The sequence below is a fragment of the Dromiciops gliroides genome, chromosome 1 (genome assembly GCF_019393635.1).
Source record: "Dromiciops gliroides isolate mDroGli1 chromosome 1, mDroGli1.pri, whole genome shotgun sequence".
NCBI classification, from domain to species: domain Eukaryota; kingdom Metazoa; phylum Chordata; class Mammalia; order Microbiotheria; family Microbiotheriidae; genus Dromiciops; species Dromiciops gliroides.
Genome location: NC_057861.1, coordinates 143,673,756 through 144,198,570, shown reverse-complemented (window position 1 = coordinate 144,198,570; position 524,815 = coordinate 143,673,756). Strand labels below are relative to the sequence as shown.

Genomic DNA, 524,815 nt, shown 5'->3' with positions numbered 1-524,815 from the left:
AGGCCAGATTTGAACTTAGGTCCTCCTGAATCCAGGGGTAATGTTTTATCTGCTGTACCACCTAGTTGCCCTCTATGTATTAGTTTTAACCTTTTTTTAAACTTCCTTAGATTGAATACCATATATTTGGTAAATTTATCAAAGAGATAATGCAAATATTCCAGTAAATATTAACAATTTCTTGTATTTTCCCCATCAAGTTTTAAGGTTAAATCTCTTATTTTCAAAGACTAGATAAAAAAGAAGACAAAAGGCATGTCTTGGGAGCACTTGAAAGTCTGAATCAGCACCCTTCACCCAGGACAACATAGCATCCTGCATTATCAATGATAAAGGAAGGTTTTCCTAAATCTCCAGGTTTTTCTTCTTCCCAGGATCGATTACCATGAAAAAGAAGCCCTTTCTGTGTAGGCTTTTTTTTTTTTTTGGCTGAGGCAATTGCGGTTAAGTGACTTGCCCAGGGTCACACAGTATCAAGGGTCTGAGGCCAGATTTGAACTCAGGTCCTCCTGACTCCAGAGCCATTGATCTATCTACTGTGCCACCTAGCTGCCCCCATCTGTGTAGGTTTTTAATTTTCTCTTTCCTTTTTCAGTTACGTAATTATTTCTGTCAAACAACAAGAAAAATACAGATTTTAGAGCCATCTGGAAAACTGCTCAAAAGAGATCTCTAGAGTATAACTTCAATACAGTGAATTCCATCTAACATATACAATCAGAACTCTTTCTCCAAAGTAAGTTTCAAAGTAAGTTTACAGATAACAGGCTCTCTAGGTTGGAATTTAAATTTTAAAAAAATAATAAAACTGGTTGATTAGTCCAAATTTAACCTTATTTGCACAGCCTCTATCTACAGTGCTTGGTACTTCTTAATGATAACTAGGAAGCACTGCCATATTTTAAACATAGAGTTGAAAGGGGTTTTTTGGTTTTTTGCTGGGCAATGAGGGTTAAGTGATTTGCCCAGGGTCACACAGCTAGTAAGTGTCAAATATCTGAGGCTGGATTTGAACTCAGGTCCTCCTGAGTCCAAGGCCAGTGCTTTTTCCACTGCACCACCTAGCTCCCCAGTTGAAAGTTTTTTGCTTAACTTTGATTTAATCAGAAAATTCACTTCTGAATTCCCCGAGCAGTCTGATTGTTTTTCTTTCTTTTTTTTTTTTTTTGTCCTTGTTTCCCTTAATATTTGGGGAGATTTTTTCTGGTTTTGTACTTTCTATCACTCAGCTTCAGATGAACTACTGTCTCCTTATGTCTTTCCTCATCTTTTTAGCCCAAGTGTAAGACTTCTACGTTACTAGAAAATAAGCTCAGTTTTCTACTCTATTTAGAGATTTTGGGGGATTTTGACTTCAGTCCAGTAAATGAGGTATTCCTCTCAGCTTTATGTTACCTGAAACACTGATATTTTTGTCATACTGGCTTTTATTCAAATTGTTGTTTTATATGTTAAACTGCAGAGGGCAAAATATAGACCTGGGCTATTATGTAGTAAAATCAAACTGCTAATGACTGCTCTTTCAGTTTGGCCTTTACAAAGTTTTTTGCCACCTTTCCTACATCTTTTCATCATGTCCACATATATAACATTATAGAATATCAGATTCTCTGATAAACTAGGTAAACTCTACATCATTCTCCTAATCTTCCAGTTGAGTAACCCCATCAAGGGAAATGAGATTAGTCTGAATATTTGCTAACCATCCCCTTAATATTTGGAATTCATTCCTATCCTTCTCTCCTCCCCCCCCCCCCCCATGAAGTCAAGTTCATTGACCTATACTTTGCAGACTCATTCACTTTAAAAAAACAAAACAAAAAGCTGGGACATTGCTTTTTTGTAGTCTCCCATTATCATTTAAAGATCACCAACCAGTGACTCACCTGCCAGTTTTTCACATACTTGAAGTTCATTTGGTCCTAATGACTTGAACTCAAGGGCAGCTGTTTAATTATTGTGTAGCTATTTTGAGTATCAGTTTATTGGACATTTTTATTTCATCCTCAAGCATGAAGACCATTATCTTTGATAGAGAAAAGATAGTCATTAGAGGCTGCACTTGTGATTTTATCAGTTAACTCCCTCTGCTCTGAAACCTATAGTGTGTGGCTTGCCCAGGGTCTAGCAGCCAGAAAATGTTAGAGGCCAGGCTTGAATCCCAGTTTTACTGGTTCTGAGGCCAGCCCTCACCACTACTACTCTGCCTGTCTTTAACAGAGAAAACAGAAGCAAACTGAAGTTCTATCTTCTGTCTTCAATCCCCTTCACCTTGTGACCTGCTTTCTATAAAAAGAACACTAGCATTCACTTTGAACATCGAAAATGTTCACTTAACTATCATAGAAACAAACATTTCATGTTTGTTCAGGTCCCTGCAACATTTTCAGCTCTCCGTATATGCCAAAAGTGAGACTCTGGGTCTTGCTAGTACGTCTTCGAGAAAACTATGAGAAAACATAATCGCTACATCTCTTCCTTGGACTTTGAAAGCCATATCCATCTACCTTTCTTGTACCCCTTGCCACATCTGGCCAGCTTGTCTTATCTGTTCTTCACTCAAGGCCTGTTTTTCCTTGTGTCCTTTTGCTCATCATGTTCTCCAAGTTCTTCCAAATTTCCCTTCCCCAAAATAAATCTCTAGCCTTTGTAGCATTGTTGAAATCTTCCAAATCTTTGTAGTTCTCTAGTTTTATTGCTTCGTTTCTTCTCATCAAACCCAGAAATACAGCACAACATGGTCATTGAAGTAAAATTGAAGGATCGCTTGATTTCAGGATTATTTAGAATTCACTTTTCCTCATTTACAGAAGCAGAAACTGAAGCCCAAAGAATGCTTTCAGTGGTTTGCCTTCAAAGATTCCCTGGGGTCTTGGTCTGGGGTCACAGTGTTGGCCACAATAAAGTTAAAATGAGTAGTAACTGTGTCTTGATTTTTCATTTTATTTCCCTAGCACTTAGCATCATGCTTGACATGTAGTACTTAAATGATTTTTCATTGATTCCATTCATTCAGCTTGGTTTTCTAGCCTAAATTGATCTTTTTGGATCCTGACTATTACTTTTTTTAGCTTCCCCATCCCCCACTTCCCCCAGCTCTGTGTCATCTGTTATTAAAATGTTCAATAGCACAGATACCTGGAGCTCTCTGCTCCTTCCCTCCAAGTTGACTTATGTTGTTAGTCCTTCATTCTTTTGGGGGGTGGGGGGGAGGCTCGGGGCAATGAAGGTTAAATGACTTGCCCAGGGTCACACAGCTAGTTAACTGTCAGGTGTCTGAGGTCGGATTTTAACTCAGGTCCTCTTAAGTTCAGGGCCGGTGCTTTATCCACTGTGCCACCTAGCCACCCCTGTCCTTCATTCTTGAAGGGGGACCATAACACTGGGGTGCTGTCATGACTTGCACTGAATTGAATTTTAAGTGGGGGAGGGCTGTGCAAGGTCACCAACCTCACTCTTCCAGAACCATCAGGGTCCAGTGGCAAAATCATCAGGACAACTGGATGTGGCCCTGGATGTTTAAGGCAATCTGGGTCACACAGTTACTAAGTGTCTGAGGTGAGATTTGAACTCAGGTCCTCCTGACTCTAGGGCCAGCACTTTATCCACTGTGCCACCTAGCTGCCCTTCTTAGAACCTATGATTGTAAATAACAACTGTTTCTGTTTTGGCTAGAAATCCTAGGGGTTTTCCCCTTCCCAGATTTACTTACTCTTTGCCTCATTCCTTTCCTAACCTTAATCATGGAACATCTTGCCATTGGACCCAGATGACTGCAGAGGAAAGTGAGGCTGGTGACTTTGCACAGCCCTGCCCCACTTAAATACAATTCACTGCAAGTTGTGACATCACCTCCCCATGTCATGGTTCTCTGAGAAAAGGACAACAGAACCAATATTGACTACGTTTTGAATCCAGCCATTCTACCAGCTTAGAATGCATCTGATAGTATCATCATTAGCTCTCACTTCTCTTTCTATAGAAATGTCTTAAAGACATGGCACAGTGGATAGAGCACTACCCCTGGAGTCAGGAAGACCTGAGTTCAAATCTAGCCTCCAACACTTGACACTATCTTGTGTGACACAGGGCAAGTCACTTAACCCCAGTTGCCTCACCAAAAAAAGAAATGTCTTTAAGGAAGCAGTTTTCATTTTAATAATCAATAAGCAAGAAGTACACTTGAATCTTGCCCATCATAATCAGTTTTGTGATGGGAAAGATGTCCACTTTGGAATGGCATTGGCCAAAGCCAGTTCTGTACTCATGTTAAGGATGTCAAAACATATACAGATTACTTTCATAAAAATAATATATAGATGGAAAAGTAAGTATATACAGTTTGGAAGTGGTTGGTGTTCTCTCCCCATTTTCAGCATTTTCTTCACTCATTTCAGACTCTTCATTGGGGTTTTCTTGGCAGATACTGGAGTGATTTGCCATTTCCTGATCCAGCTCATTTTACAGATGAGGAAACCGAGGCAAATGGGGTCATCCCGTTGGTGTCTGAGGCTGGATTTGAACTCAGGAAGATGAGTCTGATTTCAAGCCCGAGGCTCTATCGACTGCCTTTTTTTTTTTTTTCAGTATTAGTTTCATAATTATTTCCACAACTTAATACTATTCCCCTTCTCAGATATGTTGAGTTGATTCACAATTCCATTGCGATTAGTCATCCTATTCTGGGTAACTCCAGAGTCCAGTTTAACTGTCCACAGAAGAAAAACCAAGTGAGTAAAGCACGCCTATTTAGATGATGACAGGCACTTAACTTAGATGAACAACCCATAGAGCTTACCCATACGTATTTATGAGAGGCTGGATCTGCAATTTCATTGACCTAGGAAACTCCCATATGAGGAAAACTACTCATGCAGGTCAGTACCTTCTCTGCATCCTCTAGAGAGTTGCCTATCTCATTGATAAGTAACTTGTCCAAGGTCACATAGCTAGCTGGCATGGCTGAATTCTCATCTGGCTATCTCTTTCCTCTTCAATAGACACCTCCCTGCCTTTCACTCTCATTCTGAACATTACAGTAGATAGGGCTGTTGGGCCCTGAATGAAAAGGAAGAGGATAGTGACATAGATTGCCCCTTAAGACATTGTAGTGCCCTTTTAATGTCCCCAAACTGGTCAGAAACAAGCTCATCTCTTTAATAATAGTAGTCAAAACAACATCATACAGTTGTAACTCAAGGATCACTTTAATATCTGAGAATTTTAAATTATCACTTAAAGGGTAATGGAAGTGAATACAGTGGGGGTTAGCCAGCTGTGACACATAAATGCAGAAAAATGAAGATTTAGAGTAATGGGTATCAAGGAAATGTATGCCTAAGAAAGATGGAAGCAGTCGTGTAAGAGAGGGTTAACCAGTAGATAGTCTATGTGTTCCACTAATGATACGTGATGTGGATGCTAGGCCCAAGCTTCATGGTGCTACTAAAGCTGTGCTTTGTTTAGTTATTTCAGTTTTGTCTATCTCTGTGACTTTTGGGGCGGGGGGGGGCAGTTTCTTGGCAGAGATATCGAAGGCTGTACCTATCCACATGTGCCTTGTTCCTTTGGTTTCTGAAATCAACAGCAAAGCTTCCTGTCAATCCATTAATTGATTGATATATATTTTTTCTGGGCAGCTAGGTAATACAATGGATAGAGAACTGGTCTGGGATCTAAGAAAACTTCGTGAGTTCAAATCCACTTACTAGCCATGTGACTCTGGGCAAGTCCTCTTAACCTTGTTTCCCTCAGTTTCCTCATCTGTATGAGGAATGAGCTGGAGAAAGAAATGAAAAACCACTATCTTTGCCAAGAAAACCCCAAATGGGGTCACGGAGAGTCAGACATGACTGAACAACATTCCATTCATATAGTTTGCTGAGGTTCACCCCTCTAAGTATGTTAACAGTGTGCAAGGACTTTCCCAATGCTGTAGTACTTGCAACTAGTCACCAGGGGGCACACTGATCACATAAAAGTCAACTTCCCTCCCACCTGTCTAAACTCCCAGCTTGTGAATAACATACACGTAGGTGTGCATTCCTAGGTGACTTGCACTTAGGTCATGTAGGAGACCTACACAGCCCACACTTCTCTTTCTGTAGAAAAGTCTACGTTGAATAATTTCTGGCATCTAGATACAATATATGGGAGGCACCTTTTCGGAAGCAAGCCTACAAAAAGGGCTACCTCATTTTTTCTGTTAGGATCCGTGGAATTTAGCCAGGGATAGTGCTTGGTACATGGTACTTAATGAATGCCCAGGTGAAGGCCATTCTCCTACATGATCTATGTTTAGGTCATGGACAGCATGGTCACTGGGACATGCTCAGAATTTACCAAAATACAAAAATCTCAGTTCTGCGCTGAGTCCCCATCCCCAAGCCCAGTAAAGTCTTCCCCTTCTTATTCATAGCCAACTGAGCAGTCACAGGACTTAGACATTTGTAATGGCCACATAATTAAAGGAGACACTGGTAATTAGGAATGAGTCCTATAGCTACTTCAACCCATCTGGGCTCAGCCTCAGAAGCCTCTGTTTTGCCTTCTGGGCCTGCTCCCACCACCAAACTGGATTCCTTAGTACAGGTCCCCTTCTTTCCTCCCTCTCCCTTTCACTTACCAGCTCCCCTGTATGTTTTGTCTTCCTGTTAGAACATAAGCTTTTTGATAGTCAGGGCTATCTTGTTTTTTTAATTTTTGTTTCCCCTGTGCTTGGCACATAGTAAGTGCTTAGTCAAGGAGCAGCTAGGTGGTACAGTAGATGGAGCCCTGGGCTTGGAATAAGGAAGACTCATGTTCATGAGTTCAAATCTGAGCTCAAACACTGTGTGACTCTGTATGACTCTGGGCAAGTCACTTCACCCTATTTGCTTCAGTTCCTCATCTATAAAATGAGCTGCAGAAGGAAATAGCAAACCACTCCAGTATCATTGCTAAGAAAACTCCAAATAGGATCACAAAGAATTGGACATGACTCAACAAGAAGTACATAATCAATATCCATCTATCATCTATGTATATATTGTGTAATTTAAAATTCTAAATGTGGGTTCTACTCTCTCCCCCCAGTTTTGGGGGGAAACAGTAAAATTACTGATAAACAAGTTTAGGTTTTTTAAGGGTTTATTGAAAGATAGTAAAAGAAAGAGATTGAGAACAGATTTCCTATAACCTGGCAATCCTAGCCTTCTTAAGCCTCCCACTTCTGAAATTCTCTGCCAAATCTTTGTAGTTCTCGATGTCTTGATGTCTCACACCAAAAGAGGAAGAACCCTCTCAACAGTGTCCATTTCCTCATGTTCCCCTCTCAGAAATGGGAGGTTCTTCAAGCTGATTGGCTAGTGTCATTCAAATTCATTGGATCCGAAGGTGGTCTCCATGTAAAGTTCAAAGTTTTTAGCTTCTGAGAACAATACCTTCTTAAGTACCAGCCAGATGTGGTTATAATCTAGTATGCCAGGGGGCAGCTAGGTGGCACAGTGGATAAAGCACCAGCCCTGGATTCAGGAGTACCTGAGTTCAAATCTGACCTCAGACACTTGACACTTACTAGCTGTGTGACCCTGGGCAAGTCACTTAACCCCCATAGCCCTGCAAAAAAAAAAATAATCTAGTATGCCAGTCAGCAGCCAGTCCCTCTTCACCAGGGATCTTCAATCAGTTTAGATCAATCTCCAGGTGGGCCCCTGAGTACCTGCTAAATCTCATCATCTACCACATTCCATTATCTTGACACAATATGCATCCTTGTTATGTATGTATGTACTATCTGTGTGTCCAGCTATCTATATAAGTATATGTGTCTATATCCATCCATCATCTTTGCATGTATCTATGCAGATGTCATCTATCCATATATCCATGTATATATCATCTATCCATGTATGTACCTATCATCTATATGTACATCCATCATCTATGTGTGTGTGCATATATATATATATATTTATATAGATATACTTCCTATATCTATATCATCTATCAAGAATAAAGGTAGTTGGAGGCAGCTAGGTGGTGCAGTGGATAAAACACTGGCCCTGGATTCAGGAGTACCTGAGTTCAAATCTGACCTCAGACACTTGACACTTACTAGCTGTGTGACCCTGGGCAAGTCACTTAACCCCCATTGCCTCACTAAAAAAAAAGAATAAAGGTAGTTGGAGATTGCTTTAAGTATTTTTAATGTGTACTTAAGTCATTGACAAGCATCAAGTCTAAATATTATTTACCAGTCAATGAGTATAGAAAGAAGAAAAACCACAAAAACAAACAAAAACCCTAGCCCCTGCCCTCTGGGGCTAATTACATGCTAATATGGAGACAGCAAATAAGTACTTACAGAGTAGAAGGAAGGCAGAGCAGAGGGAAGGCTCAAATGGCTGGGGGGGCTGGGGGAGGGTGGAGGAGAGGAAGAATAGGAAGGTCTAGAAAAGGTGACATGAGCTGAGTCTTGAAAGAAGCCAAGAATATCAAGAAGCAAAAATGAGGCAAGAGCATTATTCCAGGTATGGGCAGCAGCCAGTAAAAAGGCATGGAGATAGAAGAGTGTCAATTTTGAGGAGCAGCCAATAAATAAGCCCATTGGTGGAGGGGAGTGAAGCATCTTTATATTTCGGGTAGAAAGGGGCAACGTAAAGAGCCCTGGATGCCAAACAGGACTTGTTATACATGATCCTGGAGGCAAAGGGGAACATATGGGATGTGTTACAAGCCTTTTGTGGGGTTTTTGTTTGGTTTGGGGGGGGCAAGGTAATGAGGGTTAAGTGACTTGCTCAGGGTCACACAGCTCTCAAGTGTCTGAGGCCGGATTTGAACTCAGGTCCTCCTGACTCCAGGGCCAGTGCTTTATCCACTGTGCCACCTAGTTAGTTACCCCCAAGCCTTTTGTGTTTTAAGCATTTCTTCTGTGGTGAAAAAAATCATTGGCAGTCCTTACATCTGATATCTACTTTGTCCATTAAGAACCTTTCCTAGAAGAAACTCTTCATGCTTTTTAGGGAGAGACCCTAGACATAAACCATACTTCAAATTTGCTTTATATATTTCCCCCAAAAACTCCAAGGTGGAAGCATAATTTGTCATAGGATCTAGGATAGACCTCAGAGGTCATCTAGTTAAACGTGCTCATTTTATAGAGGAGGAAGGAAGTTGAGGTCTAGGGAGATGTAGTAATCTATCCAAGGTCAAACAAGTGCGAAGTGTCAGAAGTGGGGTTTGAACCCAGGTCTTCTGACCCCAGAGCTAATGTTCCTTCCATACTTCCATGCCAGAGCATTGGAGAAAATCCTGATTCCTCCTTGATTCTTTGGAGTCAGGCTCTCCCAGAACTGAACCTGTTCCATGAGTGCAGGTTCTATTGTGATCTCCCTGCTCTTTGGTAGTGAATCATGGAGTATCTTCGTCACCTAAGAGTGATGCTATAATGGGCTTGTTCTATACTGCAACCCAAGATATTCTCAAATGTCTTGACACATTTGAAATATTCTCAAATAGCATACATACAATGATAAGGGAATGGTCAATGAGAGCCCTATCCTGAGAGCATGAGCCCATTACAATAGTATTTCATCTTATTATTTTTGACATTCATTTTTTTAAAATTTGAGTTCCAAGTAGTCTTCCTCCCTCCAGGCTCCCCCACCTCCCCACTCATTGAGAAGGCAAGCAACATGATACCATACAATAGTATCTTCTAAAGTGGTCAATATGATATGGTTTTCTTGATCAGAAGTCTGAATGCTGACCAGGTTCCTACATTTCTGCTAAGGGTAAACAAAAGAAATGAGCTTTAACTGGCAGGAGAAAGGAATTAGGTTAGGAAGAACTTCCCAGCAGACTGACAAGTACAGATTGCCAACTAATTCATCAGATTTTTGGATGGCTTCCCATTCATTCCCTTAAAGATACATATTAGAATGCTGGCTTAGATCCTCTACTATATTTGCAAACGATGTATCAGACAGTAGAAGATTAAGCTACTAAGGTCAGAGTAGCCAGCTTCTATCCAGTGATTAAATAGAGCTTTTTGCATCAGCTGTAGCCACTACTGTATACATCACAAAGTAATGTTAGAGAGAAGAAAATGATGAAAATGCCCATACCTTTTGACCCAGAGAGATAAACCATAGACCCCAAAGAAAGAAAGGAAAGTTCCTGATGCATCAAAACACAAATAGCCCATTTCATAGAAACCAAGAACAGGAAACAAAGTAGGTATCTACTAAAGAATGACTAAACAAATGTATGGTACCTGAAAGTAATGGAATATTACTGCATCATGAAGAATGATAAATAGGAAGAATTTAGAGAAACATGAGAAGCCATATATGAACTGATACAGAATGAGATAATCAGAATCAGGAAAATAATATACACATTGATTACAGTGATGTAAATGGAAACGACTAAACAACAAATCCCTGAATACTGCATAATTATGATGACCAAGGTTGACCACAAAGATGAAAAAAAGGCACCTCTTGATTCTTTGCAGAGGCAAAGGGTTGTGGAGATGTGGGATGGAGCCAGCATTATATATGCTGTCTAACTCAACTGATGAGTTGGTTAGTTTTGAAGAGATGCTTTTTTCCTTTTTCTTTATTATTCTTTGTAACAAGGGGTTTTTCTTGGGTGGAGAGGTAAAGGATATATTTGGTAATGAGGTGAAGTGAAAACAGAAGATAATTTTTTTTTACTCCTGAATCCAGGGCTGGTGCTTTATCCACTGTGCCACCTAGCTGCACCACAAACTAAAAAAATTTACCAAATACATCACTAAATCACATCAGTTGAAGGTATTTACATTATTGCCAGGTAATAATCTAAGTTGAATATATTATGAGGTGTGAAAAGTGTCCCAAGAATTGCATATTGAAACAGTGAAACCAGGGGAAATAATTTGGCTATCAGATAATTTTTTTGATTCTTTTTTTAATAGAATAGAATTTTATTTTCCAAAATATATGTAAAAACAAATTTTAATATCAATTTTTTAAAAATTTGTGTTCCACCCAGCAATACCACTTTTAGGTCTTTTTCCCAAAGAAATCATGGAAAGGGAAAAGGCACCCACATGTACAAAAATATTTATAGCTGCTCTTTACGTGGTAGCAAGGAATTGGAAGTTGAGGGGGTGCCCATCAATTGGGGAATGACTGGACAAGATGTGGTATATGAATACAATGGAATACTATTGTGCTGTAAGAAATGATGAGCAGGAGGAGTTCAGAGAAACCTGGAGGGTCTTGCGTGAGCTGATGATGAGTGAGATGAGCAGAACCAGAAGAACATTGTACACAGTATCATCAACATTGAATGTTGATCTACTGTGATGGACTAGATTCTTCTCACCAATGCAATGGTACAGAAGAGGTCCAGGGAACTCATGATAGAAGAGGATCTCCAAATCAAGGAAAAAAAAAAAGAACTGTGGAGTATAGATGCTGATTGAACCATATTATTTCTTTTGTTTTTGGTGCTGTTTTTTTTTTTCTATTTTGAGGTTTTTCATCATTGCTCTGATTTTTTCTCTTATAACAGGACTAATGCAGAAATAGGATTAATGTTATTATGTGTATACATATGTGTGTGTATATCTATATCTATATAGATATAGATATATAGATATAACCTATATCAGATTACCTGCTGTCTAGGGGAGGGGGGAGGGAGGAGAGGGAGGGAGAAAAATCTGAAATTGTAAAGCTTGTATAAACAAAATTTGAGAACTATCTTTACATGTAACAGAAAAAATAAAATACCTTATATGTAAAAAAAAAATTGGGTTCCAACTTCTCTTCCTCTTCCATTCCCACCCCCCACCCACTAGAATTCAAGCATTTCAAAATAAGTTATATATGAGTAGTCATAGAAAACATTCCCACATTAGCTAGGCTGTGAGAGCAAACTAATTTTTTATAGAATAATGATAACACATTTCTTTTTTTTTCAGGAGATATTTTATCTTATTTTATTTGTGAGGCAATTGGGGTTAAGTGACTTGCCCAGGGTCACACAGCTAGTATTAAGTGTCCGAGGCCGGATTTGAACTCAGGTACTACTGACTCCAGGGCCGGTGCTCTATCCACTGTGCCATCTAGCTGCCCCAAACACATTTCTTTTTTAAAAATAAGTTTTAAAATTATATCTTCTGTTTTTAATGTTACCTAAATTTCTCCTAATACCTCCTCCATCTCCTTTATCCACAGCATACAGTAAAGAACATTTTTAAAGAAAAGAGAGGGGGAAAAGAAAAACATCAATACAGTGAAAAAGTCTAAAAGTTTTTTATACAGTGTTCCACAACCATGAACACCATACCTCTGCAATGGGGTAAGGGGAGGTGTCTTCTCATATCTCTTCTTGGAGACAATGCTTATTCTTTGTTATTTTGGAACACTCACTTTCAATTGTTTTATGGTTATTAATATTTACATTGTTGTAGTCATTGTGCATTTCCCCCTTGGTTTCTGCTTTCTTTACTCTATCAGTTATACACATTTTTCCATGTTTCTCTATATTCATCATGCTCATTCTTTTTAGTTTTAGAATTTTTTTCATGCTCATTATTTCTTTTTTTTAAATATATATTTTTATTCTTAACCACAATTACTAATGGGATGTGTGTATCTATTGGGCACTGCCCAACTTTTTTTTTATCCTGATAAAAGTATTTTATTATTTTTCCATTTACATGTAGAGATAGTTTTCAACATTTGTTTATGTAAGATTTCCAATTTCAAATTTTTCTCCCTCCCTCCTCTCTCGCCCCCCCCTCCCCTAGACAACAGGTAATCTGATATAGGTCATATATATGGCTTTTGGGACAATTTTATTTGCTTAATTCTTAATTGCCTTCCAAAATTGTTGTACCACTTCACTGTTCCATCAATAACGCACTAGCATGCATGCCTATCTTTCCACAACTCCTCCAACACTGTACTAACCCTAACCCTAATGCTAACCCTTTGTTGGGTGTGGAAGTGAAAACCCAAGGTTTTGATTTGCATTTCTCTTATTATTATTTATTTGGAGCATCCCTCACAGCCATCATCTTGGGAGGTAACTCTTGTGGAAAAGAGGCTAGTCATCTCACCAAATAGCAACCAACCGAGAAGGCAAGGCAGCTTAGCTGAAACAGCAGGTCACCCTATAGAAAAGAGAGGTGCATGTTCCAGTACAAAACACTTTCACCTTGACAACCATCTTCCCTTACACACTGATGGAGATAGCCCAGGACCCTGAGCCTTTGAAATAGCAATGTTTCTACTTTAGAGTCAAATGGCACAACATCAGAGACTGATCTGATTTTATCAGTGGAAATAACATTAAAAAGGAAGCATTACCATCTGCTTTGTTACTTCCACTAAGGACCATGAACCTTTTCTATCTGAAATGAAGCTGAAATCTTCCATATGTGTTGTCCCCTTCATTAGAATGTGAGCTCCTTGATATCAAGGGTTGTCTTAGTTTTATATTTGTATTTCCAGTGCTTTGTACATAGTAAGTACTTAATAAATACTTTATTCATTCATTTCTTTCTTTCTTTTTTTTTTTGGTGAGGCAATGACAGTTAAGTGACTTGCCCAGGGTCACACAGCTAGTGTCAGTGTCTGAGGCCAGATTTGAACCCAGGTCCTCCTAAATCCAGGCCAGTTGTTTATCCACTGTGCCACCTAGCTGCCCCCCAATTCATTTCTTTTTTTTTTTTCTTGTGAGGCAATTGGGGTTAAGTGACTTGCCCAGGGTCACACAGCTAGTGTGTCAAGTGTCTGAGTCTGGATTTGAACTCAGGTCCTCCTGACTCCAGGGCTGGTGCTCTATCCACTATGCCACCTAGCTGCCCCAATTAATTTCTTTTTTTTTGTTTGTTTGTTTTTTGTGGGGCAATGAGGGTTAAGTGACTTGCCCAGGGTCAAACAGCTAATAAGTGTCAAGTGTCTGAGGCTGGATTTGAACTCAGGTCCTCCTGAATCCAGGGCTGGTGTTTTATCCACTTCACCACCTAGCTGCCCCCCTATTCATTTATTTTTCTTTTTTTTTCTTTTTTCTTTTGGTGAGGCAATTGGGGTTAAGTGACTTGCCCAGGGTCACACAGCTAATAAGTGTTGTGTGAGGCTGGTTTTGAACTCAGGACCTCCTGACTCCAGGGCCGGTGCTCTATCCACTGCGCCACCTAGCTGCCCTTATTCATTTCTTTTTTGTTTTGTTTTGTTTTTGTGGGGCAATGGGGGTTAAGTGACTTGCCTAGGGTCACACAGCTAGTAAGTGTCAAGTGTCTGAGGCCGGATTTGAACTCAGGTACTCCTGAATACAGGGCCGGTGCTTTATCCACTGCACCACCTAGCTTCCCCTTATTCATTTCTTTTTAATAGCGATTTGGAACAATTCTTGAGAACCGTTTATTCATAACCTTTGATCACATTCATTGGGGATTGATTTGGGTTAAATTTATGTACACATACACACATACAATGACTATAACAATCTACATGAAAAGCATAACAAACATGAAACAATTAAAAGTGACTCACAAAGAGTCAGTATGGTCCAAAAGAAAGAACAGGAGAAGACACGTCTGCTTACTCCTTTGCAGAGGTGGGAGGTCCATGGGTTTGGAATATTGCATTTATTTGCTTTGATAGCCTAGAGCCAGAGGGTAAGATAGTAATTGAATTAATCCACTGATGATCTCCTGAAAGAGACCCCAAAATGAAAATTCCAAGAAATATTGTAGCCAAATTCCAGAATTATCAGGTTAAGGAGAAAATACTGCAAGCAGCCAGAAAGAAACTACTTAAATATTAAGGAGCCACAGTCAGGATTACACAAGACCTGGCAGCTTCAACATTAAAAGTTAAGAGGGCTTGGAATATGATATTCCAGAAGGCAAAGGAGCTTGGATTACAACCAAAAACCAACTGCCCAGCAAAACTGAGCATAATATTCCAGGGGAAAAGATGGACATTCAGTAAAATGGAAGACTTTAAAACTTTCCAGATGAAAAGACCAAAAATGAACTGAAAATTTGATCTTCGAATTCAAGACTCAAGAGAAGCATAAAAAGGTAAACAGCGAGGGAAATACATTATTCAATAAGATCAAACTGTTTAAGCCCCTACATGGGAAGATGATACTTATAACTCTTGAGAACTGTATGTCTATTATGGCAGATAGGAATATACATAGACAGAGGGTGTGGGTCTAAGTTCACTTTGATGTGATGATATAAAAAAATTAAGGGGTGAAAAAAAGGATTATACTGGGAGAAGAGGAAAGGGGAGGCAGAATGGGGTAAATTACATCACATAAAAAGTCACAACAGACCTATTACAGGAGAGGGAAAGAAGGGAGGGGTGAGCATTTTTTGAACCTTACTCATCAGATTTGATTCAAAGTGGAAATAACATACACACTCATGTGAGTATAGAAATTTATCTTACTCTATAGGGAAGTAGAAAGGGAAAAGGGAAAAAAAATGGGTGGGGTGCTGATAGAAGTAGGAGGTGAAAGAGCAAAGGAAAGGAAGGTAGGACTGATAGAGAAGGGAGGGCAGATTGAAGAAGGCAGTAGTCAGAAACCAAATGCCATTCACAAGTACATAAGTAGGCAAAGGATACATATATATGTTAGTTCTCCACATATGTTGAATACCAAACCCTTATCTGAGAATTTGACATCAAGATTGGGGGGGGTGGGGCAGCTAGGTGGCACAGTGGATAAAGCACTGGCCCTGGATTCAGGGGACCTGAGTTCAAATACAGCCTCAGACACTTGACACTTACTAGCTGTGTGACCCTGTGCAAGTCACTCAACCCCCACTGTCCCACCAAAACAAAACAAAAAAGTTTTTTTTCCACACTCAACCACTTCCCTTCTTATACTAAATGAATTCTGTTTGTGCAGAAGCTTTTAAAATTTCATGTAATTGAATTTATCTGTTTTGTCTTTTGTAATTACCTCTCCACCTTATTTGGTTAATAATACATCTACCCAACATAGCTATGAAAGATATAGAATCTGCTCTCTTCCAAAATTTTTTGTGTTATAAATCATCAATATTAAGGTCCTAACCATTTTGGATTTATTGTGAAATGTGTAAGATGTTCTAAGCCTAATTTCTACCAGAATGCTTACTAATTTTCACAGCTGTTCTTATTAATTATGGAGCTCTTTAATGGATTAATGGATCACACACATTCCTATAGCACTCTTAAGTTTTAGAAAACATTTTCCTCACAACATCCTTGTGAGGTTGGTCATTTATTACTTATTCCTATTTTTACAGATTAGTTAACTGAGGCTTAGAGAGGTTGTGACTTGCCTGTGATCACTTATCTAAGGAGTATCAGAGGCAGGATTTAAATCTATGTCCCTTCATTTCAATTCCCATTTTCTTTCCACTTACCAAACTGAAATTCTACAAGTTCATAGATAGGAGAACCTTATCATTGACCTTGGTCACTGTCTCCTAGACTGGAATAGGTACAAGTCAAATTAGAGAATATCTTTTTTTGGCAAAAGGCAAAGGAGCTAGATGATGGCAGTAAGCCAAAGCTGGGATTTGATTGGGGATGGTACAAGGGAGCAAGGGATTTAAGTGTAGAGAATAGTGTAAAGCTTAACTGACTCACCAAGGCATAAATATAGGGACAGGAAGAGGATATTGCCAGTGCAGGAATGATGGTCAGGGAAACAGCTAAGGGATAGAGGGATTGGAGGTCATGGTGAATATGAAAAGTCAGGTTAGAGGTTATAAAGCAAAGAGGGAAATGGAATGATTAAAGATTATGACAAGGCAAAGGAAGTTAGGAGTTGATCCACATGAAGTAGAAATTAGTGGGTGATAGTGTGGGGGCCAAATTTAATATATGGAGAGTTAATTGAGTGGCTCAACATAATATTGGGATCCCAGAAGTAATGAGGGACCTCTAGGTTCAAAGCTCCCTCCCCTCCGAACTGCCTTTTTAGATATTTCTCCCAGGCCAATAAGAAAGGAGCCTAACAGCCTCTTTTCCACAAATGAATCAGGTTTTTATTAATAGGAATAAAATAAACAGCAAAGGTGAAATTAAGAAAATCAAAGACGGGAATAGGGAAAAAGAAATACGGATAATCCTCATAACTCTAACCTAAGTCTATACAATTTCCAAACTTGCTTCCAGTTCAGCTAATCCAAAAGAACAGGGCTTGTATGTTAACTCACCACCTGGGGGCTCGTAGCTTCAATGGAAAAAAGAGCTTATAGCCAGGGCCCAAAGGACTCATCTGCTCCTGCTGCTGCTCATGCCACCTGGAGAAAAGTGACTCCAAAAGAGAGTGAGCTCCCCTCAGGAGCATTTACTCTTCCTCCCCCAAAAGGGGAGGTCCTTCAAAACTGCCTGTGGAGAATGGTTTCTCCTTCTGACAGCAGCATATGACACTTCAGGGGAGGCCAGGTGTGGCTCATCCAATCAGTCAGCCAAATTCCAATAATCTTACCACAATAGCAAGATTAAGGGTATGATCTCTTGTGTGTGTGTGTGTGTGTGTGTGTGTGTGTGAGGCAATTGGGGTTAAGTGACTTGCCCAGGGTCACACAGCTACTAAGTGTTAAGTGCGTGAGGCCAGATTTGAGTCCTCCTGACTCCAGGGCTGTTGCTCTATCCACTGTGCCACCTAGCTGCCCCAAGGGTATGATCTCTTTGTGTAGCTACAGTTGAATAAAGAAATAGGTCACAGGAATTGAATAGATTAGAGAAATTATGAAGTAAGGATATTTGAGGTAAGGCTATCAATACATAGTGCTTAAGTGTACTAGTATGAGGATAGGAGTTGTGCAGTGATAGACTATAAGCCAGAGACTAAATTCATTGAGGAAGAAAGGACAGTGTCCGAGGCATTGATAGATAATGGCCACCAGGATCAGGATTGGTCATAAATATGGATAGTGTGAAGTTCAAAGGAGGAAAGGTTGCTGAGTCATCATAGAAAAGGAAGATTCTGAAAGTGCCAGTGGGGAACAAGGAGGATTCTGAGTGCTCTACCACAACCACTAAGTATGAGAGTTATGAGTACAAGTGCAATCAGTTCTGGAAAGGGTGTCCAGAGTAGGAAGGATTTGTATATTTGGGGAGTCCCGGAAGACAGAAGGACTGAAAAAACAAAAAGATCAAAGCATTTTTTAATTATGGAGTAGGCAGCACAGGTAAGATGTCAAAGTAGAAAGTACAGTGAACTCCTTCCCCTCAAACTCTCCCAAGACAGATCTAGAAAATTAATGAGACCAAATCTTGATCAGGAAATCCAAGAAAAAACTACAGAAAATCACTTTTCTGGCCTGCATCAGCATAGGAAGACAGAGAGATGTAAACAGTGGGGACTGGGTCCGATAAAGAACATGCCCTGCTGATCACTGTATAGTGTCCAGGGTCAATGCCCCAGGTCAAGAGGAGATCGCAGGGCACCACAACCTTGTGCAGGGTGCAAGAACAGGTGCCAATTGGCAGTTTTGTTGCCCAATACCCAGTTCCAGGTAACAGATCCAGGGTGGACTGAGGAAGGGGCCTGGACCTGAGGGTGGCATTCCAGGGTGAGGAGCTGTCCTAGGTCCTAACCCGTGTACCAAGCCAAGCAGCAGTGGGGCTTCTACTTAGGTATAAAGTATGGTTTCTGTTTCAGTTTCTAGCCCAGTTTGAAGTCTGCAGAAGAGTAAACAGGGCAGGAATCCCAGACCAAAGGGAAATCCTAAAATAGTACAACAATAAATAGCCAAGAAAGCAGCAACGGGACAAGTCTAGACCTTCCTCCAAAAGCCTAGCTCTAAAATCAAGTCTAAAGTCAAGACTTGATAAGCTAGCAATAATAATAATAATAATAATAATAATCCTGTGCTAAAAAGCAATTATGGTAACAGGGACACTCAAGACACAAATCCAGAATAAGAAAATCTAAAATCTAAAAACTTCTATAAACAAAGCCCCAAAATAAAAGAGCTTGAGTCATAGGCTTCTCTTTGGTCCCTGAAAATTGAAAAAGGACCAAAGAGAAGTCTATGACTCCATGAGACAAGAAGAAATATTAAAACAAAGTCAAATGCCTAAAAAATGTAAGGTTTAGTTAAAAAAAAAAACAATAACAACAAAAAACCTAACCTGGGAAACAGGTTGAGGAGAAAAAAATTAAGAGTCATTGAAAGCAAAAAAAAAGAGGGAAGCTAGGTGGCGCAGTGGAAAGAGCACCAGCCCTGGATTTAGGAGGACCTGAGTTCAAATCTGACCTCAGACACTTAACACTTACTAGTTGTGTGACCCTGGGCAAGTCACTTAACCCCAGATGCCCCACAAAAAAAAAAGTCATTGAAAGCCATGACCCCAAAAAGAACCTTTTATAGTCATGTACAACTCTTCATGACCCTATTTGGGAATATCTTGGAAAAGATACTGGAGTGGTATTCCCTTTCTTTCTTCAGCTCATTTTACAGATGAGGAAACTGAGGCAAACAGGGTGAGATGACTTGCCGAGGATCATACAGCTAATAAATGTCTGAGGCCATATTTGAACTTAGGTCTTCTTGACTCCACACCTGGCACTCTGTCTACTTCGACACCTAGCTACCTCACCCTTACTCTCCCCCCTCTTCCCCCCCTCCCCTGGCAAAAAGAGCCTAAACATCATACATCAAGAAATCTTTAATAAATGACCAGACTTTTATTTAGAACATGAGGGCAAAGTATAAATAGACAGAATGTATTGGTCACTTCCTGAAAGAAGCCCCAAATAAAAATGTCCATGAACATTATAACCAAAATCCAAAGCATCCAGGTCAAAGTAAAATACTGCAAGTAGTTAAACAGAAAGAATTCAAGAACTGAGGAACCACATTAGGATCCCACACAATTTAGCAAGTACCACAATGAAGGAGAGTTTGAAATATAATTTTACAGAAGGCCAAGGATATAAGTTTATAGTCAAGAATAAATTTCCCAGCAAAACTGAGACTATACAGAGGGCTTGAGAGAAATATAAAAAGGCAAACATGAACAGATAATCATAAAGGAATAAACAAGGATAAACTACCTGAATTCTAAAATAGGGAGATGATACCTATGTCCCCTCTGAGCAATATCACTATTAGGGATAACAGAGGGAAATCAGACAGGAAGCATGGAGTGGTTCTTGTTATGTCTTTTTTTGGGGGGGGGCAGGGCAATGAGGTTGCCCAGGGTTACACAGCTAGTAAGTGTCAAGTGTCTGAGGCTGGATTTGAACTCAGGTCCTCCTGAATTGAGGGCTGGTGCTTTATCCACGGCACCACCTAGCTACCCCTCTGTTATGTCTTGGCAATCTTAGAAGAAGATTAGAAAAGGAGGAGGGGAAAGAGGAATACATTAGAGAGAAGGGAAAGGAAGTTAAGGGGAAATGATCTCACATAATCAGAGTATAAAAGGAAAAGTCTATACAAACAAGTAAAAAGGAGTGGGAGGATCAACTGAAACTTGAACCTCACTCTCATCTGAACTTGTCAAAAGGAAGAATATACACACATACATATACATACAGAGTTGAATAAAGAAATTTATTTCATTCAAGAGTTAAATAGGGGGGAAATAGAGAGAAGGGAGGGATTTTGGTTATAATGTTCATGGACATTTTTATTTGGGGCTTCTTTTAGGAAGTGACCAATACATTCTGTCTATTTATACTTTGCCCTCATGTTCTAAATAAAAGTCTGGTCATTTATTAAAGATTTCTTGATGTATGATGTTTAGGTTCTTTTTGCCAGGGGAGGGGGGGGAAAGGGGGGAGAGTAAGGGTGAGGTAGCTAGGTGTCGAAGTGGACAGAGTGCCAGGTGTGGAGTCAAGAAGACCTAAGTTCAAATATGGCCTCAGACATTTATTAGCTGTATGATCCTCGGCAAGTCATTTCACCCTGTTTGCCTCAGTTTCCTCTAATTCCAGAGGGTAGATCAAGGGTTAGTCTTGAGCAAAAAGGGTGGGGGGTTGGGAAGAGAGCAGGCTTTTGCTGATTGAAAAACATAAAATTTCATTTTAAAATTATGCCACGGGTTTCCTGGAGAGCGATAGATAGATCTGGAGTGGGGCATCATTGGGGAGTAGGATTGAGTGAGATGGGGCTGGGTAGTTGAGGGTGGGGAATAAGTGTTGACATGGCAGCCTAGGGTTCATGACCATTGGGATGAGGAGAGTATAAAAGGGTGGAAGTGTCCTAACTATTGAGAATGAATCCAGGCAAAGTATCAGTGGTTGGAGACAGGTCTGCTGAGGAAAGTGGGTGATTAAACTGTTCAAGGTTCTCAATTAAACTGTTCGAGGTTCTCACTTGAGGTTCAACCTGTTTCAGTTCATGATAGTGCATCTTGGGAGGCCCTAGAAGACATACCTATCACGTGGCAAGCAAAAGTAGGCAGAATTATTGGCCCCAGTGGGAGTTCAAGACTTAAGACATTAAAGGGTGGGTGGGTGGGGAGCAGAATGGATCTGGTGCATCAGAGGGCATCCGGAATGCTGGAGAAGACTCTGGAGCAAAGATAAAAGCCTGACTAGCACAGGATACTGAGAAGGGGGAATGGAGGCGGGGTGGGGGGTGGGATAGCAGCCTGGCTTGTGCATGATAATTGGAAGGACCTGGGACAAAGATGGCAAGAAGCAGGTGTCTGGGATCTGGGACTGGTAGGGGGCACAAGAGAAGTCCCTAGGGCGAAGTCTGCCTGTTTGATATATAATAGGGAGCACAGTGGATGGAAGCTCATAAGCAAAAGTACTAGAAACCACCCTTAATTCTGAGGGGTTGCCCCTATAACTGTGAGGGATTTAGAGATTCCCTGGGGATCCAACCTGATAATGAATGAGGGTTGGAAGAGTGAGATCAATCAAATTAATAAACTAGGTGCAAACAACTTAATTAATCAAATTGGGAAGGAATAGAGTGCTTCAAGTCATTGGGTAAAATCAAATTGCATTTGATAGAGATTGATTAAAAGAATTGGACATATCTCTGTGCCTTTGAATATCAGGGAAGGAGATTCCAGCAGGAGCATTCCATCAATGACTTGGAGACTTAAGTTTGGGGAGTGTTTCACAAGTCAGACCATTTCACCTGTAACCAGAGGACTTTGAGGCTGGGGAGTGGGAACGGGACAGTTAGCCCAGAAAGTGTTATACTTCCACTCTTCTCCCATTGACTATATCATCATAGAGACTGAACTAGCAACAAACAATGCATCTAACTGCAATTTGAGGAAGGACAAACTAGACACTCTGGAGAGAAACGAGTAGCTTCTGTATTATTCAAGGGCCCTAACTCCAGGTAGGGCACAGCAGAGAGCCACACACATCTTCAGGAAACTTCAGGGGACTACAGGAAGGGGGAAAAGACTTCCTTTCGATCAGGAATTGTGAATTGCTCTTTTACCTCATGTCCTTTAAATTTAAGCCCACTTTCTCCTAAACCCTGCATGCACATTTTTTTTTAAAGCAGGGCAATGAGGGTTAAGTGACTTGCCCAGGGTCACACAGCTAGTAAGTGTCAAGTGTCTGAGGCCGAATTTGAACTCAGGTCTTCCTGAATCCAGGGCTGGTGCTTTATCCACTGTGCCACCTAGCTGCCCCTACCTGCATGTACTTTTGAGAGAATGTCTCAGGCTTTTGGGGGAGATGTTTTTGTACTAACCTTTCCATTTCAGTAAATTTCTCTTTTTAAAAAGTGACTTAGGGGCAGCTAGGTGGCGCAGTGTATAGAGCACCGGTCCTGGATTCAGGAAGACCTGAGTTCAAATCTGGCCTCAGACACTTAACACTTACTAGCTGTGTGACCCTGGGCAAGTCATTTAACCCCAATTGCCTCACTAAAAAAAAAAAAGACTTAAATCTGCTGGTCAATTTATCATCCATATTGGGGAAGTATATTAGAAGGGTTTTGTTTTTGTTTTTTTCATTCTGGAGAGCAATTTGGAACTATGCCCAAAGGGCTACAGGACTGTGTATACCCTTTGACTCAATAATACTACTACTAGGTCTGTATCCCAAAGAGATCATAGAAAAGGGAAAACGGACCCACATGTGCAAAAATATTTATAGTAGCTCTCTTAGTGGTGGCAAAGAATTGGAAATCAAGGGAATGCTCATCAATTGAGGAATGGCTGAACAAGTTGTGCTATAGGAATGTAATGGAATACTATTGTGCTATAAGAAATGATGAGCATGCAGATTTCAGAAAAAACCTGGAAAGACTTAAGTGGACTGATACTGAATGAAGTGAGCAGAACCAGGAGAACATTGTACACAGTAACAGCAACATTGTGTGATGATTTGCTGTGATAGACTTGGCTCTTCTCAGCAGTGCAATGATCCAAGACAATTTCAAAACACTCATGATGGAAAATATTCTCCACATCCAAAAAAAAAAAAAAAGAGCTGTGAATTCTTAATGCAGATTGAGCCAAACTGTTTCTACTTTTTGGTTATTTTTTTTCTTTTTTGAGATTTTTCTCTTGTGTTCTGATTCTTCTTTCATAATAAGACTAATGCATAAATATGTTTGATGTGATTGTACATATATAACCAAATCAGATTTCTTTCTGTCTTGGGGAGGGGGGAGGGAAGAAAGAGGGAGAAAAATTCAGAACTAAAACTCTAATGAAAACAAATGTTGAAAACTTTCTTTACATGTAACTGGAAAATAATAAAATACTTTTATGATTTAAAAAAAGAAGGGTTTTTTTTGGTAGCAATCATATTAGAAACACTCCCCGCAATTCTTCAGGGTTACCTCCTTAGATACCTTGAAGGGAGCAGTAATCAGCCACACTGTGGTGACCTAATCCAGTACTGTGTGTGGGTTTGGAGAGGAGAGATATTTGATATATCTGTCTGATTTATCTCACCTTAATTATAAAAACAGCAAGGCATTCAGAGAAGACCATATTGTCAGAAAGACCTGGGCTTTACCTGCTGCATGCTGACCCCAGACAAGTAAGTCTCTAAGACCATAAATTGTGAGAAGACACTGATCAGCGTTCAGGAGACAACTGTCTCAACAGTAGTTCCCTATGTTCATGAAATCACCAACCTGGCAAAAGAAAAAAAAAGAAAAACAATTAATTTCACTATAAAATTTGACTTGTAGAAAAAACCAATAACAGATTGCTTTCTTTGAGGTGTAAGATATATTTTATGACCTCTTTTTTCCTGAGTAAATCATAACCTTTCCTTAGGCCTAGAGCTAAAACTTTTTATGTGGATTTTTCTCAGTAAGCCAAGTGAAATCTTTTCACTGGCTTGTGGCAGAATCTCATATTGTAGCAGAAATGCTTAACCTGCTTTTGATGTCTCTAAGTAAAATCAAAAGATTGAAAACAAGGGCCAAGAAATAAATAATGTTTCTTGCATAAAGCAGCTTACCCTTTCCTCTCTCCCACTGGAAGTCAGGTTATATATTACTGAGATCAACTGGCTTTATAAACTAGGGAAGAGCCCAATGTTCACATGAGATTCTCTAGCTGATGGGTAATAGCACCGATATGAAATCTATAGGATCATAGAAATAAGAACCAGAAGGGAGATCATTTATTCCAAGGGCTCTTAGCTTCAGGTGCATGGGCCCCCATGGGGGTCTATAGGTAGACTTCAGGAGGTCCATGAACTTGGATGGGGAAAATTACATCTTTTTTCTTTAATCTCTAACTGAAATTTAGCATTTTCTTCAATTATGAATTTAAAAAAAAAAGAAAAACAAAACTTCTGAGAAGGGGTTCACAGGTTTTACAGTCTGCCAAAGTGGTCCATGACCAAAAAAAGGTTAAGAACCCAAGTCTTAGTCCAGTGCCTTCTTTTTGCAGATGAGAAGTATTAGGCCCAGAAAAATTAAGTGATTTGCCCATGATCAAGAAAACAGTAAGTGACTAAACCAGGTCCCCTGACTCCAAATCCAATGTTTTCCCTGCTGTCCTTCATGTCCTCTGCTCTATGTTATCACCTACAGTTTAATTATTTTTGAAAATGACAGAAATCAAAGCCTCATTTAGTCTAGAACATCCATCATATAATATGTTCTCTGTGCACACAATACAAAGCTGTCAATCATGGTGAATCATCTGTAGATGAAATCATGGTAAAATATTTATGGAAAGTAATCAGGAAAAGTTCTGTTAGGTACTTTTCTGTTAAGTACTCATTGTCACATTGAAAAGTCATGGTGATATCAGATTGGCTAATGTGACAAAAAAAGGAAAATAATAAATGTTGGAGAAGCTGTGGGAAAATTGGAACACTAATGTATTGTTGGTGGAGCTGTGAACTGATCCAAAGCTGTGCATATACCCTTTGTTCCAGCAATACCACTTTTGGGTCTTTTCCCCAAAGAGATCATAAAAAAGGGAAAAGGACCCACATGTACAAAAATATTTATAGCTGCTCTTTTTGTGGTGGCAAGGAATTGGAAATTGAGGGGTTGCCCATCAATTGGGGAATGGCTGAACAAGTTGGGCTATATGAATGTAATGGAATTCTACTGTGCTGTAAGAAACAATGAGCAGGAGTTCAGAGAAACCTGGAAGGACTTGCATGAACTGATGATGAGTGAGATGAGCAGAACCAGAAGAACATTATACACAGTATCATCAACATTATGTGTTGATCAACTGTGATAGACTAGATTCATCTCACCAATACAAAGGTACAAGATAGCTCCAAAGGACTCATGATGGAAAAGGCTCTCCAAATCCAGAAAAAAAAAAGCAACTGGAATATGGATGCTGGTTGGACCATACTATTTCTTTTGGTTTTGGTGCTGTTGGGTGTTTTTTTTTTTTTTGAGGTTTTTCCTTTTTTGCTATGATTCTTCTCTTATAACATGACTAATGCAGAAATATGTTTAAGGTTACTATATATATTAGCTATATCAGATTACCTGCTGTCTAGGGGAGGGGAGGGAGGGAGAAAAATTGGAAATTGGAAATCTTATATAAACAAATGTTGAAAACTATCTCTACATGTAACCGGAAAATAATAAAATACTTTTATTTTTAAAAAATTTTTTTAAATGTTGGGTTTGGAGTCAAGAAGACTTAAGTTCAAACCCAGCCTCAGACACTTACAAAAAAAAAAGAAAAGAAAAAGTCATGGTGAGGGGTAGCTAGGTGGCACAGTGGATAGAGCACCGGCCCTGGAGTCAGGAGGACCTGAGTTCAAATCTGGCCTCAGACACTTAACATTTACTAGCTATGTGACCCTAGGCAAGTCACTTAACTGCAATTGCCTCACCAAAAAAAAAAAAAAGAGGAAAAAAGGAAAAAGAAAGAAAGGAAAAAAGAGTCATGGTAAATTCTATCTATTGTTAGCTCAATCCATTAATTCCCTAATCCAAAAATAACATACCTGCCTTTCCTATAGGGTTATACATTTAAATTCTTACCTCTTCCATGAAGCCTTCCCTGAGGTAAACCTCACCCTTTGAAAAAAAAAAGTGCAATGGCTATGACTTCCATTGCCTATGAAAAAGTATAGAATATATAAGCTTTTCTTCTGTAGGCTCTGGCATGGGAATCAGTCCTACCAAGGAAGCACTATGCAGTAGTTTCAGCCAGAATAGAGGGATCAACAGTAGAAATTGAAGATGGCTTAACTTGGGTTAGAAGTTGGGTTTTGCAAGGTTATTTTTTAAATTAAATTTTTGTTTTATTTTTAAATGAAGATCCACCTTTTCTCTCTCCCATTGAGAAAACAAGAACAAATTCCTGTTATAAGGACTATAGTCAAGTAAAGCAAATTCCTGCATTGGCCATTTCCAGAAAACTATATCCCATTCTGCACTGAGTCTATCACTTCTTTATTAGGAGGCAGGCAGCATGTGTCATTCTAAGTATTCTGGAATTGCAGCTGATCATTGTGTTGATCAGAGTCCCCAAGTCTTTAAGAGTTGTCACTGTATAAAATGTTCTGGTGCTGCTCATTTCCTTCTGAGTCAATTCATACAACTTTCCCTTTGTCCCTGAACCTGTCTCCTTCATGATTTCTGTAAGATTTTTCGAAATCCAGTGGATTTGATGAACTTTTCACTGCTAATCCCTGTGGGGCATGTGAGTGTGTGTGTGTGTGTGTGTGTGTGTGTATGTGTGTATGTTGGGAGAGGGGGGCAAATTGGAGGAGAACAGGGACACATGGTGGATAAGCTACTGCTTATAGACCATCTGAAAGGATGGTACTTTCATTTAGAAGTATCTAAAATTGCTTATAGACTCCTCCTGCCATTGGGAGTAGGAGTGGGGAGCAGTGTAATACAGCAAAACAAAACAAAACAAAACAAAAAACCCTATAGGAGCAGAGCTATAATTAGGAATTCCAGCTACTGGTGCAAATTCCAGTTTGGAATTTGGAAGGGTAGAGTGAGGAAGAGCAGACAGGTCCAAAGTGCAATGAAATAAATTGGAGATGGAGATCATAGGAGTTGAAGAGGGTGAAGAATTGGAAGGAGAAGGGGTTTGGTAGTATTTTATTTTATTTGCTAATTACATGTAAAGATTTTTTCAACATTCATTTTTGGGTAAGATTTTGAGTTCCAAATTTTTCTCCCTGCCTTCCCTCCCTCTCCCCTCCCCAAGATACCAAACAATCAGATGTAGGTTATATATGTACAATCATGTATTAGTCATGTTGTAAAAGAAGAATCAGAACAAAAGGGAAAAACCACAAGAAAGAAAAAAATAAAGTGAAAATAGTAAACTCTGATCTACGTTCAGTTCTTTTTCTCGATGTGGAGAGCATTTTCTATCATAAGTCTTTTGGAACTGTCTTGGATCACTGTATTGCTGAGAAGATCTAAGTCTTTCACAGTTGATCATTACATAATGTTGCTGTTACTGTGTATAATGTTCTCCTGGTTCTGCTCACTTCACTCAGCATCGGTCCACTTAAGTCTTTCTAGGTTTATCTGAAATCTTACTGCTCATCATTTTTTGTAGCATAATAGTTTTCCAATACATTTATATACTGCAACTGGTTCATCCATTCCTCAATTGATGGGCATCCCCTCAATTTCCAATTCTTTGCCACCACAAAAAGAGTTGCTATAAATATTTTTGTACATGTGAGTCCTTTTCCCTTTTTGTGATCTAGGACAAAGTGTTTGAAAGGGGCAGGGATTAGGCTGGAGAAGACTGAATCGATTATTGAGCTTATTAGAGGAAGGGCAGTGACCTTGAGGTTTATAGATGACGGCAACAAGGATCTAGATAGGCTGGCTTGAATTTTAAAGAAGGGAAGTGGTTGTTGAGTGATGGACCTGAAAGTGGCACCAAGGGAGCAAAGGATATATCCATTCCTCACACATTAGTGGATTTGAGATAAGGAGCTTTGGAGAGAGTGTCAGGCAAGGTGCACCAGACAATATGGATGAAGTTCTCTAGTGGCTTAAGAAGACTTTTGACATCATCCTTTGAGCAGAGCTGACTAACAAGTAGATTTTCTGGCAACAATAGGGGGAAAGGAACTAAAATAAATTTAGTTAGCTCTTTGGAGACCCTGAGTCACACCTGCATTTGAAATACCCAGGCTTGGAAGATCAATTTTGGTTGGGTTTATCTAATTCAGGTTGAGTCAGTCAAAGCAAACATAGTTAATGATGTGGACTCTGGACAATGAAAACCTTGAGGCAGACTCTTCAGAACCTCTCCCTGCCCACACACTGGAAGTCAGATGCAAAACATGGCAGGCAACCCATCTCACAGAATAGATTATCATAATATTCCACTAGTGCTGACCGCCACCCACAGCTACATCTGGCTGCCACCATAACAGGAAACATGGCCTTCCACTCACCTCCAATCTCTCTCCCTATTTTTTTTTCAATTAAAACATTCATTTTCTTAAAAATAAGGAACTCACACACACATAGGTGTGTGTATGTACGTTCTGGTAATTCATTCTTTCTGGATTAAAGTTCGGTTATTTGCCCAGGATTTGCTCACACTTTAATGAATAAAGTTGAGGTGGTTAGATGGTAGAGTGCCAGACCTGAAAGTCAGGAAGACCTGTGTTCAAATCCAGCCCCAGACACTTATTAGCTGTGTGACTCTGGACAAGTCATTTAATCTCGGTTTGCTTCAGTTTCCCCACCTGTAAAAGGGGGATAATAATAGGACCTACCTCTCACAGTTATTGTGAGAATCAAATGAGCTAATATTTGTAACATGCTTAGCATACACAGTGGCTAGCATATAGTAGGTACTTATATAAATGCCAGCTATTATGATTTTTTTTTTTTTTGCGGGGCAATGAGGGTTAAGTGACTTGCACAGGGTCACACAGCTAGTAAGTGTCAAGTGTCTGAGGCTGGATTTGAACTCAGGTCCTCCTGAATCCAGAGCTGGTGCTTTATCCACTGTGCCACCTAGCTGCCCCCCTATGATTCTGTTTTGAAGAAAGGTCAGATGTCCCCATAAGTACCTTGAATCTACAGCAATAAGGTAATAGGCTGCCTTTCTACTCACATTGCTGTTTTCATTAAAACGACTCTTACAGTAACAGAACCCCAGAGTTGGAAAGAGCCTCAGAGACCTCCTTATCAAATTCTAGTCACAGCTGAAAAATGTCCTCTATGACCTACTAGACAGATTTTCCCTCCAATCTTATCCCACTGCTCATCTCATGGTCCATCCTTTCCTGACTCATAAGATTTAACTTCTATGAGCCCCAAATATTGCAGAGCCCAGTTAAGCTAACTAAGGGTGCTTTACGCAATTGATGAATTTAGCCATTGTCTCCCCCATTAGAATAGGACCTCCCGGGGAACAGAGTTAGGAAAGAAAGAAAAAAAGAGATTTGCCCTTCTTTGTATTCCCAGTTCTTGGTATAGCTCCTGGCACAGTTAGTGCTTATTAAATTCTTATGGAATGAAGAAATCAAGATTGTCCAGGAGATCTTGGGTTACTCATGTGATGGATGAAATGATCAGGACCTCTCCCATGGTCCTGACCAGGGATTCGGGAAACCAAGCTCCCTGTGGGAATGGTTGCAAAAAGCAAAATGTGGTCATGGGTCAACCACACCAACAAGACAGTCCCTTCCATAAACTATACATTTAACAGCCAGTTCACCCCACCTGAAACTGTTAGTCCTAATTTAGCAAGAAGGCCCAGGAAATCCATGCTCAGGCTTAGGCGTTTGCCCTCCTCTCAGACGTGGGCCTTTTTCACTTCCCACATATCAGGTGTGTAATGGTGGGGGTACTACAGAAAAGGCAAAGCCCAGAAGAGAGGGCATTGTTCTTTCCTCCCAGGAAACCTAGATACTCAACTTCTATGAATACTTCACTTCCTAACTCCCTCATCATGTCCACTACAACATCCTGCTCCTCAAAAAACCTGGAAAAGAATAGCTGAAGAAGAGAGAGATCCCTCCCTGCTGCCTTGTGGATTACTGCCTTTTTAAAGTAATAAATATTTCCCATATAACAAATAGTTTGGTTTTTTTCTTTGTTTTTGTTTTTTGTTTGTTTGTTTTGCAGGGCAATGAGGGTTAAGTGACTTGCACAGGGTCACACAGCTAATAAGTAAATGTCAAGTATCTGAGGCCAGATTTGAACTCAGGTCCTCCTGAATCCAGGGCTGGTGCTTTATCTACTGTGCCACCTAGCTGCCCCACAAATAGTATTTTTTTAAAGATTAAAAAAGAAGAAGAAAATTGTATAGCTTATCAACATATTGAGAAAGTATGAAAATGAAATACTTCTGGACCTCCATTTCTGGGGTGGGCTAGGAATGTATTCTCACATCTCTTATTTAAGGGCATGCTTATTCCTTTTTTTTTTTTGGCATGCTTATTCTTTATAATTTTGAAACATTCACTTTTTGCACTTGTGTATGTGTATATGTATATGCGTGTATGTGTGTGTGTAGGGATGTTCTCTCCATTTACATTGTACTCTTTATATATATTGTTTTCTTGGCTTTACTTCACTCTGCATCACTTAATATACATCTTTCTGTTCTTCTCTATGTTCACCACATTCATCATTTCTTATAACAGTATTATTTCATTACAATAACATACCATAATTTGCTTATCTGATTCTCAACCATGGACATCAGCTTTGCTTCCAATTTGTTGCTATCACAAAAAAAGGGTTACTATAAATATTTTGGTGTCTATAGGAATTTTCTTCTTATCAAAAGAATTCTTAGGGAATACGCCTAGTAATGGAATCTCTGGACCAAAGGGTATGAGCATTTTTGTCATTTTATTTGCATAATTCCAGATTGCTTTCCAAAATGATTGTACTGATTCAGAGCTCCACCAGTAATGTACCAATGTGACGATCTTCCCACAACACTTTCAATATTTGATATTTCCACTTTGTGTCATTTTAGCCAATTTACAATATATGAAGTGAAACCTCAGAGTTATTTTGTTTTGCAGTTCTCTTGTTAATAGTAATTAGGAACATTCTTTCATGACATTGTTAATAACTTGCTTTTGTTTCAAGAACTATTAGTTTACTTGTCTATTGGGAAATGGCTTTACATTTTATATAACTGTTAATCACTTATCTATCTTGGATACCTAACCCTTATCAGAGAAATTTGACCCAGTTTAGCCTTTCTACCCCCCACTTCAGAAAGCCCAGTGCTTGAGAAAATTCTAATCTCTTTCAGGGCCTAATTCTGTTCAGGGCAAGGAATGGCGATGAGACTCTTTGTGTCTAGTTCAGTGAACTGAGGAGATTAGGACACACCTATCTGAATAGCCTTTGCCCCTCAGGAGGTTCCATTTTTTCCTGGACTTCCTGGCGGGTACAAAATAGTCTTGTATTAATGAAGTTTCCTTTCCCTTATATTTGAAGATTTTTCTTCTGGTTATTGGCAGGAATTGTTGTTTGTCATTGGTATTATTAAATTGGACCAGTATGTGTCTTACAGTTTGCTACATAGTTGTTTTTTTCTTGAGATGATCTATAGATTCAGTTGGCACTTTGTTTTCTATGTCCAGAAGTTTTGGGCAGGTTTTTTTTTGTTGTTTGTTTTTTCAGGGCAATGATGGTTAAGTGACTTGCCCAAGGTCACACAGCTAGTAAGCATCAAGTGTCTGAGGCTGGATTTGAACTCAGGTTCTCCTGAATCCAGAGCCAGTGCTCCACCCACTGTGCCACTTAGTTGCCCCTGTGGGCAGTTTTATTGTATTATTTTTTGCACTGTGGTATTCAGGTTTTTGATTTGTCATGTTCTTCTAGGAGATCTATAATCCCTAAGTTGTGGCTATATATCCTGTCTTCAAGATCAATGTGTTTTGCTTATATAAGGATCATGCTTTTTAAAAAGGTATTTCTTTTTTATTCTCTTCTTCCAGATTGTCCTTCACTTCTTTGTATTTGGATTCTCAATCAGTTATCCTCCATTTTGTTTCTTTTACAAGATTTGCCACAATGTATTTTAGTTTTACTATTTTGTCCATTTTTTCTGCTGTTCAGGCCATAAATTTTGCTTTCTCCATTCTTATTTCCCCTTTAAACCATTCAGGAGTATTGCTATGGTTTCATGATTTCTTGGGAATTCATAGGCTCCCTTACTTCCATCCAGTATTGATTCATTTTCCTTTGTCTTCCAATATTTATTATTAGATTCTGGAATTGTTGAATTGCTCTTGAGTCCGTATTTCCTTCTATTATTATTATCTTCCCTACTGGTTTATCTGCTTATATTCAAGGTCTTTAATAAAGTTTTCTTGCTCCTAAAATCTTTGATAATTTCAGCTTTTCTCTTACATTTCCTCTATTGCTTGCTTTCTGACTCTTTCCCCTTTGGATGTGGTTTCTAGGTCAGCCAGGCTTCATAGCCGTCTCAGCCTTCTATCATTCTGGGCAATTCAAATTTCACTAGCCTTAATCTCGCTCTCCAAGTGACTTCAGAAGGAACAGGACTGGTCCTAGATGGATGCTCAACCTTTGCTTCAGGCAGGCCTAGAGAATCCAAATATACTTGGCAATCCTGCCTTAGTTTCCTTTCTTTTCATCAGTTCTCTGCCTAAGCTCTGTTGCAACACAGTCTACTGTTGATCTGTTCTACCCAACCTGAGCAAACTTCTGCCTTTTGGTTTTCCTCTGCACTGGGAGGGAGCTGAGTAGAGTCAAGTTCTGCAGAAGGTCTGAACACCAAGGTTACTTTGTGTCAGAATGTGATGGGTGGTTGAAATGAGGGGTGGGGGCGAAGGGAGAGTTGCTGAGTGAGTATATTAAGAATCAAGGATTGGGGCAGCTAGGTGGTGCAGTGGATAGAGCACCGGCCCTGGAGTCAGGAGTACCTGAGTTCAAATCCGGCCTCAGACACTTAACACTTACTAGCTGTGTGACCCTAGGCAAGTCACTTAACCCCAATTGCCTCACTAAAAAAAAATAAAAAAAAAAAAGAATCAAGGATTAGACTTCTCTACTGCTGATTCATTGGGACTTTTTTTCTTGTTTTATTTTGTTTTGCTTTTTTTTTTTTTCCTTTAACCTCATCAGGGTTCTTGGTGTCCTCAACCATAGAGAGAGCTGCAATTGTTCTACGTCTTTTGTATAATTCCTACTTTGAGAAAGTTTGAAAGTTTGTGAGGATCAGAGAAAATGTCTAACCCTCCATCTTTTTGATCATGTGAACCACTATGATTTCTTAAAATAATGGTAATGAGATTTTTTTTGTTTCATCATGGTTTTAAGGGAGGCCAATGACATTTAAATTACTTGTACTCAACATATTTTCTAGGTCAGTTGTTTTTGAAAGCTGATACCTCTCATCGTCTTCCAATTTTTCAATCTTTTGACTTAAAAAAACTTTGTTATAACTGAATTTTTTAGTTTGGTTTCCTCTATCCCATTTTTTAGAGTGTATACTGCTTTACTAATTTTTTCCAGCTTCTGTTCGTAGTGGTTTGTTATGCTTCCAAGTTTTCCCTCAGGACTCTAATTTCACTCTTTATCATGAAAGGCAACATGGAATAGTGAAGAAAGGGCTGGGCTTTGGGTCAGGAAGACCTGCTTTTGTATCATCTGTTAATTTCATGCCATCTATGTCTTTTTCCAAAGCATTAACAAAATTGATAAATATCTCTGGGTTAAGAATACATCCATGGAGGGGAGGGGGCAGCTAGGTGGCACAGTGGATAGAGCACTGGCCCTGGATTCAGGAGGACCTGAGTTAAAATCCAGCCTCAGACACTTGACACTTACTAGCTGCGTGACCCTGAGTAAGTCACTTAACCCTCATTGCCCTGCAAACCCCCCCCCAAAAAAAGAATACATCAGAGAGAGAGAGAGAGAGAGAGAGAGAGAGAGAGAGAGAGAGAGAGAGAGAGAGAGAGAGAGAGAACTTCTTTCTATTTGACATCAAGGCTTTAATAAAAACCCTTTTTGGTCTGGCCATTTAATCAGTCAGCTCTGAATCCACTTAACTGTACTATTTTATATCCCACATCTCTCTCCATTTATTTTTTCCACAAGAATAATAGGAAAGACTGTCAAATACTTTGCCAAAATCTGGGCAAACTTTCTCCCCTGATCTGGTGATTCAATCCAATTTCTCTTCAACAAATATTTATTCAACACCTAGTGTATGTAAAACTCTGTGCTAGAGGCTTGGCTTATAAAGACTAAAACCAAATGTACCCTGTCCTCAAGGAGAATTCATTTTACAGGGGGAAAACAACAGAGTAACTATAAAGTATATATGAATGTCCAAAACAATTTCATGAAGAAGAGAACAATAGCAATTGGAGAATACAGGAAAAGACTTTATATAGGAGAGGACACCTAAGTTAACCAATTCTTCTTCATATGGATATTAAATATTATTTATTAGGAATATTAAATATATGAATGATATACATCCCCTACCAAAGTGCCAAGAGGCAGTCCCAAACCAATTAATTCATTCTGTGCCAGGTGCAATCACTGACACTTGATCAGGTATTATCTTTCTTATCCTTTTAACAAGATAGAAATGGGAATGTCCACGTTTCATTGGAAGAAACTGAGAGTCAGCCTGGCGGTGGTTTTCAAGAGCAGCCATTGTTAGAAGCAAAGGAGCAACCATGGGAGGGGCTGCTTCAAAAAGAGCAGCAGCTGAAAGGCTCCTCTTAGGAAGCAAGAAACCATGGTAGGCATGAAATGAGATCCTTTACAAACCATCTGGAATGATTTTCCACCTCACTGTATGATTTAAGGCAACCAGGGACCCAGAGTCAGACAGGACCTCCATAACTTCCCAAGTGATTTTTTGAAATCATATTTTACTTTTGAAACTGATGACTACATTTCCCTGTTTCATAGTCAGTGTTCTAAAAAGCAAATATATGATCCCATTCCTTGAAAAATCTGAAACTAATAATGAACAAAGAATTTCCAATGCTGTACCATCAGAAGAAGAAGGAAAATGAAGGAACTATTTGGAAATGAACTCACTTTTATGGCTTTCAAGTATGGGAAGCCAAGTCTTTGAGGTATCTACCAGCAAAACCATAGCAGCTGATGTATTTCAGGCAACACAATATTTTTTATTGTTCAGAATCTGAAACTAGTGAAGATAACACTCTGTGATCATACATGGCTTGCCAAGGACTTCCTCAGCAGAATTGTCAGAATATTCTCTGGCAATCAATACTCTATGGTTTGGACAGAAAAATTTCCGAAAAGAGAATTTGAATTTATGTCTATTTCTTGCTGACCAAATGTCAATATCTTTGGGGCTGTAAAACTTAAAAGAAGACCTTTAAAAACAGAGGGAACGGGGCGGCTAGGTGGCGCAGTGGATAAAGCACCGGCCCTGGATTCAGGGGTTCCTGAGTTCAAATCCGGCCTCAGACACTTGACACTTACTAGCTGTGTGACCGTGGGCAAGTCACTTAACCCCCACTGCCCCGCAAAAAAAAAAAAAACCAAAAAAAAAAACAGAGGGAAGAAGAATTAGGAAAATCATGATGAAATTTTAAAAATATTTTTTTCCTGATTTCAGCCAGTTGACCAACTGATGTTATATAAACATGAATCTATATTCAGGGCACTATTATGGATGCTTGATAAGGAAATAAGATGGCTGGCCCAACCCATCACAGTCTTTGCTGTCTACACTGAAGGCTGAACAAAAGAATAATACAGTCATATATGTTGACTGTTGTTAACAGAGTAGAGCTAGAGAATTTGTATCCTTTGTTTTACCAGATGACATCTCCCAGAAGATGCTGGTGGAGAAATTCTATAGGTTTTCCCAGCAAAATATACATTATACACAGGATTTTTTAGGTGAAAGTTGGGATATAGAAACACAGAGAAATAGTGACTGCAAGGAGATTTACTTCTTACAAGAATTCATGACTAAGAGGCAGAGCTGAGATGGAAAGGAAAAGGCAGGAAGTTGCCTGATATCTCCCTAACTTCTCTCAACACAACTTTAAATCATACCTCACAATGAATTCTGGAGTGACAGAACCCACAAAAGGATGTGGTGAAACAATTTTCCAACCTGATAACTTAAAAGAACTACAGGAAAGGTATGTCTCATTTGGTTAAATGGGGGACACAGCCAAGCACAGGTGGTGTACAGATAAGCCAATGGGAAGCCTCTAGCTCCAGCACAGCTCATAAACCAAGGCTTTACTGTTCTATCTCAGCAGGCCAGCAGTAAGGCCTCCAGCCCCAAAGGAGCAAGCTACTGGTCAATCCTGGCAGGCCCTGTAACCCTGGTTCTGCTGGACAGACTAAGATAGGTGATCCCAGCACAGCCTCAAGTTTCCAGCCCCAGAGGGCCTGGCACAGAAAGCCAGTGACCAGATCCCTGCTCCCCCTTTCCCTGTGCAAGAAGTTTGGGACAGTGTCCCCTGTACCCCAGGAACAGAGATCAACTTTAAAAGTCATGAAATAGGGGGCAGCTAGGTGGCACAGTGGATAAAGCACCGGCCCTGGATTCAGGAATACCTGAGTTCAAATCTGGCCTCAGACACTTGACACTTACTAGCTGTGTGACCCTGGGCAAGTCACTTAACCCCAATTGCCTCACTAAAAAAAAAAAAAAAAAGTCATGAAATAGGCTGGAAAATTAGCAAAAACAAACAAAAAATCCCTGACCATAGAAAGCTACTGTGGGGACAAAGAAGATCAAAACACAAACTCAGAAGAGGACAACAATGTCAAAACACCTACATATAAAGCCTCAAAGAAAAATACGAATTGGTCTCAGGCCCAAAAAGTCCTCTTGGAAGTGCTCAAAAAGGATTTTAAAAATCAAAAAGAGAGGGAGAAGAAAAATTGGGAAAATAAATGAGAGTTGTGTAAGAGAATCATGAAAAAAGGAGTCAACAGCTTGGAAAGGGAAACACAAAAAATATAGAAAGAAAATAATTACTTAAAAAACAGAATTGGCCAAATGGAAAATGAGATACAAAAGCTAACTGAAGAAAATAATTCCTTAAAAATTAAAATTAGGCAAGTGGAAGCTAATGACTCTGTGAGACATCAAGACTCAATCAAGTGGGTGCAGCTAGGTGGTGCAGTGGATAGAGCACCAGCCCTGGAGTCAGGAGGACCTGAGTTCAAATCCTGCCTTGGACACTTAACACTCAGTAGCTGTGTGACCCTGGGTGAGTCACTTAACCCCAATTGCCTCACCAAAAAAAAAAAAAAAATTAATCAAGTGAGGGCAGCTAGGTGGCGCAGCAGATAAAGCACCAGCCCTGGATTCAGGAGGACCTGAGTTCAAATCTGGCCTCAGACACTTGACACTAACTAGCTGTGCGACCCTGGGCAAGTCACTTAACCCTCATTGCCCCCAAAAAGGAAAAGAAAATCAATCAAACAAAATCAAAAGAATGAAAAAAATTAAAGAAAATCTAAAAACCTCATTTGAAAAACAACTGGACCTGGAAAACAGATCCAAAAGAGACATTTTAAAATTATTGGACTACCTGACAGACATGTTAAAAAAAAACCAACAACAAAAATACCTGGACAGCGTCTTTCAATAAATTATCAAGGAAAACTGCTCTGATATCCTAAAACCAGAGGGTAAAATAATAATTGAAAGAATCCACTGATTTCCTCCTGAAAGAGATTCCAAAATGAAATCTCCCAGGAATATTATAGCCAAATTTCAGACCTTTCAGGTGAAGGATAAAATATTACAAGTAGCCAAAAAATAAACAATTCAAATATTGAGGAGTCACAGTCAGGATTACTCAGGATTTAGCAGCTTCTACATTAAATGATTGGAAGGCTTGGAATATGATATTCCAGAAGGCAAAGGAGCTTTGATTTCAACCAAGAATCACATACCCAGTAAAACTGGGTATAATATTTCAGTGGGAGGTGGCGGGGGGGGGGGGAATGGACACTCAATGAAATAGGGAAATCTCAGACGTTTCTGATGAAAAGATCAGAGCTAAACAGAAAATTTGATTTTCAAATACAAGACTCAAGAGAATCATAAAAAGTTAAACAGGGGCAGCTAGCTGGCACAGTGGATAAAGCACTGGCCCTGGATTCAGGAGGACCTGAGTTCAAATCCAGACTCAGACACTTGACACTTACTGGCTGTGTGACCCTGGGCAACTCACTTAACCCCCATTGCCCTGCAAAAATAAAAACCAAAACAAAATAAAATGTAAACAGGAAAGAAAAAATAAGTTGTTCAATAAGGTTAAACCGTTTGCATTCCCACATGAAAAGATAATACTTATAACTCTTAAGAACTGTATCTTTATTAGGGCAGTTAAAAGGAGTATATACAGAGGGTGTGAGTATAAGTTGACTTTGATAGGATGATATTTAAAAAATTAAGGGGTGGGAGAAGAGGAAAAGGAGAGGCCGAATGGAGTAAATTATATTACATGAAAAGGTTCAAAAGACCTATTACAATGGAGGGAAAGAAGAGAGGGGCAGAGCATTGCTTGAACCTTACTCATCATATTTGGCTCAAAGAGGGAATAACATACACACTTATTTGGGTAAAGAAATCTATCTTACCCTGTAGGGAAGTAGGAAGGAAGGGGGACAAGAAAAAGAGAAAAACTAATAGAAGGGAGGGCAGATTGAGGGAGGTGGTGGTCAGAAGCAAAATACTGGTGAGGAGGGACAGGGTGAGAGACAAATTATCAATAATCATATAAAAATGTTCCAAATCACAAATAATTAGGGAAATACAAATTAATGCAATTGTGAGGTTCCACCTCATACCTATCAGATTGGCAAAGATGTTAAAAGACAATCATTTTTTGACAAGCATTTTTTAAAATTAATCAATAAACATTTATTAAGTGCCTACTACCTACAAGGTGCTATGCTAAGTGCTGGAGTTACAAAAAGAAGCAAGAAAAAAAATTAGTCCCTGCCTTTAAGGAGCTTACAATATTCACTAGACAAGCATTTCTTTTTTTTTTTTTTTTTAGTGAGGCAATTGGGGTTAAGTGACTTGCCCAGGGTCACACAGCTAGTAAGTGTTAAGTGTCTGAGGCCAGATTTCAACCCAGGTCTTCCTGACTCCAGGGCCAGTGCTCTATCCACTGTGCCACCTAGTTGCCCTGACAAGCATTTCTTAAAGCACTGTGCTTCCAAAGAGCCTGGGGATAGGAAGACAAGGTGAAGCAATGCTTGACTTTGATGAGGTTACGTTCTACCCCTATTACTGTTACCTGACATATCCACTGCCTCCAGTGTATTAAGAATGATAGGGGCAGCTAGGTGGCACAATGGATAAAGCACTGGCCCTGGATTCAGGAGGACCTGAGTTCAAATCTGACCTCAGACACTTGACACTTACTAGCTGTGTGACCCTGAGCAAGTCACTTAACCCCAATTGCCTCACCAAAAAAAAAAAAAAAGAATGATAGAATTCCTATGAAATTTAACATCCATTATTCTAAATGATATAGCAAGGATCTATCAAGTGAATGAAGAGAACTGTGGTCAAGAAAACAGAAGATAAACAAGTTTCAAAATGTTTTTCTCATTCTTGACCAGAATTCCTCTGCTATTTTCACAACTCACCCCCATCTCCACCCTGATAGTTTGAAAAAATGTCAACTTTCAAAAGCTAAGAAAAGAAAGGGTAATTTTGACTTTAGCTTTCTTAGACATATGTGTTTCAATGATTATTAGCCATTATTGTTGTTTTTATGGTCATTTGTATTTTTTCCCTTGAACTGGAAAGATAATTAAGAATGCAGTCATTGATTTGAGAGATAGAATATATATATATATATATATATATATATATATATATATATACATATCCCAGGATTAAACAGCTAGTAAGCGTCAAGTGTCTGAGGTCAGATTTGAACTCAGGTCCTCCTGAATCCAGAGCCAGTGCTCTATCCACTGTACCACCTAGCTGCCCCGAGAGATAGAATATTGACATTGATAGAGGAGGAATTAGAGTGGGAAATGTCACAAAGGTCAGAGTGTAGCTATGATGTGGGATGGATTTAGGGTCAAACTGATCGTGAGTCTTCCCAAAAGAATCACAAGACTCAATGACTCAGTTTTTCAAGTGACCACAGGGAGAGAACCAAAAAAATGGAAAGGTATCTCTCAAATAGGAAAAGAAAAGACAGTTATATTTATAGTATGGATAAATTGATTATCAGTCTCATTACAATAATCTCCACCTTAGGGAGGTACAAGGGAGGGTTTATCCTAATTTGGACCTCCTAGGGTCTTAAACCAACCCCTGAGGTAGGTACCTTTTTCCATGGAGGTGTGTTTTGGGGGTTTACAAGTCATAAGGTGAATCTGGGGACAAATTTGGCCTTTTCTGTGCATGTTACCTCAACTTGTCAAGGTCAGAGTGTCCCTGTGTTTCATTCCCAGGCCTAGTTTCTGAGTTATCAATTAAAATTTCTATAAGCTGTCTCTATGTCTTCATTATAGTTAAGGTCTCTATGACCTGCCTCTTTATGTTCTTGTTATGAATGCTTATTAATGTGGGTAACAAGAACCTAGCCCCTGACTTGTTTTAATGAATTCTCAAGTCTTAAATTATCCATTAACTGGGGTCTAAATCCCTCTTAGAGCTCCAATCTAAATTAGAACTCGGGTCTTAGGTTTTTCTGTTAACCCCTTTTTTTGCCTCCTACATCAGCTAGAGGCATCCATAAGAGCAAAAATAGGGCTTGATGTTTTTCGAAGCTAAATTTTCTAAGAAGTAAAACATTTTAGGAGGTAAAGGTCAATGTCTATTTCCAATAACTGGGTACACAAGAGAAGAAATGAATGAACTAGGACTAGAATTAAGACTTCAGAGCAACTACTTCAGAAATCTTGTTACTAGAAATGAAAAATGCAGCTAGTGAAGCATGCAATGGACTTAAAGGTGAAGGATGATTTTTCAGCATTATATTTCAATCATCACTCAGCTAGTGGAACAAATTTTGAAAGTACATTTTGGAAGACAGGCAGCTTAAGGTGGGAAAGAAAGCAGGACCAATTATGCATTCATAAGATTCAAATTCTTCAGCAACAACTACCTAATAGAATCCTTCTAAGCCTCAAAATTCACTTGTTTTATTCAACAAAATGCTTAAAACACTATAGAAATGTGAATCTATTATTATGGCAAACATTTATTGAACATCTTACTATGTGCAGCCTAGGTGAATGCAAGCTAGCTCTGACAGTCAGGTGGTGCAGTGGCTAGAGCACCTGCTGTGGAGACAAGAAAACCTAAATTCAAATGTGACTTTAGACACTTACTAGCTATGTGACCCTAGACAAGTGACTTAACCTGTTTGCCTCAGTTTCTTCATCTGTAAAATGAGCTGGAGAAGGAAATGGCAAACCACTCCAGTATCTTTGCTAAGAAAACCCCAAAGAGTTGAACACCACTGAAAGGACTGAACAACAATACCTATGTACAAAGCATTGTGCTACTTCCTTTAGGGTACATAAACATTAATGAGACACAGTCCCTGCCCTCAGGAAGTTTCTACTTGAGTAGCATCTTGAAAGCACAAGATCAAATGAATTTGCCTACCAATCTATATGCATTTTTCAGGAGTTCCCAATGTTTTTGTTAGGAGTGGATATTCTTTTTTTTTTTTTTTTAGTGAGGCAATTGGGGTTAAGTGACTTGCCCAGGGTCACACAGCTAGTAAGTGTCAAGTGTCTGAGGTCAGATTTGAACTCAAGTTCTCCTGAATCCAGGGCCGGTGCTCTATCCACTGCACCACCTAGCTGCCCCAGGAGTGGATTATCTTAATTTCCTTGATGGCCTACAATTGCCAAAATTGGAAAGGAGCGGAAAGAGGTATTATAATAAAATATCTTCTGATCTGCTAGTTAAATATCTCTGCTGTTACTATGTTAGAAGCTGTGGGACTATAAAAGTGTATGACATCGGGTTTTCCTAGAATTTAAAGTTAGAAAAGACATTAAAGGACACAAACCCTCCTCATGAGGAGCTGAAATTCTAATTGGAGAAAATATGAAACAATTATGGAGACAGTATAAAATCAAGTGCTAAATTATATACTTCATATAATTAGAAAATAAGATGGCATGCATTGAGGTGATCATATTGTAATACTAACAAGAGAAAAGAGTTAGGTAAGTCCATGGTACCTATGGTACTCCCCTTACATATGAGATTCTAGAAAGCTACCCTAGGTTTGCTCATAAGCCCCAACCAATGTGTCTGCTTTAATTAGGACAACCAGAAAGGGCATATTAATCAAAAGACATTTAATCAAGTAACACAAGCAACAAGATCTACCCCAACAAGGGTACACTCTCCCTCCAGTTACCATACATCAGTGTAGTGTTGAGAGCACATGGGGCTTGGATGTGTGTATGAAGACCACATAGGTAGGGGCACATATGGCTAATATCACAGGGTTAGCTGGGACAACTTGTACCTCATATGCTACAGTCTCCAATATTATCTGTGATATCATCATGCTGCTTAGGTGTCATGTCTCTGCTCTCTTATAGGCATTCCATTGCCTCTGCAAATTAGAGCATCATCTTCACTCAGAATCTTCATGGTTTCTAATTGTGATAAAGTAGATAACATTCTACTAACACCTGTTAGTCTTCATGAATGTATCCAAAATTTATGCAAGCTCAGTGTTTGGGAGGTGACAAAAGAATGTCTAGGAGAGAAGAGGTATTAGGCTGCCTCCCAAACTGAAGATCTATAGAGCCACTGTGCTGACTTCATTGTTATATCTGTGAAACCTGGAAAATCTACCAGTGCCATCCCAGGAAACTGACTTGTTTCCATCTGAGTTACCTTAGGAAGATTCTGAAGATCACCTGGCAAGATAAGGGACCAAGACACTGAAGTCCTTTTCCAAGCTGAACTGCCAAGCATTCAAACTCTACTACAGAGAGTGTAACTCCAATGGGTTGGCCACATTGTTTAGATGCCAGATGTATGTTTGCCTAAAAGACTATTTTATGAAGAACTCACAAAAGGCAAATGCTCACATGGAGTTCAAAAGAAGCAATTACAAGGACACTAAAGTTCTCTCTAAATATCTTTGGCATCATTTATGAGGCATGGAAGACACTGGCACAGGACTACCCTGCGTGGCATGCCCTCATCAAAGAAGGTGCTGGGCTCTGTGAGCAAAGCAGGATTTCAATAGCTCAAAGAAAACATGAGATTTGCAAATTTAGAGACATCTCCGCTCTAAATGCTCAAATGGACTATTTGTGCCCAACCTGCGGTAGAGCCTTCCAAACTTCTATTAGTCTGATTGGCCAGAGATGGACACGCTATAGCTTTATCTCAACATGGTGATGCTATTTTGGTCCTCGTCAAGAACAAAGGACAACAACCAACCAGGAGCCAGCAGAAACTTTTAGGTTATAATTGTCTTTCCTTCGAACTGACTTACTGCAACTCTCATTGAAAGTCATTATCATAACACTGTCACATAATTAGCAGGTGTGACCTGGAATAAAACCTAGCAAAGGACATGGAGGAGAGAACCAGGAGAATCTATCACAAAAACCTAGAGAGAAAGGAGTATCATGGAGAAGAGAATGATCAACAATGCCAAAGGCTTCAGAGTAGTCAAGAATGATGAGGGTTGAGAAAAAGGCCATTAGGTTTGATGATTTGAGATCCATAATAATTTTAGAGGAAACAGCTTCAGTTGAATGATGAAATCAGAAACAGATTGCAGAGTTAAGAAGAGTGAAAGATGCAGAAGTGGGGGCATCTATTGTAGATACTCTTATCAAATAGTTTAGTCAGGAAAAAGAGGAATAATATAGGACAATAGGTAACTTAAATGGAGAGATCGTGTAAGGGCTTTTTTTTTTTTTTTGCCGGGTCAATGAGGGTTAAGTGACTTGCCCAGGGTCACACAGCTAGTAAGTGTCAAGTGTCTGAGGTCACATTTGAACTCAGGTCCTCCTGAATCCAGGGTCAGTGCTTTATCTTCTTGTAAGGGCATTTTGAATCTATGTGAGATATGGACATATTTACAGACAGTAGGGAAGCAACTAGTAGACAAGGAAAAATTGAAGTTTTTTGAGAGAGCGGTGATGTTGAGAGGGCAATTCGCTGGAGAAGATGGGGTAGAATGGGATCAGTTGTGCATCTAGAGGGGTTTTGCCTTGGCAAAGAGAAGAGCCATCTCTTCATGTGAGGCAGAGCCTAAGAAGGAGATAGTAGTGTAAGGCATCTGAGAGAGGCCATGAGAAGAGAAATAGGAGTTCTCTGTGAATGGCCTCAATTTTTTTCAGTGAAATATGAAGCAAGGTTTTCAGTTGAGAAGGGATGAGGAGAGAGCCATGGGAAGTTTGAAGAGGGATAAAAAGATTTAGAAAAGCCTCTGTGGTAAGTGGGATAGTGAATCAAGTAAGGAGATGTAAAAGTATTGCCTTGCCATGGTGAGGGCCCAATTGAGATTTTTATAATAAATCTTTAGTAGACCTAGTCAGCATGGTTTTGTAATTCATAGAAACACTATATTTGTGAGCAAGTGGTACTTTCTGTTTTGAATTATATTTTCATTAGCTCACCAAAAATCATAATGTTCTCCCATGTTAGAATGAATAAAAATTAAATTGCTACATGTGAATGGGACCCACACAAATATTGAGATCTACTGTGATTTCTGTTGGACTTAGAAATTAAATCTACCTCCAAGGTGAGTCTGAAACGCCTCTTCTCCTTGACATACCTCCTCCAAAATATTTGAAACATCCTGACCAGCTGTTTTTTCACTTTCTCATTTTGTTGTCAGAGTCAGGTGTAGGGGGAGGAAGTGGAATGTGTAGAATTTTGAAGATGAATGAGGAGTCAAAAAAGGTGATGAGAATGAAGCCAAACTGCTTATGTTTTCCAGGCACTTTCCTGAGCTAAGACTTCAAGAGTGAGGCCTCACAACCTTTAGGCATGATACAGAACTAGGTGTAGGCTTTGAATGAAGTTAGATGAATGAGAAGAAGGTGGCAATCAAGAACTACTGCAGAGAGCACAGAGGGGACTGGAGTAGAGCCAAGGAAGAACTGAGGCTTATAGAAACAGAGCTGGACAAGAGGCTAAAGTAAACCAGAATCCTGTGATGAGCTAAGTGACTTCCAGATCATGCAGATGTTGTGCCTTTTGCAGTGAGTCAGAAATTGGTTCTCTCAAATCCTTGCTATTTTCTCTCCCTCCTTAATGGCTTCCCTCCTCCCTCTGCTTATAAATTTAGTGTTTTGAATGGAAGAAGATGGTTTGGATGGATTGGGAGATGAAAGCTGGTAGTTGAGTGAATAATGCAGAATGTCACTGATACAGTACTTCTGTTTGCTATGTTTTTAATATTGCTGTTAGTGATCAAAGACTAATCCCCCAGGGGACAACAGATTAATTGACTACTCCTTGTTGCTTGATGAATTGTAAGGGACAGGAAAGAGGGGAAAAAAGCTTTTTTCTTTTGGACTTGAGTTTAACATTTACACCTGGTAAGAGCATTAGATTTTTTGAGAAATATGTGTGCATATTGTAAGAGGGTGATCACCATTTCATGATGGCAGTCATGTCCTTAGTGTTCTGTATAAAAAGTGAGTTTTATGCATTCTGAGTCAGTTAAGAAAGGAGTAAACTATGGAGGAAAAACTCAGTTAATGAGAGGTCACGGAAGACTAAATTTTTTGTGTGTGTTGGGTTTTTTTTTTTTTTGTTGTTGTTGTTGTTGTTGTTTTTGTGAGGCAATTGGGGTTAAGTGACTTGTCCAGGGTCACACAGCTAGTAAGTGTTAAGTGTCTGAGGCTGAATTTGAACTGCGGTCCTCCTGACTCCAGGACCAGTGCTCTATCCACTGCGCCACCTAGCTGCCCCAAGACTAAATGTTTTGGTCAATATTCACTAAACTCTACACTTCAAATTCCTTGACATAAAGTGGCTAAATGTAAAAATGTCACTGACAAATAACAAATCCCCTAAGTGACCAGGAGGAAGATCTTCAAACTGTGAGATTTAAAATTGGATATAAGATCATTAAACTCACCTTTTAACTTTTCCCTTATACATCTCCCAGACCACTAAGAAAAAGAAGCCTCTGAGCTTTAATCAATGAGGGATTAGCCTTTATTGTTTAGACAACAAACAGGTGATACCGACTAGGGAAATAGGAAAGTAGAAATACAAATGAATAATCTTAGATCTGAGCTTAGTCTATATTCTTTTATAAAACTCAACGAATCCCAAAACTGCCTGCCTGGCAGAGAACTAAAGCCGATCACCAGAACGTGCCGTCACCACTAAACTGAGAAGCCAGAGTGTGTGAGACAGAGCTCAGAGAGCGAACTTCTGTTCCCATTCTCAGTTTTAAATTGTCGTCCTGAAAGTACGGCATGCTTGGCCACACTCTCCAAGCAGCAGCAGGCACAGGGCTGTTCGTCGAGTTCTGCTCCCCAAAAGGGTGGTCCTTTAAAAAACCGCTTTAGTAGTATGCGCTCAACTCTCAAAGGATCCAGCTAAAATTTCTGTTTTTTAACCACAAAATACAAAGGAGATGAAATTTGAAGAATATTTTTCACCCATTATAAACTGCAGAAAAGAATGGAATAATGTGTTCCAAAGAGGAAAGAAGCTCAAGATGCTACCTAAATGACATATTCTGCAAATCTGAGCCTAACCATTCATGATAAAAGATGGGTGTTCAATGAATAAGAGGTATTTAAAGCACTCCCAGAAAGAAAATCAGATCCAAACAAATTATTTGCTTTTCAAACACTCCAGACAGCATAAATACAACAAAATAACAACCAAGAGACCATTATTAGATTTCTTTCCAAAAGTACACAAGAAAACAGTAGTGAAAGCAGAAGTGAAAAGAAATAATGGTAAAGAAACAAGTCTGAAATATTGTGGACTAACCTCCTTAACACCCCACCTACAAATGAATCCATGTGTTTGTAAGACTAAATTAAAGAATGAGAAGGTACATTAAAGTCCAACAGGGTGGAAGAAGATAGAAGAGAATATGTTACATACCTTCATCTAGTTAAAGGTTAACAATCAAGGAGAAAAAATTCCTTTAGTGTCTCAGCAAGAGAAAGCCCATAGGAGTTCAACGATGAAGCAAAAGAAAGGAACAGAACAGGAGGAAAGGCAAAATATTTGTTTCATTTGTGAAAGGTGGTACCACTGATGAACAATACCATGAAGATGGAGAGATATTCTCTTTTCTCCCTCTCTCCCTACCCTTCCCCCCTCCCCAAGGTTGTAAGCAATCAGCATAGGTTATACATGTGGAATTATTTCAAACATTACCATATTAGTAATTTTACATAAAAAGACTCAAGTAAAAAAAAAAGAGAAAGCACAAAATAGCATGCTTCAGTCTGTGTTCAATCAGTATCAGTTCTTTCTTTTTTTGGGGGAGGTGGGGCGGGACAATGAGGGTTAAGTGACTTGCCCAGGGTCACATAGCTAGTAAGTGTCAAATGTCTGAGGCCGGCTTTGATCTCGGGTCCTCCTGAATCCAGGGCCGGTGCTCCATCCACTGCGCCACCTAGCTGCCCCCTAGTATCAGTTCTTTCTCTGGAGGTGGATAGTATGCTTCATTAGTCCTTTGGGATTGTCTTGGATCATTGTATTGCTGAGAGTAGTTGTCATTCATAATTGCTCATAGAGCTATAATGCTGTCACTGTGCACAGTGTTCTCCTGGTTCTGCTCACTTCACTATACATCAATTCATATGAGTCTTGCAGGTTTTTCTGAAATCCTTCTGCTTGTCATTTCTTATAGCACAATAATATTCCATTACAATCACATTCCACAGCTTGTTTAGTCATTCCCCAATTGATGGGCATTCCTTTGATTTCCAATTCTTAGCCACCACAAAGAATTGCTATAAATAATTTTTGTACAATTTTTTTCCTTTCCTCTTTTTCACAGTTACTATTGTTAACTATTTCCTTCCATCCTATTCCCTTCCCCATTATATTTACTCTATTATCTATATTCTTTCTCCCTATGCTTCCTCAAAAGGCTCTGATGAGCCTGTGCCTCAACCCAACCTGAGCCACTGCCACTTAAGCCTACTTCCTGGTTCCCAGCAGGAGTGAAACACCCAAGTTCCACCTCAGTACCAGCAGCAACTCCTGTAATCTCCACCTTGCCAACCACTCAGCCTTCTCACCATACCATGAGCTTAGTTCCAGATGACACTGGCACTGCAACTGATTCAGAGGCTCCAGGGGTCTCTTTCCCTGGCCCGGCCTGCCTGGGACTGGATCCATGTCAGCGTGACTGTGGGGTTGCCTCCATTCCTGCCTCAGCACAGCAGCCTCTTCCTGCCAACCTTCTAAGGTGTCTTTGGCTGGAAAATGATCTCAGCATGTTCTTTTGTGGGCTTTGCTGCTTTAGGAATTGTCTTATGGCATTATTTGGAGGTTTTTTTGGAGTGATTGTGTTGTGAGTTCTGAGAGCTTACTCGAGAAATATTCTTTTAAAAGAGAATGGGGGGGGGTGCATATATATATATGCAGTGGATAAAGCACTGGCCCTGGATTCAGGAGTACCTGAGTTCAAATCTGGCCTCAGACACTTGACACTTACTAGCTGTGTGACCCTGGGCAAGTCACTTAACCCCCATAGCCCTGGGGAAAAAAAAAAAAAGAGATCAGGACCGGGGAAGCTAGGTGGCTCGGTAGATTAAGTACTGGCCCTGGATTCAGGAGGACCTGAGTTCAAATTCAGCCTCACACACTTGACACTAGCTGTGTGACCCTGGGCAAGTCACTTAACCCTCACTGCTCCACAAAAAAAAAAGGGGGGGGAGATCAGGACCGTATGATGGGTATAATCTATGGGGATGTGATGTCTACACTGGCCATTTATCCTTCCTCAGAAGGGGAATCACAACTCTTGGATGTAACTGACACTCAGAAGGGTGTGAGTAAAGAAAGCCATGGAGATTTAATAGCAAATGGGGGGAGGGAACCCAACAACAACAAAAACAAAAAATAAACTAGAGAGGGTAAAGGTTAATAATAAATGATACAACTAGGGATAAAGGAAATTCTTATCATGTACTTTCTTCTTTCTTTCTTAATGACAACAATTATTAAAATTTGGTTTCTCGTAGCTTCTATTTCTGCCTTTCTTTTGATCATTTGTTGACAAAAACAAGAATTTTTCAGAGCTAAAACCTTGTGGTCCTTGAAATAGCAGGTTTGATAATTTTATATATATATATATATATATCAACTACAATGAATGGGTTTGGTATAATGGATTACTCCCTCATTTTTCTTTCCCTCCCCATTTCATCTTCCATCTCTACAATATTATAGATCTGAATGTTTCTTGGAATCTTGCCATTAGTAAATATTTGATTGATTGAACTAAGTATTTACTTCTAACCTTGGCTAAAATTCCAGACTAGGTCTATTTCCAGGTTCTGGAGTCCATACTTCAGACCCTGAATGGGAAAGGGCCCAGATATATTATGAATTATATAACAGTATTAATTCTTAGGCAATTGGCACTTGTTACAATTGGCAAAGAGCAGTTCTCTGAAACACAGAAAAAGATAAAATCTAGACAAAATACAAGGCCCATTTCTCTCTACATACTTCTAATCCAGCCTCTACTAAATGTGGCTTTTGAACAATTTGACCATTGCTTTTGAGATTTCTCCAGCTGTTCCTTTCTCTGTCCTCTACTGCACAATAATTATATTATTGAAGAGAGGCAAGGTGGTATAATGGTTAGAGAATTGTTGCCTTGCATCAGATTCAAATCCTGCCTCTGGAATTATTGTGTTACTCTGGGCAAGTCAATTAACCTCTTGGTGTCCCATGGCAACTCTCTAAAACTTAAAGTTGTAAAGATGCCATATGCATTGGTAGAAGTCCTTTACCATGTGCTCTCTATACTGATGAAATCATGGTCTAGCTTTTTTTGTTTGTTTGTTATATTGTTGTATTTTGTTTTTACATTACAATCTAATTTCTTTTTTAAAATTTTAAAATTTAAAATTTTGTTTTTGTTTTTTCAGTAACAAAAATTTATTTTATTTTCTAATTACATGTAAGGGTAGTTTTCAACATTCATTTCCATAAGATTTATAGTTCCAGATTTTTCTCCCTTCCTCCCTCCCTTTCCTCCCCCCTCCACAAGATCACAATCAGGTTATATATATACAATCTACAAGTGTTCTTTTTATCAGTTCTTTCTATAGGGGTGCATAGTAAACTTCCTCATTAGTTCCTCAGGATTGTCTTGGATCATTGCACTGCTGAGAGTAGTTAAGTCATTCACAATTGCTCATTGAACAATACTGCTGTCACTACGCACAATGTCCTCCCAGCTCTGCTCACTTCACTATACATCAATGTTCATTAGTCTTTCAAGGTTTTTCAGGGATCATCCTGTTTGTCATTTCCTGTAGCACAAGACCATTCCACTACAATCATATAACACAGCTTTTTCCATCATTCCTAAATTGATGGACATTCCTTTGATTCTCAATTCTTAGCCTCCACCAAGAGTTGCTATAAATATTTTTTGTACAATTTTCCCCCTTTTCTCTTTTTCATGATTACTATTGTTACCTGTTTGCCTTCCATCCTATTCCCTTCCCCATGATATTTATTCTATTATCCATCTTCTTTCATCCTATCACTCTTCAAAAGGGATTTGCTTCTGTCTGTCCCCTCCCCCACTCTGCCCTTCCTTCTTTTTCCCCTCTCTCTTTATCCCCTTCCCCATCTATTTTCCTGCAGGGTTATAGAGATTTCTCCACCCAATTGAGTGTGTACATTATTCCCTCCTTGAGTCAATTCTAATGAGATTGAGGTCTTTGAGCCAATTCAGATGAGTGTTAGGCTCATTTACTGCCCAGATTAAACAGATTACTACACCCAGTTGGGTGTGTCTGTTAGTCCCTCCTTGAGACAGCTCTGATGAGTATAAGGGCTTTGAGCCTTTTCTAATGAGAGCAAAATTCATTTACTGCCCTGCTCCTCTCCCATCTCTTCCTGGATTCCATAAGCCTTTTCCTGTTACTTTCATATAGGATTTCACTTCTGCCCTTCTCTCCCCACCCCCCCCCCCAGTGAATTCCCTTCACCCTTCAATTTAACCCTAAAGATGTCATCACCTAGCTAAGTGACACAGTGGACAAAGTATCACCCCTGGACCCAGGGGGATCCTAGCCAAAACCCAGCCTCAGACACAAGACAGTCACCCACTGTATGACCCCAGGTATGTCCCCCAGCTCCAATTTTTTTATGGTTCTCTAGGGTCTTGTATTTGAAAGTCAAATTTGCCATTCAGTTCAGGTCTTTTTATCACAAATATCTGAAAGTCTTCTTTTTCATTAAAGTCCCATTTTTTCCGCTGAAAGATAATGCTGAGTTTTGCTGGGTAGGTGATTCTTGGTTGTAATCCCATTTCCTTTGCCCTTTGGAATATCATATTCCATACCCTCTGGTCCTTTAATGTAGAAGCTGCTAGATCTTGTGCTATCCTGATTGGGGCTCCACAGTACTTGAATTCTTTCTTTTTGGCAGCTTGCAATATTTTCTCCTTGACCTCAGAGCTCTGGAATTTGGCTATAATATTCCTAGGAGTTTTCCTTTTGGGATCTCTTTCTGGAGCTGATCAATGGATTCTTTCAATTTCTATTTTAGCTGCTTCTTCTAGAATTTCAGGGCAATTTTCCCTGAGAATATCTTGGAAGATGGTGTCTAAGCTCTTTCCTTGATCATGGTTTTCAGGTAGACCAATAATTTTCAAGTTATCTCTCCTGGACCTATTTTCCAGGTCAGCAGTTTTTCCCAGAAGATATTTCACATTGCCCTCTATTTTTTTATTCATTTGGATTTGCTTTATTGTCTTGGTTTCTCATAAAGTCACTGGCTTCCATTTGTTCAATCCTAATTCTTAGGCAATTATTTTCATCAGAGAGCTTTTGTACCTCCTTTTCCATTTGGCCAATTTGACTTTTCAAGCTGTTGACTTTTTTCTCATGTCTTTCCTGCATCATCCTCATTTCTCTTTCCATTTTTTCCTTTACCTCTCTAACTTTATCTTCAAAGTCTTTTTTGAGCACCTCTGTGGCCTGAGACCAATTCATATTTTTCTTGGAAGCTTTAGATATAGGGGCCCTGATGTTGACATCTTCCTCTGAGGGTGCCCCTTGGTCTTCCTTGTTACTGAAGAAATTTTCTATGGTCTTCACCTTTCTCTGTCGGCTCATCTTGCCTTTAGCTTTTACTAGACTTTTAGCTCCTTAAAGTGGGTCACTGTTTCTAGGCTGCAGTATCCCAAGCTTAAGAAGTCCCAGGTGGTATGATTTAAGGAGAATCAGGTTCTTCCCTCACCCGGCCTGTTCCCTGGTCCTAGATGACCCCAGACCAACTTGCTAATCAACCAGCTTTGTGTTTTGTGGTTGTTAGCTCTGAGGAGCCTGTGCCCCTCCCCCACCTGGGCCACTGCTACTCGAGCCTGCCTCCTGGTTCTCAGCAGGGGTGTAAAATCCAAGTTCTGCCTTAGCACCAGCATAGACCCCCGTAGTCTGCCCCCTGCCCAGGGCTCAGCCCACTCACCAGACTGTGAGCTTAGTTTCAGACAACACTGGTACTTCTGCTGATTCAGAGGTTCTGGGTGTCTGCTTTTCCGGTGAGGCCTTCCTGGGACTGGATCTGTGTCAGGGTGACTGTGGGGTTGGGCTCGACTCCTGTATCAGCACAGCAGCTCCCTCCTTCTGACCTTCCAAGCCGTTCTTGGTTAGAAGATGATTTCAGCACATTCTTCTATGAGTTTTGCTGCTCTGGGGCCAATCTAATTTCTTTTTAAAAAATTATGAAGATAATCCATTGCAGAATCACACTAGATAATCAGAAACTCAGTATCCAATATATAAACAATCTAAAAGACATGGGAATGCATTGCAGGAAGTTGATTTCCTTCCCATCATGCCTCAGAAGGTCATTGCCATCTTCACCTTTCGCCAGGTGAGAAAGAGGACAACTAGCTGACTCTTGCCTCCCTTCACCCCAAATGATCCTTCTTCTTCATCAGACTGGAGCCTTCTTTTTTTTTTTTTTTTAGTGAGGCAATTGGGGTTAAGTGACTTGCCCAGGGTCACACAGCTAATAAGTGTTAAGTGTCTGAGGCCGGATTTGAACTCAGGTACTCCTGAATCCAGGGCCGGTGCTCTATCCACTGCGCCACCTAGCTGCCCCCAAGACTGGAGCCTTCTTGGTCCCGAATTAGTCATTCTACAAACCCCATCGACTTTCATTGTTATTGTGGAAAAACATTAAAAATTGCCATTTCAGTTTCTCTGGAAATATTAAGAAATAATGTTCTTTTGGTCTCAAAACATCCTTTCCATTCTTCCCTTTTGTAGGTTGATTAAGTCCAAGACAAAAGACCTTTCCTAAGGAAATTGATTGAGAATGGTGTGGGCAGTTGAAATTGGCCTCAGGCTCCCTGAGCAGAGGTGCCACTTCCCCATTAGATCTGCTTGGGGGGGGGGGGGCTCTGAGCCAGGCTAAGCTGGGCAGCTGGAAAACCTTGAGCCACGGGTGTGGCACAGAGTGGAAAGGCCCAGGAAAACCCTCAGGGACACTGGGGTTTGCTTTGCCTGGCCCCAGCTGGGGGCTTGGGCAATATGGGGCTGGACCAGCCTTGGGAGCAGCGAGCCCCAGTTTCGCCTGGGAGAGCAGGTTAATAAAAAGGGGGCTGACAAGAGAGATGGGGAGACAGTACAAGATGGGGAAGCAGACAGAGAAAGGGCTACGATACAAAAAAGCTGGGAGAACGGACGGGGGCGGTCAGCACAGATGGGGTTGGAGAAAGCAAAGTTGGAGAAAGAGAGGTTGGAGAAGACAGACAGGGAGGCTGCTACAAGGACACTAAGGAGACTGAAAAGGGGATGGAGAAAAAGCTATGAAACAGGGCAGGAGAGGACAGAGTAAGAGACACTGAGAGGTCCGTAAGAGAGAGAAAGCTAAGGAGACGCAGGGGCAAGAGAGACGCAGGGGAAGGTCGTATAACTGCATTTCTTTACCCTTATCTCTTACATTTATTTTTATAAATAAACCCTCTGCTGTTAAACTCAAAGAGGCTTCTTAATTGTTTGCTTATCAAATTGGGAGCGGAGCAGTGTGAACAAATTTTTAAACGGCCCATACTAAATTAATAGCAGTCAGATAACCAGTCAGTCAAAAGTCCCCAGATTAGGCCCCCAGTTATATTAGGCCCAAGTTAGCTAGTCAGTTAAAATATTCTTACATTTGAATGGCAACCCAGATGATATTTATGGCCCAATTATATTTTTTCTATAGATATAATTTTTCATATAAGTACAGTTATAAATTTTTCCAGATTAGTTGTAGTTATTTTTTTTTTACAATGGTAACCAAAATTTAGAACTGAGAGTACCTCTGACACTCTTACCTTCCCTACTCCTGAACTGAATGGGCCATTGACCTAAGGGTAGTCTCCTCCTTCATCTTCTCAAATAATGACACCATGATTCGCCTTTTCCATTGGGAAAAGATTAAGATATTGATGGCTGGGAAGATACTCCTTTGATTATACCTAGCCCACATTTTGGGGGAGCAGTCACCCAAGGAATGGAGGTGATACTATCATTTTGGAATGTTAAGCCAAACTTTACATTTTTTTTTGTTCAAGATTCCTATAACTGTTCATTCCAATCATCTCAGAGAGATGGACATGACCAATGGCATGGGGAAACTATAGCAGTTTAGATATCTCTCCAAGAGAAAAATGGCTTGGATGTTAATGTTAAATTAAATTATTCCCAACAGATTTTCACCTAAAATACAGAGTACCTCATTGACATTATTTTCTTTGATGTCACTGTATCAGCCATTTGCTAAGGAAAAAAGGACTTCCCCCAGCCCTCTTCTTATCCATGACATCTTTAATAAAAGCAGAGAAATTTGTTGTACTTAAATAGGTTAAGACGGTGAGAGGTGCCACGGGAATATAGAAAACCCAGTCATTCTAAATTTGATCTAGCTACAGATTATCTAATTGGTGATATAAAAGAGAGATTTAAAAGTAGGATTATTTCTCACCCAGATTATGAGAAGAACTTCTCATAAATGTACTAAATTGAGGTTAAAGAAGATGAAAAAGTATAAGGGAAGAGGAAAGGGGTTTGAACCCTGTGAATGGAAAGACTGATTGGGCCCACTATTGTGAGTTGGTGTGGTAGGACAAGATTGGAAAGTAAAATCACAGAATTACAGAACCTTAGGGATGAAAGAGGTCTCTGAGATTACTCACCGAATAGCACAAATAGCTCCTTATGCATAACAGGAGCAGTAAAAAAAAAAAATCTGTTGAAATGAACTGAACCTAAAGGAAGCTCTCAAATTTGTTGCCACAATCAGGGCCAAGTGGGAAGGCAGCAGTTACTGCTAAAAGCCCTAATAAGGTATGACATCTCTTCTGTTCTGGGATTCTCTGTAGGCAACATATAAAATCAGGGTCAGCCTAGACATCTATTATGATAATTCCTAAACTAGACCTTATAATTTTGGGGGGGAAGGGTGAAGCAATTGGGGGTTAAGTGACTTGCCCAGGGTCACACAGCTAGTAAGTGTCAAGTGTCTGAGGCCGGATTTGAACTGAGGTCCTCCTGAATCCAGGGCCAGTGCTTTATCCACTGCACCACCTAGCTGCCCTCTAGACCTTATAATGTTGTAGTAGAGCTGAAATGCATTGGCAAGAGAGTATGATGAGACTTCATTGTAGTTTTGGGGGGTCAGGTTAACTAGGTGGTTTTATTTGTGCATCTCTGTGTCCAGGGGAAAGTGCTGGGTTGAACTTCAAGCTGCCAAAGGACTTAGCCATAGGGACATCCTAAGCCAAGGGTTGATGGCTGTTGTAAAGTCAGTGACAAATATGTCCTTGAGATAGCTGCTGAGCCCTTCCCTAGTATCTCTGGCATGCCAGAGATCACAGGACCCTTGCATTCAATCTTCTTAACATTTTATATCAGAAGAAACTGATGCTCAAAAAGGTTGGAGCAAGGGGGAGAGGGAAAAGGGGAAATAGGTAAATGATGTAACTGATTTAAATGGGCCACTTTTAAAAAATGGGTTGTCATTTACAAACTGCATTATATGGGTAAAATGAAATTATTGAAATTAAGATTATCTTTCTGAATTGTTCTTTCTTTTTCTTTTTTTTTTGGGGGGGGCAGTTAATGAGGGTTAAGTTACTTGCCCAGGGTCACACAGCTAGTAAGTGTCAAGTATCTGAGGCTGGATTTGAACTGAGGTCCTTCTGAATCCAGGGCCAGTGCTTTATCCACTGTACCACCTACCTGTCCCCTGAATTATCTTGTTATTGAATTTCAGTTACATCAGTTATTTTCCTAATGGAATGTCTCCTGGCTTTGGGAAATATTTTTTGCTATTTAATGTTTTCCTGTGTCATTGGACAAAAAGTAGTAATAATTCAACAACACAATAGAGGAATAAAGAGAAATATTAGTCATTCTCAAATTCCTATATAATGTGTGTATATATATGCATGCTTATATACATATGCTATTTATACCTTTTAGAATTGGCTTTGTGAAATCATAGAAATCCTCAACTAGAAAGAATCACAGAATCAATGAATTTGAGAGTTGGAAGGGACCTTGGTAGCTATTTAGTTCAACCCATAAAAAGAAAAGAAAGAAGCCTTTTATTATTTCAAATTAAACAGTAGCCAAACTGCAAGAAGCAATGCAAAACATGCAGCTAAGTTCAAGGCCTTAAGAATCTCAAATAAACAAATATCTATATTGGTTATTGCCCTTCATTCTCAAAGATGACCAAAATGACATCACTACGTTGGGGTCAAGGTACAGTGTCCATCAGACCAATACAAGCTTGGAAGGCTCTTCTACAGGTCAGGCATAAATAGTCCATATGAGCATTTGGAGTGGAGATGTCTCTAAATTTGTGCACATTTGTTCTGAGGTACTGTCATCCTGCTTTGCTCATAAAGCACAGCATCATCTTTGATGAGGATGTGCCATGCCGTGCACTCCTGTGCCAGTGTCTCCCATGCCTCACAGTTGATGCCAAAATTCTTTAGAGAGAACTTGATAATGTCCTTGTGTTGCTTCTTCTGACCTCCATATGAACATTTGCCCTCTGGGAGTTCTCCATAAAATAGTCTTTTAGGCAAACATACATTTGGCATCCAAACGATGTGGCCAGCCTACTGGAGTTACACTCTCTGTAGTAGAGTTTGAATGCTTGGCAGTTCAGCTGGAGAAAGGACCTCCGTGTTAGGTGCTTTATCCTGCCAAGTGATCTTCAGAATCTTCCTAAGACAATTCAAATGGAAGCAAGTCAGTTTCCTGGCATGGCGCTGGTAGACTGTCCAGGTTTCACAGGCATGTAACAATGAGGTCAGCAGAGTAGCTCTATTGTGCTTCATTTTGGTAGGCAGACTAATACCTCTTCTCTCCTACATATTCTTTCAGAGACTCCCAAATGCTGAGCTGGCTCTGGCAAAGCATGAGTCAATCTCATCATCTCTATGTGTACATTGCTGGTAAGTATACTGCCAAGGTTAGTGAACTTATCCACAGCATTCAAAATTTTTCCTTTTGCTGCAACTGATGGTTCCATATGGGGATGGTAAAGCGCTGATGCATGGAGAATCTGTTTTCTTGGTGTTAATTATTTGGCCAAAATTAGCACAAATGGCAGAGAATCAACCCATATTTGTTATATCTCAGCCTCAGAGGCTACATTGAGTACACAACCATCTGAGAACAAACTCTCCCTCCACTTTAGCCTTGGCTTGTAGCCTTGTCAAGTTAAATAATTTAATATCAGTGTGGTAGCTGACCTTGATGCCTATTTCATCCTCATTGAAAATATCTGGGGGCAGCTAGGTGGTGCAGTGGATAGATAACCAGCCCTGGATTCAGGAGGACCTGAGTTCAAATCTGACCTCAGACACTTAACACTTACTAGCTTTGTGACCCTGGACAAGTCACTTAACCCCAATTGCCTCACCAAAAAAACCAAAACAAAAAAAAGAAAATATCTGACAAAAATCACACTAAAAAAGATGGGAGCAAGCACACATCCCTGCTTCACAGTAGTACTTTCTTAAATTATTATATGTATATTTATCAATTAATAAACATTTATTAAGAGCCTACTCAGTGTCAGACACTTTGCTAAGCATTGGGAATATTAAAAAAAAAAAGGCAAAAGACAGTCCCTGCCTTCAAGGAATTTATAATATAATGGGAGACACAACATGCAAATAAATGTATAATCTATATTCAGCTTTGGGCATATAGATAGCTATGGGCAACAGTGTGGCCCAGTGGATAGAGTGCCAGGCCTAGAGTCAGGAAGATTCATATGTTCCTGAGTCCAAATCTGGCCTTAATTGTTTATTAGTTCTGTGACCCTGGGCAAGTCACTTAACCCTGTTTGCCTCAGTTTCCTTATCTGTAAAGTGAACTGGAGAAGGAAATGGCAAACCACTTGTGTCAAGATAATGGAATGTGGTAGATAAGGGGATTTAGCAGATACTCAGAGGCCCACCTGGAGATTAATCTAAACTGATTGAATGAAGTGAGAGGGATTGACTGCTGATTGGCCTACTTCCAGTTAACTAGATTGTAAGTGCATCTGGCCGGCTCTTAAGAGGGCACTGTTCTCAGAAGCTAAAAACTTTGAATTTTACATCGAGACCACCTTCGGGTCCAGTGAACCAATGAATTTGAATGATGCTAGCCAATCAGCTTGAAGAACCTCCCATTTCTGGGGGGAGAACAGGAAGGAGGAAGCTGATGCTGGCAGAGGACTTCTTCCTCTTTTGGTTGGAGACATTGGCTTGGTGGCAGGATGTCAAGTGGGCTGCTGGAAAGCTAGGATTTCCATGATATAAGAAATCTGTTCTCAATCTTTCTCTCTCTTTACTACCTTATATCTTTTAATAAACCCTTAAAAAGCCTGAACTCATTTATCAGTGATTTTAGCCAGTTTCCCCCAAAAACTGGGGGGACAGATTAGAACCCACATTTAGAATTTTAAAATACACACACTCCAGGGGCAGCTAGGTGGCGCAGTGGATAGAGCACTGGCCCTGGATTCAGGAGTACCTGAGTTCAAATCCGGCCTCAGACACTTGACATTTACTAGTTGTATGACCCTGGGCAAGTCACTTAACCCCAATTGCCTCACCAAAACAACCAACCAAATAAATAAATAAATACACTGTTAAGGGCTAAAATTCTAGCTAGTCTGTTTAAAATATCTAATGAGTGGTCGCCAATAAATTATAAACTTTAGCAAGAGTTAGACTTTTAAGCATTTATTAAGGAGAATAAGAATTTGGTAAAGAGAGAGAAAGGCCTAGATCTGTTAAGGGGCTAAAATTCTAGCTAGTCTGTTTAAAATATCTAATGAGTGGTCGCCAATAAATTATAAACTTTAGCAAGAGTTAGACTTTTAAGCATTTATTAAGGAGAATAAGAGAGAAAGGCCTAGATTCCTATCTATTAAAGGGAGAGCACATTTCTAGCTCCGCTCTCCACCAGAGTCCCCAGGAAAGAGCGAGAGACCGAGCGCCAGTCTCTTCCTTCCTCCTCCCACTAGCCCGCGTCACTTCCTGACGCCAAAGAAAAGACTCCTGGTCTTGCCCTCAAAGACCTTCGCTTCATGGGTGGAACTCTTCTACAGTAGGTCTCCAGCAGGTGGTGTCATTCCAATCGTTACAATACATACTACAGTATCTTTGCCAAAAAAAACCTCCAAAGGAGTCATAAATACATAACTAATGCAGAAATATGTTTAATGTGATTGTACGTATTTAACCTTTATCAGATTGCTTGCCATCTTGGAGAGGGGGCAGGGAAGGGAGGGAAGGAAGGAGAAAAATTTGGAACTCAAAATCTTATAAAAACAAATGTTGAGGGGCAGCTAGGTGGTGCAGTGGATAGAGCACTGGCCCTGGATTCAGGAGGACCTAGGTTCAAATCCGGCCTCAGACCCTTGACACTTACTAGCTGTGTGACCCTGGGCAAGTCACTTAACCCCAATTGCCTCACAAAAAAAACCAAACAAACAAAAGTTGAAAATTATCTTCATATGTAACTGAAAAATAATAAAATACTTTTAAGATTAAAAAAATTTTTTTAAAGGGGGCATAAAGAGTTGGACGTAACTGAAAACACCTGAACAATAACAGAAAAATAACTACAAGTAAATACTACACATGTATTTACTATCCCATGTTAATATTATATTTAGGGTTTATTACCTCATATAGTATGTCACATCTAGACTCTACTTCCACCTCATCTCTCTCTGCCTTTAAGAATCCTTAATTTCCTTCAAGAATCAGCCCCAAGTGCCAGCCCCTCTTTGAAATATTCCCTAATGTCCTCAGAAGAAAGTGTTTTCTTGCTCCTAGAACACTTTGACCTAATGTCCCCTTTGCCACCATCATTTCCCTACCTTATATTGTGTTTATTTATTTACATGCCACATTTTCTTCCAAGTAGAATATAAGCTCCTTCAAGTCCAGGACTATCTTAGTGTCTTTGTGTTACTACTGAGCTTGGTTCCTTGGATATAACAAGTACTTAAAATGTGCCTTGAATCAAGTTCAAGAAAATTAATACCAGAATCAAATATCTTTTTTCATAATAAGAAGACACAGAAAAAGCCATCAAATTGTATTTGCTGCTTTGTAATGAAAAAAAAAATCAATGAATGTAAAAGAATGCAATATCAAATATATAAGGTCCTCTGTTTGATGCTTCAGACTCTTCATACAAATCTGTCCCTTTCCTACATTTCCAATATTCCAATACCTTTACTCCCCTCCATCCACTCCTCAATATAGCTACACTGGCCTATTTGCTATTCTTGGAAAATGGCACTTGACCTTCCATTTCCATGCCTTTGCTATGGTTATGCCCTGTGCCTGGAATGCTCTCTCTCCACCAAGGTTAGGCATGGTGGCATATAACTGTAAACCTTGTTACTAGGAAGGCTGAGGTGGATTGCTTGAGCTCAGGTGTCCTGAGTTGCAAAAGGGCAAAGGATAATTAGGTATGGTGATACCAAAGGAGCAAGAGACCAAGGCTGCCTAAGGAAGGGTGAACCAAACCGAGTTTGAAGGTCAAGATTCTATGTACTTTTGGGGTAGCTAGGTGGCGCAGTGGATAGAGCACTGACCTTGGATTCAGAAGGACCTGAGTTCAAATCTGACCTCAGACACTTAACACTTACTAGCTGTGTGACCCTGGGCAAGTCACTTAACCCCAATTGCCTCACCAAAAAAAAAAAAAAAAGAAAGAAAGATTCTATTCACTTCAGCAGTGATTTAGCTTTGTGAGGTGACTGCTTTATTTCTAGCCTGGGTAAGATAGGGAGAGGAGGAGGAAGAAAAGGAGGAGGAGAAAGAGAAGAAGAAGAAGAGGAAAACATAAAAGTACAAAAGTTTGGAGCCATTTGTCAGGGGAAAACAGCCCTAATCTATTTTAACGGCCCTTGAGGACTATTCTAGAGCCTTTTAATAACTGATATTCATATCAATGACCCAGACTTACAAACATTAATTAAAACTGTTAAAATTGAAAACATGTTCCAAATAATCTTTACTTTTTTTTTTTTTTGGCAGGGCAATGGGGGTTAAGTGACTTGCCCAGGGTCAAATAGTCTTTACTAAGGTAAAGGGTCTTAAAAAGAATTTGAGTAATAACACCATCATCAGTGATTAAAATTAAAGTTTTGTCCATAAAACCTTATTTTTTTAGGCAGTTATTTGGTCGATCCATTCTTTAAGGATACCTTGTTCCCTGACACCATACAAATGTTACTGTACACACACACACACACACACACACACACACACACACACACACACACACACACAAGCATTTACAATAGTGATGATCTGTTTTGCCTTCCCCATTAAACTGAATTCCTTGAGGCCAAGGACTATGTCTTATGCATTTCATTTCGCTCCCTCTGAATCGGAACTGGGCCACTGTACGGTAAGTAATTTAGCTGACACTGCAGTAGAATGCAAATTCAGTCCTTTGCTATAGATCTTCTGATGTGAAATCCTCTTCCTTCATCTTTAAGGGGAACCTAGCAAGATGACTAACTTCCTGAGGCTATTAGGAAAAGAAATTAATTAAAAAAATGATGGCCAAGCATTTCAAAAAGGTGCCACTGAACACAAATATATAGTAATCATTTGACACTGCAAGAAGAAAAGCTTAGTGAAACATCTGTTGAAAAACTGTCACATAGATGACTCAGATCTGCTTCCTTTGCCTATATTTTAAGGCCTTATCAATATTATTACACAAGTAATGAAACTGAAATATTGGTATTGAATAAGTAACATTCAAGCCTTGATGTTAGACTGCAGACGCCCCTTTGGAAAGGCAGGTATATCTTATTGAAGGTGAAAGATGGGCACAGCTATCGATCATCTGTAATTCCCCCGGAGCTCTAAAAGAGCTAGCAGATGTTCGGATGCTAGTGATGATTTGAAGCCAGCCCCTGGGTATTTGTGAAAATGTATATTGGAGGTCAGAGAGGATGTGGAAAGGGACAGAGTGATTAGCTCCTTAACAATATACATATGCAAGTACTAGGGTTGTGATTTCATCTATGGGTATTCCCTGCTCTGGGGAAGAACACAATCACTCTCACTGAGTAAATGACCTTTTTTTTTTTTTTTTTAAGTAAGGCAATTGGGGTTAAGTGACTTGCCCAGGGTCACACAGCTAGTAAGTGTTAAGTGTCTGAGGTCGGATTTGAACTCAGGTCCTCCTGAATCCAGGGCCGGTGCTCTATCCACTGCGCCATCTAGCTGCCCCAGTAAATGACCTTTTACAGATTCTAGGGCTAAAGAATAATTTTAAAAAATTAATCACCTTGTGGATGAGCTGCTGCTGAGCCTCTGAAAATTTAATTAGGTGGGTCCTTGGTTCAGAGTTATTACCTTAGAAAGGAGGCACCATCATTGTCATCATCACTAGCATTTAAAGATTTGCAAAGTGCTTTACATATCTCTTTTGGGGGGGGGGGTAATGAGGGCTAAGTGGTTTGTCCCTGGTCACACAGCTAGTGTCAAGTGTCCAAGGCTGGATTTGAACTCAGGTCCTCCTGAATCCAGAGCCAGTGCTTTATCCACTGTACCACCTACCTGCCCTCTCATGTTATCTCTTTTAGTCCTCACAACAACTCTGGGAAGTAGATGCTATTATCATACTGTAACGATTGGAATGATGCCACCTGCTGGAGAGCTACTGTAGGAAAGCTCCACCATGAGGAGAAGGCGTCTGAGGGCAAGCCATGTGGTCAGTTCCTTGGCATCAGGAAGTGACATTTGCTTGTGGGTACTGTCTATTAACGCTACCAGCCAATCAACTTGAGAAGCCTCCCATTTCTGGGAGGAGAACACAAAGTAGGAAGGGGATGCTGGCAGAGGTGCTCTTCCTCTTTTGATTCCTGACTTTGCCATGGTGGGTCAGATGATGGGTCTCTTAGAAATAGTTAGAGGGGCAGCTAGGTGGCACAGTGGATAAAGCACCGGCCCTGGATTTGAGAGTACCTGAGTTTAAATCCGGCCTCAGACACTTGACACTTACTAGCTGTGTGACCCTGGGCAAGTCACTTAACCCTCGTTGCCCCACTAAAAAAAAAAAGAAAAAGAAAAGAAAGGAATAGTTAGAAGTTTACCTTTCTCTCTGATCCTAATGCTCTTTAATAAGTACTTCTTCTTCTTCTTTTTTTTTTTTTGCGGGGCAACGGGGGTTAAGTGACTTGCCCTGGGTCACACAGCTAGCATCAGGGGTCTGAGGCTGGATTTGAACTCAGGTACTCCTGAATCCAGGGCTGGTGCTTTATCCACTGCACCACCTAACTGCCCCCTTTAATAAATACTTAAACACTTAAATACTCTTGCTAAAACATAATTTATTGGCGACCACTCATTAGATTTTAGATAATATAGCTAGACTTTTAGCTCCTTACAATTTTACAGTTGAGAAAATTAAGATGGAGAGAGAATGAGTGAATCTCTCAGGGTCACACAGGTACTAGGTGTCTGAGGCAGGATTTGAACTCGTCTTCCTAATTGTAAGGCCACTTTTCCATTCATTATGACATCTAACTGCCACTATATACATATACATTTCAGTGCCCCCACTTTAACCCTTCCCAAATTGGCAGTACCTACTACCACTTGAGCTATGCTGGTATATTCTTTTTTTTTTTTTAATTCTGAACTTAAGAAATAAAACAAGCATTTCCATAGCATGGTAGAATAGAAAAAAATAATTATACACAAAATGCAAATCTATTGTGTACAACTTGCTATTCCTTTAAAATCTATTATAAAGTTATAATGTAAGGTTGTTACCCCCTTTTCTCCACTCCGCCACCCAAGAGAGGGCTACCATTAGACATAAATATGCATATATGTGTGTGTATGTGTGTATATATATACATATGTGTATATATATATATAATATATGCAAAACCATTCTATACATACTATCTGTTTATCAGTTCTTTCTCTAGATGCAGATAATGTCTTCCTTGGTAGGTCCTTTGTAGTTAATTTGGGTACTTATAATAGTCAAAATTATTTAGTCACTCAGAGTTGTTCTTAAAACAATGTTATTGTTAATATATACAATGTTTTCCTGGTTCTGCTTATTTTACTCTTGATTATTTTGTGTAAGTTTATCAGTGTTTTCCTAAGATCATTGAGCTTATGGTTTCTTGTATCGTTATAGTATTTCATCAAATCATAGAGCACAACTTGTTGAGCCTTTCCCTCAATTGACAGACATCTTTGCAATTTCCAATTCTTTACCACCACACACACACAAAAAAAGAACATATAGGTTCTTTTCCTTTTTCCCTAATCATCTTGGGAAACAGACCTAGTTGAGGTATTACAGGGTCAAAGGGTATAGGCAGTTTAATAACTCTTTGGGCATAATTCCAGATTACTCTCCAAAATGGTTGGATCAGTTCACAGTTCCACCAACAGTGAAATAGTGTCCCAATTTTTCCATATTCCCTCCAACATTTATCACTTTTCCCTTCAATCATTTTAACCAACCTGATAGGTATAAAATGGTATCTCAAGGTTGTTTTAATTTGCATTTCTTTAATCAATAATGATTTAGAGCATTTTTATATGATTACAAATTGTTTTGATTTCCTCATTAGAAAACTGCCTGTTTATATCTTTTGATTATTTATCAATTGGACAATGATTTGTATTGTTCCCCCTGGGGCAATGCGGGTTAAGCAACTTGCCCAAGCTCACACAGCTAGTGTCAAGTGTCTGAGACCAGATTTGAACTCAAGTCCTCTTGAATCCAGGGCTGGTGCTTTATCCACTGCACCACCTAAATGCCCTGAATGACTCGTATTCTTATAGATTTGACAAAGTTCTTTATGTATTTGAGATAGAAGAAATCAAGGTCACCTTTATCCATAATGAGAAATAGGTCAAAGACCTCAGTAATACAGTGACAGTACAAAGCAATGCCCAGTTCATTATAGGCACTTAATAAATGCTTGTTGATTGATTGAAATTCCCATTTTATCCTTTGGGAAATAATAGAAGACCACCAATTTTCCTGTTTTTAAAATTATTTCCAGAGTCACCCAGTCTTGAAACCTTGAAGTTATTCTTGCCTCCTCCCATAGCTAATTAGTCCTATTAACCTTCCTTTTAAAGCATTTCTCTCTCAAACCTTAGCCCCATATTCCTTTCCATCATCAAGCCCTTTTTATCCCTGGATTATTATAATAGCCTGTTAACTAGTTTTCCAGTTTTTAGTATCTACTTTACCCTGTACACCATTGTCAGATCAATCCTTCTCAAAATATAATTCTTATTGTCGCTCCCCTTTCAAAAATCTCCACTGGACCCATAAAAGGAGTCCCGGGTAGAAAGAGGGCCAGAACTCATAGGTGAACTCAAGATCAATCTGTGAGGTCTTTCTTATTCTCTAATAGATTCACACCCCAAATATTCCGGTAGGTGGCTTGTCTCTTTGCTGCCACCAAGTTTTCTGGTCTCTAGGTTACTGGATTTTCTTTCACTGAGTTGGGAAAGAAAACTCTCCCTTAATCTGACTAAGATTTCTTAGGGCTACAAAAATCTGAAACTATTCATTTAAAGGGGAAAGTAACACAATATTAGCTACAAAGCTTAACATGGTCACGTCTACAATTATTGATTTACTTTTTTATGACCCTCTCTTCCAGAATATACCCTCCTCCCATGCAAACATGCATGTGTACACACACACAAACAAAACAAAAAAACTACCTTTAATTTCCCTGTGTCTCCAGTTCTTCCCTTTGACCCTCATAAACCAATAAGGAAGGACCAGAGCAAGTAATATTCAAATCCACTAGGACTAACTTGTCTATATATTGGGATGATAATAATAATAGCTATTATTTATATAGCACTTTAAATATTATTATTTCATTTGAGCCTCCCATGTGTGTGAAGCAGGATTTGAACTCGGATCTTCCTGCACCCTATCTACCATGCCATCTAAATTTTTAATGTACTAGTAGGGATAAGGATTAGGAAGGTTTGGTGTTTCCTTTCTCTAACGGTACATTAAATATCAAACGGCCCTGACTTTGGAGTGAACAAAAAGGAAGGAGAAAAACATAAGCCATTTTTTGGAATGTTCTCCATTGCCTACAGGATGCAGTCTGAACTCCATGAACCCAGTCTTTAAGGCCCTTTTTCAGTCTTGCCTCAGAAAACCTTTCTAAGCATATCATCCACTGTTACTGCTTAACACAAACCCTCTCCTCCAGGCCAGCTGATGAATCATTGTTCTCTGCATACATTCCACTTATTCAAGTGTATTAATTTGTTCTTCATGTGCTCAAAACCTGGAATGACCTTCCCCCTCCCCCTCCTCTTTTAGCTTGTCTAAATGCAACTAAGGCCCAGTGAAAGTCTCATCTCCTCCCTGAAGCTTTCCCTGACCATTCCAGATTTCTTCATCCTCCAAACCTTGATAGGATTCATGAGCAGTGTCAAACTCAATTAGAAATGGGGACTGCTAAACCATGCCTAAGGGTCCTTGTGGGCTACATATTGGTTTATAAAGCCACACGTGTTTATATGTTTTTTATTAATACATTAAAATTAAATGGTGGTAGGGGGGAGCGGCTAGGTGGCACAGTGGATAAAGCACCAGCCCCGGAGTCAGGAGGACCTGAGTTCAAATCTGGCCTCAGACACTTGACACTTACTAGCTGTGTGACCCTGGGCAAGTCACTTAACCCCCATTGCCTCGCAAAAAAAAAAAAAATTAAATGGGAACTGCATTTTTATCTGATTTGGGCCAGAGTTGGGAGTATTCTGGGCCCCATGTGGCCCGCTAGCCAGAGATTTGACACCTCTGCTAATAGTATTTATATAGTTCTTTAATGTTTGCAAAACACTTTACTTATTTTGTTTCATTTGATCTTTAAAACACTGTTAAGAGATAGGTGGTATTATTCCCATTTTATAAATGAGAACAGTAAGGCAGAGAGAGGTCAAATAGCTCAGCAAGTGTCTGAGGCAGGATTTACACTTTCTGACTACAAGTCTAACACTATTTCCTTGTACCACCTCTATTTGCTATTTGGTACTTGTCTGAAAAAGGCCAAGATCTCCAATTGCATCAGGGGCCATCTCCAGTTGTCTTGATCTATGTCTTGTCACTGGACTCAAATTAGTCTGGAGGATAGAGTTAGGCTGATGACTTTGCACAGCTCTGCCTCACTTAAATCCAATTCAATTGCAAGTCAAGACATCACCCCGCTGATGTCATTAGTCCTCTTCAAGAATGAAGGACATAGGGGCAGCTAGATGGTGCAGTGGATAGAGCACTGGCCTTGGAGTCAGGAGTACCTGAGTTCAAATCCGGCCTCAGACACTTAACACTTACTAGCTGTGTGACCCTGGGCAAGTCACTTAACCCCAACTGCCTCACTAAAAAAAAAAAAAAAAAAAAAAAAAAAAAGAATGAAGGACATATATTACAATAACACTTCCAGTTGGATGATGCTGCTTCTTTCTTCCTTCCCTCCTTCCTTCCCTCCCTCCCTCCTTCCTTCCCTCCCTCCCTCCCTCCCTTCCTTCCTTCCTTCCCTCCCTCCCTCCCTCCCTCCCTCCCTCCTTCCTTCCTTCCTTCCTTCCTTCCTTCCTTCCTTCCTTCCTTCCTTCCTTCCTTCCTTCCTTCCTTCCTTCCTTCCTTCCTTCCTTCCTTCCTTCCTTCCTTCCTTCCTTCCTTCCTTCCTTCCTTCCTTCCTCCCTCCCTCCCTCCCTCTGTCCACAAGAGGAATCATACCCTTATATGTGGGTGCTCTGGATAAAGGAATATAAATTTTGATCACTTAAACTTTGCAAGATATCTTGGGGTTTGGGGGGCTAGATTTTTTTCTCTTCCCTACTTATTTTTCTATCATTTAAAGAAAAAACAGACATTTGACTCTTTTGTCCCATGTAATTTCATTTATGGTTTCTTGAAATAGAGATCTGGAAAACTAGACTTTGTAAAGTCCATTGAGATTCAAATGGAACTACTGGAAGGGACCTTGGAAGTCATCTAGCATAACCTTCTCATTTTATAGATGAACAAACTGAAGCCCAGAAAAGTGAAGACATTTGTACAGAGTTACACAGGTTGGGAGAGGAGAATGTGCATTTATTAAGTGCCTACTATGTGCCAGGCACTATGCTAAGTGCTCTACAAATATTACCTCATTTGGTCCTCACAACAAGATAGTAAATAGCAGAGCTGGGATTCAAATTGTGATCTTCTGATTCCATGAACTCAGGTACTCGTGAATCCAGGGCCAGTGCTTTATCCACTGCACCACCCAGCTGCCCCTGGCTTGGCTTTTAAAGCTCTTCACAACCTGGTTTCAGATTGTATGTCAAGATTTATTATACATTACTCCTCTTCATGCACTCTTTAAAAAAGATAATTAATTAATTAATTAATTAATTTAGTGAGGCAATGAGGGTTAAGTGACTTGCCCAGGGTCACACAGCTAGTAAGTGTTAAGTGTCTGAGGCCGGATTTGAACTCAGGTCCTCCTGAATCCAGGGCTGGTGCTCTATCCACCATGCACTCTTTTAGTCTGGACAAATTGGCTTTCTTGTCATTCCTCACACAGACTATTTCATTTCCCATCTCCATGCCTTTGAATAGGTTCTAACCATCCACTACTTAGAATCTCTAGTTTTCTTCAAAGCTTTGCTCAAATGCCACTTCTTAAATGAGGTCTTTCCTGTAATAGTCCCTTCTTTCCCCAAATGAGCTTGTATTATTTTTCATACACTTATATGGGTACATGTAAATATGTACATGTATGTAAGATAGAATGTAAACTCCTTGAGCATTGTATCATTTTCATCTTTTATCCCCAGTGCCTGACACATGACATATATCGGGTGTTCTTTAGATTCTTGTCAATTAAAAACATTGTCAAGAGCTTGGATAATTGGAAAAGAAATCCAGCCTCTTTAGTAGTAAGAATGAGAGGAGGAAGATGAAGAACTAAAGTCCTTCAATGGTTTTCTTGATATCAAAAGACCCAGAAGGAGGCCTTCAGGTAGGTAGATGGATTCTCTAAGTATGATTGGTGGAAAGATATGGACAAGGTGCATATAAGATGAGAAAGCATGGTGGGTTTTGATCTGCATTAGTGAAAGGAATCTGATACTCATGAAAGTGCAGATGCATCTAAGTATTCTTTTGTTATTACCTCCCTTGCTTGGCCGGTAACCAGAAACCACAGCACCATTGGTGATTGAATTGCTAATTGATTTATGGAGTTATTCATTGGATAAGAGAATAAGAACACAAGGGGGTCCCTCTAGATCAAATCGGAGCAAGTACACCTGGTTCTTTGGATACTTGACAGGAGAGACCACAAAGGTACTGGGGAGTCATGCTTCAATCACACTTTAATAAGGCACAGAGGTTATAAGGACAAATGGCAAAGAAAGTACAGAGACAAATGGTATGGAGGGTACAGAGTCAGATAGAGTGGGGAGAGGAATGGGATAGTGGAAGAAGACAGGCAATGTGAGGAAGAGAATGGGGAGGAGGAGAGTCACAGAGAGTTGCTTACATAATCAGGAACTGGAATTGGGAGAACTTGGGCAATATGAACCCAGATGGACATGGAGGAATGCTGGAGTGGGTAGGGGAGTTTGGGGTCTCATTTTTACAGGGGTTTGGTGGGGGACGGACCAATTCTTATCTGTGCCACCTTGGGATTAGTTCATTAACATTTCCACATCATCTCAAAGTTAGCAACATTTGGTGTTCTGCTGGTTTTACTGTGGATGTCTGGAGCTTATCTGAAGCTTACAGACCATAGCAATTACCAGGACCAAAAGGCCCTCCCATTAAGGTCTAGCTGGTTTCCCCTGATTTAGCACATTCTCAGAATGTGACTTGTAGTTAATTTATGATACAGTTTGCAAGTAACTGTTATGCCCCTTTGGTCTATGGCACTGTCTGTGAGTGAATTCTAGGTTCCCCTTTGCAATCTTACTTTTTTCTATTGTTACTTTATACTGGCTACTTATAAACTTACTGTACTAACTGGAAGGGTAGGGTAGAGTAGACAGTGGCAACAGAATAAGATGCAATTTTAATACAGTAGTGTAGTAAAAAAGTAGTGAAAAGCATCATCTGATTCTCTTATATAAAATAAAAGGAACTTTGTTCATTCACTGTCAGCTTTTTTAGCTTCCCCTCTTCCTTTAGCATTCGAACCTTGATTCTAGAGTGAATTTTGATGTGTTTCTAAATAGCTTGACATTACTGCCAAGTCTTATGAGAAATGGCATTCCCAAATGATACATTGCTCTCTCTAGGTAAAAGAATAGGATCCACTTACTTAACTAGGTGTAATCAATTATTCATTCATTCATGTACAAGTTTTTTTCTTATAATACATTTTTTAAACTCAAGCACTTGGTCTCAAAGACTTTATATTGCAAATATTCATTAAATCTCCCAGTTCTGAATACCTTTGGAGCACCCTTCATCCCCACCCCAAATCACTATCCCAACCTGTACTGGAAATTATAGGTTGAATCCCCCCAAATGTGAATAATACTCTTTCTCAGGGTTTTAAGGCATAATTCTTAAGGGCTATACTTCCAGTACTATTGTTCCTGAGCACCTACTGGTATGCTCATCATGAAAAATCAATCACTAGACAATTAGCTTTTAGAAAAAATATACTACTATATACTAAAGGTATACTAAGAAGGCATGATGAGAATACTTGATATAAAACATTGCTTCTAAACATGAAATGCACTCTCCCACAAATACATGCAGAGTTCATGAGTGGGAGGAAGTGTGCACTGCTTAAAGTGCAGTAGTGATTCAAATGTAGGGAAAATATGTGGCAAAGGGATAACTCTGGCATTGTAAGTCCCTTTCTCTCTTTGCATTGTCCTCATGGAATTTCCTTTACTGTACTCCAAGGTGTGTATCTAGAGTCCATAGCTGTCATTTCTCTGCCACAAGGGGATCAAACTCTTTGTTTTTTGTTTTTGTTTTTGCATGGGGCAATGAGGGTTAAGTGACTTGCCCAGGGTCACACAGCTAGTAAGTGTCAAGTGTCTGAGACCAGATTTGAACTCAGGTCCTCCTGAATCTAGGGCCAGTGCTTTATCCACTGAGCCACCTAGCTGCCCCTTGGGATCAAACTCTTTCAAGCTAACTTTCCTTGAGTGATTATTGCTCTGAATCTGTTTGTCCTTTCTGCTTCCAGTGTAGATTTTCCTGCTTCCACCAACCACTGCCACTCAGGCGGATGCAGCAGGCATTTATCTTTGACTGTCTATGGGACCTCTGAATCTCTCAGAATGGCAAGGCTGTCTGGGCACTTCAATCTTAGAATACCTAAGAAATAACAAACAGATAGTGACAGAGAAAGCTATGTGCTCATAGACACTCTGGTCAGGCATCCTTTCCCTATCTGGCTCTTAGGGAGGAAACTCAAAGTAGTCTTTTTGTAGCTACAAAGGAAAGAGGACAAGATAGGTGCAGGTGTCCCATCTTGCATAGCCACGGAGTTCTGGCCCAGGAATCCCTGTTCTGACTCTAGTAGCCAACTAGAGAAGTCTTATCATCACATAGTATAAATCCCTGAGTCATGATAGCTCACCTCAAACTTTCACTTGTCACGTTGACTAGAACTAGCCAGAGAACTAGAACTAGAACTAGCATATCTGTGCTCTCCAAACCAAGTATTAATAATAACATCAAAATAACAGTAATAATGATAATAAAAAGCTAACACATATAGCACTTACTATGTGCCCCAAACTATTCTAATCACTTTACAAATATTATCTTATTTTATCTTCACAACAATCTTGTGATGCTATCATAGCAGTGCTATATTATATTATAGTATATTATAGTAGGCACTTTCTATATTGTTACAGTAGGTGCTATTATAACTTCCATTTTACAGATGAGGAAACTGAGGCTGACTGAGGTTAAGTTACTTGCCCAAGGTCACATAGGTGAACTCAAGTCTTAATTGATTACAGTGGGCCAGGCAACCCACAATGCACCTTCATTAATCTTCCCACTTTGTACCACTCTCCTTTGATTGTTTCGTCTTCTCAAAAGATTATAAAAAGTTTAGCCTTTTGTGAACTCTGGAACGAGCATCTTCGTTGGACTAAATTCTGTGTTTGAATGCATTCTCCCTTAATGAAGAAATCAATCCTTTGATCTAACAAGATATTAGGAGACACCTTATTTTCCAGAGCTAAGGTCTAGCAAGCAAGATCAAAGAAAGAACTTTGAGAGTACTGGCTTAATTCAACACTATCATTTCCTTTTGTCTTCCCTACTTTGAGCATTAGAGGTGTGGAAGGCAGGGCAGGCTCTAAACATCCCTGCAAAAACAATGTCATAAATAAATGGGAATTTAAAAGGGGAAAGGGAGTTGGTTTGTGTGATGGAAAGTGAATGGTTATTTCATCCTGTGGAAAGTACCAAAAGGAGGGGAATGGAATAGTAGGAGGGAATTATAATAGAGCAGAACAATGAACAAAAGAACAAGAGGAAAGGAATCCAAATGGAACCCAAAGATAGTTGAAAATCTTGAAGGTGAGAAATGAAAATGGGGCAAGGAAATCAATGGGGGAGCTAGCTAAGAACTACAGTATAAGTTTATACAATGGAAGATAAATATTATTATAGTTGTCATGGCCCCAGGCTTTCAGATCCAGTGATACTTCATTTTACACAAGATTGTTCTTGAAAAGTTATGTGTGAATCGAACTTTGTGGGGGAAAAAAAGCAGGGGGGAGTTCTGTAGTTATAGGATCTCTTCAGGGAATTCTCTTCTAAAGAATCCTAGTCATTCCCTAATTATTCATTTCTCTCCTTTGTAAATCTGACTACATGTTATTACTATGATGCTGCTGCTGCTGATATAGTAGATATATCTTGAAACTCTCATGACATTTTTTTTTAAGTGAGGCAATTCGGGTTAAGTGACTTGCCCAGGGTCACACAGCTAGTAAGTGTTAAGTGTCTGAGGCTGGATTTGAACTCAGGTCCTCCTGAATCCAGGGCCGGTGCTCTATCCACTGTACCATCTATCTGCCCCCTCTCATGAAATTTTAAAAAATGTAGTAATGATTTAAAATCTAACTATCATGGAGACCTTTGCTTAGCCAGACACCACATTTCCATGAGACTATCTCTTCCACTGTGATTGAAAAGGGCAACTTGGAGAGACTATATATATATTTTTTCTTTGTTTAGAATTTTATTTTCCAAATTACATAGAAAAACAAATTTTGACATCAATTTTTTAAAACTTTGTGTTCCAACTTCTCTTCCTCCCTCCCTTCCCACCCCTCACCTCCAAGAACTCAAGCAATTCAATATAAGTTATACATGAGTAGTCATTGAAAACATCTCCACATTAGCTAGGTTGTAAGAGAAAACAGATAAAAACAAAACTTCAGATTAAGGAATTATCCAAAAAAAATGTGTTTCAATCTGTTTTCAGATACCATCAGTTCTTTTTTTGTAGATGGATTGCAATTTTCATAAGTCCTTCAGAGTTATATCGGATCATTGCCTTGCTGAAAATAACTACAGTACTTCCATCTTACACTATTGCTGTTATTTTGTATACAGTACATTTCACTCTGCTTCAGTTCATATAGTTCTTTCCAGGTTTTTCTGATAGCATTGTAAGGCACTAAAATTCTAGCTATACTATCTAAAATATAATGAGTGGTTGCCAATAAATTATAAGCTTTAGCAAGAGTATTTAAGTGTTTAAGTATTTATTAAAGAGCATTAGGATCAGAGAGAAAGGTAAAAATCTAACTATTTCTAAGAGACCCCATCATCTGACCCACCAAGGGGAGGTCAGGAACTGAAAAAAGAGAGGCCCCCCCCCCACCCCCAGCGTCTGCTTCCTACTTCATATTCTCCTCCCAGAAATGGGAGGCTCATCAAGTTGATTGGCTGGTAGTTTTGATAGACAGTACCCTCAAGCAAATGTCACTTCCCCACCAAGGACCTGACCACATGGCTTGCCCTCAGATACCTTCTTCTCATGGCAGAGCTTTCCTACAGTACCTCTCCAGCAGGTGGCATAATTCCAATCACAGCATCCTGTTCATCATAACTTTTATAAAGTACCTTAAATTTGACAAAGAATTTTCTTCACAATAGCCCAGCAAAGTAGGGACCATACATTTTGCCATTATAGTCAATCATCACAACTCTTTCCCTCCATCCTATTCCCTTCCCATGATATTTACTCTATTTTCTACCTTCTTTGACCCTATTCTTCCTCAAAAGTGTTTTACTTCTGACTGTCTACAACCCCCCCCCCCCTACTTTCCTGTAGGGTTAAATAGATTACTTCTCCCGATTGGGTGTGTATGTTATTCCCTCCTTAAGCCCACTCTGATGAGATTAAGGTCTTTGAGCTAATTCTGTGTTCTAAATTTTTCTTCCTCCCTCCTTCCTCGACCCTCCCTATGAAATCAAGCAATTCAATGTGTCATACATGTGCACTTATGCAGAACACCTTCACCTTCCTGGAGAGTGTTTTGCTTTTTACTGCTCCTTCCCCCAATCTGTCCTTCCCTCCTTCCCCTCTTCTCCGCCCTCCCCATCTCCTTTCCCTCAGGGCAAAAATCTATTACTATACCCACTTGAGTATGTATATTATTCCCTCTTTGAGCCAATTCTGATAATAAGGTTCACTCACTCCCCCACTCCTTCCCCCTTTTCCCCTCCCCATCCATAAGCTTTTTTCTTGTTTCCTTCAAGTGAGCTACCTCTCCCCAGTCCACCTCTCCTCTTTCCCCTCCCCCAGTGCATTTCTCCTACCCCTCAACCCTATTTTAAAGATGTCATCATGGGTTAGCTAGGTGGCACAGTGGACAAAGCACTAGCCCTGGACCCAGGAAGCCCCGAGCCCAAATCCTGACCCAGACATAAGACCCCCCCACCCCCCTGCTTGTTGGGGCGACTATATTAACATCTTAGTGTCTTCAAGCTATGCAACAATTTCCCAGTTTGGAAGCAAAGACTCAGAATAGACAGATGCGCCTATCGGAATTCCTTATTTTGGCCATCTAGCTGCAAAAACTGCACCAAATGAGCCCAAGCCAGTATTCCAGCCTAGATTTAAATACACACACATAGAAGCAAGTCAAAACAAGCAAAGGAAGAGGGGGAGGGGACTCCCTGTTTTATTGCAACCTTTGATGGTCTCTGGGAATTGCTGAGGGCTCAAAGATCATTTATTTATTTATTTTGGATTTGCCTTCCATCACTGGGTAACTGGCACAAGCCACCTAGTGACATCACAGAACCCAGACCCAGATTATGGTTAGCACTGGTCACGCGGTGTCGCTGGCTCCCTTTCTCCCAGGCCTTTCCCCTCCGCTCAGGTCCTTCCCGCTCCAGCTCAGGTCCTCCTTCTTCCCTCCACTCCCCACCCCCTCCCGAAGTCCAATCCTTTCCTCCGCCCTCCTTCCACCACTCTCTGGCTCTGGGAGTCCTGCAGCGGCTGCATCGTGAAACCTCAGTGGGTTTGTCAGCGCCCGAAAGGAAGGAAGGGGCGGGGGGAAAGAGGTGCTCGCGAGAGACCGCAACAGCCACAGCAGCTGGAGGTGGACAGGAAGGCAGGGGCAGGGTGTTAGCGTTCCGGCAAAGTTGGGCGCGCGTTTGCGGGAACTCTGAGCACGCGGGGCTGCGGAGCAGCAGCGATTGAAGAGGCAGTGGAGACCCCCTCCCGGCTCCCAGAAAACCAGGGGAGGCGCCCTGAAATGAAGATGAGCGCGCCCTGGACCCGCTTCTATTCCAACAGCTGCTGCCTATGTTGCCATGTCCGCACCGGCACCATCCTGCTGGGCATCTGGTACTTGGTAAGCTCGGAGAGGTGTCCCCTCGGGGTGATGGGGAGAAGCGATGCAACTGGAAAAATGGGGTGTCTCGGCTTCTCTCTCCCGCCCCTTTAGAGTTTGGGGTGAACTCTTCCTGCAGGTTTGCGGGGGGGCGTCACAGGTGGGAGTTCCACCTTCCTTCCCCCTAGGCTCTTCGTACGCCCTCCTTAACTCAAGGCGTCCTTCCCTTCTCAGACACGCAGGCTCCTCACTTTTTCCGAGGGAGGAAAAGGCGAGCGGGTGGCCCGGGGATGGAATGGGAAGGTGCACGGGGCAAGAGTAACTGGGATAACTGAGGCCGTGGCGGGCAGCGGGGGGAGGGGGGAAGGGGGAGAGAAAGGAGGGCATAGAAACATGTTAACCAGATGTCCCAGGGACAAAACAGGGGTTTTTAATCTGGCGGTCTGTGAACTAGTTTTTCTTTTAATATTTCGATATTTGCGTTTCAGTAGAACTGGTCTCTTTTGAAATCCTATGTGTTTTCTTTTATGCATTTAAAAACATTCCAAGAATGGGTCCACATGCTTCACCAGGCTGCTCCGGGGTGGGGTAGGGGGTGGGACATGACACAATAAAGGTAAGAAATCCTCGGAAAAAAATATAAGCCCTTCGGTCTGACTTAAAACCTAGCCCTGCATGTTTTCTTAGGTAGAGGGAAAAATAAAACAAAACAGACAAAACAAAACAAAAATCCTTTGCTTCCTGGTTCCTTGCTCTCAGAAATTACTCGACTGCTTTCTACTCCAGTGGCATAGCTATTTATTATTATTATTTTCTCTCTTCCTTGCTTTTTGTGCTCATACGTCAGTGGCTGTGGATTTCAGCAGCTCGAGCCGGGTCTATCCTGTGGACTGGGTGTTTCTGGAGATAACCCTCCTAAATGGTGTTATTATTAGAAACCTAATTCTCCCTATGAGTCAGTAATTCCCTTTGGTTGCGCTAACCTGTGGCAGGATCCTCTTTTCCCCTCTCCCTAAGTCATTCATCCCCGGGAAATCCTCTCCTACTAGGCAATTGGAGCACTTGGGCTTTTGGGAACCCAAGCTTCCCCTCGGAGAACCCGCATCTTGTTTTTGCATATGCAGCTTCTGTTGGATGCTCATTACAACTAAAGAGAGAAAAAAGCCAGACATTTCTGAGACAACCCCAGCTTGGTGATCAGGGGCTTTGTATCGCTAGAGCAGGTGAAAGAGTCTCCTTCGCCCCACCCCCCCCATTTTCCCTGTGAAAATGTATTGAATTCTCCAAATATTATTCACTTTGTTGAGGAGAATCTTTTTTTATCTTTTTCACAGAATCCTAAGGGCTTTATGTTGTAGAGGCCTTTAGAGAGAGTTCACAGAAGTAGCTGGACTTAGTGCGGGGATATGTCTTGCTTTAGGCCGGAGGATCTGGCATGCCTACTACCTTCATTGCCAGATTCCTGTCTTCTAATCTTGTGAGTTACTGATTTGTAGATTCCTTTCTGGTGGTGGAATTTTTAAGGGTTCTTATAATAATCTCCTGTATAGTTTTTGAGATTTCTTTATTTGTGCTGATTTTTCACAGGTTTTACAAAATACTTGAGGGGAAACTATCTGGATATTATTTACTGACCTTTTATCTACTTATTTTGGGAAGCCATTTTACACCCATTTATCTGTCTCCTCTCCAAGCACCTGAGATCAATTTTCCTTTCTCTTTCTTTTCCTAGTTAGCAGTGTAAACTAAGCTGTATTTTTTTTAACATTAGGGTACAACTCTATGTATTTTCAGGAGAGTTGAAAATACTTATGTAAAATCTCTAAACTGTCTAGGCTTGGTAGATTGTTTGCCTGCACCAACTCTTGTGCAAAAAGCTGAATCTGAGTCCACTGCATCATTGTTAGAACCTGGGGCATTAAAACTGGAGATGTACCCTGGGGCCATTTTTTAATAAAGTGCAAAAAACCATCTAAAGTTGCTTTGGTGAAATTGGATATAGAGCTTTTTACTCTAGATGAATTGTAGGCATAATTAAATATCAGTTTGCATTTTTAAAAATCTTTTAACACTAGTCATAGTATCCATGTCACATAATACAGACACCGGGCCTTGGGCACTGATTTCATGTCTTACTTATAATTAAATATGAGATTTAAAAAAGGAAACATTTGCAGGCATTCACAATCCTTTCTGCATTAACTATGGCTCCAGCTTTCCTTTTGAGTGAGCATATATTGTGGTCACACAATTATAATTTCTTGCCTAAAAAGCTTTCAAACATTTCTTCAGGATGTGTGGGCCTTTAATAGTGCAGCATGAATGCAGATAAAACATCATTGTGTTGGCTCAACTCTGACTTGTTATATGCCAGGAAATCCTTTAGATAATTAAAGGGAAAACTGAAGATGCATCAAATACAGTTCATATATTTATTTATATTAAAACCATACAACTTTGAACAGTCTTGGAGCCCCTTGGAAAATGAACAGATTTGTAGACTTGCAAGTACATGAAAGAATAATTTTTTAAAAAAATCTGGGGCACTGCATCAGACAAATGCACTACATAATATAGAGTTGTGATAAATCTACTTGAGCCCTATTAATAAGCTATTATCCAACAAAATTAAAAGTATCTATCTGCGTGATAAATAAGAGTGCCATGTTTTGTCTTGTAGTCGAACACTTCTCTATGGAAATCATTTATTGTTGGGATGGAAGTTACAAAATCCTCAAAAATCTGGATTAAGAAACAGGACCAAGGGGCAGCTAGGTGGTGCAGTGGATAAAGCACTGACCCTGGATTCAGGAGGACCCGAGTTCAAATGCGACCTCAGACACTTAACACTAGCTATGTGACTCTGGGCAAGTCACTTAATTCCAATTGCCTCACCAAAAAAAAAAAATAAATAAAAGGCAGGACCACCACAAATTTCTATCACAAAGTCCATTCACTAAAGTTCATGTACTTGATTCCTGGTAGAGCCTACAGGTCTTTACTCAGAACCCATATATCATTATTTTATATACAACGCTGATAGTTTGGTTAGCTGGTTTTCAACCTTTCCAGCCTTCCTTGCTGATCAATCAACAAATTAGAAAAAGAGAAAGGGAGGGAGAAAAGAAAAGGCAGTCATACTGTTAGCAGAGATAACTCTTGAGGGCAGTGCAGTAAAATAAGTGATAACACTAATGTTCCCAAGTCATTGCAAAAAAAAAAAAAATGCAGTAGCCTGTTTGGTTTTTTTTTGGCAGGGCAATGAGGGTTAAGTGACTTGCCCAGGGTCACACAGCTAGTAAGTGTCAAGTGTCTGAGGCCGGATTTGAATTCAGGTTCTCCTGAATCCAAGGCTGGTGCTTTATCCACTGTGCCACCTGGTTGCCCTAGGAGCTTGTTTTTAAAAAGGTGGAGAAGACAAGCCTGCCCTCTAAAATGATCAAACTAAATAATCTGGTTGTTTAAAGTGGGGGTAAATCTCGAACATTCAGCTGGCAAGAATGTCTCATTCGGACAGCTAGGTGGCGCAGTGGATAAAGCACCAGCCCTGGATTCAGGAGGACCTGAGTTCAAATCTGACCTCAGACACTTGACACTTACTAGCTGTGTGACCCTGGGCAAGTCATTCATTGCCCTGCAAAAAAAAAGAATGTCTCATTCTCTGATGATTATAGATAGGGGAAGTCACTCTGAAGATAGCAGCAATTATGCTCAAATGTGAAGGACTAGGCAATCAAGAGACCAGGTGTAATGCAGCTATGTGACCTCAATCAAATCACTCTATATTCCCAGCTTCATTTTCCTCATCTGTAAAAGGTGAGGATTGAACTAAATAATGCTTGAAGTCCTTTCCAGTTCTAACATCCTATATTTATAAGTAAATCAGTGAACAAAATGTCAAATATTCATTTAACTCATCTCCTTTGTTTTCCTCATCTGTAAGATGGGGATGCTAATGATCTCTACCTGTCAGATAAAGTATATTGCAAACCTTAAAGTGTTATATGAATGTCTATCCATCCATCCATCTAATCTATTTATTTTTAGATTGTTGGAGGGAGCATCCAACTCAGATGAAGTCATAGATCCAGCACTTAGCACAGTGCCTGGCACAGAGTAGATGCTTAATCAATATTTATTGAATTGAATTGAAGATCCTTTATTTGTATTTAACTAATACTTGTACTTCCTTCCACGTAGGATTGTTGTGAGGAAAAGGCTTTGTAAATTCTATAGTGCTATATAAATGTGAGTTGTCATCATTCACTTTACAAACATATATTCACTGCCAACTACTACTTTGGTACCCTTGTTATTGACTGAAGTCCCATCCTTAATGGACAATGACACTGCATTAGATTCCTTATCATTCTGATCATCATTAACAAGCCTTTTTTTGAGTGGCTCTTGTATATAAGGTGAGGTAATTTGCCAATGGAAATAGCAAGTCATCATCAATGGTGGGAAATGAACCTAGATCTCTACTGATGGATGACAAGTCTAGTTTTCTTTCCATTACAAGGTGCTACTTCTAAGTATAAGATGTCACCCTGAGGGAATTTACAGTCTAGTAGGGAACATAAGGCAGGTGGGAAAAGCAAATACCAGACCAGATGTTATACAGAGTAAATGCCAAATGAAGGCGACTGCAGAGAATAAGTGCAATGAGTTTATAAAGAGGATAAACATACTTACCTGGCTTTGGTATGTAGAGAAAAGATAGGCTTTTTTTTTTTTTTTTAAGTGAGGCAATTGGGGTTAAGTGACTTGCCCAGGGTCACACAGCTAGTGACTGTTAAGTGTCTGAGGCCAGATTTGAACTCAGGTACTCCTGACTCCAGGGCCGGTGCTCCATCCACTGCGCCACCTAGCTGCCCCAAAGATAGGTTTTTGAAAGGGAGAGGGACCACAGTCCAGTGGAAATAGCATTGGCTCTATAGCAGCCAGGTGGCAAAGTGGATGGAATACTAGGCCTGGAATTCAAATCTGGCCTCAGACACTTACTGTGTGACCCTGGACAAGGCACTTAACCCCCATTGCTTCAATTTCTTCTTCAGTAAAATGAGCTGGAGAAGGAAATGGCAAACCACTTCAGTATCTTTGCCAAGAAAACCCCAAGTGGGGTTACTAAGGGTCAGACATGACTGAAAGAGCTGAACAACACCTATAGTCAGAGGACCTAGTTTTGAAATCTGCCTTTGATGTTTATTACCTGTGTGATCTTGGATAAATCATTTCATTTTTCTGGGTATCATTTTCTCACATGTAAACTGAGGGAGCTGGTCTAGATGGCCTTTGGAATCCCTTCCAAATCTAAATATATAGTTTTATGATCCAGTCAATTGAACAATATTAGCAGGAAGAGGTAGAAGAGTAGATGGCATGAGATGCACAAAGATGTCATTTATGCCTGTTGCTTAGCTAGGTGGTACAGTGGATGGAATGCTGGGCTTGGAATAGACACTTCCTAGCTGGGTGACCCTGGGCAAGTCACTTCACCCTGTTTGGCTCAGTTTCCTCATCTGTAAAATGAGCTGGCGAAGGAAATGGCAAAACCCACTCCATTATCTTTGCTAAGAAAATCCCAAATGGGGCCACGAAGAGTCAGACAGAACTGAACAACATAGTTTATGCCTCTTACTATTCATTTTAGGATGCTGTTTCTCCTTCACATATTGATTTATTTTTACTTATTTAGAGGTTTCAAGAAAAACTTTAACATTTTGGGTATTTTAATAGATCATCTCTGTCCTTCTGCCATAGTATTATTCTGATGCCTCATTGTAACTTGGAGATGAACCTGGATCTTTGCTGGTTATGTCAGTGAAGTAGCACCGACACTCTAGCAGGTCCTACAAAAACTAGAAAGGTTACAGGAAGGGGCCTGCTGATCAGCTTTGTGTGCCTGTCCTCCAAGGACCAGGCTACCTCAGTTAGAGGGAGAAGGGGTTCACCAACAGATTATCTTTAAGGTGATGAATTTTTTGACAATAGTAATTCTACCAAATGATAAAAGAATTTGGAACTTTGTTCATGGAGGGAGTGTCTTCTGTTTATGAAATTATAATGGGTTTTGGAACATTGAATTATTTCTTTGCTTAAATCAATCAATCAATAATTATTTTAAAAAACTACTAGATGGTAGCAAGTTGTTGTTGTTCAATTGTTTCCAGTCATGTCCAACTCTTAGTGACGCCATTGGAGGTTTTCTTGTCAAAGATATTGGAATAGTTTGCTATATCCTCCAGCTCATTTTGCAGATAAGGAAACTGAGGCAACCAGAGTTAAGTGACTTGTCCAGGGTCACACAGCTAGTAAGCTAGCTAGGTAAAATAGAATATACTTTTGTCCCTTATAAAGGGTAAGAAAATTAACAAATCTGGGCAAGGTGCTATGAAAAAACTGAAGAAAGAGAATTTGTGTCCTCCCCAGTAATATTATAAATCTTAGAGCTGGGGCAGACATAATTCTTTGTATCCCTTACATTACCTAGTACAGTGAAATATACAAAGCAAATATTTTTTTGAATGGATTAATGAAGCATATTTGTCAGATCATAGAACTAAAGCAGGAAAAGGCATTACAGATTAGCCAGTCTACTCCCTTAATTTTACAGATGAAAAAAAACTGAGGACTAGACCAGTGAAATAACTTGCCCAAGTTGACACATTTTTAAGCTTCTAAGCCAAGAGCTGGACCTAAGTCCTCTGACCCCAATTTACTACATTATACTTAATATAAGATATAGAGTCCCTTACCCTCTTAACTGTCATATAAATTTATATAAGGTAATCAATATAAGGGCATAATGAAGTTTTAAATTATGAATAGAATAATCTATTGTCTTTTCACTTCTCCCTCCAACTTCCTTTACAAAACCTTCCTTTTCATCTACACCATGTCCTCCAATACCTTGACCCCTCAATTCTCTCCCAGGCTATCTCCCCTGCACTAGCCATTCTCATTCTTCTTTCCATCTCGGCTTGTTGGTAAACCAGTTCAACTCTACAATGTTCTCCTCTTGAATCCAAACCCCCCACCCCCATATCAATGACTATGCCCAAGCCTCAGCCCTGGATCACTCCCACCATCCATTGCCTTTGCTCTTCTATACACATGCTGGTGAGTGAAGGTGGAAAAAGTCATGCAACTTTTTTGACTGGGTCCTCTACAAACTTATGTTACATAACCTCAACTAAGGTCTCACTGCTGCTAGGTAATCCAATTTTACCTCCCTTATCAACTCACTATCCCACTCTCCAACGAGGCTCTTCCAAACCTTTTTATTCCTCCTCAAACTTCCCATGGCTCCATTTCCCCCCATTCTCTAAGTGGAGAACCTTGTCTCATACTTTATAGAAAAAAATGAGGCCATTCAGTGTGAACTCCCTCTTTTCTCCTCTTCCTCATTTCCTGTCACTTAGGTGCCTTTGGCCACTTTGTCCTCCTTCACTTCTGTTTTACATGATAAAGTAGTCTTACTCCTTGCCTAACCCCTGTACTCATGAAGTGATCCCATTCCATTCCATCTCCTCCTCTGTCATCCCCACTCTATTACTTTTTAAAATTTCTCCCTGTTTAATTTTCTACTTCCTGCAAACATGTCCATTTGTCCCATATTCTGAAAAAAACTCTCACTTGATCCTTCCATCTTCCTTAACGATTATCTTATATCTCTTCTGCCCTTTGTGACTAAACTTCAAAAAGGTTGGGTACAATGGGTGCCTCCACTTTCTCTCCTCTGTCTTCTTAACTCCTTACAATCTGGACTCCAACCTTCCATCCCACCAAAACGGCTCTCCCCAAATTTATTATCTCTTAGTTGCTAAATCCAATGTCCTTTTCTCAGTCCCCATTCTCCTTGACCTCTCTGTATTCTTTCACATTACTGATCACTGTCTTCCTTCATTTGCTTCTCTATGAGTTTTTATGATATCGTTCTCCCTGGTTCTCCTTCTACCTATCTGACAGCTCCTTCTCTGTCTCCTTTACTGGATCCTCTTCCAGGTCACACCCTCTTAATTGTAGGTTTTCTACAGGTTTCTTTTCTAGGGTCTTTTCTCTTCTTCCTCAATACTACTTCATGTGATGATCTCATTATTTCCCATGGATTTAATTACCATCTCCTATGCTGATAATTTTCATATCTACCTTATCTGCCCCAGTTTCTCTGATGACTTCCAATCTTAAATCTCTAAATGTTTTTCAGACATCTTGAAATGAATGTCCAGTAGACATCTTAAACTCAGTATGTCCAAAACAGAACTCATTATATTTTTCCCCAAACCCTTCCCATCTCCTACCTTCCCTATTACTGTAGAGGCAACACTATCCTTCCAAGCCCATAGGCTTGTAATCTAGGAGTCATCCTGGATTCCTCACTATCTCTCATCCTCCACATGCAAGCTGTTGCCAAGGCCTGTCAGTTATACCTTTTCAACAACTCTTGAATTCACCCCCTTTTCTCCTCTGACACTGCTACCAGTCTAGTGCCCCCATCACCTTACACCTTGATTATTTCAATAGCCTGCTGGCAGGTCTGCCTGCTTCAGGTCTCCCTACTCCAATCTATTTTCCATTCAGCCATCAAACTGATTTTCCTAAAGCACAGATCTGACCATGTCACCCCTTACAAAAAACTCCAGTGGCTTTCTGTTACCTCTAGGAGTAAGTGCAAAATGTTCTGTTTGGCATTCAAAACCCTTCATAGGGGCAGCTAGGTGGCGCAGTGGATAGAGCACCGGCCCTGGAGTCAGGAGTACCTGAGTTCAAATCCGGCCTCAGACACTTAACACACACTTACTAGCTGTGTGACCCTGGGCAAGTCACTTAACCCCAATTGCCTCACTAAAAAAACCAAAAACAAACCCCAAACCCTTCATAACCTAGGCTTCCCCTACCTTTCCAGTCTTTTTCTATCCTATTCCCTGATATGCATTCTTTGATCCAGTGACACTCACCCCCTGGCTGTTCCACACACTCGATCCCTGGGCTGTGGTCATTTTCTCTGGCTATCTCCTTCTACTCTAACTACTGACCTCCTTGGTTTCCTTTCAGTCCCAACTAAAATTCCACCTTCTATAGGAAGCCTTCCCTAACCTCTGTTAATTCCAATGCCTTCCCCCAGTGCCTGTTAATTATTTCCTGTTTATCTTATGTATAGCTTGATGGATACACACATGCATATATGTTTGCATGTTGTCTCCCCCATTAGATTATAAGATCCTTGGGAGTAGAGACTGTCTTTTGCCTATTTTTGTATCTTTACTACCTAGCACCTTTTTTTTGAGGCAATTGGGATTAAGTGACTTGCCCAGGGTCACACAGCTAGTAAGTGTTAAGTGTCTGAGGTCGGATTTGAACTCAGGTACTCCTGAATCCAGGGCTGGTGCTTTATCCACTGTGCCATCTAGCTGCCCCCATAGTAGGCTCTGAATGAATATTTATTGTTTGATTATTGATCAATTGAACAGAATGATTTATGATTATGATTCTTTAAGAGGTAGGAATCTTTTTGACTAGGTCTGTGTTTAGGGCTAAAATTCTAGCTAAACTGTCTAAAATATCTAATGAGTGGTCGCCAATAAATTATAAGCTTTAGCAAGAGTTAGACTTTTAAGCATTTATTAAGGAGAATAAGAATTTGGTAAAGAGAGAGAAAGGCCTAGATTCCTATCTATTAAAGGGAGAGCACATTCCTAGCTCCCTTCTCCACCAGAGTCCAAAGGAAAGAGAGCGAGACTGAGCGCCAGTCTCTTCCTTCCTCCTCCCACTAGTCCGCGTCACTTCCTGACGCCAAAGAAAAGACTCCTGGTCTTGCCCTCAAAGACCTTTGCTTCATGGGCGGAACTCTTCTACAGTAAGTCTCCAGCAGGTGGCGTCATTCCAATCATTACATCTGGAAGGGTCTAGTGTGAAATAAACTGACCATACCTCTGGATACTTTAAGTAACAGCAAAAGTTCAACAGTTGGTTGATCTTGGGAAACATTCAAGCTTCTGGAGTTTCCAGGTTTGGGAGCTTCTAGAAGAAGAGAAAACCCTTTTTTTTGTGTCAAAGGACAATGAGGATGGTGAAATGGATGGCATGAGCCTAGAGGGAGTATTCTACTCTCACCTTGTCCCCTATTGGCTGTGTCATCAGAAAAATTGGACCAGCAATAGAGAACTCATCCAAATGGCATCAGAGAATGACACACATGTTAAACATGGATCCAGAAGGACGAAGGAAGATAGCCATCTGAGGGAAGAAATAGCTTTAAGGAATATGACCCTTTGTACTAGAAAAGAATGCAAACAATGGACCCAAGAAAGTGCTTCCAAGACCAGGAGTTGTGAGTTCAGTGTTTGGCCAAACACATTCTCTATACATGTGTGTCACTACCATTATACTCTAAATTTGTCTACTCCTATGGACCTATTTGCACTGGTGGGAGAGGATGCCTCAGGCTTTTGGAGGTAGGAGAAAAAATTTACATACTCACTGTTATAATTAGATTTTATTTTTGGGGTGGGGCAATGGGGGTTAAGTGACTTGCCCGGGGTCACACAGCTAGTAAGTATCAAGTGTCTGAGACTGGAGTTGAACTCAGGTCCTCCTGAATCCAGGGCCAGTTCTCTATCCACTGCACCACCTAGCTGCCCCCTATAATTAGATTTTAAAAATGTTTTCACTGTATCACCTTAGTAAATACCTTGGCTAAAAGCTAATTGTGGTTACTTGGCTGATAATAAGTAGGAGGCACATCATGGGGGCTTGTGAACCACAGTATAAGAAATTCCAGTGACCCTTAGCATTTCCTCTACAACTCTCCAGTTAAGTAAGAGTGATCATCCCCTGGGAATCTGGCACACCAATATAAGTTAGAGCTGGCAAAGTAGGGGGCTACATGAGTAAATTTAAAAATATTCAACACCAGGACACAGAGTATTCCACATTATTTAATTGGCTTTCTGTTTAATACTTTCTGATGTCTATTTATGTACTATTTTTGTAGGGCATCCCTTATACCTGTATTCAATGCTGTCTTGAAATTCCTTCAGAGTCTCTATCAGGTGCCCCCTCTTTCTTACCTTGCCTCTGTCATTCTCTGCCACAAGCTACAAGCAACTCTCCCTGTCACATTTGGGACTTACAGTCTTAAAGTGGAACTTGGGCTTTGAGAGGTTTGGAAGCTTGTCCATAATCACACAACTAATAAAGATCAGAAGTAGGACTCAAACTTAGGTATTTCTGACTCAAAGGGTGGCCTTCTAGCAGCTATGCTATGCTGCCTCTTAGTACTTAGTAAATGCTTATTGGATTGAATGGAATTAACTTTAACTGTGACATTTTTGTAGTTTGAAGGGATATCTGTTATTTAAGATACTAATTAATAATTTATTTTAAGCTTAATGATTGCTTTCATAGCCTACTTTTCTTTAAAAAATATTATGTTAAAGGCATTTTAATGTAGAATAGAGCAAGGAAATTAAAAACAAGCAAGTCTGGAAATTTGTCACTGTAATATTTATATATAATTGTTAATGCTCATTTAATATCTTTGGACAAAGCTTGGCCATTATCTCATTATTCCAAAGTCCTGGTTTAGTTGTAAGTTTGAGTCAAAAGTGTGACTATGTTCCCTAAATTTCACAATACTAGACTGCATATAACATGTAAAAACACAATGAAGAATGACTGAAGAATGTTTTATATGGATGGTATTTCATATCTTTTTTTTTTCAAAAAGAGATTTTTGATTAAACATCCCCGTCTACAGCTACATTTTAATCAACAGCAATGAAAGGAGACAAAAAATAAGGATGGAAAAAGCCTTATGCTCATCTCTTTTATTGTTATATATGAAATTTAGTGGGCCTAAACCTATAGAAGTCAGTCCATCTAATCTTCCTATTATAAACCTATAAAAATCAGCCCACTTAATCTTCAAATTCAAATCTTGTGTGGTCATCTATATTTTTCCTAAACCACTTTTCTTGACCTATTTCTACTGTGATTAATACTTTAACTAATTTTATTTAATTAAATCATTAAATAATTAAAATACTAATTAGCTATATTAGTTAATTTTTTTGAGGGGGGAGGGCTGAGGCAATTGGGGTTAAGTGACTTGCCCAGGGTCACACAGCTAGTAATGTCAAGTGTCTGAGGTCAGATTTGAACTCAGGTCCTCCCGACTCCAGGGCTGGTGCTCTATTCATTGCGCCACCTAGCTACCCCTAAATTAGTTAATTTTAATGAATAGTTTGTATCATTTTCCAAAGATAAAAAACAAAGTAAATAGCTAAAGGCTTAGTGATTTGGTGATAAAACAGCTAAGGAAAGGAACTGTGAAGTTATAAAATATTGTGAAAAGACTTTGTTAGTCACACCTGAGAAATACATATATACATATATACATTCATACATATACATGCAGGTATACACACACACACATATATATATATATATATATATATTTATTCATTCATCCATCCATTCATTCATTTTTTAAATTTGGTTAAAGATTTTATTTTATTTTACTTTTTGAGGCAATCAGTTAAGTGACTTACCCAGGGTCACACAGCTAGTAAATGTCAAGGGTCTGAGTGTAAATAGACTTTGGAGAAAATATTCAAATTTAAGTCAGTAAAAATTCTGCTTAACTGTCTTCTTGAATATTGTTTCGACTCACCAGTACGATGCCTAGTACCCTGCATATAGAAGTCACTTAAATTTTTGTTGCTTTGAATTGAATTCTTATTTTTTTTCTATGCCTGATATTTTTAAACTTAGAGGATTCAGTAAGCATTCTGAAGTATCAGTGTAAAAATGAATAGCGGATTAATTAAAATTGTTATATAGAAAGCATAATGACCTGAATATAAGTCACTATTTGTAACAGATATTCTCTTCACTAGTTTCTTGTTAGAATAGTTGATGAGGAATAATGATTGAGAGAAGTCACCCATTTTCTAAGTTATCCAGCACTGATTTCTTTTAAAATAAAAGGTGGTAACATAGTCAGATACTGACAATCTCAATGAAGAATTTTTGATTACCTAGATCCATAGTGATGAATACTTATGGAAATTTTAAAAGCCTGTCTAGGGAAAGGAGCTGTCCAGCAATTCAGCACAGTGACTACAAAACATTTCTTTGTTCTATAATACATTCTTATAAGTTACTATAGAATGATATGTAATGATGACAGGTAAGACTTCTTTGTAAAATCATATATAAAATAAGTTCTATTTTCTCCCTTGACACTTTTCTGTTTTAGAATTATAAAACCATATTTCAGTTCTTCTGGGGAAGTATAAGCTTGTAGTCTTTAACATTGGGTTTTAATTTTATCCAAATGTCTTTATTTTAGGGGAAAAATAACTTTAACCCATAATTAGAGTCTGCTATGCCTTACTCTTTGATGGTAGGAATAATCTAAACTAATATAGAAGTCCACAGCTATTTTTTCCTTTATCAGAAGTAAAAAGCAAAAAAAAAAAAATGCTGATAAAAGCATTAGTTTTAGCTCTATCAATATATCATCATAGACCATAAGCTTCCTGAGGGCAAGACATATTTGTTTTTTATTTGTATTCTTACTACCTACACATTGTAGGCACTTACTATTTTTTTAAGTTAATTCCTCATTTGGAAGATGACTAGATTATGTTTTTTCCAAAAGTTTTCCTAAACAATGGTTCTTCAATCTCCCTTCTTCCTTATAAAATGAAAGCACTGTTTTAGGTCAGGGGGTTCTTAACCTGGGTTCTGTCAGTTTGTTTTATTAAAATATTAATTTCGATAACTATTTTAATATGGATTGATTTATTTTGTAACAATACATATTTTAGTTATACACATTTAACAACATAATTCTGAGAAGGTATCCATTGGCTACACCAGACTGCCAGAAGGATCCATGCAAGGGTGTGTTGGAGCCAGAAAATACCATCTGTGCTGATTGTGTGAGCAGTTAGAGCTTGGAAATTATGAAAACCTCCTGATTAATTAATTAATTAATCAATCAATCAATGGTTTTATTATTTATTTATTAATTTATTATTAATTTATTGTTTTTTTGCCTGCCCAGATTTAAGAAAGCGATAGAAAAAATGGTAGTAATGCAGTATAGCTTAAAAGTACGTTGAGAGTACATTTTAGAGAGCTGTTTGTTAAACATTTTCTAGCAAACTCTTAGATCCATGACATAAAAATGATTAAGAAACCTTGTGTTGGATGATCACTTAGGTCCTTTCTAGTGCTGACATTCAATTCTTCTATTCTACAGAATACTCACATGATTGTTCAGTTTTTCAGGCATGTCCAGTTCTTGATAATCCCGTTTTGGGCATTTTCTTGCCAGAGATAATGGAGTGGTTTGCCATTTCCTTTTCTAGCTCATTTTGTAGCTAAGGAAACAGAGGCAAAGGGAGTTAAGTGGCTTGCAAAGGTTCACACAGCTAGTAAGTGAATGAGGCTAGATTTAGACTCACAAAGATGGGCCTTTCTGATTCCAGGCCCAGCACTCTAGACACTGAACCATCTAGATGCCCCACTTACATAATTAATGGAAAGTATATAGTAGTATAGGTAGAATGCCCAAGAGGCTCATTCTTCACCTTTTCCACTACCATAAGCAACAAAAGAATATTCCTTAAAGCTGTTAATAAAAACAGAGGAAAAATGAGTACAGATAACCTAACTACCTTTGACAAAATGAACGTTTTTCTTTATTTTCTTGGGTAGTTTTTTGTTTTGTTTGTTTTTGCGGGGCCATGGGGGTTAAGTAACTTGCCCAGGGTCACACAGCCAGTAAGTGTCAAGTGTCTGAGGCCGGATTTGAACTCAGGTCCTCCTGAATCCAGGGCTGGTGCTTTATCCACTGCGCCACCTAGCTGCCCCTTCTTTATTTTCTTAAGTAAAAAACAGAAACCAAAATCTTAAACTATGTGGGTGGCATAGTGGAATGAGTGCTCAACTTAGAATCAGGAAGATCTGAGTTCAAATCCTGTCTCCAACACCAGCTGTATAACCTTAGGTGATGTCCTTAACCACAAGCTGCCTCAGTTTCCTCATCTGTAAAATGGAGGTGATGATAACACCTACCTCCCATGGTCATTGCGAGAATCAAATTAAATAATATGTAAAGCTCCTTGAAGATAATAAAGCATTTTGTAAATGTTAGCTATTGAGATTATCATCAATCACCATCATCATCCCAAATGAAGAAGATGTCACTATTCATTAATATAAAAAGTGTCATATAAAATTTTTTCAAATACAACTAGCTCTTCCAAAATTTGACTGGGCATATCTATATAATATGCTTAGTTTGAGGTGTGACTCAAGTGAACAGATGCACAGTGACTAATTTGCAACAATCATTATGATACCCATATTTAATGGTCAGAGGTTCTGGGAGTTTTCATTTTCTTAGAATTTCTTTTCACAAGGGCCAGTGAAGTATTCTCCAGACATTACCAGTCAGATTGTGAAAACCCTTCTGATGTACCTTTTTTGTCTCTAAGCTTTTGAAGGCTTTTCCTTCATATCCGACATCAACACTGAAACAATTAGGAATTCAGTGCCCTGGCAAGCAAGATTACATTTTTTTTGGAGGGTTAAGTGACTTGTCCAGGGTCACACAGCTAGTAAGTGTCAAGTTCTAAGGTTGGATTTGAACCCAGGTCTTCCTGAATCCAGGGCTGGTGCTTTATCCACTGAGCCACCTAGCTGCCCCCAAGATTAAATTTAAAGTTACAATGTGTATCTTTTTTCTCTACCAATAATTATTAACCAATTGCCTGAATTTACTTTAATTCCAGTCCAGGACCTCTTTTTACAATATAGAAATGGAATGGATGCCCAATTTAAATAAACACAATTGCATCTTAATTTTTATTTGATGAAATCAGTTATTTAATTATTCAGATGTCCTATTTTTAAGCACACTCTGGATCAACTCATGCTTTATTATTTTATCTTAAAGGCTCACCCCTTTACCTATGTCATAGGAAAAGATCTTGGCAATTATCTGCTCCAATATCCTTATTTTGTAGATGAGAAAACTAAGGCAGAGAGATTAAGTAACTTGTCTAAGGTCCCAAGAAGACTATTTACATTCTTTTTTACAAGGTCTATTCACCAAATCTATATACTTTGTGATAGCTATTTGATAACCTCTATCACTCATTCATTCAATAATCATTTAAATAGTGCCTACTAAGTGTTAGGCTCTTGAAACCAGGAAAGTAATTGGTGAGTTATATTACTTTTTTACATGCCTTTCCAACTGATTTTCAAAATGAAGTTGAGTGATAATTGTCAAAGCCTAACCTTTATTGTAAAGAAAGTTTTCTTTAAGGGCTTAAAAAAACCAAACCTCAAATGCACTATATGCTTAGTTATTTAATTTATGGTTGTTTTGAATAGGCTTAAGTTAAGGGAAAGAACAGTATATCAGAAATAATGTTGGGTTTGAATCCCAGCTCTGTATGACTATGGACAATTCAAAAACTGAGCCTCGGTTTCTTTATCTGCAAAATGGGATCAATAATATTCATACTACCTACCTGGGAGGGGGGGGGGTTGTGAAGAAGATTCTTCATAAAGTAGGGTATAAATATGAACTGTTTATTGAATTGGATTGTTTAAGCTCCTCAGCTTCTCTTTCATTTTGGTTTAAGGCTGTGAGCTGAGAGTGAAGCACTAGAACTGAAGAGAGGATGTGTTAGGGCATGGCACCACTCGAATTAGAGAACAGAAGGTGAATTTATTTATATATGGAAACAACGATGTCAAAAAACCAGGGATAGGTGATGCCACAGGAACATTTTGCAAATACAAGAGGCACAGTTTGTTCATGAAGTTCTAAAACAGGAAAAAGCTAAAATGTAACTGAACACTGAGAGGGAAATAAATACCCCCCTGTTTTTTCTTTCATTTTCAGAGAGGGGAGGGTCCTTATGTAATCTATACCTTCCAGTTCTTACCATCTAATCAGGCTTTTTAAAAAATTGAGTTTTATTTTATTTTCAGCCCTAAATTCTCTCCCTTCACCCTCCCTCCTCACTGGAAAAGCAAGAAAAACAAAACCAATTATAAACATGTATAGTCAAGCAAAACAAATTCCGAGTCTAAAATTCCATAGCCATGTCCCCCACCTTCCCCAAAAAGATATGCCTCAATCTGTCATCTGAGTCTATCAGCTCTTTATCTGGAAATTGGTAGCGTATTTCATCATGAATCCTCTGAAATTGTGGTTGGTTGGTCATTTTGTGTCGATCAGAGTTCTTAAGGCTTCAAAGTTGTTTGTCTCTATAATATTGTTTTTATATTGTATGATTCATTGTCCTGGTTCTTCTGCTCATTTTGCAAAGCATCCATTCATACACAAGTCTTCCCAGGTTTCTCAGAAACCACTCCACTCGTCATCACATTATTCCATCACAGTCATACACTGCAACTTGTTCAGCCATTCCCCCAGTGATGAGTGCCCCTTCAGGTTCTAATTCTTTGCCATCATGAAAAGAACCAACATAAATATTTTTATACATATGGGCCCTTTTCCCCTTTCTTTACCTCTTTGGTGAAGAGACCTCATCTAATTAGTTTTTATGCTTAGAGCTTAATAGTAATGATGATGATGATGATGATTAGCATTTTTCTGGGCGGGGCAGTGAGGGTTAAGTGACTTGCCCAGGGTCACACAGCTAGTAAGTGTCAAGTATCTGAGGTCAGATTTGAACTCAGGTCCTCCTGAATCCAGGGCTGGTGCTCTATCCACTGATGATGAGTATTTTAAGGTTTGCAAAGTACTTCACAAATATTATGCCATTTGATTCTCACAACAATCCTGGTAGGTAAGTGCTATTATTATTCTCATTTTATAGATGAGTAAGCTGTGGCAGACAGAGGTGAAATGACTTGCCCAGAGTCACATACCTAGTCAGTATCTAAGGCAGGATTTGAATTTATGTTTTCCTGACTCAGTGACCAGCAGTCTATATGCGCTTTGTTTATGTACAGTAAATAGACTGTAAGCTCCTTGAAGGCAGCAACTGTGGTTTTTAAAAAATACATATTATTTGTTTCATCTTTTCATCCTTGCCCATAGATGGCATTTATTGAATGTTTCTTGAGTTGATTTGAGTTGTCCTGATGTGGGATTTGGTTTGATGGAGGCGCTAAGTCTGTATTTTCTTTTCAGTAGTAGAGCTTCCTTCCCAGTGCTCTCCAACCTCTGGCTCTCCTGTAACCTTCTCCAGATCCCTGCATGTTTAGCTGCCACACTGGCAGTTTCTACCACAACCCGTTAGACTAAATTAGGTGGCACTAGTCATATGATCCACTGGAAACTATTGAGCCCAACTACTCTGAGTTCTAATTCTACTATTACAGTTGTTTTTTTTGTTTTGTTTTGTTTTTGTTTTTGTTTTTTTTTGGTGAGGCAATTGGGGTTAAGTGACTTGCCCAGGGTCACACAGCTAGTAAGTGTGTGTTAAGTGTCTGAGGCCGGATTTGAACTCAGGTACTCCTGAATCCAGGGCCAGTGCTTTATCCACTGCGCCATCTAGCTGCCCCTTGTTTTGTTTTTTTAAAGAGCAAGTACATCTTAGTATCTAAGTGATTAGAAGATGACAATGAGTCAGTTCTAGTATTTGTTGTCCTTACCACTTGATGGTAATTTAATCTCCCCACCACCCTTGTCTAGACCATTTGACAAGGGGACCACTAATCATAGTCGGCTGTGAAACTGTGGGAGCCCCAGCTGTAATCAGTGCACAGTGGGTGTGGGCTGAGGAGCTGGGATTGGGGAAACTGAAGTTAAAGCTGGGAGTGCAGGATAGATAATAGGGTAGGGGAAGATCTTAGACCCAGAGAAAGGCCCAGAAGCTGGTGGTGAAGGTTGAGCCAGGAACTGTGAAGCAGGTCGCATAGCTGCAGGTGCAGATAGAGAGAAGGTAAGAACTGGTAAGTTTCCAGGCATGGGGGATGAAAACTACCTAATTGGGGGCAGCTAGGTGACGCAGTGGATAAAACACTGGCTCTGGATTCAGGAGGACCTGAGTTCAAATGCGGCCTCAGACACTTGACACTTACTAGCTGTGTGACCCTGGGCAAGTCACTTAACCCGCATTGCTCTGCAAAAATTAAAAAGAAAAGAAAAGAAAACTACCTAATCTACAATTCTCCATTTTGTCTACAAGTAAAGCACAAAGAGCCCTCTTCACATGCCTTGTTGGAATCCATACTGAGAGGGACATAGGGATATGAGCCTCCACTGAGATGGAAAGTGCCCCCCCCCCCCTTCGGCCTAGTGATCTGATCTCAAAGTCTTAAAAGCCCCTTAGAGCTCCCTCTTTTTCTCTCTCTCCGTTTTTTTTTTTTCTAGAGAGAGGCAATAACGGGAAGCTACTATCCCCTTTCTAAATATCAACTTAAAAATTGCTTCATAGGGTCTGCACCGAGACATTATGTAGACATGATAAATTGTTGCAGAAACAGAAAATTTTGCAAAATAATCTATGGCTGAAACCTTGAGGTTGGGGCACTCTGACCCAGGAGAGAGACTTATCGCTGAACATTCCAGGAGAATGATTTATTGCTGAACCCAATTACCGCATTTTGCTCAAATTAGATGTCTGTAAAGAGTATAAAAACTGCTTGGTTTCCTAATCCCGGTGTGTCACACCTCCTGGTTGTCCCAGTGAGTGTGGTACACCTTTCTTTCGAAAGAAATAAAATCAGTGCTTTGGCCTCCTTTCTCCTCGAGTCTCTATTACAGGGGTCAGTGGGTGTACTTCCCATCCCACTCAATACTATATCTGCAACAATATTCTGAGCTATCAATTGGGTAGTCCTGTTTTCGGAAAAGGAAATAACCTAGTCCAGCATGATTAATTCTTGATAACCCCATGCTGTATTCATTGCTTCCATTTTCAAAATACTTACAAACAGGCCATTTAACCACTGATTCTAGAAATTTGCCAGATGTCAAAGTCAACTTTATCTTCCTGTAGTTTCAACAATCCATCATCTCTTTTTAAAAATTGGGACATTTACCTTTCTCAGGTATTGCATCCTCTCTCCCATTCTCTGGGTTTTGTTTTTTTTCAAAGTTCTCAAATAGTAACTTAGCAATCATTCACAAGTTCTTTCAGTACTCTGGGTCATAGCTCATCCAGGTACAGATTTTGTCTTATGGAAGACATCTAGGTGATGTTTAACTCTGCTTTCATTTATATTGAGTTTCACTTCCAGTTTAATAACTTTTTTGTTTTATATGTCTCAATATGAAGATCATTCTCTTGGGTGGAGAAAACAAGAAAAAATAGGAGTTAAATAGTTCTGCCTTTCCTTTTCTCATCTACTCAGCAGTGTTTCTATCCTTTCTTTGATCTTCCTTTTGTCCCTAGTAGTTCATGTTTGAATTTGGAAGGCACTTTGGTATCATCTATTGCTTCTTATCGTTTAAGAAGTTCAGATTTACCACATTTACACATGGAAATGAGTGAGAATCAAACCTGATAATCATAGCCACCAATTAACTGACCGCAATGAAGCTTTCTTAACTTAATCAGATTAACAATGACAAAACAGGAAAAGCAATAAACATTTATTAAGTGGTGACGATGTGTGAGGCACTGTGCTAAACACTGGGGATACAGGTTAAAAACAGACAGCGCCTTTCCTCAAGGAACTTATATTCTAATGGGGCTGAAAAGTGGGGTAGGTGAGGAGTAGGGATGGAGAATGGTCTTAAGTCCACAACATCAAGAGCAGGGATATGAAGAGAATGTAGGTTGGCTTGCCTGAGCCCTTTCACAAAATGGAGGTCATATGAGGAGCTCACTAATGGGAGAAGGGGGCTGGCCTGCCTCACCGATGGGTATTTCAGTGTCAAATATCCATGGGGGTTTTTGGATATTCTGGTCCTAGGAGCTGAGGAAGGTTCTAGGATGAGTTTCCAGTGGAGGCATAGTTGTGAAGCCCAGAAAGTTAGGAGCAAAGTGGGGAGAGGAGTAAATAATAAATAATAAAAGTGATCTTACACTTAAAATGTTTGACTTTTTTTAAACATTTTTATCATGTATATTATAATGGAGACTTTAGAGCCTAGTTTCTAGTAACTAGAACATGCCTGATACACAGCAGCATCCTATCTTTAGAATTAGAAAGGATGTCTTTGGTCATCTAGCGCAGCTCCACTGATGAAGAACTGGAGGCCCTGAGAATCTGCAGGATCATAGTTAGACGTCTGGAGGGACTTCAGAAGACTTCTAGAACACTGGTGCCAAACTCAAATGGAAACTTCCCTGCAGGATGCATATTGACGTAGAAAACCCCAAATTACTCTTATTTATGTTACATTGTATTTTTATCTATTTCGTTAAACATGTCTCAATTACATTTTAATCTGGGACCTGCGGGCTTGGGCACATTGAGTTTGACCCCCCTGATCTAGAACAATATCATCATTTTACCTGTGAGAGAACTGAAACTCAGAGAAGTTAAATGACTTGTTCAAGGTCATACAAGTAGAAGGTTCCAGAGTCAGGATTTTAATTTGGTCCTTTGACTCCAAATCTGGTGCCCTTTTCACTTCGCTATGCAAATTCTATAGGGGTTTACTAAACACTTATTAAATTGAAGGGACTCTGAGTTGTAAAGTAAATGATCTTTCCTCTACATCTTTTGTGTAAACTGGGATTTCTGTATTTTATATATACACCACATATATGTGTGTGTGTGTATGTATATATATATATATATGTATGTATACATATGTATATTTGGAGTGAAATGCAAGTATATATGTGTATATATGTGTGTTTATATATGTATCTTTGTATATATACATTGATACACATACAAACATACACACACATAGATACATATGTTTGGAGTTTTGTGGCTGTTAATAGACCCATGATTAGTTGTGTGACCTAGATCAAGTCACTTCCCTTCCCTGGGCCTCAGTTTGCATATCCACAAAATAAAGAGGTTGGACTAAATCATTTCTGGAATTCTTGCTAACTCTTGAACAGAGATCATCTCCTTAAGTGTGGAAATTTGACACTTTCACAGAAAATTTATTGAGTTTCATCACAAGTCATCCTGCTATTTGTGAAATTAGGTAAAAGAGAGAAATAGCAAAATAGTCTAAGAATGTGTTCTTGCTGTGTTTTGCCCTGACAGAAAGTAGCTGCTTTGTTTCTTCTTAGTGACAAAGTTGGAACAGTAATAAAGAGCCACGACTCCTGAGTTATGTCAGTGTTACTCAACACTAACAATTTGGAAAGAGCACCTAAAACCTGCTAAAAAGCATTTTTCAAAGAGATTTTTAAATGAGCAGGAGATAAAGATGAAGTCATCTGTCAAGGGAGAGTATTTCTATGAAATGGTGGCAGAATTGATGGCATTATCAAGTCACAGAAAGAGCATTTTAGCTTTCAAATTATTATCCACCATGTGAGGCATTGTAAGTCCCCATTCAACAACTGTCCCTTTTCTCTCATCAGATGACCTCACCTATTACTTTATTGAGAAAATTGCCAAACTAATGTTGAATTTTTTATCCCTCCACCCTTATCCACGACTCAAAACTTCTGTCTTCACTTATCCTCTGCTCATCTTTCAGTTTCAGAAAATGAAGTGACTTTCTTTCCTGCAAAAGCTAAACAACCCTACTTTTATGAACTTAACCTTCTCTTCTCCTGCCTCCTCCCAGACCTTGCTACATTGATCATTCATTCACTCTCTCATCTTTAATCTTTCTCCCTTGACTGGCTCCTTTCCTACTGCCTACAGGTATAGATTCTCCTTATTTGGGCAGGGGAACCCTTCCCTTGATTACACTACCCCCTCACATCCTTATCCTATGCTACTCTTCCACTTCATTGCGACCCATTTAGAAAAGTTGTCTGTCCCCCCGTGTTAGTACCTTCCTGCTTAATCCTCAGCTCCCCACAATCTGAATCCCACTCCTGCCACCCCATTGAAGTACCTCCTCTTAGGTTTCCAGGAGCCTTTGCTTACTTCTCCTAATTCTTGGCCTTTTCTCAGACTTTGTCAGTGTTGGCTACTGACTTGCTTTTGATATTTTTCCTTCCTTTGGTTTCTATGATGCTATTACCCCTTAGTTCTCCTGCCTGTCTGAGTACTCCCTTTGTTCTTTTACACAGGATCATCTCACTCCTTATGTGTACTAAATCTGGGTATTTGACACGGCCCTTTCCTCAACCCTATCTCTTTCCTCTACTTATACATGGCCGCTTCCAGTGGCGTCACTTATAAAACCTCCTTGCACATGGCCCAAAGTCATTTATCTATGCTTGATCTCATACATGGGTGTCCATCCTGCATCTCCAGCTGAATATCTTTGGGATACCTTAAATAAAACTTCTACCATACCGAACCTACCATTTTCCCTCTTAAAATGGCTTTTCCCGGGGCAGCTAGGTGGCGCAGTGGATAAAGCACTGGCCCTGGATTCAGGAGGACCTGAGTTCAAATCCGGACTCAGACACTTGAGACTTACTAGCTGTGTGACCCTGGGCAAGTCACTTAACTCTCATTGCCCTGGGGCAATGTCTGAGTCCGGATTTGAACTCAGGTCCTCCTGAATCCAGGGCCAGTGCTTTATCCACTGCGCCACCTAGCTGCCCCCCAAAAAAATATTTTTTAAAAAATGGCTTTTCCTAATTTCCCTATTTCTTTTGGTTGTACTTCTATTCTTCCAGTCATCCAAGCTCAAAACTTCAGGATCATTTTTGATTCCCTCCTATCCCCTCTGACAGTCAACCAGTTGCTAACTTCTATCCGTTCTCTTCCCATAATATCCTTACTTCCAACACTTCCATTCTAACCCCACTGTCAACAGGCTTGTTCAACTTCTTATCATCTCTGGGCAAGACTAGACTATTATAAGAGCCTCTTAACTGATCTGTCTGTCTCCTTCCTTCATACAGCTGTCCAGATAATCATCTTGATATACAAGTCTGACCATGTCAGTTACTTTCTCAAAAACCATCAGTAGCTTACCTATCTATCTTTATTTGAGATGACTTGACTTTATTTAGTCTCTGTTTTAGTCAACATGGGCCACTAGCTTTTCCATGATATTGCCCTATTGAATTATTTTTTGACTATTTCTCATGCCTTGAATACAATACAACAAAGGTTTATTAAGCACCTAGTATAAGGAAGGTATTTATACAAAGATGAAATATTTTGCCTTCTGAAGCATAACTGCTTGGCAAAGACACACACTTTGGTTTTGGTGAATAGTCCATTGTACAAAATTAAGTCATGCAACACTTAATGTTTTCTTTGGCTGTCTTTGCTTACTCCCTGTTTACTTTGGGAATGTATTCATGCTTTGTTATACATTCATGTTTGCTTACGCTTCTGTATTCATTCATACTTGATATGAGTTTTATTCATTCCTGTTTGTTTAAAATGTAAATCTTTCCACCTGGGATGAATTGGATTGATTTCTGAAAGGTTTCATTGACTTTTATATTAATGACTTTCTATACTAGTTCCTTGATTGGAATAACAATGAAAAATCTGTCTCTATTACTAATCCGTAAGTATTTGACACGATAACTATAAAATTGTCACATTTCAAGGTCATACAGTGCTGGTGGCTGTACCCAGGTTAGGCAGATTGTTTTATGCATGCATACACACACACACACACACACACACACACACACACCCCATAGACTACCTAGATTTTGGTTATCCCTTCACTTTCTTTGAATGGGGAGAAGGAGCTTGATTTCCTTGAGTGCCTTGTTTGTTAATGCATAAACCATCTCATATGCTAGGTGCTTTGGAGAAATGCCATGTCTTTGTGGGGAATAGGAATAACATAAGGAAAGGAGCAAAAATGGGAGGGGAAAAGGAAAGTAACTCAACCCAGACAACATTTATTGAGCCCTATTATTTTTCTGCTAAGTTTGCAAGACTTTATTAGCGATACAAAAGAAAAGTTATAGTAATAGCATTTTACCTTTAGCACTTTTTGTTTTACAAGTGGCTGTCATATTTGTCATCTCATTTAATCCCTGTAACGTTCCTGAGAAGTAAATAGAATGTGTGTTAACCCATTTGGGGGAAGCTAGGTGGCACAGTGGATAGAGTGTTGGGCCTAGAGTCAGAAAGACCTGAGTTCAAATCCAGCCTCAGATACTTACTAGTTGTGTGAACCTGGATAAGTCACTTAACCCTGTTTACCTCAGTTTCCTCATCTGTAAAAATGAGCTGGAGAAAGAAATGGCAAACCAGTCCAGTATCTTTGCCAAGAAAACCCCAAATGGGGTCACAGAGAATTGGACATGACTTAAACAACTGAACAACTATCTGAATTTTACAGATGAAACAACTCCAAACTCTTACTCTCCCTTCCTCCTCTCTACCTCCCCCATCACTGATAGCCTTTCAAACTTACTAGTACTATTCTCCCCTTCCCCTGGCCTCCTGAGTTCTTCAGTTCAGGAACCATGAACCATGATCCAAACAACTCTGCCCTTGTTCCATTCACTATCTGAGCAAGTCTCTGGACTAGGTTGCTCCTCCTTGGCCACCACTCCCTATATGTGTTGTTTCTCTCTTTAAAATGTAAGCTCTTGGGTAGCTAGGTGGCACAGTAGATAAAGTACTGGCCCTGGATTCAGGAGTACTGGAGTTCAAATCTGGCCTCAGACACTTGACATTTACTAGCTGTGTGACCCTGGGCAAGTCATTTAACCCTCATTGCGAAGAAGAAAAAAAAAAGATAATGATGTACAAAGCACTGTGCTGTGCTAAGCACTAGAGATACAAATGTAAAAGCAAAGATTATCTCTGCCCTCAAGGAGCTTACATTTTACTTTATTTATTTATTTTACAGGGCAATGAGGGCTAAGTGACTTGCCCAGGGTCACACAGCTAGTAAGTGTCAAATGTCTGAGGCCCGATTTGAACTCAGGTCCTTCTGAATCCAGGGCCAGTGCTTTAAACTGTGCCACCTAGCTGCCCCCACATCATTATCTTTTAATACATACTCTTTTCATTAAAAACAAGCCCCTAAAGAGCCTACAGATGAGTTAGAAAGATAAGACCACCACAAATGGAATTTGGAATGAGCCTCAGAGATAAATGTTATCTATCCTCCTCTTCCTCACCAACTACTACCATCATAAATTCCTTGAGGGAAGTGTCAATGTCATTTCTTTTCATTCGTCAGACTCTGAAGGCATCCTGCACAGTGCTGAGTACATAGATAGCATCCAGTAAAATATTAATTAAATGAATAAACCAGTGAGTATTGAAAGAAATACAGTTTTATTGCATGCAGCTAGGTGACACGGTGGATAGAACACTGGACCCAGCATCAGGAAGGTCTGAGTTCAAATCAGCCTCTGACATTTTCTGGATGGGCAAGTTGTTAAACTTCTGCTTGCCTTGGTTTCCTTGTCTGTCACATGGGGGAAATAATACCTAACTTCCAAGATTGTTGTGAAAATAAGATAAAATAATATTGTTAAAGTGCTTCAGAAGCCTTAAAGGTGCTATATAAATGCTAATTATAGCAAAATTTTCTGCCAAAAGGGCTTCCTGAGTGGAGGCAGGCTGCCCAGCCCCCATACATTTATTCCATCAAAACCTTGAAAAAGTTCACACCAGACTGAAAACTGATCAAGAAATCCAATGAGAAACAATAGTGACTTTTCCAACCCCAAAACTACACAAAAAAAATCAACCAGAGTGCCAAATGCATGGACCTGAGCAAAGACACGCACATCTGGCCTTCAGGGCTTTGTAGGAAGAGACAGAAAGAAGAGAGGATTCCTTTACGGAATCCCCCAGGGTGGTCAGAAAGCTCTAGGGAGTGAGGAGATTTTATCAGCTCCCAAAAGAGCAGCATTGGGCCAGTCCAGTACTGTCCAACCTCAGACCCAGGCTCTGAGATCCCTAACACTCTGTCATGAGACATTGGAGAGATCCCTAAAGATCTAGCATTCTGAGCCAGACAGTTTATCACTCACAGACATGCAAGCATGCAGATCCCTGGCACTTTAGTCCCATAGGCAGTCAGGAGGTGGTAACATGGGCATGAGGTGAGATGTATGTCCCCAGTCAAGAGTGAAATACTCTGTGTCTCCACCTCTATATCTAATTTTTTTTTTACTGGGCAGATTCACAGGGACTGAGTGAGAAGGCAGTGAGATTGGCCCAATGACGTAGAAAAAGTAAGTCACTGAGCTGGGAGGTGAACCTAAGACTTCTGACTGCCCTAATACTACGGCTGTCTCCCTCAGTCCACATGAGGGTTTCTATTAAATCTTTTTATCTTAAAGACACTTTAGACCATCTGGCAGAGTGTGAGATATGGTAGAAGGATCACTGACCGTGGCATCGCAGCAAAGGACTCGGTTTCAAATTCTGCATATCTCTCTTTTTTTTTTTTTTTTGCGGGGCAATGGGGCTTAAGTGTCGTGCCCAGGGTCACACAGCTAGTAAGTGTCAAGTGTCTGAGGCCAGATTTGAACTCAGGTCCTCCTGAATCCAGGGCCGGTGCTTTATCCACTGCGCCACCTAGCTGCCCCCTGCATATATCTTTTTATAACACTTTCCTCATCTGGAAAGTGAAGGGTTATGGTAGGAGGATTCTGAGGTTCCTTGAGGTATATACTATATCATCCTTTGGCTAAAGAAGGAAAGGGAAAAAGTCAGAACTCTACCGATTTCCTGTTTACTACTGGACTGTCTTAAGTATCTAGAGGAATTTTATTCTTCTGTTCAAGAAATTTCAGTGGCTTCCTCTTGCCTCCTGGATACCATTGAAATTCATATGTTTGACATTTAAAGCACTCCACAACCCTTCTCCAACCTGTCTTCCAAGGTTGAGTACATATTGCTCCCCATCATGAACTCAACATTCCAGCAGACCTGGTTACTCAACTCTTCCCTTTACATGACATTTCGTCACTCTCTGCTATGCCTTTGCATAGGCTATGCCTCGTGCTGGGGATGCCCTCCTTCCTTCTGACCATTAGGAACCTAGCTTCCTTCAAGGCTTAGTTTAATTCAATTCAATAAACATTTATTAAGTACCTCATTATGTGCCAGGCAGTGTGTTAAGCACTGGGGGTACAAAAAAAAAAAAAAAAAAGCAAAAGGCCGTCCCTACCCTTAAGGAGCTTACAATCTAATGGAGGAGACAACAAGCAAAATATATACATATACATACATACATACACACACACACACACAGCAAGCTACATACAGGAAAAAATAGGAAATAATTAAAAGACAGAAAGCACTTAAGAAGAGTTAGGGAAGGCTTCCTTTAGGAGGTAGGATTTTAGCTGGGACTTAAAATCAAGGGGATGAGTTTTAAGTTCTACTTCCCTCCCCCATTTTGTATTTATTTTGCATATATATTGGTATTTGCTTATCTGTATAGATGGTGCTTTCTCTCAATAGATTTTATACCCCTTGAGGACAAGAACTGTTTCCTTTTTGCTTATGCATTTCCAGAAATGAGCACTTAGCACAATGTCCAGAACCTTGTAGGTGCTTATTAATGCTTGTTCTATAGAATTAAATTGAAGTCATGTCTACTTAATTTACTTTCCCTAGCCCCAAGAACATCAGCCTTATACAAAGAAGAACCTAATAAATTGGATGCAGCCATGTATAGTTTGGTTTTTCAAGCCATCATGTCATAGTTTCTTCTGTTACTTCCTCCTTTCAGTTGCATCGCTTACTTTTGCTGAAAAGTTGATTTATGGCTGGTGGGTTTTTTTCTCAGTTTCTATATTTAATGAGTTAATTCCTGTGATTTATATCCTCGGGGTTGTAACTGGAATAAGAACTTACTTGTAGAAGTATTGGATGGTGGCACAATAGGATGTGCTCAATGCAGTGACTCTTGGCCTTAGGGATGGTTTTTCCTCTTTCTCCTCTCAGGGGGAAGAGTAATTGCAGTTATTTCAAGGTTAAGATTGAAGCCAGAAAGTGGATTGTTAGGGAGCACAATGGATAGAGGGCTGGACTTGAAATTAGAAAGACCTAAGTTCAAATCCTTGCTGTGTGACTCTGGGCAAGTCATTTAACCTCTCTCGGCCTCAGTTTCTTCATCTGTAAAATGGGGATGATAACAGCTATCTCCAAGGGCTGTTGTGAGGATCAAATGAGATCATATTTGAAAAGTGCTTTGCAAGCCTTAAAGTGTTCTAAGATGCTAATTATTTTTATTATAATAACTGCCATCAGCGTATCCTTAGAGTGTTTTTCAAAAATAATGTTTTGCCTTTTCCCTCCTTTTCCCACTGTAGATCATCAATGCTGTGGTACTTCTGATTCTATTGGGTGCAATGGCGGACCCAGATCAGTATCACTTATCCAGTTCTGAACTAGGGGGTGACTTTGAATTCATGGATGATGCCAGTAAGTACATTTAATAACCATTATGGGAATTTGTGGTATTTTTTAAAAGCACTTCCTAGAGAGTTGAGTTGCAGGGTAGATTTTCAGCTGCTAATTAAATATGATGTGCCTGAACTGAACAAGTTAAAAATACATTCATCGCTTAATGCTCCGTTTAGAAGAAGAATCCTAGTGATTATGTTCATGCCTTCACCTGTTCTGTGTTTATATGAAAATAACATTCACACTTAGGTCAATTCACTGCCTTCCCTCACCCTTCCTCATTTGAGTAAAATTTTTAGTTTCATCTCACCATGAAAATTGAATCAAATAGATAGACAAAACATTTATTACTTGCTTACTGTGTGCTATGCACTCTGCTAATTAACAAATATTTCTGTCATAAAGAAATAGTCCAGAGACATCTTCTGTCAAAAGAAACCTCCCATTTTGATTTCAGGGAACATAAATCCCATTATCTTGTAGCCCATTGTGTTTCTATATTTAGTCACTTCTCTGGAGGACATTATATTAGCCACTCTCCATTTCCAGAAAGCACTTTGTTAATCAACTCTAGGAAGATAAGACCCAATTTGCTATCAGAAACATAGTTTTAGTTGGTAAGAGATGGCTAGGGAGAAGTGTCATGAAGTTCTAAAGGCCACTTCCACAACACCTTACCGCCTACACCTTGCTGATGCTCCTGGGTTTGAAATTATAATGACTTTCCAGTCATATTGTTGTATGTATAACCCCAAATAGCAGGTAATCAAAATTCATTTCTTCTTGGTTTGGGAATATATTGATTGAGTGGGTTGCCTGCTTTGCAGTATATTTACCTGTATAAGATTTTTTTCTTTTGTGATCTTTTGGCTAATATTAAGATAGTTTATACCCTCAGCAGATATGTGCTGGATGTAAAGGCAAGATAACCAGAATGATGCTGGCTGGTTGGGACAGTCAGCTTAAGATTAAAATGTTGCTTCAGATAATGCACAAAAATGATTCATCCATGAATAGTGTTTCAACTGCATTAAAAATAAAACTAGCCTAGACCTTTATTTCTGTAATAGTGGACTTTAGTGACCATAGGCTTAAAGCCTTATTGTTTCATAACCTTTATCCAGAAAACAGGAGAACCTTTGGACCTCATCCTTTGAACCTTATCAGAAGGGAAATTCTTCTAAGATCTTGAGTTGTGGTCTTCAGGAAGTGGGAGATATTGTGGTTGTTAACTTTCAACTTTTATTTTCCAAGATGCATCTGTGACTTCATCTGCATAGGGAAACCCTGATATGGGAACTGCTGCCAGCAAGGAGGAACACCACCCTAGGGAGTTTGTTTGCTACATGAAAGAAGAGGTTTAGTGGCTTTCCCCAGGGTTGTATAGCTAGTTAAGCATCAGAAATGAGATTTGCACCTATTTTTATTAAATCCTAACCCAGCACTTTATCCATAATACTATGCTATCTCTGTTTTTTGTATTTTGCTAGGTGTATTTCTGTCTCTACTCAGGGCATCTGTTACACTCATTTATTTCTTCTGGGAAAGATAGTGAGTCCCTGCAATAGTAATGTTGTCCTTTAAACAAAAGTTTCTAAAAAACTTAACTTTAGCTTTAAAAAGCCTATGATCACCAAAAAGGATGATGAGTAATTGCTCTGCTCCTCATACTTTTAAAAACACATATGCTAAAATTATAATTTTGAGAGGTGATATTTTTGTTATTGGCATCTAGATAGAGATCGGGGCCCGGAATGAGGAACATCTGGCTATGAAGCTCTATTCTGGCCTTAGGTACTTAACTAGCTGTGTGACCCTGGACAAGTCAGCTAATTTCTGTCTGCCTCAGTTTCCTCAATTGTAAAAAGGCGGTTAATAATAGTACCTACATTCCAGGCTCATTTGTAAGGATCATATGAAATAATATTTGCAAAACACCTGGCACATAGTAGGTACTTAATAAATGTTTATTCCCTTCCCGTTATTAAATGCAATTTGATAATATGGCAAAATATTTTCTCTTATCTCTTTACATAATTGTTTTTAGGGAACTAAGAGTTATAATAGACACAGATGGGACTTTTAGCTGAAACTGGCATTAAAGTGGGATACTGTGTCCTAATTTTTAGAGATTAACCCTGGTGATGATTGTCTGACAATGTAGGCTTTATTTAGCTGACTTCAAAGGCCTGCCAGTACTTGAAACTTTAAAATAGTTGTTCTGTTTTGTAATTCTCTGGCTATTAACTCCAGTGCATTTGAGGTTTATATTGTCTTTCGTGTGCACTGAAGGGTTGAATGTAGGGCTTGTGGCCCCCTTTGAGACTGACCAAATGGAAAATATTTATTGATTTTTGAATGACCCCTCTTTTTATTGCTTTTACTTCTTGAATTTTTCTAATCATTTGACCTCACCTACCTTAATTAGTCTGAAGCAGTTGGCTATCTTGATTGCCATGTCATATTTGACCCTGGTTGTGAGCAAAATTCCAAATTATTTTAAAAGATAACTAACATTTGCATAGTGATTTAAGGCTTGTAAGGGGTATTTGCACATGATGTCTCACCATAGACTTCAGTGTGGAGTATATTTAGAATGGTGTAAACTCAATTTCAGAACTGTGGGGTTTAACATGGTCATTCAAAGATAATTCAATTGAGGGAAAAGTAACAGTTATCAGAAGACCAGCAGTTTGTTTCTTGTTGGAGCTGATTTGTCTATCTATGTTTAACATTAGTAAACATGGCTACTCATGATAACTATCAAATAAACATTGGTAGATGAATCTGTGATCTTGTTGATATTGGCAATCACATAAAAGAAAGGCAAAATCAGAAACAAAGGAAATGTCTATTTGAGTGAGGAATTGTTCAATGAATTGTGGTAAATGTGAAGGATTCAGGGAACCATGAGAAAACTTAAATGAACTGATGCAAGGGTTAAGTACTTGGAACCAGGAAATTCACACAATAAAGTATGACAATGTAAATGGAAAGAACAGTGACAAAAATTCAAGTCAAATGCCATATAATTATGGGGATAGATGGAGAAGGAACACAGTGGATACTGACAGGCTTAATTGATATTCTGGTTATTTTGTTGAATTGACTTTTTTCCTTTTATCTCTCTCTTTAAAAAAATTAATTATAAGATATTGCTCTCCTGAGGCTTGGAGGAGTATTTTAGGGAAAGAAGGTGATGTGCAAGCAAAAGATATCAATAAAATTTGAAAAAAGAAAAAAATGGTAAATGTTAAGAGAATCCCTAATACTTATAAGGTAACTGAACCCCAAGTGAAGAAGATGTGATTTATACAGAGTGGATTTGCCAGGCATGCTTCAAACCTTTTTTTTTGGTTCTAATTACAAAAGCAGTGATCAAAGTAGATGTGGTACATCTGGATCTAATTAAAGGATTTGATATGTGACCTCATGGAGTTTTAGTTAGGTAATTAATTCTTACTGGTTTGGCTATGAGGTCTAGCTCATAGATTAAATGCTGACCAAAGAAATCTAAGAGCTAGGCAGCTTGGTAGTAAATATGATGAGGTTGCTATGTTTAGAGGAGACTATGTTTAACCCATCATGATCTTAGGGGGAAGATGACCAAAGTAAACTAAATTTTCATATGACATGTTCTCCCTGTGATAGGTAGCTGGTTCTGGACTTGGAATCTGGAAGACCCAGTTTCAAATCTTCCCTCAGATATTTATTTTGCTGTGCAACCCTGGGCAAATCAATTAACTTCTCTCAGCCTTATTTTCCTCATCTGAAAAATGGGAATAATAGCCCTACCTCCTAGGTCTATTACGAAGGTCAAGTGAGATAACATAAATAAAGCACTTTGCAAACTTTAAAGGCATATACACACATGCGAGCACACACACACACACACACACACACATACACATACATAGACATATACATGCTAGCCAATATTATTAGAATAAAAACCAATTATTGTTATTTCATATATTAGTAGATGACCCTGATCCTGATGGTGATGTCTGCTCACAAGGGTGAATGTGAGTGCGGCAGAAAAGACCAAAGGAGCAGTCAACCATTATGTCTTCCCTAGGTATAAAGAATTGCCTTCTTAGGCTCCTTTCCTGGGAAAATCTATGATGTATAAGTACAAAGCAAAAAAAGTAGATTAGGAGAGCAGAAAGGCCAGCTAGCAGCATATTGTAATATCCTAGGGGTGACAGGATGAGAGTCAGGATTAAAAAAGTGTCATTGAGAATCCCCCAGTTGCCAATATCTCCTTTTTAGGGGCCAAGGGAGGAAACAGACCTGAGATTTCATTGGGAGGAAATTCCCCCTACACTCTGCCTTTGCAGGTCAGCATCCAGTTAGCAATTTATAGCCTAAGGGAACTGGTTTGAGCTCTGAGAAGTTAAATGACTTCAGGGTTCTGTAACTAATATGGTGAGATTTGGGTCCAGGTCACATCTTGGCTACTTTGAGGTAGCAAAGAATCACAGCCTTCGCATCACTTGGGGGATATGCAAGGTTGGCAGTACCACAGAGCCTTTCAGGTACTTAGTAGCAACCTTATAGTGGAGGCAGGATGTGGGATGTAACTTGAGGCTGAGTAGGGTGGCTCTGTCTTCTGGTCATAGGAAGCTGAAGGCCATGGTCCCTTTCCATACGAGACCAGCGAGATTGTAACTAGAAGACTACATTTCTGAGCAAATGCAGTGACAGACACATACCCAAAAGCTGGAGGGCAGGCATCCAGAAAAGAAATGGTAGAAACTTTTTAAGTTTAGAGCTCAGGCAAAGAAGGTGTGGGTGACCAGCCGACTTTTGCCAGCTTCAGGTTTTCATGGTGGAGAGAAGGATACTTTGGAAACAAGAGAATGGGGAACCTGGAGAAACTGATGACTTCAAACAAAAGACACTCAGATTCTCTTGGTCCATAGTGAGTAATTAATATATTCTGATGATGTATTGACTGTCAAGATGTATATGCCCGTTGTAGACTGTGGTGTGATTTTAAGAAGTGTATTTGAAACTGTTACTGCAGGATGAAGTAAGGAATTTAATTTAGGGAACAGTCAGACTATCAACTTGCTCTCCAGTGGGGACAGGAAGAATGAAATAAAAGGTCTTCCTAGCCCAGGACTCTAGGGGGAAAAAAGAGGTTCGAAAATGGGGGAAATAATTTAGCCAATATTTTCAGACTTCTTATCTTTACTGGAAACATTAATAATGTTGCTGGTATTATTCACTTCAATTTAGTACCCCTTACCCATTTTCCTTGAGCATGACTAAAAATTTGCTATGTTATCTTATTTATCTTGTCTAGATAAACTGGGAGGGAAATGCATTTTATTTTCTGTTTGTAATAACAATACTTAGCATTTAAATAGCACTTTATAAATATTGTCTCTTTTCATCCGCACAGCGACCTTTTAGGAAGGTGCTATTATTATCCTCATGTTACAGATGAGGAAACTGGAGCAGACAGAGGTTAAGTGACTTACCTAGGGTTCCACAGTCAATGTCTGAGGCAGAATTTGAACTCGGGTCTCACTGACTCCAAGTCCAGCACTCATCTGTTCTGCTGTTTGTCTTTATCCAGGGCCATTTGTGATTGTTTGCTCATTTTAATTCTGTATTTTGTTTTCTTCCTGAGCTAAACTTCTTGGAAAGGTAAAGGGAGGTAGATTAGAACAGTGGAAAATAGCCCGGAGTCAGAGAACCAGGCTTCCAATCCTGTTTCTGATGCTCACTGTCTGTGTGACTTGTCACCCTCCCAGGCCTCAGGCTCGTCATCAGTAAAATGAGAGGGTTGGATAACATTACCTCACCTATCTCTTCTGGCTCTATAACCAAATGTAAGATTCCCCAAATGATGAGGTCAAAGTTCAATGTAGTCAGCATGGTACTTGCTATCATGTTAGATCATCAAGACAGGAAATGTCCTCAAGTCAACGGAACATTTAGCATCTTATTTGAATGTCAAACATAAGATGTTAGTTGTTTTGCAAATCTCCTTCTAAAGCCACTGCTTTCCATATTTCTTAGAATTAATTTGGCATTTGTGACAAAATGTAGGTTTTCTGCAGGAACACCCAGTTTGGATGTCAATGCGGACTCTTACTTGGGCTCAAGATATGGATTCCTGGTTGCGTCAGTATTGCTTTCTTTAAAAGTCTTCATGATGGTGTTGGGTTTTTTTGGTACAGCTCCACTTTTCTGAAGAGTCCAAACTGTTTTGGTATTGACGATTTATTCTATTGTAGTTCAGCTAAGTGATACCCATATGTTATAGCAGGGGTTCATAGCCTGGGGTCTTTGGACCCCCAAAGGATCTATGGATAATTATCAGGAGACCATGTAACTTATCTGATATCATACAACAGTTTCATGGCACAGGAAAAAAATGTCTTTATAATGATTTTCCTTCTTAGAGACTTTAATTTACATCTTATTGTTTCAGTCAGGCAGGGCACTGAATAGAGTACTGGGCCTAGAGTCAGGAAGGTTTGTATCTTCTTGAGTTCAAATATGGCCTCAGATACTTAATAGCAGTGTGACCCTGGACAAGTCACTTAACCCTGCTTGCCTCAGTTTTCTCATCTGTAAATTGAGCTGAAGAAGGAAATGGCAAACAACTACTGTATCTTTGCCAAGAATACACCAAATCGGGTCACAAGGAGTCAGACATGACTGAAATGACTCAACACCAACAATTGTTTCAGTTATAGATAATAGTAGAAGTCATTTGTCCAATACACAAATAGCAAATCTGGCATTAAATCCCAGTTTAAAAAAATTTCTTTTTTTTCCTTTTTGCAGGGCAGTGAGGGTTAAGTGACTTGCCCAGGGTCACACAGCTAGTAAGTGTCAAGTGTCTGAGGTCACATTTGAACTCAGGTTCTCCTGAATCCAGGGCTGGGGCTGGTGCTTTATCCACTGCACCACCTAGCTGCCCCCAATTTAAAAAATTTCAATGTTGTATTTGAATGTTTTTCACTATGTTATATATTTATGCATTTATTTCAACATAAATTAAACCTTCTTTTATGATACCACTAATCTGAAACCACATTGGCGTAGTTCAAGGGGAAACAAAACATTACATTTCTAGCACTGTAATTTTCTGAGCAAGTCATTACAGTAGTCGTGGGAATACTAAACACAAAGGAATTCCAGGAAGTACAAAATGACAACTTGCAGAACCTCTGACACCAATAAATGAAGCCTAGAGCTTGATATAATGGAAATCATACTTGCTTTGGAGACAGAGGACCTGGATTCAAATCCAGCCTCTGACATTTAGGTCTATGGGATTTTGAGCAAGACATTTAACTTCCCAGGGCCTCAGGAGCTTCATCTATAAAGAAAAGGTGTTGAATGAGATGGTTTCTTTAGGTTCCTTCTTAGCTATAAATCTGGGATCCTGTGATCTTAGTACTTGAAAGGCCTGGGAATCCCAGATCTTCTTACTAGCTTTATGACAAATGACAAACAGTGGTATATGAGTTGCTCAGGAAAAGCAATTTTTTTTTGTTTTATTTATTTAAGCAATTGTTTTAATATAATTGGTAAACTGTATGCACTTCTACTCCTTAAGCTGATTCATAACATCTGACTAGCTCATTTGAAAGAGAATTGAACTATTGTTCTCAATTTGAGTTAGTTATATGTCAATTGAGTACTGTGTTTAATGATATGTCATTGCTATTTTTCATGTTTTTAATTGTGGTTTTTAAGAATGGAAACGTAACATTTGTAGCTCTTAAAGAACACACTCCAGTGACTTTCAGGGATATTACTGTAGCTATTGGTATAGAGAAATCACTTTTCAAGGATCATTCAAGCCTACAGTGAAATAGAATTAGTCTCACCCAAGTGCAAAGGAAAATTTGTTGGGGAAAAAAATACTAAGAAGTGATAAACTTTTACTGGTAAGCAGCTTAATTAAGCCAGAGGAAAAAAAAACAAACACCATCAAAGAGACCTAGCAGCTAGAAGGGTTGATATTAATCCATAGCTTGTTATTAATCCAACAGAGTATGGCATAAGCTTCTTGAGGTTGAAAGGACAGCAAGATTGCTTCACCTCCCCTTCAAAAAGAAAAACAGCTGCTTCCCTTTTCAATGAATAAAAAAAATGCTTGCAATGGGCAAAATACAAAGACTGGAGTACTGGAGATAGGAAAAAAAAGATAATTTTTACTGATTAAACTTACTCATTTAAAGCGGTACCAAAATCATTGTCAAAGGTCAAATGAGTCTGTGAGATCTGGACATATTCTTACTAGACTTAAAATGTTTTGTGGATTCTTTGCTTCCAGTGAGCCTGGAAGTCTTGTTCTCTTTGAAAGCATAATTTTACTCTGATAATTATATTGATCTGCCTAGAAATACAATTGTTCCAGGATTACAGAGATTCCCAAATGGAGATGGAATTCTGGAATAGAACCTTGTACAAGGGTCACACATTACAAAAGGTTATGCATGATTCAGTGGCCTGGGCACTCACCTTATTTAAACCCCATCACTAGGGTGATGAGGGCTAGACTTGAAAAAATGAACCATTCCTCTAAAGTCTGCTTTTGGGGAGGGGTACTTTTGTGGGAGTCTGCATTTTAATTTCAGTTGTTTTTCAGTTGTGTCTGACTCTGAAGATCCTGGAGTACTTTGCCATTTTCTTTCTCCAACTCATTTTACAGAAGAGGAAACTGAGGCAAAAAGAGTTAAGTGACTTGCCCAGGGTCACACAGCTAGTAAATGTCAAGTGTCTGAGGCCAGATTTGAATTCAGGTACTCCTGAATCCAGGGCCAGTGCTTTATCCACTGTGCCACCTAGCCGCCCCCAACACATATTCTTCCTATTACCAATGGTGGTATTCATTTGATCCCTTTCCAAAGCTGGAAATCAAAATAAGCAGTGCAAGTGAGGAGGCTAGATAGCAATTGGATGATTAGGGTACAATGTGAAGCATTTCATATAATGATAGTGGGCCATGTGATGTACTCTCCAATATGGACAGTGAGGGTGCTAGGGTGAGAATTCCATAGCTGAGGTTACTTGAAAACATGAGTTTCCAAAGTAAGGGTACTTAACAATGTCCTATGGGAAGGAATTGTACCAAGTCCTGCTATAGTTGTATAGGATAATAGTACTTTTTAGCATAATATACCTAATAATAGAAACTTTGAAATTTCTTAATTTGTACATGCTGTGTCCATGAACCTGTATGTCATTGGCTGGAGTGAGCAATAGCTGAATCTTTAATCGTTTGTATATCACCTTCTAAAGTTGGGCTTTAGCTTTGGGTCCCTTACTGGAGATAGTATTTCCTATACACATGGATGAATGATTTCCCTAAGAAAATAGCATGCTGTTGTAGTGAAAATAAGGTTTAGCACCTCAATAAGATAGTAGGAATATGTTTGTCAACTTGGAATAACTGATAATATAGTGAGGGTGGGACTGTAACCTGGCATATGGAAGAGGGTAAAATTCTAGCTATACTATCTAAAATCTAATGAGTGGTCGCCCATAAATTATAAGCTTTAGCAAGAGTATTTAAGTATTTAAGTATTTCTTTTCTTTTTTTCTTTTTTTTTTTTTTGTGGGGCAATTGGGATTAAGTGACTTGCCCAGGGTCACATAGCTAGTAAGTGTTAAGTGTCTGAGGACAGATTTGAACTCAGGTCCTGAATCCAGGGCCGGTGCTTTATCCACTGTGCCACCTAGCTGCCCCAAGTGTTTAAGTATTTATTAAAGATCATTAGGATCAGAGAGAAAGGTAAAAATCTAACTATTTCTAAGAGACCACATCATCCGACCCACCATGGCAAGGTCAGAAACCAAAAAAAAAGCAAGAACCTCTCTGCCAGCGTCTGCTTCCTACTTCGTGTCCTCCTCCCAGAAATGGGAGGCTCCTCAAGTTGATTGGCTGGTAGCTTTGACAGACAGTACTCATGAGCAAACATCGTTTCCTGATGCCAAGGAACTGACCACATGGCTTGCCCTCACACGCCTTCTTCTCATGGCGGAGCTTTCTTACAGTAGCTCTCCAGCAGGTGGCATCATTCCAATCGTTACACATAGCTGAGTCCATTTTGCTTTTAAACTTAAATTTTGTGATTAAGCTGTCTTGAGTAAGTTGGTTTTTGACAATAAGATAAGCACCTCTGTCCTTAAAGCATATGTACTATATTATATAGTAGTAAACAATATAGCATATATATGGTAAAATACATACTATGTAGTAATACATAGTATGTAGCATAATGTAGTAAACATGTATGTACTCTTAAAAACAAGTGACAAATTGATGTAGACCCTTTAATAAGACAGACCACCAATGAAAAAATACTATAAACAATTTTATCAGTGATTTTTGAAGTAAACTACTAATCAAATTATGGTAAATAATTTTAGCTAATAGGATAAAAAAGCCACTTGAGATCCCAGTTATTAGCTTGTTCCCAAGTGGGGCAACCTCCTGTCTTCCTGTACTTGAGACTCAAGCAAGTCCATGTGTCTCAAGGGCAATTTTGATTAGGTGACAGAGATTTAGAGACTTGACCACCCAGAAGTGAACCTAGTCTAGTCTGGTAAGAAGCAAGCCTTTCATGTGCAGCCTCTGAAATGGCAGGGTGATGGAGGTCTGTTCTTAAAGAGCTTCGTTTTTCTGCTTGGATTAATAAAGTTTGGTTGCATGCATTGCATGCAAAGTGTATCTGCAGCAACAATTAGGGAAGTAATGGTAAATAGGTGTAAGGGACTAAAATTCTAGCTATACTGTCTAAAATATCTAATGAGTGGTCACCAATAAATTATAAGCTTTAGCAAGAGTTAGACTTTTAAGCATTTATTAAGGAGAATAAGAATTTGGTAAAGAGAGAGAGAAGGGCCTAGATTCATCTATCTATTAAAGGGAGAGCACATTTCTAGCTCCCTTCTCCACCTGAGTCCTGAGGAAAGAGAGTGAGAGCGCCCACCTCGCCCCCTCTTCCTCCCACAAGCAAACGTCACTTCCTGACGCCAAAGAGCCGGATGTCTTGCCCTCAGATGCCTTCTGCTCATGGCGGAGCTTTGCTACAGTAAGTTTCCAGCGGGTGGCGTCATTCCAATCGTTACATAGGAACACAGACACCTCACACTACAACTGTCGGCCCCATTTCTGGTGAGCTCCATTTCCTAAGGTCTTGAGTTGATAAGGCCTCCACTAGGTGTGGCCTTATCAACACCATCAAAGCCAATGTCTGAGGGCACCACGAAAAAACAAGTCATGATGGCTCTGGTAGCCCCACAGCCTAAAATAGTGGGGTTCACAGCTGATCCCCAGATATAGAGGTGTATTGTAAACGTTTGGGGATTTGAGAGGTATAATAAGCACACTCACACTTTATTAATTACAGGATAGTGAATTAGACAAAGACAAGTTTCAGAAGCATAGAAATAGAGAAACAAAGACACAATAACAATTCCAATCACAAATATAGTAATAAAGATATCCATCACCAAACCAGGGAAGCAACAACATCTGCATTTCTAGCTGAGGAATCCCAGTTCACAGCTTCAAGAGTCCTGACTGGGAAAGGTCCCTGACAGAGAATCCTCTTCACAGGTGAGATTTCAAAGACCACTTTCCCAGTAAAGACTTATATATAGTTTTAAACAAAGAAGACATTAAGTTAACTACTTGCTTGACCAGCACAGATGTTTACTTCCTTCATCAAGGGTAGGATGAACATCCTGCTTTGACTGGAATACATTAATCTGTTTCCGGAGCTTCTGTAAAAGTTCTGTTTTGTTCCAAGGAAGAGGGCCAGGCTTTCAAGGAAGAAAACAAACTTATCAATCATCATGACTGATTCCAAAAAACAAAAGGGTGCCTACAAGTTTATTATTCTTATGAACAGGGAAAATCTTCCTGTTTTCATAATTAACCCCTCAAGAGATTTAGTATTTTCTTTTGCCAGCTACTTCCTTTTATTTTCTCCTTATCCAGATGACTGGACTGTTCATTCTATATCAGGTCTGCACCAACCAATTGCCTCACTAACTGACCATGTAATTCATCATTTTAACCCTAAGTAGCTCAACTGATATTGCTTCTTCCCAATCCAATAGCTGTCCAAATTCACTAACATAAGCTTTTAATGACCAGTTCCTTTGTTGTATTTCTAACATGGAAAATATTTCCCATATAGATACCTCAACACAGCTAATTTTTTTTAATTTAAAAAAAGAAAATTTATTGAAATTTTTGTTTTTATTTAGCTTTCATTCGAAATATATTTACTCTCCCTCCCCTACCATTGTGCCACCTAGCTGCCCCCCACATTGTGGTGGTCATGTATATTGCTTAATTGGTTCCATTTGCTTCATTTTGCATCATTTCATATGTCTTGACTAACTTCTTCATATTCATCATTTATCCCAGCACAGTAATACTCCATTACATTCATGTGCCATAATTTTACCCATTTCTGAATCAACAGGCATCCAGCTTGTTTCTGGTTATTTGGTACCACTTTTTGTGGTGCTTTGAATATTTTGATGTGTATGGAGCTTCTCTTTCTGTCCTTGGCCCACTCTATTTAGGAAGAGCCCCCCTGTCCCCCAACACCCTGAATCTCCTAAAACCCTGCCTTATTTTAATTCTGAGGCTGAATTTGAACTTAGATCTTCCTGACTCCAGGCCCAGAATTCTATCCACTGCACTACCTAGCTTCCATAGGTACTTTTATTATCCCCATTTTACAGATCAAGAAACTAAGGCAATTCCCCAAGTGATAGTCAAAGGATATGAGCAGACAGTTTTCAGACAAATCAAAACTATCTATAGTCATAAGAAAAAGTGCTCTAAATCACTATTGATCAGAGAAATGCAAATTCAAACAATTCTGAGGTATCAACTCACACCTACTAGAGTGGCTAATTTAGCAAAAAAGAATATTGAATTTTGGAGGGGATGTGGGAAAACTGGGATGCTAACCCACTGTTGACAGAGTTGTGAACTGATCCACCCATTCTGGAGAGTGTAAGGTCCAAATTCAATATGAGGAAAGTTAATTTGGGCGGCTTGCCGTAATATTGGGGTAAGGAAGAATATTAACAGCCTTTTTAAAAAAATGAAACAGGGTTTATTAACAAGAACAAATGTAAAATACAAGTGAGATTAGTAGAACTAGGGACAAGGGAAAAAGGGAATAGGGGAAGGAAAATAATATGACCTGGAATCACACCAACTGGACTCAGTTGTTCCCAAAGAGCAAAGTGGTTGCGCCCCGTCTCTCTCCCTCTCAAACACCAGAATGGAGAATCTCCTCCCTTCTCCTTCCCAGAAAACCCTGCGCCATCTGTACACAGCCCCAAGCTAATTGGCTGGCAGCCTTGATTGACAGTTACATGACTGCCCTCACTGGGTTTCTAGTTTTTATAATTTGGCCAGGCCCATGTAGGCGTCAGTGCGTGGTGATGACATGAGCTGTAGCGCCATGGCTCTGGCTACAGCCAGTGGGTGGAGCACCATGCAAGAACTGAGGCAGCTGTGGCAGCCGCCCCAGGACTTCTAATTTTAGCCAAAGATGGAGCCATAGAAACCTCAAATTACAATTAAATCTTTACAGGAGCAATTTGGAACTCATGTGGGATGGAATTAGGGTCAGATTGATCATGAGTCATCCCAAAAGACTCAGTTTCCCAATTTTTATTGCAATACTATGAGTGAACACAGGTAGAGAACCAGAAAAGTGGAAAGGCATCTCTCAAATAAGGAAAGAAAAGATAGTTATATTTATATTATGGATAAATCGATTATCAGTCTCATTATAATAATCCACCTTAGGGAGGTACAGGGGAGGGCTTATCCTAATTTGGAGTTCCTGGGGTCCTAAGACAACCCCCAAAGCAGGTACCTTTTTCCATGGAGGTGTGTTTTGGGGGCTTACATGTCATAAGGTGAATCTGGGGCCAAATTTGGCCTTTTTTGTGCATGTCACCTTTTCGTTCCCATGTCTAGTTTCAAAATATTTTCATTTATCAGTTTGAATTTCTATACCCTGTCTGTGTATCATTGTTATAGTTAAGGTCTCTATGACCTGCCTCTGTATGTTCTTGTTATGGGTGCTGATTAATGTGGGTAGCAAGAACCTAGGCTCTAACTTGTATTAATGAAGATGCAAGTCTTAAGTTATCCATTAACTGGTGTCTGAATCCCTCTTAGAGCTCAGATCTAAATTAGAGCTTGTCTTAGGTTTTTCTGGTAACCCCTTTTTTGCCTGCTACATCAGAACTATGCCCAAAGGGGTATAAACTGTGCATACCCTTCGATCCAGCAATAGCACTACTAGGTTTATATCCCAAAGACATCCCCCAAAAGAGAAAAAGACCTATTTGTACAAAAATATTTATAGCAGCTCTTTTTGTGGTGGCAAAGAATTAGAAATCAAAGGAATGTCCATCAATTGGGGAATGGCTAAACAAGCTTTGGTATATGACAGTGATGGAATATTATTGTGCTATAAGAAATGACAAGCAGGATGATTTCAGAAAGACCTGGAAAGACTTGTATGAACTGTATAGTGAAGTGGGCAGAACTAGGAGAATGTTGTGCACAGGGACAGCAATATTGTTTGTTGAAGAATTGTGAAAGACTTGACTATTCTCAGCAATACAGTGACCCAAGAGAATCCCAAAGGACTAATGATGGAGTATACTATCCAACTCCAAAGAAAGAACTGATGTTGATTGAACACAGACTGAAGCATCCTATTTTTTACTTTCTTTCATTTTTTCTTTTATTCAAGTCTTTTTTTAATCAATCACATCTCCCATTTATTTATTCATTCATTTATCTATCTATTTATTCATTCATTCATTCATTTTTCTGTCTATTTATTTGTTTGTTTGTTTGTTTAAGGTTTTGAGTTCCAAATTCTATCCCTCTCTCATTCCCTCCCTTCCCTTCTCCCTCCCTGAGGTGGTAAGCAATCAGTATAGGTTGTACATGTGCAATTATGAAAACATTACCATATTAGTCATTTTATATAAAAAGACTTAAAAAAAAAAAAGAAAGCACAAAATAGCATGCTTCAGTCTGTTCAGTGTAAGGCTCATTCACTGCCCATCTTAGATAGATTACTCCACCCAATTGAGTCTGTATGTTAATCTCTCCTTGAGCCAGCTCTGATGAGATTAAAGGTTTTTGAGCCAATTCTGATGAATTTACTGCCCCGCTCCTCCTCCATCTCTCCCCCTACTCCATAAGCCCTTTCCTGTGGAATTTCACCCAATTCTACCTCTCCCCTTCCCCTTCCCCAGTGCAATCCTCTCACCCCTTATTTTTACCCTAAAGATATCAACATGGGGCAGCTAGGTGACACAGTGGACAAAGCACTCACCCTGGACCCAGGAGGACCTGAGCCCAAATCTGGCCATAGTCACATGACACTCACCCACTGCTCAACCCAGGCACGTCACCCAACTCCAACCACCCCACAAAAAAAAAAAAGATAAACAAAAAATAAATGATTTACAGATATCATCCCTTTATAATCTATTATTCAAGTTTTTTATACAAAATTACTAATATGGATATGTTTAACATAATTGCACATGTGTATAACCTATATCTGATTGCTTACCACCTCAGGGAGGGAGGAGGGTAGAGAGGGAGGGAGAGAGAGAATTTGGACTTCAAAATTTTAAATAAAAGTGGTTATTAAGCAGTCAAAAAAAGAAATGTAGGCAGCAAGAGGCAAAGTGACTTGCTCTGGGTCACACAGCTAATGTCTGGGGCCAGATTTGAAATTAGGTTTTCCTGACTCTAGACTCAGCACCACCTAGCTGCTAAGGGGTTGGATGAATGCTAAAATGAGTATCTGTAAATTAGCTAACATCTGAACTGAGAGAACTTATGTTGAATAGAAGACTCTAAGTTTTTTTTTCTGACAAAATCTATCTGACCTTGGGCAAGTCACTTAACTTCCATGGGACCTTTATCTTTATGATGAGGAGGTTGAACTAGGGGCTTCTGAAGTCCCTTCTGGTTCTAAATTTGTGATCCAGTGAGGACAATGCAGTTAAATAGAGAACCAAGGGAAAAACTAAAAAGATTTAAGAAGAAGTCAGCAATGCTGAGAAGAACTATGAAGAAGAGAGGCAGTTAACAGGAGATTTATAAGAAGAGATCAAAGGGCAAGTCCAACCTCCACCCAAGGCATCCCTCCTGATGGTCTCTAGCCAGTAAGAAAACATCTTCATAGCCATTGGCTGAGAAGGTTCATTGAGACTGACTCTAACTTTCCTTGTAGGGGAAAGGTTTCCTTAAGTCTACCTTCAGTAGAAGGAGGACTGAGTTGCTGGTGGTTCTGAAGATAGAACGTCAGGTGAGAAGTATATATCAGAGGCATAGGAGTTGAAGATCCAGCTGACCTTGCAGACTGGAAGCACAGTAGTCTTCTCTGCAGAGGACTATTAACCATAATACCCCTCCTTACCTTTTGGCCCCAGCATCCTGAGTGGGGGAGGTTTTAGGGTAGAAGATGATCCTGAAGACAGCCATAGTTGTTAGTTAACTGGAGTGGAAAGCAGACACTGGAGTGGAACAGAAGAGGATATTGAGAAGCAATACAAGGACACAACACATGGCAGAAAATGGGTCAGTAGAGACCCCTGGCAACTTGGTAGTGTTTAAATAATGAATATGTCCCTCCATTTCATGTGCTCCAGTCCTGTGTGTTCCCTATACATGCATCCCCTTCATTCATAAAGCTGCTCTTGCCCATAGGTGCCCCATATATGGATGATCCAATTATTATCAATTTTCCCCACTTCATATATATCAAGGAAAATGTCCTGTTACTGCTTTAATTACATTACTATTTAAATGTTGATTAGGAATTAATAAAAATTACTAAGCATTATGTGCCAAGTGCTATGCATTTTTTAAGAATAATACAATTTTTATTTAGTTTTAAGTTCCAAATTTTATTCCTCCTTCCTTCCCTCCCCCCCCAGGTGGTAAGCAATCAAATATGGGTTATACATGTGTGATTATGTAAAACATTACCATATTAGTCATTTATGCATTTATGAAGTATGTCATCTGGTTAACTAATAAAATGATAATAGCTAATATTTATATAGCATTTTAAAGTTTACAAAACCTTCACACATACTTTCTCATTTGACCCCCATTTTACAGATGAGAAAATGAGTCTAAGTGACTTGCCTAGGATCACACAACTAGTAAATTGCTAAGGTAATGTTGGAACTCAGGTCTCCCTGACTCCAAGTCCAGGACTTTTTATCCATTATACCACTTAGCTGCCTTAAAGCAAAACATGAAGAATGAGAAGTGGTTGTTCCTTGTTATGTTTCTTTTGGTTAGAACACTTTTAGAACTTTGTTTTCCATTCTGGGTCCCATATTTTAGGAAGGAAGTGTATTAACGAGCAGGTACACATCTGAAGAAGTGACCCTAATGGTAAGGGGCTAGAAGTCACACTACAGAAATATCAGTTGAAGGAACCAGGGGTGTTCAGTCAGTATAAGAATAGATTTATTCAAAGAGAGCAATCATATCACCCCTCAAGGTTTGTCATATTGAGGAATCATTAGCCTTGCTTTTCTTGGTTCTAGAGGACAGAACATTCCAGGCATGTGGGAGATGGCATGAGCAAAGTCATGGAAATGGGTGAACAGGATGAGAATAGGGGATAGAGTGTATCCCTTAATTTGGGCAGAACATACAATGCAGGAAGGGAAACAGTATGAGATATGGGTGGTAAAGTAAGCAGGAGCCAGAATGTGAAGGGATATAAGTGATAGGTCAGAAATTAGACCTTATTTGGTTGAGCAATGGAGAGTCATTGAAGGGTTTTGAGGAGCAGAGAGTGATGTGGCTATAGTGATACTTTAAGAATTTTATGCAGTCTTTAAGGAATTATAGTTTTATAAAATAAGGTTTTATAAATTCCTTTTGTAAAGGAATTTTAAAGTGATACTTTAGGAATTTTATTACTGGTATGGAGAATGGATTGCAGAAAATACTAAGAAATAGACTAATGTTTCAGGAAAAAAAAGTTGAACTTAATTGAATCCTTTTATGTTTTAAGACCTTTTCATACTTGAGACATTTAAAAAAAAGTTTTAGTGGTCAGGCTACGTGTTCTAAACTTGGAGATCATGGTACATAGAAGGTTTAAGAGACTAGGCTAAATTTAACACCAAAGCATGTCTTTCTTTATAAAAATTCTTTGATTTCCTAGGCCTAGCTCACTTCAGGTGCTTAATAAATATTTGTAGAATTGACTTCAGTCCTAGAATGTTGTATGCTTTTCAAAATTTAATCTCTGATATTAGTTTATTTTTCTTAACACCTATCTTTCATTTTAAAACGTAGTAAAAATTCCAGTTTTTTGAGGGTTAATTAAATCAATTTGAGGATTAATGATGTTTAAACTCTGTGTTGGAAAAGAGAAAAGGGAGTATTCCCTTCAGTATTGTCCCTTGATAAGCTTATAGTTCTAAGTTTAGTTGTATTGGAAAGAGATCAAATCTCTTTTGCAGCCCACATCCAGTTAATTTGTCTTTTAATCATCAAAAGCAAAATACCTAGAGGGAGGAAGTTGGCAGAATATTTAAACGATGGGTTGGACTCTGACCACTCTGCAAACGTTGGGTGTTGAATGTTTGTTAAATTGAATTGACTGTATGCATTCTTTTCCTTTTGGCAGACATGTGCATTGCAACTGCAATCTCCCTTCTCATGATCTTGATCTGTGCAATGGCAACCTATGGTGCATATAAGGTAAACTACTGCAGGGGCTGGCTCTCTCACTGGAACCTCTCAATGAGGAAATAACATTCATCAGTGCAGATCAGCAGTGATTTTGTCGTTTACAATCATAAGAGTTTCCTGGGGTAGTGCTGAGACGATAACTGATTTGTCTAAGTTTCCACACCAGTGTGTGCCAGAGGTGGGTCTAGAATCCAAGTCTTCCTGGTTTCAAGGCCAACTGGCTTTCTTGTTCCAAGACCAGTGGCCTCAAACTCAAATAGAAACAGATCCCTTCTGGCCATATATTAACTTAGAAAACTACAAATTAACACTATCTATATTGTATTGTATTTTTAAAAAACTTTTTTTTTTGTTAAACATTTAACAATTACTTAATCTGATTCTGACAGTTTTATGGGCCACTTTTGACCAATGCCCAACTGCTTCGAGCTAATCTACTCTGCCTCTCTCCAAAGTATTTTCCCAACTGTGTAAAATAACTCTTGGAAGTATTTTTTTCCCCTGTTTTCTATGGTAATTGTTGAAAGGTTTCACATCCATCTAGAGTGCTAAGGAGAGATCACAGGGTCATTGATTTAAAAATGGAAGGAATTTTAAAAGTCATTGTATCCAACCCCACATTTTATAGATGAAGACACTGAGGTCCAGAGAGGTTAGGTGACTTGTCCAGGGTCACACAGCTAGCAAATTAGTATCTGTTGCAGAATTTTAATTCAGGTGTTCCTTAGACAAGTCCAGCACTCAATCTCCTGCTACTTACCTGCCTCATTCAATTAGAATAATCCTCTTTTAGAGACTTGGATTATTTCCAGGGTTAGTTTGTGCTAGAAATCTGTCCAGTGCTAGTTAGTCTATCAATAATAAAAAGATAATAATTTTTTTAAAAGACTTTCTCAAAGGATACAACAAAAACAGCCTAGAAATGTTTGTTGTTGTTGTTGTTGTTGGTTTTGGTTTTTTGGGGTAGTGCCAAGTCTGTTTTAATACTTTGTTTCTTTTCTGTTGTACATAGCAACATGCTGCCTGGATCATCCCATTCTTCTGCTACCAGATTTTTGATTTTGCCCTCAACTCCCTGGTGGCGATCAGTGTGCTTGTTTATCCAAATTCGATCCAGGAATATGTACGACAGCTGGTAAGTAGTCATCAGAACCACGTTAAGCATGTTCTCCTTAGGGTGACATGGCTGACTAAAGGGATATTTCCAAATAGTTTGAAGCTTTGTGAGACTCAGTAAGATATTTCCAACTGCTATCTAACGCTACAGGGGGACCGGCTTAAATAGATTTTATTTTGCACTTAGCTGACTCTGAATTACCTAGAAGTTTGGAAGGCTAATTAGCTGAATATGAGCTTTTTGTTTCTTGGCCTCCATCCTGGGAAAACATGAGCTCCCCAGAGCCAGAGTCTAATAAGCTTGTGCTGCTTGCTACTCAGCAAATCCTTCTGAAAGCTGATCGCCACCTGTTTTACTATGGGAAATTCTATCATTGCTTTGTCAGGTAGAAACTGAGGAGAGTTCTCCATTTACCTTGATTCATTTATCAGGAATGGAAGAAGCAAGTCATAGGTCTAGAGCCAAAAGGGACCTTAGTGGTCATCTAGTCCAACCTCCTAATTTGACAGATGAGAAAACCATGAGCCAGAAAAGTGTATTGACTTACCTAAGGTCGTGTGTGTGTGTGTGTGTGTGTGTGTGTGTGTGTGTGTGTGTGTGTGTGTGTGTGTTGCTTCTCCCAATGGATTATAAAGTCCTTTAGTTTAAGGACCATTTAATTTTTGTTTTTATTTATCCCTAGCACCAAGCACTATACCTAGCACATAGTGGCTTTTAATAAATGCCTGTTGATTTCTTTACCTAAATATTATTTATATTGTTAGCAAAATGCCATTCCAGCTGAGTTAGATTATGAAACAACAATCTCCCTAACCCTAGTTCAAATTCTAGAATCAATATTTTTAGATTCTGGTTTCTGACAACTTTTCAATATTGCAACTGAAATGTCCAACGATGACATATATGGCAGAACCTGCTTTTAAGTTGTTATGAGTATCAGATTGAGTGGAAACAGGCTTTCATTAGCTTCTTACAGTTTAGTAAGAAATGACAAATAATGGTTTTATATTAATCTAACTTTTTTCCCTACCAGGCTTTTTTTCTTTTTTTTTCTTTTTTTTTTTTGCAGGGCAATGGGGGTTAAGTGACTTGCCCAGGGTCACACAGCTAGTAAGTGTCAAGTGTCTGAGGCCGGATTTGAACTCAGGTACTCCTGACTCCAGGGCCGGTACTCTATCCACTGCGCCATCTAGCTGCCCCCCCTTTCAACTATCTTAATTGGAAATGGTCTGGGGTTGCATAAGTTAAGTTTAGAGTTAAGAGCATTTATCTATATTTCTATTTTCCTATTTCCTTATCTTTGATTTTTATTAGTTTCACCTTTGTTGTTTAATTAATTCCCAAGTAATAAAATCTGATCCTTTTGTGAACCAAAGCTTAGAGGCTCCTTTCTTATTGGCCTGGGAGAAATATCTAAAAAGGGCAGTTCAGTGGGGAAGATAAATCTAAAAAAAAGGTCCCTCATATTTCCAGGACCCCAATATTAAGGCGAGTCACCCAAATAATGCTCTCTATATCAAATTTTGGCCCTCTCAGTACTTTGCATACACAATCACCTCGAGTCAGCAAAACTCCACTGTGAAGTGGTTAAGGCAAGTATGGTCACCAATTTAGAGATGAGGAAATTGAAGCTTAAAGACATTAAGTGACTTGCCCAAAATCAGAGCCAATAGACTCAAAACCCAAACCTCCTAAGTCCAAACCCAAAGTTCTTTATTCTATGTAGTGCTGCCTCTAAATATTTTTAGGATTAGTGGGTAAATGCTTTAATGTACATTGGCTAGGAATTTTAGCATTCTAAGCTGGAGAAAAATTTTGAGAGATCATTTAGTGCAACGTGTAGTAAAGTAAAAAGAACAATGGATCTGAAGTTGAAGGACATGGGGTCCAAATCCCACTTTTGGCACCTATTACCTTTGTGACCTTGGGCACATCACTTAAATTTCTCTGGACCTGTTTCCTCAGCTGTTGTGTTGGATGATCTTTAAGCTCTCTTCCAAGGTTCATTCAAAGATCCTATGTTCCCATGAAATGATTTGCTCAAGGTATAGTGCTAAGTAGTGGCTGAGTCAGAATGAGGCCCAAAATTTCTTGATTCTCATTTTGGGGACCTTTGCAATAAAAAGACTATCTTTATTCTTATCATTATTCTTCACTACTTCAGTGATCTATGATTCCATCAGTATGGATACTCTCTCCACCAATGGAAAACACCAGCACCTCCATGCTTTAATAGAAAGTTTCAAGAGTTGCTGTAGTCAAAGAAATGCATCAGCTGGATGCCATCCTCTTTTATATTATACTTTCTGGAGATAAACCTCTCCACCCTTATCAAAGCTGATCTTCAGACAACACATATACATTAGTTTGCCAGCACTGGAAAGATTTTTTGCCTGGCTTACCTACTGGGATTCATGTTCTTTTTGCACAGTCTGCAAGAAGCCACAGTTTCCTCCATGCCATGATGATACATCAGAGTAGGACTTCTATGAAAACTGTCATAATTATTATGATATTTTCTATTTCTTTTGTTAATTTTCAAATTTAATCTTAGAGATTTTTTTTTAGTGAACAAAAGAATCTATTTTTTTCTCCCTCTAGCTTATCCCTTGGAAAAAGAAAAAGAGAACATGTGTGAAAAATACACATAATCCAGCAAACAAACCAACAGACCTCATTGGCCATATCCAAAAAGTAGAAATGTCTGCATCCCGAGTCCATCACCTCTCTGTCAGTAGGTGGGATGAAATGTTTCTTCCTTGGTCTTCCAATCGTGACTGGGCATCGCAGTGATAAGAGTTCTTAAGTCTTTTGAAGTTGTTTGTCTATAGAATGTTGTTGTTCTTTTATAAACTGTTCTTCTGGTTGTTTTCCTTGCTCCATGATAATTCCTCCAAATCTTCCCAGACTTCTCTGAAACCATTTGTTCATTGTTTTTTAGAGCATAGGGGCAGCTAGGTGGCACAGTGGATAAAGCACTGGTCCTGGATTCAGGAGGACCTAAGTTCAAATCCGGTCTCAGACACTTGGCACTTACTAGCTGTGTGACCCTAGGCAAGTCACTTGACCCTCATTGCCCCCCCCCCCAGTTAAAAAATTTTTTTGACTATTTTTTATAGTATAATAGTATTCATGGCACAATATTACAATCATATTCCATAATTTGTCATTTTCCTTGAAGCCTTCATTTTCAAGTTCTTTGCCACCACACAAAAAAATTGGAAAAAGTATTTTCATAATTTCTTCTTTTGAATAGAGGTTCTTTGTTTTAATAAAAAGTCAAGAAACTTCTACAGAGCCCACTGGTAGAGAACCTTTGCTTTCCCAATTATTGATTATATATATATTATCTGTCCTTGTACTTTCCTGTATCAAGCTTCTTCCTGAGAAGATAGTGTATGTGTTTGGTGAGTTCTGGTGGTGAACACTTCGTATGATAACCTTCGCCCTAACAGAACAAGGTATTTCTTCTCTGCTGGTGAATATGTTTGTCTTATCAACCAACCTTGAGAGATAGCTTGATCTTTTTTTTTTTTTTTTTTTTTTTTTGCTGGGCAGTGGGGGTTAAGTGACTTGCCCAGGGTCACACAGCTAGTAAGTCAAGTATCTGAGGCCAGATTTGAACTCAGGTACTCCTGAATCCAAGGCCGGTGCTTTATCCACTGCGCCACCTAGCCACCCCGATAGCTTGATCTTTACAATGCAGGAGGAGTCAAAGAAAGGATGACAATGACTAGTGAGATATCAAAGGAAACCATATGGTAGCCTTGTGAATGTTTAAAGAGTATGCTGGGTTCTCTGTTCTTTATTCTACAGAAATCTGGTCCATATGTTCTAGTAATTTATAACTTAGAACCCTAGAAGTTAGTAGGGACTTTTTTTGTTTTGTTTTGTTTAGTGAGGCAATTGGGGTTAAGTGACTTGCCCAGGGTCACATAGCTAGTAAGTGTTAAGTGTTTGAGGCCGGATTTGAACTCAGGTACTCCTGACTCCAGGGCCAGTGCTCTATCCACTGTGTCACCTAGCTGCCCCTAGTAGGGACTTTTTATCTAGTCCAATCACCTGCAAACGCAATGATCCCCGCTACAACATCTCTGACAAGAGAGCACCCAATCTCTACTTGAATATCTCTAGTGATTGAGAATGCATGGCCTCCTATAACAACCCTTCTCATTTGGGGGCAGTTCTGATTGTTAGGAATTACTTTCTTTGGTTGAGGCACATCTCTGCCTAAGAACTAGCCAAGTAGAATCTCTCTTCTACACGGTAACCCTTCAATGATTTCAAGACTGATGTTCTCTCTCAGAAGAGAAATCTGAGAAATTTATCTTCTCCAAGTTGAATTTTCTCATTTCCTCTGACTGATTCTCATATGACATAATATTAGTTCCTATCATCACCCTTGTTCATTTCTTCTAGGCATGTTTCAGATTGTAAAAATCCTTCCTATCATAGCAAAGGGACCATAGATCCCAGATTTGGAGCATAAGATATGATAGAGGGGCTTCATTTTCATTATAAAATATTGCAGGAAGAAATGAATTAACAGTTTGCTGTCAGCCAAGTGAGCTCTCTGAATTAAAATAAATAAAATAAATGTACATATTATATATATGTACATATAAAATATCTATATGCATAAGGGAGGGAAAGAGAGGAGGGGAGAGAGAGAGCAAGAGAGAAAGGAGAGAAAGAGAGAGAAGGAGAGGGAGAATGAATTTAGGAAGTAGAAAAATTGGAGCATGGGATGACAGACTGTCCAAGTCTGCATCTGAGCTTGCTGGTAGGGCAGAGCTCTACTTCTTTATTGCTGGACTTTGGGGGAGCAAAGCAAAGCAGTTTTGTTTTACGACATGGTTATCAAAGCAGAAGGACTAGGGAAGAGCAGAAATGCAAACAAAATGTGGGGTGGACATGATTACTCATTTCTTTTTTTTTTTTTTTAAAGCGAGGCAATTGGGGTTAAGTGACTTGCCCAGGGTCACACAGCTAGTAAGTGTTAAGTGTCTGAGGCCGGATTTGAACTCAGGTACTCCTGATTCCAGGGCTGGTGCTCTATCCACTGCACCACCTAGCTGCCCCGATTACTCATTTCTTACTGGAAATGGAAGCTAGTATAAAGATAGATTCATCATGTCTGGAGAGGAAAGATACAGGACCCTTTTCTTTTTGCTTCTATACTCCTAAAAAGTGAAGTAAAACTGAACACAATACTCCAGGTGGCATATATCCCAGTTCAGTTAGAGTATGTGGTCAACATTAAAACTCAAAATACTGTATAGACCGAGGCAGCTAGGTGGCGCAATGGATAAAGCACCAGCCCTGGATTCAGGAGGACCTGAGTTCAAAGCTGGCCTCAGACACTTGGCAGGTAGTAGCTATGTGACCCTGGGCAAGTCACTTGACCCTCATTTCCCTGCAAAAAAAAAATACTGTATAGACCAAAGCTTCTTAAACTGTGGGTCATGACCCCATATGATGTCACGTAACTGAATGTGGTGGTTGTGAAAAATTTGGCAGTAAATGTTTGATTTGTATACCTATTTTATATATCTATATACCAGGGATTGCATAAAAATTTCTCAGGTGAAAAGGGGTTGTAAGTGAAAAAAGTTTAAGAAGCCCTGGTCTAGACCATTAACATGCATGTGCACAGTCACACTTCTCTATTAATCATAGGATTATCTACTCTCTGATAAAGGCAGATCAGTTGGGATGAGTGATGGGGGACAGCAAAGACATAACAGAAAGCTGTAGTCCTTTTTGTGTTCTGTGTAGGCTATGTTCACTTAGGCTAGAATAGATGCCATATCTAAAGGACTTTCCACAATTTTTATTTTTTCTTGACTTTTCTGAAGCATCTGGCATTGCTGATTATTGTCTCTTCCCATATATTATATCTTCTCTTGGTTTTTCTAACACTTTTCACTTTTGATTCTCCTTCTTCTCCATCTTCTCAGTTTCCTTTGTTGGACTTTCATCCATATAATGCTAACTGTGGGTGACCCCTAAGGTTCTGATACTTCTCTGTCTTGGGCTTTCTTCTCTTTTCCCTCTATATTCTCATGTGGTGGCTATATCAGCCTATGAATTCAGTCATCACTACTTGGATAATCCCACAATCTATATATCCATACCTTGTCTACATGCTGAGCTGTAGTGACACATCACCAGCTGCATCTTGGACATCTTGAACAAGATGTCCCATAGGCATTTCAAACTCAACATGTCCAAAGTAGAACACATCATTATTTTCTCAAAACCTTCTCCTCCCTTTCAAACTTCCCCATTACTGCCATCATCTTCCCAGTCATTCAAGCTCTTCTTCCCCATTTTGACCTCTTAGAATCCTTGGTTTCCTTCAATATTCAGTTCAAACACTACCTTCTGTAGGAAGCCCTTCCCAGTTACCCCAGCAACTAGTTGATTCCCATCTGAGATTACTATTCATCTATCCTGTATGTATCTTGTATATACCTAGTTATGTAGATGTTGTCTCCTCCATTAGAATGGGAGCTCCTTGAAGGCAGCCCTATTTTTGCCTTTCTTTGTACTTCTAGTGCTTTGCATATAGATTTTAATAAATGCTGGTTGATTTGAATTGATATGAGTAGCTGAGGCAGCTAAGCTGGGGCAGGGAGATGGTTTTCAGAAACTATGTTTCTCAAAGATAAGAGTATGACTTTCATTTACTTCATCAATATAACTATTTAAAAAAAAATAATCATTTCCTGAATTTTGTCAGTTGACCTAAAAGGACTCCAGGGATATTAATAATACCTCTTACTTACTTTGAACTGCTAACTAGTTAGACCTCTCCTAGAAGTATTTCCTCTTTATGAGTAAGTAGTGAGACTCTTTTTTTTTCTTTTTCTTGTGGGGCAATGAGGGTTAAGTGACTTGCGTCTTGTTTAAAACCTAAATGTGGGTCCTAATCTGCCCCCTCCCCCAGTCTTGGGGGGGTGGGAAGCTGGCTAAAATCACTGATAAATTTAGCAAGAGTTTAGGCTTTTAAAAATTTATTTTTATATATATATATATGAATTTATTTATATATATATATTTTATGAAGTTAGTGAAGAGAGAGAGAGAGATTGAGAACAGATTCCTTATAGCATGAAAATCCTAGCTTAGATCTAATTTGGTATAGCCAGAGAGAAAGAAATCGATTTCCTTATCTAGCAATCCATGTGAAATCTCTCACCACCAAGCCAGTGTCCGAATGACTAAAAGGGGCCCTCCTGTTCTCCCTCTCTCACCACATGCCTATTCCTCACCCAAAAGAGGCCCCTTTCCTCCGGGAACATCCACTTCCTAGTTCCTCTCTTCCTCCCCCAAATGGGAGGTCCTTCAAGATGATTGGTTGAGAGTGGTCTCTCTTTTTTTTTTTTGCTGGGCAATGAGGGTTAAGTGACTTGCCCAGGGTCACACAGCTAGTGTGTCAAGTGTCAAGTGTCTGAGGCCGGATTTGAACTCAGGTACTCCTGAATCCAGGGCTGGTGCTTTATCTACTGTGCCACCTAGCTGTCCCAAGAGTGGTCTCTTGCTGATGTCAGTAGTACACCACCTCTGAGAACAACCAGGGCTAGCCACATAAATCAGTCAGGTGGGACCCCTGGGCGTCTGCCAGATTCCATTATTTTTATCACACTTGCCCAGGGTCACAGTGTCTGAGGTGGGATTTGAACTCAGGCCCTCCTGAATCCAGGGCTGGTGCTCTATCCACTGCACCACCTGGCTGCCCCCTAGTAATGAGACTCTTATTATTATTATTTTTTTTTATAATGAGACTCTTGAGGCAGCTAGGTGGTGCAGTGGATAGAGTACTGGGCCTGAAGTCAGAAAGGCTCATCTTCCTGAGTTCAAATCTGGTCTCAGAAGCTTGCTAGCTTTGTGACCTTGGGTAAGTCATTTAACCCTCTTTGCCTCAGTTCTTCATCTGTAAAATGAGCTGGTAAAGGAAATGGCAAAACACTCCAGTGTCTTTGCCAAGAAAACCCCAAATGGGGTCACAAAGAGTTGGTGAAATGGCTGAATGTGAGACTCACTTCTTTCTTCTAAGTTTCTATATTATAGGGCAAAAGTTCCAGAAAAGGTAAGATCAGCAAAAGGAAAAATTAGAGTGAAGCCCTTATGTGACCAACATACTGTCAGTCATGGCAGCCTGACTTTAGTCCCATTATTACCCAAGTCCATGCACCAGTTATTTAGGTTTTTTTGTTTTGTTTTTTTTTTTTTGATTTTCAACACTAGCAAAGCATCTGTGAGTTCAGCCTGTTGTCTTTGAAGGACAGTCTAGACAAAATTAGGCCTGATGACAGATGTTAGGAAAAGCTTCCTAACAATGAAGATGTTGAAAAATGGAATGAGCTGCCTTGAGATGCTGTAGGTTCTCTTTTCTTGAGGAAGGCTCCCTCTTCAAGCCGCAGCTGGATGACCTCTTGTTAGGTATCACGTTACAGTGGGAATTTCTTTTGTGTTTCGGTTGGACCGGGTAGCTGCTGAGATCCTTTTCAAATCTCAAATTCTGTGGTTTTGTGAGTCTATTTACCACGGGATGTGAGAGAAGATAACTAGTGGGAAATATCAAAGTTCCAAGGACTGAGGAGGAACTTGTTACCAAAAGAAGAGATAATGTAACTGAAAACAAATATAATATGAGGGAGGAGTCTGGAAGAAGGAATCCTTTTCATTCCTAACCCTGGTTTTTCTTCAGACTCTGTAGTGACTAGGCCCCCAAGTACTGACTTAGTTTCTTGTTTGTTCTCTGAATTACCTGACAAGGTTGTGCTATTTATCCTCTATGTGACTTTGGCCAAATCCCTTAACTCCTCTGGGTCTCGGTTTCTGTCTGTAAAATGCTCTAAGTCTGTGATTCCATATGAAAATGATAAGGTGACTCAATTTATTTTGTCTCTAAAATGCTCCAAATCTGTGATCCCATATGAAAATGATAAGATGAGGAGAGTCACACAATTAGAGCTATATGTTCTACAAAGGAAAAACTGAAGCCCAGGGATCTTCACTCATTTGTCCAAGGCAGTAAGTGACAGTCAGGATTCGAACCCAGATCCTTCTCAGTCTAAAGCCAGAACTCTTTTCACTGTACCATACTGCCTCTCATTATATGTCTTAGAGAATGGACACCACATTTTAACATTATACAGTCATAGTTTTAGCACTTGGTAGAAACTTGGAGGTTAAGTAGACCAAACTACTCATTTTGCAGATGAGGAAACTGAAATGCAGAAAAGTTAAGTGGCTTCTCCCAAGTTAAGCAGGCAGTAAATGGGTGGACTTGCAATTTGGACACAAATTCTTCTGATTCTATATGCAACATTCCTTCCACTGCAACATATGCAGTACTCAGAGAGATCAGACTTTAGATAAGCTCCAAATGAATACTGTCAGAAAGAGGAGTTAGAAACCCATAAGCCATCCAGGATTCATTCATATAGTATTTTATGCATGTTTGCTATATGCCAATGACATTGGCCTATGATAATTAAACAGAAGGCTCAGATGGGTGGCACTGAGAAGCTTTCATGGCAAATTCCTGCTTCACAACTGAATATTAAGAGGGGCAGCTAGATGTCACAGTGGACAGAATGACCTCCCTGTAGTCAGGAAGACCTGAGTTCAAATCCAACATCAGCCACTTACTAGCTTATATAACCCTGGGCAAGTCACTTAACCCCGATTGCTCAACTAAAAATATATGTAACTGAATATTAAAAGACCCATCTTCACTACTAACCCCTTAGCAGATTGGGACACTTCTAAAGGCTCTTCCTTTGGTCCAAAGGAGAGTCAATATGGTGGATTTCCAATACATTACAACAGGCAACATTACAAACACCTGATAGCATGAGACGATTCATTTACTGGTAGAAATTAGAAAAAATAAAAGGGGGGGGTTCCACCCAAGAAATTAGACTACCTATCTTCATTTTCTTTTTCAATTAGTCAACAAGCATTCATTAAGCACTTATGAGGTTCCAGGAGCTGTGGCTATAAAAACAAAAATGAAACAGTCTCTGCACTCAAGTAGTTTACCTTCTATTTGGTGGAAACAACACACCCACGTGTAAGTGTATATAAAATATATACAAAGAAAATGCAGGGTAAAATGGAGGAAGGGAGGCACTATTAGAAGAGCTTCTTGCAGGATGAGGGAACAAATTTTGTCTTCCACTTAACTCAGGACATACACCTTTCTTCTTGTAGGTTCAGATCTACCAAAGATGTAGAGTCTCTAAATAAGGGACACTGTTTTCAGAATGATGGTAGATCTTAAGGGTTGATCAACAAATAACAGGAAGAAAAAGATATCTGCTTTCTGTGGTTAATGGGAAAACAACTTTTCAGGTGTCATTCAGGCACCTTTATTTCTTTTTTCCATCTAGACAGAAACACATAGTATAGTGAATCAATCACTCCCTGAAATAAGGAAACTAGCTTCTCTTCATTCTCTCAGTGTTATTTTTATTTGGTCCAGATGGGCCAGAAATTGAATCTTGGTCCTAAACAATAGCTATCAGCTTTAATTAATTGCCTTCTGATAGGAAAGCCTGAAACACTGCCCAGGGAATGGGATCCTGAATGTTTAATGAGATTTACTAATGAGTTTTTTTTTTCTTCTATCCCTAGCCTCCTCATTTTCCATACAAGGAAGATATCATGTCAGTGAATCCTACCTGTCTAGTCCTTATTATTCTTCTCTTTATCAGCATTGTCTTGGCTTTTAAGGTAAGAATACATATCTTGTGTAACTTTGCTCTGTGGCTCTAGATAAGGGTTTTCTCATTAATAATCATTACGCATTCCTTCTAGAGCAATTAGTGTCTATTTTCAAGAACTAATGTGGGCTTACTGAAAACTCTTGTTCTCACTGACTTGTGGAAAAACCAAGGAGAGAGAATCCTTCTTTCTGTACACGGACCTTATTCCATTTCAAATAATAAGAGCCCAATGATGATAGCAACAACAACAACAATAATAGTTTATTCACTAGCTGTGTGACCCTGGGTAAGTCATTGTCCTGCAAAATAAAACAAACAAACAAACAATAATAATAGTTTATTTAGGCAACTGGATGGTACAGAGGATAGAGTGCTGAACTTGAAGACTTGAATTCAAATCTAGCTTCAGATACTTTTTTTTTTTTTTTTTTAGTGAGGCAATGGGGGTTAAGTGACTTGCCCAGGGTCACACAGCTAGTAAGTGTTAAGTGTCTGAGGCCAGACTTGAACTCAGGTACTCCTGACTCCAGGGCCAGTGCTCTATCCACAAATTTTAAAGCACTAGATAAATGCTAGTTGTTATTTTTAAAGTTTGCAAAGCAATTTGCCTATATTATCTCATCTGACTCTCACAAAAACCCTGGGAGGTAGGTACCATTATTATCCCCATTCTACAGTTGAGGAAACTGAGGCAAACAGTTTGAATGACTTGACTGGTCATACAGCTAGTGTCTGAAGCTGGATCTTAGGTCTTCCTGACTCTGGGCCCGCTGCTCTATCCACTCACTGTGACCTAGCTTCCTTTGGTTTGGATGGCATTGTAGAGCCCTGGATCTGGTATGAGGAAAGCCTGAATTCAAATCATCCCTCAGATACTTGCTAGCTTTGTGACACGAGGCAAGTCACTAACTTCCTAGGTTAAAGTTTCCTCGTCTGTAATTGGTGGTGGTGGTGGTGGGGGGGGGGGTGATAATTAGCATCTACCTCACAGAGTTGTTATCAGGATTATATAATACATGTGAAGAGCTTTTCTCAGTGCATTGATTATTTTTTGAAGATTTTTTTTCTCTTTCTTATTTTCCTTTTCTTCGAGATATTCTTTGTTATAAGGGATGGCTGTCTGAAAGGGGATAAGGCAGGATACAGGGGAAATCCTAGGGGGTTACCTAGGAAATGGTGAATTAGCTCAGGGAAATGGAGGAGCTCCAAGCCAGTTAGAATGGGGTGGGGTAGTGAGGAGACCCTACACTTCCAGCCTAGGTGAGTTTGGGAGACCCAGTAAGTCTGTTGAAAAAGAAAAAGAAAAGAACAAGTGAGGATTTGAGCTGAGCTCTGAAATTTAAATTTCAAGAGAAAATTCCAGAGAAATGAAGATTGAGATAAGGCCTTCCTAGTAGGAAATGACCTGATTAAAGGTCATTGGAGGTGGGAATGGCCATGATATATCTGGGTACACTGAATAAACCAGACTGGCTAGGATGGGGTAGTAGGAAACTCCTTTAAGGAGAATTTCATGAAGAAAGATGTGTAGGGGAGTAGTAGTGACATTAGATTGATATATTGGGGCCATATGGTATAAGGCTTTGAATATTATTCTGTTTAGGTTTTATCCTTTAGGCAGTAGGGAGTTATTGGAGGTGTTTTGTTTTTTGTTTTTTGGGAGTGTTTTTGTTTGTTTTTTGCAGGGCAATGAAATTTAAGTGACTTGCCCAGGGTCACACAGCTAGTAAGTGTCAAGTGTCTGAGGTCAAACCTGAACTCAGGTCCTCCTGAATCCTGGGCCAGTGCTTTATCCACTGTGCCACCTAGCTGCCCCTGCTGGAGGTTTTTAATGAGGAAAGTGATGCTAGAAGTAGGAAGAATGGCCTTTCCCCCAGCCTTGAAGTTATTTTTATTTACTGTCTTTATTTCATTTATATTTATCTGTGTACTGTATATGTTGGTTACTCCTCACTATAATGTGAATTCCTCAAGAGAAGGTACTGTTTCACATTTGTCTGGGTATTTCTGGGCCCTAGCATGGCACCTGGCACAAAGTAGGTACCTAATGCTTGTTGAATTGAATAAAATTGAGTTGAGGAAAAGGGGGATAGAGTTTAGGGCACAGGTGAAGGCATTAGCCTTGGAAAAGCATAGTAACACCTTTTCCCTGAGATAGGAGGGAAGGGAAAGAGTACAGGCCAAAATATAGAGATTGCTTTTTGAATTGGTCCTTTTCAAATTGTTTCATGCTAATTTTTTTTTTTGCTGCTTTTTCACGCAAAATTTAATTAAACAAATATTTATTAAGCAAGTACCATTGTGTGAGAGAGATATAATGATAAATAAGATGCGTTCTCTGCCAACAAGAAGAGGAATGTCCTTGGATATCTAGAATCCCAAATAGAACTGTGCAAACGTATGAGGGAGTTTCAACAAAATGCGATATGATATGACATCTGAGCACAAGAGGTACTTTCTAACTAGGTGGCATTGAAGCTGGGTCATAAGTTCCTATAATAGACAACATTTACCAGCTGTGCAATCTTAGGCAAATCCATAATCTTTCTTTGCTTCAGTTTCCTCATCCTTAATTAGCACTTCCCAGGGTTTTTAAGTGGCAAATGGGAGAATATATGTAAAGTGCTTTGCAAATGCTAACATACTATATAAATTATAGCTATTATTATTACTATCATACTAAACTTGAATATTAGCAGCCAGTTGCAAAGGAACATGAACAAAATTTAGTCTGTTGTGTCATCGGCACGGTTCTACAAGGGCTACTGGCATGACCTTGACCTTCTAGCCAACATCCTCTCTTGGCCATTCAAGGGGCACATAGCTGAGAACATCAGAATTTCAGAGTTGGAAATGACTCATACTTGAAGGGGTCCCTACTATAATATACCCAACAAATGGTTGTCCAGTATCTGCCCAAAGATCTCTAGGGAGGGAGAACCTACTCACCACCTTCCAAGACAATCTGTTCCACTTTTGGTTAATGCTAATGTTAGGGGTGATGAGGGAGATTTCCTGGGTGCCCTGCATCCTAGTTGGGGTGGCTTATTGGCTTCTCATTGGGTACTACTATCCCCTACACAATCTACAACTCTAGCCAGTTTGGTGATATCCATTAATGAGACTCATCTCTCCTCTTACAATTCAATCATATATATATATGTATATATATATGTGTGTGTGTGTGTTTGTATACATATACATATATACACATACATACATACATACATACATATTTCCTCAGGAATGGTCTTTGTTTCTTTCCTACCCTTTGGATTTCAGTTTTCCATTTTGTGTAGACCAAATGAGACACATAAACATTGATTCATCAACCATTTACTGAGCACCTACTATGTGCAGGGCACTGTGCTATGTGCTAAGAATACAAGGATGAACCGTGACACAATGACAAGGAGTTTATCATCTGATAGGGAGATGAGACGTCTATCCAAATAAATATAAAACAAGTTAGACAGAAATAATAGTATGAAAGAGGTCATAAAGAAAGGCATGAATGATTCAGGAAAGGGGAAGGGACTGTGTTAGCTGGGAAGGAGATAATTAGGAATAGCTTTGTGGAATTTGTGCCCAAGTGTTTTAAATATGTTTTTGTGAACATAAATACATTCCATTGCACAGGATCCTGGTTGTAAAGCTGGATATGATCTTAGAGACCATGCAGTTTGTTTTTCAGTCATGTCCAACTCTTTGTGACCCCATTTGGGATTGGTTTTCTTGGCAAAGATACTGGGGTGATTTGCCATTTCCTTCTCTAGCTCATTTTACAGGTAAAGAAACTGAGGCAAGCAATATTAAGTGACTTGCCCTGGGTCACACAGCTTAGTAAGTGTCTGAGGCCAGATTTAAACTCAGAAAGATGAGTCTTCCTAACTCCAGGCCCAGCACTCTATCCACCGAGCCACCAAGCTGCCCAAATAGTTTAGCCATCTTATTTTAAAGATGAGGAGGCTGATATTCAGAGAGATCAATTGCTTTGTCCAAGGTTGTGCAGATTCAAGCCCACATCTTCGAACACCAAACCCGGCATCCTTTCTCCTATTCCCACAAAAGGCATTAATAATATTTGAAAATTGTTAAGCAAGAAAGAACCTCTGTGTTTTCATTGACTGAAAAACCTGTTCATGTGAGTACATGTAAGTCAAGGCCTATAGAAAGTAACTGAATATGGGAAATACATGATTTAAAGAAGAATTATTCTTTTTTTTAAAAAGCCCCAATAAATTTGTATTTCCCCATAGAGTTTCTTTGGGTCTGGAGGATGGGAGGAGGCCTGAGACGGAGCTCAGTTAATGTCTTTCCTCCCCCACTCAGCTTATTTATTCTTCAGGAATTAGGGTCATTACAAGCTCTTAGTTCTCCTTGCTTAATGGTCAGTCTGGGCACATCCCATTAGTATGTCTGCATCTTAAAATATATGACTCTACATTGCAAGATAGGCACTAAAATTCTGTTGGACCTAACACTTTAATTGAATTTTGTGTGCTTGCAAAAGCATGTGCAGATTTATGGAAGCTACTTAATGAAATGAGTATTGGCCGGCATCAAATGTTTGGTGCTATTTATCACTCTAACATATAAAAGCAGACAGTGACAAGTTGTATGAATTGGAATTAAGGATCAGGCTTCTAGCATTCCTGGATAGATGCTTGCCAGGGAGCCTTCCAGGTCATGCAGAGAAGGGGAAAGGGTCCTCTGACCTCCTCCCTCTGTGGCTTATTGCAGACCCTCAGAGAAATCCATGTCTCATGCTTTTGGGGCAGCTAAGGACCATAGTAAAGGACAGAAGCTCCCCACATAATATTAAGGGGGTATGCTCTGACAGTATGGCTTCAGACTTTGGGCCAAATTTGTATTTACCTATTTTTGTACCCAGAAAAAAGCAACTTCAAACATGTCTTCAAGCTAACTTTTTGAAGACAAATTTCATTTGAGAGGGAATGAACCCAGAATACTACCCCAAGAAGGAGAAATAGAGAATTCAAAAGGTCCACCTCCATAACTAGAGACCTCAGGCATTGCTCTCAAGGTACTGCTGAGGAAGCCACTATCAGAGACAGAAAAGGGTAGCTAGGTCCAGACTGTCAGGGATGTGACCACTAGAAGGAGGAAGTCTACTATCTAGAAGCTTTCTATTTTAACTAACTAGTTAAAGTTAGCTTGCCTAACTAGTCACTAAATGTGGGTGTTTCTATGCTGTTCAAAGACTGCAGGTGCTTTTAGTGCCCTCTAAATTTCAGTGCCTGAGATAAAGCCCTGATCGCCTTACCCTTGTTGCAGCTCTCCTGTGAGCTCATGTTTCAGCTTGAGTGAAAAGGCTACTTTTTAAAGTTTGCTTACTCAGTTTAAATTTACAGTTAACAGCAGTATGCCAGCAGCCATAAATTGCAAGTCCTCCCAAGGGTAATATCTATATTGATATTAGATATAAATTATAATACACAGAGCAAGACTTATCTTTTGGACTACCTGATGGGAATAATAATAAGATGTGCCTGTTATTTTATGAGTTTGGTTAATGTTCCCTCTGATCTGTAGAAACATTTTTGCTTCTCTTTACATAACCCCACTGTGCTAATGCCCCATTTTTAAACATTTAGCTCTTAAATTTTGCTAAATCTTTCACCTTACCTAGAATTGGGAGTCAGCCAGTTAGAAATTCTGGTGACCACTTCCCAGTAATAAAAGTGCTAGCCTTCAGTAAAGAAAAGATGTTTAAAATTCAGATCAAGTTCCATTATGGAGATCAGAGTCAGTATTACCAATACAGTTCATTAGTCAATCAACAAACATTAATTAGACATCTTCTAGAAAAGCCAATGGAGTCTCAGTCTGGCCTCAGGTATAGGTAGGGAAGAAAGAAGAAAGAGCTATCTGCTCAGTGGTAATTGTACCATAGATTCCCAACCTCTGTGGAAGTTCCTCAATGTAGAGAATCCCTCCAATGAGAGAGATCACAATCCCTCCATACCCATTCATCTTGAGACTCTTGTTCATATCCTCCCATGAGTTCACCATAGAGGCTTGCTCCCTGATCCTTGGGAGCCATTTGACATAAAAATACCCATTGAACAGATGAGCTGTCCATCGGTGATCCCTAGCATTTGCCCCATTCATGACCAGCCTGTTTTTTTTCTTTTTTTTTTCTTTAGTGAGTCAATTGGGGTTAAGTGACTTGCCCAGGGTCACACAGCTAGTAAGTGTTAAGTGTCTGAGGCCGAATTTGAACTCGGGTACTCCTGACTCCAGGGCCAGTGCTCTATCCACTGTGCCACCTATCTGCCCCAAGCCCATATTTTTTTAATCACCCATTTCTTTGAGGACATGTTTTATGCTGATTCACCTGCATAATTCCATTTTTTGTGTGTATCATAGCCTATTCACACCCCCTCATGTACCTCTCCATTACATTACCTTTTAGGCGATTAAAACAAATATTGATTTCCCTTTTGTGTTTGGTTTATTTTTCTTGATTAAACTTCCAGAGTATTTCAGGAACATACTCAGACATAATTCAGCCCTTTGACACATTAAAACTTCCCAAGTTGGACAATGTTATAGGCACCATCTTGATAATTACTGACATTTGAATAGACTGTGACTTTGTATAGAAGATTGATAGTGGAATCTTAGACTGCATTAAGAGAGCATGCCTTCCAAGTATAAAGAAGTGATAGTTTTGTACTCTTCCCTGGTCAGATCACATTGGCCTAAACTCAAGGATGTTCTTTTGCTAGGAATTTAACCAGGTTATTTTCTCTTCTGGAATTGTTAGTTTTATTCTATTATGAAAACTGAATAACAAAGATTCGTTTGTGTATTGTTTGGCATTTATAATTTGCTTACCAGGAATTAAATTTGGACAAATTTTGCATGTATTATAAATATTGTCTTGTGGTATTGTGTTCTACTAAATACAGGTTTCTCTTACTTTTATGGAATCAAAGTTTTAGTGAAGTCGACTGCCCATATAACAAATTCTGTAAACTGAAATTCTGTAAATTGAATTCTACAGGAAAAAACAATTCCTAGTAGATGGAAAATTACCCTAAGCCTCTGGCCTAGTGAAAATCTCCACGTCAAGGAGATCAAAGCAGCAACAGTTCTAACCCAGAAAATCACTGCCCCCTTTTCTCTGGTATTCTCAATGATCTCTAAGTCATGGTTCAGATTTTCTACCAAGCTCCTGACCTTCTTGATCACTGAACTGCTTGGCTTCTTGGGGTCCAATAACTGCTGCCCCTCCAATGACTGATTCCAAATCCCTCTTCTTTTGCTGCCTGTGAATTATCCAACATCCATTTCCCCTTTCTCCTCTCTCTCTCTGCTACCATAAACTCTAAACCACAAGTATGCATTTTCCACAACGCTTTATTTATAAAGGGGATATGTATATAAACTCAGAAGTAATATACAAGGATAAAGTCAATCACAAGTGTGTTAAAAAGAAATGGACCCAGAAGAACACTTGCCCAGAGGTGATTCCATCATTAATAAAAGCAAGCCGGTATTGGAGCAAAGGAAACTTGTTAGGCCCGAGTATTTTCAACTAATCTGAGCTTGGTTTGTTGACTGTCCTTTCTTGGTTTCTGACCCTAGCCGCATTTTAGATGAATGACTTTGGGTTGCCTTAAATGCCTTCCTGTGAAACAACCTGGACAAGTGTTAGGGATTCACATTGTTAGTTACCCTATTTGCCCCTGGGCATCAACCAATGTCTTGTTTCTGGAGTAGGACAAACATATTAAAATTGAGCAAGAAAAGAATTAACATGATTGTCCTGTCCCCCATTGAACTTTTGTGATACTTCTAGGATTTTCATGATTCTAGGGTTTTCTCTTTACCCTTAAGTATTCCTTAACCTCCCTGTCTGAGACCATAGGAATGTTTAACAAGTTTAGGGATACCTGATTGTACACTTCTAAGCCTACGTTTCTCTTTTTCTTCTTGTCTGAATCAAAAATTATATAATCTTAAATAGGCTACAATTACCGATTTTGCCAGTAGGTGCCGCCATTCAATGACTGATGGATCCCAGCTTGAAAATTCCTTAAATTTATGGAATTAACTCCTGTAAAATGAACCAGTGTCCTTTGTCATTTCTGCCTCTTCTAAATACCCCCTCCTCCCCAGTGACTTAATTTTAAAGGATACCTGTAGTAGCATTAAGACTTGTATTTTTTCTTAGGAAGATTTAAAATATTTCTTATTCGCTTCTTACCAGGGTTACCTGATTAGCTGTGTCTGGAACTGTTACCGATACATCAATGGCCGGAACGCCTCTGATATTCTGGTTTACATAACCACCAATGATACTACGGTAAGCATGCTGTTCTTTAAATTCAGGTTCTATCTTCTCATTTGAACTGAGATAGAGGGAGCACATGTAGCTCTTTTTCCTTTATCAGGAAATTTCTATATATTTCCAATCATTCTGATTCACTCTCCTGGTGATCCACCTCAGCATACCTCGTCATCAGGGTTCAACCTGGTATCAATGCATTCAGCAGATTCTACAATCTGTTTATTTGGCAAAAAGGTTTATGCAGTTGAATGAAACATGGCCCATGTCTGTTATCTCTTAGCTATAACAGCTACACATTGTTGGTCCTCAGGCATAGTCTATTCAAAATTCTGGTTTCATTTGGGAAAAGCAAAAACTAAAGGAAATGGGTAAATGATCCTCAAGAATAAATTGATCAACTCACAAACATTTTTGTGTGCCTGTTACGTGCCAAGAACTGTGCTAGTCCTGGGGATACAAAAAGAATAATCCCTACTCTCAAGGAACTTACATGATATCAAGGGAGGCAGCATATAATATCTAAGTATATACAGAATAAACATGAGGTAGCTAAGAAAGGAACTACAGAGAGTGGGAAAGGCTTTCATGTAGAAGGTGGGGCTTGAGCTGACTCTCAGAGGAAGTGAGGGTATGGTCGAGGTCAGGAAGGAGTGCATTTCAAGCATAGGGGACAGCTAGTACAAACACATGGAGATGGGAAAGGATTTTTCAAATGTGAGGAACAGTGAGACCAGTTTTACTAAGCTACACAGTGTTTGAAAGGGATCAGTGGACAATATGAATTTTTTCATTAAAAAAACTGCCACCAAACCTTTGTAGATTTTTTTCATTACTTATTTTTTGTACTTGAGTTTTGTTCAGTTAATTACTTCTTTTAATGCCTAAATATGGCCAAATTTAGTGCCTGACCAGAATGTATAATTAAGAAGTATGAATATTATCATTCCATTATAATACCATTTGGCACATATAAAATAAAAATAAAAAATCAATCGCCAACTCATATGGATGATAGTGGATATAAATTTCTCTGTTGGATTTTATTCTCCTCAGAGATGAATATAGTAAATGGAAGGTGCTATGAAAAATGGGTAATTTTTTTCCCAGTCATTGCTGAAGATTTAAAACAGTATCTTCATGATGAACCTATGATGGAGGTTATTTTTCCCAACCATTCAACAGTTATTAAGCACTTCTTACCAGTATACCTTTAAACATGAAATTGCTCAGAAAAATAACTCTAACTCACTGTTATGTATCATTGGTATTAGTGAAGAAATATTTTCTCTACTTTGCAGTTTACTCAATATGTTAGGTTATTTTTGCCATGACTGCCCTCCGCCCCCTGCCCAAGGCCTGATGTTAGCTCTAAAAAATTCATTACTTCAAAAAATTCCTGTTGAGAAGATAGATGATGTGCAAATTCCATGTGTTAACCTTGAGCCTCAGTTGGAATTTTCTTTGAGGAAAAAGTTCTCTGCAAAATTAAAATATGGCTCCAGCTTTGGTATTTGAAATTGTCCAGAGCTCAGATCATATATGACTTGTGTGACTGTAGGAAAATCACTTAACCTCCCTGGGCTTCAGTAGTTTAATCGTCCCTTTTAGCATTAATTCTATAATTCTGTAACCCTAGAATCTCTTGGAATATTTGCAAAAAAAAAAAAAAATGAGGAGGAAGGTCTCTATTTTTTTTTTTTTTTTTTGCGGGGCAATGAGGGTTAAGTGACTTGCCCAGAGTCACACAGCTAGTGTCAAGTGTCTGAAGCCGGATTTGAACTCAGGTCCTCCTGAATCCAGGGCTGGTGCTTTTATTCACTGTGCCACCTAGCTGCTCCAATTATTTTGAATGGAAGATTTATGGAATAGTATAGAAAGGGATTGCAAAGGATGAAAAAGTGTAGAGATACTGTAATATTTGGTAGTGGAGGGTGTGTCTCAGTGATAAATGAGCTTCATTCATATCTGGATTCAGAGGACCTGAATTCTATTCTTGGCTCTTCTACCTTTGTAAATTTAGGCAAACTTTCACATCTCTGGACCTTAGTTTGGCCATCTGTAAAATGACTTGGATAGGATGAGAGGGGGAGTACCACATGTGGGCTGGCACTACTCCAGACTGAGGCTGGAAGCAGAGTAAAATGTAATTGGGAAATACTCTCAAAACTAATAAAAATACAATGAAACATAATGTTACATTTTATTTATTATTTATTATTTCACTTTATTTTTATTTTCACTTCCACATTCTCTCCTTTTCACCCTCTCGCCTGTCCATTGAGAAGGCAAGAAATACATATATAGTAATATATGCATATATAGTAATGCAAAATATATTTCCACATTAGCCAATAATATGACATTTAAGGACTAAGTCAGCATGCGTACTATAGGGATGTTTATATATGGATCAGTGGTCTCCATTTCTCTTTGATTTTGACATTACTGGATTAGATTATTTCCTACATCTCTTCTTCTAGAATATAAGATCTTACTATCCTCTAAGACAGCAGCTAAGTGGTACAGTGAATAGAGTGCTGGACCTGGAGTTAGGAAGACTTAATCTTCCTGAGTTCAAATCTGGCCTCAGATACTCACTAGCCATGTGCTCCATGGCAAATCATTTAACCCTGTTTGCCTCAGTTTCCTCATCTGTTAAAAAAGAGCTGGAGAAGGACATGGCAAGCCACTCCAGTATTTTTGCCAAGAAAACCCCAAATGGGGCCACTAAGAGTTGGATATGACTGAAAATGACTAAACAACAGCTACCCTCAAGCTCTAAATTTATGACCTAAGATCCATCAAATTACTGAAATATGAATAGTAAGGATGTCACAATAAAGTGATCATATCACACCTCTGCTAAAACATGTAAAATTTTTTTACATTGTCCAAGGTTGAAAAATGCAGTGACTTCAATCTGCCATAATCTTTTACTCCAATCAAGTGAAATCCAAGATTCTCTCTTTCTGTGGCTTGGTAGGAGGGATGGCTGTTTGGGGGGAAGGGGAGAGAATGACAAAGCACGTACACACACACACACACACACACACACACACATCAAGGCAAAATTCACATCCAGCTAAGCTACTGATGGGAACTGGAAAGTCCTTCCATTTGAAGAGACAACAGAATTTCACTCCAGTCAACCTTGGTTGGGGGTGGAAAAAAAAAAAAAGGAAGTAAGTCCAGTGTGGATGTATGTCAAAAAATGAGTATATGGGGGGCAGCTAGGTGGCTCAATGATAAAGCACCGGTTCTGGACCTGAGTTCAAATGTGGCTTCAGACACTTGACATTTACTAGCTGTGTGACCCTGGGCAAGTCACTTAACCCTCATTGCTCCCCCTCGTCCCCACCATGGGTATGTGTCAAACACGATCCTTTTGCAAGAAGTGTTTTAGAGAAGACCATTTCCAAATTACTGTCTTGTAAATTATCTCTTTTAGTTTTGATTTTGATAGCTTCATTGAGGACTTTATTTGGCCTTAGAAATAGAAGGGGCCTTAAGTCATGTAGTCTAAACTTCTCAATTTACAGATGAAAAAGAAACACAGGTCATCTGTGTTACAAACTCTAAATTAATAGCACTTAGCACAGTGTTTGTCACAAAATAAGCACTTAATAAATGCTTTATCCATCACAAAACATCAGGGTTACAAGGGACTTCAGCTATTATCAAGTCTGACCCCCACCTGGACAAGACTCCTTTTTAGAACATACCCCAAAATAGTCATCCAGCTTTTGTTTAAAGATAATTTCTTTGCCAGTTTTAAGGTGTATAAATAATCTCAGCATTACTCAAATTTGTATTTCTCTGATTATTAAAGAGAATAATTATTTAAGGATTTATTGACCATTTAAGTATCTTCCTTTGGGTGGATAGATGGATGGATGGATTGATGAATTAATTAATAAATAAATGAATGAATGAATATGTATTAAGTGCTAAACTATATGTAAAGTACTGAAGATATGAATAAAAAACAAAACAGTCCTTGCTCTCAAGGAGCTCATTTCTATTGGAAGAGACAACATATTGAAGGTTTCAACTACAAAGTCAGATTGGAAAAGTCCCCTGGTCTCCAGGGTGCAATGACAAAGCAGATGTTAATAATGCTGCTTCTTTAATGTTATATTATTTCTACTGATAAAATGAGCTTCTGATATTGAACTGTTTGTCATTGTCAAGGACTTTGGTGGCAAGAATTTTCTCTGCTGGGTCTTTAGTAGCAGCGGCTGTAGCACCTGCAGAAGCAGTTGCCAGGCTGTAGCTCACAGGGGCTGCTTCCCAGATGATGTGATGGCTGAGGGCATGGGCTGGAAGCATTGCTGTAGCCAAGGCTCCTAGGTTCAGGGTCCTGGGCTGACTCCATTAGGGTCTGAGGGGAGATGGTGGTGGTTTGACTTGTCTGACACAAGCTGCCTCCTGTCTCTCCCTATGGATGCTTTGTTGCTTCAGCTAGGCTGTTTACCTACCCTATTGGTAGCCGTTGGTTGACCTTTCATTTCCTGTGGAATGGGGAAGTCATTTTGCAACTCTGAAGTATGCCTCAATTCCTCTTAGATTTGAGTATCAGACATTTATAAAAAGTGTTTATGGCAAAGATTTTTTAAACCATTCTCTTCCTTTCCTTTTCATTCTGGATACATTGCTATTTTTGATGTTGTGGAAGATTATTTTTCTAAAAAAATATATAATCAAATCTGTTTTGTCTCCCATTTGACTATTCTATTTGTTAAATTAAGAATTTTCTTTCATCTCACAATTCTTAGATATATATCAATCCATTTGAAATATTTTTCCTTTAAATATCTAGATTGTTAATACAAAAAAGAAAGAAAAAAGATTGTTAATACATTTGGAATTTATTATAGTATATGGCATGAATTGTGATCTAATTCTATTTTTCAGTAGACTGCTCCAATTTCCCAATTTAAAAAAATAATAATGGATACCTTAACAATGAATTCCCTAGTACTTTTCTCATCTTGGATCTGTCACAAACTAGTCTGTTATATTCCTTTGGTTCTATTTCAGGATTATCTAATCTGTTTTATTGATATGTTGTTCATATCAGATGGTTTTAATAATAACACTAGGTGTATGCTGATAAATATTTAACAACCAGCTCTCCTCAGGGGTAGAGGACGGTGGAAGGGTGGATAGGGCACATTTTTAAGTTTAATCTGGATTAGTAACATTTTCTCCATCACTTTTTTTTTAACTTTTCACATGATTTATTCAATAATAAACCAATTAAAATACAAAAAATTTAGGAATTTCACATCACTTTCTTAAGTCTAAACAATCAATGAATCAAGAAATCAAACCCTCATTTGTAGCATTTTCAGATTTCTAAAGTGTAAGTGCTCACACAAGCAGTATGAGCCAGCATGGGCTGTCTAGCATACTCAATTACTACATTAATTCAATCAATGCAGCAAACATGTATTAAGCATATATTAGGTGCAAGGCACTATGCAAGCAGAGACAAAAACAAAACAAGCTCTAATCTCAAAAAGTTTACATTCTATATGGGAATACTATGTTTATAACTTTATATTGTATTTTGAAATTTGACTGTACAAGACCACTTTCCTCCTTTTCTTCTGTTATTCTCTTGATATATATGCGTGTGCATATATAGGTATAATTGTGTGTGTATGTGTATATATTTATATATGCATACACATGTATATATCCTTGTCCATTTCTTCTTCCATGTAAATTTTTACATTAATTCTATGAATTATCCTTTTGATTTAAAAAATTCATTTTATGTTGAATAAAATCAGTCTGGATCAATCAGTCCATTGGTGCAAAATCTGGAAAAGGAAAGATTAGCTTTTTTATGATATGACAGCTGTCTTCAAGCATTAAAAAGCTAATAATATATATGGAAAAAGAAATATACTTGTTTTGCCAGGAGGCATAAATAGAAACAAGGAGTAGGAGTTATAAAAAGACAAATTCAGGCTCATATAAGGAAACATTCTCTAACAATTAGCATTATCCAAAAGAAGAATGTACTGCCTCAGGAGGTGGTAAATTCCATCTATGGGAGACTTTCAAGTAAAGGCTGGATTGTTGCTTGCTCGCTGAGGGTGTAGAGGGAATTCTAGCTCTGAGACTCTCTGAATCTATTAAATCTATAAATTTTCTAGTATTGTCACTAGTTTCAACTGCACTGTTTCAACCTAGTCATGAACATTGGCTATCTCTCCAATTATTTCATTCTTCCTTTATTTCTGTGAAAACTGGTTTTTCTATATAATTCTTGTGTGCCCTTTGATAAGGTAACACTGAAGGGCGCTATGACTAGTATCTGATTCCACTCTTTCCATTGAGGATTTACTTTAATGATAAAAGTGAGGCACTCCTTCCCTCTAATCTTTTTGTTGCCCTTTATCTCTGTATTACTTGGCACCATTCCCAACTCTTCCCTTCATCTGACTTTTTTTTTTTTTTATGAGATGGCCTTTCTCTTTCTCAAGGCTATCTCCCTACATGTACCTGTTATACACACTCCAACAGTGTGCTAGACCCAGCTCAAACCGGCTCAAGAGTATATGGTTAACTTTTCATTGTGAGATTTTATATCTTGGAAATGGGCAAATGTTACAGGCTCATTGGACATTATTACCTTTCCCATACTCTGTGACTGAGCCAAACTGACCTTCCCTCTGTTTCTTAGGTTGCATCCCATCTCCCATTTTTGTGCTTTTGCATTGGCCATCACCCATGGCTGAAGTGCAATCTCTCCTATCCTCCACCCCATAGAATCCATCACTTCCTTCAAGACACAAGTTAAGCAACACTTTTTATACTTTCCTGATACCCCACTCAACTGTTTGTGCCTACACCCTTCTTGTATTTAGCCACTTTTTATTTATTTTTCTTCTATTATGTACATAATCATGTGTATACATTGTCTCCCTTTATAAAATGAAATCTCCTTAAGAGGAGGGATCACGTAATTTTTTGTCTTTGTGTCCCTCTATGTTAGGCACATAGGAAATGATTGTTGAGAGACTGATCTGTCAAGTTTCCATTGTTAGCCTGATTTTTTTTTTCCAGAATAGTGTTGTGATTGAAAACAGATTTTTAAAAACCAAAATATACATGTGGGAGAGTCATAGATTTAGAGGTAGGAGGGATAGTAAAGATCATCTATGACAACCCCTCATTTTCTAGATGAGGAATTGAGGAACCCAGAGAGGTTCAGTGACTTACCCAAAGTCACACAGACAATAAATGGCAAACTTAGGATTCAAACCCAGGTCAATTCACTCCCAATCTCTTTCTACTGCTCTTGTTTAAAGGCTGTCCTAATTACAGCCAAAAGAGCTTATTATTTAGAGGAGGGACTGAGTGAATGTCCTGAATCCCTATTCTGAGCTCTTCAGTTGAGTGTTGTTCAGATGATCCAGTTATCTCATTTACCAAACTCACCAATAGGGAATTCATCCATTTTGTGACATAATATCAGTAATTTTTCCTCACCTTTGATTTTATCGTTGGGCATGAATGCTCCTGTCACAACGGCAGAGGGTATGCATTTTTCACTTTTTATTTTATTGCCTTCCAAGTATAAGTAAGACAGAGGTGGCTTCATCCCACACCCCCACCATGTTGCAGAGCCTGCTGTTGACATCTGTGAAAATGTATAGGTCTTTTTGGCTCTAAAAGTGTTTCTTTTACTTCTAGACTAGAAGGGAAAGGTGATAAAATAGATTTTCCTCTGGGATTTAAGGAATGTCTCTTCCCCATTTTCCCCAGAGAGATCGATGTAGAGAAAGGTTATGACAGGTTGTCAGAAACCACAGGACCATCCCCAAAAGGTTTACTGCTCCCTTGACAACTTACAGATAGCAGAGAATGAGGACCATGAAGAAATCTTGCTGTCACACTCAGGGAAAGATGGCTTTCCCTCCCTATCACATAAGTCCAAAGGGTTTACCCTGGATGATTTGAAACTACCTTTTCTCTGTTTACCTATCTATATGTCTGTCTGTCTATGTCTCTGTCCGTCTGTCCATTCATCCATCATCCATCCATCCATCCATCCATCCATCCATCCATCCATCCATATATCCATGTATCTATGTATTTATCTATTTATAAGTGTATATGGGGGGCAGCTAGGTCCAGTGCTTTAATCCCTGTGTCAGAGAATTAGGTGAGTATTAAGGGGAAAGTTTGTTAAAATACTAAATATGAAGCCCCCAATTGAAAGAAATCCTACTCTTTCATACAGATATATGAAAGACTTTCCTTACATGTGAGTCCAACCCCCCTCCATACTGCCCCAGGTTTTGCCTGCCAAAATCCATTTATTTAAAAAGCTGATGAGCCCCACTGATGTCTCTTTTATCAGACTAGCCAGAAGACCCATTGGTTTAAGTGAAAAACATGACCAAATAAAGGACAAGAAAAGTTTCCCCAATCACACAGGTTACACTCTCCCACATCACTAATAAGGAAGAAGATACATACAGAGAACATAGATGAAAGACACACCTCTCTTGCTCATCCTTTGTTATGGGAGATGGCTTCTGAACAGGAGAAGGAAGAGGAATGGATTTGGAAATGGAGGTGATGAAAGCACTAGCACATACAGGTAGATAAGGCCACATTTTCTTGTGATGTCACTCAGCAAGGTGCTCTCTTCACTAAGCAGGGGCACTCTGATTCTCCCTTCTCTCTGGTATTCTCTTTTCTGTTCCCTTGGAGTCTCTATTACATTTTTCTTTGCTACTGCCTACTAATCTTCTGCTGTACGGCTACTTTAGCCTGTCTGTTGGTTTTCATTACCATTTGCCATTGTGCATTGGCTTGACAGTCTTTCCCTGGAAGGAGATAGCAAGAGTCTGTCAGTCGTAGTATAGATCCATGCAGCCACATCTCCCAGGCATCCAGCAAAAGTCCTCACTCAGCCTAATATTATTTCTCCTTTGGATCATCTTCTTGCCCCATAGATTCAGGGTTCCTTTCAAATCTGCTCATAAACTGGGTTATTAGTTTGCATCCTTCAAATAATCCTGGGACTTTGGCAGTGATAGACAGATGATTGATACATAGATAGGCAAATACATACATATACATAGATATTGATAGAGACATAGACATATATATATATACACATACATATACATAGATATTGATAGAGACATAGACATATATATATATACACTTATAAATAGATAAATACATAGATACATTCATAGATAGATACATGGATTGATGGATGGATGGATGGATGGATGGATGGATGGATAGATGGATGGATAGATGGATGGTTGGATGGATGGACGGACAGACACACAGAGACATAGACAGACAGACATATAGATAGGTGGGTAAATAGGTAGACAGAGGAGTGAGTGAGCATTTATTAAACACTCAATAAGTACCAGACACTGAGCTAAGAGCTGAGGTTGTAAATACAAGCAGACCAAACAGTATCCAACCTTAAGGACTTTACATGCAAATTGAGGAAGACAATACAGAATACAGAAAGATAATATTCACGGCATCTCAATGTTGTGATAACTGGGGAAATAACAGAAAGACCTGGTTCCTCAAAAGATAAGATAAAAGCTTACCTATCAGAGCCTCATGCCTCAGAAGGGCAGAGTTCAAAGTTCAGTTGAGGAAGTTGGCTGGAATTTAGGCAGCATGGTGTGGAGATGGCTAGGAAACAAAACCGCAAAGCTTCATGGATTACTTTTCAACTCCTATAATGCCTCTGGTTACCATGCAAATCAACTTGGGCCCAAACCAAACAGCCCAGGTGGTTCTGGTGACCTTCTCCCTAGTTCTTTTATTCTATACTGTTACCTTTGTTATGCATTCCTGACAGCAACAAAATCCCAGGTATCCAATTTACATGCAAATTGAAACTTTTTGAAATATGAGTTCACACCATGTTTATAAATGTTTTTCCCCTTTAAAGTCTTTTCAAAGATTAACATTTAAAACTGAAGTGACCTAGTGTTCCCAGTATTTTAATAACATACATTTGTTTCTGAAAAAGTGTAGGGGGGAGACATTTAAATAATTTCCATTTTGCCTTGGAATTTCTGTGTGATTGAGTCTGTTCAAAAAGAGTCAAATGAAATCAGGGCAGCGTCCCAGACTCAAATTGCAAATAAAAGGAAGAATGATCTCAAAAAGCTATGTCAGCTCCCTTGTTTGCAGAGTGAGGGACTATGGGAGTGGAAAATGGCATGTAATATCCAATTCAGTTAATAAGTTGATTAGTTTTGCTAAACTGCTTTTTTCCTATCTCCCTTGTCCTATGTTATGAGGGATGGCTTTATGAGGAAGGGAGGAGGAGAAATGTATTTAAAAATGAAGGTAATGTAAAAACAAAAGATGTCCAAAAAAAATTTAAACTGTAATGGAGGAAAATTCCTATCAAGTAAGGAATAAGAAGACAATATAAACTAATTTCTGAAAAAAAAAGGGGGGCATTTAGATACTTTCCATTTTACCTTGGACAAGTCACATAGCTTCCCTGGGCCTCAGTTTCCTTATCTGTAAAATGAAGGGGTTTGACTAGTTATAGCCTCTGAGGGCCTTTAGACCTCTAATTCAAGATTCTATAAACAAAAAGGTCAAGATGAGGTCCTATGAGATGGTGATGAAACTTGGAGGAAGCATATTATGGAATCAAAGGTTCTCCCCCGCCAAAGTGACTAAGCAGAGTTATTATACCTCTGAAAAATTTCTTAAAGCTCCAGGCAACTTATGCCCTATAACTAAGATACATTATTGATAGTGAATTTTCTGAATTCAGATGTTTCATGGGTAAGACCAGCAGTGTTTAGAAATTAGAAAATGCTGATTACAAGATGGTATGATATTTTTGCTCTAAAGTATTAATCAAAGCTAACTTAATAAGCCTGGAAATGTCTAAGACAGACTGGCAGTTCTGGGCACACTACAGAAAAATAAAGAATAGACTTGAATGCTAAGCCACATGCTACCAGTAGAAATAAACCAGAGAAGCAGTTCATTGAATCCAGGAAATCAAATTCAGTTCATTGATTTGGGGCCTGAATTGTAGCAGTAACATCTACATGTTGGTCCCCAGCAAAGCTCCCTAGGTTCAAAGCGTTTTCTGAGTTATCACCCACACAAAACCATATTCTCAAGCCCCAACCAGTGTGTTTACTTTTTTTTTTTAAGTGAGGCAATTGGGGTTAAGTGACTTGCCCAGGGTCACACAGCTAGTAAGTGTTAAGTGTCTGAAGCCGAATTTGAACTCAAGTACTCGGGACTCCAGGGCTGGCACCACCTAGCTGCCCCAGTGTGTTTACTTTTATAAACCAGCCAGTTAGTTCAAAACAATTGTTCATTCAAATAGTGTTATGGATAAAGTGTCAAAAACAAATTTCCCCATGCATTCATGGGGTACAGTCTCAAACATTCCCAAATCACCAGTGTGGGGGGGAAGCATGCATAAAGGGAATGTGTGTGGCCAGGGAGCCTATGTGAAGGGGCATAAGGCAGGAAACCTGTGTGGTCAGAATGTATCCAGAACACACCTATCAGTAACCCTTGTGGCATATTGTGGAACCCATGTGATGCACAAATATGGTGAGACGTACATAGGGGCAAGTGTGGTCAGAGTGTAAACATGGCTGGGACAGTTCACTTCTCTGATACTGCAGAGCTTTCAGAATCCTCTGGTGCTGTCTTTATGTTCTCTGCTGCTCTCCATGGGGCGTAACATTGTGTCCGTGAGGTGTTTCATCCTCTCCACTGTATATTGTTTCTACACCCTTTGTCACATTGGTTTTGCTAGTGATAGGTTCCTGCATTACAAGTGTCCATGTCTACAAGTGTCCACGATAGTTCACATTGGTCAGCCTCTTCCCTTTGAACAGTTTACACTCCAACTTTGAGGTACAAAATGCACTTTAAAAAAGGGGAAAACAAGTCAAGTAATATTAGAACTCTGTAGAACCCATGGATTTTCCTTATTTAAAACTTGTACAGTTTTAATAAGTTAATTGTGGGACTAAAGACATTTTTCTGAATGTGGCTTCATGTGCTTGCGGCCACACCAACATTTCATTCATCGTTTAGGTAGATGTTGACACCAATATAAAAGTATAAATGTCATGGAATTTTCCCCAATACTGGAGGTCAGCCGACTATCCGTCAGAGATATTGTGGCTGGGATACCATCATTGGGTGAGAGGTTGGATGAAATAACCTTTGAAACCCCTTCCTGAGATTCCATTTTGAGCCATCTTGTTTTAATACCACAACCTGTTCATTTCCTCTTAGAATCTGCATGTGCTGCTCTTCTGTTACATTGTTTTCAGTCAGTGATCAGTGAGCTCTCATTTTTCATTATAAATCATCTCTGACCCATGCGGCTTTCTTGTTACTTCATCTGTAATCTTTCCAGGGAGGCTTCCTGGAAAAGGCAGTGTACACATAAACATTAGGAGGCTTCATGTCTGGAGAGAGTCAGTCATTGTGCTGAATGGTTCACAAAACACAGGAGCAGTCAAATACGAAGATGGGCACTTTCAACCCATCCTCTCAGAAGAATTTTTCAAAACAAAGTATAATTCTCATGGAAGAAGATTTCACCTTTAAACAAAAAAATTACACGGGGCAGCTAGGTAGCACAGTGGATAGAGCACCGGCCCTGGAGTCCGGAGTACCTGAGTTCAAATCCAGCCTCAGACACTTAACACTTACTAGCTGTGTGACCCTGGGCAAGTTACTTAACTCCAATTGCCTCACTAAAAAAAAAAAATTAAAATTAAAAAAAAAATTACACACAAATAGAAATGTGTTATTATTGAGTTATGTCCAACTCTTTGTGACCCCATTTGGTTTGGTTTTATTTTGGTTTGTTTTGGGGTTTTGTGTGTGTGCATTTGTTTTTGCAAGGCAATGAGGGTTAAGTGACTTCCCCAGGATCACACAGCTGTTAAGGGTCAAGTGTCTGAGGTAGCATTTAAACTCAGGTCCTCCTGAATCCAAGGCCAGTGCTTTATCCACTGCGCCACCTAGCTGTCTGTGACCCCATTTGGCAGAGTGGTATGTCATTTTCTTTTCCAGCTCATTTTCCACATGAAGAAACTGAAGCAAACAGGGTTAAGTGACTTGCCCAGGGTCACACAGCTAGTGTCTGAGTTCAGATTTGAACTCGGGTCTTCCTGACTCCAGGAACAGTGTTCTATCCAATGCACCACCTAACTGCCTAGCTACTCTAAAGTAATCACAAAACAAGCAATCTAAGAGCTGATTTAATCTTGAGGTTTGGGTCTTATTTTTAAAGTGTTTATGACAAGAAAAGAGAAAGGAAGAAGGAAGAGAAAGTAGCAGTGATGAGCTTATTGTCATGTAGGGATTCTTAACCTGAGCTCCATATACTTGTTTTTTTAATATTTTGGTAATTTCTTCAGTACAAAGGAAGGAAGGAGACATTTAGTAAATGACAGGTACTTTACAAATTTGATCCTCATAATAACCATGGGTAGATAGGTGTTGGCATTCTATTTATTTTACAGTTGAGGAAACTGAGGCACGCTTGCTCAGGGTCATATAGCTGGTTAAGTATCTGAGGCTCTTGAGGATAACCAACAAGCCTCAAATTTGTCAGTGAGTTAGGGGGATGTCTACCCAAAGCATGTGAAGACTTCCCCCAGTAGAATGGGTAGTTGAGAAAAATTTGTTCTGATAGCCATGAAGCACTGTGGACACTTAGAGCTTGGTCAGACTTTGTTTGTTTTGGTTTTTGTTTTGTTTTGGTTTTGGGGTTTTGTGTTGTTGTTGTTTTTTTATGGGGCAATGGGGGTTAAGTGACTTGCCTAGGGTCACACAGCTAGTAAGTATCAAGTGTCTGAGGCCAGATTTGAACTCAGGAACTCCTGAATCCAGGGCTGGTGCTTTATCCACTGCGCCACCTAGCTGCCCCCGGGTTTTTTGGGGGTTTTTTGCAAGGCAATGAGGGTTAAGTGACTTGCCCAGGGTCACACAGCTAGAACGTGTAAAGTGTCTGAGGCTGGATTTGAACTCGGGTCCTCCTGAATCCAAGGCCAGTGCCCTATCCACTGTGCTACTTAGCCGCCCCCGCTTGGTCAGACTTTGAAGACACCAAGGTCATCCACTGCATCCCGGGCATCACCAGTCATCATGACTTTTGTCTTGCCACTGGACTTCTATGACTCTGGAAGAGCAATGAGATGGATAACTTTGTGTAACTCTGCTTCACTTAAATCCAATTCACTCAGGAGTCAAGACAACACCCTGTGAGGCCACTGGTCTTTTTCAAAAACGTAGGATGAACAAATGTGTGAGGCCAGCTGGATTTGAACTAGAGTCTTCCAGATTCCAGGACTAGTGCTCTCCCAGCTATTCCACCTTTCCTTTGTAAGCCTGAGTATTTTATGCTTTAAAAAACATTATTCTGACAGGGGGTCCATAGGCTTCACTGGACCACAACACCAAAGCAGTTAAAAAGAACCCTGCTGTCAGGAGTTTCCTGTCCCTCAGTGACAATCAGGGTCTCTCTCCTTCCCTACCTGGGTGTTCTGCTGAGAGCTCAACGAAGTAACCACTGTTCTTCTGGAAAACTTTCTGAAGAGACATTCATACAGCAGAGAGCATAGAAAAGAAGACAAATCAACTACAGATTCCCTTCCCATAGGCCACACATGCTGTGGCAAAACTCTCCAGTGAAGTTCAAAATAGATTAAAATGTAATTGGGCGGGGCGGCTAGGTGGCACAGTGGATAAAACACCGGCCCTGGATTCAGGAGTACCTGAGTTCAAATCCGGCCTCAGACATTTGACACTTACTAGCTGTGTGACCCTGGGCAAGTCACTTAACCCCCATTGCCCTGCAAAAAAAAATTTTTTTAAATGTAATTGGGAAATATTAAACAAAATAAATAAAAATACAACATAGAAAATGTTAATTTGTGGTTTGGGGAGTCATTATATAGGCAGTTAGGTCCCACAATGGATAGAGTGCCTGGCCTGGAGTCAGAAAGAAGCATCTCCCTGAATTCAAATCTGGCATCAGATACTTACCAGTTGTGTGACTCTGGTCAAGTCACTTCACCCTGTTTGCCTCAGTTTCCTTATCTGTAAAATGAGCTGGAGAAGGAAATGGCAAACCACTCTGGTATCTTTCCAAGAAAACCCCAAAAAGGAGTCAGAAAGAGTGAGACAATGGCACGATAGTATTCCATCACATTCATATACCATAATTTGTTGTCATTGTCCTGCGTGGGTCCCCCTTTAGTTATCTCTGCTTTGCTACTACAAAAAGAGCTACTATAAATATTTTCGTATATAAATGCATGCTTTCCCTCTATCTTTGATCTCTTTGGGGTGTAGGCCTACTAGTAATATTGCTGGATAAAGTTGCATTAATAGTTTAGTAACTTTTGGGGCTTAGTTCCAAACTGCTTTTCAGAATGTTTGGCATAATTCACAGCAAGAGTGCGTTGGTGGGTCTTTTTTTTCCCAAAAAAACCTTTCCAATATTTGTCTTTTTGTCAACTTTTCTAATCAGAGATTACTCTAATTTGCATTTTTTCTAATTATTAGCAATTATTCATATGGTTGTTGATAACTTAGATTTCTTCCTTTGAAAAGTACCTGTTCATATCAACAGGGGACTCTTTTAAAGTAGCCCAAGATTTAATTAGCTTTTAGTACTCTGTTGACTCATTTTGAGCTTCCAATCTATAAAAACACTGATTTTTAAAAAACAGCTATTTTAACTATTCGTTTCCTGTTGTGTATACTCCATCCTCTGCCTTTGAGAATCCTCAGTGCCCTATGCTGCCTGATACAAAAGTAATGAACTCAAGGTGGAGAATGAAGCAAACATCTTTGGACATGGCCAACGTGGGAATTAGTTTTGCTAGAATTAGATTTTTCTTTTTTTTTTTTTTCTAAGGGGTTAAGGGTTTAGAGGGAGAAGGAGGCTAGCGATAGGGTTGCTTGAACAGTGGACAAGCATTTATGAAACTCTTACTGCATACCAGGCACTGTACTGAGCTCTGTGGATTCAAAGAAAGTTAAAAAAAAGAAGTTCTAGCCTAAAGTTCTAATCCAGTGGGGTAGGAAAAAAATCTAAGTAACTAGTTACACACAAGATATAGACAGTTTAAGGAGAGGATAATCTTAGAGGAAAGGGAAGAGAGAAGAAGAAGAAGGAGGAGGAGGAGGAGGAGGAAGAGGAGGAGGAGGAGGAAGAAAGAAAAAAAGAAGAAAGGAAAACAGAAAAGATCAAGGAAGAAAAACAATCATTGTAGCTTTTTTTAAAAATTCACAGAAGAGAATGGAAGGAAGGCCAGAAGGAAACTGAGACAAGTAGGAAAATTTAGAAAGTTATGTTGAATTTGTTATATATTTCTCTTAAAAGTATTTATTTTCCAGTTACATGTAAAGATGGTTTTCAACATTGTGGGGGTGAGGCAATGAAGGTTAAATGACTTGCTCAGGGTCACACAGCTAGTAAGTGTCAAATATCTGAGGCTGGATTTGAACTCAGTTCCTTCTGAATCCAGGGCCGGTGCTTTATCTACTGCGCCACCTAGCTGCCCCCTCAACATTTATTTTTATAAGATTTTGAGTTCCAAATTTTTCTCCTTTCCACACTCATCCCCAAGACAGAAAATAATATGATAGAGGTTATATATGTACAATCACATTAAACATATTTCTGCATTAGTCATGTTGTGAAAGAAGAATCAGAACAAAAGTGAAAAAACCTCCAAAAAACAAAAAAAAAAAGTATAAACAGTATGGTTCAATCTGTATTCAGATTCCACAGTTCCTTTTTCTGGATGTGGAGAACATTTTCCATCATGAGTCTTTTTGAGTTGTCTTGGATCATTGTATTTCTGAGAAGAGCTAATTCTATCACAACTGATCATCACACAATGTTGTTCTTACCATGTACAATGTTCTCCTGGTTCTGCTCACTTCACTCAGCATCAGTCCACTTAAGTCTTTCCAGGTTCTTCTGAAATCTGCCTGCTCTTCATTTCTTATAGCACAATAGTATTCCATTACATTCATATACCACAAGTTGTTCAGTCATTCCCCAATTGGTGGTCATTCCTTTGATTTCCAACTTTTTGCCTCCACAAAGAGAGCTGGTATAAATGCATATGTATATGTGGGTTCTTTTCCCTTTTTTATGATCTTTTGGGATACAGACCTAGTAGTAGTATTACTGGGTCAAGGGGTATGTGCAGCCCCATACCCGTTGGGACATAGTTCCAAATTGCTCTTCAGAATGGCTAGATCAGTTCACAACTCTACCAACAGTGCAATAGTGTTCCAGAATTTATTATATTTTTAAAAGGAAAAGCAAACTATATGAAATAGAAATTCACTGTTTCACTAGTCATCCTCTTTTTCTGTTCTACTTCTTAAATGAAAATGCACATTTAATTTGGTATTTGTTAAGTTCAGAATTTTTCAAAAGCCCTCCAATCCCTTCAAGGTTGTCAGGTGTCACTCAGGTGACAGCTATTTGGAATATCAGCCTTTCCTCTGATCCCTGTAGTCCTTAGTGCTATCTTCCTCCTCTAATGATCTAGCTTTTAACTTATCTCAGTAGACCATGATTATATTTTATTCTCTTTAAGAGTAGACTCTGGGGGGCAGCTAGATGGTGCAGTGGATAAAGCACTGGCCCTGGATTCAGGAGGACCTGAGTTCAGACACTTGACACTTACTAGTGTGATCAAATAATGGGATTTAGCAGATACTCAAAGACTCACCTGGAGATTAATCTATACTGATTGAATCAAGTGAGAATGATTGACTGCTGATTAAGCCTACTTCAAGTTAATTGGATTGTAATCACACCTGGCTATCCCTTAAGAAGGTATTGTTCTCAGAAGCTAGACTGTGAACTCAACTTGAGAACACCTTCAAAACCAATGGATTTGGATGATGCCAACCAATCAGCTTGAAGCAGTGTGTAAGGACTGCCTCTGTTCCAGACCTATAAAAAGCTTCCACAATCAGCTTGCTGGAGAGTTCCTGATTAAAGCAGGCTTGTGGAGGAGGACTTAAGGAAGAACCCAACCAGGCTGGAACTCTAGGCTAGGTAGGACTTTTTTTTTTTTTTAACTCCTTGTGAATACCTCTATGCTTTAATAAATGTTTAATGCCCAAAGACTGGTGCTGAAGCTTCTAATTTAAGGCGACCACAATTTAGGTTTTAAACATCACACTAGCTGTGTGACCCTGGGCAAGTCACTTAACCCTCATTGCCCCACAAAAGAAAGAAAGAAAGAAAAAAAGAAGCATCTCCTTGAGTTCATATCTGGCATCAGACACTTACTAGCTGTGTGACTCTGGTCAAGTCACTTTACCCTGTTTGCCTCAGTTTTCTCATCTGTAAAATGAGCTGGAGAAGGAAATGGCAAACCACTCCATTATCTTTGCCAAGAAAACCCCATATGGAGTCATAAAGAGCTGAACATGACTGAAATGAGACAACAATAACAACAAAACTTATTTTCATCAGGATACTCTATGAAAATAAGATTTATTTTTGAATAGTGAGTTAGAGGGGAAGTACCTAGGATAGAGATGGCAAACATATTTTAGGTGTTTAATAAGTATTTGTTAAATTGAAATAAGCAGGCTTTGGAGCCAAGTAGCATTTTCTTAGGGAACTAAGAAACCTTTGGAAGGGAATTGTGCCTGTAAAAGGTGGGGATAAGGGTGGTTATTTGAGGCTTCATATGTCCACATCTGATATTATAGTCATCACACCTTCCAAGATCACCATTTGAAGGAGTGGTTTTCATTTTCCTCAGTGGAAATTCAAGTTCATTTTTCCAGGCTTTTATAGGAAAACTCTTTGACCCAGAGCAGGGGATTTCTGAACACTTACTTTTAGCCAGACTAAGTCTCAGAGTTGTGCTTTCTCCCACAAGGGTGTTGGCAGCACAACAGCCCCTAATCTGTTGGCCCTATTTAAGGATTTCTTTTTTTCTGAGAGAGTTTTATTCCCTTCCTTCCCCCAGTATTTTTTTCTAGATATCTGTGCACAGGCATATTTAACAAATCATAGAGGAGAGATAGTTACCCTCTTTAAATAGTGGTTCTTTATCTTTTTGCCTAACCCATCATATTCCTTATGTTAATCAATGAGATACTTCGTAAAATTAACCAACTGTGTGAATGTTGGTAAATCATTTAACATTGAGCCTCATTTATAAAATGTGGATAATAGTACACTATCAAAAGCACCCTTACAGGGTCTGTGAAAAAGTACTTTTCAATCCTTGAAGTGCTGTATAAATATGTGTTATAAATATCCACATGAGGAACTTGATGATAAATTCTTACTTGAATTTAGTTCTCCTGAAGAATATATTAGTGTTTCATCAAAATATGACTCCATATTCTTCCTTGACTAAAAAAGGGAAATAGTGTCTCTCAATGTGGTTGCCTTCTTTCCTTAGCTGTAAGGAAACTGACAAGCAAATCCACTGATAGTAAATCAGCTCATTCCAAATGCCTGGTGTCTACTCACTCTCATCTATTCAGACAAAGCTCTGTTATGTTTTTCTACCAGTCAGCCACCTCAGATATTTTTGTAAGGAGGTAGACTATAAATCCTACATGTTTTTCCAATTAATTTTGATGTTGTCCTTTTCAATCAAAGAGAAATAACGTCTTGTGTTGTATGACCCATCAGGCACTACTGATTTTCTTGTAAGGCCAGAAATTAAGGTCTTCTAGCAAAATCTTGATGGCCACTGTCTTGCTTACTTTATTAGAGGATTCCTATTCAGGCATGGGTGGGACTATTTAGCCTTTAATTTCCTTCCAGATCTGAGGCTCTATGATTCCATGATTCTGTGACTTGAGCTGCCCAGAAAACGTTATCTTAACTAGACTCCTTGAGAGGAAATTTATTGCTGTTGTTCAGTTGTTTCAGTTGTATCTTTCTCTTCATGACCTCACTTGGGGTTTTCTTGGCAAAGATACTGGAGTAGTTTGTCATTTCCTTCTCCAGCTCATTTTATAGATGAGTAAACTGAGGCAAGCAAGTCTAAGTCACTTGCCCAGGGTCACACAGCCAGTAAGTGTCTGAGGCTAGATTTGACCTCAGGTCTTCCTAACTCCAGGCCCCATGCTCTATCCACTACACTACCTAACTCTGTGTGTGTGTGTGTGTGTGTGTGTGTGTGTGTATGTATAATCTCCAGTGCCATATGATAGGTAGACAAATACAGAGGAAGTTTATAAAATATTATTTAATCCTATAGGATTACTTCCCCTCTGTTCCATGTGAATAAAGTATCTCCATCCCCAAATGATAGGGGGTCATTCAAATTATTTAGTTGATTACTTTGGGGAGGTTACTGTTATTCAGGACGACTTGGGACATCACTTAAAATCCAATCCAATAAACATTTATTAAGCCCACTATGTGCTAGGCACTGTGTTAAGTGTAGAGGATACAATTAATAAAAAAGAAAGTCAATATCAGTCTAAAATTCTGTGCTTCTCAAATATAAATCCCTCTATTTGGCTTTGACAGCTCTTTACAACCTGGTCTCTTCCTTTCTTTACAGTCATCATGCCCATTGCTTCCCTCTGCCCATGCTACAGTCCAGCCGTACAGGCCCATTTTCTGTTCCCCAAGGACATGATAGTCATTCTCCAGTCTTTATTCCTTGACTTTGTCTGACCCTCATTCCTGGAATGCTCTTCCTCCTCATCTCCCCCTCTCAGAAGCAAAGCCTCAGCTCAAAGGTTACTTTTTTTTTTTTTGCAGGGCAATGGGGGTTAAGTCACTTGCCGGGGGTCACACAGCTAGTAAGTGTCAAGCGTCTGAGGCCGGATTTGAACTCAGGTACTCCTGAATTCAGGGCCGGTGCTTTATCCACTGCGCCACCTAGCCACCCCCTAAAGGTTACTTTTTACAGGAGGTTTTTTCCCAGGCCCCTCAACTACCCTCTCTTCTAAGGTCTCTCTCCATCTTCCTTTTATGTGTCTTGTATCTACTATTTGTAGACATGTTGCCTCCCCGTAAGAGAGTAAACTCCTTAAAGGTAGAGTTCTTTGCTTTTTTTTTTCTTATATCCTCAACACATAGCACACTGCAAGTAGTAGTGCTTAATTAATGTTTGTTGATTGACTAATTTCTGTCTTAAATCTCTCCCTTCTCCATTCCATCCTCCAGACAGTTGATAAGTATTCATTAAGCCAGGCACTGTGCTAAGTACAAAGAAAGGCAAAAGTCCCTGCCCTCTCGGAGCTCAGACTGTAACAGGGAGATAACTTGCAAACAGGTGTATACAAACTATAGTCAGGATAAATAGGAAGTAACAGAATAGAGCTAAGAGGGATTGGGAAAGGCTTCCCATAGAAGCTGCTGCTGAGACATTCCCAAGGCGCAGGTTCGATCTCATCACTCCCATATTCAACAGCTCCAACCTCTCCCTAATCATTGCCTCCAGGATCAAATAGCAACTTCTCTGTTTAGCATTGAAAGCCTTTCACAACCTGGCTTCTGCCTCCTTTTTCATGCTTACTACATATCAGTCTTCTTTCTGCTCCTGTTAGTCCAGTCATGCCGGCATTCTTTTTTTTTTTTTTTGGCAGGGCAATGGGGGTTAAGTGACTTGCCCAGGGTCACACAGCTATTATGTGTTAAGTGTCTGAGGCTGGATTTGAACTCAGGTCCTCCTGAATCCAGGGCCAGTGCTTTATCCACTGTGCCACCTAGCAGCCCCCACATACCCGCATTCTTGCTGTTCTATTTCCTGTTGCCTTTCCTTTTAGCCCCAGGCTAGTTCCTGGACTGTACTACCTCCTCACCTCTGTCTCTTCAGCGTTCAACTCCCGTACCTTCTTCTGCCTTTCCTGACCCCTTCTGTCTAGCTGGTAGTGCTCAGCCCAGCCCTGAAATTAGCTTGAATTTATTTCTGATACACTTCTACACATACATATTGTTTTCCTTGATGGAATGTCAGTTCTGTGAGGACAAAGACTGTTTCATTTTAGTCTTTGTAGTCTCATGCCTGAGCACAGTTTCCGACACATAGTGTGCTTAATTAATGTCAGTTGAGTGGTTGCTTGATATGTGGTGAAGCTCTCCTCATTTGAAATCTCCCAGTTCTTTTCTTTCTTCAACAATTCTAGAATCTATGAGTTTAGGGTAATCAGTCCCTTCACAACTGCAGATCAGAACCCCACTACAGATCAGTAGATGGTCTCTTGAGACTTGCAGTGGCCTAACAATGACAACAATGATAATGATAATAATAGTCATAATTCCAAGGTGGAAGTATCTTATTTTTGAGTTTATATGGCTTCACTCCTGCTACAGTAATAGTGGTAAAAGCATCAGACCCAAAGTTTGGAGAGTTGCTCTAGTCCTAACTAGGTCATTCCCTTGGAGGGGATAGCAAACAGGGTGGAATGGAACCAGAAAGACTGGGGTGCAGATCATTTCTCTGACACCTCCCAGCTGCTCTCAGCTTAGCTCTCTGAGCCTCAGCTCCCTCACCTGTGAAATGGGTGTCACATGTCATCACCTACATTGTGGTGCTATGATCAGATTTAGACAATGTCGGTAAGTTTAGTGCTTTGCAAGCCTTAAAAACACTATGTAGAAATCAGCCATTACTTTTGTCATCGACCTTAAGTAGTAATACTCTCTGTAGACATCCGTCATCTTCTCTTTAACACAGGAATAACTGTTCTTCCCCATGTGGGAATGTCCTGAAGTTAAGATGAGATGATAGATAGTGTCAAAAGGTACCATATGAGAAATGTCTAAGCCAGATTTCCATTGCGTCATTCTAGATAAATACAGGTTATGGTTTCCTATCCCTTGGGAGCCAGTTCACTTCTAGGCCGAGCCTGGGGTGGGGGTTTCAGCCAGGAGTATGCCCCAGGAATCCTTCCTAATCTGAGGGACACCCCAAGCTCTTGTCAGTTCTGGTGTGATAGCTTGACTTTCTGGAGTTGATCCCTGTTGGAAGCTGAATGACAGAAATTCAGAGAGCCTCTTGAAAGTGGGACTTAAGCTAGGCCTGGAAGGAAAATGAGGATTGGATAGGCAGAGAAAAGAAGGGGTGACATTCCAGGCCCCCCCCCCAAAAAAAAGGACAGAGTCATGGAGGCAAAAGCAAGCATGCCGTGCATGTTCATACTAGAGCAAGGAAAACAGCTTGCCTTTGTTGTTGTCTAGTTGTGTCCAACTCTTCATGACCCCATTTGGGGTTTTCTTGGTAAAGATACTGGAATGGTTGGCCATTTTCTTCTCCAGCTCATGTTACAGATGAGGAAACTGAGGCACACAGTTAAGGGACTTGCCCAGGGTCACACAAGTAGGAAGTGTCTGAGGCCAGATTTGAACTCATGAAGTTGAAACTTTCTGACTCCAGGTTTGGCACTGTGTCACCTAGATTCCTGAACAGTCTGACCAGAAAGTAATCATAATAGGATCATAGGGATGTAGGAATCATAGGAATTAGAACTGGATGTGACTTTGAGATTGTTAACTCCTACCCTCACATTTTACAAATGAGAAAACTGAAGCCCATGGAAGGCTAACTTGTCCTAGGTCAGGCCCTAGAGATTAAGAATTTAGCGTAAGAGTAAGTAGAGTAAGAATAGAGCCTGGATTTAAACTCATGTCCTCAGAAAAGCGCTTAGCGCAGTGTCTGGCATATAGTGGGTTCTTAAGTGTTTGCCTGCCTGCCTTCCTTCCTTCCTTCCTTCCTTCCTTCCTTCCTTCCTTCCTTCCTTCCTTCCTTCCTTCCTTCCTTTTTTTCCTTCTTTCCTCTGAGACCAAATCAAGCTCCCTTATGACTATACCTCACAAATATCAATTCACATTTATGTAGTGCTTTTCTTACAATAATTCTGAGAAGATACATAACCACTATTAATCCTATTTTACAGATGACCACTCTGAGGCCAAGATAGGTAAAGTAGTTTTCCCAGTCATATAATTAATAATGGATGGAATTTAGATTTGAATGCAGATTCTCTGACTCCAAATTCAGTCTCTTTTCTATTTTTTGAAATAAGGTCAAATAAGTAGTTTGGGGACTAGATTTTTAGGGAAAAGGGAGAACCTTTTATTTCTTGGTGTAGCAGGAAATAGGTCTTAGTAGGAGAGCAGCATGTTGCATGTAGAACAAGTTCTCTCTCCGTCCTTGCATTTACTAAACTTGTACTAGGGCATTGATAATTGAGTACTCTGTAAGACTCCTCTTGGAGATACTTGGTGATTGGACAGTGACTCAAAGAGTAACAATGGAGAAGGGGGAAATCTTCTCTTGGTGCTAGAAAAACATAGAACAAAAGACCCAAGACTTATAGACATACAACTGTTCACTAAACCACCTTACTTGACAGAGAGATGTGATTGCCCTTCCTCATTTATAGGCGGCTTGTTGCCCTGTGATGACCATCTTTTCCTTTTCCAGGCTGCCTTCATGACCATTTTTTCTAACCTAATTTCATCTTTATCAGGCTATTAGGAGGAGGGGACTTAGTACACACTGTGATTTGTCTAGGGCCCTTTCCACCCTGATGGATAGATGGATGCTCCGGATCTTGACGGGCCAGCTCCATAAACTTTGGTTTTCTCATTCATAAAATGAGGCAGTTGGATTAGATGATGTTGGAAGTCCTTTCTACCTTTTTTTTTTTTTTTTGGTGAGGCAATTGGGGTTGCAGTGACTTGCCTAGGGTCACACAGCTAGTAAGTGTTAAGTGTCTGAGGACGGATTTGAACTCAGGTCCTCCTGACTCCAGGGCCGGTGCTTATTTATAATCCTTTGATCTCCTTTTCCCTGCTTCACTTCCTAAGTTGAATTCAGTTTTCTCCCTTCTCCTGCTTCCTTTTTCTTTCTCTGCTAAAAATTGTAGATTTAAATCCTGGGGTAAATGTAAACATTTGAGTTGCTTTGATTAAATAATATCCTCACATTAAAATGCTCAGCTATAGTCTGAGGTTGAGCTGAATGAACAATTGCATTGTCAAGCAGAGTTGGGAAAGATTAGCTTAAAACATTTTTGGTTGGAGCCCAGACCTGGTTGGGTTTATATAAAGCTGAAATGAGTGCAGTAAGCTCAGAAAAGAAAAAGCACGTTTTAATGACATCTAGAAGGTGTCCAGTTTCAATGGTGACATTAAAATATTTTGTAATATATTCATTTTACAACACAGTGCTTTAGAATTTATCACAGTCCTCAGTCCAAAATGGACTTCACTAAAACATGCCAAAGGACAGGTTTGCTCATTTCAAATAGATTTTCTTCTTTTTTATAATTATACTTTATTCATTTAAAAAAATTTTTTAATTCCAAATTCCTTCCCTCTGATCCTTTACCCATTGAGAAGGCAAGCAATATGATTTGAATTACACATTGAAGTCATATAAAACATGTTTCTGTATTAGCCATGTTGCAAAAAAAAAAAAACCAAACAAGAAATAAAAAATAAAGAAAGTGAAAAAAATTATGTTTCCATCTGCACTGAGAGTTCATCAGTTCTCTGAATGTAGTAGCATTTTTCATTGTGAGTCCTTTGGAATTGTTTTGGATCATTATATTGAGTAGAGTAGCTAAGTCTTTCACAATTGATCATCATTACAATGTTGTCATTACTCCTGGTTCGTGGTTCTGCTCACTTCACTTTTTATCAGTTCATGTAAGTCTTCCCAGGTTTTTCTGAAACCATCCTGCTTGTCATTTCTTATAACACAATAATATTCCATCACAATTATATACCACAACTTGTTCAGCCATTCCCCAAGTGAAGGACATCCCCTCAAGTTCCAATTCTTTACCACCACAAAAAGAGTTGCTATAAATACAATATTCATTATTCACATAATACATTCATGTTGAATACTTGAAACTGGCCTGAGCCACAGTGGTTCTGTGACTTATTAAAAGGTCTGTACACAGTACAAAAATATGAGCACATACAATTAGCACCTGTCTTTATAAACACCTTTTAGACTCTTAAATACTAATTTCTGAGAATGGCTTGCCTTTGGAAAGAAGTATCAGTTTTTCTGGTTGACAGGAAATGTCAGTAGAGGGAAGAAGATGGAGATAGTCAAAGGGGTGAGGGGAAGGTTGGGGAAAATCCAAGGTGACTAGGAGATGAGAGTAGTAAATGCCAAACTTTGAATTAGAATATTGTTGAACAGCCCACTTAGGTGGGAAAGATGCTATACAAAAACAAAACAGAACAAAATAGAACAAATACAAAAACAGAACAAAACAGAAACACACATACATATGCAGACAACCTGAAAGACCAAACCTTATTTCTCAAGGAGTTTACTTTCAAAAACTATATATTTTTCCCCTTGCTGCCATAGAGAAGAATATAAGGAAAGCCTCTCATGGACAATTCAAATCAGGGAATATTTATCAAGTACCCTCTGTTCTCCCTGCATTGTGCTCACAATTTTACCCACACCTAGAACATCTTCCTTCTTTTTTTTTTTTTAACCTATCAAGGTCTTAATTTTTTTTTAATTATTTAGAATTTTATTTTTTCCTAAATTACATATAAAAATAATTTTAACATTAATTTTTAAAACTTTGTGTTTCAAATTCTCTTCCTCCCTCTCTCTCCCTCCTTATGAATGCAAGCAAGTCAATATAAGTTAAACATGTGTAGTCATGCAAAACGTTTCCACATTAGTCAGGTTTTGAAAGAAAACAGACCAAAAAAAAAAAAACCTTAAGAAAAAGAAACTAAAAAAAATATGCTTCAATCTGTATTCAGGTACCATCAGTTCTTTCTCTGGAGATGGACTGCATTTTCATAAGCCCTTCAGAGTTGTCTTGGATCATTATATTGTTGAAAATAGCTAAGTCATTCACAGCTGATCATCTTACAATATTGCTGTTACTTTGTATACAGTACGTTTCACTTTGCATCAGCTCGTGTAAGTCTTTCCAGATGTTTCTGATAGCATCCTGCTCATCATTTCTTATAGCATGATAGTTTGAACTCTTAATCTTATAAATCCTTCAAGTTCCAACTTAATTGTCACTTTTTCCAGGAAGCTTGCCTCTATTCTACCCACTCTTACTCCTATTCCAAGTTAGTAAGGACTTTATTATTTTCATAGTGAGCATTTATAAGGGCTTGATTTATTGTTTTCTTGATTTCTAAAATTTTTTAAAGTGATAGAGAGATGTAGCTAGGTAGCACAGTGGGTAGAGCGCCAGCCCTGGAATCAGGAGGACCTGAGTTCAAATCTAGCTTCAGATACTTACTAGCTGTGTGACCCTGGGCAAATCACTTAAGCAAAATTATCTCCTCCCAAAAAAGTGATGGGGAAAAGGTCAATAATGCAGATTAAACTGAAAAGTGGGTCATGTTCAGAGAGCTGAGGTTGTTTGTTTTTTTATGTGAGAGCCTATTGTTAAACATTTACCACCACAACATGTACCTGATGGTGTGTGTTCTGAGGGCAGAATAATGACTGCTAACTGGGAGATCAAGAAAAGATTCAAGAAAGAGGTAGAATTCGGACTGGGTTTTAAAAAATGGGTAAGGAAAATCATGATTAAAAAACACAGATGTCTAAGTTCTTGCCAATTGTGGTTTTTAGGGTATTTTCAATAGGAAATAATTTGCCACATGGACATCAATACTATAGTATTCTTATTTCCTTTGGATCGTGTGCGTGCATGTGTGTGAGTGTGTGTGTGTGTGTGTGTGTGTGTATAGTATATATTGTATGTACATATATATTTATCTGAGTAAGCTGTGAGTGGGAAACCGAATTAAAGGCTCTATGATAATTAAACAGGACAGTGTATAAATGTTATTATGGTCCTTCTGGGCAACTTGTTAAATAATTACAAATAACCAATAATAGTTAATTAATAATCATTTCTTATCCCTCAAAAGAGAAAAAAGATCTATTTGTACAAAAACATTTATAGTAGCTCTTTTTGTGGTGGCTAAGAATTAGAAATCAAAGGAATGACAAGAAAAATGGGTTTTTGCCCACCCCCCTGGTGAACTTTGCTGTTAGTACATGGCAGCAACTTTGATTAAAAAAAAAAAAAGAAAAAGAAATCAAGGAATGCCCATCACTTGAAGAATGGCTAAACAAGCTGTGGTATATAATTGTGATGGAATATTATTGTGCTATAAGAAATGACAAGCAAGATTATTTCAGAAAAACCTGGAAAGACTTACATGAACTGATGTATAGTGAAGGAAGTAGAACTAGGAGAACGTTGTGCACAGAGACAGCAATATTGTTTGATGAAGAACTGTGAATGACTTATCTATTCTCAGCAATACAATGATCCAAGACAATCCCAAAGGACTAATGATGAAATGTACTATCCACATCCAAAGAAAGAACTGATATTGATTGAACACAGACTGAAGCATGCTATTTTTTACTTTCTTTCATTTTTTTCTTTTATTCTAGTTTTCTTATACAAAATGACTAATATGTCAATGTTTTATGTAATTGTACATGTATAATCCATATCTGGTTGCTTAACTGTCTCAGAGAGGGAGGAAAGGAGAGATAGAATTTGGAACTCAAAACTAAATTAAAATGTTTATTAAAATTTTTAAAACTAATAATCATTTATTCTTATTAATTATAGAGAACCAGTCAACAAGTATTTACTAAGCATTTACTAGGTGCCAGACACTATTAAGCAAATACAAATGGGAACAGAAAGAGGGACAGAATTCCAGGCATGGAGCACAGCCTGTGCAAATCCAAGGAATAGGCACATGGAGTGTCTTGTCTGGTGAATGGTGCTGGAGATAACCATGAAACTATGGTGACTGGGTCCTCAAAAATTTGTGCTACATCATCCCAGTTAGGTCCTTAGTGCTACAAGGCCCTCCTTTTATACCCCCAGTCAACTCACTATCCCGATCTCACCCTTCACAGTGGTTATTCCAAACTTCCAGGGTCACACAGCTACAGTGAGCTTCTGAGGCTGGATTGAAATTCAGGTCTTTCTGACTCCAGACCCAGTGCTCTATCCATTTAGCCACCAGTACAAGAGGAAAAACCTGGAAAAGAACTTAGAGGTGGAGGGATTAGAGGTCATTGTGAGGATGAAGAAGAGGGTCAGGGGTTGTAAAACATAAGGAAACTATGGAAATAATGAAATGGTAAGACAAAGGAATTTCAGTTACGAATATGGAACTGGAACACTTGTACTTGATGTTGTTTGTCCTTTGTTCTCAAAGAGGACCAAGACATTGGGGTGATGTCATGACTTGCAGTGAATTGGATTTAAGTGAGGGAGGGCTATGCAAGATCGATAGTACAGTCTGGTTGAGATGGAGGAGAGAAGTGGTTCATATGAATTGAGTAGATTGAGGAAGCGGGAAGTTAGAGTATTTGAGGGAATATCAGTATTTAGACCGAAGTCTCCTGGTATGAGGACAGAGTGGTGTGGGGGAAAGGAAGACTGTGACCCAGGCATTGAACTAATTGTACTATTTAATAATGTTGGTTGAAGGGGCAGCTAGGTGGCACAGTGGATGAAGCACTAGCCTTGGATTCAGGAGGACCTGAGTTCAAATCCAGCCTCAGACACTTCACAACTTACCAGCTGTGTGGCCCTGGGCAAGTCACTTAACCCCAATTGCCTCACCAAAAAAAATAAAATAATGTTGGTTGAAATGCCATATCTAAAGGGAGTACCCCTACTGATCCTTCAAATGTTAGTCATTATGCTTCTATCATTTTTCTACATAAACATTTATGATGTTTTTAAGTTTTAAAAGAACAATTTAGAATACCTAGAGATTACTTGCCCAGAATAAGTAGGAATATCTACATGTGTGTGTCCTATTAAAAGCACGCCTGATATTCTAAATGTGAATTTATAACAGATGGATTAAAGAGTGATTAAAATCACTACAGAATGTTCACTCCTGGTTAGTATATCATAGAGCTTTCAGTATCCTAAATTTAGAGTTGAAAGAGACCTTTGTGGTCATCTAGTCCAGCCTTTTAATTTTACAAACAAGGAAACAAACTCAGAGAGGTTAAGTGATTTATTGAAAGTCACCTAACTTAGTTATTGTTTTTTGTGGGGCAATGAGGGTTAAGTGATTTGCCCAGGGTCACACAGCTAGTAAGTGTCAAGTGTGTGAGGCTGGATTTGAACTCAGGTCCCCCTGAATCCAGGCCTGGTGCTTTATCCACTGCGCCACCTAGCTGTCCCCACCTTAGTTAGTTAAGTTGCAGAGCCGTGATTTGAATCCCACAGTTCTTTGACTCCAAACCCATTATTCTATTTACCAAATTTTATATCTGTACTTTTAAAGTTAAATTAGAATCTTATTGATTTGGCCAAAGGCCCATAAAATAATCATTTTTTTAAAAAATAAATTTTCTTGATGATTTTTATTTTTACATCATGGTTATTCCTTATTAAATATTCCCCACCCTCAAATGAGCCTTCCCTCCTTTATAACAAAGAAAAGCAGTTTACGATACCAACAATGTAGTTGATTGCATCTAATGATGTAAACAACATTCCACCCCCATATTCCCTCATCTCTCCACCAAAAGGAGACAAGGAAAAGCATTACTTTTCAGAAAGTGCATCCACCACATAAATTGAAGTATACTAGAGATAGACCATGGTTTTATCTTTATTTTTTGCCTGGTAGAACTGACATAGAAGTGATGCTTCCCCAACTGATTAAAACCTTCATAAATCTCTGTATGCCTTTAAAATAGGACTTCTCATGATACCTAGTTGTTAAATCAAGTGGTGTCCTTGATATGAAATTATAAATCACTGAGTCGAAGGAGACTTTTAAATATCTGATTATTTTCTCTCTGTTGGTTGGCTAAAGATGTCATTATATCTGTTTTACATTTCTACAGGCCTTTACTGAAACACATTCATTCATTTAGGTGCGCTCAGCATTCATACATAGCAAATGACTCATTCTTGGAACTTTTTGCTCTGTGAAGAAAAGAACACAGATGTTCCTCTTAACCAAGAAATAACTCATGTCCCATAACTCTGTTACTTGGTTAATACAAATTGAACATTTCGAGACCTGGTGATGAATTGAGTCCTTTCTCTTTCTCATAGTGTATAATAATCCTGCCCCTCTCTAACAGACAGGCATAGAAACAGGATTGTGCAATACGTAGCTGATTCCATTCCAGTTACTGGTGTGATTCATTTTTCTTACAGGATTTTTTAATGGAATTTGGGGTTCAATTTGAAGATACAAGTGCTCTGCTCAGCCAAAGATCCAAACTACGATAGATATGTATTAAATCTTTTGCACGTACCACTACAAGATACACACACTACATGCATACACACATACATACATACACACACACATACATACATACACGCATACATACATGCATACATACATACACAATACATGTGTGATAATGTGTCTATAAGGAGATTGTCAAGTGGAAGAAAACAACAAAGAAACTATAATAATTCTCATCTTATTCTGCCCTTTCCTGTTGCTCCCAGATATTCCAAAAAATGGAACCAAGCTGGAACCGAATTGACTGCTATCTTCCCGGCTCCAAGCTAAAATGTCAGAAAGCACAGGAAAACTGGACAAAACAGTTTTGTGTTGAGCCTGGAACAACCTGATCAGTTTGGATAATAGGCAGAATAATCTATCAGTCAAAGACCTGGGAATAAAAGGGGAATATCGGGAGGGGGGGTAGGAATTGATGGGAGGTAGGGAAGGACTTGATGGAATGGAGAGATAGGAGGGGAGCAGTAGAAGAGGGTTTCAAGAGCATGTTTCATCTACTCTCCTGAAAGCAAAAAAATCCTCTTGAAAAGAGCTAGAATACCCCTTTGTCTCTACATCACCAGAATCCCAGTGTATGAAGCTACTTTGGCCATAGTCTCTGATCTGCACATATAGTCACGGGTCTCCTGACCAATGCTTATTTTTTTTTTTTTAAGTGAGGCAATTGGGGTTAAGTGACTTGCCCAGGGTCACACAGCTAGTAAGTGTTAAGTGTCTAAGGCTGGATTTGAACTCAGGTACTCCTGACTCCAGGGCCAGTGCTCTATCCACTGCACCATCTAGCTGCCCCCCAATGCTTATTCTTAGGAGCTATATATTAGTGCTTATTAGTACTAGTACTTGGACGTGAGAGGCAGAATGGCCTAATGGCTAGGGAGCTGCTTCTGAGTCAGGAATACCCAGATTTAAGCCCTGTGTGGCTCTGAGCAACTCACATAACCCCTCAGAGCCCCAGGAAATTCTTTGAGATTATATGTTGTAGAAAAAGTACCCAACTGCATTGGTAGAGGGAGTTCTTTATGGAGAACTACTGGGTTTCAGGTCCAGTCCAAAAAAAGAACACTTTCAAAGCCTCATCCTTCTTTTTCTTTCTTTCTTTTTTTGGTGAGGCAATTGGGGTTAAGTGACTTGCCCAGGGTCACACAGCTAGTAAGTGTTAAGCATCTGAGGCCGGATTTGAACTCGGGTCCTCCTGAATCCAGGGCCAGTGCTCTATCCACTGCACCACCCAGCTGCCCCCAAAGCCTCATCCTTCTAAGAATGATAATCTTTTTTTGGGGGGGACGGGGTTTAAGAGGAAGGTTTTAGGATCCCCGTTCTTGTACTTTTGTCACTAAATTCCTTCTTTGATGTGTCATCATAAAATGAAGCTGACCTTGAGTCCTTCAAGACTATGCCAGTAGAGTTCTGTCAGGACCTACCAAACCAAAAAGGTTTTGAGAAAGCTGGCCAGAGACAGGGCCCCTACTGTCTGAAGACCCAGCCAAGCTCAGGTCAGGCTTGAGGTCCTTACAGCTCTCAATCATCCTTTGTGGGCTATACCCTTCACCAAGTTGGCCTTCTCAGAACTATAATTTTTCAGGGAAAAGAAGAATTTTACTGATTCTTAGGCCAGCTCACTAGTGACTGTTAAAGGAAGATAAATTTTTTTGGTCAGTACAAGTCTGGAATCCCATTTTATGAAGTCATAGAGTGGTTGGTGGTGGGTATCTCAGATCTTTGAAGCCCTGCAGTATTCTTGTGTTTATCCTTGGCAGCAACACTCTCTATCTATGCTTCATCTTCTTTATCCCCACCATTTTCTCTCTGATTGCTGCTGCTGCTGCTGCTGCTCTACCTAGCAGATTGGCTCTCCAGAGACAAGGCCTAAAAATTAAGATACTCAGCCCTAAATTTCGTGGACCTTTATGGCCTTATTTCTTGGCTTATTTCTTGGTCATTTCTTTCTTCCTGACTTGTTCTGAGAACTTTAATCAAATCAGTACTACCATTGTTTCTGTAAAGGATATGTCAGTGGACTGAGATATTATTCCATTCACTATCCCTATGACTTTACAGACCAAAGTTCTCCCTCCCTAATCACTTTTCTTCTGTATTAGAATGTAAGCTCCTTGAGGTCAGGTAGTCTTGCTTACTTGTCTTTGTATCCCCAGAATTTGGTGTAGTGCCTAACACATAGTAAACGTTCAATCCATCCATCCATCCATCCATCTTTCCTTCCTTCCTTCCTTCCTTCCTTCCTTCCTTCCTTCCTTCCTTCCTTCCTTCCTTCCTTCCTTCCTTCCTTCCTTCCTTTATCCATCCATTCAGTCTTTCAGCTGTATGTTTTAACATCAAGTATACAAACTCCTCTATCATAGGAATTTTTAAAACAGTGCCACATACAACAATCTGAACATTCTTCCAGACCCATCCCTGACTTAATTATATGTTCTGGGCCTTTCTGCAAATTTTAATAATGGTGAGATGAAAGATATTGAAGATTTAATATCTGAGAAGAGGAAGCTGCCATACCGGAGACTCTCGGCTCCCACTTTGATGCTTTATCATTGTTCTAAACAGTAAAAGCCAAAATGGAAAAATACTGTGAGCAACATTTCATCCATATGTTAATCAGCACTGTTGATCAGTAGGGTCCATGGCAGACCTTGCTTCCTGAGAGTATAAATCTAGAACCATCTAAGATGGTTCTGACCTCAGTACAGAACCATCCCAAAGCTGGTAGAGGGCTCAAGGGGACAGGCCGGGGACGACCCGTTGATCTGGTAATGTTAATTTATCTTGAGCAGCATGGAGACTGTGAAAATGCAAGTATCTCTTTGTAAAAGAAAGCTGCATTTGGGTTTGTTTCAAGGTATTTACAATTCCCAAATGTGAACTACTAGACTAAAGGCAAGATGTGCCATGTTTTTGTAAAAAAAAAAAAAAAAGAGCATGCATGTGCCAACGTGCTTTTCCCAACAAAGCCTCAGCCCTCTTATAAGTAGCTTTGGGGACCAAGTTTCTTAAATGCCAGCAAAAACTGAGAGAAATTACTAGGGTAATAGCAAAATCAAGTTTTAAAAATAAAATTGTAGTGGTATTTTTAGTTTTTACATTGCCTACATTTGTCCCTTGTTTCTCTCTCCCTTTTCCCTCCCAGAGAGCAATCCCATATGACAGAGTATTTTTTTAAAGAAAAAAAGAAAGAGGAGTAAGAGAAAAAACAATTAGCAAACCAGATAAATACATTTTAGAAAATCTATATGCAATGTTCCATACCTATGGTCTTCCCACCTCTGCAAAAGAGCGGGGAGAAGTGTTTTCTCATATCTCTTCTATGGAGCCATATTTGTTCTTGTAATTTCACAACCTTTTCTTGCTATTCTTTACGTTGTTATAGTCATTGTGTATATATTTTTTCTGGCTTTGCTTACTTCACTCTATCGATTCATATAAATCTTTCCATGCTTCTCTGTATTCATCATATTCATTATTTCTTATAGCACAGTTATATTATATTACATTCATGTAACAATTTGTTTTTGTGGCATTGTCCAACTCTTTGTGACCCCATTTGAGGTTTTCTTAGAAAAAATATTGGAGTGTTTTGTCATTTCCTTCTCCAACTCATTTTAGAAATGAGAAAAATGAGGAAAACAGGGTTAAGTGACTTTCCCAGGGTCACATACTAGCTAGTAAGTGTCTGAGGCCAAATTTGTTTTAGGGTTTTGTTTCGTTTTGTTTTGTTTTTCGGGGCAATTGGGGTTAAGTGACTTGCCCAGGGTCACACAGCTAGTGTCAAGTGTCTGAGGCAGGATTTGAACTCAGGTACTCCTGAATCCAAGGCTGGTGCTTTATCCACTGCGCTACCTAGCTGCCCCGCTGAGGCCAAATTTGAATTCAAGAAAATGAGTCTTCCTTACTCCAGTCCTGGCACTTTATCCACCATGTCACCTAGCTGCCCATCCCCTAATCAACGAGTATCGAATAAGAGTGAATTTACAGAAATTCAGTCCGTTGTCATTCCTGGAGAGCTAACTCAAAGTATGTGCTTTCTTTCCTGATTGATAGTTGTGAACTTCATCAACAAAGGACCATACATTTGTGCTTTGGGACTAAGAAAAGGACAAATGCTTTCCTGCTATCCAAATAAGTGAAGAGCATGGAGTCTGAAAACTGTAGACCAGTGAGCTTTGATTTTTTCTAAAATTTATAACCAAAAAGGTGGTTATTAAACATTTAGAAAAAAATATGATCAATCAATCAACAAGCTTTTATTAAACTCCTGCTATGATCATAGTGAGCTTGACTCAGTCAGGAATAGGTCATGCCTAGCCTAATTTCATTTCCTTTTTGGACAGAGTTCATATATATAAAATTTAACTATATGTAAAGAAAGCATTTGATTGAGTCCCTCAAAATCTCCTTGTAGACAAGTTATTAGTCAGCTAGATAGTTGTACAATTAAATTAAGAACTAGCTGAAGAGCCACAGAAAAAGAATTATTAATGGTTTACATGAAAGGACAGCCCCCACGGATTTGTCCTCAGGCCTGTGTTTTTAACATTTTTTATCAGTGACTTGGATAAAACCATAGATGCTCTTCAAATTTGTAGATGGCATAAAACTGGGAGCAATAACTAATACACTGGATGACAGAGTTCTTTGCTAAGGGCTTTTCTCCCCTTTGTCTGATATTGAACAGACACTAGTGGAGCATACAGACTATCATGGAGTAACAGAATTCAAGAATAAGATAAGATGGGATCTCTGCCAAGAATAGATCTAGTCCAACCCATGTCTAAAAGAAATACCTATTACAACGTATCCAACAGATGTTCATCCACTGTTTGTTTGAAAATCTCCAGTGAGAGGAAATGTACTATCTTCTCAGATAGTCCATTTCACTTTTGGATAGTTCTAATTTTTTAAGATCTTTTCCTTAGATCAAATCTAATTTGTCTCTTTATATATTTTTCCCATTGCTCCTAGTTCTTTTTTGGAGTCAAACAGAATAGCCTAATCATTTCTGATAGCCTTTGCTCTGTCCACTCAGTCAACAGACATTATTAAGCACCTATTATGGGCCATACACTACACAAAGCATTTGAAAAGACAAAAAGAGGCAAAAGACAATGCCTGGCCTCTAGGAGGGCACAATCTAATGAGGGAAACAAGAAGCAAATAAATATCTACAAACTAGTTACATAAAGCAAAAAAATAGGAATTAATTAAAAGAGGGAAGGCACTAGAATTAAGTATAAAAAATGATCACTTTCATAATTTATTTTTCACAATTGTATGCCATAACACATATACCATAATTTGTTCAGCCATTCCTCAATTGATGGGCACCCCCTTATTTTGCAGCTCTTTACTATTGCCAAAGAGAACTGGGATACTTTGTACATAGGCCTTTTTCCTCTTTCTTTGTTCGCTTTGATATATATGCCTAGTAGTGGTATTATTGAGTCAAAGGGAATGCAGAGCTTAGTGATTTAGGGGTTACTTTATTTGTATAATTCCAAATTATTCCAAAATGTCTGTACTGATTTATAGTTCCATTAAAAATGCACTAGTATGGGGGCAGCTAGGTGGCACAGTGGATAAAGCACCAGCCCTGGATTCAGGAGTATCTGAGTTCAGATCCGGCCTCAGGCACTTGACACTAGCTGTGTGGCCCTGGGCAAGTCACTTAACCCCCATTGCCCCGCCAAAAAAAAAAATGCACTAGTATGCCTATCTTCCCATGACCTCTCCAACACTGTTTCCATGTTTTGTCCTCTGTCAATCTTTTAGGTGTGAGGTGAAACTTCAGAATTGTTTTGATGTATGTGTTTCTTATTATTTATGACTCAAAGCATTATTTCATAATGGTTTGTTGTCATTATATTTAGTGAACTTATCCTTTCTAAGATTTGTTCTATGATACCTTAATTCTTTAGGATTAAGATATTTGGTTTCTAATTAATTTTAACTTTAGTCCTTTCTTCAATGACCTTTTATTGAATATATTTGTTTCATTGTGTTACATAAAGGATATGTTTCACATTTCTGCTTTCCTGAATTTATTAGTGATGTTTTCTAATGCCCTACTACATAGCCAATTTTTGCACAGGTACTATATACATACATACTCACATGCCTACATACACACACATATAAAGGTATATTCCTTTTTATTGCCATTCTGTAGTTTCCAAAGATCTGCCATATCTACCTTTTTTAGAATTCTTTTTAGTTCTTTTTAGAACTCCTTTCTCATTTTTTTTTGTTAGATTTGTCTAGGTCTGAAAGAGGATATGTTGATGCCCCCACTATCATAGTTTTTCCTATATCTCTCTATAAATCTTTTTAGCTTTTCTTTTAAGTATTTAGATGCAAAGCCATTTGGTACATATATGTTAAGTATTTATATTAATTAATTGTCTTTGGTACTTTCCAGCATAATTATCTCTCTTAATCAAATCTATTTTTGCTTTCATCTTGTCTGAGATCATGATTACTACCACTGCTTTTTTTGAGTTCTGCTGAAGCATGACAGATTTTGCTCCACCTTAGCAATGTAATATAGAGCATCTATTTACCTAGTATTATATTAAGGATATAGTAATGCTTAATAAATGCTTATTGACAAATGACTGATCGTTATATGTCCCATGAAATGGTGTTTCTTGTTCCCTTTGGACATGTAATGAAGTGAACTCTGCCAGCTCCTTTATTTGCCTCTCCTGGAAGCTGTGAGCCATCCTTCCATTTCCTATCAGTTTCCTTCTGTCTTCTGGTTTCACTTATAATGAAATTAATATGATTTAGTTCCACAAGTAGTGATTGGTTAAGAAGTTACACTTAGAGTACTAATAGATAAGTGAATATTTTTAATTTCTTGTGGGGGTGGGGCAATGAGGGTTAAGTGACTTGCCCAGGGTCACATAGCTAGTAAGTGTCAAGTGTCTGAGGCCAGATTTGAACTGAGGTCCTCCTGAATCCAGGGCCTGTGTTTTATCCACTGTGCCACCTACCTGCCCCCTATTAGATGGTTTAAAAACTAATTCTCTGTCCCCTTTTCTTTTTTTTTTTTAAGTGAGGCAATTGGGGTTAAGTGACTTGCCCAAGGTCACACAGCTAGTAAGTGTTAAGTGTCTGAGGCTGGATTTGAACTCAGGTACTCCTGACTCCAGAGCTGGCGCTCTATCCACTGTGCCACCTAGCTGCCCCGCTCTGTCCCCTTTTCAACCACTCCTTTACCATTGGTGCAGAAATAGAAGGGGGCCACACAGGATCCAGGGCCATATTGTTAAAGGTTTGTTTCCTGGGTTATGCTGGCCAAAGAATGAATGACCAACTTACTAGTGATAAACCTCTCTATACTTAGCTTGAGTGGTTGGTTGAAAACAGACACTGTATGTTTCTAGGACCATACTTGAAGCTTTTCCAATATGATAGAATCTGCCAGAACTTGTGTTTCATTGGCATAACCTTCAAGAATCCAAAATTGCTTCCAACCCACAATGAGGCATTGGAGTAGGCCTTAATGGAGGAACTATTTGATAAGGTAGCAAAAAAAGCTAATGCTATCTTGGACTGCTTTAAGAAAGGCACAGTGTACAGGACTAGGAAGGTGATAACCCTGTTATTCATAATGTGATTGCATTTGAAATATTATGTTCATCTCATCCACAATTACCAACTATGATTCCAGAGGATCAAAAATAAAGCATGCTACCCATCTCCTGGTCTTGGGGTGCAGAATGATATATAAAGTGACCATTACAGAATTTTGTTTTGTTTAAATGTTTACATTTGTTACAAGGATATTCTTTTTCCTTTTAATTTTTTAAATTGTGGTTGGAGTTGGGAAGAGGAAGAAAATTGATTTTGTTCATTGAAAAAAATAGTTTAAAAATAGAGTATTATGTCCATCTCTTGGTGACACATTATCTGAAGGAGACCAGCAAGATTGACAAAGGGCCTCAAGATCATGCCATAGCATGATGGGTTGAAGAAACTGAAAACATTAACATAAATAATAAAGTCTTCAATTTGCATGCCTCTTACACATTTATATTCTAAATCACATTTTATTTAACTGTACAGATTTTATTATTCCCCATTAATTGTAAACTTCTGAAGGGAAAAGACAACATCTTTGTTTTGTTTTTTTCCCCTAACACTGATCAATAGTATCTTGTATATAGCATGCTTAATTAATGAAAATTTGAATGAATGAATGAATCTACAATGTCCCCTCCAGTCCCAAAACTCCTTGTTATTATGCTTCTCTTCAACTTATTTATCAGACATCTGCTATGTTCCAGGTAGTGTTGAAGGTTCTGGAGATGCAAAGACAAAAGTAAACAGTGCTTGGCTACAAGGAACTTAGATTCTATAGGGGTAAAACAACGTGTACTATGTACAGTGTGTCTCTCCTTCCATCTATCAATGGGTAGGCATAGAAATAGGAACAGAATAGGAATAAGGAGGTAATGGTTCTTCTCTACTCTGCCCTGGTCAAATCAAACCTGGAGTATGGTACTTCATTTTAAGAAGGACACTGGTTACCTGAAGAAAGTCTAGGAGAGGGACAATCAGGATGATGAAGGACCTTGAATCCATGCCACATAAGAGTTAAGTGAAGGAACTGAGAACATTTGACCCAGAGAAGATTCTGGAATGACATAATAGCTGCCTTTACATATTTGAAGGGCCATCTTGAGGATGAAAAATTAGATTAATTGATTGACCCTATAGGGAAAGACCAGCAACAATGAGTAGAATTTGAAAAGAGGCAAATTTAGACTTTGGGTTTGGCAAAACTTCCTAACAATTGGAACTGTCCAAAGATAGAATGGGCTGTCTTGGGATGTAATATACTCCCCCTCATTGGAACACATGGGGGCAGAGTTGATGACCATTTGTCAGGTATATTGGGGTGCATTCCTTTTATGTATGACTTGGAAGGGTCATTATTGAGACTTTGGCATTCTGTGACTCTGAACAGCTCAGACCCCATAACTCTCTAAGGGAATGTTGGACTGTGTGTGGTCTGAAAACAGAATCATCTCTGGAGAACGTATTTCTGTCTCCTGCTCAGATTCTCTAAACATTACCCTTCCTTTGCTTTTCTGCTGTCAACTAGTATTTCCTCTGACACCCACTTGAAGGAATAAACTAAAGGAATTTCCTCTGACTAAGAGAAGTTGGAGAAAGAGGATAGAGACCTGGCAGATTATACCCAATGGGCTTCTCTCCCACAAGATGACTTGAATTATGGAAAGTTTCCCAAGGAAGGAGACCTTTGGGCAGATGCCTTCCTTCCTCTTGAGTAAATCAGTGCCTTTTGTCATGGATAAGAGGTATGGCCACAACTCTATTGAAGTGACCTTGCTGTCCAGCACAGAATCTTCTGGGTGATTCTAGGGCCCTCCTAGACTTTGTCATTGCGTCAAAAAAGTTGTCTCCCTAAAGGATCACTTGAACTCTGAAACTCACACCTCCTCAGTATCCCTTGCCCCTGGGGGCCTCGTTTTCCCTCTGCCTGGAGAGGGCAGACATCAGAAAGTTCCTCCCAAGCACCCCCTATTTAAGTAAGAGGCCCAAGGCAGCCACCTTATCTCCCACCTCACTGCAGGATTTCTCCATTCCTCTCTCTCCCCTTTTTAATAATCTTTTTAATGATTCAATTGTGAGCCTCTCAAAAGCAAGTGCTATTTTTTAAATCTTTCTTTGTAGCACTTAGCACAATGCCTACAACATAGTAGGTGCTTAATAAATGTTTATTGACTGACTAATTATCTAAGGACCTATTTTTCCCCAATAAAATATCAGTTATGAGGAAACTCAGTCATTACCTATTACAGCCCGTCCCTGAACAAGAATTTCTTCTATATCATACTCATCACATGATCATCCATCCAGCCCTTTGCCAGAAACCCTCCAGTAAGCAGCCCTTTTTCCACTTTGGGACAGCTCTGTCTGATGAGAATTTTTTCTGTACTAGAATTTGCACATATGGAATATTATTTGGTTTTAGTGACTGCCTGCCCTCAGTTGATTATTTGCAATTTATCCTATATAGAGCTTGTTTGTACATAGTCTTTTGCCTTTCTTCATATTTCCAGTGCTTTGCATAGCACCAAACACATAGGAGATGCTTATTAAGGGTTTATTGATTGGCTGACTGACATGGGTAGGGCTTGAAAATCTTTCTGTTATGCAGAAATTTTAGTTGTAAATAGAGTTGACCTGCATTTCAACCCTAATGGATTTTTTTAAGTTGTTCTTTGTCAGTAGTAATATTAACACCTAAGATTTCAGTAAATGCTGACTTCAAAAGTGCTCTAAATGATCTTCTCACTTATTTTGGCATGATGTAGCATTTTATATCACACATTGCATAACAGAACTTACATTTTCCATATCTTATTTTTGAAATATATATTTTCAGATGATTTTAAAGTTAATGCCTCCCATTTCCAACCACTCTGACTGAACTTTTCTCCTTTCTGTCCCTCTTTTCCATGTGAGGTAGGGACCACAGTAAGTCTTTTTTTAATTTGGACAATATCAGCAGATACAGATTAGGAGAGCCACTTAACAGACCTTCCTCAGAAGCGACTCTAACAGTATCATTCGGATAGATGTTTATATTGTCTACGTAAGGATTTAAAAGACTTTCCATGTAATTGGGAAAAAATAATTGGGGGGGGGGGCAACTGGGGTTAAGTGACTTGTCCAGGGTCACACAGCTGGTCTGTGTCAAGTGTCTGAGGCCGGATTTGAACTTAGGTCCTCCTGACTCCATGTCCAGTGCTCTATCCACTATACCACTTAGCTTCCCCATAGAATATTATTTTTAAAAAATTTTAAAGAGTAAAAAAAGTAATCTAATTTCATGGGGGAAACTGTATCAATGAAATGTATACATATACCCACAAATGTATACACATACATATATAGGTATATGTATGTGCGCATATATAGATTTAAGCAACTAAAACTTAAAACTACTAATAGTAGTAGTATTAAAGCTTAAAACTGCACTAAGATTTTTAGGATACCTATATATACATGTATACATGAGTGTGTGTGTGGGGGTGTGGGGGTGTTCCTATACAAGCACAAGATTTTAGAGTCAAAGGATTCCAAAGTTAAAATCATACTCTGTTACTCTTACTACCTATGTGATCTTGGGCAGCTTTCTTTCTGGGCTTCAGTTTCCTTATCTGTAATATACTAACAACTTATGTTTAGTGTTTTAAGGCTGACAAAGTGCTTTACTTGTATTATTTAAGTTGTACCTCACAACCCATTGGGCTTTTTATGTTTTATGTTTATGGATGAAGAAACTGAGGCTGAGAGAAATTAAGTGGATTCCCCAGGGTTACCTATCTGACAGGTATCTGAGGCAATATGTGAACTCTGGTTTTAATTAACTCTAGATCCAGCACTCTGTCCAGCCTAATATGAAGGGGGTTGAGCTAGATGACATTGAAAGGTACTTTAGGCCCTAACTCTGATCACATGATCCGATAGAGCCAGACAGGATCTTAGTAATCATGTAGCCCCAAATCCCCACTTTACAGATCAGGAAATTGAGGCCCAAATAAATGAAGTGATTTATCCCAAGTCATACAGCCTTTAGTAGCAAAGCCTAGACTACAGCCTATCTCTTCTGACTCTTTCCACTATACCCAGATGATAATACATAATATACATGAGAATTGGAACTCATGAAATGTAATGAGATTTTCAAAGACTTTCCCTTTTTGAAAATCCAGTCATCTTGACTTTTTAACAAAAGATAAAACATAATTGAACATTTCGGAGAGAACACACCATCTGAATGTTGCAACTGTTGATTTTAAATTAAAGTTTGTTAAATGACAAGAACCAGTTCCAAATTGCTAAACTCATTTCTGTAGTTTATTTTTACAATTCAAGTTTGTAGCAGAGTGTGATTTTTAAAACGAGATTAATGTGTCCAACTCTCACTGAACATTTGGCAAGAGGCATTTGGGAAAGATGTATTCTCCACAGGCCTGCCGTTTTCTGGGTGGGTTTCACTCCTGTTTTAAAGAAGTTTCATGGTATTTTAGGATGCGTCTTCTAAACATATATGTAGATACAGTTCAGTCAGGCTCATAATGAATCTCTGAGGCATACCATTAAAGCCCCATCATCTCCAACACAGTAGTTCTGGTGTGGAATTTACCAGAGTTCTCAGTAATGAGAAGGTCAGTGCATCTAATTCTCTAATTCTTTGTGTGGGCTGCAGAGAGGGCAGCAAGGAGTTGCCTCTCTCCTCATCAGGGCTTAGCTGGTACAGAAACCTGGTAGAACCTATACTTAGGAAAATACATTTCTTTTTGCCCTTACCCAGTCAAAACTTGCAGGGATTTCTAATGTTAGAAGACTTCCACCTCTTTCCCCTGCAAAGAGGAAGAGTCTGGAGCTTGAATAGTTTATTGCATTATAGGCTAAGTTCTGTAAAGAAGCTTAGAGGTCATGAATATAAGATCCTTGAGGCCAAGAGTTATTCATTTGTTTCTGAAGCACCTAGTACAGTGTCTGGCACATAGTTGTTTTTTGTTGTATCTGTCTCTTCGTGACCCTGTTTGGGGTTTTCTTGACAAAAATACTGGAATGGTTTGCCATTTCCTTCTCCATCTCATTTTACAGATGAGGAAACTGAGGCAAACAGGGTTACTGCTGAGGAATAACTGTTAAATGACTCTTTTGTACTCTGAAAATATTGTCTAAATGAGAAATGCTGCTTCTCATCATCTTATTTCAGTACTTTAACAATCCATTTGTTTTTTGTCATGAATACCCTTTCCACCAATACTCAACAGCTTTGTAGACTGTCTTTGAAAGTTGTTATGACTGAAAAATTTAAATCTCTGGGATTTACCTGATGATGAGACTCTATGAACTTTGCTAAGCTGACTTATGAGAAAACAGACTGAGGCCTATTGCTGGACCTGTATGCAAAGCCTTCTTTATGTAGTACCTACCAAGAGAAATGTGAGATGTGCAGATTTATAGACATCCCCCTCCCAAATGGTCAGAAGGACTATTTGTGCCCAACCTGTGATAGTCTTTTGAAATTGTATTGGTCTGACCATCCATAGCCAGATACACTGTACATTGACATCAACATCATGATGCCATTTTTGTCCTCTTTGAGCATGAAAGACAAACAAAAGCCAACAGTTTGTGTTCCTCTGGTATCACTTTCAAGGCCCAAAGTCATCTCCACACCATAAGACATTAAAGCAAGACTTTAGCAGAAGGTCATGTAGTTCAATCACTTGTCTAGAAAACAACCATTATCACTCTTTTCTTTCTTTCTTTCTTTCTTTCTTTCTTTCTTTCTTTCTTTCTTTCTTTCTTTCTTTCTTTCTTTCTTTCTTTCTTTCTTTCTTTCTTTCTTTCTTTCTTTTTTTTCTGGTGAGGCAATTGGGGTTAAGTGACTTGCCCAGGGTCACACAGCTAGTAAGTGTTAAGTGTCTGAGGTCAGATTTGAACTCAGGTCCTCCTGACTCCAGGGCCGGTGCTCTATCCACTGCACCACCTAGCTGCCCCTGATTATCACTCTTTTCAAAAAGGAAAGGCAGTTAAATAAGGTGAAAGGAAGAAATAGTGGGTGTTGGAGAGGTTGGTAGAAGCTGAACAGACATACTAACATGTCCATGAACCTGATAATTGATCCAACTATTCCAGCAAACAATTTGGAAATAATAAGCAAGAAAAGTCTCTCAACTCTTCATACTATTCAGTACAAGGTACCCAAAGAAGTCAAAGACAGAAATCTATCAAAATATTCTTTGTGGTAGCAAAAAAATTGGAAGCAATATGGATGCCTTTTATTGAAGAATTACCAAATTAAGAGAATTCCTAATTAACATTAATTGTGGTTTATGGATTCAAAGGACATTCTCAAGAAACAGGGAGACATATGAATGGAGACAGAAGGAAGAAAGCAAAAACAAAAAACAAAAATGTACAACGGCAACACTAATATAAATACAAACAACACTAAAAGGTGCCTGAACTCAGACTAAATACAAGGCTTAGCCCTGGTCTTGGAAGACAGAAGATAAAATATACTTCCATCCTCTACCAGTAGAGAATGTTGAATATAAGGCCACTGTACAAGTAGACTTTCTTTAACTGTTTTTCTCTTTTTGTTTGTTTTGATTTTTTGTTTTTTGGTGAGGCATTTGGGGTTAAGTGACTTGCCCAGGGTCACACAGCTAGTGTCAAGTGTCTGAGGCCGGATTTGAACTCAGGTCTTCTTGACTCCAGGGCTGGTGCTCTATCCACCACTGTGCCACCTAGCTGCCCCTCTTTAACTGTTTTTCTAAGTTACAGGGGAGGGTTTTGAGTTGGGATAGAAAAGATAAGGAAATAACAGTGACATGAAAAAAAACAAAGAATATTAATAATTTTTTTTAAAAGAAAATCCATAGGGGCAGTTATGTGGCTCAGTGGATAAAGCAGTGGCCCTGGAGTCAGGAGGACCTGAGTTCAAATCCGGCCTCAGACACTTAACACTAGCTGTGTGACCCTGGGCAAGTCACTTAACCCCAATTACCTCACCAAAAAAAATTTTTTTTTTTTAAAAAGAAAATCCAGGGAACAGGTATTGAGGATATCTCACTGCTCTCTGGTAGGGGTAACATCTTTGGTCCTAGACTCAGTCCTGAACATGAGCTGCTACACATCTAGTATCTGTGGCCCATATGTAATTATGTGCTCCTAAATTTTTAGTAAAAGTCTAGGCAATGTGGTCCCATAGATAAGATCTTTACAATTCAGCAGATAGAGGACAGTTGCCAAGAACAACATCAATGCCTTTATATGGTATTCATTAGTCTTAGAAATATGTTTGGCACAGGAGGAAGTTTGAACTCTGCCAGGCACAGATAAAGTTGGATGTCCCAGAAAGTTAATTAAGATCTAAAGTCAAGTTGAGTTGATGGCATCATGACAGAACCATTTGTCTTTGCCAGTGAAATGAATCAGCAACTTTGTAATAAGTACGGCTTCATTTAGTCTATACTTTATTTAAATGGAGCTGGAATGAAGCTTAGAGGTCACCTAATCTCAAACCCTTGTTTTACAGAGTAAGGAACTGAGACTTAGAGAGGTTAATACCCATAAGTAGTATTCCTTACAGAACCAGAAACATAGCCATCTTTCAGATTATAAGTGACCTAGAAGGAGGCATTAAAATGGTGGGCCATGAATATAATCAGAAGACCCTTCAGTGCAATATCATTCAGGGACTGTAATTTTCCAAGGGCTGACCTGGAAGTACATTTACAAGAGACTGGGGGGAACTGCAGAATGAATTCAGTGCTGTGGATGGGCCTGCTAGAGATTAGCATGGAATATTGTAAACAACATTGGATTGGGAAACTTTGGCTTTTGTCCCAGCTTTCCCACTAACTAGCGATGTGGCTTTGAATAGTCACTTTTACTTTCAGGGTTTCTGATTCTTTATCTGTAAGACGAAGGAATCGGACTATGTCTTTAATGTCCTTTCCAGTTCTAAGGGATAACGAGGTGGCTTGGTGGATAGAATGCCAGGCCTGGAGTTAGGAAGACTCACCTTCCTGAGTTTAGATCAATCTCAGACACTAACTTCATGACCCTAGGAAAGTCACTTAATCCTCAGTTTGCCTCAGGTTCCTCATCCGTCAAATGAGCTGGAGAAGGAAATAGCAGACCACTGCAGTATCTTTGCCAAGAGAACCCCACATGAGGTCATGAAGAGTCAGACACAACTGAAAATGACTGAACAAAAGCAAGAATTCTAGCGTTCTGTGAGTCATAGGATCAGAAATAGCGAGCTGGAAGAGTTGTTATTGCTCATGTCCAATCCCTTTGTCTGTCATAGATGAGAAAGCACAAGGCCAACAAGGTAAATTAGTTTGTCCATGGTTACACAAGTAGGAAGTGATAGAACCCAGTATTTGAACCTAGGCCCTTTAGCATCAAAAGCCATTCTTTATACCTCACCATCCCAACTCCAGTCTGTGAGACAGATTCCTGCGCGTGCATGAAATAAAGAGTATTAGATCTGGAGCCTTCAGAGTTCCTGAGTTTGAATCCCAATTCTGATAGCTGTGGGGTGCTGGGTAAGCCACACCTATACTACCATTATCACAAAGTTGGTGTGAAGAAAGTACTTTGGTAGAAATGTTTCACAATGGGCAAGCAGCCCAGTGTAAAGTGCCATAGCTTTTTGGAAGAGGAGAGAGGAATTTCACTCTAACCTCCTGCTCTGCTACCCTTTAAAAGGAGAGGCAACAGGAGAAAGACAGAGAGATCCTCTCTCAAGGGCTGGCTTTTTCCTCTGTGGCCGACTCTGCCTACATCCTGCTTTGATTATCTCTCCCCAGAGAGCATGTCCTGCTTTGCAAAGGCCACGGGGGCATGGCACATCTACGACAAGGCCAATAATTAGCTGTTCTAATTACAGCAAGGGAAAGAGAATTTATCACTTTGTAAATCAGTAACAGTGTAATAACTTTTGTTTAACACATTAACACCTTACTACCTCTTTTACTTGCCTTATCTATAATTTCCTCAGGTAGGCTGGGGAAGAGGGGAATCAACTGATCACAGGTGTTCCTTTACCTATATTCCCATCTAAGCCCTGATACTGTCTCTCATAGCCTTCCTGCTACCTCAATTAACCAACAAAAACTGAGAGTTATTCTTTTCTTGTTCTTCAGTTATGTCTAACTCTTTGTGACCCCATTTGGGGTTTTCTTGGCAGAGATACTGGAGTGGTTTGCCATTTCCTTCTCCAGCTCATTTTACAGATGAGGAAACTGAGGCAAATAGGGTTAAGTGACATGCCCAGGGTCACACAGTTAGTAAGTGTCTGAGGCCTGAATTGAACTCAGGAAAATGAGTCTTCCTGATTTCAGGCCCAGCACTTTATCCATTTTGATACCTAGCTGCTCCAAGAGTTATTATTCTAGGGGCAAAGTTATTCCATGCAGAGGGAAAATAGGGACAGTCTTACATAAGAAGTTAAAAACCTGTTCCTTGCCTTCCGCTCTACTGGGGCAGACGGGCTATACACCAAAAAAAATAAATATTTAAGGACACAAAAGAACAAACATAAACATTTATGTAACTATTGCTATATAACTATGGATGAAAAACACCCTTGCCCTTTCTATCTAAAGCTTGGTTAATATTCAAAGGAGAAAAAGAAAGAAAATTTATGAATTATGATTCCATCTAATCTTCTATTCCTAAAGTGAATTAACATGTTTGAATTTCACAGATCTTTCATTCCCATACCAGGAAAGCCAAGTTTAGCCACCACTAATTTTTTAAATGGTCATGTCATAAGCTATCTAACAAGAAGTTCCTTTTTTGTAACCAAAGTGTAAACAGGAGTATTTCTCATAAGATCTCTGATTACTCTTGCCTGATCTAAGCCAGTCACCTACAAGTCACTACATAGCATGCTTGGTGGGCCTTGGGATAAAGCAAAAGCCACAGGTTGGCCCTAGCTTGGTCTTGTTCATCGTTGAGGAGATTCTGGCTGTACTTTTTCTTCTATAGGCCCACCTATAAAACTCAGAATCATAAAAGTTCACATTGGAAGCAACTTTAAAAATTATCTAGTCCAACCCATCTTTTTACAGATGAGTAGACTGAGGCTCTGATAAGATGTTGTGAGTTGGTCAAAGTCAAACAGCTAATATGATAGCAGACACAACATGAGAACTTGGGTCTTCCGATTCCTGGTTTGGTGCTCCCTCTCCTAGGCTATACTGCCTCTTCTTACTGTGTAATTATTGGAACCCTTTGCTAGGACTTATGCGGGTCTTTCCCCTACAGAACCAGATGAGCTGGTCAGTGCTGAAGGAAATTAGCTTTCATTTGACTTGTTTAAGTGAGGGCTTTGTGTCTTTCTTTTTTGTATGTGTCTTTCTTTCTTTCTTTCTTTTTTGGTGGGGCAAAGTGACTTTCCCAGGGTCACACAGCTAGTAAGTATCAAGTGTCTGAGACTGGATTTGAACTCAGATCCTCCTGAATCTAGGACTGGTGCTTTATCCACTGTGCCACCTAGATGCCCCCGGGCTTTGTGTCTTAATGGAAAATATTCTCAAGGGAGTATGGATGGTGAGGTAGAGGGATTGGGCAGCATCCATCTTCCTAATTGGGGCAGTTGCTGACACATCCAAAACTAAAACAGCATACCAGATACCCTTACTAGGGTAAGGACCGACATCAGCAAAGCAGAATGGCAAAGGGCAGGGAAGATATACAATAAATGATGTCACCAGAGAGCTTCGGGCATTAATGATTTTCAGGCAGGGGAATGTGGAGAGAGTCCATAGAAATCATCCAAGAGGTTGTTCCCAGGACTTGGTATATATTTACACCAAGATCTCTGCAGTTCCATAAATGGGATTCCTTAATCTATATCACAAAAGAGCAAAAGAAGCTGATGGGGGCACGTGTATCATAAGGAAAGGAAAGGTCCTGAATTCAGGTCCATTTGATTGGTTACCCATCTTAGATGTCAAGGGCAAGGAGAAATTGCATGGGAACCAGATTCCAGCCATGGAGAATTCTAGTGAAGGGGAGGGACATAAGGGAAAGATATTAAGCAGGAGGATGGGCTATGGCTAGGGCATGTGAGAAATTATACTGAAACAACTAAAATCATTTTTGTGGACTAGAGCAACAGTATTCCATTTCTGAAAAAAAAAAAAAATGAAGACCAGTCATATTTACAAAATGCAACAGTGAAAATAGCTTTATTCTTTTTTAAAAAATATTTTAATTATGATATATAATTATATTTTATACATATATCAAACATAGATGTAATATACACAAAGATACATATATGATATATATAATGTAAATTTTCTACATTATTACATTTAGATAATCTTTGAAAACAGTACAGGAGGGGGGCGGGTAGGTGACGCAGTGGATAAAGCACCAGCCCTGGATTCAGGAGGACCTGAGTTCAAATCCAGCCTCAGACACTTGACACTTATTAGCTGTGTGACCCTGGGCAAGTCACTTAGCCCTCATTGCCCAGCAAAATGTTTTAAAAAAAAACAACAGTACAGGAGAAAGAACCTCTAAACAAGACAAAGAAATTGCTTAGCTAAATGTACACTTTATTATTCCAGTATCTCTTATGAAAGGGATTGTGCTGGGAAAGTTATAACTAGGGTGGGGCAGCTGAAGTTTTGTCCAAATGCCTGAAATTTGAATTGTCCAAGAGTACTGTTCCACAGGGGGCAGCTAAGTGGAGCAGTGGATAAAGCACCGGCCCTGGATTCAGGAGGACCTGAGTTCAAATCCAGCCTCAGACATAACACTTACTAGCTGTGTGACCCTGGGCAAGTCACTTAACCCTCGTTGCCCCACCCCCCCAAAAAAGAACACTGTTCCAGGATGCACTTGTTCCTTCCTCAGGCACCACACTGCAGACAAGCTCCTCCCCTTCCTGGCTCTACTCTCAGTGATGGCAGCTTCATCTTGGAGTGTTTTTTTTTCCCTCTACAAGTGACTATTCCTTTGGCCCCCAGTTCTCCCCTACTCCACATCATCCTCAGCAGCTAGAAATGTTGCAGTGTCTTGGCATGCTTCTTCCCCACAATGGCAGCACCCCAGGTGAGCTTCTCTTAGATTCTATCCTGCCACCCTTTACCTCCAGTACAAAAATTCTTTGTTAGAGCCCGGGTGCCAGGTATGTGAAAAGAAAACATGACAGGTCATGGAAGGGGTAGGACAGGAAAAGATAAAAGAAGATCACTTCCGGTCTTTGGAAATACAAAATGTCTCTCATTACTCTGTTTCAGCCAAACTTAGCTAATTGCTGTTACCTCTACTTGATGCTCCCTCTCCTCGCCTCTGTGTTTTATAATCTTTAGATGTCGTTTACCTTTCTTTGTTTTGCCAGAACTTAGCACAGTTCCTGAAACATTTTGTTTAATCATTTTTCTTTTTTCTTTTTTTTTATTTCAATATTTAGAATTTTATTTTCCCAAATTACATGTAAAATTCAAATTTTGACATCAGTTTTTTAAAACTTTGTGTTCCAAATTCTCTTCCTTCCTCCCTCCCCACCCCTACCCCCCAAAAACTCAAGCAATTCAATACAAGCTATACATGAGCAGTCATGTAAAACATTTCCACATTAGCCAGGTTGTGAAAGAAAACAGACAAAAAAGGAATTAACAAAAAATTATGCTTCAATCTGTATTCAGATACCACAGATCTCTCTGTAGATGAATTGCATTTTTCATAAGACCTTCAGTTGTCTTGGATCATTGCATTTCTGAAAATAACCAAGTCCTTCACAGCAGATCATCTCACAATATTGCTGTTATTTTGTATACAGTACATTTCACTTTGCATCAGCTCATATAGGTCTTTCCAGGTTTTTCTGATAGCATCCTGCTCATCATTTTTTTTTTATAGTAAACAACATTTATATGATACTGTTCAGTCATTTTTCAATCATGTCTGACTCTTTGTGACACCGTTTAGGGTTTTCTTGGCAAAGATATTGGAGTGTTTTGTTATTTCCTTCTCCAGCTCATTTTATTTATTTATTTATTTTTAACTTTTGAATAGAATTTTATTTCCCAAAATATATGTAAAAACAAATTTTAACATCAATTTTTTAAAACTTTGTGTTCCAACTTCTCTTCCTCCTTCCATTCCCACCCCCCACCCATAAGAACTCAAGCGATTCAAAATAAGTTATACATGAGTAGTCATGGAAAACATTCCCATATTAGCTAGTTGTGAGAGAAAACAGTAAAAAAATATCTCAAAACTTCAGGTTAAGGAATTGTCAAAGAGGAAAAGAAAAAACAATTTTTAAAAATGTGTTTCCATCTGTTTTCGGATACTATCAGTTCTTTCTTTGCAGATGGGCTGCAATCTTCATAAGTCCTTCAGGGTTATATTGGATCATTGCCTTGCTGAAAATAACCACATGCTTCCCAGCAGATTATCCCCCACTATTGCTGTTATTTTGTATACAGTACATTTCACTCTGCTTCAGTTCATGTAGATCTTTCCAGGTTTTTCTGATAGTATCCTGTTCGTCATAACCTGTACCTTATATATATATACACATACATATATACACATACACATATACACATATACATACATACATACGTACATACATACATACATACATATATATATGTATATATATATATAAGGTATAGTACCTTAAGCTTGACAGAGAATTTTCTTCATAATAGCCCAGCAAAGTAGGTACCATACGGTTTTTCATTATAATCAATCATCATAACTTTTTCCCTCCATCCCATTCCATTCCCTTGACATTTACTCTATCTTCTTTTTACCTATTCCTCCTCAAAAGTATTTTACTTCTGACTATCCTCTCCCCTGCTCTGCACTCCCTTTTTTCACCCTTCCTTCCTTATCCTCCTCCCCTCCTACTTTCCTGCAGGGTTAAATAGATTACTCCTCCCAATTGGGTATGAATGCTATTCCCTCCATGAGCCCACTCTGATGAGATCAAGGTCCCTGAGCTAATTCTGTGTTCTAAATTTTTCTTCCTCCCTCCCTCCTCAACCCTCCCTATGAGATCAAGCAATTCAATGTCATACTTGTGCAGTAATGCAGACCATCTTCATCGTCCTTGAAAGTGTTTTGCTTTTTACTGCTCTCTCCCCCAATCTGCCCTTCCCTCCTTCCCTTCCCCCCCCCCCCCCGCCCCGCTTATCTCCCTCTCCTCCCTCAGGGCAAAAATATATTACTATACCTACTTGAGTATGTATATTAGTCCTTTTTTTTTTTTTTTTGCAGGGCAATGGGGGTTAAGTGACTTGCCCAGGGTCACACAGCTAGTAAGTGTCAAGTGTCTGAGGCCGGCTTTGGACTCGGGTCCTCCTGAATCCAGGGCCGGTGCTTTATCCACTGCGCCACCTAGCTGTCCCTATGTTAGTCCTTCTTTGAGCCAATTCTGATGATATTAAGGTTCACTCACTCCCCAACTCCTTCCCCCTCTTCTCCTCCCCTCCATAAGCTTTTTTCTTGTTTCCTTCATGTGAACTACCTCTCCTCAGACCATCTCTCCCCTTCTCCCTCACCCAGTCTATTCCTCCTACACCTCAACCCTATTTTAAAGATGTCATCATGGGTTAGTTAGGTGGCACAGTGGACAAAGCACTAGCCCTGGACCCAGGAGGCCCCAGACATAAGAGACCCCACCCTGTCTGTCCCACAAAGAACAAAACATAAATGCTTTTACAGATATCATCCCTTCATGTTCACACCTGTGTCTTCTGTGAATTCCTTACTGAGATAATTCTTATGAGTTAGAAGTATTATCTTCCCATGTAGGAATGTAAACAGTTTGATCTTTTGATATCCCTCATGAAGTCTTTTTCCTGTTTACCTTTTTATGCTTCTCCAGGGTCTTGTATTTGAAAGTCAAATTTTCTATTCAGTTCAGGTGTTTTCATCACAAATGCCTGAAAGACCTCTTTCTCATTGAAATCCCATTTTTTCCTCTGAAAGATTATGATAAGTTTTGTTGGATGCGTGATTTTTGGCTGTAATCCCAGTTCCTTTGCCCTCTGGAATATCATATTCCATGCCCTTCGGTCCTTTAATGTAGAAGCTGCTAGGTCTTGCTTTATCCTTATTGGAGCTCCACAGTATTTGAATTCCGTTTTTCTAGTTGCTTGCAATATTTTCTCCTTGACCTGGGAGTTCTGGAATTTGGCTATAATATTCATGGAGGTTTTCCTTTTGGGATCTCTTTCAGGAGATGATTGGTGTAATTCTATTTTAGCTTCTGCTTCTAGAATATCAGGGAAATTTTCCCTCGCAATCTCTTGGAGGATGGTGTCTAAGCTTTTGTTTTGGTCATGGTTTTCAGGTAGTCCAATGATTTTCAAATTATCTCTCCTAGATTTATTTTCCAGGTCAGCTGTTTTTCTAAGGAGATATTTCACATTGCCCTCTATTTTTTCATTCAATTGGATTTGCTTTACTGTGTCTTGGTTTCTCATAAGGTCACTAGCTTCCATTTGTTCAATCCTAATTCTTAGGCAGTTATTTTCATCAGACAGTTTTTAATCTCCTTTTCCATTTGGCTTTTCAAACTGTTGACTTTTTTTCTCATGATTCTACTGCATCACTCTCATTTCTCTTTCCATTCTTTCCTTCCTTTCTTTATATCTTCTATCTCTCCTACTTTCTCTTCAAAGTCCCTTTTGAGAGCTTCCATGGCCTGAGACCAGTTCATATTTTTCTTGGAAGCTTTGGATGTTGGAGCTTTGACCTTGTTATTATCTTCTTCTGAGGTTGTATTGTATCTACCTTACCCCCAAAGAAGTTTTAGATAGTCTTCTGCTTTCTCTGCCTACTCATCCTGGCTTACTATTTCTTGGCTTTTTAACTCCTTCTTAAAGTGTAGTGCTGCTTCCAGGACACACTGTTTGAGCTACAACGTGGCCCAGGGGATAATTGGGCTTCTTCTCAGCCTGCCTGGCCTTGCTTTTATTTGATTTTAAATTCTTCACTGGTGGGTGGGGGTGGGGCTGCTTCTCAGTTCCACTCCTGTTCCCAGCTTCAGAGGGTCCTACGTGTTTTGGTTGGGGGGGGGGGTAGGTTTTAATCTCACCAGAGATAACCTCAAGCCTACTTACTAAACAACCAACCAGCAAAGCTTTCTGTGGTGTGGTTCTTAGCTTCGACGAACCTGCTCCCCTGCTCCCCTCCTCAACCTAGACCTCCCATAGCTCAGGATTTCGTCCTGGTTCCCTGCTGGGGTGGGACAGTTAAATCCTTCCCCCCAGTCCACTGGTACCCCTGCACTTACCCCCCTCCCCTAGCCCCGGCCACCAGCTGTTCAACCCAACTGAGCTCTTGGTTCCAGAAGATGCCGGTACTGTAGCCGATTCAGAGGCACTGGGGCAAATTCCTTGGGTGGGTGTCTGGTGTGTCAGCCTGATTGCGGGGTTAGGTTTTATTCGTGGCCCAGCATGGCCCCCTGAAATCTATCTAGAGGTGTTTTTCTGATCCAAGGGTTCTTTTATTGCTATTTTGGGGGTGATTGTATCAGGAGCTCTGTGCATTTAATGTCTTTCCTCCACCATCTTGGCTCTGCTCCCCCACCCCCCAGCTCATTTTAGAGATGAGGAAACGGAGGCAAATAGAGTTAAGTGACTTGCCCAGGGTCACACAGCTAGTAAGTGTCAAGTGTCCGAGGCCGGATTTGAACTCAGGTCCTCCTGAATCCAGGGCTGATGCTTTACCCACTGCACCACCTAGCTGCCCCCTGATAAATGTTTTTTCAACTGATGACTGGCTTCTCATCTCAGGTGTTGCCTCCTATGGACATCTTTTCCCAATCTCCCTAGTTGTTAGTGATTTCATTCTCATATTATCTTATGTTGACTGATCTCTGTATATGTTGTATCTCCCAGAAGAATAGAAACTGCTTGAGGGCAAGATTTTTTTTTTTATTTTGTCTTTGTATCCCCAGCATCCACAACAATGTCATGCACATAGCAGGAGCTTAACAGACGTTTGCTCAGTTGAATTGAATCAGGTATGGCCAATAAGACTGAACTTGATCGATGAGCCTGAAATCCCCCACCCTGACTTTAGTGGAACAATTGCAATTAATTCAGCCATTAGAGGTGGGTTTCTTTTACTTTTACTTTTTTACTTTATCATCTGTTTCTTCTTCCTCCTCAGGTGCTGTTACCACCCTATGATGACACCACTACAGCTTCAACAGCAACTGCAGTGGGTGTAGGGGCTGGGGCAGGGGCTGGGGCAGGGGCAGGGGCAGGGGCAGGTGCAAGTGCAAGTATGGCTGCAAGTAAAGAGCCTCCTCCGCCTTATGTATCTGCCTGAGCCAAAAGGCAACATGGCCCTGGGAATGACGGCTTTCCTCAGACTCGTGAGCAATAGTCCATTCCTTCGGAGAAATGTCCTCTGAGATTACCTGTCCATCAGTCCGTCACCGACCTCCTGCAATCTTCATTTTTTGTTTGTTTTTAATTTTTTCTTTTTTTTTTTCTCCTGTAGTTTTCAGACTCATATATTAGGTTAAAAATGTATTACACATAATTTTTCAAATGTGTTTCAGTCGCATCTCCTACCTGATGGGCTCCAGAATTTTTCCATTTGTGCTAAGCCAATAGTAGCTTTATTTATAAGACTTTGACACTCAACATTTGGGAAACTGAGCCTCGAGTCTAGGAGCAGTTTCATTTGGTGCCCAAGGAAGTCCCTAAATCAGGTAGAGGGGAGGGACAACCTCTGCCTTCGTGCCCTTTAATTTTTGAAAATATACAGGGATAGACAAGGCTTTTCACTCCCCTCCCAATTCTGTTGTGTAGGATGAGTTTGGTAGGGCTGATGCTTGCAAAAGCATCTCACTAATTTGGGGAATGGGCTAGCCATTTCAACTCTCATAGGCATTCACTAGAGAATCCTTTGTCTGACTTAGACGTCAACAGCAGATGTATATCCATATTCTACTTATGACCCCTGCCTCCTGGGCAAAAGTCACTCTTGCCTTTGAAACTCCCTCAATCTGTAATTCCACAAATAGGAATTCTCTGCTGGAAAATGCTCACCCCAAACAATGAGATGCTGTGGAGTTCTTTGGCTCCTGGTCTAATATAAGCTGTGTACTGGAAAGGGGACTGGAGCTAACCAATCACCTTTTATTGACCCATCAACCTTCCAAGCACTTGAAATAGGTTTTCCCACCCACAATTCCCTTCTCACATTAAACTTCCACAAAGTTACATGTTTAAGATGCTAAATTCAAGGGGTGATACATTTGTCTCATGTTTAGAATTCCAAGTTATTCTCTCCATTCTTGGTCCTCTCCCTCAAGAAACCCAGTGGGTAGGCCTAAAACATACATATGCAATAGAACCAGTAGGTTTTGCACATCAAAGTGAGCTTACACATTTCCCACATTATCCAGGGAAGAAGGCAGAGGGTCACTACAGTGTTCCCTGATGCTGTTGTCTCACCTGTAAGATGACAGAGAATGTTGAACTACATGTCTAGTACTGCTTTAGCTCTCAATATGATGCTGATCCCCCAGATCATAGCAGCTACTGTTCCAGCTTTAAGCACCACTATTTTCCATCTTTCCTGACCCTAAGTCCCCCTCTCAAGCAGTAGGTTTCACTTGGCATATTATTCTTGGACAGGCCTAGCAGAATGTATTCTGCTCCCCATTCCCTCTGCCTCTTCCACCTCATCCCATGACCTCCTATAAAATACTCTGAAATCTGTCCATCTCGGTTTTATGGCTCTGCCCTCCTCTGGGGCATCCCCAAACAGCCTCATTCATTTCACCATTTCTGATGGTGTACCCCATGCTCTGTGGACAGAATATCAGGAGACCCCTGGGTACAATGAGAATGGGCCAGTTAGGCAGGAGGATAGAAAAGAACAGGGAGAGAGGGACAATGAGAGTACATACCAGTGTAGGTGGGGAGGGTGTGGGCAGGGAAAGGGTCAATGCTCTCTGTGTCTGGTTCTGTAGACAGACCAGTGGTATATCTAGAGCATGGGTGTATGACTTGCTTGAGCATTAACAAATCTGGTTGGCATGATTTATATTTAGCAAGTCCTGTGGTTTAACAAAACCATTTGCAAATGTTTTTTGGTGTTAAGGGAGCTTGATGGGGAAGAAGAACCATCATCTTATCCAAGAGCAAGCCTCCTGGAAAAGATTTCAGAAAGTCCTTGATGAAGGGAAATAAGTTTAGTAAAGCTAATGGAGAAAAGGCTTTCTGGGCAGGGGAGGCATGAGGAGGTTAGAAGGGGAGAGAGCTGCCCAACTTTGGGGAGGAAAAAAACAACAGTGAGAAGTTTAGTGTAGACAGATCAGAGATTTGATCAGTTGACCTGAGTCAGTTGAGGGTCAAAGACAACTGTCTATGGGAGGCTGAAGGCAAAAGGAATATTTTCCTGGAGTTGGGGGAGGAGGTGGAAGAAAGGAAGAGTATCCAGAGAGGGAGATGAGGCAGACAGAGGAGCAGGTCACCCAGGAAATGTGTGGTACGTTGCAGGTCAACAGCTTGCTCTCCAAAGATTAGAAATGTCCCTAGGCGTGTAGGCCAGTCCCTAACTCTTGATGCCTCTTCCAGTCAGGGGTAGGTCCTGTTGCTTGATCTCACCGAACCTACCCCAGGCCCACTCAGGAAGGTTTTCTAGCCCAGTCTCCAAGATACATAGATAGATATTAACATATATACCTTTGAACTTAGGCGGCAAGATTTTCTTTCCCTCTCTCCATCCAAGCAAGCATTACCTTTCTGCTTTCTGAGATATTTGGCAACCCTCTGATATGTAAAGCAAACACCAAATTCCTTTGAAGATGGATACACACTACTTTTCTTACTGGGTTTTACCTTCCTAGGTAGCTGAAGAACTTTGGTGCATTCATTTGTTTGAAAGTTAGCAGCCCCACTATTTGCTCATTGCTAAATGTACTCTATGTGAAGGTTTCCTGCAATTAAAGTGATATGTCTTCATTTCTCAGAAAATAGCCCTTGGAACCTCTGGGCATGCTGCCCCATGGACCACTCCCTCCCTGATATTGTCATGCAAATGCCATACAATTTTCATGTGAATAAGAAATAAATGCCATGTTTGTTCCATGCTTATGTGTGTCTTTCAAAAAAAATTTCAGAGAAAATCAAAATCTCCTAATCTGGGAGCTAGGGGAGACAGAACAGACATCGGAGGCCATTATTCCTAACTTCTGCCAGTGGCCTACTCTCCTCCCCAGCAATTTCTCATCTGCTTTACATATGGTGTGCATTGGGGCCTAAGTGCAGCCTTAATAAGCAATTGAGATCTTACTCCTTTCCACAAGAGACTGGCTGTAGGGGATGTTTATTCCTGAGAATCAGCCTAATTTTTTTCTATTAGTGTCTCTCATTATTACTTTCTGTAAACACTCCCTAAATTCCACAGCTTCCAGCTTCTAGACTCGTACAGAGTTAGCAGATTGTAGAAAAGAAAAAAGGAAAAGACTTGTAAGGGAATTTCATCCATTCTAAAGGAGGCACTAATGAATATTAAAAAACAAATAAATGTATCCCTCTTCTCCCAAGGAGCCATTCCTTATAACAAAGAAGTTTAAAAGAGAAGAGGAAAAAACAGTTCAGCAAAACTAACCAACACATCATAAAATCTGACATTTTTTGTAGTATTCCACTGTCATAAACCCTTGTCTCAGCAAAGGCAGAAAGGAAATGCCTCTTAATTAGCTTTTCTATGGGGCCAAGGTTGGTCATAACTTCACAGCATTGAGGTTCAATTCTTTTCTGCTCTTCTATTTATATTATTGTAGTCATTTTGCATATTATTTCCTGGTTCTGTTTACTTCACTTAGCATCAATTCATACACATCTTCCCATAATTTTCTATGTTCACCCTATTCCCAGTTTTTTATAGCACAGTAAGATTCTAAGTAAGATCCATTTACCACAACTTGTTTAACCAGTCCCCAAACGATAGGTATCTACAGTATTTCCAATTCTTTGCTACTACAAAAAATGCTGCCATAAATATTTGGGGGTATTAGGGCATTGGGGGAGGGGGTCAAGAGGGAAAGGAACCTTTTTTTTTCTTCTATCATTGACCACCTTGAGCTATTTGCCTACTAGTTGAATCACAGGATATTGTCATTTTCTTTTTTTTTAAAAATTCCAAATTGCTTTCTAGAATGGTCAGACCAATTTATAGCTCCACCAACAGTATAAAGATATGCCCTTCTTTCCACAATCTCTGCAACACTGAATATTCCCCCTTTTTGTCATCTTTGTCAAATTGCTAGGGATGAGGTAAAACCTCCGAGTTGTTTTGATTTGCATTTATCTTATGAATAATATGAATAACTCATGTTTCTATAGTAATTTCAGGCTTTCAAAGGACATTACAAACCTGTGAAGCAGGTAATGTAAATTAAACATCAGGCCCCTGAAAATTCTGGCTCTGGTGACCTTTGCAACATTTCCCAGGTTAGTGTGGGCTGTTTGAGGTGCTCAATTTTGTATATCACAGCCTGAGCCCCTACCAGTAAAACACTATCCATTTTCAAACCATGCAAAAGACAATGATCCAAGAACAAATGCATTTAATCAATCAATCAACAAACATTTATAAAGGAACTACGATGTGCCAGGCACTGTGTTAAACACTGAGGATACATAAAGAGGCAAAAGACAGGCTTTGCCCTCAAGACCTTACACTATAAATTAAATCTAATTAAACATCGAAGCAAAGTAAATGACAAGAAGGAACCAAGCAATAGAATTATTCTCTGCCTAATACACAAATGGTTGCAATCTACTGTTTTCCAAAGGGGTGGATGGGGATGAATTCTCCAGAGGAAAAAGTTTAAGTGTATGAGTGAATGGGGTAAGAAAACTGTGAAGGGTTCCCCCAACTCCTCTCAGTGAACAGAAAAGTCTGCCACAGCCCATTAAGGCTGTATTGGGTTTAATTCTGACTCTGGGTTGCCAGTATTCCCACTTCCTTTTATATCTTTTCCAATTTCATTCTCCTAATGCAATAATATCCGCATCCAGGCACAAAGCCTTGCAGGATTTTGATGTCCTGGTGCTTCTTTTAATGAACAGCTATTGTGTGCACTAGAGCAGGGGTATCCAATTCAAATAGAAACTGGAGCTACAAAACCATGCATAAGGATTCCAGCAGGCCACATGTTGACTCAGAAAACTACATATTAACATCATCTACATTCTATTGTATTTTTATTTATTATGGTAAGGCCAAAATACCTACTATGCACTAGAGCATCACTGGAGCTTAAATAGCTCCCACTAAGAATAATATGATGAGACCCTATTATACAGTTATATTTATTCCCATCTTTTGGATGAGAAAATTGGGGTAAGTACCCAGTGCCACTCTGCTAATAAGTGGCAGAGCCAGAACTCAAAAGCAGTATTCTTTTTGCCATGCTACCTTGCGGATGCCTTCCACATCATGACATTTCCAAGGTTCCTTCCTCACAATAACCATATGTGGGAGGGAAGTAGTCTAAGAATCTCCAAATTCATAGAGATTAAATGATTTGCCTCAAGGACATGCAGCTTGGCAAAGCTAGGTGGTACAGTGAATAGAGCACTCATCCTGGAGTCAGAAGATCAGAGTTCAAATCCAGCCTCAGAGACTTACTGAACAGGTCATTTAACATCCGCCTGCCTCCATTTTCTAATCTGTAAAATGGGAATGATAATTGCACTTAACTCAGAGGGTTGCTATGAGGATAAGTGTTTTGCAAACGTTAAAATGGTAAAATACTATCAATTATTTTTGTACATTTATAAAATCCTATTTTTATTCTTTGCCTTCCAATTCCTGCTGATCTTTCCAATAAGTAGAGCTGGACCATCACTGGAACACACCTAGGACCTGTATAGGGAGTTCAGCACTCCTGGCTTCCCTCGTGGGTAACGGGCCTTCATTTTTTCCTATCTCCTCTTTAAATCTTTACTTTAAAATGAAGCATTTAAAATTGACTCCAATATTTCAGAAAGTAATATCCCTTATGATCATGTAGACACTGGCCATGAACCTCTCAGTTAAGTATCTTGAGAGCCCCCACATCCCTCATGCAAAGTAGTGCCCCATTAGCCCACAGTACTATGCTATTCTGCTTCTCTCATAACCCAGCCCTCAGTAAGACCCAAAATAGCTCCTGGGGTTGTTGAAAACGAGTTCTTGGCATCTGAGATGCATGTTCTGAAAGGGAAGGAAAAGAGGTATTACAAAGACGTCTCCCCACCCATGGATTTCACCCAAAATGGTTCTGCAAGCTGGCCAAGTTTCCTGCTGACTAGCTCATTTGGGCCTGGAAGGTGGCCAGATCTGTGACCTTCTGCCCAGAAGCCCATGCATACCTACCTTCTGCTGACTGGAAGACTGGGACTTCAGGAGAAGAGATAAGCTGTCACTCGGCCAGCACCAGAAAAATGGCATCCACTACGCCCATTGCTGTAAACCCAATTAGCCAGAACAGCTGCTATTTTAGAAGCAACTCCTTTAAATTAAGGCAGCAGCAGAATCCCTCAAACTCTGTTTTTCTCATGCCACCCTCACTCAGCTCCTGCCCATCCTTATGTGAAGAACTTCCAGAGCTTGCTAAGATGAGGCCTCTCTGAACAGTAAAGAAATCTGTTGTGATTATTGCAGTTTGCTCTCAATTGTGATATCTGGACTTTGTTGTGTGTTTATAGTGAAGGAAAGGATTGATAAAGCAGAGACAGTCTGAAAAAGGCATTGAAAATGTGCTGCAGAATGCTCTTTGTAGGGTCATCAAATACTGAGTGTATTCTGTCATGGGCATGTAGAATTAGTGTTCCATCATGGTACCTCTGAACAGGCTAATATCTACCTGGTACATTCTTTCATTCATTTATTTATTCAACAAGTATTTATTAAGTGGCTACTAAGTGTGAGGCAAAGGTCATCGAGGTGACACAGTGCATAGAGTGTGGGGCCTGGAGTCCAGAAGATCTGATTTCAAATCTGGCCTCAGACACTCATTAGCTGTGTGACCCTGGGCACGTCTCTTAGCCCAGTTTGCCTCAGTTCCCCCATCTATAAAACGATCTGGAGAAGTAAATAGCAAACCACTCCAATATTTCTGCCAAGAAAACCCCAAAGAGAGTCATGTAGACTCAGACATGACTGAAAGGACAATTGTGACGTGCTATGCTAATCCAGGAAGATACAAAGACAAAATTGTAACTATCCCTCTTCTTAAGGAGTTTATAGTCTATAATGGAAACAACATGTACATAGAAATATTATACATATAAATAAATACAAAGTAATAATGCGCTAGAGCATCACCAAAGCTGAGATAGCTTCAGTAAATAAATGCAAAGTAATGTAGAGAGGTAGAGAGGACATTAATAACTGGGGGGGTGTGAGATTTAAAATTGGATACAAGAGCATTAAACTCCCCTTTTAACCTTTCCCTTATTTATCACCCAGATCAGTAAGTTAAAGAAGCCTCTGGTCTCTAGTTAAAGCTTTTATTGTTTGGAAATTACAAGGTGATGTTGATTAGAGAGACAGGAAAGTATAAATAAAAACAAATAGTCTTAAATCTAAGCTTAGTCTATATTCCGTATAAAACTCACCAAAAACCTAAGGCCACCTCTGAAGCTGAGAGCTGTGTCAAGCACGTGCTGTTTTGGCGAACTGGGCCGAGTCGCACTTCAGTCAGCGTCTGTGTGTGCAACGCAAACAGCGGACAAGGAGAGCCAACAAAAGACCTCACTTCTGTTCTCTCCTTGCCTTTTAAGCTTGCCCCTCCCCCCCCCCAAGTGGAGTGCCTAACAGACGGAGGTGGAGTGCACGGCAGTTCATCACGGTCTCCTCCCCGAAAGGGTGGTCCTTCAAAAACTGGCGTACTTTTTACCACAGGGGCCAGGAGGGAGTTAGAATAACCCTCATGTAAGAGGTGGTGCCTGAAATGATCCTTAAAAGCAGAGGGATACTACAAGGCGGTGGTGAGGCGGGAGTACATTCCAGATAGCAGTGATGCCCTGTACCAAGGTGCATGTATTCATTAGTTCCCCTAGTGAATACATACGGTTTGGGAAAAAAAAATCATGGGATGCTCTAGCCCGCTAGAAGTCTGGAATCCATTCATTAACTATGTATGAGTATGAAAATCAGGCTCTATTCAAAGTAAGACATGATAGAACTGTCAGTCATAGTGTAACTAACACCTGCATGGAGTACCCGCCTGCATGAACCCCCAACATTGATTTCCTAGCCTGAATCATTCACCCCAAGCTTATCTCATACAGATAGATTTGAGTTCCTAAAGAAGGATCATCACCATGTGGCTGCACTTGAACTCTCAAGGTTCTAGGGATAAGCCTAGTGTTGGTGAATACACTCGTTTTACTCTCCATATAGTTCTTGAGCCTCTGCCTGAGTGATTCCCATTTATATGAAACCAGCTGCTCTAGATGACATTAGATTTTTTTTTCTTTTTCTTTTTTTTGGGGGGTGAGGAAATTGGGGTTAAGTGACTTGCCCAGGGTCATACAGCTAGTAAGTGTCAAATGTCTGAGGCCGGATTTGAACTTAGGTCCTCCTGACTCCAGGGCCAGTGCTCTATCCACTGTGCCACCTAGCTGCCCCAACATTAGATTTTAAATACAATTATCCACTTAACAGTAAGGTAAAAGCAATAATAAGCAATGAATCATGGTTAACATAATCAAATGAAAGAATAATCAATACATTACAGTCTACCTGTAAACATAAGTCACACTCATTTCTGAGTGAAATCAATCTGAGAGAAATGCTTATTTTTCTCTTGTATTAATAACTAATTATTGAATCAGAACCAAGATTTTTCTCCTTTTCTACTTCCTAATCCAGAAATCAACCAATGTAGGAAATCTTACTCAAATATTTACCCAGGCTAAGATCTAATCAATCGGACAGTAAAAGAAATTCTAAGTTTGGGCTAATGGGATAGATTGCTGATCTATTATTCAGATGGGTCTGGGAAAATTTGTCAGAAAGGTGATATGTAAATTGTTAAATCTCTTTGACCAAGACTTGGGTTATCCAAGTCACCACATCCCAAGACCCTCATTGGAATCTAGGCTAGCCCCTCATTTTAATATTCATTCTCTCATTTTTTTTTTTAGTAAGGCAATTGGGGTTAAGTGACTTGCCTAGGGTCACACAGCTAGTAAGTGTTAAGTGTCTGAGGCCAGATTTGAACTCAGGTACTCCTGACTCCAGGGCCAGTGCTCTATCCACTGCGCCACCTAGCTGCCCCTCTCATTAATTTTTTTTGTTTGTTTGTTTTTGTTTTTGTTTTTGGTGAGGCAATTGGGGTTAAGTGACTTGCCCAGGGTCACACAGCTAGTAAGTGTTAAGTGTCTGAGGCCAGATTTGAACTCAGGTCCTCCTGACTCCAGGGCTGGTGCTCTAACCACTGCGCCACCTAGCTGCCCCTCTCTCATTAATTTTTAACCAATCAGAGTTGACTGCCATCCTCAGGAACTCTTCCAAGGGCATATAAACCAAGCCCATCGCCATAAGAGGTCTTTGGCATTTGAGAGTGCCACTGACCTCTTTTTATTAATAAACACACTGGGGGCAGCTAGGTGGCGCAGTGGATAGAGCACCGGCCCTGGAGTCAGGAGTACCTGAGTTCAAATCCGGCCTCAGACACTTAACACTTACTAGCTGTGTGACCCTGGGCAAGTCACTTAACTCCAATTGCCTCACTAAAAAATAAAAAATAAATAAATAAATAAAAAATAAACACACTGGCCTTATTTATAAAATGCTTAAATTACCCAGAAATCATGTCTCTTAAACTTTTTAAACATCACAAATCCATGAAATACCTATTGGGAAGAGTTAGCCCTCAGGAAGGCACACAGGCAAAGAAAATCCTTATGCTCAGAGTAATTTAAACTGGACTGCAGCCTTGATATCATTAGTCTATCCCAAAGCCCATTGGTCTGGGACTTTTTCTTCATTGGTGGAGAAGAATGCCCTGCCCTGTGTGAGGGGTAGGAAGAAGTTGGTAAGAGAGGCAGGGGAGCTCCAGTCTTTTTTAGTTTGGGGTACTCTACAAACACCAAGTTGCTTTGGGTATTTCTGGTTTCCACCTTCAAGAGGGACAATGGAAGAGGCCAACTCCACTTCAGATTGTTAAAGGAGATGAGAGGAACTGACCATCTCCATCCCGTCCCTATCTCAGATAGCTACAGACGAGCCTGTGGGGAGTTTCCCCTTGGGTAAGATCCTGGACACTCTTTTCTTGTTTGAGTCTCCCAGTGGGAGAGCTGCTTCACTTTTTATATTGTCTGGTATGTATTCTCCTCTGTACACCTTCTTTGATTTTTGTTTTGATGTCATTTAGATAAATGAGTTTCTTGGTTATGTGTTCATTGTGGAACTAGTAGTTGATTCAGAAGGGGCTAAGCCTTGGATATAGAGCTTTGGGTCCTCCCCTCTCAATAATAATGACACAACAATCAGAAATTAGATTGACCTTAATCATATCCCCTAAAGTAACAATATTTAAGAGAGGAAACATATGTATAGCCTAGTACCCTCTTTCTCTGAAGAAAGCAGAGTGGCTTCTGACCCCAAGAACCTCCTTCTCCTCTTGGTCATAATGAAAGCCTCCCTTGGAGAAGGGCAAAGAGGGTGGGGGAGAGGACAAGGGGAAAGAGGCTAGAGATATCTATTCTGCCTTCATTCAAGACACACAATGAGAACCCTTGCTACAGGTGGACCTCTCTATATACATGGGGTCCTGTTACACAATAAAATGAACCACATGAAGCTACTTCTCTGCTAATTGCATTTCTGATACTCACTGTTCTCCTGCTAGGCAAATACTCTTCTACTCTCAAGCAGACAAAGCAGTGGCTCTCAATTTACAATCACTCTTAAAAGGGTACTGAAAAGTGTTATGCTATTGTATAGGCTAGTTATTCACTTTGGCCAGAGAATAGCACAACTCAACTAACTGGTTCTTCAGGGGCAATGCAGACACATTCTGTCTCTGAAAACTAGGTTTCTTCACAATTGCATTTTATGAGTTTTTAATACACAGAAGTTCTTTTTCTGATAAAACTTTTCATCTACAAAATAAGAATCACTTTATATCCTTTACAAGGTGATTTAAGCCTTTTTATTTATACAAAAGTTTGTTTTTTAGTCCCTTTGGCAACTAAACTGCTCATACGTGAAAATTTTATTTCTTTACATGTAGATTTTAGCAGTTTTTATCAAACAAAAGTTCTTTTTCTTCCACCTTCTTCAGCCACTAAACTGCTCGCCTATAAAAGGATCATTACCTGACATCCTTTACAAGTTGATTGATTTTTTCTTTATGGAAAATACTTTTTTCCTGCCCCTTTCAGCAACCAAACTGTTCATGTATTAAAAGGGCAATAACTTATGCTAGAACAAACCTTTAGAGAGAAGAAAGATTTACATTTTTAAGGTCAAGAAGAGACAGGCATCACTATAAAATAAGAGTGAGAAAAGATTTAAGATTTTTAAGCAGGGAGTGCCTTATGATGATGAACTCAGGCTCTTGGTGGTTGTGCTTGTAGAGTTGAACCAGGTTGAAAAGACTAAGTATGGGACCAGCTGCAGACTTTGTTATCAGAAGACCAGCCTAGATAAGCACAGAAAAGTTTATCACCAATAGGCTAACTACTACATGATGGGTGAGTTAGCCATAACAACTCTTTAAGCAAGGAAAGGGATTTTAGGAGGTACAGATGACATGGAGTCAGTGCCTTGAGAAGATGACTCTTATAACAGTCAAGTCAACAAGGACAAAAGTGGGGAATAAAAGAAGCCCAATGATCCAACTTTCTATCAATTACAGCTATGAATGGACTATATGAAGAAAGGAGTTCATGTTTTTAGGAATATGGTATGAATGAGGACATGTCTTTTTTGATTATGTTATGTTTAAAATCTAATTGTTAGGGGAAGCTAGGTGGCGCAGTGGATAGAGCACCGGCCCTGGAGTCAGGAGTACCTGAGTTCAAATCTGTCCTCAGACACTTAACACTTACTAGCTGTGTGACCCTGGGCAAGTCACTTAACCCCAATTGCCTCACTAAAAAAAAAAAAATCGAATTGTTATGACTAAAATCTAATGTGTGGTTGCCTTAAATTAGAAGCTTATAGCACCAGTCTTTGGGCATTAAGCATTTATTAAAGTATATTAGGGGTTAATAAAGAGAAAACGTGGAGTTCAGAAAGTTTAAGAAAAAGCCTATCTCCCCTGGCCTGCTTCTTCTGCCACCACCAGTCATCCCAGCAACCGAAAAGAGAGATCATCTGTCTTCCTGAGTGGAAGCTCTCTGCGGTCCCCACACATAGCTCCAAGCTAATTGGCTGGTAGCATTGATTGACATGACTTACAGGCAGTTCTGTGAATAGATGTAACTTCCAGACACTAGTCACATGCTTTCTCCTCAGGGGAGTGCTGCCCTGGTTCTCACAATGTCTTTCTCAGCAGGGCGGGGTAGCACCCTGATTCTCACAATTATCGTGCCTTCTTTTGCCGAAGATGATTGGCAAGTCCCTATTGGCAGTCCAAGTTTTAAGAATATTATTGTGACTGGCACATAGCAGGCACTTCACAAGTGCTTGTTGCTCTTTCCACTATACCACATGGTTAATGGTCTAAAAATGTATGGGGTAAAATTTGAACTCCAAATAATAACTCACAGTTATAGTTTACCAAGATTAAGTGAACAATGCATTGATTAATTTTGCTTGACTATACTTGTTACATTGGAAAGCTATATGTTTTTTGAGGATTTTCAAGTTCATAAAAAATTTTTTATAAAGGAGTGTACTGGGACTAGAATCAAGGATCCTAAGCTTGAGGTGCTGACATAGTTATTGACCAGATATGTGATGATAGGCAAATCAGCTCCCCTTTGTGTATTGTCTTTGCCTATTAAAAGGTAAGCTTCATTGAGGACAGGAACTATCTTTTCTTTTTTGCTCATATGTGTAGCCCCAGATACATAGTAAGGGCTTAAGAAATTATTGTTGTCTTGCCCAATGCCTGTGTGACCCTGGGCAAGTCCCTTAACCACTCTCAGCCTCAATTTCTGCATCTGTAAAATGGGGGTAATAATAACTCCTATTTCACAGGATTACTGTGAGAATCAATGAGATGACACGTGTAAAGAATTTGTGAACCTTAAGGAACTATATAAATGCTAACTATCATCATCATTATTATTTTTTGTTAAATGCCCAACATGTGAAAAGTGAAGAGTTGGTGGCTAGAGTGCCAGCCTTGGAATCAGTTCTGCCCTTTGTTACTTCTGACCTTTGATGCTATCTAGCCTATGCATAAAGCTGTCTAACCTATACACATTATTTTCTTTTTTTCCAGGGCAATGAGGGGTTAAGTGACTTGCCCAGGGTCACACAGCTAGTAAGTGTCAAGTGTTTGAGGCCAGATTTGAACTCAGGCTCTCCTGAATTCAGGGCCAGTGCTTTATCCACTGTGCCACCTAGCTGCCCCTTATACACATTATTTTCACAATAACTATATACAGTCTAACATATACTTGGAGTTGATTCCTCCTCCTTTTGCTTTCTTAGCCCCAGTGTTTTCTAGTTATCCTCAGTGCTTTTGATATCAGTGACTAAGTCCTTATTTTTAAATTTTTGATGGAAAACAACCTGATTTTCTGGTTTCCCATGAGGTATATATAATGAAGTATATATGAGGTCTTTATAATCCTGGACAAGACACTTACCCTCTAAGTATCTTGGGTAACCTTCCTAGGACTTGTCTACTAAGAAAATGGCTGAGTTCCCTTACTCTGATCTGAGTACAAAAAAACAAAAGCAAAAGAATTCTCTCCCTGAAAGGATTTACTTTCCACTGAGGATATACAACACATATACAGGCAAGTAAATGCAGATTCTATATGTAACCTGCTTTTGAGCATGCCCACAGAGGTTAACAATTCAAGAGACTAGGTGATTGGAAGAACTAACGTAGCTAGATTCTCCAAGTCCTGGGGTCTTCCCTGACTTTGGTATTGAAGAAGTTGTGAGAGGAAGAAGGAAGAAGTCAACACAAATTGGAGGACAAAAGTAGACTACTGCAGAAAGTGTAGGAGATGCCATGCGATACTGGAGAGAAGATCAGGGCAGATTGCCCTCCAGGACTATTTGTTGGGAATGTGAACAGAGGAAGTATGGTAGCCCTATACCCTGTTGACCTGCTATCAGTTGGGAATCTATTTAGTGAAGCCTCTTTTTTTGCTCCCCATTAATTTCTCAATTGACCCTGGCTCTAAATCAAATGTTCTCATCTCTTTTTAGTCTTCTTGAAAGGACAGCTGGGGCTTTTATATCATTGCCACTTTCACTACTATGCCTTTAAAGGCTTGTTGGCCAACAAAATCCCCGTTTGTTGTATTTTACATGGCTATAGACAAGAAAGAAGAGTAGAGAGTTCCCCTTTTCTGAGATAAGAGATGTTTTCTGCCTAGTGCTCAACAAGGTATAATTCAAGTATAACAAAAATGGAAACTTTTTCCACCTTTTTATTAGGAGAAAAAAACCTGGAATACTGTCCTACTTGGGGCCCTACAGAAGGGGAAAGTTTCAAGCTAGTAGGAGTTGTGCTGTTATTATATTTTCCATGAGCCAAACCAAAAGTATTTGAGGTCAAAGATACCCTTGACCTTTTTTCTATTCTTTTTAGGAAAAAAATAATGTGCCCAGAAAGTATATGGAATGGGAGTGAACAGACACTCTTAATCTGAAAGGCTTTGGGAAATCTGTCCTTTCCCTGACTTTCCATCAGCCCTGCAAAAGTCACCTAACATCAGAGGAGGAGCAAGGGAAGTGAATGACCTGGAGAACATCAACAACACATTTGTAATTTGTACAGCTCTGCAACTCTATCAACCCAACACAGCTACCAGGGCCTATGCTGTGTTGTTGTTGTCGCACCGAAAGAGCCTGCATGGTCTTCTGCTTGTCTTTAAGAGACTTCTGTAGTCAATAATAGATGATGGTATTCAAATAATTATATTAAATCTTGTTATTCTCAATCTCATCACTATTTAGAATCATGGAAAGTTGGAGTCAAAAGGGACCTTGGGAATCATCTGGTGCAATCCTTTTATTTCTCATAGCTTGTGGTGGTCTATCACCTCATACCAGTGGACTAGCTGGAGAGTTTCCCCTTCTGTAGGGCCCCAGACAGAACAGTATCTCAGCTTTCTCTCAATAAAAGGGTAGAAAAGGTTTCTACTTTTGTTATTCTTGAGTTACAGCTTGTTGAATACTGCCAATGCAGTCAAAGTTTTACAAGAGAAAAGAGCTAAGTCACTGCCCAAGTGTCTTTCAGTTTGATTTAACACTAATATAACTGACACAGACACAGAATTGCCATCTGAGAAAGTGATTGAGTCTCACAGAGATGAACCTATGGGATCTTCCTGATAACCACTCCACAGAGACTCTGAAAGAAAGGAAGAATGAAAGAAAAGCACCATGTGTTGATGTGGTGGTCTTTCCAAGAATCAGCCAAAGTGTAGTCTTCCCCCTTTCCAAGGCCATCAAAGCAATCAGTTCAAAGGAAGCATCACAGTCTTAGCCTTGTTGACATTCACAGGATCAAAGTGTTTAGAACTGGGAAGGACATGAGAGATCATCTAGTTCAACTCTCATCTTTTACAGATGTAATGGGGTGTTAGATGCTTTGCAGCATCTGAAAAGGACTTCTAACAGGACCAGGATCTAGTGCATAGGGAAGAGGAAAAAAGAATTTAAAATCCAGGCGACCCGTGTGGAGATGAACTTTGCTGAGCTAAGTACAACAGCATCTGCCACTTGTAGCCTTCCCAGAAGGCAATCAATGCCCCTTTTCCAGTTTGGTTCTCTGTTTTCAGTAGCTCAGGACTCCTCAAATGCCACTTCAAATTCTCTTTTCCACATGGCTCTCCTAAGTTATGTCCTCTTCCTTTTCCCTTTCCCAGTACACAATGCTGTTGATATTGGGTACAATGTTCTTCTGGTTCTGCTCATTTCACTCAGCATAAATCCATGTCTTTCCAGGTTTTTCTGAAATCTGCCTGCTCATCATTTCTTACAGCACAATAGTATTCCAGATAGACCCTTTATTTAGACAACATGTCAGAGGGATCATGGGAGTCATAAGATATGGACAACTGAATAGCTTTCCTAGAAGGCAGTTTCAGAAAGACTTAGCAAGCTATAGACATGAGAACTGTTGATAGCAGGCCATAGCTGAAAGCAGTTCTCTCAATCTCCTGAGGATTCTATAGTAGTCTAGAATAAAGACTCCTGCCACTATAACCTAGCCCAGTCACCTAGACCCTCACTTCTTCCTCTGTTCCCACAATATAGACAGCTAGGGTAAAATCACCTCTTTCAATCTCAAAGATACTTATCTGTCTGCCATGGAAGGATCTTCCATTCTTTGGACATGACCACCTTCATTCACTAAATGTTGAAACATCCCTATTAGTGACCCTACCATATTTTATGTCTTAAAAATATCCCTTGCTTTGCTCACTATTTTTTTTTCGGGCAATGAGGGTTAAGTGACTTGCCCAGGATCACACAGCTAGTAAGTGTCTGAGACCAGATTTGAAGTCAGGAAGACTCATCTTCCTGACTCCAGGTCAGGCCACTCTATCCATTGTGCCATGTACCTTCCCCATATATAAATACTAGCTATCATTAATAGGCACTGAAATGTTTGTTGAATTGAAGAAAAAAATAATCACCTCTCCTTTTGAGGATTGAGGGAAAACTACCCAAAGACTCTTGTTTTACAAAACAACATTTCCTTTCACTGGGCCCCCCTGGTGGCCCACCTGATGATGGATAGGCACAGCCAACCTTCTGCCTCCCCTACCTCCCACTCAGAAACCTGAGCCAAGAGAAGTTCTATGAGAGCAAAGCATTATGTTCCAAGAGAGGGAGGCTAAGTGCTTTCTTCACAAGGGAAGGGAGGCTACTTTGATTACACAGTTGCTATGTTTAGGAAAACATGGGAGTGGGCAGTTAGGACTTTTAACACAATTATTTGAAGGATATAATCCAGCATTCAGAGCTGGAAGGAACCTTAAAGAACATCTAATCCTGCTTCTTCACTTTTCAGATCCCCTCTTCTCCAGCACTGTCCTCTTGTCATCTCATTCTCAAGGGAACGTGGTTTCAGGGAATCCCCATTTGTGGTCTCTAGACTTCCCTATGGAGTTCCATTCTGTAGCCTCTCATATCTCTGGTGGTGGTAGCAGCCACACAGGCCTGCTTGCTTCTATTAACCTCATAGCTGTACATATCTCAAGAGCTGTAGAAGAAAGAGAGGAGGACAACACTGGATATCAGAACACACAAAAATAAAGCCTTCCCCACCTATTTTGGGGGGGTGGGGCAATGAGGGTTAAATGACTTGCCCAGGGTCACACAACTAGTAAGTGTCAAGTGTCTGAGATTGGATTTGAACTCAGGTCCTCCTGAATCTAGGGCCAGTGCTTTATTTACTTCGCCACCTGGCTGCCCCTGCCCACCTTTTTTTTTTTTTAGGGACTTCTGTCCTATTGTAAGGACTAGCCAAGAAAGGACTAAGAGGAGTGACATAAGCAAAGAAGTAAGGAAATAAATTAATTCCGAGGATTCAATCAGTCACTATGCATTTATTAAGAGTGTTCTAGGTGACAGACTCTGGGCTAGGAGCTGGGGACACAGGTACAAAAGTGAGATGGTCCCTGCCTTGAAATTTATATTCTTACTCCATTCTTTGACTCAAGCTTCATTCCCTAGAGTGTGTCCTACTATTGGGACAATAGCAGAAGTGGAAGCCTCACAATGAAGTGTTATACTAGACTAAGTACCGAGAAGTAGCTGGTGGTACCCAAGGCATTTTGCTCTAGGGCTGTGACAGCTATACTTTGGGCAGTAGGGTCAAGAGAGAAACCTAGAACTATCAGGAAACCATCTTTACTGGCCCAAGACATCATAAGATGTCTCTGAGAAGTGCAAAATTTATGTTTGATGTGTCAAAAAGGAAAGTTCTCATTGCTTACTTAGAAGGCATAAGCATCAGCAAGTTTTTGAAGCTGGTGTGCATTGGCTTTTTACCTCTGGAAGGAAATAGGAAGCATAGAAACAATATGTGGTATATAATATGTGGCCTGTACAGCCAGGGAATAGAAAGCATCCACAGTGGCTAATATTGTGGAAGAAATATTTCTTAATATGTGTATTTCCAGAGTGGATTCTCCAGGACCCACATGTCAAAGGGAGGGCTGTTTAGAGTAAAGTAGTGAAGGAAATGTTGGTTTTGGAAAAAACCAAGAAAACTAGAAGTACATCTTATTATTTCCAAGTACAATGATAGCCTGAAGGTTTTAATTACAAGTTGTTCAATATGTTAAGGGAGTCTAAGCAGAAGGCTCAGTTGAGTCAGCATGTGGCATTGGTAGTCAATAAACATTTATTAAGTACCTACCATGAACCAGGCACTGTGCTAAGTACCGAGGATACAAAAATGTCAAAAGATAGTCCCTACTCTCAAGGAACTTATAATTCAATGGGAGAGACAATAAGCAAACATACATGTACAAACAAGCTGTATACAGGATAAATAAGAAGGAAATAACAGAGGCACTAGAATTAAGAGAGACTGGAAAAAAGCTTTCTGTAGAAGATGGGATTTTAGTAACACTAACAGGAATGAAGCTACAGTCTATGCCTCATAAAAGTGATATGTCAAAAAGCAAGACTGAGAACTTGAGGGACTCAATCAATCCATAAGCATTTTAAGTGCCTACTATGTGGAAGGCATTGGGCTGGGGATACAATTACAAAGGTGAGATTGCCCCTATATTCTATTTATATTCTTTGATTCAAACTTCATTCCCTGGAGAACACCTTAGCACTGAGACAATGACAGAAGTGGTAGCCATGTAATGAAATAGATACCATGGGGCATTCCTGGTATAGACAAACGATACTACCAGGAATGAAGACACAGGAATTAAAGGCTTTACTCCATAAAAGTGAGATAAGCCAAGACTCCCAGGTGTTTTAGCCAGAGCCATACCTACCCAATGACTTGGATTTTCGAGTTTCAGAAGATGGATAAGATACAGAAGCCTACTGACTGACTACCTTTGACCTACTCAGAAGGGATCTGACAGAAAAAAAGTTTCTGTTAAGAACTTCAAGAAGGCACTAGAGTTTTGCTGAGAAATCTTTGCATCCAAAGGGAATGTAAAAGTGGATTAGTGGAAAACTACTCCACAATGAAGAGGGATTAGGTAATTTGCCTGTTTATACAGTAGCCCTAGAGAGTATGTTTGTGGAGTAGGACAACAGTGGTGATTTATAAAGTCAATTAATTTCAACCACCTGCTGCGTAGTGAAGACTGAATCAGACTTTCAGGTGAGCAGAAGAAAAGATGGACAATCAGTAAAGGGAACTAAGGAAAAACCTGCTCACCAGTTATAGAGAGACTATCTGAGTGGGCTAAAAGCTTAGATGGTAGTGATGAAGATGATGGTGTATGATGGAAGTGACACTGTGTACACTCCAGGAAGCCCACTGATTCTCTTATTTTCATTCATTCATTCATTTAGTGGGGCAATGAGGGTTAAGTGACTTGCCCAGGGTCACACTAGTAAGTGTCAAGTGTCTGAGGCCAGATTTGGACTCAGGTTCTCCTGAATCCAGGGCTGGTGCTTTATCCACTGCATCACCTAGCTGCTCCCTTAATTGTCTTATTTGGAAAGGGACCATGCGCCACAAACCCAAGGAAAGCTCCATTCAGAAGTAGTTTCTCTCCTGCCTAATAGAGTTTGAGAATGCTCACAGCCAGTCTGGACCATCAACCAGCCTGGGCTTGGTCATAGAAGTCCAAGGATCCTGACATGTAGGTTAGACCAACAACCAACTCGAGCATAGGTACAAGAGTCAGCAGGTTGATCACATAAAGGCTCATCCTACCTGGTCAGTGAAAAGATGATGCTGCAGCTGAATTAGGAGTAGTTACACCACTCCAGACAAGACTAATGCACGTGCATGCAGGCAAGCTTTGGATGTAACTTCAAGCATTGGTATGTGTTAATAGATTGGAGATCTTATAGACAAGGGGAACCAGGGGGACACAGACCTTGAGTTCATGATACATGAGAACTGGTTGAAGGAACTGGGCATGTTTTAGCCAGGAGAAAAAGGAGACTCCCTGGGAATTATATAGTTATCTTCAAGTATTTTAAAGGCTATTATATGAAGAGGGATCAGATTTGTTCTCTGGCCCTTGGAGGGAGAACCAGGAACAAGGGATGGAAGTAACAAAGAGGCAAATGTCAGGAAAAACTCCCTAACAACTAGAGTTGTGCAAAAGTGGAATGGATGGGTTGTCTTTTTTTTTTTTTGATGGGTTGTCTTAAAAGGAAATGGGGGGCAGCTAGTGGATAGAGCACCAGCCCTGGAATCAGGAGGACCTGAGATAAAATCCAGCCTCAGACACTTAACACTAGCTGTGTGACCCTGGGCAAGTCACTTAACACCAATTGCCTAAGCAAAAAAAAAAAAAAGGGGGCAGCTAGGTGGCACAGTGGATACAGCACTGGCCTTGGATTCAAGAGTACCTGAATTCAAATCCGGCCTCAGACACTTGACACTTACTGGCTGTGTGACCCTGGGCAAGTCACTTAACCCCATTGCCCCCCCCCAAAAAAAAGGGAAATGGGTTCTCCTTCCTTGGAAGACTTCAAGCAGAGGTTCAATGTCCTTTTGTGAGGTTTATGATAGTGGGTATTCCTTTCATGTGGGGTGTATGGGATGTACACAGAGGATGTGAGGGCTTGCTAAGCCCTTTTCAGGGCTGCTCATCTACCTTTGGTGTCCACCTATCACCAAACTCTCACCTGTGACTCCAAGAAGCAGTAGCATGCATAGAGGCCACAACCTGGCAAATACCTCAGCTGATTGGCTAAAGCAGGTTGAGGGTAATTGACAGGTCTCAAACTGGTCAGTGAGTTAGGGAGGTGTCTACCCCAAGCATGTGAAGACTACTCCCAGAGCTATGAGTGGTTGAGGGCAATTTGTTCCAAAGGCCATGAAGGCCGCTAAAGCAGGCACTGTGGGGTGCTTAGAGCTTGGTCAGACATCAAAAACACCAAGGTCATCCACTGCATCCTGGGCCAACGGTAGTGATCTTGACTTTTGTCCTGCCATTGGACTTCAATGAGTCCGGAAGAAAGAGTGAGAAGTGGAACTTTGTGCACCTCTACCTCACTTAAATCCAATTCACTCATGAATCAAGACATCAGCCCCTCGAACAACAATGTTCCTTTTGTTAGATGTTTGAATTACACTAGATGATCATTGAGGTCCCTTTGAATGGTCACATTCTGTGATTCTGTGATTCATGTGTCAGTCCCAGTTGCATATGTAACTTCCACTCTTCTCTATAAGGTAGATTTTTGCCTGAATTCATAGCTATTTCACATTTAGAAGTGTAATTATAAAATGGCTTGTGCCTATCCCCCCACTTAGAAAGCAAAAACACTCTTACTCTTCTTCAGTCCTCTCTCCTGTGGTTCCTATTTTGCCCTCATGCCACAAACAAAGGGACACCTGGTACCATAAGGACCAGGTTGATCACAGGTGTTTGAGAAATAATATAAAATCCAGTAAATATTTTTAACAAAATAACTTTAAGAAAAACACATAAGAAAGACTGGGGTAGGGCAGGGACCCATCACTGATCCTCTCTCAGCCCATTGTACCATTCACAGAAGACTTGTTTCCCTCCTGCTCCTGAGTAAGTGAGTTGTTGTTTTTCAGTCATTTTAGTCATGTCTGACTCTTCATGACCCCAGTGGGGGTTGGTTTTCTTGGTAAAGATACTGAAATGGTTTGCCATTTCCTTCTCCAGCTCATTTTACAAATAAGGAAACTGAGGCAAATGGCCCAGCTCACACAGCTAGTAAGTGTCTGATGCCAGATTTGAACTCAGGAAGATGAGTCTTCTTGATTCCAAGCCCTACATTATCCACTTCACCACCTAGCTACCCCATCACCCCCATCCTGTGAGTGAGTACCAGAGATAAAACACAGTCACCTGTACCTCCATACTTGTCCATTCAGACGGGGGCGGGGGGGGGGGTCAACTATCATTGTTGTTGTTGTTTGTCCTTCATTCTTTAAGAGGACCATGACAACAGGGTGATGTCATGACTTGCAATGAATTGGATTTAAGAGAGGTCTGTGCAAGGCCGACAACCTCACTTTCTCCTCCGGAACCATCTAGGTCCAGTGGCAAGATATGTATATGGACGTGTGTATATGTATGTGTGTGTGTGTGTATCAGGATGACTGGTGACAGCCCTGTATGTTTAAGGCAATTAGGGTTAAGTGACTTGCCCAAGGTCACACAGCTAATATGTGTCTGAGGTGAGATTTGAATTTAGGTCCTCTTGACTCCAGGGCCATCACTTTATCCACTGCACCACCTAGTTGCCCCAACTCTCATAGTCTTACATAAGGGAACTTCAGATATTACTGGCATCGGCTTCTCTGTTCTTTTTTTTTTTTTTTTTGGTGAGGCAATTGGGGTTAAGTGACTTGCCCAGGGTCACACAGCTAGTAAATGTGTAAAGTGTCTGAGACCGAATTTGAACTCAGGTCCTCCTGAATCCAGGGCCGGTGCTCTATCCATTTCACCACCTAGCTGCCCTGGCTGCTCTGTTCTTGTGCCACTGTCTTAGGATGACCACAACTTCTCCCCTCTCTCTGAGTTGTTCTTGAGAGTCCCCTGTAGCTGCGAGTAAAAACCTATACATTTCCGCCCCCCCCCTTGAGAGCAGAACTTATGTTAGTTTCCTCTTCCCAAATTGGTAAGAGCTATAAATCCCAAAGGGATTTGCAGCCAGCCCACCCTTTTCTGGCAAGTTGTTACACGTGTTCCCCCTTTCTTATTGTTTTATTTTTCTTAATTTGTTTGCTAATGAAATAATGGTATGTTTACTATTGCCCTATGCACCTGTTAGCTATGTACTTTCTCTCTCTCTCTCTTTTTTTTTTTTTTGCGGGGCAGTGAGGGTTAAGTGACTTGCCCAGGGTCACAGAGCTAGTAAGTGTCAAGTGTCTGAGACCAAATTTGAACTCAGGTCCTCCTGAATCCAGGGCCAGTGCTTTATCTACTGCGCCACCTAGCTGCCCCCTACTCTCATTTTTTAAAAATTTATTATTTATTTATTTTTTGCTGCATGAGCTCCTAGTTGTTGTTCATCCTTCCTACTCAAAGAGGACCAATTATATCACAATGTTGGGGTCAAGGTACAGTGTGTTCAACTGTGGCCAATCAGTCCAACATTGAGCTTGGGATACCACAAGTTGGCCACAAATATTCTGTCTGAACATTTGGGATGAAGATGTCTCTATATCTGTGCATCTCACATTTTCTTTGGGCTGCTGTGACTCTGCTTTGCTCATGGAGCACAGTGCCTTCTTTGATGCGGCACACCATGCTGGTTGGTCCTTTGCTAGCATCTCCCATGTCTCACGATTGATACAAGAGTTCTCAGAGAGACCTTGAGAGTGTCCTTGTACCATTTCTTCTGACCTCTTTGTGAGTTTTTGCCTTCTTTGAATCCTCTGTAAAATGGTCTTTTAGGTAGATGCATATTTGGCATTCAGGCTACCACTCCATGGTCATCCCTTTGGAGTTTTACTCTCTAGAGTAGAATTTGAATGATTGGCAGTTCAAGAGAGAACCTCAGTGTTAGAGTTACCTTATCTTGCTAGGTAGGGAGTTACCTAAAACCTACATTTAGAGGTAGCATGCCTTAGGCTCTTCTGGGAAATACATAAGAGTCAAAAAAGGAGCCCTTCTGGAAGCAAAATGGTTGAGATGATCTGTCCTCACGAGAGGCTCATGATTATTCCTTCTATGTTGGCATGGGGGTGGTGGAAGGAGTTGTGAACAAACTGTTGCTTCCATTTTTTTTTTCTGTTAGCCATGCAATCAAGCCTCAAAGTAGAAAACCCCTCTCCTTTCCTAGGGCCCATTAGTTTCAGCCGTCTGTGCAGAAATTCCTATTTTGGAAAGGCTTTTTTTTTCTGCCAGAATTCCCTAGGAATAAAATGCCTGCTTGAGTTTGCATCGCACTGGAGTGGATATTCAATTATAATTTCCTGATCACACTTGAAGGGCAAGGATAAGCCTATGCTCCTGGCATCCCGACAAATCACTGAACTCTCTGTGTTTTGAAACAATTAGACACTGTAATTTCCCTTCCATAAATTGGAACTCCACTTCCCCTGCTCCAAGGGGATTCTCCCTGGCCTAGATTTCAGGAAGGATGTTTTTCTTTAGGCTCCAAGATCTCTGAAACCACCTACTTCCCGCATACTCACCTCCACCCTCTGACCTCTAACTGCCATCTATCCAAGGATGCAGAGATCCTTGAACTGACGTAAAGGATCAATACAAATAACCAAGTGTAACCATCTAAGCTAAATTTGTAGAGCAGAGGGCAGAGTCAAAGATTACATCTCGCTATTATTTGGCATTCGATGAACCACACCCCTTTATCTCCTGCTTTACTAAAGATACAACTACTGATTTGCTCCGGGATTTTTGTGAGGAGAAATAACTACAAAATCCAGGCATCACTAAAGAGGTAACTAAGGTGGCAACTGTCACTTAGGCTCTCTGGCACTTTCAGAGGTGTTTGTGAAACTCCCCGTGATTCTTCTTGCCTCTCCCCATAGCTTGTTAAAACCTGAACTGGGTGCGGCATTTTTCTCGTGTTTGATCAGTTAATGATTTGGTACAGTGTCTGTGAAGTGTCTGACGGCGAAAGATACTAGCTCTTTTACAGACCCCCTCACCTCACTTGTCTGAATCAATAGCAGAATTGAGTCCAGATGAATTTAAAGTGTGGTAAGAAGCCAGGTCCATTCGACTCCTTAAAGACCCCAAAATGTTACTGAAGACTTCCTGAGAGGCTAGGGAGTGCTGTGTAAAGAAATGTAATTGTTGTGCATCTTGCCTGAACTAGACTTTATGCTCCTCCAGGGCAGGAACTTTGTCTCCTCTGGGTTCTGACACACTCATCCCAGAATGCTTGGCACCAGGCTGGTGGCCACTTCATCCTGGGCACCATCAAACAACAGCTCCTGGAAGTTGTCACAATTCTTTTCCATATTAACCCCATTATCATAACCGGTATCATCATTATCACTGAGAGAATGCAGTCCTCCTCCCCCTGAAACGGTGTGGCCAGGCAGTCTCCCGGATTCCCTCCACACTGCCCCCTGCAATTCTGAACCACCTCCTGCCAAGCAGGGATGCCTCCTCTGTCCCAACAGCTGCTCTGTTGTTCTGTTGCTGAGTTGTTGGCTCCATACCCACACAGTACAATCTGGGGGGACATGAAGTGACTCGAAAGAAGTGGGGGCAAGACCCAGCCAAGTAAGAAAGAACAACTTTGGGCCCCGGGGCCACTCCATTTAGCGTGCTCTCCCTAGCTCCCCAACTCATCCTCGAACAGGACGCCCCCTCCTCCAGCCCCTCCCCTCCCTGCTCCCGTACCCTTTTTTTCCAGAACGCCTCCTCTCCTCCCCCCCCCCCCATCCCGCCCCTTAGCCCGCCCGTGTGGAGCAGCAGCCCAAGCAGCAGGAGAGGGGAACGCTCTGGGATGGGACTTGGAGGAGGAAGGGAAGGAGGAGACAGCGGCGGCGGCGGCGGCAGTGGCACGGATTCCTGGTCTCCGGCGTTCCCAGGAGAGGAGCCGCCTGCTTTTTTGGAGACGGAGGAGAACGAGGAAGACGTGGCCGCGCCTCGCTTCGCCTTCTGCTCCCTGTCAACCCGGGCTGCAAGAGCAGCAGCGGCCAAAGGGGCAGCGGAGGCTGCAGGTGAGCGGAACTCTCCCAGTCCCCGGAATTTCCCGTGGTGTAGAGGTCCAGGTATGCGCAGCAGTCCCAGTTAGACGCCGGCGGCATTAGCCCCATCGCCCCTATTCCCGCAGGGTATGGGGGCCAGAAGAGCTAGCGTAGGGAGAGTTCGGGGCTGAGGGCCGGTGTCTGCCCTCGGGCGGGGACTCGGCTCGCTGGGCTGGGCGCTGCCACCCCGCTCCGCGCCCGCCCTCCTGGGTGTGCACGGCGCCCGCTGTTCGTGCTCCCCCCGCGTGTCCCCTCCCGGGCTGCAGGGCTGGCCCCGGTCCTGCCGCGAACACGCCGCGCGGCTCTCGCTCTCACAGGAGGTGAGACGCGGCGGCTGCAGGGGCAACTTCTGCCGCGGGAGCTGGGGACGCCGCAGCAGCGCGCTCCGGAACCGCCGGCTCGGACAGAGCCTTGGGGCGCCCCCGGAAAGGCTGCCCCTGCCTCTGGGCTCACGGCTTGTGTCCCCCATCTCTGGGAGACTCCTAGTGGCAGTGGGCTTCTGGATCGCGTCTATACAGACAGCGTGAAATGGAAAGGTGTCGAGCCTGCAACCCAGTGCAATCGATTTATGACTAATTGACTGCCACCTCGAAGTGAAATTTTAAAAATTCTCTTCCTTTAGTAGCTATTAGGGGTGGAGTAGAGTAAATGGTGTATGGGGGGCGGGGGGTGGGGTAGGGAGGGGAATGTTTTTATAGCCCCAGCGACCCGGATTTGAGCTTTCACTTTCTTCCATCGAAATTACTTTTCACCTATTTAGGTTAGGGAGGGTTTAGGGAAAAGAAAATAAGGTTGAGTACCTCAGACTTTTTAGATTAGAGGATGAAATGGACAGAAATACAGGGTGTTCCTAAAGTCTTAGCGCGGTTTTAAGCTTTCTAAACACAGAGAGCCTCTAAGTGGCTTTTGAAAGGGTAATTCTAGAATCTGGCTCTGTATCTGACAAGCGGTAATGGGGAAAGTGATGGTTTCCCTAGCCAGCTTCAAAACTCCAGGACCTGGGATGTTTATCAGTATAGATCGAGTCCTTCCCGATGTTAGTGGTTCTGGCCAAAAAGAGTCGTCCAGAGTTCAGACTTCGGGTGATAAGCCTTTCCAAACTTAGTTACCTAGGTCCTCCACCAACAGACAGAACAACACAATCACCAAGCCGTTGTTCCGAGTTGCTGATTGTCTTCCAAGAGCCCAGGATTGCCTCGCCATCATCTTGTATAGGGTTTTAGTGGTAGTGGAGTATTCTGTTACAATCTAACCACTTTAAATACGGCTAAGCCAGGCAAATACAGGTTTACACCAAAGGTAAATTGGGGAGCGAGTTACCTTGTCGAAATTTGATTTTCACACAACCTTTCAGAAGCATCCCTATATGGAGAAGAGCCACATGGCGATAGAAGAAAGAGCACTGGGAATCAGGAGACCTGGGTTTGAGTCCCAACTCTTTGACTTATTAACTGTGTAACTCTTGGCAAGTCCTATCTCCTCAAATCTCTTTAACTTTACAATAAGAAGGGTAGAGTAATGATCACCAAGGTGCCTTTTAGTTTTCTATGGCTGAGTAAAAGGGACTATAAAATAACTAACATTTAACTAGCTAGCTTTGAAGAGAGCCTTGAATATATTAATTCATTTTATCCTTACAACAACCCTGCGAGGCAGATTATTTTATTATCCAAATTTTACTGATGAGGAAACTGAGGCTGAGAGAAATTGAATGACTTGCCCAGGAGCTGAAGTAGGATTCAAACTCAGGGCTTCCAGACTCCAAGTCTGGCACTCCATTAACTCCACATTCTGGTTGCCATATTTATGCATGCATGTATATGTATTGTGTATGTATGCATGCATGCATGTGTGTATACACACACTATCGGTAGATGCATATATATTCACACACACATATACCTATATACATACATACATTGTGTGTGTGTGTGTGTGTGTATATATATATATACACATACATATATACACACACACCTGAATTATCCATGCTTTCAGAAGAACACTGCAGATAATTAAAAATAGCAAATGCTTTACCTTTTCCCTATGATAAAAATCATAGATATTGAGGAACTGGGAGGCCGGGGTATCAGAAGAGTTATCAATGTGAGGATGGTAGGGGAGAGGGTGGAAAGAAAGATTGTAAACTAAGTGTTAATCCTTTCCTTAGGTAAGGAAACTATCAGTTTCTCATGCTCTTCCTTCAAAAATTTTTTTCCATTCCCAAAGCTATGCTTCCCAGTATACCATTTCCCTTTAGCAGCATCCCTAGGTTATTAGAATTCCCTTCCCTAAGACCTAAGGCTTCATTTGGAGAGCCTGAGTTTTAATCTATCTGGTCCATGGGCTGTGTTGTCTGTCTATGACAGGGTTTCTTAACATTTTTGTGTGTCATGGATCTCCTTAGCAGTCTAGTGAAGCCTATGGGCTTCTTCTCAGAAGACTGTTTTTAAGGAACTGAAGGAAATGCTAAATTACAGAGATTCGTGAAAATAATGATGCAATTCTTTTTGCTCACTCAAGTTCTTCCAACCCCTGAAATCTCTTCACAGACCTGTGGATCTCAGGGTAAAAACCCTGGCTTAGGGGATCCTAGGAAAATACCCTGAAATCTTCAATCAAAATGATGAGGTCCCATTTTTAAAGATTACCTCCAGATAGTCCTCTCAGCTCCAGCCCAGAGTCCCCACCCAAGGGAATCATCTATTAAGCTATTAAAAAAAAAAATACCTGTGAGTCCCTGGTACAGTTCCCATGTCATCATTCTCAATCTTCCCCTTGACAAAAAAAAAAAAAAGTTATAAATCATAGAATCCTAGAACTGGAAGAGACTTTAGAAATCATCTAGCTCTTTCTTTATAGGTGGGGAAACTAAAGTCCACAGAGAGTAAGTGACTTTTCTAAAGTCACATTGACAACTGAGTGACAGAACTGAAAATGGACCCCCAGTCTCCCTCCTCCTATCCTACTGGTCTTTCTGCTGTAAGAAATAGTGCCCCTAGTGGTGCCCAGAGATGTATTTTCTTTTTCTGAAACAATTTTTATTGAATTTAATTTAAAACAAATTTGTTTATTTAAAACAATTTTATTTAAAAACAATTTTATTATTTAACTCATCATACACCAAGGTGGTAGTTCCTGTGTCTTGTTTTTTAAGAGAAATGGCTTACCAACCAGATTCCCAGATAATGCCAAAGGAAGAAAGAAGTAATTAGGAAGATACAATTATTGCATATGATGTGATACGATAGTCTTGGGAGCATAAATTTAATGTAACGTACTACTTGAGTGACAAGGCTTCCAGTCTTAGCTATGTTACAAATAATAAAGGCAATTCATGCCCTCCTCTCTTGAGGTCTTAGTTTCCATATTTGTGAAAAGATTTGGCTGAACTAGATGATTTCTCAAGTCCTTTCCAACTCTCCCATTCTGACTTACACTGGGTGATGTAGCTAGTAAGGAAGGCTTGTTCCTCCTCCGTTCTTGAAGAGGACCAATGACATCAGAGGAAGGTGATGTCTTGACTTGCAAGGGGATTGGATTTAAATGACGTAGGGCTGTGCAAAGTCATCAGCCTCAGTCCAGAGTCATTCGAGTTCAATGGCAAGACATAGGTTAGGTCGACTCTGTAAGGAATGCTAGGACTTGTAAGTAGGGCCAAGCACACCTTCTGATTCTAATTTAGCAATAGAGATTTTTTTTTTAAAGAAAGTATCACCTTTCGCACCACTAGGAATTCCGAATGTTATAGTAAAAAAAAAAATGGGAAGGGAGTTAAGACCTGGATTCTAGTCACTTAATTTCTGCCTCAGTTTCCCCCACTGGAAAATGGGCATAACAATAGCATCTACTCCCTAAGGTTATTGTGAGGATCAAATGAGATAGTATTTGTAAAATATTTAGCACAAAGTCTGGCACATAGTAGGTACTATTTAAAATATAAATACCAGTTATTATTATTTGTATTAGTCCCTGTTTGGCCATTCACTTGCTACTCAGTCAGAGTCAGGAGACCTCTCTAGAAAGCAGCATGGTACAGTGCAGAGGACTAGATTTGGAGTCAGAAAACCTGGGTTCAAATCTTGTCCCCATCACTTCCTGTCCATGTGCCTGACCTTGGGGTAAGTCACTCAGCCTTTCTGGGTCTCAGTTTCCTTCACTATAAAATGAGGGGATTGGATTAGATGGTCCCTTCCAGATCAGAGTCCTGTGATTGTCATTTGGGGGTGGGGAGAAATCAAGAACCCTTGCAGTCCTAACATTAGGAGCTAGTCTAACCTTTCTGTTTGACAGATGAAACTGAGTCCCAAAGAAAGAGGTTAGATACTGGAACAGACTAAGTAAAGTCAATTTCAGTTCCTTTAAAACTGTCAAAGAGATAGTTTAAGTGAAATCCTTTGTAGAGGTAGAAGCCAAATCTGATTTGCTGTTTTATGAGTAGTCTTCGTCGATTATTTTAAAGAAACTGTCATCTTCAGGCCATTAGAGCTAAGAACTGTTTTCATTGGTAGGATTCTGTGTTTCTATTCACTTAGACTTATGGAATCATCAGAGCTAGAGGGGTTCATTTTTGTCCTCCTGGAGCTCTTAACCTTTTTCCATGTCATGGACCCTCTGGACCCCTTCTCAGAATAAAGCTTTTACAGGAATTAATTAAAACATATAGGGTTACAGGGGTAGCTAGATGGCACAGCGGATAGAACACTGGCCCTGGAGTCAGAAGGACCTGAGTTCAAATCTGGCCTCAGACACTTAACACTTACTGGCTGTGTGACTCTGGGCAAGTCACTTAACCCCAATTGTCTCACAAAAAACAAACAAAAAAATCCCAGAAAACAAAACAAAACAAACAAAAATACCATATAGGATTACAAAGGAAGCCAATTATATTGAAATTAAATAAAATATTTTTTAAAAAACAGCCAAGTTCGAGGCAGCTAGGTGGCACAGTGGGTAGAGCACCAGCCCTGGATTCAGGAGGACATGAATTAAATCCAGCTTCAGACACTTGACACTTACTAGCTGTGTGACCCTGGGCAAGTCACTTAACCCTCATTGCCTTCCTCCCCCCCCCCCCACAACAAAACACCAAGTTCATTGAAGTTAAGAACCTCTGACCTAGTCCAGTCCAGTTGTTTTACAAATGAGGAAACTGAGACCCAGAGATGGGAAATGACTTGCCCATTTATTTAATGGTTGGAACAGTGATGCTTAGAAAAGGCCTATAATTTTAAAAATCAGAATGGAAGACACCATAGTTTAATGGGACAAGCCCTGGCCTTTGAGTTGAAAAACCTAGTTTGGGATCTGAGCTCTGCCACTTTCTGGCTGTGTAATGTTGACCTCTCTGAGCCTCACTTTTTTCTTCTGTAAAATGGGCGTGATAATCGAGAGGCAGCAAGTTATTATAAATGATTATTATAGATGGAATTAGAAGACCAGGATACACACCCTAGCTCCATCCTTGACTAGCTGTGTGATCTGGGGCAAATCACTCACCTTCTCTGAACCCTAGTTTCTTGGCTAAACTAGCATAATAATAATAATTTGTCCTGTTTACCTCACATGGCTATTATGAGGATTAAATAACCTGTTTAAAGAGTTTGGGATTCTCTAAAGTGCTACATAAATGGAAGCTAATGTTATTAATCTCTGGCATAGAGATGGGCCGTAGGATCATTTAGAGGTGGAAGGGTCCTTAGAGAGATCTCATTTTGTGAGGCTCAGTTTCCTCTTCTGTAAAACTCTAAGGTAGGATAAAATGGCCCCTAAGTTTCCTTCCAGCTCTGATGTTCTATGATTCTGCCCTCCGCAGGTGAAGTTTAATGAAAAAATTTTCTGTCCAGTCAAGAGAAGAAAAATTACTGTGTGGAGTTGAAGCTTTCATAAAATAAAAATCCCTCTTCTGTACTCATGTCCCCAGAGATCGATGAACTGTGTTCAAACTGAATTACCGTGTGCTTCATAGTACAATTTTCTTCTCATATTTGTTGTTGTTTGGTCATTTCAGTCATGTTGACTCTTTGTGACCCCATTTGGGTTTTTTTCTGGCAAAAATACTGGAGTGGTTTGTCATTTCCTTCTCCAGCTCCTTTTATAGAAGAGGAAACTGAAGCAAACAGGGTTAAGTGATTTGCTCAGAGTCACACAGCTCATAAGTGTCTCAAGCCAGATTTGAAATCGGGAAGATGAGTCTTCCTGACTCCAAGTCCAGGCACTCTATCTACTGTGCCAACTATCTATGCTTGGCTATGTCAAAGGAACCCTCCTCAAATATTACTCCCCACTAGTAAGTCCTGCAATTAGAATGTAAGCTTTTTGAGGGCAGGGACCCTTGTTTTTTTATATTTGTATTCCCTGTGCTTAGGAGAGTGCCTGGCACTTAATAAATGCTTGTTGACTCAGCATCCCTTCAATGCTGAGACATTGTCAAAAAGCTATATAAAAAAATAGATGAAGAAATGGCATATCAATCAATCAATCAACATTTATTATGTACCTACTATGCTGTTACATGGTGCTAAGCCCTGGGGATACAAATCAGCCGCAAAAGACAGTTCCTGCCCTCAAGGAGATTACAATCTAAAAGTGGAGAAAATATGCAAACATATATGTATGAAGCAAGCTACAAACAGGATAGTATGAAATCTTTTTTTTTTCTTTTTTTTTTTTTTTGCGGGGCAATGAGGGTTAAGTGACTTGCCCAGGGTCACACAGCTAGTAAGTGTCAAGTGTCTGAGGTCAGATTTGAACTCAGGTCCTCCTGAATCCAGGGCTGGCACTTTATGCACTGCTCCACCTAGCTGCCCCACATACAGGATAAATAGGAAATGATTCAAAGAAGGAAAGCCCTGGCATTAGGAGGGGCTGGGGAAGGTTTCTGTAGAAGATTCATGTTATGCCTTTGTAAGGGAATTGCTCAGCAGATCTGATCAGTTTGACGGTGGCCTAGGTGGCTTGATTTCAAGGCATGGACCTTTGGAGGTATCCTAGGGGCAGTTTTTTGCACCCCAGTAGGTATCAATGGCAGTTTTATGGCAGAGGCTGATGTGTGCTTGCATTTGGCCCAAGAGGGTAGTTCTCAGACACTGTTTCTGAAATCCAGCCTCCTGCGGAGAGGAGGGAAGATTTTGAATTCCCTCAGCACTGTGATCCTGGAATCCAAGCTTCTAGCCAGAAAAAGGATATTTTTTCTGGACAGCACCAGCTCAAGAGATAGTTGCAATTGGGGCGCTGAGAGATTTCCTGCAGGAGCACATGACATGTGCATGTTTCTTAGCCCCAATTCAAGAATTTTCAAGTTTGAGAGTTCAGGAATTGGACCTCTTTGAAGAGAATTTCCTGATGCAGCATGCTTAGTGGAAAAAGAAAATCATCCACATAGTTATTGAGAGGAAAGCCAGAGAGCTATTCAGATGGTGCAGGCTGAATAGCAATGGATTTGCTTGTTCAGCAGCACCCAAAGTATGTCTATCTTCCAGGGGTAGTCTGAACCTGGCCAAGTGTTTCTTGGCAGCTAGGTGGTGCAGTGGATAGAGCACCAGGCCACCAGTCAGGAAGACTTGAGTTCAAATCTGGCCTCAGACACTTATGAGCAGTGTGACCTTGGACAAGTCATTTAACCCTGTTTGCCTCAGTTTCCTCCTCTGGAAAATGAGATGGAAAGGGAAATGGTTATTCTCATAAGAACATAAAACTAGAGCTGGAAGGGACCTCAGGGTCAACCAATCTAATCCTCTGATTTCACAGATGAGGAAAATTTAGGTCTTTAAGTAATTTGCCCAAGATCACCAAAATAATGAGCATCAGAGGCAGGATTTTGATTTATATGTTGTTCTATTAGAATGTCCAGAGGATTTTAGCATAGATTTTCTCATGTCAAAGTCAGAACAGTTTCCACTATGCCATGAAGATAAAAAGTTCCTAGAGAATTTTTCATAGATATTAATGTGTATGGGAAAGAATGGTGTCACTGTTTTTCTGCTGCTACTTGTATGCCCTTCTCCTAATGTGGATGGGCTAGAAACACTTGGCCAGGTTCGGTGCCAGTGGAAAATGTTGCAACAGAAAACCTAGAATTTCTTTTGCCATGAATCCATTTCACAGAGCAGAGACAAGAGATAATGAGGCAAGTGCCTGCATTCTTTAAGCATACCAAGAAGGCCATTGAGAAAGGTCTACTGGGCTTCTGAAGTGTAAATAATGGGGCCATCACCCTCAGAGACTCTACTTTGCAACGATGAATTGCTAAGAATAAAATGATCTGATTGTAGGGTTGAGGGGTACCAGACTCCTCCCAGTGTTTTCTCTTATAGAGGGCAGAATCTGTACTTTCAGGATCACTTCATTCTGCATGGGCTGCCTTGCCTTGTTTCCATTCCATGGAACAAGATGCCCCAGCTGGGTACCCCCTCATCTCTACCCACCCTATCTTGACTGTTTTTGTGTGTTATCTCATCCCATTAGATTGTAAACTCCTAGAAGGCAGGGACTGTCTTCTTTTTTATTAATTGTACCCAGCACTTAGCACAGTGCCTGACATACAATAGTTGCTTAACAAATGTTTATTGGATTGTATTGAAAATAACCAAATACAAAAAAAATAACAATAAATAAGGCCTGGTCTCCATTGACCTTGATATGGCTCTTATCTACAATATGTATCCATGATACAGAAAGGGACCCCCATAGTGCACTGTGGGATATTGGAAAGAGTACAGTATTTGTAATCAGAGGACTTAGGTTTTGAATCCTGGCTCTTTTATTTACTACTTGTGTACATCATTTAACTTCCCTGACCTTCACTTTCCTTGTCAGTAAAATCAGGGGGTTAGACAGTTCTAAATCCTATAATCACATAATTAAACTTTCTAGCCATTAAATACATGATTCTCACATTATGTCTTCTTGTGTCTTGATTAATTCTTACATCTGGGGCCTGTCCAAAATCAAGACTGACATCTTCAGTGCTTTTTATAACTTTAAAAAATATCAATCAATGGGGCAGCTAGGTGGCGCAGTGGATAGAGCACCGGCCGTGGAATCAGGAGTACCTGAGTTCAAATCCAGCCTCAGACGCTTGACACTAGCTGTGTGACCCTGGGCAAGTCACTTAACCCCAATTGCCTCACCAAAAAAAAAAAAAAAGAAGAAGAAGAAAGAAAGAAAGAAAGAAAGAAAAATCAATCAAGCAGCAGACATTTATTAAGCACCCACTGTGTACCAGGCACTATGCTAAGTGAGGGGTAATACAAGGACAAGAGTGAAAGAATCTTTGCCTTCAAGGAGTGTGTATTCTGTGAGGAAAAGACAACATTTACAGATCTAAGTAAATACAAAGTAATTTGGGCAGTGGAGAAGGCACTAGCAGATTGGGAATCAGGAAAGACCTTATATAAGAGGTTGCACTCAGTTTGAATTGAGCTCTGAAGGAAGATGTGGATCCTTTTTAAAAAAATTTAATTTAATTAAAAAACATTTTTTTGTAATTACATATAAAGATATATTTTTGAGTTTCAAATTTTTCTCCCACCCTCCCCTCCTTCCCTCTTCCAGATTACAGCAAGTAATTTGATATAGGTTATACATTACAATCATGTTAAACATATTTTGTAGATACTATAAAAATTATTTATTTTGTTTTTAATTTATGGAATAAAACAAGAATTTCCATACCACAGTATAATAAAAAAGATGATTGAACATGAAACTACAAACCTATTATGTACAACTTGCTATTCCTTTTAAATATATAATAAAGCTATCATATGGATTTCTTTTTTATTCTTTTCCTTTTTTTCCTTCCCTACCCTCTTCCCCCACCCTACCCTGTGGATGGATTTCAAGAGTCCAGGTACTTCAATACATTGGAAATCCCTGCTTTTATCAGTGTGATTATTTCCTTCAATTATGCTTCTATTATTCTATTTTTGAGATATTCTGCGGTTGAAGACTTGACATCATCCAGTGGTCAACCTGGTGATGAACTAGGCTGATTCCTCGACAACTATCCACAATCCATCATTGACCTTGTACTCCACCAGGTGGTACATTGGATAGAGCCCTGGGCTCTATCATGTCAGGAAGACATGCGTTTAAATCTAGCTTTAGACTCTTACTAGCTGTGTGACCCTGGGCAAGTCACTTAGCCCTATTTGTTCCAGTTCCTCTTCTGTAAAATGAGCTGGAGAAGGAAATGAATGACTCCAATATCTCTGCCAAGAAAACCCCAACTGGTGTCAGGAAGAGTTGGTGAAATAACTGAACAACAAGAGTTCCCTTATAGCTCAAAGTCTAGGATCCTTTGATACCACCAAACTGTATTCTGATCCTTTCTCCTTTTTGTGCTGTGTTCCATACATACCTTCTCCCCACCACTCCATGAAATGGGGAAATGTAAATTCCTTGAGGGCAGAGAATATTTCCTTTTGTCTTTGAATCCCCAGAACCTAGTATATTACCTACCTTGTACCTAAAAGACACTTCGTAAGTGCTTGTTGAATGAATTAATAAATGAATGAATGGATGGATGGATGGATGGATGGATGGATGGATGGATGGATGAATGAATGGATGGATGAATAAATGGATGAGTGAATGGATAAATGGGTGGATGCTGTTTTGTTAGAAACTGGCTAAAAAAACCTTCCAGCAATTCCTGAAATGATCAGAAAACATGGAATATATGCAGTGGGATCTGTTTTAGGAAGTGATGATTAACCATCATCCTAAAAATATGTCGGCCACACATACTATCAAGTAACTTGAGTATAGATTTGATCTTAAATGGAAATGCGGCAAATGAGACTTGAGCCTGGGAACATGTGGAATATATTTTGAAATGAATGAACTTTGCAATGAGTATTTCTTGGCTACCAGGAAGGAAAACTGCAATAAAATACACTGCATATAGACGATGATAACAAATAATTATGGTATCAAAAGCTGCAAGGTGAATAATGTTGCAGTGACTTGAATATAAAGAGTAGATTTAAGAAGAGGGAAGGGACAAATTAAAGCAGCTCTTCCCCCTTAAAAAGCAGGATTTATCTAGATAACAAAAGATAGAAACCCAGCACAATTTTCTCTGTCTTCAAGAAGAGTTAAATAGATGACTGCCAAGGCAAGTCTCTGATAAAGAAAGCAAACAGTTAAACTGAGGAATCCTGTCAGAATTTTCTATCTGCACCTCTTACCAGACAAGGTCCTTTTACACATACTTCACAGTGCTGGATTGGAGTCAGGAGAACTGAGTTTGAATTTGGGCTTTGCCACTTACTAGCTGTATGACTTTGGGAAAATTATTTCATTTCTCTGGCCCTCAGGTTCCTCATCTGTAAACTGAGGGGGGCATTGGATTGAGTGACCTCTGAGGTACTTTCCAGCCTTAAATCTATGATTCTAGGATTGTGTAAACTGTAGCATATTTTTAAAATGAAATACATTTTTATTACTTTCAAATGTAACATGAACTAGAATGAAAAATGCTGCCAAGGAAGAGTTCCTACCAGGATCTGCTATAAAATGCAGATAAAAATCTCATGTGAATTCAGTTTTTTCTTCACTTAAGATCCTTCCTCCATCAGGGGCAGCTGGTGGCGCAGTGGATAAAGCACCGGCCCTGGATTCAGGAGGACCTGCATTCAAATCCAGCCTCAGACACTTGACACTTACTAGTTGTGTGACCCTGGGCATGTCACTTAACCCTCATTGCCCCGCCAAGGAAAAAAAAAAAGAAAAAAAAGATCCTTCCTCCAACTCATCCCACAATCTTAGGTAGGAGGAACTGGGAAGTTTATTGCTGATAGGTATGCTAAACTAAGCCCAGTGATTTTGTTGCTGGAAGTGATGCATAATGAAGACAAGAATTTAAGAATAGCTTTTTTTATCTTTTACTTAGGTTAATAAGAAGGGCAAGTGGGGCACTGTGTACAACGTTGTCTTGGTTCTGGTCACTTCACTCTTCATTATTTCATGCAGGTCTTTCCGTGTTTTTCTAAAAGTCAACCACCTTTTCATTTCTTACAGCACAGTAGTATTCCATCATAATCATACACCACATCTTGTTTAGCCATTCCACAATTGATGGGCATCCTCAGAATTTCCAGTTCTTTGCCACTACAAAGAGAGCTGCTATAAATATTTTAGAAATATAGGTCCTTTTTCTTTTTCCCTAATTACCTTGGGAAACAGACCTAATAGTGATATTGCTAAGTCAAAAGTGCAATGTTTAAAATCTAATGTGTGTCCTTACCTGCCTCTCCCCCCAATTTGGGGGGTAAACTAGCTAAGATTTACTGATAAATTCAGCAAGAGTTTAGGCTTTTAAGTATTTATTAAAGAGTAAAGACAACACATGGAGTACTGTAATGCAAGAAAAGCCTATCTACTTCTCTCTCTCTCTCTTTTTCTCTCTCTCCCTCCCCCCCCCCCACCCCAACCTGAACTCCTGGCATGAAAAGGGGACAATCCAGGGAGCCAGCTTCACCTTCCTACTTCCTCTCTCCTGCCCCAGAAGGGGAAATCCTTCAAGCTGATTGGTTGAGGGTAGTCTCCTGTTGATGTAGTAGTCCACAGCCTCTGAGAACAACACCCCACTCAGGGCCAACCAGGTGTGGTCTCTATTTAATCAACCTTAAGTAGGTTCTCAGTCAGTCTCTCAGTCTCACCCAATTCAATCAATTACAAATCAGTCTTCAGGTGGGGGCCCCTGGGTGTTTGCCAAATCCCATTATTTTATCACAAAGGGTATACACAGTTTTTAAATTCCAGATTGCTCTTCAAAATGGTTGGATAGGGGGCAGCTAGGTGATGCAATAAATAAAACACCAGCCCTAGATTCAAGAGAACCCGAGTTCAAATCCAGCCTCAAACACTTGAAACTTACTAGTGTGTGACTCTGGGCAAGTCACTTAACCTCATTGCCCAGCAAAGAAAAAAAAATTTAAAAATCATTCAAAATGGTTAGATTGGTCCACAGTTCTACCAACAGTGAATTAGTGTCCCAATTTTTCCTCATCCCCTCAAACATTTGTTATTTTCCCTATCATTTTAGCCAATCTGATAGGTGTAAGATGATATCTTGGAGTTGTATGTGCCCCTTCATTTGTATGCCAAGGTTGTATCTGTCTTATATATGTGTCTCTTCATGCCTATTCCTTGATTGTTTATGTTAGCTTCATGCATGCTCCCACATGTATACTCCCTGATCATGTGTATATTGTCTGGATATGTAAATTCCTTCCCAGGTCATGTGGTTGCCTACGGAAGAGCATACCTGTGGGAGAGCAAATGGGGGAAGGGGAATCTTTTTTTGATCCCTTCCCATTTAACTTATTGTGCTCTACTGTGATTTAACTTTTTATGCTATTTGATTAAATGTCTTTTGCTTTGAACCCTATGTCATTTCAGCTAAACTTACTATCAAAGTGAACATATCACTGGAGCTCTTGAGCTATGATTTTGAATGATTATTGACTTACAAAATGCCTTCAACCTGGAATAGCTTTCTGGAGGTTTCCATGTGAAGGGATCCCCAGATGCCACACTTATAGGATGGATTTCCTTACCAGAACTTTTTTTTTTTCATCAATAATATAGAAACAAATTTCAATCCAGTTCTGTATTTATGTGATCCTGACTTCTTGAATCAGTAAGGTCCTTGTTCATCAGGTTTTTTCCTGTCTACATTGTATTAATTAACTTTCTATCTCTGCTGTCCATATTTTTATATGTACTTATTGAATCCCTGGTTAAAATATAAACTCCTTATAAGTAGGGATTGTTTCATTATTTACACTTATGTCCCTGGGGCCATAATAGCCACTGAATAAATACTTGTTGATTGATTGATTTTCCTGTACTAAAGTCATGTTGGTACCAATTCTCCATGTTGCCAACTACCTCTGGCTTTCCCCTTCCAGGAAGTCCAGCCTAGTTGCCACGTAGGAGAGCTAATATTTGACAGTGACAATGTGACAACTATTCTAGCAACCTCTCCATAAGATCACTGTGAATGATGGTAAATCTAGGGCAGCCCCTATACCTATTCTTTGGTAATCTTGTAATTGATAATTGTAATTTATAATTTGCCTGGTCTAAATCCTTCAAGGGAAGAAGAGTTGTCTTCTTAAAAGTTACAAAGAGCTATTATCTTTTTAGATCTAAGATATAAAGGGTAATAATAATGATCCTCAAGTCATTTGTACTTGATAATGGTCCATTCAACCAGAGTTTTAAAAAAAAGTTTCCAGCATTTCTGGTTAAGATGGCAATTTAAGAAGTCCCAGAGGAGCTCAGCTCTCTCCGTAAATGCCCCCAACAAAATATAAATAAATTTTTTTCATGTAATTTTCTTGTTACTGTAGTATTAATTAAGTGGTGAAAAATTTCAGCTATGGTCACCTGCCTACATCTACCAGGCTTAGGGGATACTAGAAGACTGTCCTTACTGGGGATTAGGGATTATTTCATCTAAAGCTCTTAGGCTTCCTTTGTTGGTCCAGCACACAAAGGGCATTTTAAGTATCCATGGCATGTATGTAAAGAGGAATAATTAAGAGTTGGCAGGATTACAACGAATGCCAACGATACACTCAGAAAGTTCAGCTTTTTTCATTCATTTGTTACAGGCTCGCGTTGGTGGTTGTCCATTTGACTCTTCTTGAAATGGAGAAAATGGTGCTGGGATTCTGTTTTTTGTTCTTTGGGCAAATCCTACTCTTCTCTGCTGAGGCCAGGGAGAGGCACCAACCATGGCCACTGACAAGAGGAAGAAACTCTCTGGCCCATCCCCAGACTGCTTTACTTGGTAAGTTATTAATTTATTAAGTATTAACCTGCATCTGTGTCTCCTACTCCAACCAGATTGTAAGCTTCCTGAAGGCAGTGATTATTTCTTCCTTTTTTTCTTTTTTGTTTTTCTTTTTGGCAGGGCAGTGAGGGTTAAGTGACTTGTCCAGGGTCACACAACTAGTGTCAAGTGTCTGAGGCTGAATTTGAACTCAGGTCCTCCTGAATCCAGGGCCAGTGCTTTATCCACTGCGCCACCTAGCTGCCTCCCATGTGATTATTTCTTAAACAAACTTTTTCTCATCCCTAGCACCTAGCAAAGTACTTGAATATTTATTAAATTGAGTATTCCAAAGAACAAAAATAATAATAGGAAGGGATGATTAACTAGACATTCTCCCTTAGAGAATGTAAGCTTCCCGAGGGTAGGGACTGTTTGGGATATTATCTTTCTGTACACTAGCACAGTGCCTTACACAAAGAAGGTGGTTAATAAATGCTTGTTGAAAGTAAAACCAGGGATAAGTACCCAGAAGATGAAAGATCTGTTATTTTGTTGGGTGCTTATTATGGCGGAGTGACTTTTCCAGAATGCTGATGTAGTTTGTTTGTTGTCATTTTTTCAGTTGTGTCTGAGACATTGTGACCCCATCTGGGGTTGGCATAGATACTGGAGTAGTTTGCCATTTCCTTCTCCAACTCATTCTACAGATGAGGAAACTGAGGCAAGCAGGGTTAAGTGACTTGCCTGGGATCACATCTCTAGTAAATGTCAGAGGCTGGATTTGAACTCAGGAAGACTCATCTTTCTGACTCCAGGCGTGGCACTCTATGCACTGTGCCCTCCAGCTGCCCACTGATGTACTTAGAGTCGTGAATACTAATTATAATGAATCTGGAAAATAATACTAAACATCTTAATTTATAACCTAAACTTAATATAGTCTTGTTAGTTTGTTCCAAGTTAAATACATAAGACTCGCATTAGAAAAACCCATTGTTTGTTTAATCTTAAGAAGAATTTTGTATGAAATTATTTTGACCATGCCTATCCAACAAATAGCATGTGTTAATATGTTTTCCAACATAATATTGTTTGGGAAAGTAATAAGACTACCTAATAGTAGAGTTCATTTGGTACTTGGAACTGAATCCCCAAAGATAGGGACTTATGGGAAAGATTATCTCATTTAATCCTCACAACAACCTTGCAAAGTTAAACAGTCCTGAGTCTCATTCCACAATGAATGCCATAATTTCATAGAATATATCATAAAGTTTAGAGTAAAAAAGACCTTAAATGTCATCTAATCCAACCCCCTCATCAATAATAATAATAATAATAACTTACATTTATGTAGCATTTTAAATTTTGCAAAACTTACAAATATTATCTAATTTGTTCCTCATACAACAACCCTGGGAGGAAGGTGCTATTATTGTCCCCATTTTGCAGATGAAGAAACTGAGACTGAAATTAAGTGACTCACCCAGAGTCACACAGCTAGTAAATGTCTGAGTCCAAATTTGAACCCAACTCTTCCTGACTAGCCACTGTGCGACCTAGATGCCCCAACTAGACTCCAGGTTTTCCTGAGTCAAAGAGAGCCAATGGCAGAACAGTTAATAAATATTTAAGCACCTACCATGTGTCAGGCACCAAGCTAAGCACTGAGGATGCAAAGAAAGGCAAAAGATAATCCCTGTCCTCGATGACCTTGCTAATATTTTGTTTAGAATTTTTGCATCAATATTTGTTAGAGAAATTGGTCTATAATTTTCTTTTTTCTGTTTTAGCTTTGCCTGGTTTAGGTATCAATACCATAATTGTGTCATAAAAGGAATTTGGTAGAACTCCCTCTTCACCTATTTTACCAAATTTATATAGTATTGTCCTTGAGAACCTCACAGTTCAAAGAGGGAAGCAACATGTAGCCAGCTGTGTACAAATGAAATTATATTCAGGATAAATTAGGGGTAGTCTTAGAAGGGAGACACTAGAATTAAGAGGGGTTGAGAATGGCTTCCTGTAGATGATGGAATTTTAGTTGAGACTTAAGGAAAGCCAGGGAAGTCAGATGAGGAGAGAGAGTATTCCAGACCTGGGGGGACAATGAGAGAAAATGCCTGCAGCTGAGAGATGGAGTGTTTCATTTGTGGGACAGAAAGGGGGACAGTGTCACTGGATGGAAGAGCCAGTAGTGGGGGGAAAGAAGGTGTAAGAAGACTGGAGAGGCAGAAGGAGAAGGTTATGTTTGAATGTCAAAGCACTTATGGGACCTGTGCTAGACAAAAATCACTTTGGTGGCTGAATGCTGGACCCAGATGGCTCTGGAGGAGAGAGTGAGGCTGGCGACTTTACAGAGTCCTGTTTCATTTAAATCCAATTCACTGCAAATCATGACATCTCCCTGATATCGTGGTCCTCTTTGAGAATGAAGGACAAACAACAACAACAACAACAACAAAAGATAAAATGAAACAATATTTTATTTGTTTGATTTTTTTTTTGCAGGGCAATGAGGGTTAAGTGACTTGCCCATGGTCACATGGCTAGTAAGTATCTAGTGTCTGAGGCCGGATTTGAACTCAGGTCCTCCTGAATCCAGAGCCGGTGCTTTATCCACTGTGCCACCTAGCTGTCCCTGAAACAATATTTTAAAAAACACTTTGTAAACCTTAAATCATTATATAAATTTAAGTTATTATTATCATTTAATTGATCTTCCTACAGTGCAGGTCTAACCCTGTGACATCACTATTCAATAAATTCCCGAAGTTCCTATTACCTCCAGTATCAAATATAAAATCCTCTGTTTGGCTTCTTCAAGCCCTTTATAATCTGACCCCTTTCCACCTTTCCAGTCTTCTACTTTAATACTCCCTCTATCCCCCTCCCCCTCTTGAATACTCGATGATGCAATGGCACTGACCTCCTTGCTATTCCTTGCACAAGAGACTCCATTTCCAAACTTGGCATTTTCTCTGGCTGTCCCTTATGGCTGGAATTCTCATCCTCCTCATCCATGTCTGCTGGCTTCCTTGACTCCCTTCACATCTCTGATCAAGTCTCATAAGAAGCCTTTCCTGAATCCCCATAATGCTAGTGCTTTCCTCTACTGATTAGCTATAATTTATCCTGTATACATCTTGTTTGTACATAGTTTGGGGTTTGTTTGTTTTTTTTTGAGGTTGTCTCCCCCATTAGACTGTGAGCTTCTTTTTTTTTTTTTTCAGGGCAATGAGGGTTAAGTGACTTGCCCAGGGTCACACAGCTAGTAAGTGTCAAGTGTCTGAGGCTGAATTTGAACTCAGGTCCTCCTGAATCCAGGGCCGGTGCTCTATTCACTGTGCCACCTAGCTGCCTCCAGACTGTGAGCTTCTTAAGGGCTTGTACTGTCTTTTGCTTTTTTTATCCCCATGCTTAATAAATGCTTATTGACTTATTAATGTGACTCAGGAAGATCTAGGTTCAAATTCTCCCTCTTTACACTTACTAGCTATGAGACTTAGCAATTTACTTAATCTCTCTGAGACACAGTTTACTTACTAGTAAAGTTGGGATAGAATATAAGATAATACCAATATTATGTTACTGACCTCACAGAGTTGTTTGTTGTGAGACTCCAATGAGATAATGTCTATTAAATGCTTTGCAAACTTCAAAACACTATATAAAGATCGGCGATTGTTAAAAACTATATCCAGACATTTTTCCATTACACTATACTTGCCAAATCATCCAAAAGTAAACCTCAGATCTTTGGCTAACAAAGAATACCTATAACAGCAAAAACCTGGAAACATTTGTGGGGAGCTGAGATGGAGGTGTCTCTGTTTTAGGGAAGGAAGAAGATTTTCAAAATCCTGGATTTCACTAGTGTCATTCCTTCCCCCCCCCCCCACGCCCCAGGGAGCTTTGTTTATTCTTCATGAAAGAGGGGGCAAAGAGGGATGAGTTGTCAACCAATCAATATCTATTTATTAAATACCTACTGTGTTGGGGCAGCTAGGTGGTGCAGTGGATAAAGCACAGGCCCTGCATTCAGGAGGACCTGAGTTCAAATGTGACCTCAGACACTTGACACTTACTGGCTGTGTGACCTTGACCAAGTCACTTAACCCGCATTGCCCTGAAAAAAAAAAAAGGTTTTAGCACCTACTGTGTCCCAAGCACTGTGCTGAATGCTGAAACCACAGAGCCGTGACTACATTTTTAGGCACTATCTTTATCTCTGATTCTTCAAGCCTGAAAAAATGATGGGCTCTTTTTTCTAAGCCCGTTTGTTTTTCCTCTTTTGGGGTTTGATGCCTTCCAAATGTTCCACAGGCTGGTCCTCAGGTTAAAAGGGGATGGCTAGAAATTGCTCTCACCATGTTTATAGCCTGTTCTGATGTGCATCACATTTACTTTACAGCATGTAAAAGCAAAATGCAGAAGTAGTTACTTCCTAGTAGCATTTAAAACGGAGTAGAATGGTCATAATTATGAGTAATTAATCTGCACTCTTATAGCTATTATTTGTTCTTTTCTTTGCATTTCCTTTTGACTGATTTTGGGATTTTTATAGCTTCTGGATGTTGGTCAAAGTTCCAGTGATAACTTGCAGCTGGCATTTGTAAAGAACACATAGGAACAAACAGGGCAGGCATTTTGTACTTCTTAGAAGTAACAATAGCTGACAGCTCCATTTTGAGGGATTCCAGACGTGTGTTTCCACCACAGCATGGTACAGTGGATAGAGCCATCCCTCTGGAATCAAAGAACCTTGGGAAAGTCACTTAGATTTTCAGGGCCTCAATCTCTTCCTCTATAAAAAGAAGGGGATTGTTGAAGTCTGAGGGCCTTTCCAGCTTTAGAGTTATTATCCTGTGTTTCTGATCTGCATGGAGAAATCCCAGTGTGGGAATTCCCCTCACAATGTCGAGCAAGCACTCATATAGTTTAAGGGCTTAGAAAGGTGACTTGTCCATGGTCACACAATTAGTATGTGTGAAGGGGGACTGGAACCCAGATCTTCCTGTCTTCGAAGACAACTTCTATCTACTCGGCCACATTGCTTCACAGTTATATTGTTGTTGTTCAGTCGCTTCAGTTGTGTCCAACTTTTCATGACCCCATTTGGGGTTTCCTTGGCAAATATCCTGGAATGGTTTGTCATTTCCTTCTCCAGTTCATTTTACAGATGAGGAAACTAAGGCAAGTAGGGTTAAGTGACTTGCCCAGGGTCACACAGCTAGCGAGTGTCTGAGGCCAGATTTGAACTTAGGAAGATGTGCTACATCTTGTATTATGTGTTGTGTTACATAACACTTCCCAAAATAAGTTCTCCCATTTGATCCTTACAGTCACCTTCTGAGATGAGTACTATGGGCATTATTATCTCCACTCTGCAGGTAAGGAACAGATACTCAGAAAGGTTAATTGACTTGCTCAGGGTCACACAGATCATAAGTATCAGCAATGTGATTCAACCCAAGGTCTCTGGTCTCACTGGAGCTGCCTTGTATTCTCTCTTTGATGATCAAGTCATGATACTGATTCTAGGTAAAGTGTCTCAAGGTTCCTTTGATATAAAGTATTTTCTTGCTTTGTTAAGTATTTATTTATGTGCAGAGTAGAAGAGTGAAAATAGAATCAGAGAATTAGAGTTGGAAGGAAACTTAGAAGTCATTAAACCTAGTCCCCTCCTTTTATAGATGAGGAAACTGAGGCCCAGAGTTTAAGAGACTCATTTAGGTTCATACAGGTATTAAGTGACACAGCAGATATGAGTTTAAATTCAGAGACTCCAACTCTAGATTGTACAATGGATAGAACACTTGGCTTGGAATCAGGAAGATTCATCTTCATGCGTTCAAATCTAGTCTCAGACACTTAGTAGCTATATGACCCTGGGCAAGTCACTTAGTCCTATTTGCCTCTGTTTTCTTATCTGTAAATGAGCTGTAGAAGGAAATAGCAAACTACTCCAGTATTTTTTTTCTTTTTTGTGGGGCAATGAGGGTTAAGTGACTTGCTCGGGGTCACACAGCTAGAAAGTGTCAAGTGTCTGAAGCTGGATTTAATTCAGGTTCTCCTGAATCCAGGGCTGGTGCTTTAACCTCTGTGCCACCTAGCTGCTCCCCATCCAGTATTTTTGTAAAAAAAAAAATTCCAAATGGGGTCACGAAGAATCAGACAGTACTGAACAATAACTACCATGTATTCCTGGTTTTGCTTGCTTCACTCTGCATCAGTTGATCTAAATCTTCCCACATCTCTTTGAAACTCTTCATATTCATTTTTTCTTTTGGTGCATTAGTACATGCTGTGCCTTTCTCGGTCTCCATTTCCTCATCTGGAAAACAGGGAGTAGAATGCTTGCTAGATCTACTTACTTTCTAAGGTTCCTGTCTGAATCAGATGAGATATTATTTGTAAAATGCTTTGTAACCATAAAATGCTCAATCCATTTGAACTCTGAATTCCTGTCAAAAATGACATGGAGGATACTGTATAGGATGGTAGAGATACATTGTTGCTCTGGAAGGAAAGGTTTTTAAAAAATTGTTTAGATGAATTTCTTTACTTCCTGCAGTCTAACATACAGATATAAATGTAAAGAATGTAATTTTTTTCACACAGAGAGCTGAAACTTCTTAAAACAATGGTGTGTGTTGAAGGGTTGGCCAGATCCTATTGCTATGGATTACATTTTGCTGTTGCCAGCAGTATTTCTGACCAGGTTGCTAGTTATTGACATTTCTTGGCATTTATGAATGGGGTCTTAGTCCATTTTCCCGAAAACAAGTCTCTACTCCACAAAACAACATCCCACATTTAGGGACTCAGTGGAAATGCCAAAGGTCTTTGGGAATGAAAGACTGAACTATGCTTAAGCTGAAGGAGAACAGACCCATGTTGAGACCAGTCTATGATGCCACTTCTCCATGGTCAGAATTCATGCCTCCAAGTCATCTGTCCAGCAACAAGATGGGCTTAATTTCAGATCATAGGTTCAACGATTTAGAGTGAGAAGGGACCGTGAAGGTGACTCTAGCCCAATCCCCCATATTTTACATATAAAGAAACTGAAGCCTAGTTTTGGGTTTTTTGTTTTTTGTTTTTTGGGGATTTTTTTGTGGGGCGACCAGGGTCACACAGCTAGTAAGTGTCAAGTGTCTGAGGCTGGATTTGAACTCAGGTACTCCTGAATCCAGGGCCATTGCTTTATCCACTGCACCAACTAGCTGGCCTCCTAAAGCCTAGTTTTGACTTGCCCAAATTCTGAACTCCAAATTCATTACTCTTTCCATCTGTATCATACTAAGCTTAATGAGAAAGGCAGTACAGTATGGCGTAAAGAAAAGTGTATTTGGAGCCGGAAGACCTGTGTTCAGATCCTATTTCTTCATATTTAATCCCTTTAGGCCACTGTTGTAAAATGTTGTAAAATGTTTGCATTTGTTGACTTTGTAAAGGGAAAATGATAAGGAGTGGACATGCAGCTCCATTGGTATATAGGAAACTGTACCAACCAATGTAGGTTTGGCACCTTTTCTGCATCTTAGAGCATTACCTAGAACATTGGGGGGTGCTCGGTGACTTGCCCAGAGTCATCCAGTCAGTAGTGTCAGAGGCAGAAGGGGTTAAACCCAGATCTTCTGGTTTTTGAGTTTAGCTCTCTATTACATATTACCAGCTCTTTTTAAAGGAAAAAGGAAACATATGTAAATAGAGATAGACTAGATGATCCCTAATGTCCTTTCTTCTTTTTTTTTTCTTTTTTTTTGGGGGAGGGGTGAGGCTACTGGGGTTAAGTGACTTGCCCAGGGTCACACAGCTAGTGTTAAGTGTTTGAGGCCAGATCTGAACTCAGGTACTCCTGACTCCAGGGCCGGTGCTCTATCTACTGCACCACCTAGCTGCCCCACTAATGTCCTTTCTAAGCTTCCAATTCTATGTTACAATGAAATGTCCCATATCCTGTTAAGGCTGGAGCACAGATGAAAAATTAAGCCTGGAGATTGTCAGGCAGTTCTTTCTTCCTATCTCCCTCCTGATGTAGTTGAAAATGAAGACAGGTGCTGCCTCAGATACAAATTCTCATACTCAAACTTGATTAGTTTAGTCTGGGATCACAGTTCCTCCCTGGCTACCCATATCAACCAATTTAATTAGCTGAAGCTGGATTCCTAGTTCTTTACTGAGATCTACAACCACACACAAAGAACCCCCACCATGGTGGTTGTCCATTCTCTAAGAAACCCACCAACCAATTCACCTTCCAGGGAAAAACTCATCTTGGTTGCCTCAAGTTGATGCTATACCCAAATCACACATAGGGTAAGAATGAACAAGTTTCCCATGTTGTGATTAGTACATTTCTCAGGGTCTTCTACATGAAGATGAGCTTCTTCTTCTTCTTGTTCTTGTTCTTCTTGTTCTTCTTTTGCAGGGCAGTGGGAGTTAAGTGACTTGCCTAGGGTCACAGAGCTTGTTAAGTGTCAAGTGTCTGAGGCTGGTATTGAACTTAGGTCCTCCTGAATCCAGGGCCAGTGCTTTATCTACTGAGCCACCTAGCTGCCCTCAGAGATGAACTTCTGACAAAATTTTAGTCTTTCATTGATACAACAACTTATTCTAGCAATGATGCCAAGGTAAGGGGTAATGAGATCAAGGTCAGATAATCAGCACTAGCATGTTCCTTTTGCATGTTGTTATGATCTAGTTTAACTCCTTCACAGGCAGGGACTACTATTTGATGAGGGTATGTCACAGTAGCTTCTACTGTGCTCTTACATCTTTATACTATTTTGGACTAAGTACTTTTAGTAACTATGTTTCTTGTCCATTTTTTCTCTTACATGGTAAGAGTTAGAGTTTGAAAGGACCTTAGAAGGTCATGTAGTTTAGCCCCTACTTCAACCACAAATCCTATTTACAACATTGATTGTCTAGGTTCTGCCTGAAAATTCCAAGTGAAAAGGAACCTAATAACCAGTGAAGGAGTCCTACTTTTGGATGGAGAATGAAATAAAGAGAAATAAGGAAGGAAGGAAGGAAGGGAGGGAGGGAGGGAGGGAGGGAGGGAATCATCTGTTCTACTTTTAGCAAAGAGAAACCTCTAATTGAGGTAGTCATAGTTGAAGATTCCCATCATAACCATACCCTGGGTCTGCCTCAGCTTCATGGTCTGTGCCAGGAAGCCATCCTACTGTACCTTTAGGTGACCTCCCACCCATCTATCTCATCTTTCTTTCTTTTTCCTTTAATCTTCATCTAACCATTCTCCATCATGCCTTCTCCTACACAGGCAAATGTCTTTTTTTTGGGGGGGGGGCAAGGCAATAAGGGTTAAGTGACTTGCCCAGGGTCACACAGCTAGTAAGTGTCAAATGTCTGAGACCAGACTTGAACTCAGATCCTTCTGAATCCAGGGCCAGTGCTTTATCTACTGCACTACCTAGCTGTGTCCCAAATGTCTTCTTTATGTACAAGGACCATCCTACCTATCTCACCTGCTCCTCTTGAATTAGATGTACCCTTTCTTTGCCATGTGCCAGATATGAGTTATGTTCTACAAAGTCTCAGCAGTAATTGTGAAGTTGTATTTCCCAACTACCCCTTGTTACAATATCTAGTTAATGGTTTACTATCCAGATTTCATCAATTTGTTAATAGCCAATTGAACCCATGAGTATCATTTCCATTCTACTTCACCATCATCCCCTGCCCTTCACCATGTTATCACATCTACTGCTATTCTTTCTAGTTGACTAGGTTGAATAGTGGCTAGAACACTGGACTCAGAGTCAGGAAGATCTGTGTTCAAATCCTGTCTCAGATGCGTACTAGCTGTGAGACCCTGAGCAAATCAGTTAACCCAACTGTTTCAGTTTCCTCATCTATAAAATGGGGATAGTAAGTTAGGATGAAGTGACATAATATTTGTAAAGTACTTTGCATACCTTAAGTTACAGTATAAATGTTAGCTATTATTATTCCTTTTGTGTCACATATACTGACTTCTGTGGTATCTGCTTTGGTAGCTGTATTGTTTCAGAGTCTAAAATCTATATCCTTTCCTCCTTGTCCCTTTCTTTTTTAGTTTAAAGCCTTTTAATTGATCTCTTGAGGCAAACACAGTCTTCTGAACCTTGCTTAGATGTATTCCTAACTCTTCCCCAAAGTTCTTCATTTCTGTATCTGGATTGCTGGCCGAGATTTAGAAGTTCTCCACATAGGAGTGATAGATGAAACTCTAAGAGCAAAGGAGCACCCTGGAAGCTGTGAACGTAGAGAGAAAAGGGTGAAGGGCCAGGGGTTGAGCTTGGCTAGATACTCACTGTCAGAGTGTGAAAATAAGGAGAGGAGTCAGAGAAAGGATAGTTAGAATGGTAACAGGCTAATAACATGAGAGAAGTCAAGGAAGGGAAGGATTTCAAGAAGGGAGGTATGTTTGGTGGGGCAGGAAGTAAGGAAGGTCAGTAGTTCCAAATGCAGCAGAGAAGTCAGGATGCATGGACTTAAGGAAAGAAAAGGTTTGAACCCATCAGAGTAGGGAGTGGGCCAGGGAGTAGTTGAGGGGTGAATAAGATTGCTGGGCAGTGGCCAGAGCCTACTTGCAGCTGGAAAATATAAACTTATCTTCTTCTGGGACTGGACAGATTAGCTGCTAAAATTTCTCTCAGGGTTGAAGTTAACAGAAGTTGGGCCTGTAAAAGAGAAGGGGAGGGTGAAGGAGAAGTGCATTTTGATCTGTTAAAAAGGCATTACTTGCCAGTAGTTGAGGCAAGAAAGCTGATCTAATTATACAAAATCAGAATCTTTGCATGGGCAGACTTTGTCTGAGTGTCTAAAATCCAGCAGTTACTGTAGAAAGACTTCCCACGAAAGCTTCCCTCCCTTACATTCAGCTGTTGCTGAACTGTAATTTATCATCCTTGCATTTATCATTTGTAGCACAGTCACACCCTGTGCATTTCAAATACTTCAGAGAAACTTCTGTAACATCCCAAAGAAAACCAAATCATACTGTGATGCTGCTCATAGTAACCAGGCTTTCTGTCCCAGTGAAAACAGCTTTTCATTCTTAGGCTAGGCTTCTGCTATAAAATCAACTTCTCACTTAAAATGTATTCCTAACAAAATGTATAAAGTAAGAATCCTCATTCCTGGATTGTGATTAATTCTGGGAGAGTCTCAAAAACAACACCATTTGACTTCAAGTAAACTTGTTCAGTGTTTTCCTAGTCAGTATTTCTTCTTCAAATATAGTCCTTCTTCCTTTTCTGTCTCTTTCCTTGCTTTCCTCCTTTCCTATTTGCTTTCTTTCCATCTTTCTTTCTTTGCCCTCTCTTCTTTTCTTTCTTCTTTTCTTCCTCCCTCTCTCCCTCCCTCTCTCCCTCCCTCCCTTTCTTCCTCCCTTTCTTTCTTCCTTTTCCTCCCTCCCTTCTTCCCTCTCTTCCTACCTCTTTTTTCCCTTCTACTCTCCCTCCTTTCCTTCCTTCTTTCCTTCTTTCCTCTCCCCCTTCCTTCCTCCCTCCCTTCCTTTCTTCCTTGTTCCTCCCTTTGTTGCTCCCTTCCTTCCTTCTTTCTTTCCTTCCTTCCTTCCTTCATTCCTTCCTTCCTTGCTCCCTCCCTTCCTTTCTTCCTTTTTCCTCCCTCTCTTCCTTCTTTCCTTCCTTCCTTCCTTTTTTTTTTTTTAGCAACAAACATTTATTTTATTTTTTCCAGTTACATGTAAGGGTAGTTTTCAACATTCATTTTCATAAGATTTAGAGTTCCAAATTTTCCTTCCCCCCTCCTTCCCTTTCCTCCCCGCTCCACAAGATCACAACCAGGTTATATATGTACATTCCACATGTGTTCTTTTTATCAGTTCTTTCTATGGGGGTGGATAGTAAACTTCCTCATTAGTTCCTTGGGATTGTCTTGGATCATTGCATTGCTGAGAGTAGTTAAGTCATTCACAATTGCTCATTGAACAATACTACTGTCACTACACACAATGTCCTCCCAGCTCTGCTCACTTCACTATACATCGATGTTCATTAGTCTTTCCAGGTTTTTCTGGGATCATCCTGTTTGTCATTTCCTATTGCACAAGACCATTCCACCACAATCATATAGCACAGCTTTTTCCATCATTTCTCAATTGATGGACATTCCCTTGATTCCCAATTCTTAGCCTCCACCAAGAGTTGCTATATATATATATATATATATATATATATATATATATATATATATATATATATATATATATATATATATATATATATATATATATATATTTTAAAGTGAGGCAATTGGGGTTAAGTGACTTGCCCGGGGTCACACAGCTAGTAAGTGTTAAGTGTCTGAGGCCGGATTTGAACTCAGGTACTCCTGAATCCAGGGCTGGTGCTCTATCCACCTAGCTGCCCCCTATAAATATTTTTTGTACAATTTTTCCCCCTTTTCTCTGTTTCATGATTACTATTGTTAACTGTTTCCCTTCCATCCTATTCCCTTCCCCATGATATTTATTCTATTATCCATCTTCTTTCTTCCTATCACTCTTCAAAAGGGATTTGCTTCTGTCTGTCCCTTCCCGTACTCTGTCCTTCCTTCTTTTGCCCCTCTCTCTTTATCCCCTTCCCCTCCTATTTTCCTGCAGGGTTAGAGAGATTACTCCACCCAATTGAGTGTGTACATTATTCCCTCCTTGAGTCAATTCTAATGAGATTGAGGTCTTTGAGCCAATTCTGATGAGTGTTAGGCTCATTTACTGCCCAGATTAAATAGATTACTCCACCCAGTTGGGTGTGTGTCTTAGTCCCTCCTTGAGCCAACTCTGATGAGTTTAAGGTCTTTGAGCCTTTTCTGATGAGTGTAAAATTCATTTTCTGCCCTGTTCTTTTCCCATCTCTTGCCCCACTCCATAAGCCTTTTCCTGTTTCTTTCATGTAGGATTTCACCTCTGCCCTTCCCCCTCCCCCAGTGCATTCCCCATACCTCTCAATTTAACCCTAAGGATGTCATCATGGGCAGCTAGGTGACGTAGTGGACAAAGCATCCCCCCTGGACCCAGGGGGATCCTAGCCAAAACCCAGTCTCAGACACAAGACCATCACCAACTGTATGACCCCCGGTATGTCCCCCAACTCCAATTTTTTATAGTTCTCTAGGGTCTTGTATTTGAAAGTCCAATTTGCCATTTAGTTCAGGTCTTTTCATCACAAATACCTGAAAGCCCTCTGTTTCATTAAACTTCCATTTTTTCCCTCTGAAAGATTATGCTGAGTTTTGCTGGGTAGGTTATTCTTGGTTGTAATCCCAATTCTTTTGATCTCTGGAATATCATATTCTATGCCCTCTGGTCCTTTAATGTAGAAGCTGCTAGATCTTGTGCTATCCTGACTGGGGCTCCACAGTACTTGAATTCTTTCTTTTTGGCAGCTTGCAATATTTTCTCCTTGACCTGAGAGCTCTGGAATTTGGCTATAATATTCCTAGGAGTTTCCTTTTGGGATCTCTTTCTGGAGGTGATTGGTGAATTCTTTCAATTTCTATTTTAGCTTCTGCTTGAATTTCAGGGCAATTTTCCCTGAGAATATTGTGGAAGATGATGTCTAAGCTCTTTCCTTGATCATGGTTTTCAGGTAGACCAATAATTTTCAAATGATCTCTCCTGGACCTATTTTCCAGGTCAGCAGTTTTTCCCAGAACATATTTCACATTGCCCTCTATTTTTTTATTCATTTGGATTTGCTTTATTGTGTCTTGGTTTCTCATAAAGTCACTGGCTTCCATTTGTTCAATTCTAATTCTTAGGCAATTATTTTCATCAGAGAGCTTTTCCATTTGGCTTTTCAAGCTGTTGACTTTTTTCTCGTGTCTTTCCTGCATCACCCTCATTTCTCTTTCCATTTTTTCCTCTACCTCTCTAACTTAATCTTCAAAATCATTTTTGAGTGCCTCTATGGCCTGAGACCAATTCATATTTTTCTTGGAAGATTTAGATATAGGGGCCCTGATGTTGACATCTTCCTCTGAGGGTGCCCCTCGGTCTTCCTTGTTACTGAAGAAACTTTCTATGGTCCTCCCCTTTCTCTGTCGGCTCATCTTGCCTTTCTTCTACTTGACTTTTAGCTCCTTAAAGTGGGGCACTATTTCCAGGCTGCAGTATCACAAGCTTAAGAAGTCCCAGGTGGTATGATTTAAGGAGGATCAGGTTCTTTACTCTCCTGGCCTCTTCCCTGGTCTGTAGTTGACCCCACACCAACTTGCTATTCAACCAGCTTTGTGTGTTGTGGTTGTCAGCTCTGAGGAGCCTGTGCCCCTCCCCCACCTGGGCCACTGCTACTCAAGCCTACCTCCTGGTTCCCAGCAGGGGTGAAAAGCCCAAGTTCTGCCTCAGCACCAGCATAGACACCTGTAGTCTCCCCCCTGCCCAGGGCTCAGCCCTCTCACCAGACTGCGAGCTTAGTTCCAGACAACACTGGTGGTTGAGCTGATTCAGAGGCTCTGGGGGTCTCCTTCTCTGGTGAGGCCTTCCTGGGACTGGATCTGTGTCAGGGTGACTGTGGGGTTGGTCTTGACTCCTGTATCAGCACAGCACCTTCCTCCTTCTGACCTTCCAAGCCATTCTTGGTTAGAAGATGATTTCAGCACATTCTTCTGTGAGATTTGCTGCTCCAGGCATTTTCCTATGGCTTTTATTTGGATGTTTTTTGGAGCAATTGTGTCATGAGAGTTCCTCCCCCATCTTGGCTCCGCCCTCTTTCCTTCCTTCTTTTCTTCCTTCCTTCATGACAACATGAAAGGAAGAGGTCTAAAACAAAGGGAAATTTGTTAGAGTTGGTGTTCCAGAGCATAGAGAGATAAGGCATGTATTAAACACTTAATCCTCTATCTCTGATGTACTCAAGGGATGAAATGTGGTCCCTCCTGTTACAATGTAAACTCCTTAACAGCTGGGAACATTTATTTCACTTTTGTCTCTGTTATACCTAATACCTGGGACAGGGTTTGGCACACACTGGGGACTTAATAAATTCTTGTTGATTGAATTTTCTGTTGCTTGTTCACACACACACACAAACACACAAACAAATTCTACTTATAGCTCTGTTGGTCTGTAGTAACAATAGTAATTATTATTACATTGTCATATATTATTATTATTATTACTGACATCAGTGTCAGCTTTAGGATTGGTAAAGTACTTTGCATCCTTTATCTCACTCAAACCTGAACTACATTTGTCCCTGTAGCCCTTGAGAAAACTTTTGTCAGCTTAGTCAGTTGTCCAAAACTTGGAGCAAAGATCAACTTCCTTTGGAAGTAATAGGAGATAGATCTTTCTAGCATTTGATATGCTTAAAGCATTTTAGTTGTTCCCCACCATCTTCTGGAGCCGTCAGCAGTATCCCAATCCTCCTAATCAAACAAGGAAGTGGAGCCCATTAGAACCAAGAGGTTGGGATTTCTGGTTTTGTATGCTCTTAATAGCTCCAAATCAGGCACCACTCTCAAGTGAAGCAGAAAAATCATAACTCATGATCACTCTTGTAAAACTGCACTTTTAACTTTTGGCACAGGGAATGCTGATGATTTTCTTGTACTCATCACCCAAGTTCTAATGGCTGAGCATGGGAGAGAGGGTTAGCCTTGGCAGCTGAGATCTTGTCTTTCTCTTCTGACTTGGCCAGTGACTTTATTTCCTCTGTTTAGTGGATCAGTCAGTGGCCGTGTCCCAGCTCTGACTCTGTCTGCAAGCTGGATGGAGGTATTAGGGAAGACAAAATTCAGTGGTACTGTGCAAACCTTTGGTTGCTACTAACTTTAGTTTGAGAAAAGGGAGGGGATTCTTTCTGTGGTGAGATGGGAGGCCTGACTAACCTGACAAAAGCTTTCTTCCAAACCTACAAACTCTACAGGCATTAACAGGGTTCATTGGCTCAAGTGAGATAATGGATACAAAGTACTTTGCCAGCCCTAAAGTTGACATTGATGTTAGCAATAGTGATAATACTACTAATAAAATATGATCATAGAATATACTGGCAGATTAGGTGGCTGTGCTGGTTAGCTTCGCTATTCCATTGTATCAGATGGGGAATCCAAACAGGGCTGCTAAAGAAATTTGATTATTAAATCAAATTTAAAATCTTGACAAAGTCAAGCATTTTTTTTCCATATGCTAAAATCGTCTCCTATGCTAACTAAACAATCCCAGTTGGTCCACATAATCACAGGTCAAAGGGGACCCCAGAAGTCATCTAGTCCAACCTGTACCTGAACCTATATAGGTTCTTGAGGGCAGGAGCTGTTTAACTTTTGTCTTTTTGTCTCCAGTGCCTAGCACAGTGCTTGGCACATGATGTTGTTGTTGCTCAGTCATTTTGAGTCAGGTCTGGCTCTTCCTGACCCTATTTGGGTGGTTGTTGGTTTTTTTTGAAAGATATTAGAGTGGTTTGCCATTTCTTTCTCCAACTAAGTTTACAGATGAACAAACCAAGGCAAACAGGGTTAAGTGACTTGCCCAGGGTCACATAGCCAGTAAGTATCTGAGGTTAGATTGGAACTCAGGAAGGTGAGTCTTCCTGACTCCAGGCCTGTCACTCTATCAACTGTACCACCTAGCTGTCTTGACACATGATAGGTGTTTAATAAATGCTTGTTGATTGAATGAACTCTATTCCTCTATTCAATAGCTCTGTTAGGAAGTTTTCCTTCTCTCCAATGAGTGATCTGGCCAGTTCAGGTACAATGGGAAGGGGTGTTGTTTGTTCTGCTGAATATAAGTACAATGACCATTTAGAGGCAGCTGGGTGCCACAGTGGACAGAGCACTGGGTCTAAAGTCAATGAAACCTGACTTTAAATGCAGCTTATAAGTTGTGTAACCCTGGGCAAGTCACTTAATCTCTCCGCTTCAATTTCCTCAACTGCAAAAATGGGGATAATAATAGCACCCACTTCACAGGGTTGTTGTAACGATCAAATGTCACACTATTTGTCAAGCATGTAGCACAGTACCTCCTACGCATATACTAGGTGCTTAATAAATGCTTACTTAAAGAAGAAAAGGGGAAACCATTCCAATATTTTTGCCAGGAAAACTCCAAATGGGGTTATGAAGAGTCAGACATGACTAAAGTGACTGAACAAAAACTCTTCCTCCTGCTCTTTTTCCTCCCATTTGAGGAAATTTATGGGCTCTTTGTGCTTGATGTATTTTCTATATCTGCTTGCGAACTAATGAGCCCTTTGAGTGCTGTGCATGCTTTCTGTATCTCTTTATGGGCACCTGTGAGGCCTTCGTGTTTTCTTTTATCTTCCACGGGTTGAAATAAAGACTGTCCTCCCTGATCTCTGTTTATGATTGTATTTGTTTTATAAGAAGAGGGGACCCTGTTACTCATATAGGGGAAAATCTAGATATAAGGTATATGCAAGCTTTATTTGGTGATTTCCTGAAATACATGCCAGGTGGGGGCATAACTGAATCAAAAAAGGATGACTCTTTTTGTATAGCTACCAGGATAAGCCCCAGGACTTTGAGAGGCCCTAAAGTTCACATATCTGTTTCATTGCTCACCATGGTCAAAAGATTCATTACCCATTGATTGCCTTCTGGTGATAATTCTGTGCTTAGCTGGGCCAATCCTCAGGTGATGGTTGTTCAGTCATGTCCAACTCTTCATGACCCCATTTGGATCTGCTTGGCAAAGATACTGGAGTGGTTTGCTATTTCCTTCTCCAGCTCATTTTACAGATGAAGAAAGTGAGACAAACTGGCTTAAATGACTTACCCAGGATCATACAGTTAGTGTCAGGGACTGGATTTGAACTCAGGTCTATCTTGACTCCAGGCCCAGTACTCTATCACCTAGTTGCTACCAGGACATTTAGCTCCCTTACACCAAAGCAGGCCCTAGGTGACCTGGATACTCTTATCCATTCATCAAGGTGAGGGATGTCCCCAGAGGAGGGAGAAGCCTTATGGGCAAGTAGCACAGATGAATCCAAGAAACGTTATGATTCTTCAGAAACCCCAGGCAACAGGATTCAGGGGGAATTAGGACTTGGCTGTGGAAAGCATTCACTAAAGCCTGTGGCTTCTTGCCGGGCTTTGCTGAAACTGAAGAGGATTTCCCCTACAGTTGACTTTCTAGTTCATGGTCCAACCTGATTTTAAAGGCCTTAGATGAATATTCTACTCCCACTACTTCTTCTGGAAGGCTGCCTTACGGTGTAATTCATTGTTCCTCTCAGAACTCTCCTGGTAGGGAGCCCAAATTTTCCTCTTCTCATTTTCATCTTGTTTCTCTTAGCTATTCCCCACCCAGTCATCATTTCTCATCAGACAGGACGTGGTTAGGTAGGTCCTTCTCCTTCCTCTGCTGTGCATGTTCACTAAATATTACAATATTTCTCATTTCCCCCTTCTCCTCCATACTTCCTTTGCTTGGCCAAAACACACTCACTTCATTCCTTTTGTCTTTTTCTGTAAACCAGTCTCTCCTTGTTCATCCTGGAAGGGTCCTTTAATGGTTCTAGTCCCTGGCTTTTGCAATACGTCTTTTAGACTCGGTTTTATACCTTGGCTTAGAATTAACTTTTTTCCCTTCTTCTTCTGGTGCGACCAGGCTGTACAGAGCCCAGTTACATTAATTATTCTGACCTCCAACTGCAGGGTGTTGGCAGCCCAGTCAGTTGTAGTTTGTCTGACCTGTTGCAGTTACTCAGAAACAAAATGACGAATTAATAAGTAACATACTATTGAAGACTTTGGATATGGCTCCCCAGTGTACCCTAATAAGAATTATATAGCCTGAAACTGGGGAAAAAATGACTCAGAAAGGAAAAAGAAGTTATTTGGGAAGGTGTCAGAAAGTAGCATGTCAGCATTAACAAACCTCACATTTAAAGACAAAGAAAAACTGAAAAAGGCATCAGAGATTTGGGGAATGATTCCTATCAATGTACATAAGATGCTTTGTCTTTTTGACCAAGATTTGAGTGACCTAAGTCCTATAAGATGCTTTGTAAGCCTTAAAATGCTTCCTAAGTTTATTATTGTTGTCGTTCTTACAATTATTATTATTATCAAGAATATAATAATCGTATGTTGATCTGTCAAAAATACTTTTTGACTTGTCCTGTTAAAGGGGACATTCTTATATTTTGAGCATCTAGTAATCATTAAATATTTAAATATGATAGATACTTTTTCAGTGTTCTCCTTGACCCAGGCCCTGAGCTCTGTGTTTTTATTGACAAGGTTCAATATCGGGAGCATCTCCCCAAAATGATTCTCTTTGGTTTGCTGTGCTCCATCCAGAACAGCTTCTGTGAAACCTCCAAATATACACTTCCTCTTTCTTAGGATGAAACCCAAGTCGTCCTTAAATCACTCTTACTTAGAGCAGAAGAGTTCATTGAATACATTTGGGCTTCTAGATTGTATTATGGCTACTTGTGTACATGTCTAATTGCCTTCCCCAGACTGGAAAGCAGGGAGCGTCTTTTTTTTTTTTTTTTTTTTTTTTTTTTTTGCGGGGCAATGGGGGTTAAGTGACTTGCCCAGGGTCACACAGTTAGTATGTGTCAAGTGTCTGAGGCCGGATTTGAACTCAAGTACTCCTGAATCAAGGGCCGGTGCTTTATCCACTGTGCCACCTAGCTGCCCGAGTGTGTCATTTTCTTCACCTCAAAATTCTCATTACTTAATGTAGTAGATGTTTAATAAATGTTTGTTGAGTTGAACATGGTCACTGAATGGCGGCTACTGATAATTTTTGTTCCTCTCTTGACCTGCGAATGGCTACAACTCCATTTTATAGATACTAAGAAACTGAGACCCAGACAAGAGATTAATAACAATAATAACAAAAATAATGATGCTGATGCTGATGATAACAACTAGAATTTATATAACACCTACTATTTTTCAGGCACTGTGCTAAGTACTTTACAAATATCTCATTGGATCCTCACAAAAACTCTAAGACAAAGGTGCTATTTTACAGTTGAGGAAACTGAGGCAAACAGAGGTTAAGTGACTTTGAGTTTGCATAGTTGTTGAACCTGATAACCCTAGACAGGCCTTCATCAATCTATAATCCTATAAGCTATGTTACTGAGCAAATAATTTCTCCTCTAGGGCCTCCAGATAGATAAATGGATGGATGGATGGAATATAGTTGACAGAGATAGATGATAGATAGATAGATAGATAGATAGATAGATAGATAGATAGATAGATAAAAATGAAGAGATGATTAATAAGTGATAGAGGGTAGAAAAATGAGAGAGATAGATAGGTAAGAGAAAAGATAGGTAGATAGATGATGAAAGAAAGAATAAAGGAAGGAAGGAAGGAAGGAAGGAAGGAAGGAAGGAAGGAAGGAAGGAAGGAAGAAAGAAAGAAAGAAAGAAAGAAAGAAAGAAAGAAAGAAAGAAAGAAAGAAAGAAAGAAAGAAAGAAAGAAAGAGAAAGAAAGAAAGAGAAAGAAAGAAAAAGAAAGAAAGAAAAAGAAAGAAAGAAAAAGAAAGAAAGAAAAAGAAAGAAAGAAAAAGAAAGAAAGAAAGAAAAAGAAAGAAAGAACATTTATTAAGTATTTACTATGAGCCAGGCACTATGCCAAGAACTGGGAAAAAACCAAAACAGGTGTTTGCCCTATAAGAGCTTATATTCTAAAGAAGAAGAAAACACATAAAGGGGAACTAAAAAGCTAGGGGTAGGGGCCGCTAGATGGTGCACTGGATAGAGCTCCAAGCCCAGAGTCAGGAAGACTGATCTTCCTGAGTTCAAACCCAGCCTCAGACATTTACTATCTATGTGACCCTGGGCAAGTCACTTAAGCCTGTTGGCCTCAGTTTCCCCATCCATAAAATGAGCTGCAGAAGGAAATGGCAAACCACTCCAGTATCTTTATGAAGAAAATCCCAAATGGGGTCATGAAGAGTAAGACACAACTGAAAAATGACTGAAGTCTGGAGAAGGAAACTTGTTCAGGGGCATGGTAGAGATGTCTGGAAGGTGAGTAATGAAGGAGTGAACATAACTAGCCTGGACACTGCCTAGAAATGGAGAATTCTGGAGGAACTCAGTAAGCAGAGGAGGGAGTCTCGAGGTCAGAAGGATCTCCCAGGGTGAGAAGGCTGCCGGATCTGGTGGAGAAGTCTGGAGAGTCGGGAGTGGAAATGAGAATAAATGGCCAGTGAGGTCCCTTCCAACTGGAACGTCCTGTGATTCTGGGACACTAGTACAGTTGTACAGCCACCACAGATATCCAATTGAATGTTGTACGGCTGAGTCAAATTTTTGCTCTGTTTTCTTAAACATCAACCCCTCCACTCCCCATTCAAGTGTTCTGTTCCTTTGGCAGGGTTGGTGAGGAAGTCATGGTTAGGTCCTTGAGGCTTCATTCCAATGAGACTTTACTCTAGGACGGGGTGAGGGGCTGCGTTTGTTGATTCCTGTTACTTTAGAATTACTTGGCCATATCTGACAATTGAAAGTTTTGTTAGTACCCGGAGACTGTTAAAAGTACAAAGGGATTCTTTTGCTTCTTCCCTGCTTTGTCAATTGATGTTTGCAGCTGTTGCCAATCAATCTACACAAAGATTAAGGGCAGCTCAGTGGTGTAGTGGGCAGAGCATCAGCTCTGGAGTCAGGAGGATCTGAGTTCAAATGTGGCCTCAAATACTTGACACACTATCTGTGTGACCCTAGGCAAGTCATTTAACCCTGCTTGCCTCACCAAAAAGCAAACAACCCCACCCCCTGCCAAAGATTAGAAAGTTGGATGTCATTGCTTGTGTGCAGAGATGAGTGAGCAGATGACCTGATATTCTTATTTTATAGATTAGGAAACTATAGGGACATGAGAAGTTTTGGCTTTGTTAACATTAGCCAAATTCCTTAACTTCTCAGGTTAAATTGGGACTAGAATTTAGGTCCTTCAACTCTCAATATAGCACTCTATAATAGATAGAGAGCAAACCTAAAAGCCAGGAAGACCTTTGTTCAAGAGAGAATTCCATGGTACATATTCTAGAAAAGGGAAAAAAGCAAGAGTTGCCTCTCCTTTTAAAATCTCTTTTGTGAGAACCGAGAAAGCATGAGGTGACCTTTCTGAGATTTTGAAGGTCAGATTGGCATCCAGAAGTTGCCTCTGTTCATAGACCACCTTTAGGTCATGTCAATCAATGTACTTGAATGTGACCAGCCAATTAGCTTGGAGGTATGTGTGGGTACCATCCCTCTACCAGTCAGGTGGAGAGCTTCTGCTGGAGGAGACTCAGGATCGGTCTCAGTCCTTCAGAAACAAGCTCGTGGTGGCAGATGAAGCAGGCCAGGGTAGACGGGTTTCCTATCTTTCTGAACTTCACATGTTCTCTCTTGGATAGCTAGGTGAAGGTTGCTTTCCCTCTCTCTCTTTGCTAACCCCTAATATACTTTAATAAATACTTAAAAGCCTAAACTGTTGCTGAATTTATAAGTAACCCTTAGCTGGGGCAGCTAGGTGGCACAGTGGATAGAGCACCGACCCTGGAGTCAGGAGGACCTGAGTTCAAATCCGTCCTCAGACACTTAACACTTACTAACTGTGTGACCCTGGGCAAGTCACTTAGCCCCAATTGCCTCACCAAAAATAAATAAATAAATAAATAATGTAAAATGTAAACTAATAAGTAAACCTTAGCTAATTATCCCCCCACACTGGTGGGGGCAGGTAAGGACACACATTAGATTTTAAACATCACACTTTACTGGGGGCTCCTCCTGGCTCACGGAGCAGGAAAGGGAGTACTTCATTGTCTTAAAGGGCATGGCCCTACCAGAAGTGTCCCAGTGTCCCTCTGCTCATCACAAGTTGTCCCATTGCACACACACATACATAGAAATATGCATAGGATTTTTGTGTGTATGTGTGAGGCAATTGGAGTTAAGTGACTTGCCCAGGGTCACACAGCTAGTAAGTGTTAAGTGTCTGAGGCCGGATTTGAACTCAGGTCCTCCTGAATCCAGGGCCGGTGCTCTATCCACTGCACCACCTAGCTTCCCCTGCATAGGATTTTTATAATGCCTTATGCAATTTTTTTTAGCTTTGCAATTTTTTAAACTTTTAATTGAAATTGAAGGTTAAGAAGGCAACAATATTATGGTGTATTGGTGAATATATAGAAAGGGGGACTGCTAGGTGATGCTATGGCCTTGGAGTGAGGAGGACCTGAGTTCAAATCCAGCCTCAGACACTAGCTGGGCAAGTCACTTAACCCTGTTTGCCTCAGTTTCCTCATCTGTAAAATGAGCTGGAGAGGAAAATGGCAAACCAGTCTAGTATCCTTGGCAAGAAAACCCCAAATGGGGCCACAAAGAGTGAGACACAGCTAAACAGCAACACAGAAAGGAAAACAATGATCATTACAAACTGTGATGGCTAATTAAAAACAAGTCTGAGGGGCAGCTAGGTGGCGTAGTGGATAGAGCACCGGCCCTGGATTCAGGACGACCTGAGTTCAAATCTGGCCTCAGACCCTTGACACTTACCAGCTGTGTGACCTTGGGCAAGTCACTTAACCCCAATTGCCTCACCAAAAAAAACCCCACCAAAATACAGGAAAAAAACCAAGTCTGCCCTTTTTTTTGACAGGGTTACTAAATAAAGCAGGGAAATGACACAGACATAGTATGCATACATGGATTTTGGCAAGGCTGTGGATAGTCTGTCAAGGCATTGTTCTGGATCAGATGGAAAGGTGTACTGTATATGTAGTTAGGTATATTCAAAATTAGGTGAACTCTAAGAACCTCTGCCAGTTTCTCTTGGTGTAACCATTGGAAGTCACTTATACTCATCACATTCCCATGTAAAGATTACCTAACTTCTCCAACCCTCAGATTCTCCAGCTTGAAACAGAGATAGGCCCACTGGCTCACCCCTCCAGCTGAGGAAAATCTCTGAGCTTTGATTAGTTTATGGCAACGATATACCTCCATAGAAGAATTGTTCCAGTGTATGGCTCACCGGTGCTCTGTCGGTTAGCCTCTGACAGCATATGGAAGTCAAGAAGAATTATTTCAGTAAGAAACAAGCCTCTCAAGCATAATTTGAGTATTACCAGGTCCCTGTGAATTCCTCTATACATGATCTAACTATGACCTAACTATGAGATAATGTGGCTGGCCTCATGAACTACATGAAGAGTCACATTGTATTATCTTACCACTGGTGGAGTGTTGTCCTGTCATGTAGGAATGTCCTTTCCTAGACATACATATGTTAAAATAAAGGATTTATTGAACTGCAAGATCAAAGATCATCTAGTCTTACTCCTCCATTTTAAAGATAATGAGACTGATTAGCTCAAAGTCACATGATTATCAGCAAGGACAAGACTAGAACCCAGTCTGGAGCTTCTCAGGCTAGCACCCTTCTAATTATACCATATGTCTATGTGGCTTGTTGTTGACAAGCAAACTCTTGCAGCCAATGACCATGTCTTATATAATTTGCTTTATATAAATTCATAGGATTTTTAAAAAATGTTAAATTTTCATTGGCATATTTTTATATTACTTTAATTTCCTTAGATGCTCTTCCCTTTCCCATTGAAGGAGGGAAAAATAGTAGTTCATCAAAATTAACCAACCTTTCAGTCAAGTCTGACAGCATATGCAAAGTCCCACCCCATAGTTTCTTACTTCTACAAAGAAGGGAAGGATGGACATTTTCTTAACTCTTCTTCAGGATAATTATAATTATACAGCATTCAGCTTAGGGAGTTTTTTGTGCTTTCCATTTTCACTGTTGTTGCTCAGCCTGGGGTCAGGAAGACATGAGTTCAAATCTGGCCTCAGATACTTACTAGCTTCATGAGTCTGGGCAAGTCACTTAACCCTGTTAAGGAACCTCAGTTCCTCTGTAAAATGAACCGGAGAAGGGAATGGCAAACCATTCTAGTATCTTTGCCAAGAAAACCCCAAATAAGGTCATGAAGAATTGGACGTGACTGAAACAATGAACAACAACAGTCATTGTTTTCCTGGATTGACTTACTTTATTCTGTATTAGTTACTTAAGTCTTCTTCCTCTGTGTTACTGAATTCTTCATTTTTGTTATTTTCTGTAGAGCAATAATAGCCTCATAGTATTATATGATGGGAGAGTTGGAAGAAATCTTAGAAGTCACTTAGTCCCGGGCAGCTAGGTGGCGCAGTGGATAGAGCACTGGCCCTGGATTCAGGAGGACCTGAGTTCAAATCCAGCCTCAGACACTTAACACTTATTAGCTGTGTGACCCTGGGCAAGTCACTTAACCCCAATTGCCTCACTTAAAAAAAAAAAAAGAAAAAAAGAAGTCCCTTAGTCCAGACACCTTGTTTTATAGATGATGAAATAGAGACCCACAGATGCTAAATGATTTAGCTAAAAGCTAAGTGATAAAGCCAGAAACACAATTTTAAACCTTTAGAGAGATCTTGGAAGAGTATCTAATTTGAAAGATGAAGAAACTGAGGCCAAGAGATATTAAGTGACTTAATGGCCTGAGGTGACATCACATGGAATTTGAGTCTTCGGATTCTCATTCAGATACTTTCCCCATTATATCCTGATACCTCCATATAACACCAAGTATAGCCTTATATAAAAATAATTGCTTACTATGACAGCAGTGGGAAAAGTATCCTGGAAGAACTGGGTTCAAATCTCACTTCTGGGATAACAGTAGCCTCAACCTCAGAGGGTCATTGTGAGGACTGTATGAGATAATGTATGTAGAATGGTTTGCAGATCTTAAAGTGCTCTATAAATGTCAGCTCTCATTAGTTACCTGCATCAAGTGAGCTAACATGTAGGAGGATATGGAATAGAAACTTGTGTGTTTTGCAATGAAAAATAAAGTTAATTAAAATGGTTATTTTATTAAATTATTTTTAATGGTCAGTGTTAATCTGATTTGTGAAAGAACACAAAAACCAATGTTGCTAAGGTTTCCAAGTGTTCTTAAAATGTTGTTTCCTTGGCAACACTAAACATTAGGCGTTAATACTCGGTGGAATTAACTGAGACAATGGGGCCTAAGGATTTTATTTAAGCCCTAAAATGGATGAGGAGGCAAGTTATTGGCTCTACAGCTTTCCTTTGGTGGTTATATTATCCCAGAGTGTTTTCAGGAGTTAGGGTATGTGCCAAGTTAAATAAGAAACCAGAAATGAGCTACTATATCCAAAGGGACAGCCTGGGGGAAATTTACAAAAGGAACTGGCAACTAAGTTAAAAGAGATGGGGGATTACTTTAGATGGTAGTCACTGGAGAGCAGAAGAACAGAGCAAGTTCCTTTGAGGAGCATTCAAAGGCTTCAGAAAGCTGTCAATAAACATTTATTTTGGGTTTTTTTTGTTGTTGGTTTTTGTTTTTGTTTTTGTTTTAGTGAGGCAGTTAGGGTTAAGTGACTTGCCCAGGGTCACACAGCTAGTAAGTGTTAAGTGTCTGAGGCCAGATTTGAAGGTACTCCTGACTCCAGGGCCGGTGCTCTATCCACTGCGCCACCTAGCTGCCCCTATAAACATTTATTAAGCACCTACTGTAGGCTGGGCACTGTGCTAAGGACAGGATGGATACAAAGAAAGGTAAACTCCAGTCCCTGCTCAAGTCTAATGGTGGGGGGATTGGCAGGGAGATGACCTGCAAACAACTATGGACAAATGAGATATATACAAGATTAAAGGCACTAGAATTACAGATTGGAAAAGGCTTTCCATAGAGAGAAAGATTTAAGCTGGACAAAGTCAGGGAATCCAATAGGTGGAAATGAAGAGAGAGGGAGCATTCCTTGCATGCTGGACAGTGAAAAAGTAAAGAGATATTCCCCAGTGTGACTCAATGATTCAGGGCATGCCTGGAGCTAGTATTGTAAGAGAGAAGATATATAGGGACTAAACCTGTGATTTAATTGGCATAGGGAACTGTTGGATGAAGAAACTGTCTCTAAACAATTCAGGTTGGTGCCTTCCCTGTTGCTGACAGTCTTAGAGAATTGCCCAGAGCACAGAGAGATTGAGTGATTTGCCCAGGATCACACAGCCAGTATATGTCATGGGTGGGATTTGAACTAAGGTCTTCCTAGCTTCAAGACCAGCTGTCTATCCATTGTTCCCAGGTAAAGAAAGAGAGAAGCTTGTTTTCTAGAGAATTCTGTAGAGGTTGAGCCTCTCTAGGTGAGTTCAAGTGATAGCAATTGCATTCTCCCTGCCATGTTGATACCTTGGGTCAAAATCCCATTTGTCCTATGATAGTTATGGCTTTGGGCAGCAAGGTGGCACCATATATAGTGTGCAGGCTGTGGAGTCAAGAGAACCTGAGTTCAAATTAGGCTTCAGACACTTAATAGCTGTGTGACTGGGTTTGCCTCAGTTCCACTTCTTTAAAATGAGCTGGAGGGGCAGCTAGGTGGCGCAGTGGATAGGGCACCAGCCCTGGAGTCAGGAGTACCTGAGTTCAAATCCGGCCTCAGACACTTAACACTTACTAGCTGTGTGACCCTAGGCAAGTCACTTAACCCCAATTGCTTCACTAAAAAAAAAAAAAAAATGAGCTGGAGAAGGAAATGGCAAACTGCTCCAATATCTTTGCCAAGAAAACCCCAAATGGGGTCACAAAGTTGGACACGACTGAGAAACAACTGAACAACAAGAAGTTATGGCTCTGTGTCAGATCCACTGTGTTAGAAGCCTGGGAGTATTCTATCAGGGATTTTCTATATTGGAAGCTGAGAAAAAAAGATCCTGACTTGGACTTGGCCACCCAAATATCATCTCCAACCCCATGAACCTAAAACATGAAACCAGATCTCTGTCTAGCATTTGTGGTCCTCCATAATTGGGCATTTCCCTGATTTTCTAGCCTTAATCCATATTACTACCTTCAACACACCCTATAGGACAGTCACACTTGACTCTTCTCTGCTACCTGAATAGATTTTCTTGCCTCTATGGCTGCTCCTATTGGCTCCCATGATTGAAAGATTCTTCATCCCCTTCTTGGCTATTTCAGTTCCTATCGAATCTTGATAGTTCAGTTGAAATACCATCTCCTTCATGAAGTCTTTCCTTATTCCTCTCTCTCCAAAAGTAATGTTCATTCCCCATAGGCCTCACATACCAGATTTCATACCTTTCTAAAGCTCTCAAGTAATATTGAATATTTATTTATATTTGTTATTACTTCTGTCTACTAGACTCTGGTCTAGTCTAGATGTCAGAGCTTCCTAGTAGATAGTAAACACCTGTTTTATCTAAATTTTGCATTTCTTGGGCTCTAAGTTCAACTGCAGTTGGTGACTGCAGTCATGAAATTAAAAGACACTTGGGGGCAGCTAGGTGGCGTAGTGGATAAAGCACCAGTCTTGGATTCAGGAGGACCTGAGTTCAAATCCGAACTCAAACACTTGACACTTACCAGCTGTGTGACCTTGGGCAAGTCACTTAACCCTCATTGCCCCACCCCCCCAAAAAGACACTTGGTCCTTGGCAGGAAATTTGGAAGAGTTGGACTATATACAAAAATATTTATATCAGCTCTTTTTGTGGTGGCTAAGAATTGGAAATCAAGGAGATACCCATCTATTGGGGAATGGCTAAACAAGCTGTGCTATACGATTGTGATGGAATATTATTGTGCTATAAGAAATGACAGGCAGGATGATTTCAGAAAGGCCTGGAAAGATTTACATGAACTGATGTATAGTGAAGTGAGCAGAACCAGGAGAACGTTGTGCACAGTGACAACAATATTGTTTGATGAAGAACTGCTAATGACTTAGATGTTCTCAGCAATACAATGATCCAAGACAATCCCAAAGGACTAATGATAAATCATACTTACTATCCACCTCCAAAGAAAGAACTGATATTGAATGAACATAGACCAAAGCATGTTATTTTTCACTTTATTTTTATTCAGATTTTCTTATACAAAATTACTAATATGGTAATGTTTTACATAATCTCACATGTATATAACCTATATCTGCTTACCGCCTCAGGGAGTAGGGAGGGTGGGAGGGGAGAGAGAGCGAAGGAGGGATAGAATTTGGAACTCAAGACTTTAAATAAAAGTTTAATATTATTAAAAAATAAGAGTTGGATTATATAAAGAAAGCTGAGCATAGTGGGTAGCTAGGTGATACAGTGGACAAAGCACCAGCCCTGGATTCAGGAGGACCTGAGTTCAAATCCGGCCTCAGACACTGGACACTTACTGTCTGTGAGACCCTGGACAAGTCACTTAGTTTTCACTGCCCCGCCAAGAAAGAAAGAAAGAAAGAAAGAAAGAAAGAAAGAAAGAAAGAAAGAAAGAAAGAAAGAAAGAAAGAAAGAAAGAAAGAAAGAAAGAAAGAAAGAAAGAAAGAAAGAAAGCTGAACACCGCAGAATCAACACTTTTGACTTGTGATGCTGGAGAAGACTTTTGAGAGTTCTTTGGACAGTAAGGAGATTAAATCAGTCAATACTTAAATAAATTCATTCGGACTCTTCACTGGAAGGTCAAATATTGCAACTGAAGCTTACATACTTTGGACACATAATGAGAAGACAGCACTCATTGGAAAAGACCCTGATGTTGAGAAATATTGAAGGAAAAAGGAAAGGGGGACAGCAGATGAGATGGTTAGCTAGTGTCATAGAAACAGTGAACATGAGGTTGGACAGATTTTGGGAGACAGTCAAGAATGGAAAGGACTGGTTGCTATGGTCAGTGGGGTCACAAAGAGTTGAATCCGACTGAACAACAATTTCTGTTGCTTACTTATAGCAGGCATTTTTTGTGGTGCTTGTTCCAGGTACCAAAATTGCCAGGTTTGGCTCTGCTATTACCATAGCCTGTCTTAACTCATAAGATGTGGAACCAAAATGCTTTATTTATATAATAAGGCCCTAGTAATTTTTAGGAATGAGTGGTAGAGGTTTTATTACGAGAATGGAAGCAGAGATGGGGCACCAAGGAGGCTGAATCTAGCCCTATTCTTGTCTAAACAGAGGGAATACCCAGTGTGGAAATTCCTTTCATCAGTTTAAATCAGTAACTTATTTCTAACATATAGTTTTAGAGACATGGAGCACAGAAAGGTTGTGCAACCTGTCTGTGGTTTCACACAGTTAACATGTGTTGGAAGTGGACTTGGATTACAGGTCTGTGACTCAAAGCATTCAGGCCCTCTACCCACAATTTCTTTGCAAATTATAAATGCCTGTTCAAAATTTTGCTCCTTTGGGGCAGCTAGATGGTGCAGTGGATAGAGCACCAGCCCTGGAGTCAGGAGTACCTGAGTTCAAATCCGACCTCAGGCACTTAACACTTACTAGCTGTGTGACCCTGGGCAAGTCACTTAACCCCAATTGCCTCACTAAAAAAAAAAAAAATTTGCTCCTTTCTTTGGGTAGGATGAGAATGGGATGGAGAGGGAGGTTTAAACCTCACTCACACACACACACACACACACACACACACAATCTCCTCTGCATTTTTTCCCCTGGGGGATGATCAGGACCCCCCAGTACTCCTACTTGTTAATTAAGAGAAAACCTGGATGTGTAGCAGACTCTTTTTTTGGTTTGGAGCTTTGCAAAATGTTTCACCTTGCAAGGAAAGTCAACACATTGGAATTTGTTTTCCCCAAGGCGAGAATGAGGCCACTTTCCCATTGGCTTCCTTAAAAAGAAAATGGTCCAGCATCCTGGAAACCATAGTTGCAAAGCCTTATACAATGTCTCCTTTCCTTTCAGCACATGGAATAGTTAGGCGAGGTGACCTGTGTGATGTGGCAGCCTTTTCCCCCTCCTCTTTCTTTTTCCAGGCTAGTTGGTGCCTGTTCTTGGGTGCTGGAAAACACGGTTTCTGAAGGCATTTCAGACAATAAGCCGGGACAACTTGTGAAATTTGAGCCAGTGTTCATCAGGGATCACTTAGAAAGGGCTAGATGTCCCTGCCTTGTGTATCTCTGTTAACATCATGAGGTAGGGTAACTAAACCCTCTTTTGACCTGTTGGAAATTCAGTATCATAAAGGGGCATAATTGAGACTATTTATATACACATTTATAAGCCTACATTTTCATAGGCAGACAAAACAAATCATGAAAATTATACACAAGTAGGGATTAAAAGGCTTCGGAAGACCCAAACCTAGTGGTTCTGTACATTTGGCTCTAATCTATATGTTTGGATTCTGCTCACAATAATCAAATTGAATCTTCTTAGAGCTAAGATTTAAACACAAGTTCATACCCTGCTAGTTCTCGAAGGAGAATGTGGTCATTTTTTCACATATAATCTTAAGCCACAGAAACTGCTTTTATACAACTTGTTGAAAAGGAAGGCTCTATAAAAGAAAAGAAAGAGAAGGGAAAGAACATAAAAGTATAACATTCTAGAAATAGAAGAGATCATAGGGACTTTTTTGATTACAAGAAAGGATATAAACAACTATATCAGGTAACTTTTTTGTTGTTCAGTTGTTTTTCAGTCGTGTCTGACTCTTCATGACCCCATTTGGGGTTTTCTTGGCAGACAGTGGTTTGCCATTTCCTTCAGATGAGGAAACTGAGGCAAACAGGGTGAAGTGATTTACGCAGGGTATCACAGCTAGTGTCTGAGGCTGGATTTGAACTCATGAAGAGGAGTCTTCCTGATTCCAAGCCCAGCACTCTATCCACTGTGACATCTAGCTGCCCTTAGGTAAACTTTAAGGGATAATTCTTCTAAGCTACAGCACAACTGCTCAATTCTCTCTGCTCCTATGTCAGGTACATTTTCCTAGTGTCCAAAGTTCTCTCTAGCTACCAGATAGAATATCTCTTTCTTCTTTGTCTAATGTTGGAGGAGACACATTGATAATTTCCTGTTCTTCAGGTGACTCTGGAGCTGGTCTTCATTTTTTATCTCTCTTTAGCCTTTTTCAAATCTTGGCTCTCCCTACAATGAGTGGTTTCCCCCTCTGCTTGAACCACTGTGACCCCAGGGTGTGGGATGGTTTTGAAGGCCTGTCACTCCAGTCCAATCCAGTCCAATCCCAGCTAGCAAGTGAAAGGCACTGTGCTAGGTGCCAGGGGTACACAGTCAGAGCAAAATATACAATAAAACAGTTCCTGACCTCAAGGAGCTTATAATCTACTGTTAGTTTTCTCAGAGACAGATTTGACATCTGCTATCAAGAACAGCATAATGTTGGCAGGCCCATCGCATGTCAATGTGATGTATGAACATGAATGTATTCTCACCTAGGCTTGTCACACTGTCTCTATGCAGAAGCTGGAAGAACGCGTTCTCCTTGTCTGTGGCCTTATTGTGATCTCCTTCATAACTGTAACTCTTGTCTACCCTCCCTTTTCTCCTCTGACACTGAAGCCGTCCTGATGCAGGTCCTCGTCACCTCACACCTGGACTATTGCAATAGATTGCTGATTATCTGCCTGCTATAAGTTTTCTCCTCAGCAGTCAAACTGATCTTCCTAAAGCGCAGGTCTGACCATGTCGCCTCCTCTCCCTTCAATTCCCTTGGGAATTTGGAAGTAACAAATCCATGTGTCTATCATTCAGATAAATCTAACTGGCAAAAATTGAATTTCAATAAATCCCAGTAGTTCCCTGTTACCTGCACAAAATATAAAATCCTCAGGTTGGCTTTTAAAGCCCTTTATAACCTGATGCCTTCCTACCTTTCCAGTCTTCTTCACCTTACTCCCTTCCACATACTCTTCATCCAAGCATTTTAATTGGTTGTCCCTCCCTGTCTAGGACAAGAGAAAACCTCAGCTTCTCACCCTCCTAGGCTTCCTTGGGGTGAGGACCCAAAGCTAAGTAGCTAAAGCCTCCCCTGCAAAAAGCTTTTGCCAGTCCTCCTGAATCTTAGCGCCTTCCCTCTGAGAAGGCACCTTTGATTGATTCTGTACATATAATCTGATTTATATGTAGTTGATTTTTTGTTGTCGTTGTCTCCCCCTTTAGACTGTGAGCTCCCTGAGGTCAGGGACTGTCCTTTGCCATTTTTTTATATCTTTAATGCTTAGCATAGTGCCTGTCACATAATAAATGCTAGTCAATTGATCTACATGGTCACAATCACATTATTCCAAAAAATGAATATTTTTGCCAGCTTAGTTCATCTGAATAACAAACATATGGATTTGGCAATTGCAAATTCCCAAGAGAATTGAGCAATGACAGAATGTCCTCTCAAAAGCAGCTCTGAATTTAGTGGAATCCTTGTATATAAAGTCCTCATTGAATGACCCAATCTCAAAAGCAGCTGTTTGGCAGTAGGCTCCCTGGCAAAGGGCTCTTTGTGCCCGAAGACTTTGAGTATGGATTCGTGAATTCAGCAAGCATTTTTTTTTTGCCTGACTCCTAATTTTATTTTATTTTGTTAATTTTTTGATAGATTTTATTAAACAAACTCTCATTCAAACCTTTAAAAAAAAGTAAGTTTATTGATTGTTAATGAAAAAGAGGAATGTCTACTTTAATTATCACAATAATTGACCAGAGTTTTCAATAAGCCTGTGTGTTGTATTTACTAAGATTATGACTGCAGATAAAGTTTCTGACCTGGAATCTTGTTGGGGGAGAAAAAGAATGCACATGGACAGGTATAATACTAATTATATAAATGAATAATGGAATATGGTGTTATGAGCTCAGATGAGGGGGAGGTCATTTCCATCTTGGAAATAGAAACTACAGCCATTCACTTCACAGCAGAATTTCTTGGAAAAGACATTAAATAAAAGTTAGGACCCTATTCAGAATCAATAAATCTTTTTTTTTTTTTTTTTTTTTTTTTGCTGAGACAGTTGGGGTTAAGTGACTTGCCCAGGGTCACACAGCTAGTAAGTGTTGTGTCTGAGGCTGGATTTGAACTCAGGTCCTCCTGAAACCAGGGCCAGTGCTCTATCCACTGCGCCACCTAGCTGCCCCTATGTAATAAATTCTACACATTGATTTCAAAACTACCCTGATTTTCTGTGCTTCCTTTTAAGTTTTCTTTTGTTCTCTGCTATGCACTTTTTCCTCTCCCTTCCTCCCTTCCCAACCCGCTCCAGAGAAGGCTACAATTGAACACAAGTATATATATAGTGCATTTACAAGTATATATATAGTGCATTTCTACATCGTGTGCCATGTATTAGAGGTCAGGGACTGTGTCATCTTCTTCACACACAAACACACACAATGGGAGAGAGACAGAAACAGAGACCAAAAGACAGTACAGTAGCAGAAATGATGGATTTGGTGCTGGGTTAGAGATCAGTCAGTCAACAAATATTTATCAAGTACTTACTATGTGTGTGCCAAGCACTGTGCCTGATACAAGTGTTGGTGATACAAAGAAAAGTAAAAATAGTCCCTGCCTTCAAGGAGCTCACATTCTAATGGGGACCTAATTGGTACTGCTGCTTTACTATACCTATATGACAAATCATAACATATCTGGTTCCAGACCCTATCATGCTTCAACTCTAACCATGAGGCAGAAAAGTGGCACAGATCACCAGACCTGGAGTCAGGAAGACCTAGGCTCAAATCTACCCTTGGACACTTATTGACTGTGTCACTTAGCCTCAGGGCTTTTTTGTAGGGTTTTTTGGTGAGGCAATTGGGGTTAAGTGACTCGCCCAGGGTCACACAGCTAGTAAGTGTCAAGTGTCTGAGACCAGATTTGAACTCAGGTCCTCTTGAATCCAGGGCTGGTGCTTTATCCACTGTGCCACCTAGCTGTCCCAACCTCAGTTTTATCATCTGTAAAATGGGGGTGATAATAATGGCACCTACTTCTCAGAGCTGTTGTGAGGATCAAATGAGAAAATGATAGTAAAGCACTTAGCACGATCCCTGGCACACAGCGCTACATAAATATTAGCTATTATTATCTTGCCATCCATACCCCTACTGTTTTGACTGCCTCTGGGACCAAATCAACACTTCTAGCTTCTTGACAGTTTGTCAATAAACTGCCCCGCTGGTATACTCACCATCTCTTTGACTTCCTAATTAGTCCAAAGTACCCTTTTTGGACCCCCTGTATGCTTTTTCTCCCCCTATCAGAATGTAAGATCCTTGAGAGCAGGTACTGTCTGTCTCACTTTCACATTTGTATCCACAGCACAGTGACTGACAAGAACAGTAAACACTTAAATGATATTCATTCATTCATTCATTCATTCATTCATTCATTCATTCATTCATTCATTCTCCAAGCCTCAGTTTCCTCATCTGTAAAATGAAAGGGCTGGACTAGGTAACTTCTCAGGCCTCTTTGACCCTATGAAACCGTACAGCAAAGCTTTGGGGGTCTGCTGTTGCCGAGTGGCTTTCCCTCTGTGTCCCTCCATAGCAGGGGAATCTTGTGTGCCGGTAGGGATGCTGACTGTACCAAAAGGTCAGTTTCCGTTGTATTCTTTACATCAGTCTCTGACTTCTTCCCACTTCACTTGGGTTTTCTGGCTTTGTGGGTCACTGACACAGAACAGCCTAGCTTTTTTGACAAGCGCATCATACTCTTGACTCATTTTGAATTTTTGGTCCACTAAAATCCACAGATGTCTGAGCTCACAGCTGCACTGCCTTCAGCAAAGAGGGGCTGGGCAGGGTTGTGGCTAGCAGGCCACTGGGGCCATAGAAGACCACTGTTTTAAGCTGATTCTTGGCCAAGGTAAATCATCATCCGGACAAAGCAGTTTTACACAGTTACCTCCCATGATGCTTCCCCTGGTCTTATTCCAGTTATGATTCATGGGATCAGAAAATCATAGCTCTGTGGCTGGAAGGAGCCTGAGAGGCCATCTAGCCTGACTCTCATTTTACAGATGAAGAAACTGAGGCCCATGCAGGTAGTGATTTGCTCAGGGTCATATAGGAGGTAATCATCAGAGGTGTAATTTGAACCCAGGTCCCCTGACTCCAGAGCCAAAGTTCAGTCTATTTTTCCATATTACGTTTCCCTCCTCCCATCCTTGATTCATCTGACAAGCACTGGGCTTTGTATTTTAGCTGAGCCTCAGGATTGGTTACCTCTTCCCTTCTGACCTTGGATATTTACTGGGAATCCTGACCTGTATCAGAAGGGGTGTGTGTGTGAAAATACACATAGAGGGTCGGCTAGCTGGCACAGTGGATAAAGCACCGGCCCTGGATTCAGGAGGACCTGAGTTCAAATCCAGCCTCAAACGCTTGACACTTACTAGCTATGTGACCCTGGGCAAGTCACTTAACCCCAATTGCCCTGCCAAAAAAAAAATTATTAAAAAAAAAAAAAGAAAATACACATAGAGGCAGAGACTAGACCTTTGATTTCATTGCTATAAGGAACTCCAAGGTGAGGAAACTCTCACTGCTAATATAAGGTTGGCATTTTCTCTACAACTTCTAGTCTTAGTGGTGGTGGCAGACTCCAGTAGAAACAGCGGGCCACAAAACCATACACAAAGATCCCTGAGGGCCACATACTGGTTTAGAAAAACCACATATTGAAATATTTGTGTTTTATTATATTTTTATTGATTTTGTTCAACATTTCCCAATTACGTTTTAATCTGGTTCAGGCAGCTCTGGGGAGTGTTGTGATGGTGGGTCCTGTGTTTGACACATCTGACCAGAAGCATTGAAAAGAGAGAGAGAGAGAGGCAGAGAGATAAATGAGATAGATAGATGGAGACAGAGAGATAAAGAGATGAGATAGAGACAGAGAGAGATAGATGAGATAGATAGATGATAGATGGAGACAGAGAGATGAGATAGAGACAAAGATGAGATAGCCAGAGAGAAAGACAGACAGATAGATAGATAGATAGATAGATAGATAGATAGATAGATAGATAGATAGATAGATAGATAGATCCTGTTGTTGCTGTTTAGTCATGTCAGACTCTTCATGGTACCATTTTTGGGTTTTCTTGGCAGAGATACTGGAGTGGTTTGCTATTTCCCTCTCTAGCTCATTTTACAGATGAGGAAATTGACACAAACAGAGTTAAAGCCCAGGGTCACATAGCTAGTAAATATCTGAGGCTGTATTTGAACTCGTTTTCCTGACTCCAATCCCTGCACTCTATCCATGCTTCATCTAGATGCCCAGTAGATGGATATAGATATACAAACACACACACATATATGTATATGCACACACATACACATGTATACATGTGCACACACATAGGCACACAGATAGATACATATGTACATACATACATATAGGCATAAATATAAATATAGATATAGACACACATATGCCCATAAAAATGTCAAGGATAGGTAGTTGCTCATGAGAGAATTCTATTCATTTATCCTCAGTATTTTTATCTACAACTTGAATTGACAATGGCAGGCCTGGGGTGGGGTGTACATGTGTATATATATTAAAGTAATCTCTACTTTGTCTTAATTCACCTTGTAGATAAACACAGTGGAACAGGAGAGGCTAGCAGAATCCTTACCCAGAGGCTTCTCCTCCTTGATACCTTGAGCAATATTCTTTGGGTACAGTTGTTAAACCCAGCCTTGATCCCACCCAACTGGTGTTTTTCTCTCATAACCAAAAGAATATCAATTCATTTCAGCTCATTTCAATTCAACAAATGGTTATTAAGCACTGATTTGTATTAGGTGCTGAGGAAAGAAATTAAACAGGCCCCACTCTGAAAAAATTAACAGGACAATTAACAACACAATTACAGAAAAGTACAATACATGGTAGGGAGTTATAGGGGCCAAAGAGAGATTTAGAGCTCTAGGACAGGTTGAGATAAGATGAAACCTTAATAACTGGGCTCTGATGCTTTTCCTTATTAGCCTGGGGTCCAGTCCCTACACTGCTGACCACTGAGTCACAACACATCTCTGGTTTCTCACTGTGCTATGTTCACACTACTTGCCTTGGATCCTGGCTGATGCCCAAAGGGCAAATGATCCTGCTGTTAAAGTCTTATCAATCAGAATGATCAAAGGATATGAACAGGCAGTTTTCAGATAAAGAAATCAAAGCTATCTATAGTCATATGAAAAAGTATTCTAAATCACTATTGATCAGAGAAATGCAAATTCAAACAACTCTGAGGTACCACCTCAACACCTATCAAAGTGACTAATATGACAAAAAAGGGAAAATATTGGTTGTTGGAGGGGATGTGGGAAAACTGGGATGCTAACCCATTGTTGGTGGAGTTGTGAACTGATCCACCCATTCTGGAGAGCACTTTGCAACCATACCCAAAGAATTATAAAACTGTGCATGCCCTTTGATCCAGCAATACTCATAGATTTATATCCCAAAGATATAAAAAAAGAGAGAGAAAGATCTATTTGTACAGAAATATTTATTGCAGCTCCTTTTGTGGTATCTAAGAATTGAAAATCAAAGGGATGCCCATCTATTGGGAAATGGTTCAATAAACTGTGGTATATGATTGTAATAGAATATTATTGTGCTATAAGAAATGACAAGCAGGATGATTTCAGAAAGGCCTGGAAAGACTTATATGAACTGATGTATAGTGAAGTGAAGAGAACTGGGGGAACATTGTACACAGTAATAGCAATACAGTTCAAGGAAGAATTGTGAATGACTTAGCCATTCTCAGCAGTACAATGATCCAAGACAATCCCAAAGAACTAATGATGAAGCATACTGTCCACCGCCAGAGAAAGAACTGATATTGATTGAACACAGACTGAGGCAGGCTATTCTTCACTTTCTTTCTTTCTTTTTTCTTTTCTTTTAGTCTTCTTATACAAAATGACTAATATGGAAATGTTTTACATAACTGCACACGTAAAACCTACATCTGATTGCTTACTGCCTTAGGGAGGGAGGAGAGAAGAGAGGGAGGTATAGAATTTGGAGCTCAAAAGCTTAAATAAAAATGTTTATTAAAAAATAAAGTCTGGGGGCAGCTAGGTGATGCAGTGGATAAAGCACCAGCCCTCAATTCAGGAGAACCTGAATTCAAATCCGGCCATAGACACTTGATACTTACTAGCTATGTGACCCTGGGCAAGTCACTTAACCCTCGTTGCCTCCCCCCCCCAAAAAATCTTATCAATTGGAAACATTGAAGGGAAAGGGGAAGGTAGTTTCCATACCTATCATCATTTTGTTTCTCCTCTATTTTCCTTCAAAAAAATGTGTAATACCCCCCCACACACACATCTACCCACACCTGTGTTCTGATGTCATCACACCTACATAGGCACATTTCCTCCTTATTCCCAGCCTTTTCCACCAGCATTTGAGGTTTCAGATACATGACCAGTCCTGCCCACCCCTGTTCAGAAAGAGTAAGAAGGAGAATATATTATTGTTCATAAATTTAGAGCTGGAAAGGAGCTCATAGGTCAACTAGTCTGACCCTTTCACTTTACAGATGAGAAACTGAGGCCCAGGGAAGTTAAATGATTTGCCCAAGGTCACAGTTAGTGAATGAGGCAATATTTGAACCCAGGACCTCTTATGCCAAAGCCAGTGGTCTTTCCACTGAGTCATGCCTGAGGGGTATTGTAATTTGGAATGCCATTGGCATGTGGTGCTAACTGAGCTGGAGGGAAGCTTGCTCTTCCCTTTGTACCTTCCCCCCACCCCAAACTTTCCATGTATTCATAGTACAATTACATGTACTTAGTGAAGTTAACAAGAGTGAGGAATAATTAGCCCCAGCACTGAAGCAGTGAGAGGGAAAATTACTCCTCCGGCTGTGTCTGTATCACATTAGAGTCAGAATGTGGACTTGGCTCAGCCTTGCTCACATTCAGTGCTCCCTGGAAGACTGAGCTGCTGGCTTGGGGTATGTTTATGAATAAAACTCTTCAGACTGGAGACTTTCAGGAGTAAATCCTCAAGGAAGGAAGAAAACGGTCTGGATCTTTAATTTCATGGGTTTCCCGGCATGGGAACTCATTCTCTCTGCTGCAGATTTGCTAGCAACTCTTCGGTAATTGACTTAGTCAGAGAATTGCTTACTGGTGTTGAAAATTTAAGTGCCCCTCCCATGGAAACCTAGTCTAGTATAATGTCAGAACTAGGACCTTGAACCCACAGCTTCCTGCCTTCAAGGCCAAAACTTTATGCTACATGCCAGGTTGATTCTCCATGGATAAATGGTAGCATTTTAGGATATGTCCACAAACTTTCTAAAAGCCTGGTAAAAAACCTTCTGATTAAGAATGAGATTGAGGATCATTTTGTGCCCTTCCTCTCTAGATAAGGGAAACTGATTTGGGAGCATCGAGGCCAAAAGCAAGTCCTAAATGATGTATTTATTGAAGTGAGAACAGATTTTTTTTTCCTATTGGACATTATCAGTACCCATAAGACATCAGTACTTAGTATCTGTCATTCATAGATTAGGCAAGGAGCTTGGGATAGTGGAAAGGACACTGAGTTTGGAGTCACGTAATCTGAGTTTGAATCCCAGACATGCCACTTCTTCCCTGTGTGACCTTGGGCAAGTCATTTTCTGGACCTCCTTTTCCTTACCTGTAAACTGAAGAAGTTAGACTAGTTGACCTCTTTCAAGATTTCTGATTCTATGAATGTACGTTTCTCAAAGTCAGATTGCCTTTTTTTTTTGCCCTCTGTATCCTCAGAGCCTATCACAGTGCCATGTAACAGGGGCCCTTTTGTATTTTTCTTTGTTCCATAATGTGCTCTGACCAAAGAATTTATCACCAAATAGCCAACCTACTGATGATAAGATTCTTTATGTGTAGCTAGGCTGGTCCACAGAAAACAGATACAATATGTTTCTTAGACTGTGTGTAAGGACTTCCCAGCTTGAGAGAACCTAGGAAAGTTTATATTTCACTGATATAGTACCCAAGATTCCAGGGCCACCACAATGACACAGTAAGGCATTAGAAGAAGACAGTTGTGGAGAACTTGTATATGTTATTGTGTCATTTTTCAGTCCTGTCCAACTCTTCCTGACCCCATTTGGGTTGTTTGGGGTTTTTTTTGGGGGGGGGGCAAAGTACTAGGGTGGTTTGCCATTTCCTTCTCCAGCTCATTTTACAGATGAGGAAACTGAGGCAAACAGGGTTATGTGACTTTCCCAGGGTCACACAGCTTGTAAATGTCTGAGGCCAGATCTGAATTCAGGAAGATGTCTTCCTGTTCACAAACAGAGGTTTGTTTTTTTTTTAATTTTCTGTTTTATTATGAACTTAAACATCAACAAAATTAACCATACAAAGAAAAAAAGAGAAAGAAGATTACATATGAAACTGTGAATTTATAGATATGGTTTTGTATATACAGCTTGTTTTTAAAAAATATTAAATGCAAATTTATTGTATTTATTAAATTTATTTAAAATATTAAACTTAAAATATTAAAAATATCAAATTTTAAAACATTGAATCTAACACAATGGAAGCAAAACTGCCCAGTGTGTCCTCTTCTCAACTGAACTTCTGCTGTATTCTGTGTATTTTAAAAAATGTTTCCTTATACTTTTCTTTCTTTTCTTCTTTTGCATCACTGTCATTACCCACCAACCACCCCACCCCACCCCAATAAAGCCCTTCCTGGTAACAATAATTAAATAGAGTCAGGAAAACAAATCAACGCACTGGCTGTGTCTGCAAATTCATGTCTCATTCTGCTCCTAGGGTCCATCATCTCTCTGCCAAGAGGTGGAGGCATGTCTCATCATCTGTCTTCTGAAGTCATGTTGCCTCATAGCATTGGGCAGAGCTCTGAAATCTCTCAAAGTCATTTTCCTTTACATTACTGTGGTCATCATATAAACTGCCCTCCTGGTTCTGCTCTCAGTACGGGTTTTCAAGTGCATTCGAATTATAGGTTTTAGGAGCTGGAAGGGACTCTAGAGACTACCTGGTCTGACCCCTTCATCTTACAGATGAGTCAAGTGCCAATAATCTTCTGATTCACTGACTGTCCCAGCCTCTCCCCAAACCACCTGACTCATTACTTTTCACTCCACTTTCTTGACCTGCGGTGCCTTATCGCATTTTAACATGAAATGACTGAATGTGCCAGGGCTACACCATCACCAGGGATGAACGTGGAAATTATTTGTTGTGGGAATCCAGGTGGAAATGAGGTCATTTGGAGTTGAGCTCTCCCTAAATTGCTTTTCTGCAGTATTCCTAACAACTCCATCAGAACAAATGACCAAGCTCCTTGACTGGTGGATTGGTGACCCTGGGGCCACAGATGATTGTATCCCCAGAGGAGACATTCCAAAGGTGATTCAGTAGAGTCGTAGAAGTGCCATTGCTTACCCATAACCTCATGCCTGGAGTTTCTAGGCGATACAGTGGATAGAACACCTGGCTTGGAATCAGGAAGACTCACCTTCTGAGTTCAAATCTGGATGACCCTGGACATGCCCCTTAACTCTGTTTGCCTCAGTTTCTTTATCTATAAAATGATCTGGAGAAAGAAATGACAAACCACTCCAGTATCTTTGCCAAGAAAACCCTAAATGGGATCACAGAGTCGGATCAAAAATGACTAAACAACAAACAACAAAACCTTATCCCTGCACTATTATGATAGATGGTCAGTTGGTCTCTCTCTCTCTACTCTACTCTACTCCACTCAGCTGCCAAAATGACCTTCCTAAAGCACAGGTCTGACCATATCACACGAACACAGTCAATGAACTCTAGTGGTTCCCTATCACTACCAATATTAAATGGCAAATCCCCTCTTTGGCTTTCAAAGCTCTTCATAACTTGCTTCCACTCCTACCTTTCCAGTTTTCTCATACCTTACATGTCTACCCGCCATGCACCCTGAAATTCAGTGACACTCACCTCATCACTATTCCTGGAACCCTACCCCCTGATTATGTGCATCTTTACTGACTGTCTCCCAGTCCTGGAATGTTCCCCCTCCTGACTTCCCTGGCTTCCTAAAATCTCACCTAAAATCTCAATTTCAATAGAAAGCTATTCATGATCCCCTCCTAATACTAGGACCTTGCCCCTGTTGATTATTTCCAAATAATTCTGCATATAGCTTATTTGTACAATATATATAGTTGCTTACATATTGCTCCTCCATTACCTTGTGAGTCCCTTAAGAGCAGGGACTTTCTTTTGACTTCCTTTGTGTCCCCCACAATTAGCATAGTGCCTGGCACATAGTAGGTACTTAACAAGTGTTTATTGACCTGACTGACAACAGTATTAGTCACTAGGACAGCCAGGATCTAGACTTTCTAGAACAGCTGTAATTGCAGCTCACTTGGAATCCACAAAGACATTTTTGGACAACGTTTGTGGTATTTTTGTAAACTTCCAGGGGCTGTGGAAACTACAAACTGGTTTTGATGTGCCTAGACTGAGCATAGAGCATAGGGTACATTTTCCCTGGAGCTTTCTTATCTGAAAAGATTTTACTTAAACCAGACTTATAAGACAGACCCGGACTTGAACAATGCATGATGTAGAGGAAAGATAAGTGAACTTGGGATTGTAGGAGCATAGGATTTAAGTCTAGAAGAAATCTCTGGGATCAAATAGTCCAACCTCTGCATTTTACAGATGAATGAACTGATGTCTAGGAATGTTTTCATCTTTTACCTTTGTATTCCTATCACCAGCCCAGTGACTTGTGCAATTTTTTTAAATCAGACCTGTGATGTCAATAACACAGGGCACTTCTGGTCATGGAATGCCTCCCAGTGTAGAAGAGTGTAATTTAGTTCAGCCTCTAGTCAACTCTTGCTTAGACAGATGCCTGGATCTTTGCGGGGTTAAGTGACTTTCCCAGAGTCACACAACTAAGTATTTGCCAGGGGTAGGACTTGCAGTGAATTGGATTTAAATGAGGCAGGATTCTGCAAAATCACCAGTCTCACTCTCCTCCAGAGCCATCTGGGTCCAGTGGCAAGACATATATCAGGATGACTGGAGATGGCCCCGGATGTTTAAGGCAATGAGGACTCTGAGGTCAACTCTCTATCCACTACAGAACTCTGACTTCTATGCCTTGTACATAGAAGGCACTTAATAAATGTTGATTAGGTTGAATTGAATCAGTCCCTGACTGGATAAATGGTGATGGATGTCCTGTTCACAGCACAAGATTTGAAGTGTATTAGGAACATAGCTTGCAGGGACCTAGGAAATGATCTAGTACAATCCCTTCATTTTACAGATGAGTAAACTGAGGCCCGGTTGGGTTAAGTGACTTGCCCAAGCAACATAGCAAATGGCCAAGCCATGATTCAAACCCTGATCCTCTGGCTGTAAATCAAATTTTGTTTCTATTTCAACACACTTAAACTCAAGGCTGTGCTGACTCTCACGTCAAAGGACCTGAGTCCAAATCCTGAACTTATGAGGAATTATGATTATAAATATATTTTTAAAAATCTATCCTGGTATGTGTATAGCTTACTCAGAACTTATTCTTTGCTTAGATTTGCAGCTTGCTTATTAATTAGAGTTATTCAGAAGAGGAATGGGCTGCTTCAAGAGGTGGTGGGTTCTTCCTCACTGGCTAACCTTAAAACAGAATGAATGAATGAGTGAATGAATGAATGAATGAATGAACAAATGAACAAACAAATGAGTAGGAGAGGGAGGGAGGGAGTGAAAAACAACATATATTAAGTTTTTTCTATGTCACAAAGTACTGTGCTAAGTGCTAGGGGTAAAAATAGACAAACCAGACAGTCCCTGCTTATAAGTCTAATAGGGAGAGACAACACGTGTAGGAGTTTCTGGCTACCTGGCAGATGGAAAAACCCAGTGGTCCTTGGATTACAGGAGCAAGGCAGATAGATGGCAATGTATCTCCTTTCATATTATCTCTACTGATAAAACCTTACCAATGGAATTATGTTATTGAGCCATCTGGCAGTACCAAAGACTTTGGTGGCAAGAAATTTATTTTCCGTGCTGTGACTACTGAGGAGGCTGAAGTCACAGCACCTGTAGAGGTAGCCCCATTAAATTGTAAGCTCCTTGAAGGCAGGGACTGTCTTTTGACTCCTATTTGTAGCCCCAGCGCCTAGCACATAGTACAAGGTGCTTAATAGTGGTTGTTTGTCCTTCATTCTCCAAGACGACCATGACATTGGGGTGATGTTGTGATTTGCAGTGAATTGGATTTAAATGAGGCAAGGCAATACAAAGTCACCAACTTCACTCTTTCCTCCAGAACCATCTGGGTCCAGTGGCAAGATATACATCAGGACAACTAGAGATGGCCCTGGACGTTTAAGGCAATTGGGGTTAAGTGACTTGCCTAGGGTCACACTACTAATAAATATCTGAGGTGAGATTTGAACTCAGGTCCTCCCTACTTCAGGGCCAGTGCTTTATCCATGACACCACCTAGCTTCTCGGTAGTTGCTTTAAAAATGTTTACTGGGGGCAGCTAGGTGGCGCAGTGGATAAAGTACCTGCCCTGGATTCAGGAGGACCTGAGTTCAAATCCAGTCTCAGACACTTGACATTTACTAGCTGTGTGACCTTGGGCGAGTCACTTAACCTCCATTGCCCTGCCAAAAAAAATGTTTATTTATTGATAGTCACTAGTTTGTGTGTATTCAGCAGCTGGATAACCACTTATCCAGGATGGAGGGGATTTCTATTTCTATTCATCTGCAGATTAGAAAAGGTGACCTTTCGGATCCTTTCTTAATTTGGGATTCTGTGACCTAAAGAATCTATTCATTTTATTAAGGTCTCCAGAGGAGGAAATGGCCCATGTGCTAATCCAATGTTGAATTCTCTGAAAATGTCATTTCAACCAAATTCATTCCATAATGCCTCAATTTATGTCCTTCCTTTTCCACCTTAAATAGGAGATGGAATCCCAGAGTAGGAAGGAAGCCTAGAGATCAAACACTTTCCCCATGCATAAATCTCCCCCTACAACACCCCCCCCAACTGATTGTGTGCCTCAGTTTACTAATCTGTCAAATGTGGATAATCCTGCTTTCTCTGCTCCTCTCACATGGATTGTTGTGAGGACCAAATGATAAAGGAGATATGGGAGACAGTCTCCATCGTGAGGCTCCCTTGTTATTGTTGTGGTTGTTGCCATGGGTCTCAGAAAGCCCAGTGTCCTGGACTCCTGGTTAGTGAAACCCACATTCAATGTGTCTACCTGCCAGAGTCACATTCTATAGAAGACACATTTCCTGTGTTGTCCCAGGTGCCTTGTCAAGACCTCCGTTATTGGGAGATGGTCTGGTGGTAGAAATACCTCCCCTGCCCCCCCGCCCCACTGCCCTGAAGCCCTGGAGTTTTGAGTCTAGCCTGGACTGAGCAAGTGAGCATGAAGTCTAAGGCATGGTCCAGCCTTTGGCAAATCCACCCGGACAAGATGACCTAATGAATCTTTTCCATTTCTTATTTTTATGACTAGGCTCACTGTTTGATTTCTGGCTCTCTTCTCTCTTCCTTGCAGCTGCAATTCCTGGGATCCAAGCACACACTTGGGATTCCTTTTCTCATACAATCCTAAATCAAATGTGTGTGTTGGGGTAGTGGGGCAGAGTGGTCCTCCAGTCTGGGGCATTGGTTCTGAAATTCTGCCTTTTGAGAAATTACTTTCCACACATCATTGGTTCCTTTTCCATGAGAACAGTAACAATAATAGCAATAATAATAAGCATAGATAGCATTCTTATAGTGCTTTAAAGTTTGCAAAGTGTTTTATAAATATCTCATTTGATCTTCACAACAACCCTGGGAGGTAATGCACAATTATTATCCCCATTTTACAAATGAAGAAACTGAGGCAGGGAGGTTAAGTGAGTTGCCCAGGATTATACAGATAGTTATTGTCTGAGGCTGAATTTGAGCTTAGGTCTTCCTGACTCCAGGTCCAGCACTTTTATTTACTATGCTACCCAGTGCCTACTCTTATGGTGAAGAAGAAATGTGTGTATGTGTGTCTTTATTTTTTCCTATACTCATTTTTAATAGTATTTTGGTTTTTTTTAATTACATATAAAGACAAATTTTAACATTCATTTTTTAAAAATTGAGTTCCAAATTTTCTCCCTCTCTTCCCTTCCCCCTCACTGAGATGGTAAGAAATTTGATTGTGGTTTATATATGTAGAATCATGTAAAAATATTTCCATATTAGTCATGTTGTAAAAGAAGAAACAGACCACATGAAAAAAACCTATGTGACTGTAGACTGTTACATTTTTGCTAACTATATCTACATCAGTAATTTCCAGACATCCTGTCATATTCCCCATCCTTTTTTTTCCTTATCCTAGTCAGCCTTTGAGAAGAGTTTCATGGGTAGACCTGAATTGTTTTTACTGCCTATACCTGACTGCTTGAGGACTGAGTAATATGGGAGCTCTTTAGTATTTGTCTTTTTGACATGATGTCATTTTTCCCTTAAAATGCCTCTTGGATTGATTCATTCCTCAGTAACACCCTAGTCAAAGCTCATAATTATCTCATATCTGGAATACTGGAAGGGCTTCCCAGCTTGTCACCACTCCCACTCTCTCTTCCTTCCAGTTCAACCTGCGCACATTATTGCCAGACTAATCTTCCTAAAACACTGATTTTATCATGTTGGCCCCATCTGAGAACCTGCAGTAGCTCCCTATCTCCTCCAGGAAAATCCACAAGTACAGGAATGGGGAAGACATGATTAGGAAGCAGTTCATGTGAAAAATAGCTTGGGGATGGGGAGGGGTGAGCATTAATGGACAGCAAGCTCATTATGAATTGGTTTATGATTTCAGACAGACAGGGCCCCTATATCTAAAGTTTCCAAGAAAAATATGAATTGGTCTCAGGCCATAGAGGACTCAAAAAGGACTTTGAAGATAAAGTAAGAGAGGTAGAGGAAAAAATGTAAAGAGAAATGACGGTGATGCAGGAAAGACATGAGAAAAAAGTCAATAGCTTGAAAAGCCAAATGGAAAAGGAGAAACAAAAGCTCTCTGATGAAAATAATTGCCTAAGAATTAGGATTGAACAAATGGAAGCTAGTGACCTTATGAGAAACCAAGACACAATAAAGCAAATCCAAATGAGTAAAAAAAATAGAGGGCAATGTGAAATATCTTCTTGGAAAAACTGCTTACCCAGAAAATAGGTCCAGGAGAGATAATTTGAAAACTATTGGTCTACCTAAAAACCATGATCAAGGAAAGAGCTTAGACATCATCTTCCAAGAAATTGTCAGGGAAAATTGCCCTGATATTCTGAAAGCAGAAGGTAAAATAGAAATTGAAAGAATCCACTGATCACCTCCAGAAAGAGATGCCAAAAGGAAAACTCCTAGGAATGTTATAGACAAATTCCAGAGCTCTCAGGTCAAGGAGAAAATATTACAAGCTGCCAAAAAGAAGGAAGTACTGTGGAGCCCCAGTCAGGATAGCACAAGATCTAGCAGCTTCTACATTAAAGGACCAGAGGGCATGGAATATGATATTCTAGAGGGCAAAGGAACTGGGATTACAACCAAGAATCACATATCCAGAAAAACTCATCCTAATCTTTCAGAGGAAAAAAATGGGACTTCAATGAAAAAGAGGACCTTCAGGTATTCATGATGAAAAGACCTGAACTGAATGGCAAATTTGACTTTCAAATACAAGACCCTAGAGAACCATAAAAAACTGGAGTTGGGGGACATACCTGGTGTCATGCAGTGGGTGACTGTCTTCTGTCTGAGGCCAGGTTTTGGCTGAGGATCCCCCTGTGTCCCCTGCCAAATGATGACATCTTTTTTTTTTTTAAGTGAGGCAATTGGGGTTAAGTGACTTGCCCAGGGTCACACAGCTAGTAAGTGTCAAGTGGCTGAGGCTGGATTTGAACTCAGGTCCTCCTGAATCCAGGGCCAGTGCTTTATCCACTGCACCACCTAGCTGCCCCTATTCTATTTTATTTTTATGTATTTTATTAAATATTTCCCAAATACATTTTAATCTGATTTTGGCAGCAGTGGGAATGTTGCTGGTACAAAGTGGTCTATGGGCCTGATATCTGACCCCTCTGCCCTATACCAACTAGCTGAAGGATATGATACTTCAACTGAGCTATGAAGGAAAATAGGGGTTCCAAGAGGAGGAGTTCCAAGAGAAAGAAGCACATTACAGGAAAGAGATGATGATAAACATCACCTTTTGTTGTTGTTTTTCAGTAGTTTCAGTTATATCCAACTCTTCATAGCCCCATTTGCCAGTATCTTGGCAAAGATACTAGAGTAGTTTGCCATTTCCTTTTCATTTTACAGATGAGGAATCTGAGGCAACAGAGTTAAGTGACTTTTCTTCTTTCCTTCCTCTTTCCTCCTTGTGTCTGGGGTGAGATTTGAACTCGGATCTTCCTGACTCCAGGGCTGATGCTCTATCCACTGCACCATCTAGATGCCCCCAAGGCATTCCTTTTTGTTTTTGTTTTTTATTTTAAATGAGGCAATTGCCCAGGGTCACACAGCTAGTAAGTGTTAAGTATCTGAGGCCAGATTTGAACCCAGGTACTCCTGACTCCAGGGCCGGTGCTCTATCCACTGTGCCACCTAGCTTCCCCCAAGGCATTCCTTTTTAATGGCTCTTTAAATCCCAAGGTACAAAGCATAATCCTCCATGACTGTCCTACCTATTTTTATTGACATCTCACTTCCCAACATGCATTGGGGTTGATTTCCTTATGAGATTTTTTGAAGATGTGAAACAAAAATAAATAATAAGTCTATATTTCAGGTCCTTTGTGAAGAACTTTTCCAAATGTTTGGGAGGCAGAGCGAGGCTGGGGAAAGATTTGAACCCAAGCTCTGCTACGCTGTATGACCCCAGATTTGTGATTCAAACTAACCCCTTTCACACAAAAACAAGTGGTTTTTTAACTTGCTCTTTACTCAGTGTCCTCAAGTATACCACATCTCCTTTGATAAAAATAACAATTGTTATAATAATAACAATACTCAAAGAATCCATGGTTTCCCTGATGTGAGATATAACCAAAGGCATACTGGAGTCAGCTGGTACCTATTCTTGAGAGCTGCTTGTTAAATTTTCAGTGTGAACATTTACACTTTGGAAATTGGCAAACACTACATTGCAGGAAGGACAGCTGGCTGGTGCAATGGATAGAGTGCTGGACCTAGAGTCAGGAAGACTCATTTTCCTAAGTTCAAATCTGGCTTCAGATATTTTTACTAGCTTTTTGCTCTGGGTAAGTCATTTAACCCTGTTTGCCTCACTTTTCTCATCTGTAAAATGAGCTGGAGAAGGTAATGGAAAACCACTCCAGCATCTTTGCCAAGAAAACCCCCAATTAGGTCACAGAGTCAGAAGTGACTGAAAAATGGCTGAACATATCTGGACTCAATTTATTGTTATGATGATTATCTAGACATTAGAAAATTATAGAGAAAATACTAATGCAGTTTAAACTTAAAAGTGCGTCATACATTTTTTTTTCTTGGAGAGTCAGTTGTTAAACATTTAGAGGTACATCCCAGATACACTTGTCTACCACTGCAGGTCCCAACCCTTCTATTAGCTGACATTTTTTGTGAAATCCTAAATCCAAATACATTTAACACCTGTTTCCCCACCCCCACCCCCATCCATGGGCCTCTCAGAACTTAATTGGACTCCTTTTGGGATGATAGCTGAAGAGATCCTCACCAAAGCCCCATCAGAGCTACGTGTTACATTTGTATAGTTTTTGAGAACCCAAGACTGCCTTCGTGCTGTGAAATATTGCAGGATTCCGATGCAGGAATACTGAGAATATTAAAACATCCCTCGACCCAGCATAATCTTTTTTACATTTCAATGTGTCTCCAATCTATAGAGTTCTCCTTAAAGTAAAATGACTTGATTATTCCCAATTTAGAGATGATAGGATAGAGGCACAGGAATGTTGAGAATTATCCAAGTTCACAATGGTCAGCTGACAACAAAGTTGGGACCAGAATCTGCATTTTGAGAGTGCACACCCAAGAACTCCCACTGGGGCTGTCTGTGTAATATTTCCATGAAAAAAAAAAAAAGGTAGCTTCAGCCTATCCTTGATGGGTAGCTGCATGGCTCAGTAGATAGAGCACCAGGGCTGGAATCAGGAAGACCTGAGTTTAAATCTGTTCTCACACACTTATTAGTTATGTGTCCCTGGGCAAGTCACTTAACCCTGTTTGCCTCACTTTCCTTATCTGTAAAATGAGCTGGAGAAGGAAATGGCAACCATGCTAGTATCTGCCAATTTTTGTTGGGTTTAGAATTGAAAGGAATTGAAGTTATCTAGTACAATCTCCTCATTTTCTGGATGAGGAAACTGAGGTCTGGAGAAGGAAAATAACTTATGCAAGGTAGTAAATGGGAGGCTCAGGATTTTAATCCAGGACATCTGGTTCTATATCCAGTGCTCTTTTGACTGTACCACAAAGCCTCATTGTCTGTGTCATTATTAAATGTGTTGAATAACAATTGTTTTTTCACCATCCTCTAAATATTATTAGTCTCCCTAATTGACAAGACATGATCCTGTCTTTGTGAATTTAACTGTCATACAATTTAGCCAGTAATTTAATTTTGGTTTTGGATGTCATGGGTACAAGGAACATCTTGCATTGGACAGCATTTACCTAGGACTTTATAGTGGGGCCAAGGTCTTTGATGGTGGAAGTGTCCAAGGTTCTGATTGAACCTCCCCAGTTTGGGGAGCAAGATAGGAATGGGATTGTGGCCGAGAAATCATTGCTCAGTTGGGGGTCAGATTTTCAGTGTGAACAAGTTAAGTTCAAGAGTTAGATGACAATAGAGCCAAAAGGATAGGATGTGGTGGGGGGGGCGGGGGGAGGGTTTCAAGAAGTTGGCTCAAATCCAAAAACAAAACAAAATTCAAGGGGAGAAAGGCAGTGGTGGCAAAAGATTGTCTCTGAGATTTGGGCTTTGGTAGTTCAGTACTTCTGGCTCTTAGAAACTGTAGCATGTGCAGTGGATACACTCCACTAAAACCACTGTGACAAATGGGTTAAATCAGGTTGAAGATATTCAATGGGTCCATAGGTGAATTAGGGGAATGTCTATCCCAAGTATGTGAAGATTTCCCCTGGTGGAATGGGCAAATGAGGACAATTTTTATTCCAATGGCCATGAAGGAGGCTGAAGGAGGAAATGATACTTGTACTACATTCACTACATCCTGAGCCATCACCAGTTGTCCTGACTTTTGTCTTGCCACTGGATTTCGATGACTCTGGAAGAGAAAGTAAATCTGATGACTTTATGCAACTCTGCCTCACTTAAATCCAACTCACAAAGGAGTCAAAACATCACCCCATGATGTCATTGTTCCTCTTCAAAAATGAAGGACTAGCAACGGGTTCCAGATAATTAACCGGGTGTTGGTTTAGACTAAGAATTGTCCCAATTTACCAGATTGGGTTGGCTTAAATGAGTTATATTTATGGGGTTTTTTTTTGTGATCAGTTGGTCGGTCCTTTAGTTTTTTGAGGGTTTTTTTTGAAGTTCCTTAATTTGGAAAGTTCCCGGTGCTCCTGGCAAAGCTAAGTCCATAATGGTGCTTGATGTCCGACTTCTTCCATTAGAATGTGAGCTCCTTGAAAGCAGGGACCATGGTTTTGCCTTTGATTCCTCATTACTTAGCACAGAACATGGCACATAGTAAGTGTTTAATAAATTGCTTCTAGATTAATACTATGAATTTAGAGTGGATAGAATAAAAAATGACACATTTCTATCAGATTAACATCTTGTCCCTAAAGTATTTTTTCATGTCACTACCCTGCTCATGAACTTTCAATGGGTCCCCAGTGTCAGGGAATATAATCTAAACCTTTTCACCTGGAACCTAGGGTTCTAGAAATCACCGAATGGACATCTGAAGACTTAGATTTGAATCTTAACTCTGCTGCTTACTAGATATATACATGTTGGCAAATCATGTGCCTCAATCTCTGTGCCTCAATCTCCTCATCTGTAAAATTGGAGAAATTATACTTGTACTACCTACCAAATAGGACTGTTATAACAAAAATGTTTTTAAACTTCTAAGTACTACAAAAACTTCAGTTTTGGTTATTTGTCACTACCCTGCCTCAACTTACATGTCTAAACTTATTTTCTACTAATAGCAAATCCAAACTCTCAGCTCTCTATAGATTACTCTCCTAACTATTCTCAGCATATGGTATGCTAATTTATGCCTTAAAGTCTTTATTTATACTGTTCTTTGCTCTCCAGAGTGTCCTACTGAGCTCCCCTTTCCTGATGCAGACTCTACTTATCCTTCACATTTAACTCAGGCCACCTCCTCCTTGAGGTTTTCTGGATTACTCCTGCCCCTGCTATTCTCCCTCTTCTCTAGCCACCTATGACACCTGGGTCTCTGCTACCATTCATTACTTAATGGCTTAATGTGCGTATGTCTTATATCTTCAACTAGATTAGAATTGTCTACAAGGCAGGAGCCAGATCTTATGCTTTTTTGATTGGTGCTGGGCACAGAAGGGGTTGCTAAATGATTATTTGTTGAATGAATGAATGAAGATTTTACAATTCTGAAAAATACTCACCACAGAAATCTCCATCAAAGCAAGTAACACAACTAGGTATGCCTCAGGCTTTAATATAAGGTAAATTTGTTATTCAGTCCTATTGGGGTCTAAAAAGAGTGGACTGGATTTTGTATTATTCCCATATAGAGAGACAAAGACCTGGGGAGCTGGGAGGCGAAAGATGGAGACTGTTATAGAAAGCCAAAATGGAATTCATTATCTTTGCAGGAATACCTTCAGTGGTGATCTAGGTAAAAACTGCAAATAATGGAGGAAGGAAAGAAGGAAGGAAAGGAGGGAGAGAGGGAGGGAGAGAGGAAGGGAAAGAGGGAGGGAGGGAAGAAGGAAGGAAGGAAGGAAGGAAGGAAGGAAGGAAGGAAGGAAGGAAGGAAGGAAGGAAGGAAGGAAGGAAGGAAGGAAGGAAGGAAGGAAGGAAGGAGGGAGGGAGGGAGGGAGGGAGGGAGGGAGGGAGGGAGGGAAGGAAGGAAGGAAGGAAGGAAGGAAGGAAGGAAGGAAGGAAGGAAGGAAGGAAGGAAGGAAGGAAGGAAGGAAGGAAGGAAGGAAGGAAGGAAGGAAGGAAGGAAGGAAGGAAGGGGAGGGAAGAGAGAAAGAGAGAGAAAAGAAATACCACTTGTATCATGCGACAGAAGATGAGAAGAGCACTCTCTTGTTCTTCCTCAGATAATGTGGTCTGTGCTATGGAGGACGTCAGAATTATTATCTGGAGTCCCTGTATTGTGTTTATCTGGAGCTCAGAAAATTTGTGGTGTCAGGAGCATTTGAGCTTTCTAGACAGACAAATAAGCCCCTGCCAAGTTCACTTATCCTGAGATCAATGCCTCTATTTTAGTTCCTTTCTCTCTTTGGCTCTGAAGGCTTTGTCTAGCTACCTCAGTTCAGTTTTTACTGTTGCTCCTGATAGAATTGTCCATATGTTTCATATACCACTTCCCAGTTTGCTAAACCCTTGCATGAAGTTATTTCACTGACTGCACTTGGCCCAAAGTGTTGTTTTCTTTGAGCATCTCTTCAATGCTGGTAATAATGAGAGCACCTCACATTTCTATAGTGCCCTATTGTTATAAATGCTTTAGCTGCTTGAAATGAGATAGAATACACTGGAAAAGCTTTCATTAAGTACTTAACCATGTGTCAAAACATGGTGCTAAGTGCTGGAGATACAAATAGAAAGGAGAGGAAGTACCTGCTCTCAAGAAGCTCATATTCTAATTAAAGGAGATGAGCCTTATTGGAGAGTCCAGCTTCAGGGCAGATGGAAAGGCCCAGGGCCCAGGGTGGGTTATAAGACCCAATAGACCTTGGAGAACAATGACAGGGCAGGAGATCCTTAACTAGTGATGGTCATGAAGGAGATGATTCTGAAATTTGGAGTGGAGCTCTGGGTATTATCTCAGGAAGGAACAGGGATGGGCAGGAGTGGGATATGGGGAGGGGAGACAGTGTATACATCCAAGAAGAGGTATCCCATTGCCTGGTAGGCAATGGGAGTCAGTATTGAGGAAGAAAAGGGCTCCCTGAAGCAGATGCCTGTTGGGCTCTTTGACATCCTTTAATATGCAAAGGGTAGGTGGGCTGCAGAGGGAAGAGGAAGGTGACCAGCTCCAGAGGATTTCAACCCAGTTCTTTCTCATTCTGAAGTCACTGGTATATCACTATACCATGCTGCCTTATAGGCAATGATAATAATCAAGATGTATATAGTACTTTAAAGTTTGCAAGGCACTTAATATATTAGACTAACAACCCTGTGAAGCAGTTTCCATCAGTATAATTATAATTATGTCCATTTTACAGATGAGAAACCAAGACTTATCTGTGCTCTTTCTTTCTCCTAGAAAGCTCATGTGAAAACAAGCAAGCGGACCTCGTCTTCATCATTGACAGCTCCCGCAGCGTCAGCCCCTATGATTTTGCAAAGGTGAAGGAATTCATCGTGACCATCTTGCAGTTCCTGGACATTGGCCCCGATGTCACCAGAGTAGGCCTGATTCAGTATGGCAGCACCGTCAAGAATGAGTTCTCACTGAAGACTTTCAAGAGAAAGTCCGAGGTGGAGAGAGCCGTCAAGAGAATGATGCATTTGGCCACCGGCACCATGACTGGGCTGGCCATCCAATATGCAGTAAACATTGCTTTCTCTGAAGCTGAGGGGGCTCGGCCTCTTAGAGAAAATGTGCCCCGGATTATTATGATCGTGACAGATGGGAGACCACAGGACCCAGTGGCTGAGGTGGCAGCAAAGGCAAGGAATACGGGCATCTTGATTTTTGCTATTGGTGTGGGTCAGGTGGACTACAACACCCTGAAGTCCATTGGGAGCGAACCTCACGAAGACCACATTTTCCTGGTGGCCAACTTCAGCCAGATTGAGACTCTGACTTCAGTGTTCCAGAATAAACTGTGCGGTAAGAAGAATCTTCGTTTCCTATAGTATGGACAGCTGCCTTGCCTTTCCCTGACTAGAGGTCAAGTTCATTTAAAGTGCACCAGGGTTTGTGAAATATCCAAAAAACTTTTGTTTTTCAACTAAAATGTTTTCCAGTAGTCTTGATGGAAAACCCATTCCCAAAGGCAGTGTTCCATAAATCTGATCCAAGATTGGAAAATATTTTCTTTTTATTATAATAATACTATTAATAATTATTATTATTACTAGAATTTCCATAGCACTTTAATGTTTGAAAAGCACTTTACATATCTTATCTGAGTTAATTTTTTAAACTTACTCTTCCTTTTGGCTGGGAAGGCCATTTATCTAAGTTGAGCCCTCTCTTCCTTAATGTCTCAACTTAAGCACCGCCTTCTACATGAAATGTTTTCCGATACTACTAGTACCCTCCCTTCCAAATTGCATGGTGTTTAACTGTCCAATGCCCCCAGCTGCTGCCTTCCTACCTAATTCGTATTTATTTGCTTTCTATTTTTTCTGTATGTGTATAAGAGTAACAGTGGGGCAGAGCAGAGAGAGGGCTAGCCTTAAAGTTCTAGTCCTGCATAAAATTAATATTACGGCCTGTGGGACACTGGGCAGGTCACTTAAGTGCTCTTTAGGTAATTCCAAGACTGTAATTTGCAGGTGTAAAGTGTCAGTCCCAAGATTTGAACTTAGATATTCTAACTCCAGAACCAGTGTTCTTGACACTGGACCATACTGCCTCCATCAAAATAATATTATAAAATAAATTCCACCATTGCATAAGACAGCTTTTATTTTTCAAGGTATTCATGGATTTTGCTCATTTCTTCTTCTTCTCTCTTTTTTTGAAGAATTCTTTGCTATTAGGGATGGCTTTCTGGGAAGGAGTGAGGAGGAGGGATACAGGGGGAAATCTATGTGATGAAAAAACAAAAGACATCAATAAGAATATTTTAAAAAGAAAAAAATCCATTCAACTGCCCCGCTGAATGCTATCTTGTCTAACTCATAAATTAAAAAAGAATCTCTATAACAACATACCTGACAAATAGTCATTTAGCCTCGGTCTGAAGACCTCCAATGAGGGGGAACCCACTCATTCTCAAGGCAGCCAAAGAGATGAGATGGTTGCTATAAATCTCCCTTTCCCCCCATTTTCCTGGTACCAAAGCTGCTTCCCTCTCCTTTTCTCCATCAGACAGCTGAACCATGCTACATTTCAATTTCTGGACACTAAAAGCATGTGGCTTGGTCTTTTGAAACAATATGTCAGTGCCAGAGTCAACCAATCAACAAACATTTATTAAGTTCCTGCTGTCAGGTACTGTGGTCAGGGCTGGGGATACAAACTTTAAAAAATAAAACAATCCCTACTCTCAAGTGGCTCTTGTCCCTAATTGCTGCCAGGAGATGGTGGTGAGGACAGTTGAGGGGTTTGGGTGGGGGAGGGAACAGGGAGGAATTTCTTAATGATAAGCCATTTTTCTCACTTCATGCCCAGTAGTTTTTGAATGGTGGATAATGGTTTGTTATTTTCCAAAAAATAAAAAATCACTCTTGATCAATCTACCTTGGGGAAGGTGAGAGAAGTTTGTATATACTCTGTTTTGCTGCCTTCTCTGGGTGTCCACATCTTGGTTGGCAGGTGTTCTGTCTTAGCAAGTAAAGAGCATCATCAGGCTCAAAACAGACTTTTTAAGGGTTCCCACTGGAGTTTTTAAAGCCCTTTAAATGAAAGAAGGAATGAATGAGTGAATGAATGAAAGAAAAAACATTTATTAAGTGCTTACAATGTGCAAAACACAGTACCAATCACTGGGGATACAAATAGAAAAGCCAGATGGACCCCACTCTCAAGGATCTCACATTCTTCAGCGGAAAGTCAGATGAAAAGGTGCCATGATACTTAGGGTGAAGCAACAAAGCAGATGGTAAAGCATCTCCTTTAATGACATTTCCACTGATAAAACCATCTCCATTTATGATGTGGAACTATTTTTAACAGGATTTTGGGGGCAACAACTTTCATTTCTGGGTCTTTGGAAGCTATGGCTGTTGAGGCGGCAGAGGCTACACCTTTAGAGGAAGTTGCTGGGTCTCTTCTCTACAAGGGATGAGTTCTTGGATGATGACTTTAGGGGCTGGGCCAGAAGCAGGGCCAGAGGTCACTAATATTAGAGAAACTCTTGGACCCCAAGGCCCTGAGCTGTTTCCATTGTGGTCTGAGGGGAGCTGGTGGTAGTAGTTAGACCTGCCTGACACATACAACCTTCTGTCTCTCTGCTAGGTGCCTTTCTGCTTCAGCTAGGTTGGCTTGCCTGTCTTGTGCATGTTGGTGGTCAGTTGGTGAGAGTGGCTGCCCTTCTCTCTTCTGGATGATAGCTGTGGAGGATATGCTGGAAACAGTGCCAGTCATCTGGGAGGCACTGCTATTCCAATGGCTCTTTGGTTTACCCATCCATTAAAGGCGGTTGCTCAGTAGTTAGTGTTGATGGTGGTGGGGATGGTAGACACATTCTTCACAAAGCTAGATAATGCTACTTAATCATAAAATAGGTTGCTTCAAGAGGTAAGGAGTTTCCCTTCTTGGCTCTGCTCCTGACTTTCTGGTCTTCAAAATCATTTCTCACTTTTTGTCTCATCTATTGTTTGGCAGTTAGTGGGAGCAATTGGCCTCTTCTTCCATGGACAATAGTTGTGGAGGTTGGGCTAAAGCAGAACTTCCCTCAGCGCCTGGAGTCTATTGACCCAGGAACATCCAACCGCCTTTGCAGACTTTTCACTCTTCACTATACCTTTGCCAACTCAGCTCCTCTTCTCTCATTGGTGAGTTCCTCCTGGAGCCTCTTTTGTGAAAGGATTGAGGCTCACCAGTCTTCATTCCCCTCTTGGCTCTGCTCTTGACTTTCTAGACTTCAAAACCACACCCTTTTTGTGTGGTCTTCCTTCCATACCCCAGAATTCTCAAGTTCCCTTTTGTGTGTTGTCTTCCTCCATTAGAATATGAACTCCTTGAGGGCAAGAATTACCCTTATATTTATCTTTGTTTCCCCAGTGCTTAGCACACACAGTGCCTGGAACATAGTAAGCACTTAAATGCTTGTTTCCTCCCTTCAATCACTTGAGGTCTTCAAGTAGAAGCTGAACAACCACTTCTTGGGGATATTATAGAGGAGATCCCTATTGAGGTCAGGGTTGGACTAAAGGATCACTTAGTTGGGTCACCTTTCAACTTTAAGGGTCTGTGAAGTTCTTTTTTTATCCTGAAAATTTGATTTTACAAAAAAAAAAAATCATTAAAGAGAAAAGAGCTTTTTCCCATGTGTCCTTTGAGAAAAGTTTAGTCATAGTTCCTGGGGTTCCCCCGAAGACCATTGTTTTTGCTGTGCACTGCTAATATGTGGGTTAAAGGAGACTGGAAAAACTATATTCAGTAGAATCCTTCAAAACTGTTTTCAAGGTTTATTGCTTTAAATGACTTCTGCGGAATTTACAATCTTCCTTTCCTGGAATATTAAAAAAGCAATTGATTCAGTAATAGCTTTGACTATTCATTTGGATTGGAAACTTTAAATGGAGGTGCTTTTTAAAAATAACCACTCCTGTGTTAGTAAGAAACAAATCTCAAGGTAATAAGACAAGGCTAGCTGGATAGCCTGACCCTCCCTTAGCCTTTAATATTGATTTGTCTACAAACTTTTACCTACCTTCTCTTACAATGAGACAGGAAACCTAAGAGGCATCTCCTGGTCCATCACATTCTTTTTGGTCTAGAAACTCTGCATTAAATCTGGTGAAACCTTATTCATAGGGATAGGACTTGTGATTTCATTGGTAGAGGGCACTTCCAGAAGGGGAAACTCCTTCTACCAATGCAGGTCAGCCCCTTTTCTGTAACTTATAGTATTAGGGAGTTTCTTGGAGTAGAAATGTCATACATATAGCCCAATGGCCACATGCGGCCTACAACACTCCTAAAGACAGCCAGAATGAAATAAAAATGTAATTCAATATGTGACCAGTAGGGTTACTTATGTATGGTCTATTGGCCCCCATTTCTATTTGCATTTGACACCACTGACCTAGACCACTGTAACTTACCTAGGGTCACACTGCCAGTATGAGTCAGAGGCATATATGTTCATTACTTGAAGGGTGACTACCCCCTAAGCTACACTGTTCAGGAAATGAAATCTCTTCAGAGAACACAGGCTACTCTGTCACAATCACCTTATCTTGCAGAAGCTGGTCCAATCTTTAGGTTCTTTCAGCAAAAGTTAAAGCTCCATTGGGCATGGGGCAGCTAGGTGGCGCAGTGGATAGAGCACCGGCCCTGGAGTCCGGAGTACCTGAGTTCAAATCCAGCCTCAGACACTTAACACTTACTAGCTGTGTGACCCTGGGCAAGTTGCTTAACCCCAATTGCCTCACTATAAAAAAACAACAACACAAAACTCCATTGGGCAAAGGGGAAAAACAGTTCTCTGCCTTCCCTCCTCCACCCCTCCACTCCTCACAAGTCAGGCAGACCCTTCACCGACAGAAACCCCTCCAGTTCTGAAGTCCTAAAGAAGTAGCCCATGGCCTGCTATGAACCCAAGTAGGTAAGATTTTGAAAGCAAAGCTAAGCTTTTAGAAGCCAATGTTTAATTCTAGTATGTTCCTGTTGCCTTAATTTAGGGTGTTATGTCACAAACCAGCCGCCAAAATACCCAAGATGTGTGGCCAGATGTTCTGAGGCACCAGCATTCTGAACAGATGTTTCCTAACTTTGGCTTGCAGTCCATTTAATACATAACAGCTGTGGGTATTCCCAAGACTCAGAGTACCAGAGCATGAGGTCTCTGGGGTCTATAAGAAGCCAGTTTTCTGGACTTACATCCCAAAGACCCAGTCTAGGCATAGGCTAGTCAGCTAGGTAGTACAGTGAAAAGAGTATTGGACTTGGAGTCAGGAAGATCTGAATTCAAATCCTGCCTCAGACACTTTCTCTAGTTGTATGACCCTGGGCAAGTCACTTAACCTCTCTCACCTACAACTTCCTCATCTACATAATAGGGATAATAATAACAATAGTGCCTATCTCACAAGGTCATTGGGAGGATCAGATGAGATCATGTATAAACTGCTTTGTAAACCTTAAAGGACTATATCAGAGTTACCTGTAATTATTGTAGGCTGGTACCTTTAGGATCAGTGTCTGGGAGTCATTGAATCCCAGAATTTTATCACTGGAAGGGGCCCCACTGTCACAGGGGAGGGGACGTTATGGTTAGAAGGTATAAACCAATTCTGACACACAAGAGGGCCGAGTTCCAAGAGTTTAGACTTCATCCAACAATCCATGAATAGTTTCATAGGGGCTTCCTCAACATACTTATAGATGACCCTATTATGAGCCACCAGAATTTACAAAGCTTATTATATGTAAGTGACTGTGCTGGGTTCTGGGGATCCCACAATGAATAAAACAATCCCTGCCCTCAAGGAGCTTAGAGTCGAGAAAGGCACATAAGGGGCATAAATAGGTGAAATATAACTTAGAACAGGAGTGCTTACCCTGAGGTCCATTGACTTTTTTTAAATAAATATTTTGATTACTGTGTTTCAGTATAATTGACTTTCTTTGTATTTCAAAGGAATCCTTGGTAGTCCATATTTTCATGCATTTAAAAGCATCATTCCAAGAAGGAATCATAGGCTTCACCACACTGCCAAAGGGGGTCTGTGACATTAAAAATAAAGAACCCCAGACTTAGAATGTGATTAATACATAGAAAAAGTCTGAGACATTCAATGAAGCCAAGATCTCTTGCAAGTGGGGAGATGGCCCCTGGGCTAGGTCCTGAAAGGGAGGAAGAATTTCAAGAGGTAGGATGGGGTTGAGAAGTAATGGGTTTGGGCATAGGAAATGGTTTGGACAAGGGCATGGAAGTAGGAATAGGAGAGATGAATTTGAGGAATGGTAAGGGGGTCTGGTTTGGATGAAATGTAGAGTTTGTGAAAGGGAGTAGTAAAAGAGGAGATTTGGAAAGACAGGGTTATAAGTTTAAGACCAGAAGGAACCTTGAAGGCCATTTTGCTGATAAGAAAACTGAGGCCCATGAAGAAGTGACACACCCAAAGTCAAACAAGTAGTAAGTAGCATATCCATTTATGACCAGGTTGAATTGTGAAGGGCCTAGAATGCCAGGCTAAGGAGTTTGTACAACATTCAGTAGATGGGAGCCATTGAAGGTTTTTAAGGAGAAGGAAGTGATCAGTTACATATGTCAAAAATTACTTGGACAGTAGTGTGAAGATAAATTGGAGGCAGAGAGACTAGTTAGGTGGCTATTTCAGTAGTCCAAGCAAGAGATGATGAGAGCATTAATTAGGTAGAAGGATTAATTATTAATCCTTATTATTTATAATAATAAATTAATAAATTAATTCAGAGATCATTCAGATATCTCAAATTTCTTTGCACTTGTCACAAACTCTTATTTGTATGATAGTATTGAATATTATTCATTGAAGTACTCTTTTCACTACCTCATCAAAATATGGAGGAGAGGACCTTGGTTTCTCAAAGACTATGTCAGGAGATTACAAGATGAAACCATGCTTGGAAAGCTTCATGTTTGGCTCCAACAGCAACTCATAGAGTCTACTCCCCAAGAACTAGCCTGTCTAAGTAAAGAGAGATTCATCTTTAATAGACTGACCATGTAGTGATGAATTCTTTGGCCATAGCAACCCATGAAGCAAAGAAAAATTCAAAATGGCCCTTGGTTTTGTTTGGTACAACAGCAATGGCAGTGGTAGAAAAGGAACTATTTGTAGACCATCCATAAACATTAACTTTGCTCTTGGTGCTCTAAATGTAAGATCTCTGTCCAATGACCAACAACCACTGGGTGTAGTTCTGCAGGGACTGATTGATTCATAGAGATGAAAAAGAAGATAGAAGGAATTTGCAGTGAATGGAAGAATAGCTCACAGTTTTCCTTGGAGATGTAAATCAAGGAGTTGGCAGATTTGGTTTATCATGTATCCAAAGGCAACAAGAAACATCATTTCATGGACATTTGCTCCTCTTATATGGCAGGGCTTATCGTAAGAGTTTGCAAAATGACCATCATGATAATAATTGCAGTTTATGTACCATGACATGTTACAGAGCAGGAAGAGGTAGAAAAATTCTGGAAAAAAATCATTAAAACCTTCTAAATCAGGTCTTCAAGCAGAGGCTGAAAGAGCACTTGGTAGAAGGTGTTGTGAAAAGTGGGAAGTCTTGCTCTGGTATGGGTTTGACTTGCCAGAATAAGATTAAAATGTCATTGGGAAATGTTTAACAAAATAAATAAAAACAATATTTTAAAAAACCTTCCAAATTAAATTGCAAGGAAACAGAAAAGAGTTTGCCCAGGAGAGGCAAGCAGGATGGGTTGTGATCCACATCATTGTGGAACATTCCCAAATCAAAAAGATTGTAGACCTACTTGAGTATGTTTTAATACTCAGTGACTTCAATTCAAAGGTGGGAGTGGGTGAGGCAAAGGAAAAATATGCTGGAGTATATGGATAAGGTACAAGGAATAAGAGAAGTCATACTTCTCTAGGCTCAGAAGCCTAAAGAATCATACATGGATTACTAGACCTGGAGTCAGGAAGACCTATGTTCACATCCTTCCTTAGGTATTTACTAGTTGTGTGACCCTAGTCAAGTTACTTTACCTCTCAGCCTCAGTTTTTCATCTGTAAAATAAGGGTGTTTGATTTTATGACCTCTAAGTTCCCTATGATCCTATATATCATGAATGTATTCTTCAAGAAAAGAATCAAAAGGCACTGGGTATGACATGGAACAAATAATATTATGAAAATTGACATTTATTTTATTTTAAGAGATGGAAAATGACTCATTACTAGTGTGGGAGTAATTCCTAAATTGGTTATCTGTACATAGTGAAGCTACTGACTTGTTAGAGTAAAACTCTAAATTAAAATAATATTAGAAAAAAAGTGAGAAAAAGATATAGGGCATAACTCCAACTTGACCTCTTCAAACAAGTTATCATTGTGAAAAAAGGAATGGATGGAAGAAAGGACATTGACACCAATTAAAATAATTTAATGTAGAAGGTTTGTTTTGTTTTTGATCAGCCCTGTGATTTCATTGGTATAGAAGGCTCCTGACGAGAAACTTCCTCTAACAATACAGATTAGCTTCTTCTACACAATTTATAGTTATATATATAGAAAGAGAGTTTCCTGGGGACAGTTAAGTGACTTGCCCAGAGTCACACAATAAGTAATTGTCATAACAAGGACTTGAACTCATGTCATGCTGACTCTGAAGATAGTTCTCTATCTACTATGCCACTCTGAGTTTAATATAAATCATTTGCCAAAAATAGAAGAATCAAGGAGTCTAAAAACCCTGTTAGTCAGCAAACACCGCACTTATTTGCCAAAAGGAAAGAAGTGGCAGCCAAGGCCAACATTGATTTAGGACATAAACTTGTCTGTAAAATCCTATAAAGAAGTATGATGGAAAATTATGAAGTGTATCACCTAATAAAACAGACAGAAGCAGTGGAGAGTAAAGCCGGTTTCAAGAAAACCTGGCAAGAGACCCAACTAAGCAAATTCACATCAAGAGCATTTGTGGATAAAAGTGGAAGGGCAAAACATATAAATGATGGAAAAGATCTGCAAAGTTTGTATAGACCATTGAACTTGGAGTCAGTAGTTCAAATCCTACCTCGAACACTTACTAGTTGGAGCAAGTCACATAACCTTTCAGCCTCATTTTCCTCATTTCAAAATGAGGGTAATAATACCACTTAAAGGATTGTTGCAGTGATCAGAATTAACATGTTCAAAGTTCTTTGCAAATATGAAAATAAATTCTAGCTATCATCATCATTGTTATTTTCACCATCAAGGACAAAAGAGCTACCACATTTGGTGTCTAAGATTTGCTTGTTCTGTATTTGCTTATAAAGGAGGTAGAAATGGCCCCGAGGAGAACTAAGACAGAAAAAAAATGCTGGACCAGCCTGAAAATACACAGAGGATGTGTTCATGTTGGGTTGGGAGGGTAGGAAGGGAATGATGCAATTTTATGAGCACTGAGGGATCGATACTCATGGAATGTGAAGGAGGGGAAGATAACAAAGACACAGGGAAAAACCTTGAGCTTTATTATTAATATTGTTGCCCCAAAGAGGAGACCAAGAAAACAGAAACAACTACCAGCCTCTATGCCTTTTCCCCCATCTATATAACATCTTTATGAGAATAATCTACATGTACATTTAAGGCATCCTTGATGCCTTAGAAGGAAGTAGTAGAAGTAGTAAAAGTAGTATTAGAGTATAAGAAAGGGAGCTGTCATTCATAAGTAATATCAGAAGATGTACTGAGTACCAGATTCCACTGTATTTATTGTATTTACTGAACCTAAATAAACATCTGATTCAGTAGAGCAAGATGCTACCTTAAAAGGTTTCCTTTTGCTAGATTATTTCCCTTGCATATGTCTAAATTATACAAGATTCCTTGAAATAATATAACAACTGAGATAAACTTGTTTGATGACCCTGAGATAATTAATATAAGTCAATGCATGAAACAGGGAGACGTATACATGCTAAAGGGGTTCATCATTGCCTTGAAGGTTATACAGTGTTGAGGACAAGAGACATTCCAGCCAAACATTAAGAACTTTCAGGTGATCCTTTTTGCAGATCACAAGATCATAGGAACTTTAGAGGTAAGCCAGTCTAACTTTACCAATGAGGAAACTGAAGCTGAGAGCAGTTGAGTGACTTGCTAGGGTCTCACACCTAGTACATGTCTAAGGCAGGATTTGAACCCAAGTAGCCCTGATTCAAAGTCCTTGCACTGTGTTGATTACATTAACCCCTGGAATATCTTCTTCTTTTTCTTTCTGTGGGGCAGTGAGGGTTAAGTGGCTTACCCAGGGTCACACAGCTAGTAAGTGTCAAATGTCTGAGGCCAGATTTGAACTCAGGTCCTCCTGAATCTAGGGCTAGTGCTTTATCCACTGCTCCACCTAGCTACCCCCCCCCCCCCCGAATATCTTCTTGATGAGATCTATAACTATTCAAATGCATGTGGTCTAACTATCCATCCAGAAAAAACAGTATGGGTGAAAATTGCCTATCGTCTTGACCAATAATAATAAATAATAAATAAATAAAATATATATGCAGCTACATTGTGCACTGGATAAAGCACCGGGCCTAAAATCAGGAAGGTCCAAGTTCAAATGTGACCTCGGACACTTATCAATTGCGTGACCCTGGGCAGGTCATTTAACCCTATTTGTTTCAGTTCCTCATCTGTAAAATGGGGACATATTGGAGAAGGAAATGGCAAACTACTCCATTATCTTTACCAAGAAAAACCCATGAGCAACTCCATGGGGTCACAAAGAGTTGGACACAACTAAATGAGTGATTAGTGAACAACAACTGGTGTATATACACACACACACACACACACACACACACCAAGTATATAACAAGTATTTATTAAGCACATTGCCAGGCCTGTGCTAGAGCAAATATATATATATATATACACATACATACACATACATACACATATATATACATACACACATACATATATATATATAGTATATACACATACAGATAGATAGATAAATATACACATATGAGCAGATTCAAGAGAATGTGAGGAAGGATCCCAGAACACTGGGAGGGCCCCCTGTGCTGAATTTCTAGAAGGACACGGAAAGAGTTCCCAGCATGGGCAGGCCTGGATTTCAGTACTTAATATTACTTTATTATACATAATCATGGAACCTCCAAGTCTTAGAGATGGGAGGAGCTTCAGGGGCTGTCTTTTAGCCCAAACTCTACCTAAATAAGACTCTTCGCTACTCTAGCCCCACAAATAATTTGTCATCCAGAGTTTTCTTGAAGATTTCTAGTGAGGGAGAACTCACTACCTCCTGAAGAAATCCAGTCCATTTGGGGACAGACAGTTGTCAAAGCTACAAAGTTCCCTACAGCAAGCCAAAATCGGCTTTTCTGTGACTCCCACCCATTGTCCTTGCTTCTGTCCCTTACATAACCCTTCCTGGTGTCATGGATCCCTTGGGAAGTCTGGGGAAGCCTATGGAATCCTTGGAGTAATGTCTTTAAATTCATAAAATAAGGAATGACAAAGGAAATACAGTTATCAAAATATTTTTTTTTAAAGTCCATAGGCCCTGAGTTAAGGACCTTGCTCTAAGACTAAGCAAAACAAAGTCTAAATCTTCAAATATTCAAAGACTACTGCTCCATCTATCCCTTTGAGGCACATGGGGAGTAAGTTGCTAACACATGAGAAAACTCGGGCAAAGATGGATCAGGTAACTTGCCCAAAGTCACACAGTTAGCCAATGGGCAAAAGCAATATTTAATTTTCCTTTGCTTTCTCCAAATGTGTATGTTTTTAAATGGAAAGCTTGTTTTTCTTCTTTGAATAAAATCTTTTCAGTCATCAAGGATTTTTTTTCTCCCATTCAACTTCCCCTCACTCACTGGGGAAAAAAGGAAGGAAGAAAAAGGGAAAGGAAGGAGAGGTGAGAAGGAAGGAAGGAAGAAGATAGGGAAAGAGATAGAAAGGAAGAGAAGGTAGGGAAGAAAAGGAAGAAGGGAAGGAAAGAAAGAAGGGAGGGAGGGAAAGAGGAAAGGACACAGAAAGTAAAGACAAGCAGGAGGGAAGGGAGAAAGGAAAATCAAGAGGGAAGGAAGGGAGGGAGGGAGGAAGGGAGAGAAAGGAGAGAGGGAGGGAGAACTAATATAAACACAATCAAGAAAAACAAATTGCCTTTTGACTGATTGTGTGATATGTGAAGTTCTGTGATTTCATCAGTGTGAGCTGCTAGTGGAGGAGCTAAACCAGACAGTCTGGCACCTGGGGCAAATTCAATTGAGTAAAAGGTGATGAGAGAGCAAAGTGCCTAAGCTATGATCACATATGTGTGATTGAGAGAGTACCAAGACAGGAATCATGGGAGTTCAAGAGATTAAAGACCTTGGAGGCCAGGATGTTTGAAAGGGATGAGAAACTGAGGTGAAGTCTGGAAGCTGCCTATTAAACTCATTGAAGAGAAGAGATAGTGGCCCAGAGGTCCTCACATGAGAACAAGAAAGATCTGGACGGGATGGACTAAACTTTAAAGAGAAGATTTGAACGTGGCAGTGGGGTGCAATGATTATCCCCCCTCCCTATGATTTTTCAAGAGGAATTGATAGGAACTAGGCAGAGGAGGAAAAGGCAAACTGGTGGAGGTTGACAGAGGGGGTGATACTGAAACAGAAGAGGAGAATAGCTCCAACAAAAGAATTTTTCCTCACCTCCCTTATCTCATACCTTGATTTCTCAATGAGCAAAGGAGTAATGAAAAAGAGCAACAGTCAATCAAACGATGCATCAACAAGTATTTATTAAGCACGTTGCCAGGCCCATGCTAGATCCTGGGGTTACAGATACAAAGAGTGAAACAATCCTTAGCTGTAGTGAGTTTACATTCTAATGGGGGGAAAAACAAAGTGCATATGAAATACATATGCAACATAAATATGAAGTGAATTAATGCAAATATATACTAAGTAGTTAAATGCTGGGTGGCTTGGGAAGGAGCACACTAGCATACACACTGTTTCATCAAGGAAACGTACCGTTTCTTGAGGAAACAAAGCGGGGAACTGTAACGATTGGAATAACGCCACCTGCTGGAGACTTACTGTAGAAGAGTTCTGCCCATGAAGCGAAGGTCTTTGAGGGCAAGACCAGGAGTCTTTTCTTTGGAAAAGGAAGTGACGCGGGCTAGTGGGAGGAAGAAGGAAGAGACTAGGACTCTGGCTCTTTTTCCTCCGGACTCTGGTGGAGAGCGGAGCTAGAAATGTGCTCTCCCTTTAATAGATAGGAATCTAGGCCTTTCTCTCTCTCTTTACCAAATTCTTATTCTCCTTAATAAATGCTTAAAAGTCTAACTCTTGCTAAAGCTTATAATTTATTGGTGACCACTCATTAGATATTTTAGACAGACTAGCTAGAATTTTAGCCCTTAACAACACCATTGCTGTGTTCTTGGCCGAGAGCTTGTCCTCCTCTGGGGTGCATAGCTAGAGATCCTTTGCCTTCAAGATCCATTGCCCATCTAACCTGCCTTTGTGGTAGAGCATTAGAGAAAGGAAAGTGTAAGGCTGGGGCTGTAGAACAGCATCATCCCTATAAATGAAACTGGTCAACATGTAGTCTGTGGGCAAAGTCCTGGATTTGGAATCAAGACCTACTCCTGTATCCCAGTTCTGCACTTACTGCCTGCATGGCCATGGGTGAGCTGTTTCATTTCTCTCTCCCTCGGCTCCATCATCATTAGGCACTAAAGTGGTGCAGTGAATAGATTGTTGGACTTGGAGTCAGGAAGACCCGAATTCAAATTTAGCCTCAGACACTTCCTAGCCAGTCACTTAACCACTTCTACCTCCCTTTACCCATCTGTGAAATAAGAATAATAATAGCACCTTCCTCCTAGGGCTGTTGTGAAGATCAAATGAGATAACATCGTATACCTTACAACTCTGCATAAATGCTAGCTATGTGACAGCTCTGTATAAATGACCTCTAGAATGAGAGGGGTTATACTAAGTGACCAAACCTCTGAGCCTCTGAGCTCGGTTACAGTAGTTGATGACGGTATCCCAAAATCTGAATCAAGGTCTTGGGAGTTGTGGTGGCCTGCTACCAAGAACTGTAAACCAACCGCAATGGGGACCGTTCCAAAGAAGGGATTGGAAGGCATGTGGCCCTAAAGAAGACAGCAAAAGGAAAATTCCTAAGGTCATGTTCTCAGGCCGCTTCTGTGGCTGCAAGACAAAGTTGGAGGCTGTGCGTTTTTGTGAATTAAGGCTTTGTCTACGGTACCGTGCAACAACCAGTCGGATCTACCAAATAATAGCTGGTTGGGGGGGGGAAACCAAAACATTCCAGCTAAGTGGTTGACTCATTTGACCCACAGTGTGTCAGTCAGTCTGGTCTTCTCAGTGAGCCACAATCTGGAAGAGTATAGATTCTATCCAAGACCCTTTAAAGTCTACTCAGCAACAAACTTGACTTTGGTATTTCTCAGATTTGGGACTGCTTCACAGAGCTATAACCAGGGTATGAAAATTAATTAAGAAAGGCAGCTTCTAAATGGGGCTGCTTCCTCATCCCCCCCCCCACACACACACATACACAAAACTTATTCCTGCAGCTATATCCAAGGTGAGCTCTAACTCATCCTAACACATCCTGTCTTCCTGGCAGGGTTCTTTATGTACTTACTGGGCCTCTTCCCTTCCCCTAGAGTGTTTTTGGTGGCATTGGCCCTAGTTTTGTTTTTGGTGGAGATTTTTTGGCTGGGCAATGAGGGTTAAGTGACTTGCCCAGGGTCACACACTATGTTTCTTTTGGTTTGTTTTGGGTTTTTGTGGGGCAATGGGGGTTAAGTGACTTGCCTAGGGTCATACAGCTAGTAAGTGTTAAGTGTCTGAGGCTGGATTTGAACTCAGGCACTCCTGAATCCAGGGCCAGTGTTTTATCCACTGTGCCACCTAGCTGCATTCCCCCACACTATGTTTCTTAATGAAGCACAGGGGGCTTCGTGAGAAAGCAATGGGTTTTGGAACACCCAAAAGCCCCTAGTAGAATTTTCTCTATACTTGGGACCGGAATAAGGTGACCACACATTAAATTTTACTCATCACACTAGTAAGTGCCTAGTGTCTGAGGCCAGATTTTAACTCAGGTCCTCCTGAATGCAGGGCCAGTGCTTTATCCACTGTGCCACCTAGCTGCCCCTGACTGGCCCTAATTTTACTAGTTATGCCATGTTTCTGGTTCTACAGACACAATCTGGTGGAACAGAATTCATTTCAAATCAATAAGCATTATTGAACACTTACTATATTCCAGGCAGTGCACTAGGATTAGGGAATACAGAGATGAAAACAGTAAATATAAAACATATAAAATACATACAAAGTAAATATTTTTAAATTTTCAGGGTAAAGGGAGGGGGGACTAGGAAAGACTTTAAGTAGGCATCTCAAGAGAAGGGAAGTGAGAAGAAAGAGTGTACTGGATGTCCTATGCAAAGTCATGGAGGTGGGACATAGAATTTCATACAGCAGGTGGCCCAGTTTGGCATGAACATAGAGTAGATTGAATTCTTCTCTAGCCAACATTTTGTGGTTCAGTCATTTCAATCGTGTCCGACCCTTTGTGACCCCATTTGGGGTTTTCTTGGTACAGATTCTGGAGTGGTTTCCATTTTCTTCTTCAGCTCATTTTACAGATGAGGAAACTTGAGGTAAACAGGGTTAAGTGACTTGCCCAGGGTCACATTATAAGTGGCTAAGGCTGGATTTGAACCCAGGAAGATGAGTCTTCCTGATTCCAGGCCTGGCACTCTATCCACTATGCCGCTTAGCTGCCCCCTAACCAACATATGTGTTCCCACCGAAAATACCGCAATATGCAAAATTGAGCAATAAAAACCACAGGGTTTGTGGGGAAAGTGGGTTAAAGGCATAATACCTAACATCTTCATCAGAGACACATTAAAAAATGATAGGAACCTAAATAGAAATTGTATGTAGCACAACTGTATACATATTAAATGGTTAAGAAATACATGAATACTACACTAAATAGTGACCCCTGATGGCCTTCATCCTGGTCTACATGAGGAAGTTGGGCAGACCAAAATTGCAGGCAACCAGCCAGAAGCCAAGGCCAAAGGAGATAGGGGTAGAGGTAGGGATGGGAGGAGGAACAGGGTGGGGCAGACCAGTTTCTAATATACCAGCAGATAGATGATAAACACAGCACTTCACTTTACAAAAGACCTGCCTTGGGAAGGTTGAAGCTTGTGAGTTATTGTGAAGCAGCAAAATTTTCTGCACTCTTGCTGTTTCTCATGGAGGAAACTGCATAGAAGGAAACCTGAAATTTGCATTTTGCTCAAAATACTTCCTAATGTTAATCACATTGGGGGAAAAAACATGTTATGAAAACATGTATTATAGCAGAACTGCCTGTATTTGAAAGTGAGTATTATGAAATGTCTGGAAAGGTAGACTAAAGCCAATTGGTGAAGGGCATTAAATGTAAAAAACAAGAAGTTTTATTCTTTTTTTTTTTTAGTGAGGCAATTGGGGTTAAGTGACTTGCCCAGGGTCACACAGCTAGTAAGTGTCAAGTGTCTGAGGCCGGATTTGAACTCAGGTACTCCTGACTCCAGGGCCAGTGCTCTATCCACTGCACCACCTAGCCACCCCTAAGAGTTTTTATTCTATTCTCCAGGCTACATAGAGAACCAATGAAGCTTTTTTAGCAGGGAGAGTGATATGGTCAGACCCATGCTTTAGAAATATCGATTTGGCAACAATGGAATAGAAATAAGATACTAAAGGCAGGGAAATTAAAAGACTTCCACACTAGACTTGAGTAGGTAAGTCATGTTTCTGCCCTTGGTCTTTCTAGAGACTTAGTGCCCCCTTTGGAATAGATGCCAAAGTAAAATTCCTGTTTGACTTTATTTACCTATTGAGCCTTAGTATTAATAATAATAGCTAGCATTTTCATAGTGTTAAGGTTTGCCAAATTTCTACAAATATCATCTCCTTTTATCCACACAACACCCTAGGAAGCAGGTGCTATAATTAACCTCATTTTACAGATGAGAAAACTTAGGCAGACCCAAGTTAAGTGACTTGCTCAGGGTCACGCAGCTGGGAGGCGTCCAACACTGGATTTGACCTCTGGCCTTCCTGACTTTAGCTCCAATGCTCTGTCCACCAGCAGCCTTGTTACTGAGCCTGTTGAAAGACCATATTCCTTAGACTCTTTTATTCCCCAAAGGCCTAGTCAGCCACTTAAGCCACATTCTTTCTCTTCTTTCTCCATCTGGCAATTTCTCTTTAATGTCCCACTAGACCTAGTGCATTACAAGGTGGTGATGATAATTGGGCTGCCTAAAGCCCATAATGATTTATCATGTATCTGCCATCACTGTGTTCAGGTCAGGCAATTACCTTTTCTTTCCTGGAAGGTCTATCTCTCGCTGGACCCGACTGTCCCAGAGCATATTCCCTTGTTGTTAGAAAGAATTGTATTGGGGCAGCTAGGTGGCGCAGTGGATAGAGCACTAGCCCTGGAGTCAGGAGTACCTGAGTTCAAATCCGGCCTCAGACACTTAACACTTACTAGCTGTGTGACCCTGGGCAAGTCACTTAACCCCAATTGCCTCACTAAAAAAAAAAAAAGAAGAAGAAGAATTGTATTAACTCTACCAGGTAGGAAACCTCAAACTTTTCTATTTTGCAGGCCAGTTTACAGGCAAAGTCCACAAGGAGGACCATTTGGAAGAGGGCAGAGATCCTCCTTGATCCCAGGGGTTAGAAGATTAAATAATGGACTAAAATTTCAAATTGCCACATTTAGGAGGTTTGGTACAGGGGAAACTTTGTCACGGAGCTGTGGAATGGACTGCCTGGGAAGGAAGTGGACTTCCCTTCACTCTAGGCCTCTAAGCAAAGTCTGGGTGGTCACTTAGAGCGTATGTTGTAGTAGGGGTCCTATTGAGGTCTGAGTTGTACTTGCTATCTGCTGAGGTCCCTTCCAACTCAGAAATCCAGTGGTTCTGTGACCACTGGTGCTAGGACATTAGCAACAAATAATTATTTTGATCAGAAAGAAAAACATGAATCATTAATGTTACAATGGAGTTGGCCATAGGTCACCCAGAGAGCCCTCACAGGTCACCTCTTGTGAAGTGCTATGCTAGGCAGCTAGGAGGCATGGTGGATAGAATACTGGAGTTAGAGTCAGAAAGAGCTGAGTTCAAATCCTGATTGAGACGGTTTACCAGCTGTATGACCGGACAAGTCTCAAGTTTAGTTTCCTCATCTGTAAAACGGAGATAATAACAGCACCTACCTCCCAAAGTTGTGGCTAGGATCTAGTGTGATAATATTTGTAAAGTGCTTCACTAATCTTAAGGAGCTGTATAAATGCTAGCAAGTGTTATTGCCAACCTGCTGTTTCTGAAATCAGGCTTTCAGTATCTATTCTATGACCCTGGTGACCTGTAAGTATTAATTCAATGTTCCAGAAAGGCCTGATATCTTTTAGGGGCATCAAATGTCATTAAGAATTTCCTTGGGTGGGGGGAAGCTAGGTGGTACAGTGGATAGAGCACTGGTCCTGGAGTCAGGAGTACCTGAGTTCAAATCCAGCCTCAGACACTTAACACTTACTAGCTGCGTGACCCTGGGCAAGTCACTTAACCCCAATTGCCTCACTAAAAAAAAAAAAAAAAAGAATTTCCTTGGGGAAATCACTAAAACAAAGAACAAAATAAAAATCTTACTAAGTCATGAAAAGCTGAAATTATACCCATATAACAAAAACATCTCCCTGGGCCCAGTTCCCATTTGTCCAGACCCAGATGAAAGCAGACTAGGCAAGTCCCCTCCTTCTCTCTTCCAACCTTTTAGTTTTTCACTCCTCTAAAGCACTCATCAGGTATTACTGTGTATTAAAGCTATCCCAGGCCTCATCCTCCTATGCCTCATTAAGTATAGGGACCTTGTCTTACCAACACTTGATCCCTTCTCCCCCTGTGGTCTTCACACAGTAGGCCTTAATTAAGGTTCATCAAAGAGAATGAAATGTTGAAGGAAGCACATTTGTTGTGTGTCTTTGGTGACAATGAAACCTAAATAAGCCAACATTAGACGGGATGGATCTCATCGGAGAACTTCCACTGTGGAAATTCTCTCTCCTAATCCATCAGAAACTTAGAGTCTTGGAGACTTGCTGGGGCACTGAGATGGTAAGAGACTTGTGTGTGCTTACACAACTGGTACGTGTGAGATGCAGGTCTTAAACCCAGGTCTTCCTGACTCTAAGGCCATCCCTCTGTCCACTTTCCCCTGTGCATCTCTGGTAATTGGCCATAGATGGAGCTTTTTCTGGAAAGATTTCTCGTTCTTATTAGTTCATTCAACCATCCAAGTCTTTGGGTTTCTTCTTTTAGACAAGGGTTACTTAGACAATATCCTTGAGTATGTTTGTTGTTTGATATTCAGTCATTTCAGTTGTGACTGACTTTTCATGACCCCATTTGGGGTTTTCTTGGCAAAAATACTGCTTGTTCCATTTTCTTCTCCAATTCATTTTACAGATGAGGAAACTGAGACAATCAGAGGTTAAGTGACTTGCCCAGGGTAACACAGCTAGGAAGTATCTGAAGCTAGATTTGAACTCGGGCCTTCTTGACTCCAGGCCTAGTGTTCTATTTATGGAGCCTCCAGCTGCCTTCATTCCTTGAGTATACTCAAGTAAAATCCATTTCTTTAGGACCAAAGCATGTCCTAAACTCGGGATTAATTGGACTGCTCCCAGGCCTTGGAAGAGTCTATTTTGTTTTAATATCATAAAAATCTCTCTCTGCAGAGGCTCATCTTTTTTGTTTATGAGAACACTTCCATAATTCCAACTCTGTTTATACCAAGGCTTGTTAAATTTTAAGTGTGTTCAAGTTTCATTGTGTTAGCAAGGAAATTGTAAATTAAATACCAGAAAAGATGAGATTTTTAATGAGATCCAGGCATGTTTAATGTAAGAATCAATGTGCCTGAATGTTTACATACTTCAATTCAGAATTTTTTTTTAATAATGGGGATATATTACAGATTTGAAAGTGTTCAAGCACAACATGTTTTCTGTTGTTTTTCCCTTAAAACAATAAAATATACTCAGGACATTTTATGCATCAAGCTGGCATACAGTAGAGGACAGTTACCCTCTAATGTCTTAGAGCCCCCAGGTGACTCAAAGGTTTTAAATTGCTGGTCTGTATTGGTAAAGGGAATTCCCTTACGTGGGAGTCTCTTGTTGTTATGGGGCTTACCGGGTAGAAGAGGGAAGATGTGTACCTCAAGTCACCTATTCCAGTGACTCAACTCAACTAACATTTATTAAGCACCGATTGAGTGCAAAGCAAGCTCATGCTTACTTATTCTCTATGTAACTTTGGATAAGACACTTAATGTCCTTGGACCTATTTCACTATCTATAAAAATGAGGGAGTTGGACTAGAATGCCTCTGAGAACCTCTTCAGCTCTCAGTGAATAATCCCAAGACACAAAGTGGCCTGGATTGGATTTGGCCACATCTGTACGGTGTTAGCAATGAGGAAATGAGCATAAAGAGCTGGGTAGAAATGCTGATCTATGCTTTGGGAAAACGGCTTCACAACGTAATTTAAGAGCAATGAAAGAGCCCTCGGATATTCCCTGACAAACTGCAGCCGTGCTAATTAGGATGCAAGACCAAAGGATGGGCAGATATGGGTAAATGAACAGAAGATACAGATAGGGCGTACTGGACTTGTAGTCAGAAAAAGACCTGGGTTCAAATACCGTCTCTGGCACTTATTAATAATGTGACCATCAATTTATTCGACTAGAAGCAAGTGGTTTATCTTCTCTGTGCCTCAGTTCCCTTATCTAGAAAAAGGAGATCATTCTGTTATTGTTCTTTTGGTCATTTTTCAGTTGTCAGACTCTTTGTGACCCCATTTAAAGTTTTCCTGGCAAAAATATTGGAGTGATGTGTCATTTCCTTCTCCAGCTCATTTTACAGATGAGGAAACTGAAGCAAATGAGGTTGTGACTTGCCCAGGGTCACACAGCTAGTAAGTATCTGAGTCTGGGTTTGAATTCTGGAAGATGAGTCTTTTGACACCAGGTCCAGCTGTCTCTCCAATGTACCACCTAGCTGCCCCTAGGTCAGTCTCTTTTTCTTTTTCTTTTTTTTTTTTTTAAGGGGCAATGAGGGCCAAGTGACTTGCCCAGGGTCACACAGCTGGTAAGTGTCAAGTGCCTGAGGCTAGATTTGAACTCTGGTTCTCCTGAATCCAGGGCCAGTGCTTCATCCACTGTGCTGCCTAGTTGCCCCCTTCAGTCTTTTTTTTTTTTTTTAAGTAAGGCAATTGGGGTTAAGTGATTTGTCCAGGGTCACACAGCTAGTAAGTGATAAGTGTCTGAGGCCAGATTTGAACTCAGGTACTCCTGACTCCAGGGCCAGTGCTCTATCCACTGTGCCACCTAGCTGCCCCGCCACCATCAGTCTTAACCTTTAAAAATTTTCCTTAATAAATATTGTAATTTTCATAGGCATATACCCCAAATCAGCTAAACTTGCACATATCTTCATACCAACTCTCCCATAAAATGGACTCAGATTTTTCCTTGTTCTTATAATTATATATTAACCCATCAATACAAAATCAATGTTATCTCACTAGTGTAGTGATCATCAGCATATAATCTTAATTGAGGGTGCATTCTGGGAAAGTGGTGAAGTAGGTCAGGTATTTCCAGGTTATAAATTTCCAGCATAGAATCATAAATATCATTAAATTAGTTGTTAGTTCATGTTATCCAACACAGAATGATAGACCAGGCTGCATGACAAATAGAAATGCCATAGAAGGTCTGGGGTGATGACTGTATTGGAGACAGCCTATGATCAGAAAAGATCACAGAGTAAGGGGAAGAGATGATAGATGGACCACATGATTAAACAGATTGGATCCACTGGGACTAGAAACAGAAGGTCAGAAGGTTGAAAGTTAATGAGATGAGCCAAGAGTTTGGCTCTTTGCTCAAAAATGGAAAGGGTGGGTATATGATCATTGATTCTGTTTTGCACCTCATGAAGAATGATGATGATGATAGCTGGGAATACAGCCAGATTTCTTTATTTTAAAAAATTTTACAGTTCACACCCTATTGCACATTTCACCCTCAGATAACAGCAACAACAACAATAACTAGCATTTATATAGTGCTTTATGGCTGGCAAAGCTCTTTTAAAATATCTCATTTGATCTTCATTCACAACAACCCTGGAAGGTAGGTGCTATTATTCCCATTTTACAGATGCAGCCGATAGAGGTTAAGTGACTTGCCCAGGGTCACACAGCTAGTAAGTGTCTGAGGTTGGATTTGAATTCAGGTCTTCTTGACTCCATTTCCAGAACTCTACCCACTGCACCACCTAGTAGCCTTAATATTATGTATGATAAAGATATGCCACAAAAATTCATTAAGCAGCTGTTGTGTGAAGTGATACAAAGATGAAGAAATGAGATGGTCTCTGCCCTCAAAGGAATTTATAATCTTGTGGAGGAGAAAAGAGGGAGAGGAAATAGGCTATTATGTTAATAAAACTGACACAAGATAGAGTGCAATAGCAACAAAGGACCAATCTTGACAAAGTATTCTAGAAACATTGGAAAAGGGAAAGAATGCTTTTAGATAGGGGAGTAACCCAGAAGGCTTCCTGGAGGAGGTGATATCTGAACTGAGCCTTGAAGGAAGAAAAGGATTTCAACAAGAAGACATGAAAGGAAGAATACAATTACAGATCAAGACTAAGGAACAACTAATCATCTAGTCTGGCTAAAATATAGAATGAATGAAGGCAAGTATTATGAGATAAGGCAGCAAAGGGAGGCTGTAGCCATCATATAGAAAGCATTAAATACTTGAAAGGCAATTTTGTAGTATAGTGGAAAGAGCATTTAACTCTTTTCTCACTGTTTCTTAGGAAAGGAGGAGGAAGAGGAGGAGGAGGAGGAGAAGGAAGAGGAATTTCCTTGGCTTCCTTCGAGATTGAATTCAAATCCTACCTTTTGAAGGTCTTTTCCAGTTCTCCCAAATGATAGCACCTTCTCCTCTGAGCTTACCTTCTAGTCACTCTGTATATATCTGGTATGCTTCTAGTTATTTACATGTTGTCTCCCTGATTAGAATGTAAGCTCCTTGCTCTTTACGTGGTAGCAAGGAATTGGAAGTTGAGGGGGTGCCCATCAATTGGGGAATGGCTGGACAAGTCGTGGTATATGAATACAATGGAATACTATTGTGCTGTAAGAAATGATGAGCAGGAGGAGTTCAGAGAAACCTGGAGGGTCTTGCGTGAGCTGATGATGAGTGAGATAAGCAGAACCAGAAGAACATTGTACACAGTATCATCAACATTGAGTGTTGACCTACTGTGATGGACTTATTCTTCTCACCAATGCAATGGTACAGAAGAGTTCCAGGGAACTCATGATAGAAGAGGATCTCCAAATCCAAGAAAAAAAAAAAGAACTGTGGAGTATAGATGCTGAATGAACCATACTATTTCTTTTGGTTTTGGTGCTGTTGGTTTTTTTTTCTATTTTGAGGTTTTTCATCATTGCTCTGATTTTTTCTCTTATAACAGGACTAATGCAGAAATAGGATTAATGTTATTATGTGTATATATATATGTATATAGATATATAGATATAACCTATATCAGATTAACCTGCTGTCTAGGGGAGGGAGGAGGGAGGGAAGGGAGGGAGAAAAATCTGAAATTGTAAAGCTTGTATAAACAAAAGTTGAGAACTATCTTTACATGTAACGGAAAAAATAAAATACCTTATATGTAAAATTAAGAAAAAAAAAAGAATGTAAGCTCCTTGAGGACAGGGACTGTTTTCACTGTTCTTTTATCCTCTGTGCTTAGCACAGTGCCTGGTACATATTAGGTGCTTAATAATTGCTTATTGACTTAATTGACAATTTACTCAACCATAAGCAATTTGCTTAACCTCTCAAACAATGGGCAAGTGGCTTGACTTTTCTATGTCCTAGTTTCTTCATCTATAAAATGAGGATAATAATACGGCAATACCTACCTTACTGTTGTGATCCAATAAGGCAACGTATATAAAGTGCTTATCTCAGGCTGGGTCCATTGTCTTTTATCTCATGACAATAGGGAACCATTGAAAGAGTTTGAAGGGGGCAGCTAGGTGGTGCAGTGTATAAAGCACTGGCCCCTGGATTCAGGAGGACCAGAGTTCAAATCTGACCTCAGACACTTGACACTTACTAGCTGTGTGACCCTGGGCAAGTCACTTAACCCTCATTGCCCTGGAAAAAAAAAAGTTTGAGGAAGAGAATCACAAGGTCAGATCTATACATTTGGAAAATTATTTTTCTTCTGTAAAGGTAGATTGAGGAGGGGAGAAATTTGTTGAATTGAAATTAATTGAATCAATTAAGGTATCCATTTTTACAATATCTATTGTCTTTTCTCTTTCAGTGGCCCACATGTGCAATATTATGGAGCATAATTGTGCCCACTTCTGTATCAACACACCTGGCTCATATATTTGCAGATGCAAACAAGGATATATTCTGAACACAGATCAGAGAACTTGTAGAAGTAAGTATCTTAGTTTTTGTTTTCTAATTTGGCTATACTTTTTCTTTCTACCCATATCTCTCCTGTTCTTTCTCTTAACTATTGTCTTTCTCTTCCTCCTTGTTCTTTTTTTCTTCTTTCACTTTTCTTCTTTTTCCCTCTCTCCAAATAGGTCTGCACTATTTGAGTTTTCTCTAAGATTTAATTCCTAACTTTCAAAAAGAGCTTCCTTCCCCCGACAGGGCAGCTAGGTGGTGCAGTAGATAGAGAGCTGGGCCTAGAGACAGGAAGACTCATCTTCCTGAGTTCAAATCCAGATTCAGACACTTACTAGCTATGTGACTCTAGACAAGTGACTTAAACTATAAAATGAGCTGGAAAAAGGGGCAGCTAGGTGGCGCAGTGGATAGAGCACTGGCCTGGAGTCAGGAGTACCTGAGTTCAAATCTGGCCTCAGACACTTAACACTTACTGGCTGTGTGACCCTGGGCAAGTCACTTAACCCCAGTTGCCTCACTAAAAAAAAAAAAAAAAAAAGAGCTGGAAAAGGAAATGGCAAACTCCTGTATTTTTGCCAAGAAAGCCACACACGGGGTCATGAAGAGTCAGACATGACTGAAATGACTGAAAAATCCCAATGACACCTAGTAATATGTATGCTGGGTAAACAGTAAGTGCTTAATATATGTTTAATTGATTCAAATGCTTTATTTATGTTAAACTTACCATGTCTTTCACTTTGGGCAAGTTGTTTAATCGCACTGGGCTTCACTTTCCTTCTTTATAAAATGAGGATCTTGGGGCAGCTAGGTGGTGCAGTGGATAAAGCAACAGCCCTGGATTCAAGAAGACCTGAGTTCAAATCTGACCTCAGAAAACTTGATACTTACTATCTGTGTGACTCTGGGCAAGTCACTTAATCCTCACTGCCCCGCAAAAAATAAAATAAAATAAAATGTAAAATGAGGATCTTGAACAAGATGCCCCTTTCAGACTGATGACAACGATGACAATGACAACTACTGTTCAATTCAATGAATATTTATTAAGCACTTATTATGTATCAGACACTGTGCTAAATGCTGGGGATACAAAAAGAGGTAAAAGACAGTCCCTGTTCTCAAGGAGCTTATACTACTATGAGCTAGCTAGCCAGCATTTATAAAGTGCTTTAAGATTTGCAAAGTGCTTTTATTGTCTCATCCTCACAACAACTCTGAAAAGTAGGTCCCATTATTTTTCCCATTTTATAGGTGAGCAAACTGAGGCTAAGAGAGGTTATGTCCAGAGTCATACAGCTGATAAGTGCCCAAGGCTGGATTTGAACTCATCTTCCTGACTCCAAGTCCAGTGTTCTATCCATGGCATCACCTCATTGCCTATGTGTATTTCCTTTGTACAAGTCTTACTCTTTTGCTTATTAGTTTGTTGAAGACCATTCAAACTTATTCCCTCAGTAATTATTCCCTGAAGGGTTATTTACTTGTTTTTTCTCTTCTCACTTTTGATAAGAAAATTAACCTCAAACACAACTTTGGCTGGGCTTACTCTTTTAGGGCCTCTTTTAGAGGTATGCAGGGACCAAGGTGCTTTGGTGAGGAAGACTTTAAGGTCTATACAATTAAAAAGCAAATAAATATAAAATATTCATAGGGTCTTTGTGCTCCTTTCAAGGCAGACACCAAAGGATAGGCAAATAGGTTGATGTTTAAGCCAGCATGAGGTAATCTGCCTTTGAGAGGACAATGGCACACTTGCATATTAGCAATATGTCTTCTCATTTTTCAGAAATACTATGTTAAGGGCAGCTAGATGGCGCAGTGACCCTGAGCAAGTCACTTAACCCCAGTTGCCTCACTAAAAAAAAAACAAAACAAACAGAAATACTATGTTAGCAACAAACTCTGAAAACTGAGAGTAGATAGATAGATAGAGATAGAGGTAGAGGTAGAGATATAAATATGCATGCATAAGTTCCATAAAGTTCACTGTTCTAATTGAATAAAATTTAAAACAAAGATAATCTGATACATATTTAATGATGTGTATAATTATTATTGTGTAATGCACTAATTGGGCACAAATAAGGTACAGTATGGATGTAGCCCATAAATGACTCTGACTTTTTTGGGGGAGGGGGCAGGGCAATGAGGGTTAAGTGATTTGCCCAGGGTCACTCAGCTAGTAAGTGTCAAGTGTCTGATGCCACATTTGAACTCAGGTCCTCCTGAATCCAGGGTCAGCGCTCTATCCACTACGCCACCTAGCTACCCTATGACTCTAACTTTTAAGCTAAATTTTTAGTTTTCATATTCTTATTTTGTTAGTCCTCTGGCATCTATAATCAATGCCAGTGTCAATAGTTTCCCACGTATCAGGTAACATTTAATCATTGCTGTTATTTTCAAAGCTGTAACGAGGGTAGAACCATCAAGGTCTTTCCTCTAGGGCAGATAATTTTAAAGGGTGCTTATGTTGTTGTTATCGAGTCATTTCAATTGTGTCTGACTCTTTGTGACCCTAATTTTGGGGTTTTCTTGGCAAAGATACTGGAGTGGTTTGCCATTTTCTTCTACGGCTCATTTTATAGATGAGAAAACTGAGGCAAATAGAGTTAAGTGACTTGCCCAGGGTCACATGGCTGGTAAGTGTTTTGAACTCAGTAAGTAGTAAGATTTGAACTCAGGAAGATAAGTCTTCCTGACTCCAGGCCTAGCACTCCATCCACTATACCATCTAGCTTCCTCCTCTAAGGGTGCTTATAGCATTGTCCAAAGGTGGGCTACCTCATTCCCTCCAGGTCCTTCTTGTGTGTACCACTTGTAGCCTCAATCTAGGGCAAATTCTGCCTCAAACTGCTTGGGACTGGGAAGTATGGAGGGCTTGAAGATGGCAGAATAGAAAAAAGCAGTACAGCCCAAACTTCCCAGCAAAGTACTCCCAACAATGATCTAAGAATGATGGACCAGGAATGATTGGGAAATTGAAGGAGAAACTATAGTGAGTCATTTTTCTAACCCTAGGTCACAAATTCAAACCACAGGCAAGTAACCAGGACAGGAACTGTGAAACAAGGGTAGGCTAGGACCACAGACTAACTAGGCCAGGAGCACAGAGAGACCCTGAGTCGATCACAGACTCAATACTGCATCCAAGTCAATAGCAGAGCCACCCACACACATACACACCAAATGGGTGCCTGTAGCTCCAAGGTAGACCAGCCTAGAGTAGATCACAGATTCCTCTGGGCAGGCGCACAGACTCAGACTTTTTAGTTAGGCCAGCAGCTTTTGACACCCAGAGCTGATCATGGCTTGAGTGAAAGTCCCATAGCAAACTTGAGAGGTCCCCCAGAGGGGCCAGGGCTAAACCTAGCACTCCAAGCTAGGCAAATGACACTGCCCTCCTCCCTCTAGACCATCAACTCAGGACTTAAAGAACAGATCTAGAATCCAGAGCCCCCAGACCAGGATTGCCCAGAACAGATCATGGACCCCACCCAGTACAGCAGCTATACAAGGGAGGGTCTCACAAAGGAGCCAGGATCACAGATTGAGCCCCCAGGAGTGCCAGTGAGGCCAGCTATATCCGGTTGCCCAGAGTAGATCACTGGAAGAACAGAAAAAGAAAAAGATCCATTATGAGGCGAGGTATGCCAAAGATGTAGACCCAGAAGGGGAAAAATAACTCTACAACACCTACAAGGGAAGCCTCAAAACCAAACAAAAACCCCACATCTTCGCCATTAGATTTATTGGAATTCCTTGAAGAAATAAGTAAAAGAGTTTAAAAATAAATTAAAATGAAATGAGAGTGATAGAAATAAGAATTAGAAAAGAAATGAGAGCTATGGAGGAGAGATTTGTAAAGAGAATTTTCAGCTTGACATAAGAGGTACAAAACCTTACCTAAGTAACAAATTCCTTTAAAATTAGAATGGACCAAACAGAGATTAGTGACTCAGCGATGCTACAAGAAATTTGAAAACAAAGTCAAGAGATTTTTTTTTAAATAGAAGAGAACATAAGGTATCTCTTATCAAAATCTACTAACTTGGAAAGTAGATCAAGGAAAGATAATAAAAGTATCACTGAACTACCTGTAATCCATGACCAAAAAAATAGCCTGGATATCATATCTCAAGAAATCATGAAAGAAAACTGCCTATATCTCAGCACCAGGGAGCAAAGTGAAAAAAAAAGCACCCACCAGTCACCTCCTGAAAGAAACCTCAAAATGAACTAAATTAATGTTCTCCTTCAAAGTGGTCTCCCAAGAGCTAATTTTAATCATTTAGAACCCTGTTTTGGATTTGTCTTCAAAGCTATTTATTGAGCCCCATATGAATAGAGAAGGGAGACATCCCGCTGATTCACTTCTAAAGACTAGGGCTGGAAACACAAATGTTCCTTTCATTGTTTGGGGGTTTTTTGTTTTGTTTTGTTTGGGGTTTGGGGTTTTTGGGGGTGTTTTGGGTTTTTTTGCATATAGAGCATTCAGCATTGACATTGGATAAGGAAAGATGAAAAAACTAGGATTTTTTTCCCCCCTCAGTGTCTTGGAGTCCAAAAGACCCGGGTTCTGATCCCATCTCAGACCTTTCTAGCTGTTGTGATATTGACATGTCAGTTAAGCACTCTGTGCCTCCGTTCACTCATCTGTAAAATGAGGTTGGACTTAATGGTCTTTAAAGTCCCTTCTGGCTCTAAATCTTTGATCCTGAGATTCTTCCAAAATGGGCTCATTTCTGCAAGATGTGATGCTGTCCAGATGCCCCTGTTTCCATCACTGCCCTTCATCCTTCCCTTCGAGTTCCTTCTGATGATGCCTTTCATCTAGCTCTTCCTTCAGCCCGACTCTTCCCTCTCACACAAAAGGATTCAGCCTTGGTTGTGTATGTGCACGGGATCTGGTTTGTTGTTTTTTTATTTTATTGTTTTAAGGACTTTCCCCTCCCCTTCTCCTTTTTTTCTGGAACATATCATTGCTATCTGGAAGCTCATGGAAATACAACAGTTCAGAAATTTCATTTGGCAATCAACGCCGACTTTCCTGTCCAATTCTCTCTTTTCTCTGTCCCAAACAGCATGATAAATGCATTTAAACTGCTTTCATTCTTTGGACAAATTCCTGTTGTTGTGGGGTTTTTTCCCCCGTGCTGCATATGTTCTTTAATGATTATCCTTCCAGGGGGAGGCGGTGGAAGGCTCAGGGGTGGGGGTGGGGGGGAGATATGTTCTAAAACTAGATCCATAGCAGAGGCCTCATTGAGATAATGGGAGGATTTGTTGGTGGGTAGAGAATCCCGGTAGTCTTTAGCTCTCAGGGTTATGCACTTTGCCACCTGTTTTATCAGCTTTAAGGAAGCGCTAGTTTTCCTCCCTGAGAGCACCATACACTACCCTCGCCTCTCCCCCCCACCCCCACCCCCAATCTCCCAATGAGCCAGGGAGCTTTACTTAGCTTACCAATGGAAGACTACATAACATGCAGCCAGATCTCACAGTTGCACGCTGTTGTCCCAAGGGGATTGGGAAAGAATAATAACTCATGACTACTCCGTTGGGGAGGGAATCCGAAAAAGAGCTTGTGCTGCTGGATATGGGTTTGCACCATCTTTAGGTGCTACATAATCAAGGAAAAGCATCATTTCCCCATTAGCTGCACCACTGATTTTTGATCTTCCAAGTTGCATGCTTATATTCCTAAATTCAGAAATCAGGCTATCGACTGAATTTAAATGAAGGTAAAATAATTTATATAGATTTATCAACCTGCTTTTAATCTTGTTTCTAAGTCATTTTCCTATGTCACTGGGAATATTGACATTTTTCTTTTGTTCTTTGTTCCTTGGTTTTTTTTTAAATACCTGAGTCACCCTTCCTTGCACAAGCTGAAAATTCAGGGCTACTCATGGGCCCAATCCCACTCTGATCCATACAGGAGCTTTGAGCCACTCTGTTTTCCAACCTGGGTCAGATTGACTCTCCTTTCATAACTACGAGGCTCTCATTTCTGGGGGCTCACCTTATTAAAATCTAACTTAGGGGCAGCTAGGTGGCGCAGTGGATAGAGCACCAGCCTTGGAGTCAGGAGTACCTGGGTTCAAATCTGGCCTCAGACACTTAACACTTACTAGCTGTGTGACCCTGGGCAAGTCACTTGACCCCAATTGCCTCACTAAAAAAAAAAAAAAAATCTAACTTAGTGTGGAATCCTCCATCATCTTGGCCCACTGCAGCTCAGAACCCTTAAGCTTGAGAAATCCACCAACCTCAGCCTCCTTTTAACAGAGATTATGGTTGAGAACCACCATGCACCTCTTAATTATGACATTTCTAAGTCATTTTATAGATTGGGAAAATGAGGTAAGAGAAGTAAAGTGATTTGCCAGTGTCAGACAGTGAGGAAGTGTCTAACATAGGATTCAAATCTAGGGGTTCCTGATTCCAAGGCATTAAGGAGAAATTCCCTTTTTTTCTACCTCCCCCTCTCATGGCACGGTGGGCCTGGAGTCAGGAAGATATAAATTCAAATCTGGCCTCAGACACTTATTGGCTATGTTGAGAGTTTTGAGATAGTCCTCTGGCATAAGGGAGTCCCTCCTGGGAGGATGTAGGGTTTCCCTCTAGACCTTCGCTTTCTACAACTGAGTTCACAATGTCATGCTCCCCCGGTGTAGGTGTGGATATCAATAGTTCCTTGTCAGGGTACCCAGTTTATGTCTAAAGAAAGAGACATCAGGAAAAATAACCCTTTAATAAGTTTGGGTGCTGGGGCAGCTAGGTGGCACAGTGGATAGAGCAATAGCCTTGGACTCAGAAGGACCTGAGTTCAAATCCGGCCTCAGACACAATACTTACTAGCAGTGTGACCCTGGACAAGTCATTTAACCCTCATTGCTCTGCAAAAAAAAAAAAAAAAAAGTTTGGGTGCTGAGAATAACATATAAAACAATAGGCTTCAATAGATGCAAAGCTTGATTGCAAGCAATGGGGAAGCAGAGATAGGAAATGGAGACCAACATCCCACTCAGGCAAACACACTATCAAAGAGTGTAGCTCACCTAAAGGCAGCTGCTGCTTTGGGGAGCACAGAGACAGAGGTTCATTCAGCTGAAAGGGGGTGCTCCAACAGGGAGTTGTGCTATTGCGGGAAGGCAGGGGGGCTCCAGGGTGCTCTTCTGAGAGCGAGGCTCTTGTACTATCATTTTGGATGGCCTCCCTGAAGCTGGCCAAATTGCATAGCAGGGGTCAGGGCACAATATTATTTTGCTTTGTTTTGTTTTGTTTTTTAATTGGGGAGAAAAACAAGCCAGCAGTAGACAAAATATTATTTGGGGGACAGAGCTATACCAACCTTCAAAAATGTTATTGTCAGTGTTTTTCCATGAGTATGTTCTATAAGCTTACCTCCTCCCTTGAAGGGAAACTCATGATGCTCTCCAAACCATTAGGTTTTACCTTATAACAATAGTGCGCATAGATTCTATAAGCTACAGCCTCCCTTAAGGAGGAACCATCTCAAGACCATCTGACCTAATCTTATAACAGTGATCCTGGACAAGTCACTTAACTGCTTTTGGCCTCAGTTTCCTCAACTGAAAAAATTTGAATAATAATAGCATCCACCTCCCAGGGTTGTTGTGAGGCTCTAATGAAATCATGAGGACAATTAGGTGGCACAGTAGAGTGACAGACCTGAAGTGAGGAAGATTCATCTTCCTTAGTTCAAATCTGGTCTTACTAGACTTACTAACTTTGTGACCCTGGGCAAGTCACTTAACTCTGTTTGCCTCAGTTTCCTCACCTATAAAATGAGCTGGAGAAGGAAGTGGAAAACTGCTCCAGTATCTTTGCCAAGAAACCCCCCAAACGGGGTCACAAAGAGTCAGACAGGATTGAAACCACTGAACAACAACAAAAATGAGATAACATTTATAACGTGTTTAACATAGTGCCTAGTAGATGCTTAATGCTTGTTCCCTTCCTCCCCAGAACTACCACATACACAGTTACAATGATGATGTTGAAGGCTCTGCCTGTACAATACTGAAAGGCAATAAAAGGAAGACATAGATTACTATTTCTAGTAGTCTCAATTTTTTAAAAAGTAGCTTTGTTTCCTAGGGCATATCATCATAGTAAAATATAGGGGCAGCTAGGTGGTGCAGTGGATAGAGCACTGGCCCTGGATTCAGGAGGACCTGAGTTCAAATCCGGCCTCAGACACTTAACAATTACTAGCTGTGTGACCCTACGCAAGTCACTTAACCCCAATTGCCTCACACACACAAAAAAAGTAAAATATAAGCTTTTGAGGGCAGAAATGAATGTCTATTGAATTTAATTCCATCATAGACACAGACCTACTCACCCTGTTACTGTTCTCAAGCTCTCAAATTCAGTGCTTCTCAACCACCACCACCCCCATTTTCTCAAACAGGAACACACATAAAGGTTTCAGAAATCTTAAAACTACAGCATCTGTCAGGACTTCTCATGAGCTGGCTTTCAAACCCATTTGCTAGAAACAGGCTGGAGGAACTGCCTCCACACCAAGACTTTCTTCTCCCCCACATTGTCATAGATCAAGGCTCAATGCAGAGGTGATCCCATCACAAATTGCTAGGGACCCCCACTCGATATGCCTCATTTACCCACTCACCATGATATTTTCTAACCCTCAAAGGTAACCTCCCGCCTTAACAGGGATTTCAAGAAAGGTTTACCTTTGAACCCAGTCCAAGAGCACTTTAGTATATACTCCTGATTCTGCCGCTGACCACTCCACACTGTAATATTTGGGAGGGACCCTGTGCTCTTCAGTTCTCTTCCAGACCTTCTGTAAAAAATGAGCAGAGGCTACTTTCCAACTACATTTACTCCACTGACTACCATTTTTTTTTTCATACTCCTTTCCTGTATGGGGAGGCCGGTTGGGAGGTAGGGTATGAATCACAATTAGGAGTAGGTATGAGTCTCCTTTCAGAATATAATACCTGTCATACTGACATGTAAATAGTGCTTTAAGCTTTGCAGAATTACTTATATACGGTATCTCATTTGATCAGTCAATAAACCTCTACTAGCCACCTACTGCATACCAGGTACTGGTGATAGGCAAAAAAAAAAAAAAAAAAAAAGAAACAATCCCTGCCCTCAAGGAGCTTACTGTCTATTGGGATAGACAACACATACAAATGTAAGTCTAAACTAAGTATATACAAGGTAATTGTATGGGTGGAGGTAGAATACAAGCTGCAAGGAAGATCAAGAAAGACTTCCTGTAGGAGGTAAACTTTCAACTACTTCCTTCATTGATGGAAGCTAGAGATTCTAAAAGCATGGAGTACATTCCAGACATGAGAGACAGCTTATACAAAGACAAAGTCGAGGAACATTAAGAAGGCTAGCTTGGCTAAACCATAGTAATGAATAACAAGACTGGAAAAGTAGATTGGAGATAGGTTGTAAAGGGCTTTAAACATCAACGGGGGGGGGGGCAGCTAGGTGATGCAGTGCTGGCCCTGGATTCAGGAAGACCTGAGTTCAAATTCAGCCTCAGACACTTGACACTAGCTATGTGACCCTGGGCAAGTCACTTAACCCTCATTGCCCTGCAAAAATAAAAAATAAAATAAATTTAAAAAACATCAACCAGAAGACCTTGCGTTCAATCCTAGCAGTAATAGGGACTCATTCTTGAGCAGGGACTGTGATATGTACAAAATGCCATTTTAAGAAGATTAATTTGGCAGTATGTAAAATGTCTTAGAGGTGAGGGAGAGACAGGGATTCTAGCTAGGACATATTGGGATAGTCCTGGCATGCCATGGTGAGGACCTGAACTAGGGTGATAGCAGTGATCATGAAAAGAAGATGGGTGAGTGACCTTAGGAAGGAAAACTCAGTAGGACTTGGTGACTGACTAGACTGTGGGGTGAAGAAGAAGTAGGAATCAAGGGTGACTCTGAAGTTTTAAATCTGAGTGCTTGGGAGATAGTACAACTGAGAGAAATTTGTATGTCAGGGGGTGAGGCAAGGTCTTATAAGGAAAATGATAAGCACTGTTCTGGGTGCTAAGGACAGTTATAAAGAAAAAGCAAAGATAGTCCCTGCCCTTAAGAAAGTTACATTTGTCTTTCTGTCTATCTATATATCTATCTATAATTTTGTGCAAGTTGAGTTTGAGGTGACAGTGGTACCTTAAAATGAAAATGTCCAGTGGACAACTGGAAATGGGGTAGGAGAGCTCAGGAGAGAAGATAGCTCAGGAAGTAGATTTCACAGTCATGTGTGAAGACAATAGTTTAAAGCATATAAGTAGATGAGCTCTCAGAGAAAGAAAGTATAGTGATAGAAGGTCCAAGTACCAAGGATTCAGACTCCCAATACACACTCATTTAGATAAGCTCCTCACCCCTAGCTCAATCCCTCCCCACAAAAGTCTGTATTCAGCATTAAAATAAACAACATGACAGAGATCTGTGGCTAGGACACCCTAGCTGTGAGCAGAGTCACAGCTGTCTGGAAGGGGTAGGCACCAGACATAGGCCTTTCTTTGCACTCATTTCAGGTCACAGTGCACAAGAATACAGGGCATTGTCTTGCAGGAAGTGCACCTTCAGGTAGTGGTCAACTGTCTGGCTTAAAGGACCATATGCTTCCATGCACACTGTTGAATTGTGAGCTTTTAGAGGATATTGAGCTGACGAGCTTGATGAGCCACATATATTTTAGTAGAGGGCAGGGGTATGATGTATGCTTCAGGAGAAAGGGGTGCGTGAACTTTAAATAGCATAAACCTTCATTAGCCTATCCTAGCTTCTCTTCTGATCACTGATTATCACAATCGATCAATCAATAAATATTCATCAAGCAACTAAAATGTTCCAGGCACTGTGCTAAGTGCTAGGGATACAAAAAGAGACAAATGACAGCCAAGCACCTAAAAATTCTAAACTTGACAACTCTGTAGACCTCCCAAAAGATGGCATGGCATAGTGACCCCTTGGAATCAGGAAGACCTAGGTTCAGCTAAGTGGCACACTGTATAGAAAGCTGGGCCTGGAGTCAGGAAGACTCATCTTCCTGAATTCAAATCTGACCTCAGACATTTAGCCATGTGATGCTGGGAAAGTAATTTAATCCTGTTTACCTCAGTTTCCTCATCTATAAAAAGAACTGGAGAAGGGACTGGAAAACCATTTCAATATCTTTTCCAAGACAAACCTAAAAAAGTTGGACAAGAAGCAACTGAACAACAAGCAACAATACTAGTAGTGATGGTGGTGGTGGCGGTAGTGGTGGGAAAGAGGAGGAGGAAGAGGAGGAATAGTACCTCTCTACTGCAGAGAGCACATTTCTGATGGACTGGCCATGTAGCTCAAATACTAAAGATACATTTACCTAAAAGACTTTTTTATGAAGAACTCACATAAGGCAAGTGCTCACATGGAGGTCAGAAGAATCGATATGAAGACACTCTCAATAGGAGATATTGACACAGGACTGCCCAGCATAAAAAATGTTTTGTGCTCTATGAGCAAAGCAGAATCGCAGTAGCTCAAAAGAAATGTGAGATTTACAAATTGGGAGACATCTTCATCAGAAATGTTCGAATGGATTATTTGTGCCAGACCTATGTTACAGCCTTCTGAGCCCCTATTAGAATGACGATGGAACACATATACCTTGACCCCAACATAGCTATGCCATTGTTGTCCTTTGAATATGAAAGATGAACAACAGTAATAGTAGTAGTGGTGGTGGTGGTGGTGGTGGTGGTAGTAGTAGTAGTAGTAGTAGTAGTAGTAGTAGTAGTAGTAGTAGTAGTAGTAGTAGTAGTAGAAGTAGTAGTAGTAGTAGTAGTAGAAGTAGTAGTGGTAGTAGTAGTAGTAGTAGTAATAGTAGTAGTAGTAGTAGAAGTAGTAGTGGTAGTAGTAGTAGTAGAAGTAGTAGTAGTAGAAGTAGTAGTAGTAGTAGCAGTAGAAGTAGTAGTGGTAGTAGTGGTAGTAGTAGTAGTAGTAATAGTAGTAGTAGTAGAAGTAGTAGTGGTAGTAGTAGTAGTAGTAGTAATAGTAGTAGTGGTAGTAGTAGTAGTAGTAATAGTAGTAGTAGTAGAAGTAGTAGTGGTAGTAGTAGTAGTAGAAGTAGTAGTAGTAGAAGTAGTAGTAGTAGTAGCAGTAGAAGTAGTAGTGGTAGTAGTAGTAGTAGTAGTAGTAATAGTAGTAGTAGTAGAAGTAGTAGTGGTAGTAGTAGTAGTAGAAGTAGTAGTAGTAGTAGTAGTAGAAGTAGTAGTAGTGGCAGCAGCAGCAGCAGCAGCAGCAGCAGTAGCAGCAGCAGCAGCAGCAGTAGCAGCAGCAGCAGCAGCAGCAGCAGCAGTAGTAGTAGTAACAGTAGTAGTAGTAGTAGTAGAAGACTACAAAGGTGAACCTGCCCATAATCTCAGTCTCCCCATAAATCTATTTAAGCAATTGAGTTCTGGTTCCAAAATTTTTATAATTTTTCATAAGAAAAGCACAACTTTGTTTAGGGAGTAAATCAGAGAATCAACATAGTTAAATTGACATAGGAAAGTATCTAAAGAACAGCTGGGAAATGTTTGATAGGACAGGTTTGTTTTCTTTATTTTTTTCAATGTAGAAGTGCAGTTGATGACTCATATGTATTGTTGACAGTCTTTAAGCAAGCTGCAGCTGTCATAATAAGCTTGGGGCCTCTGGACTCAATGAAAAAGAAAAGGGAAGCTCCCAAATGCAGACGATGGGTTTTGCCTGTCTTTATATTCACTCACTCCTGTGTCTGTCCACTGGTGGTAAATCAACTCTCTTTAAACTGTTTTTGGGTTTTGGAACGAGTCATGTACACCATTCCTTCCAAGTATTAGTAACTAAAAAAGGAGACATCCTTTCTACCTTGTCCCATTAAATTCATTTTGCTTCCAAGGCTTTTAATTCAGTGACAGAAGAGATGAGGGAGCTGAATAATTTCTGGTAAAATAATTCATTTCAATTCACTTCTAAAGATGAATTTAATTCATCACTACTGTGATATTTTTCAGACTGAGTTCTAGCATACCAAACAGCCTGCAAACCTTCTGATGTAACACAGGCTGATGTGAGCCAAAAAACCCAACATTTTTGCCCTGTCTTCCCATCCAGGGTAGATCAGTCAACATTTCTCATATCATCTGGGTTGAGTAGGGACAGCTTTACCAAGTCACAAGCATTTAAATCAAGGCTGCCTGTGGTTCTCTTGTGGGAGCTCAGGTTTCTGAGAGTTGATCTTTTAGAGGGAAGTTTTAAGCCTCGAGTTTGCTATCACATGCTTATGCTTTACCCAAGCTAAAGAATATAGGAGCATAAACAGATAAAAATCTCTCCAAAAATGCTCCTAAAAATTGAGAGAGGAGAAGGTGGATTTTGCTGAAGTAATGTTGCCTTTTGGAATGGGAGCTTTCAGGGTTTGCCCAGAACTTTTATTACAAAATACAAAATTCCCCATTCAGCTATGCAAGAGCAATTCAGGCTTAGAATTTACAAAGCAGGCTCTACTTGCCAAAGAGGTTTGATTTTTTTTAAAGCTTGAGTCTGATATTTATGGTCATGGTTTTTCTAGGTACTCAACCTAATAAAATCATCTTTATGAGCACTAATCCTGGTTAACTTCATTGGGAACTGATACCATTTGTCTTTTGGCCCTCCAAACAAATGCCCCACCCTGCCCTTGCTTGGCCTTCCTCTGGCCCTTGTCTGGGAACTCGATCTCTTTAGCAAGTCATCCTCATGTACCTTGCTGATTGCCCAGGACATAGGCCCTCAAAGCACACCCCAAATACTCCTCATCGCAGTGTTCCCTGCTATTTCCAGATCTTATTGATTTATTTGTGTCTTCACAGTGCCTTATGAGGTAGCAATTATTACTGTTGCTGCTGCTGCTGCTACTACTGTTAATTCTACCACTACTATGTGATGTTTAAAATCGAAATTGTGTGGTCACCTTAAATTAGAAGCTTTAGCACCAGTCTTTGGGCATTAAGCATATATTAAAGAATACTAGGTATTAGTAAAAAGGAAAACACATGGGGTTCAGAAAGTTAAGAAAAGACCTATCTAGTCATCTAGCCTAGAGTTCCAGCCTGGTCTGGTTCTTCCTCAAGTCCTCCACCAAGAGCCTGCTTCAACCATGAATTGCTCCCAAAAATTGAGTGTGGAAGCTTTTCATAGGTCTGGAGCAGAGGCTTACACACTATAGTGTGTCCTTACACACTGCTTCAAGCTGATTGGTTAGCATCATCCAAATCCATTGGTTTAGTGGACTTGAAGGTAGTCTTGAGTTGAGTTCAAAGTCCTTAGCTTCTGAAAACAATACCTTCTTAAGGGCTGGCCAGGTGTGGTTATAATCTAATTAACTTGAAATAGGCTAATCAGCAAAGTCAATCCTCTCACTTAATTCAATCAGTTTAGATTAATATCCAGGTGGGGCTTTTGAGTATCTGCCAAATACCATTATTTTCTCACAACTACTACTTCTCCCACTCCCACTCCCACTCCCACTGCCACTACTACTACTTCTACTACTACTTCTACCACCACTACTACCTACTTTTGCCACCACTACCACTACTACTACCAGTACCAGTACCAGTACCAGTACCACCACTACTACTACTACTGCTGCTTCTACTACTTCTATTACTACTAGCTAGGTAGCTAGCTAGCACTTATATAGTACCTAGAATGTTCCAGGTAGGATGTGTGGGGTGTTTAGGGAGGACTAACATCTCTGGTGTGAGGGTTTGCCAAGTCTTTTCAGGGCTGCTCATCCACCTTTTGTGTCCACTTGTCACCCAGCTCTAACCTATGGTTTCAAATAGGTAGAGGAGCATGTGTAGCAGCCACACCCTGATAAAACTGTCAGGAAAGATGAGCTAGACACGGTTGAGGGTAAGCAACATGGCCTCAAGCCCATCAGTAAATTAGGCACGTCTACCCCAAGCATGTGAAGACTTCCCCTGTTAGAATGGGTGAATGAGAATAATTTGTTCCAAAGGCCATGAAACAGGTGCTGTGGAACAATCAGAGCTTGGTCAGATGTGGAAGATCCCAGGCCATCACCAGTAGTTTTGACTTTTATCCTGCCACTGCACTTCAATAACTCAGAAAGAGAGACTGAGGCTGACGACTTTGTGCAACATTGCTTCACAGTTCACCCATGAGTCAACATATCACCAGTGATGTCATTGGTCCTCTACATTACAGGCACCGCACTGAGTGCTTTATAAATATTATCTCATTGATCATCATAACAATCCTGGGAAGTAGTTACTACTTTATCCCCATTCTACAGTTGAGGAAACTGAGGCAAACAGAGGTTATGACTTGCCCAGGATCACACAGCTAGTAAGTATCTAAGACTGGATTTGAACTCAGGTTCATGAGAGAAGGCTAGAGGAAGCACTCAAAGCCCAACAGCAAAAGCCCTCCAGGGATAGTGCCCTTACTTTTTTTTTTTTTTTGGTGGGGGGGGCTGGGCAATGAAGGTTAAGTGACTTGCCCAGGGTCATACAGCTAGTAAATGTCAAGTCTCTGAGGCCAGATTTGAACTCAGGTCCTTCTGAATCCAGGGCCAGTGCTTTATCCACTGTGCCACCTAGCTGCCCCCATGCCCTTACTTTTGTTACTGAACCCAAACCAAGAGTGTGACTTAAAAAAGGGAATTTCAGGTCACTAAGGATCATGGATTTAGAGCTGGTTTAAGATGCCATCTAAACCAACCTCCTCACTTGTTAGAGTGAATGAGATCCAGAGAATTGAAGTGATTTGCCTAAGGTCACACAGGTAGGAAAGGGTAAAAAATCTTTCTGGCTACAAATCCAGAACCTTCCCACTGCTTCTCAGTGTCTCAGCACTGTAGACTAGAGTGCAGTGTCTAACGGAAAACAGAAACGGACTTTGGCTTTTAAAGTCCTTCTTAACATGATCCCCCTTTTCCCCACCCTTCCAGTCTTTTTAAACTTCACACCCTTCCCAAATAACCTATGATCTGGTGATGCTGGCTTCCTTGCTGTCCCTGGAACAACGCATCTCCCAACTCTGGTTGTTTTCATTGGCTATCACCCACAGCTGGGGCACTGTTCCTCTGCCCCCTGGCTTCCCTGAAGTCTCAGCTAAAGTCCCACATTCTTCACGAAGCCTCTCCTGATCCCCCTTAATGCTAGGCCTTTCAGTCTGTGATTACCCTGAATTTATCCTGTCTCTATCTTATTTGTTCATGGTCTCCTCCAGTTATATAGTGTCTACATATACATGGTATTTTCCTTATAAAGGGAGTATTTCCACCAAAGTGACCTGATGGATTTGGATAAAATCTGTTTGATGCTCTCTTCTAGCCAAATTGTTTGTTTCTTTTTTTCTTTGTTTCTTTTTTTTTTTAGATTTAAACGTAAATCCATTGAAACATTTAAATCTTTTGAATCTACTTTCTGAAACATGATAGATCACTGTTGGTGGCCAAATAATTTAATATTTTTTCCAAAAGATCCAGATTATGTGGGTAATGTAGGCAGGGAATCGATGAATTAAAAATTGATATCCAAAGGTTTGGTACTTACTGTTATAGATATAAGGTCATAGCTGGCAGGGACTTTGGAGGTAATCTAGTTCAAACAACCACCTTGTTTTATTGATGTGGCAACAGAGACCTAGACAGGTTAAGTGACTTGCAGGAGGTCACACAGTAGAAGATGGCCAAGCCAGGACTCAGTTAATTGGCTGATTCCGCATCCAGGGAAGTCCACTCTTTTCCAAGTGAGTACTATTCTCTTATCCATAGTGAAGAAATGCACAAGTATTTTCGTCCCTGTCAGATCTATGTTATTTTATTACTATCTAGAGCCGAATTTTCTGGGATGGGATTCTTGGCAAACCATTCTGGCTTAGGGAAAAGTTTTTGAGGTGAGAATATGCTGATGAAATGAGAGTTTAAGGGTTAGGAGTGACTAAGGGTTGGGTCTAGAATGAGTCCTGAGAAGAAAAGACAGTTATAGTAACAGGAGAAGTCCAAGGCTTCTATAAAGGAAGTAAAGCAGAAGTAGAAAGGAAATTTTACTTTGAAAGATTTCATTCAACTGAGGAAAGAAAATTAACATCACTGAGCCATAGGCAGAGTCCACTTCATTACATTTAACTGGGGCTCAATAATTCAAGTGAAGAAGGGGGCAGCTAGGTGGCACAGTGGATAAAGCACCAGCCCTGGATTCAGGAGGACCTGATTTCAAATTTGGCCTCAGGCACTGGACATTTACTAGCTGTGTGACCCTGGACAAGTCACTTAACCTTCATTGCCCTGACCAAAAAAAAAAAAAATTAGTGTATAATACTTGACCAATCAAACAGACAGTTTAGTCTATTGTTCTGCAACCCAATGTGGAGGGCATTTTGCATCATGAGTCCTTTGGAATCATACTGGATCACAGTCATAGTTGATCATTGCACACTGTTGCTGTTGCCAAGTACAACATTCCGCTGGTTCTGCTCACTCTCATGGTTTTTCCCATAAGGATAACTAGGTTGCTTTCTTTTAAATAATTCCGGATCTTATTGAAAAGGCTCCATAGTATTCTGAGGCTTGATTCAATGCAATTCAACAAAGACTGTTTACATGCAAGGGCCTGGTCCTAGGCACTAGAAATTCAAAGTCAAAAATGAAACAGTTCATGTCCTCCATGAGCTTATTTTCTCCTGGGGTTTGTGACATGTGTTCTCCCTAAAACAAAGTCCTATCCTCTTAACAACAGTATTCTTCTGGTGAATCTGTATAGGGCTGTGAAATATGGTATGAGATAATAACAGCTATCATTTATATAGTGCTTTGAGGTTTGCAGAATGCTCTATGGATGTTATGTCATTTAATCCTCACATCAACCCTTTGAGGTAAGGGCTGTTATTCCCAGATGAGGAAACTGAGGCTAAGGAAAGTTAAGTGAGGTGCCCAAGGTAACAACAGGTAGGATTAGAATTCAGGTCTTCCTAATTCCAAGTCCAACACTGTTGCAATACACTGCCCCACTTAACCACCTAAAAATAGCATAATCCTGAAGAACTAAAGTTGTGGATCACTGGAAAGGTGCTAGGTGGACATGAGTAGGCTGTTTTAGCTGCCAAGAATGATATAAGAAGGGGGCGGCTAAGTGGCACAGTGGATTAAGCACCAGCCCTGGATTCAGGAGTACCTGAGTTCAAATCCGACCTCAGACACTTGACACTTACTAGCTGTGTGATCCTGGGCAAGTCACTTAACCCCCATTGCCCCACCAAAAAAAAAAAAAGAATTATATAAAAGATGTGGCATCGAGGATGCCATCAGAGAGAAGTATGAACAGAAAAGAAAGTAGGCCAGTAAAGCAGTGAGAATGATAGAGAGGGGGGCAGCTAGGTGGTGCAATGGATAAGTACCAGTCCTGGATTCAGGAGGACCTGGGTTCAAATCCGGCTTCAGACACTTAACATTTACTAGCTGTGTGACCCTCGGCAAGTCACTTAACCCTCATTGCCCTGCCCCCCCAAAATAAATAAATGGGAGAGAAACAGTGTATCCATGCAATGTCAAGTATAAGAAGGATGATGGTTGACCCATCTGACAAGGTTTTACAGGAAAACATAGATGAAGGTCATCTTCAATGAGAGGGCATTGGTGGGTTGCCATATGCAATGTTTTTAAATACAACAAAACTTTATTTTCAAATGCAAAACCCATTCTTAGCCAAAGGGAGGCACAGAAGGAGGCCTGAGGATTCTGCTAAAGGCCATAGTTTGCCTATTAGATGAATCACAGGATCTTAGATTTAGGCCAGGGAATGGAATAACAGCCTAGAGAAATTAGTCTTCCAATTTCACCAAACTCTCCCATTCTTGTAGAGATCTTGGAGGAGAAGATTACTGTGACCCCAACCCCCAAGGCCTTCCAAGTCACCTCTGGGATTATAAATCATCGCACTGACACTCAAAGAAGTTTGACTTCAAAGTCCTTTGTTTCCTACTTGGGTTTTATTACCAGTACAGAAAGAACCTGCCCTGTGGGGTGAAATACAGCAGAAAATCATTGGTGTTTTTCAAAAGTCTAAGCTATCATTTGAAAACATCTGTATTGGTTTCTGATTGAAGTGCCCGTTTCCAGAAAAACACTAAAGTTGTTTTCTCAAAAACCCAGTCTGTATCCATTGCATTATACTTGTTTAATTAAATTAATCCCTCACTACATCTTGCCCTCAGCCTGTACAAATCCCCATGGTCATAAATCCCAGAGGCTATAAAAACATCATGAAAGGATAAGAACAAATCAAGCCAACTGGAAAGCCTTCCTTTGAGGGAAATGGGTTGGTGATTCATACGTGTAAATGTAAAGGGGAAAGGGTCTTGTGTTCATGGTAGAGAGGAACAACCTAATCACAAAACAAAATCCTGGTTTGATTTGTCAGCAGTCCTTGTTCTTGATAGGGACATCTTTCTAGCAATAGTAATAGCTAGCTATTTTTTGTTTGTTTGTTTGTTTGGTTTTTTGAGGGGCAATGAGGGTTAAGTGAGTTGCCCAGAGTCACACAGCTAGTAAGTGTCAAGTGTCTGAGGCTGGATTTGAACTCAGGTCCTCCTGAATCCAGGGCCAGTGCGCCACCTAGCTGCCCCAATAGCTAGCTATTTTTAATCCAACCTTTTCATTTTTATAAAAGATGAAACTAGAGTCTAGAGAAATTCAGTGACTTTGCCCAAGGCTATATAGGTAAATAAGCCATGCAGATGGGATCCGAACCCCTGACTCCAAATTCAGTGTTATTTACTCTACACTGTAAAGCCACTTTCCAAACAGAGCATGCCCACACTTGTGGTGCATCATGAAGACATGCGGGGATGTCACGTCCTAGCTTTCTTCACTGTCAGCAGCTCTTTGGTTGTCTGCCATGTTTCTGGCTTCAAATGCTTACACACCCAGATTCCTGTCTTCCAAAGCCAAAAGCCCAAAAGTTCTTCTGAAGACGCATAGGCAAATTAAACAGGATCATCCAGATGAAAAGGATGTCTCCAAACGCTGATATCACCACACTTGTGGTTAATCCAGCAAACAAGAAAATGTGGCCACAGCTTCCAAAGAGGGCAGAAGTTCATAACAGGAAGCTAAATGAAGGGGCTGAATTCAGTAGTAAATGATCCTGGACACAGCATTTCTTCTTGGGTGGAGAACAAGGGGTCTCCAAAGTGGGAACAATGACCTGATCCCAAGGGGTGTGTGATCAGCCAGTCAGAGTTGGGAAGTTGGAACTCTCCCTATGACAGCCAATCATGGAACTTTATCTCTGTTTCAAAGCACACCTACCCATTCCTCCTAAAACTCTGTCCTGTCCTTCTAATGGCAAGCTCTCCAATTCTGAGCTGGTTGTCTGTCCTCTAAGGACATTTATAACCTAACCATTCATTACCCAGGCACCTAAAAAGCAGTTGCATAGTTTCCTCTAGAAAATTTCCTATACAATATGCTACACACACTCCCAACACATACACAAGTACATGCATGCATATCTATCTCCTAACCCCCAGATCACCTCATAACTAGGGTAGACATTCCTCAGAATGCCGGTTCTCTTCTCTGGGGCATTGGCTGATAAGATCATAGCTGGGACAGAATGAGCTCCATAGGATGAATAGGCATGGATGGACAGTCATCTGAATCTCAGAGTTCAATACATTATTTTCCCCCTCAAAATGCTACCCTTCTTCCAAACTTCTCTATTACTGTCAAAGGCTCAACCATCCTGCTATTAGCCCATTTTTACAACCATGGTCTCCTTACTCTCACCACTATCTACAATTTATCTTGTATATTAGCTAGTTGTTGGCATGTTATCTCTTCCATTAGACTGACATTGAGATTCTTGAGAGCAGGGACTGTTTTTTCCTTTATTTGTAGCCCCAGCCTTTAGCACAGTGCCTGACTTAGTAGGCTCTTCATACCTGTTTATTGACTTGTTGACTGGCCTACTATTCAGAGCCAGAAGACTCCCCCCAAAAGGGCAACAAATCCAAGTGAGTAGGCAATAGGATCACAGGAAATGAGTTTGTGGGCAATTGATCCAAATTTGAGGTGCAGAAGGTGATCTATCTTTGCAGAGCAAGCTTGCGGGGAAAACCATGGAAGGAGAAACATGACTGACAACTCATGATTTGGATCCTACAAGGAGACAGCCCAAGCCAGTTCCCTGAGCTGGCCATGCCAACTCCTTCACTTAGCAACTAAAGAGATATGTGGAGTTGGCTATTTTTTTTTAATAATTTTTTTCCTAATTACATGTAAAAACAATTTTGAACATTCATTTTTTAAAAAAATTTGAGTTCCAAATTCTCCCCCTCCTTCCTTTCCCTTCCCCATCTCTGATTCAGTAAGCAAATTAATATAGGACAGGTAAAACCTATATTTCCATATGGCTCATGTTGCAAAAAATATACAGATCAGAAAGAAAGAGAGAGAGAGAGAGAAAGAAAGAAAGAAAGAAAGAAAGAAAGAAAGAAAGAAAGAAAGAAAGAAAGAAAGAGAAAGAAAGAAAAAGAAAGAAACTATGTTTTAATCTGCATTCAGACTCTATCAGTTCTTTCTAATAAGATGTTTATAGTGCTTCAGGAGCTTCCCCTGGGACCACTCCATGGGGAAGATAAAGTGTTATTATCCCCTTTTACAAATGTGGAAACTGAGGCCTAAGAAACATCAAATGACTTGCCCAGCTCACAGGGCTAAGAAGTGTCAAAGCCAGAATTTTAATTCTTGATTCAAATCTAACATGCTTTCCACCATATAGCAAGACCTCTCATTTATTAAACAGATAAATTTCTCTTTATTACATTGAATGAAAAACTCCATGAATGTTTTCTGATTCTCCTCAGGCTCTAATGGTGAAATCAATGGCAAATTCAATTCCCTTACATGAGTCAAACCATCTTCTGTTCAGGGGAAAGAGCATTATAAAAAGAGCATGTTTGTTGAAGAGAAAGAATGAATCAGTGATGGATTGATGATATCTTTGACCTTTATTGCCCTTTAATATACTCAAATTCCAATCTCATAAATATATTCCTACAGTTTTTTTAGTAGAGTTTTTTCCCTAGGCTTATCAGCACTTTGTGAGCACTTAGCACGTGTTGACCAAACAATAATGATAATTTATGATGATAATCCAGTTCCCTTTAGTAATTTGCATTCTCTAGCACTCTCCTCTTGCTTTTCCATTTACTATTTTCCCTCGGCTATTTCTTAGGGAAAATAAACAGAAGGAGAGACAGTTTCAGAATTTATTTTGGTAATAATCTCTGGTATTTATATAACACTCTGAAGTTTGAAGAGCACTTTCTTTGCATTATTTCATTGGAGACTCATAGCAATCCTGTAAAGGCAGAACTACAGGCATTACAGATGAGGAAACTGAGGCAGAAGTTAAGTGACTTGCCCATGGCATTTGTTGACTTAATATAACTAATAAGTGTCAGAGGTGGGTTTTGAAGCCAGGTCTTCATGTCCAAGTCAACAGAACATTTTTTTTTAGATTATGCATTACAATCATGTTAAACATATTTCCACATTAGTCATGTTGTAAGAGAAGAATCAGAACAAAAGGAAAAAATGCAAAAAAAGAATAAACAGGAACAATGTAAAGTTGCTATCTATAAAGGGATAAAATTCTAGCTAAACTGTCTAAAGTTCTATTGAGTGGTCACCATAAATTAGAAGCTTTATCAAGAGTTTAGACTTTTAAGTATTTATTTAAGAAGCATAAGAATTTGGTGAGGAGAGAGAAAGAGGCCAAGGTTCCTTCATTTATCTATCTACAGGACAGCATCTCTGCTCCGGCCAAGCTGAGGTTCCAGGCGAAAGAGAGCTTGCTCCCTCCTTCTCCGTCCCAGAAGCCTCTCTCGAAAATGGAAACAGGGCCATACACGCGCGCACTCGCGCGCGCGCACACACACACACACACACACACACACACACACACACACACACACACACACACACACACCTCTCCAAGCTAATTGGCTGGTAGCTTTGATGGACAGTACCCGTGAGCAAACATCACTTTCTGATGCCAAGGCCACATGGCTTGTCCTCAGGCCAGAGCTCACAAAATGTTCTTCCCAGAAGGGGGCGCTATTCCAACTCTCACAACAATAACAAAAAAGTAACAACAAAAGTGAAAATAGTACAGAGCATTTATTAATTCTTACTATATGCCAGGTACTTCCCTAAGGCCTGAGGAATATAAATATGAGCAGGAATACAGTCCCTTCCCTCAAGGAGCTTACATTATAATGGGAGAAAACAACAAATAATAGGGAGTTGAAAAGGTTGAGAGGAAGAGAAGAAGAGATGATACCTGGGGGCATTGTAGAGAAAGTCTGGAAGAGTCGAGAGCATAGCCAGGAGAGGAATGAAGACATAGTTGTCATGGATGGTCTCCTTAAAATGGCTGTTCTGGGAGGAATCACTCAATCAGAGGGAGAGGCTACAAGGTAACAGTTATTTTCTGGGTGTGAGGTCCGTGGGTGAAGTGAGTTTCCAGGGTAAAGAGATTTCTAAAGGATTATAGAGAAGGTTCTGGAAAGTCAAGAGGACAACCCAGAGAGAAATGAAGAAATAATCATGACCCTACTTCCAGCACAGTAGCTACCACACCACACTTACTCCTTAGACATATTTGAGAAGGATGGGCTAGTATAAGTTCAGGAATCAGAATTCTCTAATTCTTAGATCTGTCATTAGTTATATGGATTATTTAATTGCCTCTTTCCTCACTTTGTCTGTCTGTAAAATGTGAATGGCAGCGTTGATCCATGGAGACTGGAGGGATCGTAGAAAATCAATTGGAGGTGATGGAAGATGAGATTTGGTTTGGTTTCAAAGTACTTTTAAATTTACAAAGTGAAGAACTATGTCTTTAGTGACTTTATACTGTACTCGATGGGAGGACAGTGGGTATTGAAAAAGCATTTAGTGGTGGTGGTGGTGATTTAAAAGTGCTGCTGAATTGTTAACTAGATTGTCTTGTGCTTTGAGATATCTGAAGGTAAAGCTGGGTCTGTGGTCTCCATATAGTCACCTTCTAATGACCTGACCCTGTGTTTCAGTTCAGGACCTATGCGAAATGCAGGACCATGCCTGTGAGCAGATATGTGTGAACGTGCCCGGATCCTACGTGTGCCAGTGCTACAATGGTTATACCCTTGCTGAAGATGGGAAGAAATGTGTCAGTGAGTATTGGTGCTAAAATGGTGTATTAGGGAAGAATCAGGTGAGGGAAGAAGAGGGGACCGAGGTGAGAAGGTGCTCTATGTGTTTCCAAGTCAGGAATTACAGCTGCTTGGATTTAAGCCCTGTGGTGGGTAATGGATAGAGCACTTGTTCTGAGGGAAATAGATGGGGGGTTGGGTAGGGAAAAGGGAGGGAAGGAGGAAAGGAGAGAGGGAGGGAGGAAGGAAAGGAGAGAGGAAAGGAGGGAAGAAGGAAGGAAGAAAGGGAGGGAGAAAGAGGTGGGGGCAGGGTTTCATGGTGAATTGGGAACAAACTTCTGGGGACACTAGAAACCTAGCTGAGGGTAAACATTAATATAAGGATTTGTGGAGGTAATGCTAAATTTGGAATGTCATAAATAAGCACAAAATTATACACAAGGGATAGTTTAAGTTAACCCTTTGGGAGGGTTCTCTTTGCAATTTATTGTTGTGATTTGACATTCACTTGGCACATGATAATCAAGAGATAACAGTGACATGATTACCCAGGAGCTAAATTTGTCAAGTTGGCTAATAAGCCAATAGTTATTTTCCTATTGCCCATAAATAGATAAAACTATCACCTTTTTTTCAAGATATTGGTCCCAAGCAGGAAATTAGACAGAGCAGATAATGGAATAATAAAAAGGAACCTCAGAGATCATCAGATTGAACCCATACCTACATAGAAATATCCTTTACAACATCCCAATAAGTGGTCACTTAACCAACCTCCCACCAACCAATCATAGTGATAGGTTACTTTACCTTCTGAAGTAGCCTGCATTCATTAAGTACTCATTACATTCAAGGCATTACTGGGAAAATCCAAAGACAAAATGACCAACAGTCCCAGCTTTCAGGGAACTGACATTCTATGCATCTCTCTTCCACATAGACCCCTTCAAATACTTCAGGAGAGTGATCACGTCGCCTCTTCTCAAATCAACATCCCTGGATCCTGCCACCAATTTTTATGATGTGGTTTAAAACCAGCCAAGCAGTGCATACTCATTTGTTGAGCACCTATTCTGTGCCAGGTGCTGTGCTACCACCATCTTGGTCACACTCTTACTATGAACACCCTTCAGTTTATGTTATTAGATTGGGTCCATCTCAACAGCCTGCCAAGATCTTTTCCTGTCTTAACACTACTGACTACTGAGTTATTATCCCCTCACAGGTTTGGGTCATCTACAGTTTTTGATAACCATGTCAATTGTGCTTTCATACAAGTCATTAACAAAACTGTTGAATGAAATGGGGCCAAGAACAGATCTCTCCTAAGAATCACCTTTCAAGCTGACCCTCTTCTGATAATCAATATTCTTTGAGCCCAGTCATTCATGCTAATCCAAATCCATTTATACTGTACAATCATCGAGTCTGCATCTCTCCATCTTGTCTTCAAGGATACTGAGACAGATTGTGTCAAATGCCTAGCTGAAATGTAGGCATATTATGTCTATATTGATTGTCAAAAAAGGCAATAAATTCAGTCTGGCATGACTTGTTTTTGATGCATGAGGGCTACCTCTTGATGACTGCCACTTCCCTAAGTGCTTACAAACTATCATTTTAATAATATATTCAAAGGGGCAGCTAGGTGGTGCAGTGGATAAATTCAGGAGGACCTGAGTTCAAATCTGGCCTCAGACACTTGACACTTACTAGCTGTGTGACCCTGGGCAAGTCACTTAACCCCAATTGCCTCACCAAAAGAAAAAATAACAAAAAAAAACCCCAAATAATATATTCAAGAATTTTGCCAGGAATCAAAGTCAAGCTCACTGGCTTATAGTTGAAAGAATACTAATAATATAATAACTAGCATTTATATAGAGCTTTAAGGTTTGCAAAGTGCTTTATAAATATGATCTCATTTTATCTTTATAACATCTCCCAGAAAAGTGAGGCTGAGGGAAGTTAAGTGATTTACCCATGCATGGTCACATAGCTAGTAAGTGTCTGAAGGAGAACTTAAACCAGGGACTTCCTGAATCTAGTCCCAGCAACCTATTCATCATATCACCTTTTGTTGTTCAGTCATGTCTGACTCTTAATGACCCCATTTGGGCTTTTCTTGGCAAAGATACTAGAGTGGTTTGCTATTTCCTTCTCCAGCTCCTTTTACAGATGAAGAAACTAAGGCAAATAGGGTTAAGTGACTTGCCCAGGGTCACACAGCTAGTAAATGTCTGAGGCCAGATTTGAACTCATGAAGAGGAGTCTTCCTGACTCCAGGTCTAGTGCTCTATTCACTGCACCACCCAGTTGCTTTAAATTCTCCTTCATTTCCTTTGCAAAATCAAAACTACATCACTGATCTATTCACCTATAGCACATCTCCCTCCACTATTCTTCCAAGGTCAATGACAACAGAACAGTCATCATATCCAAAAGTGCTTTCAAAGCCTTGGGATTTAGTTTGCCTTAATTTTTTTTTTGGCAGGGAAATGAGGATTAAGTGACTTGCCCAGGGTCACACAGCTAGTAAGTGTCAAGTGTCTGAGGCCAGATTTGAACTCAGGTCCTCCTGAATCCAGGGCTGGAGCTTTATCCACTGAGCCACCTAGCTGCCCCAAGTTTGCCTTAATTTTTGACTTTGCATCCCCAGCATCTAGCACTGAGCTCTGAACATAATGAGAAATCAATAAACAATTGTCCAAAGTTCTTCCTAACCTGCCTGCCACACACACACACACACACACACACACACACACTCCTTTCCAGTCTTCTTACATCTTCCCTTGCCTCCCATTCTATTCCACTGGACAGGGGCACTGGTTGCTGTTCGTTGGATGACATTCCAGTTCGGGGCTCTGGGCATTTTCTCTGGGTGTCCCCCATTCCTAAAATGTTCTCCCTTCTTATCTTCTGGCTTCCTTCAAGTCCCAGTTAAAATCTCTTCTTCAGGAAGCCTTTCCCTTCCCATCTTAATTCAAGTGACTTTTTTTTCCATTGAATTTTTCCACTCACAGCTTATTTATATATAGTCACTTGTGCTTTATCTCCCCCGTTAGATCATGAGTTCCTTGCAAACAGGGACCTTCTTCTTAGTATCCCAAGCACTTAGCAGAGTTATTGAATGACTAGTTCTTGCTGGAGGGTAGCTAAGTACAGGTTTACTGTAACTAACATTTAAATTTATGGTGGGTCAACTGCTCTTTATACATTATACCTCATTTGATCCTCACAGCAACCCTGTGAGGCAGGTACTGTTATTATCATCCTCATTTTACAGATGAGGAAACTGAGGCAGACACAGGTTAAGTGATTGGCCTAGGGTCACACAGGTAGCAAGTGTCAGTGCTAGAATTCCCACCTAGATCTTTCTGACTCCAAGCCCAGTACTCTTAATTTTCAATCATCTATCAAGCATTTTTTTAATACTCCCCAGTCTAAAGGTAATTCTTCCTAAAGCAAAATGGGAATTAAGTAGTTTTACATTTTTCCATCATCTTTTATCATCCTCCCTTCCACCTCCTAAGAAAATAGCAGTTCAAACCCTTCTTCCACCTTCCTCTTTAAGCCCAGTATAGACTTTAAAAAAAAAAAAAAGCCCTTTTGGTTGTCCATAGTGTTTCTTTCTAGCCTCATCTTATTCTGATTCTTATGGAAACATGCCACTATTTTTAATTGACCCTGTTATCAGCCCTTCCCATCATTTCTTTCTTTCTTTCTTTCTTTCTTTCTTTCTTTCTTTCTTTCTTTCTTTCTTTCTTTCTTTCTCTGCAGGGCAATGAGGGTTAAGTGACTAGCCCAGGGTCACACAGCTAGTAAGTGTCAAGTGTCTGAGGCTGGATCTGAACTCAGGTTCTCCTGAATCTAGGAACAGTGCTTTATCCACTGTGCCACCTAGCTGCCCCCCTGTCATATCTTTCTTGAATCTGAGTTCCTTGCATATCCATTTTCCTTAGACTTTCCTCTCTTCCCCACCTCCAGCAGAACAATTTGTGTTTGCATCATCTGCATTTTCTTTTAGGGAGTGTCCCATCTCTCTTGCACCAATCTTCCACATATGATTTTAGGCCTATCCTTTCTCTGAACAATCTGAAGTCCATTGTCCCCAGATCCAGGCTTTGGGTCAGACTAAGAATCCAGGCTCTTCCCTCCTCATCTATTACAAATTCTCAAATGGTGTAGTCCGTTCCTCCCAAGGCTCCAGTCATTTCTCTTGTGGTACCACCTGAGTGAAAATGACTCAGGGCACTTCCATTACCATCCATCATCAAGCTTTGGAGCTGGCAGTTTCCTTCTTAATTCAACAACCATTTATTGAGCACTCAATGTATTCATGGAATTGTGCTAGGCACTATGAATACAGAGAAGTAGATGACACAGTCCCTGTTGTCAAGAGGATAATAGCCCAGGTAAAGTTAAATAACAATATATGATAGCATGAGTGCCAAAGGAATGGTAGAGGCAATGAGGATAAGGTATCTCTCTCAAGTCCCTCCTAACTCTAAGGAGCTATGAGGCTGTGAGTTCTGAAGAAGGAAAACTCACCAGCAGCTGAGCTAATAGGGGTGGGGAAGAAAAGAGAAGGCATTCAAGGCTAGCCGAATGATATAAGCAAGTGCTTGAAGGCAGGAATGTTCATGGTGTGTTTTGGAAAACAGTGAGCAGATCAATTTGACTTGACCAAAGAGTTCATGTTCAAGAGTGGAGTAAGGAGAGACAAGGTTAGAGAGGGAAGAAGGGGTCATATTGTGGATCCTTTAAAAACAAGCCTAAAGAATCTGGATATTTTTCCTATAGATAGTCAGTCATAGGGTTATATACTTCAGAGGCTATCTAGTTCAGCCTCCTCATTTTTACTGATGATGAAAATGAGGCCCAAGGAACTAAGTGACTTGTCCAAAGTCATACAGTTAAGTATAAGAGGTGGGATTTGAACCCAGCTCCTCTGACTCTAGAACCTGTCTTCTTTCCACTGTACCATGCTGGTTTTTGAGTGTCAGTGGGGGAAGGGATTGGTAGATATATGCAAAGTGTTGTTTTGGACATTCATTTGGCAATGCTATGTCGACTAGATTGGATAAAGGAAAAATTAAAAGCAAGAAGTTCCATAAGGAGACTATTGCAGTAATTAGGGTATGAGATGATGATGTCCTGGATGAAGGAATCTATTGAAATTCTGAAAGAAGAATCTGAAGAATTGGTGACATACTTGATATATGAGGGGAGGTAAAGGGAGGCACCAAGGATTACTTCAAGATCTTAAACCTTGGCAACTATTAATAGCCCCATTGACCCAAATGAAGAGATGGTTTGGAGGAAAGATGATGAATTCAATTTTAGACAAATAGGATTAAAGGTGATAGCAGGACATCAGCAAATAGAGTTGCCCATCAAAGGTCAGGAGAGCAATCATGGCTTTGGAAGCCATCCTTACTTATAAACGTGATTGTTGAAGCCATGGGAGTAGATCATGCTGAAACATTAACGTTGATATCAGACTTTAAGGTTCACAAAATGCTCTCCGCACAATTTGGTGAGCTATGAGGCTTAATTGTCCTATTTTACCCAAGGTATCTTGAACTCAGCATGTCTAAAATTGAACTCATCATACTCTCCCCTAAATCCACCTCTCCTTCAAACTTTCCTATTTCTGAGGAGAACACCATTACTTTCCCAGTCATCCATATAATAGATATTGGCAGAGTCATCTTTGACTCTTCTCCTCCCTCACTTGCCCACATCCAAACAGTTGCCAGGTGTTGTCAATTCTCCCCACACAGAATCTCTCAAATCTGTTCCCTTCTTTCCTCTCACACTGCCACCATTCTATTCAGGCCCTCATCACCTCATCCCCTTAGACCATTGTTAATATTCAGATGCTCAAATGGATCCATGATCTCTTCAGTGTGAGAATTCCCTCCATCGTGCAGATCATAACCCATCCATGCCTGCCCTTGTTGGGATTCTCATTCCTTTTTTCCCAAAAGGTCACAATAGGAGTCTACTCAGTGTGTTGAAAGTCTTCTTCATTTTCAGTGAGGGTACCAGTGGGATATTCTGGCTGTCTTCTTGTCATACTTCACTTTCAACTTGTGACCAGCTCATCTTCTGTCATTCAATTCTAATGACAACATTTATGCCTATTCTTTTTTCAGCATTCCTTATTGGTTATATTTTTTATCATAAAAGTATTTTATTATTTTCCAGTTACATGTAAAGATAGTTTTCAACATTTGTTTTCATAAGATTTTGAGTTCCAAATTCTTCTCCTTCCCTCTTTCCCTTCCCTACCCCCTCCCCAAGACAGAAAGCAGTCTGATATGTGTTATACATGAATAATCACATTAAACATATTTCTGCATTAGTCATGTTGTGAAATAAGAATCAGAACACAAGGGAAAAACTTCCCAAAATACAACCAAAAAGTAGAAACAGTATGGTTCAATCTTCCATTCAGAATCCACAGTTCTTTTTTGTGGAGAAATTTTCCATCATGAGTTCTTTGGAATTGTCTTGGATCATTGCACTGCTGAGAAGAGCCAAGTCTATCACAGTTGATCATCACACAAGGTTGCTGTTACTGTGTACAATGTTCTGCTCACTTCACTCAGCATCTTAAGTCTTTGCTGGTTTTTAAATCTGCTTGCTCATCATTCTTACAGCACAATAGTATTCCATTACATGCATATTCCACAACTTGTTCAGCCATTCCCCAGTTGATGGGCATTCCCTTGATTTCCAATTCTTTTCCACCACAAAGAGAACTGCTATAAATATTTTTGTACATGTGGGTCCTTTTCCATGATCTCTTTGGGATACAGACCTAGTAGTGGTATTACTGGGTCAAAGCGTATACACAGTCCCATAGCCCTTTGGGCATAGTTCCAAATTACTGTCCAGAGTGGTTGGACCAGTTCATAACTCCACCAACAAAGCATTAGTGTTCCAGTTTTTCCACAGCTTCTCATATGGCAATAGATAGCTTTGATTTCTTCATCTGAAAACTGCCTGTTCATATCCTTTGACCATTGGTTATATGTTGAAACCCATAACACCTACCATATTATGATTCTTATCTTTAGTTCTTTAGAGGCAGTGCTGAGCATGCAGCAATACTGATTAACACCTTTTTCCATTCTATCGGATACCAAAACAATCTTACTAATGGACATGGCTGACACATAATTGCCCTGCTTTAACCCATCAGTGGTTCTTTATTGGTTCTAAGATACTCTGTTGCCTCAACATCGCAGTCAAACCAGACTGTGTCTCTCAATTCAACATGCCATCTCTCACCACCACCTTGACCTCACAGAAACCATCTTTCATGCATGCAATGAAATCTCCCTTAATTTTTGCCTTTCAGATTCTTTATCTACCTTCAAAGATCAGCTGAAGTAATCAGTTACTTCCATTAAGTTTTCTATTATTGTTGTTGTTATTATTATTATTATTATGATGATGATCATCAATTGCTAGAGAAGCTAGCTTTTATATAGTGCTTTAAGATTTGCAAAGCACTTTACATGTATTATGTCATTTGATCTTCACAACAGCTCTGTGAGGTAAATGCTATTATTATCCTGATTTTATAGATGAAACAACTGAGGATGAGAGAGAGTTTAAGGGACTTCCCTATGACCACACAATTTAACAAGTGTCTGAGGTGGGATTTGAATTCAAGGCTTCCACATCCAGCATTCTGTTCACTGTGTTACCCATCTTCCTCCACCATACCACCTAGTGTCTTCAGCTCTTTACTTAAAGTACATACACACATACACACAAATACATACATATATTTTCACATATACATTTCCTATTAGGAATTTAACAAACATGAACTCATCACTGTCTTCAGAAAGAATAAAAAGAGGGTTGCTTATTAAACCATAAGCTTTTGTTATATGCAGTTGGGCGTTGAAAAATACATTAAATTTAACAAGAAAAACATATAGTCCAGGTTTCAAGCCTGGAGTATTTTGCATAAGATTCTCCTGATTGGTGGGGAGAATGGTATTTAGAATTTGTGTGCCAGTGTGAAAGGTGGAATTGATATGAGAGCTTTGGAGAGGAGATGGTCTTTATTCTGTCTTAGAGAGAGACAAATACAAGGTTCAAGATTATCTTCTAGACCTACAAGAGTTTGAAGCTGCCATTCTCTCTCTCTCTCTCTCTCTCTCTCTCTCTCTCTCTCTCTCTCTCTCTCTCTCTCTCTCTCTCACCCATACTCTTTTTCCCTTTCTCCCTCTCCCTCTGTCTCCTTTGCTTCTCATCTTGAACCCCGGGGTACAGTAACAAAATTGCCTTATTTGTGTACCCTTCTGATTTTCTTTCTGTTCTCCTACGTGTATATTTTATTGACATTCTTTCCTTCCTTTCTTCCTTCCCTTTTATCCTTCCTGTCTTACATTTGGTGTCTCTATTACCACCCATTAACTTACCCCACCTCTATAGAAGCCTTTCCTTGTAACAAATAAGCAGCAAAGAAAAACAAATCAGTATATTAACCAGATCTCAAAATGTATGTGTCATTATGCATTTCCAGGACATTCCCTCTCTGCCAAGAGGAGGGTAGCATATTTCATTATTAGTACTCTGAAGTCATGGTTGGTCAGAATTTTCTAGTATTTAAAAGCAGATAATTTCTTTTTTTACCTTTTTAATGACCTCCTAGTTTGTCTCCTTGACCCCAGTTCCTCTCCTCTCCAAGCCTTCTTTCACACACAAGCCAAAATACCATTTCAAAAGCAAAAGACTGAATGTTTCACTCTCCTCGCTCTCTATGGCTTCTAGGATAAATTATAAACTCCTCAGCCAGATATTTACCACAGTGATTCCCTACTACCTTCTCATACTTATTTCACATGATTTACCTTCAACTCAAAACTATTTTCCATTGTCATCTTTACATTTACAAAACATTTTACATTAAGACTTTACATTGTCACCAAGATTAAACATTAGATTGTCACCTGCCATCTCGCATATTTATAGCACATCCCTGAAATGTTCTCACTCCTCATCTCCGCTTCACAGATTTCTTGTCTTCTCATCTCAGGTGCCACCTTCTCCATGAGACCTTCCCTGGTTCCATGGCTGTTAGTGGTCTCTCTCATTCTTCAATACAAATAGATACAACAGATACAAATTACCTTGTATCTATCTGTGTACATGTAACCCCCTAGTAAAATACAAGGTACTTGAGGGCCTTTGTAGCCTCAGCACTAACACAGCATCTTGGACAAAGTTGGCATTTAATAAATGTTTGTCAAATTAAATAAAAAGGTTGAATAACAAAGCAAGGAAGTATATGGTCATTCAATTCAATCTGACAAACATTTACCATGCTATAGTTCAGAATATAAAGGAAGAAAAAGAAATAGTCCCTGCCCTCAAGGAGTTTATAGTCTATATTCTTTTATGTCTTTGTCTTAGCCTCCCAATTAGATGTCTTCTATTAGGGTAGAAATTGTATGTTATTTTTTGTTTTTTGTAATCTCCCTCAACTCCTAGTAGTGTGTCTATGTTCTTTCTATCTGTCTGTATGTGTGTGTGTATATATACATACACACTATATATTATCCTATATATACACATACATATATTCTTATTTCTTTGAGGATGAACAACATACTATAAAATGGAATGCATAATATTCATATAATGCAGGGGGCAGTTAGGTGGTGTGGTGGATAAAGCACCAGCCCTGGATTCAGGAGGACCTGAGTTCAAATCCAGCCTCAGACACTTGACACTTACTAGCTGTGTGACCCTGCGCAAGTCACTTAACCCTCATTGCCCTGCTCCCCCCCCCAAAAAAAAACCCTAACATTCATATAATGCTTTAAAGTTTGCAAAGTGTTTTACATATATAATGTCTCATTTGGGGTTCACAAAAACCCTATGAGATAGGATTAACCAGTTAAATACCATGTATAACTTTTAGGCTGTTATTAAAATGTTGATGTGTAAGAACAAACAACTCAAATGTGAAATAGCCCAGCTTCTTTTTTATATTATTTCCAGAAAAATATATGAACAGATTTCCAGGGATCTGTGAAATTGGATGGAGATATTATTATATCAGTTTTTTCTCCCATTAACCTTTGGTTTCCTTTGATATCTTATATATTTTGTTTTACACATTTAAAACCATTATCCTGAGAAGATCATCAGTTTCATCAGACCTTCAAAAGGGTCCATGACATAAAAAAGATTAAGAACTCCTGGAATGGTATAACCTGCATCAACATGAAACCCTTTTATTAAACTTTCCTTTTTCTAAATTTGAATATAGAAAGTTTGACCTATTAAAGGGATGGGGAAAGAAGGTTGTAACGTTGTACACAAGTGTCTTTGTATTGTCTGTGTGAATGTATATGTTAGCTTAGGAAGTCATTTTATCTGTAACTGCTCTCAACAGCGTATTTGGCTTTTGATCTCTGGGCACTGACATGTTAAGAATATGTAACTTCCTCCTAAAAATAACCTGTTTCTGCTCAATATTATCCACATTGCAGACTATTTCATCATAGAAAACCTTTGGAGTGTAGCCAGATCTTAAATCAAGAGCTATAAATCTCTACTTTTCATTATTTAGCACTTAAGTAACCTTTATCTTTATAGATAGCTACTGGCTACTTGCAAAATGATTTCTTTCAAGTCAGTCAGAGACCAAAAATAGCAAGTATGGTTCCAGTCTCTGTGTGCTTATGACTTTGTAGTCAGAAGAGCTGGAATATAATAACTGAGAAATTAGACTCCTGGGTCCTGTGGGAAACACTATAAACTTCAAGAGAACATTATGTAAGAACCAATTTTTTGGAAACAGACTGAGACTTGGGAAAATACAGTCATTACTGAGTTGTAGGTGAAGATGACTATGCACTTAAATCCTCCTTGGCCCTCTCCTCCCCAACCAGGCCTTAGTTGCTCCTCTATTTTTATTTATTTTTTTTTACAATGCCAAAGATTTTATTATTATAGGGGATTTTTAATGAGTAAATTCCCCTTTCTAATTCAAATAGGTACTTTTTTCACAAAAAATCAATTTTTAAAAAATTCTTAGTTCCAAATTTTTTCTTCCTTCCCTCCTCATCCATTGAGAAAGCAAAAAATAAAAAATAAAACCTGTTACAAATACGGATAGCCAAATTTTTTAAATCCAAAATTGACCATATCACCTTCCCTCTTGTCCCAAAATATGTACTCTGGGTCCATTAGCACTTTATCCAAACTTGGGTAGCACATTTCATTATATGTCCTCTGGATCTGTGGTTGGTTTCAACTGTGTTGCTCAGAGTTCCTAACTCTTTCAAAGTTGTTTGTCTTTACAGTATTGTTGTCATTGTGCAAATTGTTATGCTGGTTCTGCTCACTTCATTTTGCATCAGTTCATAAAAGCCTCCCTAGACTTTTCTGAAAGCACCCCCTTCATAATTTCTTATAGCACAATAGTATTCCTTCACATACATATATCATAACTTGTTCAATTCTTACCCCACTGAAGGGCACACCCTCATTTTCAAATTCTTTGCCACCATGGAAAGAGTTGAATATCTTTGTATACATTATTCCTTTTCCTCTTTTTTGATCTTTTTGAGGTACAAATCTAGTAAAAACCAAGACTCTAACACATTTTACTTCTGTCTTTTTCAAGGTGCTCAAAGGACCTGCATTCAAATCCTGCCTCTTACCACTTACCACCTATGTAACTTTGAACAGGTCACTCTCTTAGTTCTCTAATCTATAAAACAGGAAAAGTTAAATTGGAAGATTACTAAAGGCTTTTCCATCTCAAAATTCTATGATCTAAGAGAATTCAGGGGCATAGGGTTGAGAAGTATGTATTCACTGCCAGCTCTTGCATCAGCATGGCTGTGGCAACTGCCCTGCATGCCAATGAATACTAGTCTGCATGTAAGCCTCAGTATATATACCATAGGCTGCAAACTTCTGATCAAGATGTTACTGGATATTCTCATTAATGATTATGCTTTAAAAAGATTTAAAACAATTCAATGGCATTTGAAAGATGAGAAGTTGGCTTTTGTTAGGATTTGGTTCCTATTTCTATGTTTTTGTTATGGCTAAACTCTAGCAGTTGGCTAATGTCCCATGATAAGCAGTACATTCAGAGATTAAGACTATGTGGGTGTTCTGTTCCCAACTAAGAGTTTGTTGACTGAACAAATGAATATTAGGACTTTTTGTACTTAAGGAATCTTAGAACATCAAAGTTATATTCTTTAAAAATTCATTAATTAGCCTGGGAGCAAAAGAGTAAATGTAATTTATTGTCATTTTGACTGTTTAGTCATTGCATCTATATAATTAGTTGATTAATATATTAAATGCAGTAATATCTCTTTGGTAACCTGGTATACTAGAAAGTGGATTGGATCTGGAGTCAGGAGAAATCCCAGCTCTGACGATCTCTGTGTAATCATAGACAAGTCACTTTTCTTAGCAGCTAGGTGTCATAGTAGATAGAAGTCTGAACCTACAGCCAGGAAAACCTGAGTTCAGATCAAACACTTAATATCTGTGTGACCCTGGATAAGCTACTAACCTCTGTCTGCCTCAGTTTCCTCAAATAAAAAATAATAATAGCACCTACCTTCCAAAGTTGTGAGGATCAAATGACATAATATGTGTAAAGTACTTAATACAATATCTGGTACATAGTAGGTGCTTAATAAATGCTTGTTCCCTTAACTTCCCTTTCAATAAACAGAGAATTGAATCAAATTTATGAGAATACAAGTCATTCCCCCAATTGATAAATGGTCAAAGGATATAAACAGGCAGTTTTCAGATGAAGAAATCAAAGCTATCTATAGTCATATGAAAAAATGTTCTAAATAACTATTGATTAGAGAAATGCAAATTAAAATAATTCTGAGGTACTACCTCATATCAATCAGATTGGCTAACATGACAGAAAAGGAAAACGACAAATGTTGGAGGGGATGTGGGGAAATTGAGACAGGAATGCATTGTTGGTGGAGTTGTGAACCGATTCAACCATTCTGGAAAGCAATTTTGAACTATGCCCAAAGGGCAATCAAACTGTGTATACCCTTTTGATCTATTAATATGGCTACTAGGTCTGTATCCCAAAGAGATCATAAAAAGGGAAAAGTACATACATGTACAAAAACATTTATAGTAGCTCTTTTTGTGGTGACAAAGAATTGGAAATTGAAGGAATGCTCATCAACTGGGGAAATGGATGAACAAGTTGTAGTATATAAATATAATGTGATACTATTGTGCTATAAAAAATGACAAGCAGGTGGATTTCAGAAAAACCTGAAAAGAATTACAGGAACTGTTGCTGAGTGAAGTGAGCAGAACCAGGAGAACCTAGTACACAGTAATAGCAACATTGTGCAATGACCAACTTCTAATGACTTAGCTCTTCTCAGCAATACAATATCCATTCTTTACCCCTTCTCTTCCCTGAACTTCAGTGTCCTCATATGTAAAATGGGACTTATAATGTGTATACTACCTATCAAAGAGGGTGATCAGAAAAGTGCTTTGTAAACCATTAGCTATATAAACAATGTAAATATGAGTTAGGTATAAACAATGTGAACATAAGTTATTGTTAATATTGTTTTGTTCTTGTAGATGGTTCATGTGTATTAGCTATCTTTGATTTCATTTTACATTTAACTTTTAATATTTTTCTTTTCTCTACAGTTGTGGATTACTGTGCCTCAGAAAGCCATGGCTGTGAACATGAGTGTGTAAATGCTGATAACTCCTATTTCTGCAGATGCCGTAAAGGGTTTGCTCTTAACCCAGATAAAAGAACATGCAACAGTAAGTTACAAAATGTGGCATTCTAATGATATTACGTGGCTTTGGGTATTGAAGTCTCTCAATGCCAAATTAACATTTGATTATTCTATAGAATTTTATTATATGCTTCCTCTCCTTTGGTACCTTAATGATGACCCTTTCTTGAGCTCTCTTGACATCCTTGTTAAGTTATCCCAATCTTTTACAAGATTTATGGTGTAGAGAATCAGAAAGATCATTTTCCATAAAAGATCTACACTTGGAGGGGAGCATCCTACCTTCTTCCCAAATAGACCCTGACATGTCATTTGGCGCTAACATGACTATTGAAATGTTGTAAGATGATGTATTAAATAATTTATCCTCATAGGTCCAAGAGTGTCCTACCTAAAGAAAGCCTGATAAAAGACAGGCATGGTGGTACACATCTGTAATTCCTGCTACTGGGGAAACTGAGGCTGATAGATCAATTGGGCTTGGGAGTTCTAAGCTACAGTAGGGCTATTGCCAATCTGCTACCCACACTAAGTCTGGTAACAATATAGTGAGCCCCTGGGAAAGGGGCTGTGGAAAGAATCACCAAGCTGCATAAAAAGAGGGCCAAAACAGGCCAGGTCAGAAATAGAGCAGGGCAAATCAGGAGTGGGATCAGCCCTTAAGTAGTCACTAAACTTAGAATTTGGGAAAGATAGGGAAAACCAATGTCAAGGAAGAAAGGGAGGAATGAATGAGGGAGGGAAGAAGAGAGGAAGGAAGGAAAGGAAAGGAAAGGAAAGGAAAGGAAAGGAAAGGAAAGGAAAGGAAAGGAAAGGAAAGGAAAGGAAAGGAAAGGAAAGGAAAGGAAAGGAAAGGAAAGGAAAGGAAAGGAAAGGAAAGGAAAGGAAAGGAAAGGAAAGGAAAGGAAAGGAAAGGAAAGGAAAGGAAAGGAAAGGAAAGGAAAGGAAAGGAAAGGAAAGGGTGATATACCAAAATTTAAGCTTCAAAAAAACTTAAATTAAGAAGTGGTCACACTCACTTTTCAAAAGGACTAACAGAATATTATTGGAAATATAGAGTTCCTTTAGTGCTTAAAGCTCACATATTAGGGTCCAACATCATCAGCTGAAGATTAATTTTTAGGCGAAGATGAAGCAGCTCTGAAATATAGGCCAGTGAGAAAATGGGATTCAAATTATTTTTAAATTACTTTACAAAACTTTTCACAAATATATATTACATAAACAAGGAATCCAGTACTTAGAAACACACATGCAACTAAAACAAACAAAAAATAATTCCAATACTTAACCTTCTTGATATTTTTCAGTTCCCCTAATATCCACTACCATTAGGAGCCAGGATTAGGGGCAACATGGGAGTGAAAGACACAGCTGGAAAGATAGTTACATTAGAGATAAACTGCTGGTCATCAATTTCCTTCTTCTGCTCCCTCCACCTGGCAATATCTTCCCTCCAGCTCCAGCTGCTATAAAATGGCAGAGCCATAGAGAGAAAGAAGGAATTTGGCTGTACTATTAGTATAAGCAGTCTTCATCTGTAATTCTGTTTAATAGGGATGATAGGATAGATAGATAGAGAGGGAGGGAGAGAGAGAGAGAGAGAGAGAGAGAGAGAGAGAGAGAGATACATGGGTGGGTAGGTAGGTAGATAGTTAAGTAGGTAGACTGACAGACAGACACCTAACTAAATACATACTGATCAAGTGGCTGATTCAATACCCTACAACTGAAGACACTGAAATCATTTTGAATATGATTTTGAATTAATTCATTCTTTTGATGGCACTGTGTTAAGCGTGAGAAGGAAGTAAAATGAATTTAAGACATAGTTTCTATTTTCCAGGAGTTTATCATTCATTTGGTGAGATAATATAGACACCCATGAAACCACAAATTTTCCAAGGCTGCATATAACCAAAAAGAGTGATAATGACACTGAGTTCTCCAGGACTTCAGGGAGAAAGGAGATCAGTGTTGGTTGGAGTGTTCAGGGAAGGCCTTGTGGCAAAGAAACCTGAGGGAAGAAGATAGGCCAGTATGTTGTATTAAGAATGAACAGGGGCAGCTAGGTGGCGCAGTGGATAGAGCACCGGCCCTGGATTCAGGAGTACCTGAGTTCAAATCCATCCTCAGACACTTGACACTTACTAGCTGTGTGACCCTGGGCAAGTCACTTAACCCCCATTGCCCCGCAAAAAACAACAACAACAACAAAAGAATGAACTGAGAAAAAAACTGGAAGAATGAACTGCTGGTAGTCAGGAAACCCATCTTCTATCTAGTCCCTCCATGACCACTAGCTAGCTTTATTACCTTGGGAAGTTTACTTTTCTGCACCCTTGGCTTTTTCATCTCTAAAGTGGACATAAGTAGCATTTGCCTTACTATTTCACAGCAATGCTGATTGAATAAGAGACAAACAAATGATTGAATAAGAAAATAGATGTGAAAGAATTTTACCAGGCTTAAAAGCTCACTTATAGGGGCAGCTAGGTGGTGCAGTAGATAAAGCACCAGCCCTGGATTCAGGAGTACCTGAGTTCAAATCCAACCTCAGACACTTGATACTTACTAGCTGTGTGACCCTGGGCAAGTCACTTAACCCTCATTGCCCTACCAAAAACAAAAACCAGAAAGAAAAAAAAAAACTCACTTATAGTTATGTCCCCACCATTCTACTGACATTTCTCCCTAAAAAGCCACCAGTATGCTCCTACTTGCCAAGTTAAAAAGCATTTTTTCAATGCTCATCCTCCTTGACCTCTCTATACTATATAACCCTGTGAATTGTCCCTCTTTCTCCTAAACAGTATCCTTTGACTTGCATAACAGAGGTTCTCCTGTTTACCTAGATCTTTGACCTCTCCTTCTTTGTCTACTTTATTGTCTTTTCTTCTTTCCTTCCTGTTAATATACATGTCCCCAAAGGTTTGATGCCCTCATCCCTCTTCTGTTCTCTTGCTGTACCTCCACCTTGGTGATGAAATCTCTATCTTCAGCCCTGTTCTCTCTCTCATACTGACTTTTTAGGCAAAGAAGGAGCCAGTGAAGAGGGAAATATTGAAGAAGGAAGAAAGAATGATTTCACTTCTTCCAGTAATTACAGGTGGTCCCTCAGGGGAGTAAGGTTCATTCACCAGCCTAGAGATTGTCTAGCATTTGACCAGTAGGCATCATAGGTTTGACCTTCTGAAATGTTGGTCTATTCTGTCCCTTCTATGTCCCTTCAACTTAGCACTGAGAAAGATCCAAAAGAAGCTCCCTTCACCATAGACCACAAAGCATCACAAGAAACAATGTAAACAGACACACCAGAAAATGGAACAATAATAATAATAATAATAATAACAGGTCACATTTCTATAATGCTTTAAGATTTGCCAAGTTCTTTATATAAATAACTTCATGGAAAGGCATTGTCCACCAAATGGAGGGATATTAGACTTTTCATTGATGTGCAGTTCTGTTGAGGTTCCATTGCCACAACAACACAATATAACACTGAGGAAACTTCCAACAAGCTAAAATTGCAGCTGTCACAAATATAACTGAGGCTTGCATACATTACTGATACCTTCGAACAGTTATGTGGTCTTATGAAGAGTCAGGCCTGATTGCCTACAGATCCAAGGGATATAGCAAATGAAAGTATCCAACTATTACAAGAACATATAGCTTCCACCTCAGCATCAGCTTACTAGACAAAGAGCCATATGTACCATGGACAGCACTCAGGTGCTGACCATTAGAAAAGGAGTGTATACAGATTGTAAGAGGCAAGAAGGTATAGGTATGGGGGCAAGAAGAGGCATAAGGAAGAGGGACCACAGAGAGACCCAGGTTAGATCAGGTAAGGAGAAGCAAATAACACAGTGCCTTGTACCTAATAGCTGCTTAATAGATGTTTATTCATTATTGAATTCTCAAAAAAGAAGGGAGAGGTAAAAGAGGAAGGAAAACCCAAAATATTTTCATCTTAGAATTTTACCTGTAAAACAAGAAAAGAATTAGTGCTGGGTATCATTTGGTTTTCCTAAATCAAAGTCATTGTTTTGTTTTGTTTCATTTCTTCTCTTTTTTAATCAGAGTTGGACTATTGTGCTTCCCTTAACCATGGTTGTCAGCATGAGTGTGTCAATACAGAAGATTCTTATTCCTGCCGATGCCTAAAAGGATTTAACCTGAACCCAGATAAGAAAACATGCAGGAGTAAGTCACTCGTCATGTCAGCCAAGAATGACTTTTCCTCCTCCTTGGCACCACCCTGGAGTTTCTTTATTATTTTCTGAGGAAACATACTCATATTTATCCACCCCAGACTTTTGCCTGGTGTGTGTATTATAGTTTTATCAATGCTATTTACTCATTTAGTCTATCTGTGTTTTTATTGGGGTTTTTTGGGGGGCGGGGTTCTAGACCTGTGGTTTTATCAACATAGAGACATCCTAGTGTGGATACTCCCTCTAATAATGCAGATTAGAATTCCTCTGGATCTCGTAGTCTTAGAGCACCAAGAGGTTAAGAAAGTAGCCAATGGCCACACAGTTAATGTATGGCAGATGCAAAGCTTGAATGCTTTTGTTTTTATTTGGTTTTTGTTGTTGTTGTTGCTGGGCTATGAGGGTTAAGTGACTTCCCCAGAGTCATACAGCTAGTGAATGTCAAGTGTCTGAGGCTGGATTTGAACTCAGGTCCTCTTGAATCCAGGGCCAGTGCCTTATCCATTGTGCCACCTAGCTGTCCCTGAAGCTTGAATGCTTATAGTTAGTAGTAGTATGGTATAGTTAGTAGTAGATTTTTTTTAAAAGATGGCCATTTTTGGAAATGCACAGTAAACCTATAATGTTCACAAACTCATCCCAAGTATCAACTCTAGCTAAGAAAAGCTTATATTTTGCTTTGCATCAAGGTTTACAAAGTACTTTCTTCATGACAACCCTTTGAAGTAGGTTGTGCAGGTATTTTTAATCCTTGCTTTAAAAATGAGGAGATTAAGGCTCAGAGAAATGGTATGATATGCTCAAAGTCACACAACCAGTAATTATAGAAACCAGGAGTTGAAGTTAGGATTCCTGACTCCAAGTCCAACTTGCTTTCTGCTATATCACACTAAAAAGTACCTTTAGTTCTGGAGTCCTCCTGGTGGATTGTTATAGCATCACTTAACTTTAGCATTGAAGGAAAGTGACCAAAACTTTCATTTGGAGAGATGACTCCACTTTTCTTCATCTCTAGATTTCATGACATTCAGGCTGTCCTATAAGTGCCCCTCGTGCCCATGATAAGGTCAGGCACAGTGGGCATCTGTGTTTTCCAAAATTTAATGTAATACTTTCTATTTTATTGACTCTTTTGTTGTTAAGTCACTTTAGTCATGTCTGACTCTTCATGACCCCATTTGGGGTATTCTTTTTTTTTTTTTTTTTTGGTGAGGCAATTGGGGTTAAGTGACTTGCCCAGGGTCACACAGCTAGTAAGTGTCAAGGGTCTGAGGCCAGATTTGAACTCAGGTCCTCCTGAATCCAGGGTCAGTGCTTTATCCACTGCGCCACCTAGCTGCCCCAATTTGGGGTATTCTTGGCAAAGATACTGGATTGGTTTGCCATTTCCTTCTCCAGATCATTTTACAGATGAGGAAACTGAGGCAAACAGGGTTAAGTGATTCGCCCAGGGTCAAACAGCTAGCAAGTATCTGAGGACAGATTTGAATTCAAAATGATAAGTCTTCCTAATTCCAATCCCAGTACCCTATCCATTGTGCCACCTAGTTGTTCTATGTGTCAGTAAAATATAATTATGTAATTTATTATTGTGTAATTTAGTATTAATTATGTATGTTTATAATTAAGATTTAAATTTAGATCTATTATTTGGATTTCACATATTTAGATGTAATTGTACAATTAAATCTATTTTTTCCAGTGAAGATTCATATATTGCTTATGCACATTCTAACCTATACACTTGTTTTATTGAATGTTGCAGTTATACCATATTAGTAGATGGATACATAGTCTCATTTTAAAATTCAATATTGGAATACCATGCCTTACTGAAGAAGATAACGGAGTGTGATAACAGTGCTTGGACATAGTCAAACATCACATGGAAATTTTAATTTTATTCCTACAGAATGTAAAAACAATTAGATGGGATAATTTCCACTAGACCACACATGCACAGAAATGCTAAAGAGTCAGATTTTCAGGCTTGGCCTCTTCCTGATGTTGCCCACAGCTTTTTCCATGGATTTATTTACTTAACCACAGTCAGAAGAAGTCACCCATAGGTGATGTATTTGTGGGCATTAAAACTCACTTCAACACAGAGATCTGTGATTTTGGTCAGTGTGGGCATCGCCTAAGCTATATCACAATCCTTCCAGTACTTTGGTAAAGTCAAGTCAATAAGTATTAAGCACTTGACAATGTCCCAAGCACTGAAATAAGTGCTGGAGATAGAAAGAAAGGCAAATCCACATACCCTGCCCTCAAGAAGTTCATATTCTAAAATGTAAACAACTATGTAAATTCAAGATATATAAAGGGTAAATTTAAGCTAAATTTATGGTTTTATGAGTTGTTATGGCCCAAAAAAAGTTCATTTCTAGGGAAAGAGCCTCTACACATCGAGCTAGGCTGGCTGTCCAATTCAGCTGCACAGTCAGCCATCAGGCTTTTCCCCAAACCTTTTTCAGCCTTTACAGAATCTGCTACCCCTTGCACTCTGAGAATGCAGCCTTTGAGAATCCAGGGTCAGCTTTGTATCATGAAGTATCAGAGCAGAACTTTAATAGAGAAAAGTGGCTAGGGAGAAGATAAGCATTTATAATAAGCATACTATGTGCTAGGAACTTCGATAAATCCTTTACAAATATTATCTCATTTAGAGGCAGCTAGGTGAAGCTATGGATAAAGCACCGGCCCTAAATTCAGGAGGACCTGAGTTCAAATTTGGCCTCAGACACTTGACATGTACTAGCTGTGTGACCTTGGGCAAGTCACTTAACCCTCATTGCCCTGTAAAGAGAGAGAGAGAGAGAGAGAGAGAGAGAGAGAGAGAGAGAGAGAGAGAGAGAAACACCAAATATCTCATTTGATCCTCACAATGACCTGGGAAGTAGGTGCTGTTATTCTCATTTTACAGTTGAGGAAACTGAGGCAAACAGAGGTTGTGACTTGCCTAGGGTCACACATCTAGTAACTGTCTTAAGCTAGGTCTTCCTGACCCCAGATCCAGCACTCTATCCACTGGCCACTTAGCTGAGAAAATATGGTAAAATCAAAGTCACGCTGGCTTTAGATTAAGAGAACCCAGGTTAAAATCCCAGTTCTGGCACTTAATTGCCTATGTGAACTTGGGTAAAATATTTAATACCTCTGGGCTTCCATTCCTCAGCTATAAAATAAGAGGATTTGGGCTCCAAGATCCATTATAAACTTATTGTCTAAGTCCGTATTATACTCCTATGAACTTATACTCAAAGGGATGTATCTTTATGAACAGATAGAGATCGTGTTCCCAAAAGCTTCATTGTGTGTTACTTTCTAAATGAAGCAGAAACAAGCCATGTAGAATGCATTTCAGTCTATAAGGTTCCCAATATTTCTCCCAGCCCCTCCTCATCTTGTCCTTCCTCCTTCTAGAGGGGCACTCAGAATTAAAAAGTGTGCCTTTATTATGGACAGAAGCATTGGAATCATCCCTTTCAAAGGGGTAGGTGGCCATTTGGAATGGCTCCAACCAATCCACAAGTGTTTATTGAGTAAGGCACTGTGCACAAAAATGCAACCATTTCTGCCCTCAAGGAGTTTCCATTCTAATGAAGGAGACAACATGTATATGTATGTTTGCAGAAGAGGTAGAAGAAGAAAAAATTTGATACTGTATAAAAATACAATTTAATTGTTTAAAATGGATGGTACAGGGCATATTTGTGCTTTTTTGCCTAGTCCAAGAGGTTGGGCCTATCTTTCAACTTCCTCCATATGAGCTGAATTCTCACCCACCCACATGCCCCACCCATTCCACTCTCCCAACCCACAAGAACATTTCTTTCTAAAGCAAAGATCATCTCTAATCAGTGAGAGAGAAGAATATGGGTTCTCGTCCAACCTAAAGAGATTTTTTTTTAAATTCCCAGGGGCATTTTTTGTTATCCTCTGGATAAGATGACTTTTTTCTCAGATTTCCTTCACAGGGTTCACTCAGTTTGTAATTGTTTTTCACAACCTGAAGGCTGTTGACAGAGAGTCCATGGTGTACCCTACTTTTTCTCCCCCTCCTTCCTGAGTTTCCTTTACAACTCCTACTGTGAAGCACAGTCATCATATTTTCAAAGCATAAATCATCAGAGCTGGGGACCAAGGATCTGAATCATTTGAAAGCCTGCCTACTACATATACCACTTACTCTTCTGCCTTGCAAGACTGTTGACTCCAGTAGGACTGATTGGGGCTCACACCTGTTCTGTGCCCCACTTAAAATGGGGTCCAACTCTCCAGAGCTTGTCTATTCTATTCACTTGGCATTTCTCATCCACTGCCTAGTCAGTGTTAATGATTAATGGTAATATTCATTTATGTGTGTCTGTCTTGTCCCCTCTGCCAGACTGTATTCACTGAGCAGAGACACTATGATTTATACTAATATCTTATTTTTTATGCATGTTGCCTCATTTATCCTCTTGACAACTCTGTGAGCTAGGTAGGACAAGTGTTATCACTCCCCATTTTAAATATGGAGAAACTGAGATTTGGAGTTGTGTCTTTCCCAAGTCAACACTCACCTCCCCAGCCCTCCACACCAACATTCATAGTCTGATTCCAGAAATGTCGGCTTCTCTCCAAATGCTTTTTCCCGTTCAGAGACAACTGGATGGGGTGTGAAGGAGAGGTCAGAAATAGACATCTGCCAGGGCTCTCTCATCTTTGCTAGTAAGAGCTAGCATTTATATGGGCTTTAGGGTTTGTAAAGCACATTACAATATTTTATCCTCCCAACAATCAATCAATTAATCAATAAGCATTTAAGTTCCTACTATGTGCCAGATGCTGTGCTAAGTGCTGGAAAGTAGCTAAGTGACTTACCTAGGGTTGCATAGCCAGTAAGTATCTGTCTGATATATAATTTCAACTCAGGTCCTCCTGAATTCAACCATGCAGAGGGAGCTGAATAATCCAGTAAATAGAGTGCTGAGCCTGGATTTAAGAATACCCATGTTCAAATCCTGCCTTGGATATTTACTATGTGACTCTGAGCAAGTCACGACCTCTGCCTGCCTCAGTTTCCTTAAGTATAAAGTGGAGATAATAATAGTGTCTTACCTCCCAGGGTTGTTGTGAAGATCAAATGAGATAATATTCATAAAGTACTTAGCACAGTATCTGGCATATAGTAGGAACTTAACAAATTCTTTTTTTCTTCCTCCAAATTCCAACTCTGCTGCTTTTTCCACGATACCACCTAACTGCCTCAAAATATTTCTATCACTGCACAGAAGAGTATTGGACCCCAGAGGCACCCATTGTCTCAGGGCTCCAAGCACCAGAAATATAATGTACACCATCTTCTACCAATCCCAGCAGTCCCTTCTTCTGTCCTTCCACAAATCCAAGCACATGATCCCAACTCAAGGGACTCCCAAAGCATGGATGGCTATACCAGCTGCCCTTCACTGTCCCTCTACACTCCCTCTCACTGACCTTAGGATACATTCTCCCCCTCCCTCTCCCACATCCCTCTTCTACTTCACTCAAAAAACACTTCATGCTCTCTCACAAACACACCCAAGCCTGGATCTCATTAACACTATGCCAAACATGCTTAGATCACCCAAGAAACATATTTTCACTCTTGAAATAGTCAAGGAATTTTCAGGCACCTGACAGCTGTGGGTGAAAGGCAGTTTGTCAGAGGGCACAGAGACAGCCTCAGAGAGCCAGAAAGACCTGGGTTCATGTCCTACCTCTGATACATACTGATTGGGTGACCCTGGGCCAGTCAAATAATCATACAGAGCCTCAGTCAGCTCTCAAAGAATATAATTTGCAGAACAAGTACTGATCTGTGTTGGTAAAATAAGTTCAAAATAAATAAATAAATAAACTCAGAGAAATAGCTGCTTCTCTCTGCCATTCCAGTGGCCTGGGAGTCTAACACAAGGTCACATAGGTCACAGTGAGGACAGTGCCCAGTTGACTATAGCATGCTGTTTACCTCTTGCCCATGCTTACTACATGTGTGTTGTTACTCTGACTGAAGCTAAAAGGGCATCATGAAAACCATTCTGTGATGCAGCCTGGGAAGACAAAGCCAGCCCCAAACCAGGAGTGGAGTGGGAAGAGAAACTCAGAGAATGGTAGAAAGAGATTCCCAGGGTTTTGCTGGAAGAATTCTCCATTTTGTGTGTGTCTGTAGTTAATGCTCCCAGAATACCATTGGGGAGATTATAAGGAAAACTTAACTATGACATTTGAACATAAAACCTTTAAAGTTTAAAGAACATAAACCTTTAAAGACCTGCCTTGTCCTGGGAGTAGAAATAACATCACCTCCATTGAAGTTGATCCCACTTTGGGCTACTCCAGAACTGAGTCAGTCCTGAAGGATTCTACATTTCACTGTTTTCAGAGCCCTAAAGTTAGTGACAGGAAATAAAATCAGTCCAGAGGAACATTCCTGCAAAGTATTATAGCCATCTTTTGAAATTTTTATGGCTATGTTTTGTTTTTATGTCACCTTTATTTCTGAATAGGCAGCTCAATGGAGCAGTGGATAGAGTCAGGCAAATCTGGCCTCAAACACTTACTGTGTAACCCAGGGCAACAATTAACCCTGTTTGCTTCAGTTCCTTATGTGTAAAATGAGCTGGAGAAAGCAATGGCAAACCACTCCAGTATCTTTGCCAAGAAAACCCCAGATAGGGTCACAAAGAGTCAGACATGACTATTGAACAACATTATTGTTATTATTTTTATTTATTATTATTATCAACCAAAGGAGAACTGCTTCATCTCTCAACACTGTAGGTGACTCTTCTAAAAGTATGTTAGTAGATGAGTTGCTGGTCTGCACTGGTGGAGGGAGTTTCCATGGTAGGAGTTCTCCCACAGTGATGAAATCACAGGTCTGGACCAAAAATTTAAAAATTTACAGATGAAAGAAACTGCAACTAAGAGAGATGAAATAATTTTGCCCAGGATCACTTAGCTAAGTGAGGCAGGACTTGAAGGCAAGTCTCCCAACTGCTAAGTCTAATGTGATTTCATTTACTCCTCCCTGTGTTTCTGCTCTCCTCTCCCTCCTGTTTTCTTCTTCCTCCCCATTCATTATCATGCACACACAAACATACTGCAGATCAGTTTGGGGTCACAATGACATATAAGTAAAAATAGACAGCTATAACACAGACAAAAATGGGATGAAAAGAGCTCTGAATGAGGAGTTAGGAGAGCTGGATTCTCATCCTAAATCCACTAACAGGCTGTGTGACGTTGGGCAAGTCACTTCATCTCTGAACTTGAGTTTCTTCATCTGTTATATAAGAAAGGAGGCAAGGTAGAGGAGATCTGGAGAGAGCCTTGGGTTTAAATACTAGATTTGATGCTTTCTATTAATGTGACCTTGAACAAGTCAGCTTCATCTCTCTTCAATTTTCTCATTGTAAAAATGAGGGTCCTGGATTAGAGGATCCCCAAAGTCTTTTCCATCTCTAAGTGTATGAATTAGACCATATCTCGGGTCTGCTCCCACCTCTGTGTTCCTCTGTTGCTATTCAAGTTCACTTCAGTGGATAAGAGCACAAGGCCTGGAGTCAGAAAGATCTGAGTTCAAATCCAGCCTCAGACACTGACTACCTGTGTGACCTTGGACAAGTTACTTAACTCTATTTGCTTCAGTTTCCTCATCTGTAAAATGGGGATAATATTAGCACCTACCTAGAAGGGTTGTTGTGAAATTCAAATGAGATAATAATTGTAAAGTATCTATCACAGTGTCCAGCATATAATAAGCACTAAGTAAATGTTAGCTATTATTCACTTCCCTCTCTGTAGTTCTCTACCTCCTCCAAAGACAGGTGGTGTGATAGATTTGGAGTCAGGAAGATCTGAATTCAAATGTGACTTTAGACATTTACTATCAGTGTAACTCTAGGAAGAGGTGATGGAGTAGATAAAGCACCAGGCCTGGGGTAAGGAAGACTCCACCCTGAGGTCAAATCTGGCTTCAGATACTTGCTAGCTGTATGACCCTGGGTAAGTCACTTACCCCTGTTTGCCTCAGTTTCCTCATCTTTAAAATAAGCTGGAGAAGGAAATGACAAACCACTCCAGTATCTCTGCCAAGAAAACACCAAATAGGGTCGACAAGAGTCAGACACAAATCAAAGTGATTGAATAACAACAAACAACCCTGGGCAAGTCACTTCACTTCTGTTGGTCTCAGTTTCCTCAACTGAAAAATAGATAAGCACAGCACCTACTCCTCCCTCCAGGATTGCTGTGAGGATCAAACAAAGTATTTATAAAGGGCTTAGCACAGTGCCAGTAGGTGTTTAATAAAACACCTTTTTCCTTTCTTCCCCACAGCTATCTTTGTGCATGGTCCAGTGTATGGATACACATGAGAAGTTCATATTATTTTAACATTTTTCAACCAGGGACACAAACCACTAATTGCCTAATGGCTAGTCTGGAGCTTTTCCTGGGTAACTAGAAGTGAATTTTGAACGAGCAGAGATGTAGAAGTGGTCTGTTACAGTAATGTAACCTTGGGCATCATTAGAGGCATTTCCAATGGAAATGCTGCCTGGAATTCATCTTGAGTTTCTTGAAATGGATGCTGTAGTTGTGGAGCAAGGTTAAGCATTTGGATTCTTGCTAAATGTAAATGTACTTCCCTCACTCTCATAAATGGCTCTTTCAGTGTTTGGCAAGATCAATCATTGTTGATCTTTCTTCCTACAACCCTATGGCACTTGAAAACATCAGTTTTCCCAGCCCCTCTAAAGGCTGGTTAATGTTCGTGTTATATAGCTGGCTAATATACACATGAGATAGCTAGTTAATAGTCACAATATACAGCTGTTGTTTTACGTTGGGGTGGGGCAGAGGCAGGGATTGGCGGGAAGGGATATCATCAAACAAGCAACAGACTACAAGAAGAGTCATCATAGAGGAGATAGACATGGACCAAGAGACAGTGCCTGGAATGTCAGTTTCATCTTATAATATAAGCCTCCTGAGGGCAAGAACTATATCTTCGGCATGTTCTGTATCATGCCCTGCTTATTTAAGATCCTCAGGAAATATTGATAATGGTGAAAATAAAAAATGACCCACTAACTCTTATTGTTCAATACCTCCAATGAATCTCGGGAGCCTGGAATTCTTTAGAACTGGGGAAAAAACACTTTAGAATCACTAAGCAGTGTGGTGTAATAGAAAGAATGCTGGATCTGAAGTCAGGAGATTGTTGTTCAGTCATGTCCAACCTTCATGACCTCATAGATCATAGCATGCCAATACTGTCCATGGGATTTTCTTGGTAAGGATACTGTAGTGGTTTGCCATCTCCTTCTCCAGTAGATTAAGACAAACAGAAGTTAAGTGACTTGCCTAGGGTCACACAGCTAGTAAGTGTCAGAAGCCAGATTTGAACTCGGGAATTCTTGCCTCCAGACCCAATGCTCTATCTATTGAGACACCTTAGCTGCCCCAGGAGTCAGGAGATACTTGAGTTTAAATCTATGGACCAACAATTACTAGCTGTGTGACCTCAGATAAGTCACTTAAACTTTCTGAGCCTCAGTTGCCTCATCTGTAAAATGGAAAATAAAAATCTTTAAAATGTTAAATAGTTCTTAGACTACCTGCCTGTCTGTATTGCTGTGAGGAAAGTGCTTCAGATTCCCAAAGTTGTATAAAGATGGGAATTATTCTTATTAAGTCCAACCCCTTCAATTTACAGATGAGGAAACAAAAATCTGGGGAAGTTAAGTGAGTTGCCCAAGGTCACACAGGTCGTAATAATAACCATGATAATAACTAATACTTTTCTAGTACTTTAATATTTATTATAACACACATATTATTTTCACTTGGTCCTCACAATAATCCTGGGATGTTGGAGATATTATTATTTCCATTTTACACAGATGAAGAAACTGAGGCTTTGAACAATTAAGAAACTTGCCCTGGTTTCCATAGGAGCCTGAGACCAGATTAAAAAAACTAGGGTCATCCTGCACTCCATCCACTCTTCTACCTTGCTTCCTAATTAAGGTCAATGGAGGAGATTTGAACCTAGGTCTTTTACCTTGAGTGTTAACCACTGTATTGCTTGCCACTCACTGATGAGCTAAGATTAGAACTCAAGTCATCTGACCCCACCCCCCAACCAAGACCAGTGGTCTCATCTACTCCATCCAGCCCACTATAGCCAATGTTTGAGGAGCTACTTCAGGGCCCCCGGTTACTATTCTTTGGGAACCAGGTAATCCATCTCTACTTTTTTTTTTATCTTGGACCCTTCAGGAATCAACTACTGTGCTCTGGGAAAACATGGCTGTGAGCATGAATGTGCAAATGCAGAAGAAGGCTACTATTGCCGGTGTCGTCCTGGGTATATGCTGAACCCCAATGGGAAGACTTGCAGAAGTGAGTATTTGGCCCAGACTGCCAGGCATTATCCTACACAGCTGTGACTGGGGCATGTGAGGACCAAAGGGGAGTTCTCTCCCAGAAGCCTCAGAATATATGGCCTTGTTTTTGTGAAGGGCAGCACAGATGCCATCCTCAGCAGCAGGCAGATCAGAAGATTGGCAGGCATTTCTGAAGTGCCTTCTGTGATCCATGTTCTAAGGATAAAAGACAAAAACGAAAGAATTCCAGTGAAGGGGAAACTCACTGCCTCCCAAAGCTATCCATTTTCCTTTTAGATAGTCCAATAGTCATTAAACATTTAACAGTCAATAAACATCTATTAAGCTCTGTCAGGCAGTGTGCTAAGTTTGGGGTTCCAAATACAAAAAAAAGGGCCATCTCTGCACACAAGGAGTCAATGATCTAACATGAGTAGACAATTCACAAAAAGAAGCTGAAAGGCTGAAGGAGCAGAGAGGAGGGCAAACTATCATCATCAGGGTCATGGTAGAGGAGGGCAGTGGAACCACTTGAGAAATGAGATTTCTAATCTGAGCTCCTTCCTTAAATGGAGGTTTTAGAGTTCCTGGCCCCACCTTCTAAACAGTTAGGGGATATTGGTGTCTAAAGCACATGGGATCTGCCTCTGCAGGAGGATGAGGCTTTTCCAAAAAATGAGCTTCTTGAGCCATGGTAGAGACTCTCAGAGAAGTGCAGCCAAGTGAGAAATGAGTAGTTCTCATTCTGTTTTTTGAGATTTCTTCCCTCAATTAAATGGAGCCTCTCTGTGACTTCTTTCCATCTGCTGCTCCTAGTTCTGCCCCCTTAGGCCAAGCAGAAATCCACTCCCCTTTCTTCTCCCCTTCAAACATTTGAAGATAGCACTCAGATTCAAGTTTACTGGCCCCTCCAGATACACAGTTACCTTGTTATTAAACATGGAGGAAAGGAAGGAAAATGTAGTCTAAGAGAGGCAAATCTGAAGGAATAAGCATCCCAATTACCAGAAAACTGAGCTGAGTGCAGTGGGGCATTTTCTTTTTAAGTATTTTCTTAATTCCCTCATATAAGAGCCCACAACAAAGCTCTATTTAATGATGTAAGCTCATGGAAAAATGCAGACTTTGCCAACTGGAAATTTCTGTAGCTTTTTACAAGTCATAGTCTCCACTTTGCTTACTCCAGCCAACAGGGCTGAGAACAACATATGTTAAATCAGAATGTATTCCTGTAAATCTGCCATTTTGGGGGGCAGGGGTGTGGAGGAGAAGGAGAATGGTAACTTGTTCTGGGGAAAAGTGGGGTTCTTTGTCATTGCTGGTAGCCACAGACCTCAGACTGTTCACCCAGCTAGCTGCACATCTGTAAAAGCTTTAGGGACAGAGATACATTGTGAATGAGAACTGAGCAGCTGTTTAATATTTGAACCATAAATTGTTAAGAGAGAAAGTTTCAAAGACAAAGCATTAGGTACAGACTCGTCCTCGTTAAAAATTGTTTCCTTTTGAATCCCTAAGGGAAACAATCACCCAGTATAAACCTACTAAGGACTGACTTTTAGAATTTCCCCTAGATACAAATTATCCAGTAAATTGGTATAGAAGTGGAGCTAATCCAAACACTTTCCCAAACTCCATCTTCACAATATTCACAAAGACCCTGGTCTTATCTGGCATTGTGCCTCTGAAAGTGTAAGTTCTAAGAAAAGAAGAAAACAAAGTGAAAGTCTGGACTAATTAATTCCATTTGGCAGATAAGTATTCAATGTCTATTATGTTCAAGGCACTGTGCTAGGCAGTAAAGGACAAAAATATGGGGGGGAAAGTCCCTGCCCTCAAGAATCTTATAGTCTCCTGAGAGGCAGGGTGAAGGATATGTCATGGACACAAAAGTTATGATAGATAGATGGATAAATAGATAGATAGACAAAGTGAGCATTTAGTAAATGTTTATAATGTGCCAGACACTGTGCTTAGTGCCAAACATATTAATAAATACACACAAGACAGTACTTGCCCTTAAGGAGCTTACATTTCTGATAATACAAAGGCACAAAGTGATAGGTACAAAGGAAAATCCAAAGAAAGTGCTCTAGGAAAATTTAAAGAGGGAAGGAAAACTTTGATCTGGGGAGATAAGGGAAGAATTCATGGAAGTGTGAAACCTAAGTTGAGCCTTGAAGGAAGAGAAGAATTTTCAGTAGGTTGAGCTGAAAAAAGGAACAGAACTATAACTAACTAAGCATATTTTCACCTGGGGAAAAAACCAGGTGGAAGGGAGCATCGGGTAGCACTGAGGAGAGCCCAACCACAGGTATGTTAGCATAAGGAGAAGGGATGGTCTAACATTGACATTATGAGAGATCAGAGGTAAGGTCAGCCCTATTATGGACTGTGGTTCCATGGCAGTGGGTCTCTAGGACAGGATAAAGTGGTAGTTGTGCCACATAGGTTGGGTCAGCTTCCCTCAGGAAGGAAGTACTCACCCTGGGACAAAGCCCCATTTCCCCATGAAAGTTTCAGTTCTGGAAAAGAGTACTTTTCAGACATGGGGGAATAGCCTGCACAAATGCACAGATGAAGGAGATCATGGCATTGATAAGTATTTATTAAATACCTACTATATGTCACGCACATTTCTTGCCCAAGGACATAGCAAGACAATGTCAGAAAATGGCTAATTTTGCAAGAATGTAGATTGTCTGAAGGGGAGTAATAGGAAATAAGGTTGCAAGAGTAGGTTGGAACCAGACTGTCAAGGACTTCAGATGCCCAGTTAAGGAAAAAATATATTGTCTGAAGGTATGCAATAGGGAGCCACTGAAGTTTTATGAGCAAGGAGGTAATAGGGTCAGATCTGTACTTTGGGAAAATTATCATGGCAGCTGTGTGAAGAATGGATTAGAAAGGAAAGAGACTGGAGACAGAGAGAAGTCTATTTAGGAAACCATTATAATAATAGAGGTGAGAGGTGATGAGGGTCTGTATTAGAGTGGTGGCATGCTTGAGAAAAGCAATGAAGGGCTAAAAGAGATGTTGTGGAGGCAGAATAGACAGTACTTATGAACTAATTGGCTATGGAAAGGTATGGAGTGAGGAAGAAGGAAGGACGACTCAAAGATGGTCCCATAGTTACAAACATAGGTGACTGGGAAGATGAAGATACCATCACTGGAAACAGCAGTTGAGATGATAGGTATATTTGCGGGGGGAGGGGGGGCGGAATAATTGACTTGGTTTTAGACAGACTAAGTTTGAAGTGCTCTCAGAATATGCACAAATCAGGCAGTTGGAAATAGAGGGCAGGAGCTCAGGGAAGTACTAGGGATTCACCAAAATAGGAGAGCTAACTGAATCCACAGAAATAAAAGAGCTTACCAAGAGAAAACCTGTCAAATGAAAAGAGAAGAGGGCCAAAGACACCCACAGCTAGGAGGTGGGAGGGTGATAATGAAGGAAGCCAAGAAGTGATCCAAAAGATAGGACAAGTTGAAAGAGGAGAGATTATCTAAGAGGAGAGAGTGATCAAGTGTCATATACTGCAAAAAAAAAATCATGATGAATAATAACTAACATTCTTATAGTAGCTTAAGGTTTACAACATGGTTTACATATATTATCCCGTTTGATATTCACAATATCCCTGGGAGGGAAGGTGTTATTATTATGCCCCATTTTTTGTTGTTCAGTTGTTTTTCAGTTGTGTCTGTCTCTTCATGACCCCATTTGGGGTTATCTTGCCAAAGATACTGGAGTGCTTTGCCATTTCCTTCTCCAGACCATTTTACAGATGAGGAAACTGAGGCAAATAGGGTTAAGTGGCTTGCCCAGGGTCACACAATTAGTGAGTGCCTGAGGCCAAATTTTAAATTCAGGAAGATGAATCTTCCTGACTCTAGGCCTAGCATTCTGTCCAATGGACTACCTAAATGCCCCCATGCCACATTTTACAGATAAGGAAACTGAAGTAAACAGAATTCAAGTGATTTATACAGGGTCACATAGCCAATAACTGTCTGAGACAGAATTTGAATTTCTGAATCCAACTCCAGCATTCTATAAACTGTGATACATATTTGCCTCTAGGTGATTTCGTGGCTATATTGTATTTAGTGGAAGTAGAGTCAGGAAGATCTGAGTTTGAATCCTACTTCAGACATTTACTAGCTGGGTGACCCTGGGCAAATCACTTAGCCTCTCTGCCTCAGTTTTCTTATCTTTCAAATGGGAATAATAGCACCTACCTCAGGCTTATTGTGAGAATAAAATAAGAAATAAAATTATTTGTAAACTTTAAGCACTACATATATGCTAGCTATTATTATGAGCATTGCTCTTATCTGAGGAAGGAATATGCAGCAGAGAGTGAACTATATATTTTTTTAAATAAGAAAGTTTAGTATCTACTCCCAGGTAGATCATCATCATTCTTCATGATGTGCAAACCAGAATTAATGATTTTTGAGGTTGGTACAGAGATGGGATCAGAGACCAGATTTCAAGGTAATGAGAAGGGAAAGGATAGTTAGGGAAGTTTTTATAGTTTTATGGGAGGAGAGATATGAAGACCTGGGAAAGTCAAGAAAGACTTAAAAAAAAAAAACACGGGAAAGAACCAGACATGTTTGTAACCAGTGGGGAAGAAGCATACTACATAAGGATAGACAGAAGATAAGAGAAGTTTCCATAGTGGTTTTTAAAGGGGAAGGGGTGGGTAGGTGAAGAGGAGAATATAACCCCTGGAGCCAAGAGGATCAAATATGAAGTATGACCAAGGATGATAGATCTTCAATTGGAGAGTAGGATTCCTAAGTATGGGGTTGAATTCTCCGTGTCTAAAAATGTCTATTAAGAAACAAGTGAGGTGGCACAGTGGATAAAGCACCAGCCCTGGATTCAGGAGGATCTGAGTTCAAATTTGGTCTCAGACACTTGACACTTACTATCTGTGTGACCCTAGGCAAGTCACTTAATCCTCATTGCCCTGACCAAAAAAAAAAAAAAGAAGAAGAAGAAGAAGAAGAAAGAAACAAGTGAGGGAGTAATACTTGGCCAACAAGAATGCTATCTCAGGCTCTATCTGTTATTATTCAGTCATTTTTTCAGTCGCATCTGACTGTTTTTTTGGCAAAGATACTGGAGTGGTTTGCCATTTCCTTCTCCAGCTCATTTTACAGATGAAGAAACTGAAGCAAACAGGGTTAAGTGACTTGCCCAGGGTCACATAATTAGTGTCTGAGGCTGGATTTGAACCCAGGAAGATGAGTCTTCTTTTTTTGTTTGTTTTTGTTTTGTGGGGCAGTGGGGGTTAAGAGACTTGCCCAAGGTCACATAGCTAGTAATTGTCAAGTGTTTGAGGCCGGATGTGAACTCAGGTTCTCCTGAATCCAGGGCAGGCGCTTTATCCACTGTGCCACCTAGCTGCCCCCAGATGAGTCTTCTTGACTCTAGGCCTGGCACTCTATCTACTGCACCAACTAGCTGCCCTGTAAAGGAGGAGAAAAGATAGATGAACACATAAAGAAATTGTGAGATGAGGAAGATGGGATATGAAGAAGCTCAGGATGAGTGACTTCATTCAGGACTGAGATCTGTGTCAATCCAGCCTTCTACAGATGCAAGTTAAATCCAACTTTATGGGCAGTCAATGCTCCCAAAGTGTCTAGGGATCAAATGAATAGCTGACCTAGTCATATACAAACCATCAAGATCCCATGTTCTATATACATAGAATAATGAAATCTGAGAATTAGGGGCTAACTTAGAGGTTGTCTCTTCTAGCCTCCCACCCTTTGTATGAATCTCCTTTAAAAATTCCCTGGCAGAGGGGGCAACTAGGTGGCACAGTGGATAAAGCACTGGCCCTGGATTCAGGAGGACCTGAGTTCAAATCCAGCCTCAGACACTTGACACTTATTAGCTGTGTGACCCTGAGCAAGTCACTTAACCCTCATTGTCCCACAAAAAATAAAAATTAAAAAAAATTTTTAAATCAAAAATAAAATTCCCTGGGAGGGTTGAACACATCCAGTGACAGGGGCAGCTAGGTGGAACAGTAGATAAATCACTTAACCTGGAGTCAGGAAGACATAAATTAAAATCCAACCTCAAATATTTAATAACTGTGCGACCTTAGGCAAGTCACTTACCCTCTGTTTGCCTCTGTTTCCTCCACTGTAAAATAGGAATAATAATAATAGCACCTACCCTCTCAGGGTTATTGTAAGGATTAAATGAGATGTTTGTAAAATGCTTAGGACAGGGGAGCAGCTAGATGACGCAGTGGATAGAGTACTGGCCCTGGATTCCGGAGGACCTGAGTACAAATCTGGCTTCAGACACTTGACACTGACTAGCTGTGTGACCCTGGGCAAGTCACTTAACCCTCATTGCCCTGCAAAAAAAAAATGCTTAGGACAGTAGCTTGGACATTACTATGCACTATGTAAATGCTATGTCTTCTTCCATAGTATATATAATCACATTATTCTATATTATATATATTATATATAATTGTAACATGTAAACATATATACTTACACTATAATTATTATTACAAGGAACTTACAAACTAGTCTATTTCATTTTTTGATGGCTAAAATTGTTAGAAAGTTTTCCCTAACACTATGCAAGAATCTCCCTCCTTTTAGAACTTCTGCTCTCCATTGATTCTCTTTATTGGATTTTGCAGTTATTGATAGTAAATACTTCTACTTTGCAATGTTTGCCAATATGCATCAGAGAGTTAGGTGACCTTTTTTGGAATCCAGCTCCATTCCCAAGCCTTCTACCCCTATACTTGGTTGCCTTCCAAGTATACTACCCCTAGCTCCAGAAGTTACTTTTTTTTCTCCTGAAAACAAGCATTGGAAAGTTTTTGCTTAAGCAGAGAGTAACAAAGCCTTTTAAAAAACAAAAACAGGGGCAGCTAGGTGGCGCAGTGGATAGAGCACCGGCCCTGGAGTCAGGAGTACCTGGGTTCAAATCTGGCCTCAGACACTTAACACTTACTAGCTGTGTGACCCTGGGCAAGTCACTTAACCCCAATTGCCTCACTAAAAAACAAAAAACAAAAACAAAAACAAACAGGGGCAACTAGGTGGTATAGTGGATAGAGCACCCTGAAGTCAGGAGGACCTGAGTATAAATCTGGCCTCAGACACTTGACACTTACTAGCTGAATGTGAAATTTGTCTCAGTTGAATCCTGAGCCCACAGTGCCTGCCACATAGTAGGCTCTTAATAAATGTTAATTGATTGGCTGACCATGAGCAAATCACTTAACCTCACTGTGCCTCAGTTTCTTCATCCATAAAATGGGAACACCTACCTCCCAAGGTTGTTGCAAGGATAAGATGAGATTCATAATAAACACAGAATGCTTTGCAATCTTGTAAGCATTATATAAAAGGAGGGGCAGCTAGGTGGTGCAGTGGATAGAGCATGGGGCTCATCTTGAGTTCAAATCCAGTCTTAGACACTAGCTATGTGACTCTGGGCAAGTCACTTAACCCTATTTGCCTCAGTTTCTTCATCTGTAAAATGAACTAGAGAAGGAAATGGCAAACCACTCCAGTATCTTTACCAAGAAAACCCCAAATGGGGTCATGAAGAGTCAGGCACAACTGAAACAACCAAACAACAAGGGCTATATAAACATTAACTATCTTCTCACTCTCCCCAAACCAACTATACTTTTTTGTTTTTATCACCAAACAAATGTTCTTTGTGGTTGGGGTTTTTAGGGATGTTGGAGGAAGATTAGCCAAATGTTACTACAAACCAAGCAAAAATCTTTCAGGTTCAAAGACAGTAAAGAAAAAAAAGTATATTTTAAAACTGACTTCTACTCAGTACCAAATGCTTTCATAATTATTTCTTGGTTGTTGAAATTGTATACACGTTCCCCTTGAGAAAAGAATGAAAGGGACAGGGGATAGTTTTCCTAAGAGGAAACAGACTATGGGATGGAATGACATGTGTGCACCTCCTTGTTCTCATTGCTGATGAATTGAAACAATACAAAATCCCCCAAGCAGGATTTGTTTTTAAATCCCCATTTCTGTTGACTTTTTTTTCCTTTGTTCACTCACTTAAATGAGTTTAGGGGTGGATCACTGTGCAGAGAACAACCACGGCTGTGAGCAGCTGTGCCTAAACACAGATGACTCATATGTGTGTCAGTGTTCAGAAGGCTTCGTCATTAATGAGGATCTCAAAACCTGTACAAGTGAGTCTCTTTCCTTAACTCCTTCGAAGAAAGTCTTTTCTACATCAATTCAACTCAACCAGCGTGGTCCTACCTGAGCCACAGTTGTCATTACACTAAATTAAGTGGAAGGCTAGGATGGAGGCAAGGAAGGGAGAAGGGTTGACATTTCTTTCACTACAACTCTGTCTATTTCCCATGTTTCTTCAAGCAGCTTTTAGAGAGAAACAGGGATTTGAACTTCCTTTACAGTACTTTTTATCATAAAAGTATTTTATTATTTTCCAGTTACATGTATAGGTAGTTTTTAACATGTGTTTTCATAAGATTTTTAGTTCCAAATTTATTCTCCCTCCCTCCCTTCCCTTCCCCCTCCCCAAGACAGGAAGCAATCTGATATAGGTTATATATGTACAATCACATTAAACATATTTCTGCATTAGTCATGTTATGAAAGAAGAATCAAAACAAAAGGGGAAAACCTCAAAAGAGAAAAGAAAAACAACCAAAAAGTAGAAATGGTATGGTTCAATCTATATTCAGAATCCACAGGTTGGTTGTTGTTTTTTTTTCTGGATGTGGAGAACATTTTCTATCATGAGTTTTTTGGAATTGTCTTGGATCATTGCACTGCTGAGAAGAGCTAAGTCTATCACAGTTGATCATCATACAATGTTGCTGTTACTGTGTATACTGTTCTCCTGGTTCTGCTCACTTCAATCAGCATCAGTCCATTTAAGTCTTTCCAGGTTTTTCTGAAATCTGCCTTCTCATTATTCCTTTCCTTTTTTTTTTGGTGGGGCAATGGAGGTTAAGTGACTTGCCCAGGGTCACACAGCTAGTAAGTGTCAAGCATCTGAGGCTGAATTTGAACTCAGGTACTCCTGAATCCAGGGCCAGTGCTTTATCCCCTGCGCCACCTAGCTGCCCCCTGTGCTCATTATTTCTTACAGCACAATAGTATTCCATTACATTCATATAGCACAACTTGTTCAGCCATTCCCCAATTGATGGGCATTCCCTCGATTTCCAATTCTTTGCCACCATAAAAAGCTGCTATAAATATTTTTGTACATGTGGTTCCTTTTCCCTTTTCTATTATCTCTTTGGGATACAGACCCAGTAGTGGTACCACTGGGTCAAAGGGTTTGTACAGTCTATGTAAAGATATACAGTATGTATAGCTTTTTAACTGTAACAGGGAGACTGTGATGGGATTTTATGTTGAATTACTTAACTGTTTAAAAATTGCTTTTATTGATATCTTTTGTCATTCCATCACACTCATTTCTAAATATGTCATTTTCCCTTTCTTTAATAATTAAGCCATCCCTTAAAACAACAAAGACTGAAAAAGAAAGGGGCTGGGGAATCAGCAAAACCAGCCAACATGTCAGCAATGTCTAAAAGTAAATGCTTTACTCTCCCACTTTTGCAACGAAGGAAGGGGGATGTAGTTTTTCAACTTTTCTCGAAGCATGAGGAAGCTTGGTCATTCTAATTTCAGTCTTCCACTCCTTTTTATTGTTCTTTCTGGTCGTGTTTTCTGTAGTCATTCTGTATTTGTTTTCTTCTGGTTCCATTTGTTTCATTTTGTATCAGGATTCTTGTATGTATCACATCTATCATTTCTCATGGCACAATGCCATTCCATTCCATATGTGTACCACTGCTTCACTTTTCTCCAATAATGGCCACCTAGTTTGCTTCTAATTTTTCACTACCAGAAAAAGGACTACTATGAATATTTTAATATATATAGGTAACTGTTTTTCTGCCTTTTCTTCCCTGGGATACATGCCTAGCAGTGATTTGGATGTCTAGTTGAAGGGTATGGATGTGTTAGTCACGCCTTTTTTTTTTTTTTAGCAAAATTCCAGAATTATTAGACCAATCATAGTTCCATCAAGACTGAATTGGTGAGCCTAGTTTCCTGCAGTCCCTCCAGCATTGACCAGCATTTTCATTTTCATCTTTTATTGCCTTTGCCAATTGTCTGATTGTGCAATGAAATCTCAGAGCTGTTCTGATATGACTTCCACTGGGCGGGGGGGGGGGGAAGTATTGCTTTATTGTCATTGCTTCATTTTTTACTTTAGAATCATAGAAGCTCAGAATGGAAAGGAACCCTAGAGATCAACCCATCCATCCTCATACACCATGCAGGGAACTCCCTCCAGAATATCCTCAAAGCCACCATCCCCTTCTGTTTGAATACAGTGATAAAGTCACCACCTCACAAGCTTTAATCATTAGGAAGTTCTTTCTCATGTTGGACTAAAGTCTTCCTCCCCATAATATCTAACTATTGTTCCTAGTTTTTCTCTTTAGAGCCAAGAAGAAGAATAAATCTAATCACTGTTCCACATGACAGGCCTTCAGATATTTGGAGCCAGTTATCATGGATCTTCCAAGTCTTCTTTTCCCCAGGCTTTATGACACTACTTCCTTCAATCATTCCTCATTATATGGTTCCAAATTCCATCAACCATCCCTGTTACCCTCCTCTCTTCTTGTTGTTCAGTCATGTCTGACTCTCCATGACCCCATTTGGGGTTTTCTTGGCAAAAATACTGGAGTGGTTTGCTATTCCTTCTCCAGCTCATATTTTTTTTTTGGTGAGGCAATTGGGGTTAAGTGACTTGCCCAGGGTCACACAGCTAGTAAGTGTCAAGTGTCTGAGGCTGGATTTGAACTCAGGTCCTCCTGAATCCAGGGCTGGTGCTCTATCCACTGCACCACCTAGCTGCCCCCTCCAGCTCATTTTTTATAGATAAGGAAACTGAGGCAAAGAGGATCAAGTGACTTGCCCAGGGTCATACAGCTAGTAAGTGTCTGAGGCCACATTTGAACTCAGAAAGATGAGTCTTCCTGACTCCAGGCCTGGCACACTATCCACCATGGCTCCACCTAGCTGCCTCTACCATCCTCTGGATAAGCTCAAGTCTATCAGTGCCCCTCAAAAGGTGGTGCTCAGATCTGAAGACAGCATTCTAGATGTGGTCTGACTGTATATAGCCTGAGTATTACCTCTTTGGTTCAAGACAGGGACAGCAAGGATAGAAGATTGGTCTTAGAGTCTGGAAGGCATGGGTTCAAGTCCCACTTGTGTCACATATTGCCTGTGACTGGATAAAGGTACCTAATTTTGTCCCCACCAACTCTCTATGACTCTGCATTGTAAATCATCAATGATAGAGGGGGTTTCCTCACCTGAAGCTCCCTACTTTGATAAAATCACAGGACCATATCCCTCCCCTTCCCCCTCCCCCAAAAGGATGGTATCAGCCTTTTTCTCAGCCACTTCATGCTTTGACTCATATTGGATTTTCGGTAAGCTGAAACCTCTAAGTCTTTTTAATGAACTGCTTTTAAACCACATTGCCCTCATCCTGTTCGTGGCTAGTTGACTTTTAACTAGAATATAATCCTTATCCTTATAATTTATCCTGTTGGATTTGGCACATCTTTCCATCCTGTCAAAAGCTTAGAATCACGATTCTGGAATCTAACATATGATCTGTACCTCCCATATTTGTGTCACCTATAAATTTGAAAAGTATGCCTTTTATGTCTTTCTTCAGGTCATTAATTAAGATGATGAACAGGACAGGGCCTCAGATAGAGGCATGAGGCATGTCATTAGAGACCTTCTTCCACTATGCCATCAGTTCATTAATCATTGCCTGAAGCTCTAGGCCTAGAGTCAGGAAGACTTGAGTTCAAATCCAGACTCAGACATTTACTGTTTACTAGCTGTGTGACCCTGGCCAAGTCACTTAACCTCTACCTGCCTTAATTTCCTCAACTGTAAATTGGGGATAACAATAGCGCCTACATCCCAGAGTTGTTGTAAGGATCAAATGAGATGATATTTCTAAAGTGCTTAGCACAGTGCCTTGCACATAGTAGTAATAAAAATGATTGCTTCCTCATTTTTTTTTTGCCTAACTGTCCAGTCTATGTTTCTTCCCCTTTCCATAAAGCTACCACAGGGTTTGTTTACAGCAGACTAGGGGAGAAAGAGCCCTGGATTTGGAGACAAAAACCCTGGACTCAAGTTCCCAGCTCTGCCTTGTAATAGCTATGTTACTAGGGGCAAACTCCTTAACTACTCTATACCTTAGTCTGTTTAACTGCAAAATAAGACTAATAAAATAATATACTTAAACTAACAATGTTGTAGGATTGTAAAGTACTTTGTCATTTATAAAAAAAATTATTAAAATGTGAGCTAATATCATTATTACATCATGATGAAATTGAGATATACTTTGATCATTCCTCTGATCTACCTAATAACCCTTCAGAAAAGGAAATGAGATTCGTTTGGCATGGCTTATATTTGGTTATTCCCTGATGACCCCCTAATTATCACCACTCCCCTTTATAAATGCCCCCCAAAATGAGTCATTTATAATTTATTCTAGAATTCTATTGGATATCAATATCGACTTCACCAGGCCATAGCTAGGGAAGTCTACTTTTTTCCTTTTTGAAAATGAGTACATCTGTCCAAAGCAAGGCTTCTGGCACTTCTCTTGTTCTCCATAATTACTAAAAGATTATAAAGAATGATTCTGTGATCTCATCTACAAGTTGTTGGTTTTCCCCCCTATACCTTGGGGTATAACACTTTTTGACTAGATATATTCATTCTCTCTCTCTCCCCCCCCCCCCCCGCCTCATTGGTCTTGAACTTCAAATCCCTCTTAACCATATTTATTCTACCCTTCTAGTCTGAATATTTTCACCTTGAGAGAAAAATGGAAACAACATAAGAATAGAGTAGTTCTACTTTCTCTTTATTATTACTAAATACTATAGTAGACACCCCAAGCTATAGGTCTGGCCTTTCCACATTCTTCTTGTTCTGAATATCTTTTAAATCCCTATTTATGGTCTTCAATATTTTTGCCAGCCACAACTCATTTTATGCTTTAGCCTCCCTGAATTCTGTTGACCTGTGCCATGAATACCTTTGTATTCATCTTTGGTTAGGTGTCCTTTCTTCGATCTTTTGTCCATGTCCTTTTCATCCATGCCCCTTGTGTCCATGTCTCTTTCTATGACTGTGCATTGCACATCAGCAATGGGAGAGGGAATTTCCTCACCTGAAGCTCCCTACAGTGACGAAATCACATCTGAGGGGCAGCTAGGTGGTGCAGTGAATAAAGCACCAGCCCTGGATTCAGGAGGACCTGAGTTCAAATTTGACCTCAGACACTTGACACTGACTAGCTGTATGACCCTGGGCAAGTCACTTAACCCTCATTGCCCTTGGAAGAAAGAAAGAAAGAAAGAAAGAAAGAAAGAAAGAAAGAAAGAAAGAAAGAAAGAAAGAAAGAAAGAAAGAAAGAAAGGAAGGAAGGAAGGAAGGAAGGAAGGAAGGAAGGAAGGAAGGAAGGAAGGAAGGAAGGAAGGAAGGAAGGAAGGAAGGAAGGAAGGAAGGAAGGAAGAGAAATCGCATCTGAATTCATCAAAGAGCTCCGGGGTCTGATCAAATACATCTCTTTAGTTGCTCCCTCCCTTAGGTATTGTGATCCTTTGCAATTAAATTATTTAATTTGTAATTAAATTAAATCAGAATTTCTTTTTTGAGAGCTTCCTATCTCTCCTAAGCCATCTCTTCTTTAGAGCTCCTGGCCATGAGAACATGTCTATCATCTCTTTGAACGTTTTGTGACCTGTTTTCCCAAAGTCCAGCCTTCATATATGATTGAGCTCAGCATCCTCCTCCCAACTACATGCTCCTTTTGGGGGCAGAATTATAGTAGGTCCTTTCATAGCTTTCTGATAAATGAAATTATTAGTAAATAAAGTCAAGAATTCATTAGAGAAAAATCTTTTCAATAAGATAAAGATCTGCTTTCCCACATATATAGGAAATCAATACCAGGGGCATTACTCAATAGATAAATGATCAAAGGATATAAACAGGCAGTTTGCAAAAGAAGAAATGCAAGGTATCACCCACTATATGATAAAGTGCTCCAAATGACTAATAATAAGAAAAATGCAAATTTTAAAATTTCAAGATTGTACCTCATGCCCACCAGATTGGCCAAGAATTTGAACTTGAACTTTATTCCCTATCACAGTGTTTTTCACCTTGTAGGTACTTAGTAAGTGTTTGTTGAATTATATTGAGTTGAGTTGAACAAGACATATCCTTCCATCACTGTTTTGCTCAATTTTCATGCAATTCTCACTTGACTCTTTGCTTTGTAGGGGTGGATTATTGCTTGTTGAGCGATCATGGTTGTGAACATTCCTGCATAAATGCTGACAAATCCTTTGCTTGTCAGTGCTCCGAGGGGTATGTACTCAGGAGTGATGGAAGAACCTGCAAAAGTAAGTTTTCAGTATTTCCTACTGTGGCTAGTAAAAGAGGTGAAAAAAATACTACTCCTTGGATTTCTTCTATTAAAGAATTAAAACTCACACATGTCCTGATGAAAGATAAAAGCAAGGTTTTTATTCAGCACAAGGGGATGTGGCCAGGAGGAAAGTCTAGAACTTTAACTTCCCTGAACCAGAAGGACAACACTTTTATAGAAGATAGATGGGGTGACCACCTGAAAATGGAAAGTTTCTTTTTGGGGTGCAGTGGGGTGGGGTGGGGTGTGGAAAATCTGGATGCTTGTCATATTCCTGAGAGTTGAGGAGCATTCTTTTTTAAATGATGGTCCTTACCTCTGGGGTTATCTCTGTTTCCTGGATCCAGCCAGGTTTACAGACATACAAAGCCAATATTCCTATTATAAACCTTTACAGAATGTCTGTCCTGCTATCTGGTCATCTTTGAGTATACTTCACACAGGAGAAAGCCCTTCTAATTGGTTTCAAGCCCTATGTCACCACTTAAAAACTTTTTTTTTGTTTTCTGTGCACATACCACATGCATGTATATTTTGACATATATGTAGTAAGACTCTGGACACAACACTCCCAACTTATATGTGCACTAACAGATCAGTTTCCCAGAGCCCACTGTTCCCCCTCAGAATCCTAAAAGTAATAGGGGTGGGGTTGGGGCAGTGGCCCTGGGAATCTATGCATTGGCAAGTTGGGTCCTCAGGAAGTGGTTACATCTACCCTTCAAGGTTCATGGAGTAATTCTGAGGGCTGTTGGCTTAAACTCCTATTCCAATATTTTTCCTAATATAAGTTGACAGTTACAATTAGTTTCTCCCCTATATCATCGATTAAACCAGTGATTAGTGTTCCCATTAATAATTTAACCAGTTAACATGAATTAGCTGTTACCAAGGGATATTTCCTGAGAAGATATCAAAAATAAAAATGCAAAAACATTTTCCCCCAACGTCATATTCTCTCCTCCTCCACCTTTGTCCCTTGAGAAAGTGGGCTCAGCCTTCAATTGGTTGCTACAGAGCATTTGCCCCACCGGGTTCACTCACATCCAAGTGCTGCATAGCCAGAGGATGAGTTACTCCATTTCTGTAGAACACAAATACCAGGTTGAACCACTGCCAAGCTGGGGATCAAGCAGGTCATCCTTTAAGGCTGGGCTGGTTTGCTGGTCTCTACTGCTGGCAAACACTGGTATGAATTCCTGTCACTGAATCTTTGATTATTTGACCTTCAAAGCTCACAAGGCCCTATACCAAAATAAAAGAATGCCCACACATGACACAGTCCTATCCCCAATATAAGCTTGTCTGAGAGGCCATGGGACAAGCACAGCAGATGGAAGGACATCTTCCACTGGCCCTCCAGAACTCAGTGTCATCCTTAAACCTCAAGGGCAAATTTTTCCACTGGAATCTTTTGTATGATCTCCCAGTTCTGGGTCATCAGCCAACCAAATGGCCTGTTCTTCACTACAAAGTAAGCACATGGGGGCAGCTAGGTGGCACCGTGGATAGAGCACTGGCCCTGGATTCAGGAGGACCTGAGTTCAAATCCAGCCTCAGATCCTTGACACTTACTAGCTGTGTGACCCTGGGCAAGTCACTTAACCCCAATTAACTCACAGACACATACACACACACACACACACAAAAAAAAAAAAACCAAAGTAAGCACATGGGAAACACCCTCCAAATATGTGCTCTGATCTCTCCATGCTGTGTCATCACACCTGTCCAGAATGAGGCTCACCAAAAATCCCCATGCACATGTTCCCAGGACTGGGTCCTCATGGGCCAGTTCTCTGTCTTGTATATGAATCTGTCTACAGCCAATCCTCAGAGATCTGTGTGCCCCGAGGACCATCCCTTCAAGTTGTCAACCAGCTGGTCCCAAAGCCTCCTTCCTTCCCACACTCTCTAGGCAAGATTTTCCAATTTCGTGCTTTTCTCCTTTCTCTCCACAGTCTCACAAAGCCCTTTTTATTCACTTTCTCTGCCCTCACAATGACCCTGCCTAATTCAACCATCAGCCAACTTTTCCTATGAAGAACTGAGAAGGGGAGAGCAAGCACTGGGGAGGTGGGGATTTCCTCAAAATTCCTCCAGCTCTGCCCCACACTGACATTTTTATAGAGACTATAAACAGTCTGGCAAAAGATAAGAAGGTTATGAGTTGTGTCTACTGAGTGTCATGGGATAAATCAGTGGATAAAGCACTGGCCCTGGATTCAGGAGGACCTGAGTTCAAATCCAGCCTCAGACACTTGACGCTTACTCGCTGTGTGACCCTGGGCAAGTCACTTAACCCTGATTGCCCTGTTAAAAAAAAAAAAGTGAAGTTTGATATATGCATATAGAGGTAGTATGTGGCTGAGTTTCTATCAGAACCTGTAAAGTCAAAAAAGATATAGTGTAGCTTTATTGGCAGAGATGTTCTCTGTCCCTTTGCCCTACTATATGTCTGCAGCCAGGCTATTTACACAAAAAAAGGGATTTTCTGTCTTTCCCCGGGATGATTCAGTCTGGACGTTCTGTCCAATAATAATATGCTGGGGTTTCAGTTCAGCCACAGTTAGCAGGAGATTGAGGTATATGTTCCCCAAGCCTGTGCCAGATGACATGACTTCACCTCTGCTTTCACAAAGCCTGCTGGGTTGGGGGCAGTGAGCCAGCTCCAGCTAAGCAGAAAGGTGTGCCCTTGACCATTCCCAAAGGCAGACCACAGACTTGGCCTCACAGCCCTGTGGCCTGAGAGATAGCAACCAAAAAGATTCCCTTTCACCTAACCAGGCAGGTATATTGTTGAAGGATGGAAAACCGACCCGATTCACTTCATTCCAATTCAGTAAAGATGTATTCAACACCTACTACGTGTAAAGGATTGTGCTGGGCTAAGGGGACAAAGATTAAAAAAAATTGAAACCACCCCAGACCTCGAGGAGGTTACATTCTACTGGCTGCTGGGGAGGGAGGGTTAGAGAGATAAATAGAGTAGGTGATGGGGGCAAAGGAGAGATATAGGGAGTTAATAATTCTGCTTTATGCATCAGGAAAGACCTCAAAGAGACGCCCCAGGAACCCTGGCCAGGAGCCTGAAAGCAAGAGAAAATTATTCCCTTCCCTACCTATGCGGGGGTAGAGGTTGGATTCAGTTTAAATATGCTGTAGTGGAAAAAATGAGGAGCAATGAGGAGTAATGGGTAAAGGGCTGTCCCCAGAGTCAGGAAGACTTGGGCTTAAATCCTACAGATGATCCAAACTGGTCATGTGATCTGAGCATGTCGCCTCTTGATGCTCTCTCTAGCCCACCCTTTAAGTTGCAGATTAGTTGTCTTTTTATATTGGTGGATGGAGTTTCCACACTGGGAGTTCTCTTCGTGGATGAAATCAGAGGTTTGCATTTAAAAACATCAGAAAGAACAGCAGACCTGAAATCATAAGACCAGTTTGAGACCTGGACCTATCATTTATTCGAATATCCCCCTAAACATTCATTTCAGTACTCACTTCAATATTCAGTTTGCCTCTCTGGGCCTCAGTTTCCCAATCTGTCAAATGAAGAGATAGAACTAGCAGGGTCTCTAAGGTCCCTTCCAGGTCCAACTTTATTATTTCACACCTCACCTGCCACCATTTGCCTTTGTGGATTCCCAGCATAAAGAATAGCCTATCTGCCCAGCATTGACTTATTTTATCTTCAAGGCCTTCACTCCGGCTGCTGACTAGAGGCAGAGATGACCCTGAGGCACAAGAGAGAGGAGATAGTTCTCTCATGTTGCACTCATTGATTCAAAAAAAAGAACCTTCCCTTTTCTAGGCACTAGGATCCACCCTGTGGCAAGGACTTACAGAAACAGTGGGTGACCCAACCTCAAGGAAAATGCAAGAAGTCAAATGTCCCCTTGAAATTCTTATCAAGGGGGGCAACTAGATAGCACAGTGAATAAAGCATGGACCATGGACTCAGGAGGACCTGAGTTCAAATCCGATCCCAGACACTTGACACTTACTAGCTATGTGACCCTGGGCAAGTCACTTAACCCTCATTGCCCCCCCCCCAAAAAAATTATCCATACTATTAAAAAAGAAAAAGAAATCCTTATCAACAAAACTTTTGTGGAATGTGAACCTAGGCTTAGAGCTAGAAAGGCTCTGAGAGGTCATCAAGTCCAACCCACTCAATTTGAAGATGAGGAAACTGATGCACATTCAGTTTAAATGACTTGCCTGGGGTCAGTCAGTGTGTGGAATAGCCCTAGTGTCAGAGGTAGGATTTCAACCCAAGTCTTCCTGACCCTTTCTGGGTCTAAGCACTATAAAGGATGGTTACAAAGATGCTCGAGGTACAATCTTTTTCCTCAAAGCACTTGCAACCTAATTTATGTCTGTAAAAATATGAGTAACTGTACACCCACTCCTGGAGAGAGAAAAATTGGTCTAATCCTCATTTCACAGACAAAAAATGAGGACCAAAGGAGTTAGATGACTTACCCAAAGTCACACAGCCAGTTCCTGGCATAGATCAAAAGTCTCTAGACTACTAGTCCAGGACCTTTATTTAGTATGAGATGACTCTAGATATCTTTGCATCCAAAAGGGTACTTTTCACATAGAGTTAGCAAGAGATCACTATTCTGGGGTTTTTTTAATTGTTAAAAAATAATAAAATCATGTAGTTTTACACACACACACACACACACACACACACACCCTTGTCTTCTTGGCACTATGTGCACTGTGGCTTTTTCTCTCTGTAGAGCAGGATTGACTTTCCTGCTGTCCCACATGGAGCCTTAGCCACCACCTTGCATTCTGTCATCACTAGAAAGGGACTATTATTCTAAAGTACACGTAGAACAGTTATTACCCTGCCCCAGACTGCCTGAGTCACCAGACCCTGATCCAGACATTAGGAGCATTTTCTGGGTTGGGATAATAGACCAGGGGAAAGTTTCCTACGCAAAAATTTTTCCCAAATCCTCAAACTCCTAATCAGTTGTATTCCAGATTGCTTAATTAAATTGTTTGGAAAAAAATAATCTATTTAACTAGTCTTGGAAGAAATCGTCCTTTTAGGAAGGAAATGTTTTTTTCCTGGGAGATTTCATTCTTCCTCTTTGGAATTCCCAGGAGAAACTTAAGAAGTTCAGGGTGGATTCTTTTGCTCCTTTCTTCTGGATTTGAACTCTGCACCCTCTTTAACCTCTTGGTTCATACTCAATTATTGGACATTCATCTGCACTCCTTTTCTGAGATCCTTACCAGATTGTCAGAGAAGGCTCTGGAGAGTAATAGAAAACGGCAAGATGAGCACTGGAAACTCTATTTTCTGGAAACAAATGTATCTAGAGATGTAATTTCTTTTTTCAAATAGGTTTTTACTGATTTCTTTTTTATTTTACAACATCATAATTTCCCCCAGAATTCTTCTTCCTCCCAAAGAACCATCCTATATTATCAAATGGTGTTTTAAAAAAAAAGAAAAAGAAGAAAAATCAGTATATTAGGAAATAAAATGAAAAAAGTCTGAAAATGTGTGCTGTGTATAAAATTTGTGCCCTCCAATCTCTGCAAAGGAATGGGATGATTTTCTCATATTTCTTCTTTTGAGCCATGCTTGGGTTTTTAAAAATAATTTTTCAATAATTCATTTTTTATTTTTGTAGCTGTTCTTTCTGTTTATGTGTTGTTGTCACTGTACATATTATTTTCTTGGTGCTGCTTACTTCACTCCACATCAATACATGTTTCTCTGTATTCATCATATTCCATTATATTCATGTACCACAATGTATTTAGCCATTCCCCAGTCAATGGGCATCTACTTTGTTTCCAATACTTTCTTATCACAAAAAGTGCTGCTATAAATATGGTGGTGTATATGGGGACTTTTTTCTTATCAATCGCCTCCTTGGGGTATAAGCCTAGTAATGGAATATATAAGCCAAAGAATAAGGACGTTTTAGTTACTTTATTTGCATAATTCCACATTGCTTTCCAAAACGGTTGTACCCTTTTGCAACTCCACCAACAATGCAGTAGTGTGTACATCTTCCCACAACCCCTCTAACACTGACTATTCCCATTGTTTGTCATCTCTGCCGATTTGGAGGGTATGAAGTGAAAACTCAGGGTTATTTTACTTCATATCTTTCTTAGTTTTAGTAATTTGTAACATTCTATCTTGTGGTTGTTAATAATTTACAGTTCTTTTGAGAACTGTTTTTGGTATCTATGGGTATTTATTGTATATACATATACATAAGTGAGGGAGGAAAGGAAGGGAGAAAAAAATAAAAATAAAGAGAAGGAAAAGAAGGAAAGAAAAGAAAGAGACAAGACAGGGAGGAAAGAAAGGAGTTACCAATAAACAAACCAATGAATGATTTAGGTTCTGGGGAACCCAAATTAAGGCAGACCCAGTACTTTTAAGCCTATGGCAAGGAAATTGACTAATCCATGAACAAGGAGGTGTGTATGGGCCCTAAGGTTAAGGGAGAATGAGAGATTTAAACGATTTTCGAAGGTAAAACCATTCCACAATGCTCCACTGACTTTTTTAAAACTGCTACTAATTTGAAAGCCCAAGAGAACCCAGAAACTGGCTTCTTAGCAAGAGAGACTGGCTGGAGTCCCGGCTGAAGATTCTGTGAAGCTTTCATGTAGAGCTGGCTTTTACTTCTATTATGCCAAGACAAAGAATGAGCAGTACAGTTGGCCTGCAACAAGCTATGATGGAGTTGAGCCCTGCTTATGTAACGACGAAAAAAAAAGAGAACAGTTGGAAGCTCCCCACTAAACACTGGAAAATCTTCAGGAAAACTCAGGCTGTCAACATGAAAGTCTAAAAGCATCAGGGAAGAAAATTATTTGTTTCAGTGAAGATTCAAGGTGAAAGCTGGAGTTGGGGTAGAGCTCAAGATCATCTCCTCCCCGGGGCACCTAGGTGGTGCAGTGGATAGAGCACCGGCCCTGGAGTCAGGAGTACCTGAGTTCAAATCCGGCCTCAGACATTTAACACTTACTGGCTGTGTGACCCTGGGCAAGTCACTTAGCCCCAGTTGCCTCACTAAAAAAAAAAGATCGTCTCTTCCCTATTATTTTTAAGTCCAATCTATAGGAACACACAAGGTGTATTCATCAATACTTCTGTGATCCAAGATTTCTGCTGGTTTGGATTCACTTTCCAAAGACAACTTTTCCATGGTTTGATAAATGATCTTCAAGAGCTATTGTGGCCAAAGAAAGTCTTTGTGTGGGCAGCTTGGTGGTGCAGTGGATGGAGCACCAGCCATGTGATGAGTAGGACCTGAGTTCAAATCTGATCTCTGACACTTACTAGCTGTGTGACCCTGGGCAAGTCACCTAATTGCCTTACCACCACCACCCAAAAGAAAAAGGAAAAGTCTTTGTTTGGCCAACCTGGTAATGAACCTCTCTGATCTCACATAGGCTGGTGTTCCTCAGAAGACAGACAGACAATACTTAAGGAAGTTTTTTTCAGATTGGTATAGTCAGCGATGTGCTGGTAAATGTTTAACAACCCACTTTTGGGGTGGGGAGATATAGTGCATCACACTTTTAAATTTCATCCACATTATTAACATTTTCCCTATCCCTTTCTTAAAATCTAGACAGTTAACAAAACAATAAACCTAAGCCTAATTTGTAGCATTTGCTGGCTTTTGATATGAGCTGGCTCCAGCATACCCCCAGATAGCCTTTGAAAGAAGGGAGAAGGAAACAAGCATTTACTAGCATCCGTTATGTGCCAGGCACTACACCAAGTGCTTCACAAATCTCATCTGATCTTCATAACAACTTTGTGAGGTAGATGCTATTATTCCCATTTTGCTGTTGAGGAAACTGAGGCCAACCAACCTTGGGAAATTACTTCCCCACAGTCACACATCTAGTAAGTTTGAGGGAAATTGGACTCAAGACTTTGTGACTCCAGACCATGCACTACCTTAAAGTGTTATCTACATGCTACAACAAAGCATCAGAGTAGAACCTTAGATAGGATATATACAATCTTCAGTACACACATATTTATTGGTGCTGTTCAATCATTTTTTAGTCGTGTCCAACTCTTCTTGACCCCATTTGGTGTTTTCTTGACAGAGATACTGGAGTGATTTGCCATTTCCTTCTCCAGTTCATTTTACAGATGAGGAAACTGAGGCAAACAGGGTTAAGTGACTTGCCCAGGGTCACACAGCTAGTAAGTGTCTGAGGCCACATTTGAACTCAGGTGTTTCTGAGTTCCAGTTCTGGCACTCTGTACACTGTGCCCCTTAGCTGACCACAGATGTATATACCAGAGAGTCTAAGGGTTGGAGAGTCAGCCTCAGAGTCATGACTTTTATTCAGGTGTCACCTGTGACACATACAGACTCAGTACCCCCAGGTAACTTCCAAGACTAAGTGGCAGAGCAGTTACCAATATGTCTTGATAGAATTTCCTCACCTAAGGAAACAAGTATGAATAACAAAGAATAAAACAAAGAAAAATAAAAAAGAAGGGAGACCTGAGTTCAAATCTGGATACTTGATGCTAGCTGTGTGACCTTGGGTAAGTCACTTAACCTGGATTGCCTCTCGATTTTAAAAAAGAGAAGTAGAGGTGTGAATATGTAAATTATTGTTATTATTATACAGAAACAAGCAGGAAACTGAGTGCATAGTGAAAGTATTATAAATGTAGAGACTGAAAGAATTTTAAAGGCCATTCAATCCAATCTAATCCCTCTCATTTTAATGGTAAAGAAACTGAAGCTCAGATAGGGTAAGCAATTTGTCCAGGGTCACACAGTGTCAGGAGTGAGATTTGAAACCAAGTCTTCCAGGCTCCAAGTCCAGTATTCTATTCCTTATTAGCCATGTGCTTATGGGTAAGTCATTTAATTTCTCTGAGCCTCAGTTTTACCACATATAAAATAAGGATTAAAAAAGGAAAAAGACCCAGAGTACTGTGGCTTGTAGAGTGCTTGGTTAACTGTAAAGCCCTGGTATAAGATGTTATCATTATTCCATGCAGACTGGATCTGAGAACTTGGCCTGAATCCTTCCTATGCTGTGCTGTCAATCCACATGCCATTTTTCCTTTTTAAAAAAATGTTTATGAAGCATCATCCCCCAACGCTACTTACCAGAATACACTTAAATTTTCCTGCATGTTTTAATAGGAAAATACTCTATGCCACTTGTCTAATTCGTAGGCCTCCAACCCTTACTGGCTTCGATCACTACAACTCTCTGAGCCTGTTTACTCATCTGTAAAATGAAGATAACGCCTGTAATATCTCTCTCACAGTGGTATAAGAGAGCAGGGGCAGCTGGGTGGTGCAGTGGGTAGAGAGCCAGACCTGGAATCAGGAAGACCTGAGTTCAAATGTGGCCTCAGACACTTACTATCTGTGTGATCCTGGTCAAGTCACTTAACCCTGTTTGCCTCAGTTTCCTCATCTGTAAAATGAGCTAGAGAAGGAAATGGCAAACCACTCCAGTATCTTTGCCAAGAAAACCCCAAACAGGGTCACAGAGAGTTGGAAATGAATGAGAAATGACTAAACAACAAAGAATGCATGTAGCCCACTTCATAAACTTTAAGGAATCATATAAATATCAGCTATTGTGTTTTTGTGCAGTGTTAGAGGAGGATAAATTGCTAACGTGTGAAATGTTTTCCTCTCTCTTTGCATAATTCTAATGGAATGTCAGGACTGGACTCCTGTGCTCTGGGCGACCATGACTGCGAACATACCTGTGTGAGCCTTGACGATTCTTATGAGTGCCGCTGCTATGAAGGTTACACTCTCCGGGAGGATGGGAAAACCTGCAGAAGTACGTTAGTGTGCTTTCTAGCCCGAGGGACTGTATGAGTCGCTGTATCAAATCTGAGATCCCAAATTCCATGTTAGTCAATTCCTCAAGCAGGCAATTGTTGGTATAAAATTGGAGCTCTGGGGCATGAAAAAGGCTATAATCCAGCCCTTGATGAAATGTCTTCCTCCCATCTTCACTGTGGCACCTTAATTTTTCCCATTGGTAACAAAATCCCTCTTAGAACAGCTGCATGGTGTAAGCACTAGACAAGATATTGAAGACCAGAGGTCAAGCCCTAGATCAAAAAATGATTTCATCTGTTTGAGTTTCAGTTTTCTCATCTGTGAAATGGCACTAATGCTTATTCTGATTTTACCCCCTGGGTTAATGAAAGGAAAGGGCTTGGTAAATTGCAAAGCACAGTTAAATAGTAGCTATCATTTTTTTTCTTTTCTTTTTTTTTCCAGGGCAATGAGGGTCAAGTGACTTGCCCAGGGTCACACAGCTAGTGTCAAGTGTCTGAGGCCAGATCTGAACTCAGGTCCTCCTGAATCCAGGGCAGGTGCTTTATCTACTGTGCCACCTAGCTGCCCCCATAGAGCTATCACTATTATTGGGCAAGTAGGTGGTGCAGTAGATAGAGTACCAGGCCTGGAGTCAAGAAGACTCCTCTTCCTGAGTTCAAATCCAGCCTCAGGGGGGAGCTAAATGGATAAAGCATAGGCCCTAGATTCAGGAAGACCTGAGTTCAAATCCAGCCTCAGATACTTGACACTTACTAGGTGTGTGACCCTGAGCAAGTCACTTAACCCTGTTTGCCTCAGCATCTTTATCTGTAAAATGAGCTGGAAAAGGAAATGGCAGACCTGTCCAATATCTTTGCCAAGAAAACCCCCAGTGGGGTCACAACAAGTTGGAGAGGACTGAAAATGGCTAAAACAACAACAAAAATCACTATTATCAATGGAGATGAAAGAAGAGAATTTGCCTTGAACCCTATCTTCAATAGCCATGCCATTTTTCCACTTTCAAAAATGTCAATAGAATTTCATCTGAAATACTTAGAGGAAAACATTCAAAATTGCCTTTGTGTTCAAAAGAATATTTTAGTGAGAAATGGTGCATGACACTTGTCTAATTCATGTCCATTGTTAACGGGGGAATAATTGCTAATGTGTGTATTATTTTTCCCATCTGTGCCCTTGGAACTACGTGGATACTCAGTACTGGACCCGTGCGCTCTGGGAAACCATGGCTGTGAGCATTCCTGCATAAGCAGAGATGAATCTTACATGTGTCTCTGTTTTGAAGGTTATACACTTCTTGAGGATGGGAAAACCTGCAAAAGTAAGTTTGCATTAAATGCAATTCAGCAAACATGTATTAAGCACTTACTGTGTACAAGGCACTGTGCTAGGGATAGGGACTAGACTTGTCTATAGGAAAGGGAACTCCTAGGTGAGCTAAGTCCCTCTGCTGATGCAAGTTGGCTCCTCTACAAATTAAAGGAGTGTAAGAGAGTTGCCTAGAGCACTGAGACATTAAGAGACTCACCCAGGGTCATGAAGACATTAAGGGTCAGAGATAAGACTTGAACCTGGGTTTTCCTGGCTTTGAGGTCAGCTCTTTTGGCACTATACCATTCTCTCCCTTTAAGTGTTAGGGGCAGGTAGGTGGTACAATGGACAGAGCACTTGGCCTTGGAGTCAAGGACCTGAGTTCAAATCTCAACTCAGATACTTACTAGCTATGTGACCTTGGGCAAGTCACTTAACCCCAATTGCCTTAAACATCCAGGGCCATCTCCAATCATCCGAATGTATATCTTGCCACTGGACCCAGACAGCTCTGGAGGAGTGAAGTTGGTAACTTAACACAGCCCTCCCTCACTTAAATCCAATTCAGTGCAAGTCATGACATCACCCCAATGTCATGGTCCTCTTCAGGAATAAAGAACAAACAACAACCCTTTAAGTGATATGAGGACAGAAATAATAAAGCCCTTAAGAAGATACCCTTTAGACTCATGATGAAAAGTGCTGTCCCCTTGCTGTCCCCATCCAGAGAAAAAATTGATGGAGTCTGAATGCAGATTGAAGCATACTATTTGCACGTCTTTTATTTTTTGCATGTTCTTTTTCTACTTTGGGTCTGTGTATTCTTTCACAACATGACTAATATGGTGATATGTTTTGCGTGATTGAAAATGTAATAACCTATACCAAATTGCTTACTATCTAAGGGAGAGAGGAGGGAAGGAAGAAGAGAGAAAATTTGGAACTCAAAATTTCTTTAAAATGAATGTTGGGGGGGGGCGGCTAGGTGGCGCAGTGGATAAAGCACCAGCCCTGGATTCAGGAGTTCCTGAGTTCAAATCTGGCCTCAGACACTTAACACTTACTAGCTGTGTGACCCTGGACAAGTCACTTAACCCCATTGCCCTGTTTAAAAAAAAAAAAAAAGAATGTTGGGTGGCTAGGTGGCGCAGTGGATAGAGCACTAGCCCTGGAGTCAGGAGTACCTGAGTTAAAATCCGGCCTCAGACACTTAACACTTACTAGCTGTGTGACCCTGGACAAGTCACTAAACCCCAATTGCCTCCCTAAAAAAAATTTTAAAAATAAAATGAATGTTAAGGGGGCAGCTAGGTGGCACAGTGTATAGAGCACTGGCCTTGGATTCAGGAGTACCTGGGTTCAAATCCAGCCTCAGACATTTGACACTAGCTGTGTGACTTTGGGCAAGTCACTTAACCCTCATTGCCCCAAAAAACAAAACAAAACAACATAAAATGAATGTTAAAAATTGTCCTTACAAGTAACTAAGGAAAAATATTATTTTTAAAAGATACCTTTTACTGAGATACTGGGATGAGGGATAATATGACAGGTACACCAATCAACTTGAGTGGCTGAGTGGTAGGAACAAAGGAGAGATGTAGGCAAAATAGTATAGGAAAATTTGAGGAGGGGGAGCACTTTTTCACCTCACAAGCTAAGAGAAAGCTTCTTGGAGGAAGGAGCCGCTGAGCTGAAGCCTAAAGGAAGAGAGAAGTATTCCAGGAGGCAAAGGGGAGAGAAGGAAAGGGCCTTCTAGACATGAAGGCCAGATAGCCCAAGCACAGAGCCCAGAGATGGGAGGGCAAGCTCTTGTCACTGAGTTGTGTGTTGTTTTTTCAGTCATGTCCAACTCTTTATTGACCCCTTTTGGGGTTTTCTTAGCAAAGATCCTGGAGTTGTTTACCATTTCTCCAGATCATTTTCCAGATGAGGAAACTGAGGCAAATAAGGTTAAGTGACCTGCCCAGGGTCATACAGCTGGTGCCTGAGGACAGATTTGAATTCACAAGGGAGTCTTCCTGACTCCAGGTCCAGCATTCTATCCACTGTGCTACCCAGCTGCCCCTGGACAAGCTCAGGAAACCACTAGGTATTTGGTTTGACTGCAATGTAGAGCATGTAAAGAACAATGTGAAATTTGGCTCAAAAGGTAGACTGGAGCTTGCTTGTAGAGAGTTTTAAATGCCAGGCCAATGCATTAGTGTTTCTCCTAGGGAACCAATGAAGGTATTTGAGCTACTGAGCGACATGGCCAGACATGTTTTAGAAAAATTATTCTTGGGGGAGGATGGGTGGCAGAGACAGACTAGAGGCAGAGAGAAGAGCTAGGAAGTTAATTCAATAGCTCATATACAAAATAATAAGCCTCTGAGCTATCTATGATTTCCTGCTTAAAATCTGTTACTCCAAATTCCTTGTAAATTGATTGCTAGAATAACAAATTTATAAGATAAAATAAAATAAAAATAAATCCAAGATTTAGAGTTGGAAGCAAACTTAGAAGTTACCCACTCTAGCATTTTCATTTAACAAGTGAAGAAACAAGCTACCCATTCTCCAATATTACCATATTAGTCATTTTGTATAAGAAAGCTTGAATAAAAGAAAAATGAAAGAAAGTGAAAAATGGCATGCTTCTGTCTTTGTTCAATCAACATCAGCTCTTTCTGTGGAGGTGGATAGTATAGGTGCTATTATGATCCCCATTTTACAGATGGGGAAAGTGAGGTTGAGAGAGGTTAAGTGATGGACTCAGGATCCCGCATGGAATAAGTATCTGAGACAGAACTTGAACACAGGTCCAACACGCTCATCCACTGTGCCCTGTACTGGCCTCTGACCTAGTATTCTTTCCACAGCTCAACATGATGCTTTGTTGCCAAAAGCATCGATAGCATAATTGTACCCTCATGAGGCTGCCATCCTTGAGTCTTCACCATAGATGAAATACGCCCCCTCTTTTGAGGTCATTTGCTTCATGACTAACCCAAGCCCCTTAGAAAGCCCATGTGATGTGCTTAAAAACAAACCCCTGGGGGCGGCTAGGTGGCGCAGTGGATAAAGCACTGGCCCTGGATTCAGGAGTACCTGAGTTCAAATCCGGCCTCAGACACTTGACACTTACTAGCTGTGTGACCCTGGGCAAGTCACTTAACCCCCATTGTCCCGCAAAAAAAACAACAACAACAACAAAAAAAAAAACCCTGAACTTAGAATCTGAGCCTCGGTTTCCTTTTTTACAAGGTGAGGATAATGATATTTTCACCACCTTCCCCCCAGTGTTACAATAAAAAGATGGAGTGATACAGAAGGAGCTCCAGATTTGCAGTCAGAAGATACGGATTCAAATCTGGACTCTTACCCTTGAGCAGCTTTTTCTCTCTGGGCCTCAGTTTTCCGAGGTGTAAAATAAGGACATTGGGCTAAATGGCCTCAAAAGCCAAAATCAAGATGAGATAACTTACCCCGAGCTCCTCATGACCACAAAGATATGTGTTAACATGGGCTGATGTTAGCATTAGGCTCAAGACAAACCTGTCTTATACTGCATTCTGTTGTACATCAGGGTCACAGTGAGACACACATGGAGAAGAGATAGAATGCTGTGCATTCTATCAAGTGAAACAGCAAGTACATTTACATTGAACATATAAAGGTTAGTAATGCATAATAAACCTGGAAAGCCAAGTAAGGTCAAGGTCTTTTCCTAAAACATAGGTCTGACCACCTCTCAATAAACTCTTTTTGTTGTTGTTCAGCCATGGCCAACTCTTCTTGATCCTATTTAGGGTTTTCTTGGCAAAGATAGTGGAGTGGTTTGCCATTTCCTTCTCCAGTTCATTTTATAGATAAGGAAACTGAGGCAAACAGGGTTAAGTGACTTGCCCAGGGTCACACAGCTAGTAAGTATCTGAGGCCAGATTTGAACTCAGATTTTTCTGACTCCAGATCTGGTGCTCTATCCACTGCACCATCTAGCTGCCCCTCAATAAATTCTGGTTACTCTCTATTGATAAATACAAATTCCTCTACTTGTTGAATCACTTTGGCAGTTGTAGGGTAGAAGGATCAGATTGGGGAGAGACTTGAGGCATGAAGACCCTTTCAAAGGGGGCCACTGCAGTATTCATGAGAGTTGGAGGGAGGGCATTAACAACTGAGAGGGGTTGGGAAAGGTTTCTTGTAGAAGGTGTTACTTGAACAGAGATTTAGAGGAAGCTAGGGATGCCAGAAGGCAGGGGTGAGACATATATGCATCTTGCCAGTAACAAAACCAGGATTAGGCTCAGCTCATACAACTGCAAGTTGATGGGAAATCCCCTGGATGACACTTCTGTAATGCATCAATGTTAGAGACATCTCTGAAGCAAACTCAGAGAAATAGCAATCTTCCTCTGATCCTACAGGCTAAGTCACAGAGACGGAAAGACAGACAGGAGATGGAAAGAGACATGGGCTGAGACAGAGAGAAAGAGAAAGAGACAGACAGACAGACAGACAGACTCGGACACAGAGACAGAGAGAGGGAGGGTCAGTCAGTTGGTCAGTCAGTCAGTCAGACAGACAACAGACAGACAGAGAGTTGGGTATCTTCAAGCCCTGCCTCCATTCTTCGGTTTGTTCCTCCCCTCTAAATTTCAATATCCATAGATATTATTGGCATCCTTACTTTCCTATGGTAGGAATGTGTTAATTATTCAGTTTTATTTTTTCCCCAAAAAAGGCATTTTATTTTAAAATCCATTTAAGCATTGTGTATTACACTAGAATCAGATAATACCTATTTTAGAATTTATAGTTAACTTTCAGTTATCTTTGCCAGTAGAAGAGAATTGTGGCATAGGTAATTTTAAAAAAATAGAAAGGCCAACAATTTCTTCCATTTGGCTGTGGAATGGGTTTCTTTTCAGCCTTACAGAACCCCAATCTTATTGATGTGAATGCGTGTTGAGCACACATTGAAAGAAAGGACTAAGAAACAGGCTTTGTTCCATGAGGAAGCCACTTTGGGATTACGAATTTACCAGAGATTTCCATAGATGAATGATCAATAATTGCCTATATGAGAAAGAAAACTGATTTTGGTGGTTTTCTAGGATTCTAATAATATCCAAATATGACCTAGAAAATTATTCATTATTTTAATAGTTCTCAATTCCTGCCCAGTCATCTGGCCTTGGAGAGGAATCAGACAAAGAGCTCAGAGAGAGCAGAAGGAGTGACAGAAGAGTTAAAAAAACAAAGGGTTCAGGAGAAGGTTTCAAAGAGTCAATCAAACAACAAATATTCTAATTCACTTATCCTGTCCGAGTCAGTGCTGCACATACAAAGAAAGGCAAAAACAATCCCTGACCTCAAGGAGCTGATATTCTAATAAGGGAGACAAGCATGTTGATAATCAGGCACTTCTTTTTTGTGTTTTGTTTTGTTTTTTGTTTTTGGTGAGTCAATTGGGGTGAAGTGACTTGCCCAGGGTCACACAGCTAGTAAGTGTTAAGTGTTTGAGGCCGGATTTGAACTCAGGTCCTCCTGAATCCAGGGCCCATGCTCTATCCACTGCACCACCTAGCTGCCCCCAGGCACTTCTAATAACACAAGGCAACTAGGTGACTCAGTGGATAGACCTCTGGGCCTGGAGTCAGGAAGACCTGAGTTCAAATCTGTCTGTATACACGTACTAACTGTGTGAGCCTAGGCAAGTCACTTAACCTCTGCCTTAATCCATTGGAGAAGAAAATGGCAAATGATTCTAGTATCTTTGCCAAGAAAAGACGCTGGACAGCATTGACATGCAGGGACCATAATCCAGAAGGTCACAAAGAGTTGGACACCACTGAATAGTCTACTGAACAACGATAATAACTAGTGTAGAGAACAATATAAATATCATCTCATTTGAGTCCCACAACAACCCTGGGAGGAAGGTGCTAATATTATTCTCATTTGCAGATGAAGAAACTGAGGCAGAGAAAGGTGAGGGTCACCCAGTTAGTAGGTATCAGAGGTAGAGAACCATCTCCAGTCCTGATATATATGTTCTCACTGGACCCAGATGGCTCTGGAGGAGAGAAGTTGGTGACCTCATACAGTCCTCCCTCACTTAAAATCCAATTTAATGGGGCAGCTAGGTGGTGCAGTGGATAGAGCACCTGCCCTGGATTCAGGAGGACCTGAGTTCAAATCTGACCTCAGACACTTAACACTTACTAGCTGTGTGACTCTGGGCAAGTCACTTAACCCCAATTGCCTCACCAAAAAAAAAAAAAAAAATCCAATTTAGTGCAAGTCATGACATCACTCCGATGCCATGGTCCTCTTCAAGAACAAAGGACAAACAACACCAAGAACAACAACATCTGAGGCAGAATTTGAACTCAGGCCTTTCTCCCTCCAAGTCCGGCAGTCTTTCCACTGCTCTAACATGTTCTATCCAGAGTAGATACAAGGGAGTTTGAGAGCAGCTGGAGAGAAAACAGAAAAGGAGGTGGTGGCATGTGAGCTAAGCCTTGAGGGAAGATAAGGCTGATGATGATACCAGAACTCAGGATCACTTTCTTTATCACTTGGGCTATACTTTTATTGGGGACTCTGGAACCTTCAAGAAGGTATAATAACCAAACAAAAAAAAATACAAAGAAGGTATAATAACAACACACACAGAACCTTATAATTTACAAAGTTCTTTTCTTCACAACTCTGTGAGGCAGGAGGTGTCAGTATTATCATCTTCACTTTACAGATGAGGAAACTGAGGCTCACAGAGACTAGATGACTTACTATCATCCCCTCCTCCTCACATATATAGCAGGTGGAAGAGCCAGAAACCCAGCATAGGCCTTCCAAGTCCCCAGCCAGAGCCCTTCCTGTTGCATCCCAAAGGAGATTCAGCCTGAGCCAGTGTATATAAGAAAACACTCCTGTAATCCCTCATTAAAGGGTTATTAAGGCCCTGTTGTGCTGCCTTGGCAGAATTATGTTAATTCTCTCCATAATCCGCAGGGGAGGATGTCTGCAAATCCACCAACCACGGCTGTGAACACACTTGTGTTAATGATGGCAATTCCTACATCTGCAGATGTTCAGAGGGATTTGTTCTGGCAGAGGATGGGAAACGGTGCAGAAGTAAGTGACGGGAGTTTGGTCCTGCCTCCTAACTCCAAACTCAGTGTTCTTTTTATTACTGTATACCACTGAGCTATCGAATGAAGGGCTGACAGCAGAAGTGATGGGAACTTGGCTCCACACCTTGGTAGGGCCAAGAGCAGTTGCTTTCTTGAACTTTATCAGAATGAATGAATCCCTAACCACCTTTTTCTTCTCCCCATCCCTACTCTCCATCACAATGAATAAACATAAAAGTGAAGTTCTGAAAACTTGTCTGAATTAAAAGCTAGACCCACTTACTTAGGGATCATTGTTGAGAAAACTTCTAAGGAAACTAAATAAGAACCCCCTTTGAAAACCTGGAACCAGTGCATATATATTACTCTGTCATTCTTTCCTGGGCCTGAGAACAAACATCCTTATTACCAAAGAAAATGGGTCTCTGTTCAATTCTTTCCCTGAAGCCTCTTTACTTTTTATTTGCGGATGATGGAAGCTAGACCTGGGCTGGAGTCCTCTCATATCTGGAACCATAGAAATGCCTTCTGCATATGAAGAATGCAAACTGTGTTTGTGTGTGTGTTTAAGAAAAATGTACAGTAAAAAGAGAGGAACAGAATTGCTGAAGGAAAATCAAATGTCTTGATCCTTGCCTTCTTCCTTTTTTGCAGAGGGGAGATTATGGGTATAGAACACACCAGATATCTTACAACTTGGCTGATGGGTTGCTGAACTTTATTTTTCTTTCTTTTTATTCTTTCTGGGTAAGGGAGAGGGAGAGATATAGTTGGAAAAGATATCAGTGAAACATTATTAAAGAAGAAAAATTATGACCATAATAATAGTGATTATAGTGCTATACTCATGTTGGATGATAGCTGGGTGAATGGGGTTATTTCAGATGTCTGGTGTGAACTTAAATGAAGCTAACTTGGCCGTTTTATCTTCTGCCTGATAAAGTAGAGATGGGTTATGTGGAATTATCTTATATATGCTGCTGTTAAAGAAAATACCTATATAGTGGGAGAGACAAGAGGGAGGAAAGAGAAGGCTCACTGGTCGATAAATGTGGAGAGATGTCTTGCAGAGCCTACCTCTCTTTCTAACCCAGCTCTGCCTATACCAGGCAGCACCTGTGTGTGTGTGTGTGTGTGTGTGTGTGTGTGTGTATGTGTGTTGTCTGTTACAATCAAAGAAAGTTTTGATAATTAAAGATAGTGAGTCCAGTGTATGTACAGATATAAAGGCCCCTCATAGATACCTAGTCACATAATAATAAAAATAAGTCAGATTTATATAAAACTTGATGTTTCCCCTAAAACACATTTGTGAGGTTGAAAGTAAAAATATTATGACCTAAATTGTACATATTAGGACACTAAAGTGACTTCCTCAGAACCATGGAACTAGTAAAAGTATGGAGCCAGGATTGAAGCTTGGGTCTCCTAACTCCAAACTCAGTGTTCTTTTTATTATTGTATACCACTGAGCTATCGAATGAAGCTGTGATTAACTTATTGAAATGGACTGTTCCATAAGACTTGGCTGTATTTGAAATGAACTCATGAAGGAAGGCAGTGTGTTATGGGGGGAAGTTGGACTCCAATCCAGCCTCTGTCCCTCCCTACCTGTGTGACATTGGGCAATTTACTTAATTTCTGTGAGCCCAAATTTCTTCCTTGGTAAAATTAGGGACTTGGACTCTGAGGTCCCATCTGGCTCTAAATCTATGATTCTACAAATTCAGTTGGGTGAAGTTTCTGTTAATGCTCTCTAAATCACAAGAAGCCTTTGCATACCCACATAACTAGGCATTTGTGTCAACCTCTTAAATTATTTTTAGAGAATGAAACTCATATATTAAGCAGGTAGGTGCCAGGCCAGAGAATACAAAGACAAAAAAAAAACCCCAACAACAACCAAAAACCTCAGTCCCTGCCCTCAGAGAGCTTACATCCAATCAGGAGAAACAACAGGCACACATGTAAATAGATACAAAATATCAAAGTATATGTAAATATCAGGAGGAGGAAGAAGGCACCAGGACATGGGGTGATCACAAAAGGCTTCAGGCAGGAGGTAGAACTTCAGCTGAGCTTTGAAGGAGGGCAGAGATTTCAAGAAGAGGAGGTAAGGAGCATCTGTAGTTGAAGCTGGGCAATATCCCGTTTGAAGGAAAAGAATGGGGAGTTGGAATTAATTCCCAAGCTGCTCTGCCTTCTATTACTAGGTAATTTTGTCCAGGTGTGTTTCCAGAGATTGATGAAATTCTATTTTCCTTTTCTCTCCTTTTCTAATTCTGTTTCCCCTTTTTCTATCCTACAGAATGTACCGAAGGCCCCATTGACCTGGTATTTGTGATTGATGGATCCAAAAGTCTCGGAGAGGAAAACTTTGAGATTGTGAAGCATTTTGTCACGGGCATCTTAGACTCCCTTGAGATCGCCCCCAAAGCAGCTCGAGTGGGGCTGCTGCAATATTCAACTCAGGTCCGCACAGAGTTCACCCTCAGGGACTTCCACACGGCCAGAGACATGAAAAAGGCTGTGGCCCACATGAAGTACATGGGCAAAGGCTCCATGACTGGTATGGCCTTGAAGCAGATGTTTGAGAGAAGTTTCACAGAGGGAGAAGGAGCCCGGCCACCTTCTGCAAGAGTGCCCAGAGTAGCCATTGTGTTCACGGATGGACGGGCCCAAGATGATGTCACTGAATGGGCAACCAGAGCCCAGCAGAACGGTAATATTGGATTATGAGTTATTTATATTCCCCCGGGGGGTATTAACACCAGGAATTCCCCCAGTCTATTAATGACAACTCCGATAATTTCTTTTTTCTTTAAACAATGTGTAGTATTTATTACATAGATTGGGGGCAGGGCAATAGGGGTCAAGTGACTTGCCCAGGGTCACACAGCTAGTAAGTGTCAAGTGTCTGAGGCCGAATTTGAACTCAGGTCCTCCTGAATCCAGGGCCGGTGCTTTATCCACTGTGCCACCTAGCTGCCCCCAACACCAATAATTTCTATAGCACTGTGAAGGTCTCTACAGAGCTTTTCCCTCATGAACCATGCTATAAGGTAGGTAGTTTGAACATTGTTATCTCTTTTTAACAGATGAGCCCGATTACACAGTGGTGAATGGTTTCATTCATTCATTCATTCAACAAATGCTTTATTAAGTGTTGACTGGGTACAAGAAGCAGTGCTAGATACTAGGGAAGTAGGAAGTTTAAATGAGAAACAGGCCCTGTCCTCATGGGGCTTACAGTCTAGTAGGATTGATAAACCAACAGAGACAGCTATACAGCACTTATGTTATCATCTGTATCAGACAAAGCATATGTGAAACCTGAGGTCTCCTGGCCCCCATGTCCATCCTACACCAAGCTACCTCTCATAAACCAAACACAGGGGCAGAAAGCATTAGACAATGGAGGAAGGCTTGTACAACCATTAAAAACCTTACTATACTGCCCCCTAGTGTCCACAGAGAGTTTATCAAACAAGAGTGCCTCTAAATCCTCATTCTTGTAAGAGATCCTTCCCGGAAGTCAGTGATAATGTCAGTATATACAGTGATGATTCAGTTCAACAATACAATTAAACAAACATTGATTAAGCACCCGCTATGTGCCAGACCCAGTAATAGGTGCTGGAAATACAAAGACAAAAACAAAACAAGGTTCTTTCCTCAAAGAGACTTTTCATTCTCCTGGATGTGAATAATCATGTACTAATATTTACCAGCTGCAGTCTGTTCTCCATAAGAGGGAATGAACCTTTGTTGGCTAAATAAAGTGTCTGGCCAGGGATAGAAATTCTAACCTCCTCTAATAGTTTTCATTATTGTACACATCAGAGTCCCTTCTAGAAAGCAGTTTATATTAAAGAGGCAATCAGAAGATGAAATCATTTCATTTCACCGGGCCTCAGTTTCTCATCTATATGGAGAGATTGGACTCAGTTACCTCTGTCTAAATCCTATGATCTCAATACCATGAAAGCAATAATTAGCCCTGGGCTAGGGGAATGATTTGGGTTAGGAGAAGGAAATAGTTGGCTTTTAAAAAATAAAAATTTTGGAGAGGAGAGCTAATCCAGGTTTGTTCACCCAATCAACTTAAGCCTGGCCCTAGGAGCTTTCAAATAAAGGTGATATTTCATATGTAGAATGCAAAGCAGCAAGTGGGTGAGGTAGGTGCGTGCTTCCTTCATCTCACAGATGTGAGAGGTGAGACCCAAGAGAGGGGACACCCCTTGTTTGACTTGCTAATCCTTTCCAGATGTACTTGTGGAAATCTGAGCTCAATGAGGCTAACAGCAATGCCTCTCAATACTTAGACACATACCCTGGGGGGAAGGGACCCATCATGATTTGCATTTTCCTGTGTATCCAAAGCCAGTTTAGTGTTTGACTTCAATTCCTGGAAACATTCTAGAATGTTAAAGGGATGGATAATGAACATCTAGAAAAGGAAACAGTGGTCACAAAGAGCCAGCATGGCTTCATCAAGAACTGTTCGTGCCAGAATAAACTTGTTTCTTTTTTTGAGAGGATCATTAGACAGATAGCCTGGAGGGGATGTTATAAATTTAATTTACCTAGATTTTAGCTAAGCATTTGGCAAAGTTTTTGGTGTTATTCTTGTGGAAAATATGATGATGTGTGGACTAGATGATGGTACAATTATGTGGTTTCGTGACTAGTTGAATGACTGAACCCAAAGAGTAGTCTTTAGTGGTTGAGTGTTGTCTTGGAAGTGGAAGGAGGTCTCCACTGGCCACCCTGGGGATCTATGTTTGGCCCTGTGAGGTTTAATAGTTTTATCAGTCACTTGGATAAAGGCATAGATTGCATGTTTGCCAAAGTTTCAGATGACAATGAGCTGGGCAGGATAGCTAACAGGGATAAAAGCAACAGGGTTCAAAAAAACTCGAAAGGCTAGATCGTTGCGTTGAACCTAATGTAGTAAAACTTAATAGTGATAAATGTAAAGTTGGAATTTGGATTCCACAACCAAAGTTCATCTGAAAAAAAAATCTGGAGACTAAAAGTTTCATAGAAGTCAGCGATGAGACACAGAGACCAAGAAAGCTAATGAGCTCTCAGGCTACATTAAGAGAGACACAATATCTAGGAATAAGGAGGTGATTGTCCCTCTGTACTCTTCCAAGTCACACCACATTGGGAGCATTGTGCTTAGTTCTTAGTCACAAAACCAGGCTGATTGGGTTCACTGCAAATTTAGATGTCTTCTACCACCTTCTCCTCCTTCACCCCTGTCTCATATGAAGATGTGACCCTTCTCCTTGCCAAGGCCCGCCCTTCTACATGCATACATGACCCCATTCATCCCATCTTCTCCAGCAGATTGCTGCCTCCATCATCCCTACTCTCACTAATCTTCAATCTCTCCCTGCCTACTGGCTGCCTCTCCACTGCATGTCTTTCTCATCCTCAAAAACCTTTCACTTGGGGGCAGCCAGGTGGCACAGTAGACAGAACACCAGCCCTGGAATCAGGAGGACCTGAGTTCAAATCCGGCCTCAGACACATGACACTCACTAGCTGTGTGACCCTGGGCAAGTCACTTAACCCCAATTGCCTCACCAAAAACAAAACCAAAAAAACCTTTCACTTGATCCACCTACCCTTGCTACCCATCATTCCATGTCTCTTCTCCCTTTTGTGGCTAAACTCCTTAATAAGTCTACCTACAATCGGTGCCTCCATTTGCTATGCTCTCACTTTCTTCCTACTCTCTGTAGTCTAGCTTTTGACCTCATCATTCTATTGAAACCATTCTCTCCAGTGACCCCTAATCCCTAAATCCAAAGGCCTTTTCTCATTCCGCAGCCTTCTTGACCTCTCTGAAGTTTTTACACTGTCAATCACTCCTTTCTCCTTGACACTCTGTCCTCTCTAGGTTTTTGTGGCACAGTCTCCTGCTGGTTCTTCTCCTACCTGTCTGACTGCTTCTCAGTCCCCTTTGCTGGATCTTCATTCAGGTCACTCTTGTTAACTGTAGGTGTCTCCCAATCTGTCTTGGCTCTCTACTCTTCTACTTCTCTGCTGTTTCACTTGGTGATCTCATCAGCTCTGATGGATTCAGCTAACATCTTTGTGCAGATGATTCTCAGGTCTGTTTTTCCATCTCTTATCTCACCTTCAGTCTTGAACCTCCAACCATCTATTGGATATCTCATACTAGATGTCTTATAGACATTTTAAACTCAACATGTCCAAGACTGAAGTTATTAGCTTTCCCTCCAAACCTTCCTATCTTCCTAACTTCCTTATCACAGCTACTACCATCCTCCCAATCACCCAGGCTCACAACCTGTGTCATCCTCAACTCCTTACTCTCACCCCCCATATCTAATCAGTTGTCAAGTCCTATCATTTCTACCTACATAACATCTCTCGTATACACTCCCTTGTCTCCTCTGACAAAGCCACCACCCTGGTGCACCCCCTCATCTCCTCACACCTGGACTATTGATATAATCTATTGGTTTGTCTCCCTGAGTCAAGTCTCTCCCCACCCCAGCACACCCCGCACTCAGCTGTCAAACTGATCTTTCTAATCTGATCTATTCAATCAACTCCAGTGGTTTCCTTTTGCCTCCAGAATCAAATATAAAATCTTTTGTTTGGCTTTTAAAGCCCTCCATAGCCTGGCCTCTTCCTACATTTCCAGTTTTCATATGCTTTTATACATACTCTGTGATACAGTGACACTGGCTTCCTTGCTGTTCCTCACATACTACACTCCATCTCCTGACTCTGGGCATTTTCACTGTCTGTCCTCCATGCCTGGAACTCTCTTTCCTCTTATCCTTACCTCCAGATTTCCCTGGTTTTCTTCAATACCTTCTCCAGAAGTCTTTCTCAGTCCATTTTAATCTTAGTGCCTTCCTTCTGTAAATATCCCCAACGTATCTCACACACACACACACACACACACACACACACACACACACACACACTCTCTCTCTCTCTCTCTCTCTCTCTCTATATATATATATATATATATATATAAAATCATATTTGTACATAGCTTTCTGCATGTCATCTCCCCCATTAGACTGGGAGCTCCTTAAGGGCAGGGACTGTTCTTTGCCTTTCTTTGTATCCCCAGCACTTGGCACAGTGCTTGGCACATAGCAGGTGTTTAATAAATATTTATTAATTGACTGAAAAAGAGAAGCAATTGTTTCATTAGCCCTTGAATAACCAAGAGTTAACTGAAGCAATCTTTTCACTGAAAAGAGCTAATAAATTTAATTACTGTTATATATAGTTTTTTTAAACCCTTAAAATAGCAGATAGCCTTTTTAGGAAGCTTGTCTACAAGTTTGCTGGGCTCCCAGACAACTATGTTGAACTCAACATAGCTATTGACCTTTCACAGACACAGAAGAAAGCACAACTTTTGCCACAACTAAACATTAACCACTTAAAGTGATTCTTTGGTTCTATACTAATGAGTTAACCTGGGTACTATTGTAGCCATGCTATACACAAAAGCAACCAGACATGAGTATTTAGAAATGCTAGAGCCCAAACAGAACTCAGGATGTACCTGGACTAGAAGAATAAAAGGGGAGGAGGGTTACCTTTTAAAATATAAAGAAATTAATTTTTTTATTTATGAACTTAACAGATACCAGGAAACATGAACACTCCAACATACAAAGAACAGGTGAAAATATACATGAAACCACAGACTTCTGTTATGTACAACTTTTAAAAAGTTTAGTACAGGCAGAAGCTAGGTAGCATAGTACATAAAGCACCAGCCCTGGATTCAGGAGGACCTGAGTTCAAATCTGGCCTCAGACACTTGGCACTAGCTGTGCAACCCTAGGCAAATCACTTAACCCTCATTGCCCCACCCCCACCCCCCCAAAAAAGTTTAGTACTGTGGTCCCAATGCTTTCCTCCTTATCTCTGTCCCCTTCTGAACTTCCTTGTGCTCTCTTCAGTGCAATTTTAAAATTTTCATCAACACTCTTCTTTTTTTTCTTTTTTTTGGCATCCCTACCACTACCCATCAAATCCCCCACTATATCCCCCTTCAAACAAACAAACTTTTCTTGTAATGAATATCTTGTCATCTTTAAGAATCATTTTAATTTTGTTAATTAAGACCTTGGAAGCAACCTTCAACCCTTCTTCAAATTCAATACTAATATTAGCATTACTAGTAATATTAATATTAGTAATGTTAGTAATTAGTAATACTAGTATTAGTCAATAGCCAATAAACATATGCTGGGGATACAAATATGAAAAAAGAAAAGCAGTCCCTGACCTCAAGGAGCTTTCAATCTAATGGGGAAAGTCAAAATACAAAAGGAAGCTTGGGGCGGGGGGGGGGTTGGGGGGGGGAGGGAGAGGAGAATTTTCTGTAATGAGGGCAGGGTGGAGAATCCAGTCTGAGAAATCCCAAAGTGAGAAATGAGAAATGTAAGCTGAGCTCAAGCTCTCCTTCAATGGATGTTTGGAGTTCATGGCCCCACCCTCCAATCAGAGAGGAAGAGGACAGTGATGAGGTAGAGTACCCAGGCTAACATCTTGCAGGATGAGGAGGATCAATGCCCCAAAATGAGCATCCTAGAGCAAGGTAGAAAAGTCAAAGGAGTCCCAGAGTAGTACAGACAGGTGAGTAAGAAATGAGGAGAATTGTGGGGAGTGGGGAGGTGGATCTTGGGGTTTTTTGTTTTTTGTTTTGAAGCAACTCATGAGTTCCTTGAAGATGTCCAGCTTTTCCTTTTCAATCACAAGGTCCTGCTTTTCCAGGAGACGTTAACTATATGGTAGCCCCTGGCAAGTGGAAGCTAGGCCATGAGGTCAGGGTTATGGTGGCAGAGATACCACTCAGCAGGACTAGGGGGCAAAGAGATTAGATAACAGGTCCTGGGTACTACATGGATCATTTATAAATGGGATCATTAAATTTAGAATTGGAAGGGACTTTAGAGATGATCTAGAACAATCCCTTAAGGATCCAGAGAAGTTAAGGGAGTTCACACAGGTAGCAGGTAGCAGACTTGGGATTTGAACTCAGGTTGTCTGACTACAATCCAACACATCTTTCCAGGAAATGCTTATAAAGCAAATTGGTCTCTCCTAAAGATAGATGATCACATGACAGAAATTAGAATGTAAGAAATTCTGACCAACTCAGGATTCTTTCTCTTACAGTACTACCAAGGAATATTTTAAGAGAGAGCATGGTCACCTGCTATAAAATGCCCCCTCTAAATATTAGGGGAATCCTCCCGATAGCCCTCATTTCAATGAATGAATTTGTCTAATTTGTTAATAATTATTAATTTATCTCCTATGAATTCTCAAAGCCCTTCTTCAGTTTTATTCCTTTATCACATCAATAAGTTCTTCACTAAGGTCCTGTCCCAATGTCTCATCATGTCATGGGAATGACACTGGATTCTCAAGGAGTAAGTAAACCAAAGGAACACAAGCTCTTAGTCCAGTAGGCTATACTACCAAGAAAGAAAGGGCTCAAAGTAATGCAAACAAAACTAATTGCAGAGACACAGTACTGACACACTGGAAAGAGGATTAAAAAATCAATGAAAAAAGAATAAATGGAATAAAATACAAGCTTAGCAATCATAACTTTAAATGTGAATGGATTAAATAATCCAACAAAAGGAAAGATAGTAGTATAATAAATAAGAAGAAACTAAAAAAATATGTTGTATGCAAAAAATATCTCTATAAATATAGATATGTACAGAATAAAAAAATTAGAGGTTGGAACAAAATTTACTATACATATGGTAAAAAAAAAAGTAGGAGTTGTCATGCTATATCAGTCAGTTAAGGAAGTACCCACATAAATGAGATCATAGATCATTGAAGTACCTTCTCTGGGTCCAGTCTCTTAAATCACACTGCGCTGGTAGGTTGGATCCCCTCAGGCAATTGACTACTACTCTCCTTAGTAACCTAAAAAAGTATAATATTTATGAGCCCCATTTGAAGTTTTCCTCAATATCAAACAACCATATAGTATCAATGATTTTTTACAAGAGAGTAGTTACTGACAAAGTATTTACTGGAAAGGCAAGGACAGAAGTTATGAAAATACCCCCTAAACCAGAGGAGCACTCTCCTCTTGCATATACAAGTTCCATGGGGAGAGTGGACTCAAATTTAAAGTACAAAGGTAGTCAGGAACACGTGTAGAGAACACAGAGGACTAAGTGATCCTTTATGACTCCTGGCCCTGGGAGTCCTTTTCTCCCTTCACAGAGTCCCTACCAAGTTCACTTTGGAAGGAGAGGGTGTTGCATCAGCAATGGCCAAGTTGCTCTCTTGCTCAGCTAGCAAGTCTCTTGTTGGACACAGTATCTCAGCTAATGGGTCAATACATTGCTAAGATGAGTCTAGCAAGTCTCTTCGATGTTGAACTGGCTACTCACCAGACTTGGCTGTTCCATACCAGCTCCAGTGGTCTTTACTATCAATTCTGGTTGCTAAAGGGAGCTCTGATGCTTCCTTCAATCTTCTGAAGATCATAAGGTCATAACCTGGTCAGTTCCTTCTCCAGATACTCAGTCATCTAAGATAAGGAAGCAACAAACCAAAAAGAAACAGGAAACATTCACTCAGGGACACATCTGGTAGTTTGGTGGGGAAAGTGTCCAGCTGCCTTTCCTCCCCACCTTCCAGCTCAGAGCAGTTCTTTCTTACTTGCAAGCCACCAGGGAAGAGAGTGAGAGCTTGTCCATTCAAACATTTTGTCTGCACATTCACTTTCAGCTCACTTAATCATCAGTCCTTCTGGGTTCATATCATCATCATATATCAACCTGGAGTCACCATGGCTGAAATTGGCTCGGCAGCAGGCAGAAAATATTATGCATGCTTTATAAACTCCACCAGAAAAGCCAAATGTGAACATGCTTAAAGGACTAAGAACTCATCGGTCATCCCTCATTAAAAGCATAAAATATCCTAAAGTATCATGTATCTTAAAACTATTTTTTCTCAAGTTTCAAGGGGGTGATGCCTCATTTTTATACTATGGGATTTGGTAGACATTCACTCATTCATTCAGTGAGCTTTTTAATGTATCTATTATGTTCTAGGCACTGTGCACTACATAAACCTCACCCAACACAAAGGAATAAAAATTTCTTTTGTGGTCCTTCCCAGGACTAAGTAAAAGTTCATCACTCAATGACTATCACCCTCCTGCTTTCCCCATCAGTGCCATTTCTCTGCCCCATGAGTACTTCCCTCTTATGCATAGGAATGAATCAATGATGGTAGAATAACAGAAAGTGATCATCATTAATAACTTACAGGACCCCTTATAACAATTATACTAATAATGATAGTTCATATAGCTCTTTACAGTTTGCAAAGAGCCTTACATATATGTATGTGTAAGATACACACACACACACATATAAATACACACACACATACATACATCAAAGAGCCTTACATGGGTGTGTGTATGTATATATATATATATATAAATCATATTTATGTTACACCAGTAGTCAATTCGTCCCATCATAGGAGACACGTCTTCCAGAAACTTAGAGTAAGACCTTAACTACATTGTTTTAATTTGTTTTTCATCTAGGAATAACTATCTATGCTGTTGGAGTAGGAAAAGCCATTGAAGAAGAATTGCAAGAGATTGCATCTGATCCCCCTGACAAACATCTCTTCTATGCAGAAGACTTCAGCACAATGGGAGAAATAAGTGAAAAACTCAAGAAAGGAATTTGTGAAGGTGCCAAATATAAATGATTCATTACATAGGAAAGGAAACAGCAGGAACCTCTCTATTTCCTAGATTCTCAATCTATTCTTTAGAATCTCCAGCACTCGGTAGCTTTATATAAAAAGGTGATCTTTCAAGTGGGGTGGAAAATAATGAAAACAAAGGGACATCAGGAAGAGGGCCTAGAGATTGAGCAAAAGTCAAGTATAGGCATGCCCCAAATAGTGTGGCATAATACTAATAAATTATAACTAAGTATAATGGACCCAAACATTACTGCAATAAATCCAATCACCCAGATGCAAATGCTTTTTACATTCCAGTCAATGGAGATTAGGAGTCACCTGCCTCCAACCGGTAGTGATGAGAATAGTCTTTAATACATGGACCAATCAGAAATTTTTTTGTTGGCCAGGTACAGGATGGTACTAGTCATGAATTATAAAGGGTGTGTCCACCTGTACAGTTTCCTGCACACCCCCCAATCCCACCCCATCTCTGCTACTCAGATCACTTGTCTTTCAATTTTGATAGCAGCCAATCCTAAGGAGGGAGAATGGGCTGATGCTGGGAGTTGCTACTTTTACTCAAAAGATGAATCAAATCATAGTAAGCCACCAAGGGAAGACAAAGTTGTGGAAGAGTGATGGGGCCATGAAGATGTCAGAGTCAAACCCCAAACCACTCCCCAGTACAAGTAAACATACATACACACACACACACACACACACACACACCCCTGAGCTTCATCAAGGACAAAATAGGAACATATGTGAAACCAACCTATTTGACTCCGTATGGCATCCTAAGTGAGTAACAACCAGTCTTAGGTATGAAGGAAGAGGAAAACTGTAGGGAGGAGAGAGTGATATCACCATTATAAAGATAACATAGTCTCAATTCTCTGTAAGTCTTATTGTCAGCCTTTTGGTAATGTAAAAACTTATCTCTCATTTATAACATTGTTCCTGTGGAACTAACCACCTCCTATAACATTACTTTCCTAATGTTCTGTTTTCATGGAACAAATTAACGTGAGGTAGGGAGATATCTCTGCCTAAAATGAAACAAATTAAAACGGCTAGCTAATCAAAGCTAAACCATTTTGGGTTTCATTGGGTAGCCAAAAGGACAGATTGATACATATTTTATGTAAGTCTATGCAACTGAGATGGAAAAGGGTCAATGGAAAAATGTCCTTCCAAACCATCATTTATGACAATGAGTTTCCATTCATAGGAAGCAACACTTACTTTATGTTTGTATAACTCTTTAATACCTTTCCAAATGCTTTCATATACATTATTTCATTCATATGAGATCATGGAAAAGGTTGGGAATTCAATTCAATGCAATGAATATATATTATACGCCTGCTCTGTGGAAAATGCTATGCTAAGAACTAGTGATACACAGGCAAAAATGAAATGGTCCTTGCCCTTGGAGAGCTTATACTGGAAAGATACAATATATATGTTATATGTATGTGTGTGTATACATATGTATGTATATATATGGATATACATATGTGTGTATATATACATACATATATATGTGTATATGTATATAGATAGATAGATAGATTAGTAAATACAAAGTCTACATTGTTATCCAAAGTAGTTTCAAGAGGAAGGGAATGCTAATGATCCAGGGTAGGAATATGGGGGGAATTAAGTAGTGGGGTGGGGAGAGAGATCAGGAAAGCCTTATGAAGGGAGTGCTAATAATAGAGGGGGCATGTCAGAGCTGTGGGAGTGCGTAGTGAGATGAGGAAAGGCCTTATGTTGGGGATAGTGCCTGATCTAGACTTTGAAGGAAAGTAGACATTCTAAGAGGTGGAGGTGAGAAGGGAATGCATAGAGGAGATGTGTGACTTCTACTTAAGGAACGCTTTGACTATATGATTTTTTATAGCTTAGATTTAGATCTGCAAGATATATTCATAGTCTCTTGTGTTCTCTTTCTCTATGATTTATAAATAGATGTAAGGAAATTCCAACAAATTTAGATATGTTATTACTTGCTCATAAATCCTTAGTTCAATCAACTATACCAGATCTACCCTAAATTGTATGAGCTACTCCTCAAGAGAGGATTAAATTAAAAGGGGAGGGGAAAAAGGTCCTCTGTGTTTTTATTGGACGGATGATGTATTAAGAGCAAAACAAATAGCATTATCCAGTCCAAGTTGGTCATCAGGAAAATGGCATGCAGTATTTGTTATCATCATTTGCACTTTGCTCCCTCAGCTGTTTTTCTCATGACATTCCACCTAATGTCTTGGTGAAGGTCTCAAGTAAAAGACATTACCTTAGTTTGCAGGCCTCTTTTATTAGAGAAAAATTCCTTGATTTCATCTGCCTGTCATAGGGGACTGAGATACTTTGGCAATCTTAAAGTTCAGAAGGGAAAATAACTTCAGTCAGAAGCAGTAGTTCCCACCAGATACATACACACACACACACACACACACACACACACACACACACACAACAGTCACAGCTGTAGATTTCTGAGTCTCACTCCTTCTTGTTCATATCTTTCCTCCCAGCTCTAGAAGATTCAAATGGAAACCAGGACTCCCCAGCAAGTGATCTTCCCAAGATGGCCAAACAGCCCCCAGGTAAATAAGAAAAGACCTTGAGTATTTCATCATTCCATAGCAAGGATCAGTAAACTAAGGTCAGAGGCCCAAATCCAACCATTACCTGTTTTTGTACTACCTTGGAGCTAAGAATGGTTTATATTTTTAAATAAGGGAGAATTTTTTTGCATTTTAAAATGTAAAAACCATTCTTAGCTCACTGGCCCTACAAAAACAGGATGTAAGATTGGGTCCATGAGGCATAGTTTGCTGACCCCTATTCTAAATGATCATAAAATTTTGGAACTAGAAAGCACCTCAGATATCATCTTATCTAACTCTCACATTTTCCAGGAAGGAGATGAGGCCAATAGGTGACCAGACTTGTCCAAGGTCCCATGGCAAAACTAACACTAGAACTTCATTCTTATAACTTCCAACTCAGCTGTATTTCCAGGACACTATAAAAATGTTCTCAGCTTCTTAAGAATAGTAGTATGGACTTAGAGCCAAGACCCCTTAGGGTCAGATCAGATACTTACCATGTACTACAGGTAAGTCATTTAACTTCTCTGAGCCTCAGAGAGAACCAATAATAAAACCCATGACATCAAATGTTTATAGACTGGTGGATAGCTTTTAGGCAAAATGCAAGATGAACTAGAGAATCAAAAACAACGAAGAAAATTTGATCTCATAGTTCCACTGAGACTCAGTATGTTGATTGGGATAGGTTTCCTCTGGATGAGTATATCTAAAGAAATAGACCAATTAAGGGGAGAAGGGATAACTCCCTTGTATTAAGAAGGTATACTTATATGAGTTCAAATCTGGCTTCAGACACTTACTAGCTATGTGACCATGAGCAAGCCACTTAACCCCGTTTACCTCAGTTTCTCATCTGTAAAATAAGAAGGAAATGGCAAGCCACTCCAGTATCTTTGCTAAGAAAACCCCAAATGGAGTTACAAAAATTTGGACAGGAGTAAAAAGACTGAACAACAATAATAATACTCATTTATCAATGCAAACGGCAGTGAGGAATCATCAGTGGAAGAACAAACAAAAGCAATTATGTCATCTGAATATGTAAAAGACCACCCCTGTCAAAAGAGGAAATAGATGAGGAGTTTGGACAATAAAACACAAGCCTGACATTGAAATATGATGTAGTAGTAACATGGGGCTCTAGTTATACAGATATCAGCTGGAGCTCTCTGTCTAACAAAAGCAGTGAACCGCAATAATAATCTCAGACTTAAGAAGTTAAAAGAACCACCAAGGATAAATTCTATTCTAGATCTGATTCACACAAACATGCAAGAACTGATTGCTGGTAAAGAAGGGATGAGAGGTAACCATTACCTCTTGGAGTTGATGATAGAGGAGAGCTCCAATAGAGCATCAGGTCTGGAGTCAGGAAGACCTGAGTTCAAATCTGACCTCAGATACTTACTGGCTGTGTGACCCAGGACAAGTCACTTAACCCTGTTTGCCTCAGGGCAAACTTCTATAAAATGAGCTGGAAAAGAAATGGCAAACCACTCCAGTATTTTTGCAAAGAAAACCCCAAAATGGGGTCACAGAGTGAGATGTGACTGAAAAATGACTGAACAAGGACAAGTTTCAAAGGAAGAGAATGAAGTGTAAAGGCCAATGAGTTTGACTTTGATTCCTGGCAAAATTCTAGAACATATTATTACAGTTATGGTTAGCAAACATCTTGTAAAGAGCCAGCATGGCTTCAGCAAGAACAAGGCATGACTAATTCAATTTATTTCCCATCTTGTCAGGTGGCAGTGGGGGAGGCGGGGGGTTAAGTGGGGGGCTCCAAATTTCAGATCCTTAAAATATTAAACTGGTAGATAGGGGAAACACAGTAGATAGAGTTTTAACTTATTTGAACTACATATTAAATAATGTATCTCATACAATTCTTATAGAAATGATGGAGAAATGTGGGCTGGCCAATTGCAGTTTTAGATGGATTTGGAATTGATTGAATGGACAGATTCAAAGAGACATTAATAGTTGTAAGACCACCTTGGAAGGAGACTTCCAATGAAGTTTCCTAGGGATCTATGCTTTGTCCTATGAATTTTAACATTTTCAACAGTGATTAGGATAAAGGCACAAATGTCATGCCTATCAAAGTCTCCATTAAAACAAGGTTAGAAGTTGTAGCTTATATATTCAGTCACAGTCAGGATCCAAAAATATTTTGACATGCTAGAGCATTTGGCTAAATCAAGTTAGATGAAATTTAATAGGAACAAATGTAAAGTCTTACCCTTGGATTCCAAACATCTACTTCACAAATACATGAGGGGATAGATGTGGATAGAAAATAGTTCACTAGGGAAAGGTCTGGAGACAGATGACAAGTTCAATATGAATTAGCAGAATGATTGAGCATATAAGAAAAGCTAAGGATTAAAGCCAAGAAAATCCAGGATTGGAGAGACATAACTTCCAGGAATACAGGGTGGCAGTCCCAATGCACTCTGCCCCAGTCAGACTAAATGGTGCCACCATTTTTAGGAAGTGCATTGGTAAGCTGGGGAATATCCAGAGAAAAGAACCAGCATGGTGAAGGTCCTTGAGTTTTTGTCAAAGAAGGATCATTTGAAGAAAATGGGGGTGATTAGCCTGGAGAAAAATTTAGGGAGCACATGATAGGGATCCACAAGTATATGAAGAGCTGCCTTGTGAACCAGGGATTTGATTTGATACATTTGGCCCCAGAAAGGAAGAACCAGGAGCAATGAGTAGAAATCACAAAGGCTTGATGTCAAGAAAACCTTCTGAATCATTCAAGATGTCCTCAAGTAGAATGGGATATATTGAGAAGTAATAGGTTTCCCCCTTACTGGAGGTCACCTGGCAGAAGTTGGATGGCCACTTGCCAAATACATTGTGGTAGGAATTCTTTTTCAGAGGTGGTTTTGCCTAGATGGGCACCAAAGTCCCTTCCGACTTTGAACTTCTGTGAATAAAATAGTGAATAAAACCATAAAATGGTTTGCATTCAGCCTAACTTCGTAGAAGGCTATGAAATTGCATATCACCGAAGTATTAAAATTGATGCCTTCACTCACTATTCTGGGCAGCTAGGTGGCACAGTGGATAGAGCACTGGCCCTGGAGTCAGGAGGACCTGAGTTCAAATCCAACCTCAGATAATTGACACTTACTAGCTGTGTGACTCTGGGCAAGTCACTTAGCCCCAATTGCCTCAAACATCCAGGGCCATCTTCAGTCATCCTGATCTATATTTCACCACTGGACACAGATGGCTGTGGAGGAGAAAGTGAGGCTGGTGATATTGCACAGCCCTCCCTCACTTAAATCCAATTCACTGCAAGTCATGACATCACCCCAATGTCATGGTCCTCTTTGAGAACCAAAGACAAACAATAACAAAAACTCACTATTACTCAGACAGACTTAAGAATAGGACTAAAAGTCTTAAAAGGAATAATAAACACTGTTTTCATGTACATCAAAGAAAAAATACAGAATCATTTATGCCATCTACAGCTTTTTTCTTTTTTAAACTAGATGAGAGAGAAATTGTGAATCGTTTGACTCCACACTTATAACCCTACGTGGTCAATGGTATTCACCACAGATGGTCTTTATTGCCACACTTCTCTCTCTCAGAGACAAACTACACATCAAGGCTGGAATACTAAGTGCCTCTCCCTGCTGATGGTGGTTTTGTAACAAGATTTGACCTCAGCTGTCTCTCTCTTTCTCTGTTTCTCTCTGGGTGGTCTCTTACAGAACCTGAGCCAGTCACCATAAATATCCAAGACCTACTTTCCTGTTCTAATTTTGCAGTTCAACACAGATATCTCTTTGAAGATGACAACCTCTCACAGTCGACAATGAGGCTTTTCCATTCAACCAAAACAAAAGGTAATTCCAAGAGATATGTGTTTAAAATGATCGATTATAAGTCTTTTAGCTCTCCAACCAAATGAAGAAGAAGGTATCAGAGAATAAGAACTGGGAGGGCCTTCGGGGTCAGGTAGTCCACCTCCTACATTTTACAGAGGAGGAAACTGAGGTCCAGAGAGTTTAAGTGATCTGTGTATGGTCAGCAAAGGTGGGATTTAAACCTGATCCTGTGACTACCAGTCCAGCACTCTTTCCATTATACCACAAAGAAGTAGGGACAGAAAAGTAGGATGAGGTAGCTAGGTGACATAGTAAGCTGAACATGGAGTCAAGAAGAAATGAGTTCAAATTCTGCCTCAGATACCTATTGGCTGGGTGATTCTAGGCAAGGCACTAACCTCTTGGCCTCAGTTTCCCTATCATAAAATGAGGATAATGATAGCATCCACATCTTACAGAGTTGTTGTAAGAATCATGAGATACATGTACAACTCTTTGCAAATTTTAAAGTGCTTTATAACTGCTAGCTCCTCCTCTTCCTGCTACCACTACTACCATCATCATCATCGGAAAAGGGGAGAATGCCTAATAACATAAGAAGTAAATGAATGGCCTAGAAGTAACCTAGGATAAATGTTAGGAGTTAATAGTAGCTGGCATTTACGCAGTACTTTAATATCTGCAAAGAACTTTACAATTATTATCTCACTTGATCCTCACACATCAACCCTGAGAGGTAGGTGCTATTTTTAATCCCCATTTTACAAATGAGGAAATTTTGGCAGATATAGATTTACTGTCTTGCCCAGGGTCACACAGTAAGTGTCTGAGACTGGATTTGAACTCAGGTCTTCCTGACTCAAAGTCCAGCTCCCTATCCACTACACTACTTAACAGCCTCAAGATATCCCCAGGACCACTCTTTTGAGAGGACCAGATGCTCCCTTTATGGGGAAATGAGGCACTGCCCATCCTAGGAGAGCATATGGCATTTCCTGGTATTTGCTTTATTGGATATTACTGCATGGAAAATATTGAGCATATCTGTTCATTATGGTTTCCCCCATATGCTGATTCAGTTCTATTATTATGTGTCGGATACATTTAGTGGGTTACAGAGGTGATCACTTTCCATCTGTTTTCCCAGGAAGCCCTTCAGAAGAAAAGCAGGATCAGTGCAAATGTGAAAACCTCCTTACATTCCAGAACTTTGCAAACGAAGAGGTGAGAAAACTCACAAAGAGATATATCCTTTGCTTATAATTGTGCTTCAGTATGGGGTTCAAGGTATGTGGATGTTTTAAGGGGTGTGAGAGAAGACAGATGATACCTGGGAAATCTCAAATGCAGTCATTCCCCATGAAGCCCCCCCACCCCCAACCTTTTGCAATCTAATAGGAACAAATTCTCTAATTGTTTGGAAGAATCAGTTAACTAAAAACTAAGAGCATTGCTTTCATGCCCGGAGGTCATGCACTCATATGCCACCTCCTAATCTAGAGGGATGAATCAGGGAACATCCTGAGAGCAGCCAACCCAGGCCTTGCTAAAGGAGCACAGACCATGACCTTAACTCTTGATAACTGTTTCCTCTTCCTCTTCTTCCTTCTCTTCCTCCTTCTCTCCTTCCTTCTCTTCCTCCTTCTCTTCTTCCTTCTCTTCTTCCTTCTCTTCCTCCTCCTCTTCTTCCTTTTCTTCCTCCTCCTCTTCTTCCTTCTTTTCCTCCTTCTCTTCTTCTCTTCCTCCTCCTCCTCCTTTTCCTTCTTCCCCTCTCCTCCCTGGTGAGAGGGCATGTACCAGGTCTAGATCACCTCCAAGATACAGTATGTTAAAGTAAATCATGTCTGAGAATTAGGATGTATCAAACTGTATTCAACACCTTGACCCATTTCCTTAGCCCTGAAAGGGTAACTACCCCTAGTTTTTGATTCCCTGCACATTCTCTCTGGAGAGGAGTGTGTTGGCAGCAGGGAGCCTTTACATCAGCACTTTAAAGATAAAACACTCTGCAGAGGGAACAGCCAGATCCAATGATTCATTAAAACAATATTACTAACAAAGGAATGCTTTGGGATAACAGAAGAGGGGCTTGGTGATTTCACACACTAAATACCCTTCCTGCTGTTTTCAACTTAAAGCGACAGCGTGCGTGCATGCTTTACGGAGCCTGATACTGCGGTCCTGTTTTAAGAGGTCTTTACTATACACTAACTAGACTGCAGGGGAAACTATTTAATTCTGAGCCACCTCTGTGCTGGCTGGCTCCTGCAATAAGGAATAGCATGTAGCAATTGCCTTTTTTGAAAGTCCATAATCTGTTTTCCAAGTAAATGAAATAACCTTCTGCATGTGGTTATTGTAATGGATGAGTCTGGGCTCTAAGTGCTTGAAAGTGCTGAACTGGCAGGAATTTCCATAGCTACAATTCTGCCACCATCGTCTAGGCCTGAGGGTAGATGTAAGGGTGGGAGAGACAGTTAAGCCCCCTATGCCACAGACAGCTCCTCCCATCCCCTCCTTGTGTCTTAGCTTAATCAAGAAGAATCAAACCTAGCTACATCATAGGGAGAGGGGAGGAAACAGCTAGAACCCCACAGGGCCCCCTCTCCATATCCCTTCCCAAAGCTATATGCTTGGTAGAATCATAGTGTTTAGAATGGGTGGTGTGGAAGATAGCCAGAGATGAAGGAGGGCTAAGACTGAAAGGCAGGGCATGGTTTTCTGAGAAGATCCAAAGTTCCCTAGCAGGGATGAGATATGAGGACTGGCATGACAGGTGTCCAAAAAGCTTTAGCCTCCCCGTGCCCACTCTTCTGCACCCTGGCTGTCACTTCTGGCTCAATTCTAAATGATCATCTCCACCCCATAACTAGATACTGACCAAGGCGGGCAGAGAGGAAGTCTGCTGGTTCCTAGCCAGAACAGTATATATAATAGCCCGTGGGCCAGGATTTTACATCTACTTGGCCACTTGACAGCTATGGCACAATGACAGAGTTCTTTTCTTTTGCCTTCACCCACTTCATTCTCTCTCTTTTCTCCCTGTCTCCAACCTCTCTTTCTTCTACTTTTCCAGTTTAATTTCTGTAGTTTTTCAGAGGCTCAGCTCCTTGTCCCCTACTCTTCTAGTGAGTGCTTGTATCAGACCCTTGTCATTTTTTATTGTACATTTGGGGTTAGCTTAATCCCCACTCCCTCAAAATATGCTTCACAGAATTAGTCATCATACAATGGGATTTTTTTTTTTTTTTTACAAATTCTGAAGTTATACTTTGACCAGCTGAACTCACTGGCCTAGGTTAGGAGTAGAATTTGTGTGTTTTTAAACAACAAAAGAATATAAGGTGTTGAATATGGGTGGTTTATACTTGAATGCTATGAAAAGCTCATTTTCAAAACATATGCCAGCAATGGGAGCCAGCAAGGGAGGGGTTTTTTTTGTTTGTTTTGTTTTTCTGGTAGAAGGTGCTCCAAATTTTATGTGGATAACTATAACTATAGTAAACTCCCCCAAAATGCATTTTGGATGCTCCTTTCTTTCCTTAACTGATGGTTTACTGGAAGAAATGACAAAAAGAATGGAAGTACTGGAAAATCGCCTTAGATACAGATGAAGATCTGAACTTGTCTACATGTTTTAAGCAGAATTATCATTCCAGACAGAATTATGGTGAAAGGAGATCAGAGTCGTGGAGCTCCAGGTGCTAAATCTGTAACATTATCAAATCCCCAAACATTTCTGGGGTGGGGATTCAGTGTTAGATTCCATGTGGAACCAAGGCAAAAGCACACTAACTTGTAGAAATACATTTAGAAAGCAACCATACTGAATTCCAAGTAGAATTCAACCAAGTGAAAAGAAATAAGCTACCCAGCAAATGCTATTGTTTTGGAAAATATATTTGTGGGCATTTCAAAAGGCATTTTTGTCATGTATGGTGCACATCATTCATTTCACTACCTGTTCTTTCCTTAAAAAGTAAGTGTTGCCAATATTTCATTTGACTACAAAATAAACCATTTGTTAACTCAGTCTTTACTACGATTGGACATTGCCTTTAGAAAAATTTAAACAGTATGGTATTTTTTTTGTATTGGCCTTTAACTTGATATATATGTGGATATATGCAGGTCTCTTTGCTGAATCATAGGACAAATGCATTTGTATTATAAGTTGGGAATTTTATATTCAAATAAAATTGAGGAAAGATCTACCACTGTCCAGAGCTCTGACTTAAAAGTCATCACAATAAGAAATCCAAAAAAGTCCAGAAACCATATCAACCAGCAAATACTTGATCTCCTTGCTAAGTGGAGAATCGTGGCAAATAACAGTGACACCAATTTAGAGTATAAGTTCATTTGTGAAACATTATAGGAAAGGACAGGGCAGCTAGGTGGTACAGTGGATAGAGTGCTGGGCCTGGAGTCAAGAATCTTCCTGAGTTCAAATATGACTCTCAGAAACTTAATAGCTGTGTGACCCTGGGCAAATCACTTAACTCTATTTGCCTCAGTTTCATCATCTGTAAAATGACTTGAAGAAAGAATGGCAGGGCAGCTAGCTGGCGTAGTGGATAGAGCACCGGCCCTGGAGTCAGGAGGACCTGAGTTCAAATCCGGCCTCAGACACTTGACACTTACTAGCTGTGTGACCCTGGGCAAGTCACTTAACCTTCATTGCCCTGCAAAGAGAGAGAGAGAGAGAGAGAATGACAAATAACTCCAATATTTTTGCCAAGAAAACCCCCAATGGGATCATGAAGAGTTGGACATGACAGAAAAATGCCTTAACAGCAATAAGGAAAGAACAACAGATTACACCCTGGGTCACCTTACAAAACTGGGAAAAGAGGGGGAAAACAGACTACAAAGAGTTTTGTGTGACACTCAGCTAACCTAGGTCATCCCAAGAACACTTATACATGTGGCTCAAGGAGAACAAATAGACATGAAGTAGAACAAATCTGTCACTATTTCTATAGCCGCACGTGTTCCTCATGGATACTGGAACCAGCACAATTAGACTCTAGAAGATGAAAGAAGAGTGAGTATATGTATTTGACAAAATACAAACAGAAGAAATATGTGTTGGATGTGACAGTTTAATAGCACTTATACTTTATAGGGGATTTCAAAGAGGAAAAGCCTCCAAAAGAATGGAAGAGATTACAGATAGCATGAGAAAGCAAGGAGTAGGGCTCAGATATAAACTTAGAGTGAGGAAAGATCCAAGTTTGAATTCCACCTCCAACATCTGTAGCTTGGGGCAAGTTAAATAAGTGTTTACTGACTGACTTTTAACCCTTCTCGGATGGTTTCCTCATCTGTAAGATGGAGATGATATCACCTACTTTACGTGTTGTTGTGATGCTCAGTAGAGCTAATATATGTAAAATGCTTTGCAAACCTTAAAGTTATATCAATACTAGCTATTATTATTACTTAATGCCAAATACTGTGGCTACAAATACAAACAGATACTGTGGAGAAGATGGTCAACAGCATCACATGCCACAGAGTGATCAAGACCCAATGATGATATATAGATAAGAATTACAGGGGGAGGCTAGGTGGTGCAGTGGATAAAGCACCAGCCCTGGATTCAGGAGTACCTGGGTTCAAATCTGGCCTCAGACACTTGACACTTACTAGCTGTGTGACCCTGGGCAAGTCACTTAACCCCCATTGCCCCACAAAAAAAACCCAAAAAACAACAACAAAGAATTACAGACCACAATCATCTCTAAAGACTCAAAATTGTAAATGATCCTTAGGGTGACAGGGGCAAGTAGGCTGTAAAACATATTCAAGAAGTAGTAATGAAGGTATCAAGGACATGTCACTAGAAAAGGAGAAGAATCAGTCATATGGCAAGAATAAGAACTACACAGCCCAAGTGCTATCCTGGTATCTAAACTAATTTAAAAGAAGCAGTTCTTTCTAGTTGGGCAGGCCACTCATGAGGATTATCAGAGGGTATGGTGGGATGCATTGGAGTCTATGTGGATGGGCAGAGTAGCTGCATCAACGAGATCACAGATACATAAAAACAGCAAAGTATTCAGAAAGATCTATTGGAATTGTTTCCAGATGGCTCCCGTCTCAGTTGTCATGAATAGGGCTCCACTTCTAGATTTTTGTTGTAACCCGGCTCCCTCTGGTGGCCATAAAGGATACGTTTCACAACCATATTTAGACAGTGATCCAGTTCAATCCTCACATTTCCAAAAATATTATTAATAACAATAGCAAATACTTATGCTTTGAAATTTACAAAATGCTTACTTCTTATATTATTCTCACATCAACCCAGTAAGATAGGAATGAGTGTTATTTCCATTTTGTGGATGAGGAAACAAGGACTAAAAGATTAGCCTTGCCCATGACCTCTCACAAAACTAGTAGTTATGTGCTAAGAACAGGCTATAAATCCAGTTCTTCTGACTTAAAGTCATTCACTGAACAAACATTTATTTAGTGCCTACTATGAGGAGCCAGGTATCTATAGATCTAGGTGAGAGAGATACAGACAAAAACAAACACTCAGACTCATATTCTATTAGAGGAGGAAGAAGAAACATACACAATTAGGAAAGGAATAGGGGCTGGACCTGTGATTTCACTGATAATAGGAACTCCCAGGTGAGGAAATGCCTTCTACCAGTACAGATTGCCACCTTCCCTGAAACTTGTAGTCTTAAAAGAGGTTGTGGTTTGCCCAGGATCACATAACCAGTAGGTATTAGAGGCAGGACCTGGATCCAGGTCTTCTTAGCCAAGGCCAGCTCTCTATTCACTACATCTACTCCTTTTATATTAGAAATACAAATAAATTTAGCAGTAGTTTGACACCTGAGATGATTCTTGAAGGCATTCAATTATTCTCTTTTCTCTTTTCTAGTGAGAAGAGGGGTGTATTCCAGGCACAAGGTTACCCCTTGGAAAGGCAGAAATGGGACGTGGAAAGTTGTATATGGGGAAAACAGAAAGTAAGCCAACCTGGCTGGAGAGAATTCATAGATGAAACTAATATGTAATAAGTATGGAAAGCTAGGCTGGGGCCAGATTGTGAAGGGCTTTCAATGCCAAAGGGGAATTTTAGAAGCCATGAGGAATTTCTAGAGCAAGAGTATGTCCCAAACTCTGTACTATACTATATGCCATCTGCTCTCTGTATTAGTTACCATGGTTAGCTGCAAAGTTATCTTCAAGTGAAAGCTTACTTCACCTTACCCAAAGTGAACTGAATGAAGCAGCTCTGGAGCCGACTTCCTCACTTTCTTTTTTGTCTGGCATGTCACTTCCATTTTTTTTCCCCTGGGGGAAGTAGGGAGTGAGGTTTCAGGTGATCGATGCCAAGCAAGTTATCTGCCACCTCTGCTTCTAGATCTATGACTTAGGACCTCTGAATAATTCACTGTTGAGGGGAATGACCATGAGAATGGAAAACATTCTCCTCTTTTACTCAAGGTTAGGTAAAAGGGGGATATAGATGAAAATCCAGAATCCTTCAAATTGAGGACTAAAGTTTGGCTTGCCCTATCATCCTTCATCCTCATCAACCATCTCAATTCTCTCCCCTTTTCTACTTGTACATTTCTGGCAGAGGACAGTTTAATAATGGTTCGTTTTCCTAAAATGTAGTTTTGAGCTCCCCTGCTCAAAAATCTTCAGTGATTGATTCCTTATCACCTCTTGAACAAAGCAATCTAGTTGGAATAAACTAGAAGCCATTGTAATTTAACCCACACCTAAACAAGAATCCTTTCTACAATGTGACAATTATCTAGCAAAATAAGTTTATTCTCCATTCCATTTTACCTTTTGAAACTTCTTTCACATTATACCCCTTTCACATTCCAGCCAAATTGGACTAATAGCCATTAGCTCTACTCAAAATTCTATTTCCCCTCTCTGTGCATTAACATGGGTTGTCCTCTATGACAGGAAGGTCCATTCTATCATCGCTGCTCAGAATCCTAACCTTCTTCCCAATGCTCAAGTGCCCTGTCCCATTTCATCCCAATCCCTCCCCCACCCCCCAGTTCTTAGTTTTCTTTCATCAGATTATCCTAACAGTTTGATCTCTCCTTTGCCCCCTTTCCTCCTTACACATATTTACCTGTAGTATTTCCCAAAACCTATAGTAAGCCCTTTGAGGGCATTTAAAAAAATATCCCAGGCTCTTGAGCAATGTTCATCGAATTTAGATAAAAAGGGGTACAGAAAGTTTAGTGAGTCAGTTTACAAAAGCTGCTCTCAGGAATCAATCTCCCAAAAATCTTAGTTCAATTTTACATTTAAATTTAATAGCTTAAACCTGAACTAAGATGGGGAGACCGTGTGTTGACTGAATGCTTAGAAAGGCTGACTCACCCAAATAAATTTGCTTTTGAAGATGAGAGGGACTGGAACGGTACCAAATGTACAAAAGATAACAGAAATGGCAAACTATGTTGCTGTATCATTAAATGGTCTGGATGTCCTAGCACACTTTACTAATCTTGACAGCATTCCTGAGGAGTTTAATAAGCCTAACTTAAAGAGGAAACCAAAATATGTTTGACTTTCAAAGAACCTTTCACAATGTTCTCTAAGATTTATATTTTAGGGCAGCTAGGTGATGCACTGGATAAAGCACTGGCCCTGGATTCAGGAGGACCTGAGTTCAAACACTTCAAAACTGACCTCAGACACTTGACACTTACTAGCTGTGTGACCCTGGGCAAGTCACTTAACCCTCATTGCCCCACCCCCATCCCCACAATTTATATTTTAAAATTTGAATGCCTAGAGAATTCAACACTTACTAAGTATGGACTATGTGCAAGGATTTGAAGGGGATGGTTTGTCATGGATCAGATACTGACTTCCAGAGAAGCAACAAAAAGTAGGTGTCCCAGGAAATAGGACCATTTGAGACATTTTTATATGTATGAAAGAGAAAGGATGAAGTCTCGTGAGTCGGCATGTGAGCTGTTCTCTTAAGTACTGAAATGCCAAACTGACTTGAATAAAGTGCAGTTAAAGATCCTTAGTTAAGAAGCCCAGCCATTTAGCTTGGCCTCTAAGGGCCTCCAATCTGGCCCCAGCCTTTAGTGTCATTTACAATCCAGGCAAAAAGCACCACTCACTCACCTCCAAATTCAACCTGCTGCAAGCCTTTTTCCTCTCCCACCCTATTCCTACTTGTCAAAATTCTACCTCTGTCATGAGGCTTTTCCTGTATCCTCTGCTAAATTAAATAGAACTTTATCTATACCTTTCCTAACTAAGTAACTTGCTACATTTCACTTCATATTACAGCTGTGGCTTCACTTCCCTACTAAATGGCAAGCCTTGAGGAACAGGGCTTTTATCTCCATACATATGTAGTAGAATCTCAAAAATTAAAATTAGGTTAAGTAGGCAAAAAAAAAAGATGAGTTTCAAAGTTCCTAATTACTGCTTAAATGTATTTATTAAACTAATACCAGAGATTTATATAAAGGTTGATAAAGCATTTCTACACATACATTATCATATTTGATCCTCACAATAATAATATGAGACAAGTACTATTATTTTCCCCATATAGATGAGTTAACAGGCTTAAGAGATTAAGTAACTTGCCCACGGTCATAATGGCTAGTTAATGTCAGGGGCAGGATTTTAACCCAGGCCTTTCCTAACTCCAGCACAGAGATAACTGGTCTGAAGACATAAGACCAAGGGTTCTTAACTTGCTATCTATGAACTTGGTTTTTAAAAAATATATTTCTACAGCTGGATTTCAATATAAATTTTGTGGCCCTATGTACTTTATGCATTTCTGAATCCAAAGGATGCCAATAGGGTCCATAATACAAAATCAGAATGCAGAATATTTGCATTAGACTGCAGACCAAAAAAAAAACAACAAAAAATACAAAAACCAGTAAGCATTGCATCCTTGTACAAACCCATGTTAATATTTGCAATACTATGTGTCGTTTTAAAAACTGTCCATAATAGAAGCTTCTATAAAGGACTTTCTAGGTGCCAGGCAATGTTGCCTTTAAGTGCTGGGAATACAAAATAAAAGGCAAAAACAACTTGGCACTGTCAAGTTTATATGCTAATTATCTAATCAATCAATGAACATTTAAGCACCTACTATGTGCCAGGCACCGTGGATACAACAAAAAAAAAAGACAAAAAGGCAAGACACTGCCCCCTATACCCAGAGTTATACAACTGTGCATACCCTATGACCCAGCAATACCACTATTAGGTCTGTCTCCCAAGTTGATCAGGGAAAAAAGAAAATAACCTCTATGTTCTAAAATATTTACAGCAGATCTCTGTATTAGCAAAGACCTGGAAATTGAGGGAGCACTCATCAACTGGGGAATGGCTGAACAAGTTGTGGTATGAGAAATGTGCTATAAGAAATGAAAAGCAGGTTGATTTTAAGAAAAGATATGGAAAAACTTGCACAAAATAGTGAAACGAACAGAACTAAGAGAACACTGACTATAGTAACAGCAATATTGTTTGAAGCCTAAGGACTAAGTTATCCTGAGTATTATACTCAAATCAATTATAAAGGCCCTAAGAAAGATGCTGTCTACCTTCAGAGAAAGAACTGATAAAAGTACACATTGCATGGTTGTGTGTGTTTGTATACACATTAAATGGTGGCCTCTAGTGTGGGGGTGAGGAGGGAGATAGTTTGGAACTTAAAATGATACAAAAAAGTAAAATTTAAAGACTGTCCCTGCCCTCAAGGAGTTTACAATCTAATGGGGAGAAACAACACACAAATATATACAAAGCAAGCTATATACAGAATAAATAGGAAATAATTAACTGAGGGAACACATGGAATTGGGAGTTGGGAACGGTTTCCTGTAAAAATTTTAGTTGGGCTTTAAAAGAAGCTGTAATAGTTAACACATTTATATAGCTATGTGCCAGACATTGGACTAAGCAATTTACAATTATCTCATTTGATCCTCACAACAACCTTAGGAGGTAGGTGTTGTTATTCCTTTACAAATGAGAAAACTGAAGGCAGCTAGGTGGTGCAGTGGATAAAGCACCAGCCCTGGATTCAGGAAGACCTGAGTTCAAATCCCACTTACTAGCTGTGTGACCCTGGGAATGTCACTTAACCCTTATTACCCCCCACCCACCCACCCACACACACAAATTAGAAAACTGAAGCAGAGCTAAAGTGACTTCCCTGGAATCTTACAGCTATTAACTGAGGCTAGATTTGAACTCATTTACTCCTAACTCCAGACCCAGTGCTAGGTTCACTTAGCCAATTAGAAGCCAGAAGTCATTAGGCAGGAGTAGAGGGAGAACATTCCAGGCATGAGGACAGACTGAGAGAATGCCCAGAACTGAGATGAGTCTTATTCATGAACAACCAGATCACTGTCACTAAATCAGAGTATATAATGGGGAGTGAGGTATAAGGTAGGATAGGACTAGGTTATAAAGGGCTTTAAATGACATTTTGTTTTTGATCTATGGGGCAATAGGAAGCCACTGGAGAAGCCACTGGAGGTTTTTTGGGGGGTTGGGGTTTGACATTATCAGACCTGTCCTTAGAAAAATCATTTTAGTGGCTAACTAGAGGATGGATTGTAGTGGGGAGTGACTTGAGGGCTTGCTTTAGAGTGGTGGTCATGTGAAAGATACTACAAACGTGAAATTGAGAGGCCGCCTTAGCAACAGGCTGAATATTGAGGGTATGAGGGATGAGAGATGGTGTTGGCCTCTACAGGAATAGGGGAAGGTAGATGGGGCAACTATGTACATACAAATATATTCTTTTTAAAATAAAGGATAGGGGCAGCTAGGTGGCACAGTGGATAGAGCACAGGCCCTGGAGTCAGGTATACCTGAGTTCAAATCCGGCCTCAGACATTTGACACTTACTAGCTGTGTGACCCTAGGCTAACCCCAATTGCCTCACAAAACCGAAAAAATAAAATAAAATAAAATAAAATAAAGGATAATCTCAAGGGGAAAGGTGGGATGATGACTGGGAAAGTCTCCTACAAATGATTTTTAAACTGGGTCTTAAAGGAAGGAAATGGACTTAGGTGAAGAAAAGCATAATTCTAGGAGTGGGAATGTTAGCTAGTGCAAATTGTACCAAATATGAATTTGTCCATTGCTCTATTTCTTCCTTTTTCTCCCATTCCTGTCCTACACTTAAAAGTGCTCTGTAAACAACAAAACCATTTTAATGCTAAATACCAACCAATCTTGGACCCCAAAGAGACATAAAACACAATTCCTCCCATCTTTGCAGTACCCCACCCATCCCACTCATTTGGAACACTATAAAACGCCAGTCAATGTATTTCATTTTGCTGAACTCTTGTATCATATAAGATACTTCTTTTTTGTACATTAGAACCTCAACCTCTGAATGAACCTTGACTAAACTGGGATAAGAGCCAGAGATACAGATTTTAAACACTTTTGCTGCTCATTAAAAGCTATCATAAATGTTCTTGAAGATTAAATTTTGGTTAAGAGGTTTCAGGGGTTTGTACATGTAGCATGCACTCAACATCTATTAACTGACAAAGACTAGTATGGGAAAAGAATGCAGTAAAAAAATAAAGTCTGTGAACAGGAATAAAGAGATAAAGCAAACAGATTTCATTTCTACAAGAGAAAATAAATAGTAATACATACAACTTTTTTAAAACAAGCTTTGGCCAGTTTATTAAAGAATGCTTTTGTACAGTTTACTTTTCACTGGTCTGTTCTGGCATGCTTCTAATGATATCAGAATCACCTAGAAAATTTAAAAAACAAAGTAATGTTACAATTTACACAAAAACAACTGAAGAAAACTATTAAGCTTATCATCACTGGCAGTCAAAAGGAAACAAATGTTTTTCTTAGGTTTTTCTCCCTGAAAATTACAATTTTACTTTGACTTGGACACCTTGTGGCCTCTCTTGTGCAGCTCTAGTAGTAAGTTCCAATCGTTACACAACTATTAAGGCTTGCCCACTTTCCCTTTTAAGGGAAGGAACACTGTTATATACCCAAGAATAATCTTCATTTCTCTCAGAGTTGAAAAAAAAAAAACTAAAAAACACCCCAGTTTCTATTCCCAGAAGCAAACAGTAGTCAAACCAAAAATAAATACACCTTACCTTTTGTTTGTTACCAGCATTTATAAAACCAAAACTAGGGAAGAGAACTAGTTCTGGAGACACAATGCATGGTCTTAATTTAGCGAATGTCTAGCCTGACCAGATCACAATAATATCAGGCCAGCGAGAATATTCGCAACACACTTAACCAAACTCCGCTGCAATCATTAGGCTGCCTATTTTATTCTGGAGCTAATTATTTCCTTACCTTTTCAAGGCACTAGTGATACTTACAATTCCCCTTCCTAACCACCAATTCCTTATATCATGTATAAAAGCTAGTCTCTTGAAAAAGCCCTATTGTTCTAAAATAAGCACAAAAACTTCAGCAGCCCAGAATTTTTGTACTCACTAATCCTTCACCAGAAAACTATGCCATTAATTTACCCCTTGTCGACCACAGCACTGCCTTAGTAACTACTTCTTATGCTAAGTCACATAAGGTAAGTTTTTAAAGGTGTGTAGAGTTTGTTTTTAAGCATCTACAACCCTCATTCATAACTGAGATTTAATTTAGCAGGGCTCCTGGCACATAGCAAGTGCTTAAACACAGGCTTGTTGATTAATCACCCATGTATTGGCTCCCTTAAGTTCTTAAACATTATCCAATGAAATAAACTATCAAGTTTAGAAAGGGGATGCTATGTAGTACACGTGGAGAGGTAAGCTGGACTCCTTAAATAAACATACCTGGATCAATGATAGCCAGTGTACAAACTCTGTAGTACTTCCCACATGCTGTACCCAATTCAATGTTGTTGCCACTGTAGTGATGTACGCCAGTTTTGGCCAACATAGCGTAATATTCAATCTCTGATTTCCTGAAGATAAATGACATTATTAGCCCTTTTAGGCAAATGAAACTTTGCCACTGCCTGCTGAATAAAGACCAAACTCTATCATACTTCACAACTTACCTTTTCCAAAGCAGGTCCTACATTTGCCTGCCTGTTCCTTTTCTTACACCATTCCCCTATCTCAGTTTTTCCTGCTAACCTATCTTTTCAAGGGCTAGTCTTAGCGTCAGACCTTCCCTTATTCCTTTGAAAATTGCTTCTTCCTGTCTATTCCCGGCGAACCTTCATTTGTTCATGGAATCTCTCCTACCACCTCGATGAAGGGCCCATGTATTATTCTTTGCCCTCAGTACATTAACAGTTTTATGCATGTAGTACTTAAAGTTTGTTGAAAAGAAAAAGAATTAAGTTTCACTATTTTTCCTAACTAAAAAATATACCACTTTTAATATCCATTCAGTTCAGTATAAGATGCAGGACATTCAAATAATTGCATATAGCAGAGTCAATGGACATGTGTTAGTTAAGTGCCTATTACGTGCAAGGCATTGTGCTAAGGGGGCACAGTGGATAGAGTGCCATGCCTGGAGTCAGGAAGATATCTTCCTGAGTTCAAATCCAGCCTTGGACACTTATTAGCTGTGTCCCTGAGCAAGTCACTTAACCCTGTTTGTCTCAGTTTCCTCATCTATAAAATGAGGGGGAGAAGGAAATGTCAAACCACTCCAGCATCTTTGCCAAGAAACCCCAAATGGGGTCACAAAGTGTCAGCCAAGACTGAACAATAACACTATGCTAAGAACTGGGGAGACAGAAAATCAAGATAGTTCCCTGCTTTCAAGCTCAGTCTAATAGGAAAGACAACAATCGAGTAAATATGTATGAACAAGATACACAATAAACTGGAAATAGTATTAAGTGAAATTTTAGCTGGGATGTGAAGGAAGTCAAGGAAGCCAGGAGATACAGATGACGATGCAAGAGGGATTTAATGAATAATGTGTATTATGTGCCAAACATGGAAAGAGATAGAAAAAGGATTGAAATAGGCTGAGGATTCCTATTCTAATGTTTTAGCATAGTGCCTGGCACATACTAGGTGCTTATGCTTATTGACTGGCAGTACTCAACCTACAATCTAGATGATGACACAATATATACACTAAAGCATATGAATGCTTAGCATTACAAGTGTTATAAGGGACCAATGAATGACACAGGCAAAAAGTGCTAGTTTCCCAGTGAAAGTAAAGCCATCCACTTTGAATGCAAGTGGTCAGAGGTTTCACACACAAGTAGTCTTTGAAGGGAACTTAAAGAATAAAAAGCCAGCCAATTGGGAAGGAAGAGATCCATGAGGATGTAAAAATTACCTTTTAAGTTTCTTTAGGTCTTACATTCCCTCCAAAAAGTTTGAGAAATGTTGTCCATGGGTGAGAGTTTTCCTAGGACCAGTTAAATCTCTGCATACTTCAAAATTTAAATCTACATACAATATTGCTTTGGTACAGCTATCAAACACCCTGATTGAACCAGCTTAAAATATAATTGGGAAATATTTAATAAAATAAAAATAATTAAAAAGATGTCAAATGTGGTTTTACATGTAGTCTAAACCATATTTTATTTATGCTTGACATCACTGCTTTAGTACATTTTTTTACCCCTTCATAAGCCTCAGAGATCATGTGAGGCAGTTAGGTGGGTGGCAAAGTAGAGCACTGGACTTAGAAACCAGAAGACAAGCAGTTCAAATCCTGCCTCAGTGTGTCCCTATCACTTAACCTCTATTTACCTCATTTCCTCAGTAAATAAGGATATTAACAGCTATCTCCCAGTATGCCAGTGAGGATAAAATGAAGTAATATTTGTAAAGTGTTTTGCAAACCTTATTTGTGGTCTAAACCTCTCATTTTACAGAGAAAGAAACTAAACTCATTTCACCATCTATTAAGTGCCTAATATACAAAGCAAACAGGATCCCTTACAGCTCTGATATTCCAAATCTTTAAAAAAAGATGACATTCACAGTGCAGAGAGCATACTTTACATATACCAGTTTCCAAATCTACAAATCAGCCAATAAAATGGCTAGTTTTAAAACGAACAATCTAAGTATTTCCTTCCAGCTTCCAAAATGCCAACTCTACGAAGTAGCTTAAAACCACCATCTCACAGCGACAACGGCAAAAACCTGCAAAGTAAGACTAGCTTGTATCGTCAGATCCTAATTTTAAGCACAATTTCTTAGGTCTCGAATTCTTTTCTCAAAACCCTCTAAGGTAGGTGTTGCATATGTTATCCTCACTTTATATATAAGGTAAAGGAGGCTTAGAAAGTTTAAGTTCCGGTCACATGGACAGTATGCTTCAAGGGCAGGATATGAAACCGGGTCTTCAAAGTTTTCAAATAGGCTGATATTGACCTAAAACTTTGCCTTTTACATGCTTCAAGTGATCTGATTCTAGTAAACACGTGAGGAAGGCATATATGATACTTATTTTGCTCTGGGTAAATGAAGGCTCAGAGAGATTGACTAGCCCAGGATCCTACAGTTATTAGGTGTGTTTCAAGTCAGACTTGAGTCTAGGTCTTCCCGGCTCTTTCATCAGACACTCTCCTACCCTACAACGCGCCCCCCCTCCACCCCAAAGCAGCAATGGATAGAGACCCCCCGAGGAGATATTCCATCTTAGGTTCTGCTGGGGGTGCCCAAAGCGCACAGCCCGCCTGCCACAAGAATTGCTTACCTCAAGGCTGGGCAGTTGTTGGCCAAGATGACCAGTTTGGCTTTGCCTTGTCTGATCATTTTCAGGGTCTGTTTGTAGCCTAGCACGTATTTGCCGCTTTTCATCACCAGCTGGAGCCTCGAGTTGATGGACTCCAGCGACTTTTTCTGCGGGAGACATGTGACTGTTATAAGTCCGGCACCCCTTTGCCCCAACCCCACCCCAACGCGCGGCCGGGCCTGAAGGTCCCGCGCCCGGGGCACTGGAAGCCTCCCAGCCCGGACTTCCCATATCCGGACGCGGCTTTCGCTCTTCTCGACCCTGGAAATCTCGCCCGCGAGTGTGCGGGGTGAGATGGGGTTTGTATGTGTTTGGGAGGTGATTTCACTCCCTACCGATCCCACCCGTGGGTCCCCGGGTGAGGCTCCTGGAGCCGGGCTCGCTCCACGTGTGGAGGCCGCCGGCGGCTCGGGCCCGCCCCACTCACCGTCTTCTTTGCGGCCACCATCTTCCTGCCTGCGGTGCGGGAGGACCCTCAGCCTGGAGCATGGAGAGACAGAGGGGGACACTTAGCTTCTGGAACGCTCCAACCCGCGACCCTGCGCGACCCCCAGTGCCACGCCATCCCCGAGCCCACAGAGGCCCACTCACCAGAGACCTGCCGCCAAGATGGCCGGGAAGCGAGAAAGGAAGGAACTCCCACAATGCAGCGCTCTTCAGGGGCGGGACCGGAAGCGGAAGCGCGTCAGAGGCGAGCCGGTGACAAGGGGAAGTAGTTAGTCGCTGTGGCTAATGGCGGTATGGATGTGTTGGGAAAGCTCGTCGCCCGGTCTTCTCCCTCCGAGACCCAGCCCGGGAATAGGGAAAACAGACCGGGAGATGTCCGGAGCGGCGAGGATCCTGGAGGGGACGTGATGAAGGTTCCTGGCGTGAACCCGGGAAAGGTTCTTCCAGGAGATCTAGGCCAAGTCCCTCGTTTCGTAGGTGACGGACGGACCAAGCGCCGAATTTGGACTTGGAGGATGCGGGTTCGAATCTTGGGATACGTTGGGCCGCAGTTTCTTCATCCTCTGTAAATGAGGGGTTGGACTTTTTTTTAAACCACAGTTGGCATTTGTGTAGTTCCTTAAAGGTTTACAAAACTTGAAGTTGGGTCTTCCTGATTCCAGGCACAGCGCTTTATACTTCCCCTAACTATAATTCGACGTAATTGTTTTCCTTTGTAATCCCATGTATTCGGAGGAGCCCACAGACTTCCCCAGGCCGACGAAAGTAACACGCACCAAAAAAAGCAGCTCAAAATACGTGGGATTACAAAGGGAAATGATTATGTTAAATCGCAGGTGTATTTTTAAAATTCACGAACCCCAGATGAGGAACCCTGGGATTTGATTGAGGTCCCTCCCAGCTCTAAATCTGTCATCCCACGAAGTGGGTCTGGAGAAATGGCCAATGGGTGGAAAGCCTGGCTCCCCGGGTGGAGAAAATGCTTATTTAGGAAGGAGAGGGGTAGAAGGAGCTGTCACGCTTTCCTCGGGGGGCAGCAGCTGCTAGTGAATGAACACTGTGCCTTCTGCCCCTTCTCTCCTCCCTCTATACTGCTTGGTCATTTCATCTGATCTCATACATATGATTACCATGTTTATGCTGATGATTGTCACATCTGCCTTCCTTGTCTCACATCTCTAACTGGATGGCTAGTAGACATCTAGACATCTTTTTTGGGGGGGTGGGGGGGCAATGAGGGTTAAGTGATTTGCCCAGGGTCACACAGCTAGTTAAGTGTCAAGTGTCTGAGGCCACATTTGAACTCAGGTTTTCCTGAATCCAAGGCCGGTGTTCTATCCACTGCGCTACCTAGCTGCCCCTAGTAGACATCTTAAACTCTACTTATCCAAAATAGAACTCCTTATCTTTCCCCCTAAAGTCTCCTCCCTGTTACTATAGAGGGAGACACCATCCTTGGGCTCACAACCTAAGAGTGATCCTGGATTCCTCGATGTCTCTACCCCCTCACACCCCCCCCCCCCCCATCCAAGTTATTGCCAAGAACTATTGATTTCACCTTTGCAACATCTCTCAAACCTGCTTCTCTCTTCTGACACTGCCACCCTTCCAGTACAGGCTCTCATCACTTCCCACCTGAATTACTGCAATAGAAGGGTCTTCCTGCCTGAAGTCTCTCTTCAATCCATTCTCCATTCAGCCACTAAAGGTTTTTTTCCTAAAGTGCAGATCTGATGTCACTCCCTACTTGATAAACTTTAGTAGCTCCCTTTTGCCTCCAGGAATAATTACAAAATATTCTGTTTGCCATTCAAAGCTCTTCATAACCTAGCTCCTTCCTACCTTTCCAGTCTCTGACACCTTACTCCCCAACACCTACTCTTCTGTCCTCTTCTTCCCAGAGACATTGACTTCCTGGCTGTTCCATTAATGAGACACTCTATCTCAGTTCTGGGCATTTTTTCTGACTGATTCCCATAACTGCAATGCTCTCCCTCCATTCCAACTACTGATCTTTCTGGCTTCCTTTAAGCCCCAAGTGATATCCCACGTCCTGCAGGAAGCCTTCTGCAATCCCTCATAATTCCAGTTCTTTCCTTCTGCTTATTATTTCCTATTCTGTATATAGCTTGCTTTGTATATATCTGTATGTTGTCTCCCCTTTCAGATTGTGAGCTCCTTGAGGGAAGGGACTGTCTTGCCTTCTTTTGTACCCCCAGCAGTTAGCATAGTGCATGGCACATAATAAGTGATTAATAAATGTTTTATCAAATTTAATTATTGAATCATGTTTGCCCTCCCAGCTACTGTTATTGCTATACTTGGCATGGTGAATCTCCCTGGAGGTCTAACAGATGGAGGCAGAGTTAGGAGCTGATATACTCCCCGAGGCAGAATGAGAGAGAGGTCTTCACTGTTCTCTGCCAGAGTTCTTTTTTTTTTTTTTTTTTGCGGAGCAATGGGGATTAAGTGACTTGCCCGGGGTCACACAGCTAGTAAGTGCCAAGTGTCTGAGGCCGGATTTGAACTCAGGAACTCCTGAATCCAGGGCTGGTGCTTTATCCACTGCGCCACCTAGCTGCTCCCTGCCAGAGTTCTTAATGCAGATAATGGATCATCTTCTCTCACAGCATCAAATTCTTTGTTAAGATGAACTTTATAATATTAGTTCTCTGTCTCAGGTGATGTAGACAAATGTCTAAGCCTAAAAGTTGCAAAGAAAGTGCCAACCTACATAAATAGGAGTTTCTTCATAGATCCAGACCAAAAGGGAAAAAAATGCCAAAATTCACATTTTATTTTGTGTTGTAGTTAATTGTCTATTCCTTGTCACCTTTATGAGACTGAAAATTCCAAGGATCACATGTACTTTGAATACCTCATAGCACCCAGCACAATTTATTACAAGTGGTAGGAATTAAATAAATGTTTATGTAATGGATGAGTAAATGAATGAATCCCAGTTGATTTTTGCTACACACTACTATAAAATTTTGTCAGTTCTTTAAGAGTCTCAGTTTAATGAAAGTTAATGTATACAGCAGGGTGAATTTGGATAGTTACACAATTCCCACGATCCTGTGTACTGGAAAAAAGGGTTGAGTGGTAAAATTTGGACAAATATTATCAAAGAATATTCATTCGAGAAATAATTATAGGGGGTGGCTAGGTGGCACAGTGGATAGAGTGCTGGCCCTGGAATCAGGAGGACCTGAGTTCAAATCCGGCCTCAGAACATTGACACTTACTAGCTGTGTGACTCTGGGCAAGTCACTCAGCCCCAATTGCGCCTCCCCCCCCCCACACACACACACAAAGAGAAATAATCATAGAACAAATTCTAATTATCAGAAGTATTTCTATTCCAGGGGTCACAAAGAGTTGGACACAACTGAACAACAAATCTATCAAAGTGTAGCAGGATCCTACATTGTTTGTGTGTGTCAAACTAATGCCCAAACCTGTGAATTGATGCCCAAGAAGCATGTAATAATAGCTCACATTTATTTAGCACTTTGAAGTTTCCATTGTGTTTGCTTTACAATGCTACGAGATAGTACAAGTATGATTCCCTCACAGATGAAGGTACTTGTTCAGAAACATTAAGTGACTTGCCTAAAATGTGAGGTCTGGACTTTGAATCCAGGTCTCTGACACACTGATGATAATGCACTTAATTCTTGCTCTGGAACATCTATAGGTAAATGAGTTTTTACTAAGTTAACACCACCTTCAACTCAATTTTATACTTTACATTTGGTAAATATGGTGAATTTTTTGCTACATGGTTTGTTTTTGAGTCGTTTCACTTGTGTCTGACAATTTGTGACCTCATTTGGGGTTTTCTTGTCAAAGAAACTGGAGTGGTATGTCACTAAGGAATGACAACATTTTATTGGATATCAGACACCACTGAGTAATGCTTCGCTGGAAAGAAACTGTTTAACCCTGGCAACATTGAGCCATCTAGAATTTCTTCAAAATTATTAAGAAAAAAAAAAAAAGGAGAGAATGGGTTTTTCCTCCATTTCTTGGGAGCCTTTGAAAAGTGCTAGTACTTACTGTGGTACAGTGCAAGTAAAATGCTTCACAAAACTAAAATTTTCCTAAGATGTCTTTAAGAAGAATGGTGTGAGGGGCAGCTAGGTGGCACAGTGGATAAAGCACCGGCCCTGGATTCAGGAGGACCTGAGTTCAAATACGGCCTCAGACACTTGACACTAGTTGTGTGACCCTGGGCAAGTCACTTACCCCCAATTGCCTCACCCCCCCCCCAAAAAAAAAAAGAAGAAGAAGAATGGTGTGTAGCAGGTAATGAGCACGCCCAAGAACCCAAACTACCTGGATATTGATTGTTTGACTTGGGGAAAGTTACTTAATTTCTCTTCCCACACAACTATGAAACAACAGTTGTTGATCTGCATTCATAGAAGGAATAGCCTCATCTGCAACTCCCTACACTGATAAAATCATTGGTCTAGACACAGAAAAGTACTTTCCATGAGAAATAATGCAGTATGTGTTTTCTCAGTTACTAAAATAAGATAATTGTAACAAGTCCAAATTTTGCCACCCTTTGAGCATTGCTTTTGCAAGCAATAGAAAAGAGCGCCCTCTTGTGAAGAAAAAAATATTCTAAAGTTTCTAGCCCCTAATAAAGAACACAGGAAAATATGATAGTTGTAGGCATATGTGTCATTTTTTAAATGCCATGCATTTTCTGTTTTATTATGGAATTCTGATTTCCAGCATGAGACAGTAAAGAACAACACTTGCTTGTCATATTTAATTTTCATACTGCCCTAAAAATGCATTGGCATAGCATAGAGTACCACACTAATTGAATCTGGAGATTGCCACTACATTGTATGACAGATAAATCATTGAAAAAATTCGTATTAAGTATTTACAATGCAGATGGCACTGTACTAAGCACTACAGATAATAATAATTTTAAAAGAAGCTACCTGCCTTCAGATATCTGCTGAGAACTTCTGTAATTCCTGAACTGATTCCTGTGAGATCATCAGTAAAATAAAGTTTTTATATTTAAAAAAAAGACCTGAATTACTGAATTACACTCTGCAAGTACAATCTTAAAGAGTCCTGTCACACTAATTAAATGCAATAAAATCTCAGGCTTCATTAATTCAAAATACATAACAATTTAAATAGAAGGTAATCTAGAATTTATGTTGTGCTATGAAGACAGTTATAGGGAAATTTTAGCTTTAAAATCTATAGAGGCAAAGGGGCAGCTAGGTGGCGCAGTGGATAAAGCACCAGCCCTGGATTCAGGAGGACCTGAGTTCAAATCCGGCCTCAAACACTTGACACTTACTAGCTGTGTGACCCTGGGCAAGTCACTTAACCCCCATTGCCCTGTAAAAAAACAAAAACAAAACATAAAATCTATAGAGGCAAACAAAAATGCATATGTAAAAAGAGATCTATAATGTTGATAGATAGTGAGCTTAGACTAACATAGGCTAATCAGATTTTTACTGAATTTAGTTATTTAGGGACATAAATCACAGCATCCATATAATAATGAGTCATCCCATAATGAGTTTCTACAACATAGAAATAAGTATAAATTCACACAGTGCCGAGTATATACAGAAATATGGAGGGGAAGTAGATGACTAGAACTGTATGTTAATTATGGAGACTTTCTTGGACTGACTAATTTTGAGCACAGTATGATGGAATTAGAGAAAAGGTATTACTCTACTCTGGAATCTACTGTGTCTAGCTCCTAACCTCAATCCTAGATGAGAATCTTTTATTTTCATGAAGTTTCCTTGCCTAGTCATACTTCAGGACCACAACATTTTCCAGAAATTCAGGTGCCTTTTCTTTCTAAATATATGATATTAACTATATTGTTTGAAGTGAGATATAGACCATCCATTTCCATCACTCCAGTGAAAAGAAGAAAATAAAGGAAATAGGATTAAATTATCCCCATAAAATGTTAGATATAACAATCATTAATAGCAACTGTTAAAACACTAAAATCTGAAGATCTCTAGGTTGGTTTTGAGGGGGAAATGGATTATTATTAGACATGAGAAAGGTTAAATACACTCTTGTGGTCGCAGTCCCTTTGGAATTAAAAATAAATGCAATTTCCCCATCTGTACAAGGCTTCAATGAGAGATAAGCAACCTTTCCCTGAAAACTATACATTTCATGTGCAAAGAAAAAGTCTTATGCATGTTAAGATGAAAAAATCATGTTTTAAAAAAAGATGAAATCATGTACTCAGGACACTAGAGAATTCCAAGTGAACATACTTTCCATTGCTTCTCCCTATAGTCCATTCATTTGTACTCCGCTTAGTATCTTAAAATTCAACACACGTACCATAGTTATCCAGAGTTTTTAAAAATATACTATCCTCCAGTGTGAATACATACTGGCCATATCTTGCTGGTTTTTTACCATGCCAAGACAAGTTCTCATTTTTCCTAACTTCAAAGTCAGATCAACAGTACCTTGGATAACAAGGATCTGATAAATTTCTCCAGACTTACATATTTAACTAATCTTCACAAAAGTCTTGGGCTTTTGCTTTCTCATGATGTAGTCCTATGAAGCTAGAAAGACCCTTAGATTTGTGCATGGCAACAGATTGAATGTCATTTGAGAACTGTAGGAGCAAAATTTGGAGAGATTCATCATCAGGTTGATTACATAGTGATTATATATTAATTCAGCCAGTTCTCAAAGACCCATTACTACTTATTGGGACCTACTTAAATGGAAGTACTACCTGCCCACAGTGATAAAATCATAACTCTTCAAAGTATTGAAGTCTACTTGAAGATAAGTGAAAAGAAGTTTGAAAAACATTACTTTGACCAATCACTTTGCCATTCATCCTTTTACTTTGGGTCCAAACATGATTTCATCTGGGTAAAAGTTGCCTCCATTTCTGAAGATAAGCAATTTGTCTGAAATTTAAAATTATACAGAATTGTCCAGAGCATATGGTCACATCATTAATGAATGTTGTCAGAACTTGAACTCAGGTCTTCCTGACTCTAAAGCCAGCCCTCTAGTTTCACTTTTGCCAAAATGCCTTTCTTTACAGTTATCCAACCATTATTTAGATTTTATATAATGTCAGCCCATAGCATAATTACTACAATTAAGTCACTTTTCTATAGCACTTTAAGGTTTACAAACCTTATAATCCTATGAGAAAGATACTGGAAGTATTATTTCTTGTAAGACCATCAATGATTTTGAAAAGGTAGCAATTAAGCAATTGCTATAGGACAGCCTTACTCAATTCTTTCTGCCAGATTTTTTCTTAACCCAAATCAGTGTAGTTATTTTCTGGGAGCTCTGTACAGTCACTTTCATTTATTATGCTTCCCATTTATACTTTCTATGAGAATTAAAAGTGACAGGCTGTGTTTCCTGATAAAGAACTAGTTTTGAGCAAATACAAACATGTTCATCCAATTTTCATTGGGTTGTGCACTGGTCTATCCCTTTATTGTCAAGAAGACAAATCTATTACATTCATCATCATCAAATCACATTGATTCAGCTCCCAGATTAAGCAGCCGAACATTAGGAATCTGGAAACTGAGTGAGCTGACTCAGCCTTCACATACCCTACAATCATTCTGGTCATGAACATATGATCATGGGTGTTGGTAAGAGTAAATCAGGACAAAAGAACTCTGAGAATTCTAATTATACATTGGTTTATTTCCAAACAGTTATATATACCTGTTCAAAACTATGTGCCCTTAGAAGATCTGAGGTTATGAGAAGTCATCTACTCTTTTCTCCTCTTTTCCATAATAGCTCAGCATCTGACTAACTCATGTTTGGCCTTTCTTGACTACAACATAAATAGGGGTTTTAGGGAAACCCATTGTCCCTCAAGGTAGCCAGATTCTTATCTGTTTGAATATCAAGTATGGAATGAGGTCCACTGATTTCATTTCACTTTAGATTTTTGTGGATTTTTACATCTTTAAAATGGTTATATCAAATATGAAAAGGGGAAAGGTGAGTTTTTTGTAATAATAAACGTTTTTATTTATAGTTTTGGGTTCCAATTTTTAACCCTCTTTCCCTCCCTCCCCTTTCCCCCTCCCTGAAGTGACGAGCAATTAGATATGGGTTATACATATATGATTATGTAAAACATTACCATATTTGTCATTTTGTACAAGAAAACTTGATTAAAAGAAAAAAACGAAAGAAAGTGAAAAATAACATGCTTCAGTCTGTTCCATCAATATCAGTTTTTTCTTTGGAGGTGAATAGTATGTTTCATCAATAGACCTTTGGATTTTCTTGAATCATTGTATTGTTGAAAATAGTCATCATTCACAGTTCTTCATCAAACAATAATGCTGTTCCTGCACAATGTTCTCTTGGTTCTGCTCACTTCACTATAGAAAGATGTGTTCTTTAGGTAAAGACATTGCAAATATCCCTTAAAATACTGAGTCATTATTAGCCATTAGCAGAACAACATGAATTGCTTAATCAGACTTTAATACGCCAGAAACTTAGCCGAGTTCTGAGGAAGTGAGAAATAGGACCAGTAAGTTTAGTTGACAAGGGCCCACTATATTCTTGACTTGATGGGGAGGGCAGGTCAAGCCTAGATAGGACATGCTGTGGAATGCATCCTACACATCCTTGGGCCAGCCAGGATAAGGCTTGTAAGCCTTAGGAGCAAGAATACAGATAAAGGGGGAGAGGGGCATAGGAAAGGAATGAGAAAAAGCACAGAAAAGGAATTTTTATTTACAATTTTGCAACTATTTGTTGCTCACTAAAGTCACATGTAATAATACAGATAAAGCAACTTAGAACAGTTATCAACATCCTGCCTAACTTCTTTGGTTGGTTGAAAAACTTAACCAAGTAAGGAACTCTAAAAAACAAAATAGAGCAAACAGATCTCCAGTGACTCCATGAGACAATAAGAAGAATTAGAACAAAGTTACAGAACCTACAGATATTTAAAGATACAAAAAATCACTCAGCTAGGTTCATGACTGGTCAGCCAGCCCATGGCCTTGGGAATAATTTGCTGTGTTTCAGGGAGAGAAGAGACTTTCTAATCTGCTTGTCTATTGTTAGCCTCATGGGTCAAAAAACAGTGGATTCTGTGTGTCTTTTAGCTGACCTTGACCAAGATCTGGCAAAGGAAGGTAAAACATAGGTAGATGTTAAAGAAGAGTGACATTTACACCAAAATGGAGGCTTATTCTAAAATAACATTTCTCAAGTCAAGAAGGGGAAAATACAGTGCTTCTCTTTCTACTATCAGCCTAAATCAAAAACATTTCACCAACTAATGAGGAAACTTTACCATAAGGAATCCTTCTAGAATGATGAAGAAGAAAGAGTTGTGGGCAGGTGATCTGGGTTAAATCCTAGATCGGATCTTTACCAACTATGTTATATGACCATAAGTAAGTCATTTAAGCTCTCTAAGCTTCAGTTTTCTCATCTCTAAAATGAGAGAGAATCATGTTTTCATAGGGTGAGGAAAGCAACATCACTATATAAATGGAAGCTCTTAGCCATTGGTCTTCCTAACAGAATAGGTCTCTTAAGTTAACTGAATGGATGAATGTATTAGATTGCTTTCTTTCTTTACTGGAGAAACTATGATTCTGAGCCCCTTTGAGAAGGGACTATTGATACTGAAAGAGTAGGAAAGAACACAAAAAGTTAAGTCTGGTGTCTAAAATACAAATTTTTATTTGTATATACGCCTCAGCATTTCATCTGTATAGCACTGAACTGGGAGTCTGGGAGGTTCTGGTGTCCATTTGGCCACTATATAGGAATGAGAGCTTAGGCAAATCATGCAACTTTGCTGGACTTTAGTTTCCTCATCCCTAAATGAGGGAATTTAATTGGGTGACCGATAAGATGTCTTCCAGGTTTAATTTTTTTTTTCTTTTTCTTTTGGTTCTTAAATGTAATGAGGGAAATCAGTTACCCCAACGGCATTCAGGGAGTGATTACCAATATCCTCAGCATTTTTTGTTACACCAAAGATCTAAAAACAAAGTAGATAACTGGTGACTGTGGAATGGCTAAACAAATTGTGGCATATGAATATAATGGAATATTACTGTGCTGTAAGGAACAGCATGATGAAAAACTTGGAAACATGGACAGATTTGCATGAACTGATACAAAGTGAAGTACAAAGGGTCAGGAAAACAATATACAGACTATAACAATGTAAATGGAAAGAACATCCACCACAAAACTATCAGAACTCAGTGTTGAACAATTATAAAGAACAAACTTGACCCCAGAGCAAAGATATAAGAAGTCATCTTCCCTTGCTTCCTTGTAGAGGTCAGGGTCAATGGATAAGAAACATTTTATATAAACTTCAGGCTTTATCCATATGCTGATCAGTTTTAATATTTTTTCTTTTCTTTATTATTAAAAAATAAGTTATGGAGGTAGGAGAGTTTAGAAATTCAAAAATGCACAAAACATATGTATGGTATTGTATAATATCAACCCAAATTTTACAATAAGGTGCTGTAAATACCCTATAAAAGAAAAAGAAAATTTTCAGGCTCCTCTGCTAGGAAGGGAGGGCCAAAAATTTTTATGCAGATTTTCCAGATGAATGTGGCACCCCTAACTCCCACCATATGGAAAGGATAAAACTGTATTCCTAAGTGTTTAGCACAGTGCCTAGCACTAGTATGTACTTAATAAATAACTAGTTAGTTGACTGACTGACTGAGGTTTATTCCCCTTGATGATAGCTGTTCTGGTTTGGCTAGAAGCAGTGCTAGTGGTCTGCACAGTATTACCATGTCCAAGATTCTTGGGCTTGCCTACCCATTGGGTGGTAGTTGATCAGCTGTTGGTATTGGTTGTGGCCAAACACAACTCCAGAAGACTGAAGATGTGTCATACTTCCTACATCTTGGCAAAGAGAGGTAATAGACTAGGGGTGTAGAATGATGTATACATTTACAGACATAGTAAGTGTCTGTTCATAAAAAGAACTATTTTGGGATTGGGAAAAGAATTGGTGGGAAGTGATAGTGATAAAAAAAGAAAAAGAAAAGAGCATCAATGAAACATTTTTAAAATACAGAGATGAGAGCAGAAGGAAGTTCAGAAATGAAGATAAGAGGAAAAGTTTGTTATTGTCCTATTAAGTTTAATATACTAGGTCCTGATTAATGCAAATAATGAATCCTGTGGTCTCATTATTTGAATTTTCACTGCATATTTTCATTGAGTTGGAACTAGTTACCATATTTTATGTAATCATCATGTCAAACAGAATTCAAATGCATGTTACCACCTCATGGAATTCATTATTCACACTAATCAGGACCTATGTCATTTATAATACTATGTAACAGAAACCCATAGTTTTATGTTTTTTTCTTTTTTTGTATATTGAAATGGTCATTTTTATTAAATTCATAATTAAAAATAAAAATGTAAAGCAATTTCATCCTTAATTTACTCATGAACTGATTTTAGAATACAAACAATAATAAACTGGCTTTTAAATAATATATTTAAAATGCAACTTGTTTATTTTGAAAGCACAAATATTCCTACCTCAGAAAAGACTCTCCTGCTTATACCTTTCTAATCATCCAGTTTTCATCCTCTCCATAGCAACAAACCAGCCAAATTCCATTAACTTTGGATTTGTTTGGAAAATCCCATATACGTGAAATCTGTGTCTATGAAGACTCTCTTTGCATAGAACCTGGATGTTGGTTATATAAAGATGGTCATGAATAGGTCAGAGTTATGCATTGATCTTTTCCACCTCTGCCACCCTCACCATTTTCAATGATCTCTGAACTCTCCAGACTTCATTTACTCTTTTTATCCATTTGCTAATATCCATCTCTCCTCTATATAGATTGTGTTTCAAGCAACTTTGGCTACCTACTTTTTTCTAATTTCCCATACCTCTCAGGCATCCGTGTCTTTATTCTGTGTAACTCTTCTCTATTGCCAAAACCAGTGGACTTGACTGGAGTCCTGGTTGGGTTTGATAATCTTTACTTACTAGATATGTGATAGCTCTCCCTGAGTCTGTTTCTTCATTAGTATTCCCATAGCTGTTAGTGCTTCCCCCCAATAAAATTATCCTGTGTTGTATGTATATATTTTATATATTATATTATACTAATTATACATATTATATCATATTGCATTGTATTATATTTGCATATGTATATAATATTATGTTGCTGCATACCCTGATAAAGAATGTGAACACCGTAAGCAAAGGGGCAGTTCCTTCTTTGTATTCCCAGCACTAAGTACAATGCCTGGGACCTACTAGGTACTTAATACTCTTTAATGATAAGAACCCTTTTCCAACAGGAAAATATAAAGAGTTTTGTGAGTTATTATTCATAAACCATAGGTCTATCGCAGGAAAGGATCTTAGATGTCATCTCGTCCGACTCCATCATTTCACAAATGAAGGTGAGGCCCAGAAATGTTTAAGTGACTTGCCTGTGATGACTCACACTGGTAGTGATCATCAGAAAGGGATTTGAACCCTGGTCTTCTGTATGCTGAGCCCTTTCTACATGGAATCACCGCTGTCTTCTATGGTCTTTCTCCTATTTCGTTTCGTCTTTCCAGCCTTCATTCCTGCTGCTCACCTTCTTGCTACCCCATCCCCCCACCCCGAGTCCTTTTTCTCCCTTTTACGTTTGTCTTTTCCTTCTTAGCCTAATGTAGCAGCAAGTTCAGCTCTTTCACTCTCCTGTCTGTCTGTCTGCCTGCCCCTTCTGTGTGTCCCTGCCACGCGGTCCACCCGTCCCGCCCATCAGTTCGCTACCTCCGGCCAATAGAGAGTGGAGGAGAAATCTCAGTGCTGTTGATGAACCACAACGTCCCGCCTCTCTCGTCCCAGTACAGCCTGCAGCCAAAGAGGAGCGCGCCTTCCCAACAGGTGTTTCTCTCTCTACATTACTGTCCAGGGCCGCATCCGCCGGAGCCACCGCGCTGGACATTGTCTAGACTCTAGCAGTCCCAGCCGGAGCTTGGGAAAAGGGCTAGAGGCGGGAATCTCCCGGGCGACTTCTACTCCTTCCCTGAGTCCCGGCAGCTGGCATTGACAGCAATCGTCACAGCAATGGGGTGTTCCAGCAGCACCCAGACCCAGTCTCAGGAGAGCAGCCGGCCAGTGACCAAGACCGGTGTCACCAACGGACTGAAGCAAAGTGGTGAGCAGCCAAGATCCTGTCCCTTTCCACCCATTCCCCGGCTTACCTGGAGACTCCATCTCCTATCCCTTGTCAGGACCCCGAACGTAGGGAGCTTGGGCAGTAATAACTTCTGACCACCCTCTGGAGATGTCCCAAGGAAAACTTATTAATGAAAGAGCAACCTGTGTCCCCTGCTCTGTCCAGATGATTGGCTGAAGGGAGCTGGTGACATCTATTTCTAAACCTGGAAATATGGAAAAAGATTTAGCCCGTCACAGATTTTTTTTTCACCTGAAATCTGGTGACTTGTTGAAAGAGAAGTCTGCCAAAGAAAAACAGTGTTTTTCTTCCTTCCTTCCGTCTTTCCTCCCATCCTATATCTTCCTCCCTCCCCCACCCCCTACTAGTCCCCTGGACCCAGATTTCTCTGGGTTTCTTTCTAAGAAAACAATTTATGCTCGCTCATTTTACTGTATTTTAAAATAATCACAAATAATTGCAAAGTAGTGGAAATTTTGTCTGTGAAATGGGGTTAGCTAAGAACTCTCACCCTTTTTTCCTTAAAGGGGTGGCAAGGGAGAGTCATATCATAAATTCCACTTAGCATATGCATTTTTCCAAGAGCGAGCCTAGGTTAGTGGGTAGAGAATGAGTCTGATCTCAAGCCCAGGGAGCTTGACAGGGTTTCAAGCTCTTGCTTCTGACTCATACTAGATAGAGGTTTGACCCTAGGAAAGTCACTTAACTTCTGGGGACACCTCCCCCATCCCCAGCCAACCGTCTGAGACCGTAAGGTGTAAACAGAAGCTAATCCCCAATAGTATTTTAAATTCTAAAATATTTGGAAGATCAGATTAAGGTGAAAATTCACTTATGTAATTAGTAATGTCTTGCATTTTACATTTTCCCATAAGACTTTTTATCCATTATTCCAGCAAAATTTTTCTTCCCTTTTCCCAACTCTTTTAGTTTCCAAGTTAAATCTTACTTGAGAAGTTTTTGCATAAAAACTTGGCTCCATCAATATTTTTAAAGAATGCAAATACACTTTACCAATATTTTCATTTTTAAAGTTTTTTTCTGATATATCTTGTAGAGTACAGTGAAAAGAACAATATATTTGTAGTCCAAAGTTCCTTCAACTTTCTCTAATGCCTTCTCCAAAGCTAGATTTAGTTTAAAATCTTTATGCGCTATAGCTTCTTTCTGCAAAAAAGGACATATTTCTCCTTTTGAGCTATCAGAACAGAGAACATAAATATCTCGCTAATACTGGTTTAATAATAATTAATTACCAATTCAGTCCTTTACTTCTTTGCTTAACCTAGAAGGTGTTATTTGCAGGTTATTTTCCTTACTGTCACTTAAATGAATGAAAATAATTTGTATAAACCTTCATATCACAAGGTTCTTTGTTTATTTGCTTGTTTTGCCTCTAGAATAAACATAATAAAACATAATGAGATTTTGAAATAATTTTTTTAAAATGTATCCAAGAAATGGTTTCAAGATTTTTGTTACTATGAAAAGAAGTTCGATATAGTTGAAAGTCCTGGATTTGGAAGCAAAAGAATGCTGACCTTGGGTCCTTATTTGGTCTCCTACTATCCCTATGAGCATTGCCAAATCTAGCTTGTTGAACTTGAAATATTCAAGTTGAAATACTCTTGGGGCTTCAGTTTCCTCATCTATAAAATGGAGATAACAATTCTTATACTACCTACCTCATAGGGTCCTGGTAAAGATTAGGCTGCATGTAAATGTGTAAAGTATAAATTGTAGAACTATTGTCTTCTGGCAGCTGTTACTGTTGGGATAGATGAGGCAAAATTACCTCTAGTTGGTATAAATTTTGATTCAAATATGTTTAGCATCTTTCCTTAATACCTATCAGTGATATTATATAATCATAATTTGGTATTTAGTGTGTGTTTCCTTTGCTATTCTGTTTTCACATAGTTTGCCCTGGAAAATATTTTCTGAAATCTGTAAAACAATTTGGGAAAGCAAATATAGGTAAGAAGGTAAATGATTTCAGATTTGTTTATAAAATCTGCCTATAAATTCCCTAACTCATGAATCGAACCAGTCAATAGGTGTTTGGGGTGTGCTTTTTGCTTCTGATCACCAGGCAGACAGTAGTTAGACATTTGACACTACTGTATATTCATCAACTTTTCAACTCAATGATCTTTGGAGGCCTGATAAATAATTTAAGCAACGGAAACAGGCATTAAAATTTAAACAAAGAATACTGAAACTCTGTTTAATAATATTTAATTTTTTCACCCCATCCCATTTCATGTGCCTTTCTATTCCTCTGCATAAGCAACAAAACATATAATACAAGCTGCCTCCATAGTTTGAAAGGTTATGATCTAAAGTTTTTATATCTGTAGCTTAAATTTTGGGACACATTTTACTCCTGGAACAGTGACATACTTTCAATTCAATAAACACTTAAGTTTACCTAAGCTTTGGGAATGCAAAGATAGAGCAAATGAAATAGGCCTGTCCACCAAGAAGGTTACACATTTGGGGGAAATCCATAGGTAATGTATTTCAAATATTATATTAAAAGTATTTTATAATCTAACCACCACTAATCATATTTCTACAGAAAATTCCATTTAGAGTTCCATCTTGAAATGGCAGAAACCTTTCAAATTCTACAAATATTTATTAAATGACTATTTTTAATTAATCAGGAAGCTTTCTAAGCACTTACTTTGTGCTTTCAGAACACCATTTAGATTCTGGGGAAGGTATAAGATGCAAAGATTAGATACAACATAGTTCCTGCCCTCATTGGACCTAGAGTCTGGCAAGCAGTAGAATTATTGGATTGGATTTGTTAAAAGGAAACCCTGTCTGCCCCAAATGCAGGGGAATCACCCCTACAGCTGAATTAAGATCTGTGAAGTCATCAGAAAGTTCACAGAGTAGGCATTTAATAAATGCATGCTAGATTGAATTGTATTCAGATGACTTCACTTCAATAAATAATTTAAGTCCTACCAAGTAGAAGACACTATATTGGACCTAGAGATACAAAGGATAAAAAATTATGCATTTCCTCCCTGTTTTCCTACATTTTACAGGTGAAGAATACCTGAGCCCTCACTTCTGAATGGTAATTCTTCTATTAGACATTCTCTTATTCATTCGGTATCTCATTGACCACCTTCTTTCTTGAAGCTCTCAGCCTTGCCCCATTTTTCATATTTCCCATATAACAGATTATTTCAGTTCCTATTTTACTAGAATTGAGACCGTTTGATGGGAACTTCTTCAACTTCTTTGAGAATTGAGACCGTTTGATGGGAACTTCTTCAAAACTTGACTTCATTGTCACCTATTCATTGGGTAGCTGTAGTTAGTCAACAAGTATTTATTAAGCTCTTGCTATGAGCTAGGCACCATGCTAAGCACTGGGAATACAAAGAAAGGTACAACAGTCCCTGCCTCTAGAATATCACATTCTAGTGGGGGAAACAACATGTAAATCACTAGGTACAAGCCAGATATTTAGATGGAAGATAATCCCAGAAGGGAACATATTAGGAGATGGGGTGACAGGGCTTTCTTCCTAAGTAGGTATCATGTGAGATGAGTCTTGAAGAAAATCAGGCAAACTAAAAGGCCAGGGTGAGGGAGAAGAGCATTTGAGGTGAGAGTCGGGGGGGGGGGGGGGGGGGGGTGTGGAGGTTCAGAGGCAAGAGATTCAATGTTCTGTTCCAGGGACAGCAGTAAGAACCAAATCCTTAGTTTTGGGCCCTTCTTGTTCTGCAACAGAAGTCTATATAGTACTATGTAAAGAATGTTGGATCTGAAGTCAGGTAGATCTGGGTTCAAACTCTACCTCTGACTGGCTAAATAACCCTTGGATATTCATTTAACCACTCTGAGCCTCAGTTTCCTCATCTGTAAAATGGCTCAAATGAGGTGGCATACATAAAAAGGGTTTTTTTCCCAAACTATAAAGTGCTACATAAGTATCATCTTTTGTTATTTTCCCCATGTTTTGGGGACATTTTGGATACTTTACAAATGCTTGTTGGTTTGACTTGTTTTCATTGAGTGTCCTCAATTTGTAGATGAGTTATTTTCATGAATGTTTTATGAGAATAAATTTAACATTTTGAATAGTAATTCATGATATGTTACCTTCTAGTTTGTAAATAATTGTTAATAATATTATAGAAATTAGTTTAATTTTCAGTCTTGGTAACTCTTATTGAATAGGTGCTAATATTCATTTTGAGATATAGTGAGTCTTATTTTCTCTCCTTCTTTATGGAGATTTGGGTAGCTTAGAGCTGCAGGTAATTGAATGTCAATGAAATTCCTACCATGCTTTCTCCCTTTTCCTCTCCTACAGAAGAAAAATTATTCTATCTGTATTATGCTTCTTTCATTTAAGGATTATTTTATTCAATGGATGTGGCCAGTTAAAGATGCTATCACTTCTCTATATTCTTTTTAGATCAGCCACAAAGGCCACTAGCAGCAGTTGAAGGGGAGGGTTGGAAAGGGACATGGAAAGTTAGTTTTTTTCCCATCCTACAGGATGTTGCACACTTTTGAATTGAATAAAGAATTATTAAGACAGTGACTGATTTTCTTTTTATATTTATAGGTACAGGCACAATTTAACTTGTTGCAGATACAGGTTGCAAATGTAAAGTCATTTTACAGAAGGAATTCTTAATAACAGCTCTTTGGATAGATTTCAGAGGGTCCATGAATTATTTTAGGAAATATTTTGACAATTATATTTCAATATAATTAGTTTCCTTTGGAGTCCTATGTCTTTTATTCATTTATAAACATTCTGAAAAGGGATCCATAGGCTTTACCAGACTGCCAAAGGGGCCTATGATACCAAAAAAAAAAAAAGGTTAAGAATCTCTTTTTTATAGCTGATGCCCTGTGATTCTGATCACATCACTCCCTGTTCAAGGATCTTCACTGGTTCCCCTTTGCCTTCAGGATAAATTATACACTTCTTAAGCTGGCATTCAAGACCCTCTGTAATCTAACTTCATTATACTTTTATAGCTTCTCACACTGATGCCCTTCACTGATGCTCAAAATTCTAGTTAAACTGTACTATTTAATACTCCCTGATTCCATACAACACTATTTCCATTCCAAATGTAGGCCATTCCTGATGCCTAGTCCCTTCTCTTCCTACCCTACCCTCTGCTCTTCACCCTCCCACCAAGCTGAAGATGATCCTTCCTTCCCCATTGACTGATTCTCCTATGTATTATTAGAATTTTGTGTGTGTATATATTAGTTGATCCACTGAACAATTTATTAATCACCCACTATGCACAAAGCACTATGCTAAGAGGAGACCCAAAGTTTAGATAATACGCATTCCCTGGCTTCATGGAGCTTACAGTTTAGTAAGCGAATAAGACTTAAAACACTAAAATGTATACATTATGAACTTAATGTATACATGATACATTAAAGAGTTACCATATCCCCCCCAAAATCATTGGATTGTAAACACTTTGAATACAGGAAATGTCATTTTCCCCCTTTGTATCTCCAGGCCTAGTGTGGTATTTTATACATTAATAAATATTTATTGAAATAATCAATCAAATCTAATCAACAAGCACTTACCGTATTCAAGCAAGGCACTATGCAATTGACTTCACATATCTTAATTTAGCTCAAGGCAATTTACACTGCACTGGGGATAGAAAAGGTTACCAATGAGAAAAATCTAATCCAACTCTACAAGCATTTATTAAGGAATGCAAAACTACACTTCACCCCATTTTATCCTGCTATGAGCATTCTCCCCTCTCCAAGTGACCTCTCCTTCTTTACAAAATGTCACAGCGCATGAAAGGAAAATGAACAGAAAAGAAAGGAAGGAATGACAAGCGAGCTGGAGAAAGTAGCATGCTGAATTTATCATAAACCTTTTTTGTTAAAAGAGTCTGTAATGAAAATAAAGGTGTGGGGATTTCTAAGCAATCACCATTTTTCTGTTCTGTTTAAATGAAAATGCTCATCATTTTCTTTCTTTTGGTGTTTGTTTAGTACAGAATTTAAATAAGAAAAGACAAAAAAGAACCGGCACAGCTTAAGAACTGGGGCAACTGTATGTAAACAGGGAAAGACTTAGCAAGTTTAAATAGACTCATGTTTACATTTTGATAATCAGTAAGAATAACTTGTTTATTTTAACCTTGAGTCTTTCTGGCCTTTCTTGTCAACATTGCCTGAATGGGCTTGAATTCCATAAGTGTGTTTAAATTGTGTTTTGTAAACTGCAAGAGACAATCCTTGTTCGGTATTTTCATAGGAAAAGAATTCTTCACTTAATTAATCTGCCTCCTACCATTACAATAGGATTATAACCAGGACATTAATTGATTTTCTAATAGAGTTTTATCATACATACAGGATATTTTTGCTTATGGCTTATATGAAGTTTACACTTGGTTAAATTGCCCTGGATTCAGGAGGACCTGAGTTCAAATCTGGCCTCAGACACTTGACACTTACTAGCTGTGTGACCCTGGGCAAGTCACTTAACCCTCATTGCCCTGCAATAAATAAATAGATAGATAGATAGATAGATAGAAGATAGATAGATAGATAAATAAAATAAAATAAAATAAAAATTATTAAATTGCTACTGTGTGCCCTGAAATCCCGAGGTACTAATTGCATGTGTCCTAGAATGTTTTGCCCTTGCTTTAATGGTTTGGGTTTTTTTGTTTTTTTAATGAGGCAGTTGGGGTTAAGTGACTTGCCCAGGGTCACACAGCTAGTAAGTGTTAAATGTCTGAGGCTAGATTTGAACTCAGGTACTCCTGACTCTAGGGGCAGTGCTCTATCTGCTGCACTACCTACCTGCCCCGCTTTAATGGTTTTCAACAGGCAAGACTTTTCTTTTCATTATGTTTCAGTCTTAGCATTTAGTTTAGCATTCCCCTTCAGGCTACATCCCCGACCCCTTCCAAAGACTATAAATCATCATGGTTTCTTTTACTTACACCAAGCAGCTATCAAGGATTTTTTTTTTCCTTGCAATGTTTCAGAGGGCACCAGAGAGTCAGCTGGAAGGGTTAGGGATTATCTGTTCATAGGATCACAGATTTAAAGCTAAAGGGACCTCAGAGGTCATCTAGTCCAATCCCCTCCATGGTCAATGGAAGTCAAAGGGCTTGCTCAATGGTCACAGAGCTAGTTAATGGTGGAACTGGGATTAGAACCCGTGCCCTGACTCTAATCAATCAACAGGTATTTGTTAAGTATGTACTATGTGCCAGGTACTTTACCAGGTACCAGGAATCCAAATACAAAAATAATAAAGTATTCTCAGTGACTTTACATTTTATTGGAATCACCCAATGCTCTTTACTCCACCCTGTGAAGTGGTGTCCCCTGGAAGGATTTCTTTCACTTTTCCTGTAAACAAAAACCCTTCTTCATAGAGAGGAAGTGTGGTACAAGAGAAAGGGCACCGGAGTTGAAGTCATAAAGCATGGATTAAAACCCAGATCTGACCCTCAATAATTATCAGACAGTAAGTCGCTTAGGCTCTGTAGAGATTTAACTTCCCCATCTTTAAAATGGACCATTACTAAATTATTTTCTGGAGCTTTGATTTCCTCAACTTTAAAATGGGCAATGGAGCAGAAGCTCTGGCTGGATTTGCCATGCTGGAAAGCCTTCACATACAGCCTGTGAATGATAAGACCAAATGGCTGTTGTCCAAGGACTGACTAGGCTAAATGCAGAGAAGCTCATCCCTGAGAGGTCAGCCATTAAATGATGATTTTACTTTTGCCATAGCAACTGATCTACCAAGGCATAGGAGAGATGCATCTGCATCCATGAAGAGAGGTTCCACACCATTGTAATCATGAATTTTTTGGAAGGTTGAAGTAAAACAAAGAAATCAACAAACATTGTGAAAGTAATACTTAGTCTGATTCTGTTGTGAGGAAATTACTCCCTAGAATAAAATTTTTTAAAAACTACTATAAGAGCATTTATTTTACATGCGAATTAGAGTAATTATTATTCATATTGACATAAAGCCAACATTTGTCAATAATAAAAAAATTAAATGGATATAAAAAAGGATTTCTTACAAACTTTGGGGTTCCCCCAAACTCTGTATTATGTGCCATATTTCTCAGTCATAGTTCCTTCTCGATGGATTGGTCTTTATTACAGAGTAATAATCATTAACTTCAAATATAGCACCCTTTCCACCAAACCTTGGATAAGATGATGCTCAATGCATTCCGAGGGTTTGGGCTGGAATCCCACGCCTGCCACTTACTTATCTTGGCTGCTTAAGTCATTTAACCTGGCTGGGCCTTAGTTCCTTGAAGGGGTTGGACTATATGACTTCAAAGGTTCCTTCCAGCTCTAAGTCTGTAATTCTATGCTTTTCTTAGTGCAGAGGTAAGATAGTAAACTGGGTCAGAAGATCTGGATCAGGGGTTCTCTACCCTTTGTTTTCCTGTCCTGGATCCCTTTGGCATTTTGGTGAAGACTATAGCCCACCCTCCCCCTTCTTGGAAGAGTGGTTGTAAATGCATTAAATAAAACACCTAATATTGCAAAAGAAACCCTTTATATTGAAATGGAATTATCAAAAGATTAAAAATAAAAACAAGTTCATGGTTCTCAAGTCAATAACTCCTGATCTAGATGAAGAGTTAGAAGGGACTCCGGAAGGCCATGTAGTGCAACCCCCCTGACTTAGCAGATGAGGAAACTGAGGCCCAGAGTAACTTGATCATGGATATGTGTGACAAATAATAGGGGCAAGATTCTAATCCATGTCCTCTGACTCCGAATCCTATGATCTTTCCACTATAGCACACCAGGAAAGTTTCCTTGAAAGTAGAACCCAAATACTTTTATTTTCTCTCTATATTGGAATGTTCTCAGATTTGTTATATTTCAATGAGGAGTGTGGTTCAGTTCTCCTTCCTTGAGATATATCACTATCTGGCTACCTGTTTCTGGGTACCATACATGGTACAATGAAAACAACACTGGCTCCAGAGTCAGAGGATCTGGGTTCAAAATCTCACCCCTGATTCTTACCAACTGTGTAACCTTGGGAAAAGCAGTGAACCTCTCTGGAGTTTAATTTTTCTAATAATAATAATAATGAACAACTATCAAATAAAATTTAAGTGACTTGCCCTGGGTTACACAGCTAGCAAGTATCTGATGCATTTTCTCATCTGTAAAACTTAGATGTTGGCTTAGATGTGGCCTCTGAAGTCTTTCCAGCTCCAGATCTGTGACCCTCTAAATTCTAGGATACAGTGATCCCATGATCCTTGTTATGTAAGGTCTACCTAAAAAAAAACATATGAAACAGAATGGGCCACTAAAATTGCATACATATCCATTGCTTCCAGCAAAAAGGTGAATAATAATAATAATAAATAATAGGGGGCAGCTAGGAGGTACAGTAGATAAAACACCGACCCTGGATTCAGGAGAACCTGAGTTCAAATCTGGCTGCAAACACTTGACACTAGCTGTGTGACCCTGGGCAAGTCACTTAACCCTCATTGCCCCGCCCCCCCCCCAAAAGAATAAATAATAAACATTGCTTTAAGGTTTGCAAAGCACTTTACATGAATTAAAGAATAGAAATGAGACTCTTGAGGACTGTAGCAGCATGGGATTATGGGAATAGCACTGGATTTGGATATAAGCAAGCTCTGGCTTCAAACGTCAGTCTGAAATCGCCTGACCCTTGGCATGTCATTTAATCGCTTCGATTCTTGTAATTTTCTTGTCTGTAAAATGAGGATCATAATACCTATAGAACACCCTTCACCAGGTCATTGTGAGAATCAAATGAGATGATGACTATAAAGTGAAATAATATGTGTAAAGCCTTGGCACAGTGCCTGACACATTGTATGCACTTAATAAATGTTTATTGATTGATTGCTTATCAATTGACTGATTAATATAAAGTGCACTGCATGTTGTCAGGGGCTGAAAAAATATGTGTTGAATTTTGCTTTTCAAATCTTAAAGAATTATCTAAATGGCAATTATTATTGCTATTGACCAGTTGGGAAGGAAGAAACTAAGCTATTATTTGCCAGGCACTATTCTAAGTGCTTGACAAATGTTATTTCATTTGATCTTCACAACAACCCTGGGAAACAGATGCTATTATGATCCCCCTTTTTCAGTTGAGGAAACTGAGTCAGACAGAAGTTAAGCTTCTTGCCCAGAGTTACACAGCCAGCAAGTGTCTAAGGCCAGACTTGAACTCAAGTCTTCCTGATTCCAATCCTAATGCTCTAAACCACCTAGCTGGCCCTGTTAGTTAGACCTGAAAACCATGAAAGAATATGAGTTTGGACATCTGCCAGGGTGTCTTAGGATGGGAAGACCAGTATGAACTAAAGAGAGGATGCTGGCTCAAGGAGGAGAAGGCAGAGTCAGCCCAGACCAGGTTGGACAGAGAGGGATCAGCTGATATCTCTAGCAACAGGGGCAGAGAAGGCAGAATGGAGAACAATGAATCCTTGTTCCAACACTGTCATGGAACTAAATGAAAACTGTTATTCTGTAAGGTTGCCAAAAGTTTCAGCTCCTGTGCTAAGTTTGACTTTCATGTTAATGTTTTACAACTTCAGGTTCAAAAACCTAGAACTTGATCCCCTGAGGTCATTCTCCCCCAAATCCTCACAAAGGAGTTTAACATTCACAAAATTAGTCTATAGCATTAAATGGACCAAAGTTTAGAACTTTGGATTTAGGAGTATAGGTATGACTATGAGGTAATGAGATTTAAAAATATATGTATATCATTTTAAAAATATATCAATTTATAAATATATATCATATATATGTATGTATTCATATGCATATATATATACACACACATTATTATATATAGTCAGTTGGGAAAGAAACAAGCGTTTATTAAGCACCTATTATTTGCTATTCACTGTGCTAAACATCTCATCTGGGGTGTGTGTGTGTGTGTGTGTGTGTGTGTGTGTGTGTGTGTGTGTGTGTGTGTGTGCCTGGATCATACATACACACATGATTGTATAAATACATATATCTATGTATATACACACATTCTGATGTGAATATGTGTGTATATATATTATATATATATATATTTTAAATACATATATATACATATGTATATCAGAACTTGGACATCCAAATGAGTTTTGTTTCCTCCAAAGTTCTATAAGAAAACCACAACATGGGGTAATATCATAACTTGCAGGGAATTGGATTTAAATGAAGGAGGGTGTGCAAGGTGTGTTAAGATAATGGATTTAGCAGATACTCAGGGACCCACCCGGAGATTTAAACTGATTGAATTAGATAAGGCGATTTACTTTTGACTACTTAACTGGATTCTAAGCACATCTGGCAGGTACTTAAGAGTTCTTAAAAAAGCATGGTTCTCAGAAGCTAAGAACTTTGAACTTTGACCATCTTCCAGCCCAGCCAACCAATCAGCTTGAAGAAGCTCCCATTTCTGGGAGGGGACAGGAAAGAGGAAGCTGAGCCTATGCAGAGAGCGAGCTCACTCTCTTTTGGCAGCAGGGGACTTGACAGAGGAGTTGAGGAGAGATAGGATTGTCAGGTTGTAGGAATTCTGTTCTCAATCTTTCTCTTTCTTTTACTATCTTTCAAGAAACCCTTAAAAACTTAAAACTCGTTTATCAGTTATTTTAGTCAGTTTCCCCCAAAACTGGGGGAACTGATAAGAACCTACATTTAGAAATTTAAATTACACAAAGGTCACCAACCTCACTCTTTCCTCCAGAGCAAGATATAGATCTGGACAACTGGAGATGGCCCTGGATGTTTGGGCCAATTAGGGTTAAGTGATTTTCCCAGGGTCACACAGCTAGAAAGTTTCTGAGGTCATATTTGAACTCAGATCCTTCCAACTTCAAGACCTGTGCTTTATCCACTGTACCACCTAACTCCAAAGTAGCCACTTTAAGTAGCTACTCATTTTATTTGAAGCTCTAAAAAACTTATAGAATTCTGTGTACAGTAGAATAGCACCGGCTCTGCAGTTTGAGGACCTGGGTTCAAATCTTGCCCCTGATACTGCCTATGTGACCTTCAGCATTCCTACAACTCAATTTTCTCAGTTGCTAAGTGAGAGGATTGGCTTCTGAGGTCCTTTCCATCTGTGATTCTTTGGAATTGTCTTCAGAATATGATGCATCATCCTCAAAGGTGAGGAGTTGTTGTTTGAGGCCACAGATCAGAGCATTGATTTCTGGAAGTAGTCTAAAGTCATGTGGAGATAAATCTGATGCCATTTTTGTTTTGTTGTTGTTGTTTTTTTTAATGAAGAATAAAAGGAATAAGGGGTGATTAATTTTCGTTTTGTTTACTGAGCTGACACTTTCCTCCCTCACCCATGGATGACTGGGGTACACACACAGATACTGAAACACTCTCATGTTGCTGATTGGTATGACTTGGATGTGAGTGACCTTCCTGGTTGGGTCCCTGCTTCCCAGCATAAAGGTCTGATTGTACCCTAAGGTCAGGTTCAAAGCTGTCCCTTTAGTCTCCCTTCTGTCCTATTCCTCAACTCCTCTGATGGATCAAAAGAACAACCTAAAGAGACCATTGCATGCCCCAGAAACCTCCTTTTACCCTAAAGGAAGAGAGGCTTGTATGGGAGAGATACACCATATGGTTCAGGCCCCCCAAGTGTCAGAATGTTCCCATGTCAGAGATAAGGCTTTATAAGCAGAGATCTGCCCTCTTTCTTTTCTGCAACAATATGTTCAGTGTTGCTACTTTCTGTTTGATTCCCAGCAAGTCTCCAGTCTCTGATACTGCCTTCTCCCTGGATTCAGGACTCTAGTTTGACAACAGTAATTATAAAGCAATGAGACTAGTTTTGTTGTGTGGCTCCACTCTCATTTACAATCACCTTACAAACTTACAAACTGGCCTTGAAGGAAATACATAAAAGGAGTTCTAAAAATGCCGTGATCAGTGGCAGCATTGAGGAAATTAGGGTGTGGCTTCTTTAGGTGACTCTCGTGATGGACACTCATTGGGATGTATGAATTCTGGTGTGTTTGTTTAGAAAAAAAGTCATTATTGTCACATTATAATCATATTCTTCTAACCCCTCCTTACCAGCTAATGCCCTTGTCTAATGCTGTATTAGGGATATGTATATACACACATTATTGTATGGTGGCTCACAGGTTAGGCGGCATTGACCCGAATGAGCCCTGTGCCTGGTAGGAGTTTGTTATTTCTAGTTTGGGCAATAAAGTACGTTTCTAGGTTCTCTTACCATAATGTGTTCCCAGGTGTGTTTGTTTATGGTTTTGATCTCTCAGTGGTGTTGCCTAGTATTTTGTTTCTTTGCATGTCTATCACATCAAGGTGTACAACACCAGTTTTGTTAGTTCAGCTGTCACAGCAAATGTGTTCATGGCAGGTTAGATTTACCGTACAATCTAGACGGATAAAGAATTCAGAATGGATTAGACAAGCCTCCTACCCACAGATACTGTGTGATTTAGGTGGAATGTGGCATGGGGGGAGATAAAACAAAATCCTTCTCTCCCTCCCTCCCTTCTCCCACTCTTTAAGAAATAGCTTTGGATTTAGAAATAATGTACTTAATAAACATTACATAATGAAAAGGATTGAATACAGAATTTAAAACCCCTTCCATATAAGAACCCTTTCTTTGTAATGTACAGCAGGATGATGGCAGAAATTCTACCATTTATGCTGACTCTAAGCCTTCGAATAGACATCTTGAGAGAAAGATAGTACACAAATACAAAACGGTAATGTAGTAATGATGGCACTAGGAGCCATGTTTGAATTTTGTTTTCGTTTTTGTTTTTTTTTCTTGTTTGTTTGTTTTTGTTTTGTTTTGTTTTTTTGCGGGGCAATGGGGGTTAAGTGACTTGCCCAGGGTCACACAGCTGGCAAGTGTCAAGTGTCTGAGGCCAAATTTGAACTCAGGTACTTCTGAATCCAGGGCCAGTGCTTTATCCACTGCACCACCTAGCCGCCCCCATGTCTGAATTTTAAAGAAGGAATGAGTTAGCATTTATTGAGTGCCTGCTATATGCAAATCACTGGGGATACAAAGAAAAGCAAAAGACAATTCCTGCCCTTAAGGAGCTTAATCTATTGGGAGAGACAACATGCAAAAAAACTATGCACAAACGGGCTAAAGACAGGATAAACAGGAAATATTCAACAGAGGCAAGGCACTAGAATTAAGAGGGACTAGGAAAGGCTTCCTGTAGGAAGGTAGGATTTTAGTTGGAACTTGAAGGGAAGATGGAAGAAACAGCAGATGGAGATGAGAAAGGAGAGCATTCTGGGCATGGGGGACAGCCAGAGAAAATGCCCAGAGCTGTGGGATGGAGTGTCTTGTGTAAAGAATGGCAAGGAGACCAGTCTTACTGGATCAAAGAGTACATGGAGGAGAGTAAGGTTAAAGAAGACTGGAAAGGTAGAGGAAGGCTAGATTATGAAAGGGTTTGAGTGACAAACAGAGCATTTTGTATTTGATCTTAGAGGTGAGAGGGAGCCACTGGAGTTTATTGAGTATGGGGAGTGAAAACCTAGATAGAAGAGAGTACTAAGGAGAAGAGGCTAATCAACAGCGTCAAAGATTATAGAGAGATCAAGAAGGATAAGGACTGAGAAAAGGCCATTAGATTTGGCAATCAGAAAATCATTAGTAACTTGGGAAAGAAGTTTTGGTTGAATGATGATGAGATGAGAAGACAGACTGTAGAGTTAAGAAGAGACTGAGAGGAGGCAGCTAGGTGTCCCAGTGAATAGAGCACCAGCTCTGGAGTCAGGAGTGCCTGAGTTCAAATCTAACCTCAGACACTTAACACCTACTAGCTATGTGACCCTGGGCAAGTCACTTAACCCCAATTGCCTCACTTAAAAAAAAAAAAGAAAAGAAAAAGAGACTGAGAGAAGTGGAAGTGGAGGCACCTATTGAATATGGTCTTCTCAAGGAAGTTAGCCACAAAGAGCAGAAGAGATATGGAATGATAGTAGGGAGGAGAAGAACAGGTGAAGGTTTTTTTGAGGATGGGGGAGACATAGGCATGTTTCTAGGCAGTAGGGAAGCAGTCAGGGAGAAATTGAGGATATGTGAGAGAGGGGATGATAGAGGGAGCAATCTGTTGGAGATGATGAGATTAAATGGAAACTTTTGTTCAGGTTGACAGGTTTGCTTTGGCAAGGAAAAGGGCCACCTCTTTGTATGAGAAAGGGGTAAAAGAAGAGATAGTCACAGAAGGCATCTGAATGATATATTCAATCCAGTCCAATAAACATTCATTAAACACCTAATATGTACCAGGCATGGTGCTAAGTGCTATGGATATGATTAATAAAAAGATAGTCCTTTCCTTCTAGTTTCAGCACAATTTATTGTCTTTTAGAATATTTTGTTGTTTAATTTTCAGTAGAGAGATTTATCTGTTAGTTTATAAAGGAAAGCAGTACATAATTCTAGATAAGCAATCATACCTTCCTAGGTATCTGGTAGATACTAAATTTCTGCAACCTTCAATGATGTGTTGCAGTTTCCAACATATTATTGAATAATTTGTATTTATTAAATCCTGACCTCTTAAAGTTAATTTTTCTAGTTGAAATTACCTGATCCTGAATCATTATCATAATCTCCCTTTCTATAAACAAATCTACATGACTCAGCTATTTATTTGACACTTTTTGGTTGACATATTTTGAGTAAAGTTCATGTGAATATTGCCTATGAAATGCCTTTGGATTCCACTTTTGGATCTTAGCTATTTATTTTGACAAATCCAGTGACCCATACCTGTTTTTGCTTTGCTATGTGAGGTGCGTTTGTTCCTAAAGTGTTTCTATAAATTTTTGTGTGTGTGTGTGTGAGGCAATTGGGGTTAAGTGACTTGCCCATGGTCACACAGCTAGTAACTGTTAAGTGTCTGAGGCCAGATTTGAACTCAGGTACTCCTGACTCCAGGACTGGTGCTCTATCCTCTGCGCCACCTAGCTGCCCCGTGTTTCTGCAACTTTTTAATCTCCTTACTATGTGCTCTGAGAACATCTAGCAATCCTCTTCCTCTTATCAGAGAGGAAATATTTCTTTATCTGCCTGGGGATAATGAGCCCTGTATTTCATTAACATTGCCTGGGTTTGGGTTTGAATATTTTCTAAATCCATTATTGTCCATTTTGACATGCCAAAAGAGTAGCATTACCATGTCATTAAGATTGGCATTACATAGGTGTTAATGTTTATAAGAGTGTCCTTCCAATTAAGCTTTGACTTTAGGATGCCAATAATTCTCTTAACATATAAGCCCTAGCTTCTTCATAACTTTATGTTACATGTATCTTGCTTGAAAAAGTCTAAACCATTACCTTTATCCATTGGTTCAATTTGACCTCCAGATGTAAGCTCAAAGCCATTAATCTCTATTCTTCCTTGGCCCACATTAAGAATTTTATACTTACTCAATCCAAATGACATTTTCATATAGTTGAAGAAAATATTCATGTGTTTTTATTGGAATCATATAATCTGGTGCCATCCAGTGATTAATATGATATTTTGGTATGACTTCCCCTTTAACTTGAAGGCCACACTCAGTTCTATTTAGGTGTGATGATAATACATTTAAAGGTAGGCAGAACCATAGCAGGCTTAAGGTGTTGCCCTGGAAGACACCATATTTTGTATAAATTGTTCTTGATATAGTTTGTTTGGGACATTGTTAATAAAACAATATATCTATGTAGTTGTAGTTTGCAAAAAACTTTAATAACAACCCATTTATATTACATGTTGGGGGCGCGCAGCTAGGTGGCACAGTGGATAAAGCACCGACCCTGGATTCAGGAGTGCCTGAGTTCAAATCTGGCCTCAGACACTTGACACTTGCTAGCTGTGTGACCCTGGGCAAGTCACTTAACCCCAATTGCCTCACCAAAAAAAAAAAAAAAATCTATGATATATTACATGTTGGGGTTTATAAAGGTTCATAAATCAGTGAGATAGATGGTACAAGTAGTATCATCACTTTTCTTACAGATGGGGGAACTGAGGCTTAGAGAAATTAAGTCACCTGGCCATAGTCACACAGCTACTTAGTGCACAAATCTAGATCTTCTGATTTCAAACTCAAGACTCATATAAATCCTGAAACCTAAGGAGAAGATAGTTTGGGAGGAGTGATAAAGAGAATTTGTTTAAAATCATAATAATAAGGTCCAATCCTGAGTCACCCCCACCATCTGCTTTCTCTGCTCTTACTCCCATGCTGCTAAACACATTAATGACTGAGTCAGTACTGAAGTGGAACCTGCTGTGTGACAGTCTTTTTTTCCTCTCTTGATTTAATTTCGATCATGGCCCCTGCAGTGGCCTTCATAAACCCCTTCGCTGTCCCAAAGCTACCCCACTACAATCTTTCGGCCCATGATCTCACTTCCTGTTTTACTGAGAAAATGGAGACTCTCCAAAGGGAGTTGCATCAGCTTTCCCTTACCACATCTTTATCTTCCCTTAAACTAAAAAAAGGATCTCTGCCTTTTTAAATTGTCTTAAAACACTTTGTCTGGATCTCACCATTGCCTTAATCCCATTATACCTAGCACTGAATCTCTCTCATCCCCATCCAGTAGTTTACAAACTCCTTAAATGTGAGGGCAATGTCATTTTTCACTTTTTAAATCCCAGAATTTTGCACAGTACCTTGAATTTAATAAATTTTGGCTGATTTTAATAAATTTGAACAGGTATTTATGAAAAGGAAGTATATCCCAGCCAGGCGGGATAGTGAATACACATGTGAATATGTATTATTGCCATCAAAATTATATCTTTTGAAAAATATTTGCATGGAACATAGAACCAGTGAAGGGGGAAGGGAATAAGTATTTATTGAGTTTCGCTATGTGTTAGACACATATAATCTCAATAGATCCTCACAACAGCCCTTCGAAATAGGTATTGTTATTATCCCCATTTACAGTTGTGGAAACTGAGGCAAAGAGAGGTTAAATGGCCTGCCCAGGGTCTCACATCTAGTAAGTGTCTGAGATCAGATTTGAATTCAGGACTTCCTGAATCCAGGTCCAGAGCATTATCCCACTGTGTCAACTAGTTACCTCAGCATAGGAGAATGAAATCAGACAAGTGTAGGATGGAGCCAGGCTATGTGTATTTTTACCCTATAAGGATCACTAAAGGTTTTTGAGCAGGAGAGTGAAGAGGGTTAACTAACCAGTAGCAGCGAAGGAGGGGATGGGTAGGATAGAGATCTTGTGGAATTAGAAATAATAGAAATTGGCAGCTGTTTGGATTTGGGGATTGAAGGAGAGGGAAGAGCCAAAGATGGCTCCAAGGTTACAAGTCTTGCTCACTGGAAGGTGCCAGCAAAAGAAATATAGAAATTATGAGGGCAGCTAGGTGATGCAGTAGATAAAGCACCAGCCCTGGATTCAGGAGGACCTGAGTTCAAATTCGGCCTCAGACACTTGACACTTACTAGCTGTGTGACCCTGGGCAAGTCACTTAACCCTCATTGCCCCCCCCCCCAAAAGGAAATAGAGAAATTAGAGGAAGGGTTATTGTACCCTTTTGTACGTGAGCTAGTATGGTCTCCACTCTCTCATTTTCCTCTATAGGGCTATTGAGTAAATTTCTTTTATAACACCTTGGATTGTGGTGTGCTGCTTTGGGGGAGCAAGGGAGAGAAGAAACCCATCTTTTCTCCAGACAGAGAAACAATTGAAAAGAGGGAGAAATGGTGGCTTCTAGGTGCCAGTAGGGGACTACCATGAGCTGACTGGCCCTTGTGGATGGGAACACCGAAGAGAGGGTCAGGCAGACAGTGGCTGCTCCTGTTCCCTAATGCCCTGGTCTGTGGTATCACAACTATTTTTCAAAATAGATAATTTTACAATTTGATTTTGATGGTATTTACACACGTTCATCTACTCTTCAACTGTGGAACTGCTGCTTTAAATATTTCACATGCTCTGAAGTTGATGATGAATATTGTCCCTTTCTGCTGACAGTATTCACTATTGTAGTAAACATTTGACTAGAAAATATAATTTGACAGGACTCATTTAAACTCATTTCCTTGTTAATTCCCCAAGACACTAAAAAAACAAACAAACCTAGAAATCCTTTGTGAGAGATCTGAGTCTTATTTTCCTGTCAGAATGAATTTCTTCACAAACCCATGAAACTACTTTATTCACTTCCTCCATTGCTGATAATTTGATGCTTAAGCAGAGTTTTTCAACCTTTATGTTAAAAGCCTAAGGGATGTTTCAGAAAAACCCTTGCTCCATCTTTTGCTCCTAAACTTGCACACTGGCCTGTTTGGTTTGGCTTTTTTTTTTTTTTGCAGGGCAATAGGGGTTAAGTGACTTGCCCAGGGTCACACAGCTAGTAAGTGCCAAGTGTCTGAGGCCGGATTTGAACTCAGGTCCTCCTGAATCCAGGGCCAGTGCTTTATCCACTGCGCCACCTAGCTGCCCCCAATTTCTTTCTTTCTTTTTTTTTTTTTTTGCACGGCAATGGGGGTTAAGTGACTTGCCCAGGGTCACACAGCTAGTAAGTGCCAAGTGTCTGAGGCCGGATTTGAACTCAGGTACTCCTGAATCCAGGGCCGGTGCTTTATCCACTGTGCTATCTAGCCGCCCCCTGCCCCCAATTTCTATCATTTTTGACCATGCCATATGTCTACAGTGAACATCTAAACCAGGGTTTTTCACTTTTTTTGTATCGTGCACCCATTTGTCCATCTGGTGAAACCTATGGGACCCCCTTATCAGAATAATGGTTTTAAGTGAAGAAAGGAAGGAAGGAAGGAAGAAAGGAAAGAAAGGAGAGAGAGAGAGAGAGAGCAAGTCTGCATTTAGACTCTATCAGTTCTTTCTCTGCAGGCAGATAGCATTTTTCATTATCAGTTCTTTGGGATTATCTTGGATCATTGTATGGTTGAGAATAGCCAAGTATTTCACAGTTGTTCATTGCACCAGATTGCTGACATTGTTTACAATATTCTCCTGATTCTGTTCACTTCACTCTGCATCAGTTCATGTAAGTCTTTCCAGGTTTTTTGAAATCATCCTGCTTCTCATTTCTTATAGGACAATAGTACTCCATTAGACCAATTTGCTAGTGGAAGTTAATACAATCTGCTTTGTCCTGTAAGTTTTTGTGGCCTTGCCTTATCTCCCCCTACTATACTGTGAATTCCTCCAAAGAATGGACCATATTGTTTTATGCCTGGGTCCTCCACAGTACCTAGCCTATTGCTGTTGCCATAACAAGCATTCTTTTTGATAAATAAATGAAAATTGGAAATCTGCTAAAATGTTATTTCTCACTTATACTTGAAATTGTGGCCAAAAAGCCCCCAAGCATTGTATTGAGTATTATGGAGATATAGTCTGTGATTCCCAGAAGAGAATTAGAATGTTGGAGATAGCTGAGAAGCATTGGAATCATCCCTTTCAAAAGAGTAGGTGGCCATTTGGAATGGCTCCAACCAATCCACAAGTGTTTATTGAGTAAGGCACTGTGCACAAAAATGCAACCATTTCTGCCCTCAAGGAGTTTCCATTCTAATGAAGGAGACAACATGTATATGTATGTTTCCAGAAGAGGTAGAAGAAAAAATAAAATTTTGATACTGTAAAAAAAAAATTACAATTTAATTGTTTAAAATGGATGATACAAGGCATATTTGTGCTTTTTTGCCTAGTCCAAGAGGTTGGGCCTATCTTTCAGCTTCCTCCATATGAGCTGAATTCTCACCCACCCACATCCCCCACCCATTCCACTCTCCCAACCCACAAGAACATTTCTTTCTAAAGCAAAGATCATCTCTAATCAGTGAGGGAGAGGAATATGGGTTCTCGTCCAACCTAAAGAGATTTTATTTTAATTCCCAGGGGCATTTTTTGTTATCCTCTGGATAAGATGACTTTTTTCTCAGATTTCCTTCACAGGGTTCACTCGGTTTGTAATTGTTTTTCACAACCTGAAGGCTGTTGACAGAGAGTCCATGGTGTACCCTACTTTTTCTCCCCCTCCTTCCTGAGTTTCCTTTACAACTCCTACTGTGAAGCACAGTTCTTTTTCTTTCACACCACGTGTACCCCAAATGGGAATCTGAAAATGGATGAGTGAACAATGACAACACACCATTTATGAAGCACTTTGTATATGTTAAGAACTGTCCTAAGGGCTGGGGATTCAAATATAAAAATAAAGACAACCTCTGCCTTCAAGAAGCTTACATTCTTATGGAGAAAATAACATAATGGGAGAGTGGAGAGATATTTTGGTGTGGAGATGAGATGATGAGTGGAGCCACAAAAGCATAGATTGACACACCATTTCCAGTAGCAATGGCAGTATTGATTTGAGAAGAGTACAGTAATTAGTAGTAACATGGCTGGCATTAAGATGGTAGGTGAGTAAAGTGAAGTATGGCTGGAGCCTGCTTAGCTATAGTGAGCGGGCTACAGGAAACACTTATCAATAAAAACATCAGAGGCTGCAGGTTGGGAGTTCCAAACTTGAAAAGTTTAAATCTTTGAGGGCATAGTCTCTGATTCCTGAGATAAAGCAACTGGTGAGAATACGATGGAGAAGTGAAGGTTGTAGCTTCTCTTCCCTTCTTCTCAGAATTGTGTGCCCTATTCAGTCTCTCCTCCAGAAAGTTTATTCATCTTAGTGCTTCATGGCATCTTCTGGCACTGAGGACCTCTCATAAAAGATAAAGGAGTTTCTAAGAATCCCTCCCAGGTTCATACTTTGTGAAATCCTATTTTATTCCTAAAGAGACAGGATTTTTAAAAAACTGAGGAAGGTAAGAATCAGAAAAATGTGTCAAATTACAAAAGTGGGATGGAGGGGTGGGGGTGGGGGACAAAATTAACAGGTAAGTATGAAGAAACCCTAAATTTAGGATAAGAAAGTTAAGTTTGATGGAGAGGCTATTTGAAGTAGTGGACATAAATTGGTTGTCCCAAATACTACCTGCAACTAAACTAACTTGAACTGTTAAGTACCCCCTAGTAATCCTGATCTGCATTTCTATAGTATTAGATTAATAATAATTATTTGTTTTCTTTTTCATGTAAAATGAACAATTCAAAGCAGCTTCAGATGGAAGCTCTTCAGTCCCATATGAAAATGAAATTTGCCTTGACAAGACAAAACAATGTGCGGTAGAAGCAAAGGTCAATGCTCATGACAAAACAAGACCAATCAATAACCTTCTAGCAGGGGAGCCCAAGGTTGAGATGCCATTAGCAATCGATGGTGCTAGTTCCACCTATGAAGAAGGATACTCTGGGAAGGCAGGGTCTCCAGGTTCCAGGCAAAGAGATCAAACAGAATATCTGAAATCAACAGATCAAGTTCAGCATGCTGGGGCATCTGAGGAGTCTGTGCTACCTATATCTGCTGAAAAAAATGAACCTCAAGGAACAGAAGAGAACGATGACAGGGAAATTGAGAAAGGTACTCAGCCTACAGGAGGATTTGTTGAGATTGAAATATTTGGAACTATAAAGGAGATTAAGCCACTGAAAACAGCTAGAGAAGCAGAACCTATGGAAACAGGAGAACATAGTGAGCAACTAGGAATGGCCAAAGAGGCAGAGGTGGATAAGCATCAGGTAACATCTGAAGAGACTGAACCTCAAGAAATAGTGGAAGATATTCAGCATGTAGATACTGCTAGAAAGACAGGAATGTTGGAGGAGACTGATTGTGTGGGAACAGCTGGACAGACCAAAACTTCAGGAATACCAGAAGAGGCTGAGTATGAGGGAACAGCTGGAGAGACCAAACTTTCAGGAACACATGAAGAAACCGAGCATGAGGAACCAGTTGGAAAGACCGAACCTTCAGGATCAGACAAAGAATCTGAGGGACCAGTTGGAGACACTAAAACTTCAGGAACACTGGAAGAGAATGAGCATGAGGGAACAGCTGGAGAGACCAAACCTTCAGGAATGATGGAAAAGCCTGAGAGTGGGGTAACAGCTGGAGACACTGAACCTTCAGGAACACACGAAGGGTCTGAGCATGAGGGAACAGCTGGAGAGACCAGAACTTCAGGAACAATGGAAAAAAAGACTCTGGTAAGAGGTGAAAAGCACGATCTTCAGGGAACAGTTGAAGATAATGAATTTCCAGAAATACTGGGGGAGAGTCAGCCCCTTGAAGCCCCTGGAAAGAATGACTACTCCAGTACAGCTAGAGGCACTGAACCTCCTGAAAGAGTGGAGAAGATTCAGGTGGTAGAAACAGTGGGAGGAACTAAATCTCCCACAACAGCTGAAGGGACACAGGAAAAAAAGCCATTGTTGGAAGTAGCCAGGGAAATTAACACGAATGAAGAGGATCAAGCAATTGAAGGTAACAATTGGGTTGTTCAAAATTCAAACTATTTAAGCCCTGCATTCTATAAGGGCAGCCGTCTGGAGAGTCACACCCTATTGTCCAGGCTATAACATAGTCACCCCAAACTACATCTTAGGTTGCTGATGTGCTTTGAACCAAAAGTACTTTCCCTCATCAGAACTTCAATTCCATCATCTCAGTTCAATGATCAGATATAATTCCCTGTTGAAAATTTTCTAAAGCACAGTCTGTGCCCACCCTATTTAAGCCAGAGAAACAAATAAATAACATTTAGAATTAATGCTTTTTAGCTTTACCTTTGATCACATCTTATATAGTGTGGGGGATATTAAAAAAAAAAGTAGATAACTGAGAGGAAAGAATTGTTAAAAGGCATTGGTGGAGAATGGAAAATGCAATGGACTTCAGAAGAAAAGTTACCCAGGAGTGGCTTGGCATTAGAAAAATCACTACCACTGCCTCTCTAGCCTGCTAGAATTCCTTTTACCTTTAGGACAGGGATAAAGAAGAGCCCCTATGCCTGGATGCAAGTAATACTTTTTTTTCATTCTAGAGTTTTGGGGTCTTTAAAAAAATGTACTATAACATTAATCAAGGAATGGGTCTGACTTGATTGCATATAGCATATCTAGTACCCTAGTGTGTTTAATAAGGAGAAAATAATTTTCTGCTCAGAGAGCAATAAAAGGGTAAGAGCCTCATTAGCATTTTGCCAATCTGTTTGAGTCATCTTCTTTTACAAATATCTGAAACTTTAACTATTTCTTATTTCTTAATATTTATGTGGGATTTTCTACCTGTTTATCCTATGCTCTCCTGTCATTTTTTAGCCTTAATTCTGTATCCTGCATTTATAGGGAAGTGATTTGCCACTAGGCAAACACTTCATCAGGGGAGAAGAAGGCTAATGCTTGGGACCCATTTGTTGCCTTTCTTCTCTCCTCCTGCTAATTTACCCATCCTGCCTCATCCTTATTCTGGAGACTGAAAGGGTAAGCTCTGTCAGAGCACAAGCTACTCGGTCATCAGTTAATGTTGGATAATGGTATCCTATCATGATCTCTATGGTTACTGTTTCTAGGTGAGACGGGAGAAAGGGTGGAAACTGAGACGCACAGTGAGATAGTAAGTGAGGGGTCTGAAACAAAAGAAGAAGAAACGGGAGAAGCTGTGGATACTACTGCAGCCACAGAGATAGGTACGTTGACAGAAGGGTGAATGGCTATACCCCGCTCTCACTTAGATGACAGGGAAACCTTTGTGAGGTTTATTAGTACGTTTCATATGGACATTCTTCTGACTTTTGCTTTTATTGCATATTTTGTAGAGTCGTAGGTTCTATAAATCTGATATTATATTCGAGCTAGAATCCAGCCCCTTTACTTTCTAGATAAGCAATCCAAACCGCAGGAAGGTTAAGAGGCTTGCCCGTAGTCACACAGGTAGTAAGTAGCAGAATCAGTTCCTGGTCCTTGATGTCCTAATTCTTGACCCAGTGGGTCTAGTCCTTGCTATGTTTTTACAACAATAAGAATGGCGATATCATGTCTTTTTATGCAGTGTCTTCTTTAGATTTGTTCATAAAACTGCCAACACAATTCAAACTACTTAGAAATGACAAAAAATGGGGCAGTTAGGTGGCACAGTAGATAAAGCACCAGCCCTGGATTCAGGAGGACCTGAGTTCAAATTTGGCTTCAGATGCTTGACACTTACTAGCTGTGTGACCCTGGGCAAGTCACTTAACCCCAATTGCCTCACCAAAAAAAGAAAAGAAATGACAAAAAATTCCTAAGTAGGCCACAGAATCAGAAAACTTTAGAGCTAGGAGCAGCCTGAGAAATCTCTGATTCTGAGACTCAGAGAGCTGGTACTTCCTCTAGGTTGCACCGCTAGTGACTGGCAGAGCAAAGATTTAATCCTGAGCAAAGAATCTTTGTTGATTTTTTATTGAAGCAACTAGGTGGCTTGGTGAAGGAAGTGCTGGATTTGGAGTTAGGAAGACCTGAGTTCATCTCCTGCCCTAGCCATGCCTACTATCTGTGTGACACTGGGAACAAGTCACTCAACTTTCCAGCCTCGGTTTCCTTATCTGTAAAATGGAGATAACAAGCACCTACCCCACAGGGGTGTTGTGAGGATCAAATGAGATATTATATGTATTTGTGTGTGTGTGTGTGTGTGTGTGTGTGTGTATAAAGCACTTTGCAGACTACAAAGTGCTATATAAATGCTAGATATTATTATTATTTTCTCCACAAATTTATCAATTTATCTATCTAATCTTGGCAATCAGTGCTCATTTACCTAATATAAAGGGAAGAAAAACCAGGAAAACTGGAGGAAGAAAATGTAAACCTTTAAATATGAGTAGACAAAGTGTAGAAATAAGAGTACCATGCTGTGAACCAATCTGAGCACACACACACACACACATACATGGATATACATGTACATATATGCACATACCCATGCACACACATATTTGTTACTGGAGTCCCACAGCTGTGATGGCCACACACAGTTCACAAATGCCCCATCACTCAAAGAATCCTAGAATCTGTTGCAAGAAAGAATCTTAGAGATCATTGAGGCCAACCTGTTCCCTTGTTTTAAATATATTTGTGACCCTAAAAAGTAAATTTCCACTTTAGTAATGTTTGCTCACTTATCATTGTATGTAAAGTACAATAGCAAAAGTTACAGCCAATAACTGCAAAGCATGTTCTATAACCAAATTATTTGTATTTTTTTCAAATGTGCCATTTTTAACCAGCTATTGATTTTGAGTTTTTAGCAGAAGCATTCCATTTGGTTGTATCTTTTTAAAGACATAGCCTGTGTCCCAAAATCCTGTTATATCTTTAATTTTGTTTTAAATATATTTCAGAGTTAACAAATAGCAAGAAATAAGATCCAGATGCTGCCTATGCAGATTCCACTCTCTTCATCTTGTTCAGCTGTTTAAGTGAACGTCATTTTACAGTCTTTTGACTTTTGGGGGTGGGAATGGGGACTATGACATCGGGACTTTTCAAGGAATTTATAAGCTTTTATCAATGTTAAAACAAATTGCCACAAATAAGTCACCTTTCAAAGAATTCTTCAAAAGTTGCCAAGAGACTTTGACAAGTAGTTATATATGTACATTTTCACTTATCTGCCATAGAGTGCCTTGTGTATGTTAATATCCAAGTAGAATTATGTTTTTGAAGCATTTTTTGACTGGAATGTAAATATGTTTTGTACCTTTTCAAATTTGAGTTAGACTCTTCTAAATTCATTTTTTTCTACATTAAAACAACAATTACTGTTTAAGTATTTAATACACAGGAATACAAGATGGTCAAAGACAGTTGTCTTATGTTTTTCTTATTTAATGGATTAGTGCTAGCTTATGACCCAAATTTTAAAATGCTAATTTGTAAGGTAGATGATAAGAAGTTACCAGAATAGTTATGCTTCCACAAAGGGAAACATGGAATATGATGTTCAACGTGCATATTTTATGCAGCTTTAAAAAGAATTTTTTAAAAAAATCAACATCATGATAGAAACCCCAACTATCTATAGTAACCTATTTAGAAATGTAATTTTAAAAATGACTGTGTAGAATAATACCAGTAAAATCTAAGAAAATTTTTTTCATTTTAAGACTGTTGAAATTATGCCATAGCTTATTAACAAAATGCATTTTTGTAACTTTAAATTTTAATATTTTGGAACCAATGACTGTATTTCATTATTAAAATTATCAATGGTATGAGTTTTAAAAAGTTTTATGGATACCTTTTGTCTTTTATAACACAGTTATTTCCCAATGCTCTCCCTTGCCATCCCACTAGTGACAAAGAAAAGCAAAAAGATGGATAAAACAGATTAGTTTGACAACATTCTGTTCCCAGTTTCCCATCTCTCTACCAAGTAGGAGGAAGTGTGTTTAATTATCTGTTCTCAAGCCCCAAGATGAGTCATTGCAATTAATCTGAGTACCTGCAGGCTTTTGGTGTTTTTTTCAGTTACATTACTGTGCATGTTGTTCTCATAGTTCTGTTTATTTCACAATGAGTCAGTTCACACAAGTGTTTCTAAGTTTCTCTCAATTCCTCATATTTGTCATTTCTTACAAGGAAGTAATCTTCTATTACCTTTGTATTCCATGATTTCTTTAGCTAATTTCCAATCAATTAAAAAATAACTGGAAATAAAGTGGTTCCCTAAGTAGTCTAGTTTAAAGCAATACAAGAAATCATGGTGAGATTTTGTAAATTTTAAAAAGGCATTAGCATTCATACTCAAGATCCCTGAAGGGCCCATTCCGACTATTTCTAAATATTTTATATATATATATATATATATATATGAAACACAGAGCTCCTTTCAGAGAATGTATTTATGTTGGGCAAGTATACAGTTGCTAAGAATATATTGTGAATTGTCTGGTGATTCCATTGTCTACAAAAGATGACTGCAGTCATTTATAAGTAAAATACACCAAAAGCTGATAAGGATTTCTGGTATTTTCTGGATTTACTCTTTAACCTTAGAACTGGTTCCCAAGTCATTTTTTTTTCATTACATTGTTCAGTTATATTTAATGACATGTCACCAGTGACAAAACTCAATGCAGGCAGCTAGGTAGCGCACTGGATAGAACACCAGCCCTGGATTCAGGAGGACCTGAGTTTAAATCCAGCCTCAGACCCTTGACACTTACTAGCTATGTGACCCTGGGCAAGTCACTTAACCCCAATTGCCTCACCAAAAACAAAACAAAACTCAATGCATCTTGCACTTTACCTTGCAAAAAAGCATCTAAAATAATTTGATAAAATAATAAAATAAAAATATTTTTTCAGACAGAATTATTTTTATTCCTCATGGCTTATGAAACCCTGAGTATCTCAGAGTTCTCCATACCATGAAGGGACATCAGCATTCTTACCTCCATTTTGCAAAAAGATGTACCTTGAGCAAAACCCTCTAAATGTCTTTCTCATTCAAGGGTTCCTAAAGAATCACTAGCAAAACTGGGATTGGAATTGAGTTTTCCAGTCCTTGTACACCTCCTTATTTCATAGTGGCCTATCCATTGTGATGTCATTACTAAATTCTCTGCAGCTGGTTATATGGGGAATCATGAGTATATGATGTCCTAAGGGAGAGATGTCTGTGGAAGATGCCAAATGTGAACCTGGAAGCATCCAGACTACAGTCTAAGTTTGCTTGGAAGCTTTAGCCCCAAATAGCCCTTGATCTGCCAGCTGCTTCTTACATTGGGTTCAGTGTCCCAGTCCCTATAAGGTACTTTGGAAAAAAGAAACATTTCAGCCTCCCCTTCCTATTTGACCTTGGAAGGAAACTGCTGAGGGTGGGGAGGAGTTGAATGCTCTGACTCTATATTGCTCTTTCACTGCAAAGTGAAAGACAGTGCTAATAACCTCAGAATAGTCAAAAAAGGCATGCTACTCTTAACATTTCTGTAGTATGTTCTGTAAGTGGCACTGACTCAAAAACTGCTTTTAAAGATTCTTTTAATGTATTTTATAGGACTTAGTGCTAATGAGGGAAACTAGATAAACAATGAACAGTCCAGTTCAAAATAAAATGGAGACGGGGCAGCTAGGTGGCGAACTGGCCCTGGAGTCAGGAGGACCTGAGTTCAAGTACAGCCTCAGACACTTAACACTTACTAGCTGTGTCATCCTGGGCAAGTCAATTAACCCTAATTGTCTCACCAAAACAACAACAACAAAATAAAATGGAGTTACTTAGGTTCAAAGTTAGTTAAACTCCTTTTTGAAGGATGTAGAAATGATAAGGTTTCTGTTTGTGAAAAAGATCAAATTTGGAGTAACCTATTTCAACCATTATTGCAAGGATCCTGCTTTATTCTAGTTTAATAAGATGGTTTGGTTTGGTGGGCAAAACTTGGATTCTGGATCCCATTTCATAAAGGCCAGCAGATTGGAAATCCCTAACCCAATTATGTTGGCATACCATTGCAGGTTCATTAAACACTGAGGATTAGATACAAGGGAAGATGGGCTTCCCTTGCTCTTGCTCATCCCCACCAACTTTGGATACCAGTGTGCTCAAGCTGGCAGAGCATTTGTCTTGATGAAGTCCACTTTAATCTCACTCCCCAGCCTACTCTTCCCTTTCATTGTTTATACAAAGTTAGGACGTTTAGTTTTTAACATTTTCAAGGCAAAAGGAAGACTTTGATTGTAGGGCAGAACTAACCCGTCAAAGGGAAGTGTTTGGTTTTGTGTCTCTGTTTTTTTCTTTTAGATTTATCATTGGGGAATTCTAGTTTCCCATGTGTAACACTCCTCACTAACTTTATTGGGAAGCATTTAAATCAATCCTTATGAGCTGTTGAAACCTAACAGGTAGGCTTCTCCAGTACCTTGTAAATGTTTCAAGCTCCCAGGTGTTATGAAGCCAGTTTTAAATGACTTGTAAAAGGGACCCAGACATTTATTAGTGTGAAATTACTAATGACTTTTCCTACCATAGAATACACAGTGTGCTATTGACATTCATAAGCAGGCCATCTCTGTACATGACCCTGCCTAGAGATTAGAAAGTATCATTTGTTTTAAAAATCCATTTTGTGGGAATTGTTTTTTGCATTGAAAAAATTGTTTCATTAATCTTAGAGTGTAGATACATTTAGGAATTTTCTCTTGAATAAAGCACAAATAATTATAGCAAAAAACCCCAAAAAACCAAAGGTACAATGTACTTTTAGCATTATGGGGGAAAATAATGGAAATTAAATTTCTTTTTCTTAGCTATTTTGACCCCAAAGAGCCCTGTTTTCTTCAGAGTAATTAAAAGAGGGTGAAGGGAAGAGCTTCTCACATGCTTCCGTTAGGAAATTCGTAAGTAATAGGTGGTCTTGGGGTTGTTAGAGATTTTGCCCCACCACCACTCCTGCCACAGATGTACTGAATAAAGGCTAGAAGAGACTTTAAAGGACATCCTATCTAAACCCCTCATTCCATTAAGTGACATAATCAGGTCACACTGAGGCAGAGCTGGGACAAACACCTGCATCTTGTCACTCAGTGCTCTTTACTGAGCAGGAACTCAAGGGCCAAATGTCTACTGCAAATCTGACCAAAGAACTAATGGGAAGCATGGTGGGGGAGGAAACTGGGAGGCAGCCTTGGTCTCCAAGCTAGGATTTGGTATATTTTTGCCTTCTTTGTGGTCAGGAGGAAAGAGCCTTGGATAATCTGGATTTCTGAGGTATATTTTTAGTGGTTCTGGGGAAATGTGTTGGGAAACAACACAGTGTCTTGTTAGTAGACTGACTGGCCTTAGAGGGAGAAGGCCCGGTTTTAATTCCTGTTCTGTCATTTAATGCCCATGTGATCTTGGGCAAGTCAGTCACTTAATCTGGGTCATGATTTTCTCTATCAGTAAAAAGAAGGGAGTTGTACTAAATGATCTCTTTGAATCTTTTCTGCTTTAAATCCCATGTTCTTTTTTTTTTCTGGCCTGACAATTAAAAGCATAGGTTTTTCTGCATTGTAATTAAATAGAGTGGGTGTTTATTTTTTATATTTATTTTTTAAATAATAAACATTTTTATTTAAAGTTTTGAGGTGCAAATTCTATCCCTGCTTCCCTCCCTCTCCTCCTCCCTCCCTAAGGTGGTAAGCAATTACATATGGGTTATACAACCGCAATTATGTAAAACATTACCATATTAGTCATTCTGCACAAGAAAACCTGAAAAAAAGAAAAAAATGAAAGTGGAAAATAGTCTGCTTCAGTCTGTGTTCAACCAATTTCAGTTCTTTCTTTGGAGGTGGATAGGATGCTTCAACATTAGTCCTTTGGGATTGTCTTGGATCATCGTGTTGCTGAGAATGGTTGAGTCATTCACAGTTCCACATCAAACAATAAAAAAAACCCAAAACACCCCCAATATTGCTGTCACTGTGCACCATGTTCTCCTGGTTCTGCTCACTTCACTATATATCAGTTCATACAAGTCCTTCTAGGCCTTTCTGAAATCATCCTGCTTGTCATTTCTTATAGCACAATAATATTCCATCATCATCATATAACAGAGTAGTTGTTTATTTACAATAGTTTCAATAGTAATGAATTAAGCAGGAAGGAATTTTCTTACTTTTTTTTTTTTCTTGGTAAGGCAATTGGGGTTGAGTGACTTGCCTAGGGTCACACAGCTAGTAATTGTTAAGTGTCTGAGGTCACATATGAACTCAGGGCCTCCTGAATCCAGGGCTGGTGCTTTATCCACTGCGCCACCTAGCTGTCCTTTACTTTTTTAAAAGTAAGAAAATTCGGGGGCAGCTAGGTGGCACAATGGATAAGGCACTAGCCTTGGATTCAGAAGGACCTGAGTTCAAACTCAGCATCAGACACTTACTAGCTGTGTGACCCTGGGCAAGTCACTTAAACCCCATTGCCCTGAAAAAAAAATTTTTTAAAGTAAGAAAATTCAGGCAGCTAGGTGGCGCAGTGGATAAAGCACTAGCCCTGGATTCAGGAGGACCTGAGTTCAAATCTGGCCTCAGACACTTGACACTTACTAGCTGTGTGACCCTGGGCAGGTCATTTAACCCTCATTGCTCAGCAAAAAACAAAACAAAACAAAAAAAAGTGTTGCAATAAAATGTAATTGAGACAAAGATAAAAAGCAGTTTAGTCTTATTAAACACTTTAGATTCAGGCAAATAGACACTAAACATGCTCATTTAAGAACCACTCATTCATTTTGTGAAATTTATTGTTTACTGGAGAATTTAGGGATATTACATTATGGAGGAAATACCAACAATTCTCCCCATAGTATATTTATTTTTTTGAGCATCAAGGCATGTGTAAGCCAACAACCAAACCTAAAGTGTTACATTTTAATGTGGCTTAAGAAGGGCAGATTATTTTTGTTTTTAGTTTTTAGTTTTTTGGTGAGGCAGTTGGGGTTAAGTGACTTGCCCAGGGTCACGCAGCTAGTAAGTGTCAAGTGTCTGAGGCTAGATTTGAACTCAGGTCCTCCTGAATCCAGGGCCAGTGCTCTATCCACTGCGCCATCTAGCTGCCCCCCAGATTATTTTTAATGATTTTTTTTTGTACAAAATCTTTGTATCTTTCAATAAGATTTCCTTTTTATTTTCTTCACTTACTGATAAATTGGAAATGTTTGGAGGGCAGGGATTATACCTTCATATCTCTCCCCGTAGCACCTGGCAAAGTAGTTTATACAGAAAAGGTGCTTAATAACTATCTGTTAAACGAATAAATTCTCTTCACTGATGTTGACATCTACAGTCAGGGCAGTTTGCTCTGTCACATGTTACACAGAGGTTATGATTAAATAAAAAATTTATTTAGCAATTTTGATTCCTTGTAACTTGTAACCACCCATCAGTCTAAATCTACTGTCTGAGACTGAGCAGAATAGGTTTTATTCCTCTTTTGTAAAATAATCCTTTGAATATTTCAACACAGCTATCATGAATCCCACCAGTGTTCTCCAGTTTAACATCCCCATTTCCCAGATCTTGAACCATGGTTTGACTCATTGGAAATGGCTACAAGAGAGATAAGGGGAGGGGGACCACAACACTCAGAATTCTTCTGGTTCAACTACTTTCCCTCAATTACTGTCTCTCAAAAGTGGGTGCCTAGCATCTATTATGGGCCCATAGCACCCTAGAAGTTCTCTGGGGCACATCAAAGAGACTTCTCCTTGAGAAACTAATCCAAAGGACAGACACACCTAAAGAGATAAGTGGGAGACTTTTATTGTTTTTCAGCCTTGTGTAATGATTGGAATGACGCCACCTACTGGAGACTTACTATAGGAAAGCTCTGCCATGAAGGAAGGTCTTTGAGGGCAGGATCTTTGAGGTCAAGAAGAAAAGGCAAGGTTTGGGGCTGGGGAGGCAGCAGCTGTGGTCCTGCACAGGGCCTTAACCTCCGCTCAGGCCTCAACTTTACCACTTTTACCATCAGGCTTACCCATGGACCAGCCCTGGGATGAGGTGAGGAGAGAGGCTGGGGTGGCAGGATTCCCCTGGACAGGAACGGCCTGAAAGCCAGGGATGCTTGGGAGAAAGGTGAAGGGAAAGGTCATATCGGCCTTTTGCCTTCTTTGGCTGGTTTGACTTTTCCTGAATGGTCATTTGAACATAAGGCATGAAATTCAAAACTATTCCTCCTGTACTCCAGCCACTGCCTTCATTCCCCAACCACCTAAAGCATGGCCTCTGCCCCTGGAACCAGACTAGGTTCTACAAGGTGAGCTTTTGCCTGATCTCCCCTAGAACTGGGCATCCGTTTTATTTTCTGGCCATTTCAAAACCAAGCCACACCATAAGCACCTTTTCCCTGCCCCACCCCCCCCTTTCTATTTCCTCTTTATGCACCATCTTTCCTGTAGGGACAATCTTGTTTGTTTGTATTTGTATACTCAGTACTTAACACAGTGCCTGATACACTAAGTGTTTAATAAATGCTTTATCATGTCAATAAGGGACAGCCTGTATTCCCTAAATTAGACTATATTCAGTTAGTAACAGGCATTTATTAAGAACTATTTGTCAGGGGGGCAGTTAGGTGACTCAGTAGGACCTGAGTTCAAATCCAGCCTCAGACACTTGACACTTACTAGCTGTGTGACCCTGGGCAAGTCACTTAACCCCAAATGCCTCAAAAAAAAAAAGAACTATTTGTCAGGCACTATGCTAAGTGAAAAGGATGCAAAAAAAAAATTCAAGATCATGGTCCCTTCTCTTCAAGGAGCTCACATACTTATGGGGGAGAAAAAAACGCCTATACCTAGGTATGTACCTCAATTTAAATCCAGCTTCAGACACTTATTGGCCGTGTGACCCTGGGCAAGTCATTTAACCTCTGTCTGCTTCAGTTTGGACTATAAAACAGGAAAATAATAACACTTACCTCTTAGGGTTTTTTGGTGAGGCCGAAGTGAGATAATGGTAAAGTGCTTAACACAGAGCCTGGCACGTAGTCAGTACTTAATAAATGCTTCTTCCCTTCCCCTACATTCAAGAGATACATAGTGTAAATGGAAGTTAATCTCAGTGGGAAGAACTAGGAAAGTTCTCGTGCAGAAAAGGTGGGATTTGAGCTGAGTTTTGAAGAAGACAGAGAAGCCGGAAGGCAGAAGAGAAGAAGGGAGAACGTTTGCAGCAGGTGGGTGGCATGGAATTGGGAAATGGATAAACTATATTTAACAAACAGCCCAGAGGCCACTGTTGTCCCACTGAACATTATGTGGAGGGGAGCTAAGTGTAAGTAAAAGAACATTGGAAAGGTAGGACCTGCACTGTAGCAGGAAGACTAATTAGAAGACAGAGAAGAGGTAATGAGGGCATGAATGAGGTTGGTGGATATATTTTAGGAAGGGATACACATACACATGTACGTAAATATAGATACACACATATGTATATATACATACACAAGATATTGTGACGGCAGAGATCAGATATGCGGAGTAAGATGTCAAAGATGACACCCAATTAGGAAGAGCTCTCAATAGGAAAGCTGGGAAGAGGGGAAGGTTTCTGTTTTGGGCATGAACATCTAATTTGAGAGACACAAAATTCAGTTGGTGATGCAGAACTGGAAATTGGGAGAGAGATTAGGAATCTGGGCATCATCGGCACAGAAAGGATATTAAACTCCTGGGATCTGATAAGATCACCAAGTAAGATGGTATAGAGGGAAAAGGGAAGAGCCCCTATGACAGTGCCTTGGGATACACAGATGGGTGAGTAGATGAAGACTTGGCAAAGGAGATTGATAAGGAATGAACAGACAGGAAGAGAACCAGGAAACAGCAGTGCCATGAAAATCTACAAGGAGAAGAAGATGGTGAACAGTGTCAAAGGCTGAGAGAAGTAAAAAAGGAGGATGATGAGAAAGTCTTCAGTGTTTTAATTACCCAACCCGACTGGATACAATTCAATGTGTGCTCAGTTTTGTTACAAAAAAAAGTTGTACACTGTTTTGAAACACATAGTCTTGGGGCAGCTAGGTGGTGCAGTGGATAGAGCCCGGCCCTGGATTCAGGAGGACCTCAGTTCAAATCCAGCCTCAGACACTTAACACTTACTAGGTGTGTGACCCTGGGAAAGTCACTTAACCCTTCTTGCCCTACCAAAAAAACAAAAACAAAACAAAAAACAAAGAAAAACACAGTCTTACACAGTTCCCTGGAGACACTGAAAAGTTAAAAGACTACCCCATGCTCATAGAACTCATATCTATCAAAAGCAGGACTTGCACCTAGGTCTTCCTTGTTCTATGGCACTCTATCTACAAGCCATGCTAGCTCAATAGCAATGCTCTTTACTAAAGCACACTGACATGTATATTTTATATATGGGCTGTATGATGTCTCTGAAGTAGCTGCTGATATAGCATATAATCTTGTATTTAGAGAGCATTTGCTGTTAAATAGTGGGAAAATTTTTGTACCTGATAGCCCTATAAGCTCACACACTAATTCAGCTCCTATTGGGAGCTGAAGGGTCAGGAGGGAAGGGACAATAAATATGGATCTATTCTGACAAAAAAAACCCAAAAAAACCAAAAACAAAAAAAAGTTGCACATTCATACAAATTCTCATAAACTTAGAAAGAAATGTGTCCACATTTTATACTTTTGTTTTTTATTTAGCACAGCATGAAATCAGAAGTAGGTACCATATAAATGATGACTATGATTTAAGTGACATGATAAGAAAGACATATGATATGATATGATGAAATCTACATTTAGATCCCTAAACTGAACATCGGGACTTCAAAATTTAAATGTCATGAATTAACCTTGCAACAATAATAATAATAAATGTAACTAATTAACAAGGCTGAAAAACAATAAAGTCTCCCAGAACACATGGGGCACTCACACATTGGCAATGGTTAAGTGGGTCTTTGGACAGTATCTCCTACTCTTTGTATGTCTCTCTGGGAGTTCCACTTTGGCCACCATTCTATATTCTTGTCCAGTGAAAAGCACTAACTTCTTTCCCATCTTCTAATAATAACTGCTTCAAGGAGCATCAGGCTTTTTTTTTTTTTCTTTTGGTGAGGCAATTGGGGTTAAGTGACTTGCCCAGGGTCACACAGCTAGTAAGTGTTAAGTATCTGAGGCTGGATTTGAACTCAGGTCCTCCTGAATCCAGGGCCGGTGATCTATCCACTGTGCCACCTAGCTGCCCCATATCACAGTTTTTAAAGCAACTTAAATGTCATATAACCTTGATCCCCATGACTATACTATGATGGAAGAATGACAGGAATTATTATCCCCATTTTATAGACCATATGATTATTGAATTTAAAGGGATCGGGACAGCTAGGTGGCACAGTATACTGTGTATAGAATACTGGCTCTGGATTCAGGAGGACCTGAGTTCAAATCCAGCCTCAGACATTTAACACTTACTAGCTGTGTGACCCTGGGCAAGTCACTTAACCCCAATTGCCACACACACACACACACACACACACACAAAGAATTTAAAGGGATCTCAGAGGCCATATAATCCAAATCCTTTTTACAGAAGAGGAAACTGAGGGCTAGTAAGTTTGAGATGAGGAAACTACAATTCGGTGATTTATCCAAGGTTATATAAACAGTGTGCATTGTTCTCCTAGTACAAGGGTTCTTAACCAGGGGTCCATGAATTCCTAAGGGCTTCCTGGACAGATTTCATGTAGGGGTAAGAAGAGAAATCTTATCTTTATTTTCCAATTTAGCATTTCCTTCAATTATTAATGGAAGCAACCAGCATTACTCAAAGAAGGGGTCTGGGGGCTTCACCAGAGTGCCAAATGGGTTCATGACACCAAAAAGTCTAAGAAGCCTTGGATCAGAGGTATAATGACAAGTGTTCATCCTTAGGGGATATAGGTGATAAGCTATGTGAGTGATGCTACTTAAACATTGTTCCTGCCAATCTCTAATCTTTACACTGTCTTAAACATTTTTGGTAGCTGATTTCTCATTTCTGCTTGCCAATTCAGAGTTATGATAACTTTAATTCTGTCTTTACCCCTGACTTGGGACAACTTCTAAAGTTAGTCATTGGAATGCCATTTTGTTAAGGCTGAGGATTTTCAACAAAAACTGCTGAAATTAGAAGAAGATGAAGCACTATGGTGACTCTAGCCCAGATGCCACTGTCAGCGCAGACAAGGCTTCTTTTCATGATCAGACACAAGTGAGTGGCCCCTGCACAGCTATCACTTCAATTTCCATATGAGCTCCCTGTGAGAAAATAAGGAAACAAAATCTATTTTAAAAAAGACGAAAACAATCTCAAACACCTAAAAATGCACCATGTGCTGGTCTTTTCCAAGGCAGCCCTTTTAAAAGTTTGCTTAGGGTATTTCATACCCCAGTTAAACCATACCAATAGCCCTTCCCCCCCCCCTCCACTGTAGTAAATAAATGCTTGGCAGTGGATAGTCAACTGAAGTCAGTGGAAGCTGTACTTCTGTAGAAAGGGGGGAGTGGATTGTAAAACTCCACCTAAAACCAGATGCTAGAAGAACAGCCAAGGAAAAACGAATAAAGGAGACATTATAGTATAAAAGATTGCCAGGAAACAGAAAAAAAAAAAAAGGCCAAGTATGAGAATTACTGTTAACTGAAATTTATATAGAATATTTGAATTACAAAGGGTTTGCATAAATTATCTTGTTTTATCCTTACAATAATCCCTTTGAGGCAAATATAACAGCCATTATCACTCCCCATTCTACAGATGAGGAAACTGAGGGTAGAAGAGGTTAAGTTACTTGCCATTATACAATTCCACATATCAGAGCCAAGATCTGCCAGACCCCAAGTCTCTGTCACTCCCTGTCACCAACTGCAAATGTTATCCACAAAAACAAACAAACGATAACAAAGTAGAAACTATTTCCTTTGGAGTGGTGAGAAATGGGCTCTCCAATTTGTAGACTCCTTTGGAGAGCAAAATGCCCCTCCTGTCCCCTCCCATTGATAGAATAACAGACTTTGATAACTAGAAGAGACTTAAGAGATTATCCAACCCAATGGCTTTCAAACTTTGTTTTGTTCATGGAACAATATCCTTTGCCTTCAGAAATTGAGGTACACTGAATTTTTAAGTTGGCAATAAAGAGAAGATAGGTAATTGGGCCCTATATCTAGGCCTTGGAATTCCTGTCCTCTTTTCCTTTCCTCTACCCTTTACCCTTCCTCTTTCTTTATTTCCCCAGTATTTGCAGCGAAAGAGGCATATGGAGACACAGATGTCAGTTAGAGTAAGAAGCAAACTGCAGCTGGGGCTGGGGCAATTTCCAGGTCTATCTATTATAAGGCAATTGTCTCTTTAGGACCCTATTCCTAAGGAGTAATCAGTGATGAAAAGAACAGAAAATGTTCTTGTGTCAAGGAAGAAAAAGGATTTGATATACCTCACTGTTACAAATTAACATTTTGATGTCTAGTAGGAGTAGAAAAATAACTTTTTTTTTAAAGAAACAGCTTTTTTTTTGTTTTTTTTTTTGCAGGACAATGGGGGTTAAGTGACTTGCCCAGGGTCACACAGCTAGTGTCAAGTGTCTGAGGTCAGATTTGAACTCAGGTACTCCTGAATCCAGGGCCAGTGCTTTATCCACTGCGCCACCTAGCTGCCCCGAAACACAGCTTTAATACAGTATTTATACAGTCTTGGAAAGCTATATGTAGTATAGAAGTGAGGGTTCAGAAGCTGTCAAATGTGGAGTGATGCCTCACTCATGTGGGAATAGTTTAGTGTCATAAACAGGCAGAGAAAGGGCTTATATTTATTAAAAACTAGAAAAATGTGCGTTTGAAGAAAACAGTTTCAAAGGTACCAGAAAAGACTACTGTGTGGGGAATTTTAGGGAGCTGCAAAGCATGATGGTATGACTGCCAATTTGCATGTACATGCTTTATAACTAGAGAGGATAAAGCTAAGAAAATGAGAAATCCTATGAACTTTGATCGAAAGAGGTCAGTCCATCTGATAGCAGAAATTGCGGGAGGTTGTGACTTTTGAAGTAAAAAGTGAGTAACTGAGAGTCAAGAGGTTCTCATTTAAGCTGTTAGGAAGAACAAGAGGAATCACTCAAGACTAGAAGGAGGAGAGAAAGAAGAACGTGGAGAAGACATGAACACACAGCAGGAGGGCTGAAGAGATGCTCCACTGGGGCATCAGAGAGGCAGTATTTAGGAGCCATCAGCTGGGAGGTCTCCACCACAGATTCGCGATTGGTCAGAGAAAGAACGGATTTCAATTAGAGTTTGGAAAAGGTAAAGCTTTTTACAAGCGCTTCTTGCTCTCTGCTGCCACCTCTGGTTTGAAAAAGAAAAGCGCAGAGGTTTTAGCAGCTTGCTGTGATGAGCCTGGCAAAGAGCTGGCTTAAAGAATGAATGAACCTCACCTGGGATGAGGAGTTCTGTTCTCACGGGAAAGCTTGGCACCCTGAGGAGTAGATTACTGGGATAGCTGATCTATATAACCCAGAGAGAGCCAGGTTTGATAAGTTTGGCTCAAACAACTGCTAGTCATTCACATGAAGAACGAACACTTTTGAAATACTCTTTAAAGGGAGATGGTTCATTGAAAGAGCTAAAAAACGTTTTGTCTGGGTAGAGAAGATTATTTACCCAGCTGATGAGGATCGACAGTCAAGCAAGCAGCAAGTGGAGAAGCCACTTGGGGAAGATGTTCCAGAATGGACAAAAACCAGGGAGGCTTGCAGGCTAGAATTACAAGTTACCCTAAACACATGGGGGTTTCTTTCCTCATGTGTTTCCATGTGCCCAAAGTTATCGAATGCATTGATGGGAGAGTGTGAGCTAGGTTTATTTTATTATTTGTGTATTTACTTTAATAACCATAATGTTTCTTTTGTCTTATTAAGTAAATCATTGTTGTTTAAAACTTAAAGGTATCATTATAGTGGCTGGCGAACTGTATAGACAGAAAACACCCAGACTAGGGGCTCAAAAGCTAGAGTGGTTTGTTACAGGAAGTGTTCTATCAAGAGTTACTCCTTGAATCCTAAGAGAATTTGAATGTAACTGTGTGGTGAGAGATCTGCTAGTGTAAGAACCAGGCAGTTAGCTGGTGCAGTGGATAAAGCATCAGGCCAGGAGTCAGGAAGATTCATCCTCCTGAGTTCCAGTCTGACCTCAGACACTTACTAGTTGTGTGACCCTGGACAAGTCACTTAACTCTGTTTGACTCAGTTTCCTCATCTGTAAAATGAACTGGAGAAGGAAATGGCAAACCACTCTAGCATCTTTGCCAAGAAAACATCACACAGACTCAGGAAGAGTTGGGCATGACTGAAAAATTACACAACAACAAAAGTATAAGAACAAGTTAGAGGAGCAAGCCAAATTCAGAGAGAGAGAGAGAATATGAATGTATTACACAATGAGTTGGCCTCACTCTGTCATCTGCCATGTTACATAGTAGGGGCATTGGGAGAGACCACACACCTCATTTTCTGATGTTACATGTACAAAACTTGTGGCAGAGTAGACCATCCTTGTTGGGATCACTGATTTGTCCTAATCTCCTCCTCCTTCAAATGAATTAATCAGGCCCAGAGAGATTAATAACTCTGCCCAAGGTTTTATACCAAGTTAGTGGCAGATTCAGGAGCAGTCTAACTCCTGATCCAGTGAAGAGACAATTATGCACAGTGGTTATGCGGGTCATCTCTAACTTGTGTCTGCCTGGATACCTCTGGGTCCTAGTGTCACAGTGTACCAAAAGGTGGGGCCCTATAGTCCTATGTATGGAAATGAGAAGAAGTAAGAGTTGTTACTTACAAGAGGCAAAGCAGCAACTTGGTAAGCAGATCTGGCTGGAAAACTACCTTTGAAAACTAGAAGTAAAATAATTCTGCATGAAAAGAACTCTGATGAGACAACTAAATGTTTCACAAGGAGTAAGCAAAGTAACAAGGGATTAGGAGAGCAAGGGATGTGTTCCCAGCCCCATTTGGAGCTTACATCAATATATGTATGATAGATTTCATGTTTTTATCTTTGATTATTTTTTGATACATGATGCTTCCCAACTGTAACAAGAATTCACCTGATTCTCCTATAAATTGGTATTATTCTGCTGCTGATTTCAGATCTTGTGATCAATTTATATTCTCATGATTTTGCTTCCATTTAGAATTATTTTCATTAAGTTCAGGGACCTAGAATAAGGGGTATAAAGAGAAACCTCTAGAAATTAAAAACAATCAGGGAAATGGTTCATACCACAGAACTAATCATTTTTAATTAGTTAATGAAATATATGTTTATTAATGAGACTGAGATAAATTTTAAAAAGAAAGATCACCAAGATTTCCAGAGAACATTTGAGGATTAAGGCGTCTCCAATGCTGCAATCCATTTCTTAGGAAAAGTAGATGAGAACAAGTAGACATAAATGAAAAATAACTTACACTGCTTGTAGACATCATTAAAAAGATTGAAGTCATTTATGTCAGCCAGTAGAACAGTACTCTTTACCACTAAAAACACATGGACACAATCTCATTAGACTCTAGAATTGAATGGGATTCTCCCAGATCCATCATACTTTGAACAAATCCAAGGACTAATGATATCCTACCATTAAAAATCCTTTCCTATTTTCAGACAAATTCCAGTATACAATAAAACAGCTAAAATCAAATCACTCACCATTACTGAAGTCACAGCCTCCAGCCTTGAGAATTTCTCCCACATTTACAAGAGCCTGTTGGTACAAAGCACAAAGCTGGAGGCATTGACTGATTTTTGTTTCCATTTCAATGTAAATGCTCCAAGTTGTTAAGTTTTATAGATTGAAGAGATTGAAAAAACAGCTGTTCTTTCAAGAATAAAAGTCTAATCCATTTTCCACACATCTTCAAATGCTTCAAGACAACAAAGTATGTTCCCCTTATGGATTTTTCTTCTCCATCTGAATCATTCTTTTTTTTTTTTTTTTTGGTGAGGCAATTGGAGTTAAGTGACTTGCCCAGAGTCACACAGTTAGTAAGTGTTAAGTGTCTGAGGCCGGATTTGAACTCAGGTCCTCCTGAATCCAGGGCCAGTGCTCTATCCACTGTGCCACCTAGCTGCCCCCCATCTGAATCGTTCTTAGTTCCTTCAATTTATTCTCCTCAGATGGCAGGGGTCAAGGCCATTTGCCATCACAGTTGGTTTCCTCTGGATACTCTCCAGGTTATCAATGTCCTTCTTAAAATTTGGTGTCCAGACCTGAACACCATACTTCAGATGTAGTCTGTTCTGGGCACTAACCTTCCTAGTTCTAGACACTGTGGCTCTTACAATGGAGCCTAGAATCATAGTCGCATTTTTTGGCTGACATAGTATAGTATTGAATCAAAATGAACTTTGCAAGATGCTGAAGCCCAAAGATCTCTTTCAAATGAATTTATGTCTAATCATGATTCTCTCATTTCCTACTGGCAAAGGTGATTTTTAAAAAATACAACTGTTAAGAGACTACTTTTATCCCTATTCAGTTTTGTTAGATTTGTTCTAAATTTTTAAGTTCTTCAAAACCTGGCCTTTTCCTAACTTTTTGGCCTTCTTATACTTTACTCTCATTCACATACTCTATGATCCAGTTAACACTGGTCTCCTTGCTGTTCCTCACACTTATGACACACCATCTCCTAATTCTTTTTTTTAATCTTAAATTTATTTATTTCTTTAGCATTTCCCCCTAGTTACATGTAAAAAAATCACAAATTTTTTCACATTTATTTTTAAAAAAACTTTGTGTTTCAAATTCTCTTCCTCCCGCCCTCCCTGCCCCTACGTCAGATATCAAGCAATCCAATTTAACTTATTCAAGTGTAATCATGCAAAACATCTCCACATTAGTCAGGTTGTAAAAGAAAACAGACAAAATAACTTTAGAAAGAGGAACTAACAAAAACAATTATACTTCAATCTGTATTCAGATACCATCAGTTTCTTCTCTGTAGATGAATTGCATTTTTCATAAGTCCTTCTGATAGCATTCTGCTTATCATTTCTTTCAGTTACTACTGCTAACTATATTACCCTCCATCCTATTCCCTCCCCTTGATATTTACTCTATTTTCTATCTTCTTTCACCCTATTCCCTCCTCAAAAGTGTTTTGCTTTTTACTGTCCCCTCCCCCAATCTGCCCTCCCTTCCTTCACCTCTCCACCCTTATCCCCTTCCCCTCCCACTTTCCTGAAGGGCAAGATATATTACTATACCCACTTGAGTGGGCATGTTATTCCCTCTTTGAGCCAATTCTGATGAGAGTAAGGCTCAATCACTCCCCCGCACCTCCCCCATCTTCCCCTCCACTGCATAAGCTTTTTCTTGTTTCTTTTATGTGAGCTACTTTCCAGATACTTTCACTGGCCAGCCCACATTCCTGGAATTCTCCCCAACCCCTCTTCTACCACCTAACTTCTCTGATTTTCTTCAAGTTAAAGCTAAAATCCTGCAAGAAGTCTTTCCCAGGGGGCAGCTAGATGGCTCAATGGAGAAAGCACCAGCCCTGGATTCAGGAGGACCTGAGTTCAAATCTGACCTCAGACACTTGACACTTACTAGCTGTGTGACCCTGGGCAAGTCACTTAACCCTCATTGCCCTGGCAAAAAAAAAAAAAATTTAAATAAAAGAAGCCTTTCCCAATCCTCTTTGATCTTAATGTCTTCCCTCTAGGTTTGGTGTACATTAGTTGTTTGCATGTTGCCTACCCAATTAAACTCAGAGTTCCTTGAGAACAGGACCTATTTTTGTTTTTCTTTGTTTCTCCCTATCACTTAGCACAGTGCCTGGTACATAGAAGGGGCTTAATAAATGGTCATTGACTTGAAGTTTTTGGATTTCATTCTTGTCATGCAACAAATTAGCTATTTATCTCAGTCATCTGACAATTCAATAACATGCCATCCTTTTATCCAAATCATTGATAAAAAATGTTAATGGCACAGGGGCAAGCATAGATCTGGTCAACTATTTCTGAATGCACTTGCCTACTCCTTGTTTTTTTTTTCTCTTCCATAAGAATAGGATGAGGGACTTTATCTAGAGCAGTGGTTTTCAAACTTCTGCCTCTTAGGTTTTATACTCTTAAAAATTAATGAGGAGGGGGTGGCTAGGTGGTGCAGTGGATAAAGCACCAGCCCTGGATTCAGGAGGACCTGAGTTCAAATACAGCCTCAGACACTTGACACTTACTGTGTGACCCTGGGCAAGTCACTTAACCCCCATTGCCCCGCAAAAAAAACCCCAAAACCCCCCAAAACTAATGAGGAACCACCCCCCCAACCAAAGACCTTTTGTTTCTCTGGGTTGTATCTATTGATATTTATCATATTAGAAATTAAACCAGGGCAGCCAGGTGGTACAGTGGATAGAGCACTGGCCCTGGATTCAGGAGGACCTGAGCTCAAATCCGATCTCAGACACTTGACATTTACTAGCTGTGTGACCCTGGGCAAGTCACTTAACCCCATTTGCCTCACCCCAAAAAAGAAATTAAACCATTTAAACACTATTTTGACTTATCATTTCTCTGAAAGTTTTGAAATATAGGAAGCATGTCAGACTTTGCAGATTTCCTATCCTATTCCATAATTCTAAGATGGAAGGGTCACTTTCCCCAGTTTCCTATTTTTTTCACCCCATAACCAGTTTATCCTTGTTGGTATCAACTTAAGAAAAAGTTTATTTTGCTAGTTTATCTACCTGTTGAAAGACAAAATTATCATCAAGGGAAGTCAAGAAATTGTTTATTGTTCTGCTTCTGCCGAAGATTGATTTCCAGCAGATATATAGATAACTGAAGATCCCCCTTCAGTACTATCATGCTGCCACATGAGGTATGTGATGTTTCCTCACTTGCCTATTCTTTCTTTCTGGCCAGGTGTTGTTTTTTGTTTGTTTGTTTTTTGCAGAGCAATGAGGGTTAAGTGGCTTGCCTAGGGTCACACAGCTAGTGTTAAGTGTCTGAGGCTGGACTTGAACTCAGGTCCTCTTGAATCCGGGGCTGGTGCTTTATCCACTGCACCACCTAGCTGCCCCATGTCCAGGTGGTTTCTAATGAAGACTAATGACCATTTCTATTCTGTTTCTGACTCTGTTGGTTTTCACTCCAGAACTTTCCATCAAGCTTCTCCCACTGTGGTTCTTACATTTGCTCACACAAATGTGTCTTCTTAATATAAAATGCTATACAATATGTATAATATGCACATATATACTATATAATTCAGAGGAACAACTCTTCTATATCTCTTATTTCTTCTGAATCAAGTTTATCCTTCCAGAAATATATTCTAGTCATTGTTCTCAATCTGACCACATCTTAGTGTTATGGGGGAAATTGGTGGGGAGTTTGGGGTCCTTAGGAATTCCTCTTTAAAGAATTGCACCCTCAGGGGCAGCTAGATGGCACAGTGGTTAAAGCACCGGCCCTGAATTCAGGAGTACCTGAGTTCAAATCCGGCCTCAGACACTTGACACTTACTAGCTGTGTGACCCTGGGCAAGTCACTTAACCCCCATTGCCTGCAAAAACAAACCAAAAAAAAACAAAAAAAAACAAAAAAAAAAAGAATTGCACCCTCTCTCACACAAATCCAATCAAAATAAAATAATATTTTATTTGGGCACTACAGAAAGAAAAACCTTGAGACAAGTTCCAAAGGGAGAAAACATGGCACAGAGACATGGTACTCTGAGATAACTATCTCCTCAAGCAGGAGACAGGCAAATACTTTTTTTTTTGGGGGGGGGAGCAGTGAGGCAATTGGGGTTAAGTAACTTGCCCAGGGTCACATAGTAAGTGTTAAGTGTCTGAGGCTGTATTTGAACTCAGGTCCTCCTGACTCCAGGGCCGATGGATACACTGTGCCACTTAGCTGCCCCGGCAAATACTTTTATAGAGGACCGATGGTGGTCCCGTGGGGTGATCATCTTGATGTAGGAGGCAAAAAAAAAAGGGGGTTAACAGAAAAACCTAAGACCCAAGCCCTAATTCAGATATGAGCCCTAAGAAGGATTCAGACCCCAGTTAATGGATAACTTCTTCATTAATATAAGTCAGGGCCTAGGTTCTTGTGTACCCACATTAATCAGCACCCATAACAAAAACATAAAGAGGCAGGTCAGAGAGAGCTTAACTATAACAATGATAAACTGACAGGGTATAGAAATTCAAACTGGAAATAAATGATAAATGAAGATGTTTTGAAACCAAGAATGGGAATCAAAAAGTGACATGCACTGAAAAGGCCAAATTTGTCCCCAGATTCACGTTATGATGTGTAAACTCCAAAAACACACCTCCGCAGAAAAAGGTACCTGCCTTGGGGGTTGGCTTAGGACCCCAGGAACTCCAAATTAGGATAAGCCCTCCCCTGTACCTCCCTAAGGTAGAGATTATTATAATGAGACTGATAATCAATTTATCCATACTATAAATATAACTGTCTTTTCTTTCCCTATTCAAGAGATACCTTTCCACCTTTCTGGTTCTCTCCCTGTGTTCACTCATAGTATTACAATAAAACTTGGGAAACTGAGTCACTGAGTCTTGTAATCTTTTTGGAACGAGTCACGATCAATTTGACCCTAATTCCATCCCACATCAATCTGACTGTGGAAAGTTTCTTTATTGGGTGTGACCACCCGAGGGAGGACCATCCTCCACTGGTGGTGGCTGGGGGAAGTTTGGTGAGGCAGCTCTGATTTCTGGAGCCATCTCTGTCCTCCTCATGCCGCTCAGGCAGCAGCCTAATGGCTTATCTTTCTTGCTTCAAGGTGTGTCTCAAGGAGAAGACCCATGTCAGCTGGCCATGTTAAACTTTAATAGTACTAACCCTGTAACATTAGCAACATGTATGAAAGTGAATTTGCTCCCCTGCATTGGGATCTCTATTTCATCTCACTTGTTGCAATACTTTGCGCTTATGCTCAGGGCCTAAGGAAAGCAATACTACTCTAGCAATAGCTGTGAAATCCAAATTTTATGCACTTCACCGATTTCTCCTCCTTTTATAACAGTAGCCCAAAGGAAAGAAATGCATGAACCTGACCACTCCCAAGTAGTAGGTAGCATGCCCCACAGTCTCCCCACCTTATTCCTTGGAATGTCTTGTGTAGAAATTTTGCATAAGGTTCTGGCCTTGTTCCTAGGCTAATAAAACATGCTTACTGGTGTCCCAATATGTTCTTTTTTTAAAATTTCCAAGGCTTTATTGAACAGGGTTACAAGACTGTTTTAGAAAATGCTGGTTCCAATTCCTTTCAATCCCCTGGCATGAGATGTATTCAGGGATAGACACATATACACACACAGACATACACACATATTCATACTCTGTGATGAACACACACACACACACACACACACACACATACCACAGCTACTAAGAGTGGTGGGTCCAATCTATATCCATTTTTAAAATCTTATTCATAGACCCAGTCATGGGCACAAGACTTATAGTCAACAGTTCTTCAGGTTTAAACCACAGGCTGATCTCCTTCTCAGCACTTTTTGCAGAATCACTGCCATGAATGATGTTCCTGCCAACTTGAATGCAGAAGTCCCCACGAATGGTTCCTGGCTTAGAATCAGCTGGGTTAGTCTCCCCCAGCATCACTCTGCCTGTCTTCACCACATTCAAGCCCTCCCAGACCATGGCTACAACAGGTCCTGAGTTCATATATTTCACAAGCCTGTCCTTCAGGTCAACATAATGCTGTTTCAGATGTTCCTCTGAGGCCCTAAGGAACTTCATGCCCACAAGGCGAAATCCCTTCTGCTCAAAACGTTTGATGAGTTCCCCGACCAGGCCCCGCTGGATGCTGTCGGGCTTGATGGCAATGAAGGTGTGCTCAGTGTTGGCCATGGTCCTCACCTCCTCCATCCCTTTGTGCCCCTTCCCCCCTTCCCCGGTGCCCCGCTGGGGTCCACATGGCTCTCCCGGAACGGAGGAACCACGGCCGGGACTTCTCCCCTTCCTCCTCCCTCGGTTCCAGCTCCCAATATGTTCTGACACAAGTGATGCAGAACTCTGGGAGAGGTTCCCAACCAAAAATCTAGGCCTCCTTCGGTGAACATAAAGAATGTGTCTCCCTTTCACCAATACTCAACAGGAAAGATTTAGTGGAACTCAAACCGTGGTGGATTAGGTGAGTACTAGAGAGAGAACTGACCTAAAATTTTAGTAGTCTGCAACAAATTCCTTCATATTCTTCTGGTGAAGAAGAGGGAGCGATGCTGGTTAGCTGACAGCATAGTTTTTAGGAAGACTCTACACCAGCCAAATGGCCAGTAATAATTCTATGTCAACTTGAAAGAACTCTAACGAAATCTCCTGAGGCGCTGACCTAGGCTATGACAGTAAAAGCCAATACAACCTGCTAATCTGATTTGCAATGGTCCAAAGAGGTGGAAGTTGTGATCTTTTGCCTGGATAATTGAAGACCTGGAGATAAGAAAGTTACCCTCAAACATTTAAAAAGCTAATACTTAGGAGAGGGATTGGACTTGTTCTGAGGGCCTGAAGGCAGAGGGCGGAACCAGTGGCAAGGGGTGGAGGCAGCAGAGAGACAGATTTAAACTACTTGAGGAAAAGCTCTCTGAAAGTGGGATGGTTTGCTTCAGAAGATAGAAAGCTCACTGGAGGTCTTCAAACAAAGGTTGGCCAGCCCAGTTACTGGAATTTTTGTTTAGGTGTGGGTTGGACTAAATAACCTTCCAACTCTTGAGATTCTCTGATCGATATGGCAAGCAGTGTGTTACAGTGGAAAGAACATCATATTTAGAATCAACACTACTTTCACTCACCTCCAACTGAAATTTAGCATTTCCTTCAATTATTTAAAAATATTATTTAAAAATTATTATTTTAAAGAACATTCTTTGAAGAAGGGGGTCCAGGACACCAAAAAAAGGTTAAGACACTGTAAGGGGGCTAAAATTTTAGCTATACTGTCTAAAAGATCTAATGAGTGGTCGCCAATAAATTATAAGCTTTAGCAAGAGTTAGACTTTTAAGCATTTATTAAGGAGAATAAGAATTTGGTAAAGAGAAAGAGAAAGGCCTACATTCATCTATCTATTAAAGGGAGAGAGCATTCCTAGCTCCGCTCTCCGCCAGAGTCCACATGAAAAGAGCCTCAATCGGAGCACCAGGCTCCCCCTTCTTCCTCCCACAAGAAAACGTCACTTCCTGATGCCAAAGAAAAGATGCATGGTCTTGCCCTCAGAGACCTTCACCTCATGGTGGAGCTTTTCTACAATAAGTCTCCAGCAGGTGGCGTCATTCCAATTGTTACAACACCCAGGACTAGATGATCTCTAAGGTTTATTTCCACTTCAAATTCTATGATTAATTTCTTGTTCATTAAAGGAAAACACTGTAATTTTACTGTATCCACTGAATATTTTTTTCTCTCTCAGAGCCAAAAGAAACCTTTTACTACAGGCCAAATCCACTAGCCCCTTTCCCTCTCAGACAACTTCCCATCTATTCTGTATATATCTATGTATATCTTCTATGTATAGGGTGGGCCAAAAGTCAAAAAGGGATCTGATGTTTTAGTAACTTTTTGAAATTTATTTTTTCTTTATTTTTTGCCATTATGAGATTTGGGGTTTTTGGGGGGATTTTTTTGGTGAGGCAATTGGGGTTAAGTGACTTGCCCAGGGTCACACAGCTAGTAATTACATGCCAAGTGGCTGAGGTCAGATTTGAACTCAGGTCCTCCTGAATCCAGGGCCAGTGCTCTATCCACTGTGCCACCTAGCTGCCTCTGAGATTTGATTTTTCACATGTAATGTAAATTCCTTTCCTAGGAATACTGTATATTATGCTATGGCATTATAAATTCAAAACAAAAAATAAAGGAGCTATTTGGCCCACCCTAGACTTAGCTATTTACATGTCTTTCCTAGTGGAACGTAGGCTTCCTGAGGACAGGGCATGTTACTTGTCTTTTGCCTTTCTTTGTATTCCCGGCACTTAGTCTACTTAGCACTCAGAGCTTAAGAAAATCCTTGGTGAGTGAGTAAATGACTACAAGGAACTTCACTGGACAGCCAAGTTGTTTTGCAGTAGTGGTCTTCTCAAGAGGTCTCTACGGCTAAACAGTCCACTCCTCATCTCCTGGGTCCAGCAATGAAGCGGCCAACACAGCTTTGTGAGGAGGAGGAGTAACAGTTTGTGTTTACTTAGTGCTTTGAAGTTTATGAAGTGCTTCTCACAGCAACTCTGTGAAGTAATTGAAAAGAAGCATACTTTTCCATTAGGAAAAATTTGTCACCCATGTAGAGGCCACATAATGTGGAAAAGGTGCTGCCCTGAATTCAGGAAGGATGTGTGTTCTAAAAATTTGCCTGACGCTTGACTAGCTGTGTGAACTTGGGCAACTAAGAGCACTGGACTCAGGAAGACTTCAGAATGTAGGGCCTGGAGTCAGGAAGATTCTTCTTCCTGAGTTCAAATCTGGCCTCGGACACTTACTGTGTGACCCTGGGCAAGTCATTTAACCCTGTTTGCCTCAGTTTCTCACCTGTAAAATGAGCTGGAGAAGGAAATGGCAAGCCACTCCAGTATCTTTGCCAAGAAAACTCCAAATGAGGTCACAAAGAATTGGACACAAATGAAACAACTGAACAGCAGACGGGTTAAAATTCTACCTCAGACACTTACTGGTTGGGTGTCCTTGGGCAAGATAATTAATCTCTCTCAGTTTCAGTTTCCTAATCTGTAAAATGAAGGGGGTTGGGCTCAGTGCTCTCTAAATTCCCTTACAGCTAGCTCTAAATCTATGATCCTATGACCTCTTGGGGTCTCCATTTACTCATCTATAAAATGGGAATAACGATGTATGTACGATTTAATTTATAGGGTTGTTGTGAGGATCCAGTGAGAAAATTTATGTAGGGTACTTTGGAAAAGTCAATTATTATTAAAAATCAAATCCAACAAGCACTTATTAAGTGCTTACTATTTCAAGAGATAAAAAAGAAAAAGAAAACTCTCCTTGACTTGAGGATAGAACATTTTAACAGAGCAATATATATGGATAGTTTAGAGAGAGAGAAAGCACTAACAGCTCCTGAGAGCAGGAGGGCTTCTTGTAGGAGGCAGCGTCTGAGCTGAGCTGCTTAAAGAAAATTTGAGGATTGTATTAAGCAGTAACCATGTCCCATCTTCTGAAGTTCTGAACCATTTTAAGGGATAGTATGTCGATTTAGATGTTATTAGAAGGACCAACTTCTGACCTGAGGGCCAGAACTGCATCAAGAGTTCAGCCATGGTTCATCTTTGCTCTTCCTCTCCTTTCGCCCCACTACAATGCCTCCAGCCCATCATCAGTACCTTCCTTTGGAGGGGGAGACAGTTACAAGGAGAAGCAAAAGATAAAGTTTTTGTTCTCTAAAAGGACTTACAGTAACAGATTCATGAAAGTCTAAGCCAAAAATGAAACAAAACACACTGATGAAGTCATGGGCCATTCCCAGGGCAGGCAGGAAGCTTGGAGATATTGAATCCATCTTTGTACTAATGTTTGGTATAATGGGGCTTTTCACGGTGACTTTCCCAGAATCCCATGGACAGCTTACGGTGGAGGCAGAGACCTAGAACCCAAGTCTTCCTGACTCCAAGGCCAGCTAGCTCTCTATCCACTACCCCATATAGCCATGCAAATTCATTCCTCAAATCCCATATACCTGTATGGTTCCTAGGCACTGGCAGTCCCTACTAAGATGTGTATAATGAAGGGGAGGTAGATTCTTTTTGGATCTCTTGAGATATATCTAAAAGGGAAATTAGCTATAACTTGTAACATTTAATTATATCAGCTGGTCACAATGACCAAACTTGGGACCACTCAAAATGATTGAATCTGATGGCACACTTCATATTAATTATGCAGAGAAGGGTTTCCAACTGGGCAGAGGGGAATGATTTCTTACCTGTTTAAATTCTTCCACCAGCCCTCCTGATACAAGCTTTCCACTTGTGGGATCTCTACCAACCTGTCCAGAGACATACAATGTCCGGTTGATCAGTAAACCCTGGCTAAAATTTGGAGAGATATGGGAGATAATGTTAAGTCAATGCTGAGAGTCTGTGCAAAGAGAAATTCCATATTTATGTAAGGACGCACATTTTAAAAAATTATTAAAAAACAAAACAAAAACAAAACTGAAAGCTGTGTAATTAAAACATCAAGCCTGGCTCAGGGAAGAAAGGAGAAGAGCAGTTCCCTCTATCTTTCTATATATAAGTGGGGGAACTATGGATATAGAACATAGGAGTCAAATTTGGCTCTAGCATTGCTTCAATCAAATTAAAATGTAATTGGAAAATGTTTAACAAAATAAATTAAAATACAATATAACCTAGAAAATGTTGATTTGTGGTTTTCTAAGTCAATATGTGGTTCTCTAGGATGTGTTTCTATTTGAGTTTGACAACATTAGTGTAAAACACTGCATACGCTGTCAGATACTGTTGGTGTGTCGGTTATGCTAAACTTTTTTTCTCATTCTTTCTATTCTTTGTTACAAGGAATGGATCCAGATCTGGGTAGGGGAGATAGGAGAGAGCTATTTGGAAATGAAGGTCAAATAACAACAAAAGAAAGCAGTAATTTTTTTAAGGGTCCAAATTGTAAAGTTGCTATCTACATGGGGCTAAAATTCTAGCTAGACTGTCTAAAAATCTAATGAGTGGTCACCAAAAATTATAAGCTTTAGCAAGAGTTTAGACTTTTAAGTATTTATTAAGGAGCATAAGGATTTGGTGAGGAGAAAGAGGCCAAAATTCCTTCATCTATCTATCTCCGGGAGCCAGCATCTCAGCTCAACTCAGAATGAGTTCCCAGGTGAAAGAGAGCCCCCTCTCCCCTTCCTCTTCCCAGAAGCCTCTTGTGAAATAGGAAACAGGGCTGTACACACACACACACACACACACACACACACACACACACACACACAGCTCCAAGCTAATTGGCTGATTGCTTTGATCAACAGTACTGATGAGCAAACATCACTTCCTGATGCCAAGGCCACGTGGCTATGTCCTTAGGCCAGAGCTCACAAAATGTTCCTCCCAGCAGGGGGCATTATTCCAACTCTCACAAAATGAATGTATGGAGGAATGAATGCTGTGTACACAACAGGTGCTTAAATATTTGTTCAAATATTTTAAAAGTTTTGGCATTTCTTTTCATAAAAAAGCCTTGCTATTGTTATGCAAAATTTACTAATCTAGATGGTTAATGAATATAAAACCCCCTGGATTTGATGGAGCTGCCTTATTATCCAAAGGAATCTTATGAAACCTAGGATCAAAGAGATGAAAATGCTCTCTAACTGAACTCCAGCTGAACCCAAACAATATTGGTATGTCAAGCAAACCCCAGAGTTATTTGGGGTGTTGCATACCATTTGCCTTTCCAAATGTCTGGGAGTTTATAGCTAGAAGATAAGCTCCATCTACTGTGACTTCTTTCCCCAGAATAACTGGTAGATTTTATGGCTCTCTAATAAACACCTTCATCTGCTGGAGCCATCCTCCCAGTACTTGTAAAAACATCTAAGTATCCTTATTTGTGAAAACCCCTTTTGGATCATATACTCTTGGTTTGTTTTGTTTTGTTTTGTTTTGTTTTTTGGTGAAGCAACTGGGGTTAAGTGACTTGCCCAGGGTCACACAGCTAGTAAGTGTTAAGTGTCTGAGGCCAGATTTGAATTTGGGTCCTCCTGACTCCAGGGCCTGTGCTCTATCCACTGTGCCACCTAGCTGCCCCTCATATACTCTTGTTATATTTTTTGCTTTTAAGTTGAACTGTCAAACTGATTTGTATTATGCTAATGGAACTGATAACATCCTATATTAACAAGCCAGGAAAACCAAAAGTTAATCAATCTGGATCTCACTGATTTACCAATAGAGACTGAAAACTTGGATGATCAAGGTCTGTACCAGTGAACAAAGAAGGTTTAAATACTTTCACTCAAAAAAGGATTTTGAGCTTCTTCTTTGGAAGGAGTCTCCACATATACATGCTGCTTGCTCTTGGGAGAATAAATTGGTGCTGTGTTTTCCTAACTACTCTCTGATCTGTTCCGTGAATTTCTCGTTCTGTTTTCCATAGGAGACAGTTATGAAAATATATATTTTTAACACTACTTAGGGGAAGAAGTGTATAGAAAGACCCAATGCACTTCTTTAAAAAAAAAAAATCCCCCCACAGCACTTCTAACACAGTGCTAACTTTTTTTTTGGCTAACTTTTTAATTAATTAAAATAAGTCCCTTCATTTCATTGTTGATGTGATCCCAAGTGATCCCATTCCAGGTTTTCTTGGCAAAGATATTAGAGGATTTTGTCAGATAAAAATCTGTTATGAAGAGAATCTGAGGCACAAAGGTCTGGACATTACTTATTAGCAAGGCTAGCAGCTGCCAGTTATAGAGGTCAATGGCTCTTCAGTGACCAGAGAAACACATTACAATCAGAGGAGCTTTTTCTACAGTTTGTTGATTATATAAGTACCAGTGATGCAAACTAAACTAAGAAAGCTGAAGGGTGGGACACTGACTGGCAAGAGGGGTCTTTAGAGTCCATAGCAACAGAGAAAACAGAGTTAAGTAATATCCTCTGGACAGTCCTGTGCAAAATACCACAATACCAGAGAGACCCAGTGCTGGGCAAAACATCTCCTGAGCAGGTTGGATTATCCACCACTCTTCTTCCTTATCTCTCTCAAGAGAGAGGATCAGCTTGTAGCCCTTAAGATTTGGGTACCTACACTCTTACAAATGCTACAGTGATCCACAGATATCAGTTACAGTGATTAACTAAAAACTCCTAACAATGAACCAATCAGTCATCAATAATCAATTTCACAGTTTGCCATTTCCTACTCATTTTACAGATGAGGAAATGGAAGCAAACAGGGTTAAGTGACTTGCCTAGGTTCACACAGCTAGTAAGTTTTTGAGGTCACTTCTGGATTGAGGTTTTCCCAACTCCAGGACCAGCACTCACTTCACCACCTAGCTGAATTTTATTACTAGGTAACTAAATTCAGCTGAATTTAGATTCTTCTTAGTTTGAACCTCAACAGCATGACTCCAAATGCCAACAAAACAGAATTCTAAAAAAGTTTAAATCACACTTCTATTAAGTTTATCAACAGAACTGGGACTGTTCCTCAGCATATGCTGTCAGCCCCTGATTATATGGGGTTTTTTGTTTTGGTTTGGTTTTTTTGGTGAGGCAATTAGGGTTAAGTGACTTGCCCAGGGTCACATAGCTAGTAAGTATCAAGTGTCTGAGGTCACATTTGAACTCAGGACCTCCTGAATCCAGGGCCAGTGCTCTATTCACTGCGCCACCTAGCTGCCCCCCTGATTATATGTTCTATGTGGATGAATGCACAAATGAGTGATGGATGCCTCCTGCACCTTCTTCTCTAGTGTAGTCAGTTTGGAAAAGGACTGGGGGAAATTGTCCCTGGCAGTGAGATAAGCCGAATGGCTTAGAGAGCAGAGATCTCAGTTCAATGTCCAACCTGGCAATAACTTTTGGATAGAAGTGCTGAGTGTACAGAAAATGTGTTTACAACAGGAAAAGGTAACATATTTGTCCCCAACCAGCACTGACCTCTAACTTTGGCAATGGTCAGTGACATTCAGGTGACATATCAAGTGAGATTTTTGTTTTCTAGTCAGTCCTGTGATTGCAATATGGTTTTTTTTGTTATTTTTTGACTAGAAATTAGAGTTGTAAGATGATTATAGCTCCATTTGTGTAGCATAATCACTTAAAGCACAGGTAAATGCTGCTCACAACTGCTCTGAGTGAAGCCAAACCAAATTAAAATGTAATTGGGAAATATTTAATGAAATAAATAAAAATATAATAGACCACAGATTTATTATTGTTGTTATTACATGGGTCATAGAACAGCATCATCTATACAAAATCAAATTTTAGGCAATGGAGAGACACAAAGCGGGTGTAAATAAATTGGGACATATTCCAAACAATGATTTGGATGAAATTAAGTGGCAGAAAAAACATCATTATGACAAGGGATGACAGATGGGTGGCCAGGGGGCTTCACTGCTATCTCAAGAAAACAGGGTGGACCTACTTTAGAGGACTGATGGGGGGATATGGATGGCTTGCACCTGCATCATTGAAGGAAACTCAAATTAATGATCTAACAGATTCATCAGAATATTTGCATTATTGAGTATGACTAAAGAGAAGGAAGTAGATAATGTAGATGTACACTGATTGGGGAATGGTTTAAACAAATTATGGTACAATGAAGTATGTGAATCAAGGAAAGGGATATGCACAATAATTCCAACAACATAAATAGAAAGAATAGCAGCAACAGAACAAAGAAATAGAGACTGAATGCTTTGTGCTTATAGGGACCAAGCTTGGTTGCAATGACGCTATAAGAAGGTAGTTCCTTTGGTTCCACGAATAGGTGAGGGACTATCAATGTAGAACACTGAATATATTGGCCCAGCTTGATTGATATGCTGGTTGGCTTTACTTATTTATTTTTGTTTGTTTTAATGAACTGCTCTTCTCCCCCCATGGCTTTCTGGGTGGTGGGGAGTGAGGAAATATATTGGGAAATGAATGTGATGTAAAACCAAAAGATATCAATATATTTTTTCTTGCAACACGAAGTAAGCCAGAGGAAAAGCAGGGTATAACAATGGTATCCACAAAATATTTTTTAAAAACTCGTGGTATAATATAATATAACAAATATAGTATAATAAACATATTAAACTAATATAATAAAGGAAAGCAGTATAAACTATGACTCCACCAACGTAAATGGAAAAACAGCAAGAACAAAATAACATTATGGAAGTAACGATGATGATTATTATCACCCTTCACATTTAAAGAGTCAAAACAATTAAGGGGGGCAGCTAGGTGGCGCAGTGGATAAAAAGCACCAGGAGGACCTGAGTTCAAATCCAGCCTCAGACACTTGACACTTACTAGCTGTGTGACCTTGAGCAAGTCACTTAACCCCCATTGCCTGGCAAAACCAAAACAAACAAACAAACAAACAAAAAACCAATTAAGGAACTTGCCCAACCATAGAACTAGTAAGTATCAGTGCCAAGGCTCAAGTCTTCTGACTCAAGACCCATGCTCTGCCTCTAAGTACTACAAATCCCTGTTCACATTTTCTTTTCTCCATATGTCAACTCTATAGCCAATGACGGTATTAAGTTGCACATTATGACTATTTAACACAAGGGATTTCCACTTGTCCTGGTTTTTCCACTCCTGACACCTCTCACTATTTGTGTATTTCCTTAGTCTTTAGAAACTTGGATCCACCTATAATAAACTACCTTCCCTTAATTGCCAATTACTGCCCTTAGAATTTAAAAGTGGCTAATATGACAAAAAAAGGAAAATGTTGGATGTTGGAGGGGATGTGGGAAAACTGGGACACTAATCCACTGTTGGTGAATTTGTGAACTGATCCAACCATTCTGGAGAGCAATTTGGAACTATGCCCAAAGGATTGTAAAAGCGTGCATACCCTTTAATCCAGCAATATCACTATAAGGTTTATATCCCAAAGACATCCAAAAAATGGGGAAAGGACCTATTTATACAAAAATATTTGTAGCAGCTCTTTTTGTGGTGGCTAAGAATTGGAAATAAAGGGATGCCCATCACTTCAAGCTGTGGTATACGATTGTGATGGAATATTGTGTTATAAGAAATGACAAGAAGGATGATTTAAGAAAAACTTGGAAAGACTTGTATGAATTGATGTATAGTGAAGTGAGCAGAATCAGGAGAACGTTGTGTACAGTAACAGCAATATTGTTTGATGAAGAATTGTGAGTGACAACTATTGTCAACAATAAATGATCCAAGCCAAATCTGAAAGGACTAATGAAGACGCATACTATCCACCTCCAGAGAAAGAACTAATGCTGATTGAATACAGACTGAAACATGCTATTTTTCACTTTATTTCTTTCATTTTTTCTTTTATTCGAGTCTTCTTATACAAAATGAATAATATGGATATGTTTTACATAATTATACATGTATAACTTATATCTGCTTACCGCTTCAGGGAGCAGGGAAGGGAAGGATTGAATTTGGAACTCAAAATAAATAAAAATGTTTATTAAAAAAATAAGTAAAGGCTTACACCCGACCTAACCCTTCACAGGTTGTAAACTAAAGCGTTGATTATTATTTTTAAGCTAATGCATTATTATTCCTAAGCAAATGCATTATTATTATTATTAGTGGATACATTATTATTATTTTTACCTGTAGGGGCCGATGGCTTGTGGTGCCTTTTCTGTGCTGAGTACTTTTTTCATTAAAGAATTCATGACAATTTTTCCCCCCTCTCTGCAATTCTATGTGTCTTCACTCTGTGCAAATCGTGACAGCGGATTTTTTGCGGCTCTGGAAAGGTAGGGAGTTTGGTTAAGGCAAGTGCCCATGCAGTAGGAGAGTGTCTCGCACAGCATTCTGGGAATTGTAGTCTCACTCAGTTCGCTCAGTTTACACCTGCGCACTTAAATTATTTGTATCTTGACAGCTCCTGCTCGCATATTCAGAAGTATTCCATGTCCTGCCTAATATATCGTTATGTATGTATTTATTGTTCAACAAGGGCAGTTTAACAGACCAGTGTGTGATGTAACGGCTCTCTAGAGGGGTTAGGAGAAAGTTGTTTGGACAGACTGGGCATGCGCCAGCTGTCTTTCCCTCCCCCCCCCCTTCCGCTCCTTTCTTTTCCTCTCCTGACCTCTAGGACTGCACTAGCCCAAGAGTTAATGATTTCCAGGGTCATGGACTGGACTAATAAACTACAACTCAAATAATTTTTAGCCAAGGAGTCAGAGGAGGAGAGTTATACTTATCCTACGTGTCCCCCTCTCAATAGCCCATCAACCCAAAGTAGCGAATATTAGACAGAATAACTTTATATAATGCTTTGGACATCACGAAGTGCTTTATAGTCATTGTTTAACTGGTCCTTACAATATCTATGGTTATCATTGGTGTTACGAACTGTAGATCCTCTGATTATGTCCGTTGTAACAGATGAGGAACTTGAAGCTGGCAGGTTCAGGGACTTGCTCAGGGTCATTTAGCATCCTGAATTCCACTGCAGGTCTTCTTGACTTGAGACAGCTTGGTATGGTGGGAGAAGCATTAGATTTGGAAGCAGAGGATATGGGTTCAAATCCTAGCTCTCTTGATTACTATCTGCTTTGGTGCTAATCTCTTAGTTGTCTCTGTACCTCTATTTCCTCATCTATTCAGGTAAGAGTTGGATGAGGTGATCTTTTAAGGTTCTGTACAGTTTTAAATGGCCCTAGTCCATTCTCAACCGGCCAAGAGCAAAGGCTAGGAGATGATAAGATCATAGATTTACAACTGGAAGGGACCTGACTTTTATTTTACTCATGAGGAAAGGAAGACCCAGAGTGGCAAAACATTTGCCTAAGAAAGTGGCAGAGCTAGAACTTGAACCCAGGTCTCTTGGGCAACTGATTTAGAAAATTCATATGTAGCCAAACTTGAATATGGTTAAATATTTAATGCTATTTATATTTAGTCATTTTTCAATCGTCTCTGACTCCTCGTGACCCCATTTGGGGTTTCTTTTTTAAAATTAAAATGGGGTTGGATATCACTTCTCTCCTATATATATATATATATATATATATATGTATTTTGTGGGGCAGTAAGGGTTAAGTGACTTGCCCAGGGTCAACAGCTAGTAAATGTCAAGTGTCTGAGGCTGGATTTGAACTCAGGTCCTCCTGAATCCAGGACTGGTGCTTTATCCACTGCGCCACCTAGCTGCCACCTAGCTTTCTCCTAGCTGCCCCCCGCCCCTGCAATTTGGGGTTTCTTGGTAAATATACTGGAGTGGTTTTCTATTGACTTCTCCAGTTGATTTTACAGATGAGGAAACTGAGGCAAACAGGATTAAGTGACTTGGCCAGGGTCATACAACTAGTGTCTGAGCCTCGATCTGAACTTGGGAAAACCCCAGGTACAGCACTCTATCTACTGTGCTACTTATTGATATATTTAGCCTATGTCGTGCATGTCATGACCCTATACAAAATTGTTAACCCAAAATTTGCCTTGGGTTTTCTCTCCTCCTTTTCCCATACACCCTGTGACCTCATGCCATCCTATCCCCAGGATCCTCATAAACTAATGCTTATGGGACGTGTATGTGTGTGTGTGTGTCACACACATTTGAATTCTGATAGAGAGATGGGAAGTATTTTCAATTTATCTATTTATGTTTTCTACTTTCCAGGAACTTAAAAACTGGGAAAATTGTCTAACATACACATTCTAACACTGTTAGCAAAAAAAAAAAAAAAGGGAGATAATATATAATCCAACTATTAGATGTTATGACACAGATTGTAAAGGGAATGGGATTTAAAAGAGGGGGAAATGAGAGAGAGGTTATAGGATTGCAGCCAGAGGCTCCAGGATATCAGGAAGATTCCCAGATGGCTAGTGATAACTGTAGAATTGGAAGAATGGGCAAGATAACAGATAACTCAGTCCAGAGAATACTTCTTGAGCAGATACCAAATTTGGCTTGAGAGTGACTGAACACTTTTTTCTGGGACCAGGAACAGAGAATACATAGCAGAGGCATCAAGAAGACCAGAGAAGGCCTAGGGAAATTTTTATATAGAGATTAGGAACACTGCAAGCTTTTTAGGCTGTGAATAGGCTACATTTGGACAAAATTCTAAATACTTTACTCCATTATGTTATATATACATTTGTATCTATGTGTGTGCATGTATGTGATATGTACACGTGTATAAATATGTGTGTGTGTATATATATATATTCATTCTCTTAAAATAAGCCCTAGAAAAAATACTTTATGGCCTGGAAGTATAGAGGCAGTGAATAGACAGGAAAGAGATGGTGCTCAGCTAATCAGGGTCTTTCAATCCAGGGAGTCAACCTGATTTAGGGACCCAGGGAGTTCTAGGAGGCCTTATATTGGAGTCCACTGATCATCGAAATTGAGTGTGATAGAAACGCAGCTCAAAGAATCCAAGCAGGCAGCAGAGGGTGGTTGAAGGCCTCTTTATTCATCTTTGAAGATGGGCATTCTTCTGAATGTGCCAGAGAGTGCACTGAAATGAGGTCCTTCACCTGTATTTATACCCCTTGTCAAGGGGTCCCTCTCAACCAATCACATTAAGGTACTTTACTATCTCCCTATTTACATTTCAGTTATTACAGTTGCTATTTATACAGAATAACAGTAACAGCCTAAGAACCCATCAGGTGATACTAGTTGACCAATGAGATTTTGGCACTAGGCCTTAATCATATTCTGGGCAAGAATGTCCCCATTCCTCACTAGAACAGTGCCATGTGAAGACACAGAACCATATATAACTTGTCAAGAAACAAAACTTAAGTCGGGGTTTGAACATCAGGGTCACGTGGGGATCACCCTGGGCCCCTCAAGGTGAACTCCCAGCCCAGTTCGACTCCCATAAAACCCAGGTCCCTCTTCTGGCCCTGCTCAGGCCTAAGGCCCTGGAGCCTCAGCCCCTTAGAGCCTCATGTGTCAGGCAGCCCCCTCTGGGAGGTTTGGGCCACAAAGCTGTAGGGCATGAAACCAGACTCACTCTCTGCCTTTAGGGCTCTGAGAAGAGTCCAAATCTGGTCTTTTCTTTCAAGTGGGAGAGGAAATTTTACCTGGTGAAATGCTTGGGACTGAAGACAAAGTACTGATTCTAAGGAAGTGCTGGTGCTTTGAGAATTGACAGAGAATCTATGAGTTTATGACTGAGTGCTGAATTCTGGCATCTTTTTAACTGGGGCTTAGATTGCTATAGAGCTTAAGATAAAAATTTACATTTTTAACAGGGGCAATGCTTTAACCAAAATAAGTGAATCATCTTATGGCACAGACCCTACAAAAGGTATTTTGGGTATTCAGCACCCCTGAAAACGTCTTTAAGTACAGTTCCTGTCTTTCTTTGTGATTGTGTGAATGCTAGCTATTATGTTACAGATACCTTATCAATAGAAGGAATTTCCATGCCAGGAGTTCCCTACATTGAACATATCCAACAATGGTCTATGGGCCATCCTGGTCTTTCATATTAGAGGGACACCCTTCTAAGGCTGAGAGTCTGTTTTATTTTAGACACAGTTCTGGATTATGTGGGGTTTTTTTCCATTGGAAATCTTTAATTCTAATTTTCTGCAGGCAAACAAATGCTTGCACATCAAATTAGACTGGGAGAAATGGTGGGTCCTAGGGAATCATACAAAGCTATGGGGAAAGGATAGAAGCATCCTGTAGACCAGTGGTGTTAAATTCAAATAGAAACTGATTACTGTTGTTTGCATATTGACTTAAAAAAAGATTATTACGCTTCCCCCCAGCCCTTCCCCATCTTTCCCTTCTCTCCTGGTCCTTCTCCTCCTCGCGTTCCCTTTTCTCTTGGCTCCTCGCCTCCGCCTCCGCCTCTATCTCCGTCCTCCCTCCTCCCTAGCCCACCAGCCCACCAGCCACCTCTTCCTCCCTCCTCATCCTCCGCCTAGAGTTCCAGCTTCCCTCGTGAGAGCCTAACCGTTGGCTAAACTGCGTTTCCGCTCCTGCGCACTATCGCCGAAGTCTGGCTCTCGGGCTCGCCTTGCCCTGGTGCTTACCCCCTGTAGCGCTAAGCCTCAAACAGGCAACAAGAAGGCAAGAAGTACTCCTTCTATACAGAAAGATTTTACAAGCAATTCGCCAGGTACCAAATGAACATGAGCACAAGTATCTACAGAACTGGGCAAGGGAAAAATTAAAAAAAAAAATAAAAGTGCCACAGAAGAGGTAAGGATGAACAAGAGCTCAACCTGGTGGCATCAGCCCCGCCTTTCACGACTGTCCAGCTTCTTTTCTTTTCTTTTTTTTTTTCTAGTGAGGCAATTGGGGTTAAGTGACTTGCCCAGGGTCACACAGCTAATGTGTTAAGTGTCTGAGGCCAGATTTGAACTCAGGTACTCCTGACTGCAGGGCTGGTGCTCTATCCACTGGGTCACCTAGCTGCCCCTCCAGCTTCTTTTCAATGATTGGATACAGTCCGAATGATGATTACTCAAGGAAATCTGCAACTGAAAGAATTGGATGAAACATTACACTTAGCAAAAGCGTAACTTCATAAATTTACCAAGGGGTTTTCAAAATCCGTGTTGGAGTACTACAAGGTAAATGGAGTTTTAAACTCATTGCAAGGAATAGGAAGCTAAGGTGTTTGTAACAACCCTTGCCTAGTGAAGATCCCGCTACAGAGTCAAAGAACATGCTGCATCTCTGCAAAATAGCTATATATGGACCCTGACTTGTGTTAAGGAAGAACAAAATAAACAGCGTCTTGGGAGTTGCCTTAGCAGTGAAAAGTAAATTCCAAGGACTTGTTCTATTATTTTGGATATGCTGTCAGTTTTCATGAGAAATAACACTAACCAAAACATAACATATTGATTAAAAAAAAACATTAAAAATGTGTTTTCTTGCATGTCACAATTTTTTAAAATGCATATTACCATTATCTGTGTTGTATTACACTTTCATTTATTTGTTAAACATTTCCCAATTACATTTTTTTTTTGATGAGGCAATTGGGGTTAAGTGACTTGCCCAGGGTCACACAGCTAGTGAGTGTTAAGTGTCTGAGGCCAGATTTGAACTCAGGTCCTCCTGACTCCAGGGCTGGTGCTCTATCCACTGCACCACCTAGCTGCCCCCCAATTACATTTTAATCTGCTTTAGGCTTGGGAGTTTTGCCCACTCTTGCAAGGTTGACACCTCTGCCTTAGAAGACCACAGACTTTTGGAGTTACTTAATTTAAGGTTCTGTAAGCAAATAGCTTAAAACATCTGATTAGGCTATGATAGTATCAGCCAAAGTGAGGATTGCATAGCACACTTGGGAAATTCTGTGAAAGAGCTAGTAAAACCTATATGATTCAATAACCAAACTTTTTTAAGAGCCTTCACAAGCTGTCTCCTTCCTACTTTTATAATCTTATACTTGACTCCCTTCCATATGCTTTACTGTTCCATGACATTGGCTTTGTTGATGTTCTTCCCAGCTTTCTGCCTTTTACTTCTCTTCTTCTCAACCTTTTTGCATTTAAGTGGGAGCCAAGATGGTGGAGACAAGCCTCCTTGAGCTCTCCTGTGGTTCCCTCAAAAAGAACATTAAATCAAGCCTCTAAACAGATTCTGAAACAACAGAACCTAAAAAAAGAGAGACAAAATCTTCCAACTTGAGATAATTTAGAAAACTTCAGGAAAGGTTGGTCTCACTTAGGCAAAAGGGGAACACAGTGCAGCTCAGCACAGTGCAGCACCAAGGGGGTCTGGGCAAGTCAGCAGGAAGCTCTTGGCCATGGTGAAGCAACTGAGGCCCCTTGATCCTGGCTTAGCAAGGTAGTGGCACAGTGGGCCAGTTGTGAGATCTGCCAGCACCAGCTGAGTGGGCAGGCTGCCAGCTGGAGGGCCATCCACGGGACAAGTGCAACTGGGTCTGGCCATCCCAGTACCTGGAGCAAGCACAGGGAGCAAGCCGGGGCAATGAGGAATTCACAAGCCACAGAGGCCTCAGAGTACAAAGCCAGTGAAACAGCCCCTGTCCCCCAGCACAAGAAGCTTGAAACAGTGATCCTTGTGCCCCAGGAGTAGACTTCAACTTTAAAAAATAAACCACAATATAAGTAAGAAACAGAAAAGAGCTCTTACCATTGACAGCTTCTATGTTGATGGGGGAGAGCAAAACACAAACTCAGATGAAGGCAATACTCTCAAATTGCCTACATGTGAAGCCTCAAGAGGAAAGATGGATTGGTCTGAAGACCAAAAAACCTTCTTGGAAGAGCTCAAAAAGGATTTTAAAAAATCAATTGAGGGAGCAGCTAGGTGGCACAGTGGATAAAGCACTGACCCTGGATTTAGGAGGACCTGAGTTCAAATCCAGCCTCAGACACTTCACACTTACTAGCTGTGTGGCCCTGGGCAAGTCACTTAATCTTCATTGTGCTGCAAAAAACAAAACAAAACAAAAATCAGTTGAGAGAGGTAGAAGAAAAAAATGGGGAGAGAAATGAAAACAACACAAGAAAATTGTGAAAAAAGAATCAACAGCTTGGAAAAGGAATCACAAAGATTGACTGAAGAAAACAAGTCTTTAAAAAATTCAATTGGGGGGCAGCTAGGTGGTGCAGTGGATAGAGCACTGGCCCTGGAGTCAGGAGTACCTGAGTTCAAATCTGGCCTCAGACACTTAACACTTACTAGCTGTGTGACCCTGGGCAAGTCACTTAACCCCAATTGCTTCACTAAAACAAAAAAATTCAATTGCCAAATGGAAAAGGAGGTGCAAAAGCTTACTGAAGAAAACAATGCTTTAAAAATTTGAATTGGGGCAGCTAGGTGGCACAGTGGATAGAACACCGGCCCTGGAGTCAGGAGTACCTGAGTTCAAATCCGGCCTCAGACACTTAACACCTGGGCAAGTCACTAAACTCCAATTGCCTCACTAAAAAAAAAAATAAATAAATAAAAAATTTGAATTGGACAGATGGAAGCAAATGACTCCATGAGACACCAGGAATCATTCAAACAGAATCAAAAGAATGAAAAAATAGGAGAAAATGTGAAATACCTCACTGGAAAGACAACTGACCTGGAAAATAGATCCAGGAGAGACAATTTGAGAATTATTGGACTACCTTAAAGCCATGATCAGAAAAAAAGTCTAGACTCTATATTCCAGGAAATTATCAAGGAGAACTGCCCTGATATTGTAGAATCAGAGGATAAAATCATCATTGAAAGAATCCACTGATCACCTCCTGAAAGAGACCCCAAAAGGAAAACTCCAAGGAGTATTGTTGCCAAATTCCATAATTTTCAGGTGAAGGAGAAAATACTCCAAGCAGCCAGAAAGAAGCAATTAAGATATCATGGAGCCACAGTCAGGATTGCACAGGACCTGGCAGCTTCAACATTAAAGGATTACAAGGCTTGGAATATGATATTCTGGAAGGCAAAGGAGCTTGGATTGCAACGAAGAATCAACTACCCAGCAAAACTGATCATTCTCTTTCACGGGAAAAGATGGACATTCAATGAAATAGGGGACTTTCAAGGTTTCCTGATGAAAAGGCCAGAACAGAATAGAAAATTTGATCTGAACATACAAGACTCATGAGAAGTATAAAAAGGTAAATGGGGAAAAAGTTATTGATTAAGGTTAAAGTGTTTACATCCCTACATGGGAAGATAAGTATCTCTATTTGGGAAGACAGAAGGTATATACACGGAGGGTATAAATATAAATTATCTTTGATGTTATGATATAAAGAAAATTAAGGGGTTAAAAGAAAGGAGTATATGGAGAGAGGAGGAAAGGGGAAGTGGAATGGGGTTAATTACATCATATGAAGAGGTGCAAAAAACCTATTACAATAGAAAGAAGGGAGGGGTGAGCACTGTTTCAACCTTACTTTCATCAGATTTGGTTCAAAGAGGAATAACATATATCCTCATTTGGATAAAGAAACTTAGCTTATTCTTTAGGGAAGTAAAAGGGTAAGGGGAAAAGGGGGACACTGATAGAAGGGAGGGCAAAAGTGGGAGAGAAAAGGGTAAAGGGAGGGGGCTGATAAAAAGGAGGGCAGATTGGGGGAAGGCAGGAGTCAGAAGCAAAACACTGGTGAGGAGGAATAGGGCTGTGTACAAGAAAACACATTTGAAGCAGAGAGATACACACAGAGTAAGGGTAAAAGGTTGGAGCAGAATATAGTATGCTTCAGTTGAAATCAAAACAGCAGGGGTAGCAATCCTTATCTCAGAGCAAACGCAAAAATAGATCTAATTAAAAGAGATAAGGAAGGAAACTATATCTTGCTAAAAGGTATGATAGATAAAGAAGTAATATCAAGTAATATCAATGCTAAACATGTATGCACCAAGTGGTATAGCATCCAAATTCTATTACTTCTTTTTTTAAATTTTAATTATTTATTTTTTTAATGAGGCAATTGCGGTTAAGTGACTTGCCCAGGGTCACACAGCTAGTAAGTGTTAAGTGTCTGAGGCCGGATTTGAACTCAGGTACTTCTGACTCCAGGGCTGGTGCTCTATCCACTGTACCACCTAGCTGCCCCAGCATCCAAATTCTTAGAGGAGAAGTTAAATGTTACAAGAGGAAATAGCAAAACTATACTAGTGGGGGATCTGAATCTTCCCCTCTCAGAATTAGATAAATCTAGCCACAAAATAAATATGAAAGAAGTTAAAGAGGTGAATAGAACGTTAGAAAAGTTAGATATGATAGATGTCTGGAGAAAATTGAATGGGGATAGAAAGGAATATACCTTTTTCTCAGCGGTACATGGCACATATTCAAAAATTGACCATGTATTAGGGCACAAAAACCTCATAGTCAAATGTAGAAAGGCAGAAATAGTAAATGCATTCTTCTCTGATCATGATGCAATAAAAATTACATGTAATAAAGAGTCATGGAAAGGTAGACTGAAAATTAATTGGAAACTAAATAATCTCATCCTAAAGAATGAA

General features: G+C 40.0%; 5 protein-coding genes, 1 non-coding gene and 2 pseudogenes across 10 annotated transcripts; 4 read left to right on the top strand and 4 right to left on the bottom strand.

Annotated features, from left to right (window-relative positions):
• The first annotated feature begins 76,434 nt into the window (after positions 1 to 76,434).
• On the top strand, positions 76,435 to 204,334 carry LAPTM4B (lysosomal protein transmembrane 4 beta). The gene is made up of 7 exons (XM_043976759.1): positions 76,435 to 76,962; positions 106,263 to 106,374; positions 125,076 to 125,149; positions 126,153 to 126,275; positions 136,908 to 137,006; positions 145,242 to 145,337; positions 201,394 to 204,334. Exons 1-7 carry the CDS (start codon positions 76,864 to 76,866, stop codon positions 201,553 to 201,555), a joined length of 765 nt encoding a protein of 254 aa, XP_043832694.1. The 5' UTR covers positions 76,435 to 76,863; the 3' UTR covers positions 201,556 to 204,334.
• Positions 204,335 to 226,890: 22,556 nt separating this feature from the next.
• MATN2 (matrilin 2) lies at positions 226,891 to 430,455 on the top strand. Of its 3 annotated transcripts, none has more exons than XM_043975564.1 (19): positions 226,891 to 227,182; positions 241,840 to 242,018; positions 297,390 to 297,959; positions 322,209 to 322,331; positions 346,474 to 346,596; positions 360,295 to 360,417; positions 364,482 to 364,604; positions 374,933 to 375,055; positions 383,147 to 383,269; positions 389,480 to 389,602; positions 399,349 to 399,471; positions 400,678 to 400,800; positions 407,793 to 407,915; positions 410,223 to 410,636; positions 419,532 to 419,684; positions 422,227 to 422,298; positions 426,102 to 426,179; positions 427,309 to 427,407; positions 429,720 to 430,455. In XM_043975564.1, the coding sequence occupies exons 2-19, from the start codon at positions 241,877 to 241,879 to the stop codon at positions 429,773 to 429,775; spliced, it is 2,814 nt and encodes a 937-aa protein (XP_043831499.1). In that variant the 5' UTR covers positions 226,891 to 227,182; positions 241,840 to 241,876; the 3' UTR covers positions 429,776 to 430,455. The 3 variants fall into 3 exon arrangements, with proteins under 3 accessions (XP_043831499.1, XP_043831498.1, XP_043831500.1); XM_043975563.1 differs by having other exon boundaries at positions 426,045 to 426,179; positions 429,720 to 430,454; XM_043975565.1 differs by lacking the exon at positions 422,227 to 422,298 and having other exon boundaries at positions 426,045 to 426,179.
• Positions 430,456 to 438,848: 8,393 nt separating this feature from the next.
• RPL30 (ribosomal protein L30) lies at positions 438,849 to 443,591 on the bottom strand. Its single transcript, XM_043975566.1, has 5 exons — positions 443,493 to 443,591; positions 443,329 to 443,381; positions 442,863 to 443,008; positions 440,006 to 440,136; positions 438,849 to 438,948 (listed from the first exon to the last, which is right to left on the bottom strand). The coding sequence occupies exons 2-5, from the start codon at positions 443,347 to 443,349 to the stop codon at positions 438,899 to 438,901; spliced, it is 348 nt and encodes a 115-aa protein (XP_043831501.1). The 5' UTR covers positions 443,350 to 443,381; positions 443,493 to 443,591; the 3' UTR covers positions 438,849 to 438,898.
• LOC122737756 lies at positions 439,321 to 439,454 on the bottom strand. Its single transcript, XR_006354535.1, has one exon. It is a non-coding gene; the product is annotated as a small nucleolar RNA SNORA72 (small nucleolar RNA).
• A 12,738-nt stretch (positions 443,592 to 456,329) lies between the features above and the next one.
• ERICH5 (glutamate rich 5) lies at positions 456,330 to 483,144 on the top strand. 3 transcript variants are annotated; one of them, XM_043977027.1, is made up of 4 exons: positions 456,330 to 456,589; positions 478,788 to 480,056; positions 481,144 to 481,260; positions 482,953 to 483,144. In XM_043977027.1, the coding sequence occupies exons 1-4, from the start codon at positions 456,499 to 456,501 to the stop codon at positions 482,973 to 482,975; spliced, it is 1,500 nt and encodes a 499-aa protein (XP_043832962.1). In that variant the 5' UTR covers positions 456,330 to 456,498; the 3' UTR covers positions 482,976 to 483,144. The 3 variants fall into 3 exon arrangements, with proteins under 3 accessions (XP_043832962.1, XP_043832960.1, XP_043832959.1); XM_043977025.1 differs by lacking the exon at positions 482,953 to 483,144 and adding an exon at positions 482,019 to 482,134 and having other exon boundaries at positions 478,791 to 480,056; XM_043977024.1 differs by lacking the exon at positions 482,953 to 483,144 and adding an exon at positions 482,019 to 482,134.
• Positions 483,145 to 493,811: 10,667 nt separating this feature from the next.
• On the bottom strand, positions 493,812 to 515,650 carry LOC122736816 (2-iminobutanoate/2-iminopropanoate deaminase-like). Its single transcript, XM_043979222.1, has 6 exons — positions 515,482 to 515,650; positions 509,097 to 509,202; positions 498,805 to 498,859; positions 498,564 to 498,632; positions 497,932 to 497,987; positions 493,812 to 494,358 (listed from the first exon to the last, which is right to left on the bottom strand). Exons 1-6 carry the CDS (start codon positions 515,544 to 515,546, stop codon positions 494,302 to 494,304), a joined length of 408 nt encoding a protein of 135 aa, XP_043835157.1. The 5' UTR covers positions 515,547 to 515,650; the 3' UTR covers positions 493,812 to 494,301.
• On the bottom strand, positions 504,575 to 505,017 carry LOC122736793 (annotated as a pseudogene).
• Positions 515,651 to 516,251: 601 nt separating the features above from the next.
• LOC122746583 lies at positions 516,252 to 520,383 on the top strand (annotated as a pseudogene).
• Positions 520,384 to 524,815: the final 4,432 nt, after the last annotated feature.

What these genes read in the sequence shown, in the direction of transcription:
- ERICH5 (XM_043977024.1), top strand. Translation starts at nt 456,499, where the DNA reads ATGGGGTGTTCCAGCAGCACCCAGACCCAGTCTCAGGAGAGCAGCCGG. An exon ending in CAACGGACTGAAGCAAAGTG is followed by an intron (nt 456,590 to 478,787) that starts GTGAGCAGCCAA and finishes AACAATTCAAAG; the next exon opens with CAGCTTCAGATGGAAGCTCT. An exon ending in TACTGCAGCCACAGAGATAG is followed by an intron (nt 481,261 to 482,018) that starts GTACGTTGACAG and finishes TTTTTATTGAAG; the next exon opens with CAACTAGGTGGCTTGGTGAA.
- RPL30 (XM_043975566.1), bottom strand. Translation starts at nt 443,349, where the DNA reads ATGGTGGCCGCAAAGAAGACG. An exon ending in TGGTGGCCGCAAAGAAGACG is followed by an intron (nt 443,009 to 443,328) that starts GTGAGTGGGGCG and finishes TGTCTCCCGCAG; the next exon opens with AAAAAGTCGCTGGAGTCCAT. An exon ending in ACTGGCTATCATTGATCCAG is followed by an intron (nt 438,949 to 440,005) that starts GTATGTTTATTT and finishes TAAATTTTCTAG; the next exon opens with GTGATTCTGATATCATTAGA.
- LAPTM4B (XM_043976759.1), top strand. Translation starts at nt 76,864, where the DNA reads ATGAAGATGAGCGCGCCCTGGACCCGCTTCTATTCCAACAGCTGCTGC. An exon ending in TGCTGGGCATCTGGTACTTG is followed by an intron (nt 76,963 to 106,262) that starts GTAAGCTCGGAG and finishes TTCCCACTGTAG; the next exon opens with ATCATCAATGCTGTGGTACT. An exon ending in CAACCTATGGTGCATATAAG is followed by an intron (nt 125,150 to 126,152) that starts GTAAACTACTGC and finishes TGTTGTACATAG; the next exon opens with CAACATGCTGCCTGGATCAT.
- LOC122736816 (XM_043979222.1), bottom strand. Translation starts at nt 515,546, where the DNA reads ATGAATTCTTTAATGAAAAAAGTACTCAGCACAGAAAAGGCACCACAA. An exon ending in TGGTGGAAGAATTTAAACAG is followed by an intron (nt 498,860 to 509,096) that starts GTAAGAAATCAT and finishes TTGTACCAACAG; the next exon opens with GCTCTTGTAAATGTGGGAGA. An exon ending in AAGTTGCTGCTTTGCCTCTT is followed by an intron (nt 494,359 to 497,931) that starts GTAAGTAACAAC and finishes ATTTTCTCACAG; the next exon opens with GGAGCTCATATGGAAATTGA.
- MATN2 (XM_043975563.1), top strand. Translation starts at nt 241,877, where the DNA reads ATGGAGAAAATGGTGCTGGGATTCTGTTTTTTGTTCTTTGGGCAAATC. An exon ending in TCCCCAGACTGCTTTACTTG is followed by an intron (nt 242,019 to 297,389) that starts GTAAGTTATTAA and finishes TCTTTCTCCTAG; the next exon opens with AAAGCTCATGTGAAAACAAG. An exon ending in GGATGGGAAACGGTGCAGAA is followed by an intron (nt 407,916 to 410,222) that starts GTAAGTGACGGG and finishes TCTATCCTACAG; the next exon opens with AATGTACCGAAGGCCCCATT.